Source organism: Heterocephalus glaber, unplaced genomic scaffold (genome assembly GCF_053883595.1).
Source record: "Heterocephalus glaber isolate CG9 unplaced genomic scaffold, H.glaber_assembly_v1.0 deba00001509, whole genome shotgun sequence".
In the NCBI taxonomy this organism is placed as follows: Eukaryota; Metazoa; Chordata; class Mammalia; order Rodentia; family Bathyergidae; genus Heterocephalus; species Heterocephalus glaber.
Window position 1 is genome coordinate 34035106 of NW_028258325.1, and position 576716 is coordinate 34611821.

The window sequence follows — 576716 nt, forward strand, 5'->3', positions numbered from 1 at the left end:
TATCATGTCATCCGCAAATAATGACAATTTGACTTCTTCATTACCTATCTGTATTCCTTTTATTTCTTTCTCTTGTCTGCTTGCCGTGGCTAATGTTTCCAGAACTATATTGAACAAGAGCAGTGATAGTGGACATCCTTGTCTTGTTCCTGATTTGAGTGTGAAGGATTTCAGTTTTTGATCATTTAGTATGATATTGGCTGTTGGTTTTTCATAGATGGCTTCTATCAGTTTGAGGTAGAGGCCATGTATTCCAATTTTTGTAGGGTTTTTATCATAAATGCATGTTGGATTTTGTCAAATGCTTTTTCTGCGTCTATGGAGATAATCATATGGTTTTTGTCCTTGGCTCTATTGGTATAGTGTATTACATTGATTGATTTTCGTGTATTGAACCATCCCTGCATCCCTGGGATGAATCCCACTTGATCAGGGTGTATGATCTTCTTGATGATCTTCTGCATTCTGTTTGCCAGTATCTTATTAAGGATTTTTGCATCTCTGTTCATTAGTGAGATTGGCCTATAGTTCTCTTTTTCAGTTGGGTCTTTCTCTGCTTTGGGGATCAAGGTGATGCTTGCTTCCAGGAATGAATTTGCGAGTATTGCTTCCCTTTCCATTTCATTGAAGAGTTTAAACAGTAGTGGCAGCAGTTTCTCTCTCAATGTCTTGTAGAATTCAGCAGTGAAGACATCAGGGACCGGGCTTTTCTTAGTTGGTAAGTTTTTAATTACATTTTCAATTTCATTGGTTGATATTGGGTTGTTCAGAATTTTTAGGTCTTCTTCGTTCAACTTTGGTAATTCATATGTATCTAGGAATCTGTCCATTTCTTCTGTGTTGTCCATCTTATTGGCATATAGGTTCTGGAAGTAGGTATTGATGATCCTCTGGATTTCTGCTGAGTCTGTTGTCATTTCACCCTTTTCATTCCTAATTGCATGGATTTGGGCCTTTTCTATCCTTTTTCTGACAAGGTTGGCTAAGGGTTTTTCAATTTTGTTGATTCTTTTGAAGAACCAACTCTTGGCTTCATTGATTTTTTTGTATCATTCTCTTAGTCTCCATTGCATTGATTTCTGCTCTGATCTTTATAATTTCCTCCCTTGTATGAGCTTTGGGGTTGTCCTGCTTTTCTTTTTCTAGAAGCTTGAGGTTCAGCATCAGGTTGTTTAATTGGGCTCATTCTGTTTTCCTAATATGCTTATTCACTGCTATGAATTTCCCTCATAAGACAGCTTTCATTGTGTCCCATAGATTCCAATATGTCGTATTGTCATTGTCATTTAATTGAAGGAACTGTCTGATTTCTTCTTTAATTTCCTCTGTGACCCATTGGTTATTCAGAAGTGTGTGGTTCAATTTCCATGTGTTTATGAAATTTTTTGAGTTTCTTTTGCTATGGATCTCCAATTTCATTGCACTATGGTCTGATAATATACAGGGGATAACTTCAATTCCTTTGCACTTACTTAAACATGTTCTGTGTGTGAGTATGTGGTCTATTTTGGAGAATGACCCATATGCAGCTGAGAAGAATGTGTATTCTGATTTTGTGGGGTGGAAGACTCTGCAAACATCTGTTCAGTTCATTTGTTCAAGAGTTCAATTGAGTTCTAGTATTTCATTACTTATTTTTAGTCTAGTTGATCTATCTATTTGTGACAGTGGGGTGTTGAGGTCCCCCACTACAATTGTATTAGTGCATATATGACTTTTCATGACTGTTAGTATTTGTTTTATATAGTTGGGTGCACTAGTGTTTGGTGCATAGATATTTATGATTGTCATCTCTTCCTCTTGGATTCTTCCCTTTACAAGGATGTAGTGTCCTTCTTCATCTCTCTCAATCAGTGTTGGTTTGAAATCTACTTGATCTGCCAAGAGGATAGCTACTCCTGCTTTTTTTCAGGTTCCTGTCGCATGGAGTATTGTTTTCCACCCTTTAACTTTCAGTCTATGAGTTTCCTTTTGAATGAAGTGTGTTTCTTGTATGCAGCATATTGTTGGATTTTGCTTCTTGACCCATTCTGCCAGTCTATTTCTTTTGATTGGTGAATTGAGACCATTAACATTGATGGTTATAACTGAAATGTATTGACTTGTCATTGCCATGACTTTTTCTTTTTGTTGTGTTCTCCCCCTTTCCATTTAATTTCTTGTCATGCCAGATGGGTTCATTCTGCTTTGCTTCCTGGGGTTGTGATCCTCAATATCTGTTCCTAGGCTATTGTGTAAAATTCTTTGGAGTGCTGGTTTGTTATTCACGAAGTTCCTAAGGTGCTCTTTGTCATGAAAGTATCTTATTTCTCCATCCATTTTGAAAGATAGTTTTGCAGGGTACATCAATCTGGGTTGGAGGCTGTTTTCTTTTAGGTCTTGGAATATGTCACTCCAAGCTCCTCTTGCCTTGATGGTTTGTGTTGAGAAGTCTGCTGTGATTCTGATGGGCTTTCCTTTGTATGTGATTTGTTTCTTTTCTCTGACTGCTTGGAGAATTTTGTTCTTCTGTTGTGTTTCTGGAATCTTAACAAGTATATGCCTATGTGTAGATTTTTTTAGATCAAGGCTATTTGGAGTCCTATATGCCTCACTTGTCTGTATGACAAGCTCTTTTCCCCTGCTTGGGAAGTTTTCTGCCATTATTTCTGTGAAGAGATTTTTTATGTCATCTGCACGCTCTCCTGTTTCTTCATTGAGCCCAATCAGTCTTATGTTATTCTTCTTTGCATCATCTAGCAGCTGCTGGATTGATTCTCACGTTCCCTTATAATTTTGAAGTAATTTTTCTTTTCCTGGTCACTAATTGCAATCTTATCTTCTATATTTGAAATTCTGTCCTCACATTGGCTTATTCTGCTGTGTAGACTTTCAATGGAGTTTTTCATGTCCTGGAAATCTATTTGCATCTGTTTTATGGATTCCATTTGTTTCTTATGTTGGGATTCCATCATGTTCCTGAGCTCCTCTCTAGATTTATTAATCATGTCTTGCACTAGGGGCACAATTTCTCCTGTTATCTGAGAAAATATTTCTGATGTCATTTTTTTCCATCTCCCCTTTTGTTGCCAGTTCAGTGGGTCCAAGTGGTTGAGTATCAGAATGTTCCATCTCATTTCCCTTTGGGGTTGCTGTAGGTGATGTGGAAGTCTGGTTTTGAGACTTATTTTTGTGTTTTCTCATTTCGACTGGGGCAGGGTGCTCTTAGCACCTGCACGGATTACCTCCTCTGAGCTGTTAGAGGTGGGACAGGGAGCAGTGGTAAGGATGGTGACCCAAAAGCCCTTTCCTGTGGGCTGGGAGCAGCGGGAGGGATGGTGGCCGGGAAGCCCCTTCCTCTGGACAAGGAGCAGTGGGATGGCGGCTCAGAAGCCCCTCCCTCTGGGCCGGGAGCAGCGGGACTCAGTCCTTGGCCTGGTGGTCTGGTGTCCTCTGCGTCTTTGTAGTGTGGAACCAGGTGGCTGCCTGTCTGTAGCGGGGTGATTTGGCATGTTCCGCGGGACTGGGGACCTCGGTAGGGCGTGGGCAGACCTGCCTATCTGCAGCGGGGTGATTAGGCATCTTCCACGCGACTAGGGACCAATAAAATTATTTTTAATAGCTTAGCAACCTAAGTTATAACATAATAACATGAGCAACAAAGAAAAATAAATATATTAGCCTATCAAAGTTAAACCTCTTCTGCTTCAACGGAGACCACCAAGAAAGTAAAAAGTCAACACACATGAATGGGAGAATTTTTTTTATATCATGTATTTGACAAAGGTCATGTATCTAGAATATATAAAGAACACTTGTAACTCAATAAAAATGAAGAATAACTCAATTAAAAATGGGACAGGATTTGAATAGACACTTCTTCCAAGAAGATGTGCAAATGGTCAAGATTCACATGAAAAGATGCTCAGTATCATTAACCATCAGGGGAATGTATATTAAAACTCATAATCAGATACTGTTTCATGTATACTTTGATAACTGTAATAAAATTCAGAGAATAACAAATTTGGGGGAGAATGTGGAGAAATTAGAAACCTCATACGCTGCAGTGGGAATGTAAAATGGTGCAGCTGCTGAGGAAAATGGGTCCGGTAGTTTATCGAAGGCTAAACATAGACTTATCATTTGGCCCAGTAGTGCCACTCTTTAGCACATCCTTAGAGAAATGAAAACAAGCCAACTGTCCCACTTGTGAATGGATACACAGAAAGGGTAGTGATACAATGGTATATTATTTGGCACTAAAAGAAATGAAGTGCCAGGTGTGGTCCCTGCTACTCAGTGTGTACTTGTAGTCCTGACTATTCAGGTCAGCAGGAGGATTATTTGAGCCCAAGAGTTTTGGACCAGGTGGGCAACATAGTAAAACCCTACCTTTTGAAAAACAGAAAATTGATACTTGCTGCAATATTGCATGGATGAACATTAAAAACAGCAAGCTAAGAGAAAAGCCATGTACAAAGGACCACATATTGCATGCTTTCATTTATTTGTTCATTCATTTATTCATTCATTTATTTTTTTATGCTGGGGATTGGCTCAGGGCCATGGGCATGCTAAGCACATGCTCTAGCAGTGAGCTACCTCCCTAGCCTATGATTCCATTTTTGTAAAATGTTCAGAACAGGAAAACTTATGGAGGGAGAATAAATACATATATATGTGTATTTTCCCCCTATTCATTTGTGGTTCTGAGGATTGAACTCAGGGCCTTCACACTGAGCTACAATCCCCACCCAGGTGGGGTTCAAACCTGTGGTCCTCCTGCTTCAGCCTCCCAAAGTGCTGAGGTGACAGATGTGCATCATCATGCCTGGCTCAGAAAATATATTCACCTTTGCCAGGGCTCAGGGGAGCAGAGGAGTGGCTGCTAATTTGGGATTTCTTTTCGGAGAAGTAAAATGTTCTAAAATCAACTGTGGTAATGGTTGTATAACTCTGAATATATTTAAAACCATTGAACTGTATTTTATTTTTAATTGACATAATAATTGTATGTATTTATGGGATATGTTGTGATGTTTCAATATATGCATACAAGGCCTAATTATCAAGTCAGGTTAACTAGCATGTTTGTCATCTCAAACATTTATCATTTCTTTGTAGTGAAACATTAAAATTTCCTCTTCTAGCTATTTTGAAATACACAATACATTATTGTTAACTATGGTTACACTACAATTGCATACTTTAAATAGGTGGGCGGTATGGTATATGGATTATATCTCAATAAAGCCATCATAAAACCGTGGAATAATCAACCCATGCTTTGTTTTTCTGTTTCTTTTTCTTCCAGGTAGGGTTTTGCTTTATTGCCCAGGCTGGCCTCAAACCACTGCGCTTAAGCAATCCTCCTGCCTCAGCCTCCTGAGTAGCCAAGACTAAAGTATGCTGTTTCAATATAGTATCTATATCAATCATTTGATATGTATTATATAGTACCCTGTGTTGTGGTTATTTTTTTAAGTAAAAAAGTTACTTGATACTCTGCAAAACAGCAATGATCTCTTCCTTGTGAAATTTTTTGTCTAGATTTGTTTTCTTTATTATATTTTCCAAATTTCCTCCAATTACTTTTATAGTTGGAAGAGCTACATTATATGGAAATGAAAATATCATTTCACTAACAACATTATTATCTTCTAAATGGCAAAGTCTATGTCCCCTTTTAATGCTAGTACAGTATCTTGCACATAGCAGGTGCTTAAGATGACTTGTAAATATTATTGATAATGGTGCTAGGTTTGAATGTTTTTAAGTCTGATGACATATGTCAACTTATTATTGACAACAGAGTTCAAGAGAAACATTACTTACGATTAGAAATTTTTTTTCCTTAAATTCTTTTATTGGTACATTGTAGGTAAACAATACATTTACATTTCTCATTGGGTGCTTGTACCTCTACATGATGTATCTTGGTTCTAATTTTTTCCCCCATTACCTGTGTGCCCTTCACCCCTTCCACCCTTTCCTATTTACATAGACTTCGTTTCCATTTTTTTTCTTTTCTCATAATTTTTCCTTTCCCTCCTTTCCTTTCTCCTTCCCCTCCCACCACCCCTATACCTTTGGACCTTTTCTTCCTATTTCAAATGATCAATTATTCATTTTAATCATTTTCATCCTTATTTACACTTTCAGTTTCTCATGCTAGAAAAACTATTCAGTATTTACACATGTGTGTCCTATTTATCTCAATTATGAGTATGGCCTCAATGTGCATCCACTTAGCTATAAATGTCTCTAGTTTCTCATTCTTTATGGCTGAGTAGTACTCCATTTTATATTAAAAAAAACCCCACATCTTCTTTATCCAGTTTCCAGCTGATGGGCACTTGGGCTGTTTCCAAACCTTAGCTATTACAAACTGTGCCACTATAAACATAGGTGCACATATATCGCTGTGGTATGATTCTTTTAATTCTTTTGGGAAGATCCCCAGCAGGGGAATACCTGGGTCATATGAGACCTCTAGTCCTAGTTCTTTGAGGTATCTCCATACTGACTTCTACAGTGGTTGCACCAGTCTGCACTCCCACCAACAATGGAGAAGGGTTGCTTTCTCCCCACACCCCCACCAGCATTTGTTATTTATTGATTTCTTGATAGCAGCCATTCTTTCTGGGATGAGGTGGAATCTCAGGGTTGTTTTCATCTGCATCTCTCCAATGACGAGTGATGTTGAACATTTTTTCATATATTTGTTTGCTGCTTTTACTTCTTTGTCTGAGAAATGTCTGTTCATTTCAGATGCCCATTTTTGAATTGGGTCTTTGAATTTGGGGGGTCTGATTTTTTTCAATTCTTTATATATTCTAGATAGTAGTCCTTTGTCTGAGGTACAGCTGCTACAAATTTTTTCCCATATTGTAGGTTGTCTATTAGCTCTGCTGGTGGTTTCTTTTGCAGTGCAGAAGCTTTTTAATAAGATGAGATCCCAGTTGCTGATTCTGCTAGTTCCCATGCTGCTGAGGTTTTGTTCATGAAGTCTTTTCCTATGCCAATGTCTTCAAGAGTTCTACCTAATCTTCCAGCAAGTTCAGTGTTTCTGTCTTAATATTTATATCTTTAATCCACTTCGATCTTAGTTTAGTGCATGGTGATAGGTATGGGTCTAGTTTTAATCTTTGGCAGGTTGAAATCCAGTTTTTCCAATACCATTTATTAAATAGGCTATCTTTCACATGAAAAACCAAATAAACACTAACACAATTGTAGTGGGGGACCTCAATACCCCACTATCACAAATAGACCGATCATCTAGACAAAAAGTTAACAAGGAAATTCTAGAACTGAACCAAGCTATTGAACAAATGGACTTAATAGGTGTTTACAGAGTGTTCCACACCACAAAATCAGAAGACATGTTCTTTTCGGCTGCGCATGGGTCATTCTCCAGAGTAGACCACATGCTAGCTCATGGGACATGTCTAAGTAAATGTAAAAGAATTGAAGTTACCCCCTGTATATTATCAGACCATAGTGCAATAAAATTGGAGCTCAATAATATAAGAAACCGCAAAACCCCAACAAACACATGGAAACTGAATAACACCCTCTTGAACAACCAATGGGTCACAGAAGTAATTAAAGAAGAAATTAAACAGTTTCTACAAGTAAATGAAAATGCCAGTACAACATACAGGAATCTATGGGACACAATGAAAGCAGTTCTATGTGGGAAATTCATAGCAGTGAATGCCCACATTAGGAAAACAGAGAAAACTGAGATAAATAATCTAATGCAGAACCTCAATCTCCTAGAAAAAGAAGAGCGCAATGAATCCAAAGCTTGTATAAGAGAGGAAATTATGAAGATCATGGCAGAAATCAATGCAGTGGAGACTAAAAGAATAATACAAAAAACCAATGAATCAAAGTGTTGGTTTTTTGAAAGAATAAATAAAATCGATAAACCTTTAGCCAACCTTATCAAAAAAAGGAAAGAAAAGGCACAAATACATGCAATTAAGAATGAAAAAGGTGAAGTCACAACAGATCCAACAGAAATCCAGGGGATCATCAATACCTACTTCCAGAACCTCTACTCCAATAAAATGGAAAACATAGAAGAAATGGGCAGATTCCTAGATACATACGAATTGCCAAAGTTAAATGAAGAAGATATAGAAATTCTAAACATCCCAATTACAATGAGTGAAATTGAAAATGTAATAAAATATTTACCAACAAAGAAAAGCCCAGGTCCGGATGGCTTCACTGCTGAATCTTACAAGACATTTAAAGAAGAACTAACACCATTACTCTTTAAACTCATCAAGGAAATTGAAAGGGAAGTAATACTTCCAAATTCATTCCTGGAAGCAAGTGTTACTTTGATTCCAAAACCAGGGAAAGACCCAACCCAAAAAGAGAACTACAGGCCAATCTCCTTAATGGACATAGATGCAAAAACCCTCAGCATTTGTTATTGGTTGATTTCTTGATAGCAGCCATTCTTTCTGGGGTGAGGTGGAATCTCAGTGTTGTTTTCATCAGCATTTCTTGAATGACCAGTGATGTTGAACATTTTTTCATATATTTATTTGCTGCTTTTACTTCTTTGTCTGAGAAATGTCTGTTCATTTCAGATGCCCATTTTTGAATTGGGTCTTTGAATTTGGGGGGTCTGATTTCTTTCAGTTCTTTATATATTCTAGATAGTGGTCCTTTGTCTAAGGTACAGCTACTAAATTTTTTCCCCACATTGTAGGTCGTCTCTTAGCTCTGTTGGTGGTTTCTCTTGTACTGCAGCTTTTTAATAAGATGAGATCCCAGTTGTTGATTCTTTGTGCTAATTCGTTCCCATGTTACTGAGGTTTATGATTACAAATCTTAAATGATCTAAAATATTTTTATTGAAAGCAAAAAACCCATTTCAATGCCAATGAAACCAATTTCAATGCCAGATATTTGAAGGTACAGTAGACTCAATGGTAGCAGCCATTTTCAGATGGATTCAGGTGTGCCACCTAGGACCTCTGGCTTCCCTTCCTGCTACCCCACATGGTGTGGCTCAACAGCAGCTCATGTCAGTGTACTGGAGCCATTTTGTGTGCTACTGTATTTACTTCACCGTGTTTCTTTGCGATGTCAAGGTCATCTTTGGACTTGGATTTCATTAGCCCTTTCCCTCTGCTTGCCTTCTTTGTCTCCTCTTTGCCTATATGTCCCTCCCCTATTGTTTTGGTCAGCAGGGTGGAAGGGATGGTAGGCTTGCAGGGTCAGTCATTGTGTTTGCTTCTCCCCAGGCTTCTGTGGGGTGGTCATTTCAACCTCATTTGAGACGAGGAAAGGGAGGCACAAATTGTAAAAGCCATGGCCTGGACAAGACTGTTAAGACTGGCCTGGGCAAGCTGGGTGTGTGTTGGGAGCAGACATGGTGCTGGTTGTCCAGGCTGAGTGCCAGCTTCCCTCCTATAGGCTGCCTCACACCACTCCAAGTCCCGTGGCTTATTTCAAGGGAGGAGAGTCCTATCTTTCAGGGCTGGAACAAGGATTGGGTCGGTCCATTATTTGTCACACACTGAGGACCATACCTGGCACCGCACAAGTGCACTGGAAGTGTTTTCAAGGTAATAAGCTAAAGCCTATCAGTCTCCCTAGAAGGTAATGCTGCAATTTCAGGCCTGCTTTTTCTTTCTTGTCCCTCCACATCTCCACCCCCCATTACAGCAGTAAATTGGACCAACCCTAAACCATAAACAGGAACAGAGATTTAGCTGATCAGGAACCCGTAGACCTCCCCTCACCCTTAGACACCTCTTGTCCATAGCCGTTCTCAGGAGGTGTACCTTTCGGTTCGGTCAGCCCGGAGCTCCCTAGTGGCACTCCGTGGATATCCAAGCAACAAGTCTACACTGCAGCAAGCCTGCAGCCCCCAACCTGGATGAGGCCTGCCTGTCCCCTAATACCTTCCTCCCCACCCTGCAACAGCCCGGGCACCCAGTGTTTCCCCCTTTGTTGTACCCTAACATCGCTCCCATTTATGTCACCCTATCCTGCCATCTCAGGAAAACCTTCCGCTATCATCAGTTGTGCTCTTAGGCAAATCACAAGGCAGCTCAAGGAGGGTGGCCGAGGAAGGGTTTAAGGGACTGTTGGGAGGGAGCAGGCGGGGTCTGGAAACCAAACGGAATGGGTCGGCTTCTACCATCCCCGGCTCGGGGGTCGGATGGGGCGAGAGCAGACGGCCACCTTCCGGGGTCCCCAGGAGAGTGGGCCCCGACACCTGCAGCCCTGGCCGAGTGGGCTGGGGGATAACACCCCTCTTCTCTCCCTCCGGCGCTCTGCCCTCCTGCCTACTTCCCAGGGGCACAACCAGGCACAGGGGAACCTCCAGGAGAAAGCGGGGGTGGGATTAACAGAATGCAACAGCTCTTTCGCTTCCTAAGCCCTGACCTCTCTTTTAACAGGTACGGAGCTCTACTGTGAAGTCTTTCGATTTGCATGTTTATTGTCCTTGCGCCCTTCCTCCCACCATGTGAACACCCTTAGGGCAAAGACAGAGTTGACCCCCCCACCCCCATGTGCAGGTCCCCAGCGCCCTGCTCCGTGGCCAGCGCACAGTAGGTCTCTAATAAATACTGGTTGAATAATCAAACCGGGTAGCCTGCGGGACTGTTTCTTTTTTCCTTCCTTACAGAAAGACCAGATGCCCGAACACTTGCGGCCCCCAATCCTCGGCGGGAGGAACGTCAGGTGCCCGCGTGCCCCGCTGCCGCAGCGTGGGCTCCCTGGACCCGTGACCGGCCCGCGCGCGTCGCCAGGTGCGGCTCGGTCGTTCCGCCTCTCGGCTGCTGGCCTGGCGCGGGGCCGTGCGGGGTGGCCGGCCGCGTCCCTCTCCGGGTCCCGGTCCCGGGCGAGCCGCGAGGGAGACACCCCGCGCCAGGTTATTTTTAGTCGGTAGCCGAGTTCCCCACCCCCGGGGGAGGGAGGGGCGGAGAAGGGGGGGGGAGAGGGAGGTCCCGGCGCCTCCGCGCTCGCTCCCGCTGGGCACTCGCGGCGCAGCCGGCCCGGGCGGCGCTGGGGACAGCGGCCGCAGCGTCCTCCCTCCGGCCGTGCGCGCGGCTCAGCTCCGAGACTGCGCCCGCGGGGTGGGGAGCGGTGAGGGGACCGCGGCGCGCGGGAAGGGGCGGGCAGCGCGCTCCTGCGGCGGCCGCGGCGGCTGTGCTCATCCCGGCGGCGGCGGCCCAGCGCTCGAGTGGACGCGCGGCTTCGCAAATGGCTTGTCCCGCGCTCGGTCTGGAAGCTCTGCAGCCCCTGCAGCCCGACCCGCCCCCCGAGCCCGCCTTCTCCGAGGCGCAGAAGTGGATCGAGGTAGGTGCCGGTGGCTGGCGGGAGGCCTTGCAGGGGCGCCCGGAGCGACTCCCCCTCGTGCAGTCCGCAGGTCCCCCCGCCCCTCTCCGCCTTTGCCAGCTGCTACGGGTCACCAACCAGGGCCTCGGACGAGCTGTGATCTCCTGGCATTCTGGCTTGAGGTTCCGAGAGGGTGGTCGCTGATGGAGGACACTGCAGTGTGGCCGTGCTCCTGCCTGGGGGCAGGAAGCGAGTCCCTGCTCCTTCATCCCTGTGGCTCGCCCGCCCCGCAAATCTCACTTTGCATCGCTACCGGGCTCTGCCAAGGGAAGCGCAGTGAGAGTAGAGCGCTGCAAAGGCGCAGGAAGCGCGAGCTCCCGAGTCCTTGCGGGCGCCGCATTTCGGGCTGTCCCACATTCCGCCTCCCGGCCTCCCTCCCTGCCCTTCCGGAGCGGAGCTGCCGGTGTCTCCACCGAGGTGCACAGCCGCTGGGTCCTCCTGCTGTAGTGCTGGCACCGGCTCAGGTGTGAGGCTGTCGAAGCGCTCAGGGTGGGGATAGCCTGCAGGACCCACCTGCGAGTGCATAAACGCTGCCTAGCCATGAGCAGCAGCCCTCGCCTCATCCCGGAGACGAAGGGTGGGTTCCGAGGGGCAGGGTGCCCAGCCCAGTTACGTATTTCACTCTTAAATGCCTCAGTGGCAGGCCAGGGAAATCACTGGAGCTCTGGCTCAGTACAGGAAGCGCTCGCTGGCTGATCTTGATTCACGATGACTATCTGAAGATGAGCTCGGTAGCCCTGGCCTTCTGAAATGACCTGTTGTGGGGGTCAGGACGCTCTGAGGATGGGAGGGGGAAGGCGACCCCCTGTGACCCATGCAAGGAGCCCCTGTTTTCAAGAGCAGACTTTGTTGGGCTTGGCAGAAAGTGACTGTGGCCCTCTTCGCCTGATCAGTGAGAAAGGAGGACATATGCCACTAAGTCCTGACCAGCGACGATGGGGCTTCTTAGTCGGGGCTGGCACTTGGTGACACCCACCCCACCCCGGGCAAGGCAGATCTCAGATGTGGCCGGCGGTCACCGAGTACACGTTACAAACCAGGCTCGTGAGTGCCCCAAAGGGCTCCAGCCACAGGCCTGCACCTTTCGTGGTTAACCCGCTCTATGTAAAGCAGTGTTCCTCAGTTTAGGAGTACTGTGCCTATTTAAAAGGACCTGTTTAAAAGTAGAGTTGAAGAATCAGAAGAATGAACTCGGCCCTCTACTGCTAAAAGCCCAGGCATGTCTCTCATTTGATAGCTCACCACCAGAGGAGAACACAGCGTTGCCTTTTTGTGTTTGATACGTGGCCAGCAGGCTCAGAGCATGACAGGTGCTGCATACTTAGGCTCACAGGCTGCCCAGGAGACTGTGGCACTCACTGGCCTGTTGGAGAGTCAGGCGACTGTACTTCTGCAGGTTCTTGAACTTGAAAATTTTCAGGAGAGATTTTTGGATGTGAGAGGGGGTGAAGGAGGATATAAGAGCAGAATAGTCTTACTGTTCATGAGGGCAAGTGATTGGTCCCCAGTTTCCTTAATTGTGAGTAACCTTGGCATACTCAGCTTTAAAAAGTGTATCGTGTTATAAATTACATACAGGAAAGCGCACAAATCTAAAGCATGCACTTCCATGAATTTCAGCAGATGTATTTTCCTACAGCTCTCACCTAGATCAAGAGACAAAACATCCCCTAGTTTGGGTCTGTTTTTCAAGTGTTAGTATATTTCAGGTTAAACGCAATGCAGTACAGAGCATCAGCTTTTCATATGAGGTTTAAGGAAAGAAAGAAGAGGCTCCTTAAGAAAGTAGAGCCCCTTTAGGGCCCTAAAGACAATTTGATATTATTCTTGATACTTTGGGTTATACCAATTGAAGATTGTGGAATACCCTAATAGCGCTTGCGTGGCTGTAGGGCCGGGCAGCCAGGCGCGCTGTGTGTGCATTATTGAAGTGGCCTATCTCCTTTCAGTTTTGGAGTTTGATTTCATGGAAAGGAGAGTTCCCCTGCCCTCCCCCAGGCTATATAAAAAAGGTATTTGTGCCAGGGAAAGATAGAGACCTTCCCCTTCCTTCCCAGAGGTTCCTCTTGAAATGTAAATGCCTTGTCTGCAAACCCGGGGAAGCCAAGGGTAGTAACGGGTGGTTTTGCACGCAGTTGCCCTGTGAACAAAGTTTCCTTGGCTAATATAGCAATAATGTAGTACTTGGTGTGAGCTGAGTTCCTTGGGGATTCTTATTTGGAGACAATTGCATCTCCGTCAGGCTGCCTATTGTTTTTGGCAGCATCCTCATTGGTAGGGCTTTGTTTTTCACTTTTGTTCAGTTGTTGATTAAATTTCCCACAGGCTTTTTTTTCCTTTTCTGAGTAGTCAGGAATTTCACCCTTTCGGAAAAATGCTCCCTTGTGTGCAGCAGGTTAATAAACAAACTTTGCCACTTGTCTTTCTTCCTCAATACCTGGTCTTCCTTGAGTCAAGGGTTGGCAAGAAACTCTTCATTCTTAAAGCCTCAAGGAAAAAGCTGTAGGACATAACTTCTTAGGGAGGAATTTCTCAGCCTGCAGCCTTGGCAATTTGAGGAGTGTGTTACAGGGCAGGAAATGTGGCCTGGGAACAGGCTCCTACCTTATCCCACCCCCAACTCTGGCCTTTGCTGGCAAAGGTGAAAGCTGTAGTGGCCATTGACCATATGGGGACAAGTGGGTAACACTTCCAGTGACTTAATAGCTGTAAGAGCAGGCTGCAGTGTCTTCCTGTGGGTAAGAAAACTGCAAATTTTAAGTATGATTGGCTATGAGCAGACAGGGGCATGGATATCTTCCTTCCACAATCCTTTGCTAGAAAGTTCTCCTGATCAAGGGCCAGTTAAGTGCAGCATGGTGGCTAAGAGGTCCATCTTTGGAATTTGGCATCTTAGGTTTGAGCCCTGGGTTTGAGCAGCCTTGGGCAGGCTGCTTTTCCTGTTCTTATGGCTCCAAGTATTTTCTTTGAAAGATAGCCCTAGTTGTTAACAACAAAAATAACAAAGTGATGTTGTTGAAAATACCTGTAAAACAGGATATTGATAATAGCTCACCTACCTCACAGGAGTGCTGTGCGGATTTAGGTTGTTAATATATTTAAAATGCTTGGAATAGTGCCAAGTACTTAGGAAGCACTGTATAAACGATGTTGGTATTATTATTACCACTAATATTATTGCTATTATTCTTACTACTATCAATATTACTACCACTGTTATTACAACTGTTGTTCTTGTTGTTAATAACAACTAAGCTTAATTTTGAAAGAAATTCTTTAGAATCCTAAATTTCCAGGGTAGAAAATGTAATCCAATTACCAGTAGATTTGTCCTGTTATTTCACATTCATTCATTTAATCTTTCATCCGATGGAGCCTATGATCTATTTGCTGTTGCACTGAGATACACCCCCAGCCTATCTCCTCCTACTAACTCTGGATATTTGAACTAGAAGTAGATGCTACATATCACTCTAATTTGCAGTAAAGTGATTTGGGGACCAGAGGAAAACCTGTAATATCTCCTCATAAGATGATTCCACTAGTTCATCAAGGTTTAGGAAAGTTTCCTCCAATAGTATGTCGGACATTGAAGTTTATTATATAGTTTTCATTACTAAGTTCCAAGCTCAGTGCCCAATGCCTTTCTTCTTGTAGACAACCAATATTAAATTATTGTGCAAATAGTGTCCAGATATTCATCTCAAATGTAGCAGTGTTTTGTTCCCTGAAAATATGTCAAATTCTGCTAGGAAAAGGAGTAATTCCTCCATTGATTTTCCTTCCTCCTTCCTCCCTTCTTTTCTGAGTTACAGTTGTTTGTTAGTAGGTAGATGATTCTAACTTTCCTGGCTCCACCTCCCCTCAGTCTCTCCACCCATGACAATATTAATCAGTTCTAATCTGTGGTTCTTCTCTTCAGTGCCAAGCCCTTTCTGGAGGAACAGATGTCCCTTCAACGTGATTGCAGTTGTGATTTGGAACAAGTTGCCAAGCCTTTAGGGAGGGGCTGGAAATTTCAACCCAACTCAGCTTTACTTCTCAATTGGAGAGGTTCCTGGACTCCTTTAACTTTAATCATATTGTGCCCACGAGGCTTGGTGATGAATATAGTCTTATTTGTGACCTAATCCATATTGCACAGAAGTGGGAACTAGGGCTGGAAGAGTTCAGTTCATCATTTTGGTTCATTTCCCTGTGTCCATAGAGAATTTTTTAGTTTAACCTGATTCTGAAGGTTAAAAGCACTGAGACTACCTTAATTCTGACATTGTATTGCTTGGTAGCTGGGAAACTTTATGAGTGGTCTTTGAGATGAACTAGCATTTGGTGGTCAGTAACATAGGACACAATGTGTCAGTTATATAGTCATCCTAATTCTTCACCTCCATAGGATGGAGCCGTTTTTTTTTTTTTTGTTTTTTTTTGAGACAGGGTCTTGCTGTGTCGCCCAGGCTGGCCTTGAATTTATGATCATCCTGCCTCAGCTTCCTGAGTTCTGGGATTATAGGCATGTGCCACAACACTCTTTAAAATTACAACAAAGATTTAACTTTGCAAATGGTCCTCCAGCTCTGCATGGGAGAGATGAGGAAGAGGAAAAAAAACCTTTCTGGCTAGATCAAGAAAGTAGTGATCTGAATAGAAATGTAAATTAGAGCAAGCAGCCTTTTTCCCACAATGACATTGAAACAGTCTGGCTTGTTTGTATACAAGTGCTGCCATGACACAATGCTGTCACATGGTAGGAGAACAGTGAAGTCCCACAGATTAGGGGAGAGAGGAAGCGGTATGGGAGGTGGAGCTGGCCCTTCTTGCCCCAGCATCTCCCTGGAAACCGATTGCATCAAGCAAGCTCTAAGTGGGCAGACTGAGCACTGGCCACTAAGAAGGACAAGCGTGTGTTCCCAGCTTCTGAAACTTTCCCCTGCACTCATTGATGGATGACACTGGGGCCATGATGCTCACATCTGGCCTTGATTCCCCAAGTGACAGTCAGTGCGAGGTAGAACGAGGCATCTCTAGGAGTATGGAAAATTGGCCCGGCAGCTTCTCTTTTTGCTTTAGACCATTCTGATACCTAGAAGTGTCATGGATAGGGGATAACATAGCAATGATAATAATGGTAATGGTGCTGCTGCTGAGTACTTACTAAATATCAGCATTGGATGGAGTCTTTACACACATTAATCCTCAAAAGCAAACACTATCATTATCCCCATGAAGATGGGGGAATGGAGGTTCTGAGAGATTAAGTATCTTATCCAAGGTTTTAAGTAAATGTCAGAGCAAAATTTTTGGTAGAGGAAATTGGGGCTTCTGGGAGTTAGAAAACTTGTCCAGTATCACTTACTGGCTAAGTCTTTATTAGTGTCAGGATTTGAACCCAGCCTCCTTGACTCTACAGCTGTTGTTATCTGATCCCTTACATTGCTTCCTACATTTGAGGCCCTGTGTAGCCTCTAAGGACTGAGCTTGTTTTAAGACACTGCAGAGGTCTCCTCTGCTCTGCAGCTCCAGCTGTGGGAGCAGGGTGTGGATACAGAAACTGTGGCTCACGAGACCCACCCATACATACCCCATTAGTTTGTCTCTGTCAGCTGCAGGACCCAGAGTCTTCTCACATGGACAGCTCGCCTCACTGTTCTGTAGGAGGCGATGCTATGAGCTCCACAGGCAAGGAGAATCAGGCTCCTCCCCTTTGCTTGCTGCTTTCAGACTTAATGTTTAAAAATGTTAGTTCTCAGAAAAAGAATGACAGGATATTGGAAAGACTTCTGCCTGGACATGAGTTGTTATATCTCTCTTTGCAAGGAGAATGATGTCATGTGATTCAGGTCTGCTGTGGGAAAATTCCATGTTTGCAGTTTTGAAAAAAACACTTCTAAAGAACTGATCTCATGCAGCTAACCCTAGTGGGATAGCCATCGGGTCCCAGGGAATTATTGTTGGCATCAGGGAAAAAGCAAGGTGACTTGGTTATATTGCATGTACCTAGAGAATACCTTGCCTGACACTATTTCCTACAAACTTTATACAGCTGGCAAAACGTATCCTTGTATCTGTGCTGAGCCCCTAAGAAGGAGCCTTGGTTGGGCCGGGAGAGCTCTGTGTTTCTACTGCCCTTCAATCAGCTTGCAGTGGATACTCTGTGCCACTGCCATGCGTAGCAGCTCAGCATCCTGGTCAGCTTTAGAAGTAGGGGTGTCCCTTGTCTGTTGTCTGTCTGTCTGTCTATTTATCTGTCTATCCCTACATAGTCCATTCGGAGGGCATGTAAGAATATACTTGCACTTGCTTTTTCAGTAAAGGCCAAGGGCAGAAGAGCTTATGGCTTTATTTTATTTCTATGACCCAAACTTTAAAAAACAATCTCTAGCCTAATTTTTTTTTAATCAACTTGGGTTCACCAAGTGGGTCTGTACCAATTGAGGAACTGAAGTTATATTTATTGTGATGAATACATTGCTATTTTTCCTTCCCTAAGAAACATTTCTAACATGATATTTCAAATGATCATTTTAATTCTATATTTTATTCTAATTGAAGTTGAATGAAAACTCAAATAGTTTAAAACATGAGAGCAAGGACTTGGGATGCAAGGTTGCCTCATTTTAGATGGTGATTGAAATAAGCATTAATAGGTGAAAGTGCATTAAAAATTCTTTTCCTCAAAATGTTTAGTGAAATCTGACATTATGTCAGGCATAGTGCTAGGAACCAGAGTTAGACGATGAATAAAACAGACATAGTTCCTGCCCTCATGCAATGTATAATGCAGTGCAAAAGGAGTGAGATTAAGCAATAAATTGCATAATTACAAGGTAGGGTATATATTATAAAGACAAAGAATGGGATGGGCTACGTGGGGGTCCTAAGAGAAAAGTACCCTAGGAGATAGGAATTCTTAATGAAAGTAATATTTAAGCCAAGGCCACTGCAGGGTTCTAAGCAGGAGAATTAGATTGATGCTAACTTATTGAGAAAAGGGCTGGAGTGTGTATGCAATACATGCTTTTATTATGATTATGCTTTGAATAAGGTCAGGTGGAAATACTCTTAAAGCTTTCTGGGTGTGTTGAAGGCATGTGCGTGGGGTGGCAGGGGAGCTGAATCAGAAATCCTTGACTATCCTTGCAGGCCACTCAGTGTAGTTTACATGACGACCCACTGAGCCTTTGACACCCAACATACAAATAAAGGTCTCCTCCAGGAGAAATGGCAGAGAGGACTTTGAGATGATGCTTGAGCCTAGACTCTCGAATTAAAATTCTTGAGCAAAGTGGAGGCAGTGGAGGCTGTGGAGGCTGCCTTTCACTCTGATGTAAGAAAGGGCTGCAAGAGAACTGCACATTTTTGGTGGCTGAGCAGAGTACTTTCATGAGATTTTTGGTCCTCTGGTTTGGAAATGTGCCCTTAATTTCTCTGAAATGAGATTTTTTTTTTTCTTCTCAGAACTGGGGATTTTGGTTGAACCCAGAGGGCACCAGGCTACACCTTCAGCCCATTTTAACCCATTTATGCCAAGGATTGCAATTTTTTGAATTTTTGCATGAAATTCAAATATGTTACCTAGAAAAAGTCAAGGAACAAGAATTTGAAGAGAAAGATTGTACTGTGTTCCATTGTTATGGACGTTCCAAAAATGGAACACAACGCATTGAAGGGTTACGGGCTAAATTACCCAGACTGGCCTCAAACCTGTGATCATCCTGACTTATCCCTGAGTAGCTGGGATAACTGGTGTGTGCCAGTATGCCTGACTAAATAAGCATCTTTATAAACTTAAAGGAAGGTAGCATTTGGGAGCCCCATAGATCGTGAACTTTCTTCACGGTCTAATCTGGTTGCCAAATAGTCCCTAATCACATCTCCTTTCCAGGAAACAAATGGAAGAATGGAAAATGAAGCAGCCGTCCCTAGTGAGATGCCTTCTGGGAAATTCTTCCATTTTGCTGCACCTCTCCTGGTTTCAGGGGAGATCCTGGAGAAGGGTCTTTTCCCCAGGTAGCAGAAAGTGCACTTAACGACTGCTGAGATAGGACCACCCTGGAATGCATCTTCCCCACTTCTCAGGGACAAACCCTTTCAAGACAGACCTTAAATTTGACTGCCTGAGCAGCATGTCCCCTGATTCCTCTAAGCCCACTTTCCTTCTCTCCTCTGTCACTCCTGACCTTGAGCGTTCAACTCTCTGAGAAAAGTTGTCCTAGTTCACGTAGTAGATGTTTTGTTGTGTGGGATCTGCCTCCTTTGATAAGCCCAGAGCTCCTGTGGCCGAGAACAGGGTCCTGGTCTTCGTCCTGGGTCTCCCTCATTTTACAGTCTGCCCCCTGCCAGAGCCGCCGGCCACAAGATTGCTTGGTGAGTCTGTGGAGCTGCGCCCAGCTACAATTGCCTGATTGGCACCCAGTCTCTGCTGTGGCAGAGAAAATAGACACTGTTGCTGCCCTGACAGGAAGCAAAGTGTTTTGTTTTAAAAGAGTGATTAAAAAAAGCAGTCCACCCAGTAGTTGCCTGGAGACAGTTAGTGATTGGACACTTGGAAAGTGATTTCACTGTTGGCCCTTTGGTAAGTGGTATCAGTTGAAGGAATTATTTAAGGATCTACCCCCACCTGGCAGGGGTGGGGCTCGTTGAACTTGGACTTGCTGCAGGACTGGAGAGCAAACATCTTTTCTTTAAAAATAAACCTGCACTTGGCATTCTGTCTTGGGACTCTCACCTTGTCGCTCTTATCTCATAGCAGTCAGTGCTCGTTTGCTCACTTGTAGAAGTCTAGCTTATTCCCACTTCTTAGTTGGAGAGAAAGCTTAGCGTATGCCCAAGTCCAGGGAATCTATACCGAAAATGCACTGAAGAATGCTTATGATAGTTGTCACTTGTGGGAGTTCTTAGCATGTAGGTATTGTTTGTTTATTTATTTTAAATTTTTAAAATTTCTGTAGTGCTGGGGATTCAACCCAGGGCATTGGTTATAGGTAGATACTTTTAAAGGAAAAAAAAATCTCCACAAAAACTAAGAACCAGTAGCTGGTATCAGTAAACATCCATGTCTATGACCATTAGCTTCTATGACTCAGTGGTAGCACTGAGAAAGAGCGTCCTCTTTGCCTTTCCTACGGAAAGTGAAAAAAATTTGCTTCTGGAACTGAATGTTGTCATCAGCCAACAGATGTGGTTACCACCTATTTCCAGAAGGACTTTGCAGGATGTCATAAATAGGAGGGGTCAGTGAGAAGTGGAAGCCTGATTCATTCATGGTGCAAGAGTTGATGAAATGTGATAACATAAAGTGATAAAGTGCCAGAATAAATAATAATGATGACGATGATAATAATGGTAATAATAATAGCTAGCACAATTTCTCGAACACCTCTCATATGCCACTCATAGGTGCCTGAGTGAAAGACATAATAAATGTACAGCACCTGGCATAGCCTGTCAAGTAAGGTGCTTTTCAAGTAAGCATTCTTTTGTGGCTGTTTTACAGATGGGAAAACTGAAGCATGGATTAACTGATTTGCCTGACACCCTACAGCTAGTAAGTGTCAGAGTGAGATTGGAACCCAGACAGTCTGGTTCCAGAGCTTGGGTTGGTGACTGCTATGTTGTGTTGTGTGTGTGTGTATCACTGGAGGAGATAACTTTCCAGAGTTACTGTTTGGAATCCTGTAAAAGCAAAAAGAAAGCTTCTGAGAAAATCCTGATCCCAGCCAACTGTCTGATGTAGCCACTGACCTGCCCCTCTGCTTCCCCATCTAAGATGCTGTTTATTGAGCATCGTCTATGTGCCCAGCACCCTTGGTTGCTAGGAGACAGTTCCACCTATCTGGCTCCCTTGCACATTCTCTGCAGCTGGAGGCCTTTCAGTGTTCTTTAAAAGATAAATGTCAGGGGAGTGGTTAGGACGCTAAGGAAAAGCTGTTACAGGAGCGGAGTGACTTGGAGCCAATGGGTGGGCTGTTTTTGCTCTTTTTTCTTTACCCCCTCCTTCCCCAATCTCTTTCCGCTTGACTGGGCCCTGACTTCTCTGGATTCAGATGGTTCTGGGTATTGGACCTAGACCTGAAGTGATTATTAGCAAGGGGAAGAACAAGGTGTGGTTTTAGTGTTGTGCCTGCTGGCACTGTTAGGTTCTGTGCAGGCTGATACACTAAAACCATGGAGTTTAAAGGTCCTGGCTGCTACCTGCTGCTACCTAGAGCAGTGGTGAATTCCCTAAAGGAAAATCTGGATGCTTTTGTTGGAGGAATGGGGGAAGTGAGACCCTGAGAAGGCCACCAACAATCACTAACATTTTAATTAAAATGCAATGATGGGGAAACATACTACTACAGAAAAGAAAATAATTAAAAACCTCAGAACCATGGCTAATTTTTGGAGGGAAGCTAGGATTATAATTTGAGAGTGGTTACAAGAAAGGTGCTGTTAGTTTATTTTATTAATATTTTATAATACTAGAAAAGTGTCACTTTTAGAGATATCACTGAATGTCAAGTGCCCAACCCAGCACATGACTGGTTCTACAGGGTGTAGAATTATGATTGAATGAATCAAATCACTTTTTGGTATGTTAATTTTTAAAAAGTCCATCCAGGGTCCTTTAACCCTTTCTTATTCCTTGTATCTGTGGGATTCATTTTAGTTTGAATTGCAAAATAGCAGCTTTTAAAAAATGTTAGAGTGGCTTGATAACAAACTAAGAATTTTTTGAAAAAGGCAGACAGTTATCTGAATAGAATGCTAACTAATTTCTTCATATATATACTATGGATAGTATAACATATCAATGGATTTAATAACATGTTAATGCTAATTTAAACTCCTTCAGAGAAAATGAAAAGTGAGAAAATAGTTTATGTTAAGAGGAAAGCTAAAGAAAATGTAGTATTTATACACAATGGAGTACTACTCTGCCTTAAAGATGGATAAGCATGAGTCATTTGTCAGAAAATAGATGCCCCTTGAGACCGTAATGTTAAGTGAAGTAAGTCTGACACATGAGCATAAATATTACATAGTTTCTCTTGTATGACAAACTCAATATATAAAAAATTAAATAAAGATGAGGGGAAAAAAAAGTGGACAGAAGAACTCAACTGCAACTTGTGAGCTTTTTTTCTACGTTGTCATTGAAAACTGAGGAATCACTTTTAACTGTTTTAGATGTGTGTGTCTGAGAAGTCAGTAAGGACTATTTTTGGATTGTTAGGATGCTTAATTTTAAAAATGAAAATGTATTTTAAAAAACGTTAGCATTAAATTTTGTGTTTCCCAGGTAAGTGTGTATTTTTTAAAGCCAGAAGCCTAGAAGTAGCAGAATCACGCAGTTGCTGTTTTCTGGACCTTCCAGAGTATGTGCAGCTCTGTGGCTCACACTCTCAGGCATGTGGCCCCTTCTAAAAGTGGACTAGGCGGCTGTTGCCCGCTGATCCTCTATGCCGAGTGACCCAGCTTGGCACAGCGCAGCTGGGTCCTAACAGAGCGAGTACGGGAAAGAGGAGGTAAAAATAAAAACTGGTTGGACAGCTTAGGTGGAGACCGGATACTTGAAAGCTCCCTGGTTACTTTGCTAGGCTTTGGTCAGAATTTTACCTTTTTTTTGAAGGGTATGATGATGAGGGTTAGGAACGATTGCTTTCTAGGATTCTTAGATTTGGCAAGATGGTTTCATCTGGCACAGCAAAATAAAGTTAAGGGTCCATTTCTTAAAATATGGAGAAAATATGTGTTTTGAGGTTGGAACATTTTACTCTTGACATTAGTTTTAAAAGTTTATCCCATTATTTAATATTTAAGTCTTTAATAAACTTTTCCCAAAAGACATCTCTTTTATAGTGTCACCCTCTGAATAAAGACCTCTCTCTCACACTCTTTTTGATTAATAGAATGAAATGAGCTTGTCTTTACAGTTTTAAAAATAGTTATCTTTGTTATGTAAAAGAAGAGAATGAGTAATAGTATTTAGCCACATGATGTCAAGTTAGCTACTGAGATGAATTTTTCAATACTTGACATTTTTTTTGCCATTTATATATTTTTAAAGTGTCTAATTGCTAATATATTAGGCCCTGGGATTTTTTATTAGAGTTTTGGGATCTAATTCTTTTGGCATTGGACCAGAAGGTTTTTTTTTTTAAAGTGCAGTAGTGGATTCTATGTAATGCTTTCCTCAGTTACTGATAGCTTTGAACTATATGAGAATTTCTTTCCCTAATACTTTGTGGCTTTTAATGTCATCATCTTTCTATGATCTGTAGACTGAAGATTAAATCTCCAAATGGTCTTTGCCTTGCAATAGCAATTAAAAAGAATATTAAATATTTATATTTAAAATATATGGGAAATGAGGGTATATCTTATTTGATAGATAAAATGTACTTAAAATATCTTAGGGAAAACACATTTCTAGAAAATACTTTTTCTACAATGTTTATATATCATCTAGTTTGCAATAAGTTTTTCTAAAGACTTTCTTACAGTTTTCTTCAATTTATTATTTATAAAAATTTGTGAAGAGATGGCTAATGGCTATGGTTTTTTGGGGGTGATAGAAATGTTCTAGAATGAATGATGGTTGTCTCTTTACAGTATTGAGTGAAACACTAAAGAGATTTGAATTTATACTTTAAGAAGGTGAATATGATGATATGTGAACTAATCTGCTAAGGGCTTTAGTGTTCTAAGCACTATTTTCATATCTCAAGATATATAAAAAACATGCGATTAAGACGTCTTGGTATGTGTTAGTTTTGGACAAAATAATGCAGTGTAACAAACCATCACAAATCTCAGTGGCAGGTGACAATAGTGTATTTTATTTGAAGGGTCAGCTGCAATGGTTCCACTCAAGCTCCAGTTTGGCTGCACTTGGCTCCAGGCTGTGTTGAGTTCATATCTGCTTCTTGTATCTCTCTTCTCCTTGGACCACAGGCAGCTTGGGAGATATGTTCCTTTAGGGCAAATGAATGACAGGTGCACCAGAGCTCAGCCAAAACCATGCAACAAACAGGGTTAAAGGCTCCACTTGCAACACATCTACTCACATTCCACTGTCAGAACAAGTGATGTGGCCAAATCCAGTCAGTGGGCCGGGAAAGACTTTGTGTTCGTAGTGTCGAGGAAGGGAAGGAATACTTTAGAGTAGTCCACTCTAAAACAAAGTGTTAGGAAACACGTCTGTTTAGGGCTACTTGAGGACACAAAAGAAGATATGAATATACTCCCTAGAGAGGGATGAGAATCTTCACCACACGGGTGTTAGGTTCCTTGTGTGTTGTTTTGAAAAATGCGCAAGGGTTGTCAGTTGGGATGGGAGGGTAAAGGGAGGAGAGGAGTGGGCATTGGCTGGAGAAAGGCCTTCTGCACATTGGGAAGCAACAGCACCAGAGCACAGAATAGCACAGCAGTGTGGGGATGGCTGTGGGAGAAGAGATGCTGGGCCACGTAAGCAAAGGCCCTGTGTGCCATGCTGGTGCTGGTCTAGAAGGCTGGGGAGAGAATTCATTAAAAAATAAATAAATAAAGGGGTTGCACTCTGGAGTCAGCCTGAGTTCAAAACATAGCTTTGCCATTTACAGATACTGTTACCATGGGGACCTTACTTAGCCTTTTTGTGCCTTACTTCAAAATCTGTAAAATGGTGAGGGGATTTTCAGCACTTACTTTATTAATTTTGGTTAGGATTAAATATTTTTTTCCTGTTCAGTGCTGGAGATGAAACCCAGGACCTTGCCTTCAGGAAGCACTGTACCACCGAGTTACATGCTCAGCACAATTAAATAAACTCATCAGATTTTTATAATAGTGCTAGCCATGCATGAAAGTGCTGGATAGATATTAATTGCTATTAGTATTGTTTAATGAGGTTTTGATTTTATATATAAGCAGTGGTGCAAGTTAGGAGTGATCAAGGGACAAATTGTTTTATGCTTTGGAAATTGACCTTGGTGGTGGTGTTGGGAGTGATTGTAGTGAGGAGAACTGAATCAGGGAGCCAGTGGGTTGTTATGTGTAGATAAGAGGTGGTGAGGGCAATACCAATGGGGACGAATGTGTAAAATTGATGAGATTTAGTGACTAGAGTGGGGTAGGAGGTGAGAGAAGTGGAGAAATTGAGGGTGATCCCTAAATTTCTGGCTTGGGTAGTATGATTTCCTGAATAGGGAATACAGGGGAGAGTAATGTAACGAGAGAGAGGCCAAGTTCAGTTTTGAATGGACTACTTGAATGTGCTACTTGGAGGGCATGTGAGAGATCAGGAGAGCTTAAGAAGCAGAGTCCATGGCTGTGAGAGTCAGGACAGCATGAATGGCTTCCAATTACTGCAGAAATCACAGGAGTTTAAGGCTTGGTGGGAGGCACAAAACCCAAGCAAGAGAGTGTAGGTTATCTCATAGGGCTGGATAAGCAGGAAAGGAGACTGTAGTAAATAACAAGAAGGCACATAGAATTGCAATAGTGTTAGTTTTAATCTACATTTAAAAAGGGAGAAACTTGTTCTTATTAAAAGGCTTCAAGAAAGAAGCAGAGATGGTGAAATTGATTATTGAACAGTGAGAAGGAGCGATGGAGAAAACAAATTCCTGAGACATATAGAAAAGGAATCTAGAGAAGATAGAAACAGAAGAAGGGACATTTGAATATTTTTCTAGAAAATTTACAAGTCTTGTGATGGTGCATTAGTTACCTATTGCTGTATAATAAATTACTGCAAAGATAGCAGCTTAAAACAACTACTCATTACAGGCTGAGTGCCTTAGTTACTTTTCTCATTGCTGAGCCAAAATACCCAACACCGAAAGTTAAAGGAGGAAAGGTTTATCTGGCTCACAGTTTGTAGACGTTTCAGTTCATAGTTGGCTGGCTCCAAGGCAGGGTAGCTTGGCAGAGGGGCATCACAGAGGAGAAATAGTTGATGGCAGGCAGAAGGCAGCAAGCAGCAAGTGACAAGCAACCACATTAGCCTTCTTTCTGTCTCTTATATTTTATCCTGCCTTTAGGGCTGGTAGCACTCTGGCCGGTAGGATCCCTTACTCCTAGCATCACATCATAAATCAATCCCAGAATCACGTCCTTGATCCCAGCAGCACACACCCTAGATCCAGCCCCTTCTGAAGAGCCTCACCTATGGCCATATGAGGCTCTGGGGGGACAGCTAGATACAAACAATAACACTGTATATCCTTTATTTCAAATACTTCTGACTATAAGTGTGAATTTTGAACTTTTAAAGTTTTGGAATATTCACACATATATACTGAGATATCTTAAGGATGGGACCCAATTCTAAATGTGGAATTTATGTATGTTTCATATATACCTTATACACATAGCCTGAAGGCAATTTTATACAATATTTTTAGTGTGCCTATCTTTGGACTGTGACATGAAGCATGCGGCCGACTTGAGTTTGGGATTTTCCACATGTGGTGTCTGGTTGTTGCTCAAAAAATTTTGGATTTGGAGCATTTTAGATTTCAGATTCTTGGATTAGGGGTGCCCAACTTGTATTGTACAATTTTTGTGACTTAGAAATTTAAGAATGATTAGCTAGATAGTTTGAGTTCTGGATCATTCTTGAAGTTGCAAAGAAGATGCTGGCTGGGACTGCTGCATTTGAAGGCTGGCTTGGGTCTTGAGGACCCACTTATAAGATGGTGCACTTATGTTGCTGTAGGCCAGAGGCCTCAGCTATGGGCTGTTGGCAGGAGGACTTAGCTCCTTGACAACTAGGCTTCTCCACAGGGCTGCTTTGTTTGTCCTTATAAAATGGAAGCTGGCTTCCCCCAAGTGTGTGACCCAAGAGAGCCTTTAATGGCCTGGCCTCAGAATTCACATGCTTTAATATCCAGCACATTCTTTTCCTTAGAAATAAGTCACTAACTACAGTCTGCCTTCAAGAGGAGGATAATTAGGTTACCCCTTTTAAAAGGAGGGGTATCAAGGAATTTGTGGACATATTTTAAAACTACCATAAGTGGCTACAATTTTAATTGCAACTGCTCATGTACTATGTTTTATACATTATTAAATATTTGAATATATACTCATTTGTCACAATCTGGTCTGTTCGGATAACGGTGAATATAAGATGTTCTTTCTGGATACATTTTCTAAAATGGAATAATTACTTAATTATAAAATCATAAACAATAGCTATAGTATACAATATAGGAATAAAAGTGCCTTCCTCCTGAAATCTCACCTGATACATGTAATCATTGATAATACACAGTTTATACTTAAACTCATGATATTAAAATTTTTGCTTAGTTCTGGAAACGTTTGTTCAAATAGCATCTTACAGAGATTTGAGATTTCCTCATTTTATTTTTAATTAGGCATTCAATAGTCATTGCTGCCTTCCTGCTAGTGGAGAGCTCCAGCTTAGCAGTTCTCAGCTGTGGCTGCACATTAGAATCACTGGGGAGCTTTAGATTTAAAATGATCTGGATGAGGGCCTGGGCATTGTTGCTTCATAAAAGTTTCCCCCAAGTGATTCCCATGTGCAGCCAGGGTGGGGAACCCAGAAGATGACAGAACAAGTGAGTAAGTTGCACAGGGTAATATTGGCAGATGTAAGAATTAAGTTCATTGTAATTATTATTTCTGTGGGGTGTGTAGAGAGATGTGCATCCAGGGAATCCAGCTATATTTTCTGCCAACAACATCATTCCTAGATCATATGATAGAACAAAATAATCAGTACTTCATGGTGGATTTAATGAGCAATATGAAATTCCAGATACCTGAGCAAATTTGATAGCATTTTTTAAAAAAAAGGAGAATCTTGAGTGACTGGTTATTTTCACTAAAGAAGGGGCAATGGATTTAGCTTAATGACACAGCACCTGCCTGGCAAGTACAAGGTCCTGAGTTCGATCCCCAGTACCAAAAAAAAAGAAGGGTAGTCTTTTCCTTCCTCTTGTGTCTGTAAAGGGCTTGTGACTTGCTTTGGCCAATAGAATGTAGCAGAAGTGATAATGCACCATTTCCAGGTCAGGCTGCAAGGTATCTTGAATAATTTTGCTTTTCCTTGCTCCTCTGCCATCATAATCTCAAGATGCCCTAGACAGCCTGCTGGAGGATGGGAGACTAGGGACAGAGCCAAGTTGCCCCAGGTGGTGGCCATTCTAGATCAGCTAGGAGCTGGCCAATGCCTATAGTACCATTTCTCAACAGCAATGCTATTGACATTAGGGGCTGGATAATTCTTTAGTTGTTGAGAGACTGTTCATTTTAGGATGCTTAGCATCATCCATGACCTCCACCCACTAGATTTCAGTAGCATTCTCCCCCTTTCATTTGTGACAACAACAACAAAAAATGTCTTTAGGCATTGTCAGATGTCCCCTGTGGGGAATAGATTCCCTGGCTTATGAATGTGTTTGCTGGTTGTGTAGCATGTTGTGGAATAGATAGCCAAATCAGTGAGTAAAAACATGGAAACATGAAACTTGGAGGTGGAATTGGACAATAGTGAGTAGTATTTGAGATGGGAGCATGATAAGGGGATTCGAAGGCAGATTTGCAGTTAGTATGAAGGACAGACAAGGCTGAAGAGCTAAGCCGGGGCTGTGTCTATGGAGACTTCGGTTCCTTTGGTATATACGGTGTGTACATGGTGTAGGGCATTGTCAGAGATTTTGTTTATGTATTTACTTACTTATACCAGAGGAAACAGAATTATCAGTCTATACTTTAGGCAGCAGTGGGGAGAGGGAATAAGAGGCAGGACAGTTCTGCAGTAGATTGATTGATTTGGGCAGAGCCCTGGATTAAGAGAATGACCATAGATTTGAAAAGGGGGTGATGGCTGCCAGACACACTTGGGCATAAGACTGGTCCAGCTGCACAACCTATACATTGCCGCCTTTGTGCATTTGGTTCCCTCTGTCTGAAATGTCCATTCTGCAGTGATTCTCTACTCAACTTTCCACACTTGGCTCAACATCAGGGAAGTCTTCCATGTCTCATCAAGGTAGAATTTATGATATTGCTCTTCCCATTGTGTTTTTCATAGAGCTATGTGGATGTATTACCAATGAATTTTCCATCTTATATTTTAACTATCATTTGGAAGTCTGTCTCTTCCATATTGTCTTTTGCTAATTCACTTACTAAGTATCTACTCTTTGGTTTGGTGGTAGATGTTTGGGATATATCTGTGAGCTAGAGATGAATATGGTCCCTTCTTTCTTGATACTTTTGGTCTAGTGGGGAATAACACTGATAAAAACATAATTACTGATCTTCTGCAGTAGGGAAAGGAAAGAAGTGTATAGAAATGTACAGGGCAAACAATCTGGAATGGAGGAAGCCAGTGATGGTCTCTCGGAGGAAGAAAATGGCAAAAGGGTAGGGTATAGTATGAAAGAACTAAAGTCAGGGAACTGCATTTTATGGTTCTAAATGAGAGAAAACATAGCACATTTAAGGAGAAGAAGAAAATTCAGCACAGCTTCACCATGAAGAGTCTTGTAAACTATGAGCAGAGCTGTGTTATGAAAAATCACTCTGATTTTCAATTCTGGCTACAAATCAGAACCACCTTATGGAGCTATTAATATAGATACCTGGGCCCGCTCAAAGCTTATAGACTCACTGTGACCAGTGTGTGTAATTCAGATATGTTTATGTATAGGTAAAGTTGGTCATTTGTATCCAAGACCCTGTATCCATGGATCCAATCAACTGCACACTTAAAATATATGGAAAAAATGTGCCTGTACTGAACATGTACAGAATTTTTCTTTTATTCTCAACAATATAGTATAACAACTATGTACACAGCACTTACACATTTATTAGGTATTATAAGTAAGTCAGAGATTATTTAAAGTATGTAGGAGGATATTCGGGCCATTTTATATATAAACTTGAGCATGAGTGGATTTTGTTAGCTGTGGGGGGTTTTGGAACCAATCCCCCATGGATGCAGGAGGATGACTTCATGTGTATGTATTTTAAAAAGCTCCATAGAGAATTCTGGTGTTTGGCTAGGATTAAGAGCTGCAGGCCACAGTGGAGAGGAAGGAGGGCTCCTGGAGGGAAAGGGCAAGGTTAGAGGCAGGGAAGACACCAACACAGAAATCCAGGTGAGTGACCCTGGTGGTTAATACAAAATTAGTTCAAATGGAATTGAAGAAAATTTGTTTAAGTTAAGAGATACTTAGGAGGTAGAACCAGCAGAACCAATGGCTGGTTGAATGTAGGGGTGGGAGGTATGATTCTGCAATAGTTCCCTGGTTTCTGGCACAACCATAGAGTGGAGGATGGTGTTCTTCACTGGTCTAGGAGCTGTTAGAGTAGGGAAAGTTTTCATGAGAAAAGGCTTTTAGTTTCAGGTAAGTTTGAAATGTTTCTGGAACCTCCACATAGAATTGTCTGTTAATTTATGGTAGTGAACCTGGAGTTCCGATCAGATATCTAGACTTGAGATAGGTAATTTTAGATCATCACCATATACATGATGCTTGAATCTATGCTAGTTGATGAAAGTGACCAGGGAATATACAGAAAGTAAAAAGGAAACTGTGAAGAATTTCAACATTTGAGGGATATGGAGGAGAAGAACCTATAGAGATAGTGAGATAGAGAAGTCAAAGTGTGGGCAGAGAACTCATAGTTGTTAAATGTTGGAGACAACGAAGAGTCTCTGGAGCCAAGGCAAGAGAAGTTGTCCAGAAGGAAAGGTTGAATATAATTGCTAAATGCTGACAAGAAGGCAAATAATGTTCTGAAAAGGAACTATTTGTTTTGGCTACAAAAGGTTACTAGAGATTGAGGCAGGAGCCATTGGAGAGGAATCGGGGAGAGGAAACAGAGCAGCAAGTGGGAGGTGCGGAAATGTAGACTGTGAGGGATCCTTCACTTCAGCCTCTGCTTTCTGGGCCTTCCTGGCATCCACAGGACTCAGTACATTTTAAATAAGTGAAGGGTATGGGGAGTGGGAGAGGAAGGGGTTAAGATGTTGTGGAATATTTAGTCTGGTCAGTTGGACACATAGTGATAGCATTTGCTGAGTTGAAGCACAGCAGGAAAAACAGGCTGTGTTTGGTTGTGTTTTATATTAGGGGTATGTGAAGTGCTGTCGTAGATGGACTGAGTTTAATGCTTGTTTTCTGATTATTGTAAGTATGGCATCTTTTCTAGGTGTCCTTTTCTAGATATCTAGAAGTCCTTCTAGATGTCCCTGAAGTCAATCAAAATTAGGGTTTCCCAATAAGTTTGAGAATATGATAGAACTTAAAAATATGAATAAGAAATATAGGAATTTAAGAAAAGGGTATGGAAGACATCATTTTTGGGTATAAGTGGTCTATAAAGGATGGAAGAAGGACACATCTTTGCGTGAGGAAGCTGGGCTAGCTCTACTTCTGTTGTGCTATTTTCAGATTGTATGTTTAACTTTTCAGTGCACGTAGATCTAACTTCTCTTTGTCCTTTTGAAATTGTGTAAATTCAGCTGTACTCTAAACCAGTGGATGATTGTGACCTGGCTGTGTTCCACTTGGGTAGGCTTTTATTTCCGTAATGAATTCACTTCCTTCATCTGTTAGTGATAAGCAGGCAAGTGAAGAATTCTTATCTGCATATGTGTATTGAACATCTGTTTCTATTACAGTGTGTTTCAACTTAGACTTCTTTGCTAAGAAATTAATGTGAGAAAGTGAGTCCCCATTTATGTCAAACCATTTTAGATTAAGAATATTTGTTATGTGAACACCTTACATGGGTTCAACCAATAATTCAGAGTTTACCTGATAGAAATTATTTGAGTAGAAATTATTGTCATGGGTTTGCCTAAATGTTTATGACAACAAAGTTTTAAGAAAGGGATTTTGGTGGGTAATGACTGTTGGAGGGATGGAGAGTTTGGGGTGTTTGAATTTGTCAGACAGTTATAACACATTTTTATCTGCATACTAAAATGTTCCAGAAAGCAACACATATAATCATTATTGAAACTCAGAATAATGTGCTTATTTTTCTGAAAGGAAAATTTAAAAATTGGGCAATGAGATATAAAAGAGCAGATTGTGCATCTGGCTTCCGGGAAGTGAGCTTGTAAGAGAATGGATTTGGTGCCTTGTGGGTCTTGGTGTTATTTAGGACCTCCTTTTCCTTTTCTCATAGGGAAGAGCTATAAAAAGATGGAATTTCTAAAATGGATCTGTGAAGTAGCCTGAAGAAATTTTCTTTATAACGTAGCCTTCTTGGTGCCACCTGCAAATAATAATGCTACTAGGATGGATTTGCTTAGACTGATTCTGAAAGAGGGGAGATACATGTGAAAAAGAAGTAATACATAGTTAATGAATTGCTATACTGATCAACAAGAACTAAATAGAATCAAGCCAAATACCATTTCTGTAGAGAGACTGGTAGGCAGGCCAGTTGTTAATATGGCATCTAGTTGCAGCACCAAAGTGCTCATCAAGAACTCAGTGCCCAACTTCCAGAATGCTGCTATATTGTGACTTTGGAGGCCCCTCTTGAGAAGCACCCCCAGACCTGTAGGAACATCGATCCAGGTGTTCATAGAGGAGAGATGGAGTGCTCAGGCACAGAGCCTGACTGAGCAGGTTGGAACTCCACCCACTACGGAAGTAGCTTGGGAAGGTTGCTTAACCTCTCCAGTCTTCAGTTTCCTTATCTCTGCAATGGTAATGATAATAGCATCAATTTCATAGGGCTGTTTGAGGAATACATGAGTTAATACACAGCAAAATAAATATAGCATTAAAAGAAATGTCTGAAACTTGGAAGCACTACTTGTTAGCTTTGATTATCTCAGAATCTGGTGGAATGCCTTTTTGCCTGTGACTTTTTCTGATGTGGAGATGTTTACAAAATGGCCAGCCAAGCAATTACATTTCGTTGTTCTTTGGTAATTACTTTTTAATGAGTTAAAATGGCATGAATATAGATGGGGAGGGGGTATATTAAAACTCAATTTTGAACCACACGACATCATGTGAAATATTGAGAGATAATTGACACATGGAATATTTGGCCTTTAGTGTTTAGGAAAAACATAGCCTTTAAAAAATTGTGTTTTGTTTTGTTTACTTCTTTTTTTATTACTATGTATTTGTCGTACACAGTAAACACATTCATTGTGGAAAAACATGGCTGCTGAGCAAAGATGTATTGAAGGTTCAGCCTGCTGCCAGTTCAAAAGTGGCCTGCCTTTCTCTCTCTCTCTCTTTCTCTCTCTCTCTCTCTCTCTCTCTCTCTCTCTCTCTCCTTCCTTCCTTCCTTCCTTCCTTCCTTCCTTCCTTCCTTCCTTTTTCTAACAAGGTCTCACTGTGTAGTTCAGACTAGCCTTGATCTCACTATGTAGCCTAGGATGGCCTCAAACTCCCAGTGATCCTCCTGCTTCAGCCTCCTGAGTGCTGAGATTACAGGCATGCAACACCATGCCTGGCTAAGAGTGGAGTTTCTGATGTGTAGATCTAGAGTTCCGCTGTAGGGAAAGGACTTGCAAACTGTTTTCTTTGTTTTATGTTTTGAAAACCAAAATGTACATTAGAGCTGTATCCTGTGGTGAGACACTCACCTTTGGTCTAAAAGGGGCTTTTGGGTTATGTGGTCTTTCCTTTTTTTCCAAATTCTGCAGAGTGATGAATCATTTGCTATGAGAAGGCACAAAAAGAATAAAATATATGACTTCTGAGACATAAATTGTTAACCATGACAATAATTAAATACTTCTGCATTCTGTATTTTTTGAGTTAGACAATATTTATTTTCATTTGTCATATTACAAATAATGAAAATTTAGGAAATAAGAAAATACAGATGAAGTACAAAGAATTGAAAATGTTCATAATCCTTTTACATGGAAACCTACTTACCTGAACATTTCGTAGGTATATATACATATATTTATTTAAAAGGTATTCATAAAATTTCTATTTAAAAATACATTATACACAAGTGCAAGGACCCGTGTTCGATCCCCGGTACCAAAAAATAATATATTATAAACACTTTTCTTTATAATGACTATATAATTCATAAAAAGTCAAAGAATAGTACAAAAAAAGTAGTCATTATTCTGTTATCAACATGTAGACTGTTTTCAGTTTTTACAAGTTCTACGTGTTTCAGTGCTGGATTGAACTCAGGGCCTTGTGCATGCTAAGTGAGTGTTCTAACACTGAGCTATGTTCTCAGCCCCAAATATGTTCCTATTAAATAACAGAAGGGACATTTGCCAGCCACACATAATAATGGTAGTCCTTCAATTTAAAGGGTCATTTGTTTTAACAGAGGAAAAGAAACAGCTTCCATCTGCATATGTACTAAAGGGAGGACTATTTGCTGATGAAGCTGTAGTTTAATTCAGCATTCAATGAAAAATCGTGCTTGTTTTGTAGATGACATATTAGCCTTCAACGATGACTTAAGTGATGAACAATGGCATGGCAGGTAATAACCTTGGAAATTTATACTTGGCAATTATTTTGCAACTTTTCCAGAAACCCAAAATGTAAATAAAGAGCAAAATAAATGATAGATAATAGGAAATAGGGAGATAGATCTTTGCAGATGGGAAGGGGGTCCAATAGATGGAGGGAGTAGGGAGGGAGGAGTGGGAAAGGGGATAAAAAAGAATTAAGAGGTGCCATGCACACGTACAAACTCCCCACTGGGATGTAATTGTTATGTCCTGCAAAGGCGTGCTAACAAATTTGGAATAAAAACTCTTCCCTTTAAAACTCGATTTTACTTGGATGTTTAGTTAACTTACAGATCAATTTACCATAGATCTAACAATTCTACTCCCAGGTATCTACTTAAGAGAATTGAAAACACACAAAACCATAAAAACTTGTATGTGAATGTTCATAGCAGCATTATTTATAGTAGTTCAAAGGAAAAACAGCCCAAATTCCTATGAACTGGTGAATGGTTGAACAAATGGAGGGATATCCAGGCAATAGAATACTATACTACTTGGCAGTAGAAAGGACTGAAATATATGTGATACATCGTGGATGCACATGAGAAATGTTATGCTAAGTGAAAAAAAAACAGATGCAAAAGACTGTAACTGTATTATTTCATTTAAATTTAATGTCTAGAAGAGGCAGATATGGAGAGACAGAAAGATCTCTGCTGCCTGGGATGATTAACTGCCAGTAGCCACGAGGAATCTTGTTTTGAGGGGGGAATGGAATTGTTCTTAAACTCATTTTTTAGTGATGTTTGTACATCTGTAAATGTACTGAAAATATTGAATTAGACATTTACAATAAGTGATATTTACAATATGCATCCATGAAGCTGTTTTTTAAAAAGTAGTAAACAATACTTGATGATCAATGTGTTGAAAAGAAAACTAGTAAGACATTTACATTTATGGGACTTTCAGTTTTTGCCTCAAAAGAAGCAAGGTGCAACTTTCTTTGGTTGTCCTGTGTTGGGATTCATCCAATACTGGCCACTTCAACATTTGCCATCTAAGTTTGTCCCAAACAAAATAAAAGTCATACACCTGAGGTGCGCTGGTGGTGAAGTCAGAGCCACATCTGGGTCTGTCTCTAAAACCTCTGGTAAGGATATCATCAAGGTAGCTGGTTCTCACCAGGTCTGAGGATTCTAGTGAATCAGACCCTTCAGGGAAGATAGGACTAGGTTGAGGTGTTTCCTCCTGGGCACAAACTGAGCATCAAAGCCCCTAGGAATCACCAAAAAACAGAAAAACATTAAACTCAGTGGAAATATCACTTTTGATAATATAGTATTGTCAACATTACCCAATGGATGTGGTACCAATGTTTTTAGCCAGAGAACTCTCTAGAACCATGAAAGAGATTCTGGGGACTGCCCAGTCTGTGGTCTGTAGTGTTGGTGGCCAGCACCTCATGATGCCACAGATAACATCAACAGTGGTATGCTGGAATTCTCAGCTAGTTAAGTAAAAAAGGAAGATATTTCAATAAAGGATCATTTGACAACTCCAAAAAAGAAAGAAACAACCAAAAAAACATTAACAGACAGTCTCAACCTGCCTGTTCATCAGAATCTATTGGGAACTTCTTGAAAAAGAGACCTGGAATGCCTATTTTTGGTGATCTTCCTATGTGGTTGATATGGTCAGACAGGTTGGAAGCCACTGCTCTGTGTGAGTTTGTTGCTCTAGATCTTGAAATACTCTGAAAAGTACAAAAATATATAGTCATTAGGTGTTAATTCCACCTTCCTTTCAGGCCTATGTTAAATAGATATCAAATCCCCTAGCATGGGGCTAGGGTTATAGCTTAGGTAGAGTGCCTGCCTAGCATGCTCAAGGCCCTGAGTTCTATCCTTTGTACCGCAAACCAACCAGCAACCAACCAACTAACCAACCTCTCCCTAGCTTGCCTTGCTACCTTCCTCTTCCTATGTCAAGATAGACTTGGTGCTTCATTATGCTCACTGTAAGGAACTGACCTCCTCAGAAGCATTAGCAGCATTATGGATGTTCCTACTAGAAGACAAAAAAGAAGCACCAGCCACAGAGCAGATGACATTCCTATCCCCCCTAAATCCTAGGTGTCTCTTTCTATGACCTTTCTACCACCTCGCTGCCCTATGCCTTTACCTCCACTCCCTTCCATGGCTTGATTTTCTGATCTATGATCATCACAGGGTGATTCTCTGAGACCTCATCATGTGCTTCACCTTCTCCTGAGAAAGAAGGAGAGGGAGAAGGAAAGGAAGAGGGAAGTCTGGGGATACAGTTTTTGCCGTCTTGTTGACTGACTGTTGTGATTCTTATGTCTGTATATATGTCTTGTCCAATCATCACATGGTTCCAGAGGTCTCCCATGCATGATGTGTGGTGTTACTAAGCAATGGATTATTAGATAGTATCCAAGCACTAGGCTTTGGAGTCCAGCCAGGTGCCAGATTTAGCAAATAACAATACAAGATGCCTAGTTATGTTTGAATTTCAAAATAATAATAAAACATTTATTATAAATATGTCCCCTTTTCTGAACTTCAAGTATGACATTATATCCTGTAAAAGAAAGTAATCAAAACGTCACGCACTTAGCTCTTAGGATGGCTCGGATATATGGTCCTTATTTTTCATGGTTATATGCCTGAGCTACAAATTGAGGATTCTGTTATATAAGAAGAACTTGGGGGCAGTTAACACAGTCTTGGCCACACATTTTGTTTTTGGTTTTCAATATTATTAAGTGGTCTTGATTAAACACAGTTAAAGGCTGTTATTCAGTTGCAGCAATCAATAAATTGTTTTGGATTATTGCCAAGGATACAGAATAGGGATTATCCTTGGACTCATCTCCTTTGCTGATTTATACTACCATATTAGAAAAATATTTTAATCCTCAAGTGCTCTACATTTTTTTAATTTATGGGATCATTCTATAAAAAAAGTCTTTGTTGATTTGGGCCACCGAAATAATGTTATGTGGTTCAGAATTGACCATTTTGGGCAATTTCAAAATGTCACCTCATCTTCTCTTGGTGACTGACCTACGGTGGAGGTGGAGGTACTTTTTTTTTCATTAATTAAGTTTTAAATCAGCAACAAGCAAACATCATGTGTAGTTACAAGTACAGAGACTGGGCTGACGTAGTGACTCACTTCTAACAAATAGACCTGGGAAAGGAAAAAGCAACTTCGTGGTACAGAACCCTGGCAGACACTGCCTTTCTCAAGTATTGAAGGTTAGGCTCACCAAAAATAGGTCATGTTGGTGTCATATGTCCTCAGGATGCATCTTCTCTGTACTAATCTTCCCTCCAATCCATGCCCCAGGCTAGTCATGGGAAAGCCCACATTGAGGGGCATTCTACAAAATATCCGACCAAGTGTCCTTCAGGAGCAGTAAGATTATTCAAAACAAGGACGGACTGAGGAGCTGTGAAAGATGGAGCAACCTGAGAGGTCATGATGAGTATAATATGGGCAAGAGTGGGAAAACTGGCAAAATCCAAATTAGCCTTGCCACTTAGTTAATATTATTGTGCCAACGGTAATTTCTTTTTTTTTTTCCAGTGGTAATTTCTTATTCTGTGTTTTTGTGGGGGGGAGGGGGGGAGGGAACGCAGAAAGCAAGTCTATTTGGTGAATTCTGAGTACAGACATCATTAGGGAGAGACAGAATGGGAAATGTGCTGTCACAGTTGAGCCTCAGAAGTCCTCGCAGTACATACAGAGTCTCCCACAGGGGAAGCTGGGCTTGGGGAATGCCAGGATTGTCCCCAGCCAGTCAGCACCAGGGAACCAGCCCTACATAGCTGACATGACCATTGCTATTCTCATGCCCTGTCACCAGCATCTTCTTCCTCTGTCATCCTCTCCCCCAGGGTGACAAGGACAAGATGGATTGCAATGCCCATGTCAGTGCCATCTCTTCCTTGTCAACCAGCAAAGGCTTTCAGCATAATCCTTGTAGGATTCCTGGTCCCGGTTCTTGTTCTCAGTCTGCAGCGTGGGTGGGAACGGTGACAAATTCAGTAGCTTCTCATTCACCAGAGCATTCTTGGGTTCTCCAGGACCTTAGCACCTTGACATCGGCGGGTGGTTCCAGCCCAGGTTGTTCATGCTCCACACTGGCTATGTAGGATCTTATCATCAGTACACCTGAAATTCTCTTGAGAATATCCCACATTGTGCATGAGAATCATGTGTTACCTTGAAAGAAGAGGAACCTGTCCATTTCTTTTCCAGCATAGAGTAGATTTCTGTTTTTATCAATAGGTATTGAATAGATATTTTCACAGTAAAATTTTCTCTTCCTTCATAAGAACTTACATTCTAGAAGGGGAGATAACAAGAAAGAGAAATAAGCAAAAGGTAGAGTATGTTAATGTTAAGTGTTATGGACAAAATTAGTCAGGAAAGGAAGAAACAAAGTACTGGAGGACTAATAAAAGTTTAGATGAGAGGCCCAAAGAAGTCTTCACTGGGAAGGAGACTTTAACATGAAGACATGCAAGAAAAGAAATGAGCCAAGGATATACAAAGGAAAAATAGTATGTACAAAGGTCCTGAGGCAGCATATGCCTGGTTTATTTGAAGAACAGGTAAGGACACTTTTTGCTTGTTTAAGCCTCAGACAGAGTAGCTAGTTGTCATTTGGGGTTGTGTTATAGAACAGATAAATACATTCTTGTAATCACAGGATCTCACAGGCTTTGGTGAGATGCTTGTGGTAGGAGAGGCATGTAGGAACTCAGGCCTGATCAAAGGGCCAGCCTTCTCCTACTCAATACCATATACATGTCCGGTGAACTGGAGGGCTAACCTGTTGCACTATTCAAAATGTAGTTCTCTCTTTTAGGGGAGCACACAGGGTTTACATTGACTCTGTAAGGCAGGTTGGATTTGAGTGCACAACACATTCATCATCAGGATGCTGAGGGCTGCTGGAGCAGGGAGCAGCTCCCGGATGGCTGCTTGTCTTTCCCTGTTCCCACACGTAGGGCCCCTTCTCCTCCCTGCTCGTGAGGGATGTGGGCAGGAGGAGTGCACTGTGTCTTTATTCTCTTTGGCGGAGGCTGAAGATGTAAATTATGATGCTTTTGCTCTGTCCTCCATCAGTGTCACTCAACTTGGCAATAAAATGTGCAGTGCAGGATCACTGCGCCTGGTTTGGCAAGGCCCTTCATGAAGGATTCCTGAAAGGCAAGCCCTTTGAACATACCTGGCGTGGGCTGGGCCGGTCATACAGATGTATGTTTCAGTTACTTGTATTTTGCTGTTTAGTCTCATGATGGAGGCTGAGTGGTTGGAAGCTCTGTTGGGAATAAAAGAAAATGAGAGTTTCTCCTCTAGAATGGAGCTCCATAATTTCATCTGGAGCTTTAATGCCTTATAACAAGTACCATGCTGTAAAGCCATATAACAGGAAGAGAAACACTTTCATCTTGATCTTTCACCTATAAAAATGGGTTTCCTTCTTAATCATCTAGAAGGGTATATATGAATAAAAACTGTAAAATTGGAATGACCTACAGATACTTACACACACAAAACTTAAACTTTCCTTTCATCAAAATGTGTTTTTATCATCTGGCTCAGACTTTTTCATTTTTAGGAGATGGATAAAATGGAACCCTTTCAATTGAATTATCTCAGAACTATTTTATTGTGTCATTAGGAAAAATCAATGGTTTTGGAATGGCATAAACCAATTCTGACTCTGAAGCATATGGGCTTAAGTAGAAACTTTATATCTGAGGGCAGCTTTTTATTCTTGCTTTTGGGATTGAATTGTTTGTCTATATAAACTTAGTTCACGTGGTTTTAAAGTAACTACATAAGAGCTTTCCCTCCATTTCTGTAGCAGACTATGTCAACTTTGGTTTTGTTTTCTTTATTATTGACAGTTTGTGATTGAGCCCCATACCACTGCCTGGAGAGGATTGTTGAGTCTTGTTGCTGTGTTGTAGTAAGGAATGAGCACTTTCAATAGGATCCTGGCTGTGGCATACTGATAGAATCAGAAGTTGGATTCTTAGGTTACGTTTAAACCCTCTCAATGAAAAGGACTTTATTATACTATGAAACCAGAATAAAATATTCATTTGCTTGGAACCTGTTAAATTCTTAAATTTCATATAGGAGTTGCAGAATAAAGACCTATTGTTTACTAAGCCTAATCTGAAAATCTCTATCATACTTCTCTGCAAGTTCTAAGAGCTGTGCAGTTGGACTCAGGGTCTTGGGAGTTAAAACCTGTGGAAGGGAGCTTGGTAGTGGAAGGGAGTGGAGAAATGAAAATGCCAAGGAAATTACCACTGTTCTCGATCTGGGATTGCAGGTGCTTCTGTGACCTTTAATTCAAGACTCTTCATTATGAGTCGCCTTCACGTTCCCCTGGAAATCACATGTGCTAGGGAGCATCTAAATAGCTCCCTGGGGCCTGTAACTGGGGAGTATTTCAGGAGGGCAGAGGATTCATAGGGCAGCTTTTGCGGCTGCAGGAATCTGCATGCTTGGGGACCTTGCAGCCAGTGGTGGCATTGCATATGGTGCTGAGAGCAAGGCTGCTGCCTGGGCCCAAGTCAGAGAGGAAACAGAGCCTGCATGAGTTCTCACTACAGTCTGTGTACACGGAGCCATCAAACCTAAGGTCACAGCCTCACTGTTTTCTTTGGGTCAGAGGACAAGACACACTGCTGTATGTCTGAGAAACTGAATTGCAGATTATTCAATTGCAGATAATGTTGGGGCCCTGCACACATTAAGTCAAGGAGGACCAGGCATGTGCTTTATGGTTCTAGCAACTTTGACATTCTATATAAGCTTTTCATTAGAAAAAAATAAAGGATGAGGGAGAGAAAAACTTTGTCTGTTATATGATTCTTGGGCATTGAATATTAATTTTATCAAAACAATTTGATTTGGCTTGTTGCAGCTTACACTGGAAAACTATCATTCAATAGTTTAAAAGATTTTATATTTAGAGCTGGGTGAGGTGGCACATGCCTGTAATTCTAGCACTCTGAGAGGCTGAGGCAAGTGGATCACAAGTTCAGGCCCCAAATTAAAAGCTAGAAAGAGCTGGGAATGTAGCTCACTGCAAAGCCCTGTATGCAATCATTCATATATATATATATATATATATATATATATATATATATATATGATTTTATCAGTTGAATTAGTTGAAGTGAATATACTAAATGGTGGTATAATTACTTTTGATTTCAGGAAAATATAACACCATTAAAATACTTCTTTATGGCTAACCTCAGTTTTTCTGTTTTTATCAAATTTTTGAGCTTTTTTTTTTTTACTATATGATTCCATCTTATCCTCATTCATCCATTCAGCACGTATTTATACGTCAGGAACCTGTCTAGCTCCTGGGGAACCGGGAGCTTTCTAGGAACTTTCATTCTAGAGAATAAATACAAAACAGAAGTGAAAAAATATATGAGATTGTGATAAGTGTTAGGGAGAAAAATAAAGCAAGGCAGTAGAGATAGGAGACACTTGGAGAAGGGAATATGCTGTGTATTCCGAATGGTAGAGAGGTCTGCTCAAGAAGTTGACGTCTGAGCAGAACCTGGGGTGAATGCAGGATTCAGCCATAGGAGCACCTGGAAAAGGAGCCCTGTGCAATGAGGTTTTGGGGGGAGTGAGAAGAGGAGGAATAATAGAAGTCAGAGAGGTTGTGGGTTGGATCTGTAGGGCCTCATAACCAAGGGATGGAGTTTGATTTGTTCCTGTGAGTTGTCTTAATGTGATTGCTGACAATTCTACCCAATTTCCTTTGTCCTCTTCCCCTATCATCCCAGATACCTCACCTTCCATACTTATTAAGGTTTCAAAAGCGACCCCCCCCCCACGGACACACATCACATGCACCCCAAATAACAATGTATGAAATAAATGTCTGAAACCAAGATGTTGATTTCTACTAAAACACTCTTCTTTCTGTGTGCCGTTTGCTGGGGAAAACAGTATATGCTACTGACCTACTTAAATCTGCTGAGCTGTACCCTTCCCAGTCCAAAATGTACTTAACCCTCTGAGGGGCTAGAAGGTTAGTATGTGGTTTCATGATTGTATTTTATGGTTTTTTTGATTGTGTGTCTGACTTTGACATTTACCTGCATTGGGGCATTTTTAGACAGTAAGCTCTGGGAAGACAAGTCTGTTTGGATATAATGGTTGTTGTAGTTGACTCCCTGACAGCCAGGCCACTGCACCAGGGTCATTATGGTTGACTTGCTATGTCCAGGCCCTCCTGCTAAGTCAATCATGACATTCCTGTGCTCCTTGTCAGTGATGGGCTAAGAAGTGGGGTAGTGACTCAGTCATGGCTAAGGTTGATGGTGCTTCTCTGAAAGGTTTCTTTGCTTTTAAGCAAGACACTAAGAGAAGACTGTTCTTCTTCCTCCGATTATTGCTATGTCTATGTGTGATGTCTGGAACCACAGCAGCCATTTTGCTACCAGCTGAGAATGAAGTCAGTATGTTCCAAGCTGAGGAACCATCCAATTCTGGAGCCCATTGACTTTGGGCTTTTACGTTGAGAGGTGATATATATCATTGTTTAAAGCAAGGCTGTTTGTTTCATTTACAGCTGAAAGCACCTTGATAAAGATGTGTTAATTATTTTCCTGCAGCCCTCCACAAAATATACTCTACGGATTCTACATTTAATGTTTTCCAGTGATAATTAGCTCCATGGACTTCCAGATTACTGAAAAATTTAAGTGGTGTATGTATAAAGAGACTCTGCTAATTTTGTGTGTTGGAAGAGCTAAAAGGATTCTTTAGTCAATATTACTTTACTTTAGTCAATTTACTTTAATGATTATATCCTGTTCTTTAAGTTACCAAAATCTGAACTGATGCTAATAGAAAGGTAAACATTAAGATGTGCACACCTGTGTCCATGTGCCTTATTCACTGGGACTATTCTTCCAAGAACCCAGATATTTTAACTGAAAAAATTGCCCAAGAACTTTGAATTCATCTCTTCCTCCTATTTATTTATTTATTTTTTTGGTACCTGGGAACAAACTTGGGACCTTGTGCTTGCGAGGCAGGCGGCAGAACTACTGAGCTAAATCCCCGGCCCTCTCCCATTTATTTATTAAAGATATTTGTGACCACAGGTAAGACTGGCATTGAGACACCGGTCTACAAGAGTTTTTCAGGGGCAGACTGGTTTCTGTTCCTCTCTGTCATCTGAATGAGTTTAGTGGGCTGAAGACATTGCTGCTTTATTTTATTTAAAACGATATTTTTGGTATTTTGTCCCAAGTAACATAAAAGTCTTAGAGTAGATCTTTACCTCTCAAATAGGAGCAAGCAAGTAAAATGAAAACTCTGGTCAAGGCCCTGGGAAAATGCTGTTTCCAGGCTGAAATCCGAGAGGGTCTGAGGTTCTATGCAAGGTGCTTTGTGCATATTTCTCTGGTGCCTGTGCTGAAGTGAGCTCCCTGACGAGTATCTGATAGTCAATTCCAAAGCATGCACTGTACTCTTTCAAAATCCTGTGAGGAAAGTGGACAGAGGGTGTGAAATAAGTTTGTTCTTTCCAATCTTCCCATTCCAAGCATTGTTTTTGGCTGGATTCTGAGAAAGACATAGAAATGCCAATCTCTCTCATCCCATAACCCTATACAGCGGCAACCAACAGACGACTTTATTTGCCTGACAGGAAGACAGTGCCTTCTTAATTTTGGCAAAATCTAGAATATCCTTGTATTGTGGCATCCAGAAACATTAAAAAAGTCTTAAGAGAAGATTTCAGCTAATTAACATTTACAAGGTTCCTATTGCTATGCTACCATGTGATGCATTTTTAAGTTTTGCAGAGATAATTTAAAATTTGCTTTCTGTCTCTCTGCTTACTTGCTTAAAGGGGAAAGTAGAACCACGGGGTGTTGTTTTAAGTAAGGAGGTTAATTCTCATGTGAGGCTTAGTGCGAATTAGTCTTTCGTTTATTCCAAAGAACATGCTGTTTCATACAATCTGGGTGCCTTTATTGTTTCTCCTATTAGATAAGATTGCTCTGTGGAACAAATGAGAACAAATTATAAAAGTAGAGAGAATGAAGGGGCCAGGGAGAAGAGAAAGCAGAGAACTTAGAAGAAGAAATATGGGCCTGGAGATCAGGCTAAGTGGTAGAGCACCTGCATAGCATGTATGAGGTTCTGGACTCAGTCCTGAACACCACAAAAATTAAATTAAATTAAAAAACAACATTATCAGGCTGGGGATTTAGCTTAGTGGTTCTGCTACCTGCCTCGCAACTGCAAGGTCCCGAGTTCAATCCCCGGTACCAGAAAAAAACAAAAACAAAACATTATGGCTTGCCTGAATAAGTTGAGAAATGCTTTCACTTAAAACAAACGAAGGCAGTTGTTCATTGAGAGAATAAGGCTCCCTGATATTTGTAGCTGGTCAAATATGGTAGAGTCTAGACTTCATGTTAAGGAAGAGATAATATAGTAAGAGTATTTTCTATCAGTTAATAAATGTTTATCATGTATATGCAGAAACCGGTGAGAAACAAGACTTGATGTTATGCAGCTAATTTTACTCTTACAAGTTCTATGAGGTGGGTACTTTTTCGCTTCCATGTTTTTTTCTTTTGAGGTAGGATTGGAGGCTTAGAAAGATTAAATTTCTAAAGTCTCAGCTCGTGGGTCATAAAACCAAGGTTCAGACCAAGACTGTGGCCCTAATGACTATCCTGTACTGCGTCTGAATGCTTCAGAAAGTAAAACGTACAAGTCACTTTAAGAAAGTCGCAGTAGAAGCATAGGATTTTAAAAGTTAAAACTCTTTAGTGTTCATTTTATAGAGAGAAAACAGAAGTCAGGGAGAATGAATGCCTTACAGTTCTTAAACTGCCTCATGTGGTGCTTTGGACACATCTCTTACTTTAGCTTTCCACAGAGGGAAAAATGGACCTTTTATCTTGTCAGTGTCCACCCCCGCCCCAGTTTGTTGTTCATTTTGAATATCAAGGCACGTGTCTATTTTACATTAGACTGTGTCATGAATAATGCTTGAAGCTTTACATGTTCTTGGCAATCCATTACTGCATGCCAAGCTGGGAGTAGGAATTTTTCTATCTTCTCCCCTGCCCCATATAGGGTGAGAAGAATGGACCCCTAGTGCAGTTTACTTGGGAAGTGTGGGGTAAAAATAGTAATTAAATTTACTGTGATGGTGTATGCCAAGGGCTATAGCATATACTTTGAGCATTACTTGGTGTTTTCTAGATAGAGCTTAAAATGGCAATATAAAACAAAATGGGAGGTAAGGAAATTATTCCTAGAACGTCAATCCTAGAACATATTTTGATAAAAACTTTAGAAACTTGCCACAAATCACACCTTCACCTTGAAATGTGCAACAGATTATTTCAAAGCTCAGTATGTTTAAGAGTGCATTAAACCCACTATTGTTCCATTTTAAAAAGACCTATCCAAATGCTGAAAATGAAATGAGTAGGGAATTATAGAAGGATGAGTTAGTTCATGTTGGAGATCTTACACAGTCATCATGGCTTAAATATTTTCCCTGAGAACTAAATCTAGCAAAACAGAATGCTGTAAAAGTGCCTAAACTGTCTATTAGATGTTTTATTACCAAATTTTCTCCTGAGATGGGGATGGGAAACAAAATTTCCTACTTGATGTATAACATGAGTGTTGAGATGTAACATATTAAGGACTGCAGATTTATCTCTGTGGTAGAGTGCTTGTCTAGCATGTGCAAGTCCAGAGTTCAACCCCAAACACTACAAAACCAAACCAAAGAGAAGAATTGTATTTTTCTTTCCACTTTAGGGTTCCCACCAGAGGTTTCTGTTTTGTTATTTTCCAATAGTGACTGTAATTTCCACCTAGTTCCTATATGTTTTACACCCAGTACATTTCATTTGACCAACTTGTACACAAAATTCTTATAGAGAGCCTCATTAATCTCATTAATGCCATGGCCTGGTCTGCTTAGAAGAAAAGTTGGAAAAGCAACAGATTTTGTAAGATAAACCAAAAGAAGAGGGGGTGTGCTACCTTATGGCCTCACCTATCCAATACTGTTACTGTTCAAATACTTGCTTTAAAGGAATGTTATTAAAAAAATCGATTTCATGTATTTGAGGAATAGCTTGTTTGAGATCTCATGTGTTCAGGCAACTGAGAAGTGTTTGATACGGGCTTCACATAAAGGGAAGTGAGAATTGGCCTTGTATGCATAAAATTGTGTGTGCCTGAGCCAGGAGAGGAGGCACTGTGACCAGAGTCTCAGTGGCTCGCATGGTGGATGTATTTTCTCACTCAGGCCATACGTCCAACAGAAGTTGTTACCTAGACTCAAAGAGGCTTTTCTCACAAGGTACTAACCATGATTGCCTTTCTAGTGGGAAGGGAAAGTAGCTTTCTTTCAGGATGTGTTTGACAGACCAAAGCAAGTCCTGTAGCCGTGCCTGCCTGTAAAGCGGCCAGGGAAGAGGCCTCAGATCGTGGTCTGAACAGGAAAGCCAGAAACCAATAACAGTGCGTACTTTTCCTTGATTTCCCTGAGGAAAAGCAATACCAGCAAAGGATAAAGGTGGTACAAGCCAGGCATGGCAGCAAATGCCTGTTAATCCAGCACTCTGGGAGGCTGAGGCAGCAGAATCACAAGTTCGAGTTCACCCTAGACAATTTAGTGAGGCCCTGCAAAGAAGAAGAAAAAAAGCACAAAAGCCTGGATTCAATCCCCTGTACGGAGGAGGGGGGTGGGGTGGGGAGGAGGGGGAGGAGAACAAATGGGTATAGAGCCAAGTACTTCCATTGTGTGATGCCCATCTGAGTGTCTTATCTTCAAAATACATTTACAATATTGCATGCAGAGTCAATGGCCAGCTAAACCTAGGGCATGTTTACCATTTAGTCTTTTCTGTATTTCGTTCTTTATCTCTTCAATAAATATTGATTGCACTGTCCTATGTCAAGTATATAATGCATGTCCTGATTTAGTTATTCATTTTGATTTATAATCTTTCCCATTTATTTCTTTTAACTCATTTTCAGTTTCTTGTCGAATTTCAGTTGCACTCAAGTAACAAGTCTTGCATTTTGACTTTATTTTGAATCTGTTATTCAAGTGCAATGCTTGTGTTTTGCATCTATTATTTTCTTAACTTCCTTCAGGGTACAGCCTGACCTATTTTCTTTACCATACTATCCAGGTGAGTTCTAACTAAATACTTGACAACCAGGAGGTGAGTTGAGTATATTGGCTGTATTTTCATAAAGCATTATGATTAAAAAACTTTCATAATTTATTAATATTTTAATTTAACACCTTAACATTTTATCTGTTACATTGGTATAATTTTTCTCAAGATGTTTTACCATAGAGTCAAATGATTCCAGTATATGTCATTCATTTTTATGACTCAAAAAGTCTATGTAGCGAATGAAATTATTTAGACAATGAAAGACAGCATGATCCTTGAATGAAACTAAATTCTTTTTTCTCAATAAAAAGTGTCCCTTTGGTTTATCTTAGTCTGTTTTCTGTTGCCACAACAAGATACGTAAAATTGGATAATTTATAAGGAAAGAGGTTTATTTTAACTCACAGTTCTGAAAGCTAAGGAGTCCAAATTCTCCATCTGCTTGGTTTCTGGTGAGGGCCTCGTGCTGCTTGTAGTCATGGCAGGAAGGAGAAGGGCAAGTGGGTGGTAACTGATCCAGTTCTGTGGGAACAAGAGCTCACCCAAGAGCTGCATTAATCTCTGCATGAGGGTGGATCCTTCAGGACCCCACACTTCTGAAAGGCCTCACCACTCCTCAGTACATTGCAATGGGCACCACATTTCAACATCAGTTTTTTTAGGGGGATGCAATATTTAAACTATATTCACTTGGCTTACACATGGTTCTATAATTTTGTTTTCCTCAGAACTGGGTGAACATTAAGTGCTGTATTTACTTATGTGGTTACCACCCCTCCTTCCCCCTGTAGGCTTCATAGGATATCTTGTCCATGGTAGCTGTTTAGTAAAAGTTTGTTCAATGGATTTGATTTTCATTGACACCAGGGAATGAACATTTCAGGTCAAGAAATGCTTGGAACAAAACTGCGATTATTTAATATAGAAAGAAGTTATGGGCCTAAGTTTGAGGAGAGATCAGACAAGAGAGACTGCACAGAGGGCTCTATATATGGAATGTTCTAGCCTGTTTAAATAGTCTTGATTTGCTTCAAGAGAGCGATTTGTCTCACTTTGCACACATAAAATTAATGTTCCTGAGATTTGAAAAAAGAAAGAAAGAAAGAAAGAAAGAAAAGAAAAGCTTTCTGATGTAATGAAGCCTCTATCACTTTTACCTTCTACCTTCTTAATGACTTTAGTATCTTCCTCTCAGGAGGGCAGTGAAACAAATTCTCTGGGACCAAATCCAATGTTTCTGCCTTGAAGAAACACAATTAACTGATGTTTTAAAAGCTACTTTATAGTTCTGTTCTGACTCTGGGCAAAGAACATCGCTTGCTTTATATTTATGAAAAGTCTACTTTCAGAATTTGGGGGTATTTTATGGTAGCTCTTTTGGTTGATTACTTTCATTTTAATTCAGTAAATTATCTAGGACAGCTGTAATGATGTCATCAGAAGCTTGGCTTTTACCTTAGGGCCCTTGGAAGCCTGCCTGATGCAGAGGGAAACACCCCACAGTGAGTGGGGGGCCCTGTGTGTATAGGAGGAGACTGCTTGTGAGCAGCCTTCCACCTGTCACTGTCCAAAGGGAGATGAGTGCACTCATTAATTGATTTTCTGCTCCCTAGGGAAGTCAAAGGTTTAGATATTAGTGGGAAAAATTATCAAAATGTCAAGGATTTTGTTTTGTGGCTTGGATTCCCTGAAGCCTCACTCTAAGAGTCCCACAGTGAATTATAGTGCCACATTCAGACGACATGGACAAGATTTTTGCCATTAAAATAAAAATATTGCAATAGAGTGACAGGCTCATCTGACCTTCTTTTGTTGTGTGTGGCAATGATTCTTGTTCAAGCAGACTGAGGTGGTTATATAATCATTTTAGATCTCAGCAAGGAGCAGATTTTAGATTCCAGTAAAATGTTTTTTCCCACAGTTACCATGCTTCAGGAAGTGTGATTAAAAGTTGGTGACAGTGGGCTGAGTACACAGCTCAGTGGTACAGTGCTTGCCCAGTGTGTGCAGGGCCCTGGGGTTAATCCTTAGCAGTATCATAAAAAAAAAAAAGGAATTGGTGATATTGTTCACAACCCTTGAGCACTCTTGCCAGTTTGAAGCATGGGTGGGTGTGACTCTGTTGCTCCTGGGTACGTGTGATTATCATTGCTGTGTTTCCTAAGGAATCTCAGATGTTAATTCAGGGCCATGCATATCTGGTGGCTTTGGGTGTCCCCCCAGAGCAGCCCAGCCCCAGTCTCCTCCTCACTTCCTAATAAAGGGGCTTTGTGTAGTCCTTGGGATGTAGGTTAAAGAAAAAAAAGTCCTTTGTGCATCTAGATTCCATGCTGGGTGCTTCCCTGACATTGTCATCCTCCACATGGAGAATGCTGGAGGCGGATCAGTGTCCATAGGTGAGTGGTGTCAGTGCTGTCCTTTGGCCCATCCATGCCCCCGAGGGGGAAAACAAGACAAGACAAAACCAAACAACCAGGACTGTCACCTCGACAACCAACACCTGCCTGCTCCTTCCTGCCTGCTGCTTGTCACCCTGATGTTTCTGATAAACTCCATGGAGGATCAGCAATTTTGGGCTTGGAATTAAGGGTTTTTTTCTTTAGTTGTAGGAATCAGTGACCTAGAATAATTTTTGTGCATCTACATCCTGATTAAAAGTATTTTATATAACTTGCTAGCTTGGGCTTAGTCAGTGCATGAGTTGTACATAAATCAGTGTGGGCTTGTGTGTGCTCTTCATTTTGGGAACTTGGAAAAAAATTATTATTATATACACTTAACAATTTGACTATGATATGCTTTTTTATTACTGAAGGGATGCCAGGACTTGGCTTATTTTTCATGCCAAATTAAACAATTATTTATAAGCAATTATATTTGACCATTTTTAACCTTATTTGTTTGGAATCATTGTTACTCATGAACAGCTGAGGTCCATGGCTTTGAATTTTGAGCCAGATCATTTGGAAATAGCCAGAAAACATTTCTCTGGGTCTCCTCTGGGCCCAGGGTATCAAGAGGATTAGTGAAGCCAGCAGTACAAATGACTATTTCTATTGTGACATTTCAGATTTAAGCAGTGCACCACTTAGATGAGTCAGAAAATAATCTAGTGATAAGCAGCAATAGCTTGATGCTTGGTAAATTAATATTATCTGATTAACTTTCAAAATATGGACATTCTAAATTATCCAAAGGTGACATCCAAGAGTGTTGTTTTATGCCTAAATGCATCGATGGGAAAGGGGAATATTTGATAGCCATAATCTGGTTGGGTCTTTATTCAGAAATTGTGTTGAAATTAATTGATGGGTGGTTCCTATAAATGATGTTATGATACAGTAACACTTCATGTCTTAGAAGTCCACTCTTGGCTTTTTTACTGAGACAATGTTGCCAGATTTTACAGCTGCAGTGTAATTTGAAACAATGTGAAAATTGCCCTATTTATTCCTTCCACGCAAAAGGGCAAATGCTAAATTAGTTTTCATGTCACAAGTTGAGTTGAGTAAGAGCCAACTTCATTCTTCCCTGGTCTTTGTAAAAATTAAATCCTTTCCTCCTAATTTCATAATTTTGATTTAAATTATTTTAAAACAAAAGAGAAAAACCCTAAAAGTTACTGCTAACTCAGAATAGCTCAGAGAGGTTACTGAGTTAGGAATTTTGGAAAATGGGATACTAAAAGGGATATATACATATAATATATTATATAATTTATAATATATAATATATATAATTTATAATATACATTATGTATTTATATATATTATATGTATATTAGGTTAAAAACCCCATCAGACTGAAGAAAAGCCTGAGGGGAGTCAGGGACAGTTTTAGCAGAACAGCCCTAGAGGATGAATACATTTTTGTCATATAGCCTTCCCAAAACAAGAGAGGCAGTGTTTCAGGCCCCATTGCTACCTGTAGACTTTCCAGGAGCTTGTGTTTATGATTCCTAGGGCCTGTAGATTGCATCTTATGCAATAGTAGATTCTGCTCACTTCTCTTAATTGATTCTTCACATCCTTTAATATAGCTTCTTTTGGTCCTATTAAGATTTGTATTCATCTCAGTTTACTTCCATGCTTCCATTATGGCCTATGTTATTGGCAAGGTAGAAAAGACTGATATCTTCCTGTTCCCTATACTGTTTTTTTTTTTCTTTCTTAAATCAATAGTCTTTTGTCCCCCTTGAAAGATCTGCCCTCAAACCCCTTTACATCTTGACCTGATAGCTCTGCTTGGATGGCTTAAATAAAACATGATGGGAAAAATAGAACTCATTGTCCTCCTGCAAAACAGCACCCCCCCCCCCCCCCCGCATTGTGAATCACTGCTGGCCATCTCCTCTCACATCCTTGGGACCCAATGGGACCTGGCCATTTTTGAGGTTAATATATGCCCTGTTTCTGCTAAAGAATTGGCTCATTAGGCCATCTTCTGGCTTTAGTCAGCTCATGCCTACATTGGTGAAACAGTTCCTCTGATTTTTCTCCAAATTTGTTGAAAAACTCAAAAGAATTACTATCATTTTTTGTTGGTTCATAGGGACTTTCTTTTTTCAACCATCATTGATTGTCTCTGCTCTGTGGCAACATGCATAATCAGGGGCCTTTGACTATTTTTGTGCCATGGACCTCTTTGGTTCTCTGTTGGTCTATGGAGTTTCTCTTGAAACGTTTTAAATGTATAAAAAAACCATACAGTGTTACAAAGAAAATCAGGGACAAGTTATAAGAATTGGAACAAGTTATAAAAGTACTAAGTTTTTAACAGAGTAGATATATGCTGTTGCTTTTTTTTTAAAGTTACAAGATTCATTGGTGGGCCTAAAATCTACCGTAATTTAAAAGTATTAGTGGGCCGGGATTTAGCTCAGTGGTTCTGCCGCCTGTCTTGCAAGAGCAAGGTCTCAAATTCAATCCCCAATCCCAAGTTTAATCCCCGGTACCAAAAAAAAAAGTATTAGTGACAGCAAAAGATGTTTTTAGTATCTGTAACAATTTTAATATGATCATTTTTTGTCACAAAGTGACAGATTCTGCTAATCCTGTGGTATATTAATTGAAGATAATGTTGAATTTTGGTTGGACTTAATGAAATAAAGATGTAATTGTTTTCCTTTCTAGTTCATGAACAACAACAGTGTGATCTACAGACTTTGATCCATGCATGCATAATCCCACTTGACCTTGGGCTTTCATCAGCTTCCCTGTATGGCAAGTCCCGGACTAACTAATAGGCTCTGTTCCAGGAGAATGTTTGTTCCTAACCCTGACAAAGTGAGTTATTCAATACACCTGTGAAAGTTCACAACTGGAATGTTCATAAGTCGGAGACTTCCTGGACTGCAGCCCCTGTCTGCTTGGGGACCCTGGTACCATCTTCTTTCTCTGTCTCACTTTGCTGGTCCTTGCAGCTTGTTGGCCTGACCTTGCCCTTACCCATTTCCCACTCTTTCACTCTCTAGCCCATTCAGACAAACTAAGTCCATTCTGCTGTCTTGCCCATTCTGACTGTAAATGTTCACACAGCGTGAGATATTCTTCACCATCATCAGGTTTTATTTTCCTTTATGATACTCTATTTGAGAGTCTTAGTTCTTTCAAACTTGGCATTTGAATAACTTCTATTTGTAAAGCCCCTTTACAGTGTGTATTTTTATCTCGAATGTTTCACTTCATCTCAAGAGGGAAGAAAGGGAGATATTATTTTACCTGTCTGTTCATACATCTGCCCATCAATGCAATATTTATTGACTATCATGTTTGGACCTAGTGAAGAAATGCTATATGTTGTACACCTTGGAGACCTTGTCTCACCTCAGGGGTCAGGGAATGGCAGAGGGTGAGAGATTTAAACTGAAGTGGGTAAAATCTGGTGAAAGAGGCTTGGGGGAAGGAAATGGGGAGAATATTCTAGGTATATGTTCCAAATAGCAAGTACTTGTCTACAGACAAGGAAGGAAACTGGTCTTCAAAATTAATGGCTTATGAAAGCCATACAACCAAGAACTTGGGAATTATTATCTCTCCATCTGTGTCATCTCAGGAGTAGAAATGATATCCTTTGGTGATATTCTCTTCCCATTGCCTATTTTAGTTCATCGCTATGTTCAGAACTAGCAAATCTGATGTGTCTGTTTCTTATCTTCCCCTATCAAATTGTATATTCATTGAGGAAACATTTATGTTTATGAAGAAAGAAACCTCTTGTGGAAGTTAAGATTCTGTGAACTTGATTGACACCCAGGAAAGATTTATCACTGCACGATAAGGCTGATAGTAAGTGGTAGTAATTATTATTTATTAAGTTTTTTCTATGTTCCAGTCATTCTTCTATACACTTTATTCAATGAATTATTCATTGAATTCTCAGAACATCCCTTTGATATAGAGATTATTACTGAAGGACACAGAGTTGTGCTTTTAAAATATGATATGATATGCTATGATATAGTGTAGTGTAATGTAATAGTCTCTGAACTAACAAATGTATTTAAATGCAGTCAGGCTGGAGTTTGAACTCAGGCAGTCTGGTTGCAGAGCCCATGTTCATAAATTACTTAGTTTTATGCTTGGGATAATGGAGAGATAAGAACATGCACAAAATTCTTTACATGCAACCTGTTTCTTTGTTTACCTGGAATTCTAACTCCTCATGACCAAATTTATCATAGTATTAGTCAGCTTTTCCATTGCCAGAACAAAATACCTAATATATACAACTTAAAGGAGAAAAGATTTATTTTTGGCTCATCGTTTCTGAGATTTCAGTCCATGGCCAGCTGATTCCATGGCAGAAACATCATGGTGGACGGATGTTCCAGAAGAAGGCTGTTCACCTTACGGCAGCTAGGAACCAGAATGAAAGGAAAGAGCCACAGAAGGGGCCAGGACCAAAAACAGTCTCTTAAGATCACACACACATGATCTACTCAGCACATCCACAAGTGTGGTTTCCTAATCTTCTAGGAGTTACTGAAGCCAATCAAGTTGACAATCAAGATTAACCATCACAAATCCACCCCTTGTCAATTTGACACCCAAACACATTTTCTTAAACCATACTTTATCTCCAAATAGAGAAAATAACAATGCCATAAGCCCACCTACATGATGTAACTATTCTGAATAAAACTGAAAACACATTCATTTCTTTCTCAAAGTCTGAAAAGTTCCAGCATTATTCAAAAGTCCAAGTTCAAAATCACATCTGAGACTCAAGACACACTCTAAGCTGTGAATCTCTATAGAATTCTTAAAGCAAGTTACATGCTTTCAGGATAAAATGACACACAATAAACATTCCCATTCCAAAAGGAATGGATAGGAGAATAAAAAGGAATAGGACCAAAGGAAGACCAACATCCAGCACAGAAAACACTAAATCTTGTAACTCCATGTCCAGCATCTGATGTAATTTCTGAAGGGCTTAGGCAACCCCATCCCTATGGCCTTGTGGGTTGTAGCCCACATTGGCCTGTCTCTTGGGCTGGCTGTGTTCATTACCAGCAACTTTCCTTGGTAGATGTTCCATGTTCCTCCAACCTTCAGCTTCCTGGGGTCTCCAATGCAGCTTTTGTTTCACTCCCACAGGTTTACACGTTGCCCTTTCAGGGTGTCTGACAGAACTCTGAACCTATCACATATTGCCTAGTTTCCCAGGCCTTCCTTTGAAATCTAAGTGGAAATCTTCTGGAGTCCACAACTCTTGCATTTGCATGCTGCAATACCAGCATTACATAGAGGATGCCAAAGTCTGCTTCCAGTGTGAGCAGGAGCCAGGCTCCCTTAGACCATGGCAGTGGCCTCTGATTGCCTGAATGGTTGAATTCTGGGGAATAATTCTCTAAGTTGCCCTGAAATGAGCAGAGAGCCCTGGAGCTCTCTTCTCAAAGCAAAAGTCTTTCAAAAGACTTTTTATTTTTATACCCTTGAGGCTAGGATGAGGTGGGTTCTGGCCAATATGAGATGTCCTCAAAGCATCTTTCCTATTTTCCCAGTTCAAAGTACTTGGCTTTGTAAAAAATGGCATTAATCTCTTCATCAACCACATCTTATTTGTCCCTAGATTTGCATGCAATTCTTTGCTGATTAAACTAAAAATTTTTCCAGATCTCCCTGTTCTGCTTTTTGTTTTTGATTCTCACTGTAGATATGACTATAAGCAGCCAGCAGTACCCATGTTACTGCCTGAACATGGGGCTGTCTTGAAATATCCTGTTAAATTAGTCCCTCATCTTTAAATTCTTCAGGTTTTAGGACATGGACAAAATGTAAACAGGTTCTTTGCTGTGATGTAATATGAATGGCCTCAAATGTAGTTCTTATTTCCATCTGAAACTTCATCAACACAGTCTTTACTATCCACATTCCAATCAGTATTCTTGTGTTCTAAGCTCACATCAGAATTGTCCATGAAGCTCTGTGTGCAACCTTCTATGGTTTTTCCAGCCTAGTTCTCCAGAATTTTCTGCTTTTTCTGCAAGCCAATTCCAAAGGCTTCTGAACCACATGGTCAGGTATGATCACGACCAATGACCCCACTCCTCAGTGCCAATTTTGGATTAGCTTTTCCATTGCTGTGATAAAATACCTGACATGCACAATTTAAAGGGAGATGTTTAATTTTGGCTCATAGTTTCAGAGCTTTCAGTCCATGGTTGGCTGGCTCCAAAGCAGGAACACCTTGGCAGAAGAGTATGGCAGAGGAAAGCCGCTCGTCTCATGGCAGCCAGGAAGCAGAGTGAGAGGAAAGAGCCAGAGAGGAAGACATGGGGAACAGTTATATTCACCATGTTCACACCTTCATGACCCACTCAGACACACCAGAAGTTAGCTTTTCTAATCTCCTGAGTGTCTGAAGCCAATTAAATTGATAATCAGGATTAACCATCACAACCATCAAAACTTACCAGCCAGAGCTAGGAGTGGTGGTGCATGCTTAGGAGACTAGGACAAGAGGATGGCCATGAATTTGAGGCCAGTCTGAGTTACATAGCAAGACCCTGTCTCAGAACAAACAAACACATATCACGTAAAATGAAAAACTTATCAGCCAGAAATTATTACATTGCTGTTGTATGTTTTTCTCAGCAAGTTCCCATGAAGAGATCTCCAGACTCACTTCACCTCCCTTTTCCTTTCTCTGTGCTTGGCTGTGATTCAGCTTCACCACCCAGTCCTGTGGTCCACCACCGGCCTGTGAGCTCAGCCCAGAGAAAGAAACGGTAACCAGACTCAGGTTGGAACCCTTGCTGAAAACAAATTGCAGAGAATATATTAAAAAAAACTCCGTTAGTAGCTGTCATTAGCTATATCCAACCAAAATTAAGTTCTGAAAAAAATTTTTTTGACTTAGAACTGTAAATCGCAGCTCTCATCCTTATAGTTGTGCTCTGGAGCTGGGGAAGCTGAGCAGTGATTTATTAGGTACGAACTGAAGATTTCATATGGAGCTTGGTTTTCTTCATGAAGCCAAATATTTTTAAGTGTTCTTGAGAAAAAGTCCAGTTGAAAATTAGAGGATACTAATAAATGAAATGTAATTAGGTACTGAAGATATCTGACAGCTGTTGTTCTAGGTGCTGAATTGCATATCTCAACTCATATTCTACTGTTACGTTTCAAGTTTAATATTTTTTTAGATAATCCCAATATCTACAGAGGTTACTTAAGGATACTAAGTACCAGGAGATTTATAGTCATAAGAGGAAATAGAGGTAAAATGAGAAACTCTAAAACATTAGTATTTAGGGCAGCATTTTAAAAAAGTATTAAAATTGGGTCAATTTATATAGTATGCATGGGTAGAGGAAAGTCATATGCATTGGGAAAGGGAAAAGGTTTTTTGCATTATATTTTAGTACCATGATATATTAGGATAGTGTTTAATAGATGATGAACTATTTGTTGTTGTTGGTGTGTGTGTGTGTGTGTGTGTGTGTGAGCCCACTTGGTCTTATAAAACCTTATAGAGAATCATTTATTAAATGCAGTACACAGACTTTAAAGTTAGGGGGGAAAAGCAAAGGTTTTGTATAGTATAAAGTAACTTCCAGGAAAGGTAACCATCTGGCGAAATACTTTGAAGTCTTGTAGAGACATGAAGATGTCATTTACACTTTTTTTTCTGTGCTGGGGATTGCACACTAGGCAAGTTCTTTTCCACTAAACTACAGCCCTGGCCCTACAATTTAACATTTTTTTAAGAGACAGGTTCTTACTATGTAGTCCAGGATGGTCTTGAACTTGCTATGCATCTCAGGCAGTCTCAAACTTAAGATGATATCTCTCATGTGCTACCATTCCCAGTGTACACCACCATGCCTGGGGTATAATTTAACTTTTTAGAAAAGAAAATAGAGTCTTTCAAATGAGAAGGGGCTCCAGAGTTGGAAGGAGTATGGAGTGATGAAGAGAAAGGTGACAAAAAAATTAAGATGTGTTAGGTACACGTACAAATACTCCGTGATAAGTGTAATCATTATACTTGGCAAACATGTACTGATAAACTATACTTTAAAAAATTTTTTGGGGGGTACCAGGGATTGAACTCAGGACCTTGCATTTGTGAGGCAAGTGGCAGAACCACTGAGCTTAATCCCTGGCCCAATACTTTAAAAAAATTTAAAAAACCAACCAACCAACCAAACAAAACAAGAAAATACCAATAATGTAGCATATACATTGGAAGAAATGGCAAGACATTAACATCTTACACCTTTACACCTTTCTTTCTAGTGGCTATATTTATTTACTGTGGTTGTGTGTGTGTGTGTGTGTGTGTGTGTGTGTGTGTTGTAGAATGGTTAATATCCAGATCAGTTCCATATAATGGAAAGCTGACCTCAAGTAGGTGGAAGATAAATAAGTGTAAAAACAAAAGACTAGCAGAGGTTCCTGTGGTTTATAAAAAGGAACTGTTTGAGGGAGGAGATTGATGACTGAGGATTAATATAACAGGGGCAGCTGGTGCAGGGTTTTGTCGCAGACCCTAAAGGCAGTAGGGATGGGGCCATGCCTCCCTCCTTCCTGGTAGGATGGAAAATATCATCAGAGAGTAATAAATATATTTAGTTTAAACTTCAGTTCTTTATGTTTATATGAGAAAAGATTAGATTACAGATTTATCATAATTTATTCCCCCAAATATTCAGGGATGAATAAAAAACTAAATAATTCCCTATTAGTCATATTAACAGGATGGGGGAAGCAGGAATAGGGTGTGTGTAGAACAATATAAATAATAGAATAATATAAAAATAATATAAATAATAGAATATATAAATATAAATAATAGAATGATATAAAAACTAGGATGGCTGTCAGAATCTCACAAAATCTTACCCAATTTCTCCTCTTAAAAACTGTTTTTCTCCCACCTTCTCACCTCAGTGAAATATACTTATCAGCCCCTAATGCCTGCCTGTATCTTCAGTGTAGTGATTAGAGTCAGATGTTTAGATACTCCAGGCTAATTCGCCTGACTTGGCCACAGTTGAGAGCATAAATCCATATGTCAGATACTGGGCGATTGCCATTTTTGTTATGTACATAAGTTATGTCAGACCTGGAGTCTGGTGTAAAATTATGCATTATGTTGCTTGTCAACGAATCATTGCAGAAGCCTTTGTTTGATGTTGGTCCAGATTGTCTAATTTCAGGACTATGAAATGCAGTACCAGGTGCCAATTGCAAATTCAGTTGTCACCTACAAGTTTTATAAACTTGCGCTATACAGCAACTGAAGTCTTACAAGTTGTTCTCAATACATAAAAAATAAAATAGTTCAATGCTGTTAAAGAATATTGAACACATATTGCATGCATATTATCTAAAAATAAATGTTATTGATAAAGTAGAAAGTCAACATAATAGAGCAATTAGGAACATGGACGTTGGAATCAGACCTCATCTTGAGTTGTGGCCTTGCCCCTTATGAGATGACAAATCTCTCTTCACTTCATCTCCCCCATATATACAATGAGAATAACATAATACAATACCTGTTTTATAGTGATTTTGTGACAGTTAATGAGATGATGCAGGCAAAGGCTTTAGCCTGGCAATTGTGAGTGCTCAAAAAATACCAGCTACAATTAATAATAATAATAATAATAATAGAAACAAATAATAAAGGTACTACCCGTAACATCCTGCATCATTATACTGTGCTAAATATTCAGATGTTTTAATGTCTGTAGTTGTTATTAACGTTGATATTGTAGAATATATTTATTTTGCCCATTTTCTCTCTACAATGACACGCAGAATGACATAGTAAGTCCTGAAGGTGAATTATTGGGAAATGACATGATACTAATTTTTTAAAACATCTAGTTACAATGAAATCTTCTTCAAAGTTTCCATCCCCTCTTTTGCTCCTTCTACTTGAAGAGAAATTTAGTGGTGACAATGTATATATATAATTTCCATGCTGGCACAAAACAAATAATCTAAATTCAGTGAGTTTTTGAAGCAGCATGCTGCAGGAGAAAAAGAATAGGACTAGGAGGCAGAAGTCTGACCCCCTGCCCCCCAATTCTGTGTTCAGCTTTGGAGGACAGACCTTAAAATCATCACCAGCTTTGTGACACTGCTGTGACTCCAGCGCATCATTGTTTCTTTTGTGCACATGTCTGGTATTGCTACTTGTGCACATGCCCCTTATTATGCTTAATACTTTATGTAGGTACATCGTATTTTAAAATATTAGTTGCTTACTTGCTAGACTGTGAATTCTATGAATATATTTTATGTATCTTTATATCCCCAGTGCTCAGCATACAGCCTAACACTGACTACAGAGTAAAGATTTGTTGAACGATTCCATGACTAGAGTCAAAGCATGGGTTTTGGTTTACTTCCTGAGTGGTCTTGGGCAATTTATTCACTCTTTCAAACCCTGTGATTTCTTTGTCTCTAAAATGAATGTAACATTTAATTTGTCTCATAAATAATTGAGCAAACTTAACTGAACAAGTGTGCATATTTCCTGTAAACTTCAACATGCCAGGCAATAGAAAATAATTTTTAAAACTAGTCAGGATAATAACAGTATTGGAAAACCAAGCTATAATATGCATTGTGGTGTAGTTTATAATAGAGAGACTTGGAAGCAACTGAAATTCTGTCACTAGGGCATTTCCAAAGCAGTTGGTGCTACATGCATGTATTATTAAGTAATAGTTATTGATTGTTATGTGCTAGGCCCAGTTCTAGGTACTTAACAAATACCTTGTTCAATACTTGTAACATTTCTATCAATTTTAGATGGCATTTTCTCCAGGTTACAGATGAAGTAGAAAGTATGGATGGCATAGAAAGAGGAACACAATTTTTTTTATTAGTACATTTTTGCAGTAGATAATGATTACATTTATTGTGGGGATTTGGTACATGTACATAACACATCTTAATTCTTTTTTCATCTTCTACACCTCCCATCCCTCCCTGCTCTTTGCAACTCTTGGTCTCCTTCCCATTTGCAAAAGCTCTATTTCCACTTTTATTCTTTCAATTTTCTTTTTCCCTCCTCTTTCCCTCCCCTCCCTCCAGGTCTTGTTTTTCTCATATAAGAGAGACCACTTGACATTTAAGCTTGTATGTCTGATTTATTTCACTTAATACTATAGTCTCAAGGTACATCCATTTTCCTATGAATGCTTTAAATTTATCCTTCTTTGTGGCAGAGTAGTGCCCATTGTGTACAAATTTTCTTTATCCATCTGTTGATAGGCATGTAGGCTGTTTCCAAGATTTAGCTATTGTAAATTGTGCTTCTATAAACCTGAGTATGCATGTATCACAATAATGACTTTAACTGTTTTGGGAAGATTCCTAGAAGGGGAATAGCTGGATCAAATGGAATTCCTATTTTTAGCTTTTTGAGGAATCTCCATACAGACTTCCATGGTGACTGTACTAGTTTACATTCCCACCGACAATGTAGAAGGGTTCCTTTTTCTCTGGAGCCTCACTAGCATTTGTTATTATTTGATTTCCTTTTTCCCCTGTCACCAGCAACTCTATTTAGTATAGCTAGAATATAAATACATTACAATATATTCTCTCTTATCACCGGTATTCCTTCACATAACAAATTTGTCACTGACACCTTACATAACAAAAAATCCAAATCTAAGTTACCAGAAAAGAAGCAAAGATATAGGAAAATAATACATTTTATATAAATTATAAAGGACTGTTACAATGAAAATCTATTACTTTTTTTTTTTTTTGGTACTGGGGATTGAACTCAGACTATTACTTTTTTCTCTAACTTAATTTTACAAAAAAGTCAACATGTATTCTGTGATCTGCTAAGTGCATACTGTGGCCCTTTCAAAAGACAGCAATCAAAGACAAGACATTACCTTGATGTCACACACTCCTCTCAGTTCTTAGCTGGAGTTGAACTTCCTTTTCTGTTCTTTAGGTGGTGGTGATTTGGTACGATTTTCATCAAAAAATCCAACTGTAGTGTCTGGGGCTGTGGTCGCTCAGTCTGCACCCTATGAAGTCAGTCTGCACCAGAGATCACTGTATTCTCAGGGATAACTTCAAAAATGTTTAGGTCACATTAAGTCCCAATGATGCAACCACTTGTCAGTGTTACGTTTTTGCCTATATATGCTTTTGATTCAGTCACATTACCTCCTATTTTCACAGCTTGGGAATAACAGCCAACTTCAAACACATTATTGGTGCCAATGATCATAGGTTTGGGAATCTTCAGTGTCAGGGGTGATATTTTCTGGGTGAGCATTTATGATCATGGCCCATTCTTCTGCTGGGTTACCTTCACCAATCGCTACTGGCCCAGTTTCAGTGATAATTCATGCTTTGTGGTGGATCACTGTCCTAGGTCATATAGTTACATCTCCTCTGATTTCACCTTCTACACATAAAAATGCTCCAGGAGAAATCTTCACACTCCTTTGAGTCTTTTCCACCATGATACGACCCTACCCTCCAATTCGTGATTTCTTCTGGAGTAAGATGGTATCTCAGTGTAGTATTAATTTGCATTTCTCTAATGGCTAGCATTAGAACATTTTTTCATGTATTCATTGGCCATTTGTATTTCTTCTTCTGTAAAGTGTCTGCTAATTTTGGTTGCCCTCCTTTTGATTGGGTCTTTTAGATTGGGGGTTCTAATTTTTTGAGTACTTTATGTAGTCTAGATAATAGTCCTCGGAGCAATAGATGACAAGTTTTTCCCCATTCTGTCGGTTGTCTCTTCACTTTCTAGGTTCTTTTCTTTGCTGTGCAGAAGCTTTTAGATTTGACATGACCCCATTTGTTGATTCTTGGTATTATTTCTTGTGCTGTTAGGTTTCTGTTCAGAAAATCCTTGCCATGCCTATGTCTTCAAGAGTTTTACCTATTTTATCTTCCAGCCCCTTTAGTGTTTCTGTTTTAACATTTAGATTTTTGATCCATTTTGATTTTAGTTTAGTACATGACAATGTGTATGGGTCTTGACCCAATCTTTTGCGTGTGGATATTTAGTTTTCCTAGCACCATTTATTAAAGAGGCTATCTTTTATTCAGTGTATGTTTTTGGATCCTTTGTCAAAGATCAAATAGCTGAAGGTCCTGGGGTTATTTCTGCTTCCTCTATTCTGTTCTATTGGGGCACATGTCTGTATTTGTACCAGGACCATGTTGATTATATTACTATAGCTTTGTAATATAATTTCAAATCTGGGATGACTTTTAATTTGCTTTTTTTTTTTTAAACCCAGGATTACTTTTGCTTTTCGAGGTCTATCTGTGAGGAGTGCTGTTGGTATTTTGATTGGGATTGTGTTAAATCTATATGTCAGTTTTGGAAGTATTGCCATTTTGATTATATTGGTTCTGCTTATCCAGCAACAGGGATTTCTTTTAATTTCTGTTTTTTTAAAAAAATTCTTTTATTGGTACATTTTAGGCATACAACACATTTACATTTCTCATTAGGAACTTGTACCTTTACATGATGCATCTTGGTTCTTATTTTTTCCCCATTCCTAGCCCTCTCTTCACACCTTCCACCCTTCCCTATTTGCAAAGACTTTGTTTCCATTTTTTCCATTTCTCATAATTTTTCCTTTCCCGCCTTTCCTTTCCCCTGCCCCTCCCACTACCCCTACCCTTTTGGACCTTTTCTTCCTATTTTGCATTATCAATTATTCATTCTAATCGTTGGTACATTTTAGGTATACAATATAATGACATTCATCATTGGAAATTTGCACCTTTACATAGTCTCTCTTGGTTCTTATTTTTCACTCTTCCCCTGCCCTCCCTTCAACAACTCCATCCCTCCCTATATACAAAGACTTTGTTTCCATTTTTTCATTTTCTCACATTAATTCCATTCCCTTCTTTCCTTTCCCCTATCCTTCCCACTTCCCCTTCCCCTTTGCCCCTTTTCTTCCTATTTCACATTATCTATTATACCTTTTAGTCCTTATTTACACTTTCAGTTTCTCACACTAGAGAAACTATTCGGTATTTATACATGTGTGTCCTATTTATTTCACTTAAAAATATCACCTCCGGGGCTTGGGATTTAGCTAAGTGGTTTTGCACCTGCTGCACAAGTGCAAGGACCCGAGTTCGATCCTCGGTACCAAAAAAAAAAAAAAAAGAATATCGCCTCAATGTGCATCCATTTAGCTATAAATGTCTCTAATTTCTCATTTTTTATGGCTGAGTAATACTCCATTTTATAAAAAATACCCCACATTTTCTTTATCCATTCTCCAGTTGATGGGCATTTGGGCTGTTTCCAAGTTTTAGCTATTACAAACTGTGCCACTATAAACATAGGTGCACATATATCGCTGTGATATGATTCTTTTAATTCTTTGGGGAAGATACCCAGCAGGGGAAGAGCTGGGTCAAATGGGACTTCCAGTCCTAGTTCTTTGAGGTATCTCCATACTGATTTCCACAGTGGTTGCACCAGTCTGCACTCCCACCAGCAGTGGAGCAGGGTTCCTCTTTCCCTACAGCCCTGCCAGGATTGTTATTGGTTGATTTCATGATAGCAGCCATTCTTTCTGGAGTGAGGTGGAATCTGAGTGTTGTTTTCATTTGCATCTCTCAAATGACCAGTGATGTTGAACATTTTTTCATGTATTTATTTGCTATTTCTACTTCTTTGTCTGAGAAATGTCTGCTCATTTCAGATGCCCATTTTCAGATTGGGTCTTTAAATTTGGGAGATCTGATCTTTTTAAGTTCTTTATAGATTCGAGATAGTAGACCTTTGTCTGAGGAAGAGCAGGTGAAGATTTTTTTCCCACATTGTGGGTTGCCTCTTCACACTCCTGGTGGTTTCTCTTGCTGTGCAGAAGCTCTGTAATAAGAAGAGATCCCACTTGTTGCTTGTTTGTGCTAGTTCACGGGCAACTGAGGTTTTGTTCATAAAATCTTTTCCTACACCAGTGTCTTCAAGAGTTCTCCCTAACCTCTGTTCTAGCCAGTTCAGTGTTTCTATTATAATATTTAGATCTTTAATCCATTTCGATTTTAGTTTAGTGAATGGTGAGAGATATAGTTCTAGTTTTAATCTTTGGCAAGTTCAAACCCAATTTTTCCAGCACCATTTATTAAAGAGGCTATCTTTCCTCCAGTGAGGGTGTTGGCTCCTTCATCAATGATGAGATGGCTGAGTTTGTCTGGCATTGTTTCTGCATCTTCTAATCTGTTCCACTGGTCCTCAGGTCTGATTCTTTGCCAGTACCATGCTGTTTTATCACAGTCGCTTTGTAGTAGAGTTTCAAGTTGGGGATTGTGTTACCACTTGCCATGTCTGGGTTACCTAGAATTGCTTTTGCTATTCTAGTTCTCTTCTTGTTCCAAATGAATTTTTGAATTGTTTTCTCAAGGTCTGTGAAGTATACTGCTAGGATCTCAATTGGAATTGAATTGAATCTATATAGCAGTTTTGGAAGTATGGCCATTTTCACTATATTGATCCTTCCTACCCAGGAGTAGAGGATGTCTGTCTATTTTCTGATATCATCTTCAATCTCTCTTTTCAGAGTGCCATAGTTTTCAGAGAAGAGGTCTTTGATTTCTTTCATTAAGTTGATTCCTAAGTATTTCAGTTTTTTGGATGCTATTGTGAAAGGAATTATTTGCCCTGTTTCTCTCTCAGTGAGTCTGTTGTTCGTTTAGAGGAAAGCTATTGATTTTTGTGTGGTGACCTTGTATCCAGCTCCTTGACTGAATTTTGTTATTTAGTCTAGAAGACTTTTGGTGGAATTCTTGGGGTCTTCTATATAGAGTATCATGTCATCTACAAATAATGACAATTTGACTTCTTCATTTCCTATCTTTATTCCTTTTATTTCTTTCTCTTGTCTAATTGCTATGGCTAATGTTTCCAAAACTATATTGAAGAAGAGTGGTGACAGTGGACATCCTTGTCTTGTTCCTGATTTGAGTGTGAAGGATTTCAGTTTTTGACCATTTAGTAGGATACTGTCTGTTGGTTTTTCATAGATGTCTTCTATCAGTTTGAGGTAGAGACCATCTATTCCAATTTTTTGTAGGGTTTTTATCATAAATGCATGTTGGATTTTGTCAAATGCTTTTTCTGCATCTATGGAGATAATCATATGGTTTTTGTCCTTGGCTCTATTGATATAGTGTATTACATTGATTGATTTGCGTATGTTAGACCATTCCTGCATCCCTGGGATGAATCCCACTTGATCAGGATCTGTTATCTTCTTGATGATCTTCTGCATTCTATTTGCCAGTATCTTATTATGGATTTTTGCATCTCTGTTCATTAGTGAATTGGTCTATAGTTCTCTTTTTTGGTTGGGTCGTTTTCTGCTTTGGGGATCAAGGTGATGCTTGCTTCCAGGAATGAATTTGGGAGTATTGCTTCCCTTTCAATTTCATTGAAGAGTTCAAACAGGAGTGGCAGTAGTTCCCCTCTCAATGTCTTGTAGAATTCAGCAGTGAAACAAACCATCAGGACCCAGGCTTTTCTTAGTTGATAAGTTATTAATTACATTTTCAATTTCATTGGTTGATAGTGGGTTGTTTAGAATTTTTAGGTCTTCTTCGTTCAACTTTGGTAATTCATATGTATCTAGGAATCTGTCCATTTCTTCTGTGTTTTCTATCTTATTGGAGTATAGATTCTGGAAATAGGTGTTGATGATCCTCCTAATTTCTCCTGGGTCTGTTGTAATTTCACCCTTTTCATTCCTACTCGCATGGACTTAGGCCTTTTCTTTCCTTTTTCTGATAAGGTTGGCTAAAGGTTTGTCAATTTTGTTGATTCTTTTGAAGAACCAACTCTTGGCTTCATTGATTTTTTGTATCATTCTCTTAGTCTCCATTGCATTGAGTTTTCCTCTGATCTTTGTAATTTCCTTCCTTATATGAGCTTTGGGTTTGTCCTGCTCTTCTTTTTCTAGAAGCTTGAGATTCAGCATCAGGTTGTTTAAATGGGCTCATTCTGTTTTCCTAATATGCATATTCACTGCTATGAATTTCCCTCATATGACTGCTTTCATTGTGTCCCATAGATTCCGATATGTTATATTGTCATTGTCATTTAATTGAAGGAACTGTCTGATTTCTTCTTTAATTTCCTCTGTGACCCATTGGTTATTCAGAAGTATGTTGTTCAATTTCCACGTGTTCATGAAATTTTTCCAGTTTCTTTTGCTGTGGATCTCCAATTTCATTGCACTATGGTCTGATAATATACAGAGGATAACTTCAATTCCTTTGCACTTACTTAAACATGTTCTATGTGGGAGTATGTGGTCTATTTTGGAGAACGACCCATGTGCAGCTGAGAAGAATGTGTATTCTGATTTTGTGGGGTGGAACACTCTGTAAACATCTGTTCAGTTCATTTGTTCAGTAGTTTGAGTTCTAGTATTTCATGATTTATTTTTTGTCTAGTTGATCTATCTATTCATGACAGTGGGGTATTAGTGCATTTATGACTTTTCATGTCCATTAGTAGTTGTTTTATATAGTTGGGTGCACTAGTGTTTGGTGCATAGATATTTATGATTGCAATCTCTTCCTGTTGTATTGTTCCCTTTACAAGGATGTAGTGTCCTTCTTTGTCTCTCTTAATCAGTGTTGGTTTGAAATCTACTTGATCTGCAAAGAGGATAGCTACTCCTGCTTTTTTTGGGGTTCTTGTTACATGGAGTATTGTTTTCCACCCTTTAACTTTCAGTCTATGAGTTTCTTTTTGAATTAAATGTGTTTTTTGTATGCAGGATATTGTTGGATTTTGCTTTTTGACCCATTCTGCCAGTCTATTTCTTTTGATTGGTGAATTGAGACCATTAACATTGATGGTTATAAATGAAACATATTGACTTATCATTGTCATGACTTTTTCTTTTTGTTGGGTTCCCCCCCTTTACATGTAATTTCTTATCATGCCCAATGAGTTCATTCTGCTGTGCTTCCTGGGCTTGTGATCTTCATTGTCTGTTCCCAGGATATTGTCTAAAATTTTTTTCTGGTTTGGTATTCATGAAGTGTTCCTAAGGTGCCCTTTGTCATGAAAGCATCTTATTTCTCCATCAATTTTGAAAGATAGTTTTGCAGGGTACATCAATCTGGGTTGGAGGCTGTTTTCTTTTAGGGCTTGGAATATGTCAGTCCAAGCTCTTCTTGCCTTGATGGTTTGTGTTGAGAAGTCTGCTGTGATTCTGATGGGCTTTCCTTTGTATGTGATTTGTTTCTTTTCTCTGACTGCTTGGAGAATTTTGTTCTTCTGTTGTGTTTCTGGAATCTTAACAATTATATGCCTATGTGTAGATTTTTTTAGATCAAGGCTATTTGGAGTCCTATATGCCTCACTTATCTGTATGTCAAGCTCTTTTCCCCTGCTTGAGAAGTTTTCTGCCATTACTTCTGTGAACAGTTTTTTTTTATGTTATTTGCACTTTCTCCTGTTTCTTCTTTGTCTCCAATCAGTCTTATGTTATTTTTCTTCACATCATCTAGCAGCTGCTGGATTGATTTCTTGTGGTCCCTTACAATTTTGAATCAATTTTTCTTTTCCTGGTCATTAATTGCAATCTCATCTTCTATATCTGAAATTCTGTCCTCACATTCACTCATTCTGCACTGTAGACTTTCAATGGAGTTTTTCATCTCCTGGAAATCTATTTGCATCTGTTTTATGGATTCCATTTGTTTCCCATGTTGGGATTCCATGATGTTCCTCAGCTCTTGTCTAGATTTATTAATCATGTCTTGCACTACAAGCACAATCTCTGCTGTTATCTGAGAAATTATTTCTGATTTCATTTTTTCCAGATCTTCTTTTGTTGCCTGTTCAGTGGGTCCAGGTGGTTGAATATCAGAGTGTTCCATCTCATTTCCCTTTGGGATTGCTGTAGGTGACCTGGAAGTCTGGTTTTGAGACTTGCTTATGTGTCTTCTCATTTCTACCTGGGGGAGAGGGGTGTGTGCTGTTGGCCCCCGTGTGGCTCACCTCCTCTGAGCTGGGAGCAGTGGGACAGTGGCTCAGAAGCCCCTTCCTCTGGGCTTAGTGCTGCAGGATGGATGGTGGCCCAGAAGCCCCTTCCTTTGGGCTGGGCTGTCTTTCAATTTTCTGATGTCCTCTTCCATCTCCTTTTTCAGAGTAATGTAATATTTGTTGTAAAAGTCTTTCACTTCCTTGGTTAAGTGAATTCCTAAATATTAGTTTTTCTCAATGCTGTTGTGAATGGTATTGTTTTCCTAATTCTTTTTTAATGAGTCATTATTAGTATATAGGAATGGTACTGAATTTTATGTGTTAATTTTGTATGCTGCTATATTGATGAAATTGGTTATTAAATCTAGGAGTTTTTTGTAGAATTTCTTTTTGGGTCTTGTAAGTAGAGGATCATGTAATCTGCAAATAATGATACCTTGACTTCATCCTTTCCTCAATGTATCCCTTTTATTTCTTTTTCTTGCCTGATTTCTCTTGCTAATATTGAAAGGGCTTTGTTGAAAATGAGTGGCGATAATGAATATCCTGGTCTAGTTTCTGATTTTAGAGGGAAAGCTTTTCAGTTTTTTTCCCTATTTAATATGATGTTAGCAGTAGGTTTGTCATAAATGGCTTTTATCAGATTGAGATAAGAACCTTCTATATCTGTTTTCTTCAGGAATTTTATCATGCATGGATGTTGGATTTTTGTCAAAGGCTTTTCCCCTGTCTATTGATATGATTGTATGACTTTTGTCTTTGCTTCTGCCATATAACAGATTATATTTATTGGTTTAGGTACATTGAATCATCCTTGCATCCCTAGGATGAAGCCTACTTGATCATAGAGTATGATCTTTTTTGATTTTTTGTTGCATTCTGTTTGCCATTATCTTGTTGAGGGGTTTTGTGTCTATGTTCCTTAGAGAGATTGACCTGTAGTTCTGTTTTTGGCTGGATCCTTGTCTGATTTTGGAATCAGGGTAATGCTACCAGGAGCTACCAGGTATGACTTTGGAAGTACTCCTTCCATTTCAATTTCATTAAAGAGTTTGAGGAATATTGGGATTAGATCTCCCTCATCAGTGAGTCTATCCATTAGGCTTGTCTTAGTTGGTAAGTTTTTTAAAATTACTGTTTCAGTTTTATTGCCTGTTATTGGATTATTCAGGATTTTAAAGTCTTTTTGGTTCAGTGTTCGTAATTCATATGTATCTAAGAATCTCTCTATTTATTCCAAGTTATCCAGTTTATTTTTATAAAAGTGTGTGAAATAGTTGCTAATCATCTCAATTTCAGTGGCACTGGTTGTGATTTCACTTTTTTCATTTCTAATTGTGTTAATTTGTGTCTCTTCTTTCCTTTTTTCTTGTAAGATTGGTGTTTGTCATTTTATTTTTTCAAGGATCCACCTCTTTGATTCATTGAGTCTTTGTATTTTTTGTCTGCATTTTATTGATTTCTGGTCTGATCTTTATAAATAATTTCCTTTCTTGCACTATCTCTGGATTTGGATTTTTCATGTTTCTCTAGGGTTCTGAGGTGCATCAGTATGTTATTTATTTGGACTCTCTCCGTTTTTCTGATATGGGCATTCACAGCAATAAACCTCCCTTTTAGGATTGCTTTCATTGTGTCCCATAAGTTCTGATATGTTGTACTGGCATTATCATTTAATTCTAGGAGCTGTCTTATTTCTTCCTTCATTCCTTCTATGATTCATTGATTATTCAAGAGTGCATTGTTTAATTTCCATCTATTTGCATAATTTCTGTGGTTCCTTTTTGTACTGATTTCTAGTTTCATTGCACTATGATCTTATACATGGTAAAATTTTGCTTCTTTTCAACTTTACTTTTTTTTCTTTCTGGTACTCGGGATTGAACTCAGGACCTTGCACTTGCAAGGCAGGTGCAGAACCATTGAGTTAAATCTCTGGCCCTAAATTTTGTTTCCTTTGCATTTGCTTAAGCATGCTTTATTAGTAATATGTGGTCTATTTTGGAGTAAGTTCCATGTGGTGCTGAAAAGAATGTATATTCTGTTGTTGTTGGGTGGAACATTATATATATATATTCTTTGAAGATTTGGTTCATCTTTGATATTTGCTGTTTTTTTTTGTTTATTTGATCTATTTGTCATAGTGGGTTATTGAGTTTGCCTACTATAACTGTATTGTTGTTTGTCTGATCTTTTATGTCCTTTGGGTTTATTTTATGAAGCTGAGCCCATCAATGTTTGATATGTATATGTTTATAATTGTTATCTTGTCTTTATAATAATTTCCTTAACCAATATGCAGTGTGGGTTTTTTTTTCTTTTTCTGATCCACTTTGGCTTAAAGTTCACTTTGTCTGAAAATAGGATAGCTACGTCTGCTTGCTTTTGGGCTCCCATTGCATGGAATATTGTTTTGCATCCTTTGATTTTTAGTCTACAAATTGTTTTTTAGGTTAAGGGTTAAATATGTTTCTTGTACACAGCATATCATTGGATTTTGTTTCTTGATCCATTTTGCTAATCTGTATCTTTTGATTGGTGAATTGAGACATTTCATATTGATAATTATAACTGATAGGTATTGATTTATTCCTGTTATTGTATTATTTTCCTGCTGCTGATTTTCTTTATACTTAATTGCTTCCCCATACATGATGCATTCATGCTATTGGCTCTTTTGGTGGTTATTAGCATCATTGTTTCTTTCTAGAATATCTTTGAGAATTTTTTTGAGTACTGGTTTGATGGTAATGAATTTCTTCAGCCTTTCTTTATCATGGAAATGTCTTATTCCTCCATCAATTTTGGAAGATAATTTTCCAGGATATATCAATCTGGGTTGGAAGGTGTTTTGTTTCAGGGCTTGAACACTGCAGTCCAAGCTCTCTTTCCTTTCAAGGTTTGTGTTGAGAAGTCTTCTGAAATTCTGATGGGTTTTCCTTTAGAAATGAATCATTGCTTTTTTTCTAACAACTTTAAGATTCTTTTTTTGTTTAGGTTCAAGTATTTTAACTATGATGTATTGTGAAGTAGTTCTTTTATGATCATGGCTATTTTGAGTTCTATAAGCCTTACTTATTTGTATGTTAAATTGCTTTCCATGTTTGGAAAGTTTTCTGGTATTACTTCTGTGAACAGGTTTTTTTATGTCCTTTTTGTTGCCTTCTGATTTTTTCACTAATTCCAATTAATTTTATATTAGTCTTCTTTGCATCATCTAGCAGATGTTGGATCCATTTTTTTGTGTTCTCTTTTTGTTTTTAAAGTTTAAGATTTTTCATTATTTGATCAACAACCATACCCCTATCTTCTAGATCTGACAGTCTCTTCTCATTTGTCACTTCTGCTGCCCATACTTTCAGTAGAACTTTTAAGCTCCTGGATTTCTGTTTGGAACTTTTTTATAGACTCCAGTTCTTTACCATACTGAAATGCATACTTTGCATCTCTTTTCTTAGCTCCAGTAGTTTTCTTTTTTAATTAGTGTCTTCTGTAGACTCACTGATAATTTGTTTCATTAGGATCATTATCTGTTTAGTCACCAAGTATCTTACTGATCTGCTTTGTTATCTCCATGTTACCTTTCAGATGTTTCATCTGTGTGGCTTTTAATTTCCTCCCCCTTGATACGCCAGGATTGGCTTTGGGGTAGTTGGGAGTTTTTGGAGGCCTTTTGTTGGCTTGTCTTCTCATGTTTCTGTTTTTCGTTTGTTTTTGTACTGAGGTTTGAGGGTTGATTATAGTGGGTAATTTTGTTGCTAGTATGGAGACCTCTTTAGTTAATGTCTACTTTTCAGAGCTATCCTCTGGGCACAGCTAACTATTGGCCTTTGCCTCTTTCCCATGATATATTCACCTCCATTTATTTGGGAGAGAAAGTTGCAGCATATTTGGCTCAGTACCCAGTTCTTTAGGAATGGGCTGCAGTATTGTTTATGACTCCCAGGCAATCCATATGTTGGCATACCAAGAATACCAGTCAATAGTAACAGCTTTGTCACCTTGGCTATAGTAGTAAAATCAGCAAGAACAATAGCAGCAAATACAAACTGGATATTTACAAATCCTGAGAATTAATAATGTATCACCCTTAACCATAAAAAGAGATCTATGGTTATAGTATAAACACTAAGACAAACCAAGCATAGAAGTTTTGGGGCATGGGAGGGCATGAAAACAGTATAATTTGAAAAATTAAGCAATGGAAAAAGAGAAGAAGGTAATAAAAGTGAAATAAAGGATCATATTAAGAAGTAAAAGGAAATTAGTAGTGTTAGATTAACAGAAAAAACCAACAAGAGGAGAAATAAGAAAGTGTAAACTAAAGGAAAAGAGGGAAAAATAATATGGTAACAAGTTAATAGAAAGGTGATGGGGGAGAAGAGAAGAGGAGAGAAGAAGAGAAGAAAAGAAAGGAGATGAGAGGAGAGAGGAGAGGAGAAGGAAAAAAAGAGAAATAAGAGGACCCAAACCAAATACATAAATAAGATGATAATAATAATAATAGTAATAATAATAATGGAAAAAGGAAATAGAGAAAACTCCTCTCCCCAATCACTTGCCACAAAACGAGGAGAAAAAAAATTCCTCTATATTTCCAAATGCGTGGTTGTAGATATGTGAGATGACTCCTCTTCTCAAGAGGTCTCCCTGTCTGTAAACCCTGACCATGGTAACTGTCCAAGCTGAGATGCTTCCCCTCTCACATTGTTATACAGTGAAGCAATCAGATTCTGGTCTCTTCTGGATGTAGGCAGCTGGGTGAGGGGTCAGTGGGACTGTTGGACTCAATGCCATCACCTTCAGCTCCAGGACTGCTGGAACCTGGCCTTTCACCACTGAATGCAAGCTCCATGTTTTTCCTACCCTAAGCTTGAACTTTTAAGGAAATCTCAGGAGATCTGTATCTGTCCCTCATCCTCTCCCCATCTGTCTCCCATGGCTGACTCTTACCAGGTCTCTGTGGTAGTGCAATACTTTAATCCTAGAGTGAAGCCATAGTACAGGTGTTCTGTGACTAAGTCCCACACAATCAGCCCTTTTCCAAAATGGTGCCTGATCAAACTTTCTCTGGCAATATGGCAGGTCTTCTCTGGATTTCTTTTTCAACTCTATGCGACTGTGAAGAGTCACTGTCAAGGTGAAACTACATACTGTTTGTTTGTTTTTAGTTTATACCTGCTGTGGGTTTTTCTTGGGGCTGGTGCTGCCAGCTCATCCATTATTTCTCCCTGTCTCAGCCTACTCTTCTGGATGCACCTCTTCTTTAGGGTGTTGGTGTTATCCTCTATCAGAACAGTGGTTTGGTAGTCACCTCTGCAGCTCGCTGGTGAGGGGAACCACGTTATAGAGCTAAGTAGGTGTTGACAGTTTGATGCCCTCAGCAGGTGGGGTCTCCCTTTTCCTACATACTTAAATGCCATTCTTTGACAGTGTTGTTATTAGCCATGAGGATACAACTTTGGACCAAACAGGCAAGTTCCCTCACTCTTATGAAAGTGGCACTGTACTGAGGAAAGTCAGATAACAAATAAATTATAAATCATATACTAAACAAGATAGAGTGCTAGAGAAGGGGGCTGCCTGCAGGTGGTTGACCTGAGAAGCATCTTTGTGGAACAGGAAGAGATCATTTGGCTGGGGCCTGAATGACAAGAAACTATGGGAGATACATTTAGCCAGTCCTGGGAGCTTCTGCTTTCCCATGTGGAAATGGCAGATGTAGGGTGGATGATAATACTTCCCTCATAGGCTGGCTGGGATTAACAGAGGTAACATGCACCTATGCCCAGAAGAGTGCTTCAGTGCACTCTTAAATAATGAGAGTAGGGCTTTAAAAATCCACCCCCAATTTTTTATGTGAGTTGAAGTATTCATCAAATCACCTCTATAAAAACCTGCTGGCTGTGGAGGCCAGAATAAAAGATATGCTAGAGCCATGCTTTGGATTTAGGGTGTAGGACAAAACAAGATGAAGCCAGAATATAGGCTGCCTCTGGAGATTACCAGTGGAGTAAATTATATTCCATTATTTTCCAACTTTATTTCAGGGGTTCACTGGAATTTGGTATTTGATGTGTGATTTGTACATAGGACTTCATTGTATGAACCTTACCTCAGGTTTACTCAACAAGTTCTTCCTCCCAAAGGAGGTGAAATGCAGCAAGCTTTGGGGCAGGGCCAATGTTTGTGTCTCAGGAGGCGTCTCTGAGATGTGCGCATGCCTGGCAGGTTCCACACAGAAATTCCCAAGTTCTGCACCATGGAGCATGGAGGAGACGGCTTTGGCCTGGGAAGATTTCCTGGCAGGTGTTAGGTTGTGGCTGCCAAGGGCTAAGAGGATAGAAATTTTTCATTGCAAGAATGCTGTACTTGGGCCAATTTGGATTTATTCTTACTGGTTGGTAATTATTTTAGATTTCATTAAAAAAAACTGCATTCAAGGTTTACTCTAAGAACATGGCAATAATGAATGTTCATGTATGTACAGCATTTACCCCTTGATCTGGATCTTTGAACCTTATAGCAACCCTGAAGGTTGCTGGGGCTAGCCATGAATGATATCCCCAAGTGATGTGGCACAGTGCTTAAGGGCTGTTGATAATCTGATGCTAGACCGCCAGTGGCTCCCTCTGAGTTCTACCACTAATTGAGTCCCTTGGTAACATCTTTATCTACTTTATGCCTAGGTTCCTCATACTAAAGTGGGGATCAGAGTACCCACCTAGTGGGAGTGCTGTGAGGATTAATATGTTTGTGCCCCTTACAGTAGTGCCTGCACTTGAGCCAAGATTTTCTAAAGGAAGAAACAGGCCCAAGAAGTCGCAGTTCTGGCTTGAATGAGCAGATTTGCAGAGTTGGGATTTGGACAGAATTCTCTTAGTTTGAAGCTAAGTAATCTATTTTTTTTCTCTTAGTTTTTGGTTATGACTTTAAAACATAAACCCAGAAAGTAGTTTATAAAGATGTTTAAGAGCCTAGTAATACAGCAGTGTTCATAGTAGTGTTACTGTTAAACTTTGCTTTACATAAGGGGAAAATGAGGTACCTAGCAGTTAATTTGAAATGACTCAATGATGTTTGATATTTTTAGTATGTGGTCTTTTCATATCTGCTTCTGTTTCAGTCTTTTATAAGACTGAAAATGGTATTTCCAGTGCTAAAGTTAAATGAATTTTTTATAGTCCAAAACTATAAAAGATATGATTAATAAGATGAACTAGCAATGTAGACATCACCATGAGCCTTGTCCCTTCTGAAGTGAGGCTATAGGTAGTTCTTGGTGGTTCAAGTATATTGAAACTTTTCTTCAGAAGTTGTCTGAACATGGGCAGACATCTTCTTTTAAATTAACTCTAAGGTTAAAAATTTTTAATTAAAACTTTTAAAAAATGGAGACATAACTCATTTATTGTGTGTGCTGGAGACTGAACACAGGACCTTGTGCATGCCAGGCAAGCACTCTACCACTGAGCTATGTCTCTTTATTTATTTATTTATTTATTTATTTATTTATTTATTTATTGGTACCGGGGATCAAACTCGGGACCTAGTGCTTGCGAGGCCTGTGGCAGAACCACTGAGCTAAATCCCTGGCCCTTTTATTTTTATTTTGAGGCAGGATCTCCCTAAATTCCCCAGGCTGGCCTTGAACTTATCCTACCACCTTAGCCTCCTCAGTAGCTATTATTAAAGGGGCACCCCACTCTTCCTTGCTCAGTGCTTTTTTCTTCCATAGGTAGAAAGAAGTTTTAGCTGGGCAAAGTGGTACTTACCTATAATCTCAGCTATTCAGGAGGCTGAGGCAGGAGAATCACAAGTTTGAGTCCAGACTGAACAATTTAAGAAGATCTTGTCTCAAAATTAAAATTCAAAAGAGAGCTGGGGATGTCACTTGCTGTTCCATGAGTTCAATCCTCAGTACCAGATGGGAAGAAAAAGAAAAGAAATTGATCTAAAGGTAAAGAAAAGCAAAAAGAAAATGGTTAATAATCAAATTGGGGTTAAAAAGCAAACAGTGTCACATAGCTCCAGTGGATGGGGAGTGGTCACATGGAGTTCTGTTACTCAGCAGCAGCTTCAGTGAAGCAAGAGAATTCCCTATGGTGGAGGTGAGGATTATGGGATGCTCGATGAAAATCGACACCAGACACCTTCTGTAGGATATGGAGTAGTAAAGAGCAAATTTATGAACTGGTTTGAAGCTCTAACTTTTCTTTTGTAGGGATATCGCTGAGGGGAAATCCTTTTGGTTTTGACTATGGCCATCAACAAACAGAAAGATTTGAATTTCATGAAGTCTGGAGGGAGAAGACTATGCATCAACATGATCAAAGAGGCTGCTAAAATGAATTTTTCAAATGAGCAAAAAAAAATGCTTTGCATTAAACACAAGTATGCTGCCTTAGGCTAAAAAGCACATGCCCTGGAGCTCTGACTGGCTTACTGATTTGAAGTGGAGGGAGGTGGGAAGCCCTGGCAGTGGCCCCTTGGGAGATGCAGAGGACCGGGTAGGGTAGTTTATGCACTCCCTAATGGGGAAGGAAGGAGTGTCCACCAAGGCGGGAGTAGTGAGAGTGCCCAGACCAACTTGCTGTAATTTCCCAGTTGGCCTCAGGACAGCTGTGGACACAGGAAGGCAGTGGTGTCTGCCTGGGGTTTTGGGCTGGGGAACATTAAAGTCAAGCACTTCTCTGCAACAGCAAAACCTAGACAAAGCTTCAGATTTTCGTCAACCATTTAGGACCAAATATTATCAGTAGTATGCCTGAGGCAGCCTCCTGACTGGAAGTACCAAATGTCCTGGAATGTGATGTTTGTACTTTGTCCAAAAGCTTTTCTATTAGCCATATAAAAGGCAGCCATTTCTTTTCTAGCTGATACAATGTGGTGTAACCCATTGTAGCTGGGATACTGACTGTTAACTTTCATGGTATCTTATTTTGCTTATATTTTAAATTGACCTTAAATCTTCTGAAAATCCAGTCTCTGAATATGTGATCATGTTCCTCTCATTTTGGTAAATTAACTCAGATACCTTCTGAACTTTTTAAAAACTATTTGCACTAACTAGTAAACATACGACACAGGGTCTTGTCTTTCCCTCATGCCTCTTATGGTCTCTTTCTGTGGACACAAAACTCTGTTCATGATTTAAGCACTTACATTCTTGACCTTCTTTTACGTGTAAGACAAAAATCAAACTGAGACCTTTGGGAAATGTATATACCAGTACATAGCCTAGTACCAGATTAATAGTGGGTGCTTTTAAAATGTCAGGTGAAGCCAGGTATGGTGGTGCATGCCTGTAATCTTAGCTACTTAGGTGGTTGAGGCCAGCCCTCAACTCCTAAGACAACTTATTGAGACCCTATCTCAAAATTAAAAAGCATTTTTAAAAGGGCAGGGGATGTCACCCAGTGGTAGAGTGCCTACCTACCATTACTTACCTAGTATGTTTGAGGCCCTGGTTCAGTCCCCAGGACTAGGGTGTGTGTGTGTGTGTGTGTGTGTGTGTGTGTGTGTGTGTGTGTGTGTGTTTAGCTGAATTACAGAACCCAGGTGAAAGCTAAAAGCTGTTTTTCCTATATTCTTATTTGCTTCTTGAAGTAATCTTATTTGAAACTCTTAAGGCCAAATACATTTCATATTTCAGAATTTTTCAGATTTAGAAAAGTTGATACAGAGCACACACAACATATATTATGTAGTGACTCTAAAAAGCATGCTCAATATTCAGACACATTGATATTTTTGATAATGAAGCTTATGAATATCTGCACTGGATAAATAAAGATAGTACATAGCTTCTGGTCAGGTTTTGCCACTAAGTTTTCAACAAACTTAACAGACTTTCGGTTTTCTGAGTTTTTGGGAATTTGGAATGCTAGCTTATTGAAACTACTTCTTGCATATGCTACTGCTAGTTGTTGTCTGTTCTGCCTTTAAAAAACTGGATTTCTGTGGGCCAGAGAGGGTAGCTGTTGATATCATTACTAATCTTCTGCTTCCTGCAGGAAATCTGTACTTCTTATATTTCCAGAAAGAGGAAATCAGAGGAAAATTCATCCTTGGCCTTCCCTCTGGGTGTCTGTGTTAGATCCTGATTAACTGTGTCTCTCAATTGTAAAAATATTCCTCTTGGCCACCAAATGTCTCATTCACTGCCCTGCTCCTGCTCCTCTATTTGTGCTCAAAAGATGTGACATTGTTCATTGCCTGGTAAAATGGATTCCTAAATTGAGAAGAGCATATCTGTTTTTCTTCTGGACATTTGGAAAGACTTTTTAGTGTGAAACAAACTGTAAAGAATAGTTTCCTTGTTTTAACACAGAGAAAATGACTTCTGATGGGTTCATATCCAGGAAAGATCTTGATCCCATGGATTGTTTCTTGCCTATTCCTCTTACTGTGGTTGTGGTTTCTACTCTTGCTTTTCTGTACTCTCAGGGGATTGTTCTTGTACTACCTCATCTTTATTTCTGTTGCCTGCTGTCTCTGCTGCCTGCCACCTCTTAACCGGCAGTATACTTTTAGTTCTTTTTCCCTACTGACTGGGTGTCTGTGGGTGTTGCCGTGGACACTCAGTTGCCAGTCTCTGAAGGAACTGCCTAACACACTGCTTTTTCCTCACCCTTTGGGCTGGAGACTTTTCTGTTTTGGATTCTGCTCACATATCCAGACACCTAAACTTCTACTTTCATGGCTGTTCCGGAGAACTTGGGTTGCTGGGCAGCTAGGCGGTGGATGTCTGAGGTGCTGCTGTTTTAAAGAACTTTTATATGCACATGAATGGTTTTGATCTAAAACTGGGGCTGCTATCTGTGAAATCCGACAGAGTGAAAAGATTCCTGTAAGAGTCCACGTAATTTTTAGTTCTTTTCATGGCATGTATATAAGTTATTTTGTTGCATTCTTCTTTATAATAGTTATAGATGTCTATAATAGTGTAGATGTTTCATAGGAGAGTTTAGTGAAATTTATGAACTGTAATGTTAGCTTGGCAATTTTACATTAGGAAGCTGATATGTTTAGAGCAATTCACATAACTCAGTCCTTTGAAGAGTCTCTGCATATTAGTTTCTTCTGTACTTGAGGAAGGATTGGAAAGGATTGTTCTCTGAGTGCAGCTAAACAGCCCAGTCTGTACAGCATTTGTTTCCACCCAGCATTGTCATTTCCTACCAGGGGCTCTCCCTTTTAGACTTTGGATTGGCACGGAAACATTATTGCTTAAAAGAGACACCCTGTTCCGGAGTATAGTTTGACAGATCTTTGTAAACAAACTTCTGCTGCCTTGTTGAAATTAGTGGAAAAATCTGGACCATTATGTTTATAGTTCACAGCTATTGAGGAATTGATGTTGGTTTTCCTTTCATCTAAAATAATTATTACAGGTTAAGTAAGAAATAGATTCATTTGTGCTCTTGGTACATAAAATAACACCTAGTTCAACTTGCCCCTTCCTCTTTCTATCCCAAACTATCTAGAGTCTACTTGTATGAACTATGCATTTCTTCTGACTCAAAGGCAGGCCATATAATATGTGTGCTTAAGTGCCACATAAAGTTTGTCTTCAAGCTTACAAATGATGGTGTTTGTTTGCCTTCTGCCTGGGTTCAAGAGAATGGGCAGCTTTGTGTTTATCAGTCTGCTTGGCCATTTCCTCCCTCCTACCCTACTGCCCTCTCTCTGTCTTAGGCAAGAAATTAGTTGGTCCTGTGCAATGATCTCCCCTGGGTCAGAGGATTCTGGAAGGCTTTGTGTGCTCATTTCCTTAAAGAAGTGGAAGGTAACATGTTTGAAAGCAGGGCAGCTGTGGCCTGTTCCAAAGCATTACTGTTGATTATTTGTTTTTCTGGATTTTGACAAAGGAACTCTTGCCAGGAGACCTTTGCCCTCCTGCTCATGCAAACCCCAAATTACAAAAATACTTAAGAAAAATAAAACAGAAGCCAGGCTTAAGGTTATCTTACCAAAACAGGACTCCTTCCTTCTTTAGATTGCACAAACAAATGAGTTCACTAGTTAGGTTTCAATCAATCATTCCTGATGAATTCAGAGCAAGTTTTGCTTTATCTAACTCATACCACATTGTCTAGTCCTTGGTTTTGTTCCCTCCCCTTGTTTGCCTACCAAATGGCAAGTCCAGTTGGATAAAAAAGGAATAGTTTACTGGTTCCTTTTCTTCTTCATGTACTCAGTAATTCGGAAAAAAACATTCTCTAGAATGTGTGCTGGGGAATAATAAGCAGTTTCCTTGGGTGTTCTCAACAGCTCAACGGTTAGACTGTTCTGCAATTGAGATTCTCAAAAGTGACCTCCTAAGGGGGCGGGGGAGGAGTGTGAACTTTCTAATCTTTGGGAGAGAAGAGTATGCACCAGTAGCGAGAGTTTATGGAGTGGTGATAATATGAACTTTGACTGAGGCCATTTTTCTTTGTTTTCAGTCCTCTGCCTCTTACTTGCTGTGGACCTTAAGCCAGTCACTTAACCTCGTTGTGCTAAATGTGTATAATGGGGACAATAATAGTTCCTGTTCCATGTTATTGTGATTAAATAAGTTAGTATTTCTATTTTTTATTTTTTTATTTTTTTGTATTAAATTCTTTTATTGGTACATTGTAGGTATACAACACAATTACATTTCTCATTGGGAATTGTACCATTATATAATGCATCTTGGTTCTTATTTTTTCCCCATTCCTAGCCCTCCCTTCAAGCCCTCCACCCTGCCCTATTTACAAAGACTTTATTTCCATTTTTTCCATTTCTCATCATGTTTTCCTTTCCCTTCTTTCCTTTCTCCTGTGCCTCCCACTAACCCTACCCCTTTGGACCTTTTCTTCCTATTTTACATTATCAATTATTCATTCTAATCATTAGTACATTTTAGGTATACAATAAAATGACATTCATCATTGGAAATTTGCACCTTTACATAGTCTCTCTTGGTTCTTGTTTTTCACCTTTGCCCAGCCCTCCCTTCAACCCCTCTAGTCCTCCCTCTTTACAAAGATTTTGTTCCTATTTTTCCATTTTCTCATATTAATCCCATTCCCTTCTAGCCTTTCCCTTAGCCCTCCCACTTCCTTCCCCTTTGCCCCTTTTCTTCCTATTTCACATGACCTATTATACATTTAGTCCTTATTTACACTTTCAGTTTCTCACACCAGAGAAACTATTTGGTATTTGCACATCTGTGTCCTATTTATTTCACTTAAGAGTATTGCCTCAATGTGCATCCACTTAGCTATAAATGTCTCTAATTTCTCATTTTTTATGGCTGAGTAGTACTCCATTTTATTAAAAAACCACATTTTCTTTATCCAGTCACCAGTTGATGGGCATTTGGGCTGTTTCCAAGTTTTTGCTATTACAAACTGTGCTGCTATGAACATGGGTGCACATATATCACTGTGGTATGATTCTTTTAATTCTTTGGGGAAGACCCCAGCAGTGGAATAGCGGGGTCAAATGGGATTTCCAGTCCTAGTTCTTTGAGGTATCTCCATACTGATTTCCACAGTGGTTGCACCAGTCTACACTCCCACCAGCAGTGGAGCAGGGTTCCTCTTTCCCCACAGCCCCGCCAGCATTTGTTATTGGTTGATTTCATGATAGCAGCCATTCTTTCTGGAGTGAAGTGAAATCTCAGCGTTGTTTTCATTTGCATCTCTCGAATGACCACTGACGTTGAACATTTTTTCATGTATTTATTTGCTATTTCTACTTCTTTGTCTGAGAAATGTCTGTTCATTTCAGATGCCCATTTTTGGATTGGGTCTTTAAATTTGGGAGATCTGATCTTTTTAAGTTCTTTATAGATTCGAGATAGTAGACCTTTGTCTGAGGAAGAGCAGGTGAAGATTTTTTCCCACATTGTGGGTTGTCTCTTCACACTGCTGGTGGTTTCTCTTGCTGTGCAGAAGCTTTTTAATAAGAAGAGATCCCATTTGTTGATTGTTTGTGCTAGTTCACAGGCAACTGAGGTTTTGTTCATAAAATCTTTTCCTACACCAATGTCTTCAAGGGTTCTACCTAACCTCTGTTCCAACTGGTTCAGAGTTTCTATTTTAATATTTAGATCTTTAATCCATTTTGATTTTAGTTTAGTGCATGGTGAGAGATATAGGTCTAGTTTTAATCTTTGGCAAGTTGAAGCCCAATTTTTCCAGCACCATTTATTAAAGAGGCTATCTTTCCTCCAGTGAGGGTGTTTGGCCCCTTTGTCAAAGATGAGATGGCTGAGTGTGTCTGGGGTTGTTTCTGCATCTTCTAATCTGTTCCACTGGTCCTCAAGTCTGTTTCTTTGCCAGTACCATGCTGTTTTTATCACAGTAGCTTTGTAGTAGAGTTGCAGGTTGGGGATTGTGATACCCCCTGCCATGTCTCTGTTACCTAGAATTGCTTTTGCTATTCTGGGTCTCTTCTTATTCCAAATGAATTTTTGGATTGTTTTCTCGAGTTCTATGAGGTATGCTGCTGGGATCTCAATTGGAATTGCATTAAATCTATATAGCAGTTTTGGAAGTATGGCCATTTTCACTCTATTAATCCTTCCTAACTGGGAGCAGGGGATGTCTGTCCATTTTCTGATATCATCTTCAATCTCTCTTTTCAGAGTGCCATAGTTTTCAGAGAAGAGGTCTTTGATTTCTTTTGTTAGGATGATTCCTAGGTATTTCAGTTTTTTGGATGCTATTGTGAAAGGAATTATTTGCCCTATTTCTCTTTCAGTGAGTCTGTCATTGGTGTAGAGGAAAGCTATTGATTTTTGTGTGTTGACCTTGTAACCAGCTACTTGACTGAATTTTGTTATTAAGTGTAGAAGACTTTTGGTGGAGTTCTTGGGGTCTTCTATATAGAGTATCATGTCATCTGCAAATAATGACAATTTGACTTCTTCATTTCCTATCTTTATTCCTTTTATTTCTTTCTCTTGTCTAATTGCTATGGCTAAAGTTTCCAGAACTATATTGAACAAGAGTGGTGATAGTGGACCTCCTTGTCTTGTTCCTGATTTGAGTGTGAAGGATTTCAGTTTTTGACCATTTAGTGTGATATTGGCTGTTGGTTTTTCATAGATGGCTTCTATCAGTTTGAGGTAGAGACCATCTATTCCAAATTTTTGTAGGGTTTTTATCATAAATGCATGTTGGATTTTGTCAAATGCTTTTTCTGCATCTATGGAGATAATCATATGGTTTTTGTCCTTGGCTCTATTGATATAGTGTATTACATTGATTGATTTTCGTATATTGAACCATCCCTGCATCCCTGGGATGAATCCCACTTGATCAGGGTGTATGATTTTCTTGATGATCTTCTGCATTCTGTTTGCCATTATCTTATTAAGGATTTTTGCATCTATGTTCATTAGTGAGATTGGCCTATAGTTCTCCTTTTCAGTTGGGTCTTTCTCTGCTTTGGGGATCAAGGTGATGCTTGCTTCCAGGAAGGAATTTGGGAGTATTGCTTCCCTTTCCATTTCATTGAAGAGTTTAAACAGTAGTCGCAGCAGTTCTTCTCTAAATGTCTTATAGAATTCAGCAGTGAAACCATCAGGGCCTGGGCTTTTCTTAGGTGATAAGTTTTTAATTACATTTTCCATTTCATTGGTTGATATTGGGTTGTTCAGAATTTTTAGGTCTTCTTTGTTCAGCTTTGGTAATTCATATGTATCTAGGAATCTGTCCATTTCTTCTGTGTTGTCCATCTTACTGGCGTATAGGTTCTGGAAGTAGGTATTGATGATCATCTGGATTTCTGCTGGGTCTGTTGTAGTTTCACCCTTTTCATTCCTAATTGCATGGATTTGGGCCTTTTCTTTCCTTTTTCTGACAAGGTTGGCTAAAGGTTTCTCAATTTTGTTGATTCTGTTGAAGAACCAACTCTTGGCTTCATTGATTTTTTGTATCGTTCTCTTAGTCTCCATTGCATTGATTTCTCCTCTGATCTTTATAATTTCTTCCCTTGTATGATCTTTGGGGTTGTCTTGCTCTTCTTTTTCTAGAAGCTTGAGGTTCAGCATCAGGTTGTTTAATTGGGCTCCGTCTGTTTTCCTAATATGCATATTCACTGCTGTGAATTTCCCTCGTAGGACTGCTTTCATTGTGTCCCATATATTCCGATATGTTGTATTGTCCTTGTCATTTAATTGAAGGAACTGCCTGATTTCTTCTTTAATTTCCTCTGTGACCCATTGGTTATTCAAGAAGTGTGTTGTTCAATTTCCATGTATTTATGAAATTTTTTGAGTTTCTTTTTCTGTGGATCTCCATTTTCATTGCATTATGGTCTGATAATGTACAAGTGATAACTTCAATTCCTCTGCCCTTACTTAAACATGTTCTATGTGTGAGTATGTGGTCTATTTTGGAGAATGACCCATGTGCAGCTGAGAAGAATGTGTATTCTGATTTTGTGGGGTGGAAGACTCTGTAAACATCTGTTCAGTTCATTTGTTCAAGAGTTTGATTGAGTTCTAGTATTTCATTACTTATTTTTAGTCTAGTTGATCTATCTATTTGTGACAGTGGGGTGTTGAGGTCCCCCACTACAATTGTATTAGTGCATATATGACTTTTCATGTCCATTAGTATTTGTTTTATATAGTTGGGTGCACTAGTGTTTGGTGCATAGATATTTATGATTGTCATCTCTTCCTCTTGGATTCTTCCCTTTACAAGGATGTAGTGTCCTTCTTCATCTCTCTTAATCAGTGTTGGTTTGAAATCTACTTGATCTGCCAAGAGGATAGCTACTCCTGCTTTTTTTCAGGTTCCTGTCGCATGGAGTATTGTTTTCCACCCTTTAACTTTCAGTCTATGAGTTTCCTTTTGAATGAAGTGTGTTTCTTGTATGCAGCATATTGTTGGATTTTGCTTCTTGACCCATTCTGCCAGTCTATTTCTTTTGATTGGTGAATTGAGACCATTAACATTGATGGTTATAACTGAAATGTATTGACTTGTCATTGCCATGACTTTTTCTTTTTGTTGTGTTCTCCCCCTTTCCATTTAATTTCTTGTCATGCCAGATGGGTTCATTCTGCTTTGCTTCCTGGGGTTGTGATCCTCAATATCTGTTCCTAGGCTATTGTGTAAAATTCTTTGGAGTGCTGGTTTGTTATTCACGAAGTTCCTAAGGTGCTCTTTGTCATGAAAGTATCTTATTTCTCCATCCATTTTGAAAGATAGTTTTGCAGGGTACATCAATCTGGGTTGGAGGCTGTTTTCTTTTAGGGCTTGGAATATGTCACTCCAAGCTCCTCTTGCCTTGCTGGTTTGTGTTGAGAAGTCTGCTGTGATTCTGATGGGCTTTCCTTTGTATGTGATTTGTTTCTTTTCTCTGACTGCTTGGAGAACTTTGTTCTTCTGTTGGGTTTCTGGAATCTTAACAATTATATGCCTATGTGTAGATTTTTTTGATCAAGGCTATTTGGAGTCCTATATGCCTCACTTATCTGTATGTCAAGCTCTTTTCCCCTGCTTGGGAAGTTTTCTGCCATTATTTCTGTGAAGAGATTTTTTATGTCATCTGCACTCTCTCCTGTTTCTTCATTGAGCCCAATCAGTCTTATGTTATTCTTTTTTGCATCATCTAGCAGCTGCTGGATTGATTTCTCATGTTCCCATTTAATTTTGAAGCAATTTTTCTTTTCCTGGTCACTAATTGCCATCTTATCTTCTATATCTGAAATTCTGTCCTCACACTGGCTCATTCTGCTGTGTAGACTTTTAATGGAGTTTTTCATGTCCTGGAAATCTATTTGCATCTGTTTTATGGATTCCATTTGTTTCTTATGTTGGGATTCCATCATGTTCCTGAGCTACTCTCTAGATTTATTAATCATGTCTTGCACTAAGGGTACAATTTCTCCTGTTATCTGAGAAATTATTTCTGATTTCTTTTTTTTCAGATCCCCTTTTGTTGCCAGTTCAGTGGGTCCAGGTGGTTGAGTATCAGAGTGTTCCATCTCATTTCCCTTTGGGGTTGCTGTAGGTGATGTGGAAGTCTGGTTTTGAGACTTATTTATGTGTTTTCTCATTTCGACCCCGGTGGGGGGCTGTTAGCACCTGCACGGATTACCTCCTCTGAGCTGGCTGAGGTGGGACAGGGGCCGGGAGCAGCGGTAGGGATGGTGACCCAAAAGCCCTTTCCTGTGCGCTGGGAGCAGCCGGAGGGATGGTGGCTGGGAAACCCCTCCCTCTGGGCCAGGAGCAGCGTGACAGAAGGTGGCCCAAAAGCCCTTTCCTCTGGGCTGGGAGCAGTGGGAGGGATGGTGACCGGGAAGCCCCTTCCTCTGGACCAGGAGCAGTGGGACGATGGCTCAGAAGCCCCTGCCTCTGGGCCGGGAACAGTAAGACTCAGTACCTTGGTCTGGTGCTCTGGTGTCCTCTGCGCCTTTGTAATGTGGAATCAGGTGGCTGCCTGTCTGCAGTGGGGTGACTCGGTGTCTTCCACATGACCCAGGACCTCGGTAGGGCATGCACAGACCTGCCTGTCTGCAGCGGGCTGATTGGGCGTGTGTTCCGTGCGACCGGGGACCTCGGCAGGGTGTGGGCAGACCTGCCTGTCTGCAGTGGGCTGATTCGACGTCCTCTGCGTGACTCAGGACCTCGGCAGGGCATGCACAGACCTCAAGTTAGTATTTCTAAAGTGCTTAAGAACAGTGCCTGGCACATAATAAGTGCCATAAAAATGGTAAGCAAATTAAAAAGTGGAGATGGGAAAATGTCATAAGAGAGTAGTGTCAAGAAGTCAAAGGGAAGGAACACATTTCAAATGAGAAGAGATAATCATTGGTGACATAAGTACCCCCAAAAGCAAGCAGATTGGGGATCAAAAGATAGATAATAAATCTGCCCATTGGAAGGTCTTGTAACTATTCAGATATGTGACTTTAAGTCAGTTATTTAACCTTCCCATTTGTAAAAGGTGACAACTGGCTGGCTCAATTTTCTCTGACGTGTGTTCCATCTCTGGAAAATCCATGGACTTCTGCCTTCCATTTTTAGTGGGTTTCTGGGAGCAGAAGCCAAACTGTGGTTTCAGGTGGGATTGAGGGAAGATGTCAGAGTTCACACCTGGTATCTACATCATTTCCTGAGAGCAAGTGAGGAGTGAGCACTGCTCATGGTGAGGGGGGCTGCCAGGCACTGACTTGAGCCACTCCATGAAGAAAGTTGGTCCGCTGCCAGGCACCGACTTGAGCCACTCCATGAAGAAAGTTGATCACTGCTGCTTGCAGACATGTGCAGGTTTCACTCTTGTATTTTTCCTTTCTTCTCTCAAGCATTTGGTTCTATTTTCTATTTTTTCCTGATGTTCTTTCTTTCTGCACTGCACATGAAAGGGCCTCGTTGTTTGCCATCTCGCTACTTGGGAAGGAAGGAAGTGGTGCACAGCAACGTAAATAGCAGGTGCAAATCCTCCAGATGCATTCTAGTAAAGGGAGAATGTTTACATGGCTGTGCCGAATTTTTCCTGCCTCTCTTGACAGCATATGTTTGATATTATAGTCCACCTGCATGCTTTGGGTTTACTTTATTGTTCTCATTTTTTGCCTTGAGCTTTTTCACTATTCCTGTTCTACAAAGCTGCATTTGTTTGTTTTGTGGCTTTTGTTTTGTTTTTCGCTTCTAGTGTTCTGCCCCCTGGGCACTGTGTTTAGCCATTGAATAAAGGGTACTCATTTCTGAGGAGCACACTTATTCTGGCAAAAGTTATGTGAACAGACTGTTCTCTGCAGATTCTAGTATCTTGGAGAGGCGATGCTGACAGTGGCACTTGGCAGCATGTTGCTCTGTTCAAACAAATATTCAACTTGGTTATGTTAATGTTTGTGTCAGTCTTTGGTAACCACAGTGTTCTCAGATTTGAACCTAGAAAGAATTATGGAAAAAGGATGCTGAGGTCATTGGAAGTGGTAATTGCATCTATATTTTTTTCAGGTTTTCTTTTCTTGATTTTCTTTGTTAAGATTTTATTTGGGGTCTTTATATCAGTTAGGATGTGTTAGGCTATGGTGCAGTAACAAACAATAGCCAAATTTCAGTTGCTTAAGCAACAAGATGTTCATTGCCTCTGCTGCATATCCACTGGGGTCTGGCTCCCATGTGAACTCACCTATGGATGCAGCTTGATGGAGTCTCCCCCATCTGGGATGTTGTCAGTTACCATGGTGAAGTGAACAAAAGGAAACATGGTGAATCCTGTACCTCTTCTTATGGTATTTGGCCTTGAGGTGATGTTACTGTCACTCACATCCATTGCCCAGTTGATGAAAGACAAACGAAAGCAAATCAAATGAACATGCCTAACAGCATGTGGGCAAGGAACTACGACCCTACTGTGTTCTTGGAAGGAGGAGAACTGGAAATATTTGGTGGATATTCAATGCCCGCTACAGACTTTACTGAATGCTATTGGCACAAAGATGAATAAATAGACTATGTTGTAGTCCTTGAGAAATTAAAATTTTAGGTACCAGCTTTAGAGATAGCGAAAATATAATGAGGAAGCCAACATCATCTCTGTATTTAAAAAAGATTGGTAATGTTTGTATCCCTTATTGTCTCATTTTCCAAAAGTTACAAACAACTACTAAATAACCTTAAAATTTTAAATCTTTTAAAGAAAAATTGATTTTTCTTAATTTTACATTATTTTTAGATCTGTCCTTCAGTCCTTGTAAGTGAAACACTCCATTTTTGTGTTTTTGCCATGTGTTAGCAGTCTAAAAATTGAATGCACCTAAAGAGAATGACTTCTTTATTACATGCTGGCTTAAAATTCAGACAGAATTCCATTGAAAGCCAATCAGTTTTTTTTTCTGTATGACTTTCAGTACTAAAATTGGAAATAAACCAGCATTATGGCTTCATAATGGAAAGTATAGCAATTCTATACAATGCACAACCAAGTTCATCACATAAAATATCAGACATCTGTTGGTGCTGACCTTCTAAACTGCAACTGAATGTTCAGATTGTTATTTCTCTATCCTCCCCTAATGCATTTCCAGTGTTGGGTTCACAGCTCCATGCTTCTTGTCTGCTTCCTAGTGGGTTATGGGTTGCTTCCTCGAGTCTAGACATGGAATGAAAAATGATTATGCAATCCATTTCCTGTTCTTCTCTGCAAAATTCATGGGAAGTTCTCAAAGCTTTGAGACAGACCGCCTCTCACCCTAGTCAAAAGAGCAGACATTCAGGGATCTATAGACACAGTCCCCTTACTACCTGTGGGACTTTGGGCAAATTGCCTAAGCTCTTTAAATCTCAATTCTATTCTCAGCAAAATGAAGAACATTAGATTTATTTCAAAGGCTTCTAGTGAAAGTTAAGCATATGGCTCATATAAAATGCCAACAAGTCTGACATGGAATAGGCATCCAATAACTATTTCCTTTAGCACTATGCTTGCTGGGTTTTCATGGACTTCATCACATTTTATCTCATGGGAATGAATCAAGGAGGTGACAGGCATGTAGCTGAATTGGTTCTTCACTAACTTGCCAAAAACAAAAACAACAATGACAAAATAGACTTTGAATTCTCTTGAAGTTGCTGTCACAGTTGACTTAGCAATGATTTTACTTAATGACATGTGTCTGTTTTCTCTGCTAGTCACATTTCTCTTCATACTTCATCTTGTTAGATTCCATATTGGCTGGGTCCTCTATCTTTCTTAAGTTCTAAATCTGTTCTCATACTTTTTAGGTGTTTACTTTAGTAATGATCAAGAGCTGGGGGATTGGAAGAAGGGGGATTAGAAGAAGAAAACAAAAATTAATACTTCTAAAAATATCCACTAGCACTAATGAAATAGCCAGTGCATTAGCTTCCTATTACTATAACAAGATAATTAGCTTATAAAGAGAAAAGATTGACTTTGGCTCATGGTTTTGGACTTTCCAGTACATAATTATTGGCCCCACTGCTTTGGCCTATGGTGAGGCAGCACATCTTGGTGGCAGAGTATGGTGGAGCAAAGCCACCTACCTCATGAGCAAGGGAGGAACAGGAGAAAGAGAAGGGGCCAGGGTCTCACAGTCCCCTTTGAGAGCAAGCACCACAGTAACCCAAGGACCTCCCACAAGCCCCTCCCTCTCAAAGGCCCAACACCTCCAGAAATTGCCAAGCCTGTAACACATGAGTCTTTGGCTTAGGGAGGGGCCTTTAACCATAGCAACTGATAAGTGCCTGGTTCTTAATTGAAGTTTTCATTTTTCATGTGAAATCATTGTTACTTGTCCCCCAACCCTGTAAAAATAGCTATGATCATTATTACAGATGAAGAAATTCAGGATAGGATGTTAAGTTATTGTGCTCAAGGCAACATACTTAATTATTGCTCACACTGGAGTTTGAATCTGGGACATTTGACTCTAAAATAGCTTGTTTTTCTCCACTGGGTTCTATTATACAAACAAGTTTGAGTTCAAAATAGGGAGGTTATATTCCTGGCTGATGAATACTGTGTGAACACTGTGCCTGAGTGGATTCATGTGGTGGCTAAAAATAATACGGTGTATTGTTGGCTTTTTATGCAGTCTAAACTTTTTGTCTGGGTGACTTGAAAATATAAATATATCACTGCTCTTGATTCTTAGCAGGGAGTTTTAGGGACCTGAAAACTTCGACTTTGTGTAACTGCATTTGTCACTTCAAATTTTGTGTTTGTGTGGTTCCTCGTCTGCATCCATGGTGGCAGGGTTAATAAATTGAAGTAATGGTCAAGATAGAAACTAGAAAAATAGATAATCTGCACCTCCTTGACTGAATTACTCTCCCATTTTTCTCACCCTGATAACTTTCTCCCATCCAAGTACTAACCAGGCCTGACCCTGCTTAGCTTCCGATATCAGACAAGATCCAGACACGTTCAGGGTGCTTTGGCCATAGATTCCCCCTGATAACTTTCTAAACAAATTGCTTTACTATGTAAATGTAGGGTCCTCTGTCCTTGTTTAAATATTATCTCTTGGGCATAGCTTTGCCATTAATTTTCCATTTAAAAGTATTTTCAAGGGTAAATAGCAAGGCCTGGGTGAAAGCTATGAGTTGGGATTTTTATACTAAATTATGAGGATTATTTGGCTGGATACCATTCTTAAATGATAGTGATTCTTCCTGTCTTAAAACGTGGTTGCTAAAATACAGGACACATGGGAAAACTTAAAAGGCTCAAGTTCCTATTATAATTTTTTTTTGGAGTAGGCAGGAGAGTCTGGTGCATAACGTTCCAATCTAGTTTCATGGTCCTTTTGATCAGCTAAAAATAAAACTGAACAAGACAGCATCTCTGAAAGGGTTAATACCCCGGAATTTCACACTTCACAATTGGCATTATGTTCTTTGCATTCTTGAGGAATTTTCTCACTGATGTCAAAAGACTTTGGTTTGTTATTCAGGACAGTGGTCTAGTGACTTTGCATATCACATTCCCTTAACCTTGAAGAAAATCTCTGCATGCTAATTGGGCAAGGAAAAAAAATAATGTGAGTAGTTCTTTGACTACAGATGAATTAAATGAGCGAGTGCATTTAGTTAAAAAACAAAGCACCACAAAACCCTTGCAAACGAGAGGCCCTATGGTGACATGGCTGCTTACTACATTTTGATCATTTTGTGTATGCCCTACTGTTGTGCTACTGTGATTAGATTTTGGGGGAAATACAGAGTTTTAAAAAAAGTATTTTTCTCCTTGCTGTAGCTACTTATTGCTATGTAAGAAATCATTCTAAACTTAGTAGCTCAAAATAGTAACAATTTATTGTTTCTTAAGAAACAATTCCATGAGTTGACTCTCTTTTCCCGGCAGTTCTATGGTCATTGTGTCCAGTTGGTATCAGCCTGGGCTAGAAGGTCCTAGAAGTCTCCCTTCCCATGTCTGGTACCTCGATGCTTCTCTTTGAGGCCTCACTACTTCATCAGTTTGTTTCCCTGATAAGATGGTCTCCTGGTAGTTAAGCTTCCTCAGGTAGCTGGGTTCCAAGAGAGAAAAAAACGAGCTGCCAGTCCTCTGAAAGCTAAGCTTGGGAGCTCCAGCATTCACTTCCACTATATTCTGTTGGTCAAAGGAAGTCCCAGAATCATCTAGATTCAAGTATAGGGCAATGGACGCTACTGTTGGATGGGTGGAGTGCCGTATGCCTCCATGGAGGGAAAGAGCTGGCACAGTGGCAAATGATGAGGTCAGAGGGAAGGAAGCTCCAGGTAGCTCTCTCAGCTCTGTGTGGTGGCATAAAGAACCAGGTGTTCTTGAGTTACTCAGAGCAGTGAGTTAAGAAGCAGACGGGCTTAGGTCAGACACTGGGTGGAGGAGGAGACCCGGAGCTCGCTGTGGCCCTGACATCAGCTGGGCACAACAGCAGCAGATGCCTGTGAAATATCCAGAGTTGGAGATCCAGTCCATCTCACTTCATGCTCACCAGACCAGCAGCAACCCAGTTTAGCCACTCTGCAGGAGAGGGCAGCCAGAATCCAGAGGATACCATCTCACTGGTGATCTCTACTTTCGGTGTCACTGCAATATTGGAGACTCTCTCCTCTCACCACACACCTGGCTACTATCTTGAGGATGAGAAGGAGGAAGGGAGGAAATCTGAGTAACTGAGCATGGTGCCTAAAAAGACTAAAGCTGAAGAAATTGTTTAATTTATTGCATCAAGCTAAATATTTGCCAGACATGTCTACAATTAAGTCTTCGCCCATCTGGTAAGCTAAGTGATGACTCCTCTATACACGTGTACTACTTAATCCTTGAACTCTCTATGATGATTAAGCCATGGATTTTGAGATGAGGAGATGATTCTGGATTATCTGAGTGGCCCAATGTAATCACAAGGGTCTTTTTAAGAGGGAGATGGTATATCAGAAGCAGAAGAAAGGAGATGTTTATGGAACCAGGTGCTGGAGTGGTGGAAGAAGAGGTCATGAACTCAGTAATGCAGACAGCTTCTAGAAGCTGGAAGAGGAAAGGAAAACTCCCCTGATGCAACCAGAAGGAATACAGCATTGCCAACATCTGGACATTACACATCTGACCTGCAGAACTGTCACCGAATGAATCTGTATTATTTTAACTCACTAAACTTAATGTGATAACTTGTTACAGTACCACTAGGAAATTAACACATCCCTCTATCCCAAGCGAAAGTCACTTAGAGACACTGAAGCTAGAATTTCTTTGCTTATCTCAGCCCAGAGTAATGCTAGAGTTAGCTTTATTCTTCCCCCTTCATTCTCCTAGTGAGATATTATCTCTCTTTTTGATGAATAAGAACATTGAGGGGGAAGGAGTGAAGTTCAGTAACTTTGTGCAGGTCACATGGTTAATGATTGAGCCCAGATTAGAATCACAGAACCTCTCTAGGGACAGCATGCAAGAGGTAGGTCTTAGATCAAATGTATCAATTAGGAGTCTATGTACAGAGAAAGCTTTTAGGAATGCAAAAACCCTATTTCCAAAGTCCTGCATTGTAGCAACTTACTGACATGATGGTTTCTAGAACTAAGATGAAACAAGTGCCCCTACGTGACTTAGTTATCCACTCATCCTTATTTTGAAGATTTTAATTGATTCCTTAAGAAACAACCAGTGTAGCATATTTGCTGCACATTTAATGATGTATGCAGTTTTCAATTCATTTATAGTTTTTAAAAATAAACTTCAGTTCTAATAAAGTTTATAGAGCCATGAGAAAATCTCTTTAAACTTTGTGCTTCTATTAAAAATTACATTCTGGGTTGTAAATTAGGATGCCAGGATCCCTTGTTCCATCTTTGGAGGTTGTAGTGGTATGAGCCTTTTGTCTCCTCTCTCATACCTAGATGTCAGGGCAGCAGGACTGTCCTGTCTGCATGTCTCCTTCTGTGTAGATATGGTACCTCTGAATATTTGGTTCGATTTGGGGAGCCCCTCCAGCACTTCTTTAGCTTTTCTGACTTAGAATAGGAGGACCATGGTCCCACTAGGGGATTGGGATTTCAGGCTTACCCAGAGCCTGCTCATGAGTCTGGGTCACTCAAAAATAATGTCCATATGTTGAGAACAGCTTGTGTTAAGAATAATCTTTGTGAGCCAGTTAATACTGTGAGAGATTTTTTCCTAACATTGTCATTGCTATTTGCAGCACAAGTTCCAACCAAACAGCTTTTCCATTTTATCATCGGTATTGTAGAGGCGCCATGTAAAATAATTAAAATAACAGTACCAAGGCAATCTGTGTGAGCGACATGGTCAGTTTGGGAAATGGAATTCAGAAACTTCTACATTTCTGCACATAAGCTTTGGTTATATCCATGGAACTCTAATGTCTTTTGGGTTTTGTAGAAGATAAGAAACCAGGGTTTTGTCCATGTCTGGGCTTTATTGGAAGTACGGAGCCAGGAGGAAAAAAATCCATTAAGAAAATGTATCAGAAAGTGGAAAATTAGGTACAAATACATGATTCCTGGCTTGTCTTCTGCACTCCCTATCTGAAAGGCAAATCCTTTAATCTAAAAATGGAAGCCATCTTCAGAGCCTCCTAGGTCATATGCTACGTACTGTCACAGAGCTTGGATCCCTTTCCTCATGTTCTTTGTTGTGTCTAAATGTGAACCTGACACAGAGTCCTCTCTTAAGAAAGATTTCCAGAAGGGCCACTGTAACTGTGTGCATGCTTTAAAATAAAAATAAATCCCTTTCTCACTTAAAAAAAAACAAACAAACCTGATTGTGCCCAGTGAAAAATATCTTTGCATGTCTAGACAGTTGTGCTGATCAGCTGCCTTTTGTAAGGAAGGAACACAGAAAAACTATTATTCTCGCCAGAAACCTTGTAAGGTTCTATGTGACCCAAGTGACCCCTTGCCCCACTAGTGAAACAGGAGCCAGAAGTGTGCAAGGAGCCTGAGCTGCAGGTTGATGACTGATGGTATAAATCAGTCCCTGCATTACAGGGCTTTCCTGTTTTCAGGCAGCAGCCCTTTGAGGACTGCTGCTGATTGTCCTACAGATTGAGGGTGAAAACATTTCAGAAGCAGTGCAGGTAGCATCCCTGACATATTGTTCAGCTTCTACCCACTTGGCATTCAGAACAAATAGAAAGGAAACTCTGTAATGGAATTAATTTAAATCAAGGTGGAAAGAATTAAAGGACACTTTTACAGGCAAAAATAGAAGAGAAAGGATCAAAAGGGAACTGGTATATGCTATCTGCTTTTGCCAGATCCTGTGCTCAGGGTGTTTTGCAGGTGACTTCTCAATCATGAAAAAAGACTTTTTTTTTTTAAAACAGAGTGAAAATAGCTCTATGCATATGAAGTTGCAGTTATCCATGTGTTTCCACATAAATTCAAATGTTTCCCTGTTGTTCTCCCTGACACCATCCATGTTTATGACTGTAAGTTATTAATAGCAGTGTGGAACTGCTGTTTTGGGGTCTTTAGCTGTTGTTGGATGGAGTTGAAAATATTTTGCTTTCACAATGGCTCAGAGAGAGTTGTCACACATGGTTAAGTCTGGATGCTATGGCAACCACAGGATCATCATAGCTACATCTAGTCCATTGTGTGTTGAATTTGTTGCCAAAATATCTTCTACCTGGGGTATGAGAAGGTGCTGGGAATTCACTGGATTATGGCAGGATAGCTTATGCCTTGAACAGCTATGATTTTTTCACACAGTTGAGAAACAGACCATATCCAAAGCATCTTTAAGTGTGTCATTAACCCTTGTGTTGCACAAATATTGAACTTGCCCATTTCATGACGCGAGGAGGTGCTGCTCCACTTAACAGTGATAGAACCCCTTCATCTGCACCTCCTCAGATGAGGTGCTGGGGGTTCAGAGTGGTTGCATAACTTGCTCAGTTCACAAAGTAAGCCAGATAGTGAAGTAAGGATCTAGACCTGGGTCTGTCTGACTCCAAGTGGGAAAGACTCATTTTTTGGTCTTGGTCTTGCTTTTTACATTTCCAGTCCACTGAAGACAGGGCTGTCTGCACAGGATGAGCATGTTGCTGACATGACTTGCAGCTCACCCAGTCTATTCGGCCTAAACCTAAACAGATTTACATCCTGCTCAGCAAGTTTAATCTATGGAATGTATCAAGTAGATCTCGTGCTTGGTTGTGGTGGCATTGTTCAAGCTGCTGCAAAAGTTTCTAAATACTTTTTCTCACTCTCTGTAATTTATGATGCCAGGAACTGGTAATGACCAATTCACAGATCATGCTTTACGCGTAAGGACACGGAGAGCACATGTCCAGAAAAAGTGAGAATTCTTTGAATGAAGAGAAAGATTGGGAGTAAAGTTGGGAGGCTAGGAATTGAATATGTGAAAGAGATAGCCTCCAGCTGACAGATGGTTTGGTTTCCTTCTTCTCACCAGGACAAGCCTGAATTCCAGCAGGTCATGTTTTCATTCAGTGTATACTGGTTTTTGTTCTCAAATTAGATTGGAGCATATTACAGCCTTCACTGCAAGAAAGTCACTAAGTGGTCTTTACTACCTGTAACAAAATTTACGTGCTCAATAGGAGGGCACCAATACACCTGTCCTTGTATTAATTTCTCCAGATGTCCTTATTAATTCACTTGGCAATTTATTGTTCAACTTATTTATTGTTCAACTTATTTATTGTTCAACTTATTTATTGTTCAACTTATTTATTGAACATCTACTGTAGACTGGGTGCTCTACTGGCTGTTTCATGATTAAGGTAATGTTTCTATGTTTTGTAGTTTGCTGCAGGAAGAAAAGAAGAAGACATTTTAAACAATAATTAAACTTCAGTATTAATTTGATTAGTTTGCCCTCTGTAATTGTCTTAATCCATTTTCTGTTGCTACAACAAACTACTTCAGACTGGGTAATTTATAAAGAGTAGAAGTGTATTTGGCTCATGGATGTGGACTCTGAAAGTCCAGGAGCATGGTACTGTCATCAGTCCAACATCTGCTGAGGGCCTTCTTGCTGCATAATATAATGGTAGAGGGCATCATATGGGAAGGCGGAGTAAGAATGTTAGCTGGGAGTCTCTTCCTCTTATAAATGCCATCAGTGCCACCAATACCATCATGGAAGCCTCCCCCTGATGACCTCATCTACCCAAATTATTTCCCTAAAGCCCTACCTCCAAATACCATTAGCGTATCAATTTGGAAATTAAGTTTCCAATACATGAATTCCAAGGAACACACCCACACTACAGTAGTAATTAATAATTGTAAAAGTATTGTTTAATGCTTTGTTCTATCCTTTATAGGTGACTAAACAGTGCATTTACAATAAAACTAGCATCTAATTAGAACAGTGTTTCTATGGGAAAATTGCATTTTTCACTTTGATACTTTCTTCAAGAATAAAATCTGTTAGGCAGAAGTGTGAAAACTGCCCGTACTTAGCAGAACAATTTGTTATGTGAGCCGGAGTTGGTTAAATGGCACAATATGGTACCATTTGAGTTTCTCTGCCTAAGATAGAACAAATAATTTTTCCGGAATTTGAGGTTCTAGGAAATAAAGAATACCACTATTCTTTGTTGGGATGGGGCAGACCTGATTCTGTGGTATATAGAATAAATTATTGGTATAAAAGAAATTGAAGACATTCTCAAAAGCCATGACAGATGCTGAATATGACAATGCAACAAAAAAGTTGTCTTACATCCTTGATTCTTGTTGTTTACAGATTGCTTTTCATTCATACTGCTCATACTAGGTTTTCATTCTGTCATGTGACATAGAGGCCTGTTTTCCTTGATGCTACAGAGATAGGTGTGAATGATTGCTTTGGAAAGTAAAGGGCAGCTTGAATGGATTGCTGAGGATTCTTAAGGCAGCTGCTCTTTTGAATTAGAATTAATTTACTTGGAGAAGACATAGAAATGCATACCTGAATTATTATAGAAATCATTGGAAAATGAAACTTGCTGCTATTTTAATGAAAAATGAAAACAGAACAGTTTCTTCTTTAATAAAAGTCTTATTAGTGATAGAGTAAGATCTAACTGGTACACTTTAAAAAATTACTGGTATATTTTCTAGTTTCCCTTTACTCACTGTCACTCTCGTTTTTGAGTTTCTGTAAAGAAAATTTGAAAAATTTATGGCACTTTCCTTCTCTCTCAAATCTTTTTTTTTTTATTCTTCTTTTCCAGTTTGGTAAGACATCATTGTGCCTTGGTTTTAATATGAGGGAAAATGAAGGTGGAAGGGGAATTTGTATTAAATATTTGGAATTTTTCTTCCTTCTTAATGTCAACATCTAAAATATGCATGAGATTTGGAAAACAAATTAGAAGCAAGATCCCAAGTATTTAACAATGCATTTCTAATTGGTGAGGAGTCCTGAATTGTGAATAGTTCTATTTCATTTAGGAGCCTAGATTGCAAAGTTGTATGTAATAGTCTCTTTTTTTCTTGGGTTTTATTTTGACGTCCTCAAGAATGAAAGTCCTGTAGAAATGAATATTAAATACCCACATTGCTACTATAAACTAGTTCAATGGTATGAACTAATAATAGTGTAATCCAATAGTAAATTAACATTATAAGTGTGTTTGGGGGGGCATCTGCTAAAAGGAATACAAAATAATTTAAATCAGAAGTAGTTTTGCTTCTTTGTCTCTCCCTGTCCCAAAACTCATGGGTTATTAGGAACACAAAGACTGTATATGAAACAAGAGATATAATTCTTTGTCTTAGACTTTGATTTTGTTTTATTTTTTACCAGTACATGTTTGTAGCACACAATGCTCACATTCATCATGGGGAATTTGTACATGTTCATTACACATCTTAATTCTTTTTTTGTCCCATTCTCTTTCCTTTCCTCTAACCCTTCATCCCCTCTCCACTTGCAAAAGTTCTATTTCCTTTATTTCCCTTCAGTTCTTTTTTCTTTAAAATTCCTTTTCCCTTCCTTTCCTCCCCCATTTCACCATCTTTTGTTCCCTTTCGCATTTGAAACAGTTCTTCCTATTTCCTAATCCTCTATTTTGTTTCTTATTTATACTTTGAATTTCTCATACAAGAGAAACAATGTGATATTTAAACTTGTGTTGTTAGACATTAATTTTAAAGTAAAATAAGACAGATGGGTCAGAATCATCCACCAAAAAAGTGTTAGAAAAGACATGCATTTGACTCTTCATCATCAGAGACTATTTTTGCTCACTTTTGTTTACATGTTTAGTGCAGTGTCTGGCACACACATGGCTCTGATAGGCATTTGTGGAGCAAATGAGTGAAGGAAGAAATTGGGTATGTTCCCAGATAACTGACTGGCTGATTTCAGTGACAGTTGAGAAGTTCATTTGTGTGGGTCACCATTGTGGGTTCATATCACCTGTAGGTGGACCCTTGACCTACAAACTCAATTCATTCTTGAGGCTTTGTTGTAACTCAAGTTAGTCAATTGCCATAGAAGTCTCTATCCTGTATAATATAATTTTAGGCCACACTTTCTTCCAGGCAGATCTGTGTCCTTAGAGAGACATTGCCCCAGGATTTCTCATTTAACCCCACACAGGAAAGGGTGTTGTAATGTTCCTTCCAGAGCTCTGTAAAGATTAAAGCTGTAGCTGAAACCATCTGGAAACACAAGCAGCTGGCATTAGGATTGTAACTCAAGACTTTGGTTGTAAGTTAAAAGTAAAATTCCGGTCATAACCCAAGTTGTTCGTATGTTAGGCCAGTTGTAACTTGAAAGTCCACTGTATTTTCCAAACTTCCTCTGTTCTCATTTTAGTTGACTGTGTTCGCAAAGAGACTCTCTAACACTCAGAAATCCAAATATAGCTTCTCACAAAAGCCCATGTGATGCAGAATGGAGATAATTATGGATTGAGTTTTAATCATTTAAGCAGCACACGGCTTCTACCTCTCCTTCCACTTTGTCACATGTAATTACATTATTATATGTCAGTCATTTAAACAGGATAAACAATAATTGCCGGAAAACTAAGATTTTTAATTTGAAGAAAAGAATTATTATGTAAATGGATAGGAAGCATACAAATGTGTTTGGTGATTCTTTTTTGTTGTTGTTGTTTGTTTGTTTAGCAAGTCAGGAAGTGACTTAAACTTTGTCTGCCAATGTTTGATGCTAGATTTTTATCAAAAGAAAGGACCTATCATTTTTCATGTGTGTTAAGAGATTTGTTTAAATGGAAACATAAGCTAGCAAGTAACATTCTCACTATTAGGCAGTGAGTTCCTCATAAAAGCTTTGTGTTTCATGCTCCAATGTAAAGTGGAAAAAAATCATAGAGGAAGTTTTTCTTCTTTCTGCTCTGAGGAGTACATCAAACGTGATCAGCATAGTGAATTCAGACCACCTTTGAGACTCCAAATTGCTTTTCCTAAATCTATGTTGAATTAAATAACAACAGTTGATTATAGTATTTAAAGCAAATCAAGGAATATTCAGATGAAACTGTGGATAAATACACTTAATAGTAGTACGGACTTTACTCTTACTGCAGATGGATTATTATCCAGTGAAACCGTACTTCTTTCATGTTGTAAAGCTTTCCAGATTTCAGGAAGCCAGGACAGCTGTATTTTTTTTAAACCTTCACATGGGACCCAAAAGCATCATTTCCTGGGAGAAATAAAGATCTGTTAATCTACAGTATTTGTAAGCAATGTCTCAACTCTTGTTTTAAAATATCAGAGGTACACCTGGTGGGGGAAGGCTTTGCTGCCAGATAAAACGGAATGTTCTCAGTTAGCCAAGGGAGCAGCTTGGATGAGAAAGACGCAGAAGCAGTTGCTTCAGAACTCTGATTCTGTGTGCAAAGGATATATGTAAAGGGCTTTGCCTGTCCTCAGGGGCAGAGAACTGATAAGCACCTCGGCAATTTCTGTGTGCTTGCTTTGTCTTCGAGGATATTCCCACGTAAAGATATGCAAAGATTAAAGGGAATGCAAGCTGACTGGATTTAACTAGGACTGCGATTGATAAGACAGGCTGCATATACTATGCTAAACCCTGTAATTGTCAACAGTAAAGGTATTTTTGTCTGGATGGGCATTGTCAGTAGACTGCAGATGGTTAAAATGTGTGCCAGAGAGGGCTCTAGAAACTGAGGTGCTCTTCTCATTTCTGTGAGTCGGAATAGTCCCCCAAATTTAGAAACTGACTTGGTTTGAATGTCCACTTTGGGAGATTTTTCTTTCATAAAATTCTGTTTCTCATACTCCTAAGCAGCTATTTGGTGGCCTTTTTAGAGTTACATATACGTATTTTTTCTTTTTATTGTGCAGGGAACAGCATGTGTTTGTTAAAGTAGTTTTGTTGCCTATTCTTCAAGATGAAGAAAAGGAGGCTGCTACCAATTATAGTGTTTAAAAATAGCTTCAGATAAAAGTTGTTTTTTTAAAAATCAATATTAACATAAACTTGACCACAAGGAAAAGTCTCAGGACCTGAAACTACTTGATTGGTGTCAGGCCAGCTCACAGCTTGTGGTTATGGTGACTCCCCACTGTCCAACCCAATGGCGTCTTCGCCTGGCCATCTCTACCTCTCATTAGGTTGGTCAAAATATCACAGCAGCCTTCCTCTCCAAATAACCCTGGGAACAAAGGAGCTAACATCGTTAACTCATGCCAAGTGCAACATACAGTTCCATCAGCGCTAAGGAGAGACATTCCAAGAACCCTTATTGTCCCCTACATTGGCCATCACAGAAAAGGGATTTTCAGTCTTGCTTAACACTGGGGATTTGAGTATCTCTTATGACAGTCTTTCTTTCTCTAGCAGTTAGGGCTATTGTCTTTTAAAGGAATCTGCTGTGGGCTATATTTTACTGAAATCCGACCATCCACTTTTCTATGATGACCAGGCCACCAGGCTGAGGTTAAGGAACTGGGTTATTTAATGACAGTGTTGCCAACATCTTCCAGCTCTGTGTCTTGCTCAATAATTACTGTGTGCTAAGGGAATGGGATTAATATGAGAAAATGGAAAAATAGGAACAAAATCTTTGTAAATAGGGAGGAATGGAGGGGTTGAAGGGAGGGCTGGGCAAGGGTGAAAAATAAGAACCAAGAGAGACTATGTAAAGGTGCAAATTTCCAATGATGAATGTCATTATATTGTATATCTAAAATGTACCATTGATTAGAATGAATAATCGATAATGCAAAATAGGAAGAAAAGGTCCAAAGGGGTAGGGGTAGTGGGAGGGGCAGGGGAAAGGAAAGAAGGGAAAGGAAAAATGATGAGAAATGGAAAAAATGGAAATAAAGTCTTTGTAAATAGGGAAGGGTGGAGCGCGTGAAGAAAGGGCTAAGAATGGGGAAAAAATAAGAACCAAGATGCATCATGTAAAGGTACAATTCCCAATGAGAAATGTAATTGTGCTGTATACCTACAATGTACCGATAAAAGAATTTAATTTAAAAATAAATAAATAAATAAATAAATAAATTATACCATTCTACCATTGGCCCAAAACGCTATGTCCATCCCATTATGTAAGTTGCACTTAGTCCCTAAAAAAAAAAAAATAATAATAATAATAATAATTACATGTGCTTTGGTAGGTACAGATGAAGAAGGTCTTTAGTATTTTTTTCATTTTCTATTAAACTTGTGGGAAGCCTCTTTGTGTCTTCAGCCTCTTGTTGGTGATCAGTTGGTTAATTGCCTGTGAAAGATAGACTCATGTCATTGTGAGATCCCAAGCGCTACTCAGATAAAGCAACAGCAGGCTTCTGAAATGAGATCCTTTGTAATGTAACCATAAAACAGGAAGGATCAGAGGCACCTGTGGAATTTTTGTCCTCAAATTTTTTTTGGCAGTAAAAATTGCAACTGAAGCACTGTTCATGTTTTAAAGAACAACAGTAGAAGTTTATTGTTGCAATTAGTTCCTCCAATTAGGTATTCAAGTAAAGCATAGAAGTATGTGAAGTTTTCCTTATCTTTTTGCCAACTGACCTGTATCTTTCCATGATACTTTCAAGTGGAATTTATTTAGCCTAAAAATGGAAATTAATTTTGCACCGATGACCTGAGATTAGAGTTTCTGTGCATTCTGGGAATGGGGGTAGCTACTGACCTTTCTATCTTGTTTTGTTATCTGTTGGTCTTGGCAGTACCTTTCTCTTTCCGGATGCATTCCCAGAATGCTTCAGTGAAGCAAATGCTCTCTTTGGAGAAGTTTGGCTCTTTGTGGCTAAGATAAATATATATCAATTCAAAGTGGGTTTATTTTCCTCTATGAATGAATTCCTACAAAATTGCCATTGTGGAAAGTTTAAAAGTTGAAATATACCAGAATGAAGATTCCCTAAAAGGATATTGTTTGAAGCCTCAGTACATTGAGTGATTCTTCTAAATAGGGTTTTCTTGTCAAAGGGTTTGAAGGTAGCTGCCCATCTGTTTTCAAAATGGCATATGAGGAGATTAATTTTCAATGGCATTTTCAATTGGAACACAGTTGGGGGATTTCTCCATTCTGTCGGTCATTGCTTATTGGAGGCAAAATGGAGAGGGCAGGAGAAGGGGTTAGTGCTGCAGGTAGAGAGGATTTAGACTTGCATTCCTATTCTTGTTGTACCATACTAGCATATATTAAAATAGATGAAAGACTAGATCTCCAATCACAGGGAGGGGAAGATCATCCTAAGAGATTCACAAATGTACATCATTAGTGGACCATAGCTTTTAGAAGTCAGCATTCAGAGGGCACCATGGGAGTCACTAGAATGAAGTGAGTTTTGAATGCTGATGACTTTATTTTTGCGCTAGCTAATGAGATAATGCAGCACACATCCTCTGGGCTTTCTGGAATGGTGAACAAATGGAGAGATGTGTTGAGTAAGTATTGGAAGACAACATATGAGCCCTTAGGCAATTAGCAGGAATTTAAAGGAACAAATCATCTGTTTATGATTGAACTAGTAAGCCTATATATAAGTCCAATTGCTAATACTTCACATAAAAACAAATGAAAACTTCCCCAGTGGTTTTCTTGATCTTTCAAAGTTTCTTTAATTTTGCAAAGTAGCTTCAGAAGCAGAGTTACTGTAGCAGCACGAGAAAGAATGACTTTATGTGTATGTTTGTCTGTGATTCTGAATAAAGATTCAGATGTGGATCAGTGTAATGGAAACATCGGCAACAGATTGGAAGGTTAAATTTATTCATTGCATTTAAAGAGGAGCAAGTGTTTTAATAGAAGCTTTCTGAGACTTTGGGTGAGTTGGGTGAAACACTGATACCCGCTTCTTTAACAAGATTACCCTTGTCTGTATCTGGAAGTCAGTAAGACATCCTTGGGCAGCAGAATACTGTTTTTATTATTATTGCAGTGATGTCAATCCAAACTAGATGACTATGTTTCACAGAATCTTCAAGGAAAACCAAGTATTCTTTTAAAATAAAGTAATAAGAGTTGGGAATTGCACATCTGCTCTTAAAATCTGTTTTTCATAATATGGAACATATGTCAGTCATCACATCTCTTATTAAACAGAGGAAATTCTTGTTGAGTGGATTAATACTGATTCTGGAAATGCAGAACAATAGAGAAGAGCACAACAAGATAAATGCCTGTTTGTCTCACCTCTTTACCTATAGAACTGTGATTTTCAAACTGCTGGTTGTAACCATTATGAGGGTAATGAAATCAAGCTAGGTGGGTCGTGACTAGCTTAAAAAAGTGAAATAGCATGGAAAGGTATCAGAGTACCTTGAATGTGGCAGGAGGTATGTCTCTTCTGTAAACTTTTTATTGTTGTCTGTGTGTGCATATGTGCGTACACATGCATGTGTAGTTGTGATGTAAGTTAGATGTACTTTTTCTGCGTTTCTTCTAGAGCTTCGGCCATTGAGGTGGCTTTGGGTTGGGCTGGACTAGAAAATCCCACCCCTGATAGCAGAGATCAGGGTGATGGCCCAGGCTAGGGTGATATCTTATATCAGGGGCCTGAACACTGAACCGCTTTTCCCAGTCTCTTACTCTGAAATTATGTTACACCTGCAAATTCAGCTGCCTGTCCTGGTCTGTTTCCTTTCACATGCAGACATTCTTATGTTGCTCTTAGTCTTTCCTGTTCTCTCTGTGGCCTACACCAAACCAAGAACCAATAATTAAAAGCAGTATTTGAAATGCATAAGGAAGCACAATTCATTATTCCTTAGTTTTTTAATAACAGCTTTGTTGAGAGATAATGCATGCAAGTCATGTCTTTTAGTATGTTCACAGAATTGTGCAGCCATCAGCACAACCATTCGGAGGACACTTTCATACCCCAGTGGGACACCAGTGCCCTTTGCTTTTGACCCCCTTCCTCTCTTGGGTTGGTAGTGCAGTTTTGGTAGAAGCCCCAGGAAAAAGATGGACTTCCACAGCGATTGGCTAGCATAGTTTTCTCCACATTGTTTTTTGATTTCTTACCTCTTCGGTAAAAAAACGTTTTTGAGCATGAACCCCCAATTTATGTATCTAGAAATATAGTTATAAATTACATGTCACTATGTTGATATAGAATTACATTATCAAACATACACTATTGAGTTCAGTCCTTGGTAGAAAAACTGATATTTTCTCCATACACTTCAGCAAGTGGCCCGATATCCACCCCCTTTGCCAGTTCTTCAATGGCTTTTGTTTCAGTATATGTAGCTGATGTGCTTAGGACCCCCTAGCCTCTTAGTTCTCCTGCCCTCTAGCATGCCCAGCCTACTTCTCATACTCTTCCTATGGTGCTCCAGGCAGTGTCCCTTGACGCCCGGGTTTCCTTCGCATGCCCCCAGCACATACTGGCTGGGATACTCTCCTTCCTTCCTCTTTCCGGTTCCCCTCTTCTACTTCATGCCCGGGGTTACCTCCTCTAGTAGTCTTCCTCCCTCTTCTAGCTGAGTTGGGTGCTCCTATCTCTCCTTTCCCTCAACAGCCCAGACCTAGTTATCACAACACTCAATACATTCATTTTTGTGTATCTCATGTCAAACTACAGGGGTTGGATTTATAGATTGCTTACATTTTCTTTCATTCCTTCTTTCCTCTATTACAAACAGTGTTGTGAAGTGTATCTTCCCTTGTACATGAATCTTTGCACTTTTTCAACAGTCTTCTTAGGACAGATTTCTGGAATGCTGATGCCATTTTTTTGTCAGTTTACAAAAAAACAGAAAAATAAGTTGGAACCAGATTGTGGAGTAATTTGAATCTCAGGTTTGAACAATTCCAAACATTAAGCTTGTTTATTGAGACATTGATTAGATTAGTTTACTAGAACTGTTGTAACAAAGTGGCTCAAACTGGGGGGCTTAAGTGACAGGACTTACTGTCTCACAGTTCTGGAGGCTTGAAGTCCACACTCAGAAGGTTGGGAGAGCTGGTTCCTTCTGAGGGCTGGAAGGGGAAGATGTGGTCCAGGCCTCTCCCTTGGCTATGTTCATGTTCCCATGGTATTCTCCTTTATATGTATGCCTGTGACCAAAATTTCCAGCCATTGGATTAGAGATCTACTCTACTCCAGTATTACTTCCTTGTAACTCAACCCATTACATCTATAAGGACCCTATTTTCAAGTAAGGTCACATTCTGAGGTATGAGGGAAGGACTTTAACATACACATTATGACGAGGGACATATTCAACTCATTATGTTTATTGGTATAAATTGAATTTATGCTTTATTATTATTAAATATATACATACATAGATATAGTTGAATCTTCCTCATTAGGAGCCAGATATATTTCTCTTTTTATTTATGACTAATTTGTATACCTATTTTATCAATTAGATTTTATTTGGGATACTTAGAAATATGTGGAAAATAGCATTAGAACTTGGAAAATATGGACAGACTGTGTTAGGGAAATCAAGAAGGTAACAAAATGGAATGGAGAACCTTGATAATAGTTGGCACTCCATAAGTATCTGTGGAGTAAAATTGCTAAGTGAGCAGTGGAAGTAAATAGTGAGTTAGAACATTTAATTTTGCAATGTAAAAGTTGTAAAGAATATTTCTGTATACTTTGGGGGTTCTTATGTATTTGATCAGTCTAAAATTGTCCTCTGTCAGGATAGACCGAGTTCTAAACTTAATGTTTCACTCTGTGTGTGTGGCTTCCCATTGAGGAAGACTAGAAACGGAAAGAAAAGAGCTTACATCAAATAAACTCATTATTACTAAAGTCTTCTTTTGCTTCTGGTCAATCTTTAGATGTGCAGATGACTGAAAATTACTTATGTTGCATGGAAAAAATAAGAACCACCCCATACAAGGTAATTATTTGAAAACATTTATTTTTGTCACCCAAAGAAAACTCAGGACTTGCCCCACCCCCATCCTATCCAGTTTCCAGCTCCTCAGAGTTTTTTCTTCCTTTTGGGTCCTCCCCTCCCCAATCAAGTCCTGGTTCCGAAATATTTGAGGATTGGCCAACACTCCACATCCAATTGTATCTCAAATCCTACAGATGACAGTGGAAACATTTAAAATTTTGGAAGAATGATAAAACTTTGCAATTCACAGATCTGTATTCCCTGGTTCCACATAGTTGTGAAACTTTGACCTGCACTGTCCTGTTACTTCATTGTTCACTTTTCTTCTTCCTTTTTATTCTGCACAGAATTTCATCTCTTTGGTTAGGTGTCTCCCTGCCCTGTCCTTTTACCTTTTTCTAAATATTTCAGTGCTAGGAGTGCTGCTGGATTAGGCCTGTTTCTCAAAAAGAAAAAAAAAAGTTCATCTGCCACCTTTCCTTCTTGTAAGTTTTCAAACATATTTTCTGGATGAATTCCTTTACCTTTTCTTCTTAGGATCTGACAACCCAGCCTCTGCTTGGCACATCCTGGGGCTCAGACTCTCCTGCACAACCCTTCCCACCACCTTCCGAGATAGAAAGAATTGAAAAAAGGAAAAAGAAAGAAAGACAGCTTAGTGCTTTTGTCACTATGGCAACCACTGCCTGCCACTTCTCTGCTTTTTCAAGTTGCTTCCTAGTTGTGAAGGTTTATTTGCATAAAGTTATCAAATAACTGGAGTAAGTGATTTTAACTGTTTCCCATCCTTATTTGAAGACTTGGTATTGTTTCATTTTCATAAGCCTCTTCTGTGACTGTTTGGCACATGGATTTCTTGACTATGGATACCTAGAGTATTTTCTCTACCCCAATGCTCCCTAGAGCATTTGACTCTCTCTGGACCTATAGGTCCCTTGGTTTGAGGTGGTACATCAGCTTATTATATGCTCCCAGCTTGAAAATATCTCTTGGCAGACTAGTGAGTGATGTTAATCGTAAATCTTCAAAGGTACAGACTTAGCAACATGTGATATCTTACTTGGGGACATTGTGAAAGCGAAAATTCTCTACTCCTCTGAGCAACGGCTGACCTATAAATGGCTCTCAGGAACTGCTTTGATTCCTACCATTAGTGTGGACAAAGCTATCCAGAAGGTCATGGGGAAACATAGATCTGTGTCCAGAGGAGGAAGGAGAGCACACAGATAGCTTCTAATAATATGATAAAGGAATCTGAGGTCATTTCTTTTGGATAGTCATTGATGCAAGAATCATTAAGTGTTTGAGGTCTCATATAATTGTTGAATCTCTTTCATAACCTTTGCATCAAGTAGATGTCTCCCTCCTATACTTTCAGGGACTGGAAATTTAGCCCCTTTAAGGGGCACCCACTCCACATCTAACGTTTACTTTTTGTTGCTTCAATAGATGAGCTGGATCTGGAGAGTAGAGGTCTTACTCATCTTTGTGGCACTGCTGGTACTCATGCCTTGTTTTGTTTTAGGTGCCTGACAAATATTTGTGTGAATACTTGGTGTGTCCTGGGAAGCTGCTCATGCCCTTCTTACTTGATGATATTCAGTGGGGTTGTAGACACAGGGGATATGCACTTATTGGAGGCTCTTGGTCAGTAGTCATGTGGGGCTCTGCACCACGAAAAACACAAGGACTTTTCATGCCACACCTGACCCAGTGCTAGGATTATCAGTCCCGCTCATCTTTGCCAGAGAACATTCTATTCTTTTCTTTCTTTCTTTCTTTCTTTCTTTCTTTCTTTCTTTCTTTCTTTCTTTCTTTCTTTCCTCTCCTTCCTTCCTTCCCTCCTTCCTTCTTTCTTTCCTTCTTTCTTTTCTCTCTCTACTTATCTATCAATCATATTATCCATCTTCCTAAGTTTAAATATTACTGTATTAGAGAAGTCTATTCTTTGCTCTTACTTTATGTAAACCAAACCCCTGCCCCTCTTATCTTCAGCTTTCTCTTTATTATTCTCTCTATAACTGACTTGGCTCTTAGCATCATTTGCAATTGCATGCACATTTAATATTTTTATTCTTCACTATAATGTAAACTCATTCAAGGGCTGGGATAGAATCATAAATAAGGGAGTGAATAAATTAAACAGCCCAGGGATTCTCTTTGATCATTATATTATTAAATTAAATTAAACTAAAATTTAATTTTTATTTCATCAGTTGGAAAAGAACTTGATTAAAGAAGTTCACTTACATTCTGAAAAAAAAGTATATGTTCGCTAATGGAAGTTAATAAAAATGGAACTTTTAAAAAGAGGTGCATGAGAGAAAGAGAGAGAGAAAGGGAGAAAGAGAGAATGTATATCTGGAAGCAAAACAGCTGCATAATTGGGTTCAGGTGCTGCCAGCTGTTCATTCTGTGCCAGAAGATGCCACATCCCTCCTGGTGTGTCCCCCCATGGAGGCTCTGGGAGAAATCTGTAACATTCAGACAGTCCTGTGAGCGTCACAAGGTGGTGTATCTAGGGGTGGTGCACATTTCTAAAAGATAAAGCCAAGATGCAGGATATATAGAGCATGCTAACATTCACAGCAAGCTATTTTCTAGAAAGACTTGTGAACTGATCTGATTATTAGGTTATTTTCAACACACGGTAGGTATGTTTTTAAGAGCAATCCCATGCTTGGTGATGAGAAAATAGAAGATTGAAATCCTGACCTTTCCTAGTTCTGGTTCTGCCTCAAATGCTTTGAGACCACAGGAAATATAAACATATACCCATGGGTTCTGCAGCCCCCTCCTTTGTATGTGTAAAAAGGCAAATTTAATGAAAACATGCTTCTCTGACTGATTAGTTGGGGTTATTGACATGTGTACTATAGACACAGCCATAAAATATACTGTATTTCCCTGCAGGTTTGACTGTTGTAAATATTTATGTGTAGTTTATTCTCTAGTATGCAATTTTCCTAGATTAGAAGGAAAACAGCTGACTATTCTTCAAGATGAAGGAAAGGAAGCTGCTATCAATTATAGTGTTTAAAAGTGTGGCTTCAGATAAAAGGGTAATTTGTTATTTAATGTATCAAACAATATTGTGAGCAAATTCTGGTTGACTACATCTGAGTGTGTTCCCTTTAACCCTTAAAGGAGAGCAGTGAGCCAGGAGTTGGAATCAGTCCAGAGGCACAGAGGGTGGGCCTGGGTTGGGTGGAAGGCTACTGCTTGTTTCAGCCTTAAAGCTGAGGATGAATACTGGGGGAGGTCACTGCTTTAGTCCTGTGTGCTCAAGGCCAGCTGCCCATGGTGTTTCATTATTTCTTCAAATCAGCCGCTAATGATGTGTCTTAAACTCAGATATTTTCAGGTGGTTGGCATCGTCTACTTAATCATCTTCTAGATTTAGTTCATACACTGCCTCAAGTGATTTTTTTTTTTAAGTCACACTTCAAACCTGCTGATGAATTCTGCATTTGGTTACTTTTTTTTTTTTTTTTTTTTTTTTGTGGTACTGGGGATTGAACTCAGGACCTTGTGCTGATGAGGCAGGCACAGCGCCACTGAGCTAAATGCTTGGCCCTGCATTTGGTTACTTTTATGCAAAACACATACTAACTTAATGCTCTGCATGTGAATTATTAGAGTTCTAAACTGTTACTGCTGTATTAATCTCTAATGTCAGGAGTCTTGTTAATCATGTTGGCTGTTTTAACCTGCTACAAAGGTAGGACATTTCGGCTTCAAACAAGATATCCTCCCGACTTGAGGCTAACACATCAGAAGTCTCTTGTTCCTTTAGAAAAACTAATGTAATTACTTATCCAGTCAGTGAGTTTGAATTTTAACATTCCTTTGTTTTTAATTTTATTTAGCTCCTGGATCTAAGATACACACTGTATTTAATTTTTGTCTGCATGAGTTCTCATAATATCAGTGGAACAGCTAAATCAATATCTTTTATATGGTCTGTTGGAATTTATAAAACTTATGAGTCGAGAACAACAGGAGCTTTAATAGCTTTTTTAATGAAAGAAGGCTTAGTTTATATTTCTCACTCAGCTTATGTATAAGGTTTAGGTCAACTTTTATTTTAGGATTCATATAGTTTTATTAACAGAGAAAATGGATAACCCAATTGTTTTATAAATCTGTACTACTTTTTGATGCAAGTTTTCTCAATTTTTAAAATTATGTTTGATTTTCGGTATTGTTTTTTGCACAGAAAAACAACTACAAATTCCCTGAATGCCGCAAGTAATATGTCTTGTCATAAGCAACTGATTAGACAACAAGCTTTATTATCAAGTCGATCTAAATTTAAAACAATACAGCATGCTGTTGACCATCTTCTTGCACCAATGTTGCAGTTTTGAGAGAGATATTAAGGCAGAAGCAAGGAGTAAATTTGTCAATTATCTATTGCTGTGTAAAGAAAATATCTGTTCTCGTTACTATACCTGCTTAACAAATTACTCCAAGAAATAGTGACTAAAACAACGACAGAATTTCTTTCACTCATAGACCTACAATTTGGTCAGAGCTCCGATGGGCTGGCTTGGGACTTATAAAAGTTATTCTTAGATGATTACGGGAGATTTAAGAACAAAATCTTTAAAATGCCACCATCACCCTCAAGGACCTTATAATTTAGTAAAAGTTTTAAAATAAAGTAGATAGTTGAGAAGTGAATGAGAAATTATGATATGTAGAACTTCAGAGAAAGATGAAAGAACAGTGCTTTGGAGACATTAGGCAATTAATAAATATTTGTTATGTTGAAATTAAACCAAACTTAATGCTTAAATAGGAGTGGAAAAATACTAGTCACATATGTGAAGGAAACAGTAGATAGTTCAGTTTGGGTATGGCTAAGGAGAAAATAGGGCCCATGGATAGGTAAAGCTGGACGGCTGAGCATTTTCTCTGAGTATCAGACTAAGGAAGTTGAGCTTTTCCTCAGACAATGGGGTGTAACTGATGTTGTTTGAATAGTGCACTTGAGTACAGTGGGTTTGCATGAACTTGTATGAACTTTTGAGCCATGCTGAATCATTGAGTTGCTGTTTAACTTGCAAACGTTGCCCTCTAAGTCTCAACTATTCACAGTTATAAAATCAGGTAATAATACTGACTTAGGGTTATTATAAGGAAGAGTGAGATATAATATGCAAAACTCTCAATATCATGCTTAGTGTAAGTGCACTGTGTAAATGATGATTGCTGGTATACTTTTATATCACATATTATTTTGATGGTAAAGATGATAATTGTAGTTGTATTTCATGGCAGCAATTATTGATAGTGATTTTGTCAATGAATTAGTTTAGGATTAAGGAGAAAAATCCAGCTGAGATGCTGTATCAGTTGGTGTTCAGTGAGGAAAACAAAAATCATATTAGGTATTTCAGTGGAGGGACTGTAATAGAGGGAATTAGTTAAGAGGATGATATAAGAGCTAAGAGTCAAGCCAGGGATGGAGAAGCATCCCACAGATTAGTGTCAGCAGGGAGCTACCACTAACTACTCCTAGGACTGAAGAACATAGATTGGGAGGAGGTGTTTTCACCTGAGGCTAGAGACTGCGGCTGCTTAGTGGGTGCTAAATCCTTGCTGAAGTTGGCTGGTGTAAGTTGGCCAAGTGGCAGGAAGGGCTGACCAGTGCAAACTGGTGTTGTGAAAGGCAGAAAACCACTGCTGGAGTTGCCACCATGGGCAAAGTGGGAGAAGGAAGAGGTTTCTGGTTTCCCTCCTCCTTCTGTCTTCTTCACTCAAGGCCTCTCAGTGACTGGTGAACATCAGTGAGCCTGTCTTACTGGAAGCCAATTGTTGAGAGGCTGAGAACTCTAAGTCCTCTGTGATTTAGAGAGAGAGGGGGCACGAGAAGCAGGAAATGGATGTAAGGGTAAAAAACCAAATGACTGGCACAGATAGAATCGTCATTGGCTATATCAGCACTGTCCATTATGATAGCCACCAGCCACATTTATTAAGTAAAATTAAAAGTTAAAAATTCACTTTCTCAGTTGTAATAGCTTCATTTTAAGTGCTCAGTATAGTCATACATGAGTAGTTACCAGAGTGGACACTGCAGGTAGAGAATATTTCCTTTGTTGTAGAAAGTCCCATTGAATGGTGCTGGTCTATGTGGATCCATGAAGGATTTGATAGAGTGGTGCAAATGGAAAGATACATTCAGTAAAGAAGTAAAATGAACAGATCTCATAAAATTTTTGGTGTGTTGTGTGTGTGTGTGTGTGTGTGTATGTATAGGGGAGTGAATAAAGAGAATACAGATACTGACGTTTGACACCATGGAAAATGTATTGGTAGTGCTTTTAGAAGCAAATAGGAACCAAAAGAAGTATCTGATTTGGAAAGAAAGGTACTGTTTACTTTGAACATGGTGGGTCTGAGGATCTGGCAAGCCACACATGTGAACCTATCTGGACAGTTGCATATTTGGATCTGGTTAGAGATTGGGCTAGAAATATAAATTTGAACATTGTCATCATAGTTGTAATAGTTGGATTTTTTTTTTTTTATAGTTGGATTTTTGGGACGAGAGCCTAAAAGTCACTAAGAATTTGTGACTTTCATTAAGGATATAGGCGCAGGCAGAGTAGACTCTATGGTCTAAACTATGGCAAATCTGGAGACAGGGACTTCATTTGAAATTGTCGTTCATGCAGCCCAGCTGCACACAAAGGTCATCAAAACCCAAGCAGAAGTGACAGTTCAGGAGGATAGGGCCATTTGAGACCTTGATGGGACATGAAAAGGAGATACAGAGGGTGTGATGTAGTATCAAGGGTATAAGGTGGCAGAAAAGAGGATGCTGCTCTTAGGAAACCTCCTGGGCCAAGATCTATGAGGAGGCGATGCACAGTGTGGGGTTCAGCGGAAGTTGGCAGAAGTGGAATGGAGGAGCCTCCTACCTGCATAGAGGAGATGCCAACCACAAAGTCCCTGTAGAAGCTGAAGTTGCCGTGGGATTGTCCATCACATAAATGTTCTAAGCAGATTGTTCACAGCACAGGTGTGCCTAGGGTGTGCCACATTAAAGGTAGTGCCCAGCTCCTTTGAGGAGTGCAGTGTGGAAAGGAGAAATACTCTCCTAGGGAGGTGCTGGCTCCATCCCTAGAGATGATGAGAAATTCAGTGGTTGGAGGAGGCCGGAAGTGGGGGCTGTTCAGAGGCAGTAGAACTAAGAGCAGAGGGGAATTTGACTATTAGGTGCGAGTTATCACAAAGCCATGTGTAGGCTGTAGAGATGTTTAATAAAGAAATAGAAAAGGGACAGGAAACAACTCCTAGAACAAGTCAGGGCAGGAGGAATGTTGGGAGAGCAGGTCATTGTCTCTGAAGAAGTTTGAAGAACTGGCCAGCCCTAAAAAATATGTGGATAATTTTTCTATTTATACTTTTGAGCTGAGATTTATTAAGATTGTAATCAACAGGGCACACCTCATGTTTTTGTAAAAATTCAACAAGTTTATAGACATATAGGAAGCATTTATGCTTAAGAAAAGGGCTGGAATATGGTAACTACTAAATAAATGGTCACTATTACTATTTCCACTGTGCTCACTGTGAAGCTCGCTATAAAGCTCTGGTGCCCCTCTTGTCATGGCAGCCAGTTTCAGTGGTATGTGAGCCACAGACTGATCAGCCAGGTCTTCAGCAACAGCAAGCTCCCTGGTCCCAGGCTCCTCTGTGAACCTTCAGGCCTCTTTCAGTTCATGTGTGCTGTTATAAGCGGCTGAGTAGGTGTGTCCTTCTGACTGTTCCTTTTGCAGATAAGCCTTTTTATTTCAGTGCATAGTTGACTGATGTCCAGAGCCAATGTGACATGCCTGATGGCAAGGAAATGCCTGCTCAGATAAGTTTCCTGCTCAGTTCTCCTAGGACTTACATGTGGCAGGCGCTGCACTTTGGCTGATTGGAAATTGCTTTTGTTTTTCTTTTCCTTTTAAATAAACTAATTGTCTCTGAGTGGCTCTCTTGTTCCTAATTTCCTTCTATTTGTTTAATGCTCAAGATGCAATAGTCATTTTTGTTTATAGATTTGTGGAAATAGTAATAGTGACCATTTATTTAGTGGTTATCATATTCCAGCCTCTCTCTTAAGTATAAATGCCTTCTAAGCACCTGTGAATTTGTTGAATCTTTATAAAAATATTATGAAGTGGCACTACTGTTATCGCCATCTTACAAATGAGGAAACTGAGTCATAGAAGGTTAAGAATGTGATACATGGTGGAAGGTGAAGCCCGGCAACCTGGCCATGTTTCTTTAATTTGGGTCCTGGTAATGCTGGGGACAGCATGTGTGTGCACTTACTTCTTTGAATGCTTAAAACAACAACAGAAATTTTATTTCATTTGATGTATAGTTTTGTTGTGAGTTGGATACTTTTGGTTGTCTTTTACTTAACAAAGGCAGAAAATAAAAGGCATAAAAGAACATAAGAGATGGTTTTTGAGAAGCTGAGGATTTGTGGTCCCATTTGGATGTACAGTTGACCCATTGTATGTGTGATTTGGCATCTTGGGATTCAGTCATGAGTAGGAAATATTTACATCTTAATGGGAAAAATTACATTTTAAACAAGTGCAGGCTTTTTTTTTTGTCTTGTCATTATTCCCTAAACAATATAGGATAACAATGATTTACATTGTATTAGGTATTATAGGTAATCTAGAGATGATTTAAAGTTTTCAGGAGGATGTGCATAGCTTATATGCAAGTGCCACACCATCCTCTCTAAGTATATTAAGAATCTACATACTTTGGTATCTGAAGAGGTTCTGGAACCAATCATCCACTGCTGCCAAGGGATGATTGTTTAATTTTGGCCTCAAATCATCTGAGCAAGAGAGCACAATCACAGTTTTCTGATACTTCCTTAGAACTTTCCACAAAAATGACAGAAATCAGGGGTAGAGCTTACTGGGATTGCTTTGAGGGCCAGGTCCTGATTTCTATTAGGTTCTTGAAAGCTTTGGCAATTTCTTAACCTAAGAAGCCTTCAACCTAATCTGGAATTTTTGTAAGAAAAGTTTTGAGGACTTAAAGTTGTGAAGGCCATCAGCAAAACACTTGCTCAAGTGGCATTTCCCCTTCAGGTGTTGTCCTTTTGCTCTGCATGGAAATGATTACCTTAGTATAAAAACATAAGGGAGAGAAGTACTCATACCTAAGTAAGGTTCTAATGAAATGAATATGTGCATCCCACAACCCTTCATCAGGGCCTAGACCATGATGGATGGTTCCACGGAACTGTCTAAATCAGTAGCATGTTTTTGGACAGCTTGCAGCACATCAACCTATTTAGCATTTTGGCCAGTGTTGCTGAGGGGGCTTCTACTTCAGGTCTGTGAAGTTCTCTTTGTATGATAAATAATTATAAAGGGAACCTTGGACTGGAGCATCTGGTTGATGGAAGGACTAACTGGAAAGAATGCTGAACTTTGAGTGTATGCAGCCCCAACATCTGGTGTGGTGACTGGGTGGATTTGGGAGGAGGCAGTATGTTTGGCATCTGTACATGAGCTCCTAAAATGTTCTTTTCAAGTTATTTGTGCTGGTCCCAGTTGACTTGTATCCTTTAGGAAGTAAGAAGGCAACTACAAAAAGGATTAATTAGATTCCATCTCTCTGGGAAAAAAATCTGTATTGGTGACTTACAATATGAGATGAAAGTTTTCATGAACTCATAAGTTTAACTTCCTCCTTGCATAGATGATAATCTAAGGGATGTCTCAAGAAGAAAAAAGTTTTACCATCATGAAGGTCAAATGATAGAAAGAGGAAAGGAATCCCACAGGGATCCTGAGACATTTGGCATAGCAAAGCAAAAGTAATTCAAACATAAAGAGACAAATGCTTTGAATCACATAGAAAAACATACGTAAGCCATCAACTGGTGCTGGATGCATCTTGAAATTTTGAACTTTTGTACATAACATAAACTAAAAGGAGCACAAGTTTTACACCAATGACCCAAAACCACAAAGTAATTTACTTTAATAACATTGGAGTAAATACCAATGTTTGCTGGCTTGTGACTTGGATATGAAACATAAAAGGGCAAAAGTCTGCTTGGCTCCCCATCCCCAGAAAGCGAATACAGCTGTTAAAAGGCAGCATTTTGACTCACTTGTAATTGTCTGGAAATTTAAAATAGTCCTTTAACATTTTTGGAGTTCATATTGAAATTCCACCTTTCATGAAATCAGTGAGCACAGGTTTCATAGCACACATTGGTCTTTCATGTGTTGTTTGGATCATGTGAAAGGCCAAGGTAATTTTGAGCAGCAGTGCAGCACAAGTCTTAATGATCTTGGGATGTGACTGCTTGGGTAGGATCCAGGGCCCTGTACCGCTTGAGTACTGAATTAGTTACTTCTGAGCTCCTGCAGCCACTCACCTCCAGAGGGTCCCAACGGGGGTTGCACACAGAGAGAATAAGCTAAGGAATATTCATGCTTCTTCTTTCTTTAGTATGAGGCTCTTTTCACGTGTCAGTTGTTTAAGATCCAGATACAATTGGCTTCCTTCATTGGGACAAAATATGTACAACTTCAAGGAGAAGAGGTTTACTTTGGCTCATGATTTCAGAAGTTTTAGTCCATGGTCAGCTGGCTTCAAGGCAGGAACTACATGGTGGAGGAAAGCTGCTTACCTCTTAGTGGATGTCAAGGAGGAGGAGAGAGAGAGGAGAGAGAGAGCGAGAGAGAAAGAGACCAGGAACAGGAGTATACCCTTCCAGGTCACACTCCCCAGTGATTTGCCTCCTCCAACCAGGCCCCATCTCACTATAGCACATTCAGCTGTGAACCACTAATGAGTATAGCTCCCCTATGATCCAGTAACCTTCTAAAATTCCCACTCTGAACACATAAGATTTCTGGGAGATACTTTAAATCCAAACTGTAATCAGGAACTTCATATAAGTGGAATCATTCAGTATTTATTCTTTTGTGACTGGCCTCTTTCACTTAGTATTGTCCTCATGGTTCAGAATGTGTCAAAATTTCCTTTCCTTTTAAGGCTGAATCATACTTAGCATATGATATATACATTTTGTCTGTCTTCCATTTTTGCTATTATAATGATACTATGAACACAAATATGTGTCTTCTTGTGTTAAATTCCTTTTTAATCTGGTATCTCTGACTCTGTCCAAGGGGAATTCAGATTTGTCACATGGTCCTTACTAGTCTCATACAAGGGATGAAATTCTTGGGAGATCACTGGTCAATAAGCATCTTGCACCTCTACCAGAAAACAGAATATTCAACACTGTGTTTGTAGGTTCCATTGACCTCAGAGGCCAAATAATATTCAACTTTGTTTGTCACTGTACATTAGGAGCACTGATGCATGTTGGACACCATTCATACGGTATCATAAATCATACTCCAAAAAATGATGCTTCCCTGTCTCTTGTCAATATTGTAATACAGTAGTCTCCACATTTTCATAGGGTAGAAATGGCAGGTCTTTGGGAATCTGACAGTACAATATAGCAAACTTAATACCAAAACTTGCATGTTTAATTTTATTTTTACAAGTCTATAATTATTTAGGCACAATTTCCAAACCCCAAAAGCTTTAGGAAGTGGAATTTTTCTTTTTCTTTTAGTTTTTGTGTTTTAACACTTGCTTTTGTCATTTTTTACTTTCTTCCCCTCCATCTCACTTTCCCTCCCATTTTCCTCCTTTTCCCTTCCTTCTGTCCTTATTTCTATAATTCATTTAGTAGGAAAATCTTGACCTGATTCAAAATGATGTAAAGCTATCCATTATCTTTATTTATTTCATTTAAATTGACTCTTTAAATATTTTACCATTAAAAATATTGTGTTTGATTGCAGGTTGCTTTCCCAAACCCTTTAGAAGAGTTCCATTATAGACAGTGCATATATATCATATGACCATTCTAAAACCTAAGCCATTATAAATTGGCTTCAAGGGTTTGGGGTAAGCCTTGGGACCCTCTCTCTTGTTAGATACCAGGTTTTTTCTCATACGGGAAAGATCAAAGTTGGTGATCACACTCATGACACATTTGGGAGTCCTGTTTGCTTTCATACAGTCCTAGTGTCTGTTATTTGACCAGAGTAGCTTGTGGGTAGCAGCTCAGATTTCTAACTCTAGGATTTTGTCTGTTGGGAATATTTGTGAAACTCAGTTGTAGTGAGATTTTTATTTTTAAGAAGTTGCAAAATTGTCACCTTACTCTACGAAGCCCAGACAAGGTATTTATCCTGGTTATTTTTAAATATTTCTTCTGAAAAGATCCAGCAGAGAATCTGTGATCATGTTATCTCTCAAAAATGGTAAGGTGCACAGTTTTCGCCATATTTGTAAGGATGTCACAGAAGTTATGACCTGAGGGTCATCCTCTGCATGCATGCTACCTTCAAGGTGGGGAGGCAGGAAGCTGTACCTGACAGCACCTGGACATTTTTAAACCACTAGCCCTACAACAATTGAAATAAAGCCAAGCATATTTGAGTGACTGGTGCTTTTCCACCAGGCTTCTCTTATGGAGGAAGTAGATTTCTTTATGTTACTTAGGATATGCAAGTGTGGTCACAATGAAATCATCCTCCACTGGCCTATTTTCTGGCTGCTTCTTTAAATCAGTAATAGAGTGCCAAAGTCATTGAAGTGTTGCTTCTCTAGAATGTCCCACCCATCAGTGACTCCCATGTACTTGTCAAAATGAGAGATGAACGTGACTGTGAGTGTGGGCTGCTGGCCATGCTTGCTAGGCATTTTTCATAGTGTCCCAGACAGGGCTGGTGATGGATAGTCCAGAAAAGCTTCTCTTTTAATTTTTTTTATTAGCAGATGCTTGCAGTATATAATGATCACATTTATCCTGAGGAGTTGGCATGTGTGTATAATACCACTGATTCTCCTCTTGTCTCCTACCTCTCCCATCCCTCCCTGCTTCTTCCAACTGTTGGTCCCCTTCCTCTTGGCAGCTCTTTTTTCCTCTTCAGCTCTTTTTTCCACCTGCTTTGCATCTCTTTCCTCTGCCTCCCTCCATCTCTTGTTCCCTTTCCCAATTGAAAAAGATCTCCCTACTTCCTATAATTTAACTTGCATTTTGCTCTTTATTTCTATTTTGGGTTTTCCATACAAGAGAAACCATATTTAAGTTTGTGTGTCTGATTTGTTTCACTTAACATTATGATGTCAAATTTACCTACAAATTAATTTGTTTCGCTTTACATTATGATGTCACCATTTACCTACAAATGCCTCAAATTTTATCATTCTTTATGGCAAAGTAGTACTTCATTGTGTATAAATACCACATTTTCTTTATCAATTTATCTGTTGATGGGCATATAGGCTGGCTGTTTCCAAGATTTAGCTATAATAAATTGTGTTGCTATAGCAAACCTTTTCACGACTATATCGTTGCTGGTTTTGTAAAACTGGCAAAACATCTTCTGGCTGGTAGGTTTTGAATTTCTTAAAACAATCAGGCTCATTTTTAAGCACAGTTTCAAGATGTTGTTTTAACGGGTAACAGCCACAAAGCTGTTGAGATTCTTGGAGGAAAACTGGCATAGAAGGGGCAATGAAATGCTAAATGGGCAGCCTGTCCTTCCCCACCATCCACCTCTCAGTTCACTAAACCTACTCTTCGCCTTTTTCTTTCCTTAAGCCTCCAATTTCACTATTTCTCACTCTCAGCTGATGACTTTTAAAAGCAATCTGAGGAGAACTGCTCATCTACCTATCATCAAGCTTACCCACTGCCCTGCTCTATTTACTCTGCTTTCTTTGCTTTACAATGAATGTCTCCCTGCTCACAGCTAAGGCCAGACCTTGCCCTGTGGTCTGCATCCTTTCACCTACTCAAAGGTTTACTCTTTGCTCCCATAATCATCACCACTGCCTTTTCTCTAATACCAGCTTGTCTTTCTCTACTGTGACATCTCTTTAGCTGTGCCTTGTCTATACTACACACCCCTCTTCAGCTACTTCTTCTCTGCTCGTGGAAAGAGTTGACTATGCTTTTCTTCCTTCGTCCACCTCAGTGTACTCACTTCCCCACCATTCTGTAGAAATTGCTCGTGCCAAGTTCATCTTTGTCTTTTCTTGCCCTGGTCCAACAGACAATTTTGCTTTCATCTAACACAGCCTCTCTACATCATTGGACTGTTGCCCATTCCTTCTTTTTTCAAACATTTTTTCTCCCTTGTCTTCCAGGGCATCCTCATCTCTTGGCTCACCTCTTAGCTTATTAGCCATTCCTTCTTCATGGCTGGCCTCCCTTCTTATTCCTGACATTTTTTTCTTGATTAGCTCCAGTGCTCAATCCTTGGACTTCTTCTCTTGCATGCTTCGTGGGTGATTTCACCTAGTGGTCTCTTCTCACATGGAAATATACATCTTTAGCTCTGTCCCTCCCTTTGAGCTCCAGTACTTATCACCATTTCCTCAGTATCTCCATTGAGAAACCACATAGTCATCTCAACCTTAACAGGAAAAATTATGACTTGATTTTTCTTTGCAAGATACTCCTCTTAAGGCTCCCCATGTGGATTATGTCAACAAGTGTTCTGTTGCTCATGATCAAATGTAGAGTTCTACTCCTTGTTAATATCTTAATTAACAAGATTGAATCAGGATCAGAAAATCCTATAGCCTCTAACTTCAAGCCAGACCTGGATATGCCACTTCTCATCACCTCTCTGCTACCCCTCTAGTCCAGGTTACCACCTGTCTCCCCTGATGGTCCCCTGTGTCCTCACTGGTCTGCCTCTCTCCAGTTTTGTCTCCCCCCATTAGTTCTGCATACAGCAGCCAGTCATTTTATGAAATGTTAAATCACATCACTCCTTGCTCAAAACTTCCTTTTCAGTGGCTTTTAGCAACATGAGAATAACTTCCAAAGTCCTAAATGTGCCCATGAGCCCATCAGCTGCCTCCCTGGCATGGCCTTCCTGCTGCCTCCCTCCCTGGCTCCATTCTAGCCACCTATGCCTATTTTTTTCCCAGGCACTCCATGTGCATGCACATTGGTGGACTGGGACCTTGAATTTCTCTTTGCCGGAATGTTCTTCCCATGGAAATGAGTGGTGCTCTTTCCATGCTGGTAAAAGCCTTTCCAACCTAAAATGGCCCAAGTAGAAATCCACTGTCTGCCACTTTCTGTTCTATTTTTCTTTTTTTTTTATCCTTTTATTGGTACATTTTAGGTATACAATATAATGACATTCATCATTGGAGATATGCACCTTTACATACTCTCTTTTTTCTTATTTTTCCCCCTTCCCCTCCCTTCCCTTCAACCCCTCCATCCCTCCCTATTTACAAAGACTTTGTTTCCATTTTTTCATTTTCTCATATTAATCAGCTTTTATCACCACTGATGTTGTATTATATTTTTTATTACTGTCTTATCTACTAGATGGTGCCACAGATTCAGGAACTACATCCTAATGTCTAGAACAATATCAAGCATAAAATTATGTACTCACTAAATAATTGTTGAATGAATGAATCTACTCAGGGACACAGAGACAAAACAGACAAATATTAATGATGATTCAAGGCAAATTAAATATTATAAATTACATTTGCTTGGTCACTTACAATTTCCAGTATACTGCCATCTATATAATGTCATTTAATTTTTATTTTTGTGTTAGTCATCATTTAATCATTATGACAAATTACCTGAGAAAGTCAACCTGAAGGAGGAAAGGTTTATTTTGGTTCACAATTTCAGAGATTTCAGTCCATGGTTACCTGGTTCCATTGCTGTGCTTCTTAAATGAGACAGAACATCTTGGCAGAGAGAGCTGCTTGGTTCATAGGAGCCGGGAAGCAGAGAGAAGGGGAAAGAAACAGTAAGTAGAGGGGAGGGGATATACCCTTCAAAGCCAGGCTACACCATCCAATTAGGCCCCACATATTAATAAGCCCATTGAGCTATGAACTCATCAGTGGATTAATCCCTTGATGAAGTTAGAGCCCTCGAGATCCAATCACTTCCTAAAAGCCCATCTCTGAGCACTGCTGCTTTGGGAACCAAGCTCCAACACATGAGCTTGGGGGACATAGTGTAGCCAACTGAAACAACCTATAAGGTCAGTGCTGTCATTTTCCCTCTTTCACAGGTGAGGGCAGAATGCAGATATGTTGGCTCCAAATGGCATAGTTTTTTGGGGACAGAGGTAGGAGTTAAGATCAGATTTTCTGATCATAAGACCTGCCTTATTTCAAATACAAAAGACAATGAGTGCACAAGGAGTTACAGAGCACTCACTTTGGTTTATCAAGGTGTGTAGGGAGTAATGGGTGCTATAGGGAAATCTTAGTGTATTTGCATCTTGAGGTTCGAACATGGAGTTGAACATAAATGAAGGACAAAAGTGTTCCAGATGTGATAAATGGCATGAGCAAATGCCAAGAGGCATGCATATGTGTGGTGAATTCAGCCAAGGCAGAAACTTACATAGCAGTTTCTTTGATTACCAGCCTGAGGAGTTAAGGTTTGAGCTCTTGGTGGTGGGAAACATTAAAAAATATTTGAATCAAGACTGCCACGTGAACAAGTATTTGTGAAGGTCCCTAGCTTGGTCAAAGAGAGTGGTGTAGATCAGAGGACAGGAGCAGGAGGAGGAGTCTGAGTGGGAAGGACTGGGGAGGATGGAGGAGGTGATTCTTGCTTACATCTAAAGGAGGTGAAGATACTGATAGCTCTCAGTATTTTGGGGGTCTCAGGGTGTCAGTCTTCCCAAAGTAAGGGATTGTTTTTCCTGAAAGTATCAATAGAAAACTAACCAAATCTGGGGGTTGGGGTTTTGGGTTGTTAGCAGAAATCTTGAAATAATCATTATGCAAAATCTAGTAGAAACTGTAGAACAGCAGCCTTAATTGAAACCACTGAACATAATTTCTCCTATCATGTGTTAGCTCTACCTTTTTATTAAGCAAATATTTTTAAAAATGATTTGCCCATCACATTGTCATGAAGTGAGACTATCTTGCATTGTGACTTCAGGCTTGGTGAATCTTTCTTTTAGAAGCTGACTCACCTTGAACTGGTTTTTAATGAATGTTCTAGGGTGGTGGAAAAAGCTTAGTGGAACAATGCTTAATATTTCCAAGTGAGCACTTGAAAATCTATTTCTGCTTCTGAGTAATAGGATCTTTGAGGCTCCAGAATTACTTTTGAACTGGTTTGCTGGCTTTTAGAGGCCCTACTGCCTCAAATCTGTGGAACTGGTGAGGATTTTACTGTAATTGCTTTTGCACCTGACATTTGATGGATTATTTTGGGAATGACTTAGTCATATATCTAAGAAATATCTAGTGTTTATCCAGTTAGAGATTGGATTTAATGCCCAAATGGCTTGACTTGACCTATGTCTAATGCTAAAATTCCTGACTGCTGTGTTTCTCAGTTAGGTTTCAAGTTAAAAAGTCAACTATGTGTGTTTTGGAAGTGTGTTGTGAAGCATTCTGTGATCTATTTTTATGAAATTGAATCTGGACGAGTGCTTTGGTTCTTGGAGCTTCCCTCTGCTCCACATACTTTCCTCTTTCTTCCTGCCTATCCTAGCTCATCCCTGCTTTCAGGAAGACTTCTGTCTTTAAATCCCACTCCCACTTGGCCTATTTCACTTCTCTGAACATCTGTACTCAAGTGCACTTGTCACTCTTCCCTCTAACTTTGCTATAAACTGGTTATACATGGTGGTTTTAAATTTTTTCCCTTTAGGAATTGAGATATTCCCCATAGGGCTGGCAAGTATGGGGCACCTTTTGTCCCGTTAGTCCACTTTTTGATTTTTTTTTAAGAGAAGCAATAAAACACTTTTGTTGTGTTAGTTAAATATTAGCTCTTCTGAATTTTCAATTTTCCTGACTGTTTTGACTGTGTTCTAATGCTATAACAGAATACCATGGACTTGGTCAATTATAAAGAAAATTTTTACTTCTCACAGTCCTGGAGGTTAAGAAGTTCAGGGTGTGATGGTGGCAACTGGCAAAGGCCTTTGTGATGCCTGAGAATATGGAAGGAGAGCAGGCAAGAGTGGGGCAGCTGAACTTACACTAAAACTACTCTTAGGATAACTAACCCAACATTGACTGTGTCTCAAAGAGCTCCCTTCTTAATGCTGTTACAATGGCAATTAAATCTGAGTATAAGTTCTGGAGTGGACATTCAGATTATAGCAGCAGAAAATACCATGTGTACCATTACAGCAGAAGCCAAACAGCACCGACAGCTACTTGTTTACCCTCAGGCCAAGAGTTCGCCAGGTCTGCAGAAAGCCTGTGTTTTGCTCAGTAATTCCACAGAACACTGGCCCCAACCATCCAAAGATTTTCTTGAAGAGAAGTCTTAGACAGATTGGAAAACATTACATTTTATCCCACTGGAGAATCTCATTAGCATATTGTCAATCCTGAGAAACTCAAAATTAAAATTTTTTTTAAAAAAACCAACACAGCATTCCCCAAACTTACTTGACCTTGATCCCTGTTTTCCCCATCAAATTTCCTAACATCCTATGGAGCCTGAGATCCTCTAGAACATATTTTGAGAAATGATGCAGTTAAGCACTTTTCTCCTCTGTAGGCCAGAGAATAAATGGGAAAGCCAATCTCCATAAAGTAATAATTTAATCTCCCTAAAGACGTAACATGAAGAACAAATATTGCCTTTGCAATTTAACTCCCCCGATACCACAAAATGACAACTTGATAAATTGTTGACGAGTGTGGAGCTTTGAAAGACGCCCATATCAAGAGTGGGAAAAGGCTGACAGGTGTGTGATCTTTACTGACTGTTCTTGCAGATGTTGGCTCTGTTTCTTCATCTAAAAATTTTGGAGGTTTGTCATTGTGTGTGGTTGCGCATGCTGGTTCCGTGGCTACCAATGTGTTGCATAATGAATGAGGCTGAAAAGACTCAGGCAGCAATTTTAAAAATAGAGAAAGAACAGTGCTGATGGTTGTTGTGAACAGCAGTAGTCCTTTCTCTCCCTCCCTCTCCCTTTTACAAATGACAGATCCGTGTATTACTCAGCAGTAAAATAACTGATCTGCTTACCAGTTCTGTTTATTATCTACCTAGAAGTGTGATCAAGAGTCGGTTTGGTTAGTTTGTGTCCTTATCTTGGAGGTGAAATGTTTTCTTACATTTGTCCTCTAGAAATTTATTACAACCTGGATAACTACCTACAAACCTACTCAGTTAAAAATTACATCATTCTACCCTAGCATGGGCCAGAGACAGTAATTAGCATTGCTATAATTTGGGGCTCTCTTATAGCAGAAGAGGAAGAAATATGTTTTTAAAATTCAGTTAGAAGCACCTAAATGTTTATATAGTTATATGCTTTGTTTTCAATCATTATTTGATAAAATTCTCCAATGTCATCGATATTCGGGAATTATAATACAGCTGGAGCACTGCATTTAGGTTAACTGTGACTCATAATGAGTTTTATACAGATTGTGTGTTTATAACAGGGTTCTGGAGCCAGTTCACAAGGCCACAGAGAAAGCAGTGTGCCTGTTTCTTTCCCATGATGTGTTCAGTGACATCAGGTTTGAGCCTGAGTTCATCCCTGGGGGGAATATTTATACCATGGATATTGGTAACTGCTATATCACAAAGATTCCTCATCTCCAGTGAGAAGTAGTTGCTCACCATTTATCAGAACCTTATTGGTTCCAGGATGTCCCTCAGTATAACTTGATTACAGACTGCGTCTCCCTCATCTGAAATGCTTGGGATCAGAAATGTTTTGACGTTTGGAATATATGCATATAGAAAAACAAGCTCTCTTGGGAATGAGACCAAAGTCTGAATATAAAATACATTTGTGTTTTATATGCACCTCATTCATACAGCCCAAAGGTAATTTTTATATAATATCTTAATAATTTTTTTGTATGAAACAAAATTTCATGGTGGAATTGTCATGTTGTTCAAAAGGTTGCAGATTTTGAAATATTTCAGATTGTGGGTTTGCAGATCAGGGAAGCTCAACCTGTACAGAGAATTTCTAAAATATGATCAAGGAACTCTTAGAACACAGTGAATGGTTTTTTTTCCTTAAATTCTTTTATTGGTACATTTTAGGTATACAATACATTTACATTTACATTTATCATTGGGATCTTGTACCTGTACATGATGTATCTTGGTTCTTATTTTTTCCCCATTCCCCTGCCCTCCCTTTGCCCCCTCCACCCTTCCCTATTTACAAAGACTTTGTTTCCATTTTTTCCTTTTCTCATAATTTTTCCTTTCCCTTCTTTCCTTTCCCCTACCCCTCCCACTTCCCCTACCCCTTTGGACCTTTTCTTCCTATTTCATATTATCAATTATTCATTTTAATCCTTATTTACACTTTCAGTTTTTCACACCAGAGAAACTATTCGGTATTTACACACGTGAAGAACACAGTGAATGTTATAACACTAGTACAATTGCCTTTTCTATATTTTTTCCTTTCTTCCTCTCCCCAGTCTTTTGGATAATGAAATTTAAGATGATATGTAGTCTCAAGTCCCTGTTGTTTGTTTCCTGGTTAAACATGATCTCAATCTACTAGGTTTATAAAGAAGAATCTTCTTGTTTTTTCTTTAACTTCATTGGAGGTAATTCACTGGTGCATTGTGTTTTTATAGTTCTTTGTGGCACCCTGTAGATGGGCCTCCTTCCTCTTTGATGTATGCCAAATTCAGAGCCAGAGCAATGTGTGCTTCTGTGGAAGCCAACATGGCAGCTGCTTCGTCAGTCAGGGCAGGCACCTACCTCACTGCTGTGTCAGCACAACCATGATGAATGGTATATAGTGGTCTGGGATTACCACCTGCTGTCTTCATCACAAACCAGCCAAAAGAACAGATTTCCTGCTACAGTATATTATTTGTACGTTTGCAGAACCACAGGAAGATAAGTGGGGGAATATTTTGTGGTGGAAATGTCTAAGGACCTTAAATGAGGCATCCTGTCTTCTTTCCTTCTCTTCCTCTCCACCCTCCGTTAATATGCATTTATTTTTCATTCCGTAGGGGATCAAGTTGTATATAGGATTATTCAAACTGGATTCTTTGGATACTTGTGATGGATTTTGAGAAACAGATGAAAATCTGTTGACAAAACATATCGAGTGGATTGATAAGTGTGCAAATATTTTTATACTTTTCTGGACTTAGGGGTTTATTTTCTTATTCTGCATTTTGAGGAAAAGGCACATTAGGGGCAGAAGAAGCTGGCAGTGGGAAGTCAGGTTTTTATTTGCACCTCACTTGATAATAGGGGAAATCAGCAGGGATACAGACATATTTAGGCAGGGTTGCCTCCTGGCTAGGAGCATGGGCCAGGAGCCAGACCACCCAGCCTATTATCCTGGCTCTGCTACCTGCTAGCCCTGGGAAATTGGACAAATTGCTTAATAGTCTGTACTTCTGTTTCTTCACTGGAAAGCAGGGATAATAATAACACTTATATCAGGCCTCTTGATGGGCTGCTGAGCACCTTTGTGTAAATTTGAAAAAGACCTCTCCATAGGTAGAGTCCATAGACTTAGTACAGCAGTGACTTTATGCAAGTTAAGAAAACAGAACTCTTCCTTCAGGAGGATTTATGTGATTTGTCAAATGCAACATGGGCCAGGTTAGCTCCGATTTGTCTGCTCAACTGGCTGCCCTTGTCCAGCGCATAATGGGTTTAACCATCTATGGTGTCTGTGACCACCACACAGGGCCCCCAGGAGTCAGTGCATCCAATTAAAGATCCAAAAAGATGCTGTCATCATCACCATCTTTTCAGGGTGAGGCTAGAGTAGAAGAGGGTTCAGACGAACCTGGAGAGTTGTGCAGAGGGGTTGTAGTCTCAGAGAAGTGAAGCAATTTGCTGGAAGCCCTGTGGTTAGAACCTAGTTATTTTGGCTTTGGCCACACCCTCTCCAGTGCTGACGAGGCAACACTAGACGATTGTCTGAGTCAAGCAAAAGAACCAGCGGTAGAAGATGAGGTTGAAGGACACTCTGGTCATACCAACTCCAAGCACTCATCTACAGCCATCCAAATGACAAACTCTCAGAAGACATAATTTAAAAAATTTCCCAAACCAAACAGCACATTCATCCCCTTGCTCAGTATTCGAAGGTTCAGTTAAAAATATGTACTATACAATAGTATGTGTGGATCACAGCTACCGCCATAATGATGGATGGTATAGTTTGAGCATGGTTTGTCCACCCTGGAACTGTGTTGAGCCTGACTCCTCAGAGCAGAAGTGTTGGGAGGTGGGGCCTGATGGGAGGGGCTCCAGTCATACATGGACCTGGCCCTCATGAATAGATGAATGCCATCTGTGAGGGGAAGTTCTCACTTTCACAGAATGTTTTTGGTTACTTTGAGCGCCAATTGTTATAGAGCATGAACTCCCTCATGGTTTGTCTTTTCCACATTGCCTATTTGCCCCTCTGCTTTCTGCCACGAGCTGAAGCTGTACCTGTGGTCCTATGATCCTGAACTTTATATATAGACTTTTGAACTATGAGCCAGATAAACCTCTTTATAAATTACCCAGCCTCTGGTATTGTTATAGTATATAAAATGGACTAATATGGTAGAGTTGAGGAATATTATGAGATGGATGTGAATTTCTGTCATATTGGAACTAAAATCTATTAAAAGTGGTATTTCTTAATACAGAGTATTTCCTGAGTAAAGCTAAATGGAAAATATATTTAGTTACTAATGAGAGGGGGCTAAAATGAGGTTGAGCCACTCTGGAGGTTAGCTTATATATTCCCAGTACTCTTTACAACCTTTGTAATTGTAAAATATAATACAGGTTGCTATGGTTTGGATATAGTTTGTTTCCTGAACTTGTGTGGAGTTTAATTCCCATTGTGAGATAGTAAGAGGGTGGAAACTTAATCTGACTATGGTGTTTAGAGTAGGGCCTTTGAGAAGTGACCAGGACTAAATCATTAGGGAAGGGTCCCCATGATTGAGGAGAGACCAGGGCACAGATTCACGTACCTTCACACTCCCTGTCATTGGTCACATGATGCTTTGAGCGGTTTCAAGAACCTACCTACAAGAGGGGCCAGGGATTTAGCTCAGTGGTTCCACTGCCTGCCTTGCAAGCACAAGGACCTGAGTTCAATCCCTGGTACCAAAAAAAAAAAAAAGACCTTACCTACAGGAAGGCCAACACCAAATTCAGCCCCTCAATTTTATATATCCAATCCATGAGCCAAACTAAGCCTCTTTTCTTTATAAAGTAATTTGCCTCAGGTATTTCATTATAGTAATAGGAAATGGACACATGAGTCTAGAAAATTACATACAAGCATAGCTTGGCTAATTATTTAAAATGATTACTCAAATCAAGAAATAGATTTTCTAGACCTAGATACACCTCCTGTGCTCCCTCCCTCCAGGGGTCATCCCTTCCCTCCTTCCCCAAAGCAACATTCTTCATTTTCTTGCTTTTCTTTAGCATTGAATGCCCAGGTCAAATTTTCTTTTCAAAAAATAGGCTACTTAAAATGCCATCATGCTATCTTTATACTGAGTATTTCACCATGCTTTATTTTCACTTGGTAATCTAATACCTTGTTTGTGTGAATTCTCATAGTTTTTTTTAACTTGACTTTGATACCTTTTTAAATGCCATGTACTGGTGCTGTACAGCAGTTTGTGGTTACTTTGGATTCTTAGCTAAAACTATTCCATTATTAGAATATCAAATAGTGAAATCAATCATTTCTACACACCATTCTACAACGGCTGTGGGACTGTGTGTACTTGGCAGAGCCTCTAGTTCTAGTTCTTTGCCAAAACGCAGGAAAGCAAGGGGTTGACCCTTCTTCCTTTCCATCCTTAGTGCTAACGTCATGTCGAGTTGAGAGTTGATGGCTGGCCAGTGCCAATTCTGTGTAATGAGCAGGTGAGAGAGTTGAACTTAAATATGGTGACCAATAGTGAACTGATTGACAGTGACTACCATCAAAACAAACATGAAAAAATACTTCTAGAGATTACTGAGGAGCCATTGGACAGGTTGTTGATCTCAATATTTACCCTAGGCTGCGGAGCTAGCTTCTAACTACATTTTATTGTGAATATTTTGAAACATTCAAAAGAAAGGAAGAAATGATTGGCTCAATGTAACTCATATATATTCACCACCTGATTTCAACAGTTGTTAAAATTTTCAATATTTGCTTCCGACACACACATATACCCTGACTATTTTTTCCAACTATTTCAGAATAAATTACATGTACCAGGTGACTTCCTCTCTAATGCATCTTGAAAGTACAAGTGCATTCTCCTATATAACCACCATACGGTTATCACTCTTCTCTTTGTAAAGTGGACAGTGACACCTAAGATCATCACATGTCCAGTACATATTCAGAGTATCCTGCTGTACCCCACACGTTGTCAGCACAGTTTCAAGTGGGATCTCAGGAAAGAACAGACATTGTAATCTGTCATGATGCACCCTAGTCTCTTTAAAATAGCAAGCCTTCCCTCTTCATAACATGAATGTCTTGCAGTCACATTTTTGTACAAAATGTGTTTGTTGTTCTCTGGATTTGCACAGTTGTTTCCTTGTGGTGTCATTCGATGCACTGAGCATGTGTAGGAGACTTTCACATGAGCTTCCTTGTCTGCCTTTATGCCCAGCACTCACAAACCTAGATTTATATTTTACATGGCAAAGTTGCCTCAACTGAACTCCCTCTCCTAAGTATTTCTGAATAACCATTGCAGCTACCTGATTTTAAACACCCTATTGTGGATTTTCTTCTCCTTGGATATGAAGTTTGATAAAAGAAAAGTGCCACCCAAATAGAGCTACCATTTTTGCAAGTCAGTATGTAGTAAATGTTCTACTAGATATTTTGTACCCCCAATTTCTGCCCTCTTAAAACCTTATAAAACAGGCTTTTTTGGGGGTGGGATGGGTGTATTGAGGATTGAATGCAGGGCCTCATGTGAAATAGGCAAGCAGTCTACCACTGAGCTACCTCTCCAGCTAAAACAGGCTTGTATATCCGTCTTGCAGGCAGATGATGGAAACTTGGACTAGTATCACAATATAGAGACAGAAAGAAGAAGGACAGACTTCAAATATATTTCAGAGAGAGAGTATTGCCCTTCATGGAGGTTTGAATGTGTCCCTGTGTTACTGAAGGAGGGAGATGGAGACCAAAGTGAAACAGGTCTGGTTTGGAGACAGATACCAAGCCTTTTGTACTCCGGACTGCCTAATTCAAAGATTTTATATTTCACTATGTTGAGGACTAAGCGACAGTTGCATAAACAAATTTGCCAAAATTAGCCTAGAACTAAAATATTTAAGGAGCAACATGATACCCAAGTAAAAATAGCTTCCATTAGGGTGTGTCTCTGTACCTCCAGGGACGAAGAAAACACTTAGTCCCCAGCACTCTGCTGCTCCAATTTCTTTCTGAATTCTTCTTTCTCTTTGTTCTCAAACCAGTTGTTGAGGCTTTTGGTTTGGAGAATTCATCATGAGTGTTGCCCGTCGTTTTCTGTGTCTTCCATTCTGCCTTCTTGGGCAGCTAGGATAGCATGAGGACATACAAACAGCCATGTTAAGCCCATGCTTTACGTGGACTGACCGATTTTCTGTGTCAGATCATGCCATGGCTACATCAGAGGATCTAATGCTCCCAGAGTGCTTTTGAGCCTTGGCTGTACTCTCAGTTTTTTTTTTTTTTCCTTTGTAGAGTCTGTCAATCTGTGGCTATAAACAGTGCCTTCTGGTTTTCTGATGACACCATGAAAATATAAATGGATTCTGCAGATTGCATTTTATTATCCTCAGTATTAAGCACTCAGCTGGTGCGAGAGGGAATCGGGTCTGATAATGTTGATTAAATTACCTCAAGCCTGGACTTCCGTGCTGCTTCTTTGCCAGCCCAAACTGGAAAGATATAAGGAGCTACAGTAATTAAAGAACATGTATCGATGGAACCACCACAGGAAGGCCACTTGGGCCTATGGCATTGTGGTGGGCAGTGCACCCTTGGCTGGCCAGAGGAGAGCTGATCCTAGTCTCACCCTTGCCACTGGCCAGCCATGTACATGACCTTTGGCCAGTCCATCTGTAGGACATTATCTTTCTCATGGATAAAATAAAGGGTTGTGCCTATAACCTGGACTATATTCTGGTATAAAGAAGAGATATGGATGGATCTATAACAAGATCCTTGGATGCTGTGTGGCTAGTGACTTGTGAGGACCATACAGGCAGCTACTGTAGTTGTCTTGCTGACAGATGATGGAGGCCTGGACTAGTGTCATAACACAGAGACAGAAGGGATGGACCTAAGCTGTATTTTGGAGAGACTCCATTGCTCTTCGCAGTGGTTTGGATATGTCTCTTATTGGGGGAGGGAGTTGGTAATGCTGTTCATTGATGTGGGGATGACTAAAGGTTAGATTAGCGGACAGACATGAAGGCTTTTGTATTAGCATATTCATGATGGAGCTATAAATGTATGACTATCCCATCGAGCAGCTTGTTCCACTCAATAGTTCTGTCTCACACCAGCCGATGGGACAGTCATCCATGTGCCACTGGTGGCTCAAGCCAATGAGTACATGTTAATCTTGTTCAATATGAAGTATTTATTAGGTACCCAGGTGGAAACGTTGGGTGAGAAATTGGATAGCTGATTGTGAACTTGAGGGTTCAGTGCTATATATAAGGGTGTGAATTATCCTTCTGTATGTGCTATAAAGAGCCACGAGACTGGATGGAATTACCCAGGGAAGTGAGAGAGAGGAGCAATATAGAAAGAGAAGAAAAGCGAATGAGGAGAAAAAGGCTGTTTTACTTTATAGTTAGGCATTGTGGTTTTAGCACTGAGATCACTGGCTATACATGGTGGCAAAGTCCATGAGGATGGAACTGGAACAACAGTTTGTAGGAGCAAATCACAGCTTCTGAAAAGTACCTGCTTTTATACAATTTGGGAAAAATATCTATGTCTTTAAAAAGTTAAGTGAAAATCTATTCCATTTTCTAATTTATCTCAGTCCCTTGAATCCAGAGACTGTTATGGGGATTGCTGACATTTATTTAAAATGCTCTTCAGACCCTTAGTTTGTTGGTGGATTATAGTTTGTCTAACAGATCGCTTTCAATAACATAAGATTGATGAAAGTATTTCTGAAATATCATTCATGTACATGGTAGTGATCAGGCTGAGGAGCTATTTCTTGGCAGACTTTTACTCTTTGTAGCAGTTGCATAATTATAATAGTAATAAAGTAATTAGCAGAATGTAATATTGTGAGATACAATGTGTTACATTATAAACACATCATAAAATTGTTGCCATGAAGTTGTGCAGTTTTGTTTATTACACTGGCTTTTTAGAATTCTCCATATTTCAGTTATTTGAATGGTTTTGAGCAGAGCCATGGGTGTAGACAAACTCAGAAACAGAATTACCTTTGAGCCCCATGGAAAGGAAATTGGATGCAGATGAGCTTCCTCAATAATCACTTGCATATAGCAGTGTGGTGCCACGTTAGAGGTCCTTTGTTCTATTAAGTCAGAAAGAAGGATTTTTCCAGCTTCAACACCATCAAGGTTTTGATAAATTAGCCATTCATTGGCTATTTTAATGTGCATGGTTCTCCAACAAATATTTTGTTTAGTAATTAAACTGAATTAATCCTGAACCATAAAGCTGAAAAGAATCTGGCATAGGGCTTTCCTGAAAAGCACATAGAGAGTAGTTGATGAGATAATGGCCATCATAAGTTCCCCTGAGGCTCCCCTGGAGTAGAGAGAGGTGTGCACAAGTTCTGAGGGTCCCCATGCCTGGGGAGGTGTGTTATACCCACCTTTAATATGATTGGGGTGCCCCGGAGTTTCTGTTCATGCATTCCTACATCCCTTTTTGTGTATTTAATAATTAAACACACAAGGCCATTATGTTCAACACCTTTAGGTAAGAACCTGTAAGAACTTTGGATTCTGCTATGATGAGTGAGAGGGGGTTCTCTGGGCTTGTGAGGGGAGTGGTGGCTTGAGCTGACTTTAGAGGCTCACTCTACCTGCTGCTTGAGGCTAGATGGATGGGAGACAAGGGTGGAAGCAGGGAGGCCAGTTAAGAGACTCCTGAGATATCCAGAGTGAGATGTCAGCAGCTTGGAGAAGGATGGCAGAATGAAGGTAGTGAGAATCAGCCAGATTCTGCCTCAGATCTGAAGTTGAAATCAACAGGATTTTTAAAAGCAGCCTTTAAAAAAATTGGTATATGTTTATAATACATAAAAATTACATTTGTTTTGGGGAATTGGCGTGCGCGCACACACACACACACACACACACACACACACACAGTATCTTATTTTTTACCCTTGCCCCATAACCTTCCCTCTTCCCCCTTCCCCTCATCTCTTCCGTATCTCCAAAAAATCTGTCTCCCTATTTCCTACCGTCTCTTCTTTCTTTTATTCTTTATTTATATTTTGTGTGTCTCACATATGAGAAATTATGTGATATTCAACATTCCCTGTTTGGTTTATTTTACTTATAACATCATGATGTCAAGATCTATTCATTTTCCTACACATGAGCTGAGTTTATCCTTCTTTGTGGCTGCATAATACTCCATTATGTATCTATACCACATTTTCCTTAACAAGATTTATTTCTGGGTGTGGTTGGTTGTGAAAGACAAGGGTCAGCATGACTAAGATTTTTGGGCTGAACAACTGAAAGGATGGAGTTTCAAGGATGAACTGATTGAGAGAGCAGGATTTGGGGAGATGATAAAGTGTGCCTGGCATTCATGCCACTCTCACCTGGTGGCCCTCGGATGTTTCTGAGCCTGGGCTCTTCCCAGCCACCATGAATCCTAGGGCCCCATCACAGGCTCTCTTTAAAGCTCTGCTCAGCTTCCCATCCTGTCCTTGCATCTTTGGAGAGTGATCTGTCATGATGACTGGGTTGGTTCTTTATCTGGAAGGTTCCTGGGAGCCCTCAGCTTGTGGTCACTTCCGCTGCAAGTGGACTTGGTGACTGGGTCCAGGCAGCTGTTAATTGCAATGACTTGTGCTATCACAAGAGAAATGGTAATTAGCAGTCTTTATAGTTAGACTATATAACATGTGACATTGTGTACATATAATAAGTACAGCATAAAGATGTTACTGAGAGAGCTCATTGAGACAGGTCATCCAAACTCCTGATTCCAGGGGAAGGGCTTCCCTTTGTGATTCTGAATTGATGGCTTAGTTTAGCATATGTATTAGTCCATTTCTCATTACTATGACAAAACACCTGAGGGAGGCTAACTTTATAGAAAAAAAAGAGATTTAGTTAGCACGCCATTTGGGACGCTGAAAGACACAAGTTCTGATGAGGGCCTCTCCTGGACTGTGTCACTTCCTGGTAGATGGTGTGTGCAACTCAAAAGAGGAATCCAGGGAGAGAGTGGTGGTCCACAGTCCCTTCCAAAACCATCCCTCCAGTGACCTAAGGACTCCATGAGGTCCCACCAACTCCCAACACTGGGGACCAAGGTTCCAGCACAGGAACTTATTTGGGATTGTTATGTCTTCCTGATCCGCTAACCCTTTTATCATTGTGCAATGACTATATCCTTGATATTATTTGATGTTCTGAAATTTCTTTGTCTGATGTGAATATAGCCACTGCAGCTCTGTTATGATTAGGTGCTTGGATGATGTATCCTTTTACTTCCTCTCTCTTTGTCTTTCTTTTTTGCAGTACTGGAGATCAAACCTAGGTCCTCATGTATGCTAGAAAAGTGCTCTACCATGAGGCTATGTAGCCAGCCCTCCCACTGTTCTTTTGACTCTATCACTCTCTGCTTATGTTACTATTGTGCACATTTATTTGTAGGCATAGTTAGGTCTCACTTTTTGAACCAATCTGATAATCTCTGTCTTTTAATTGGGGCTGGTAGGTAATTTATATGTAATGTGATTATTGATATGGTTAGGCCTAAGTCTATAATCTATTTGTTTTATTTGTTCCATCTGTTCTTTGTCCTCTTTTCCTGTTCATTATGGGTACTCTTATTTTTTGCCCTTTTGCTTTCTATGCTGTTTTCTATGGTTCAGTTTTATTTCTTTTATTGGCTATTAGTGGTAACTTTTTATTTTGCCATGTTAGGAGTTTCCTTGAGTTCATAGTATGCCTACTTACCTGGTATTTTGTAGTGCTGAATAAGAATTTATTGAATGAACAAATGAATGAACGAATGTCTCCCTGATGCCCCAGTTGTAGCTGAGAGCCGGAGGACCACAAATGGCCACCAGTTCAGTGTTGTCTGACAATTATTCTTTCCTAGCTTTTGGGTTTTCTCTTTCTCACTCTGCTATTTATGAATGCGGCCTTACCTTCAGGTCTCTATGCTAGTCTCTCAAGGTTACAGATCTGCATCTGTCCTCCCCTAACTCTCTGAGGTTTAAGTAAATCAAGACTTTATCCTCAGGCAGGTGCTTTTCTTGGGCTCCCTGATAGTGTGTGGGTTGGAGTCTCTGATGGAAGAGCCCGTGGCCTTGACTTACTGTGGTCAAATTCCGCCCCCCCCCCCCACCGCCAAGTAACATATCCTTATCAGGACAAACAGATTTTTATAAAGCACCAGATAGGAAAAGAGCTCCAAAAGAAGTGGGCTAAATTTAACTTTAGCTGATCTAGGCAAAGCTACACATGGAAAGGAAATTAAGGCTTAACAGATTTTCCTCATTCTTGGAATGCCACCAATTTTTTCAAGGTTGTGAATATTTTTAAAAATATTGAATGTTCTAATTGAAAAATAAAAATTTATGCTCTTTTTCTTCTTTTCCAGCAAGTAACTGGCAGAAGTTTTGGTGATAAAGATTTTCGGACTGGTTTAGAAAATGGAATCCTTCTCTGCGAGTAAGTATAACTTATATTCCATTAGATTTTTTCCAGCAGCTTTTCCAGTACTGTTCAGTTTGTAAAGCTCCTAGTTTTTAATTTTTTTTTTTGTACTGGGGATTGAACTCGGAACCTTGCACTTGTGAGGCAGGCAGTGGAACCCGGCAGCCTAGTTTTTAATTTTTAATTTATTCACAGTTTAGATATGAAACTCAACAAAATCACTGGGTTCAGCAACAAACACAAGTAGATGAAGGAGTCTTAGTGTATAATATGGAGTGGGGGACCTCGGTGACTGCCAACAAGATAGAGAAGGAGGATGTATGTGGTAGCTGCTATGGGCTCCCACCAGCTTTTACTGTGAAGGAATTTGGGCCCAGGTGATTGTAAGAATGTGGACCTAATTGTGACAAAGTAGGAACTTTTTCTCTCTGTTCAAGACTCCCAACAAAGCCACCTTGCACCAAATGAAAACAGTGCCTTTCACACTTACACATCTTAAAAGCGTACCAGGTGACATTCCTCACCCACTTTCACAGATGGATTTTGAACATGAATAGTTTGCGCTGCTGGTGAAGTACATATGTGGATAATAACTGCCGTGTTTAACTTTTGTTTTGAAGTTAGGCTCTGTTGCAGATCACTGCTGTGACAGAAGGGAGAGCTTTCTATGAAGTAGTTCTCAACACAAAATAAGCCTTAGTATTTAGTGATTATTTGGACAGAAACTTCAAGGTTTCAAAATTTGGATTTATTGAATAGGTTCAGTAATTTGGGTACTGATTTTTGCTTTATTTAGATGTACATACAGTGAAATATGTTGCTCCTAATTATGTGTGACTTGATGGATTTTCAAAAATGTATACGTGTGTGCAACTTACACCCTAATGAAGATGTAAAACAATGCTCTTCATAGCCCTTCCTGTTGAGTCTCAACGCCCCGGAGATAAGCTGTTCTGATTTCTTTCACCGTCGCAGTTCTTTCACCTTCTCTTCAACCTTACATAAATGGAATTGCAGAATGGATTTATTTTGATGAAAATTTGGTTATTGGTTTGATGTAGACGGAAAAGCACGGATTTTAGAGCCTGAAAACTGAAATCTCGAGCCCTTACTTCCCCTCTCAAGTCTTTAACCTTCTTGAGTATCTTCTTTTTCCTTAAATGGTGATAATAAATCTGTACTCCATTTCACAGGCTTTTTGTGAACATCAACAGAATAATGGGTACAGTATTTTGAAAGAATGTACCGTGCTTTATAAATGTTTATTTTGCAGAACTTTTCAACACTGTCCATGTCAGCATTTTCCCTACCTTTCCACTGCCTTTTATTGTTCAAAGAAAAATTGCTGTCCTCCAACTGCTGTGTGCACATCCTGTTTCTATGGAGTCTCCCACACTTCTCCTACTGTTCTTCCTCAGCTCCTCTCTGCCCTCTATGTGCAGATCAGAGCCCACCTGGAGGTAAGCTGTAATTAGCTCAGCACCTCCTGACCATAGGTGAGGCTTCAAAGGCTTCCATTCTGTGTTTTTCCTCTGATGCTTCTGGGCTCAGCTCTCTCCTGACAACAGACTGCCGGGAGCTGATCTCATTTATTTGGCCATGCTGTCAGATCTCAGATCAAGTAGATCTTTGGTACCAGTTTTGATTCACCTGTTTATTCCACAGATTCTTGTAGGCATCTACCTTTCCACTATATTCCTATTAATAAATCTGTCTGGGGTGATTATTGCCTACCTGGCTTTGGATTCACTTGAAGACAAAGCCATGGATCCAGAGGAATTTACACACAAAATGTGTCTTCTTTCCTGACCAAAGATGCCAAGTTAGAGGCTAGAGTCTCCCTGTGTGTACAGGGGCACTACCCATGAATGGGCCTTTTACACACACAGTAGTAAATGCTAGGCTGTTGGGATGGAAATGTGGGGTTTAGATTTAGGCTGTGATTAGGAAGTACGTGGTGAGAATGATACAGTCACCCATGATGGTCAGGAGCTTCTTGAGATAAAGAAAGGACTTGGACTGCTGACAGCCTGACGATGAAGCTGAGGACGCTGGGTCACCTGGAGGACACGCTGTCTGGGTACGAGGACAAAACCCAAGACAAGTGAGTTATTGCCTAGGTCCTCTAACCATGGGGGATCAGACTTCCTGGTATGTTAGAGTTCAGTGGATGCTGCTGAAGGAGGAGTTCTACCTCATAGCTCCCACCTGTACTGCAGCATTGAGACATAAGAACTGAGTAATTTCAAAGTTTTAAATTTAACAGTTCAGCTCTCCTTAGAGTGGGGTTTTCATACTACATAGCATTCTTTAAAAAAAATCTATTCAGAAGATTCCAGCTCTGTGTTATTCAAAATAGAAGCTCCTTTGGTGCCTTGCATGACCCACTGGCAAATCCACAGGCAGTATTTAGTGGGTGTTTACTTTTCTGTCATCTTTTCATCCAGGTTGGATCCACTGACAGTGTTTGTTGCAACTGTGTCCAGACCCCATGCTCATTGCTCACCCAATGCCTTGGGTTGTTTTTGAGTCTGAAAACATCTCCTAGCTCTTATCAAACAGAAAGGTATTTTCTGAGTCTAGCTTCTGGCCTCCCTTTTATTAGCCTGGATTCAAACTTCCCCGTAGCCTGGAAGGTGCTATTGTTAAACCCATTTTACAGAGGAAGGAACTGAGGCACAGAGGATTAGATAACTTGGCTAAGGTCACACAAATAAGAAAGATTTAATTCCATAGCTTTGGCTCCCGTCCTGTTTCTAGAATTGGGTTTTTATGAGAGAGAAAAGCAAGAGGTTGAGGAGTGGGGGTGGAGTGAGAGATGTGTGCCACAAAACTAAGAGTATGGGGAGAGGGCAGTGCACAGGAAAAAACATCGCGTCTCTGCAGGGCAGAGGGGGAAGAAGACGGCATGGAGTTGCTGTTCCGGGGAAAATGTGAGCATCAAGGGCGTGGTGGTCCCTGTTGAGATGAGAAGTCAGGTTGCTATGAGTGAGGGTGCAGGAGAGCTGAAGGAGAGCAGGCTGTGGGCTGCAGAGGATGCAGGGCTTTCGGTTTTCCTCAAAACCTAATGGAGGTAAAGGAGAGCAGGGCACCTGGGTAATGACTGGAGACAGAAGAGAGAAGACGGGCACCTCCAGGCTGCATGTGAGATGGGAAATAAGTGCATCAGAACCTCCCTGGGAGATCTTTGATTGCATGGCTTTGTATATGTGACCCTGTACTGTGTGTGGCACTTATGCATCAATATATAACTTACAGTAAATAATAGGAAGTCTAACATAGCCAACATGTGCCTCACAGAATTATAATAAATGCTTTTCTCTCAGTACTCACTCTTCCTGTTATTTCTGCTAAGTCAGTAAAGTGAAAGTTGTCCATGTAATGCTCAAATGATGTGAACCCTCTGCTGAGAGTTTAATAAAAGGTCAGAGCACGATGTGACAGAAATGCAAACATATGACAAGTGTCATGCTGTTAGAAATATTAACCAAATACTGCACTGTGGTCTTGAGGACTTAAGGGTAAAAAATATACTAAAGATAGCCAGTTCCTAAAGAAGCTGCTGCCAGGAGGAAGTGGCTGAGGATTGCCTTCTACCACCTCACCCGAACTAGATTGTCTAGAGATAATTCCAGAAAGAGAGTCTCTGCCATTTTTCCTGAATGATGTTATTGTTTAGATAGAACTCTGTGGAATTACATCTAGATAAGAGGTTGGCAAATTATGGCCTTTGGCCCATTTTTGTACTGGCCTTCTTGCCAGGAATGGCTTTTACATTTTTAAAGGGTTGTAAACAAAATTAAATAAAACAAGAGCAAATATATGCCTCACAAAACCCTAAAATGTATGCTGTCTGGTTCTTTACAGGGAAACTTGACCAGCCCAAAGGGCTATGGAATTAATTTTAGATGTAAATTGTTTATTCTTGTAAGGTTAAGTAATTGAGTTTGGCATCATGTTATTTGGGTAATGGAATAACTTTTTACGAAAGATTCACTCAGGAGTTTCTTTACAAGTTTTCTCCACAACTTTTTATCTAAGTAATTTCAAATTTATAGAAAATTTACAAGAATAAAATATATAAGGAATGCCCACATATCCTGCACCTGCATACATGAATTGTTCTCATTTGGTTATATGTGCTCTATTTATTCATGCATATATGCCTCTTTTCCTGAACCATTTGAAAGTAAGATGCAGACATTAATGAAGTTCTACTCCTAAATGCCACAGCATGTATCTCCTAAATGCAGGGACATCTTCCTACATAACCCTTCAAGATATTTAGCAATAATATAGTGATGTCTAATGTAAAGTCCATGGTTAAGTGTTCCTGGTGTCCTCAGTAATGTCATTTCTCCTGATTTTTAAAAATGTAGAACACAATCAAAGATTACACATTGCATTTGGTTATCATTTCTCTTCAGGCTCCTATACTTGAACCTTGGTACAGCTGTTTGTGTCTTTCATGACATTAACACTTCTGAAAGTTCCAAATCAGTTATTTTATAGAACATCTTACATTTGGGTTTTTCTAATTGTTCCCTCATGAATGAATTCAGATTAGACAGTATTGGCAAGAGTACCACATGAGTGATTGTGCCATGTTCTTGATAGCTTGTCCCCTTACCAGCAGTGTTATGACTGATAATTGATTATGGTGATGTCTTCCAAATATACGCTTTCTTAGGATGCATCTTCTTTGTAATCTGTAAAAGTTATTCTGGGACTAGCAGAATAACTTGATATCCCAAAATCTTCCACCCAGTGGATTTAGTAGGCATTGGTAATACTTGCTGCAAATAGTGATTCTCTAATTCTATTTTTTCTGTATTTTTTCACTGGCATTCTTATGTCTCCTTTAGAGGAATTTTTCTTTTCTCTTTCTTTTTTGTTGAGTATCGTGATATAATCATGGAATCCTTTATATTCAATAAGCAATAATCCATCAGCACTCTCTTCATGCTCCTCTTAATTTAAAAAGCAATTTAAAAAGCAATCTCTATAGAGAGGGAACAAGTTAAGTGATAATAGCAGCTTGTTTTAAAAATGAATCTGGAATATAGAATATCTAAGATTTTAAAGCCTTACTAGAGAATAGATTTTTAAAGCTTTTGTGTTTGGATAGGTAGTTAGCTCATACTGGAACTTGTTTTGCTATGTTCCAGTTTTTTTTCACTATGGGGATTGAACCTGGGGAATACTGAGTTACATCCCCTACCCCTTTTACTTTTATTTTATTTTTTAACCTCAAGACAGAGTCTTGCTATATATCCCAGGTTGGGTTCAAATTTATAACCCTCCTGTGTAGCTGGGATTTCGGGAGTGCTTCACCATGCCTGACCTGTTATCCTCTGATTCTTGATTTATCTCAATATTTACCTGTGGCAGTCAGATGCTCTGCACTGGCCAATGTTCATGCAGATTCACCAATATTCCTTTACTGGGCAAACCTTCAGGATGAAGAGGGTTCCAGTGAGGACATGGAGAGAGAGGATACCTTTAGAAAATGGTGGCTTCTGGGTAACATCACTAAGGATTTGCGTAGAAACCCCCAAAAGAGGGTCCATTAATGACCATTGTGAGTTTTCTTTACTCTTGAGAAAAGTACAGGCATGGGTAAGATCGATAAAGGTCCTTCAGTATTTTAACTTAGTTGTACTAAAGATTATTTTTCCTAAGATTATTTTAGACCTATGTGAACTTGAATGAGCCTGCTAATGGCTTACCAGTTTCATTTTATCTAAAATATTCTTTGCAAGATTCTCAAGGAAATGAACTCCAGAGCCTTTACCAATCCTATGTGTTTTGACCAGAGCTGTATAAAAGTCCTGTTTCTACTCACAAACATACAATGGCATCCTTGGCTGAGGAGGGTGAAGAGGTTTCCTCACTTTTGGGTGTTGCTTGATGTGTGAAACCAAGAACCGATGAACCTTAAGGGATGAGTTGTCTCACTACCACACACACTGTAATGAGGCACAGGTATTCTTGGGTTTTCTTCTTTCTTCTGCTCCCCCTCCCTCCCCCTTTGGAGGTAATTCTTTGAAATATTTCACATTTTTCTGGAGTCATTGTAGACACTGGACAGTCTTCTCTACATTTTTGCCTGTAAGTATAAATGAGCATAACTGGAAAAATCTGCTTAAGATAAAGTACAATTACTGAATACAGAAAACAATAGAAAACAAATTAATTCGTTTGGGTAATGTGCAGTGCAAATATTAATCTAGAAGCAAGGGGTTGACATCAATGACAACTTTATCCTTCCTACCCTGTAATTCTTGTCTCACTTGGGTTTTTGCTACCTGTAGATATATGGAAAAAATATCTTCTACATTTAATCACTGCATTGTGGGACTTTTAGGGGGTTAGGGGAGGAGAGCTGGAGTTTTCTAGTGAGAATTTTTTGTAGTTTCCAGTGATAAAAATGCAGCTCAAACCATTTTGGACAAAAACGGAAAGTGGTTGGTTCATGTGCATAAGCATAGAAGTAAATCATATATACTCATGGCAGCTGCAGGCCTGACTGTACCTGTGCTCGAACAATGTCATCTGCACATTGTTTACCTGCTGGCCAACCCATGTGTCCACCCGTCGACCTATGTATCATCCATCTCTTACCTCTGCTTTCTTCTCTTTGTCTTTGTCTTTGGGTAAGTTTTTCCCATGTGATGACAAATTTGGCCACCATTAGCTCCCAGTTTACATTATACTAGCTTTGCAAATCTAGCAGGAAAAAAAAAAGATTCTCAGAGTAATTATAGTGGAATCCTGCTACCTCCTCTTCATGAACTCCTGTGGCATCTTGGAATTAATGGCCAGGTTTGGATTTGCCCTCTGGAGGAGCCAGGGAGGAGGTGGGCACTGTCCATGTTGCCCCACCTCACAACCTCTTGACACGACTAGAGAGTTGGGGAAGGAGAATGCCTCAAATGAAAACTGAAAAGCTGTTATTGAAGAAGGAAGAATGGCGACTGGGCCAACAAAATGAACAGATACCCACTGAGGGACTCTTACCCCAACCAGAACTCACAGCATTCTAGTAAAGTAGAGGTGGGCTTAAAACAGTGGGGATGTGCTTTATACGGTGTCACTGTGGCCTGAGGTAGACTTATATGGGGTATGTTCTTGGAGGAATGGCACTTGCTTGTTGGAGTTCATTCCTTCAGCTCTCTTCTCTTAAAACCATAGAGAGGGTGAGGTAACATGGAGGCTACAGGAATCTCCAGGGGCTTGCCAGGGAAGAGTCTCTCTTCCAAGAAACAGACTCTGTCCTTTAGGCCTGTTCCCTCAGCCTTTAGATAATGACTGCACTTTGCCTTCAGCTACTCTTTTTTTTCTTTTTTTTGTATTAAATTCTTTTATTGGTACATTGTAGGTATACAACACAATTACATTTCTCATTGGGAATTGGACCTTTACATAATGCATCTTGGTTCTTATTTTTTCCCCATTCCTAGTCCTCCCTTCATGCCCTCCACACTTCCCTATTTACAAAGACTTCATTTCCATTTTTTCCATTTCTCATCATTTTTCCTTTCCCTTCTTTCCTTTCCCCTGCCCCTCCCACTACCCCTACCCCTTAGGACCATTTCTTCTTCTTTTACATTATCAATTATTCATTCTAATCATTGGTACATTTTAGGTATACAATATAATGACATTCATCATTGGAAATTTGCACCTTTACATAGTCTCTCTTGGTTCTTATTTTTCACCCTTGCCCAGCCCTCCCTTCAACCCCTCCATTCCTCCCTATTTACAAAGATTTTGTTCCTATTTTTCCATTTTCTCATATTAATCTCATTCCCTTCTACCCTTTCCCCTAGCCCTCCCACTTCCTTCCCCTTTGCCCCTTTTCTTCCTATTTCACATGACCTATTATACATTTAGTCCTTATTTACACTTTCAGTTTCTCACACCAGAGAAACTATTTGGTATTTGCACATCTGTGTCCTATTTATTTCACTTAAGAGTATTGCCTCAATGTGCATCCACTTAGCTATAAATGTCTCTAATTTCTCATTTTTTATGGCTGAGTAGTACTCCATTTTATAAAAAAAAACCACATTTTCTTTATCCAGTCTCCAGTTGATGGGCATTTAGGCTGTTTCCAAGTTTTTGCTATTACAAACTGTGCTGCTATGAACATGGGTGCACATATATCACTGTGGTATGATTCTTTTAATTCTTTGGGGAAGATCCCTAGCAGTGGAATAGCGGGGTCAAATGGGACTTCCAGTCCTAGTTCTTTGAGGTATCTCCATACTGATTTCCACAGTGCTTGCACCAGTCTACACTCCCACCAGCAGTGGAGCAGGGCTCCTCTTTCCCCACAGCCCTGCCAGCATTTGTTACTGGTTGATTTCATGATAGCAGCCATTCTTTCTGGAGTGAAGTGGAATCTCAGCGTTGTTTTCATTTGCATCTCTCGAATGACAAGTGATGTTGCACATTTTTTCATGTATTTATTTGCTATTTCTACTTCTTTATCTGAGAAATGTCTGTTCATTTCAGCTGCCCATTTTTGGATTGGGTCTTTAAATTTGGGAGGTCTGATCTTTTGAAGTTCTTTATAGATTCGAGATAGTAGACCTTTGCCTGAGGAAGAGCAGGTGAAGATTTTTTCCCACATTGTGGGTTGTCTCTTCACACTGCTGGTGGTTTCTCTTGCTGTGCAGAAGCCTTTTAATAAGAAGAGATCCCATTTGTTGATTGTTTGTGCTAGTTCATGGGCAACTGAGGTTTTGTTCATAAAATCTTTTCCTACACCAATGTCTTCAAGGGTTCTACCTAACCTCTGTTCCAACTGGTTCAGAGTTTCTATTTGAATATTTAGATCTTTAATCCATTTTGATTTTAGTTTAGTGCATGGTCAGAGATACAGGTCTAGATTTAATCTTTGGCAAGTTGAAGCCCAATTTTTCCAGCACCATTTATTAAAGAGGCTATCTTTCCTCCAGTGAGGGTGTTTGGCTCCTTTGTCGAAGATGAGATGGCTGAGTGTGTCTGGGGTTGTTTCTGCATCTTCTAATCTGTTCCACTGGTCCTCAAGTCTGTTTCTTTGCCAGTACCATGCTGTTTTTATCACAGTAGCTTTGTAGTAGAGTTTCAAGTTGGGGATTGTGATACCCCCTGCCATGTCTCTGTTACCTAGAATTGCTTTTGCTATTCTGGGTCTCTTCTTGTTCCAAATGAATTTTTGAATTGTTTTCTCAAGGTCTGTGAAGTATACTGCTAGGATGTCAATTGGAATTGAATTGAATCTATATAGCAGTTTTGGAAGTATGGCCATTTTCACCCTATTAATCCTTCCTACCCAGGAGCAGGGGATGTCTGTCCATTTTCTGATATCATCTTCAATCTCTCTTTTCAGAGTGCCATAGTTTTCAAAGAAGAGGTCTTTGATTTCTTTCATTAGGATGATTCCTAGGTATTTCAGTTTTTTGGATGCTATTGTGAAAGGAATTATTTGCCCTATTTCTCTCTCAGTGAGTCTGTCATTTGTGTAGAGGAAAGCTATTGATTTTTGTGTGTTGACCTTGTAACCAGCTACTTGACTGAATTTTGTTATTAAGTCTAGAAGACTTTTGGTGGAGTTCCTGGGGTCTTCTATATAGAGTATCATGTCATCTGCAAATAATGACAATTTGACTTCTTCATTACCTATCTTTATTCCTTTTATTTCTTTCTCTTGTCTAATTGCTATGGCTAAAGTTTCCAGAACTATATTGAACAAGAGTGGTGATAGTGGCCATCCTTGTCTTGTTCCTGACTTGAGTGTGAAGAATTTCAGTTTTTGACCATTTAGTATCATATTGGCTGTTGGTTTTTCATAGATGGCTTCTATCACTTTGAGGTAGAGACCATCTATTCCAAGTTTTTGTAGGGTTTTTATCATAAATGCATGTTGGATTTTGTCAAATGCTTTTTCTGTGCCTATGGAGATAATCATATGGTTTTTGTCCTTTTCTCTATTGATATAGTGTATTACATTAATTGATTTTCATATATTAAACCATCCCTGCATCCCTGGGATGAATCCCACTTGATCAGGGTGTATGATCTTCTTGATGACCTTCTGCATTCTGTTTGCCATTATCTTATTAAGGATTTTTGCATCTATGTTCATTAGTGAGTTTGGCCTATAATTCTCTTTTTCAGTTGGGTCTTTCTCTGCTTTGGGGATCAAGGTGATGCTTGCTTCCAGGAAGGAATTTGGGAGTATCGCTTCCCTTTCAGTTTCACTGAAGAGTTTAAACAGTAGTGGCAGCAGTTCCTCTTTAAATGTCTTGTAGAATTCAGCAGTGAAGCCATCAGGGACCGGGCTTTTCTTAGTTGGTAAGTTTTTAATTACATTTTCATTTTCATTGGTTGATATTGGGTTGTTTAGAATTTTTAGGTCTTCTTCGTTCAACTTTGGTAATTCATATGTATCTAGGAATCTGTCCATTTCTTCTGTGTTGTCCATCTTATTGGCATATAGGTTCTGGAAGTAGGTATTGATGATCCTCTGGATTTCTGCTGGGTCTGTTGTCTTTTCACCCTTTTCATTCCTACTTGCATGGATTTGGGCCTTTTCTTTCCTTTTTCTGACAAGGTTGGCTAAGGGTTTGTCAATTTTGTTGATTCTTTCAAAGAACCAACTCTTGGCTTCATTGATTTTTTATATCATTCTCTTAGTCTCCATTCCATTGATTTCACCTCTGATCTTTATAATTTCCTCCCTTATATGAACTTTGGGTTTGTCCTGCTCTTCTTTTTCTAGAAGCTTGAGATTCAGCATCAGGTTGTTTAAATGGGCTCATTCTGTTTTCCTAATATGCTTATTCACTGCTATGAATTTCCCTCGTAAGACAGCTTTCATTGTGTCCCATATATTCCGATATGTTGTATTGTCCTTGTCATTTAATTGAAGGAACTGTCTGATTTCTTCTTTAATTTCCTCTGTGACCCATTGGTTATTCAGAAGTGTGTTGTTCAATTTCCATGTGTTTATGAAATTTTTTGAGTTTCTTTTGCTATGGATCTCCAATTTCATTGCACTATGGTCTGATAATGTACAAGTGATAACTTCAATTCCTCTGCCCTTACTTAAACATGTTCTATGTGTGAGTATGTGGTCTATTTTGGAGAATGACCCATGTGCAGCTGAGAAGAATGTGTATTCTGATTTTGTGGGGTGGAAGACTCTGTAAACATCTGTTCAGTTCATTTGTTCAAGAGTTCGATTGAGTTCTAGTATTTCATTACTTATTTTTAGTCTAGTTGATCTATCTATTTGTGACAGTGGGGTGTTGAGGTCCCCCACTACAATTGTATTAGTGCATATATGACTTTTCATGACTGTTAGTATTTGTTTTATATAGTTGGGTGCACTAGTGTTTGGTGCATAGATATTTATGATTGTCATCTCTTCCTCTTGGATTCTTCCCTTTACAAGGATGTAGTGTCCTTCTTCATCTCTCTTAATCAGTGTTGGTTTGAAATCTACTTGATCTGCCAAGAGGATAGCTACTCCTGCTTTTTTTCACGTTCCTGTCACATGTAGTATTGTTTTCCACCCTTTAACTTTCAGTCTATGAGTTTCCTTTTGAATGAAGTATGTTTCTTGTATGCAGCATATTGTTGGATTTTGCTTCTTGACCCATTCTGCCAGTCTATTTCTTTTGATTGGTGAATTGAGACCATTAACGTTGATGGTTATAAGTGAAACGTATTGACTTGTCATTGACATGACTTTTTCTTTTTGTTGTGTTCTCCCCCTTTCCATTTAATTTCTTGTCATGCCAGATGGGTTCATTCTGCTTTGCTTCCTGGGGTTGTGATCCTCAATGTCTGTTCCTAGGCTATTGTGTAAAATTCTTTGGAGTGCTGGTTTGGTATTCATGAAGTTCCTAAGGTGCTCTTTGTCATGAAAGTATCTTACTTCTCCATCCATTTTGAAAGATAGTTTTGCAGGGTACATCAATCTGGGTTGGAGGCTGTTTTCTTTTAGGGCTTGGAATATGTCACTCCAAGCTCCTCTTGCCTTGATGGTTTGTGTTGAGAAGTCTGCTGTGATTCTGATGGGCTTTCCTTTGTATGTGATTTGTTTCTTTTCTCTGACTGCTTGGAGAACTTTGTTCTTCTGTTGTGTTTCTGGAATCTTAACAATTATATGCCTATGTGTAGATTTTTTTTGATCAAGGCTATTTGGAGTCCTATATGCCTCACTTATCTGTATGTCAAGCTCTTTTCCCCTGCTTGGGAAGTTTTCTGCCATTATTTCTGTGAAGAGATTTTTATGTCATCTCCACTCTCTCCTGTTTCTTTATTGAGCCCAATCAGTCTTATGTTACTCTTCTTTGCATCATCTAGCAACTGCTGGATTGATTTCTCATGTTCCCTTATAATTTTGAAGCAATTTTTCTTTTCCTGGTCACTAATTGCAATCTTATCTTCTATTTCTGAAATTCTGTCCTCACATTGGCTCATTCTGCTGTGTAGACTTTCAATGGAGTTTTTCATGTCCTGGAAATCTATTTGCATCTGTTTTATGGATTCCATTTGTTTCTTATGTTTGGATTCCATCATGTTCCTGAGCTCTCTAGATTTATTAATCATGTCTTGCACTAGGGGCACAATTTCTCTTGTTATCTGAGAAATTATTTCTGATTTCATTTTTTCCAGATCCCCTTTTGTTGCCAGTTGAGTGGGTCCAGGTGGTTGAGTATCAGAGTGTTCCATCTCATTTCCCTTTGGGGTTGCTGTAGGTGATCTGGAAGTCTGGTTTTGAGACTTATTTTTGTGTTTTCTCATTTCAACTGGGTTGGGGGGCTGTTAGCGCCTTGGTCTGGTGGTCTGGTGTCCTCTGCATCTTTGTAGTGTGGAACCAAGTGGCTGCCTGTCTGCAGTGGGGTGATTCGGTGTCTTCCACGTGACTCAGGACCTCAACAGTCAGTGGTCAGGTTGACTTTCACCACAGTCCTTGTCACCATGTGACTAGAGCACAGATACAGACTCTCTGTGGCTGGAGGCAGTGCTGATCATAAACCTGGCATGCACAAGGCACTGGGTTCAATCCCCACTGCCAGGCTCAGGTCCCCCTCTGTTTCCACCCATGTCTCAGCTGCCCGTAGCCACCACGGCTCTCAGCTCGGAGACGCTGGGCGAAAGCTACTCTTGGCCTTGTTATGTTAGTTTAACAGGGAACTGGGCTGATATACCCAGTACCTGCTATTTTTCTCCTGGTGTCCTTGTGTTACTGCTGTGGCCACAGCCATGTCTCTAACCTGCTGCCTTGGGGCACTTGAAGTCACAAAGACATGGTGACCTGCCTACCAGTGACACCTCTCATACCAAGCCTTAGATGTGTGGTCCTCTGAGCGGTCTGTACTTTCTTTTTTTATATTTGTTTTTGGTTCTGGGGACTGAACCCAGAAAGTGCTGAGCTACATCTCCAGCTGTTCTTTATTTTTTATTTTGAGACAGGGTCTTGCTAAATTGCCCAAGGTGGCTTTGAACTCACAATCCTCTTGCCTCAGCCTCCTGAGTATCTGGGATTACCGGCATGTATGCCAAGCTATACTTCTTCCTTTTGATTTACAGTACCGCCTCCCAAATAACTTGACACCTGATTCTCCATGAGTGGGAGCATTGGGGCTTTCAACTGGGTTTCTCCTCATGGCCATGTGCTGCCTCCTGACCAAAGCCCCTGCCTTCCAGTGCTGTCCTCATCTCAAGAGCTGTCTCTGCATACCTGAGACCATTTCTATCCAGGCTCAGGGGCCATGTTTGCTTCTCTGGCATTAATCCTAACGTCTCTCTTCCTGAGTTTCCTGTTGTTCCCTTAATCATGTCTTGAAGGAAATCTGGGAAGCCCCAGTTGATGGGCTCCCTGTGGAGATGCAAACATCCTAGATTCACAGGTGGATTGTGAATCTGATGAGCTCGTGGGTCTCCTCGGGTATGTACTGTCATCTTAAGAACAATTCCTTGTTGCTTCTGAGCAGATCTACCCATTGCAGATGTTTTGCCTCTTTAGCGCTGCTGCTTTCAGCCAGTAGTGCCTCACGGTCATGAGAACAACCCAAAGCCACCTTAGATTTCCAAATGCTTCCTTGCAGTGTGTATGGGCCCTTGGTACCTTGACCATCTAGAAATGCAAAGCCAAATTTCAGTGTGTGAATACACTATTTTTCTTACCCTGTCTCTTTTCTTTTGTGGTTTGATTTCCATCCTTACCCCAACCCTTTTCTTTCTTTTTCTTACTATCCAAGAATATAGGTTTAACAAAAGCTAACATACCCTTTTACAAAAGAATACAGCAGGAGGGCAATGGACTTTGCAAGTGTTCCCTTGATGCCTTCGGACACTGTTGTGTTTGTAGACAAAATAAAAACAAAAAATCACGTGATGTAGTTTCATTTAACCTAATCGATGGACCAAATTCTAGATTTTCCTCCAGTGTGTCCTTAGGCAGGTTGCCTAATTGCTCTGAGTCCTAGTTTAGTCATCTATAAAAAGGGGTAATAACTGCACCTAACTCAAAGGGTTATTCTGGGGCTTAAATGATTGAAAATAGTCTTTGCTCAATGTTTGGAATGTAGCAGCCACTTAAATGTCTAACTTTTGCCCTTCATTTATGTAATGGGGAAATTACTACCTCATAAGGTCCCAGGGAGCCTCCAGAGAGAAAATACAGCAGAGTGCTCAGCGCAGTATCTGGTTCTCACTTGGCACTCTGTGCCATTAGCTGTTCTCATTATTGTCAATGGGACTAGGTCAAAAGTCCACCGTGACTGTGACATAGTGCAACTTTGTGTCACTGAGCACCCATCGGCTCTCTCCCTTAGGCTGCCAGTAACCCTCAGGATCAAGGAATTTGGATTTTACTTTCTAGCTTCTGTCTACCTTGTGATCAAAAACTGGGCAAGAAACTTTGCGTCCCTTACAAGCTTGATCATCTGTGAATAATGAACTTTGGCTGCAGAGCTTGGAGCCCAGAGTGATTGTTTTGAAAATAGTAACCTTGACCTGTGCACTGATTTCATTTCCTCCCACTCTCTCCAGTCTGCTGTGGCTTCTTTCTCTGGGAAGCTGTTCCAGAACCCTGCAGACAGCTTTGGTGGATGCCTCTGTGGCTTCTAAGCTCCGGTACCCAACTGCCCCCTAGCATTATTGCCTGACTCTACCTCTGTGCCCACGTCTGCTTCCTGCACCAGAACCAGAGCTTCTTGAAGATACATTCTATGTTGTATATCTCTCACTAGACACCAGTCTGGCTCATAATAAACGGTTACACTTGTTGAATAAATTGAGATCCAGTAATAAAATCTGCGCCTCAGTGACCTGAGCTTCAGTGACTACCTTTAACTTTCTCCCCATATCAGTCAATATTATTTTCTCTTTTATTCTTTGCTTCTTCCTTTCTCATGCTCTCTCCTCCTCTTTCTCCCATCTCCTCCCCCACATATTTTATGTGAAGAACAAGACCTATACCTGAAAACCAAAAGACCAAAGAACAGTGTACTTGTTTTCTCTAATTATAAGATTCCCCATCACAATTTTCCTCTCCCTAAGAGTCATAAAGCTGAACTTATGGGTTTTATTTTGCAGGCGCATTTTCATGGAATGTCAAGTCTGAGTATGTTAATCTGCAAATGAGTGACTGGTAAAGAATGTCTTAGTGGATTTTTGCCTCAATTCTTATGTTGCCGAAATAGCTTTCTGAAGATAAGAAATCTGTTGGCAAGCATTGGTTTATATCACCACTGATAAATGAGCTGCATGTTCTAAGCAGGAAGACTTGTCTTGGATTCTTAACATGATTTCAGCTTGAGGTGTGGTGTGACACTAGGCTTTAAAGATGGGTTGGGGTTGATGGAGTAGCTTTGTGTGGCGATGTCGTATCCCATGAAGGACTTGTTGGATATGATCCATGTGTAACACAGCAACAGAGTAGGTACCAGGATCATAGAAAGGGAAAGTAAAAACATGAGCTTTAGAAGTGTGATAGTGTCCTTGGACGTTGGATACACATTCAAAGCCCTTAAGTTACAGTGTAAACCAGTGCAGGAATAAATGCAAAAATGAACATGATTTAATCTTTAAGATTTAATAAAAAGTTACATGGGGATATTGTGGTGGTATGGGCCGCAGTTTGGGGGAAGATGTTATATCAATTGAATTTTATTAAAGAATATGCTGAGGGAAAGACAAAATATTTTTATAGGGTTGGGCCCGGTGGCACACAATTGTGATACCAGCATTCTGGGAGGCTGAGGTAGGAGGATCACAAGTTTGAGTGCAGCCTAGGCAATTTGATGTCTCAAAATAAAAGAGAGAGGCTGGGGATATAGCTCAGTGCCAACTCCCTGAGTTCAGTCCTCAGTACAAGAAAAACAAATTGTAGCAGAAACAAACTTACACTTTTTACTTTGACAACACTTTTGGTCACCAAAATGTGTGGACTTTTCCTTCTATGGACCGACCAATTTTCCTGCATCACCTGGGTGTCCTATAGTTTAACTGAATCTCACTACCAACTAAACCTAGTGCAGACCCCACAGGCTCATGTTTCTTCCCCATAGGATGATACCCCACTCCAGGTGCCAGTCACAAGTAGTAGGTCCCCAACTTACCTACAACTTTTGTCCAGCTTGGCCACAAATTGAAGGTTCTTATGACTGCCTTCTTGGATTTAATCATTTGCTGAATTGGCTTACAGAATTTAGAGAAACTCTTTACATTTACTGGTTTATTATAAAGGATATGATCAAGGATACAGATGAAGAGCCAAATAGGAGAGAGGTACAGGGAAAGGTATGGGGCAAGGGGCATGGAGCACCCTCCAAATATCTCCACATTCAGCCACCCAGAGTCTCTCCAGATCCCACAGTTCAGGGAATTTATGGAGGCTTCAACACTTGGGCCTGCTTGGTTATTAACGCCATCTCTGGCTTCTCTTCCCTTCTCTTTCAAGCTTCTCATTAGGCTTGGTCATTCTAGTGGCCACCCTTCATCTGGCACCCCACTACAGGTTGGCACATTAGAGTAAAAGATGCTCCTGTCACCCAGGAAATCCCAGGGGATTAAGAGCTCTGCACCAGCAACCAAGGTCGAAGACCAAATATTTGAACAAAAGGTATACTTAGCATCCCCATTGCTTAGGATGTTACAAGGGTTTTAGGCACTCTGTGCTTGAAGCCAGGGAAGAAGATAAAGAAATATACATCTTATGTTATAAATCACAATATTGGAGCATCCTCCACAGGGACAACAGCAGGACAGGTGTGGAGTTAGAAATGAGTGCCATGTTTGGTGTACACAGAGGAGAGTTCCTGATAGGAGAGGCCTTGCTCTTCCTTTACTCAGTGAATCATTTGGAGAAACCACTTGCAAATGTGGCCATTCATTCTAAATAAAGATGGTGACACTTTACAATAAAGTCATGCAGTGAGGCTGGGCTGAGAGTGGGGTTGTTGGTCAGATTTGGACTCCAAAGTTGACTCCATATGGGTACAAACCTCATTTTCCCTTGAGGAAACAACATTTCAGTGTAGACCTGAATGAAGAATAGAAATTCTTCTTTTTCCAAGAGAGATAAAAGTAAAAAATCAACATACTCTAGGCTGAAAGAATGACATATCTGAAGTTCTAAGACAGGAGAAAGTCATGTGTATTGGAAGAATTGCAGGTAGACTTGTTTAGCAAAAATGTAGAAAACAAGGGAGTGAGATCAGGGTGGATGGGAAGAGGAAACAGAGAGAAGCAAGATTATATGGGGCCTTCCAAGTCATAAGGTTTTTAGATTTGATCCCTAGAGCAATAGAAATGAGAATTTCAAAGAAATCAGCAGGGCTGGTAGAGTGTGATGATCTAAAGATTGAAAAATAACTTTGGTGTTTCAGTTGTTACTGACAAACTGCAGGGTTCAGGTTTTGTCACAGCTGGAAAAGGTCCTCTGTGTGTTCAGAAAGGTCATGATTTCAGTTTAGAAAGGTCAAGAGTAAGATATAAATTATCCACCCAGAAGCACTTATGGGCTGCTGAGATTAAGGCCTGGAGTTGAGGGGAGAGATGATGGATCTAACTTACTTGAGTAAGTTAGTTTGGTGAGCCATCAGTTAAGCTGTGAACTACAACAGTCTAGAGCAAAGTCTCAGTTTGAGGAAGTCTTTCTCTTGTTTCAGGGGTAGGAAAAGAATCTAGCAAAAGACCTATCAGAAAGATGAGGGGAACCCTAAGGAAGTGTGATGTCATGGAAACCAAGGTTCCTAAGACCTTTGAGAAGATGAGGGTCTCCTGTATTGCGTTTTCCCTACCAAAGTCAGGTTGAGCAAACTGTTGCTGTGGTAGAAGGAGGTCCTGGAGACCTTTGTCAATTAACACCCACCTCTGAGAATTACCAGTCAACTGATCACACTTTCACATAATGGATTTTAGATCTGTTTCATGTTTTTGCATTATCTAAGTAGGCTTGTTTTCAGACACTTTAGGAAATATAAAATATACATGCAATATTTTTCTGAACCACTGAAAGGAGATGAGATTAGCATGACCCAACAACTTATTAGTAGAATGGCCATAGAGTTTGTTGTTCAAACCAAGACATTGTTGAGACATTGTTAACCAGATGAGACACTGAAACAAGTACGCTCTTGGACTGTTCTCTGCTAACTCAGATGTATGATCTCTTTAGACTGCTGTCTTCTGAACACCATTGCTGTTTTCAGTGCTCACAAACCCATCTCTTACTTAATCTTCACAGCTACCCTGGTAGGTGAACAATCTGGATCTCCAATTTGGTAGTTGATTAGATGGAGACCCCAGGTGGTGGCACACAGTTTGTCTTGGAACTTGTCTACAGCTTTTTCTCCAACCCAGATTCTCAGTCAAATGTCAACAAAGTTGAGTACTTTTGCTGTTACTGATTTTGGCCTTAGCAGGCTGGGAGAATTAGATAAGCCCTCTATGTAGGTTTCTGTCTTGTCTTTCTGCCAAATCACAGTTGGCCCCACTGCCTTGGCTAGTCTCCCGCTTTTTGGCACCAAGACACCAAGACTCATTAAGCCTTTAAATTCCAGTGAGGACATTTCAACCCACTCCTTTTTTGTTGTTGTTTTTAAAGATCCCCTGTGAAAAGCTGCTTTTTGTTGGAGACTGGCCTGGCTTAAGTGGGGACTTAGGCAAAGACTGAGTATCACCCAACAGCCTTCTTTAGGAAAGAGACAGAGATGGAGAACATGGAAGGCCAGTGTGTAGGACTCTCATAATGAGCAGAATGGACCCGGAGTATTGCTTTTTTTGAATCTCACCAAATAAATAGCCCTTGGTTTCTACTCAAAGGAAGGTCTCTTAGCACAGTGGGGGACACTGCTCCCATTCAAATGGGTCTTTAGGCATCAGTTACAGTGTCTTCTTGGGGAGCTCTTGTGTGCACTTAAGCATCTCCCACTTGAAACATTCTCAGATTCATCCATTTTTGTTAATATTATGTCCACTTAAAATGATGTAATCCTTGTCACAACTTCTTTTCTCTTAATACAGTTTTATAGGACACAGATCCAGTAGGGCATTTATAGAGTTTGTTTTGATGCTTTCCAAAAATGTTTTTGAAATTTATTTTAGCATAATTACCATTCAGGAACCATTTCCCTAGAAGTGCAGTGATTTCCTTTATCCTATCAGTTGGGACCTTCGTAAATATTAGACTTCTGCTGGCTTAAATCACAGCTTCATATCTCTTCTGAACAAATTTAATCAACATTTATTAGAATGATCGATTGACTTTAAAAAATATGTAACAGCTGTTTTAAATAAGGAGTGCTTGTGGGATAGGAGGGAAGCTGGACTGCTCCACTGCCTGCCTGTGGGGTTCTGTGCTGGATTAGGCTTTGCTTGGATTGAAGAGGATTTAGTACCGCCCTAATTGTATTTCCTTAATAATTCATTTTTTGATTGCTTCTCAAGGGCCGCTAGGCTGGGTGGGCTGGCTCCCCACAATGAAGTGTGTGGAATTCCTGCCTCATCCCTTCTTGTGTTTCCTTTGGTCACCCACAGGAGAGGCCCGTTTCTTAATAGACTACCAAGAGCCTAGTTTAGAAGTATGTTCTCTTTAATGCTAACTGCAGAAGTAGACTTCATTCTTTATATTAGAGGGAAGAAAGAGTGAATGAGAACACGAAGTCTGGTGCCTGCTTCTCTTTAAACCACTGTGGACTCCGCTGGAAAGCTAACATTTCTGAACATGGCTTTGTCAGGCCTAGTCCCCCCTTCCCACCGGGCAGGACATGATCCAAGCTCCTTTGCCAGGCACCTTTGTCCCTCATTGCCTGGGTACAATGTTTCTGTTTAGCTTCTCTGTACTGTTCCTGTGCACTGGTCCCAGGATGACCTTTGTCATGGCCTTCTCTCACTTCCCCACCCCACAGCTTTGCTGCGCTGCATTCCAGCCACCCACAGTGCTCTCCTTCTTGCCACGACCAACTCCCTGCATCCTCAAAACACAGACAGGGCACTATTCCCTCCACTAAGGTGTTTCCATCACTGCAGTCTGAATTCAGTCCCCTGTGTACCCAGGTGCTCCCATCACAGTGGGAGCACGTGGCAGAGGAAGTTTATTAACTTTGTGGCCAGGATGTGGAAGAAAGGAGAAGAGGGGCCAGAGTCCAACATTGCCTTCAAGGCTGCGGCACTAGTGACCCGGAGACCTCTCATGAGACCCCATTTCGAATTTCCATCACCTCCCAGCAGTGCCAAGCTGGAGAGCAGGGGCCTTTGTTGGATATGCTCGATCCAGCCTAGGGCGTGACTCACTTGTCCTTATATGTTTAATGGTTGTTGCCCAGGGAAGACACGAAGCAAACTTTTGAAGGGAGGATGAGCAGAATGAAGATGCCTTCAAAATTAATATTTTTGAAGTTAACATGTTTATAACTTACCAATAAATGTTTATTAAAACTATTCTATGTTAACTCAGAATGGACCGTAGGCCTAAATATAAGAGGTAAAACTACAAAACGTAAGAGTGAATCTTTGGATCTTGGATTAGGCAATAGTTTTTTATGTATAATATTAAAATAGAAGTGATAAAAGAAAAAATGATAAATTATACTTGACTAAAATTAAAAATTTTGTCCTGAAAATGATATCATCTCCAACCCACAGAATGGGAAAAATATTTCCAAATTGTATATCTGATAAGGGGCTGATATCCAGAATATATAAAGAACTCTTTAAACTCAATTACAAAAAGATAAACAACCTAATTTAAAAAATGGACAAAAGATCTGAGTAGACATTTCTCTAAGATGGCTGCACAATGGTCAATAAGCACATGAAAAGATGCTCATCATCTTTAGAGAAAAGCAAACCAAAATCATAATGATATGCCACTACATACTCACTAGAGAGGCTGTACTAAACAAGAGCAAAAGAAAGCAATAATAAGTGTGGCCTGGATGTAGAGAAATGAGAACATTTATGTGGTGCTTGTAGGATTATAAAATGCTGCAGCCACTTTGGAAAACACTTTGGTAATATCTCAAAAGGGTGAACATTACAGATCATATTATCCAATAGTTAGATCCTAAGTACATGCCTAGGAGAAATGAAAACACACATCCAAGTAAAACCTTCTACACACATATTCTGGCATCATAATTCATAATAGCCCAAAGGTGGAATCATTTTAATGTCCATTAAGCAATGAATGGATAGGTAAAATGTGGTGTATCTGTAGGATGCAACTGATTTGAAATGAAAGAGTAATGAAGTAATAGTATGTACTATGATGTGGTTGAACCTTGATAACATTATGCTAAATGAAAGAAACCAGTCACAAAAAAATCACATTATACGATCCCATTTTTATAAAATATCCAGACTAGGCAAATCTGGAGAGACAGAAAGTGGATTAATGGCTTCTAAGGGCTTGAGGTTGTGGGTGGGGAAGAGGGGGAGGGAGGCTAATGGGTTTGGGGTTTCTTTTAGTGGAAGAGAAACTAAAGTTAGTTTTTAGTGATGGTTACATAATCCTGTGACTGTACAGAAAAGACATTCTATACAGGTGAATTATATGGGAATTATATCTCAAGTTATTAAAACATAAAAGCACACACAATGGGGTTTAAAATATTTGCTTTAAGATGTCTAAAATGTCATTTAGAAGAGTCCGATGTCATTTTGTTCCTTTCTAGAAGTACTAGTATGGTATTGTAATGTGCTGCTCATATTTGAAAACTTCATGATGAGAATGCTCTGTAGATAAATTGCATTTATAGTCTATCTACTGCCAGAAAAATGTAAAGAAAACCACAAAAATAAAATGTAAAGAGAGTCACATTCATTAAGATCAGGAAGAATAGCATTAGACAAAGCAAGGCTGTGCAATGGGGCAGCGAGTGACGTCACTGTTTAGACACTGACTGGCTTTGTTGCTGCTCACAGTTCCTTGTATAGCATGATTGAAGAGGCTGCGCTTGACCTTTAAGTCTTCCCTTACCAGAGCCTCTGATCACAGGAGCAGCTTCTCCACTGCTCCAGCGAGAACTGCACTTTATGTTTCTCCTGCTCACCTGCAAGGTAGCCTGAGGGGAGGTGGCCACGTCGTTTCCCACCCTGCCCCTCCCATTTGTGTCCTCTGTGAGGCATCCAGAAAGAAGAATCCATACACTTTACTCTCTCCTTTGGGGCCACCCAGTGCCACTGTCCTCGAGAGAGAAGAGGACAATTTCACTAGTCCCACACCTTCCCCCACAGACCCACAGGAACCTGATGAAATTGTTACTGGCACCAATGAACTAGAAGCCCATTAGAGGGTCCATTTATGATGTGGCTGCTTAAACTCAACTTAATCTTGATCCTAAGAGGATAACTCAGATGTGACTGACAACACAGGTTGCTGAGTGTACAGAGAGGATTAACTCCTGGCCTGAAGGGGAACATGTACAGTTCCTGAGATTTGTGGTCAGTAGGAAGGCTGGAGAGTTTGGGGACCTGGAGATGGGAGATTTGGAGCTATGGTTTCTCTCTGGATGTCCCCCCAAGTCTCATGCACTCCAAAGCAGAGCTTTTGAAAGGTGATTGAATCATGGCGCTGCTAGAGTTAAATGTGATATTAGGAGGTGGGGTCTGGTTGAGAGGCAGGTCACTGGGGTGTGACCTGGAGAGGTGTATCTCCCTTCCTCAGTCACTTTATGTGCTGCTTCCAAGCTGCCATGACAGGAGCAGCTTTCCTCCGTGTAGGACCTTCTGCCATGCTGTTTCAAAGTTGGAGCCAGCCAACATGGACTGGAACTTCAGAAACGTGAGCCAAAGTATATCTCCCCTTCTTTAAGTTGTGGGTGTCTGGTATTTTGTCCCAGCAACAAGGAAAGTGACTAGACATATAGTGTGTACCAAGAGAATGGTTCAATGAAGCCACATTTAAGCTGGCTTTTGAAGGATGAGTAGGAGTTTGGTTGGTCACGAAGGAACCTAGGGAGACCTGTGGGAAAGGTAGGCCCCAAAGAAGCAGCAAGCATGTGAAAAGACATAGCTATGTGAAAGGTCTTTGCGTGCTGTGGCCCAGAGCCTAGGACAAGTATGAGGTGGGGGAGACCAAAGATGAGAAGTAAGTCACTTCATAAAAGACCACTTTAGGGAGTTTCAGCAACCTGCACCAGACAACAAGCAGCAGCCTCGTTTCTACATGGAACAACAGTGGGCTTAGGTGTGTATTCAAGAAAATTACCCCTGGTGGTAGTGGACACTTTGATTGCTGTTTGCTATGCACCAAACATAAATATGTGAATAACAGCTGGGTGGGGTGGCACACACCTGTAATCCCCAAATTCCAGGGGGCTCAGGCAGGGGGATCACAAGTTTAAACCCAGCCTGGGCAACTTAGCAACTTAGCCTGTCTCAAAATAAAAACATTTTAAAAGACCTAGGGATGTGGCCCAGGCAAAAGCCCTGTGTTCAATGCCCAGTGCTGGAAAAAAAAAAAGAAAAAAGAAAAGAACAAGAATGAAAAGAGTGAGCAGAGCTGCTTAGCACCCATATCATTCTCTGTCCACCCTCAGTTTACACCTTTGGTTGTCACACCCACGTTTCCCAAGTTCTCCTCCTATCATTCATTTAGCACACGAAAGCTGCTTCCCCACAAGGCTGGGTTCCACACAGCACCCTCTGTGATGCCTTCCCTGTCCAGGACTGCCTGGGGCCCACTGTAGGACCCGGTCCCGTGAGCCAGTCTGGGCATCGCTGTGTGGGGTCAAGGTGTGCAAACAATGTGCTGACCGAATAGGAAGGAGACGCAGTTCTTCCTGGGCATGTGAGCAGCCAACCTCCCTCCTCTTTCCAGGACCCATGATCTCTGCAGCCCTGAGCTCATCCCCGCCACCCTGATGGCAAGTGAGGGGAAAAGAGAGGCGCCTTGGAGAGAGTTAAGGACAGGGAGACTTCCGCAAAAAGCAGAGCCAGTGCCAGCTCTGGGTGCAGTGACAGTGGGGTTTGTTCCCAGCCTCCTGATGGCCTCCCCTTTGCAGCATCCCAGCTTTTGCTGCCATCCAGAGCCCTGGGGGCTGCCTTCCACAAGGACTGGCACAACCTCTTCTCACCTTATTTCCCTCCCTCCAGGCAGGAACCTCAGGAGGGGAAAGGAGCCCTACTTGACATGTCAGACATCCCCCTGCTGGGTGGCATTTGCTTGGAGGGAGTGGCTTAGGGCCTGCCCTTTACGAATCCTGTCCACACCTGGCCTGTGCCAAGCATGTTATGTACAGAATTTTACTTCACATTCTTACATTATGACTGGGAGGTATTTTTGTCCCTAGTTTGTAGAGGGGGAAACTGAGGCTCACACAAGCTGAATAGTTATATAACTGCCTAGTGAACTAGGTTGGGACTCGGAACCCAGATCTTTGTCTCCGCAGGCTCCTGCTGCTCTCAGAGCTTTAGGGATCCCAGTCCTGGAGCCCTCGGTTCTGAGAACTGCTTGCGGAAGAGGTGGTGGCACCTGGGAGCAGGCTGCTTACCCCACTCCGTATTGCACAGGGAGACTTCAGTGCTACAATTCCGTTCGCCTAGTTTTTCCTCTACCCCCCTGACAGCAAACCCAGCAATAACTGGGTTTTAGCTGTGCAAAAGAAATGCTAATTACGATCATTTGTGCATAATTACTACATAGCACAATGATGATCACATACATCATTGCCTGTGTCAGAGTAACTTCCGTCTCTGTTTTATTTGGTTATACTAAATTCTGTGTCACCAGCTCTCACAGTTCACTGATCACGTGTCATTTTAACATGGTAGCTTATAAAAGCAGGGCAGGCCTTGAGTGGGAAGCATGCTTGGAAAGGCAGTTTGGAGGTAAGCAGGCTTTATTATCAGGTGAAGGCATTTAGGTAGCACTCTGTGGGCTTTAGGAGACAAAAGTTATTGGAGGAAGGATAGAGCTTCACCAAAGCCAGGATCTGTAAGTGGTCAGTGTGGGTGCCATGGGCAGGTTGGGTAAGTTGGCAAGGGCTGAGGGCTGCAAACTTTTTAAAATGCAAAAAGTAAAAGGAAAGTTTTCCGCTCAGATTTAGGAACCTGAGTTTTAAAAATTATTATTCATTAACTTTATTGGTACATTTTAGGTATATAGTATGATGACATGCATCATTAGGAATTTGTACCTGTTTTACATGATATATCTTGGTTCTTTTTTTTCCCCACATTCCCCTGAGCTCCCTTCAACCCCTCTACCCCTCCCTATTTACAAAGACTTTGTTTCCATGTTTTTCCTTTTCTTGTATTTATTCCTTTCCCCTACCCCTCCCACTTCCCCTTCCCCTTTGAACCTTTTCTTCCTATTTCACATTAAGGAACTTGAGTTTTTAATCTCAACTCTGCTACTCAGGAGCTCCGACTTCAGATCTTGACCTCACTGAGTGACTGTTTCCTTATCTAGATTATTTGATTTGATTTTTAGACCTCTTCTAGTCCCCAAATGCCATAATTTTCAGGCAGCAGGGGTGGTCATGCAAAAGATAGTCTGTGAGAGAGATAAAAAATAAATCAAAAGGATTCCAAGTGCTTTGTAGAAATGCTTTGTTTCTTTGCATCCTTATTGATTATTTCTTTGGTGTTAAAATTTTTAGTACTAACAATAGAAGTGACACGTGAGGAGTTATTTCCTTAGAAAAATACATGAAATAAATATTAGTTCATTTGCTTACAATTCCACAAATTTTAGTTCTACTTTTCTGCTGCCATCCCAGTAGAAAGTGGATTTAATTTTGCATTTGGGGACAGAATTTTCTTGGATACAGTTTGCCAATGTAGGGCTCATTTTTATTGGAAAAAGCCCTTCAGAAAAGTTGTGCTAGTTGAGGTGGTATTAGGTGCTATGACTAACAACTCCCTAAATCTCAGAGATTTGATACAATGGAAATGTATTTCCATTCTTGGATAGCTTAAGTTTGTTGGTAGGGAAGAGGGAAGACCCCTCTCTTCTGAGCAGTTATTTGGAAAAACCCATCTAATGGAGACTCCACTTTCTACACATGATTTCCAAGGGCTTCCCAAGTGTCAACATCTAAATAGTAAATGGGGAGGAGAGAGAATGGACACTTGCATGGGAGGTTCTTTTAAGGGCCAGGCCACAGTGTGATATATATTGTTGATGCCCACACCCCTTTGGCCAGAACTCTGTTATACAGCTACAGTGAAATGCAAAGGAGGCTGGGAAATATAGCTGTGTGTCATGAGAATAGAAAGGTGATTTTCTGCCACAAGAAAGAATATTAATATTAGAATAATAATAGCATGGATGAAACAGGGGATTCAAAGCCTTGGCCCATCTTTATGGAGTTTCAAGTCTACAAAGAAAGACCTTCTAAAGCTCTTAAGATTCTTCTTGGGCATGCGAAACACAAGTGACTTACATATGGCCTATGCATCACCATTCTGTACAATGTATAGCACTCCACAAACATTTGAGAAATATTAATGATGACAATTTTCATTCCAACACTATTTTGTTTATATGGTATTCCTCTTTGGTTCAGGTTTCACTTCTCCCTATGTTCTCCTATGTTCTTGATCTCAAGGACTTGTTAATTTTTATTTGCCAAGGAAATTCTAAAATGAAATCTTTAGCAATGACATCTGTAACAGGTTTATGGCAAGGTTAAATTGAGCACATGCTTAGGTTCAAAAGCAGATGCCATGTTAGATTAAATGAAAGTGCATATACCTTCACCCTCAACCCGTTGTCAAAGCCAGAAAGCAGTCAAGGAAACCACATGGAAAAACACCATTGAGCCAAATTAAAAGGGACACGGTGTGCGTAATTTTGTGACCATAGTTACTTATGACAGCTGAACAAACCAAGCTAATGAAATGATGATGTAATCTCTTGCTATAGAGAACAAAGCAATTTCCCATGAGATTAAGCATGACCTTCTCAACCCTGTGTTTAAGGTCTAGGTAGCTGCTCTGGTTTCTCCCAAATGCTAGGATAATTGTTAAAATTGAATTTCTGAAGTGAATGATTTGGAAAATAAGCTCAATGCTTTTAAATTTTGTAATCCTTGAACAATTTTACCTGTAATGTTCCTTTCCAGTCCAATAACAAACTATTGCTATAACTGGCCATGATGAGATGATCTCGTAATAGAATCTTTGCATCAATATACTTAGTGCTTACCCCTTGCAGAGCTATTATGTGGCCTGTTGGAAGGTTCTATATAAAAAAGAATCTCTTTCTTCCAGAGAAGGGATTTGAGATATTTTTTAAGTTATAGGTAGAAAAAAAAGTCTTCGTTTTGTATTTTCTAGCTATTAAACAATGGTTGAGAGACTACCACATGCTGGATACCAGGGCTAAGTCAGACTATCAGCACAATCTCGACAATTGCTTCCTTCAGGAATCCAATCATTAATCTTTTATGAACTGTATTCCATAGAGTATGTCCAGAACATGTCTTTAATTCACCTGGAAAATTCAAGATGGCTGTGCATTAGGTAGGATGACAATGAACCACATATGTGCCCAGCTTTGGTCTTTCTATGAGTTTTAAATCTACTAGTGAGCATGCCCCATGAGGGACAGACCTGCATTCTTCCCTGTTTTCCTTCGTATCCCTAGCACCCAGCTTCAGAACACACATCATACATACTCAATAGATACTCATTGAGTCCACGGAGAAACATGTGGAATAGCCTTATGACTTACAGGTTACAGTGTGTTTCAGATTTAGAGTGTAAGACTTTAATACACACCATTTAATTTGTGTCATAAGAAACACATTTATTTTTACTTACCTTCAATACCCAATACCATTAACATCTTTTATAATTAAGGGTTATCCAGGATCATAACCTTTCTTACTGTATTGTGTTGTTTTTCTCTGGACATATGCTAGGCAAGCCATACATATTTGTTATGACTCATTTACGTGAGATTCCTATCCAAAGATGGCCAGTAAAAGAAAATAAGTAAGAGTTGGTCTTTGGCAGCAGGCTAATTAAGGGAAAAGTTGAAATTAAACAAAGTGCACTTACAAAAAGGACATGTTTAGTTTATTGAATGAACCAATAGGTAAGCTTGCGTTTATCAAAAGCTTACAAGAGACAGCATGCCATTGGATCCTCATCATAACCAGCATGGCAGCCCAAGGTTTTAAGTCTGTTTTATTAAAGGGAAAACTGTGACTCTGGCTGGGTGACTTCCCAGTTACTCATATCTAATGTGCATTATATTGACCAGTAAAAATCTAGACTGCTGACTCTCAAGTTCACTACCTTCCCTCTTCTTTGAGTTGAGTGCTAAAAGTTCTCTGTGATTTTTTATTTATTTATGCTTTCTAATACCTATGATCTTTAATAAGCACATATTTCTATAGAGAGAGATATAAATTTAATTTTATACCTAGTCACACATGCTAATGTTTTAAACATATACAGCAGATCATCTCAGGCTCATTTAAAACATCTTCTGATGTTTCACATTGAACTTGGAAGGAAGTCTAGACACCTTTCCTGTGCCTGGCTCTTGCTTGTGCTTTGGCCCATGTGGTGTAGGCTTCTTCCTGTTCTCACTGTGCACAGCTACATTGACCTTCTGATTGTCCCTTGAGTATACCAAGTCCATTCTTGCTTTGAGAACTTTCTGTTCTTTCTGTTCAGTCTGCTTGGAGCTCTTTTCCTCATTTCTGTCCTTGATGAATACCTTTTTAGCTTTCAACTTTTTCTTAAATGTCACCTTGCCAGAGCAGCCTTCTGATCACCAATTATGGTACCACCCACAAGGGCTGTCACTATGGTAGTCTTCCCAGCACTTATGCTATCTGAATTTTTCTTCTTGTTTATTTCTGTGTTTGTTTTCTCTTTCTCCCATTGCCCCATCCACTCACCTGTACCAAGATTATAAATTCCAAAAACAAGAACTGTGCTTATCTTGCTCGCTGCTGTCCTCCCTATGCCTCAGATAGTGTGCAACATACAGCAGGCACTTGAGAAGAATAGCTTGATAAATAAATATCTGAAAATAGTTGCTCCTACTTAGCTCTTGTTTCCTCAGTGTCTTTTATTTTCTTTATTTTTGTTTGTCATTGTGGGTGTATTTAGCACAGAAGACGAGGGATATTGCAAATGTCTAACTTCTTCATTGTGCAGAATTATGCCAATTTCCCAGAAATATCTTTTGATGAATACAAAGATGATCTATTACTAGATGGAAAATGCAGACTACCTGTTAGGGCCTTTAAAGATTTTAGGAAGCTGAGGCCACAGATGGGACATTGGTGTGGGCTGTGCTGAGCAGAGGTTTTCTGCCAAGAGAACGGCAGCCTCTGCCTCTGGAATTCCTGGAGGTGATGCAGAACCCACAGATAGAACTCCCACACCCTGTGTCTTATGCTAACCATCCCTCCACACTGTCTCTGCTTTTCTTTCCATTCCCCTCTGATGGTAATGGTATCCCATTACATTTACACGACGTGCTTTGCTTTGAGTTGTGTTTTGAGGGTGCATACTGAAGCTGGACTTTTTATTTTGTTCTTCTTACATTGTGTTTGTTTTAATAACCCTTTTAAATTCCAGCCATAGCCTATTTGTTGGTCCTTTCTTTTTTTTCAATTTTTATGTTTTATTAGTATATGTCTACAGAATATAATGGCTACATTCCTCACAGGGAGTTGGCACATGTACATGACACCTCTTAATTCTTTTTTCCATCCCCTTCCCCTCCACTCCTCCCTCCTCCCTCTATCTCTTGGTTCCCTTTTGTAAAAGATCTATCTCCCTATTTCCTATTATCTATCTTTTATTTTACTCTTTATATTTTGGGGTTAGAGAAACCATGTTATATTTAAGCTTATGTGTCATATTTACTTCACTTAATGTTGTGATCTCAAGGCGCATCCCTTTTCCTACAAATGACTCAAGTTTCCCTTCTTTATAGCAGAGTAGTACCCCATTGCCACATTTTCCTTATCATTTGTCTGTTGATGGACATATTGCCCATAAAACTGATCTTTCTAAAGCACCAAGTTATTATATAAAATAACTGGTCTAAGGGGTGAAGACTGTCCCATTTGTGCTACAGACTAACTGTGCATACTTTAGGGAGATCTTCACATCTGTTTGGGGTTCATTTTTCCCTCCTACAGAAACTGTGGTACAAATACATTATCTGTGTCTGGGGCAGGACTTCTAAATGATAATGTACCTCAGAAGGTACATAAGTGTATAGTCATCAGCATCATCACTTTAAAGCATATCATCCCACTATTGTCATGGAAAAGATTTATATTTTAATTTATATAGAAGGGCAATAGAGATATTTAATTAAATTACTGTGAATATTCTTAAATATTACTCATAGCTGTTTTGATGAGTGTCTCATCTGTTTCCTCGTAAATTCAAAAAATGTCCTTAGTTTAATGCAAAATACAAGACAAGCAGGTGTTGGGCAGTTCTTCAATGTGAATTCAGTCTTATCTTTTATTGTTGTGTACTGTAAACTGTGCGCAGAATTGGGAGAATGTTTACATGAAAAAAATACAGCTGCCTTGATCTTGAAAATATTCTAAATACTTAAGAGCCCCATAATTTTTTAAATTGGTAGTAAAACATTTGATAAAGTTCATAGTTTTTTGTTCTTTTATTAAGATCCAGCCTTATAATTTGCTTTATTTATTTTTACAACTTTGTATGACAAGGCAGATTCTACCATATAAATATAATCCTGTGAAGGATGAATGTAATGAAATATTTAAGACAGTTTAAAAATCTACATGTAAAAGAGGAATTTGAGCCATCATTATAAAAATATTCATGTCTCTCTTGGATATGGAAGACCAAAAGAGTAATTCTAAAAGAACATTTTTAATTATGAATTCTGTAGTAGAGTTGTTTTTCTACTAGCAACAAGGCACAATATCTGATAACAATGGTATTTCATTTACTTTTAAAATTCTAAAATTATTAGAGAAAGTGGTTGATCCAAAATGCTGTGAATTGAATTCCTGTGAATAAATACACATAAGCACAGAAAGACATTTATAGAGAACTCATGCATCAGGCTCTGTGCTGGTTTCTTACCTCTTTTATCTCTCAGAAGCTGCACTGACACCTATGCAGTTGACATCCTTTTACTTCTGTAGTAGAGTTGAAAAAACTGAGATTAATGGACTTGTTCAGTAACAGCAATAGTAAATATAATAGCTGGGCTTTGAATTCAGTTGATCAGACTCCGGAGCCAGTGGTCTCGATGCCTCTCCTGTGCCCTCTATGTCTTTCTAGCCCAGTGTGGATCAATAAGGCACACTCTCCAGTTAAATTGTGCAGCCTCTGAGACATACAGTTGGTCCTTTACATCCATGGATTCAACTAACCACACACAAAAAATTTTTTAAATGCATCTGTGCTCGACAGGTAACAGTTTTTTGGTCATTACCCTCTAAAAAATACAGTCATACAGGAAAATGGCTATTTACACACTGTAAGTATTTCCACTTTAATAAATACTATAAGCAATCTAGAGATGACTTACAATATACAGAAGGAGTGTGTAGGTTATATGCAAATATCGCACCATTTTCTATCATCACTGACGTATTACCTTAACGACATTTCAATGTGTTAATGCACAGTGGTGTCAAACTATTTCAAAGAATTGCTTTTACTGACCTGTAGAAATCTATCCCGTCTACATCCTGCGAGATTTACCTTAATCTTGGATTGCACAAATTACAGCAGAAGTCAGTGAACTTTCTGTAAAGAGTAGAATGATAAAGATTATATGCTTTGTGGGCATATATTCTTTGTCGTAACTACTGGAATCTGCTGTTGTAGCACAAAATAGCTGCAAATAATACATAAGTGAAAAGATAATACATACGAAAATGCATGGCCGGGTACCAATAAAACTATTGACAAGAACAGGGGTTGGGCCACATTGGCCAGTATATTATAGCTTGCTGACCCTTGAATCGTTTCTTTTTGCCTGGTATCTAGACATGTTACTTAACTACTCTCCATTCTTGAAATAAATGCTTCCATTCTCCAATCTTTCTTTTTAAAAATTATATATTTTATTACTACATATTTGCAGTACATAGTGACTACATTTATCGTGTGGCATTTGTATGTGCACATAACACATCTTAATTTTTTTTTTTTTTTTTTGGTACCGGGGATCGAACTTGGGTCCTTGCTCTTACGCAGCAGGCGGCGAAACCACTGAGAGAAATCCCCGGCACAACATCTTAATTCTTTTTTGTCTCCCTTCCATCCCTCCCTGTCCCTTCCAATTCTTGACCCTGTTCTCATTTGCAAAAGCACTATTTCCATTTTTTATTCTCTTTCTTTTAATCCTTTTCTCTTCTTCCCTCTTCCTTTCTATCTCTTGTTCCCCTTCCCATTTAAAAAAGATTTCCCTACTTTCTATTATCTATCCTTTACTTTGCTCTTTATTTCTATTTTAGGTTTCTCATATAAGAGAAGCCATACAATATTAAACTTGCGTGTCTGATTTATTTCACTTAACATTGTGGTCTCAAGGTGCACACATTTACCTACACATGTCTCAAGTTTATCCTTTTTATGACAGAGGAGTAGTCCATTATGTGTTAATACCACATTTTCTTTATCCATTCATCTATTGATGGACATACAAGCTATTTCCAAGATTTAGCTATTATAAATTGTGCTGCTACATACATGTGTATGGATATATCACTATAATATGATGGCTTTAGCACTTTGGGGAAGATACTGTACCTAGAAGGGGAATACCTGGGTCAAATGGAATTTTTATTTTTAGTTTTTTGAGGAATCTCCATATTGATCTTCACAGTGGTTGTACTGGTTTACATTCCCACCAACAAGGTGAAAGGATTCATTTTTTCTCATAGCCTCACTAGTATTTGTTATTATTTGATTTCGTGGCCACTCTCTCTGGAGTAAAATGGCATCTCAATTAAAATGTTGTTTTAATTTGTACTTCTCTAGTGGTCAGCAAAGTCGAACATTTTTTCATGTATTTATTAGCCATCTGTACTTTTTCAGGACAGCATCTATTTCAGAGACCCATTTTTTAATTGGGTCTTTTGTTTTGGGGGGATCTAATTTTTCTGAGTTCTTTATGTATTCTTGATGTTAGTCCTCTGAGGAACAGCTAACAAATTTTTTTTTTTACCGTTCTATAGGTTGTCTCTTCTCTCTAGGTTGTTTCCTTTGCTGTACAGAAGCTTTTTGATTCGGTATGATCCCATTTGTTGACTCGCAGTATTGTTTCTCGTACCACTGGGGTTCTGTTCAGAAAGTCCTTGCCTATGCCTGTCTTCAAGATTTTTACCTATTTTATCTTCCAGCAGATTGTTTGTGTTTTAACATTTAAATCTTTGATCCATTTTGATGTTATTTTAGTGCATGGTGAGGTATATGCATCTAGACTCAGTCTTTTGCATGTGGATATCCAGTCTTCCCAGCATCTTTTATCAAAGAGGCTATCTTTCTTTCAGTGTATGTTTTTGGTCCCTTTGTTGATGATCAAATATTGAATTATCGGGGGGTTGTTTCTGCTACATCTGTTCTGTTCCATTGATCCACATTTCTGTTTCTGTGGCAGTATCATTCTGTTTTTATCACTGTAGTTTTTAAATATAATTTCAAATTTGGAATTGTGATCTCCTGCTTTGCTATTATTACCCAGAATTGCTTTTGTCATTCACGGTTTCTTCTAGTTCCATGTGAATTTTAGAATTGTTTTCTCTAGGTCTGTGAGGAATACTGTGGCTATTTCGATTGGGACTGTGTTAAATCTATGTATCAATTTTGGAATTATGGCCATTTTGACTATCCTGGTTCTGCCCATCCAAGAACATGGGATATCTTTCCATTTTATGATGTCCTCTTCAGTCTCCTGTTTGAGAGTGATGTTACTTTTCTTGTAGAGGTCTTTCGCTTCCTTGGTTAGGTTAATTCCTAAGTACTCAATTTTTCTTAATGCTATGGTGAATGGTATTTTCTTGATTTCTTTTTTAGTGAATTCATTGTTAATGTATAGAAATGCTGTTTGCTCTTTGTGTTGCATTTGTATCCTGCTACATTGCTGAATTTGGTTATTAATTCTTAGAAGTCTTTTACTGGAATTTTTTTGGGTCTTGTAAATAGAGGATCATATCACCTTCAAATAATGATAGTTAGACTCCGTCCTTTCTTTCATATATCCCTTTTATTTTATTTTCTCTTGCCTGATTGCTCTGGCTTATGTTTCAAGGACTATGTTAGACAGGAGTAGTGATAGTGGATATCTTTGTCTTGTTTCTGATTTTAGAGGGAAAGCTTTCAGTTTTTCTCCATTTATTATGGTGTAGGCAGTAGGTTTATTGTAAATGGCTTTTATCAAATTTAGATAAGATCCTTTTGTACCTATTTTCTTCAGGGTTTTAATCATGAATGAATGTTGGATTTTGTTAAAGACTTTTTCTCCATCTATTGAGATGATCATGTGATTTTTGTCCTCCCTTCTATTATTGTAATAAATTACATGTATTGATTTGTGTACATTGAACCATCCTTGCATCCCTGGAATGAAGCCTACTTGGTCATAGTGTATGATCTTTTTGATGATTTGTTACATTCTGTTTTCCAGTGTCTTGCTGAGGATTTTTGCATCTCTATTCATTAGAGAGAGTGACCTATAGTTCTCTTTTTTGCTTTGATCCTTGTCTGGTTTTGAAATCAGGGTAATGCTAGCTTCCAGGAGTGACTTTGGTAGTATTCCTTCTCTTTCACTTTCATTAGAGAATTTGAGAAGTATTGGCATTAGATCATCTCTGAAATCATTGTAGAATTCAGCAGTGAATCCATCATGTCCTGGGGTTTTCTTAGTTGATAGTTTTTTTTTTTTATTACTGCCCCAGCTTCATTGGTTGTTATTGGATTACTCAGGATATTTAAGTCTTCTTGGTTCAATTTTGGTAATTCATATCTATCTAGGAATCTCCATTTCTTCTGAATTCTACGGTTTATTGATATACAGGTTCATGAAGTAGTTGGTAATAATCTGGATTTTGGCAGTGTCTATTGTGATTTTACCTTTTTTGTTTCTAACTGAAATGATTTTTGTCTTTTTTTTCTTTTTTTGGTAAGATTGGGTAAGGGTTTATCTATTTTGTTTGTTCTTCAATGAACCAGCTGTTCAATTCACTGATTGTTTTGTCTCCATTTCATTGATTCTGCTCTGATCTTTATAATTGCCTTCCTTGTACTAGCTCTAGATTCAGATTGTTCTTATTTCTCTGGAATCTTGAGGTGTATCATTAGGTAATTTATTTGGGCTTGCTCTCTTTTTTTCAGATGTGGGCATTCATAACTATAAACTTCCCTCTTAGGATTGTTTTCATTGTGTACCGTAAAGTTCTGGTACACTGTACTGGCATTGTCATTTAATTCTAGGAATTGTCTTATTTATTTTTTAATCTCTTCTGTGACCTATTGATTATCCAAGAGTATACAACCTCTTACTTTCAATTCATCCTTCATGAATAACCTATTTTACAAATACTGCAGTCCACTATGTTAACCTGATGCTAATCATATTTTAGTTATAAATTTGCCTTTATTTTTCTTTACTCTGAATTTGTATTTCCCAAAGACAAGCAGTTATAGTTAGTTGTTTCTCTTGCATTCCTTTCCTTGTATCACCATTCTTATATGATTTTAACCTTATTCTGAAAAATCCTTTGCTCAAATATTTTTTGTACCTCAGGAATTGTGGCCAGTCTTGTTTAAAATCTTTAGGATATAATAGGTTAACCTCTTACTAAGTATAGTTTTCTCTTAGGTGAAGCTCAACTGCATTTAACAAGCTACTCTCCTCAAAAGCAAATAGGGTCTGGAGGCAAGATCTGCCTTAGAAAATCACTTGCAAAGATAGATGCTGGTCTCCAGAATTACTTAATCCCTGGAGAGATCCCGGCCTTAGCCAGGAGAATTGGCAACAAGCCTTGTATGCATTGTAATACCTGCATCCCATTCTAGGCAGTTCCCTTCCAATCTCAATCCGGCTTATGTCTTTGTCCGTTCCCTTTGAGCACTTCCTACTCCATTACCTTTCTCCTCTGCTAACATTTCCAAATCTAAAACTCCACCTGTCATGGACAAACTCGATGTTGGCAAAGGTTTTCAGTTATATGCACGAAGGCTGGTAGGTTATTGAGATTTACTACATGCTTTAAATTCACTGCTTTTCCTATTCAGCAATTTAGCTGTAGCGCTGGATAAAGGTGATTTGTGTGATCCATCCTGCTTTATGTCTCATTTGACATTCTGCCTTTTTCATGACAGGTTGCTGAATGCAATAAAGCCAGGACTTGTTAAAAAGATCAATAGATTGCCTACCCCCATTGCAGGATTGGTGAGTATCCAGAATGGAGATTTATATTCCAATATTCCTTTGCTCTAACCTAAGGGTCATGTCAATACCATTTATGACAGTCTCTCCTGCAATTTATACCCCACTTAAATGAGAATGCATTGAATCCATTAAATGAAGAGGTCACTTGAAAATGAAAAATTCCAATGATGTCTAAATGGCATCTTAATCTTTGTTTGTATTTTTTCCATGAGTGATAAAGTCCTCTGGCCTTCAAGAGTAAATTTGTTTTGGAGTGAGAGGCTGATAATTGGGTTGACCCCCCGGGGAGGAATGTGATTTTAATTACATTTTCTTGTTTCAGTGCCTCACTGCATTCCCTGGCTTTAGAGGGCAGGGGAGGTGGAGAGAAAGAGTATTTCAAGAGAAAGTGGTACTTTAATAATTGCTGTTTTAGTCTACTTGAGTTTAAATAGCACTATTCTAACTATTTGTAGACCAACTATTCTTTTTTTTTGTACTGGGGATTGAACTCGGGTCCTTGCGCTGGTGCAAGACCAACTATTCTAAAGATGTAACAAGCACTGACATGGTCCAGTGTCATCGAGAGGACTGTTTATGCACATCCTTCGCCCTTCTGAACCTGTTCATCTGAAAACTATAGAACATCATTAGAAGCAAGATTTTTTCATGTGTTGATATGTAATTTCTGGCAATTCACTTTAATTATTTAATTGATGTTGTCTTGTGTGTTGAAAAAGGAAAAAGACGCCAGGCATGCCATGTACCCATAATCACAGCTACTTGGAAGGCTGAGGCAGGAGGAATACTAAGTTCAAGGTCAACATGGTCAATTTAGGCTCTGTCCTCAAAACAAATATTAAAAAAACAGCTTTAGCTCAGTGGTAGAACACTTGCCTGGCCTGCATGAGGCTCTGGATTCAATCCCCTGAGCCGCACAAAAAGAAAAAGGAAAAAGGTGGGAGATCAGGAAGACAATCCACTTTTAATTCTGGAAAAAACCTGTTGCACGTGTACATGTGCGCACACACGTGTGCATACCAAGCTGGGGGTGTATGTGGCCTGGTAGTGACTCACTGATTGTTTCTATTATGATCGCCTTCTGTGCAAGTGTTTTTGCAGAAAACAATGAGAAAAATGTCAGGAATTTAGGCAGGATCCTACATAGACCTTTGTGATTGTTTTAAAGTTTTTCAGCCATGTTACAATGAATAACTAAGATTAGATGTGACAAAACCCGATTGTGTTTGACAACTGTGGGGATCCAGTAGTGGGGCACATAATGTCAGCAACTTGAATGAATTAGATGCTTTGTTTATTTCACAAATTGCTATTTCTGTGTATGTATTTGATTTCCAATATTGGTTGGTAGTGAGCTAGTGATCAGTCATTATAAATCCTTCTAATTTTGTTTGTCAGAATCATATAGCCAAGTAAGTTAACACATAGATAGATGGATAGATACATAAATTTAGGCATAATGGATTCGAATAATTTTACATGATAATATATGGGCATTATAGGTATACATATTAGATTTTAGCTATAGTATATATATTAGTTATGTACCTACTTTAATTATTTCAGAACTTTTTATTAAATCCATTTTTTCCAAATGTTAAAGGCTCGGCCTTAATGATTCTGGCAAATATCTATTTGGCCCCAAGTCTGTGGCATCTCCTGACTGTGGGCCCTGGGGTTTCATATTACAAGAGCAGAAAGTCAAGGAAGACCCCAAGGAAATCTCTGTGATCAGAAGCAAGGAGCTCTGCATCAGTAATTAGAGGGAAAAGGGTTTTGACACTGTAGATTAAAATGTGAATCATAAATAATTGTAGTAAAATTGCAGGTTTGGGATACATGCACTTACACTTACATAATTTCTTATGTAAATATCAAATATCTCATGTAAATATTGTCTCTACTTGTGGAGGAGTCAGACGATGTGATGCCAGCAAGCCAGCAAGGGCACCTCAGTCACACTCCTCCCATCTACGTACTTGACCTCTAATCCTGCTCCTCTTTTCATTTGGGTTTCCCTTCTCCTTTCTATCGTTTCTCCTTTTCCTTATCCTTTTCTAACTCACATTTCTCCAGTTACCCTCATCTTATGCCACTTATATCTTCTGTACTGACTTATTATCTTTAGCCCATACTTAATATTTGTGTGTTAAATATTACTAGAGTTCAGCATTTTAGTATTTAGACAGTGCTTGCCCAAATATGGTCAATTACTGCCCATTTATGAAGGATCCTGAATCTACAAATTTGACCAACTCCTTTTTCTTTCCTCCAGTTACCTTCAGATCAACCTTTTCAGAAATGAGTACACTAGCTGGGGACCTGTCAGGAAACAGAACTGCCATATCCCCCTTCATAACTTTCAGGGTTCTCTCTTCAAACCAGTAGGCTGAGGGGAGACCCTCTGTGCCCATGTTCTCGTCTGTCTTCTTGACTACCTCTCTGTAACCCTGACCCAAATCAGCACTCCTCACCCAGTGCTGTCCCCTCAACTCTGGGCCTGTAGATCTGCCTGCTGGACAGCTCTCTCTAGATGCCTTTCAGGCCCCTCAAACTCAACAAATTCAAATCAGACTCAGATGACCACTTCCACCCACCTATTGCCCAATGTCATTACAAGCATCTTAGGCATGCCACCAGAGCACTTGGCAACTTACTCCAGTCCTTCTAATTATCTCCATCTCCTTGGCCACTGCCCTGGAACAGGCTGTCCTTGTCTCTTTCTTGGGCTAGTACAGTTGGCTCGCTGTGCCTCAAACACTGTTCATTCCCATGTATGATGCCTTCTCTTATGCTTCTTATGCATATAATACTCTTCTCTTGCTGTTTTTGACAAAATTCTGTTTACCAACATCCAACACAAAACCAACTGTGTGAAATCTTTTAGTATTTGTGATTGTTATGATCTTTCAATGCAGATAGCATCCCTTGATATAGGAGAAAATGAGTTAATACACAAGAAAGATGAAAGTCAGCTTACTTTGGGGACTAAGATTTTGAACAATTTTTGGCAACAAATTCGAATTAGAGGGCTTTAAATAGTTCAGAATTCATGTTAAGACACTGTGGCTTTAAGTAGTTAATTGGGCATGATCAAAGTGACATAAGATTTCTAGAAATGCACTAAGAAATCACAGTTCTGAAGACACAAATCAGGAAAGTCCCAATTCAGGGACATCCTGCAAAACAGCTGGCCAATACCCTTTAACACTGTTAATGTTATCAAAAGAAACTCCTCCATCCCCGAAAGGCTGGAAAACTGTGGTAGATGAAGGGTGACTAAAGAGATATGATAGCCAAAGGCAGTAGATGGTCCTTGATTGAGAAAAAAGCAACTATAATAGAGATCATTAGGGCAACTGAAAAAATTTGAGTACAATTGCATATTAGACAGTAATACTCTCTTGGTTTTTGTATTAGTTAGATTTCCTGTTGCTATGCAAAATTTCCAACACCCATAACTTAAAGAGAAGAGATTTTAGTCTATGGTCAGCTGGCTCCAAGGCAGAAACATCATGGTGGAGGTACATGGGGCAGGGGATGGGGATCCTCCCCAATTCATATCCAGAATGCAGAATAGGGGAACAGCACAGAAAGGATGGAACCAAGGACCACATACTGTCCCACGGCCACACTCCATGACCCACACAGACACACCCAGAAGTGTACTTAACTAATCTGCTAGGCATTTCTTAATCCAGCCAAGTTGACAATCGTGATGAATGGGCACAGTATTGAATCCCCTGTATGTGATAATAATCTGGTAGTTCACAGGAAATATTCTTGATCCTAGGAAGAACACATGCTGAAATATTTAATGATGAAATGTCATGATGTATACAACTAATTTCAGCAAAAAGACTGTCTATAGTGTTCAATTTTATATACACATGGAGAAAGAGATGGAAGGAAGGAGAGAGGAATATAAAAGATGGAAGGAATTTGATAAAATGTTAAATAAAGGACACATGTCATGGTACTGTTCTTGGAACTTTGAAGATTTTCAATACAAACAGTTTGAAATTAAAAGAAATTAATTATCTTTTGGGGAGCAGAGGATAGGAACTCCAAAGAAATACTAGATTTGAAGATGGTAAAGACCATCTAGGGTTGACAGAGATGCAGCCTTTTCTGTGAGTATATTTTTCACATGACATTATCTTTGTCCTGATACTCATGACAGTCAAGAAAGAGAAGACAGAGCTAGGTATAGTAGTTCACACCTGTAATCCCAGCACTCAGGAGGCTGAGGCAAGAGGATTACTGTGAGTTAGAGGCCAGCCTGGTCTACATAGGGAGTTTAAGGCCAGACCGAACTACATAGTGAGACTCTGTCTCAAAAAAACAAAACAAACAAACAAAAAAGAAAGAAAAAGAAAAAAAGGAAGAAAGGAAGGAAGGAAGAAAGAGAAAGAAAGAAAGAAAGAAAGAAAGAAAGAAAGAAAGAAAGAAAGAAAGAAAAAGAAAGAGAGAAAGACAAGGTAGAGAATCCCTCAAAGAAGACCTCGAGGTTGGTTTGTATTTTCTCAGGGGGTTGACAGGCCACTGACCATCTACTGACTGAGAAGTCTGCATTAGTAGGGGCCATATAGAGATCTGAGAAGGGCAGCCAGCAGAATTTCCATGCCTGGAACCCAAGCTTGTGCGTCTTAAAGGCCTGGTGTTGAGAAGCCAATCCATTCAAATGGTCCAGCTGCTTGACTTGAAGATAAATAGAAAAGTGTGCCTTTACATAGCAATCCCAAATTATAAACACATGTAGGTTTACAAAGGCATGAATAGGTGTATTTTAGCCCCTGAGTTGAGCTGTGGTCACAAAGAATTCAGGGGTGAAGGTGTTAAAACAAAATAGTTGAAAATCATTTCCTGGCAAGAATGCAGAGAGTCTGGATCCGGATCTGTGTTTCCTCTGTAGCGATTGCTGACACATGAAGCTGCATGGCGACTGCCTGCAGATGCTTGCATTCTTCCTTAGGTGTTAGTGATACTGTTAGCTGTTGCCAGAACAGGGAGACCTCAAGTTTAGTTCTGGGCATACCAGAGCCTTTTAGAAAGCTGCCCTGCTGTTGGCCAGCTCCTAGGCATTGCATAATCAAGTCTCATCGTGAAAGGCAGTTGGTCATTAGAGACCCTGTGAATGTTGTTTTTACCCTGTGAATGTTGTTTCATCCTCCATTTGGGGATTAAGCTTTTTTTCGCTGAGATTTTTATTCTGACAGGCATTTACATGAGCGTGTGTGGGTTATAAGTGGAAATAGATGAAATTTAGGGACTCTGACCTTGAGTGAAAAACTGTCTTAGAGCTGTTTCAAAATAATTGCTTGATTTTGCATCTGAATCCACAAGAATAAGAATGATTTTACAGATGGAAGGGGATCTTAGATATATTTCTTTTATAGATAAGGACATGTGGATTCACAAGGGAGGAGATATTTGCCCAAGATTAGACAAATAGTAAAGGCTGAGGTAGGTGCCATATTCTGGCCACCTTTCACCTGTTATATAGCCAAGTGTTCTTAGTTGAGGATAGAACACATGTTAGTGACAGTTTATTTTACTTTTTGTGAGAAAGGGAAGAAAGCAAAGACTCACTTTTTATCTCTTGTTCCCCCTCCTTTGGGCCAATATATTCAAAATATTTTTCCTAACTCTGTGAAAGGATGCACTTCCCAAAATATTGGTTAGCCAGATAAATGGTGGGAATTTGAGTCACAGAGCAGGATGTGACTGGTAGGATTATACTACCATCTAGTAACCTTAACTCACCCAGAAATGCATTCTTTTAGGAAAAAGACTGTATTTTTCTCTAATCAAATTTCACATATGGTTAGAGCTCAGCTTCCTGAAATGAATAAAAATGTAAATTTATATAAACTGTAGACCTTAGGAAGCTTTCAAAAGGCATCTGCTTTATTTTATGAAACTGATAACAGAACATTTGACATCCCATTGTTGAGGGGAGGTCAGATTGGGGAAATGATGAAAGGGGTTGGAGAGATTTTGGCATTATGAGAAAATTAAAAATACTATTTGGAAGAAAAGTAGATATGTGAAGTGTTCAGAGCAGCAAGAATAAGGCCTGTCTGCAACTTCATCTTTCTAGGAAGACAATAGTGCACTCAGTTTGGGTCCCAGGTGTTGTGGTTTTCTGTCACTTAGGAAGAAAGTCTTCTGCAAGTGCTACCTGGAGGTAAGATTAGCTCTTGTGTGACCAGCTCACCCTTATGAACCCCTTATGTTTTGGGTGTTTGTTCTACAACTCCCTTCAGAATTTCTAGAGCCTTTACCTCCCTTTGATGGCATAGTGCTTACTTCCTGGTCAAAGTTCTGCTCCAAGCGTCTGTCTTAAGGTCTTGTTGTAGGCCATGAAGGAGACAAAGCAGGCTATGGGCGAGGCCAGAGACACTGCTACTATAGTGATACCCATCACTCCATGTTAAATACCTGCTGTGTACCAGCTATAAAGCTATTCTACACTTCTTAATCTTTTCAGTGGCCCCATAATGTCATTGTTATTGCTATACCCTTAATAATCTCAGGAAACCAAAGTTCAAAGAACCCAAGTTTCCAGTTTTCCAATTAAAGAGAGAGAATTGCGATTGGAACCTGGGTTTCCCCAACTTCAGTTTAATCCATTCAAAATATCTTTCCTAACTTTTCCACTGTGCCACACCATCTCCTTCTCTCTGGCCTCATCATATGGAATGGAATTCTGTACTGTGGAATATCTGTTTGGAAGCCTTCACCTCTAAGGAGACCTGAGATAGTTTCTCCCCTTTCTCATTTCAGATCAATTAATTCAATCAACTTGAGGCAAAGGCCTATTTTATGAAGCTCTAAATATAACATTTCTACTATCACCCCTATTAAATCGAGCTCCGTGCAGCTGCACTTCAAGCATCTTATTCAATGAAGCACCAGTTCGGAAACTGATGATAATCAGAACACATTGGAAATCTTTGCTGAAGTCTTTCAAAAAAGCCTGCAGCAATTCTACTGATGTAGTCAACCTTCCTAACATACCCTCCTGTCTTTCTCTCTCTTTCTCTACACACACACACACACACACACACACACACACACGAGTCTCATATACACATTTTATGTTCACCAGCTCCTTCTAAAGCTCTCCCTGCCCTGATCTTCCAGCCACACTGTGGTAGCTCTTCCCTTTCTTTCTTCTTACCTTTTTCTCTTCTGTTACTGTTAGCCTTTTGCAGTGCCACTCAGTCCAGCTAACCAGCTCTCCTTGCCCAGGATCGTGATTTGGTATAACAGACACAGAATTCCCACTCCAGGGTGGAGAAGGAGGAAAGGCTTATACCACCCTCATGTATTGTTCCTGCTTCACTGTGCTCTTTGTGGTCATTGCGTGGCTCAATTGGGCAGCTCTGGAGGTTGCTGGACTCTTTTTTTGAAGACAACTAAGAACTGGTAGCTGAGCGATGTTCTTTGTGAAGGAAACACATTTTACTGAGGGGAATGAATAGATCTTGTGCAGTATCTCAGCCAAAACTGAATTTAATGACACATTTTCCTTTATCCTCATCCCTGGCACAGTGTGAGAAACCTCGTTTGTGTTCTCACACCCTACACAGAAAGAATGCTCAATTTACTGCTCTCAAGTTTGGTGCCAAGGCCGAGCTCAAGTTGGAATAGTAGTTAGCATTTTAGTAGCTTTAGATGTAAAAGAGAACAGACTGTAGAGAAAAACAACAAACACACAAGGCTTTTGGTACATTCAACCCTGTATTCAGCTAAATGGTAGCATATGAACCTAGGGGGTCATAGTTTATTTGATGCCTCCCAAGTCAATATGGCTGTGTGTTGTGCTGGCTGTAACAGCCTCCACAGTTGGTTTGTAAAAGTACATAACATCTCATGGCCTTCATCTTCACAAATAACTTTATATTGTTTCTCCAGTGCATATGGAATAAAGTCCAAAAACCTTGCACGGCTTTAAAAGCTCTTCCTGAGGTAAGGTAACAATGTAGGGCTATCTCTCACCACATATGTCATTCCTATGAACCAGTCCTGCAGCTAATTTATGACCTAATCCAAAAGACTTGGCTACATAGTGAACACAAAAATACAAGTGTGTCAGTTGGTGAGAGCCATGCTCCACAGTGAGTTGGACATTTCTAAAGACAGAACAGTTCCAAGCTGGCCTTTGGTTGTTCATTGATGTGCTTGGATCAGACCAGCAAGTTAATCTCCTTGTCTATAGTTGGATGGATGGTTGGCTTCCCAGTCATCCATGCTTATTGTCTCCCATCTGGTTTTCTTACTTGAATGTACTACTTATATACTGCTGTATAACTTACTGGCTTAAAACAACAGTTTAATATCTCACAGTTCCTGGAGGTCAAGAATCTGTGCAAAGCTTAGCTGGGTCTCTGTGGCTTCATTCAAGGTATCGGTCAGTATTATTTCAGGTCTTGGCTGGGGAAGGATCCTTTTCATTGCCCATTTATGTGAATATCACAGTATGCAATTCCTCTTAGGCTGTTGATTAAAGCCATCCTCAGTTCCTCCCCATGTTGACTTTTCATATATAGCATTCAGTGTGACAGCTATCTTCAACAAACTGAGTAAACAGAGCAAGAGAGGGAGAGACAGAGAAAGGAAATAAGATGGAAGTCACAGTCCTTTATAACTTAATCTCTGAAGTGACATTTCATCACTTCCACCATACCCCATTAATGAAAAGCACTACGTGCAGCCCACACTCGAGGTGTGTGTCTGGGGGAGATTACACAAGGGCCTGAATATCAGCAGCAAGAGACCCCTGGGAGCTGTCACAAGCTGCCTGTCACAGGGAATAGAATGACTGTACCTACAGTCCGTGACTTGCATTGGTTTGATTTAATAACATTTTGACTTTACTGTGGGGTGAAGGTAAGACTCATTTGGTAGAAATCATACTTTGACTTTTGATCTTTACTGAGCCATCAATATGAGTATGACAATCTTGCAATGCTGGCAGCATCAGTGAGCCACAGTTTCCAGTGGGCCACATTGTCATAAAAATTAAAAAGTGACACTACAGTGAACTGTGTTGCTAAGCTTGAATATTTGGTAAGTTAGATGTATTAAATGCATTTTGATGTAATGATATTTTCAACTTACTATGGGTTTATTTGGTCAGCACTACACTGTAAGTTGAAAAGCATTGTTTCATTAATCTATTGAGAAATGAATTCATAGATTTCTTATTCTCCTAAAAATATGTCTCTATCATTCCTTAGGTAGTCTCTCTTATATGATATCCAGCTTCTGCTCCCTAGTTCCCTTTTGTATATAACACCAGAAAGAGGTGTTTTGCTCGTTCTCAACTTCTAAGTGAAAACCCGCTTATAATTCAAGACATACTTCTTGCCTTTTGGGGATCTTCTTTTAGGAGACAAATACACATGTAATATCAAGTAGAGTGTAATGTTAATGAAGTATAATATACAAGAAAGAAAAAGAAATTATGATTTGAGATAAAGAACATTGGAAGAAATGGGTTTGAGCAGGGTTTCTAGGAGTAGTGGAGAAAGTTGGAGTTGGAGGAAGGACGTACTCTCTGGGAATAAGAAAGAGTGATCCAGAAGAACCCAGGTTCTGTCTGACGGTGGCTTCTATTTGCATATGACTGCAGCTGGGGCCACGGGCCCTGAGAAAAGTCAATGCTTTGGAAAGTAGACCGGGAACAGTACATGGAGACCAGACATGGAAAGGAGAGGTAGGTCCTTTGCAAAAGAGAAGAGAACCAAGAGAGAGGGAGGGTGAAGTGGGAGGAGGGAAATGAAAAGAATTAGGTAAGATGTGTTATGTACATGTACCAACTCCTCAAAATGAATGTAATCATTATGCACTGCAGACATACTAATAAAATTTAAAAATAAAGGGGAGACCAGAAATCTCATTTGGAGAAGTTTGGACTCCATTGTGTGCAGTAAGAGCCACTGAAAACAAGAGAATTTTGGGGTCCAGATAGGTCTGGCAGCTATGTGGAAAGCCTGTTATGGGACAAGACCAGCAGTAAAAGTCAGTTCAGAGATGAGTAATCCAAATGAGATGATGAGGAACTAAATCTTGCTAGAAGCACTGGGAATAGGGATGAGTTAGGAGCCATTTGACCTTGAATGTACTATGCTATCAATTATAAAACATACCATTTTTAAAAGTATAAATAGTTTGTTTTAGTAAAAACCCTGCCAATTCAAGTATGACACAATACTGAGGCACCAGCAATGGAAAGATGCAACTTTATTTCAGAGATTAAAATAAAATGTACATGTTGGGCTTGATCAAATACAGTAAATAATCTTAGGAAGATGACATCTACAGTTTCGACCTGAGTAACTTGGAGGATACTGATGCCATTAATATGAATAATGGGAGCAAGGGAATGAGAAATAGGTTCCAAGAGAAAAGACAAATTCTTGCTTGGACATATTGAGTTGGCTATCTCTAAGAGATATTCATGTGCAGATGTCTGACAGACTGTTGGAAATGTTACTTGGGAACTCAGGAAAAGTTTAAAAAGTTGGACTTGATTAATGAATAGTTTTGAAGTTAAATCTTTATACTTAAGTATATATGAAAACAAGTCATTTTTTTAAATAATCACAAGCTTTACCAATTTTTTTCCTGCCACAAAATGTAGTTTTATCTTTGGAGTGTTTGATCTTGGCAAGGAGTTGAGGAAGGAGGAAGAATGATAAAAGGAATTTGAAACCACAGGAGAAGTCATTAGTAATTGCACTTAGAGTTGAAAATCATGCAGATGGTGAGCTAGGAGGATCTTCATACAGTTGACAGTTTATTAAGATATAATAATACCCACCCAGTCTTGTGCCTTGCAGCCTTTCACTGACCCCTTGATATTTCCCTTTTAGTTCTAGGAGTGTACTGATTTGCTCTGGTCACTGTAACAAGTACTATCTACTGGGTGGCTTAAAGAACTCAAATTAATTTTGTCACAATTATGGATGCTGGAAGTCCAAGATCCAAGTGTCGACAGGGATTGGTTTCTTCTATGGCCTTTCTCCTGGCCTTGTAGATGACTGTCTTCTCCCTATATCTTTACATGGTCTTTCCTGGGAATGTGCCTGTGTCCACATCTCCTCTTTTCATACGGACACAGTCACAGTCTCGATTAGGTTCCACCCACATGACCTCATGTAACTCAATTACCTCTTTAACAGTCAATTTACAGGCATATTCTAAATTATAGGAGGTTAGTAAGGGGTTCAACATATGAATTTGAGGATGATGATGGGGATACAGTTTAGCTCATAGCAGTGAGTAACCCAGCCAAGTCCTCAGATTCTTACTCACATGTGTCATGAATGACTGGAGTTGTTAGCTTAGTCTAATAGCCTCTTCATGCACCAAAATTATTTTTCCAAGCTTGTTTCCATAATTATTCTGTGTCTCTGCAAACGTGGAAAGTTATATATAGCAGTGCTGTAAAGCCTTTTTTTCTGTTTTTATTCCTTCCTGTCTGAAAAAAAAAAGCTGCTCTTTGAAAAAACCACTTGTTCTCCCTTATCTCTCAATGAACAGAGTACAGCAGCGCTTGTGACATTACATCAGTTCCTCACTTTTTCCCCTTAGGAATAAGACCTTCAATTAGGAACTGTGAGAAAAATATATAATAGCAGGGAATACGTATTTCAGCATGTTTTACTTCTTTTTATCATAGTCATAGTTTACCTAAAGAAAAAATTTCTGTGGAACTAATTCTTACTATGTCTTCCTATCTCAGGTTTGGAGGGATTCTATAGTTTGACAACAGGAAAAAAAAAAATACTTAAAGGCATCGTATGATAAGGAGAGCAGCCCAGACTGAAACAACACTTCTGTTAAAGTTGCCTTCCTCTAAGATTGTTTTTGTGGAAAGTTTGTCTGGGCAAGCTTTTCAAAGGAATTGCTTAACACCTGTCTTGCAATTAGCTGGCTTCCTGCTTCAATCTTGGGTAGACTGTCAACTCAAAATGGGTACAAAAATTACTTGCCTTCTCTTTCATTCTCTTCACAGTATAAAATACTGGATTAATGAGTAAGTAGTTTGATATTTATCTTTTCTGAAATTCAGCTTCACTCAGTTTAAAGTTTTGATTTGATTTAACCATTTAAAAAAAATAAAATTATTGATACAATGATAGGAGAATGATTTGTGTGTGTGTGTGTGTGTGTGTGTATGTGTGTGTGTGCACACCAGAGATCGAACTCAGGACCTTGTGCTTGCAAGGCAGGCACAGTGCCACTGAGCTAAATCCCCAGCCTGGGGAATAATATTTTACCTCAGTAGTGTTCCTCGCAAAATCTCCTAAGCTGTCTAACCATGAGAAAAATATCAGACAGATCCAAATAGAAGTTCATTCTGCAAACTATCTAACCAGTGCTCCTCAAAATTGCCAATGTCATTGAAATTAAGGCAAGTCTTAGAAATATGGAAAGTCAGAGGAAACTAAAGAGACATTATAATGTAATGTGGTATTATAGATGAAATCTTGAAACAACTAAAGAACACTGGAGAAAAATGAATAAAATCCAAGTAAAACATGGAGTTTGGTTAATAGTACAGTACTCTACCAGTATTTGTTCATTAATTGCTATAAATGTACCATATAAATTAGGATGCAGGATGTAAATTCTACTTGATCTTTATACTATTTTGCAATTTTCTGTAAGTTTAAAAAATATTATAAAATAAAAATTGTACTTAAAATAGACAATAAAGATAAAAGAGCATAACATAAGGCAACTATGAAATAGGCAAGGAAACACAGAAGTTATTAATAAGTATTAAATGTCAGGCTACCATTTGATGTATTGGTGTCAATAAATGGCAGGATACCAGTGAGCTGGTTGGCATATCAATCTAATAAACTTTTATTAAATGATGAATTGATTGTAAACACTGTGTTTTATAGCATCTGAAATTCCAAACAATAAATCTACATATGGCATTTCTGCTCACATATTTTAGGATCCTGTTTTTAGAATCTGCACAAGGAAATATTTTATGTCCTTCAGGGAGGTTTAATAAAAAACAACAGGTGGAAAATGGGTTTTGCAGTAGCATGAACGACCATAACCATAAATACTAGTAGCTCAGAATTATACCAGCAGAGACTGTAAACACATTAATCACCCAACAGTGCAGAAATTCCATTCTTAGATGTCATCTCTAAGGCACAAAGATTAAATGCCTCCATTTCAATTCAAAACACTGAATAGATATGATAATCCTTTATTTTCATGGGGATTCATGGAGTGAGTTTGATAGTTTCCTCCTCTATAAGGTGGGGTTGATAAATCTCAGCATCATGAAATTAATTGAGATGATACACTGGATGGTACATAGTACGTCTCAGTAAATGGTAGCTGTGCTTATTATTTATTATGCTTATGTTTATTATGATGGCTTTAGAATTTGAGAACCAGAAGCCATCCTGAGATTTATTTTTAAAACACTATTATTTTAACAAAGTGAGGAGACTTAGTCTTAGTAGCTGGTGACTCGGCCAGGGTCATGCAGCTACTTTGTTCCAAATTTGGAACTTGAAGCCTTGTCTCTCAGCTTTGGCTATTCCTGATCCAGCTTGACTGACAGTCCTGCAAGCCTACTGTGTGCTGGCAACTGTCCCCACCTGTCCCGCAGAATTGCATTTGGGCGTTCTTAGCTCTTGTAATGCTTCTTCCTCTTCCTCAGAGGGAATAGAATTCTCCGCCTCCCTCTCCAATAGGTGTGGCAATCGGCTGTCTCTCTCAGTTCATTCCCTTTCACTGCATTAGCATTTCAGCTGCTGCAGCCTGGTCTGGACAGAGCAGGGGTTGGCAGTGGCAGGGACAGCTCTGGGAAGGGGAATATAAGGGCATCTGGGCGGCTGTGCTGGGGCTGACACAGAGGAGATGCCCTTCCCCCGAGTCAGAGTGGGCACACTGGCATTCCACGCCAGCTGTGAGGACCTGCAGGGTAAGTAAAACCCGGTATTAGAAGATTGTGCATGGGGGGCTGGGGATTTAGCTCAGTGGTTCCGTGCCTGCCTCGCAAGGGCAAAGGCCTGAGTTTGATCCTCCGTACCAAAAAAATCAAAAAAAGATTGTGCATGAGTGTTCCGGAGGAAAGGAAGGGAGCTACTTAGATTTTAACAGTTACTAAAAAGTTACTGTTTATGTACTAATAATATGGCTAAAGTAATACCAAAATTACTTTCCTATGAATTCACCTTCTTCTTATCCCCTGATATTTTTACCACCTGTTGCTTTTAATTTGTTTTTCTTTCCCCCTAAGGAAAGCAGTGCTTCTTTTCAGGTGTGTGGCAGAAGTCACATAGAATATAGAATAGTTTGGCAAAAAAATAAAGAGTTTTCAAGAATTTTGTGAATTAGGAACAATACTGCTGTGGTTTAAAAGTTTATCCCAACAGTAGGATGTTCCTCCATAGTACACAGGTAGTGTTACGGGGACTGTGTGTACAGGAGGGGCTCTTTCACCTGAGCTCAGGCTCACTCTCCTCTGTTGTGCTGCCCTCTTTGTGTTCTAGAAACCCTCATTTCTTGGGAGGAGGGAAAGAAGTGAAGAGAACACTCATTCAGGAGAAAGTGGCAGCAGGTCTGAATCCAGGGCTGCATATCCCAGCCTATCCCACTTACCTTGTCCTTCAAAGTCAGTATTTACAGCAAGCAGGGGAAGAAGTGGAGGTTATCCCTGGGCAGCTCTCTAATAAAATCCTGTCAGACCTGTCTGAATGCTAAACACATCGTGGCACTGGTTATCTAGGGGAAGGAAACTTTCCTTCATCAAATTTATGAGGCTGGATTGAAAACCAAGCTGAAACAGAGCCTCTTGAATCCCCACGGCAAAATGATTCATCTCTGTAGAGTTGGAAAAATCTATTTTTATCACCTTTATCCAGCCAACTCCTCATTTTTATTCTCTCACTGAACTACTGCTGTTTCCTTCATGGTGCTGAATAAACCAAATGGCTCCGAGTCCGCAGGTTCCCGGGGGTTGTTTCCAGTGCAGCTGATTCAGCAGCCCTGGGGAGAAGGGGACTGTTCTCTGCCTTGCATGGGTGTGGGTGCTGTGCCAGGTGAAGGTGAGAGAGGACTCCCGGCTGCAAGCTTCGGCAGCTGCCTCTTCTCAGGAATTCGCCTGAGGGGATGTGTCACTCTGCTCCCTGAAGGTCACTGAGGGCCCTGGGGTGGGGGTGGGGGGGACCGTAACTCTTCCTGGCATCCCCAGGGAAGATGGAACAAGAATATACCAGCTTTCTTATGACTTCTTTGCTTGGCTGATAAAGAGGGCAGGGAGAAGTTTCCAGTGCATCTTCATCTTCTTTTACAGCAGAAAGGGACTTCCTGACAGCATTCTCTTCATCTCCCCACTTCGGTTTGGTCTGTAACTGTGCCACTCCAAGCTGCTGCCTACTCCTGCTGGCTCATGTTAGAGGCCCAGGTAATAATGCTAAGAGGAGTGGTGATTGTTTTCCATAAAGACATTTAAAAGATAAAGATATGGAAAAAGAACCCACTTTTACTGAATTTCTTTTGCTAACAGATTCAGCATGCTTACTCTGTGGGAGATCTGACAGATGGTAGTTAGGAAAGCAGCAGCAGTGGTGTTGGCCACATAGCAATAGTGATCCTGCCTGCTGGGGGCATTTTCAGCAGCTGGTATCCAGTAGACACTCAATAAATATTTACTGAATGAGTGGCCAGGATACAGCTCCTCATAGTCCTTGGCCTTCGTAAGTGCTGTCTTTCAGGAGGTAGTGTTGTGTCCTGGTTGGAGGCTGACATTCTAGAGTCAGCCTGCGTGCAAATCCTGGGTTAGCAACCTCTCAGTTGTGTGCTCTTTGGCAGTTTGCTTAAACTTTTGAGGCCCCTGTTTCTTCACCTGTAAAGTGGGCATAATTTCATCACTAGTTTATATGGTTTTCCTGAAAACTAAATGAATGTAGGTAAAGAATCTAGAATTTTTCATAGTACAGTATGTAGTGTAAGATAAGAAGAAAAGCAGGAACAGGAAAAGGAGGAAAAAGAAGAAGAGGATGAAGAGGATCAGAATTTTTGACTTTGGAGGTCTTCAGCAAGGATCTGTATCTGCCCTTGATCATCCTGTCCTTTGCCAGATCTGTCTGAATAGTAGTTTTATCCTTGGATATCTTATAGCCCAGGCTTGAGAAATTACCAAAGTGAACTATAGAATGGAATAGTTGACTTTTTTTCCCTTAAATTCTTTTATTGGTACATTTTAGGTATACAATACATTTACACTTATCATTGGGTACTTGTACCCGTACATGATGTATCTTGGTTCTTATTTTTTCCCCATTCCCTGTCCTCCCTTTACCCCCTCCACCCTTCCCTATTTACAAAGACTTTGTTTCCATTTTTTCCTTTTCTCATAATTTTTCCTTTCCCTTCTATCCTTTCCCCTTCCCCTCCCATTTCCTCTGCCCCTTCGGAGCTTTTCTTCCTATTTCAAATTATCAATGAGTGAAATTGAAAATGTAATTAAAATTTTACCAACAAAGAAAAGCCCAGGTCCTGATGGCTTCACTGCTGAATTCTACAAGATGTTTAGAGAAGAACTATCGCCATTACTCTTTAAACTCATCAATGAAATTGAAAGGGAAGCACTACTTCCAAATTCATTCCTGGAAGCAAGTGTTACTTTGATTCTAAAACCAGGGAAAGACCCAACCAAAAAGGAGAACTACAGGCCAAACTCCCTAATGAACATAGATGCAAAATTCCTCAACATGATACTGGCAAACAGAATAGAGGGTCATCAAGAAGATCATACACCCTGACCAAGTCGGAATAGTTGACTTTTTATTCTGCTTTCAGCCCAGCAGCTGGATTTGTTCCTGGGGTCCCTGTTTGCTGTAAGTAGTCATTTCTTCCACAGCAGCCATCTGTGAAGAAATGGAGCTTAGGAAATGACTGGGGCATGTTTTACATGGCTGGATTCAGTTCTTTCTGTTTGATTCCCATGTAAGTTTTGGCAGTTATTTCCACAAGCATTTTTGTGGAAGGCGCTGGAGAATGATTTTGGTAAACAGCCCCCCTGGTTGTTGTTGGCCATGTCCCTGCAAATACCATAAATGACACAAGTGAAAAGTCCCTGTGGTTTCCCTGCCCCTCCCTGGGCTGACCCCAGGACTGACCTCTGAGAACCAGACCTCAGCCACACTTATGGTGTGAGCAGTGGCCTGGAAGCACTGTGTTCTCTGGCTTCTCAGCAACTCCAACTTGCATTTAGTTTACCCTCACTATGCATCCTGGGATTTTCACTCTCACCCTGACTCTGCTGGAGTCATTTTTGATAGAATCTTATTCATCTTCCTAATTCCATTTTCATTTTTTCACACTCAAAGTAATTAGCCAGCCTTAAAAGTTCCCAATTTATTGATTTTATCCACACTGTTGCTACTACATTTTGCATTTAGAAATATGGAAAAGCTTAGAAGATGCATGGATATGTATATCTATACATATATGAGAGGGGACGAATGGCGGGAGTTCTCTTGTCTCAAATTATTCAACCAAGGTAATTAAGAACTAAACTTGTATATATGAATTTAGTAAAATCTTTAGAAAGCAAAAATGCCTAGAATATTTGATATAAGTAGATTTCTTGGAAGGGAGACCTGGTTGATTAGCAACTGAGCATCCCTTGGTTTCCTACTTCTTTTTTTTCTGCCCTTAAATAGCCTGTGCTGCTTATTTGCTGAAGTTGGGCTATTTTCCTGTTGCTACTTTCCTTTATTTCCTTAAGACAAGTATGTGTAGTGCTTGTAGGAATGAACTCCAACACATTGAAAGTAAGAACTAAAGAAGTTATAAAATAGTCAACATATTATTTTTAAAGAATTACCTGTTTTATTGCAACAAAATCAATTACCATATATTATGGCCAAGTGATCTGTTAACTTTTGAGAAATAATTAAGTAGCCTCTGTTATCATTTCTTAGTGATTTATATGTTATTTTGATGAAAGCTAATTGCATAAAATATGTGATTTGTGAGAAAGAAAGTAACACTTGAAACTATATCGAGGTGATATGGGTGTTAATTCCAGAAAGGAGTGTTTGTCTCCAAGACAACTGGTGTCCTTCAAGCCCCAGAATGTCCAAAGGTGTTCAGTTTTTATTAAACATACATACATATTATATTTTCATAGAAATATGTTGATATATAATTAGATTTAGATATAAAACCATAAAATACATTTAATATGTTTTAGTGTGTTGTTAGGGTCATCTTTGAGCTTCTGTAGAGGTAGTGTTTTGTATCAGAACTTGTATTTAAGAACTTTGGATTTTTCATTAAATTTGCTCAGGGAAGACTGTAAGCCAGGTTAACTGAATATGACAGCTAAACCTTAGGTCTACTTTATTCTACTCTTTAAATGCCCCTAATTGAAGCTTTTTCTTTTTCCTTGAGTACAGGGATGAAGACTAAGGCATTGTCCAGTACACTGAAATGTATCCTCATGTTCAGTGTGTCTGCACTGTGAGCATGATTAATTGGAAAACACATGAAGGGCTATTGTCACCTTCCTAATTCTCCTGTCCAGATCTCAGGTCTCCTGTCAGGCTTCAGAGGTCCAGAGCAGCACCATGCTCTGGAGCTCTGACATCTTGGCCAGGTTTCCAATAAAATACAAAGGCACTCTATGTTATACTTTTCCAGAGAGCATGTGATGTGTGTTTATTTTGTGATGGGTCTTTTTCACTTGATGGAAAGATGTTACTGAATCTTAAGTGAATGATCACTTGCCCCATCATTCTACAGATCCTAGTTTTGTTTTTGCATGAGTAACAGGTTGGAGGAGGCTTGTTTACAAGTCCCCTGTAGAAATCATTCTTCTGCAGGTGTTTACTTCTATATCTTTATCTGAAATCCAACCTTCTCACCTATGGGTACATTTTCCTGCAGCAAATAGCACAGTGAATCATTGGTTATCTATCTCAGACACACCACCTGTGCCCTCAAGCCTGCAACAATCCAGTGATTATTCTGGATGCTTTATGCGCTATGCTTTGGTTGTAATGGGCCAATTGAAAGATAAACTGCTATTAAGTAAATCTATGACTCCTATGAGAACAGATCCAGCTGTCAAAAGAGTTGTAGAACATCACAACTCCTTAAGACTGTGAACATATTTGAGCCCTTTGAATATGTTAATTTTCTTCAGTGTGTGTATATTCACTGAAACTTATAAAAAAGAGAAAGAATCTCAGTAGCAAGACATTTGAAGCCTTTCCTTTTGTATGTTTAACTCTGCAAGATTTTTCTTGGCAGGACTTGAAGAAAACTTGGCTGTCATTTACCCCCTGCTCCTGTTGAGAGGAGCACTTGAGACCCAGAGGCTCTGATGTGGCAGGGAGAAGCCCAGAGAGGAGAGTTGCCTAGCATCCTTGGGGTGCCCAGTGGCTCCCTGATTATTCCATTACCTAGTTATTCCACTGCCTTCATCCTGATCCCCAAAGCTGAGTTCTTCTTTTATGTCTATTATTTCACATATTTCCCTACTGCTGTGGATGTAACATTGGCGCCTACTCTGAACCACACACATTTTCCTACTGTGCTGCCATGTTCTTCTCTGACTGGTAGGTTAGCCCTACCATCAGTAGGGTGGTTATGCTTCCTAACTAAAGAGGTTCATTTATGTGTTCAGGGGAAGCAGATGAGGACTACCCAGGCTTGTCATCATGGGTTTAGTCCTCACAGACTTTCCTACTTGCCTGAATTACCTCTTAGGTTCTTGATCTAACCTCCTGTTGCCAGGGGATAAGAAAGCAGTAAATTGCATTGGTATCTCTTCTCTTTTCAATCTGTCTTATTTCCATCCTGCAAACAACTGCTCTGAACTGGGAAATGCCTATAGGGACTTCAGTCTCATCAGGCAGTTTACTTTGGCTCCTTTTTAATCACCTCAGAGTTACAAAGGTAAGACAGATTTTGCTCATCATCCTTAGTTTGAGTAAGATGTGTGTTGGAATGCTAGAAAAATTTGAAGATATTTTTAGCAACATGCAATGTTTTGATGCATATCTCACCTGAAAATTTTCCCATATTTACTGTTTCTAGTTTTTAACAGCTTCACAAAGGGGTATTGTGTTTTGAGTCAGAAGAGAAAAATATTTTTATTTCCTGCCCTTGACGTTTAGTAGGATTGATAAAAAGCATCAAGGCTCTTTGAGTTCTGGATCTCCTGCAAAAAAACATATTATGTAAGAAAGAACTTGAGTGTTTTTTTCCTGTTTGTCAGTATGAGGTGAGAGTTAGTGTGGAAAGTAAAGGCAGTCACCAACAGGAACAGGAAACAAAGAGATTTGCTAGAAAAATCACAGCAAGAGTGATTGGGGAGCTACCCATTTCTTCCGACTCTAAACTTACTGTTGTTCTTGCCTGATGACTTTTACTTTCTCTCCTCAAGTTAACCTGAGTCTTTCAGGTTAGTTAAAAGGCTCCTTTATACTTGTATAGTCCTGGGGTTTAGCTCAGTGGTGCTGCCCCCTGCCTCACAAGCGCGAGGTCCTGAGTTTGATCCCCGGTACCAAAAAAAAAAAATAGAGGTTATACTTGTATAGTCCTAAAAAGAAACTGCTCTAACTTGAGTTGTAGGATATTAGAGCTATCCAGAATTTTATTAAATAGTTATTTAATTATTAAATAAGTGAGCAATAGTCTCTTATGGTTGATCAGAACTCATTAAAATAAGTCACAAGTTTGACTTTTCAGAAAGGTGAACATACAGTTTACATATTGAAGCAGTTGGGAGACAAAATTATATATTCAGTAAACAATATTCATTTCATTTTATACTTATTTGCAATTTAATATTTTTGGTCATAATTTAGATGGCCCAATTGTTAGATTGGTTAAATTTGCAAACAAAGTATTAATACTGGACTGAATGCTTGCCACAAATTAAGAAATTATTTGTGTTTGGCTTACCTGTTTATTCATTCATCAAGATTTCCCAGACTCTATCAATAGATTTCTAGCAGACATGTGGTTATTTATTATCATGCCTTCTACATAGAGTAGAAAGAAGCTTTCATCCATATATAAGTTTTCAATTTTAATAATCCCTGGGAAACTGTTTATGTTGTTCCTCTTGTCTTCCTGTGGAATGAAATCATTGTATTGATTATTCTTCATGTTTTTTTCCACTTTCTTCTTAGTCTGCTTTAATCTCCTTGCTCAGTCTCTTTGCTCTTTGCTCGTGCTCTTTCAGGCATGTTAACCACTCTTTTCTTGCATGATTTACTGTTCCACTTAGCAGGTTATTCCATGCAATGAGTATATTGCTTTCCCCTGTGATAGATTAAAGTAAAAGTGAGTGTTAGTGCAATTGGAGAAAAAATTGCTCTCTTGGGTCAGCTCCATTCTTCCTCCAGCTCAGCTTAGAATTATGTTAGCCACAGAAATGCCACAAATGCTCCTTTCTCCCATCTTTACCTCACCCACATCTTCCTGTCAGCCTGGGGCTTTACAATATGAAGAGTCAAAAATTTGCAATTGGAGGTGGTTCTTTACACTTTCTCCTTTCCATTATTTTTTTTTGTACTAAAAAATTGTTCATTGTGATGTGGAAAGATTGAATCAGGCCAATTAACATGTCTATCACTGTATTATCACTTTCCCATTGCTGGGACAAAATGCCTGACATACATAACCTCAAGAAGAAAGATTTCTTTTGGTTCATGGTTTCAGAGGATTCAGTCTATGGTAGTCTGGCTTCAAGGCTGAAAGAAAATGATGGTAGAGGAAAGCTGCTCAACTTATAGCGGTCAGAAATCAGAGAAAGAGAAGGAAAGAGGAGGGGACAAGAATATACCTTTCCAGGTCATGCCCCAGTGACCCATCTCCTCCAGCCAAACCCTTCCTTCTAATAGCACATTCAGCTATGAACTCATCAACAGATGAATTCACTGATGAGTATAGTACCCCCATGGTCCAGTCACCTTCCAAATACATGAGACTTTTAGGGGACATTTTAGGTCTCAACCATAATAATTACCTCACATATTTATTTATGATGAGAACATTTAACATCTACTTTTTAGCAACTTGAAATGTACATTATTATTAACTGTAGTTACTCTACTGTGAAATAGATCAGTAGAAAGTATTCCCCCTGTCTAACACACTTCTTGCCCTTTGACCAACATCTTCCCTTTCCCTGCCCATGTCCACCCTCCCCCAGCCTCTGGGTATCCACCATTCTACTCTCTACCCTCATGAGTTTGACTTTTTCAAATTCCACATATAAGTGAGATCATGCAACCTTTGTCTTCTTTTGCTTAATATTCTTTAGAACATTACTTACAGAAGCCCAGTGTCTTGTGGCTTCACCACTTCACAGCTAGGTGACCTCGGAGCAGCTATTTAGTCTTATTCTGAGTTCGCTTTTCTTCCCTGTACAATGAAGATAAACTATCATTCTCACCTCATATGGCTATTGGAAAGCTTAAATGTGCTAATATATACAAAGAAAGTAGTATTCTCACCTGGCATGTGGCACATGGCACATGCTTAGAAAAAGGTAGTTGTGCTGGTGAATGTGTCAGTATGACTCACATCTTTTCCTTAAACTGCTATTTTCCCAACTGTGAAATGGCATATACTAGCACCTAATTTATGAGGACTAAAGGTACATGGATCATGTACCTTTCTGGCCCCTAATAAGCTTTCAGAAAATGGAATGGGAACTTGTTCAGTGGTGTAGATCATTACCTTTTTTCTGTTTATCTCCTACTACAAGGCCCTGTAACTAAACTAGTCAAGTCTCTGTGAGCTGGCTACTTAATCTCTCAGTTTCTGCTCCTGGTTTTTGAAGTGAGTGTACTGAAGTAAGGACTCTGAATAGTCTCTTCATTCAAAGTCTTTTAGCAGTGACCACATCACTCAACTTATCTGGGGGGAGGGGTACTAGGAATTGAACTCAGGACCTTGCACTTGCCAGGCAGGCATGGTACCCCTTAGCCAAATCCCTGGCCCTCAACTCTTTTTTAAAAGTGCCTGTTAATGAGAAACTTCTTTGCCAACATTTGCTAAACTAGTGCCATAGTCTCTTAGTAAAATTTTTCAAATTAAAAAAAATTAGGTTGGTTGATTTGATTAATGACACCATCAACTGTCCCTATCACAAGGTATAATTGATCAGACTATAATTCCCCAAAGTCATTCTTACTGTTTTTAATTTTTTTTTCCTAGTAACAGGGATCGAACTTAGGACCTTGCCCTTTTGAGGCAGGCATGGCGTCACTGAGCTAAATACCTAGCCCTCCCCAAAATCATTCTTATTCCCCATGGTTATATTTTTAATTTATAAACCCTTGTCCCATTTCACCAAAAATTAAATCCTGATGCCTTCCAGATATAGGTTGTATGTGTCAAGGAACAGAATTCAATTGTATCTCTTTGCCAGTGGTTGCTCTCACCAGTCAGATGCACTGAGATGGTAAGATTCCACGAGCTGATGAGATGAGACGGCCTTGCACCGTTACCCCAGATAATTAGAGTAAAATGAGGTAAGGGTATCAGATTATTTTTCCTGTTGAGTCAGTCAAATGCTAATTGAACACTTACTACACATCAGACATGCTGTATAAAATTAATCAATTAGATTCTATATGGGATTTTGAATCTCATCTTCCTATAAAAAAGAAACAGATTTTTAAATGTATAGCAGGGGGAGAGCTAGAGGATGTGAGTAGTAAGAGCTACTCTGAGAATGGTGTGTGTGAATCCGGCCACCTCTTGCAGTTTGGGTACACCGTGATGTTTTACTAATTCAGACAGCATTATTTGGATTATAAGATAAATCAGATGTGAATCAGATGCAATATTTCATTAAATAAAAAGAATCTATGTATAAATAATATGTTGATACAAAGTGATTCCTATCTACTTCTTCAAGTATATCTAGCACAGCCATTTTCTTATTTGCTCAACAAAATTTAAAAAAAAAAAAAGATTACTGGAGCTTTTCACTGTTTTACAAAGGTGCTTGGAAGAGGAGCCAGGTGGGGAAGAGGCAGGCTTAGGCTGGAACCCTGATTTCTAAAAAAGAAAGGTATCTTATATCCTGCCCCCAAGAGGAAAAGAACTGAAGTGCCTAAGAATGTGTATAATAAAGTGTTCTTGGGCAAGCCCATGGCGTCAGCCTCCTGGCAGCAAAGTCTAGCTCCGCCCCTCATTCAGTGCACACACATCCATGGGCCTCAGTGTCCCCACTAATAAAATGAGGTCACTGTTGCATCTATTATATGGGATTCTTTTAGGAGTAAATAGTAAAGTGCTTAGTACATAATGAACACACAACAAATGTTAACTTCTATTAGAATAATAGCTAGTATATCAAAAGCACTAAACAAATGGTGGTTAATAGCATTATAGGGTGTGACAACTGTCGAGGGGATGGAGACCGTAAGTCTTCACAGGTAGAATGTTCTTAGGAATCACTCCAGTCCTCTTTCGTCGCAGAGCTGGACAAACTCAGGCTCCTCTGCTCTGGAGGTAGAGCCTGTCCTACAAGCCAGGTCTTTAGGCTTCTAGTTCTTGGCCTGAAACCATACTGCATTCCTAGCCTCTCTGCCTCCAGGGGTGATGCATCATATGGAAACCAGTTTCTCAAGACTCTTCTCCAGGGCCAGGGATTTAGCTCAGTGGTTCCGCTGCTTGTCTCACAAGTAAAGGTCCCAAGTTTGATCCCTGGTACCAAAGAAAGAAAAGATCATTTTCTCCAAAAGATGGAGATTTAGGGGTTGAGGCAAAGTGGAATCTCACCATCTCACTGCATCTCACCATATCACCAGTGAGTGGGATCAATCACACAGCACTTGGCCTGAAATTCTAAGTAATAGTCCATAGGAAGCGGGCAGAAATTCTTTCCTTGCTCTTATTGTTTGTATAAATATTAAGTACCATGGAAACAAAAAATGAACAGCCAGATGAAGAGCAGAAACATATGGAGAAGTGGAAGACAACCTTGTGAAAGAGGATATTTAGAAGAACTTTTTCATTTGACTCATCTTGGTAGGATCATATTGCTAACATGGTTTATTGTATTCCTGAGGAAAACTTACAAAGATTTGGAAACTAATTAATTTATTGGTGCCCTTTTTAACTCTACAAAAGACTTGAAACACCTTATAAAACATGAAGTTGGGGGGAAAGCTTTGACTAGAAAATACCAGTATAACCAAGACTGTACAGTATTATGGCTGCACTTGCTCTGAAAGTAGTTGATGTTGCAGTTTTCTTGTTAAAAACATGATAGAAGCAATGAATGTATATACAGGCCTCAAGTAGTCAAAAAATAATAATTTATATAATTAGGGCACCAACTTGACTTTGAGTTTCCTAGCAGCCACAGCAAAAGTGTAAATGTGATTAATTATGTAAGTTTTAGCTTCCATGAGACATACTCATGTTAATTTTTCACAAAGCAGAATATTGTTAATATTCTAGGTTTTAAAGAAATTCTTTTTTTAGGCATTCATATAGGAGACTTTGATTCCAAATTTTAAAATGTTTCTTCTGTCTTTCTACTTCTGTGATAGGAAATTGATGCTATTCAAGATGAGAAGTAAGTTTTCAAATTCATTATCAGGACAGCTGTACAATTAGACCAGAATACAGATGGTCTGTGAGAAGAAAGAAGTGTGTTTCATTCCTCCAGCACTATTTTCAGAGTTCATGAGTTTAGTTGAATTTTCACAATCATGGATATTTATAACAGCTTTGCCTTACATTGCCAAGCTCATTAGAAACCATTCAAAACAGTGTTTGGCCCTTGAAATTTCTTTTTAAAAAAATGCTTGGAACAGACAAAATAACCCTGTGAGGTCTGTTCTTCTTTATATAGCTGGATTACGAAACTTAAAATTCCTTTCATCCACCCGTAATGGTCAGTACTAAGGCTCTTCCAGGACTAGCCTGCCCGCTAGAACTGGGGCAGCAGGAGGATACAAACAAGAGCTAAAAAGTGTGCAGGGCCAGAAACTACGGCCCACTCATGGTCTGCAGGCTCAGAGTGGTTTTTACATCTTTAAATTATTGAAAAAAAATTAAAAGAAAGATATTTTGTTATACATGGAAAGTAAGTCAGATTCTCATAGGTATCCATACATGTTTTTATTGGAATCCAGCCCTGCTCATTTATTACATAATGCCTGTGGCTACTTCTGTGCCACAGTGGCAGAGTTGAGTAGTTACAATAGAAAGAATATGACCCTCAGCGCCAAAAAACTATATTATTAGGCCCTTTAAGAAAATGTCTGCCAATTCCTGCTCCTATGGAGAGAGTGCTTTCTGTGTTTTCATGAGCCAAGTGAAGAGTCCGTAAACACAGCTGTCCTCCTTAGGCATAGGGGTCTCTAGCCATGTGATGTTTAAAACATGGCATCTACTAAGTTTGCATCAGGATCCACCTAAGAGGAAGAATGTTCCAGAAGGCTGGAATCATGGGCCCAAGATCCAAGATGCTTATAAATGCTACCACCTTGCTCTTGAAATCTTTCCTCATCTGCCCTTATTCTCTAGGAATAAGTTCCCTTTCCTTATCCCCTGTTTCTTTCCCTTCTAGGCTTCTTATCACTAATCCATAAATATTATAAATATCAATGTTTTAAGGATTTGGGCCACAAAACATTCAAATCACTTCACTCTTTCCTCTCCTAGACATGAAGTCTTTTCTTTATTAATGCCATATTTTAAACAATCATAAGATCTCTAGGGCATTAAACAGTGTTTATGGCTCATGCATTGCAGGTAGTCAGTTTGGTGGCTCTGCTGAAGTTGGCCGGGAGATGTTATGATCTAGCAATGTTCCATATGTCGCTTCTGCTCCAGTTGGCTCTCCCAGGCATGTTCTCAAGCAATCCAGTTCCTTCCAGTATTAGCCATGAGACTTTATTTTTTGACCACTCACCATTATGTCAGGATTTTTCTTAAAATATGCACCCAGACCTCTCTGTGAAACTCTCTCCTAGGTCTGGCCTGGCCAGTAATAAAATGCAGGGGAACTATTACTTCTTATCCTCCAGGTACATTGATTCCATTAATTGTTAATTTGGGGTGAGAAGGAATTAGCTTATTTAGCCAAATTTCACAGTTGGTCCTCATCTCATGTCAAACTTGAGAAAAACAAAACTTCAGATCATTGTCCATGTATACTGCTGCCAAGTCTTATCTATCCTTTAGTGCCTAATTCCTGAATTATTCCAACTGGATTTTCTAAGGGGTCTTTGAAATATGGATTGTATCAACTATGGTCATCTGTTCACTCAATAAATACTTGCCCATTGGGTCTCAGGCACTATGCAAGGAATAAGTTATGCACATCATCCTTGTTCTTGTGGAGCCTAAACTCCAATTGCAGGAGTGAGGTAGAGGTGTTAAAGATTTGGCCATCAGGATTAAGAAGGCATTATCAACTTGGTGTCATCTTTTTCTGCTGTGGAGGCCTCTCTATTCTGTTTGAGAACTTCTGTACTTGATTAAAATTCCAGTCATTACCATTTGATTGATTGATATTTTGAGGTTTGGTGAGATGTTGACACATCTGCTTGAACAAGGCATGAATAGTTAGCGGATGTGGAAACTGCTCACAGATTTCAAAATGCAGGTTTCTGTTGAACATTATGGACTTGATCGACATCACACTCATGGTTATGTTGATTTAGCAAGAGTTTCCTACTGTTTTCATGGAAAGTTCAAACATCTTTCCCTTGTGCTGCCTGATAATGTGAGAGGGATTTTAGGTGCAGGGGCATGTGGTGAATACTTAAGTTATGCCAGAAAAGCTTTCTATCCCTCATGCTACATGTTGTGCCTGAGTTAGAGCCAGCCGAATGCCTTCCATTGGTTCCGGACACCCTGTTAGCAGGCACTTAGAGTTGCCATGACTCTAAAGCTAATATGTGCGTATTCTGAGGAAGTATCTCCTCTCATATCTCCTTGGTTGACTAAGCATTTAAAATGCAAAAGAAATCTAAATAAAATTCTTTCATTCAACTATCAAATATCAAGAATCCACAAGGTGCTGCAAAGGCAAAATACCTGCTCTTGAGGAACTTATATTCTAGGGTGAAAACGGATCATCATCATCATCATCATCTTCATCTTCTAACAAATATGAAGGCTACATAGCATGTTAGGAAATAAATGCAATAGGTTAGGGCATAAAGTGCTGGGAGAAAGGGCTGTAGGATGCAATTTTAAAAATAGTGGTCAGTATATGTCTTATTGAGATGATAATATTTGACCAAAGAGCTGAGAAAAGTAAGAAATTAGTCATGTAATTATTGAGAAAATACCATAATATGCAGAGATGATGACCAGGGCCAAGATCCTAGGGTCTAGCTTTGCCTTTTTTTGTTTTTTATCATCCACTCTGCTCTCAGCTGGCTAACAGATAACATGAGCTTCTAGCGTTTATGTGCTGATGACATGTCTAGCATTGGGCACTTTACATATACTGTTTGGAATCTGCCTACAAGATAGATTATATTACCCATACTCATTTACAGTTGAGGAAACTAAGACTGAGATAAGTTAAATCAGATATCTCAAGCAGCAGCTCAAATGGGATTTGAATCCGTCTGCCTTTGAACTCTATCTCCTGAAGCCTGAGCATTTCCCCTTTGCCATGTGGCGTCTCCGATATATATAACTTTGTTGGGAATGGGCTGGGGAATGGCACTTGGGACCAAGCTATCTGAAAGGCGGATGTGTTTTTGTAACTTAGAGATCAGATTTCTAAGAGAGAAAATAACATTACTCACATTCTTCAAAAATCTACCTTTTAAACTTTTTCCAGGAAATGCCTCTAGAATAAGTTAAAATAGTTGAAGTTGAGCATCCATCTAGGTTAATAGAGCTTTTTGTAGTTTGTCTACTAGAAAGCAGCTATTCTGTTTATTTTTAACTATCACTAATCACTATTTTTGGAGTACATCTTTAATTCCTTGGGATATGAAACCAGTTCTTTGGTTCTGAACTGCACTGATTAGTGATTGCTTGACAATCTTGGCTCATAATGAACACAGACCTTTTTGTATTCTACTGTTACAAACTGTATCACAATGTGGGCTGTTGTATAGTGGTCCACATATTTCCATAGCAACAGCACAAGGATGGAGCCCTTTGTGCTTGATGCCTAGGGACTTGGCATCAAATAATCATCATGAACCAACAATGTCATAAAAGCAAAGATAAATGTAAAATTATATTCCAAGACCTGTAAACAGGGTATACAAGGGAGCCCCATGTACAAGTTAGTGCAAATAGCTCATTAAAAAAATACATCTCCACTCTCTCACACATTGAGAATTTATAAGAGTTTGGATGGGATAATGTGGAAAACCTAGGTATTATTTAAAGATATCTACATATTATTTAAAGGAAATTTAATGCTTTTTTTCTGTCAGTAAATACCCTAAATCGAGTAAAGGCATCAAAATGTTTTTGTTGCTTTAAAATTTATATCTGCTGTGTGTATAAATAAAATGGTCAGGATTCTTAGCAAAGCATGGTTTGGTGGGCAGAACTGACACAATTTTAGTTGCTGAGGTGTTAAAACAGCACTAGGAATTTAGGAGGAAGATGAAAATTTGACTTACTGTTACTCCCTACACACATCACATGGGTGAAAGGATCCTTACATGTGCCTTACTGGGTGAAGTGAGGAACTTGTCAAAATCCTCAAAGTGGGTCCAGTCAGTATGGGGCTTTTGTGGGGCTTTAAATTTGAGGCTAAGTGTCGAATACAGAGAGGTGAACTTGGCACAACACACAGTCTTCTAACTTCCAGTGCTGAACTCACCTTCCCTTGAAAATTGATGTTCAGTAGCTTTTAAGGATTGCAGAGTCTCAGCCTGATCACAGTACCCATGGTGCCAGTCTAGTGTTTCAAGGACTCCTCACAGTGCTGGATATTTATTTAAACCATTTATTTAAAGCTGTGAGTACAGCTGTTGCATACACATAAAACCAAACGGAAGTTACCCATAAACACTATATGCTTTTAGGTCACTCTTCGACACTTTGGTGACAACCCTCAGACCATTTTCACTGTTCTCTAAAGAATTTTTTTTAAATCAACATTTTAAAAAGGAAGAACTTACTTCAAAGCTTGTCTGTGAGTTGTAAAGGCAGGAATGAGGCAGCACTGGCCTTAGATCTTGTGGAAATTCCCGAATGGGGGAGGGTATCCACTGAGCCACTGGCTAAGTAAATGGCTTGGAACAAATTAAGCGGTGGTATCTGATGGTACTTCTTCCCCTGCTCAAAATCCTTTATTGGTTCTTTTCCCAGGCGGGATACAATCCATATTCTTTTCAACAGTCTGTCCAGCCTCATTTCCTGCCCCTTTATTACCACAGCCCCCATTCCCAGTGCTATTAACCTTCATGTCCCTTCCTCTTCTGAGAAGAGGCAAACCTGAAGTCTCCCTTGGGGATCCTGCTAACATCCTCTCCCTGAAGGCCCTTTTGGGCAGTATTCAGTGGGTTCTCACCCCCTCACCCAGTTCTTTTTTTTTTTTTTTTGTATTAAATTCTTTTATTGGTACATTGTAGGTATACAACACAATTACATTTCTCATTAGGAATTGTACCTTTACATAATTTACATAATACCTTTACATCTTATTTTTTCCCCATTCCTAGCCCTCCCTTCACGCCCTCCACCCTTCCCTATTTACAAAGACTTTATTTCCATTTTTTCCATTTCTCATCATTTTTCCTTTCCCTTCTTTCCTTTTCCCTGCCCCTCCCACTACCCCCACCCCTTTGGACCTTTTCTTCCTATTTTACATTATCAATTATTCATTCTAATCATTGGTACATTTTAGATATACAATATAATGACATTCATCATTGGAAATTTGCACCTTTACATAGTCTCTCTTGGTTCTTATTGTTCACCCTTGCCCAGCCTTCCCTTCAACCCCTCCAGTTCTCCCTATTTACAAAGATTTTGTTCCTATTTTTCCTTTTTCTCATATTAATCCCATTCCCTTCTATCCTTTCCCCTAGCCCTCCCACTTCCTTCCCCTTTGCCCCTTTTCTTCCTATTTCACATGACCTATTATACATTTAGTCCTTATTTACACTTTCAGTTTCTCACACCAGAGAAACTATTCGGTATTTACACATGTGTGTCCTATTTATTTCACTTAAGAGTATCGCCTCAGTGTGCATCCACTTAGCTATAAATGTCTCTAATTTCTCATTTTTTATGGCTGAGTAGTACTCCATTTTATAAAAAAAACCCCACATTTTCTTTATCCAGTCTTCAGTTGATGGGCATTGGGGCTGTTTCCAAGTTTTAGCTATTACAAACTGTGCTGCTATGAACGTGGGCGCACATATATCACTGTGGTATGATTCTTTTAATTCTTTGAAGAAGATCCCCAGCAGTGGTATAGCAGGGTCAAATGGGACTTCCAGTCCTAGTTCTTTGAGGTATCTGCATGCTGATTTCCACAGTGCTTGCACCAGTCTGCACTCCCACCAGCAGTGGAGCAGGGTTCCTCTTTTCCCACAGCCCCGCCAGCATTTGTTATTGGTTGATTTCATGATAACAGCCAATCTTTCTGGAGTGAAGTGGAATCTCAGTGTTGTTTTCATTTGCATCTCTTGAATGACCCGTGATGTTGAACATTTTTTCATGTATTTATTTGCTATTTCTACTTCTTTGTCTGAGAAATGTCTGTTCATTTCAGATGCCCATTTTTGGATTGGGTCTTTAAATTTGGGAGGTCTGGTCTTTTGAAGTTCTTTATAGATTCGAGATAGTAGACCTTTGTCTGAGGAAGAGCAGGTGAAGATTTTTTCCCACATTGTCGGTTGTCTCTTCACACTGCTGGTGGTTTCTCTTGCTGTGCAGAAGCCTTTTAATAAGAAGAGATCCCATTTGTTGATTGTTTGTGCTAGTTCATGGGCAACTGAGGTTTTGTTCATAAAATCTTTTCCTACATTGATGTCTTCAGGGGTTCTACCTAACCTCTGTTCCAACTGGTTCAGTGTTTCTATTTTAATATTTAGATCTTTAATCCATTTTGATTTTAGTTTAGTGCATGGTGAGAGATACAGGTCTAGTTTTAATCTTTGGCAAGTTGCAACCCTATCTTTCCAGCACCATTTATTAAAGAGGCAATCTTTCCTCCAGTGAGGGTGTTTGGCTCCTTTATCGAAGATGAGATGGCTGAATGTGTCTGGCGTTGTTTCTGCATCTTCTAATCTGTTCCACTGGTCCTCAAGTCTGTTTCGTTGCCAGTATCATGCTGTTTTTATCACCGTAGCTTTGTAGTATAGTTGCAGGTTGGGGATTGTGATACCCCTGCCATGTCTCTGTTACCTAGAATTGCTTTTGCTCTTCTGGGTCTCTTCTTGTTCCAAATGAATTTTTGGATTGTTTTCTCGAGGTCTATGAAGTATGCTGCTGGGATCTCAATTGGAATTGCATTAAATCTATATAGCAGTTTTGGAAGTATGGCCATTTTCACTCTATTAATCCTTCCTAACTGGGAGCAGGGGATGTCTGTCCATTTTCTGATATCATCTTCAATCTCTCTTTTCAGAGTGCCATAGTTTTCAGAGAAGAGGTCTTTGATTTCTTTTGTTAGGATGATTCCTAGGTATTTCAGTTTTTTGGATGCTATTGTGAAAGGAATTATTTGCCCTATTTCTCTCTCAGTGAGTCTGTCATTTGTGTAGAGGAAAGCTATTGATTTTTGTGTGTTGACCTTGTAACCAGCTACTTGACTGAATTTGGTTATTAAGTCTAGAAGACTTTTGGTGGAGTCCTTGGGGTCTTCTATATAGAGCATCATGTCGTCTGCAAATAATGACAGTCACCCAGTTCTTTATGATGTCAATCATATTGTATTTATAAAAGATGTGTCTGATTCCCCTCCTTAGGACAGTAAATTCTATGGAATTTAGAGACCCAGTTGTATCAGTGCCTTCTGTGTATGACATAATTACAAATTCAGCTCATGAATGACTGGATTAAAACTCTAAGCAGGAGCCCTCCTGTATATAATCTCAGATAAAGTAGAGCCTCTTGGTTAAGATTACTCGATTTTGATTTTCCACACAGCTTTCAACAACATCTCATCATCTGATCTTATATGCTTGACTTAGCACTGTCAAACATATATAGCTTTTTTGTTTGTTTTCTTTTTGTTACCCATCATCTTGGTAGCCGAAGAAAAGTAAACCTTTTGTTTAGTTTGGCAGATTAATTATGCCAGGGAGTGGATGGTTGGGACAGTATATGTGGAAGACAGTTTGTGTTGCTTGGTTTTTAAATACTCTTCAACAAATTGCAGATTTTTGCTACTAAAAGATCATAAGATAAATTGAGAGTCCAGCTTCAAGTCATCTTGCAAGACCATCTTCAAAATTCTTTCCTCCTCAGATGTTCCATGGACACTGTGTCCTGCTTCCCCCCCCCCACCACCCCATCTAATAGGAAGAAGGGCCGCTCCTCCCTGTCTTGATCCTATTTTCTTCCAGAATGTTCTCAGCCAACCCACACTACTGTAGCACATCTCTCTCACATTCTCCATCTCTTATATCACAAACAGCCCCTTCCCATAAGTCTACAAAACAACGTGATTCCTGTTTTACTCTTAACCCCTCCTTTTCTGAACCTGGCCCCTTCATCCACCTTCCATCTTTTCCATCCTCTTCTTTAGGGGCAAACCTGTTGCAAAAATATCCTGCATGCCCCCCCCATCCGTTTCCTCATCATCTCCTCACATCTTAACCCCTCACTCTCCAATTCTTTGTGTCAGGAAAGGCCACCAATTGCCTCTACATGACTGACACCATGGATTAATCCTTACTTGAAATTACTCACCCTCTTGGCTATTGCTATACTACAGATTCTCATTTTGCTTTATTTCCTTTATGTGTACCTTACCCCCACCCATTGTAGGCATTTTGTGGGTTCTGTCTTTGGTATTTGGCAGCTCTACCTCCTTCTCCTTAGCATCCCTGCTTACTCCTTTCATTTCAGCCACTGTGTACATAGTCAAGACTCTCAAGTCCATACACCAAGGACTCCCAAACCTAGACTTATGGTCTCAACTTCTCTCTTCTTCTTCTCCTCCTCCTCTTTCTCCTCTTTTTCCTCCCCCTCCTCCTTCTCCTTCTCTTTCTCATTCTCCTTCTGCTCCTTCTTCATCTTCTTCATCTAACTGTGTAGTCCAGGCTTGCGCTGAACTTCTGAACTCACTATGGAGCCCAGGCTGTCCTTGAACTCATAGCAATCCTCCTTCCTCAGCCTCCCACGTGCTGAGATTATAGGTATGTGCTCTTATCTCAAGGCCACCTGGACTTCTTTGCCTGTGTTCTTGACAATTCCCCAGTTTCATTCTTTCCAAAACATAGTTGATCTCCTAACCTATCTATGAGGTTATCTTATTTCCCCTAAAGCCCTATTTTTTGTAATGACCACACTGTCCATCCAGCTACCATGCTGAGACAATCTCAAAACTCATCTCTCCATTCAGCTATTCCACAGTCCTGTAAATTCTACCTGAGTCCTCTCTCACAATTCATCTCTTCCTTCTGTTTCTACTGATCTTTGTCAAAGCTTCTTCCCATAGTGGGGATTATGTCACTCTCCAGCCCCTTCCATGTGACAGTTGTTTTTGTCACCTTTCTCATTGCTAGGACACAATACCCTCCACCCACAATTTAAAGGAGGAGAGATTTATTTATTGAAGGAGGAGAGAAGTTTCATCCATGGTCAGCTGGCTCCAAGGCAGGAAGGACATAGTGGAAGAGCCTGGTGGAAGAAACTGCTTATATCATGGTGGCCAGGAAGCAGAGAGCCAAGGGAGGCGCCAGGGAAAGAGATACGCTCTTCCAAGTCACACCCCCAGTGACCCACCTCTAACCAGGTCTCACCTCCTAACTACACATTCAGCTGCTGAAATCATTAGTTGATGAATCCACTGATGAGTGTAGTGTTCTGATGATCCAGTCACTTTCCAAAAGCTTCACTTCTGAGTGCATGAGAATTCCCTGGGGATGGAGGGGCAGTCCAGATCTAAACCAAAACAATGCAAGCCTTCAGATTCCTTCAGAGGCCACCCAGTCTTGACAGTAATTCACCTTATGGCATGATAGGGTGCAGACACCCTGGGAAGGCAGCACCTTGTTGATGACTAAACTGACTCCCAGCCTTACAGAAGGAAGGAGAACCTTGGTCTTTCTGTCCCTCAAATGCTTTTGCTTCTCTGTAAGCTTCATCCTTGTGCACTCCTCTTTCTCCTGTCTTTCCTGTGTTAGGGTACAAAGCTATTCTGACTCTTTCTACTCTAGGAATTCAGACTCCTGAGAAGACCCAAGTGGTGACTTGGATCTGTACCAGTTTTCAGGCTCTTTCTGACCTTATATTGCTCAATCCAACCTAATTGTGAAATGAAAAGAAACAATATTTTCCCGACACATATTTAAATCCTTTGTAAGTTAATCTCCCCTCCTGTCTCTTCAGTTTAGAAATGCTGTCCTTAAATTCAGTCCTGCTTCTTTGGCTGTATTTTTTATCTTTTTCAGGACTGCATGGATTTTTCTGTAGGTGTTACAAAAATCTAGATTCCAATTAACTTTGCTGCTGATTGATTTGTAAATCTTGGTGAGTCAGGGCTTGTTCATAAAGGACGAAGAGAATTTTAAAGTTTTCTGAGCCTGGCAATACATGAGCAGAATTCACATGAACTCATTAGAATGTATAGTTGCTGCACTCGTATGAAGGGTTTGAAGGAGAAAGCTGTAAATAAATCTGGGGCGTTCTAGTTTTGTTTGTGGTTTTCAAGGGCAACTTTTGTGTTTTTACCTAAAACTAGTTTATACAATTTCTTTAAATCTCTTAATCTCAGACTCATATTCTTAGGCATTAAATTAAAAAAGGAATAAAGGAAAGGAAAGAGAAAAGAAGGGAAGGAAGAAAAAAGAAAATAGGAAAAGATAGAAGAAGGAAGGAGAGAGAGAGAGAGCGAGAGAGGGAGGGAGGGGGGAGAGAGAGAGCTTCTGTAAAAATTCCACTGTTAAATAACTGAGCTCCTATCAGGAATTTGATCAACAAAGACTAGGATGGGAAAAGTACCCAACAATTCTATTCTTTATGCCTCCTAATTATACAGTGAAGAAATAGAAGATGTCACAAGAGCATGCACTTCAATAAACATTTGCCCAAAAAGATATTTAAGAATCCACAGAAATCTCCCCAAAGGCTTCTAAAAAGCCTTCTGTGTGGAGTGAATTCTGATTATAAAACATTTTCTGCATGTCTCACCCTCTTTTATAGGCAGTATCATTATTGCTGTGGGTTTGGGGCTTTATTTTGCTTTTGCTTCTGTTGTAAACCTCTGAGCTGCATTCAGAAGTAGTCAGAGTGGCCTTTTCAGTATGACCAGCACCAGGGTCAGGCAGGCAGAGTCCTGTCCCATCTCTTTCAAAGAGGAGACCCTCTCCTCCACTTCCCCTGCTAATAAACTTCCTCACTTTCCAGCCCGAACTTTCTATGAACTCTTGTGCGTCCCTTTAAAAATTGTCTTACCTTACCACCTGGGTGATTGAAGTACATGAGAAATTTTCTCCTTTTCAGTGTGACGAGGATGCATCAGGCTTTCTGAGTTGCATTTTGACTTGTGCTTGTCTCCAGTAGCGTTTTAAAAGTCTGGGGGGATGTCAGTCAAGTTTCTATCCAGAAGTGAAAGGACAGGGAAATATCAGTAAGTCTGGCAGGATAATAATGTTGGTGAAATGTTTAAATGAAGAAGAAATACTATTGACTTACTGTGGTCATCCTGTCCCAAAAGAAATGAATTTAGACTTTAACTACAGTGTACTGATTAGATGGCAAATGACAAAATTCCAAATTGTTGCCCTTAGTGTCTGGACTACTAAGTATTCCACTGTGACCATTGTTTAAACTTGGAAAGTGCAGGCTAGAGTGCAAGAATAAATTGATTCCTCTGTCTACCTTCGTGGGGTGAAGGGTTTCACAGAATTATCTTTTTATAGGTATTTGGAGCCTGTGCTGTGGAGAAATATTGCCCTTTCTATGCCATTGGGCAATATGCTTTTCTTTTTGCCAGAACCAGTAGACATTTGATAGAAAAGATCTTCAAAATGGCATAGGCAGTGTTGTCCCTGGGCAGGGAATTATGAAAAGGTTTAATTCCCCAATCATGGCACTTTTAACTAGATTACACTGAGCATCACTGAGTCTAATGAAGACCAATCTATTTTATTCTCCAAATGGAACACTGCAGATGATTGTCTTGTAAATTCCAAAGACTGCTTAAGTTTGGAGGATTTGTCTTCTACCATTAGTACTTGAAAACTCATGGCAAACCATGGCTCTACAGTTCTTGGATTGAATTTTAGTGCTGTCACCTGCCAAGTCTATGACAGTGTGCTGGCCCCTGAACCTCTTAACATTCAGTGAAACTTACTGGTAACACATTTAAAGGAATATAATATGGATAAAAGATTATATACGTAAAATGGCCAGCACTGTGTGCACACACAGTAAGAGGCCAATAGGTAGCACCTGTTATCATCATCATTATCCTGATGTCTATAATGGATATCTATTTTCCTCTTTTAAGACATAGCTGGAACATGAGTAACTACATCAGCACAGCCAGTTTGCAAATGAAGGGAATACCTCCTAAATCAAGGAACTAGCTATTATGGCTTGTGTCTAGATGTCCCCACAGAGCCTCATGCAGTCATAGGTGGGGCTTTTTCAGAGGTGGCTGGATCTGGAGTGTGTGATGCTGGGATTGATTCATGGTGCAATGCTAGGCTCAAGGGCACTAGGGTTAAGAGTGTGAGTGCTACCTGCCCTAAGTAGCCTGGATAAGATATAAGGGATAGAAAGAACTGTGGTCATCCCTTGTTGCTTTGTTATCTTCTGCCTGCTATGAACTGTTTCTTCTCTGCAATGCCTCTCTGCCTTGGAGCTAGCCAATTATGGACTGAAACCTCTACAAACTGTGAGCTCAAAAACCTTTCCTCCTTTCACTTTGAGTGTTGGGCATTTTGTCTCAGCAACAAGAAAAATAACTAAGATACCAGCCCAGATATTTGCAGATATTTCCAGATATTTGCAGATGAGTTTTAATAGTTTTCCTACACAAAATGGTAGAAATAAACTACTTACAGTGAGAGATGACAAAATGAGAGCAAATTTCTTTCCCCTATTGTCCTGAATCTGTGTAGTTTACCAAGAAATTCTGGGGAACCCAGTAAACCAATGGCTTGAAAGCAACTTCATTTTGGAGAACACCTCCCTTCCCCGATCCTTCAAAATAAACCAACACTGCTCAGCCTTGTGCCCACTTTCCTCCGATTAACCACTCACCTCCGAGGTAGCTTTCCTGGCAAGAGAGGATCAGCTTTTTTATGGCAGCATCAAATAGTTTATTGTTTTCTTTTCACTTTCATTAGCGCATGTTTGGAGTACATGATGTTTATATTCCTTGTATGGAGTTGATGTATGTGCATAACACATCCCAATTCATTTTCTTCATCCCTTTCCCCTTCCTCTATGCCTTGATCCCCTTCCCGTTTGAGAAGGTGTGCCTTCCGGTTTCCTATTATCTATTTTTAATTTTTCTCTTTATTTATAATTTGGGTTTCTCATATAAGAGACATTATGCAATATTTAAACTTGTAAACTTGAGCTATTTGTAGGGAAATGGATGCACCTTGAGACCATAACGTTAAGCTTCAGCTTTTATCACTCAAACCCTAAGGTACTTCTACTAGAGATGAAAACAAAACTATTTTATTTTGCCTGCTTCCTCATTCTTGGACAAACACTCAGAAAATTTACCCTCAGCAACCTCCTGTCATTTTAAGTCAGAAGTACTGTGCCCCTTAGCAATCCCCTTCATTCTGTCCCAGAGCCAAGGGCCTTTGGACCTGGGCTACTCTGTTTTACACCAGAGGAAATTATAGGGCAGAGGGGTCAAGTGACTTATCCCAGGCCCATGGCTAGAAAATAATGAAAACAAGAGCTGATGTTTGTTAAGTGGTCCTGACAGGCCACAAGCTGTCTGTATTTTGTGTATGATTTTAATTGCTCCTCAGAACAAGCCTGAGAGGAGAGATAATACTCTTTCTACGTTCTACAGAGGCGAAAAGGAACATAGAGCACAGTGAGTAACTTGCCCAAGATAATAGCCTTGGAACTAGAAGTCAGGTGACTGGCACCAGAGACCTTTGTCACTCACTGACTCTGGTGGCAGAGCTGGGAATTGAACTCAGATCTAAACTACTTGCAGCTTTCCTCATCCCATGTAAATATTGCTCTAGGCCATTATAGTGAAAGATAAAGGCATGCTTGTCTGCAGACTGGGAACATTTATTCAGTAAATATTTATTGAGTGTATAGTATAGTATAGTACAGTATATAGTATATAGTATAGTTCTGTGCCTGGCTCTTTGGGGAAAAGAAGGAGATATGATTCCTGCTTTGTCCCTGATGAAATTAATGTACCCTCTTCCTGAAATGGCACAATGAAGTCCATAGAGTTAACATGACTCAGGTCCATAAAGCCTGAGTCTTTAGGAAATCTGAAGTACATGAAGGGTAAATTGAAGACAAATATAATAAAATATGAATAAGGAATATGCTTAAATTTAATCTTGAGTAGGTTGTGAAAATAATGTAACACAGCTGTATTCTCATTAACTAAGAGCTTGTGGGATCCCGCAGTGATTTTATTTTCTGCTAGCCACCATTCTGTTCTAGGCAAGGATGAGCCATTCAAGCCAAGATTTCCTGGTTTATGCTCAGTTATTTGGTGACATTCCACCATGGGCTGGCATTTTAGGAAAAAAGACTGGATGTAATTTAATTCCCAGGAGGGATTTCCTACCTCTTTTCAAACTGGTGTTTATCTGATGTCTACTTTCATTGTTTCAAAGAGAATCTTATAGTTTTCAGAATTTCTCTGCTCTCATAGTAAAAATATCACTGAGCTTTAATATCCTTCTCTAGAAATTCTAAGATATTTTATAGGGTCCTTGTACCTATTTCCACTGGTTGCTTGGAGGAGAGAATGCTTAGATCCCCAAATCCCAGATGTTCATGTGGAGAAAAGAAGTAGGCATTTGGTTCCCAGTCTTGGGACCGGCTCAGGATGTGTGTTTGTGGTGGGAACTGAGACTTCAGTACCATTGCAGCTCCCTCTGTGCTACTGTGAGTCTGCCCAGAGCAGGCGTCGAGGTATTGCCCAGAACACTGATGAGGTCGGTGCCCTGACAGTCCAGCACTCTCTAGGTACTTCTCAATCAATCAAGTTGACAAGGTTAACTGTCACAGTAACTATGTAAGGTGACATGTCAACTTACTTGATATTGGCAATCATTTCATAATGTAAATGTATATCAAAATGTCACACTGGGGCCAGAGATTTAGCTCAGTGGCACCAGGCCTGCCTCATAAGCACAAGGTCCTGAGTTTGATCTCTGGTACAGAAAGAAAAAGGTCACACTGTGTATTTTAAATGTATGCAACTTTTATTTGTCAGTTATACCTGAATAAAGCTGGAAACAAAGGAATAAGAATTGTTAGAGAAAACAGTTTTCTTTCACATTCAGAGGCATCCAAAGATGGGCTGAAGTGCATCAGAAAGCAGCCATTTCCTCATTATTGAAGCCTTTCAGGCTGAGACTGGGCAGCTCTGTGGTGAGGGCTGAACCATCGCCAATCCTACCATCCTTGCTTCCAACCAGTAATGCTTTTCTCAGTGCCCCAGAGCGCCCACTGGAAGAGTTCTTCTACCTACTCAGACTCCTCTGTTCTCAAGCCTGTTGTAACTTTCACAGTTTTCAGGGAACTGCCCAAAGGTCTGTAATGGCATAGTACAAAATGATGACAACAGAGGAGGCAGACTAGAGGAGGCTGAGTTACAGGAGGGTTTGCCTGTGTTTGGACCCTGTCTCGGTCTCTTGCTGTGTGTGCATGCTACAGCTACTTAACCTCTCTGTGCCTTGATTTCCTCATCTGTTATACTATAAATAAAGTACTACAGTTTTACCTGAGTACTCATCATTAATTGGTTCTGGGATATATGACATGTTCCAAAAATTCTGAGTACCGAACAAATTGTTTTGGTTGGGAAGGGTGGCAATCACAAAAAGTTTTAGCTTGTGTATTGAGTACCAAACAATGAGTACCAAGAATAAATTTTTGTGTCAAAATGCATCCAGAAACAGATTCAATGAGTTTCAAAGTAGTTGACTACCTCCTCCTCCCGTCTCTATATCCCCTTTCCCTATTATTATTAGTTCACGTTTATGACATATGAAGATTACACTCATTGAGGGTAGTTGTTATCAGGAGGGGAAGGAGAATAGAGATAACCAAGAGATATTCAGTACATGTACCACTACCTGAGATGAATGCAGACATCACGTACTCCAAAAATGTATGAATGAAAAAAAGTAGTTAACCAAGGAAGTTGTAATATATTGTATCGTTGATACATTCTATCCAAATGTATGTATTTTCAAGATTCATGAATTAATATATTTAAAGGACAGTGTTTGGCATGTTTCAGATGCTCAGTAAGTGTTAGCATTGGCTTTATAAACATAATGGTGCTTTTGGTTTGTTCTCAGCCAAATGTATGAAGCATTTATTGAAAAATAATCATGGCAAGATCAACGGTAGCAGCAAGATTAGTAGTCAGTGGCCAAGGCATAATTAAATTCCAGACCCATACTCCCTAACTACTTTTATGTACTTTAGTTGGTTACTGGGTTAAAATATATACTTGAGTTATCTTATTTATTCCCTCATTTCATTTTACAGGTAAGGAACTGGGAACTTAGGCAGGTTAGATAGTTTTCCCAGTATCACCAGTAAATGCCAAGAAAGATATGATTGGAATCCAGGTCTTTCTATGTTCACCTTTAGAAGTATCTCAATAGTTATGCAGTAGTCATATGTAGGCCTTTTTGTAAGTTCTGTGATTAAGGGGCATCAGAAATTATTACAAGTTTGTTTCACTTCCTAGGCAACATCCTTAAAATCTGCAGCTCTGATATTTACTTAACATGGGCAATAAAATGACATTTGTAGAATAAATAGTACAACCCAGTATTTACAACAAAAAGTGACCGTGGCCCTACAGTCTCACCACAAAGAAAGCTTTCTTATCATATTATAATAAATCATGTAATCTGAAGATAATTTGAAAGCAAAGTGATTATCAAGATCCAGCCTTGGGTCTGCTAATATTACATGCAGCTGGACACACCAAAGTTACAAGGCAAGAACTGTCGCTGTCATGGGGTGTTGTGGTTTTGACCCACATGGACACTGACTTTGTGTATTCAAGACTGTGGTGACATAATGTCCTACTTATTTTTGGATCTAAATTTTTTCAAACACTATTACTAGAAAAATACTCTAAAATAGATTATTTCTTCTGGCGTTCCTTCAGAAAGACTAAGAAAAGTATGATGCTGCTAAAATGGGCCAAAACGTTGATGAAATGTCTGTGAATGCTGTAGGGTAGAGTCGAATATAAATTGTCTTCTTTGTCATAAGATAATGTGTGACTGCAAATCTAGGTGTTGGCAGTTCCTATGAATAGTAAGTAACTGTTGACAGAGGTTGCTTGACTTTGAAATTGATTTCAAGGATGAACATTTTAAAGTATTTTCTCCAATCTTAGTTCTTTCAACTATGTTATTTACCCCCTGCTCAGGTTATGCTGCCTGTCTCTGCTCATTGGCAATCTCATTAAATTTTTATTCTTTTTGTCTGTTGTGTTTGTGTTTCCAGTGTTTCATTTTGTTTACTTTCTCAATATGGTACAATGAAAATATATGCGGAATGTAATAAAGGACAATTCTATGTAACTAAAAGAATACTTTTATATTTCTGAATGTTGTGCTAAGTAGCAATTATCAAGCAGAACAAATTGAGAACTGACTATATAAATGTCTGAACCCAAACCAGCATAGACATTGTTTAATAATTGCTTTTGTTTCTCATGACTGATGATGCTGTCATCACCCATTGTCCCTATTGAGAGATGTGAGTTAAACAGGCACAAAACACACACTTTCTTAAGGATAAGAGCTAAGTTGAAAACCATAACTTGGATCTATGGCCTTTTTCTTAGGTGATATCTTTTGCATCCATGTTACAGTGGAGTAGCTGTGAACCCTTATTTATTTAGATTTGCATGTTTATGTTTGGGCAGAGGCATTAACTTTGGAGAAGGAATGAATTGTGATGTTGGACCTGTGTTCCAAGGAAAGGAGGAAATTGTCATTCCATTCCACCTATAACAGTGGCCTTTCTCTGGACAGTTTGTGGCATACATATGTCCTATAGATAGTCTTACACAGTTACAAAGATTTGAGAATAAATAATATTTAGGCAACTGTTAAAGCTACCAAAGTGAATGACATTGTCCAAGTAGAGTAGACCAAAAAGTGGCTGTAGGGTGTGACTTGGAGAAAAAGTCATTCAAGAAATAGGACAGAAAGAACTCAGGAAGAAAACAGAGAAGAGGGAGCAGAGACATGGTGGCAAGTGGAGCACTGTAGCATCAGTGAGAAGGAGAATGGACCGTGAGAGAAGAAAGGGAATGCTGTGTGTCACATTCAGGTGGAGAGCACATCATGTGTCCAGTGGATAGCAAGTAGGGGATGATCACTGACCTTGGGAGCCTCTTCACCAGACGGTGAGAACTGAAAATATGATGCCATCAAAGACGAGGAGGGAAAGCATGGCTGGGAACCATGGTTTTGAGCCCGAGAGCTCAGGAGGAAAGCTAGATAAAGAAAATAAGGAAAGGCGTTAACCTGAGGGAACCACAGTCCTTGCAAGACTCTTTAGGCTAGGAATTTTTTTTTCTATCTTTAGAGAAGACTGATAGGGAAAAAAAGACAAATATATAGAAGAGGTTTAAAAGGTAGATGAGTCTTGGAAGTTATGGAAGGATGATTTTGAGAAGGAAAGAGAAACTTCTTATATCTTGAGAGCAATGATAGGTGGTGAACACAGGGGTATATAATTAAGGAGTTGATAGTGTCATTCCTGAGAATCTCAAATTTCTCCATGCAGCAACAGGAAAGGATATCTGAGAATAAGTGTAAGCCGGGCTACATAGGAGGCATAAGAGAGAGTTGGGAGGTTGGATTAGTTGCTGAGGGTAACAGGGGAAGACTGTGGTCTCATTGAGGATTCACCTGAGTTTAGAAGCTATGAACCTGTAAGGAAGTCAGCATGTTTCACTGGGTGATCCAAAAGTCGGAAGTTTGTTAAGAAGCCCCAAAGCAGTGCATTTTCAGGGTGAGAGAGAGAGCTAGATGGACTAAGTATTTGACCATGGAATATGGAATAGATTTTCCAAGGTATCACTGTAGGTAATGATGAGGTTCAGAGTGGGCCTCCAAAGTCGTGCCTGGCCTGATGGGAAGGTAAAATATGTGGCTCTGCAATGGCTTGATTTCAAGGATTTTAAAAAGCAGAGCCACCTGAAAAGTTCACCCATACCCTTATAAAGTATCCTCAGAAGTCTGAAATTCTATTGGGGGATGCTTTATTCTGGCCTTTATAATAAACTAAAAAAGATCTGCAGTTAAGGGTATTTTAATCTCTAATAATTTTCCCCTAAGCGTGAATGAAAGATAATAAGGGGTCATTCTCAGAAGTAGTTATTGGTTGATGTTGATAGGGGTAGAAGCAAGTTGAAAGATTAAGTGTGGGCACTGAGTATGAGAGAGAGTGAAACTTTAGTGGCTGAACTGAATTCAGCTTTGTCCCATTTCCCCAAAAGCATAGCTACCTGCAAATATAATACAATTAACAACATCTTCATAAGTGCAAGATTATGGTCTTGCAAGTGCCCCACTGGATTATTATAAATTGTGTTGAGATACACACAGTTTTGGGGTTTAGAACCACAGAGAAACACATTGGACAATTACCAATACATTTGAATTAAGTAGATTATCATTGAAATTGGCTTTATAGTATACTTCAGTGCCCAGAATTGCATATTACATAACTTTTACAACCTTAGTTTATTAATTAAAGGAAAGAACATATGAACCATCTTAATTCCTACAGAAAAATTAAGAGTGGAGTTTGAATGGTGTGAAATTTAACAGGGTGGTAAGTAAAATGGACCTCTGAGAGAACACTTTCTGCCAGAAGAAAGCAAGGCTCTTAGCAAATTTTAGGTGATTTTTTTTTTTTTTGGAACCGGGGATCAAACTCAGGTCCTTGGGCTTGTGCAGCAGGTGGCAAAACCACTGAGCTAAATCCCTGGCCTCTTAGCAAATTTTAAATGAGTATGGTTAAGGAAAGTAAAGTAGAACAGATTCTTTCATAATGAAGAGAAAATATTACAGAGAAAATGCAAGAAGGAATAATGCAAAGTTGGGCTGAAATGAGCTGAAATTTGCATTTGTGAAAATATTTAACCAAAATATTGCCACATGAAGTTTGTGTTTTGATTTCAGTAATTGTTAGATGGGACTTTGGTTTAGGAGTAGGGAAGGACCTACTTAGTAAATCTTAGGTTATTTAACAGCTTTCCAGTCTTAGTGCAGTGGTGCATGCCTGTAAACCCAGCCACTTACCAGGCAGGACAGAGAGTTCCAGTCCAGCCTAGGCAATTTAGTGAGTCCCTGTCTCAAAATGAACAACTTTTCTAGACATAATGCATCAAGAATGAGGAAACTGGGCCGGGGATTTAGCTCAGTGGTTTTGCAGCCTGCTGCACAAGTGCAAAGACCTGAATTCGATCCCCGGTACCAAAAAAAAAAAAAAAAAAAAAAAAGAATGAGGAAACTAAAGAAAGGGACCAAGAAGAGCATTCAAAGGAAGAGTGAGGCACTTCAAAGGGGCTGCTACCATTCGGTGACATCATGGGAACTCAGATTGGATGTCCTTATTCCCTCAGACTCACATGTAATGATCTACAGCAATGGAACAATTTCTATATCAAGAGTTATGTAGGTAGAGAAAATCTCCAAGTAAATTTGACTACCAGTCCCTCCTACCAATAAGGTGGCTTTGAGTTTCACTGTAACATACCTTTTTTCTATGCCAGTTGTACCAATAAATTGCAAATTGGTCAGACAGCAGAAGGCAAGAGAAAAATAGTCCGTATGTAATTAGCTTGGCTGTAACTGGAGAAGACCACTAACTCAGAAAACACCAACCATCAATATAAAGTTTTTCTGGATTTCACTGTTATATAGTCATTGTGTGAAAATACAAAATTTTAAAGTGGATAACAGAAAATAAAAGCATGCATAACAGTCTGCTCTGGGACTGTTAGCGTTCTGATTTCCAGCCTAGTTTTGTTTCTGTATGTTTGTTTGTATATAAATGACACAGTCAATGTTACAACGTGCACCAATTTTCTATCCTTCCTTTTCTCTTGACCTTAACCATGAAGATGTCTCTGTATTAAGTATGCTTTGAGAAAACTGTTTTCATGGCTGTATAACTTTGTCCTTACAGGGATGTAAAATAAATCATTTAAATATATTTCTTTTAGGCAGCATGTGGGTTGTTTCTATTTTGTAAGCTATTATAAGTCAACTTGTGATGAAAAATAGTGTTCATAAATCTTTTTTTCCTGGCCATTGTTTTAGAACAAATTCCCAGTAGTAAAATTGTGAGATCAAAGAAAACCCACATTTCTAAGGTTTTTGAGACATATGGTCAAGTTTCCCTCAAAAAAGTACAATATACACTTTGCATGTGTAGAGTGTTTAAAAGTCCCCATGAGAAATACTTGATTATAAAAGCTAATATTAGCTTATTAGCTTTAAGGACTATTTTTCAAGTTCTGAGCTTGGACTTTTGCATTAAGCTTCCATCTATAATAAAGTGAAGAAGACAAATCTCTCATATCCCATCTGTGAAGGAATTTGTGCCAAATTATCCAAATGGACCTCTTTTTATTAAAGCAAACCTAGGAGGCAGCAAATACCATGGGTTTTGTTGCACAAGTTTTATTCCAGCCACAGCTTAAGTACAGAATCAGGTTGGATCTGGCAGAGGTCATCAAGTAAAAATTCCAAAAAGACCAAATGTGCTGAGCGTATGTGGAAGACTGCCCTGGATTTGACTAATGTTCATGTGGGTCCTTTTTCCTGTAGTAGATCCAGCCCCATCACTGGAGGGTAGTATAGGCCATAAACTTATCTACTTAACCGTCACTGCTATCATTATTTAATGTGGTGGATTTCAGCTATGAAGACCTCCAGGGTGGCTTGAGTATTCTGTGAGGCTGTTTGTTTCTGTCTTTGCAAGAAGTCATTCACAAGACTGTCTAAGGGAGTGATATGGGCAAGAGATTTTGGATTAGGCTAAAATCTCAGCTCTCTCTTTTACTGGCCATTTGACCTTGGAGAAGACATTCATCACTGGGAACCTTGGTTTTAATTTTCTCCTCTGCCAATCAGTAGCCTACTGTATGGATTCAGTTGTTAGGATAGAAAAAATAATGTGTATGAAAGACTTTAAGAAAGAATAATGTTGGGCTGGGGATTTAGCTCAGTGGCACCACACTGGTCTTGCAAGCACAAGGTCCTGAGTTCGATCGCTGGTACCCCCAAAAAGAAAGAAGGAAAGAAAGAAAGAATAATGTCTCTGAAAGACAAAATTTCACTTCTGAATTTTTTGTTTGTTTTTTTAATACTGCACCCCCATTGTGTGAAATTACATACACACACACACAATTGCAGCATATTTTGTAATAGCAAAATGTTAAAAACAGCCTAAATGTCTATTGGTAGAAGACTAATATAATTAATCTGTGCCTGATATGTAGTCTTTTGGAATAATTTTCAAATGCTGTTTCATCATATGGATGTGAAATTCTTACAAAAGCTTTTATAGAAATCCTCCCGTACATGCTCAAGAACACTCTGGACTTGGTCAAGTAACTTCTTGGCATATGAAGCTCGTATTAGGAATGTCTTGTGAGATGTAGGGAAGTGTTTAAGGTTAGGGTCTGAATATATGAGACTATTAAAACACATTTTGGCAAGCGTGTCCTTGATTTTGTAAGTGAAAGGATCTGTGGCCTTTCTCCCAGAGCTTAAATACCTGAAACAGAACAATTCTGTCTTGGTAGTATAGAAATATACCTTTTGTGATGAGGAGGGAGCCCAGTTTTAGCAAATATGTACTCTCAACCTGTTGGCCATACAGGGATTCCCCTGCCACTTTGGGCTTCAGGTCCAGCAGCTGCAATGGATACTGTTGATCCTACATTAGCTGCCCCTGAGTTGTCAAAACCCCTCTCTGGGACTCTTTGTCTTCTGAAAAGAAAAAAGACAGGCTTCTCTTAGTCATTTGTTGTCACTTATTGACTTCAAATGAAAATTAATTTGCCTAGTTGAGCCAAAAACAATGTGGAAAATACAAAATAAAAAGAGTGGAGATACACAGTGTCATTAATAAGCAATATATTTACAAAGAGCTTATTAGTCCACCCTGACTGCATAATCTAGTCATTTACACATATTTTTGTAGGGCTTATGTTTGACTTTTGAGACTTCTACATAACCTAAACACACTCAAATTTAATTATTTCCAGTCTAGTGTTTCTATATGTGTCTTAGTTTACTTTTTTCATTGCTGAGACAAAACACCTAACACCCAAAGATGAAGGAGGAAAGGTTTACTTAGCTCACAGTTTGTAGAGGTTTCAGTTCATAGTTGGCTGGCTCCAAGGCAGGGTGGCATGGCAGAGGGCCATCGCAGAGGAGAAATAGTTTATGGCAGGCAGAAGGCAGCAAAAGCAAGCAAGCTACCAGTGATAAGGGACAAGACACTTTCTGTCCCTTATATCTTATCCAGGCTACCCACCCTTAGGGCAGATAGCACTTACATGCTTAATCCTAGCACCCTTAATCCTAGCGTTGCACCATGAATCAATCCCAGCATCACATCCTTGATCCCAGCAGAACTATGCCAAACCAATCAGTGGACTAACTTAGTAACTCTAGATCCAGCCACCTGTGAAAAAGCCCCTTTCTATGACTGCATGAAGCTTTGGGGGAGATACAATCCATAACAATATGTGTTTAATTCTTTATACTTGCTCAATCTACATCTTCCAAACAATTTTTAATTTTGAATGAATTATTTATCGCTTTATCTTATTATAAAAGCAATACTTACACATTTCAGGAAAAAATGAAAATGATGACAACCCTTTTGGAGGCCAACCTGGAGATATCTATCAAGTAAAACAGTACAAAATTTCTTTTGATTAAGTAATTTCACTTTTTTTTTTTTTTTTGGTACCGGGGATCAAACTCGGGTCCTTGAGCTTGCGCAGCAGGCGGCAAAACCACTGAGCTAAATCCCCGGCCCAGTAATTTCACTTTTAATTGTTACATCCTAAATATACATTCGCAATTGTGTGAAATGACATTTTTAAGAAGTTTTTCATTGCAGCACTTTGTTTTTTGCAGTAGCAGATGACTAGAAATAACCTAAGTGTCCAGTATGGTTCTGGTGACCTTCTTTCCAGGATTGTCTGGGGCAGTCTCCATCTATGCCATAGTTAGTAAAAATACACCTTTCCTTTTCCAAAATATCTCAATTTGGACAATAAATTATGTGTTTATGTTAATTTTGTTCCTGCCTTACCATGGAATACCAAAGAGTAATAAAAATAAATGATATTCTTTGTCTTTGACTAATTTAAAAGAAAAGACAAGGTGTTCTTATTTTGGGTTTTGGAAAAAGTGAGGGAGACAGGGCTAGCTCAGTGGCGCTGCACGTGCCTTGCAAGCACAAGGTCCTGAGTTTGATCCCCGGTACCGAGAATGAAAAAAACAAAACAGTGAGGGAAAAAGATTTAAGTGAGTGTGAAAGATTTCATACACACAGAATATTTCTGGAAATATATATAAGACACTGAAAATACTAGTTGCATTAAGGTTGGGAATCTGGATGACTGACGGATAAAACCAGTAGAGAAAATTTATGATACAGCCTTTTCTATATTTTTTAGCAATGTTCTTTTTTTTAACTTATTCATAAACTTCAAAAGAATTTTAGAAAGGGAAGAAAAATTATATATAATATATAATTCATGTATTTTAAAAAATAGCTTTTAAAAATTATCATCCTCTTGAAAAATTTCTATTCTGAGTTGTTCAATTGAAGTGATTTTTATAGTCCTTTTTTATATATCTCCATAATTTGGACTTCAAGACTGAACTTCTTCCAATCATTTTAAAGCCTGATACAATAGTATACCAACAGAAATATTTATAATAGTTTCCAAAATAAATATATACCATAGTACTACTTAAGCAATCCCATGTTGTTGAACATTTATGTTGTTTCTAATTTGTCACTTTAACAGTGTGGCAGTGGACATTCTTTTACAAATATCTTTATGAATTATCCATGTGTATGTCTTTGGGACAGATTCCTAAAAGGCAAATTGCTGCATTAAAGAAATGTAAAATCCTAAGTTTTGGGCATTCTTTTATAAATCACACTTCTGAAAAATAATATACAATTACCTTACACTCTTGCTACTGGTAGTTGAATATGAGATTGTCACTTCTTTGTACCTTATACATCTTGGCCAATTTGATGGGGAAAACTATTCTTAGACTGTTGTTTTAATTTTCATTTAAATTCCCCTTCCATATATTTATTGACTACTTATCAGTTGACATATAAGCTAACAGAAAAATAAACAATGTTTTAGCAAGACCAAAGCTTTAAAGAAATGTTTTGGAGGATGAGGTTGCACTTATTTTTCTTCTGTTTATTTGTCTAGATACTCAGGTTAAGAGTATCTAGACAAAGAGTATCTAAAAGATTATCTAAAAGAGCTGCTTTTGGAAATGTCAGATCTATAGGCCAGCTGCTGTGTTATATCCAGTTGTACCTCTGAATATGAGGACCATTTACCATATCCTACTTCCTATCCTATGCATGTCTTGTCTGGTCACCAAAATTGACAGGGCCGAAGATAACCATTTCTGCTTCTTGCAGTGGTATTGTCTTAGGCAGGAGAGGCCTTAAAAGTTAATTGTAATTTTTGGTTTTACTTGAACTCACAATAGTGTATGGTACCCTTAAATACAGAGTGAAAGAATGCTTTCTGTGTGGATAGTTTTACCTTACTCTGCTGTTTCAATGGCACTGAGTCAGATGTCTCTTGACATAGTCACACAGTCCATCTGGCTGACAGACGGTCATCATTAACACAACAGCAATCTGCATCATGTATATATGTCTAAACATCAAACAAAATCAAACTCTTTTGAAGTCTTTCTCAATCAGTCTTTAGTTTCAAAAATATTTTCTACAGTGCTGGGTATAACAGTAAAATTGCTTTAAGCCCCCACTCCCCACTCAAAGCAGTGTTTTCAGGGATTTAAAACACTTAACTGGCTCAGAAGACACTTGATCTGGGCTGACTGCCTTTTAGCATCCTCTTGGCATGTTCAATAGCTGTGCAGCATTGAGTCCATTTCTCCACACTGTGCGGTCTTTGGTGCCTGACAAGATCATTTGAAGGCTTTTCTGTTACTTTCCAGGGCTGCAGGGGTGCTGTTCCTAGGGGCAGTGTTTCAGCAGCTGGCTGGGACTTTTCAGGAAAGCACAGAGTAGGCAGAGAGAGAACAGGAGCCTCATTTAATTTTCCACCAGTAACATTGTGAGGGAGGTAAGCACAATTTATAATTTACACTTGAAGTCATTGAGACCCAAGGCTCTGAAGGAAGAGACAGAATTTTTACATTCTACATATTGTAGTTGTTCTCACATCATAGCAGGTGTCCTGTAGAACAGAGGTCCCCACCTCTTTTGGTACTAGGAGCTAGTTTTATGGAAGACAGTTTTTCCACAGATGGAGTTTGGGTGGGGTGGGTTCGGGAGCAGCCTAGATCCCTTGCACAGGAAGTCTACGATAAGTAAGGTTCAAGCTCCTATGAGAATCTGGTACTGCAGTGGTAACATGAGCAGTAGGGAGCGGCTGTGGATACATATGAAGCTTCACTTGCTCCCCCCAACTCATCTCCTACTGTGAGGTCTGGTTCCTAACAAGACACAGACCAGTATTGGTCCCAGGCCAGGGGTTAGGGACTCCTGCTGTAGAACAAGTAAGCTTCATATCAGTTTCCAAAAATCATAGGTCAGTATATAAAAATAGACTATTAAATGTCCACAGAACAAATACTGTCACCCTCATTACCTTAACTATGTACTTGACCCCAAAAACCTTTCAAAAGCTCAAAGAAAGGAGAGATCTAGAACATCACACTTTGAACATGATGCAATGGGAGTAGGAAGAAAAAGCAAGAAGGCAACTTAAAAAACCTTATCCACTTGCAAATTGTGAAATATACTCCTTGGTAGCCCTGGAATCAAAAAGGAAACCAAAGAAGATGTTAAAGTTACCGGGAAAGATATTAAAAACAGGATTTATTTTGTTATTAAAACTTCTAGGGCCAGGGATTTAGCTCAGTGGCACAGCGCCTGCCTGGCTAGCACAAGGTCCTGCATTCGATACCTGGTACCAAAAAAATTTTTTTAAATAAATAAATAAATAACCTTCTAAGCACAAGACAGTCTAAGCACAGAAGTGAATGCTGCACTCAGAGGAAATTTTTTATACTCTTATTAAAGAATGAAGAAAACAAGACAATTTATTACTCAGCTTAGAGAATAAAGAACAAAATAAAAGCTAGCAAGAATAAATTAATAAGGATAAAGTTGAAATTTAAAGAAAGAGAATGGATAAATAAATTAAAAAGCCGATTCTTGGAAAGACTAGTAAAAAAAATAACCTCCTTGAAAGCTCAATTAAAGGAAAAACTGAGATGGTAAGTACAAAACAAGGAAAAATAGAAATGGGAAACCAATAGATACAAGATAAATTAAAATTATTTGTGACTTCTGGCAAACAAACTCATGGCAAAAAGTTTGCGAATCAGCTGGAAAGAATGATTTCTTTTCTTTCTTTCTTTTTTGGTACTGGGGATCAAACTCACGACCTTGTGCTTGTGAGGCAGGCGTAGCACCACTGAGCTAACTCCCCAGCCCAAGAATGATTTCTTAAGAAAATGTAAATTATTCCAAGATACATCAAGGTACAAGATCCCAATGATAAATGTAAATGTATTGTATACCTAAAATGTACCAATAAAGTATTTTTTTTAAATGTAAATTATTAAAATTAAAACCCCAGAAATAGAAACCCTGAATGTGTGAACTACCACAGAAGAGACTGGATAAGCAATTAAAAAGTTAGCATTGGCAAAGACTCCAGAACTAGACAGCTACAAAGCTAAGATGGTATTATTTCTGCTGGCTTTGCTGAGGTGTAATTGACAAATTAATATTGTATATGTGTTGAAGACGTACAACATGATGGTCTGATATACAGTATGTGTACACAGTAAACTGATAACAGTACCCAAGGCAATTAACACATCCATCACTTCACGTTGTTACTTTCTTTATGCGTGTGGGAAGAATACTTAAGATGTACTCCCTTAGCAAATTTCAAGTATATAGTTCAGTATTATTAACTACAGTCCCCATGCTATACTTTAGAGCCCCAGAATTTAACCATATATGACTGAAAGTTTATACTCCCTGATCAGCATTCCATTGCTCCCAGCCCTTGGCAACCACTATCCCCCATTCTACTCTCTGCTTCTTTCTTTGAGTTCAATGTTTTAAGATTCCACATATAAGTGAGATTGTACAATATTTTTCTTTCTCTCTCTGGCTTATTTCAAAATGTCCTCTGGGTTCATCCACGTTGTCACAAAGTACAGGATTTCCTTTTTTTTCTTAGGGCTGAATAACTTTTCATTAGAAATATATATATTATATTTCCTTTATTCATCCATTGCAGGACATTTGGGACTTGGGGTTGTTTCCATATCTTGGCTACATTGAATCATGCTGTAATTAATATATTATTTAAACTGTTCAAAATGGATTTTTAAAACTCACTGAAAACATGTGGTGTACTAGCCAAAATTCTAGTCCTAAAATAGTGGGTACATGTCAGAGTCTGAACCCATGAATGATTACCCATGCCGTAATGGGGAATGACATCACAGGCTTTAACCATAATGCAGTCTGTGCACATAGTTCCTACCATGCTAGCCCAGGTGGTGCCAAGAGAGCAGGATGCATGGTCCATGGAAGATGCCATGGAAGGTGGTGTTTGAGCAGGACTTTAGAAGATCCTCTTCAGAGGCTAGGTGTGCACTGACTTTTATTAACCCATGGAAATATTATTGTGCCCCATTGATATTCTTGGGTGCTGCATTTTGAGGGTGGTCAGGTTCATGTCTTTATATGCCATGTGCTAAAATTTGTACACCAGGAGATAGTACAGCCATGTGATAAAGAACAGGGGCTCTGGAATCACACTGCATGGGTGTGATTTCTGGTCCCACCATTTATTAACTGCATGCCGTTGAGCAGGTTGTTTTATGTCTGTGTATTTCACTTTCCTTTCTGGAAAATGTGGCTAGTAAGAGTACCCTCCCAGAGGGCTGATGGAAGGCTTAAGTTTGTAAATATACATCAGTTGCTTAGAATCTTGTCTGGCACATAGAAAGCACCCAGGAAGTTAGCAATAATGAGGATGATGACATTTAGAATCATTGTCATCATCATCTTTATCATAGATGCAGGGAAGAAAGTTTATGGCTTTTGAATCTGACTGGCATACTTCTTAGCTTTGTCATGGACACAGTATGACCTTGGAATGTAACTGAATTTATTCTTTGTTATATTGTGGTAAAAATATATATAACATAAAATTAACTATTTTCACTTTTGGTTTATGGTGCTAAGGACTGAATCCAGCATTTTTAAGTGCATAATTCAGTGGCAATAAATACATTCAACTGTTGTGCAACTATTACCATCATCCATTTCCAGAACTTTTTCATCATTCCAGGCTGAAACTCTGTACCTATCAAACAATAATTCTGCTGAGTTTATTTTCAATGTGATCTCTCTCTCTATGTCCATAAGATATTCAGACACAGGGCTAGGTTGCTGGTATTAAACGTGGTAGAAATTGCAAAGCTTCAAACTTATTACAGGGCCCCAGTACTGACCCTAGGTACACATAGATATATCTTCAAAAACCGAAGAGTGGTTTTAGGAGAGGGTCCTTTTCAGCCACACAGGTGGCCCTCTGCATTCCAGTGTCCATACTTTCCCCTCCTCTCCCTTCCTGGTGACTTTTTTCCCTCAGATATGTTATCTTGTGAACATGAGCAGCATATGCAATGTGTTAACTCCTTTTAGATGCCAAGAATGTGTTAGGTGCTATTTGGGAGAGATAAGTTGCCCATTAGATTTATTGTATAAATTAGGCCAAACATTAACTTGGATAGAGGAAGCCAGTATCCATGGAAAATTTATTATTTTGAGTATATTTTTTACAAACATTCCTTGAAGACAAAATGTGGTTTCCACTTGTGTATGATTACTAAGTGGAGAATGTAGAGTTATTTGAAGACAATGTTTTCTCCACATCTTTTTTGAATTACAGAGGGGGAAAAAAACTGTAATCATGAATGCAGCTCTAAGTTGGATTAAGAATCTAATGTACTTGAAAGAATAAAAGGAGTGGTGGTGCTATTTCCACCAGATTCTTCTTTTTTTCCTTTGAATTCCTACTTCCTCCTTCTCATTTATGTTTTAGTATCAGCAGATATTCCTAAGTGAACTTTTCTTCAGCTGAAAGTTTTAAGTACTTAAATCACTCAGGTCATGGTCCATGTGGATGAGTGCAAAGGTTGCTGATGGCTTTTTACTTTGTGGCATTTCCTTTCTTGCTAGGTCTGCACCCTTCTCAGTAGAGAGGTTGTGACCTCTAAATATGATAGGGGTGATGGTATTTGGATCTATCGATATGGCTCCTGCACTGCACACTCTTTTGGCTCCTAAAAGCCTGTTTCTTTTTTTTTTTTTAATGTCATCCACATGCCTGCCCTAGACTCTGAAGGACTTTGTTCTTGAGATCACCCCTAACTAGTAAATCACTGTCTTAACTTGCAACCCTGGGGAGACAAGTGTGAAATGTATCTTTTCTTGTGAAGCTTGCAGGATGCATAGATGAATGCGGCCCTTGCTGTTTGACTCTCATTAGCCTTGTATGCCTTGGGGTTGGCGCTGCCCTTGTAGGGAATGTGGAAGATTGACACTTTAGATGACAGAGCCACAGTCGAAGTGCAAAACTATCTCACTCTGACTTGAGTCTCGTGTTAAAGTGTGACCCCTGTTTCAGTAGTTCATCTGGCTCAGAATTTCTGAACACATTTTGTGAAATTAGAAAATTGATGTTGGGCCAGGGATTTAGCTCAGTGGTTCCGGCGCCTGCCTCGCAAGCACAAGGTCCTGATTTCGATCCCTGGTACCAAAAAAAGAAAGAAAGAAAGAAAGAAAGTTGATGTTAAAACAAAGGATTCTGAAATTCTTATACAAAGAGTTTTTTATTAATGGTTTTGCAGAAATGTCAGTCTGAGCATTACGACCTCTGGTTTATGAAATATTGTATGCCACATTTCTCTGACTTATTTCATCTAGAATCTCACAGGACATATACTGCAGAACCATGTGATGTGATAAAGAACACATTTTGTGGCTGATAAGGGAGTTTTTAAATTAAAATGTACAATAAAAATTACCATTTTAACCATTTCAGGTGTATAACGCAGCGACATTATGTATATTCACAATGCTGTACAGTTGTCACCACTGTCCATTTGTCTAGTCCATTCGGGCTGCTATCACAAAATACTATAAATATTAAATAGCTTACAGGCAACGGATTTGAAGGAGGGCAGGGATGAAAAATTAAGAGGTGTTTTGTACATGTACCAACTCCCCGCAAGAAATATAATCATTATGTACTGAAAACGTGGACTGATACAAAGATAAAAATTGAAAAAATTGTATCTCTTATAGTTCTAGAGGCTGAATCCAAGATCAAGACAACAGCATATTTGGTGGCTTGTGCATACCCATGGTTCATAGATGATCATCTTCTTGCTATAACCTCACAGAGCAGAGAAGGGAAGGATGCCCCCAGGAACCTGTTTTATACAGAAGCCCACTTGTGAGGGGTTTGTCCTTGCAATTTACTTACCTGCCAAGGCCCCACCTACACAGATCATCACAATGGGGATTAAGTTTCAATATATGAATTCTGGAGGAACACAATGCTTCAGTCCATAGAGCACCATTTTCAGAACTTTTTCATCATCACAAACAGAAACTCTGGGCCCATTAAACAATAACTTACCATTCTTCCCTGTTTCCAAGATCCTGATAACTTCTATTTTATTCTCTGTCTATTGATTTGACTCTTCTAGGTACCTCATGGAAGTGGAATTGCATAATATTTGTCCTTCTGTAATTGACTTACTTCACTTTGCATAATGTCCACTATCGTAGCATATATCAAAATTTCATTCCTTTTTAAGACTGAATAATATTCATTATTCACATTTTGTCTTGCCAAGGGATATATGAATTGTTTCCACTTTTTTGCAATTATGAATATGAACATTGCTGTGCAAGTTTCTATTTGAGTCCCTGCTCTCAATTCTTTTATGTGTATATTTAGAAGTAGATTGCCAGGAATTTAGTTCAGTGGTTCCACTGCCTGCCTCGCAAGAGCAAGGTCCTGAGTTCGATCCCCAGTACCAAAAAAAAAAAAAGTACCTTGCTGGATCATTTTGTAATTCTATGTTTAACTTTTTGAGGAACCACCAAGTTATTTTCCATATCAACTATACCTTTTTACATTCCCAACCAGCAAGGCACAGTTGTTCCAATTTCTCTATGTTCTCATCACCAATACTCTTTTTAGAATAGTCCTTTGAATGAGTATGCAGTAATATCTCATTGTGTTTGATCTTCACTTTGCTATGGTTGTTTACCAATCCAGCACAGACTGATGTGATTAATTACGCCATTAATTACACAATTCAGCACAATATATGACTCACTCATGTAGGCTGGATAACATCCCAGATAGTATATTCCCTGTTCAGTGACATGAGCCTACTGATCATACAGTTGAATGTGGCTGCAATGCCAAATTGCTTTAAAAGTTTCTAAATGCTCATTTTCAAATCTACATCCATTTCATCGTAGACCTGTACCAAACTCGTAGCAGCCCATAGGCATATCTTATCGCTACTCTTGATCATATTTTACAAGCCATATATATGGGTATTATTTAATGAAATATGATGGGTGGTTTAAACAGTTTTACTTTAAGTGCAGATTATTTTTCATTTAATTCCCAAAGCGCAATTAGTGAATTATGCTGGGAAACAATTTTGTAACATAGCATTTTTATATTTATGGTAAATTTTAGAGATAGTTTAAGTAGTTTGGGAAAAAGTCCAATAATTTTTAGGAGGATAGAGTCCATAGAGTCTAGACAGTTTTCCTGATAGGCTGGACTTCCAGTTCTCCTGAGATAACTCTATGATAGTGATCTTCAAGCGGGCTTGAAGGTCAAGTCCTTGAGAGGAGAAACATGCTGCATGGGTGATTAGGAGTCTAGAACTAGAAAAAGGAATAAAACCTTTTTTGAGACTGGCCATTCTATTTTTCTAGATGTTCCACAAGAAGAAGAATTAGACTTCAATTTGGAATTGTGCCTGAAAAAGCTTTTCCAAACAGAATTAATTAAATAGCTTATGGTTCATTCTGTGGCATCAGGATTGTTAACTTTAGGGAACCGAGGAAGCCTAATATATAGACTTCCAAAAGAATATCTTTAAAACAAAACTAAATTTGATTGGCTATGTTTAATATGTTAAAAATGGTAGGGGTAATTCAGCCTTCTGGTCTATAAGAATTTAGAAAAAGAACACTTCTGATCCACTTTTGTGAATGCAGCCAGTACTCCCTGTGCCCTGTGTCTCTTCCTAAGAAATCACATTCTCCTTCTCTTGGGAACTATCCCTCTTCTACTGCTCATCAACAGGATTCATGGTCTCTTTGACCATATCCCATTAGCTACCGTGAGAGGAACCTGGACACTAAGCAAGCCAAAATGGATCTTCTCATGGGATTGTCTCTCAGATGCAAGTGCGAAGGAGAGTTGGGCTTCCCAGAGTTTCATGCATGAAGCTTGGGAACTAAGGGACCCATGTGGAAGAAGTATGTGTGCAGTGAGAGCCAGTAAGCTAACATGCAGCGTGAGCAGACAGGAGATGAGACCACTCCAGGTCCCACATTCACAAGACTTGGATTCCAGCTTCTTCAGAGTTATCTGAATCCCTTATTTTCTTTCTCAGTTTCTCTCACTTGCAAATAAGAGTCCCAGCTCTTATAACTCTTTCCGGGCCAAGGCACTTAACACACTGCCTTTCACATAGTAAATATGTAATAATAGCCCTGGATAAATGTTTAGAATTAAACAAAATTAATATAATCTTTGGCTCTTTCATATCAACCCAGATTCGCATTTTACTCTTGTTAAAAAATATTAACAGATTACTTCAAAATGCCTTAGAAGATCCAACTTTATCTTTTTCTTTAAAAATGTTTTTTTGATGCAGAACTTGGGGTGAGTGAGGTGAAGGGATATAATTCTTGGGGTGTAGTGACCTCTGTGAGGGAGAAAGTGAAGCCAAAGAGATTAAAGAAAGGAGAGGAGGTTTGTGCAAACTTTTCCAGGGACCAGCGATGCCTAGAAGGGCTACCAAATACATTTGTCTAATGGGTCCACTGAGGCAGGAGCTCAACAATCTAGCAACCATACTATTATTTCCGGTAGCCTTGGAAGCCGTTTGTTAGGGATTAGGGGTAGTCAATAAATAATACTCCTCTCTTCACCTTTTAGCTGAGATATAAACATGAGAGTCAGATAGGAATTGAAATATTAGCTGTACTTCTTATGAAACAAATTATAGCAAAGAGTTTAGGGTTGTGGCCAAGTGGTTTTGCTAATCCTGAATTAAATGCATCTGTCCATTCCTGGCACAGATGGACAACCGCAGGCCTCCCCCACAGAGAGAGGCCCTTACATGGCAGAGACAGACAAGACACATGTGTGCCGCAGACAGATTGTCTTCCATGGAGAGGAAACCTAGAACTGGCTGAGCTGAGTGTGTCCCATTCTAGGAGAGGTGGGTGATGGGCCAGGAACATTATTCTAGTTGATGTCCCTCCACATAGACATGTAACTGAATGCACTTCAAGTGGAGCCAGTAAGTGTCGGGGTTAACCAGCAAGCCTAACTGTTCCACCTGTGGGGTTTCTTTTCCCTACTCACTATTCCCTAATAGAATGACAAAGAGGGGAGAATGTTGAAGACAGTTAGAGAAGCAGTTGAACAATCACACTGATTAGGAGTGGGTTGTGAGGAAATAAGGCAACAGGGAAGAGGGCAATGGATAGAGAGGAAAGAGAGAAATCTAGAGTGCAGGTGCTGTGGGAAAGAAGGAATGAGAAACCTGGAAGGGGAGGGCCTGAGGTCAAAGAGTAGGGTATAGGAGTTCAAGGTCCCTTGGGCAGGTCAGAGTGATGGTGATTGTCTGGAAGCAGAGTGTGCAAGCAGAAATTAGTGGAATTGATAGCTGGATATGGTAGTGCATACCTATAATCCCAGCACTAGGGAGGCTGAGGCAGGAGGATCACTGTGAGTTTGAGGCCAGCCTGAACTATGTAGTGAGACCCTATCTCAAAAAAAGAACTGAAGAAGTCCAAGATCTGTAAAGCCAGGTTGTCCCTGCAGCATTTAAAGACACCTAGAAGGTTGACTGTGTTGAATGGTGACTCTGGTACCTGAGTTCTCTGTTAGTGTGGCAAAAGTAATGAGCAGTCGGAGGTCCTTGTGGTGAAGAACTGACGGCTCAGACCTCAAAGGGAGTGGGGATAGCTCATGGGTAGTGGAGTGGCCAATAGCCTCCATGTCTGAAAGGGCGAAGGGAGCCCTGGGAGAGCTGTTTCTTTTTTCTTGCAGCTTTCCTGAAAGAAGCAGTCAGCCAACCTTCCTTGGACCCACCATACATCATCATCTCTTCTCTGCTAAACATCCAGAAAGTATCTGTATGTTTGCTCTATTGCTTTTTTTTTTTTTTTTTTTTTTTTTGCGGTACCAGGGATTGAACTCAGGACCTTGGGCTTGCCAGGCAGGTGTGGCACCACTGAGCTAAATCCCAGCCCCTGCTCTATTGATTTTTATATTGACTTCTTGACTTCCAGAAATCTGCTTTTTATCCCATTTTCCCCTAAAAGTTAATAGTGAATGTCCTTCAAGTCAAAAAATCTGTTCATTGATGACTTAACAGTTTTCATCCTAAAACAGAAATAATATCATTATGATAACCATTTATTGGATTGTTGATGTATGACAAACATTTCTGTTCTAGACACTTTACATGTGTGTTCTTACTTAACTCCGCGCAATAGCCCTATGATGAGCATCCTCATTTCTATATTAATTCCACACATTTTTATTGAGTGCTTACTAATTACACACCAGATGTTGTTCTAGATAATATCTAGGTGAGAATGGGCAGCAGTTCCAAGGCCCTGGCTGGGGCCTACCTGGTGTGTTTGAGGACCATTGAGGATTTGTGCCTGGCTAAGGTGGCATACAAAGGAAAACTATGATCATAGAGGGAGGGTGCAAGAGATCCTTTAGGACTTGGGAGGCCATTGTAAGGACTTGGGCTTTTAGAAGACAAAACTGAAGCCGGGAGAGTTGACATCTTCCCCGGGGTTATTTGACCAGTAAGTGATAGAACTGCATCTTCAAAAGGAGGCCCCAGAAGTCGATGCCAGACACATAGTGCTCCCTGACACAGTGCTCTCAACTGGCCTCCCCTGGCACTGGCTTCCCTGGTCCTCCTTCTGCTCACTTTTGCTTCTCCGCAGGCACAAGGGACTTGTCCTCTTCTGGCTATCCTTTATTTTGCTTACTGATCATTTTGAGACAAGATCTCTCTATGTTGCCCAGGCTAGCCCTGAATCTTGGGTTCAAGTGATCCTCCAGCCTCAGCCTCCCAAGTAGCTGGACTACAGGTGCACACCCCATCCTCACCATCCTTTAAATGTCAGCATTCTGGATACTTCTGTTGAAATCCCTCTTGTTGTCTGAGTTCTCCCAGAAAATAATCCTACTTACCCTCTACTTCTCATGTGTGTATATGCTGTGCTCCCAAGCATAGTTCATTCTGCAGGGACCTCACTTCTCCACTTCAGAGCCAAAAATTAGTTCCCAGTGAGGTATGGCCCTCTGTGAAGAGTGTTCCAAATTTAAGTTAGTTTCTTTTCTCAGAACTTTATTCTTGTTGTTGTTTTTTTTAATCTCAATGGCTGAAAGCCTTAGTATTGCCTAAAATCCTATCCATCCCCTCATCATCAATTCTATAATTCACTCAATTGCCAAGCCAAAGAGAGGTGCCTCCATCCTGCCATCTTTTCTGCTCTTATTCCTTCTGGGCTGTCTCCCCGAGATCTTGAAATAGCTTTCCCCACTCAGTGAATATCTCCTGCTGAACCTAACATACCCTCCTAAGTCTGAGGTCAGATCCCAGGACTCATGCCTTCCACGTGAACTGGCCTAGTTTCTCCACTGCCAGAAGAGCCATCTAGATCATTACCAGGGACTATGGCTCTCCTCAATTTTACCTTTCCTAGCTTTCTTCTCCTCTACCCTTGCATTCTGTCTTCTGTAATCCACCATGCTTTTGCTCATTTCCCATACATAAATTTTTTTTTTTTTTTTTGCTTTTAAACAGCCACCGAGCTGCCACATTCTGGGTCAAACCACCCTAGAATCCCCCCAGGCAAAATGAGTTGCTCTTTCCTCTTAGTAGAAGACCTGGTATCCTCATTAACTGCTCCTGGAAAATAAAACTACATTGACAGTCTGGAGAGCTCTCATTGTTGTTGGACATCAGCCAATTCCCAGAGTTTGTCTGGAACCCATACAGGCTGGGGCAGTCACTGTGAACACACAGCAGGGCCAGGAAATCCCCAAGTTCTATTAATGATGGGTTAAGTTCCTGGAGATATTTTAGTAATATATTCCTTAAGTTCTAAATTTCTGAATTGCATTTCTGTTAAAGGAAGTTTGTTTCTAATGCATAAAGTCTAAAAAAAAAACACTATGCTTTTAAAAAGTCTCATAGGTAGAATAGAAAAGTAATATTTATGTTAATTATTGACTTTTGTAAGAAAATCTGGGTCTTCTCTGATATCCTTGCAAATCTTTCTGAGATATGCTAATCCTTGTTAAGGTTTTTACAGCAACAAATGTTTATCATTAAAATGGTATATTTAGCAAAGGTAATCTCAGTTTACATGTTGATATTTTCTAACTAATCTTTTCAGTTATAGAAACTGACATTTATATGGATGCTTTATATATGCATATTGCATTTTAAATACCTGGCAGTAGAGGCGTATGGATTCATTTGAAACCCAAATGTGTGTTAGCTTCATTTTCTATGAACTCTAAATCTACCACCATGTTGATCTTTCCCTACTGGTGTAAAAGAAAGCCAAGGCGAGTGGGCACACAAGAGACCTTGTTTTTCCCTGCCTGTTTTCCGCAGAGAACTGCCAAGGACTGGGTGCCTGCCTCAGAACGAGAGAGTTGGTTGCTTTCTGCAGTGGATCAGGGAGAGAGAAAACTTCCCAGATGGAAACAACATCTGGAAAAGGGAAACCAAGCAGATCCTTGCTTGCCTCCTGAAAGAAAGAGAGAGAGAAAGACCTAGACAGGGCAGTGATGAGTTTCAGGGGCTTCTATGATATGCATTGCTGGCCCACCTTCCCCCTACTTCTGTCCCTCTCTCCCAAAGTGCTACCATAGGCGAAGGAAGCTTCTTCCATGGCCAAAAGCTGCTGGAAACCTTGATCCAACTGCAGCTACAATTAGACGCACACTGGATATTTCAGAATGCATCTTCTCACTGACAAGTTCTCCTCCTTCTGTAATGAGCACACCTTAATGTGCACTTTGGATTAAGTAGGTTTTTCTGGACTGAACTTGGAACTACCATGCAAGGATTTATTTCTTTGTAATAGTTACAAACAATAATTTATAAGCAGCTACCTGGTATATGAGCTTTTGATATATTATCCTGCTCCTAAGTTTGAGACTGCCTCTATAAATGTGGCAAACTGTGATTTAAAACACCTAAGTAACAATAGTAGTAACTATTTTAAAAATATCATCTCCTCTGTAACTAGCAGTGTCTGTTCGCACAGTGTGTCTGCTTTTCATAGATTTGATAGATAAACTGCTCTTCATTTCATCTTCTTGACCTGAGTGGACAAGAATGTGATAATAATACCTTCTGTATATAGTAGTCCCCCTTTATCTGCAGAAAATGCATTCACAGGCCCCCCAGTGTATGCCTTCCTTAAACCTGGAAAAGTACGGACCCTTTTTTACTTTGTTTTTTGTACATACAAACCTGTGATAAAGTTTAATTTATAAATTAAGTATATTAGGAGATTAATAATAATAATTATAGCAAAATAGAGCAATTGTAACAATATACTGTAATAAAATTGCCAGCATCACCATTCTTGTGCTTTGGGACCATTATTAAGTACTATAAGAGTTACTTGAACACATGCACTTGATACCCCGACTGATAACTGAGATGGCTAAGAAGTGGTAGGTAGTGTATATAGCATGGATACACTGGACAAAGGAAAGATCCACATTCTGAGCAGGATGGTATGACATGACATGACAACTTATCACACTACTCAGAATAGTGTGTAATTTAAAACTCACAAGCTTTTTATTTCTGAAAATTTCCACTAAATATTTTCACACTATGGTTGACCATGGTTAAAACTTCGAAAAGCAAACACACAGTTGAGGGTACAACACCATGAGCTGTGTTCTTAATGTGTGTTTTCTATAATTCTGATATCTCTACAAGGCTGATAGCATCTTCCACCATATAGATTAGAAATATGAAGATCAGAAAGTTTAGAAAGTGTGCCTAAGGATATGTAGCTAATAAGATGAGGCTGAGATCCAAAGTCCTTCTGACTCCAAAGCTGTTATGCTATATCCCTTGGTATGTTTGTTCTCTAATTTCTATTGTTTAATTTGATATCAGACCTCTTGTTTATGTGTTTCTTGAACAAATCTAGGTATTTGGTGGATTATGAAGACTAAGGAATTTTGTTTTATTCATTATTCTAAGTACCTACAGGAATATCTAGCACACTGCATCGAACTTATTTAAATATTCAGTAAGCATGTACTACATGCCAGGGACTTACTACATGGTAGAAACCTCTTTGAGACTTTCTTTGTCTTGCTTTGGGAGTGGAAGGGAAGGGAGCAAGGTACAAAGAACTTGGGAACAAAAGGCCTCAGGAGGGTGGTGAGCTCAGGTCTCCACCATGACCCCTGGGGAACTTTCTCATGTGCAGGGCAGGCACACAAATTAATGAAATGGAGAACAACTGGGCTCTGAACAAGGAGGATTTAATGCATGGTAGTTAGGCAAACAGTGGTTTAAATCCATCTATTAATATTAGCCTGGTGCAAAATGGACTCAGGGACTTTATGTTACATCCGGTGTTGAATTGAGACTCATGTTACAGTACTTTCCTGTTAGACAGAAAGGGTAACTTTCCATCAATTGCACCTGAGCACAGACTTCACTGCTTTCAGGTGACAGTGATTTTTCCTTGAATTTTGTTGAATCAATTATGCCAGTGAAGTTCCAATACTATCTAGTTGTATCTGTGTTTATAAAGTTAAGAAGTTTTTCCTACACAATTTCTGGAAGATTTTCAAATGCACAGAAGAGTTGTGAAAATGTCATAGCAAATAATTGTACACACTTCACCTGTGGCCCAGATCTAGCCCCATGCCTGCTTTGGTAAGAAAATATACTAGAATACAGACACATGTATTTGTTTGCATAGGTTCTGGTTACAAAAACAGGGTTGAATTATTTTGACAGGGACTACTATGTGGCCCACAAATATTTACTAGCTGACACTTCACAGAAAATGTTTACTGATGGTGATCTGGATTCACCAATTGTTAATATTTTGCCATATTTCCTTTTTTCCCCTCTTTCTCCATAGAAAAAAATAGTCTATCTCTTCCCCTCCTTGCTTACCTCCTTCCTCCCTAACCATTATCTGTGAAGATACACACACATACACACACACACGCACACACAGGCACACACATTTTACCTGAGCTGGTTGAAAGTTATGTTTACAGACATTATAGACTCACTCCTAAATAATTTATGCTTATAAATAAAAGCATCCTCTCCTATAGCTGCATTATCATCATCACACCTAAGAAAATTAACATTCATTCGATATTATTCAGTATACAGCCCATACTTAAATTTGACTTTTAGCTTTACTTCTTTTTAGACCTAAGTTCCAGTGAAGGGCTGCACATTGCATTTCTTCAGCATGGCTTATTAATCACCATGTTTTTACATGGCATTGGCTCTTTTGAAAAGTGTTTTGAAAACTTCTCATAGACATTACTAAGTGTTAATAGGTGTTTGAACTCTGGACTAGTAAGAGCTAAATGTAAGTCATTGTACTAAATCAGTGTCTCCCACTTCTTTTCCCTTGGGATTGAGACACTATTAGACTATTTGGCTTCTGAATTTAAAACATTAAAATGTGGGTTTTGCTTGAAATTGCAAATGTGGAGAAAATCCCAGTGTGAAGAGCAAGGCAGATGAGAATTTTGTGTAATTAAAGGCACAGTCCTCGCCTGCTCCAGTGGCCATCCTTGTTAGCTCTTGGCTGTGTGGCTCTTCCTTCTGTCTCTTCTCCTGCCTGAGGCTTGGCTCCCCTCCAGCAGCATTAGGTTGCAGCAAGGAGCTGGAAACAGACCTGCAGTTATTTAATCCTTCCAGTGTGTTTGGAGGCTGTGTGCTGACTGGTGGTGGGGTGCCAGAGAGGTGTGTGCCTCTGGGAATGCTCATAGGAAGAGCACCTCCTTGCTTTTCCTAAAAAACTGGGGAGCCACAGTCATACACCTACTGTGGACAGGGGTCACACATCTTGTCCTTTATTGTGTCTTCCCATGATTCCCAGAGAGCAAAAACATACATCGTTTTACTTTCCTCTGGGCAAGAGGCGGTCAGAGATTTTGGGCCAATCCAGGAAACTCCTGTGCCCTCCTAAAGGTTCACTTCAGCATCTGTATGAGTCACTGTTTTGGTTTGGGGTTGCCTTGTTCAGTAGTTAAAGGATTTGTTTACTATTCCTGAAATGGGGAACTACCAATGAGGGGTGCACCCTTTTATGAATATGTTATCCTCAGGATTGTTCAAGGGTGAGAACTAGAAGTACCTTTGAGAGTCTCAGAGCCAAATACTCAAAGAGGATCTCGTGTGTGCGTGTGTGTGTGTGTGTGTGTGTACCTGTGTGTAGCTGTACGCGTGTGTGGGCATAGTTGGATGCTTGAGGGAGGCAGGCACAAAGGAGAAAATCAGAGCAAATGAAAAAAGTCAAGAAAAAGAGAAAGACTTCAAACTAAAATTTCAGGAAGACAGAATAAGATAAGGCACCAGAAAAACTGGAGAGAAGAGAGGAGAAATTGCCACTTTTTGGATTTCAATTTTTCACATACAGAGAAATCTTGTTTCCACTTGTGTTGAGTTGAGGACAGACTTAGGAGCTGGGTGACTGGGTGGGGTATGTAATTTCTCTGGGCCTCAACTACTCATCTGTAAAATAGAGACCACAATAATATCTGCAACCAGGGCTGGGGATTTAGCTCAGTGGTGCCACCGCCTGCCTTACAAGCACAAGGTCCTGAGTTTGATTCTCAGTACCCCCAAAAAACATCATACCTGCAACCTGGATTGTTTTGAGAATGAAAGAGATAACTCACATACACTCATAGCACAACCTGGTGTATGGTAAATGCTCAATGAATGTAAGGTACATTTAGTCAATATTATAAAATGTTTCACATCATTCTGAAAAAGTCTGATTGCTAAAACCTTCATTGATCTTGCACGTACTTTCTTGATTTAAAATAGTCAATAACTTAAAAAAACAAAGGCTTTTTTCCCATATTAACGAAGTATTTTCCCAGTTTTCAATAATACTTTCTTGTAGCAATTTTTATATCAATACATGCTTATAAATATACTACTAATAATGTTTGGTGCTTTTATTTCTTTTTTCTCCTCATTTTTCTGTCCAATAAGTTACATGTAAACATCATCATGTGCCCCTCATCTTCTGACTGCTTCTCCCACTGCAATAAGAACAGCCAAATTCCAGAGAGAACGTGTTTTGGTTCTGCTGTTGCTGGACAGTGGTGTGCAATTTGGAGGTCTGGGAACTGAGCAAAGACAAGTTTTCTGGAAGCAAGTATATTGACATACCAAGTTCACTGACAAATGGAGATGTTTTGTGAGGGAAAAAGGATTGAAAAGGAATTGAAAATTACTTATTTCACATATGGTAACAAAAGTATTGGTACAAAATGCTTTATATGCTATATTTAAATTAACTAACAAGACAATCAAGTAGAAAAACCTGGGTCATTTAAAAAGACTCAATAGGTCCAAGGTCCCAGTGATGAATGTAACTGTATTGTATACCTAAAATGTACCAATAAACTTAATGGAAAAAAATAAAAAGGGCTCAATATATTTTCTAGCCTCCCTATTTTTTTTTCTTCTCTTGCTTTCCCTTTCTTTTCTCGTAAGACTAAGTTAACCAATAAAAAATATATTGCTAAGAAAGCAGAAAACTGTAAATTCAGGGAATGGGTGGGAACTCCTGAATTTGATCATTTAAAAATGTGGAAAATAAGGAAGAGACAGGCAAAGGTATGGTCAACTTCAGATATGGTGTGAACAGCTCACAGGTCAGCTGACAAGAGGTCCCATGGATGGTGATAGGGCTGTGGATGGTGACATGTCTTACCTGCTAAAAAAGCCCAGGGGCTCACACAAGAAAGAAAACATGCCGAGACAGAGGTATCTTGGTTGGGAAAAGTGGGATTGTAGTGTCTCCTGACTGGTTGCCTGTCTCCTGTCTTGCCCCTCTTAAGTTCTTCATATTGCCTCCTCCTCCTCCTAGCTCTGCTCCCCAACAATCTCCATCCACCACAGATCTGGCCTTCATGTCTCGGATGCAGACTACCCCTCACGCCTGGCTCCCTGCAGCCTGCCTTCCATGTCTTCAAAGCCCTTTGTGGTCATGCTACCTCCATAGCCTCCACATCTTTGGGTGCTGACCTCAGATTTCTTGCTTGGGCCCCTTGTACATGCCATGTTGTTTTGCCACCTCCACCCTTTGCTGCCTGTATAACCTTGGACAATGCACTTAATTGTTTTTGGCCTCAGATTACTCATCTGTAGAATGAGGATAAGAAAGAATCATACCACCCTCATAAGACTCTGCAGCAATTAAATGAGTTAATACATGCACAGCTCTTGGAAGAATGCCTGACACACAATATGGGCTTCAGACAGGTTAGAAACTTACTGCTCTTGTCCTTAATCATTTTCCCGAGCCTGGTTTTATTAATTTTTATTATTTCATTAAAATTTGTGAGAAACCTAATAACTTAACACTTTATTATCTCACATTTTCTGTAGGTCAGAAGCCTGGATATGGCATAACTGGGTTCTTTGCTCAAAGTCTCACAAGGCTGAAATCAAGGTGTTGAGGGGAGCTGAGAGCCTGAGCATCTTCCAAGCCTTTCCTAAGCTCATATGGTAGTTAACAGAATTCATCTCTTTGCAGCTATAGAACTCATGACCAGCGGGTACTCTGACTTCATTTTCTCCCTTCGTTAGCTCAGGCCCAATCAGCTCATCTTTCTTTTCATTAACTCAGAGCCATCTGATTAGGGATATAACCACAGAGTGATCCCCAATCATGTGCACAGGTTTTACTCATAGGCAAGGGGAGGTCCTGCAGGACTTGTAAATCATGGAGCAGAGTTCTTGAGGGTTTTGGAAACCTGCCTACACAATGGGGAGTTGGAAATACTACCTTTTCTGGTCTTTTTGCTGAACTGCAGTTGGGTGAATATTTGATTCAGTAATCATCACCTTCATTCCACATGTGTGTAGCATCTTTCTACGGTAGCTGATGGGTTCTTGCTGATGTGGCTCCTGCAGCTGCCATTCCCTGTCCTGTAGTTTTCACTAACTGGTGAATCAGCTGGCACCTTCAAAGTCTTTTAGGAAGAGAACAGTTAGAGACTTGTAACTGATAAACCTGTTGGCTGATACCCTGGAGCTCCAGGGTGCCCTACATCTTCAGCCTTTTTGAGAACCATTCATTCATTCTTGACGACTCACAACAGAGGAAGACAGAACCTTCTTTAATTGTCAGTCCAATTCCAATCCTGCCTGTCACTCTACTAGCTCAAAGTATATTTTTATCTACTAGGGAAATTTTCCTTTTGAGGGGAGACTGCACTATTTTCAAAAACTTTCCTTGCTCTTCTTTATCCCACTCCCAAGTAAGTCTAAGTTTTTGTTTTTTGTTTTGCTTTTAATTCAATTTATAGTTCACAAAGGTATTATCAGTCAAGACCCATAAAGAATGCATAAGGATATAATTTAAGAAAAACCTGACGAAGATGAGAAAACCATTTGGGTACTAAAAGCTGTTACTATTATTTCATTAATACCAATTTGAATTTGGTTCTACGAAATAAGATATGGACAAAGAATTTTGAAGCAATGGAGAATATCTGGCTCTTAAAAAATACTATTCCCTAAAAAGATGCTAGGTTCTCCTTTACAATGGCACTTTACTTGCGTTTTATACAAAGGTATGAAGTTAAATGGAAAAATGAATTTGGCATGGTTGTGTGTTTGGAAGTTTAAGTGTCCGTTTATTCTGGCATTTCCTAACAAAGCATAATTTTATTATGCAACACTCTATAATTTAGACATGATTCTCGCAGTCTCAGTGGATGGTCTCCCTCCAGCAATTTGAGCTATTAACAGCAAAGGGCTGGTTCATAATGATAATTTACAATAATATGGACTTGGATGTCTTTTCTTCCTTCCAGGATAATATTATCTTATTCTTGAGAGGTTGTAAAGAACTCGGCCTGAAAGAATCTCAACTCTTTGACCCGAGTGACCTCCAGGACACGTCCAACAGAGTAACAATCAAGTAAGTAATGCATGATTTATGGTTAAGGGAAACCTCTTGATGGTTTGATTTGCAGTTTTATGATGATTTTTGTAAGTTCTAAGAGGCAGAGAATTGGATACGCCTAATAAAATGAAAATATGAAGGCACAAGCAAATTTTCTAAACAAGGTATGCTGGCCTTCTGTCTGTGTAGCTTTTATTCTGATCAGACTTTTTTCAAATACAGGAGTCATATATACAGATTTAGAATTTTGAAGAAGAGGAAAATGTTAAGTAAAGCATAACAGAGAGGCAAGAGAGAAATATGCACAGAATGTTTGTGTGTTGACAAAAACCTTTTATTGGCTCCAATTTTGGGGATTTGGATAGGTTCATGGAAGACCACAAACTAGGTAAACAGTTCCAAACTCTGCTTATTATGCAAAGAAGGAATTACATTAAGGAGAAACCTCTCCTCATTTGTAACTGTTTTCTTATATGTGTCAGTCATGTGGAGATGGATCATTGGCCCTCTGGCTGTTGCTGACTGTATCTACTCAAGGAGCCAGGTCTGGAGCCAAAGTGTTCCTGGAGAAGAATGTCAGAGTGAAAGAAAAGGCAGTGTACTTTTGTGTAATGAAATTGTTTGTGACTAGGGTACAGGGAGGAAACGTCCTGATGAGATGGCAGAAGTTACTTTTTTGTAGTTTAGATGTTCAGATCCTACTGATTTCCTATGAAATATTTTCCACCTTAACTAAACAATATTTAACATGAATATGTTTTATTAATAAGTTGAATTGCATAGATAGGGTCTTTGGATTGGTAACTTTTGGGGTCATTTTATTATGGAAGAACAGAAAAGGAACAGAAGCCAAAATTCAGAGCTGTTAATTTTGTAGTATTTGCTGATATTGGTTTCAAAATGAAAACAATAATAATAACAGTATAGTGAGAATATGGAGGAAATGGAATTTATTAATGAAATAAGGCTTGGGGGTTTATATTGGATTTTATGATTCATGACTGGGAATAAGGAAGTCAGCTGTGACTGATCACTTAAAATTACTTGTCTGTTGTCAATGTGCCATTCTTTAATATTTCTCATGAAAAATATTTAGTTAAGTAAAAAAATCGCTGAATAAAAATTAGGATATTTGAATATAAAAACCACCATAATCCTCACTTGACACATCTACCTAAATCTGGCCTCTGTAAATCATGGTTCATTTGGGGAAATTATTTTAGGTTCTGCCTCATCTCACATTCGTACTTTCACCTCGTGGTGAAGGACCAGAAACAGTAAGAACTGTGCAATATTGTGGGCAATAATTAGCCACATACACTGCTTGGAGTGTGGAGGAAATTTCACTCTGAGTGTTGGCAGCTGGATTTGGGTTTTTGGGAGCCATTTTCAATAATAAATTACTAAACTAGGGGAGTCTACGGCTGATTGGTTTTAGAAATTCATAAGTCATATCCTTTATTGCTTATATATAAAAACTAGGCCTCAGAAAATCAGGGCATAGCCCTAGGTCTGCAGCTCCCTAGGTCAGTGGCCTTAGTTTTTCATAAAAAGTTTAGATTTTTTTCAATCTGCTTCTTTTTGTTAAGTGAAAAAAAAAAAATCAGCAGATATCTAAGCAGATAGTGCCATCTTTTTTCTATTAATGGCACACCACGTTTCTATTAAAATTAAAAGCATGAAAATATATTCTTAATCAAATCCAAATTGGATTAATGATTCTTTTAATCTAAGTTTTTGATGCTGGGATTATCTCCTCCCTAGTATACCGCATTGTTTTCTAGTGCTTTAAATCTCAATTGACTTGAGTTGCCCACCTATTTGTTCATATGGACTTTTTCAGTCAGAATACATTGCAGTGAAGTAATCAGAGTCTAAATACTTTATGGAATTCTTTACTGGTTTATCTGATAGAATTTCTACATTCTTGCCCTCCTCAGTGAAGTTACTATGGAGAAAAGGATGCAGCAATTCTTTTAGTATTTATTGATTGACATGTTAATATAACTTTGAAATAATTTTGGAGAAATTTTAATGTTTCTCTGTACACTTTTGTTATGTATAGTTTAAGCATCAACGTGTATGTGTATTTGAGAATGCGTGTGTATGTTTGAACATAACATGTATATTTTCATGTTTTGGACTAATCCCCAATGTTAATTTATGTCCAAAGCAGAAAAGAACAAATGTTTGGATAGTATTCCTTATGGTACACATAACTTGGGGTCTATTTAATTAAAGTTTCTGACCTTTATTAAAAGTACTTAAAGATTTTTGTAGTGCAGTCAGATTTCAGCCAAGGCAGATTCTTCAACTGCTGAGCTTTGAAAATTCAAATGTAAATAGTCACAACTCTAAACAGAATTCTTCATTTTCCACATGTGACAAAGTTCATTTTTCATGTTGCATGGTGGAACTTTTCCCCAGCCTTGTCCTATTTGTTTGGTAAACAATTTTATTCAGTGCCTGAAATCTCCGGTCATAGGCCTTTTAAAACTAACTATATTTTTGTATGTCCTTTTATGTATTTACTTCAAGTACATCTCAAAGGTGTTTAAGGAACAATCACAGTGAACAAATGACTAATCTGATAACATTTCTTTTCATTTTCCTAACCTAGGAATCCTGATTTTACTAGGAAGCTGAAAAATGTAAGTGTTGTAACTTCCCTCTGTATCCTTCTTACTTTAATGATTCAAGTACAGGATAAAATTTATCTAAATTCAATGCCTCTCCAAGATTTACTGGCAAGACTCTTTCTTAGAAAAAGAAATGTATATATCTCTATTGAATAATGACTGTGATAGAACTAAAAGCAGTAGATTTGAGAGACTTTCTCTTTAATTAATTAAGTGCTCAGTCCAGAAATAACCAAATGAAAGCTTGTGTTCTGTTTGTGATTCAGTTTCTTAAAACACAAAATGATCAGCTCAACACTAACATTAGCTGATTTCCCTTTGTGGGCCCAGATGGGATTATTAAGTTAAGCAGTTGGGCAAACTGTTTTAGGAAAGGATCAGCATTATATAAATCGTGTTGACTGCTGTGGCCCTGTCTTTTTTGTATTTTGTTTTCCTATTTATCTTTGGAGTTGTTGTTAGTTCTTGACTGAACTGGTGAACTTTTTGTAGTTGAATCTTATTTTTCAAGTAGCAAGTGTATTCATGCTTTTTATTTTAAATTTAAATTGGGAATTGTAAGAAGTAACCTATATCTAAAATAGAAAACTTAGCTGTGACCTCTTTTTTTTAGTTTCCCAAATGTTATTTGATTGACATTCTCATTTTTATCTTTTTTTCTTCCTTCGTACAATTAGAGACATGTACCATTTTTTTCATCATACAATTTTAAGTAAATCAGAAAACCCATAATTTAAACCACAGCATGGTCTAGCTTCCTTTTCCTTATTATTCCTTCCAAGACAGGGTCATACTCTAAATAATACATTAATTATTTTATGGCCCTAGTTAATGTCCTAACATTTGGAATTATCTGTTCTCTAGAAATTTATTTGTAAGCAATCAGTTAATAAAAGACCTCTGGAAATTTTGAAGGATTCCTGATGTAAAATTTTCCCACAGAGGTAGAAAACGGAGTCACATCCTAGCATTGATCAACATAACCATATTTTGGGCCTGTGGCCAGCTGGAACCATAGACCTGTATCACATTGTCCAAAGCATTTTCTGGCGTACCAAGTAGAATGAGTTACAATAAGTCCTTCCCAGCCTTGTTGAAGCAGTAAGACAGAATATGAAAATAAAATACTAGTATGAGTTTGTACATGGGCCTCAGGTTCTTATAAATCAGCTCCAAGGAGTTCATCTTAGCTGACTCCTGCGGGGAGTCAATGAGATGAGCGTTTGCTCTTCTTGTGGACGAGACTCTTTGGAAAGACATGACAAAATTAATTTAAGACTGTAGCATCAGACCATTGAATATTTATAAAAATCTTTAAACATCCAAAGTCATCTCATTGGTAGAACCATGTCAAGGATAAAAATTCTCCACGTCAGGAATCTATCCTAGTCTGTCCTAAGTGAGGTATCTGCAGATCATGTTCTTCACTGCATTGCTTTCTTCCAGTGTTTTAATCAGATACATTGTGTTGATTCTGTACTAGGAAACACTAATTAAACTCTGTAATTTCTTTGGGATTTTTGCCATTATTCTTAGGGGAACCTCTGAGTCCACAAGTAGAAACTGTGGGCCTTCAAAATCACCTCTTTCAAGGAAATTGAGAGTCTATTTCATTACTTGTCTGAGTAAAAACTCCAAAGGGTTTCTGAAAAATGTTGCTGCCTAATTTTGAAACCTTCACTACATGAAAATAATTTTGGAGGATTTATTTTTCCTCCTTGCTATCTTGGGGATCACTTTCTTACAACCTAACTTTTCCTAAAACTGGAGTCTTACGGTAACTACTGATTCAGGTTTTGTTGACTGAGACAGCATTGGGTGGTTCTGATTAACATAATTTTACATTTAATGGATCCCTCATGCATGGAAGTTTTTGTAAATCAGCTTTGCTCATTCTTTCCTTCCTGCTTGCTTGTTAGTAGAGCACTATTGATTCCTCAGTGTAAACATCATTCGTGAAGGCATGTTCTCTTGCTCGGGTGCATTGTTTTCTTCCACAGGTATTAGTTACCATTTACTGGCTGGGGAAAGCTGCAAACAGCTGTACTTCCTACAATGGAACTACACTGAACCTGAAGGAGTTTGAAGGATTGTTGGCTCAGATGAGAAAGGTAACTTGGCTTTTCTTCTTTATCCCATGAGGTTTAGACAAGGTGGGAAAGGGACACATTTTCTTGTTTTTAAGATTATTACAGTTCCATGTGGTGAAACTGTACAGGCCAAAGATGTCACATATTCAAGGAAATGACTATTTGTCTTACCAATGACATCTTTGCCTCATATATCTCATACCTACCTGAACTTTAATACCCTTTGGAGAATGGAAGATCTGAGCTGGACCCAACTTTAATTCCAAAAGACCAAATTTCATCTCCCAGTATATGGCTTTGTATGCAAAGGAACTTGTTTTCTTGGAGGAATAATGCTTGAATTAAACAATGCAGTATTATACAAAAATGCACATGTGCTCTGCACTTTCAGCCTAAAGGTCATTTTGCTTGCCCATCCGGGCCTTGATGTGGGTGAGTAATCCCAGCCAAGTTCTGGTCTTGGCACACGCCCTGGACGAGCTCTGGTGAATGAGGAGCATTCTGTTCTGATATGTGTTTCTTATGGCCATTGGATTTGAATGGCCTAGAAACTTGGAAAATATTTGTAAAGCTTGATTTGTTTATTTGATGAAACATTTCGATTGAACATTATTAAAAGCTTGGTTTATTTATTTGATTATGGGAAAGACTGAGGTAGGAACTTGCCAAGGAAACATTGGAATGCTTTGTGTGTACTTGCCTGCATGTTCTTTCCTGAGGCTCAGCAATATATCTAATTTGTCCAAAGTATTAGTAATCCACATCAATGTATTTTGGATCAGGATATATTAAAACACAATAGTTGAGGCTTTGCTCTTTTGCATTTCTCTAACATTCAAAATAAAAGAACTAATAAGACCTCACTGAGAGATAGTCAGTGCTTTACAACTTTTAATACTTAAAGCAAGAAATTTCTTCCACCTTTCTAATAATTTTCTCTCCTTAAAACTAATAGTCTTTACATTTCGCCAGAGCTAGTCTGGCTCATGTACTGACAAATAGACAAAGCTTTCATACTGGTCATGACACATATAAACAAAGTTCTTTAAACTAAATTCTTGTAAAAATAAACACCCCCCACATGACAAAGCACAACATACTGTTTCTTAATCGTAGTTCTTGTTTGTCCTTTAGTTTTTCCTCTCACTCTATTCTTAGCAAAACTACAAAGGTAAGTTCCAGGCTGGATGTGAGAAGTCTAAATGTTTGTTTTTATGTTAAATTCGGACTTGAATAATAATATATGAGCCATTGTTTTAAGCACTTTAAAGCTCTGTCTACCTCACAATTCCCCTGCTGGATTCTCTTAGAATCTGGTATATTCTCATTACTGAATGTTCTTACCACTAGTCTAGCACCTCTATAATCTGACCCTTTCTACTGAGACAGTTACTTCAGCTGCCTTTGAAGTGATGTGATATTAACAGCCGTTACCCTCTTTAATTACGTGGCAGCACATGATGCCGTTCAGATCCCTAAACGAAGCACAACTGTCACTATCATGGCCAGCTGCACTGCACCCCTCTCACTATACAAAGCTGAAGGTTAATTACCTGAGCTTCACTGGTCTACCCAAGCAGCTGGAAATAGTTGTTTTATCTATAAATTATTGTCCCATTTTATCACTTAGGATTGTGTTCAAGTGAGAAAGAACTCCAAATAATAGCTAAAATAAGGTTCTTACTTATTTCTAACCCTAAATGAAGCCTGGACAGGAGAAGTCTAGGGCTGAGATGGGAGTTCCAGGTCTGTCTCAAGACAGGAGGCCCAAGATCTTCTGTCTTTTGCACCACCGTGGCTTCTCCCTTGCTGGTTTGAGATAACTGCTCAGGCTTTCCTGCACTATTCAAGAAGAAGGAGGAATGGGGGACAAAGGTCTATGTTTTCCCTTTAAACAAACTTTGGGATGTTATGTGCTATGTGCCTGCTGCGTTTTTATTGCAGATAGGTAAGTTAATTAGATATCTTGTGTGCAGTTAGATGGGACCAGCCCTCCAGGAGCCAACACAGCAAGAAGCCAACATGGAGAACAATTGAGGCATGTTCACTGGTTAGCATTATAAAAAGAAAAAGAAGTATTACTTCCCCTAGAGATAGATAGCAGTGATTGATATTCTAAATGGGAAATTCCTTATATGTGATTTGTCTTGCCATTTGACCGCCATTTAATCAATATTACCTAGGTGACTGTACTTGTTATTGGTTGGTCATGGTTTTGTCCCACCTCATGCCCACCTTGTAAATTTCTATTGGATCTTAAAGTTTTGTCCCACTTTGTACCTGCCTCACCACATGGCTTTGCGGTATAAAACATCTGAACCATGGGATGGGTGGGCAACACACTTTCCGGTCCCCTTTCTGTCTCTTTTAGGCAGAAGCTTTCTTTCTCCCGGTAAATTTTTCCTACTTTTAACCTCCATTGTTCCTAGAATTCATTCTTCAATTTCAGAGAACAGGAACTCGCGTTTCGGGTATCTAGTAGGTTTAGTATATCTAGTAGGCTTTCCCCCTATATCATTTTGAATGTCCCTTCCCAAATCCATGTTGAAATTTAATTGCTACTGTGATAGACTGGGAGGTGGGATCTTCAAAAGGTGATTAGGTCACAGAGGGTCCACCCTCATGAATACATTAATGTTATTATTCCCAGAGTGGGTTCCTTATCTTTGTTGTAAAAGTGAGTCACTTTTGCATGTGTACTCTCTAATCATATCATGCCCTCTGCCTTGTTATGAAGATGCTTACAAGATGACAGCACCTTGATTTTGGACTTCTCATCCTTCCAAACTATGAGAAATAATTTTTTTTCTTTATAAATGTCCTAGTGTGTGGCATTCTCTTATAGCAGCACTAAACATATTAAAACAACCCCCCGCTTACATCCTATTGACTTGAACTTAGTCACATATCCATACCTACCTACAACAAAAGACATAGACGTGGAATGAGTGGACTTTATTTCAGCTGAAAGTCATGGATTTTTTTTTTTTTGCAAAGAAGATCATGACAAATATTGAGGGAATACTAGAGTCTCTTCTGTTCATATTTAAGCTGAAATGAATTTGAAATTAAAACATTTTCTTCCATAAAGCAGAGTAGCCAGAAATTTTTTACACTCATTTTTCTAGTGGAATAAATTTACATAAAAGTATGAACTATAGGGCAACTCATAAAGACCTGCCATGTACCTAACGCATATAAATTCCTTTGCCTAGAATCTAGCACATAGAAGATATTCATAGATTATTGCTGCTGCTACCTGCACAGAGGGTCTCTGCAAACAAGGTGACAGTGGTCTTTCACTGAGCCTGGGTATATCATGGAAGGCCTCCCAAAAAGGGGGGCACATAAGCTAAACAAATTGTACTGAAAAAATACTGAGATTGAAGAGATACCATAGAAATCTCAGGAACTGGAGCTACAAGGTCAGCAATTTAGTTCTTCCTCTGTGTCTTTTTCTCATTTCTTCTGATTGCGCCTTAATTTCATTCACCCTCCTACAGGCAGATATGCCCTTGTAATACTGAATGGAGCCAACAGCATCTCCAAGGCTACCTGCCTCTAACTCCTTCCCCAGAAAGGCAAGAGAACACTTCCCATAGCCCCAGATGTACAGTTCCTGGGAATGTACTGTCCTTTTCCTGTACCAGTCACTGTGACCACTATGAGTTGTCTAATCCATTCTGTTTCAGGAGGTGAGGGGATTAACAGAAAGAAGGAATAAAGAGGAGGAAATAGGACCTGCAAACAAATGCAGACCCTAAATAGCACTGCTATCAGCTTCTGTTCCCTCAACCTGCCTTATTTTTTCATATATCCCCCAACTTTGTGTCTATGGTGGATTTCTGCTTATTTTTTGTCTTCCCTACTAGAACATAATCCCCATAAGAACAGGGGCTGTGTTGATTTTTGCATAATACTGTGTCCCCAGGACTAGAACAGTACCCAACACATGGAATATGCTGAGTCGGTATTTGTGGGATGAATCATTTCTGCAACCAGAGTGGATGGGTGGAGAATCAGTGATCATATTGGAAAACTAGAACCCTCTGACACTTAAGAATAGGACCTAGCTACCTTATACTGTAAATCACAAAGGAAGCAGAAAATGTGGAGTGGAAAAATGGAGGTGTCTGGAGTTTCTCAGATACCCCAAGGCAGCCACTGATCCTAGCTGGTTCTCATTCTCACAAAAAGAGGGGACAAAAAGTGGAATAATACAAAGATTTCATAGAAGCTAGTAGTTCTTCCCTTTTCATTACACATTCTTACTAGAACAACTCCCAATTAGCACAATAGACTGATTTTAGTCTTATCTCCCTTCCTCAGAGTGCTCTGTTGGAGAAGGAAAGCTACCCAGCTCCAAGGTGAAGAGTACAGACAATGTAATTAGACCTCATGAAAGGAGAGCTTAGACTGTATCACCCTTTGTGCAGGTTTATATCTTCTCCCTTCCCCAAAAGGTTCATTTTAGGTGACTTAATAAAGGCCAGTAAAATTGTGTGTGCTGCGGATAGCCACATCTTTATCTCTGGCTGAAGAGCTTCTTGTTTCACCCCAAAGTTCCTGGGGCACCAGGTTGGCCAAGGGTAGCCATGATGGCCTGTTTTTCACTCTTCAATCTGGCTATGCTACTCAGCTCCCAGCCCATGCACTGGACCCAAGGATTTATTCTTGACTTTCTGCACAATCATGAACAGGGTGGCCTTTCTGGGTTTTTTTTCCCATAACTAGCTGTGAGAAAGCAGCTGAAGCTCCAAGAAACATGCTGACTTTCCCTTTCTTCCTGGCTCTTCTGTGGTTTGTGGGGTGGGGGTGGACAGGCCTTGGGGGAAACCTTTCTGATATTATTTTCTCAATCCAGTTTTGTAATGTTGCACCAAGCAGCTTGTCGGCATGTCACTTCCAGATGCGACCAGTGGCCCACATTCCTGAATGTCCGTCCTCTCTGACGGAAACTGGGCCCAGGCCATGTAGATATGGGGTATAAATGGAGGAGAGAAAAAGAGTACCATGTGTGTGAAGTTATTTTCCTAACTCAATTTACAAGTGTGCAATTTGTATATAGAAATTTATATACCTGGTGAATAAATAATACTAATTATAACCATAGCTGATACTTTTACTTATTTTGTATTATGCATTTTTCTGAATGCTTTCAATATAGTAACACATTTAACTCTTCTAGCATCCTTGTAAAACAAGTGTTATTACTGGCCCCATTTTACAGATGAGAACTAGTAAGGTGAGATAGCCTACCTTAGATCACACAGCTGGCATGGGGTAGAGTCAAGATTTAAATTCAGTCTGGCTTCCCTACTATGCTCTTACCCTAAGTGGAATTTCTTGTGCAAGATTTATAGTTCAGTGAGCTAGTCATAAAGAACATTTATCTAGGGACATGCTCCAGGTTAGTACTATCCCTAGAGAAAGGAGATAGCAAGTACCCAGTGGGAGAGAAGAATATCCTGATGGTAGAGAAGATCTGATGGGAGAGCTAGAACTACACCAAAGATGATTGACTCTTTTTAGGTTTTACCATTTGGAATTTGGAGCCAGAATCCTGTTTTAGAATCACGGCTTTGCTGCTTACTGTGTGATCTCAGTCAAGTTACTCAATCTCTCTGATTCTTATTTCTCTCTTTTGTAAGATAAGGACAATGCTAACCACATCATTGGGTGGCTGTGAGGACTAAATAACATCATGTACAAAAGGCATCACATACAGCCCTAGTTGTGGAAAAAAGGTTCAATGAAAGTGACCTTTGTTTTTTAGCCATATGGCCTATTCTCAATACATAAATATTTCAAGATAATGATTCATATTTCTAAAGAAATTCAATGCAAAACTGTATCTGATGTAGGTCCATACTTTTCAGTGAGTCACAAGTTTTTCCTTTTTCAGCTGTTAGGCCTGGTTTTTGTTCCAAGTCCTGCTTAACTTTAGACCTGCAAGTAAACTACCTTAATTTCCGTAACTGGAATTTCTGCCTTCCTGTGGAGACTCATGTCATCTGTGCTCACTCGGGCCATTTGACAACCTATCCTTCAGGGGGCTTTAATCAGGTCCTCTGTGGAGGCTCCAGGGTCCTCCTCTCTGCCTGTCCTTGTCCTCTCGCCCACTCCCCTCTTTTGATGCAGAAGTTGTGTGCGCCTTAAGAATTACAACCACTCCATCCCCCCAAATGCCTCCCACTGGGGATTGTGTCAGAGGACCAGGATATAATTGATAGAAGCAGCCAGCAAAGGCACTTCCTACAAAGGCAGTGACTCCTGTGGGCATCTTAGAGAGTCTAGACCAGTTTCCAAAACTTCTAATATACAGAATATTTATTTATGTATCCTTTTGACTGGGAATGCAGAAGGGACCTTCATGTGCGTCTTGGGAAATCCACAATGTGACATTCCATCTTTGCAGATGAGAACATGCCCCTCCACTGCTGTTATCCACAGTCCTGATTTTAAGCAACAGCCTGGAGGATATTAAACTGAGGTTTATCTTTGAGTGACTGGAGTTATTTTTGTTTTTGTCAGCCTGGACCATTGTAATGAATGCTAAGACATTGGTGGGAATAAGGCTTTTATTATAATCCAAGGGTGAGGATGGCTTTGACTGACCTTTCTTCTGCTGGAGTTTCAGTGTTTTAGTATGTGCCGCTTGTGCTGGAAAGAATTTATAATCACCGGCTGTCAAAGACAGCCATTGTTCTCACTGCTGCGAACATGTGGGTCAGCCCCAAGTGCTTTCGACTCCCTCAGTGCCAAGCTCTGGCTGAGAGCAAGAGCATGCCTGGAGTCTTTTGAGGCATCAGGAAAAGCATTTTGCATATTTTTCATTGCTTTTTTATAAAAAAAAAAAAAAAAAACGTTTTGCCTCAGAAAGACAGCTCTCTTTCAGAGTAGGAATTTCCCTCCAAGGTAGCAGAAGATGGAAACATGCTGCTCCAGGATTTTACAGAGCTGATTCTGCCACAAAAACAAATGCTGCTTGTATTTGCCAGATAGCCGAAGCAGTTGCCCGGCTAAACTAGGGGCTTGGTCCCGGGACAGACATGCAGATATGGATTCTGAAAGACAAGTCAAGGTTAAGGTTTTGCTTTTTTGTTTTTATTGATCCTTGCATTCTTATAAATCCAAACGTTGTGATCCTTTATTCTTAATTCTTTTTCCCCTTTTTTGGACATTATGGTGTATGATACTTGAGGATTGTTTTTAATGTTGTGCATGATTTTCAGGTTAAGAAAATGTGGCAGAGAAAGGTTAAGGAATGGAACCATCACTTGTACCTGCTACTCGCTCCCATAGCTGGTTGCCACAGCCTTTCCATACTAATTTGATGTGCAGTATTTTTGGAAAGATTTTCCTGCTCTTGTAGGCTCTGTGTCTGTTGCACTGATGTTTGTAATTCTTTTGCTTTGTTTTGGGGCAGGAGACTGATGACATTGAGAGTCCTAAACGCAGCATCCGAGACAGTGGTTACATTGATTGCTGGGATTCTGAGCGCAGTGACTCCCTTTCCCCTCCTCGCCACGGCAGGGATGATTCCTTCGACAGCCTGGACTCCTTTGGCTCCCGCTCCCGCCAGACACCTTCACCAGATGTAGTGCTCAGGGGAAGCAGCGATGGTAGGTTGGGGTCTCCATAAGCCACAAATCTCAGAATTAATCATTGATAAGGAGAGCATTCCTGCTGGGAAGGCAGACTCCATACCCACCTTGCTGGAATCCAGTAATTCTATAAGCTGGTGGGAAAAGTCTTTGAATGTTGGTTTTTATGGTTCTCAGAATCTTGATTGGCTTTGCTAGCAGTTTATTTGAACACCACCTGAATGAGCATATCTTCTAATGGAAAATGTGTTACATCATTTTTCCCTCAGTAAGTCAAGACATTGTGCAGACCATTAGCTCATAAAGTGTGCTAAAGTTTATATACTCAGGTATGAGAAAGGAAAATGTTGGAGTGAGTACCCCACTGTCTAAGTGAAAATGAACCAACTTCCAGCAAATGAGAAAAGTATCGCATATGCTTATGAAAGTTCCAAAGCTTAGGATGGCATAACTCATTGACACATTTTTGGCAGTCTGTTTGAAGCTTCTGATATCTGTCTAGTTGGCTGTCCCGATGCAGGTGCCTGCTAATGTGTAATGCACAACCCAAGCTGCTTGTTTGCCCTGAGGCTGGATTTGATTTAAATCCCATGGATTTTATATCACCTGTATGGAATGATCATTTTTCATTATAAAAATGTATGGTCCTGTAACTTGATATAAATTTAGTGCTCATATTTTAGAAGCTGTTTGCCTTAGTTATCTTGTACCTCTGCACTTGTAGAAAGTGAATGTGGCTTGATTCTGTATGCATAAACTTTGCAGAAGGACACCAAGGCTAGTGGAAGCTTAATTGTTTCTATTTTTTTATGTATTGCTTGGTTGATAATATTATCTGGACTTAGGCCTGCTCTCTGAGATCAAAATGGACTCTTGTAGCTAAAAGAGCCCTTTTGGCTGTAAAATTGTATTACTAAAATACCTGAGTATTTAATGTACCCAGGTTTCTCACTGTATTACTCAGCGTGTCTCATTTAATATCTTATTTAATCCTCAGTTAATCTCATTTAGTATCTCGTTTAGTATCTCGTTTAATCCTCAGCACAGATATTGGAGAGTCCTAGTATCCCACTTAGTTCTCCTATGGAGCTGGAGACTCTCCTTCTTACCCTTATTTTACAGATGAACCTTTAAAATGCTAAGTAATTGCCCCAATATTTTTGAGTGGCAAAAATTACTGTCAGTAAAATAGTCTAATAATATTAGCCTCAAAAAGTGTGAGCCCAAAACTTATTATGCTCTTAAGCATAATTTATCTTTGTGTAATAGATGTTTTATTCTAAAATGACTGAACTGATGCTTTTGTTTAGGATTTAAACTTTCTAGCAAATATATTAGCCTCAGGGCCATATAATGTGTGACTCCTAAAGAATTCCATGGTGCACTGTAAGCCAATTGAGAAACATTTCTAAAATTGTATGTGACATCTGAAGTACCACCCACAGTACTTGGAGTTAAATACCAGCTCCATGATCTAATTAGGCTTTAACATAACCACATAGTAGATTTCCTTTTGTAAAACATATCTTAACCAAACTATTTCATCCATATTGTTTTGATTGCTTTTAAAAAATCGTTGCTTTTTTTTCACACTGGTGTTTTGTAACGCATAATATAGACCCTTTATTCTGTCACCAGCTTCAAGGGGTTCAGAATTTCTAGCAAACCACATCTTGAAGGGATTTGAGATTTTAAAATAGTAATTACTAATATTATACTAATATGTACTGAGGCACAATTTAGTTTGCAGCAATTAAGATTGGTAAACTAGAGTCTATTTATAAATAGTTTCCCCTTCTGAAGAATAACATGGAATTGAGCTTTATGAAACACTGTCATGAAAGAGTATCTTACACAGATTTCACCAATCAGCTTGATACCTTAAGGCATGTTCCTGTAAACTAATCAAGACCTAATGAGGTTTTTAAAGAAAACAACACATTTTTAATCTGCCTTTTAAAAAAAGAGTATAATTTTAGCCAAATACAGGTTGGATTTCATAAGACTTTATGGTATGTTTTTTCAAATGATGCTAATCAACAAGATTGCTACTTCTAATAAACACTTCCAAATTTGGAAGAACTTTAAATCTTGAAAATTTATTTTCTAGGACTCACAACCAATTAGACAAAGTCCTACCATGAAGTTCTTCAACTCTATATTGAATCAATATGGGGACCTTTTATTTTATTACTGGCACCCATTGCTATGCTCAAAAAAGACAGTCAAAGGGTACACTCATGAGAGGTGCCATGGTTCTGTGAGTTGGACACAGAGCTCCCTAATGGGAATGCTGTATCTACTGGGTCGATTCAGCCAAGCTTTCTTGCTAGTTAGGTGCCCAATTCCTCTCTCACCTTCACTAGGCACTTAATGGGTCTCATTGGAGAGGAAATGTAACATCTTCCACTCAGTTGCTTTAAAATTAATGCCACATTTTATAAACATGGTGCCCTGTGTTAGGTGAATATTCTTATCTTTTATATGAAAGGTATTAAAAGACATATAAGGAATGAAGAAGTTAAAGTGGTAGAGGAATATTCAAAAGCAAAGCATTGGGATTGTACTGTATATGACAAAGATATGTTTAAAGAAAAAGTGTCCCCTAATTCCTGGAAAGGAAAGACAAGTAGCCTCATGGAAAGGATGATCAGACATTGATAAATAATACCATCATCCCGTGCTGTTTCATTTTCTAACTTTGACTATACATGGAGAAGCCACCTTAGTAAATGTCCATGTTGGTAAGATGAATTGAAATCAAAATATTTTTAAGTCCTAGCATTAGATAAGATGATCTACTGAAGGCATACCAAGACAGCCTCTTCCTAGGCACTTTCGGTCATCTCATTTTATCTTCATGATGTCCCAGGAGAGTGATATTATTATCTCTGTAAAGACCTGAGGTACAAAGAGTTTAAATTCCCAGGGTCACAGAACTACTATGTGATGGAGCAGAAATGAGAGTCTGATTTCTAAACACGAGACTACGTGTCTTTCAACTGAGCCACCTGTCTCGAGATATTTGTAAGCTAACATTTCCTGAAATATCTAAGACATTCATCAAAGAATAAATGGGTGCAAAAATGATGTGCTTATGTGTGAAACAACATTTTGAGACTTTTAATTAGTATGTTTTAAATATTGTACATAAATAAGGTTCATATATTATAGGGATTTAAAACTGCAGAACCTGAGACAACTGTAATCCATTACTAAGCTTTTACAGTTGATTGAAGAATCATTCTCTCTCATTCACTTATTCAGTACAGTGTAATACTTCTCCCTAGTCAGGACACTTTAAGCAGAGAGTATTTTTCCAAAAGAAGTGTGTTACAAAGGAAAGATCTTTGGGAGTCCAGAGAACAAAAATTGATTCTCAGAGCTGTCACCACCCAGCCATGAAGAGGGGCTCTTTTGACCTCTCTGAGCCTTTTTCCACCATAATAAAATGGGAATAACATCAAGTGGGGAAACAAGCCTCTAAGTGTGGCAAGACAAGAGGGTATCAGTGTTTGTTTACAAAGCGATTCACAGGGCACTATAAACATTTTATTATGACACTGGGACAGTTAAAAAGCTTGGATATAGGAAGGGGGTAAGTAATGAAAGCTGATACTCGAATACTAACAAGTAATGAAAGGGTCAAAATTTCAGAAAGGAGACTGAAAGCAAGCCGCATGCATAATTCATAAGCTGAATATTTCACGTACAACAATAGGCAAGTTGTTTATGGGCAATTCTTTGAACTTTTACTGTCTTTTAAAAGTTATTATATCATTTAATCTCTAGAGGAGATCATTTCATCCCTATTTTACAGAAAAGGAGAATAAAGCCTGTTGAATGTGTCTAGGAGTCCACACCTTGTTTCTGATAGCTCCAGAACTGTTAGGACAGAGAAAGAAAGCAGCATTTGTTGAACACTTGCTGCTAAGTGCTGTACTGATAGTTTCCCATGGATACAATACTCCTGACAGTCCAATGAAGCAGGTGATATTATTGTCCCATTTTACAGATTGGAAAACAGGCTGAAAGTGGTGAAATAATATGTGCAAAATCTCCTATGAGCCTGACGAGTAGCAAAGCTCAAAATGAAGTAGGTCTGACATAAACCCCTATGCCATGCTACCACATGCCTTGGCTCTTAGGGGAATGCTCTCTTTTTAAGTATAAATAGATACGATTCTATATTATCTACTGAATGACATTGTAATGGTTACAACCAACATCAAAGTGGCAGTTACTTTTATGATAGTGTTTGTCATAATGATAGCTTCATTCTAATAGGTCTTAGAAATGTAATGAGATGAAATGAGAGGAAACAAGAATACAGTATAATTATTGGGGCTGTTGTCCAACAGAAGGCTGATGTTGGCAACACTGAATGCCTTTGCATTGTCTAAGCCGCTCTTCAGGCCAAACCAAATCATACTGTGACAACTTTAGCCCTTGTCCTCCAAACATAAGGTAGAAAAGATAATGCCCCAGAAGGGAGCACAGATCATAGGGCCATAAAAATCACAGGAAGAAGAGACCATCTCCAGCTAAGAGTGGCAGGGAAAGCTCTGTCACAGGGGGATATACCATTGCTTCTTGGAAGACCCTTGGTATAATCTAAATTGATTGCTTCTCTGAATTCCTTTTATTCTTTATCTCTCTTCTCCTGGAATCCTGTATGTATTTTCATGATTTGGTTAAAGGCACCTCAAAGACAAAATCTTGTATAGTTCTTATTCATCAGAATGTCTGGCATAGTGTAAGATGTGAAGGAACTCAGTAAAAACTCTTTTGGTGAATTGATGTTTTTTCTTTTAAGAGTAACAGGATCTTGACAGGCATATAATTTTACTGGAAATGTGTTGCTTGTTGTAATTTCCAGATACAGTTAGGCTTACCTCTATTTTATTTTTAATTTTGTTGCTTACTTTTTATTTTTCCTGATTAGAATTGAGAGTTTTTTGCAGAGCATTCTGTAATTTTTGCTTAGATTTGTTAGGTGATTAATTTAAGGAAGGAATCTCTAGAACCCACAGATTTAACCACATCCCTAATCCTGTGGATGTGCCATTGGGCACCCTACTAGCCAAACATACTTCTTCGGCATCCATCCTCTCTTCCCCAGGGAGAGGAAGTGATTCTGAATCTGACTTGCCACATCGGAAGCTTCCAGATGTGAAGAAAGATGACATGTCTGCACGGCGGACTTCCCATGGTGAGCCAAAATCAGCAGTGCCTTTTAACCAGTACCTCCCGAACAAAAGCAACCAGACAGCCTACGTCCCTGCTCCTCTGAGAAAGAAGAAAGCAGAGCGAGAGGAATATCGGAAGAGCTGGAGTACTGCTACCTCCCCCCTGGGCGGGGAGCGGCCCTTCAGGTAAGGCCTGCTCCTTTCCTAGTGAAGCTCCTGGCCATGGATGAGGTTACATAACTACTTCAGACCTTTGGTGTAAGAATATACAGAGGGTGGGCAGGACAGACCCTGGGAGAGAGCTGCTTATGAGCAAATGACAGCTTCATCAAAATGCCTTTTTCTGTGCCTGGCACACAGGAGGAGTCTAGTACTCGTCTAACAAGTGGATGTTTGAAGCTAGTTGTGTTGATAGGGCAAGGAGAACAGGTCTGTCCTCCATGTCCTTCTGTGAAGAGTGACTCCTGATCCTGTTAGGTTAGCTATAGAGGACATTTTTATGCAGAAAAAGACTTCTTAAAATGTCAATGCAAGTTTGTCTAGACATAAGCTCAAGTGTATAAGCAGTGCATGGAATATGCTTCACAATCACACATAGAAATGGTGATAATAAGTGGAAAATACATTGGATGTCTCATCTCTTTAGAGAAACAAGCAGTGGTTTTCTTAATCTCTATGTATTTATTTATTCAGCAAGTATTTACTGAACACCTACTATGTGCTAGGAACTATCTTTATGCTTTGGGGATTCAATAATAAATAAGATAGAGTTCTTGCCTAAATAACCTTCTAATAAAGGAAACTTTTCTTATTGTTCATTTTTACTATGATTCCCCATTAAATAAACATTTTGTTAAAAGTTTTAATTTTTAAACAAAACTAATGAATTTTCCCTTTCTAACAGGAAAAGTTTTTTCCTTTCAATATCAAGTTTGGAATAGCTCTTAATGTTTAGAGTATGATGCCTTGTATTAACAAGCAGATGCCTTTAATTGTCTTCAATTTACCAAGATTATATTGCATGTTATGACTCTTTTAAAGTGAAAAGTAATATCAGAATGGCTGGGAGATGACTAGCTCCCCAGGCTAGTCTGTTGGTTTGGTAAACCATGTTGTCCAACTCACTAGTTATCCTGAAACTATAGAGGAGGAGGGAAGTGAAGCAGGTGAAGAAGACCCAGTTGGCCAAATGCATCCAGGGGCCCAGCCTTGTAATGCTGGGCTAGGATCACCTCACAGCAATGGTAAGGAGTGGCCGCCTGCAGAGGGAACTGTGGTGGCACCAGCTCCCAAGTCTGAAGACAAAGATGCTACTGAAATCCAAAAACGCAGAAGGCTAGAGCAAGCTGGAATCAAGGTTCTGCCTGCAGCACGGCGTTTTGCCAGGTTAGCTCTGCCGCCAGAGGGCTGGCCCGGCTGGCTTTCTGCATGGCCGCAGGTTTGAAATCTGTCTGGCAAGTTGGACTCTCCCTCTTGTTTACATGCTTCCTGCTCTTCCCAGTGCATCACTCTCCCCAACTCTGAACAAGTAGAAATAGACACTAGTCTCTGCTGAGTCCCTGGTTATTTTAATTGGAGATAAAGACTGACCTTCTTGCTGTGTGATAAGACCTTGTCCGGGTGTGATACTTGTGTTCGATCATTTGTCGGCTGGATTGCTAGGATTTACCTAGCAATAATGTTGTCCTTTGCTGTTGCTCGTGGCTTGTTAGTTTTTAGGCTACTCCTAAATGGCTCACTATGTCACTTTACACATCACAAGAAAACAGTGTCTTGAAATGGGGAACGCTTTCTTTACATAGTTAGGCTGGCTTACAAAAATCTACTTATTTTCTTTGGACCAGTAAGTAGGACTGACTTTGTCTCATTTTCTGAAGCATGTTGATTCGAAAGCAAAGACTGGAATAATTACTTCTCTTAATTGTAAGAAAGGCACTAGTATCCAGTCCCGATGGCTTCATATTACACACAGGATGAAGACATTCAGCAATCAAAGCCACAGGAAAACACAGTTCTACAGTTTTACATTGTGTTTTGAGAAGCTGTCACAAATTGGCATTCATAGGAATTTTACACTTGAAATTCCTTTGCCACTTGCCATTTCATTTAATTCTAGAAGCCAGGTGATTCTCTCATTTTTCAGAAGAGGAAACTGAGGGTCAGTGGCAGTGAGTGATTACAGATCGAGTCGCAGCTGACCTGCTGACCAGATTAAGGTGCTTGGGCCAGAGCACCACGTCTGCCTCCCACACACTTAGCAGAACATTTTCTGTGTCTCAGTACAGTGCTGTATGTGGTTGCTGCAGTGGTCTAGGTCTTAATAGAAATAGATTTAACCATAAAATGGCTTTGTATTAATAAAAAAACAAAAATGTATTTCTCTGTCTGTAGAATCCCATAGACAATCATGCTGATCCTAAACATTCTTCTAGAAAATTCTAACAAAATAATGTTTGTTTTATAAGCAGCTCTCTGAAATAATGAAAAGTTATATCATAGAATCCTTTTTTAAAAGCCCAAATGTTTTTTGAATTATGATTCCAAGAACTTGTCAGATATGCACTTTTTCTATGTCCCTCCAACATCTACTTATACCACAAACCGGGCCAGATGCCGAGAATAATATCCTCTCCCCATGTACCATTTTCCAGACTTCCTGCTTCCATCTTGAAGCCCAGGACCCAAGAAGTGTATGTACTAAATAATACAGATAAGAGTATGAATTTATTTAAAATTTTAATAGTAATATCTGTGACACATATACCTTCATTTTTATCTTATCTGTGAAGACTTTAAACTAAAATTTACTGAGGACATTGTTATCATCATAATCATTGTCTTTAGAACCTCCAAAAGACCAAAGGGAGGTGAATGAGGAGCTGCACTGAACTGGTTGTGTAGATCCAGGCATAATAATGATGTAGAGAAAAGAATTTGTGCACAGGGTGGGAATTCCATAAATGTCCTGTGACACTTCTGTAACTCTGAGGCTTATTTTGCAATGAAACGTTGGCCTCTTGCATGACAACTCCCTTGTGTATACAAACATGGAATCAGTTGGTTTATAAATGTAACTCTGATTGATGTCTAATATATATAGTATGTCTATAGCCATTTTTGTTCCTATCCATGTTTCCTGTGACCTAGCTTAATGTTCACCTCTTTCATCCATATTAACTGTATTAAGCAGAAGTTTGCAGATCAGTTAATAGTGTCACACCTGAAAGCTTCAAGGTTAGCATTTAAAATTGGGTTCATGATCAATATGCATATAGAGAAGGTCCCAATAGCGATGTGACATAGTGGCTCCAATCACCTAGAGTTCATTTGTGAGGCAGATTTTTTCAGCTGCTTGCTGCCTTATAAATGCTTTATACATACCATGACACCAGCATAATGTGTCTGTGTTTTTGTCACTTAACTTTTTGCAAGCCACAATAGAGTTGAGAGTTATTCTAAGTTTATCCACATTTGGGGGTCCTGCTTTTAATGTGGGAGACAGTTGCTTAACTGGAATGAAATATATATCATGAAGAAGAAAAGGATTCTTGATGTCTCAAAAATATCAATATAAATCTTTGAAATGTGTTGATGCCTCTCAAAGCATTTTAACCTCAGTCTCCTTTTTTTGACATTCAGATGAATTCATCTGGATGCATCACATTTTTAGGCCCAGTGAGAGGCCTGAGATACTTTGTGGGGCCCATTTCTCAGCTGGGAAAGTCATTGTTTGCAGAGGCGAGTGAGTGTGGGTGGGTGTGATATGCCAGGGGAGGTGCGTACAAAGAACAAAGTTTTATTTTTATAGGCCATTTTTTTCTGTTTGTCTGCCTCCTTAGGATTCTCGAATACCTCTTTGCAGTACTTCTAAGACAATATACAAAAATGGAGCAAAGGTACATGCTATTTCATTGTCACATGAGATTAGAAACCTGTAACCCCCAAGCTCCCTGTGAATCAATATATAAGGAGATATCTTAGCATCAAGGGACAGAAAATAGGACTTCTTAATAAATATGTGGCATTTAATATTTATTAGTTTCTATTGAAGTAAAAAAAAGTCTATAAACTGCTTTTTCTCCTATTTTATAATTGTGTTAACTTAATTACCCCCCTCCCCATATGAGGCTCTGCCAAAGAAGCCAGGGTTTCTGTTTTTAAGAGGATAAAATAAGAACCAAGATTCACTTCCCCTGAATTAAAATGCCATGGAGATTTGAGTTTTCTTACTTTGTGTTTCCCATTGGAGAAGTAAACTTTTTTTTTAACTGAATTATAGGTTTCACGTGATTGTACTTCTTTTCTAATTGTTTTCATATGTTTCAGCACTCAGTATTTTCTGCTAGTCTGTGAATCTTCTCAACCACATAGTAATTAATTACAGAGGGGGAAAAACATCTCTGAGGAACAATAGACATTTTAGAAATCTTTGGAGGAAGAGCAGACATAGCCAAGTGCCAGACACGTAGTCCTCCGCATTCCTCCTACCAGATGCCGGTCCCTTGATGGCTGCTCTACCGATCCCCAGGTCTTGGGTCCAGGCAGACACAGAACAGGACGAACCTCTGTGACTCTGGGTGTAGCTGCCCTGCCTGGAAACAGTGTGAACATGGAGGTTTCTGGTGTTGCCCATGATGTTCCCAGGAGGACTAGCAGGCTTTTCTGGAGTGCCCAATTTCTTTCAATAGAACAAACTGACTGCCAGACTGAGTTGGTTGCTTATGCATTGCCAAGCAAAAGGGGGTGAAAGAAAATGCCAGCTCTTCCTCCATTTAAATCATTATCTCATTCACTTTGAAATGTATAAGCCTTAGAAATTTGGAGACAGGAGCCTTTTCTGGCCTATCCTGCATGTTGGGTCCATAATCTCTCCTACCGTGACAGCCTTGCCTGTTTTGGCTGAACCTGGGCAGGGGTGCCAGGTTGGGGGCAGGGCTGGGCATTTCTCACTGCACGATGGACCATATTCCTTCCGAGTAAGTGGTGTTCACCAAGTGATTCCTTCTTCCCGGAGCAACTCATCTATGAATGACTTGAAAGAAATAAAAGTGCCCATAAATAGGCCAGACAGCCTGAGTCTGCCGCTTATATTGATTTGAATTAATTTACCCAAACTCAGATAATTTTATTCTTCTCCTTTACAAAGTGGGCATCATAATTCCAGGTTTGAAGAGCTGTCAGGAATGTGAGTGCTTCTGGAATGTATTAGTTGCTCAGGAAGTTGTTATTAGAAAGTAAAATAAAATATATCAGAGTTTCACAACAAAATTATTCACTGTGACAGTCTTCAAGTAGGAGGGGAGTGTCTTTAAGCACTCAGTGATACAGAAACTTGCTTCAATCCCTTTTTAGAAGTCCACATATCTAAATTGAGATCTCTTTAAACAAGTCCTGCCACACTGGGCATCTAGCCTAAAAAGAAACACCAGGGGAATTTGTACCCTGGCTGGGCTCACATGATGTGTAAGGTACCAGATTCTCCCTGCTCAAATTAGTGCCACAAATTGGCAGGGTATTTACATAAATGCATACTTTTTATTCCAAAGAATTCTTCCTGAGATGAAGCACAGGTCCCCGGTCAAAAAACAGAAAGTGTTCATCTTGAACTTAAGCAATTCAAGATGAGGGTCTGCTTCTGTGCTGGGTATGAGAGTATGTGAAGTATGCACTTCTACATTGGGCCATAAGTTTGAAAGGCTTTGTAAACAATAAGTTGTAGTGTAAATATTGTAAGGTATGATTAGTTAGCATTCTGTATCATCAGTCCTGGCTGAATGTTGTTGTCTGTAACCAGCAATGCAAATCACAACTCCATTCTAAGTACAACTCCAGGATCTCTTTAGTAACCAAATTACTTCTCTTTCTCCTGCTTTCGTAGTAATGATAATGCCTTATTTTTGTATGATGCTTTACTTTAAAAACTGCTCCTGGCATGATCCTTTCTTCAATGAATAGTACAGTGGTCTATTCATTGTCATAAAAGAGGACCTGTGGGAACAGACAGGCTGGGTTTGCATTTTACTTTGAACTCAGGCAAGTTTCTTAACCCAGTCTCAGTTTCCACTTGATAAAATGGGAATGATAATATCACAGATTTTGCAGGGTTAGAGTTAAGCTTAAAGGAATTAACACTTGGAGAGAGTTCTAACGTGAAGTATGCACTTATTAGCCATCTTCAGTATCATTTGTACATAATGACTTAAGAGACATTAATTCAGTGACCATCTTTTGCACTGGGTACTCTTTATAGCCACAGTCAACCCATACCAGCAGGCCCTTGCCAGATAAGTTGGCTAAGGAGGCTGGGAAGTGAGTGCCATGCAGGCAGTGAGCCCAAGAAGGACACTACAAGTAGAGCCTGCAAAACAAAGGACAAAATTTTATGTTTTAAGAAATAAATTTATTCAGGGAACAAAGCATCACCCCCTCCTTCTGTATTTTAAAATTTTATTAAGAACAGTGGTCAATAATGAGATGTTTTTCTGGGCATGACCAGTGCTGCTTTGATTTGCCACATCAGATGGAAAGGGGGTCTGCTGTTGCCCTAAGAGGATAACCTCCTCTGGGATCCTGTGGGGCAAAGCAATAGAAGGTAGGCCAATTGGTTGACCAGTGTACACAGTCTCATTCTTCTACTTTCAGCCAGGCTAATTTTTTCTGTCTTCATTCCTAAAATGAGTTTGTCCTTTGAGGATAAAGAATTATTCTTAATCCTCCTTCAGAAAGCCCCTACAAAGTAGGTGAGCTTTCTTTATAAGTCAAGGTATTTTATTGACTTATCATCTTTATGAACCGAGAAGATAATAAATTATGAAAAAACATTTCAACATTTTGTTTTTACTTAGAAACAAGGCTGATCATATTTGTAGGTGGAGCGGTGGGTGTTTGTTTCAATGCCACGTAGACTTCATTTCTCTACCCTCATCCCACTGCAGGATAAAAACCAAGTTGAAAAAGTCCTAAGGTTTACTGCCTGATATTGCACAGTTAAATTGCATACCTTTAACAATTTAAAGTTCATATGTCAAAAGGGGCCTCAAGACTCTTTTGAAAAGGAAAATAGCCCATAATCATTTTAAGATCATTTTGGCAAAAAGTCTTACCACAATGTACTGGACAGCCAACATCTAACAGAGAAGCTGTAATGGAGGTAGAGTTATGGAGACAGAAGAGGGAAGAAAGGGTCGCTGATGAGAGGGTACAGGGCATGGAAAGCTTTTACGCCTTGAGTTCACCCTATGAGTGGTCTTAAACTATTCCAGATGCTCCACACTAGCTCAGTTCTGCAGAAGGACCTTCCTTACACTTTATAGTCTGGTGCACATTCTAGGTGTGCCATCACACAGTTGCATTCAATGGCTTTCCCTCAGATCAGTTTCTTAGTAGTTCAGCATTTTGTCTTGTTAGTCAAAAACAACTCAGGTACCTACTGGGTGCATTACTAAATGTGCTGAAGGAAAAAAGAATAGCAACAAAGCTTCCTACTTTTCCTCAATTTCATGAAATGGGTTGGGATTGTCACTTTCAGAGCCATTTAGGATCCTGCTTTCTTAATGCTGAGGGAGCCCTGCAAATTAAATAAATTTTTAGTATTGCTAATGTCTGGCTAAATTCAAGGTTTTAAATCCCACCTTAACTATGCTGCAGCTCTGCACTAAAATAATAAAGCCTGTTGTTTGAACTAACAATATTGAGAGGACTTTTCAATAACAAAGTTGTCTGCCTGGAGATGGGGATTTATTTATTTATTTATTTATTTATTTATTTATTTTTATTTGGCCTGATCACATGTGGAGTTCCATTTAATTTTGCTTATCAGTCAAAAGCAATTAAGTGAAGAGAAAGAAGCTATTCGTGATATTATCCTTCGCAAGGAAAATTCCTTCCTGACCAACCAACATGGCAAAGATTCAGAGTTGGAAGAGGAAGTCACATGCCGACTGCCTGACCTTGAGAAAGATGACTTTGCTGCAAGGAGAGCAAGGATGAACCAAACTAAGCCTATGGTGCCATTGAGTCAACTCCTGTATGGACCTTATCGAAGAAGAGATGCAGAGAAGTCAGCTGGCAACAAACAACTCTCAAAGGGAGTTTCAGAAAAGAAAAGTCTAGAATGTAAAAGGTGTGCAGTGTGTGTGTCTATGAAAGAGATAACATAATTAAGCACTGGGGATTTGTATTGTAGCCCCCATTGCTCTTTCCTGCCCTAATTACATGCACCATAGAGTGGTGTATTTTGAAGTGAACTCCAGATATCCAGTCTCTCCTAGGGACTTAAATGCACATGACAGAGAGCAGAGTGGCAGTGTCCAAAGTAGAGCTGAATTTATCAAATAAGCATTGATTTCCAGTGTGCTGATCAGGGCACTTATTCCTCTGCTAGAAGCTCTTTTTTCTTAGTAAGTCTTAGATATTGGAAGTGGGAAAAAAGTGAGGCTTGCTTTTTCTTGTCTCCACATAAATAGTGACCTGTGTTATGGGACTCAGGAGAGTGATCAACAATATCACCTGGACAAATGATGGTGGATGTTTCCCATCCAAACAACAAACAAAAATTATTCAAATGTAGAATAGATGTCTGTATGTCCTGTCATGGAAATTGTCTTCAAATGAGATGGGGCATTTCCTACGTGAAAATCCAAAGTTCAAATCTAAAATCTAAAACATTTTAAGTGCTGATATGACACCAAAACTCAAAAAATGCCACAGCTGACTTCATGTGGCAGATCACTGTAAAAAAAAAAAATCAGAAGCACTAAAATATTATATAGAAATTACCTTCAGGCTATGTTTATAGGTATATGAGATGCAATCCAAAAATATGATGAACATTTAATTTTTTTTTTTTTTTGGTACTGGGGATGGAACTCGGGTCCTTATGCTTGCGCAGCAGGCGGTGAAACCACTGAGCTAAATCCCTGGCCAACATTTAATTTTTTAATTCATTACATTAAAAAATATATTGCCATTAATTTCCCCTCAAAGTATTCTCCCTCACTTTGAACATAATTTTTCCATCATTCTTGCCACTTTCTTTCTTTTTTTTTTTGTACTGGGGATCAAACTCAGGACCTTCCACTTGCAAGGCAGGCCTGGTGCCATTGAGCTAAATCCCTGGACCTTTGCCACTTTCTGAAGCAGTTCTAGAAGTCCTCTTTCATGAATGTCTTTTCATGGTTGCCATTTCTATCAAATCAAAACATTATGGTGTACCTTCGCCTACCTTATTCATTGGAACTAGCACTGTGTGACTTCTAGCTCTTCCCTAAAGTCAAAATGACCATGAAAGGTAAATGTTTTGAATCGATTCAGGACATAAAGGGAGCCAAGTGAAGACACTCGTGAAAGAGAACTTCCAGTACTGCTTCAGAAAGTGTCAAGAATGGGGGGATAAGTCAAAGCAAAGAGGAATATTTTGAGAAGGATTGCTTGCCTTTTATTGTAATAAATTTTTAAAATTTAAACATTCACTATCTATTTTGATCCTACCTTATATATTAAGAAGAAATGGAGAGCCAGGGATTTAGCTCAGTGGTTCCAAGGCCTGCCTCAAAAGCACAAGGTCCCAAGTTCAATCCCTGATATCAAAAAAAAAAAAAAAGAAATGGATTTTGTATTTAGTCTGAAGTCTGATTCCCAAAATATCTTATTATATAAGAATATGCAATATATTTCAAAACCAAAAAAATCTGAAGTCCAAAACACTCTGTTTTGAAACGTTTAGATAAGAGATACTCGACCTGTACATGTCTGAGTGAAGTGGAGAAAGGAAAATTGTAGTGAGATGAATTTGACCAGTGATTTTTGTCCTAAATAGGCTGGCATTTGAAATGTCTGCTTACTGAATTTCGTCCTGCACAGTTTATCATACTTGTAGTTTTCCTCATAGCAAATCAGTTAGAGTTAGCATCTTCATTATTTTTGTACCCATCATTAAAAGTTTTAAAGTCTGTTAAACTGAGAATCTTGTTATCTTAGCTATACATTCTATATCTAAACATGCTTCTTTGGGCAGAGTTATTGAGGGCAGTAGAGTAGTGTACTAGTACTTTTTTTAAAGTAAGCAACAGATACAAACTCATGAAAGATCCCTGGATGCAGAACAGGGATTAGAGCAGAAAAGACCTAGTGTGGTTTTCACAGGACACATTGCAGCTCCAGTAGGCTTTTGGCCTGTGCTGTTCTTGCTGGCATACCTTGTAACAAACTATTCTCTGAGGGCCTTGTAGGAGGGATCAGTTGTTGCAAATGAGACAAAGACTTGGAAATTGCCAACCATCTAGGCATATAGATGCTGATCTGCAATTTTTTTTTTTTTTTTGGTACCAGGGATCGAACTCGGGTCCTTGCGCTTGCACAGCAGGCAGCAAAACCACTGAGCCAAATGGACTAGATTTTATATGTGCCTTTTTTCCTTTCTCCTTCATGAAATTTTAATTCCTGATATTCCCAGCTGCAATTATCTGTTGTCCCCTGACTCTGTGTCTAGGGGCACAGTTCTGGGTCTGGAGCACACCATGACTTCTCTAGACAGCATCAAAGAACTGATTAAATAAACAGATAAATATCCTTTTCCCCAAAAACTAAAAGAAATAGAAAATTCTGTACCCTTCCTATGGAATAGGTGTAGTAAATGCACCAAATCATAGAGATAACAAATGAATACCTCTTGTTTTTCTGGCTTGGATAATGTATTTTAGGGGAAAAAATAGGCCCTATTTATGTGTAGTCTTAAGATTCTTCTCTCTCAAGAAGCATATTAGAAATTTAATGTGATAAAATGTTTATGCATATAGATGCCCACAGCTTTGGATTAAATTACAGCATTCACTAGCTAATATTCATTTTTTAGGGGAATAATTGAAACTATCAGTTTGACATTAATAAGTGAATGATTACTGACACAAGAAACAAATGGGTATTGACTCTGTAAATCTAAGAAAAGACCACATACTCCATTTTGCCAGTTTACAGTAGCCAACCCTGATATATACTATGCAGCAGACACTGAGACTGAATGTTGACACTTTCTTTCTGTTCAGCATTGACTTCAGTGTACTTTCTGGCAGTTGTGGGTTTATGGTTGAGATGTTTCATATGTGAAAAACATTCCAGCTATCTCCAGAATAATCCTCAAGTTTGGATCCTGCAGAGCTCATTACTAACATTTTACCAATGCCGTAAGAAACATTCCAAGGGGGCTAAGGGATTCAATCAGAAAACTTGAATTCATCACAGTAACTTGAATAGTGTGGGAACTGGGCATCATTACTGTCAATCTGAAATCTCATTACCATTCTTAATGGTCTTTCATTGAGCCCTGGCTTCTCTTCCTAACTAAACTAGAGACTGTCATCTGCTGGAAGAAACTGTCTCTGCAGGGTTTAAGGGGCAGCATAGATGAAAGTAATCACAACTCCAATTGATTCCATTTTCTCGAGAAAGGGAGAGGTGCTTCTGTGCTTTTGTTCTGTCCTCAGCCTTTGAATTTCCATGCTTGACACTCTGTTTGTTTGGTCCCCTTCCTTGAACCCGATTTTCCCGATGATGTGGGGACCTGGATCAAATTGACAGAAGCCAGGGCCAAACAGAAGAGGTGAAGTCAGTTGTGACCTGTGTTATCCGAGATCAGGAGAGTGAACCAGTGGAGGAGGGGCTCAGGAAGGTTCCAGACCCCTACAAGGATGACCTGGCCCAGCGGAGAATTCAGGGCAGCCTTGCCCCTCACCGCGAGGCTCTGAGCTTCATCACACTCTCCACTATTACTGAAGCCGACTTGGAGACATGGGAGAGGCTGAAAGTGTCAGAAAAGACGAGGTGTGTCGTGTTTTCCCAAGTTTTCCTCCCAGCAGTGGTATTATTTAACACTGATGGAATCAAATGCTGGTCCTTGTTTCACTTTAAATTTTGATAGCTGGAAGAAGTACCTCTCAAAATGCTGGAAACCAGCATATTCTGCATGAAAAGAAACTTACTAATACTGAGAGTCAAAAGCTACATTAACAGAAAACATCCTGTTTAAACAACTGGCTTACTATGAATGTTATTAGAGTTATTTACTATAAGGAATTTAAACTTGATTTGTAATTAATTTAATTATTCCATTGTACCTAAGATTTTCTTATGATGTTGGGATTGGTTTCTTGAAAGGAATAGAGGGACAGGGGTATGGCTCAGTGGTAGAGTGCATGCTTAGAATACACAAAGCCCTGGGCTCAATCCCTAGCAGTAAAATGAGAGAGAGAGAGAGAGAGAGAGAGAGAGAGAGAGAGAGAGAGAGTATTTACTCACACAAGAGAATGATCATTTCTTTATAGGATTGTTTAATGGAAAAACAATTCTGCTCTAGCCATAGGAGTATTTCTTATATATCTACTTTTGTATTTTAAACCTCTCATTGCTTTGTACTAGAAATCTTTTGGAACTTATTTCTGGTTCTGACTAGGGATGGAGATGCTCAGCACATCTGTGCCCCTGAGCCTTCACCAGAAATCAATGCAGAAACTGCCATCCGTGATGACTTTGCCATCCGCAAAGCCAGTGCCTATACAAAAACTTCCAGCCCGAGGCAAAAGTTTGTGCACTTTGGGCCAGTGACAGAGATAGATCAGCAGAAATGGAGGCGGCTCAGCATTGGCATGGCTGGGCCTAGGGAGGTTGTAGAAGAAGTTGCCAATCATGACCGCAAGATTCAAACTTACTCTGTGTCCTCTGCCTCGGAGGCTACTTCCAGCTTAAAGGAAGATCAAATGCTTAATCCACAAAATAACTCCAGGTATTTTTTTTTTTTTACCTTCCTGTGCAAGGATGTTTGCATGGAAGCCACTGCTGCTTTTAAAGGATTTGCTGGGACTGGGGATGGAGCAAGTGGTAGAGTTTGTGCTTAGCATGTGCACGGCCCTGGGTTCAATCCCCAGCACCTCAAACAAAACAAAACCTACGAGTTTGCAGAAACATGTTACATAAGCCCCTAGAGTTGACATAGTTTTAGCATACTCTTCTGCCAGATAGCAGAGAAGTCGTGCTAGGAGGTAACCCTGTGGGGAAGCATGTGTGTGAGGTCAAATGGCAAGCATCCATATTGATTCTTTTGTCACAGGAATCGCTGCCTGGGGATGCCAATAATCCCCACAAATGACCCTTTTTCCCACAACTGTATTAAGCACTGTTTTATTAGTTGAAAATAGTGAATGAGCTAGATGGAATGTTTTAATGATATCACCAGTGTTTCTTCTAAAGATATATTGATTAAAAACTCCAGTTTATCTATAACTTCCCTCTTTCCTATCCCATGGTTCTTAGGTAGTTATTAGCATCATAGCTCAAATTTTAAATATTCAAGTAAAAACATTAAAAAAAGAAAGATCTTTTCCCTCCCCTAAGTTTTTCAATTACATAATAAATCTTGAGTGGAAAAAAATTGGTGAGCAAACTTAAATACAAGCACTCCAAAACACATATCCAGGGCTTCAGAGTCTGGTGGGGTTCTAATGTAAGGGTGTGGTAGGAAATACATGAGAAATACACTCTGGAGCCCTTGATGGCTGTAGGGGCCATCGCTGAGTCCATGGTGACAGGGTCATTTGGGGCTTTCTGGATTTTTCGCAGGTCCCTGCTAGAGTTCACATTCTAGTATCTTGAACCAGCCCAAAGAAAGAGAGCAGTGGAACTGTCTGTCTCTCTGAATCTTTCAGTCTCAACACTCTTTGTTGTCTCCTTTCATAATCCTTTTTCTTTTTCCTCTTGTCTCTTGTCACCCATCCTACTTGATTAGCAACAGGATTGTGAATTCTGGCTTAGTCGATTGCAAAAGAAGGGTCTTGTGGCTAGCTCCTGTGCCAGAGTCTCAGGAGGAGCAGGTCTACAGCTTGGCCAAGGGCCCAAGGAGGCCAGAACAAGGTGAGGAGCGGTGTCTCCTGCCTCCTCAGGAGGTGAAGGATAACAGGTGGGGGCGGCCCATAATGAGTTCTCTCTAGCAGTAAAGCTGTCCTCTCTGGCTCTAGTTACATCCAAACAGCTACCACAGGATGACAAAGAAGGAAATGAAGGAGTTTCTCAAAGGGATTCTGTGATGCCACCAAAGGCAGAAAGATCAGAGGCACTCAGCCAGCCCCTGTGAGCATCCTGCCTGTGTTCCATGGTGTGCTGTGTGGCCAGTGTGTTCCCAAAAAGCAGCTTAGCATCCCAGTATGCACTTGGTGACTGACGCAGCCGGGAGTAAAGTCCCTTAAAGGAATGCTCAGGATCCGAGGTCTGCTTCTGGTGCCACTCTAGGTAAAGAGCCTTTGCATGTGGCTGAGGACTGGCCAGATTTAAATCTCAGCAATCCCCAAAAGCAGAATGGGAACCTTTCCTATTTGAGTACCAGCTGCATGAGAGAAGTTCATGGAATTAGAAAGAGGATTTCCTACCCAGCTGCTGTGTGTGCCTCTGCCTCTATGGATATTCGCTTCTTTTGTCTTGATTAATGCCAATGAGTGACACTACTGAATACCTTTAGCAATAAGTGGGCTTTGACTGGCTGGACTGAATGTTGCCCTAGAGCATGTGCTCTGGCTTCTTCATGGGAGTCTTCAGGGACAGAAGAAAAGTCAGAAATGATGACAGCTCCTGCTTGGAGTGGCAATGGACTGAAAGGCCAAAGAAAGTTGACTGATTCATGAAAAGATGACATGATAACCAGGAGAATTGGGATGTCCCCAAGACCCACTGGATCCAACCCAAATCAGTTCCTTTCAGTTCTACTTGCAAAGCAGCTAGATATGGAAGAATCTGCCAATGGTCCACCTATGAATGGTCAGAGGTCAGGTTACCCTCTGCCCCTGTGGCTCTGGTTCTCTGGTTGGAGCTTTGGTACATGCTTTGAGTGTATTGTTAATTCGTTATGGTGCATCAAAGCTACTTACCTGCTATTGCTAACAGAGTGAAATGAGTTCAAATGGTCCAGTCTACCAAGAATTGTTTCTTTTTTTTTTTTTTTTTGCATACAAGCAGGTGTGGAAAGAATATTTCCATAGTGAATTTATCTGTTAAACATTCTTTCTGGTTTTCATCTTGTGGACAGAATAAATTGGAAACCCTTATTTCTTCCTGACTCACAGAAGAGAAATGGGTAAAAAGGTTGAACTGTCTTCTATTCTACTTAATTTTACTCTGATTCCAGGTCAAAATGATGAGTACCACTTATAATATTTGTAATTTAATTTTTCAACATTAGCAAACACTGATTCCCTTTTAGAGGTAAGACTTGTATGCTGTACTCTGCCTTGATTTAAAATGAAGAATAAGGAAATAATAATCCTAGGATTTGAGGTCCTATATATTGAAGCCTCTATTGTCATTTAATAAAAGTGATATATTTTTGTTTAAAGTGTGGTCTGCCTAACCCATACAGGGCAGAGGAATGGGGAGTGTTTCGCATAATTACAGCTTACTATAAAATAGTATAAAATAGTCTGTTTCTTCAAGGACCACGATAGCAGTGGGGCCAGAGGGTAGAGTAGAGAGCAGGGAGAACATTATGTGATCCCAAAAACTTTAAACCAACATTCTCTTCATTTTTATCAGCTGAATCTTATCAATGTTTTATTTTCTTCTGAATAGTAACAATAGTAGAGTCAAATTTCATTATAGCAGTTTTCAGGGTGCAGGGGTAATATTGATGCTTTACTCAGTAGGGTGCTTGGTAGCCTTTTCAAAGTACATCGACTTCCCCAGATCACCTTTTCCTGGGAATTGACAGGCGGTTGAGTGATATTTGCAAATAGGCAGCCTGATATGAGAAGAGTTAAATGGATGGATGGTACATGGTTCCCAGGCTGCTTAGGGTTGGGCAGTGACAGAGGGACTGGCAGGTCAACCTGGTCCTTCACAGTCACTTGCCTTCCAAATGTGCTTCCAAATGTAGGGTGCTTGGCCCTGGGTCAGTGGGCAACAGTTATAAGGCAGATAAGAGTGAAAAGAGAGGGCTGGGGGTGTAGCTCAGTGGTAGAGAACTTGCCTAACGTGCAAGGTCCTCAGTTCAGTCCCCAGCACCACAAAAAGAAAAGAAAACTGGATACATTCTGGGTGCATTCCTATTTGCTCCTCACACAACCTTTGAGAGTAAGAATTTCTGTCTGCGTTTTTCAGTCAGGAAACCAAGGTCAGGGTGCATGAAGCCAGGATTATAGAACCAAGATTCAGAGCAGTTGAGTGGAAAACCACTCTCTCCCAGCTCATTATCTACGCAAGTTGAGGAATCAGTAGAAGCTGGTGAGATCCCTGACACTTCCATCTATCCCTGTGTTTATGATTCTGAGTCCTCTGAATATTCAAATGGGAATGAGTTAGTTTGAGCGTAAGGAGTTCTAGTCAGATTAACTCTGACATACTTGCATAATTGAGCCAGCATATATGTTGGGCATTCGTGTTTCCCTTTCAACAATATGTACTGAGTAATTACAGTGTGCAAAGCATGGCTAGTTGCTGGGAGATAATCTTAGATGAGCAGTAAAGCCATTTTCCCCTCTCACTTCTAATTAACATAGTGCTAGTTCACATTATAGAGATATAGCATCAGCTAATTATTGATTCTGGAATTCTTTGCTAGTGCTGAAAGTTACATAAGTGTAACCAGTATTATGCATAGATTATGCCCTTTATCTTTCTACATTCTCCTACCCTCAAAATTAAACTTTATTGATGACTTCCTTTCTTTCTCTTCTTCCTTCTCCTCCCTTCCCCCTTCTCTTCCTTTTGTCCCCTTCCTTCTTCTTTCCCTCCTTCCTCCTCCTCTTCTCGTTCTCTCTCTTTCTCCTCTTTTTTCTCCTTTTCCCTCTTTTTATTCTTGTCCTTCTGCTTGTTGTTGTCCTCCTCCTTCTTCTTTCTTTTTCTTCCTCTCCTTCTCCTCCTCCTTTTCCCTTTCCTCCTTCTCTGTTTCTTCCTCCTTCTCCTCTTCTTCCTCTTTCTTTTTCTTTCTCTTCTCCTTCTAATATGATGCTTGTGCCAACCATGACAGTTTTGTACCCCGTAGCTATTTTCACACATTAGGGATTTTTTTGGTGTAACTTACCTTTACTTTTGGGTTTTCTGTAGAACAACTGAGAAGGCCACCTGAAGCCCAACCTCTGTTATCTTTTCCTTACCAGCAAAGGCAATTCTTTTTAAATCTGTGCCCTTTTACAAGTACTAAATTAGTCTGAGAGGAAATTCCTTAAGTCTGTAATTGCATCACAGTGATGATAAAAGAAGGTTATCTTTAGTAACCGTGGTATTCTTTTCGATTTTCAGGGCAGCCAATAAGTATTCAACAAATACTGAGGGCCTTCTCTTCCGGTTACTGCTCAGGGAACCCAAATGGAAAAATTCCTGCCCCATGAGACATAGATTTAAGTTTAAATCTGTATTTGTCAACAGAGGTGGAGTTGAAATGCTGTTCCTGGCTGTAGAAACAACTTAAATTCAAATATGTCCTCTATGCAACAACATAGCTGAATTTCACAAACAAAAAGTGCTAAAGAAGCCAAACCAATGAGTCATTTTATATAGGACAAAGCACTCCATACTAATCTATACGTTTATTCAGTTTGTGATAATTTATCAGATGCCTATATATTAGGTACGCTTTCTATAGGTATGTTATACTTCAATGAAATGCTAATAAAATATCTAAATAGAGACACAAAACACATAACTGTTAATAGATTATTTCTCCATTAACCACCCTTAGGAATAACTTCTCTGCTGTCTTCCAAGGATAATTTTAGAAAATACTACCCTTGAATAAATGTATGCCAGTATGTGTATCTGTTAACTTGGGGACATCTATCCAGTCTCCAGAATTAATATTGCTCATGCACTCTCTCTTGATGTGGAAGAATATATTTTTTGCCTGCTGCACTGTAGTGGTGTTTTTAGAACAGTAAGAATGTTAAGTTAAACTTTAGTGCTGCCTGAAACTATCCCCTGGAGAAACAAAATGTGTTTCACACTGCCAGAAGCAAAAGTAAAACGTTCACAAACCTTTTCCTTGTCTCACTTTGGGCCAACAGAGATTTTTGTGTTTTGCTCAGATATTGTCGCCTTTAAGTCAGTGAAATAATTATCAATAAATGTAAACGGTTCTAAAATGTTTAAGAGAGACATTGTGTGCGTGTGTGTGTGTGCGTGCGCATCTATGCATTCTGAGGTGTTTCTTCTTATATGTATAGGAAAAGACCTTCAGAAATTATTGTTTTCCCTATAAACTATTATGATTCTGAGCATGGGGACCAGATAATGTTTTGCTGACAACTCCAAGATGTAATTTACTGGAAACTGGAAGCAGGACATATTTTATTTACTGCAATTACTCTTTGTCCACTATCAGAATGTAGAAGTGAGGAACATTTCAGGGTCTGGTTACAGATTGACCCTTAAAATTCACCTTTGCTAATGCAATGATCATTAACCAGAGTTGCTTTTTTAAAAAATATGCTTAAAATATGTCCTTGTAACTGTACTGTTCCAATTTTTTGTCTAGCTTGATCTTTTTCTTTGCTTTATCAGACACATTTAGACTTAATATGACTGCACCATAGACGATACAATTTTAGAGATCTAAATTCTCAGAAGAATATAAAAGACTGAAAAAAACAGTTTTTGAAGTTATGGAATATCATTCAAGTCTGGTTTTGATTAAGGCTACCAGTTTTCTAGGAATTGTGGTTTTCGTCAAATGCATGCGGAAGGCACTGATTGGGGCTCTGGCTGGAGCTCTGGTTTGCTTTCAGAAAACTGCAGAAATACTCTTTGATGTCACTTGTGCAAATGCATTAACACATCAGCATAGGGGCGGTGAGGGTGTGCTTAAGCATTGGGCATCCATTACAGCCCATTACTACCAAATACAAAGGCAGGAGCAGGTTAACTCTTCGTGAATGAACATAATTCACATTTGTGTGCTCTGCTGCCTTCTCTAAACATTGCAGATTATACCTTGGCCTCTCTTGTGTTTATACTGAAAAGAGTCTTTGTGGGTTACATGGAATTATTTTCATTTCTCTTTTAGGCTTTAATACAAATTTCACATCCTTTAGAAATATTAAGACTTTTCTTTGATTTTCAGCAGCTAATGAATATTGCTAATTGTATAACTCTTCTCTTCCAGTGTGATCAGTGGAAAGGTTTGGCACACATATATTTTCCCCAGCATTTTTCATTTCCAGCTTGATTACAGCATTAACTTTCTGTTTGCCAGTCCTCTAATTTTGTATTTGGTCTTGTAGATACGGTTCAAGAACTCCTGTGTCAGATGACGCAGAGTAAGTGGTCTTGTATTCATAGGATTACATTAATTACTAGCCTAAACTGCATGCTTTCAGTACTCACCACTAATTGAAATGCAGCTGATGCCACAGTGAGCTGAATGGCTAGCTGACTTGTGCAGCAAGGCACTTGAACTTGGAATGCACAACATATGTTCTGTGCAGGGAAGATGAATGAAAAAGCAACTTAAGCGTGATTCTAATATGCAGCTGCTGCTTCAAACTTACCATTTGCTTCTCATAGACTGCGCATGTTAAAGTTGTTCTTGTTATGGTTTAGACGTCGGTACCCCTCCTGAGCCACAGAATTATTGAAAGGGTGTTCAGAGTTGTGCATTTAATTTCTGATATGTTGGAGCTTAGAGTTAACAATGAAGTAGTCATTGCCATAGTCACATTTTTTCAAACTAAGAAAATAAACCTTAAACCACTAATTGTGAATTCAGAAGCCCAAGTTCCTCCCAGGTTGGAATCATATAAACTGTGGGATGCTTGAGGCCAAAACATTGGAGTTTTGTTCAAGTTCCTTGGCATAGCAAGGGGTCAAGGATGTAAAACATGACTTGCGCTTCCTCTCCTGGCTACTTACTATTCACTCCTCTCCTCTCATAGATTTATTCTCAGCCTTGCACTCATATCCAAATTCCACACCTCTCCTATGTGACCACATTAAATCTGCTTTAAAAATGGATTTCCCATGTGCAGATCATTCTGCAACTGACATACAAACCAAAAGTTTTCTTTGGAGAATATTAGCCTTCTCAGATTTGAGTAATTTGTGTGTTAAGGAACTGGGTTAGTAATTAATCCCAATTTCAGTAGAATGCTGAGCCTGACATCTTTCTTCTCTGCAAAAGGTTTTGTGTCCTGGTGGGAGGCTGAGCCATTGGAAGAATGACACCAGCCTTCTTTTTGCCTGTCCTTTATATCTGAGCCATGGTTTTAGGTCACAGAGGGAGGTGCTTATATAAAAGGATGTAGAATCCACAAACACTGTTTCCACTGAGGATATGAATTTAGACCCGCCAAATTAAGTATTTTCACATTGTGCTTTTTCCATGCCACATTCAAGATGGCAGCTTACTTTGGTCTCCTGGCCCCACGCAGTCAGGCTCCATTGCCAAGTTTCAGTGAATGATCTCCGGCTGTTAGTTATCTACATACAGTGAGCTCACATCTCAAAACCAAATTCAGCTGGAGCTTGAATGACTGCTCAGAGTTAAGTAGTTTGTAAAATTGAGCCCTGGTTATTCCTTTTAAAACCTACACTGGCAATATTTAACACTCACTGAGAGGAGGATTGTATGAGATTGATAGACAAAACACTACTTTGATTTGGTGAGCAAAAACATTTTGATAGAATGGATTTATTCCTCATCAGCGCAGAGCTGCTGTGCAATCTGACTAAAATAGATCTCTGAGAAACCCTACGTGGTGGAAAAAAGGAAGCTACAGTGAAGAGCGTTTGAATTTGGCGTGCATGTGAAAATGAAACCTCACCTCAGCAAACACAGTTTTAAAAAAATGTGTGTGTGTGTGGTGGGGGGAGAGGCTCCTTTCTCCCCTCTAAGTTTACAAAAACCAGCCCTGTGGACCAAGAAGAGTTAAAGGAACTTCTTTCCCAGAGGTCTTATCTGGGAATATCCGAAGTACACAATTTCCTGCTTGCAGTAGACATAACTTATATGAAGCCAAGTGGGGAGCAAAATGAAAAGCTGTTATCAGGAGTTAATTTATTAAATAGAGATGTGTGTACTATTTTTAGTTTATTTCTCCACTCTCTTCCTTTTTTTTCAAAATCTTTAAAGGCAATTATTGTCACTGGCTATATTTATTAATAATTGACACATTCTTCACTTTGAAGAATTTTACAGCCCAATCAAAAAAAGATGTGCCTTTGAAGGAGAATATAGGTCAAGGGCAGACCTACCACACAGGCAGACAGAAATTTCCGTTCCTGGCCAGCCAAAAATGTCCCTGTGGATTTCACTTCACCTTCTTGCCCTTCCTTGACTTGTGCATTCTTCCTCAGCCAACATTCTCCCTACCAAAGAGTCTGCACCTTGGTACAGCTAGAGGCCATTTTGTTCTGAATTCCCTTCCTTTACACTTGGCACAGAAACAATTTCCAAGTGTCCTTTGAGGAAATTTGATCTCATCCCTCAAAAATGGTACCCTACCCCCAAGAGAGTCCTGAGTTCTTGTCCCAGCAGCCCAGGGGCATAGGTGTTGGTCCTGAGAAGCACAGGGTTAGTCTAATTCACACTAGAGTACTCTGGAAGCTGGGCTCGCAGATCTCCCTCACACTCACCCCATCGCCAGACCCATGCTTCTTCATTTGAGAGGCTGAGTCCAACCTCTGAATCAGAGGACATTTCTAAATGGTGATTCAGCTCATTTTCATCAAGTATTGTCAATTCTCAACTTTCTCAGTTCCTCATTTTTGAGAGGACATACAGATATCACATAGTTTTGTTATTTATTTTTTGGCCTGTTTGCTGATACTTCTTTTTTAAAAATTTGGGGGAAAAAATAATACTTCCTGATATAGGAGAGGGCAAACAAGAGTTTCTCTTTTTTCTTTTTAACCAGCATTTGGCCTCATTTGGGCTGAGGTAATGAGAGCTTCACAGAAAGGCAGTTCTGAGGGCCTGCTCCTGGCTCTCCATGCCCTTTTAGGAGAGAGCCAAGTCTCGGATCTTGGAGAAGGCTGCCATTCCCATCCAGGGATTTCAGAAGAAGACTTGGCTCCATGGCTGATTACTGTGGCCTAAAGCAAAATGCTGGCCTTTAGGAATTATAGATGGCAAAGTTGAAGGAGAGGACCTTTTTCTCCCACAATCTGCCCGATACTTGGATTATATAAGGATCTTCTAATCTTGGTGGCTCTGAGCTGTTTGGTGGCTCAGAAAGGTTTATACCTTCTAAGGTCTTAGCAGAGATTGTAAATTCCCTTAAAACATAAGTGACTGGATTTGCTATTTTAAAGGTAAGGTTTTTTGTTTTTCTCTTTTAACTGTGTGAGGAAGAGTAGGATAGATTTTGACCTCCTCTGGAAGGCCTGCTTAGGTGAACATGGGTTTGACTTTTCTACCCAACCCTGTAAATTCGTAAGTCTTTCTTAAACAACATTAGTAAGTAGTATAAAATAGGTGAGAAATCATAGGTCTTCTTCCCTTTTGAGGACCACAGTTTATTTTTGTTGGAAGGCACAGCTGCTGGAATCAACGCTACCTACCGAGTAGGTGGCGGCAGCTTCGCATGGTGCCAATAGAAGGCTCAGATAAAAATCCATCTGTACAACTAGATTGTTAGAATGCTCTTGGGAAAGAATGATTACAAGGACAATCTTTTCTTTTTAGTTCTCTGAAGTCAGACTTAAATTGTAAGACATCTAGAGGGAGAGGAGATATAAGGACCATTCATGCAGATTTGTTCTGAATGGGTTGAAGTGAGGGGGAGCAGGCATTGCCTGGGGGGGGGGGGGTTGTGGTCTCCATGCAGAGCTGTCTGCCAAAGAGCCTGTTGCACCCAGCCCCACTGCTGCTGCTCAGTGTCTGCCCGTGGGGCAGCGATGCAGACATCACCAGTGATGTCTGGAATTAGCTGCTGTCTAAGTGCATGGCTGCTTTTTTTCTCTCTCTGTCTCTGTTAAGCTGGCTTCAAAAATAGACTATTGCTAAAAAAAAAAAAAAAAAGACTATTGCTGCTTTCTGTACCTAGTGGCTAACAGTAAACTTTTAAAGGGCCTCCATTTCTTGAGTTTTGGACTGTGTAACCCACTTGGTCCCAGAGCTAGTAGAAAGAAGGAAGGAAAGTGAAGGAAAGGATGGAAGGGCGGGGGGGGGGGGGGGACACGAGGGAGGGAGAGAGAGGAGAAAAGAAAGGGGAAGATTTTTGTGCTTTGGTTTCTATTTCTGTATTCATGTTGCTGCCTCAGCTCTTGCTGTAACAGAGGTCTACGCAAGCATCTCTCGTCTTATTCAACATTTAATAAGCTCCTATAGAATATTAATTGCATGCACAACCTAAGATTTTTTTAAAAATTGCTTTCCCTATCTTTTTAATTTTTTTATTTTTGGTACCAGGGATAGAACTTGGGACCTTGTGCTTGCAAGGCAGGCAGTGGTACCACTGAGCTAAATCCCTGGCCCTATCTTTTTTATTTTAAAAGAGTAAATTTGGAGGTGTCTTGGCAAAAATAAATTAAAATGATTAGTATCTTAAGACATGGATTATATGCTGATTTATATATTTTATTCCTTACTCTTTACTATAAATACCTTATTTTCTTGATTCCCAGATACCTTCAAAGGTACTATCAGTGACCGTTTTACAGGAAATAAAGAGGAATAACTACATCAAACATACACATAATCAATTGTACCATTCGATATAATCCAATAGTTAGTGGATGCATCTAAAACTCAAAGGACAAAATATGGAACAGTAGGTGTCCTAAGCCTGAGGCCCTATATTGGAATATTGGAAAATTACAGAAATCGCCTTCGTTCGTGTAGGAAGCATTTAAGCCAACTCTTTTTACAAAGAAACATTTACTGCAATAAAGTTCCACTTCGTGGAACACTGTCGCCCCACACACAAATTCTCCCCCAAGCTCTATACCTTTTAATTCTTATTTTAAAATAATTTCTATAGGAGAGGAGCCCAGAACTTCGAATACCTTTCCGAGTTCTTCTTTGGCACCAATATATAAAATGACCCCGTGCAGTGCCATCTCCGAAGACAAAGGCACACTGGCTTCTGCAGCAGCAGCTAGGGCTGCAAGAGGAGGGAGGGAGGCCGGCCGCTTCCAGCGCGGTGGCGCCCCCAGGCGGCGGAGCGCGCGCGGAGCAGGGCCGGGCGCTGATCTTGCTCGCTTTTTGTTTTTGCTCTGGGCGCTCAGGAGCACGAGTATGTTTGACATGCGGTGCGAGGAGGAGGCCACGGTGCTGCCGCACAGCAGGGCCCGCCAGGAGCAGCTGCAGCTGATAAATAACCAGCTGAGGGAAGAGGACGACAAGTGGCAAGATGTGAGTTTCGGCCAAGGCCGCGCGCGCGGGCAGCGGGGTGGCGACTCCCAGCCCCAAACTCGGCCCGGTGGGTGGACTTGGGCTCGAGAGCGCGACGGGGAAGGAATCCCACCTGGGACACGGTAAAGGCGATAGGAGCAACGTGAGGGTGACGAGGGAACCCTTCCCAAAAGCTTGACCACCAGGAGGGAGGCACGAGAGGCAGGCGACCGGAGTGGGTCACAGAATTAAGGATGCAGTCTTTTGAGATTCTGTGTTTGAGGAAGAGGAGGACGGTGGTGGTAACCTCACAACTGCCAGCCCTGAAGCTGTACTGTACTGCATGGTGTTCCAAGTGCTTTGCCTGTGGTCACTCATTCACTGCTCTTAGTAACCCAGTGAAGTGGCACCTGTCACGATCCCTGATGCCACACTCAAGTTCCATTCCAGTGAAGTCACTTGCCCAGAGTCACACAGCACAAGTCATGGAGCCAGGATTTGAAACAGGGAGGAAGGGTGGAAAAGGCTGCTGGGGGCTTTGAGATCATTGTGTGCTGAGAGCAAAGAGCTAGCGCCTGGGAAACTGCTTGAAGTTAGGGATTCGGGCTGGCAGAGTGGATCATTTAATAATTAGGAGGATTATTTAATCCTCCTACTCTGAGGTAGCTATTGTGAACTTGACACTACCATTAGTCAAAATAGTTAACCTCTCCAGGGTTGATAAAATACAATCGTAACAAGTTGTCTACAACATATTGAGTGCTCATTGTGCCTGGCATTATCGCATTTAAACCTCCAGACTTATTAGCAGAGGTGTTGTTTATCATCCCCACTTCAGAGGTGAGAAATCTGAGGAAGAGAGGCTAAGAAACACTCCTGAGTTTCCAGGGCAAGGAAAAGACAGTGCAGAGTTATTTCCCACAGCTGCATTCTCATACATCTGACCCCAGAATCCTCACTGCTCACATTGTGCTATAACTACCTGTCCAATTTGTGGTGAAGTTGTTCTAAAGATCACATGAATTAATGGGTCTATAAGATCCTGGGTGTTTTCTGCCTTTACTTCTAAGAGATTTATAATGCTGAGATTATGAATAGAAGAAAATGAAGTTTCCTACAATTGCCTTGTGAAGCAGTTCTCTAAAATTTGGCAAGAGACATAAAATTTGATTGCATATTTCACACTGCCATGTTTAAAAAAAAATACTGCCCTGCTATATCTTATGTGGATAATATTTGAAAATTTCCTGCCTTTGAGGCATCCCATGTTAACCAGAGTTACACTGGATTGTATGGCAATGCCCTGGCATCATGCCTCCATCCCTCCTCGGGGTTCACTAAGCTCCAAATCATAGAAATGGAATAATGTGCAAGCTGAAGAACATTCTGTCCATGTCCTCCTCCCCCCAGGATCTGGCTCGATGGAAGAATCGGAGAAGAAGTGCTTCTCAGGACTTAATCAAGAAAGAGGAAGAAAGGAAAAAAATGGAGAAGTTATTGGCTGGAGAAGATGGGAAAAGTGAACGAAGAAAAAGTATCAAAACCTACAGAGAAATCGTTCAAGAAAAGTGGGTCCTTTCTGTTGTTTGTAATGTATAATATCTAGATGTGCTTTTCCTTACAAATGTTGGTTATCACAGAAGCTCTAATGCCATATCTTACACTCTTGTTTTAACCTTATCATTGCTCCCCATCCTCTAGGGAACGGAGAGAGAGAGAGTTGCATGAGGCGTATAAGAATGCGAGGTCCCGGGAGGAGGCAGAGGGGATACTTCAGCAGTACATCGAAAGGTTCACCATCAGTGAGGCTGTCCTTGAACGCTTGGAGATGCCAAAAATTCTGGAAAGAAGCCATTCAACAGAGCCAAACTTATCCTCCTTCCTGAAAGACCCCAACCCCATGAAGTATCTGCGGCAACAGTCACTGCCTCCACCCAAATTCACTGCCACTGTTGAAACCACCATTGCTCGTGCCAGTGGTCTGGATACCAGCGTGTCAGCAGGCAGTGGGTCTCCAAGCAAAACTGTCACTCCCAAAGCAGTGCCTATGCTGACCCCCAAGCCTTACTCCCATCCCAAAAACTCTCAAGAGGTTCTGAAGACCTTTAAGGTAGGAGGAGTTCTTTAAGAGTAGAACCAAAACTGAATTCCAGGTGATCAATGGAAAGAAGCATCCTGGCTCAAGAAAATGCATTTATTTTTACCAAACAAAAACCAAATATGCTAACATTTGTAATCGTTCATTTTCGGGTCCCTGGAGATTTGGTCTGTAAATACTCAAGAGACAGATTATCCTTAGTCACTGTTCTTAATACCACTGGACCCCAGTGTGATGACACTGAGTCATCTCCACCAGCAAGGTCAGTTTCCTAGTTTGACATAATGGCATGGTCTCTGTACAGTAGTGGGGAGAAACCCTACTTTAGTGACACCCTAGTATTCTGCTCTCTGGAGATATGGCAAATTCCTCAAAACAAACTTCTAAGTACTTTTGTGTTTAATAGAAATACATACAGCTACATCTCTTTTTGGAAGAAATTGACGTCATATCCAAAAAGGTGTTACGACTGGAAAAAAATACAAGGAACACATGGGAACATAGGATTGCTTGGGCCTCAGATGGGAACCAAGGTTTTTCTCTTAAGTAGAAACAGAATGGCTTGTTTTACCAGCAAATATGTAAAAATAATGTTCCAGAATCAAAGAACCTTTGACAACAAAACATCTTTTCACATCCTCACATTCCAGTATTTTCTCTCCTGTGGTGAGGAAACACTCATCCTTTGTCTTAAGCTCTTTTGACTTCAAAGAGAAATCAATTTTCATTGTCCTTGCAGATCACACGAGTTTATAATAGAAGAGAAAGGTGAAATTCATCTTTTTAGATGTGACAGTTATGACTGTAAGAAGTTTATGTAGCTCAACTAATAGAGCAGTGTGATGCTATATATCTTCCTTAGTGAATTTCACAGGGAATCAAACAATACTTTCTGACTTTTGCTTGAATAATTCTGAATGGATCTTAAAAACCTGTCCCTTAAGCTTTGATAGGATTGAAAAAATGTTCCAGCTGTCTCATCTGGATTGAATTGCAATGTTTATCCCTGTCAGGGAAGGGGCTGTGTCTTTACTAATCACAGCTTCATTCTAAGAGCCTGGCATTTGTTCCAAGGACATGGTAGGCATTGCATTTAGTGAATAAACAAATGGATTTTTCCTGAGAAGATGAGCTATGGACTCATGCACACACGTATATGCATACATAATATGCTCAGTGGTCTACCTTAGTATTTAACTACTTTCTTTACCAATGAGTGGTCTAGGACATCCCACCAAGGAAAATTTTATGTTGAGGTGGCCCTGAACAGGGTAGGAGGTGCCTGTATTTAATTGAGTGTCTAAGGCATCTGATCATATCATGTAGACATCCACTTTCCTTCTTTTATGTGAACAGTGCAGTGTGATCATTTATACAGAAGAGCTGTGGTTGATGACTTTATGATAAAACCCAGACTCAAGAAACCTCTGTCCTTCTCCATGGGACTAGATAGTGTAGAGGCCCCAGGAGATCACCCATGGGAGGAGAGGTGTTAGGAACTTGAGTAGAGATCTTCTTAGAGCTGGAGTTCCCTCTTGCCCAGTGGTTGTCTCCTGGACTCATCACTGGCCTTGGTGGCTATCACTTCGATTGATAGCCTATAGCTCCATCACTGGTGAGTGAATGGCCAGCTGTGGTCAAAGGTAATAGGTAAATAAGACAGTAGTTACCAGGAAATAGCAGCAAAGGAAGCTGAGGGAAGAGCATGCGTGTGTGTGTTCCTTGGGGCAAGGGGAAGGCAGTAGACACTGTACAGGCCAGTTATTTCACCAGTACAACAGAATTAAAAGTAAAGGAAGTGCTGGGCATGGAGGTTCATGACTGTAGTCCGAGCAGCTTGGAGGCTGAGGCAGGAGGAGTGCTTGAACCTGAGAATTCGAGACCAGCCTGGACAATATAGGAAGACCCCCCATCTCAAAATAAAATAAAATAAATTATCTATAGTGTATTTTTTAAAAAGTTTAAGCCAGTAGTTTTCAAAAAAAGAGTTGCCACCAGTTGCTACATTATTAAGTCAATTTAGTGGTTCACAATCAGCATTTTTTTAATGAAGTAGAATAGAATATTATAGAAAACAGCCTAGTGACCACACACAATAAAGGTATATATTGCCTTGGGAAACTTCTGTTTTAGGAATGTGTGCTGAGTTGTGATTTTAAAAGTTCTATGGGTAACAAGTAACAGAGTATGAAAAGCCAGTTGGCACAAGATAAATAAATGATAGTGGATTCCTAGGCTTCCATTATTTCTTTCAAAAGATATTAAATGGCACAATAATAGATAATATTTAAGTTCCTAACATGTCAGATTCTGTTCTAAACTCTCAACATATATTAACTCCCAGTAAGAAAAACAATCCCCAGAACAGCACTATGAAGAAAATATGGTTAAGTTAAATTTTGCGTTTGAACACAAAGGAAAGCAAAGCCTGCTGGAGATCATATGGCTGCTAAGTGCTAGAGTTAGGATTCGATCTTAAGTCAGCTCATGGCAGAGTTTGCTCTTGTAATCACTGCACAGTCTGCCTCACCCTTCAAGCAGAATTTTTTGTATGCCTAACCAGGCTAACCACTCTCTGCTCCTCCTGCCTTTCTCTCACCGCCTTCCCTAGACCTGAGTAAAAAACAAAAATATTTTGATGTGCATGCCTTTTATTCTTGAAGAAACTGGGGTTATAAAATTAACTAGAAAAGGGGATTTATTGTGACATGGCATAGTATCATCAGATCCCCTGCCTTCCAAGCGAGCTTCAAAGACAGCCCCATTCCCCCCTCTACCAGCACATGGTAAAGTCCAAATTGTGGAAGAGCAGTTAGAACTAAAATGAAAAATTATGGCAACCTAAATATGTGGCATGTATTTGTGTTTAAGATTTCTTGTTTTTCTATACTTAAAAATAAAAGCACACCATAAACCAGGTGAACATAAAGTATCATCTAACAGTAATGTGGCCTTTTAAAGATGGCATTTATAGAAGCTCTGACTTCTATACCCATGAAAACATTTGAGAGACCTCATTCTTTGTTGGACTATGATTATTTAACAGTAATTCTCTAGGGTAAATATGGATGTGTTACTTTGTCACTGTCTTTGGTTGTAGAATAGCATGTTTTTTGTTCATTCTGGCTTGTACAGGTAGATGGGAAAGTCAGCATGAATGGAGAGACAGTCCATGGAGATGAGGAGGAAAAAGAAAAAGAGAATTCTGCAGTGGTGCCTGGCCCCTCCTTAACCAAATCCCAGATGTTTGAAGGGGTGGCCAGAGTGCACGGGTCCCCAGTGGAGGTGAAACAGGACAAGAACAGCATTGAGATCAACATCAAGAAGCCAAATTCTCTTCCCCAGGAACTGACAGTAAGAACCAAATTTTTCCCCCTCTTTGGAATAATTGTATCATGGAAGGATATAGTTTTAAAAATAAGTAGGCTAAGGCGGGGATTTAGCTTAGTGGTTCCACCACCTGCCTCGCAAGTGCAAGGACCCGAGTTAGATCCCCGGTACCAAAACAAAACAAAAAAATAAGTAGGTTGTGCCAATGATCCAACCTTCTGTTTGGGAATATTAGTTTGCTAGAGCTTCCATAACAAAGGACCACACACTAAATGGCTAAACAAAAGAATTAATTATTTCTCTGTCCTAATGGCTAGACATCTAAAGCAAGGTGTTGGCAGGGTGGGTTCCTTCTGTTGGCTGGGAGGGAGAATCTGTGCCTTGCCTCTCTCCTAGCTGCTGGCAATCCTGACATTTCATGGCGGGTAGCTGTGTCGTCCTGATCTCTAGCTTCATCATCCCTGTACGCGTGTCTATAGGCAGAATTTCCCTTTTCTAACGACCCCACTCCAGGATGACCTTATCTTAACTAATGACATCTGCAGCAACCCTATTTCCAAATAAGTTCATATTCTGACATATTAGGGACTTTGGGGAGACAAGTCAAACCATAACAATGGGATGTAGTCAAAGATAATGTATTTTGTGAACAAAAACCAACTTTTTCTTATTTTCATATTGTTAGTTTCTGGTGTTACAGAAAAATGAATCTTTACAATGCTTTTTTCTTTTGGTTTGGTCAAGACCTCATTAGACTTGGCAATACAATTTGAAAATAACTGGTACTAACAGAACCTGACTTTCCATCTTTGATGATATGTATTAAAGGGGTTTTTTCTTACTAGTCAAAAAACCAAAATTCATTAGAAGGAAAACTAATTTTTTTAGCTTTTTAAATTCAGAGTAACTTAATTAAAGGATATTACCAAGTTGAGAAAGGAAAGGTAGCTCAAGAACAGAGAAAAGAGAATTCTAACATAACATCCAGAACTTTGGGGTAGGAAACATCATTGGGATGATTACACTTTCTTGGATTTCTCACCAGAAATATTCATGCTGGTTCGTTGATCAACACAGCCCAGCTTCTGGAGTGCAGGCTGGACTCTGTTCAACCTTACTTGTCCTCAATAGAGGCCAAGTTTCTGCTGTTTTAATTTCTAGCATTTGGGTGTGTATTTTGAGTAAAGAAAGGGGAAAGATGTTGAGATTTCTTCTCCAGCACTTTGAATAATTTGGTCCATAAGGAGAATTGTCATTCATTTCCAGAGCTGAATGTTAGGTGACCCAGCTAGCTAAAACCCACCCAGTGAACAAGTCAGTATTTTTCTTATCTCTGGGTTTGTTATTTGAAGAATAAAATTGTGGTTTTTAGAGGAGTTAAGAGGATGTAATCTTCCTCACAGTGCCCAATGCTCTATGAAAGAAAGTCAAATGGAAAGAGAGCCAAATTCCTTACTACCATAGCATGTTTCCTGGTCTCCAGAAGCAATGTTTTATGCTCCAGGCAAATGCCGGGTCTCTTCCCCTAAACCATAATTTTACTTTTCATTTTCATAAATCTGACTACCTCTGAAGAGTTCTTACAGATTGCCATGAGATATTGAATATTGAGTTCTGCTAACAGTAACTTAATTGGTGCAATAAACATTAACTTCTGCTCTTAAATTTAAACTAGAAGTCACCTAAATTAATTAGACATTACAGGGGTAGAATTGCTTTTCTAAGACAGTAGTAATTATGGGTTTTTTTTCATTTTTACCATACTTCCTCATGAGCATTTTCAAATTCTCTTCATTAAAAAGATTCTACCAAGCATGGCGATGCTCACTTGTAATCCCAGCTGCTCAGGAGGCAAAGACAGGAGCATCCCAAATCCAAGGCCAGCCTGGACAACTTAGGAACACTCTGTCTCAAAACAAAATTCAAAAATTCCTGGAAATATAGTTCAGTGGTAGAGTGCTTGTTTAGCATGCACAAAGCCCTGGGTTCAATTCCTAGGACTGAAGGGGGAAAAAAAGATTTCATAGTGAGTATATATCACCCAAAATATCTTAAGAAAAGTAGGTGCTGAGGATTTAGCTCAGTGGTTCCACCACCTGCCTCACAAATGCAAGGCCCTGAGTTCAATCCCCAGTACCACCACCCCCAAAAAGCAAAATTCCATGATCTGAAAGGATTTCTATTAATTTCAGAAGTTTACACACACACTATCACAAGGAGTACTCCAAACCAAAGATAGCCATTTAGACATTCTCCCTGAGAACTAGGACAGGCAGCTTCAGGATGCCAGCCTAAGCTCATGGAAAAGCCCAGGAGTCCCATCTCCTGTGAATTTATTCCTTGGAACAGTTGCCAGGTTCACAGTCTTCTGTAGTTCAGTAAACCGTAATGGGAACTGCAGTAGCTCTTCTGTCCTTGTCTTTAATACTTGGGGCTCTTAAACTAATGATGGAAGGAGCTATTATATTATTTATTGGGTTGGTAGCTCTCTCCATCTATCAGACCAGAAGCAAAGTTATTAGCTATGCTCTGTGGAACTTTGGTCGTTACTGAAGGACTTCATACATGCAGTTTAAGACACCCAAAGTTTCCCACTCACAGGAGCTTATCCCAAGAGTCATTTTAAAGAAATCACTTTTCCAGTAACCTACTGCTCAATTTACTTCCTTCTCCCTTATTCCAAGAAAAGAATTCCTTGACCATGCTGCAGCCAGTGTATTCCTATTGAAAAAGTGGAATGCATTGGTTATGGCAGATGTGTGGTGGCCAGCTTGAAATGAGAGGCTATACTTAAGAGCCTCCCAGGGAAGGATACCAGCATGGACTTGACTTTCTATTTCTAACTCATGTACCCAATTCCATGCAGCTGTCAAAGGAATAGTGTTCTTCTTTTTAAATAGTGCCTTTCTTCCAAAAACTGCATTCCCAACTGATACACTCTCTACAGAGGAGTAGTGTCACTCACAACTAAAATGTCACAATTTCTCTAGGGCGAGCTGGAACTGTTCAAAGGGCACAGCAGAACAGGAGGCAGGAGGATTAATTCAGAACTTGAGGCAGAGTGACCCAGAAGGCAGGCATGACACCTCCCGTGGGGCAGGGGGAGGTAGCAGTGTCAGCCTCTTGGGCTGGCAGGAGCACTTTTCTATGACATTATGTCATCCCGTTAGTTCCCTTCTACCTCACCTTTCTCATTTGACACTCTTGGGACCATGACTCTCTTCTGGTAGAAATAAATCCTATTTATATTGGGATTTTGTTTTTTAATATTTTGTATCTACCCATCATTCTTGCTGCCCCACCTCTAAGGTGATCAGATTGTGACAGCAGCTACCCTGAAGATGGGTGGCTGCCAAGTATGATAAGTGCCTGCTCATAACTGATAGGTTTGCCCTATTTTCTCTGAAATAGATTTTAGAAAGTTATAAACTCGCTGACAAGAAAAAGTCTCATAAAGCAACTGGAAAAGTATCTAAAGCAATATATAATTAAATAGATTATAGAGTAAGGAGGCCAGAGGGAAGTAATAGATTGCAAGCACGGTTAAGATCATTATAGTTCGGGTGTGGTCTGGGATGGTGTATGGGATGTAGGTTTTGAATCTTGACCTTAAGTGTAGGATTTGCATGGGAATGGGGACAGGGAAGCAGGCAATTCCACTTGTTGGGAATAGCAGGATCAGAGGCATGGGCTGTAGTCAGGCACCGAGGAGGGGACCCCAGGAGGGATGTGATGTGATGCTAGTGACTCGATGCTGTACACTCCAGGTAGGAGGTTCGGTCCCCTCCCTCCCAGTTATCCATGAGATAGTTCAGAGTGCTTGTTCATTTCACCCTGTAAAAATCTAACACTTTTCTTTGCATTTCATCATAGACTTTTGTTAGAAAATTATGTCACACCACAAACGCAGAATTCTAGAATACAGGATTGGGAAAGAATTCTGAAGTTCTTCTAATCTGAGGACTTATCTGTCTTGTGTTTAAGTAGACTACAGAAAGAAATTTGTGTCTCCCTCAAAGCTTTCCTCTGTTTCCTTGGTTCCCTGTCAGTTATATTTGTATCGGAATCTCTTCTTTACTCAATAGTATGAAAATGATCCTTTCCTGAAGTACCCGAAGCACTCCATGCACTAAGTCAAAGATCAAACTCCACGTGAACAAGTGAAGTTTTTTGAGGCTCAATTTGTGTTTAGTCACTTTCTCATCACTGAGACACTATACCCAACACCCACAGCTTAAAGGAGGAGTTTATTTTGGCTCACATTTCAGAAGTTTCAGTCCGCGTTCAGCATGCTTAAACACAAAAACAGCGTGGTGGAAGGGCCTGAGCAGAGAAAAGCTCTTCCTGTTCTGGCAGCCAGGAAGCAGAGAGAGAAGAGAGAAGCTGAGAAAAAAGATTATACCCCCTCCAGGTCACAGCCCCAGGGACCCGCCTCTTCCGCCCAGACCTCGCCTCCTAACAGGAAGTCAGCTGTATCATCCCAAGATTCAGTCACCTTCCAAATACCCTGCCTCTAAGTGCACGAGGCCTTTGGAGGACATCTTGATCTAAACCCTGACATTGATGTCAAGGTGGCTCACAGACCACAGGTGCCCCTAAATTATTTTTAAGATTGTCATCCAAAAATTGGAAGAAAAAGGTTATAATATATATTTTTAAGGATCCCAAAATGGTGATACAGTTTTTTTTAATTAAAGTAAGATCATCAGAATTACCGTATGGAACGATATAAATTTCATATGAATGAGATGGATCTTGTCATCTTCCTGCTCCATTTGTCAGTTGTCCCAGTTACACTTCTCTATCCCAGTTGTAATTCTCTGAAAAACATTCAGATGTGAAGAGCTTTCTCCATAAGACAACTGCCTTTGCAGACACTCACATGATCCTTCCTGCAGCTTTTTCTGCTTCTGCTGTTGTTCACTCCTTCCCAGCTCTGTCTTCCTCCTGCCACTGAGGTTCCCAAGCCTCCCCTAGACAGTGACCCAGCTGTGACTCCATTCCATGACTGTTGAACAGCCCCCTTTGAGCCACTCAGCCCAAAGGATGGAGCCACCCTGTCCCTACTGGCCAGCACCTTCCACCCGGTTGCCACAATTGTTCCTCACTGACTGATCCAAACTCAGCTTATGGATATGTAAACCACTTTATCTGCTTTTCTCAAACTAAATAATGAGGTAGGTTTGTTCTTCCAATCCTGAAAAAGCCCATCGCCTTCCTCTTGAAAATTCAGCACTTTTGTGTTTTCTGATCCAAGAAAACAATCAGACCTTTCTTGAAGCATTTCACTTTGCTGTGAGAGCGGGGTGAAGGCATCCGAGTAGGCGCTGTTTTCTTCACAGCTGAGACCAACTGCAAATTCCTTCTAGATGTCAAATGTCGACAAACATTTCTTTAGAAACTATTTTCTCCATCTTAGTTATAGTTAGAATAAATACTCGTTAAAAAGACATTAAAGATTTTTTAGATACAGAGGATTTACAGATTTCAACGAAGAATTCATTAGGGAAAATAAAAAATTAAACCTTGCCCATCTTACCTGGGTCAGTCTCATATTGGTTTGAAAAATACAGTGCAAGAAAATAAAAGTAGCAGAGGGAAAATACAGTGCAAGATATAATTTATTTTAAGACATGGAGACCCAGATCTTCTATGAAGCTCCCCTTCCTTCTGGTGGCAACAGGATCTTAGGGGTCCAGACGTGAAAGAAGAAACACATACATAGCCTATGTGGTACCTGGGTCCTGAGCAGAAAGCATAGACTGGCTTTCCAGGCTCCTGTCCAGATAAGTTATTTAAAACTGGAACCAGGAAATCACTCAGAATTCCAGAATACTTGCCCAGGAAAGGACCTTGGGCATCACAGTTCCAGCCCTTGGAGGTTAAATGATCAAGCCAAGCTTCACAGTGCAGCTGGCCTAGAGATAAGATCAGTACCTGCCCCAGGTCTCAGGAGGCTCTCCCCTTTCTGCTTCACAGCTCTAATCCACCCTGCCAAGTTGGTGCCCGAGCCAGTCCATCAACAAGATTCTAGTTAAAAGGTTCTAGTAACCAGGTAGTTTTGTGGCTCCACCATATCTTTCTCAAACCAGGAAGCTGCCACCTCCCGCCTGTGTCCTCAGGGCTGAGTCTGGCACCCGGACCAGTCTGGATTCCATTCTGAATCAACATGAAGCCAACTCCTGACTTGGTCTCATGGAAACCTTTCTGTGGTCTCATTCATTCACATCCAGGGATCTGTTTTTATTTACTTGTTTTCATTCTTGAGAAAGTGTTACCAGTAGGCGAAGGGAAGTCCTCTCCTGTGTTTGAGCTACAAGCAAAGGAAAGTATGCAAAGGAAAGTGCATTTCCCAGCAAGGCGGGTTCGTTTGAAGCAAACCTCTGATTCTATCAGGACGGGTGAAAACTGCCAACTTTGAGCTCATTTCCTAGGAAGCAGTGATGTGAATACAAAAGTTGCAAGTCTTCAGGGTGGAGAAGGCAGACACAAGTTAATGAACCTGACTTTGGAGCATTTCCTGATTACAGATAGGCTGTATACATTGCAAAATTCAGGAAACTACAGACACAATGTAAACTACCTCTTATCCCAGCCACCCAGAAAATAATACTGTTAAGATTTAATTTTTTATTTTTATTAGTCCATGTTTGCAGCATGATTACATTCATTGTGGGGAGTTGGTATATAACACATCTTAATTCTTTTTACATGTCCTCCTTCTCTTCTCTTGGTCCCCTGTATATCTTCTTTTTCTCTGTGTATATAGTTTTTTAAATAGGTTCATCTTATTCAAATTATGTTGCAGCTTGCTTTTTCTCTTAATATATCCTGAATATTTTGCTAGCAGTACCCTGATTTTGGTGACCAGTGTGCATTTAAACTAAGCTTGAGAGTGGGAGGTCCGTAAATAATGCATACCAGGAGAATACTTGTTTTCCTCGTATGGATTATATATCTGGCCCCTAGCCCTCATTACTTGGGGGTGAGTTTTAAACAGTCCTGGGAAATGGATCCAATCAAATTGCCTTCTACTCTGAATGATTCCAAGGAGCTCCAGTCTTTTACAGAATAAATGAATGGGAAGTAGAGGAAGGAAAGGAAATAGAAAAGGCAGTTTGAATAATTTCAGCAATAAACTTGAAACTCTCAGCTACTCGGTGCTTCTTATGGATCAAAACCTCTGATTACTGGGGACCTCTTAGCAGTTGCTGTGGTTTAGATCTTCCAAGAGCCTCATGTGTGCAGAGGGTACTTGGATCATGGGGCACTGCACCCCTTGGTGGATTCATCCCTTGGTGAATTTAGAGGTTGAGTGTGCTGTTAGGAGGTGAGGCTGGTTGGAAGAGGCAGGCCACTGGGGAGCATGACCTGCAAGGGTCTGTCTCCTTCCCTAGCTCCTTGCTTCTCTCTCTCTCTGCTTCCTGGCTGCCGTGACGCGAGCAGCTTACTCCACCATGATTTCCACCATCCCCTCTCTGCCCTGGAGCCAGCTGACCATGGATGGAAACCTCCAAAAACCATGAGCCAAAATAAACCTCTCCGCCTTTAAATTGTGGGTGTTGGGTATCGTGTCTCAGCTACGAGAAAAGTCCTAAGACAGTGGTGGGTTTGACTCCACACCCAGATGATGAAGCATGGGGGTTATCAGCCCTGGGAAGCATTCTGACCTCCCTGTCTACTAGCAGTGTGATCCTGGGAAATCACTTAATCTCCTAGGCCCCATTTCCTCACCTATACAAAGGTACTGCCTTTACGCTTGCTCTGAGGATTAAGTGAAGTTATCTGTGTCAAGTGTCCCAATGGCTGACACCTGGTAAATATTCCTCAGAGTTATTGTTAATGCTACTCTCATTTTACCACATCGAATCCAGGATGCAACTTTTAAACCATCATCTTAAGATAAATTGGGTTGTCCATAGCTTAGTATTTGAGTATTGAGTTGTATAGAAATACATTTAGAAATGTGAGATTCTTGAAAGTAGAGTTTCTCCATTAGTCATGCATGAGTACAATTTAGTAGAATGTGGTATGTTAGTAAAATAATCCTTAATGAAATAGTTAATCCTGAGGCTCTTGTCTTATTTGCATTATACATTATGTCTAAAGGGCTTCATGGATTATCTGATATTATTGATTCCAAATGGCAACTTTCCACATTTTAACATCTCTAAATCAAGATTTCTCTTACAATAATCAAGCGTATCACTTTTAGCAGACAGTATGTTTTCTTTCTTAGTAGTACCTACAATGATACAACTTAAAATTGATGGCTTCTTACATTTAATAAACTATGTTCATCTCTTTGTTCATTTTTAGGCTGTAGACACTTTGACCCTTTTTTATAGTTAGTTATTTCTAGTAATTGGAAACACCAGTGTTCCCTAGAGGACAATTCATTAATATTTAACTGCAAATTTGTTTCCTGGCCTCAGATAGTTTTCTATAATCTAATTCATTTGGAGATGAAAGCTAAAACTCTGTATTTCTCCCAGTATTTTTTTTATTCCTGTGTTTTTTGTATTTTAATATTATAAAACAAACCACTACCAGTTATTAATATTTCTATATATGTGCACATTAAATAAAACTCAACTTATTCTTTTGTAATGCTAAACTAGTTGGTGTTCAGTGGTTCATATAAATGTGAATGCACACACCACAAGTATAATAAAAATGACTTTATTTTCACTCATTAGGTCTCTTAAAGGGATTCAGCTCAGGTTTATTGTTATATTAAAAATTACAGAATCCATTAAATAATATCAACATGATGCTTATTTCCTGCCTAGGGTTTTAACAGTACATTTTAACTTAATGTTATATTCTTCCAGAATTGATATATGGTTATCTATTGCTAGGAAATTCCCATCTAATTATGAAGACTTCAAAATATACCAGCTTCCAAAAGAAAAATCACATATTTTCCACTGGATGCTATTGCAAAATCTTCTAGAAGTTTGGAAAGTTGTTGCTTAAAAGTTTTTTGTCTTTAAAAATTCAATGATGGTTCCCATCAATACATTTACTTTAAAGGACTTATTTTGGTGACTAGAAAAGCAAATTTTGATTTGATTTATAGATTAAATTATGTATTTATGAGAGATCAATAAATCCATAGCCTTTTGAGAACCTGTGGAGGCATTTTATAAAGTATTTAATAATGCCTTTTCTGAAACCAACTTTACCCTTTATCTGAAAACCTTTCAAAATCTGTGAAATAGTTCATATACACTTTACAAATTTAACTTTAACCCTTTTCAGGAAACTTCTACTAAAAAACACAGCAGTCATCGACTTGTTCTTTTCGGTTATTGAGGTATTAGCTAGTATTTAATTTAAACTTTTATTTATTTACTTTTTTAATCAAGCAACTAGGGTAAAATCAGGATTTGGCACAAGTGGAGCAAAATAGGGACCAATTAAAATCTTTAGTAATAACCTATATGTTGTTGAAAAGAAAAGAAGAACCAGGGCAAGAAGAAAGTGAGGAAAAGAGAGCTAGCATTCCAGGGACAGATGTCATTCCGAGCCCAGGAAGGAAGAGAGCCGCAAGAATAAAATCCAGTGTTAAGCGCCTCAGGCAGCTATGCCCAAGCCAGGCCACTGAGAGGTTAACTGTAACCTTAGGACCCAAACAAAACACCCTAAGCCAAATTGAAAGACCTTGAGAAGCAAGTGAGAGGTGACTGTGATTTACAAACTTTGTGGAAAAAAAGGAAGAAGGGAGGAGGGTTGGGGAGCGGGAACATGAGCGTCCTCTTGTCCCCCTTCACAAGACATCTCTTCCAAGGCTCATAGACGCCCCAGGAAAGCTGCCCGGGAAACCCAAAGAGTGAATTCATGTGAGAAGTCCACCTTGTTGGCCTGAAAGTTACTACTGAGAACAAATCCTTTGCCTTTTTAGAACTTTCAAAGGAATATTACATTCAAGGGGGGAAAAATCTTTTTTAGGTAACCACTGAGGAAACTGAACAGAACACCCAAGATGATGAAAATGATGGTGAACAAGCAAGAAAAGGAAATGCAGAGCTTTCCTCATCAGGTTTGTTTCATAACAGACTAATTTGAAGGTAAAGCACGTTACTCTTAAAACATAATGAAAATGAAAGTGAAGAATTTTTCCTCCTGAATTAGTCCCAGCAGTGGGGTGGTGCTGCCACCTAGCGGCCTCTGAGGAAAATTCTGACCATGGGTTCAGTGTTGCCGTAAAAATAGGAGCCCAGGCTTTTTTGCTGCTCAGTTATGTTTTGTCTTTTGAAAGCATATCTCCATTAACATAAAAAAATGCACTTCTCATACCAATAATTATATAATTGAAAGTCATATTTTGACCCATTATAACCAAAATAGATAAGATATTCACAGTAATAGATCTTAAAAATAGATACTGAATGAAAAAAAGCTGCTGAATTATTTGAAAAACTAAATGCCACAAACCTAAAGGATGAATATGAATATGCTGTTCTCATTGTTTAGAAAAGGATTGTTTAATCCATAAATTATTGTTCTTCAATTTTCTGTGAAGTTTTATCGATATTTTAAAAACATATTTCTTTTTTTGCTGACCATGAAACCTGTCCCCTCTTCCAATACCAAATTATTCAGTAGTACTTTAAAATAAATTAAATTTCATTACTAAAAATAGTAGCATTTAAAAAAAACTAGACTGTGCTTCCACATTTTGATATGCCCTCTTTCTGGAGACTTTTCCACCCCCTCTGCAGTATACTGATTACATATCAGAGAAAATTTTGCTTTCATTGCATGATGTACCTCTGTGCCATGTCCTGAGCACATTCACTGAGATGCAGAAGGAAGAGTCAGGCTGGTGTTTAGTCATGAGGATAGAAATTATCTCTCAATGTTTTTTTTTTGTCACCTGGTATTATTCAGATGTAAGTTGTGACCCTATTAAGAACTTCCGTTTTCTTGTTGCTGCCTTTTTTATGCTATTATGAAAGAGACTGGAGAATTCCGGCATCTTGAGGTCTTTTCTGTCATCACATTATAATCTGGCTTCTTACTGACAGGGTTGGACATAGACCATTAAGGTGTGATCCAAAAGTACAGTGAATGTCTAAATTTCAAAATTTTTTAATTTATTGCAATGAAATACAATTGCCATTAATCCCTCTCAAAAAAAATCACCCTTTCCTTCAAGCACACTTATATCCCATTGTTCTTGGCACTTTCTGAAGCAGTTCTGGATGTTACCTTTCATAAGTGTCTACATGAGTTGTGATGAAAAATACAGACAGTGCTGCTGCCGAGTGCCATCCAAAAACTTTACAGTGTGTCCTCATCCACCTTATTCACCGGATCTCACACTGTGTACTTCTGTGAGATTTCTCTTCCCCAAAGTCAAAATGACCATAAAAGCTAAACACTTTGAATCAAGTTAGGACATCAAGACAGCCACAACAGCACAGGAAGAGACATAACAGCACTTCCAGAACTGTTTCAGAAAGTGGCAAAAATGATGGGGTAAGTGTGTTCAAAGTGAGAAGGAGTATTTTGAGGGGGATTAAAGGAAATGTGTCTTTTACTGTACTAAACTTTAGAAATTGAAACATTTGCCATATGTTTTAATCATACCTCATAAAGGGTTATTGTGGCTTTACAGGACAATAGTCTTTTGTATGATTTCCTTTTTCTCTTTTCTGTTTCCGGATGTAACTCCCTCTCAGAGTCACAGCATTTTACGACCACTGTGACTCGATGCAGCCCAACCGTGGCCTTTGTGGAATTCTCCTCCAGCCCCCAGCTAAAGAGCGATGTGCCAGAAGAAAAAGATGGGAAGAAACCAGAAAATGAGATGAGTGGAAAGGTGGAGTTGGTGCTGTCCCAAAAGGTGAAGTACATAGCAGAGCCAAGCACAAAGCAGTACATAGCAGAGCCCCAAAGGCTAATGTGGCTTCACACTGGATCTGGCTGTTGCCACCCCAGTTGTTACTAGTGAAGATTTATTTCTTTCCTAATCTGTTCCCCTGTTTTTAATCTATATTTCTTCCTAAAACAAATATACTGCATGTTCTTTGTAAAAATTTTAAATATATAGAAATATGTAAAGATATATAAAATATAAATATGTAATGAATATATCGAGTGTGTAATATATGTCGGTACATTTTTAAAATATACAAACATGTAGAAAAGGAGAGAGAATAAGTCACTGAAACCTGCCTCTTTATTAGTAATATTTGGTATGTATTCTTTCAACACCTTTTAAACCTTATTTTGAATAAATTTTAATTTTGAAAAATTCAACACATTTGAAAGAAAAATGTAATAGAAATATAAATTGTAACTCCTTGTGCTTGAGTTTTAGTTTGCAATATAGCAATGTGCTTATTTACTTTTTAACCTGATAGTTTACTAAATATTCTCTTCCTGATATTTTCCTGTTTTTTTAGCAATGATACTTCTGATGCCTCTAGATTTCCATAGCAAGAAGCTTAGAAAACTATTATTCTGATATAATGGCTTTTAAAGCCTCATTCTCAATCAGTTTTGTTTGGAATCTTGTCTCATTTATATTAGTTTGATTTGTTTCCAGCTACTGAGTCTAAAAGTCTTCGTCATTTACCCCAGTTAGTCTCAACCTTGGCTCCCCTCACAATTTAAAAGTTGCCAGGCCCACCCTGAACCAAAAAAATGAGAATCTCTGGAGACAGGGCCCAGGCATCTGAATGTTTTAAAGCTTCCAGGTAATTCTAATGGGCCACAGAAAAGGAGAATCTCTGCCTTGCACAACTGGTCAGCTGTATGTGGTGGTACTCCGTGTTTAAAAATCAACCCTGAATTTGGATTTCACTTTAAAGTGAAAATTTTATTATTTAGTTCCAGTTGATCCATCATTTACTTAGCCAGTAATTCATTGTGCACCTACTGGGTGCTAGGTACCATACTTGGATAGTAGATATTCAACAGAGAACACGACATAGCCCCTGGCTTCTCAGGAGTGATGTATCTCGGTAAAACCTTGAGAATGTCTTTTACCTTGGTGATTTTTAGGTATTTTAAACCTTCGCTGTTCCCCATTTTTAGCCATTGAGAGTTAAAGAATAGTCTGGAGATCAGAAAAGGGGAACTAAACTGTAAGTCAGACAATAAGTTAGTGGTAAAAAGAAAAAAAATGGAAATGATGTCTGTGTAAATAGGGAAGGGTGGAGGGGGTGAAGGGCGCACAGGTAATGGGGAAAAAATAAGAACCAAGATACATCATGTGCAGGTACAAGCACCCAGTGATAAATGTAAACAAATTGTATACCTAAAATGTACCAATAAAAGAACTTAAGAAAAAAAAATAAGTTAGTGGTAGGCAGGATTTTCCACAAGATATTTATCCACAAGCTATTTGAAGCCAGTATTTATTTATTAGTCTTCAAAACTCATTTTTCCACCTAAATCTACACTGAAAGGAAAACTTTATATCGTTCCTAGACTATTTTTAATTGATCAAAATGAATACTGTAATAAAAATTATTCATTGACCTTCCCCATGGTGACCCCTCACTAGTGTGAGCTATCAGTGCCCCACTATGGAAAATATTTTCAGGAGTCCTCATGTTTATTGTTGGTTTGGTTTTGTTCTATTTGGGGCCTTTGGCAATCTGGTAAACATTATCCTCAGAATAATATTTTTAAATTATAAAATAAGATGCACAGGATTCCCAAGTTGTCCCCAATATCAAGTGATCCCAGTACTGTACATACACCCCTGAATTGTGTTCTGTGGACTCCAGGTTAAGAACCTCTGCTGGTTGATGAGCAAATGGTCTTTGAATTGGTCTTTGAATTGAGTACCTTTTCACTTCCACTCCATTAATTTCTCCCCTTTCTCCCTTTCCTATAGCTAGTTCTTAGATAACCTGATCACAGTGGTTGCAACAGCTTTTTTTCTCTGATTTCACTTGACAGTGTTACCTTTGTAATACAAAGCTCCCACCAATATAGGCTGACCATTTTACATAGTGGTCATTCTGAGCATTTCTGCTGACCATTAACTGTTTCATGTACAGCCAGGAATGATCTGAATCCTGTTTTTGTAAGCCTCACCATGAAAAAAATAGTGCAATGAGGTTAAGATTTGAGGGTTGTCAACTTTGGTAGGACTAGACCTTACCTTTAATTGTGTGTTTAATACTGAACTTCATTTGGACATCTGGTTGACCTCAGTAGTGCTGGATGAGGAGACTATATTTCTACACGGTTCTTTTAGGGTTGAATATATTATTACTAAAGAAAAATCTAAGGAAATCCTAACATTAATTTATCCTGAGAACCTAATCATAGATCAGCTTGTTATTAAATAAGTTTTCTATAGTCTCCCTCACTCTGAGAGCATTAGCTATCACAGAACTCTATCAGGAACACAATAACCAGCCAGAGAACGAAATCACAGTTTAGTCCTGAGAAAAGCTAAGAAGATAGGAACTGATAGCAGCACCATGCTCTTTATTTATTCCTGTGTTCAGAGTCTACTATTATTTTAGACATTGTTTAAACAAGTTTGGTAATCTGGTTTTTAGCAGTAGGTTGATTAGATGCAACACATCCAGGGAAGGGCAATTCTAGAAAAGGCCATTAGTTTTTAAACAAAATTAAGTGACAATAAAAAGAAAAATCCATTTCACAAAGTGAACATAGGAATTGTTCAACCCTGTAACTTTAGAACTACTTATCATGAGGACAAGTAATCTAACATATCTTGAAAATTCTTTAATAGCATTGTTTGTTAATGGTTATTTATAATGCTTGTCAATAGGCAAAGCATATTATCCTTAATATGGTTTGCATACATTTGTGGAGAGTTGAGTAGTATCTTGAGAATAATATCCATTAAAGGGAATGTTACTTTAGTGTTTAGCACTTTAAAGAGTAATAGTTCTTAAGATAATCATATGTGAAACATCTCATTTCATAAGTTCAGTATTGAGTGGTACCAGAAAAAGAATATGTGATTGATTAATCAGTAAGAAAATGTGAGGGCAATATTTTGTTCCAAAAATGGACTGTTGTCTTCTGAGTTTGGAGAAAAGTGATCGACACATTATTATGCTCACTTGATTTCTCTGAAAAATTGACCTCTCTGTTGATATAGGAAAGCATGACTGGGTATTAGGGAATGGGCAAAAAAAAAAATACATTATTTAAAAATTAAATGTTGAGCTTATTTCTTTATTAGCCTTGGATCCTTACATTTTCTTTCATCTGTGCATTTATTAATAGACAGTGCTTATACTCTTTATGTCTGTTGCCCATGGTCCAGGTGGTAAAGCCAAAATCCCCAGAACCAGAAGCAGCTCTGATGTTTCCATCTCTGGACAAAATGCCTGAAACCAACCAACTGCATTTGCCAAATCTTAATTCTCAAGGTATGGAGAAAGAAATATTTTATTTTAGGTCCTGTTCTTTATTTGAAAGCATGATCATATCCTGTGTGTTAATGTTCCTTTAGCCATGTTTTTGCCAGAGGCCATGATGGCTGAATTAATAACTTCAAAGTGGAGAGCTAAGGCTACATTCTCTATTCGATCAGGGCAGGAAACCCAGCTGCCACGCCAGTTACTTTAGAACAATAGGCCCTATGTAAGTGTTTAAGACCTTAAACTTTTTTGAATTGGCTTAAACCAAGAAAGATAAATAAAAATGAAAAAAAATCAATAAAATTTTAAATAAGTTTCCAATCTTAATATTGTGTCAACTTTATCTTTAATTCTAGTCTTCATAGAATGTTTATTAACGTGACAATAGTTTGGGGGAAAAGTCATATTTTTACCTAATAATTCTTGAGTGTGCATGATCAGTGAGGAATAATTCACAGCATAGATTAAACATGTTATTACTAGGCAAAGATTTTAATCTTTCCAAAAATTCTTTACATTAAGAAGTATAGGGCCAGGGATTTAACTCAGTGGTTCCACCACCTGCCTCAAAAGCACAAGGTCCTGAGTTCAATCCCTGGTACAAAAAAAAAAAAAAGTATATGATACCAGGCATGGTGGCACATGCCTGTAATCCCAGCACTCGGGAGGCTGAAGCAGGAGAATCACTGCAAGTCGGAGGCCAGCCTGGGCTACATAGTGAGTTCAAAGCCAGCCTGCACTACAAAGTGAGAACCTGTCTCAAAAAAAAAAACCCAAAAAAGTATATGACATACTAAAAAATATATCATTGGTATGTATACTATATATTTATATACACTGTGTGCTACTGAGCACATATTGTAATATGTTGCATATATTTGATATAATTTACTATGTGTGAAGGGGTAATTCTAAAAATAAAGGAATTTAGGGTCCATAGACGGTCCATAAAGTAGCAGGAACCCTTAAGTACCTTCCTTGTAGGCCATATATAAGTTAAAATTCACTCCTTTACTATTGAAAAACCCAACTTTAGTCCCTTTGTCCTAGTGGGAAACCCTGGTACCTACACCACCAAAAAGGACCCTTGGGAATATGACTGGTAGAGGGAAGATGCGTCTTGAGAATTCTACCACCCATGGGCACTATTCTTCAACACAGATATATTCCTGGGCTTTATGGATGCAAGTTCTTAACATGTGGAAACAGCTAGAATTTGGGAAGGCAAGGACTGTAACCCTTCTTGGTTTTTGGTTCATTATTTTAAGTGTACTTCCCCCAGTCCAGCTTGTAGGTTCCTTAGTCCAGGCAGAGAGAGAATGGTACAGACTCATCATGACTAAAATTTATTACTTCCCTTTGCAAGGTGGGCAGCTATTTGGGATCACCATTAGTAATCCCTTTTATGCAAAACAGGTAACACTTGAGAGGGAATTAACTGGTACATGTACTCATGGTCATTAGTTTCTTGAAACAGAAGAAAACTCAATACAAAACTCAAATTCAAAGAATTTGTTTTAAATTTTTCAGTCCTGCAGTTCTGAAGAAAATTAACTAAAGCCTCACAGCTGGGCCAGCAGAAGGCATATTTAGACAGATTTTAATTCCATTTGTCTCTGGCATCTTGTAATTTTGTAGAGAAAGAAGATAGAGTAGGAATAGATGTTTTATGCCACATTAGTTTTGTTGAAGTAGTTGTGGAAATGTGCTATTGAATTAAAGGGCTTTATTTCATGCTTTACTCAAGTTCAATGATTGAAAAAATAAAATGTTGTAGTCCTAGAGCAGTGATGGCAAATCTTTTAGAGCTTTCAATCATAACAAACAGCCAGCTGCACCACCTGTGCCATAGGTTTACCACCACTCTCCTAGAGCATTTCAAAATTCTAAATCATCTAGTTCTTAGCTATATGATCTTACCCATCATGTTCTTTCTAATGTCTGATTGTCACCTGTAAACTGGAAAACATAATTGTACCATCTTTAGGATTAGGAGTATGGAAGTATTACATGAAGTAATCTTTATAGTCTTTAGCTCAGTATGTACATGGCCCAGAACTAGCACTGACAATGTCATCTAGTGATTGTAGAATACTAGAAATAGAAGAAATATAGAGCAAGATACCAGGCAGAAAGAAATAAACTCTTCTTAAAGGCTTTTCTTTAAAAAAGAACATTTACCTCATAGAGACATAGCTGTAAGCGGTGGTTTTCAAAGACATCTGTTCCTGGGCCCTGCAGCCCTTGTCTAATTCTCTAGGTCTGACCAGGTAACAGAATATTTGTTGCAGTTCTAAGAAATTTCCAGGTGCTACTGACTTGGCAGATCCGGAGAACACAGCTTGAAAAACACTGACTTGTACTATTTATTTAAATTGAGCCTCAAAGACATCGTTGATAGATATAAAAATAACAGTTCCTGTCTTGAGAAAGCGAGAGTCCTCTAATAAATGTAATCTTAAACGACATGATTTATCTTTAATTAGGCTGAGGGTGGGAAGAAGTAATGGGTCTCTGCCAAGATATAAAGTCACTTGGCATTTCCGTGACTAATTTGAAGTCCAGCATCAAGTCCAAAGGAACCAGTGTTAGGATTAGAAATCCTGAAGCCAAACCTAGTAATAATAATACTCTCTCCCCCAGAAAGTGATCTCTCCCCAGTTTCTGTAAAGCTGTCTGTTTACAGACTGGACATACAGGCCATGAACATCTGAACACACACATGCATCAATAGTCTTGAAACACTCTGAAAACATTCATAAAATGCATTTAATGGTGATGAGTTTCCTTTCCTCAACTCTCTGACAACAGTATAAAGGTACCTCACAATTGTGTTCCAGTCAAATATGTGCAGACTTTAAAACCTGAATTCTTTATTTGCACTGACAATGATGGGTGAGCACGCATAGAATTTAAGGATGCAAATGCTTGCCAGGATTTCTGTCCATTTAAGGTACCACATACAGACACAGACCATGTGTATATACAAGGAAACCAGCCACAGACTTCCACACATAACCTTCATAAAGTATAATGTATAAAATAATAATTAAACCACCCATCTCTGATGCCTTTTGCACTTTTCTAGTATTCCCAAAAAGCAATGTAAACTGTGCACTTTGCTCTTAATAGCATATTGAGATTGATTTGACAATGCCACCATTAAATATGAACCTATAGAATTGCACCTACTACCACCAGAAAGATTAACAGGTGCATAAACTGTCCTTGTTCTGTTGTCTTGTGTTTGTGTCTTCAGGTTTTGTGTGCATGTATTAGTGAAACATTTGGTACATTAGATTCTCTGACTCTCAATTTTGTGTGATTACACCCAAACCTTCTTTGATATGTGGGGCATGGTTCTGTTCAGTTTTCACCCTGGTTTCACGGTTTTCTGTTTGTTCTGTTCTGCCATCTGGTCTAGAGTCGTCTGGCACAGCCAGTGTTCCGCTTAGAGTTCAGAACTCTTGGCGACGTTCCCAGTTTTTCTCCCAGTCAGGTAAACTACACACTGGGTAGCTGCATTTCTTTTGTGCAAAAATCCATGTTGGGGCAACCAATGATGTCTTACATTTGTCTACCTTTCTGATTTCAGGGGGAAAAAATGCTTGCACTTGACACACAGTTTGCAAAGAGCTACCATAATTCTCTGATATTGGTACCAGTTACACTAAATTGGAGGAAATTCATAGAATTTTTGTTGATTTTGAGAATCCAAAGAAACAATATTATTCACCTCTTTCTTTGTTGTTCTTCCCTCTTTTCTAAAGCAAAGATGAAAGCTTTTGCCGGGAACTGGTAGTTCTCTTGTTAACTGTGTGGCCTCCCTCTCCCTTCTGGATGACACCTGGCCTCTCTGTGTGATACTTCTTCATGTCAGACAGCCAGGGAACTGCTCAGTCAAGCAGAACGCAGGGGGCATTGAGAACCAGCAGCTGTAGGAGTAGTTGTGGCTTCCTATAGTCTAGCACCTGGTGCTAATGGTAGTCAGTCTTTTTACACTGGCCATAACTTCTTTTGGTGATGGGTATGACTTGCTTTGGGGGTCTGCTTTGTTATAATTTTCTAATGCTCTTGATTTACCAAAAACAAAACAAAACAAAAAAAAAAGAATTGATTTGAAGCTGACATACCAACTACACTGCACTGAGAGAATCAAAAAGAAAGACAATTAAGAGCCACTCACATTGATATTTTTTTCTTTTATTTTGTATAGTGGATTCTCCAAACAGTGAAAAGTCACCTCTAACTACACCTGTAAGTAACTCATTTTAAGGAATAAGACATTCATTTAGTGTGATTTTAGTTTGTAATGTATTTGATTTTTTCTTAAAGCACATTCAATCAAAAATAAGATCCAAGAAGTTGATTTGAGGAGAATAATTTAAAGTAGTGCATAATGCTATTGGGCATAGATTATGATAAAGACATAGATTATCATTATGGGGAGTTATCATCCCTGGAAACAAAATGATGTCAGGAAAGTAAAATATAAAAGAAGCACTTAAAATGGATGTGATAGTAAGAATTAGTAGCCATTCAAAGTGATTTTTTAACATAAGAATAACATTTCAAGTGTGTTGTTGGCAGACAGGACCCTGCCTGGACTTTTTCCGGGAGACCCACAATGTCTTTGTCATGCCTCCTGTGGCAATCAGTATCTTGACTTATATTGCTTGTACATATTGTTTTCTATTTTTTTATTTAAATAAGATAAGAAAACGTTTGCTAAGGAAAATAGCAAGGTACACGATGCGTTGGAAATCCCGTGCTGCTGAATTATATCTGAATACTCTGAACTGGTGTTTCTAATGCTGAAGCTGTTGGGCCTTGTTCATCCTCTGAAACTCCCATTGGGTCTGGAGACTTCCTTCCTCTGTGACACAACCAGCTGCAGCACTGCCCTTGAGCCACCTGGGGGCAGCCGTATAATCACTGTTGTACCTTTGCTTCCAGACTTGCTCGCCCTATGCCCTAAAGATACTGTGTAACTTCTCTGCACTCCATCATTTTTTATTGTACAATGAGATAATAATGGATTTTTTCAGGGTTGTTGTGAGCCTTAGTTGTAATAATTATACAGAATATACAGAATCCTCTAGCATAGTTACTGATACAGAAACGAATCATCTCTCTCCAGGGGTTAATCAAAGAGGCCCACCAGAGCCAATATCAATTCTCATCTAAAAGCAAATTATCTCACTTTGGGAATTCCTAAGTGCCTGTGTAGAGTGGAGAAGGGACCTATCACTTGTCACATAACCCTCAGTCTCTCCAACTACAGTCCAGAACTAAGGACCATAGGTGGAGGTTCAGCCATAAGGCAACACAAAGAATCCTGCGTGTCTTTGAAAATGGCAGCCACTATGGTGGATGGGAGCCCCAGAAGTATCTCAGAGTTGGCATTCATGGCACAGACCTGAAGAGTGTGACATAACCCATGTATTCCATTGTAAATTACATTTGGAACAAGGATGTCAAATTACTTATGTGCCCCTGGATAAGGGAAGAGAGAAAGAGCACTGCCAAAACATACATTATCATATCTGGTTTATAGAAAAGAGAATGAGAAAGAGAGATTAGTGACTTATGTAAGAAAGATCTCTGAAAATATTCCCCCTGAAAATTTGATGTTCTTTCAGTAGGAAATGACACCTCATAGAGTAGAAAAATAACAGAAACTTGGAAATAAGTAAAGTTTGAAGAGGAAGTAAGCATGAGCTTGTGGTAACTTCAGTAGTCTATTTCCAATCAGACTTTGGAGTAGACACAGGGACTGAGAAGGCAGGATTGCCATCACCCAGCATGAAGTGATTCCATTGCTTACTCAACAAACACTTATTGGAAACCTAAAATGCAAGATTTTGGGATATTTAGAGGGGTAAGATGCATCCCTGCCCCTGAGAAACCCAGAGCCAGGGGATGATACAGACCTGCAACAGGAAAAGTGAGGAACAGTGTGGGCTAAGTGCTCTCCAATCCAACTTCTAGCACCTTTTTTCTATCCTTGAGGACAGTTATCACACAGTCATCTGTTGATCCTTTATACATGGTCACTCTGCCATCTTCTCTTGGCCATCTGTACACCCCTCAGCCCATCCACAGCCCACAGGAACTAATCACCAAATCAGCAAATAATCACGAAAGGAAGGAGTTTTGAAATCACTGTTTTCCTCTCTTGTTTATTATGCTGATATTGTCCTCTTTATCTTCTTTGAAAACACCTGTTCTCTCCCTCTCTCTGTCTTTCTGTCTCTCTCACACAGAAATAGTCTGTTTTTTGTGCAGACCCCTCTGTCCTATGCTTCTTTCTCTTGTCTGCCTGTTCCTTACTTAACTTACTCTTGAGATTCCCTCTTAGTGTTAACCTGAGAATTAAATAGTTCCTAATTGTTCTCTTATTTCCCATCTATTGGACTTTCCTCCCTATGGCTTTATTCACATGAACACCCCCCCTTGCCCAGAAAGAAGGGCTATATTTCTATGAGATGCTGTCAATATTTAAACCACTTTCAAGTCCTAGGAGAATGCAGGGGTGCGAGTGGAGTCAACCTCCAATACCATTAAAGTCCAGTAGACTTGCCCATCTGGGATCTACATTTGGATGGCATTTTATGGTCATTCAAGCAATTCTGGGAAGCTAGTTTATATACAATAAGTACTCTTCCCTCCTGCAAAATTTGCTTTAGTCTATAGTACACAAATGTGCAGTGTGAATCTCAAGAGTGGCAGATAGGATGTGTGTTTCCTACCTTACTGTCCTGCTTTCTTTACCATCCTGTGAACATCATGGCCAGCTCAAACATTTGCAAGAACCGCAGCAAGAGTACAAAATGAAGCCCACATTTCATCTTGCTAAATGTGGATGTATTCAAATGATAAATATTCATAAAGTTATAAATCCAGTGTTACCCATGGCCTGGCCCACATGCTCTGCCTGCAGACACATTGTTGGGCCAGCCTGGGCACTGTGCACCTGAGTGGTGGTGATCTTTTGAGGTCAGGGTAGGGTAGAAAGTAGGTTTCTCCCACTACAGTCACCCTGCAGTGTCTGTAGCAGATGGGATCCAAGACTCCCTCTGACACCAAAATTCTTGGATGCGCAAGTCCCTTATATAAAATGGAATAGTATTTACATATAACCCTTCACACATCTTCTCATATACTTTAAATCATCTCTAGATGCATTATAATACCTAATACAATGTAAATACTACGTAAGTAGTTGTTATTTGTATTGGTTAGAGAATAACAAGGAAAAACTCTGTATATGTTCAATACAGATGCTCTCTCTCTCTCTCTCTCTCTCTCTCTCTCTCTCTCTCTCTCTCTCATTCTCTCCTTGTGATGCTGGATATCAAAACCAGGGCCATTCATAGGGTAGGCAAATGCCCTACCACCCAGTTACACTCCCAATCCCTTTTGCATACTGTATTCTTGTTCATTCACTTGGTTCCCAAACTTGAAAGAACCTTCTATTATGATTGTTTTTTAAGTCTTTGGGTTTGAGTTTTTGTCTGGCTTTTGGATAGTATAGGTGACCACTGGTGAGTTAACCCAATTTAAGGAAAACTAGTATGGAAAAGCAATAGAGTACAAAGAGTTACCTTCTTCAAAATGTATTTCTGCTGAAATAACTGGTTCCATTGGCTTGGATCTAGGATCAGTACACAAAATCAACATATTATATGCAGGTGTGTGAATGCAATTACATTATCTATCACTTCTAACAAAAATGAAGCAAAGCCTTCACATTTCTGTGTCCAATTACTTCATATTTTCATTAGCTTTCAAAGAGCTCATAGAATCATTACAGCATCTTGGGAGTAAACTGAAGAAGGAATAAGATTTTCTAAAACGTTCTGATGCTGGGCACAGTCCTGTGGCTCACACCTGTATTTCCAGCAGTCTGGGGGACTGAGACAGGAGGATCACAAGTTCAAGCCCAGCCTGGCAACTTAAGGATTTAGCAAGATCTTGTCTCAAAATAAAATCTAAAAGAAGGGCTAGGGGAAGTGCAGAAGCCCTAGGTTCAATCCCCAGTGCTGGGGGAGAGGAGGCTTTTTCCACCAATGAGGACATTAAGATATGTGAAGGTTTTTGTGTGTCCATCTGGTGCTGAGCTAGAGGCTAGTTATCTTCTCTTGTCTGCCCTGCCCTTGAGGATGCAGCTCAATTTTGATCATGGTTTTATTTTTCTGAGCAGTTTAAGTTCTGGGCATGGGACCCAGAAGAAGAGCGGCGGCGACAGGAAAAATGGCAGCAGGAGCAGGAACGTTTGCTTCAGGTAGGACTGGATTTGCTGCTCTTCCCCCTTTCTTTTAGATGATCCGCTGCTAATTTCTGTTGCATTAAATCGATTTTTAGCACAGGAAATGGATGGTATCCAATTCTCAGAACCTGGTGAGTCTTATCACTTCATTTTGTGTCCAGGCAACAGAGAATCCTGTATCTAATTCTTCCTGTCAGAAAGTACAGTCCTGAATAAAAGGAAGAACTGTTCACATTAACACTTTGAAGAGCTCCCAGTATTAAGAGTCAGTTTACTCATTCATCACCTCTTTAATCACCAATTTCCAGCCCAAGTGACAGTGACAATGACAATGAATTATCTAAAAGCTGTTTAATAGCATGTAGGGGGATAAGATTTGGCCTCAGTTTGTTACGTCTGGCAGGGGTCTCTCATGGGGGGTTGGGGTCCCCCTTAATGATCCTCCAGGTCTCTTGAGGTCTTGCCCTCACTCTGGTGAAAAATGAAGAAGTGGGGCTCTTAGAGGAGAATGGGGGAGTCACAGCTGGCACAGTGAGAAGCAGAAGTTTATTTAAAATGTGGCAAATGCAGAGAAAGCAGAAGAGAAGCTATCTTAGCAGCAGAGTGGTGCTACAAGATAGGGGGCATCCCACTCAGGATGCCTGGTGAGTATGGGATGTGCCCATACATATAGGGATAAAGCTGTTTTGTTGATCAGTGGGGGCTAGGCCAATCAGGGTCTTAGCCTTTGTTTCTGGGAAGGGGACAAGGTCAACACACAGTAAATGTGAGTAACACTTTCATAAGGATACAATAGGTTACGTTTTCTCAAGTACATGGTACACAGATAGGCATGTAATGATTTTACAGTTATCACCCACGGATATAATTGTCAGTCATAGATAAGCATGTGATGATCTTATAATGTTAGTGACCCGTGTTTTGGTTTATGTTTCTCTAAGTGCCCCTACATCCCCCCTCTGACTCCATCATCCTACTTCTATAGGGTGGGGGTGCAGGGCAATGATTGCTCTGGCTGGTTAGGGGCAATGTGAGGGCAGATGATGGGTGGTGGTCGAGGAGGGACTATGGAGGTGGCTGGGGTACAAGGAGGCTGGTAGCTCCATAGTAGGCTCCATCTGTAGGACCATCTGCATCTTGATAGCATTGCCGCTGGGTAGACAGGAGTGTGAGACTGCATCCTGTCAGTGAGATTGTTTGTTGTGACACAAAGGCCATGTCTCCTCTATTTAAAGGGCCTGGTCTTGTATCTAACCCTGTCTAAGGGTCTCAGCTACCCTTGCAAGTTCAGTTCCTCAAGTAGAAACATTTGCTCTGTCTTTGAATAAAAGCTGCTAATTATCAATTCTGCAAGAATTCTGGGAGCAAATTTGTTATGCTCCCTATTTGTTCCATGGATTAACAGGGCTTCTAAAAGCAACTAGTAAACTTAAAAACTAACCTATATTAAGTAGTTGGGATGTGCCAGGAACTTCATTTGGTGCTTGACATATTTAATCTGAACACAAACCTTCAAAGTATGTCTTTTTCAGCCCATTTGCAATTAAAGAAACTAAAGCTAATGGAAACTCAATTAATTGCCAAAATCATGCCGCTGACAGGTTGAACTTGGATTCAAATTCAAGTCTGTGTGACTATAAAACCCAGTCTCTTTTAACTCTGTTCTCAAAAATTACTGAAGTTACCAAAAAATCATAAAGAAGAAGAATGTTAGATCTCAATAAGTTGATGACTTTCTGCTGCCATGTAGAAAGTGACACTTAATGCAAGTTTATTTTACCTACTTTTTCTTTCTTTTTTTGTTTGTTTTGATCCTTTTTAGCCTAATTCCCAAGAGTTGGGGTGATTTAGATAGTTAATCAGTTGTAACGTGGCTTTAGGTCTGCCAGTCAAGTTTGGCACTTTTGAAAATTGCAGAAGTTTAGGCTTCAACAGCAAAACGTTAGTGAAACCTGATTCTTCAAGTCCAGAGCCATCAGGACTTTTAGACTAGTCCTGGCCATCTGCTATTGTTTTGAATATCAAGTGCATATTCCTCAGCTAAATGGTCAACAGTCAGGAATCACAAATTCCATGGAGTAATGGAGTGCACATCCCAGCATGGTGCTGTCTGTGATGCTCTGAAGGGCAGCCAGGCTTACAGATGAGGCACCAGGCATGTATTGCTCCTGTCCCACTGAAGTTACCTGGTACAGTATCATGGGTTGTTCAAAGAGGGGCATGTGTGTACTTGTGCATGTGTGTGTACGATTGGCACAGACAAGCTGCATCTTTCAGTCCCTGTACCCTCAGATCATTGTCCTGGTGAAGGAGACAGGGAAAGTAAGGGGTGTTCCTGGAACCAATAATCCTGAGAAGCTTTACTTGTTTTTTAGATTTTCTGTAGTTTGGGGGATCTATTTCCTCTATCCTGAAAAGCCCCCTGAAGTCCAGCTCCAAAACTTTATAATACCCAGTTTGGGGAATAAGTTTTTACCTGGTATCAAAGAGCCTCGGCCATTGGTTGACCAGCAGTGCTTGAGCTAGAACATTAATCGGAGCACTTGTCTCTGGACATTCCAGTGAAGTCCTTTAGCTCCTAAGATAATGTCAGAACAGGTGTTCACGGGGGGAAATCCCAGTGCCTGCCGATGCAGACATGCACAGACTTCTTTTAGCCTCCAAGAGAGGATTTATAATGATCAGCCTAAAATCCTGGAGGGTATGCAGGGATTCCTCTGTCTCTGTCATGTCAGGATGCCACTCCCAAGACTCCCGGTGTCGGTTCTCATTTCAAGCATTCATTTTAATCTCCACTCATTCATTTTTCCAAGCAGCTGTCAGGAACTCCAGTCACATTTATTGGTGGCCTTCCTTATTCAGGGTATTTTAGTTTCCCCCCAAAAGTTGTGATACTGCTGCACTTTCTGAACGTAAGAATGGAGTTCTGATGCAGAAGTATTCTAAAGGGTGTTTAAAAACTGCTCTTATAAATGAGGAAGGGGGTTGGTGGAGGGGAGAGGAAAGGGAGTAATGGGGATGAAAATAATTTTTTAAAAATGCATCTACCAGTATACCAAAATGAATCTCATTATTCTCTATTACTAATATGCACTGATTTTTTTAAAAAGCTGCTGTAATTCAAAAATTACTGTAAGCTGGAAAGGCTTTATTTTGGTACAATGGTGAAAAGCAAAGAACAATTCAGCTATTCAGCTGTCATCTTGTCAACTTTGGATCTTGCCGTATTGTCTGTCTTATAAACCTACAAGGTTTTAAATCTTTTGTTAAACTCTCTTTGGCAGTAATGTGTTTCTTTTCTTTTCTTGGGGGAAGTTGGTGTTAGGGGAACTGGGGAACGATCCCATGACCTTACATGTGCTAGCCAAGAACTCTACCACTGAGCTACACCCCCAGCCCAGCAATCTATTTCTATTAGTAGAATGGCAAAAACTCACCTCTGAAGGGTCCAGTTGAAGCAGACTGTTGGTTTACCCTATGTAGAACACAATTCAAGTTAAGGAATAATGTTGAATTTTTTTCAGCTCTTCTCTTTCCACAAGCAAATTTCTATTTCTTAATCTAAAGAGTAATTCTACAAAATATAACAGCAGAGAATACTACTGCCAACTGAATTTTTATGTTCCTAAGATTTTTGAGTACCACACAATACTGTTCCTCTCTATGACATAAGTTAATTAGACTTAGAATGTTACCACAGGAAAAAATTTTGCCACATGTTGGACATGGCGTGTTAGAGCAGGAAAATCCCAGTGATGTATGCAGTGATCGCTTTCAAACAATCTATGGGCGTTCTGTGACAGGAGCGATACCAGAAGGAGCAGGACAAGCTAAAAGAAGAGTGGGAAAAGGCCCAAAAGGAGGTGGAAGAAGAAGAACGCAGATACTATGAGGAGGTAGGAAGTTCTCGAGGAATTTGTCCTCGTCATCCCAGTTCCTCCAAGTCTGTCCCTATCTTTTGTGTCTGTGTCATGTGTATGTGTGTGGCTTTAGGTTTTTGCTCACTGCAGAGCTTCCATTTCCAACCCCTTTGAAAGAATTACATCCTGTTGGCTGTAAAAGACCACAATTCCTCCTAAATATGGGTTGTGTCAAGAGTGTGTTGAGCCATAGTCAGGGAGACAACATGATTATATCTTTCTTCCAGATACAGTCTGGTTCTTGATCTGTCTTACAGGCATAACGTGAAAGAATCAGTTCATTTATGTATTTTTAGGCTTGTTTATAGCAGGCATATTTGGTAGTAATGAATTAACTTTATAGAATACTTTGGATATTTTGGCTAAATGAGTATATCCTTACTACTGTATTCACTATACAGTACTAAAGAAATATGGAGAGGAGAATTTGATTTCATTTTATTTTTTAATTAACAAACCAGACCATGTTACAGAATTTGAAGGTGGGTACATTTTGTGTATGTTATCTAAAATTTGTTTATGATTAGTATTGTTGTGAATTTTGTCTTCAACAATAATTTTTGTATATAGTCAGACCCCAGTTCTTTTTGGGGGGTTGTGTTTACCGGGGATCGAACTCAGGACCTTGCACTTGTGAGGCAGGCAGTGACACCACTGAGCTAAATCCCCCGCCCCCTAATAACATTTCTTAACTAAGCTTTTTGAGTCACACAAATTAATTCAGTCTTTAGCTTTCTACAGTCAGTGCTTATTTCTAAGTCACTGCCCATAGAGAGTATTGGATGATTTGCATGCTTTAAAAATGATGTTTTTAAATGCTTGCTTCTTCACAGATATTCTGATTTTTTTCTTAAGTTCCTTAATGTAATTTTTCTCTTTTTTTCCTTGATGTAATTCCTCTCTTGGCAAATATGATTATTCCCCCTTTTATTGATTCTTGTCCTTCCCCTTAGGAGCGTAAGATAATTGAAGACACTGTGGTGCCATTTACTGTTTCTTCAAGTTCTGCAGACCAGCTGTCTGTGTCTTCCTCTATCACTGAAGGCAGCAGGACCGTGGTGAGACCATCAATTAAAAGCAATTTGTGAAAGAAATAACCCTAAATAGAAGTATAAAACCACAATGCCAAATTTCCCCACCAAACACAATAGTTGGAAACCAGGCCTGGCGGTTTCCCCCAGAACCACGTTGGTGCTGCACGGCCATTGCACACTCTGTACTGTCACTGCTTCAGAGAGGCAGTAAAGTCATTGCAGCACACAGGCCAGCAGGCTGTAGGTAGCAAAGCTATGTGCTGGAACGTTCTGCTCACTGCCTCACTCCTGGATCGCTCCTTCCTTCAACAGACATTCATTTCTCTCTGCCAGGCCAGACCTTTTCTTGCACTGTTCGGCAGCAGCAGAGATATCTGCATTATGTTCTCCACCAATTCCAGGAAGGTTGCTTCTAACCCCGAAAGTTCCACAAGAAATTGGCATTTGTCTTTGAGGGCTGGAGAAAGACAGAAAGGCTGCTGTACCTCCACATCCCCCAAGTAAGGTCATGGAGGCACTGAAAGGAAGTCATACCAAAACCTGCATAGTCTACAATCTACACACAAAATAACCTATGGATAGCAGGCAAACGTTTGTTTTGAAACAAGCAGTCCTGTGACTTGGTTTTATTTTGACAAGGGGATTTTCTAACCAGTTCCCTTCATAGTATGACTTTAGAGACACAGAGATTCCAGATTATACATTTATTCCAAGTAATTGGAAATCAATTAGGATCTATTAATTTGGGTAACTGTTCTTTACACTGTAGGCAATGTGACTGAAATATGCTTCAAATATTTAATGACCAGAGATAAATGTTGTCCAATACATTTGAAAATTATATTTAAGTCAGGAATGGTGGCACATGCCTGTAAAACAAGCACTCTGAGAGCCTGAGGCAGGAGGATTGTAAGCTCAAGCCCAGCTGGGCAACTTAGTGACTTAGCAAGACCCTGTCTCAAAATAAAAAATAAAATAAGGGCTGGGGGTATAGTTCAGTGTGAATGCCCTGGGTTCAATCCTCAGTACCAGAAAACAAAACATCTATATGAATATGATTATCCTTGTTTTCCCCTTAGAATAAGACAGATTTGGAAAACTGTCATGATGAAGAAAGAGAGAGAAAACAGAAGGAACCACTCCAGGGGAATGATAATGACATATTGCATCAAACCAAGGAAAGTGATCTGCTGGAGGAGAAGGGCAGGTATGAGCCCGTACGAGGCTGTCCATGAAAATTCACAAAACCGAGTTCTGCCCATTCGTCATTGCTAATGCAAATCATAGTCAGCTTTGAAATGATCATTCCAGTAATACATTACATATTGCTTGAACATATTGTAATAGCTCTGAAGTCAGTGTCCTTATGCTCTTGAATATAAATAGGCTTATTTTTAAATAGGCAAAATGTTTTTTAAATAAGAAGAAACAGTATAGATCATCAGAGGAGCCTGTTGTCGATTCAAAGAATTGTCAGTCAGTTCACTGAAGTGGTTATGGTGTTTGGAGCGGTAATGGTTGAAACCAGGCCCTGGAGTCTCATCTACCATGCTTGCACTGTGGACCTGAGCGTGCCTGTTACTATCCCCTATGCTGTGAGAAGCCACGTTTACCCTAGGTGATGATATAAAGGGTAGCCGACTAGTTACTTGTTTGTGGTACCCCCACCCCTTCATGACTCCAGTATGTTCCATGAGGGGGAGATCAGAAAAGAAGCCAGAAAACCCTGGAACCCTCAGGGTAGCTCAGACTGGAACAGACTGGGGTAGCAATGGCTATGATGGGCTTATTGATGACACTGAGGCCTGACCTGGAAGGAACCCACAGAATGCCCAGTGGCATCACTTAATGTTCGTTTTGAGATAAATGTTTGCCTCTGGGGTCTGAGATACCAGCCAGGTCATAGGAAGTAGGCATGCATCTGCATACGTATACAGCATCCCAGGGGGCCCAAAGGCAGGAGAGGCTTTCCAAGTGTCATTTTTGGACTGGCTGGGAGGTCAGCTTTGCTGGGGAGGTTTTGCTCCGAATTCTCTGGGGTTTGTCAACTAGAAAGCTGTGTGCAGTGTAAGTAAGCTTTAGGAGCTAAGGGCCTGTGTCCAGAGACACACTGACTTTGGATAACCACATCTTTTTCAGTTATTAACAGAGACTTTCTAGTTTTTTGAAATCAAAACTCCTGGTCAGGAAGATTTGAATGATGCCAAAAAGGATTTTATGTTCATTTTTGCTAGTTCTTTATATAGGCATTTCGTAAGAATTTTTGTTAGTTCTCCCAAATGTCCTCTGTGTCACCAGAAACTTTCTTTGTATCTCCTCCATCTCTCCTTTCCTTGCACACAGAAGCTACTGAAGGCCCAGTGGATTACCACAAGCTGCAGAGGTCCCATGTGGTGCAGATGATTTCTTCAGTAATCCCTCTCTTGCGAAAATGGAGGAGTTTCCAGTTAGCTCCCCCATCCCTTGAAATGGTAGAATGAATAGCTTTGTGGGCAGGCAGAACATTGCAAATGACAATTTCTTTGTAATATTTAATATGTAATAAAACATTAAATAATAATAGTTTAAAATGAAAAGAATAAGTAAACAATCCCATTTCTCTTTTTCAGATTATAACTGGTACTTCCATACCCTAAGTGCTAGGACCAATAAGTTTAATCCAGTTGCCTTTATCTCTGTTCTGAAATATGTTTCTTTATTTTAACAGCCCATCACAAGGGCCATGGACTCCTTCTGAGAATTCTGCATCCAAAGGAATCCATCAGGTCCATCAGCTGGATACAGAGGTTGGGGCCCCATTCGGTGGGACAAACCCACAGCTAGTTCAGGGTAAGAAAGGAGACTAAACTCAGAATTTAAATTATCGTAAGACCTCCATATTGTCCAGACAGATATGACCTCTGCTAGCTATAAACTTCTTTTTAAGTGTCCCAGACCTCAGTATATAATGAATGAACTCCTATCATCAAGACCTGAAGCTTATGTGGTATCACTGAGGACCCAGTGAGGGCTGAGCAGGATATATACTTACATATATTTACAAAAAGCCTTCAACTTTGATAAGAAACGTATTTTGAGACTTCCTCCATTTTCCTTATTTCTCCACTGGACTTAATCTCCTATAAAATGCTTATAAGCTTTACAATGCACATGGCCAGGCTAAGAAAGTCCTAATACCTTCCCTGCCAGAGACACTCTTGTTCTCACCTGTGCCCCCATATTCAGGCTCCCCACAGTGAAATTCAAAGATTTGAAAAAAAAAAAAAAAAGATAACAGAAGGGAAAAAATGGAAACAAAGCTTTTGTAAACAAGGAGGGAACCAGGGTTGAAGGGAGGGGAGGGGAATGGGGCAAAAAGAAGAATCAAGATGTATCATGTGACAGGTACAAGATCCCTACGATGAATGTGATCATCATGTGTATCAAAAGTGCACCAATACAATTAGTTGAAAAGATCATATTCTGCATGCCACTGAGACTTCCAGTGTCAACTCCATGAATGCTGCAAGGCTTCTGCATTTTGACCCCCTTTGATTTTCAATTTCCTGTTGGTGTGGCTTTTCACCTTGTTTAAATTTTTTAATTTTTTTTACCACTAAAAAAGCTTCAAGAGTTTCTGCTGCTGGCAGATACTTCTTGACTTAGTTTAAAGGTAAAGGGATTAAAGAAGGGTGAGTTAAGAGGGTAAAAAGCTGACCATAGTAAGTGTGTTTAGAGCAAAGGCAAATTTGGCTAAGTATTTAGAGGAGATTCTCTCATTGCAAAGACAAAATACCTGGCACCAAAAGTTAAAGGGGAAAGGGTTTATTTTGCTCCCAGTTTGTAGAGCTTTCAGTCCATACTCACCTGGCTCCAAGGCAACGATAGCAAACAGCCATCGCAGAGGAGAAACAACATGGCACACACAGGGTAGCAAAGGTAACAAGGGACTTTAAGAGCATCTTTCTTCCCCTTTTATCTTATTCAGACGATTTAGGGCAGGCAGCACTCACGCCCTTAATCCTAGTGCCCTCGGGCCTAGTCCCACAATGAATCAATCACACACTCTAGATTCAGCCACCTAGAAAAAGCATGAGGCTTTAGGGGAGACAGGTACATCTAAACACAAGCCATAACAGGAATCAATGGCAATGTGACTTTTACTGTAATAAATTTTTAAAAATTTAAACATTCTAAAAATTATAACTAAAAAAATTTAGTTAAGCAAAAAACACTTTCAATGGTGGAATTAGTGAATTTGGCCTTGTATTTTGAGCACATTTTTATTCATATATTTATATGGATTGATCATCATAAGTAAGCATAGACTTGTATATGGCCCCATCTAGAGATACCCTATATATCCTGTACCTCTATGTAGATGCCGTGTGGGTTTAAACCGTATCACAGTTGGCATAACCCATGGGTTAGGGAAAGCAATGAGTATTTACCAAGTTTTAGAAATTATGTCCCAAGTTATAATTGCATCCTCTCAAATTTGCTTTCTCTAGTGCATAAGAAATCAGTACTTTGAGTATTATTATTATTATTACATCAGAAATCACTGAGGCAAAAGAGCCTGGTTCCAGATCTTCTTTGCTTCCAGAACTAGTTGACAGTGCAGGGAATGCGTTGGCCACTCCGGCCACCCGGTGCCCACAGGCTCCATGGAGCTGATGTGAGATCTCAGCAAGCATCGGCACGTTAAAGAAAGGGGACTTATGAAGCACGAAGTTGACACTACTGAGTACAAAGTTTGTGTTCTGTTCTTGGCCTCAGATCCATCCCAGAATCAGCAGGTACCAAACCCAACAACATACATGTCAGAAGATGTGAAGCCAGAAACCCTCCTGCTGCATAAAAACCTTAACCATCAGATTGAGTCTCCAAGTGAAAGGCAGAAGTAAGTAAACAAATGATATGGATGTGGGATTTTTTAAAAACATATTGACTCTGGAAGGGAAAAAACTCAAAAAAGGTGATGGCAAGATGTCAGCAGCACTTTTGTGCTCTTTCTCAATTTGATTTCATTGACATAGTAACATGTATTTATGGAAGTTTAAGACAGCCTTCCTGGCAAGTAAATAATCACTCTGAATTTATCAACTTATATGGGAAAATGTCATATTCTTAACCCACAAGTCTAAATATTTGGAAAAATTTGCAAGTCTGTTGTACTAGTAACTTACTTGAGTTAAACTATCTCAGAGCCTATGAACAAATATTCTTCCAAGGAAAACATTGTTATTTTCCTATTATTATGCTCTCTCATTAAGGTAGCTACCCTAGGCTACCTTTTAATTTTGTAAGAACTCTATTTTTTTATATTAATAATAGATTCTATCATTTTTATGTGTTTCAGTATAATAGGCACTATATTGAAGAGTTTACAAATATTTCCCTTTTTCTTATTCTAACTCACTGAACCCATCCAATGAGGAGTTTATGAAGTTGTTGTTCCCATAAGGAAATTAAGCCTCAGGGAAGTTAAATAACTTACCCATAATATTTGACTGGTTAAGTAGTAGAAGAATTCAAAATGAACCACACTTTTACAGAAAAATCCAATTTAAGCCAGAGGTTTCTTGTAATCATACTTGTAGAAGTGCAACATTTATTTTACTTTAACCAGTCATTCTACCTAGAGCCAGACCATCTGGATTCAAGTTTGTCTACAAAGCATCTTCAGCAAGTTACATAATTTTTCTCTGCCTTAGTTTCCTCATTCATAAAATGGGAATGATAATAATATCTACCTCACAAAGTTTTATGGGTAGCAAAAAATAAGTACTGTATAGTGCTATATAGATGATGATGATAACTGTGTTGTAAGAAAAAAAGGTTCAGTTTTTGCCCTACTTTTCTTGTTAGGTTTTCCTTTTCCTCAATGCAGTATTTGGACCATTTTCCCCTTTCCTGTCTATCCAGTTTCATTTCTAAATAGACACCAGAGTCAACAGGAGCTCAGTCACATAGGTGCCATTGTTATTGTTGCTTAGTGTAGTGACTTTTAGCTGTTTTTCAAGGTGTGATACTTACACTGGAGGTTCTGGATGAAAACCCGATGTTCTGGAAAAGAAATTCTCTGCCTAAGCGGGGAGGTTGGGGTGGTGAGGGGCTCAAGGAGTTAACTGAGAGCAGAGGGTGGATGGACTCAAGCTTTGTTTTCTTCTGTGATGGTATTTTTCTTTCCCTTGTTCTTTTCTGTGTTCTACCCCTCTCTTTACAAATGAAATTAAATTTTAAAATTCAGAGTCCAGAAGTGACAACCAAATGACATGCAGGACTCATATGCAAGCCACAGCATCTGCACCGCCCTACCGGCAGCCTCTGGCTGGAGACAGCTCGTGTTCCTCACTGCCAGCCTGTGGCATGGTGGTTGCTAAATATTTTGAATATCACCCTTCATCACGTGAACCCAAGGTGGAAACCACCTTGCTGAAAATGCCTCCTGTCAGGTCTGCCCTGTATTCCTGGGCTCGCTAGAGTTGTTCCCTAGATATTCACTCATTTCTCCCTCAACCAGGTTCACAGTATTTATAGCCATCTCATCATGTAAAAACAGTCTGGTGAACAACTTTTAAAAGAATCTCAATTTTAAGTAAAGAAGAATTAAACTACAAAGAAAGATTAGAAAATTATTCTGGTTTTTCTATTTAGCAGTGCCAGCATGCCAGCCTGGTTCTGATTGTATGTAGCCAAGGCAAGTATACTACTTACTAGACAGAATTACTATTTTATTTTATTTTCCCCCAAAAAAGCTAGTGTTAGAAGACTCTGTGGTCTCTAATTTGTTTGTCAACGAAGGTTGTTTTTATTTTTGGGGTTTTTTTTTAATTTAAAAATGTCTTTTCTTTTGGAATTGTGGGCCTCTGTTGACCTGTCATAATTTTTGGCTCCTTTACCGTGTTACAGGAAAGGCCCTCGAGAGAACTTCCAGGCTGGGCCCTTGTCCCCCTGTTCTCCCACCCCTCCTGGCCAGTCACCAAACAGGTACAAGAGGTCAGCAAGCCTTCCCAAGGTTGCTCTGTGCGGACTCCAGCTCGCCAGGCATTACTACAGCTGAATTGGTGCTTGCCAAGTGATTTGGGGGGATTTGCTGTCCACATCTCTTCCCACACACACAGAAACGGCAGGAAGGAAAACATCCTCCATCTGCTTGTGATAGAAAGAGTCAAGTGTGTGACGTTGGCATGCTGTGACCATAAGACTTTAATTACATTCTGTGGAACCTGCAATCTAATAACAAAATGCACCAGACAGCTGCTGGCTTCCCCAGTGGCGCCTTTCCCTCTGTGGCAGCTCAGCCTTCTAGGCAGGGTCCGCTGATGGCTCTTCCTGAGAACCAGGCAGGCTGGGAAGCCAAACTTCACCTTCTCTTTCACCTACTATGGCTCTTAATAATTGCTTCTGGACATTAATTGGGCCAAATGATATTCTTAAAAGCTACCTGAATTTCCATTCACTGGAAGGACAAATTATTAAGTACTCAGAGGTTTTTGTTGATGTTGAAATTTCATTTATCTACTAGATAAGAGGGAAATCCTAATAAACAGGTTTTGATTAGGACAAATCTTCCTCTTTTCTGTGGTATTCCTTTCTGTTTCCTCTGTCCCTCTGTATCACCTTGGCTTTCAAATGACATTGTATATTTTTAAATTTCTTGTGTAATTCCCAAGGCTTTTCAGATCACAAACGTCACTGCAATCTGATCTTAGCTGTAGGAAGGCTGCCCTGAGGACAGCCACCCACTTTCAGATGGGTTGTTGACTGTGTGCTCTTCCCTGGCATTGGTCTGCTGAGTTTGTTCTGACTATTTATTAAAGGGCACTACACTAGGGGCCGCAAAAGTACCAAGAAGAGGTAGAGGCAACCCTCCCATCCAGGGGTTTGCAATTGAGAGAGATAGCAAGTGCTTAAATTATAGGTTCAGTGTTTGCACTGTAGGAAGCAGTAGAGATCACCTATCCATCCCTCTCCCTGTACAGGTGGAAGGGAAACCAAAGTGAATTCTTCATAGCAGAACACAGAACTTGGTAACAGCACAGATTAGACCCTATATCTCAGGGCCCTTTGCCTTATTCCTGTTTTGTCATGTAACAATTGACTCCATATTTTTAATCAAAATTTTTTCCATAATGAGTGAAAAGAAATGCCCTAGAAGGGCAGTGAACCATTTATGGAAAATATTAAAGCAATATTGGAACCTTAGTAAAGCTAAGCTTCATTGTCTTTTAGGATTTATGAAAACATAGGGTGAATACATTGAATCATTCCAAGGTATCTGAATAGACTACCACATAAACTTATTGGAACAAAAATCTTACACACACACACACTCATATACATACACTCATGCACACTTATACTAGAATAAGAACCGCAATGGAAGCCTATTGTATCTAATCTAGTACTTGTTATCCAGCAGTTGTTATAACCAATACTTAATTTCTTATTCATTGTCAGTTAAGTAATTCTCATTTCACTTATGACATAAGCATTTTAGTAATCCATGTTTGCATTTTTGCATGATGTTATATATTTGTGTTTGGCCAATTACGCTAAACTGAAATATGTATTATTACATGTGTTTGTCACCCTAGGTCTATAAGTGGGAAGAAACTGTGCTCTTCCTGTGGGCTTCCATTGGGTAAAGGAGCTGCGATGATCATTGAGACCCTCGATCTCTATTTTCACATCCAGTGTTTTAGGGTACGGACTTCTTGCTCTTCTCTCTGAGTGGAATTTCATGCTTTTCGGTGTTTTGGGAAATTTGTTATTTGTTAGTTTCTGCCTTAAATCTTTTACGGCTGCGTGGATTTATTTGTAACTTAATGTATTTGCTGTTTCTTAAACTCTTGTGGTTTCATGTCAAAGAGTTTTTGTCTTTGACCTAAGTAAATGGGTGTATCTAGTTACAAAATTGTAGTTCTCAGAATGACCATGTTTGTAATCTCAGTTTGAGTATCATTCCTAGAAGCTGCCTTGCCTACCTAGACTAAGTCAGTTGCCTTTGTTGTAGAACTGTAAATGGTCATTATCACTCATCATTGTATTATTTCATTATTGGCTTCTCTAATAAATTATAAACTCCGTAAGGGCAGGAACCATCTCTATCTTGCTCTCTTTCCTCTGTACCTAGCCAAGTAGCCATCAATAAATATTTGCAGATGAATGAATTAATGAATGAACTGCAACCAAATCTTCTGCTAATAAATAGATGAGGTAACCAGTTATAGCTGATTTATTATACAGTTAATAAGTTGAACTCTATCAGCATATCCTGTCCTTTTTTCCACTGATGGACACATTTCAAATTAATAAATAACTTTAGAAGCCAAATCTTCTATCTCTAAAAGTCAGTCATTTCTTTTTCTTCATAATGGTGACATACTTTCTTTTTCCTTCTGGAATTTTGTTTGTCCTACTTCTTGGTAGTAGTAGCTTCCTTAATTATAAAGTAAACTAGTATGAGTTAAAAATAACTCCCACTTTGCGTGTAAAGTAAGAGATAGTGAGCAAAGTTAGCTCTAAATTATTAATTTAAAAATACTAGTAACTGCATGAAAGTAAGACACCATAGATAAAACACAGTGTGTATACAGCTTGTAACATAATTTGGATGAAGATTCCCTCTGCCCTGGGTGACCATAGGGCATGAATCAGAGACTGGTCCTGATCCCACTGCAAGGGGCTAGCAACTAGACCAACCCCCAGTGCCACCCTCTCTGGTATGAACTGCAGAGTAGCTGCCACTATTTCTTCTATCCTCTGGCCATTTGGCTAAAAGGAGTTCCATTCCCAAGGGATTTTTTATTCTGGGGTCCCTGCCTTTAATGTGGAAATATAAAATGAAATCACTTTTCCTAGTAGTTGTTGTCTGGTAGGACCTAACAACAAGGCTGGAAAGCCTTTAAAGGTTATTGATAGTCAAGTTGAAATTGATGATCTGTTGTTTGTGTGCTTATTTGAAACCACTGAGGTTTAATCTGTTTAAAATGGTTCTTCCATCTTGAGAAATAGTGTATTATAAAGTTTAAAAGGATAGGCTTTCAGTCAATGAGATATGACTTACCAGCTTCACAGCCTTAGGAAAAATCCACTAACCTCTTTGAACTCATGTCCTTCTCTGTAAGATGTAAGGAGTTGTTAAAATAAAATGCTCAAAGTATTTTTACTTTTGCTGTAAGTTGACTCTTGGTATGGCATCTAACACATAATAGATGCTCAACAATGTGGAGATTGTAGAAGTGACTAGTGTGTCATTAACACAAATAGTTATTAATCATGACAAAGAACCAGTTCTCTATGCATCCTTTAACCACTGTTCTTTTCCCCTGCAGTGTGGAATTTGTAAAGGACAGCTTGGAGATGCAGCGAGTGGCACTGATGTCAGGATTCGAAATGGTCTTCTTAACTGTAATGATTGCTACATACGATCCCGAAGTGAGTATGCGGAAAATGCTCCAAGAGGAGTGGGTACAAGTATACATGTGCATAGAAGCACATTTAGGAATTCACATACTTTCCCTTGGCAGTGGAGTCCCCTGCGCTGAGAGGAAGGATTCTTAACATAAAAGAAGAAGGCTCAACAATGAAATAACCTCTTATTTACCACTTGTTTCTCACTGGAAGTTACTAGTGGTGTGGATAAATTCTGTTTATCCAAATGTGCATAAACACATGACCAGGTAAAAAGTGAAGGGCAAGTTCAAGGAATTGCCTAAACTGGTCGTGTTAAGATGGAAGAAGGACTTAAGATCTGAAACACTGTTCTTTGGTCAGGTGTGTCTTTAGAAGACCAGTACCATTTCAGGATGCTCAATGTGGAGAGTGACTCTCTACTGTTTATCACTTGCTTTTAGCCAAAAGGCCAAGAAGCAAGCTCTCCACCGTTTATCAAACTGAGCACCAACTCATTGTCATCATGCCCTATATACAGGAGTTTCATTATGTAATATGATTCTATTCCCAACCAAATTGAAAGTTCCTTGAGAGACAAAATGATAGATTCTACTTCTCTATGGATTCCTCCTCCCCTTTCAATACCTTAGCACATAATCAGAGCTTAACAAATATTTGCTACCCTGGAGTTCATTTGAGCAGCCTGCTTGCTCTCTGATGTTCTATATGGGTCAAATGTCCCAGGTTCATGTTCCTTTTGGGAACACCAGGGGGTGCTGTTGCCCAGCTGCTATTATAGAAATTCTGAAACTAGCTAGTGGCTGCTGAATTCTTCCTGGGACTCTGTCAGGAGTCCTGGTAACTAACCTAACATGAGGAGACCTTTCAACGCAAATTCACCATGCAGAAACACTTCAGAAAAGTGAAGAGATAGGGTTCGAAATTCAGTTATGTTTTATTTCTCAAAGTAAGTAAAGTAGCATTTTCATTGCCTTTTTGCATGACCTTTAATTCTGCAAGACTGAAAACTTGAAGAATAAAAATAGATAGTAATTTACTATCTATTGCTATCTCCTGCTCCATGCTTCCAGAGAGCTGATATTACAGGCATGGGCCACCACACCCAGCTACAGTGAACATTTCACTTGAAGTCAGAACAATTCCAGTTTAGAGCCACTGCCATCAAACTAAACTATTTATGCCATGTATTACATATATGACTACTTTTATACCATGTGTTTTATATATATTAAAATAATGATGCAAACAGTGTACCCCATATGCTGTAAATATACATAAAGACATAGATACATACGTACATGGACCTTGATTAATCCATCTCTACTCTTTAAACCAGAATTTCTTTGTTTTGTTTTTATGCACTAAGAAGGAAAACTAAACCCTTTTCTTCCAGGTTTCAAAGTGAATTTTTCCATCTTCTGTAAATGACACTTTTTCTCAAGTGCATGGGCTGAATGTGAATCGTAGAATCAGAAGAGGGCACTGTTAGGTTGGAGGACTGCAAAGGGAGATTTGAAAGTGCTGTTGATCTCAATTCCTTTCATAATCTAAAGCGCTTGAAGGATAGATGCCAACAGAACAAACCTGAACCCACCTCTGAGTGACAGTGACCTGTTTTCATCCAGATTTGTTTTTAATTGAGAGGTTGAGTTGAGTGATTCATTGTCATTTCTTTTGGAAATTAGTTTTTTGGATCTAAGCCAGGAATTTTTCTCTTATGTATACAAATGTAAAGGACATTAACTGTTTTTAATTTGAAATCTAAAGACTAGAATTGTGGACTTCCTGTAACAAGATGAAAAATAAGAAAGTGATTTGGAAGTCTACAAATACGATTTTTTGTTTATTTTACATTTTAAATGTAATGTTTTATTAGGAGTCTTTAAGAAATACTGAGAAGAAAGCAAAAAGGCCCCATTATGTTTCTGCCTAGATATTCAAAAAATCAATAAATAAAAGTTATAAATGACATAAGATTTGAAATTTTGAAATTGTTCAGACACATGCCAAATTAAAAGTGAAAATGTCACCAGGGATTTAGCTCAGTGGTTCCACCACCTGCCTCACAAGTATAAGGACCCAAGTTCGATCCCCAGTACCAAAAAAAAAAAAAAAAAGTATAAAAAAGTGAAAATGTCTAGAGTTATCACTTTCTAATAATTTCTTTTTTCCGTTTAAGCCAATTTTTATTAGTGCATGTTTCAGCACATAATGATTACATTCCTCATGGGGAGTTGGGGTGTGTAACACATCTTAATTCTTTTTTCATCCTTCCCTTCCATCACCCCCTTCTGATATAGGGGGGCAGAGATGCAACTCCCAAACCTACTAGGTATCCAAAAGTTCCTGTTCTCTAAAATCGAAGAGTGAATTCTAGGAACAACAGAGGTTAAGAGTAGGAAAAATTTATTGAGAGAAAGAAAGCTTCTAAGAGAGACAGGAGGGGGACCAGAAAATGGGTTGCCCTGTCTAATTGCTTACAAGATAGCTAATTAACTCACCTATCTACAGTACCCCCTCCATCCCTTGATCCCATTCCCATGTGAGAAAGACCTGTCTCCCTACTTCTTATTATCTATTTTTTATTTTGTTTTTTCTTTATACTTTTGGCTTCTCATATAAGAGAAACCATTTGATATTTAAGTATGTATGTCTGATTTATTTCACTTAACATTATAGTCTCAAGGTGCATCCATTTTTCTATAATTGAATCAAATCTATCCTTTCTGGCAAAGTAGTATCCCACTGTGTATAAATACCATATTTTCTTTATCCATTCGTTTGTTAATGGGCATATAGGCAGTTTCAAGATTTAGCTATTAGGAATTAGGCTGTTATAAACATGGGTATGCAACTTTCTAATAATTTCCTGGGGGTAGGGACAGACTGGGTATTTGTATATGTACCAAATGCATTTGCACACCCAGAGAAATATATGTGCATGATGTATCTACCTGTATATGTGTTGGATTTCACTTCACACAGATGATAATCACATAGTCCTGGAGTTCTGCACTTTGTTTCTGTTGCTGTTGTTTTTGACGTAATGATAAATCTTGGCAGTTTTTCCATTTCCCATGTTTTTTCCCTTCATTCTTTTCAATGCCTTTTTAGTAGCTGCTGCATTCCCATTTGGTGGACTTGTCTTAACTTAAAACCAATTCTCAATGAAGGAACACTGGTTACTTTCAGTTTTTTAATATTTTTAAATGCTCCAGTGGACATCTTTGAATATATCTTGCTGAACGTTTGAAAATATTTTCAAAGGAAACATTCTGAACAGTAGTAGAGTTAAGAGGTGTGTGCTTTTTAATTTTTCAGACATCCTTCCTATCATTGTTCAGAAAATACATCCTTCCTGCAAAATTTCTGAGAGCCTCCTTGTTCCTCTACCCCAATGGCAACTCTGGGTACCATCATATGGTAGAAATGTCCACTCTGGGCTGAGGGTGTAGCTCAGTGGTACAGCACTTGAATTTCTAGTACTACAAAAAGTTCACTCTCCTGGGTGGGGAGAAACCTCTTTGCTTTAAACTGTATTTCTTGTAAGTTTGAATATCTTTTCATGTGTTCATGTACCATTTAAACTTTTTTTCTATAAAGTGCTTTCAATCCTTTATCCATTCTTCTATTAGCAACCTGATTTGGGTTCTTTGTGAAATAAGTCAAGTTTCCCTGTGTTATATTTTCTCCATGTTGTGATTGTCATGGGTTTCCTATTTGGGGATTTATTTTCACACAATTTCTTTTTTCATTTTAAGTAACTAAATACATAATATTTCCCTTTTTGGATTCTGGGTTTTGTGTCCTACTCAGAAAAACACTCTCTATTCTAAAGGTTAGAAAAAAAGAAACTTAGCTGAGATTCTGCTAAGAATTTTTTCTTTTTTATGTGTAAGTGGGTGACCATCAGGAATGTATGGTGAAATAAAAATTAAGGAGATAGCCAACCTTATTTTCTTCCAATTAGCTAATTATGTGAAAAACAATAAATAATCCCTTTTATTTTCACTAATTTGAAATGTTAACTTTCTCATAAACTAAGTCAAATACATATATATATATATACACACACATATATATATATATGGGTCTGTTTCTGGTTATTTTATTGTGTCTTATTAACCTATTTATTTTCCATTACTGAATGTTTTTAATTATTATGTGTTTATAATCTGTTTTAATAATGGCTACCTTCTCTGCAATTATTTTTTCCAAAAATTTTCTAACTTTTATATGTTTATTTTCTAGGTAAATGTTAATATCACTTTAGGCCATGCCAGGGAAGAGTATTGCTTTCTTTCTTAATGTCCTAAGAAATAAAGACTGTATATCTTAGGAATGACTAGGTGGAGGGTTTAATAATTTCACTAGAGAATTATAAATATATCTGAACTGTTTGACTATATCCCAGATGCAATAAAAGAGTCAGAATGAGAAGAAATGACTAAACATCATTTTTATTTTTTTCTTTCTTTAATTTTGCTTTGATCTGAGTTGAGAAGAGGCTGGATGGATAGATGTAAAAGGTAGTTTACATCACAGGCATCCAAAGTGAAACAAAATAATTTCATTTCATGGAATAATAAAACCTGAATATATAATCCTGTTTCCTTCAAGTAATGAGTCACATTTAAATGAAATTTTTCTCTTGGAGGGAAAAACAGCATAACAGCATATTAAAATGCAATTCCTAAAAGCAATGTAAACAGTTTTTAAGTTCGTATGTAAATGGGAATGGAAGTGCAAAACAAATTACCTGCCAGGTTCAGCTGTCACATGTTTAACTTGTGCAGATTGTGCTTGGGTGCTGGATGGCCGTGCCTTTGTGCGTGCTGTTCTGTTCCATCATTCACGCACCAAATGCATTGAGCGCAAACTCCCCTCCCCCTCCCCGGGGGCTTTTCCAATGTTATGATTGCCTCATCACAATCCTAGTGCCCCAAATGAAGGTCCAACCTTGTGAAGATTTCAGCAGGAAATATGGAACTTCATCCTTTCCAGATAACTTACCAGAGAACATACAAGATGCCCAATTAACTTTTTTATTTGAATTTCAGACCAAAAAATGATTTTTTAAACTTGAATTTCAGATAATCCATTTTTCCATATGTGTTTGTCCTCAATATTGCATGCTGTTGATTTAGTGCAAGTGTATCTCAGATACTACGTGGGCAGTACTTAGGCTAAAAGAGTATGTGTTTATCTGATATTCAAATTCTACTGGGTGTTCTTTATTTTTACTTGATAAATATAGCGAACTTATTTCTAGATCACATGTCTTCACATATGATCCTCTGGTTTTGATTAATTTAATCTCAGAGAAACCAAAACCTAAAGTAACTATGAGAAAAAAGAAATTGTTTTTTGTTTGTGTGTTTGTTTGTTTATCTGGCCCAGAGGATAAAGTAGAAAGCTTATTGGGGAGATTTACAGGATACCCAGAGTTCTTGAACCAGACTTCAGAGCATATGTACCACCTGGACACACTACTAAGTGGGTCTGAGATGGGCCAAATCGTCTGCATTGCTAACAAAGGTGATGTTAGTACTGCATGCCCTGACACCACACTTTAAGTAACAGGGTGTAACAAGTTTCCCCTCTCTGGGGGAAGAAAATTTGGCAAAGGTGATTGCTTATTTGGGAAGTTTTAAAACATCTGAAGCAAGAAATGCACAGGAACCAAAGTTGTTGTTTTCTTTCTTACAGGTGCTGGCCAACCTACAACATTATGATGTGGTTTTCAAGCTTTCAGATCATTAACCATTACTTTATCAAAGGTGTCCCCTGGCAAGTGCTTAACAAAATCCCAAGTTCAGGGGCTACTCAGCATTCATCTGATTTCTGAAAGGCTCTTCTGAAAGGTGGTGTCTGTTCTTTTGTAGCAGTGTTTGTGTTTTCCTGGGGGGGGGTGGTTGTTTGTTTTGTTTTGTTTTGTTTTTTGCATTTGCACAGTATATACAAAGGAATATTGAATTGTAATGATCTTGAATAGTTCAAAAAGGGGTTTTAACATGATCAAACAGGCTTACCATTTAAAATGTGTTACTCTCTTCTTTGGGAATTAGCTAAAGGATGCAATAAACCTGTTGTGTTTTAGTATTTCTAGATATTAAACACTTTATGTTTACAGAATTGAGCTGCAGAAAGTGCAAGACATGCCAATTTTAGTGGTCTTCTAAGACAGGAGCATAAATTTAATGCATTTCAGAAGAACTAAACATCACAATGAGCTCTATCTCTGAGCTATAACTTGTTTTTAATTCAGAGACACTCGTCTGATAATATATACTGTAATCCTGAAAACATTTGTGTTACTTACATTTTGAGGTAGAAATTATACCAATAAATTATTGCACTGTTAGTATTAGATTTTGTGTACCTTGGAAGTTACGTCATTAATATCGGCTGGTTCGTCAAACACAGAGGACCCTTGCAATATCGGCTAGACTTCTACTCGGGGACATTGCCCAAGGGTAGGAAGAAACCAGGGGGAAATATTTCAGTGATCATCTCCAAACTTAATTATGAAAATCTGTGAGGAAGTTTAATCTTCCAAAGAGTGGCAGGTCAATGGTAGTCGTGAGGCCTGCTTCATGGTGGCTTGCTTCTCTCTGAGCACTGGATTAGGAATCTTCAATAAGGGGCTCATATAAGGTGTGTGGGATGTGAAGCATGGAGCTAAATCTGTCATTAGTTGTGACCACTGCTCACCCTTGAGGGCCACATGCACAGGTATTCAAGGAAAAACATGAAGTCCATGCTAAGAGAATTCAGACGACACAATATAATAAGCCACTGTGTGTGACCAGCAAGAAGCTGCCGCTCAGATTGTGCCCTGTCTACTCTAATGAAAACATATGCACCTTCATTTTCCATCACCTTCCTTACTATGAAGAATTCTGGACTTTGCTCATGGAGTTTAGAAAGGAACTTTTGTGGAGACCTGGCTTATTTTTCTGCCCTGCGTGATAAGTTTCAGCCAGACGAGAAAGAAATCAAGTGACTAAAAACCATCACAATTTGCATCTCCAGGCTATTTTCTTTAAGACTGGGGAAAGGGGGACTATTTATTCTGCCTTAAAATGATGGCAAATCAGTGAAGATAACATTTTGTGAATGTAGACTATGGATACACCCCTAGTAGGTTAATGTAGTCATAAAAAAGAGATCAAGTAGATATGTTTCTGTTATGTAAGCAATACTTTCTGTGTGTCTTATTGAGTATGGCTAGCAATTATTTATTTCCATGCTAGATGGTCCTTTGCATGTGGGTTCATGTAGGCGCAGAAATTTCCTCAGCCACTGGAGGTATTTTGACCACTTTATCATTTGGACGAGCTGTTATTGGATTGAAATTTACACATCATTTCATTAAAAAATTGTGCCTTAGAAAATGCAAAGCTGTTGCACATAGTCAGAAATGAATTATGGATGCAGTACATTGAAGAGATGAAGTCACTTCCAAATTCCCATGACTTCTCATGGAGGTGTTTGCTGTTTTACAGGGAAAAATAATGAAAAAGAAAAAAATTCCTAAAATTTTTAAATTGTACAGATTAAGTCCAATATTTTGATTAACCACCTGCATGTTTTATTAAATATTTTGATAATGTGGATGTTTACACTTTGCATGATACTAGCAGAGTACTTTACCACAAATGATGCACAAAACATGTACAATATGGTCATTCATAACCAATTTTTATAGAGTACCTTTTACATGTGGAATTCCATCCATTATGTAAGGATTATATGAATATTGCACATTCTCTTCTGGTTTCACACACCCATTTGTACATATTTCTTAGTGAGACTCATTGTACATGTATTGAAGCCAGAAGCAAGTCAAGAAAGATAAAGCCGCATCCTCCAACTGCAAAACATGCTTTCCCATAATGAACACTAGTCACCAGCACAGAATAATCTCCAACATTTTCTAAATTCTAATTGCCAACTGTTTCTATTTCTATTTGATTTATATATCATTTAGAGTCAGTTACATGGCAGCTTAGGCAGAGTAGATCTTGTTTTTTCCAGTGCAGCATAATGAGTATGATCTATTTCTTTTCAAATAATCTTTGAGATCCCAGGAAAAAAAAAATGCTGTACTCTGTGGAGCTATAATGCAAATGTGTTTGTTTAAAAAACAGATGAGGCAAGTGAGTGATTTATTGTTTCTAAGGAAGTATATCTGATTTTTTTTCCTCATACTCCAAAAGCTAGTCTCTTTTCTTTCCTAAGAAAAAAATGGATAACTCTGTTTTTCACTAGCAAACTTTCATGACGTTTCTTCGTTCTTTCTATGTAGTGTTATTAATGCAATGCATATTCTAGTTATCTATACACAGCTTAAGATTTAACAAACTGAAATGATCCACCTCATATATGAGTCCGTCCAAAAGATGTTACTGTCCTGGGTGGGCCAATATTCTATATCACTTACACTAACTTTCATTTATAATATTTATTCTAAAATGCCTCTGAGAAATAGTAAAAACAAAAGCAAAAAGTTGTCTAAAATGCACAGCTTTTATAGAAAATGTACATTTATAAATAAACACTCAAATCAACTTGTGTTCCACTCATTTTTTTAAGGTTGGGCATCAGTTTTCTTACTTGGGGAACAGAGAGAATCAAGCCCTCTCTTGTGAATGTTGCTTCAGGCTCACACGGTCCACTGGTGGCAAAGATACATTCAAGTAATACTTATTTGAGGTCAACTATGTAAGACAAATCAAACTTACCTCATGGTTGTAGGGGAGGCTGAGGAATCACCTTCCAGGGCAGGATTTAAACACCTTGAGATGAGATACACAATAACCAGAAGAGACCATGCAAACGCTAGTGGAATTTATTGGTGGCAATCAAATGATGGTCAAGTTTCACCTGTGGTTGGAAGAAACCAAGGCAAGCCCTGTGAGGGCCCTGTGTGTGTCTCTGGCCCAGCACTGCCATGCTGTTTCCCACACACTATATGCAGCATGTTTCACTAAGGCCTCTTTTCTCATGCATCCAGGGACTACACTGTGAACCATGGGGTCTTTGCTGGTGCTTCTTTCTAAAATCCACATGGCCCCTGCCTTGCACTCTATTCCACATTTGTAGGAGGTGGTAGAAGCAAGGAAATCACTTGATATTTACAGGTGGCATTTTCTCAAGTTGCATTCTGCTTCCTTTTGCAAAGTTTGGTGGGCAGTTAGTTGTTTCTGCTGCTTCTACGGAAAAGTGGATGATGTCCTTCTAGTGAGAGTTTTAGTAGTTACCAGAGTAACCTAATATATCCATTTTTATTTAAATCAAAGTTCATGGAAGTAGAATGCCATTCCAAACAAAGAAGTCTGTTACTCGGTGAGGTCTCTAAAGAATATCTTTGTTAAATGAAAAAAATTTTGTTTCTGATGCACTGAAATAGATTTTTTTCCCATTCACTTTCTTCAAGATTTAAGGACTCCATTTCAGAATCCTAATCTACACCACAAAATCCCTTGTATTATGTGAGGCAGAATTTATAAATTAGAATGACTAGAAAGTTTACACATTCAAACAACCAGTTAGATATTGTACTTGAGAACCAAAAGAGGATGATAGAGAATGGTATGGACTGTGGCAAACTAAAAAAAGGACAGTTCTGTCTGAAGGAGACAGTACTTGGATACATCCATTTGTTTTCATGTGAAATCTCCAGTTTATGTTGACAATTCCAAAAGCTTTCTGACATGGTGCTGTCCAAAATTGTGAGGCTCAATACCTACAAGTCCAGTTTTGTTCTCAAGACATTGGTTCATAACCAACCATAGCTTAAATCTTCTCTTGGCTTTTCTATCAGCTGCTACTAATTTGCTCTGCTGTGAGTCATTTCATTTGACAAATACATCCATCAAAGGCCATGGAAAATATTTGCATTTCAGAGTGTGTTGGGTCATGCAGAGAAAGAAACTAAGGTATTGTTATGATTCATAACATTTTTGAGTGGCATTCTTGATGCACTGTTGTCAAAGATTGCTATTTTACAGGCACCAATGTTCAGTGTTTTGCCTAACTGTGCCCTTCCCCTTAATACTTTTATTCTTGTTCCTTAGTGATTCAACACCACAGAGAAGACATACGAGAATTTTTTCCCAAATTTGTCTAGAGCTTTCACAAGCATCATTTTATCTATAAACATAGCATTCCTGGCATATAAGGAGATAGAGGTATGCCTCTTTGTTTTACAGGTGAGAAACTGTGGTATAAGAGGCTAAGTGACATATCCTGGTTGAGTATATGATTTTACATAATTGTGGATTTAACCAACTGCTCCTAATTAGGGTTGGTCAGATAATTTCCTATTCAATTATTCCTGGCTCCTATGTCTGGGACCTCACATGAAAACAACTAGGAAGACCCCTCAGCATAGTTGAACTTTGGTAGAATTTCATCTGCACTCAGACACTAGAACATACTTTTTGCAATAAATTTACAGTTCTAAATAAATTATCAAATAGACTTACTATGCCATTTTTTTCCATTTGAGGTTTGAGAAAACAGAGGTCTCCCTTGTCGCCTGCCCTTGGGCACTTTGGCATTTGCTGTAGTGGAGACCAAGGGACCTCTCTGTACCAGCTGCAGTGGAGTCCACTGACCTCTGCAACACACACCACCTGCAAACCTCCTCTGCTGTCCAAGTCTGGTCCCCAGAGTTGGGAAGTGCTAGACCTACCAAGAGACAACACATTGTCCAGCCCTAATTTAATTTCACAGCTGGATCAGTTTTCTCAAAGTCAACAGCCAAGGCTTGAGCAAAAGAAGGACATTTCTAATCTCTCCACTGGTTCCTGTTCATACTGTGTCACTCCAAACATTCACTGATCCATGAGTCAAGTTGTTTCATTTTTTCAACAGGAATAATGAAATTGTCTGTAAAAGCTGTGTTCTTTATTGTTCACCAGGGACTAGAGAATTGTTTCAGTAGGCTCTGTGGGTTTAGAAAACACCCTGGCTGAGGGTGACTGACACATGACTGGAAGAATCCCCCATCACACAGTGTACCAAGCACCACATTCACACCTTTGTGGCACAGAATTAATTACTATCTCAACTCAGTTCACAGAAAGTTGCAATAAGTGTGATTCATGTTTTATGATACTTTGATATGAAACTCTGATATAACAACCACTCTGGAAAACAAGTGGGATATTAATTAGGCAAACAGAGAATGCCTTTTCTCACATGATCCAAGAAATCTTGAAAAAAAGGAATAATCAAAGGAATTTGTCTTACTGAACAGTAAAGTTCACTAGAAAGATAATAATAGATGAAATACATATCTGGGGCATAATTTATAAATTAAGTATAATTAACACGAAAAAATGGCCCAAATGTGTGGTTTATACCTACATGTCCCCCCAAGAGCCTCATGCACTCATCAGTCAGGGTTTGGGGAAGGTGATTGGATCATGGGGCTTATAGCTGACTTGCTATAAGAGGGGATAGGGTCTGGTCAGAGGAGGCAGTCACTGAGGGTGTGGCCTTAACCAATCCCTCTCTTCTCTGCTTTGGTCTGTAATGCTATATTCAGCTCTCCTCTGCTAGGCTCCTCTGCCAGCAGATCATGCAAGGACTGACACTAAAATAAACCTCTCCTCCTTTCAATTGTGGGTGTTGGTTGTTTTTTTTTTAAGCTTTGCTGAAGTGAACATTTTTTATTTTTTTCCCCCATTGTTTATTGGTACATTTTAGGTATAAAATACATTTACATACATCATTGGGATCTTGTACCATTACATGAATATCTTGGTTCTTATTTTTTTCCCCTTCCCCTGCCCTCCCTTCACCCCCTACAACCCTCCCTATTTGAAAAGACTTTGTTTCCATTTTGTTCCTTTTCTCATATTTTTTCTTTTCCCTTCTTTCCTTTCCCGTATCCCTCCCTCTTCCCCTGCTCCTTTAGACCTTTATTACACAATATCAATTGTATATTTTTTAAATGACAATGTCAAGATCTAGGAGACATTACCACAGATTTACAGAATCTAAAAGGATATAGAAAGCATGTTATAAAAATTTGTTCTGAAATAAATTTGATAACTTCTAAGAAGTACCTTGGAAGACAAATTAATGAAACTAGTTCTGGAGGAAATATAAAATTTGAATAACACCTATTAAAGAAAGTATATTCCTAGCTGGAAAACCTACCTATATGGCAACAACAGGATCATATACATTTTAACTGATAAATTATATCAAACAATTAAAGCAGAAAATAAAAGGAATACTTCTTTCCTCATTTTAGGAAATCAACATTGTGCTAATCCTAAAACTGGATAAAGATAATAGAAGAAAAAAGTATGAACATAGATAGAAATTTGTTTAACAAAACAAACTATTAGAAGCCAGATCTGGCAGGATGTAGAAAGTGGTTTTGTTATAGGGATGGCAGTGTTGGTTCAGCATTGGAAGTTCCACCCCCAGAAGTCATCATTTTAATGGATGAAAGGAAAAAGCCACATGATCCTGTCCCTAGTTGGAGAAAAAGTATCGGACTAAATTCTAGAGCTGTTCATGGTAAAAGCTGTCAGGAGACTAGAAGTAGAACAGAACCTTCTCAACAGATTAAAGACATGTACTCCGTACTTCCAGCGAGAACGCCTTATATGAATGGAGAAGATACAATGCTTTCTCCTTAAGGTGGGGAACAAGGGCAGATATGCCTACTCTTCCTCTGTCCATTAAACTTTGAAAAATAGGCCCCACCGAAATAGTCTGTCAATAAAATGACACAACTAGGATAGGATTGGCACAGCAGAAGCAAAATCTTTATATGTAGATGAAATGATCACCTACAGAGAAAATACTAAGAAATCTCTAGGAGCCCCTAGAACTTGTATTTCAATTTAGCAGGATTAGAAAACACAAGCTATATATAAAAATTCAGGTCTATGCATACTTGCTATAAATGAAGAATTGGATATTGAAATTTAAAAGTGATGCTGGAGCTGGAGCAGGTCAGCACCGCCGCCTCCGCCTCCTGCACGCCCTCTCCCCGACCCACTCTCCGTCTTCACTGCAGCCAGGCGAACCTGCCCGAAGCTCTCGGGGGTCTTCCATGTGGCCACGAGATAATGATGCTTGAACTGAATTATTAAGGGTTCTGAAGTCAAAGCTCCTAAAATTAATAATGGCAGGAAAATCATCACTTTTAAAAGTAATTCTCCTTGGAGATGGTGGAGTTGGGGAGTTCTCTTATGAACAGATATGGAACTAATAAGTTTGATGCCCAGCTCTTCCATACAATAGGTGTGGAATTTTTAAATAAAGATCTGGAGGTGGATGGACATTTTGTCACCATGCAGATTTGGGACACGGCTGGTCAAGAGCGATTCCGAAGCCTGAGGATGCCTTTTTATAGAGGTTCTGACCGTTGCCTGCTTACTTTTAGTGTCGATGATTCACAGAGTTTCCAGAACCTGAGTAACTGGAAGAAAGAATTCATATATTACGAAGATGTGAAAGAGCCCGAAAGTTTTCCTTTTGTGATTTTTGGGCAACAAGGTCGACATAAGCGAATGGCAGGTGTCTACAGAAGAAGCCCAAGCTTGGTGCAGGGACAACAGCGACTATCCTTACTTTGAGACAAGTGCAAAAGATGCCACCAATGTTGCAGCAGCCTTTGAGGAAGCAGTTGGAAGAGTTCTCGCTACCGAGGATAGGTCCGATCACTTGATTCAGACAGACATTGTCAATCTTCACCGAAAGCCCAAGCCTAACTCATCCTGCTGTTGATCGTTAGATGGTCGGTGCATTCTAACCAACTCACACGTACACACATGGTAAACACGAGGGTGGATAAGAGAGTTAGGGATTGCAGCAATGTATCATAACTAATAAAATTAATGTATGGTCACTTTCATTTGTTGGTGGGAGAAGGGACACATTGATTTACTTGGTAATGACACGTTGCCTTTCTAAATTGTAATGGTTGTCTAATGTTTCCTTAAATATGTAAGTTAGAGCTAATAAATGACCAAGACTTTAATTATAATTAAAACAAAAACTTGACTATTCTAGAAAATATACTTGGATTGCTTTTTCCCCAGGAAAAGGGAGAACTACTTTTATATGTGTATATTTTTATGGAGTTAGCATTCTATTCTTGGTTCAAGGGAAATATCTAAAGCAATAATGTTATAATATTAAAGATCAAAGACTAATGCATGTATATTAAAAAAAAGAAAATAAATAAAAGTTACGTGGGAGTACAAAGGACCTAAAAAAGTAAACAAAACAAGACAAAACAAAACAAAAAACAGTGTTGGGAGACACTTAGTACCTAATTTTAAGGCTTCCTTTAAAGCTACAGTAATCAAGGCAGTGTTGGTGTAAGGAAAGACATATAGATCATTGGAATAAAACAGAAAGTCTAGAACTAGAACCACACATATATGGTCCACTGAGTTTTGAAAGATTGTTTAACATTAACATTTTGCAGAATATAAACTCAATTCAAGAGCCAAGGAAAAGATAGTGCTTTCAGCAAATGGCATTAGAACACCTGGTATCTGTATATAAAAAATTAACCTCAACCCTTTATTTCCATACATAAAAATAACTTGAAAGGATCTATGAACCTAAATATGAAAGCCTAAAAGTATAAAACTTTAAGAAGAAATTATAAGGGAAAATGTTTATGAATTTAGGGTAGGCAAAAACTTCCTAGGATACAAAAAACATGATGTATAAAAGAAAAAAATTGACAAATGAGATTTCATCAAAATTTAGAACTTTAAATGACATCGTTGTTGGTATTTTTGTCCCAGCAACAAGGAAAGTAACTAAGACTCCAAATAAATATAAAACAGGTCCAAATAAATGTTAAAATTTTAGAGGATAATAATAATATCACAAATCAGTGTCTAAAGAAGGAACAGTTGATTAATGTCACCTCTTTATCAATTCTTCATGGACTAAAGTGTTAATGCAAAGAACAAAAAAGGAAAATGGAAAGAATGAAATATTTAAGTATATTTAAATATGTAGTAAAAAGAAATTTAAGTAAAAATATAAAAGTAATGAAAAAACAAGAAAAATATTTCCAACAAATATGACAGAGTTAATACCTATAATATATGAAGATGTATATAACATATAGACTCATGAAGAAAGAAATATAAATGGCCAATAAAATTTTAAAATCTTCAACCTTACTAATGATCAAAAGAAATACAAATTTAAACAATAGTTTTCATTAATTAAACAACAGTTTTAATTAGAAGTCATTCAAATATAAGAATCGAAAACTAAAACAAAAAAAGTTGAAAAAAAGCTATAAACCAAGAGGACATATTTGATATTTGTTGCACATACTATCAACAAATATCTAGTGTCCAAAATAGAAAAAAAATTCAAAATATCAATAGGGAAAGTAGGAACAAGTTAATAAAAAAAGACAAGCATGAATAGACATTTTACAGAAAATATGAATTCCAAAACATACCAACATTCAACTTTACTAGGAGGGAAACACAAAACCATAATGAGGTACCATTTTATAGCCGCCAGATTGGTAGAAATTTAAGACTTTGATGAGAGGTGTCAATAGAGGCATGGAACAACAGAAACACACTACTGATAACAATATATTGGTAAACAATCCTGGGTTATCTAGTGACATTAACAAGGGTTGTGCCCCTTGAACATGCTGATTTTACTTCTAGAACACAAATATCTCAACCTATACTTAATAATAGTTCAAAGGACTCCCAGGTGTATGCTCCAGGAGACATGTTTAAGAATGCCCTCCATAGCCCTGCTTGGATATAAGCTATGTTGTTCCAATTTAGCAGGAAGAAATAAGTGAACTGCAGAGTGCACACATATATTTGGGTGAATCTGAGAAATAAAAATGGCATTAGACTTAAATACCAAGACACTTATGATTGCATGTAAAACAAACCAAAGGACTGACACGAAGTTCAGGATTTGAAGCAGGATGGGAGAGGGGCCTAACAAGGTAGTTGCAAGGAAATACTGACTTTATTGTCATTTTATTTTATCACATTTATTTGTAAGTTCTGTTTTATCATAAGTATCTCAGCCCTTAATGGTGTTGCCATATGACTTTCTAAAGTGATTGTTTCAGGAATCCAAGCAGAGCATACTATTTCTCTCTATCATACTTAAAATTAGAATGTTGGGCTTTTTTGTTTTTGCTTTTATGATGGAAGTGAATGGTATCTCATTACTTTAATTTGCATGTTGCTCACTACTGGTGAGGCACAGATGAACATGTTTGTTTTCTTTATCAGTTTTCCTATTAAACAGCTTTTCTTTTTTAGACAGATTTTTAAGAGTGTGTAAATATCCTAAATCCTTTTATTTATTTATTTTGGAGGGGTTACTGGGGATTGAATCCAGGGCCTTTCCACTGGGCTACATCTTAAGCCCATTTATTTTATGTATTTATTTATTTATTTATTATATTTCTTTATTTATTAGACAGGTTCTTGCTAAGCCATTCAGGCTGAGCTCAAAATTGCAATCTTCTTGCCGTAGCCTTCCAGGGTCTTAGGATTACAGATCTGTGCCATCATGTCCAGATACATCCTAATTTGCTATCAATAACATGCATTGTAGATGTTTTCTCTCAGTTTCTGGCTTGTCTTTAAACTTTATCTTGTCTTTCTGCAGTGACATTTCAAATTTCAACATAGTAAATACATGAATTTCTTTACATATTTTGTGCTTCATATGCCTGTTTTAAGAAATTCTTCTCTTCACTGCCTGCTGTACAAGCGCAAGGGCCCAAGTTCGATCCCCCGTACCAAAAAAAAAAAAAAAAAAGAAATTCTTCCCTACTTTAATTCCACAAATAGTCCTATGCAACATAATCTTTAAAAATTCCTGGTCCTGAGCAGCTTGTAGGTTGGCTGGTGGCCCCACCCCTTCAGCACACACACACCCCACCTCTGGCCACTGGACCAAGCCAGCACTTGGATCCACACCACAGAGGGCAGTGGGTTAGAAAGGACATTGATCTGAGCTCCAGAAGATAGAACAGAAGTGAACAAGAGAAAGAGGGCCTCTCTGAGGCTCCTAGATGAAAATTGAAGCCCACTGAAAAAGTGAAGAAAATCTCTGCAAAAAAGGCACACCAGACCACCGTAGTTGGTAAGCTAGAGGGATCACCACCTCCAATCAGAACCTGGACTATCTTCAGGGGAAGGACAGCTGGAACCTGCAGTAGAACCTTGCAGAGTTCAACCCAACAGGAGGTCAGAGATCTCAACTTGGGCCTTGCAGGCAGAAATCAGCCTGAACGTCAGGGGACAGCTGCTGGCTTGCTGAGACTAATTAACTTACATCTGCACACTCCTGCCCATGTTGTCTATAGTGACAGCAGAGACATACCCTGAAGGAGGCCCTTTATTTTTATTTTTTATTTTCAAGGTAATTTTTTCTCTTATTTTTAATATTTTTTCTGATTTTTATCTTTTCTTTGCAAAATTTTTTCCTTTTTTTCTCATTTCTTTTTTTCCTTTTCTTTCTCTTTCTCTCTTGATCTCTCCCTCCCACCTCGTTGTTCATTTCTCTCCCTTTTATTCCTGTTCCTGTCCTAATTTGAATTTCTTTTTTTCTTACTTTTTCTTTTCTTCTCTTTTTCCTACTCTTGATTGTCACTAGTTTTAAAAGAAAAGTGAATACAGTTTCTAGCCTCCCTATTGCTGTTAGGTTGTTCTGTTCTTGTGTTTGTCCTTTCATTCTGTCTTCTCCTCTTCTCTTCAACACCTTCATAGAGTTCGTGTGATCTTCCTGTGCCCTCTGGCCTCACTTCTAACCTTTCCCTATCATACCTATCTATTCCTCCCTCCCAACTCCTTCTAAGTCCCCATCCCAAAGGGTAAAGTTGCTATATTGAAGAGTTTATTCACTATAGACATATTTGGGGCTGGTCCTCGACTTTGACTTAATTCACAGGCTTAAAAGTGACAGATTAATAACTACCACAAATTGTCATTTCCTAAACTGTGCTTGATGCTATTGTTGTTGCTGATTGTATCACTTGGGCTTAGGTGCTGTGATTGATCTAAGCTATTGTCCTTCCTGTTATACTGAAAACAAGATAGCCTAAGAGTCATTAGAGACTCAAAACCTAAAGGCCAGATATATCTGGAAGACACTTCTGAGCAAGAATCATTCCATAAAGGTTTTAATTACAAGCAACAAAGATACTTACAATAAGCAATATTGAAGTATCAACCCAGGAATTCAACCAAAAACAGTACTAACACCAAAAATAGAAATGAGAAGACACCTAAGCAAGGCACAAAATCAGACTACAAGCTCACTAAAGGCAAATTCTGGGGGAAACAAGGCGGAAAAGTCTGATAATCAATTACCTGGACACCCTGCACTGATGGCACAGGAAGTAACAAAACAGGTGAATGAAGCGCTAGAAAAATTCAAAGCAGAAATAGTTTCCCAGAGAACCACAGAGATGGTGAGCAGAATGAAAGACATGATTAGAGACTCTAGAACAGAAAGACATTTAAAAAAATAGATGAGCTCAGGACCATGATGGAAACCATGAATGCCCAGCATAGGAAAGAAATGGAAAGCATGAATGCCCAACATAGGAAAGAAATGGAATCCATGAAAAAGATTCACACAGATATATAGGAAATTAAAAGCTCTATTCAAAGCATTTGCTGCAGAATGAGCAAATGTGAAGACAGAATAGCAGATATAGAAGACAGGATTGCAGTCAGTGACCATGAAAAGAGAAATCTCTTTAAAATAGTAAGGGACCATGAGAAATCAATCCACCAGCTCCTAGATGATGCAAAGAAGCATAATACAAGACTGACAGAAATCCATGAAAAATCAGGAGAAAGTAAAAATGATATTTAAAAAAACTGTTCACAGCTTTTTTAGCGCCATCTGCTCGTGGTGCCGCCTCCTGGTCCTCCTGCCACCACGGCCGCCCTTAGTCACTCCCTGCGCAGCTCCCGCCGCCTGACTCCCCGAACTAGCTGCTGATATTTGCAGTTCTTACAACATGGCAGACATTGACAACAAAGAACAGTCTGAACTTGATCAAGATTTGGATGATGTTAAAGAAGTAGAAGAAGAAGAAACTGGTGAAGAAACAAAAATCAAAGCGCGTCAGCTGACTGTTCAGATGATGCAAAATCCTCAGATTCTTGCAGCCCTTCAAGAAAGACTTGATGGTCTGGTAGACACACCAACAGGATACATTGAAAGCTTGCCTAGGGGTAGTTAAAAGAAGAGTGAATGCTCTCAAAAACCTTCAAGTTAAATGTGCACAGATAGAAGCCAAATTCTATGAGGAAGTTCATGAACTTGAAAGGAAGTATGCTGTTCTCTACCAGCCTCTATTTGATAAGCGATTTGAGATCATTAATGCAATTTATGAACCTATGGAAGAAGAATGTGAGTGGAAACCAGATGAGGAAGAAGAAGTTTCAGAGGAGCTGAAAGAAAAGGCCAAGATTGAAGATGAAAAAAAAGATGAAGAAAAAGAAGATCCTAAAGGAATTCCTGAATTTTGGTTGACTGTTTTTAAGAATGTTGACTTGCTCAGTGACATGGTTCAGGAACATGATGAACCTATTCTGAAGCATTTGAAGGACATTAAAGTGAAGTTCTCAGATGCTGGCCAGCCTATGAGTTTTATCTTAGAATTTCACTTTGAACCCAATGAATATTTCACAAATGAAGTGTTGACAAAGACATATGGGATGAGATCTGAACCAGATGATTCTGATCCCTTTTCATTTGATGGACCAGAAATTATGGGCTGTACAGGGTGCCAAATAGATTGGAAAAAAGGAAAGAATGTCACTTTGAAAACCATTAAAAAGAAGCGGAAACATAAGGGACGTGGGACAGTTCATACTGTGACTAAAACAGTTTCCAATGATTCTTTCTTTAATTTTTTTGCTCCTCCTGAAGTTCCTGAGAGTGGAGATCTGGATGATGATGCCGAAGCTATCCTTGCTGCAGACTTTGAAATTGGTCACTTTTTATGTGAGCGTATAATTCCAAGATCGGTGTTGTACTTCACTGGAGACGCTATTGAAGATGATGATGATGATTATGATGAAGAAGGTGAACAAGCGGATGAGGGTTATCAGCTCTTTGAAGAAGTCAAAAGCTGCAGTAAACTTTTCCAATGTTGGCTGCAGTAAATCTTTTCAATAAAAGCTCTCTGGATGTCTCAAGTTGTGTTGGGAAATTTTTCATATTAGAAACTTGCAAATTAAATTGTATTATCACCAAACTCTGTAATCATGAAAATCTGTTAACCCATAGAGTATAAAATGTATTGAATTTCCCCGACATTATGAGCCATTTTTTTTCTGCTGTATACCTACTTCATGGATGCATTTTGAACTTTAATATAGGAAGGGGAAGAAGAAGATGAGGAAAATGATCCAGACTATGACCCAAAGAAGGAGCAAAACCCAGCAGAGTGCAAGCAGCAGTGAAGCAGGATGTGTGTGGCCTTGAGGATAACCTGCACTGTAATAGCCTAAACACAACTATTATTTACTTACAGCCTTATGTTTTTGTATTTTCTTGGTAGACTAACTTTTTTAAGGGAATTGATATTTTAAAGACCAATTTGTTTAGCATTTTAACTATAGTTTTACTGTCAGATACGTTGAATGCACAGATTCTCTGAAGCATGTCCATTCATTGCTGCAATTGGGTTCTTTGCATCATAGAATAATTGGAGTATAACTATGAAAATTAACTTTTTCCTGAAGAACCAAAAGTTTGCCTGCTAGTAGTAGAGTGGGTTTAAGTCGGTAGCATAGTTGTGGTTTTCATTTTTTTTGTGTTATAAAAATGCAGTGACTTATATTAAGACAATTCATCATTTAAAGGAAAAAAAAATGAACTTATGGTTAAGAATTTCCAGTAAGACCAAATCTCATAATTGTTAGCTTATTAATGGACTTTTATATTGTAGGTGATAGTTGATTATAAGGAAGCCTAATTTACATGGTTATGGTTACCACAGGGAAGTGAATAAAACCTAGAATTTGCAGAAGTTAAACTGATACTATTTTAGTGTACTTCTAAATTTAACATCTATTAACTAAGCATCATTTTTTTGTGGTAGGGTCTACCTTCTGCTTTCCTGGAAAGGATGACTTGACATCATTTGATGAGCCTATTTCACGTTTTTTGGTTGTTTATTTTTGTTGTTTGCTGTCTAAAATAAAAATGTTAAATGCAATTTTAGTTCTCACAAGGTAATGTCTTAATTTTGTACTAATTCAGGTTAGAAACAGAGGCTTAACTTGGATTCATGATAATTGTGCCCAGTTTAACATATTGAAGGAAAAGAAGCCAATTTTGGAAGATCTGATAAGCAAATGGAAAACAAAAAGTAAAAGCATAAAACCTCTAAATGGTTTGATACATTTTTTAAAAGAAGAAAAGTTAAATTTCATAGTTTTGGATTATAACTAGAGAGAAAGCCCTAAGCCTCTGTGGTCTATTCTGATCCTTAATTGCTTAGCTATGTCATTTACCCATGTTTCTGTTTACTATGTATTAAAATGGGTAGTACTGTTTACTTAACTACCTCACAGATGTGTTAAGGCATAGTACATTAAATTTCATGAACTGTTTCTCAGTCTCACTTCAAGCCTCAGAAATTTGAACCTATTTGTACCACAGTGTGATACTCAGAATTTTATTCACACCAGGCTTTGATAATTAAACTGGAAAATGAAGTTTAAACAGCCCTTTTGTGGATCTGGCCAGATAACACTCAGAATTCATGTGGCTACTATTTTAGTGAAAATGGATGGGGATGGGTTTGTTTCAAAAAGTCCAAGGATCTTTTTTTCCTCTGATATTCTAGATGAACATATTGTAGTAAATAGTATAGAGATTATGGGCCTAAAGTGGTAATAAGACCATTTTGGGGAGGGGAATGCCATTGAGTTTGAGACTTTAGAGCCACATTTAAAATACCTCAGGCTAATTACTGTTAATTTGGGGGGGAATGAACTTATTTTTGATAGTGAGAGTGGACTAATTCAAGAGAAAGTTCTAGAGTTCCTGCTGTTAATAAAATTACTTTGAGTTGATACATTTTTACAGGTGATAGTTTTCTTTTTGAAAATTTAGTATTAAGGACTTAAAATGTGAACACATTTGTGTGGAACTATCCATACCTCTTGAGAATCTTAACTACTGGAAATCCTTAACCAATCACAGTAGTTTTTTTCCTTTTTATTTTCAGAATTTTGATTAGACATCCTGTGATGATATTTTTGTACCCATATTTCATCTAAACATAGCTTTTTCTGATCTTTAAAATTTTAATCTAAAGATAGAATCCCATTTTTAATTAACTTAAAGAAGTGACAAAATCACTTTTTCTTGTTCCTTTAGGAAACAGCTATTGCCAGAGTGAAGAGGTAGATGATATTTCATCTTGTTACGTAATGGGGTTGTAGTTTGCAGAGGAATTGTTTTCTTTGTAAAATTTGAATTTCAAGGGATGTCAGTGTTCATTTATGCCATTTCTTCATTCCAAGATGGTTCTATTCCATTTTAGAAATTTGAAATATGTAATTTGAAATCCTTAAATAAAATTTGGACTTAATTTTATAAAATATTCTGGTAACATTTGGATTTTTTAAAAGAATATGAATATACACTGCTGTTTTTGAAGATTGAAGAGCAGAGATGTCTAAACAGGCTTTGACCTGTAAATCTGTGTAATTACGAGAACAACCTCCTTATCCCTGCTAAGTAGAGTTCTTTGAAAACTAGAAAGATATTCTGCAGTTCCTGAAGGATTTTATTCTTGGTTATCTACAGACATTCTTGACACGTCAGAGTTTCTCTTTACATACTCCAGTTTTAGTTTCCACTGACCCCATTCTCTGACTTATCAGTAAGTTCTAGAAATGCTAAAAATCCCATCTAGTCATCTATTTAGGAAAAAAAAAACTGGGACTTTTGGTTATTCAGGTAAACGACACAGAGCAGCAGTTCCACACATTGCTTAGTTGTTAGTGTAACAGCTATCTGACAGTTAAATCTGTAATTTCTTAAAATTCTTAGTTCACTGAATTGGTACTAGTATTACTATTTTACATGTGAAAATACCTTAATTACTTGGAATTGGAGAGTTGGTACTTAAAAATGGGATTCTACCTCTTTCCTTTTGAGCTCATTTAACAAACATGAAAAGGAGATACTAACTTTGATAAAAATACTTTCATGATTCTGTGACTAGGTTAATGATAGTGATTGCCATGTGACAGAGCCCCTAAGATAACTGAATTAACAGTATTACTGCTGTTTGCAAGACAGTGCGGATTTGTGGGTTTATCTCAGTTGCAGGCTGTACCCATTATCAAAATTTGAGTTACTGTTTGTGAAAACCTTACCATGCCATACAGAACTATGAAGCTAATATTCAAATACTCTTTGCTGTGATTTGAGGGCTTGGTTTAGAATTTGAGTACATTTTTATGGGTTAGTCCTGAAACAAATTTTAGCCTTTATATTAACTATTTAAATCAGGCCAAATGTTATTTTAAATGTACAAAACAGTTTAGAAGAAGCCTATGTTCTTTGTAGGAACTTTAGAAAAGAGAAAAAAATATATATATATATATATTTCAGTTTTTAAGAAGTCTTCTGCCACTATATATATATATATATATATATATATATATATATATATTTGGTAATGAGGTCAATTTTGATTTGAAAATAAGTGTTCATAATTTAGGTAATTGCTGTTTCAAACACAAAGTCTCATACCTAAAAAGTAAATGTAAACAATAATGGTAAATTAGTAACTGAAGTTAACTGAATAGATGTATACTGGGTTTTTTTGTATACTGGTCTAAAAATCTAGATATTAAAGTATAACCTGGATAAAAGACAAGTTCACTTAATGCTTAATGTGACTTTGGAAAAATGAAAACACCTTTGTTCCATAAAATTATTTTCCTTAAGGTTAACTGTTCGTCCAAATTGATGTATGGTGATACCTTGGTTTGAGAGCATAAATGTTTCAGAAACATGGCTTGTAATCAAACGTGAGTCTTCCTGAAAGAAATAATGGAAACTTGGATGATTCCTTCCACAACCCCAAAATACTAATATAAAAGTGATTACAATACTGTAATATAATACAAAGTAATAAAATACACAATATAAAAATATAAATTTAAAAAAAAAAACAAAAAAAAGTTCACAGAATTAATGACAGAAAACTTCCCAAGCAGAGTGAAAGAATTTGACATAAAGAAGAGTGAGGCATATAGGGCTCCAACTAGCCTTGATCAAAAAGGAATCTACAACTAGACATATAATAATCAAGATCCCTGAAACCCAACAGAAGAACGAAATACTACAATCAGTTAGAGAAAAGAAACAAATCACATACAAAAGGAAGCCCATCAGAATCACAGCAAACTTTTCAACACAAACCCTCAAGTCCAGAATAACCTGGAGTGAGGTATGTCAAGCCCTAAAAGAAAAACAACCTCCAACCTAGACTGATGTATCCTGCAAAACTATCTTTCAAAATTGATGGGATACTTCCACGAGAAAGAACACCTCAGAAATTTCATGAATACCAAACCAGCACACCAAACAATTCTAAACAATATCCTGGAAAAAGAAAATGAAAGCCACAACTCCATAAGGCCCCACAGAGCAAATCCACCAGGCAAGGGAACAAATTAAAGTGGGGGAGGGATAAAAAATAAAAAAGCCAACTTCAAGAAAATAACGTGACAAGCATAAGTCAATGCACATCAGTTATAAGCATCAATTTTAATGGCCTCAACTCACCAATCAAAAGAAATAGATGGGCAAAATGGATTAAGAAGCAAAATCCAACAATATGCTGTATACAAGAAACATACCTAATTCAAAAAGAAATTCATAAACTGAAAGTAAAAGGATGGAAAACAGTTCTCCATGTGACAGGAGCCTGGAAAAAAGTGAGGGTAACTATCTTATTTGCAGACAAATTAGAAGTCAAACAAAAACTAATTAAGAGAGACAAAGAAGGATACTACATCCTTGTAAAGGGAACAATCCAAGAGGAATAGATGACAATCATAAATATATATATATATATATATGCACCAAATACAAATGACTCCAACTATACAAAACAAATATTAATGGACATGAAAAACCAAATAAGCACTAATACAATTGTAGTGGGGGACCTCAACACCCCACTATCACAAATACACAGATCATCTAGACAAAAAATCAACAACAAAATTCTAGAACTGCATCAAGCTTTGAACAAATGGACTTAATAGATGTCTACAGAGTGTTCTACCACACAAAAATCAGAATACACATTCTTTTCAGCTGCACACAGGTCATTCTCCAAAATAGACCACATGGTAGCTCATAGCACATGTTTAAGTAAATGCAAAAGAATTGAAGTTACCCCTTGTATATTATCAGACCATAGTGCAACTAACCTGGAGATCAATAGCATAAGAAACCACAAGAACTGCACAAACACATAGAAATTGAATAACACTGTCCTGAACAACGAGTAAGTCACAGAGGAAATTAAAGAAGAAATTACACAGTTTCTCCAATTAAATGATAATGCCAATACAACATACAGGAATCTATGGGACACAATGAAAGTAGCTCTATGAGGGAAATTCATAGCAGTAAATGCCCATGTTAGGAAAACAGAGAGAGCGCAAATAAACAACCTAATGCTGAATCTTAAGCTCCTAGAAAAAGAACAGCTGGACAAACCCATAGTTCATACAAGGGAGGAAATAATAAAGATCAGAGCAGAAAACAATGCAATGGAGACTAAGAGAATGATACAAAAAAAATCAATGAATCAAAGAGTTGGTTTTGCAAAAGAATAAATAAAATTGATAAACCCTTAGCCAACCTTATAAAAAAGGAAAGAAAAGGCTCAAATTCATGCAATTAAGAATGAAAAAGGTGAAATCACAACAGATCCAGCAGAAATCCAGAGGATCATCAATACCTACTTTGAGAACGTGTACTCTAATAAAATGGAAAACACAGAAGAAATGGACAGATTCCTAGATACCTACGAATTACCAAAGTTAAACAAAGAAGATATAAAAAGTCTAAACACCCCAATTACAATCAGTGAAATTGAAAATGTAATTAAAAATTTACCAACAAAGAAAAGTCCAGGTCTTGATGGCTTCACTGCTGAATTCTACAAGACATTTAGAGAAGAACTTTCAGCACTATTCTTTAAACTCTTCAATGAAATTGAAAGGGAAGCAATACTTCCAAATTCATTCCTGAAATCAAGTGTTACTTTGATTCCAAAGCCAAGGAAAGACCCAACCATAAAAGAGAACTACAGGTCAATCTCCCTAATGAACATGGATGCAAAACTCCTCAATAAGATACTGGCAAACAGAATACAGAGGGTCATCAAGAAGATCATACAGGGCGCAGGCACATGTGCGGCAGGTGGCCGTTGGCTGGGATGGTTGCACAGTTGTGGCACTGTGAGGTCTTCAGGCCCTGGCAAATCAGGCCCAAGATGCAGAGTTGCTGTGCCTCATAGCATGTCTGATGCAAGCTCAGGTGGGGTAGAGAGTAGGGGGTGGTAGTCAGGGGTGGTGGGAGAAGGAAGTGGTGAATCACTTATAAATAGTGCCCAAACAGGACCCAAAGCCCAAGTTCCAGGAGGGTGAACGAGTACTGTGCTTTCATGGGCCTCTTCTTTATGAAGCAAATGTGTAAAGGTTGCCATAAAGGACAAGCAAGTAAAATACTTTATGCATTACAGTGGTTGGAATAAAAATTGGGATGAATGGGTTCCAGAAAGCAGAGTACTCAATTTTGTGGACACCAATCTACAGAAACAGTGAGAACTTCAAAAAGCCAATCAGGAGCAATATGCAGAGGAAAAGATGAGAGGGGCTGCTCCAGGAAAGAAGACATCTGGTCTGCAACAGAAAAATGTTGAAGTGAAAACAAAAACAAACAAAAAAACCCCTGGTAATGGAGATGGTGGCAGTACCAGTGAGACACCTCAGCCTTCTCAGAAGAAGAGGGCCCAGGTAGATCCTACTGTTGAAAATGAAGAAACATTTATGACCAGAGTTGAAGTTAAAGTAAAGATCCCTGAAGAGCTAAAACCATGGCATGTTCATGACTGGGACTTAATTACCAGACAGAAATAGCTCTTTTACCTTCTGACCAAGAAGAATGTGGATTACATTCTAGAGAACCATGTGAATTATAAGAAATCTCAAGGAAACACAGATAATAAGGAGTATGCTGTCAATGAGATTGTAACACAGATAAAAGAGCCCTTCAGTGTGATGGGGCCTCATCTCCTCTACAAATCTGAGAAACCACAGTATGCTGAGGTCCTTGGTGATCACCCTATGTGTCCATGTCCCAGGTGTACAGAGCACCACATCTACTGAGATTATTTGTACAAATTGGAGCAATGTTGGCCTCTGGATGAGAAGAGCCTTGCTTTATTAATGAATTATCTTCATGATTTCCTCAAGTACCTGGTGAAGAATTCAGCAACTTTGTTTAGTGTCAGTGATTATGAAGTGGCCCCTCATGAGTAGCATCGGAAAGCAGTGTGAGGCACTCCCACCCGTGTTTGGATCTCTGTCAACATGTTTTGTTTCTCGTCCTTCTCTTGTACAAATGATGTACTTTGAAGATATTAGTGTATAACAGAGTTGATGTTTGTTTTGATTTTAAACAGAAAATAAAAGGGGTTGCAGTTCCTTTTTTCTTTTCATTTCAAAGTTGCTACCTGTGTATTCAATGATGGACAAAAAAGAGACATGGTGTAGTGTTTTATTGCCTAGTTGACAAAGCTGCTCTTGAATGCTGGTGGTTCTATTCCTTTGATACCATGCACTTTTATAATACCTGCTAATGCTGTATGACAAAATGCTGTGATTCCTAGTGCCAAAGGTCCAATTCAGTGTATATAACTGAACACACTCATCCATCTGTGCTCTTTTTTTTTTTAACTGTACTTAAAGAGCCTATCCTTTGCAAGTCATTCATGTTGTTCCTTAGGCATTTTCTCTTTGCTCAAATTGTTGAAGAATGGTGAATTGTTTCATGGTTTTTGTATTTGTGTCTAATGCATGTTTTAACATGATAGATGCAATGCATTGTGTAGCTACAGTTTTCTGGAAAAGTCAATCTTTTAGGAATTGTTTTTCAGATCTTCAATAAATTTTTTGTTTAAATTTCAAAGAAGAAGAAGAAGAAGAAGAAGAAGAAGAAGAAGAAGAAGAAGAAGAAGAAGAAGATGATGATGATGATGATACACCCTGACCAAGTTGGATTTATCCCAGGGATGCAAGGATGGTTCAACATTCATAAATCAGTAAATGTAATACACTATATTAACAGAGACAAGGACAAAAACCATAAGATCATCTTAACAGATGCAGAAAAAGTATTCAGCAAAATCCAGCACCTATTCATGATAAAAACCCTACAGAAAATTGGAATAGAAGGTTTTTATCTCAACCTGATTAAGGCTATCTATGAAAAACCAACAGCCAACATCATACTAAATGGTCAAAAACTGAAAACTTTCATGCTAAAATCAGGAACAGGATGAAGATGTTCACTGTCACCACTCCTGTTCAATATAGTTCTGGAAACATTAGCACAGCAATTACACAAGAGAAAGAAATTAAAGGAATAAAGATAGGAAAGGAAGAATTTAAACTGTCATTATTTGCTGATGATATGACATTCTACATAGAAGACCCAAAAAACTCTGTGAAAAGACTTCTAGACTTAATTGACAGATTCAGTAGAGTAACTAGATACAAGGTCAACACTCAAAAATCAATAGCCTTCCTGTACACAAATAACGGACTCACGAGAGAGAAATTAGGGAAATAAATCCTTTCACAATAACATCCAAAAAATGAAATATCTAGGAATCAATCTAATAAAGGAAGTAAAAGACCTCTACACTGAGAACTACAGCACTCTGAAAAAAGAGATTGAAAAGGATATAAGAAAATGGAAAGACATCCCTTGTTCCTGGATAGGAAGAACCAATATTGTGAAAATGGCCATACTTCCAAAACTGCTATATAGATTTAATGCAATGCCAATTGAAATACCAACAATATACTTCACAGAGCTAGAGAAAACAATCTGAAAATTCATTTGGAACCAGAGGAGACCCAGAATAGCAAAAACAATTCTAGGCAACAGAGACAGGGCAGGGGGTATCACAATCCCCAACTTGAAACTATACTACAAAGCCACTGTGATAAAAACAGCATGGTACTAGCTAAGAAATAGACCTGAGGACCAGTGGAATAGATTAGAAGATGCAGAAACAACTCTAGACATACTCAGCCACCTCATCTTTGACAAAGGAGCCAATCATCCTCACTGGAGGAAAGATAGCCTCTTTAATAAATGGTGTTGGAAAAACTGGATTACAACCTCCCACAGATTAAAACTAGACCCATATCTATCACCATGCACTAAACTAAGATCAAAATGGATTAAAGAACTAAATATTAAAACAGAAACACTAGGGCCAGGGATTTAACTCAGTGGTTCCACTGCCTGCCTCACAAGCTCAAGAACCCAAGTTCAATCCCCAGTACCAAAAAAAAAAAGGAAGAAAAAACCACAAATACTAAACTTGCCGGAAGATAAATTATGTAGAACTCTTGAATATATTGGCATAGGAAAAGACTTCATGAACAAATCCTCAGTAGCACAAAAACTAGCACAAAGAACCAACAACTGGGATCTCATCTTATTAAAAAGCTTCTGCACTCCAAGAGAAACCACCAACAAAGCTAAGAGACAACCTAAAATGTGAGAAAAAAAATTTTAGCAGCTGTACCTCAGACAAAGGAGTACTATCTATAATATATAAAGAACTTTAAAAAATCAGACCTCCCAAATTTAAAGACCCAATCCAAAAATGGGCATCTGAAATGAACAGACATTTCTTAGACAAACAAGTAAAAGCAGCAAATAAATATATGAAAAAAATGTTCAACATCACTGGTCATTTGAGAGATGCAGATGAAAAGAGCACTGAGATTCCACTTCATCCCAGAAAGAATGGTTGCTATCACTAAATGACAATAACAATAACAATAATAACAACCAATAACAAATGTTGGTGGGGTTGTGGGGAAAAAGAAACCCTTCTCCATTGTTGGTTGGAGTGTAGACTTGTGAAACCACTGTGGAAATCTGTATGGAGATACCTCAAAGTACTAGGACTAGAGGTCCCATTTGACCCAGCTATTCCTCTGTTGGGTGTCTTCCCAAAAGAATTGTACCACAGGGATATATGCACACCCATGTTTATAGCGGCACAGTTTGTAATAGCCAAAGCTTGGAAATAGCCCAAATGCCCATCAACTGGAGACTGGATAAAGGAGATGTGGGTTTTTTTATAAAATGGAGTATGACTCAGCCATAAAGAATAAGAAACTAGAGACATTTATAGCTAAATGGATGCACATTGAGGCCATACTCTTAAGTGAAATAAATAGGACAGACATGTAAATACCAAATAGTTTCTCTGGTGTGAGAAACTGAAAGTGTAAATATGGATTAAAATGAATAATTGATAATGTGAAATAGGAAGAAAATGTCCAAAGTGGCAGGGGAAGTGGGAGGGGTATGGGAAAGGAAAGAAGGGAAAGGAAAAAATATGAGAAAAGGGAAAAATGGAAACAAAATGTTTGCAAATAGGGAAGCATGGATGAGGGTGAAGGGAGAGCAGGGGAATGGGAAAAAAATAAGAACTAAGATAGATCATGTAAAGGCACAAGTTCCCAATGATAAATGTAAATGTATACTTAAATGTATACTTAAAATGTACCAATAAAAAAATTTTAAAATAAATAAATAAAAACAAATTTATCCAGGAACTCAGCCATAATGTCCTTATTCATATAGTAATAAAACAAATGATGCTGTGAACAGACTTCTTGCTCCCTTCTCCCAAACTAATCTGAATGTGACATTCAACAATTGTTTTACCAGTTTCTAATCCATGTTACATTTGGTAACACAGCACAAATTGACCAGCACAGGAACTGTATGCAGGAACACAGCAAAAATTCCAAATGAAAGGTTGCAATTTTAAAACAGAGAATTGCATAGTACAATCTTTGGATTTCAGGAAGATTTGTATTGGCCATATATATGGAAAAAAACAAACTAGTACTGTTGATGTCAACATTGCAGCATGATGAAAATATTGATAGGGAAACTTTGACAAAATGGAAGCCTGAGATGGAAACATTCTACAGCAAAACCAAAGACAGAGTAGATGCTGTTGATGAGTTATGCAGCAACTATGATGTCACTTGAAACACAAAGCATTGGCAAATGGGTGTGTTTTACTTGATCCTAAACATGTGCGGCCTAGTTTGATAGTTTACAAGAAAATAACAAATTCAAAATTCCACTGAGAAATTTTCTTAGATGATTGGAACTGGAGCTCATGAGAGATCATTTACAACAGGGAAAAACAAAATGTTTCTGCACAGGAAACTACACCAAAAAACTGCGGAGTGCACTGGTGAGCTGACAGGTGAACAGGCAGGTACACTATCCCAAAGACCTACAACAACAGGAAAAACCAAAAAGATGTGAACTATGCCCTACAAGAAAGGACAGCAAAACAAAACGTGTGTACTATCAGCATAAGTGATACTTGTGTATGAAACATGGAATTTTCATGTGTGAAGACTGCTTTTGGTGTGACAATTAAACCAAAGATTATTTTTGTTGTAGAGTTCTATTGGTGCAGTGGACCCTTGAGTTATGCTCGGCCTGATATATGAACAACTTGGGTTACAACAGGAATTTTAGTTTTAACTTATGAACAAAGTCTTGAGTTATGACCCAAATGCTGGCCACTTGTGCTTCCAGATGGTCCCAGATACAGATTTAACTCTTTAAGAGTTCTGGAAGGAACACTACAACATCCTTTCCTGTGTGGGGTTAATTGAGAAATCCTGAGCCAGTGTCTCTCTATGGACACTGAGATCTGCCTGTATACAGGAGAGATATTTTGAAGGCTGTGTAGAGGAGCCAGACCCTGAGCCTTCAATTGACCAATTTGAGTTACAACCAGGCCTCAGGTTTAAATGAATTGAGTTCATAAGTCAAGGGTCCATTGTATTTTCATTGTAGTTCACATAGGTTTTTATTTCTGATGTTATCTTTCAGGCTTTGTAAGCAAGCAAACAGTTGATGTGAAAATGTTGATGTCTATTCTAAGCATTCATTAGAGATTTATTATTTTTATTGATACTTGATTTTTCTGCTAAGTGCACATTGTACAACATAGTGAGAAGCTCATGATAAAACAGAAAAAGGAGAGAGATGACAAGAATGGCCTGCCACATAGGAAAGCTAAGCATGTGTGCTGTTAGTGTAAGCAATACATGTGTATGGAACGTGCTGTTGTCATGTGTGAAGACTGCCTTAGGTGTGATAATTGAAGTAAAGATTTTTTTGTAGAGTGCTATTGGTATTTTCATTGTAGTTCATATAGGAATTTATTTCTGTTGTTCTTTTTTAGACTTTGTACACAAAAAGCAGTTGATGTTGAAAATTTTGATGCTCGTTTTAAGCACTCAATAAATACTAAAAATGCAATACTTTATTTTTGTGATTTTTTCCTGTTAAGCACTCATTGTTTAATATAAAAAAATTAAAATTAATAATTCATCAATAGAAATATTCTAAAGAATAAACATGGGTTTGACACACTCATGTTTCTGTGACTTTATGACAAAAAATGTGTTATGCTTAGCCATGTTAATCTTGGACATAACCATTTTGCGTGACTCTCTTATTCTAATACATTGTTTATAATTTCTCTTGAATTTTTAATATCAATCATTATCTACTTTTAAAACATCATTTGTTTCTTTTTTCCTATTATGTCCTAATTTTTTGTATCATGTTCAGTTATCCTAGAGATGATGACAATGGACATCACACATTGTTATTTACATAGGCAAAAGTTGGAAAATTGCCTAGATGTCTAAGAATAGGAAAATATGGTCAAAAATTATGCCATGTTTGTATATAACATTCTGTCATCAAAAATTTGTATTTACAAAGACATTTCATTTAAATTAATAATATACCCACAATAAAATGCTATATGAAAAAGCCAAGACATCAAACTATAAGTATTACTTGATTTGTTTTATGATTGCAGAAGAATAAATTATATATCGTGCTTTATATATATACCCTAAATGGTCCTCGTTTTCAATACTTACAGGATTGAGCTTCCCTAGAATATCCAAATATAAGTCCATGCCTCAATCTACCAAACTATAAGAAATCTAGCCCTCCCTATAGCATTTCTGATCTTCAGAGTGGACTGCCCTCATTTTTTTTCCACATTCGTGCATGACTACTGTCCCGGGTGCGTTCCTTCAGTCACTTTGCTTACATCACCATTTCTCCATACCTCCACAACATAAGCCCCAAACACAGATATAACCTGCCACTTATTTACTCTTCAGAGACCAACTAACAAAGAGTTTCATATGCTTAAATATGGTTTGAGAACAGAATGACCAAATTGCAAAGCAGGAAAGGAAAACAATAAATTAGAATTCTTGTAGCTTTTGCTCTTATACTTTACTGGTGATGCTATACTCAGCGAACCCTGTTCTTCCTTCTTGATCCCTTAATTTCTGGCCTGTTGCTGTGTTAGGGGACACATTCGTCTCACTTTTTCATTTTCTCTGTCCTCCCCTCACTCCCTATCCTTACTCCTAGGAGAGCACCCTTTATCTGAAAGTGTTAAAGAATCAGAATCAAATGAGCTAACATCATGGAGACATTTTAGGATTACACCCAGCCCACAAAAAAGCCAGCCTTTACCTTACTAAACATCTCCATCTAAAGAAGCACAGACACTGGAGTTGGAAGGTCCAGGTTTAAATCCTAACTTACCACTTTCAACAGTTGGAAAATTGTTTTTACTCTTGTGCCTTGGTTTCCTTGCCTGCAACATAAGTATAATAGTAGAATATGCCACATAGCATTATGAGGATTAAATAGGATGATATATTTAAAATAGGACACATTCTCCTTTATAGAAAATACAAACTATTTCTATTAATATTAACATGTCTGGTCGATGTGCTGCAGCTCCCAGTGCAGAGGAGTCTTCTGAGTCAACATGCTACAGCCCCCAGCACAGAGGAGGCATCCAGGTCATTTTACCACAGCTCCTACTGCAGAGTAGGAGGCTTCCAGACCAACCTGCCACTGCTAGCAGAACAGAGGAGGCTTGCAGGTTGACATGCTACAGCTCCCAGCACAGAGCAGGAGACTTTCAGGCCAACTTACCACCACTCCCAGCCTAGAGGAGGTAAGCCACAAGGGTGCCAGCAACACCCTGCCCCCCTCACACAAAACCCATGTGTTGAATTGAGAACACACATAACCAAGCCTCAGAATCAGACTTCCAGATCACCTACAGCAACCCCAAAGAGAAATGAGATAGAACACTCTGATATACAACCACTTGAACTCTCTGAACTAGCAACAAAAGAGGATATGGGAAAAGTGAAATCAGAAATAATTTCTCACATAAGAGCAGACATTATGCCCATAGTACAAGGCATGATTAAGAAATCCAGAGAGGACATGGATAAAAAAAATAGAGGAGCCGAGGAACATGATAGAATCCAAATATAGGAAACAAATGGAATCCATGAAACAGATGCAAACAGATTTCCAGGAGATTAAAAACCCCACTGAAAGTCCATGCACCAGAATGAGCCAATGTGAGGACAGAATTTCAGATACAGAAGATAAGATTGCAATTAGTGATCAGGAAAAGAAAAATGACTTTAAAATTGTAACAGACCATGAGAAATCAATCCAGCCACTGCTAGACGATGCAAAGAATAGCATAAAACAGATTGGAGTCAATGAAGAAACTGGAGAGAGTGCAGATGACATAAAAAAAACTGTTCACAGATGTGATGGCAGAAAACTTCCCAAGGAGGGGGAAAGAACTTGACATAAAGATAGTGAGGCATATAGGACACCAAATAACCTTGATCAAAAAAAAAAAAGTACACATAGGCATATAATCGTTAAGATTCCAGAAACCCAACACAAAAACAAAGTTACACAAGCAGTTAGAGAAAAAAAAAATCACATACAAAGGAAAGACCATCAGAATCACAGCAGACTTCTCAATGCAAATCGTCAAGACAAGAAGAGCTTGGAGTGAAGTATTGCAAGCCCTAAAGGAAAACAGCCTCCAACCCAGATTGATGTACCCTGCAAAACTATTTGCAAAATTGGTGATGAAATAAGATACTTTCCTGACAAAGAGCACCTTAGGAACTTCATGAAGATCAAACCAGCACTCAAAAAAATTTTAGACAAAATTCTAGGAAACGACAAAGAGGATCACAACCCCAGGAAGCAAAGCAGAATGAATCCACTGGGCATGACAATAAATTAAATGCAAAGGGGGAGAATCCAATAAAAAGGAAAAGTCATGAAAATGATAAGTCAATATGTATCAATTATAAGCATCAATGTTAATGGTCTCAACTCACCAATCAAAAGAAATAGACTGGCAGAATGGGTCAAAAAGCAAGATCCAACAATAGGCTGCATACAAGAAACACTTAATTAAAAAAGAAACCATAGACTGAAAGTTAAAGTGTGGAAAACAATACTCCATGTGACAGGAACCTGAAAAAAAGCAGGAGTAGCTATCCTCTTTGCAGATCAAGTGGATTTCAAACCAACACTGATTAAGAGAGACAAAGGAGGACACTACATACTCAGAAGGGGAACAATCCAAGAGGAAGAGATGACAATCATAAATATCTATGCATCAAACACTAGTGTGCCCAACTATATAAAACAAATACTAATGGACATGAAAAATCATATAAGCACTAATACAATAGTAATGGGGGACCTCAATACCCCACTATCACAAATAGATACATCAACTAGACAAAAAATATGCAACAAAATACTAGAATGCAAACTTGAACAAATGAACTTAACAGATGTTTACAGAGTGTCCCACCCACAAAATCAGAATACACATTCTTTTCAGCTGCACATGGGTTCTTCTCCAAAATAGACAGCATACTAACTCATAAAACATATTTAGGTAAGTGCAAAGAAATTGAAGTATTCCCTTGTATATTATCAGACCATAGTGCAATGAAATTGGAGATCAATAGCAAAAGAAACAGCAAAAATTTCACAAACACCTGGAAATTGAACACCACACTTCTGAATAACCAATGGGTCACAGAGGAAATTAAAGAAATCAGACATTTCCTACAATTAAATGACAATGACAATACAACATATCAGAATCTATGGGAGACAATGAAAGCAGTCTTATGAGGGAAATTCATAGCAGTGAATACTCATATTAGGAAAACAGCAAGCCCAATTAAACAACCTCATGCTGAACCTCAGGCTTCTACAAAAAGAAGAGCAGGACAAACCCAAAGCTCATACAAGGGAGGAAATTATAAAGATCAGGTCAGAAATCAATGCAATGGAGACTAAGAGAAGGATACAAAAAATTCATGAAGCCAAGAGCTGGTTCTTTGAAAGAATAAACAAAATTGACAAACTCTTAACCAACGTTATCAGAGAAAGCAAAGGCCCAAATCCATGCAATTAGGAATGAAAAGGGTGAAATTACAATGGACCCAGCAGAAATCCAGAGGATCATCAATAACTACTTCAAGAGACTGTATGCCAATAAAATAGAAAACACAAAAGAAATGGACAGATTACCACATATGTGTGAATTATCAAGGTTGAATGAAGAAGACCTAAAAATTCTAAACAACCCAATATCAATCAATGAAATTGAAAATGATATTAAAAACTTACCAACTAAGAAAAGCCCAGGTCCTGATGGCTTCACTGCTGAATTCTACAAAACATTTAGAGAGGAACTACTGCCACTACTGTTTAAACTCTTCAATGACATTGAAAGGGAAGCAATACTCCCAAATTCATTCCTGGAAGTAAGCATCACCTTGATCCCCAAAGCAGAGAAAGCCCCAACCAAAAAAGATAACTATAGGCCAGTCTCACTAATGAACAGAGATGCAAAAATCCTTAATAAGACACTGGGAAATACAATGCAGAAGATCATCAAGAAGATCATACACCCTGACTAAGTGAGATTTATCCCGGGAATGCAGGGATGGCTCAACATACTCAAAGCAATAAATATAATACACTATATCAATAGAGCCAAGGACAAAAACCATATGATCATCTCAATAGATGCAGAAAAAGCATTTGACAAAATCCAACATGCATATATGATAAGAACCCTACAAAAAATTGGAATAGATGGTCTCTACCTAAATCTGATAAAAGCCATCTATGAAAAACCAACTGCCAATATCATACTAAATGGTCAAAAACTGAAATCCTTCACACTCAAATCAGGAACAAGACAAGGATGTCCACTATCACCACTCCAGTTCAATATAGTTTTGGAAACATTAGCCATGACAATTAGACAAGAGAAACAAATAAAAGGAAGAAAAATAGGAAATGAAGAAGTCATATTGTCATTATTTGCAGATGACATGATACTCTATATAGAAGACCCCAAGAACTCCACCAAAAGTCTTCTAGAATTAATAACCAAATTCAGTAAAGTAGCTGGATACAAGGTCAACACACAAAAATCAATAGCTTTCCTCTACATGAACAACAGACTCACTGAGACAGAAATAGGGCAAAAAAATTCCTTTCACAATAGCATTCAAAAAAACTGAAATAACTAGGATATAACCTAACAAAAGAAATCAAAGACTTCTTCTCTGAAAACTGTAGCACTCTGAAAAGAGAGATTGAAGATGATATCAGAAAATGGAAAGACATCCCTTGCTCCTGGGTAGGAAGGATCAACATAGTGAAAATGGCCATACTTCCAAAACTGCTATATAGATTCAATGCAATCCCAATTGAAATCCCAGCAGCATACTTCATGGACTTTGAGAAAATAATCCAAAAATTCATTTGGAACAAGAAGAGACCCAGAAGAGCAAAAGCAATTCTAGGTAACAGAGACATGGCAGGGGGTATCACAACCCCCAACTTGAAACTGTACTACAAAGCCACCAAGATGAAAACAGCATGGTACTGGCAAAGAAACAGACCTGAGGACCAGTGGAACAGATTAGAAGATGCAGAAACAACTCCAGGCACATTCAGCCACCTTGTCTTCAACAAAGGAGCCAAGCACCCTCACTGGAGGAAAGATAGCCTCTTTAATAAATGGTGCTGGAAAAATTGGGTTTCCACTTGCCAAAGACTAAAACTAGACCTATGTCTCTCACCATCCACTAAATTAAAATCCCACAGATCTAAATATTAAAACACAAGTGCTGAACTGGTTGGAAGAGAGTTTAGGAAGAACTCTTGAAGACATTGGTGTAGGAAAAGATTTTATGAACAAAACCTCAGTTGTCCATGAACTAGCACAAAAAATCAACAAGTGGGATCTCTTCTTATTAAAAAGCTTCTGCACAGCAAGAGAAACCACAAACAGTGTGAAGAGACAACCCACAATGTGGGAAAAAATTTTCACCTGCTGTTTCTCAGACAAAAGTTTACTAGCTAGAAACGATTACAAAATTTTTTTAAAAATCAGACCTCCCAAATTTAAAGACCCAATTCCAAAATGGGCATCTGAAATGAACAGACACTTCTCAGATAAAGAAGTAGAAATAGCAAATAAACATATGAAAAAAATGTTCAACAGTACTGGTCATTTGACAGATGCAAATGAAAACATGCTGAGATTCCATCTCACCCCAGAAAGAATGGCTGCTATCAAGAAATCAATCAACAACAAATGCTGGTAGAGCTGTGGGGAAAGAGGAACCCTGCTCCACTAGTGGTGGAAGTGTAGACTGGTGCAACCACTGTGGAAATCGGTATGGAGATACCTGAAAGAACTAGGACTGGAAGTCACATTTGACCCAGCTATTCCCCTGCTGGGTATCTTCCACAAAGAATTAAAAGAATCATACCACAGAGATATACCTGCACCCATGTTCATAGCAGCACAGTTTGTAATAGCTTAAACTGGGAAACAGCCCAAATGCCCATGAACTGGATTCTGGATTAAGAATATGTGGCTTTTTAAATAAAATGGAGTACTACTCAGCCATAAAAAATGAGAAATTAGAGACATTGCTAAATGGATGAACATTGAGGCGATACTCTTAAGTGAAATAAATAGGACACATATGTAAATACCAAATAGTTTCTCTAGTGTGAGAAACTGAAAGTGTAAATAAGGACTAAAAGGTATAATAGATAATGTGAAATAGGAAGAAAAGGGGCAAAGGGGAAGGAAGTGGGAAGGGTAGGGGAAAGGAAAGAAGGGAATGGAATTAATATGAGAAAATGAAAAAATGGAAACAAAGTCTTTGTAAATAGGGAGGAATGGAGGGGTTGAAGGGAGGGCAGGGGAAAGGGGAAAAAATAAGAACCAAGAGAGATCATGTAAAGGTCCAAATTTCCAATGATGAATGGTATTATACTGTATACCAAAAATATACCAATAATAATAATAAAAATTATCATGGCTAAGAACTAGAGGCAATATAGCGAAAGTTGTGGTAGAATTACTTTCCCGGTATTTGGGGCTACAATATGTGGGGGAGAAACTCTTCATTAACTTGTATTTACATTCCTGGATATGATCACCAGAGCAGCTCTTCTGAGAAGAAAGTCTACCTGCAAAATAAAGGCTAGTCTATAGCACTAGAGCCACAAATACTTCAAAAAGGTCCTCAGAACACTCTACAAAATAAATACATATAAACTAGAAAAACTAGAAAATGCCAAAGTAGATAAACCAAAATATTGATAGCAGTTATTGCTGTTTAGTGGGATTGTGGATGATGTATATTGCTACCTGCACACTTTTCTTTCCTACTCACTCTGGCCTTCTATTTCTTTTTTTCATATGAAAAAATATGAATATTAAAAAAGAGAGCGAATACATTTTCTATATCCAAACCAAATAAGAGAGTTGATTAGAACTTGTTAGATCACAAAAGTCTACAATAAAGTATAGTAGAGACTTGCATAAAGAGAGCATTTTTCCTATCCTAGGCGCCTAGGACCAAGAAAGTGAGATGGTCCCAGCATCCGGAAGGAAGCTCCCCTGCTGCCATCCCAAGCTCCTAGGGCACAGAAGGTGAGCTGCATTGGCGCCAGAAGCAACCCTCCCCCCCGTGGAAGTGAGAAGACACATAAACAAGCCTCAAAAACAGACTTCCAGATCACCTACAGCAACCCCAAAGGGAAACAAGATAGAACAATCTGATACTCAACCACCTGGACTCTCTGAACTGGCCACAAAAGAGGATCTGGGAAAAATGAAATCAGAAATAATTCCTCAGATAACAGCAAAGATTTTGCTCATGGTGCAAGACATGATTAATAAATCTAGAGAGGACACATATAAAAAAAAGAGGATCTGGGGAACATGATGGAATCCCAACATAGGAAACAAATGGAATCCATAAAACAGATACAAACAGATTTTCAAGAGATGAAAAACTCCATTGAAAGTCTGTGCAGCAGAATGAACCAATGTGAGGATAGAATTTCACATATAGAAGATAAGATTGCAATAAATGAGGAGGAAAAGAAAAATTGCTTTAAAATTGTAAGGGAACACGAGAAATCAATCCGGCAGCTGCTAGACAATGCAAAGAAGAATAAAATAAGACTGACTGGAGTCAATGAAGAAAGAGGAGAGAGTGCAGATGACATCAAAACACTCTTCACAGAAGTGATGGCAGAAAACTTCCCAAGGAGGGAAAAAGAATTTGACATACACATAAGTGAGGCATATAGGACTCCAGCTAACCTTAATCAAAAAAAATCTACACATAGACATATAATAGTTAGGATTCCAGAAATCCAACAGAAGAATAAAATTCTACAAGCAGTGAGAGAAAAGAAACAAATCACATACAAAGGAAAGCCCATCAGAATCACAGCAGACTTCTCAATGCAAACCCTCAAGGCAAGAAGAGCTTGGAGTGATGTATTTCAAGCCCTAAAGGAAAACAGCCTCCAACCCAGATTGATGTACCCTGCAAAACTATCTTTCAAAATGGATGCAGAAATAAGATGCTTTCATGATAGAGAGCACCTCAGGAACTTCATGAATACCAAACCGGCACTCCAAAACATTTTAGACAATACCCTAGGAAAAGACAATGAGAGTCACAACCCCAGGAAACCCAGCAGAATGAATCCATTGGGCATAACAAATTAAGCGCAAAGGGGGAGAATCCAAGAAAAAGAAAAAGTCATGACAAGGCTTTTAAAACTTTTGACTTCATCTCCCTAATGACTGTATAATTTCAATCCTGCTATTATACTCATTAGTATTTTTCTGATTCTAGAATTGCACACCATTCCTTGTGCTATACTGGCTATTTATGATCTTCTTACATTTTAATTGGGTTGTCTATTAATGAGCTCTAAGAAATCTTTATATATTCTGCTCATAGGTTATATGCATTGGAAATATGGTCTGTTTAAGGACGACTTTTCATTTTAATGATGTCATTTAAAGTTCTAAATTTTGATGGAATCTCATCAATTTTTTTTCTTTTATACATCATGTTTTTTGTATCCTAGGTAGTTCTTGCCTACCCTGAATTCATAAATATTTCCCCTTATAATTTCTTCTTAAAGTTTTATACTTTTAGGCTTTCTTATTTAGGTTCATAGATCCCTTCAAGTTGTTTTCATGTATGGAAAAAAAGGGTTGAGGTTAATTTTTTATATATGGATACCAGGTGTTCTAGTGCCATTTGCTGAAGACACTATCTCTTCCTTGGCTCTTGAATCGAGTTTATATTCTATAAAATGCTAATGCTAAATAATTTTTCAAAACTCAGTGGACCATATATGTGTGGTTCTATTTCTAGATTCTCTGTTTTATTCCAATGATCTATATGTCTTTCCTTACACCAACACTGCCTTGATTACTGTAGCTTTAGAAGAAGTCTTAAAATTGGGTGCTAAACGTCTTTCAACACTATTTTTGTTTCTGTTTTTGGCTTTTCTGGGTCCTTTGTACTCCTACATAACTTTAAAATTGCAATATCCAGTTCTTCATTCATAGCAAGTATACACAGACCTGAATTTTTATATATACCTTGTGTTTTCTACTCCTGCTAAATTCAAGTACAAGTTCTAGGGGCTCCTAGAGATTTCTTAGTATTTTCTCTGTAGATGATCATTTCATCTACATATAAAGATTTTGCTTCTGCCGTGCCAATCCTATCCTAGTTGTGTCATTTTATTGCCAGACTATTTTGGTTTAGACCTATGTTTCAAAGTTTAATGGACAGATGAACAGTAGGCATATCTGCCCTTGTTCCCCACCTTAAGGAGAAAGCATTGTATCTTCTCCATTCATAGAAGGAGTTTTTGTTGGAAGTATGGAGTACATGTCTTTGATCTGTTGAGAAGTTTCTGTTCTACTTCTAGTCTCCTGATAGCTTTTACCATGAACAGCTGTAGAGTTTATTCCAATACTCTTTCTCCAACTAATGACAGGATCATATGGCTTTCTCCTTTCCTCTTTTAAATGATGACTTTTGGGGGTGGATCTTCCAATGCTGAACCAACACTGCCATCCCTATAACAAAACCACTTTTTACATCCTGCCAGATCTGACTTCTATTAGTTTGTTTTGTTAAACAAATTTCTATCTATGTTCATACTTTTTTCTTCTGTTATCTTTATCCAGTTTTCAGATTAGCACAATGTTGATTTCCTAACATGAGGGGAGAACTGTTCCTTCTTTTTTCTACTTTAAATGTTTGATATACTTTATCAGTTAAAATGTTTATGAGCCTGCTGTTGTCATATAGGTAGGTTTTCAAGCTAGGAATATACTTTCTTTAATAGGTGCTATTCAAATTTTATATTTCCTCCAGAGTTAGTTTCATTAATTTGTTTTCTAAGTTACTTCTTAGAAGTTGTCAAATTTATTTCCAAAAAGATTTTTGTAATATGCTTTCTATATCCTTTTAAATTCTGTAAAATCTGTGGTAATGTCTCCTAGATGTTAATATTGTAATTTTAAAAATGTATAACTGATATTGTGTAACAGGAAGAAAAGGTCTAAAAGTGCAGGGGAATTGGGAGGGGTAGGGGAAGGGAAAAAAGGGAAAGGAAAAAATAGGAGAAGAGGAAAAAAATGGAAACAAGGTCTTTGCAAATAGGGAAGGGTGGAGGGGGTGAAGGGTGGGCAAGGGAAGGGGAAAAAAAATAAGGACCAAGAGACTCATGTAATGGTACAAGATCCCAATGATGAATGTAACTGTATTGTATACTAAAATATACCAATAAAGTTAATGGGGAAAAAAGAGAGAGCATTTTTCCAAACATTCAGTCCTGGCAGAGCCTTGCTATCATGTGGCCACACTGCTGCCTTGTGAATGGCCTGGGAGCTTTTTAGCTGTGGCTCCATAATGTATACAATTAGAGTGTTGTTTCTATGGTGTGGAGCTGCATCTTAACATGAACTTGTAACTGGGATCAGATCCTCAGTTTGCAGTTTTGATGTGTTGCATTTATTCTCACTTTAGGAGTGGGTCACAAAAAATGCTTCAATAAAATCTAACATCAGAAAGCACAGCATTACTACTATCTGAGTTTGTTGTGGCCATCCTATTTCGATGGAAGAATGGACTGTACTTTAAAATGGGAAAAAGGATTCAGTTAGAGGTTAATGGAAAATATCCTCTACCCTCTGAAATACAATTGATATGGCTTCTCATTTTGATTCAGATCTACTCTTCTTGAAAAAATGGCCTTTTTTTCCTTCCTACTACTCCTTAAAATAAAGGGTAAATCTTTTCTTAATTGAATTCATTAAAAAGCTGAATCCCAAGGACCTCTAATAACAAAAGTTAACAAAGGGCAAGCAGATAATGAACTCACAGAAAATATGATTTGGCAGTGAGGAGCATTTCCCAAAGTGTGCCTCACATGAGTTGTATGAAATGGTCTTCAAGGAAAGGATTCCATGGACAAATGTGCACAAAACATTGTGCATCCTTTTCCTTGAGGATAACAAATGCATCCTGAAAGACAAAGAAGTTCTTCAATTGTTTGTAAAAATTGTGAAATACACAATTTTCTAAATAGATTACATCAAAAAATTCTGTTTTAGACTCTTCTTTTTAAAATTAATTTTATTGGTACATTTTAGGCATACAATGAAATTACCTTCATCATTGGAAATTTGCACTTTTTTATAATCTCTCTTGGTTCTTATTTTTTCCCCATTCAACTGCCCTCCCTTCAACCCCTCCATTCCTCCCTATTTACAAAGACTTTGTTTCCATTTTTTCATTTTCTCATATTAATTCCATTCCCTTCTTTTCTTTCCCCTACCCCTCCCACTTCCCCTTCCTCTTTGCCCCTTTCCTTCCTATTTCACATTATCTATTATACCTTCTAGTCCTAATTTACACTTTCAGTTTCTCACACTAGAGAAACTATTCAGTATTTGCACATGTGTGTCCTATTTATTTCATTTAAGAGTATCACCTCAATGTCCATCCATTTAGCAATGTCTCTAATTTCTCATTTTTTATGGCTGAGTAGTACTCCATTTTATTAAAAATAACCCCACATTTTCTTTATCCAGTCTCCAGTTGATGGTCATTTGGGCTGCTTCCAAGTTTTAGCTATTACAAACTGTGCTGCTATGAACATGGGTGCAGATATATCTCTGTGGTATGATTCTTTTAATTCTTTGGGAAAGATACCTAGCAGGGGAATAGCTGGGTCAAATAGGACTTCCAGTCCTAGTGCTTTGAGGTATCTCCATACTGATTTCCACAGTGGTTGCACCAGTCTACACTCCCCCCAGCAGTGGAGCAGGGTTCCTCTTTTCCCATAGCACCGGCAGCATTTGCTATTGGTTGATTTCATGATAGCAGCCGTTCTTTCTGGGGTGAGGTGGAATCTCAGCATTGTTTTCATTTGCATCTCTTGAATGACCAGTGAGGTTGAACATTTATTCATACGTTTATTTGCACTTTCTACTTCTTTATCTGAGAAATGTCTGTTCATTTCAGATGCCCATTTTTGGATTGGATCTTTACATTTGGGAGGTCTAATTTTTTTAAATTCTTTATAGATTCTTGATAGTAGACCTTTGTCTGAGGGACAGCTGGTGAACATTTTTTCCCACATTGTGGGTTGTCCCTTTACACTGCTGGTGGTTTCTCTTGCTATGTAGAAGCTTTTTAGTAAGAAGAGATCCCAATTGTTGATTGTTTGTGCTAGTTCACAGGCAACTGAGGTTTTGTTCATAAAATCTTTTCCTACACCAATGACTTCAAGAATTCTTCCTAAACTCTCTTCCAGCCAGTTCAGCTTGTCTGTTTTAATATTTAGATCTTTAATCCATTTCAATTTTAGTTTAGTGGATGGTGAGAGATATAGGTCTAGTTTTAGTCTCTGGCAAGTGGAAACCCAATTTTTCCAGCACCGTTTATTAAACAGGCTATCTTTCCTCCAGTGAAGGTGTTTGGCTCCTTTGTCAAAGATGAGGTGGCTGAATGTGTCTGGAGTTGTTTCTGCATCTTGTAATCTGTTCCACTGGTCCTTGGGTCTGTTTCTTTGCCAGTACCATACTGTTTGTATCCCAGTAGCTTTGTAGTATAGTTTCAAGTTGGGAGTTGTGATACCCCCTGCCATGTCTGTGTTACCTAGAATTGCTTTTGCTATTCTGGGTCTCTTCTTGTTCCAAATTATTTTTTGGATTGTTTTCTCCAAGTCTGTGAAGTATGCTGCTGGGATTTCAATTGGGATTGCATTGAATCTATATAGGAATTTTAGAAGTATGGCCATTTTCACTATGTTGATCCTTCCTACCCAGGAGCAAGGGATGTCTTTCCTTTTTCTGATATCTTCTTCAATCTCTCTTTTGAGAGTGCTACAGTTTTTAGAGAAGATTCTTTGATTTCTTTCGTTAGTTTGATTCCTAGGTATTTCAGGTTTTTGGATGCTATTGTGAAAGGAATTATTTGCCCTATTTCTCTCTCAGTGAGTCTGTTGTTCTTGTAGAGGAAAGCTATTGATTTTTGTGTGTTGACCTTTTATCCAGCTACTTTACTGAATGTGGTTATTAATTCTAGAAGACTTTTGGTGGAGTTCTTGGGGTCTTCTATATAGAGTATCATGTCATCTGCAAATAATGACAATTTGACTTCTTCATTTCCTATTTTTCTTCCTTTTATTTGTTTCTCTTGTCTAATTGTCATGGCTAATGTTTCCAAAACTATATTGAACAGGAGTGGTGATAGTGGATATCCTTGCTTGTTCCTGATTTTAGTGTGAAGAATTTCAGTTTTTGATCATTTAGTATGATATTGGCAGTTGGTTTTTCATAGATGGCTTTTATCAGATTTAGGTAGAGACCATCTATTCCAATTTTTTGTAGGGTTCTTATCATATATGCATGTTGGATTTTGTCAAATGCTTTTTCTGCATCTATTGAGATGATCATATGGTTTTTGTCCTTGGTTCTATTGACATAGTGTATTATATTTATTGATTTGAGTATGTTGGGCCATCCCTGCATTCCCAGGATAAATCCCACTTGGTCAGGGTGTATGATCTTCTTGATGATCTTCTGCATTGTATTTCCCAGTATCTTATTAAGGATTTTTGTATCTCTGTTCATTAGTGAGATTGGCCTGTAGTTATCTTTTTTGGTTGGGGCTTTCTCTGCTTTGGGGATCAAAGTGATGCTTACTTCCAGAAATGAATTTGGGAGTATTGCTTCCCTTTCAATGTCATTGAAGAGTTTAAACAGTAGTGGCAGTAGTTCCTCTCTAAATGTTTTGTAGAATTCAGCAGTGAAGCCATCAGGACCTGGGCTTTTCTTAGTTGGTAAGTTTTTAATATCATTTTCAATTTCATTGATTGATATTGGGTTGTTTAGAATTTTTAGGTCTTCTTCATTCAACCTTGATAATTCACACATATGTGGTAATCTGTCCATTTCTTTTGTGTTTTCTATTTTATTGGCATACAGTCTCTTGAAGTAGTTATTGATGATCCTCTGGATTTCTGCTGGGTCCATTGTAATTTCACCCTTTTCATTCCTAATTGCATGGATTTGGGCCTTTTTTTCCCTTTTCTGATAAGGTTAGCTATGGATTTGTCAATATTGTTTATTCTTGGCTCCTAGGGCAGAAAAGGTGAATCAATCCCAGGGCCCAGGAAGAGGCTCCCCCACCGCCATTCCACACTCCTAGGGCAGAGAAGTTGAGCTGCCCATGCATCAGAAGCACCCCCCTCGCCCATGGAAATGCGAAGACACATAAACAAGCCTCAAAAACAGACTTCCAGATCACCTACAGCAACCCAAAAGGGAAACAAGAGGGAACAGTCTGGTACTCAATCACCTGGACTCCCTGAACTGGCAACAAAAGAGGATCTGGAAAAAATGAAATCAGAAATAATTTCTCACATAACAGTAAAGATTCTGTTCATAGTGCAAGACATAATTAATAAATCTAGAGAGGACACAGATAAAAAAATAGAGGATTTGAAGAGCATAGTAAAAAAATGGAATTCATAAAACAGATGCAAACAGATTTCCAGGAGATTAAAAACTCCACTGAAAGTCTACACAGTAGAATGAACCAATGTGAGGACAGAATTTCAGATATAGAAGATAAGGTTCCAATTAGTGACCAGGAAAAGAAAAATTGCTTTAAAATTGTAAGGGACCATGAGAAATCAATCCAGCAGCTGCTAGATGATGTGAAGAAGAATAACATAAGACTGATTGGAGTCAATGAAGAAAGAGGAGAGAGTGCAGATGACATTAAAAAGCTGTTCACAAAAGTGATGGCAGAATACTTCCCAAGCAGAGGAAAAGAATTTGACATACAGATAAGTGAGGCATATAGGACTCCAGCTAGCCTTGATCAAAAAAACTCTACACATAGGCAGAGAGATTCCAGAAACCCAATGACAAACAAAATTCTACAAGCAGTTAGAGAAAAGAAACAAATCACATACAAAGGAAAGCCCATCAGGATCACAGCAGACTTCTCAATGCAAACCCTCAAGGCAAGAAGAGCTTGGAGTGATGTATTCCAAGCCCTAAAGGAAAACAGCCTCCAACCCAGATTGATGTACCCTGCAAAACTATCTTTCAAAATGGATGGAGAAATAAGATACTTTCATGACAAAGAGCACCTTAGGAACTTCATGAATACCAAATCAGCACTCCTAAAAATTTTAGACAATATCCTAGGAACAGGCAATGCAGATCACAACCCCAGGAAGCTCAGCACAATGAATCCATTGGGCGTTACAAATTAAATGCAAAAGTGGAGAATCCAACAAAAAGAAAAAGTCATGACAAGGCTTTTAAAACTTTTAACTTCATCTCCCTAATGAGTATATAATTCATTCTTGTTATTGTTCATGATTAGTATTTTTCTGATTCTAGTGTTGCACACCTTTCCTTGGGCTGTACTGGCTATTTATCATCTTCTTGTGTCTACTTTTTAATTGGGTTGTCCATTAATGAGCTGTAAGAGTTCTTTTTATATTCTGGTCATAGGTTATATGCATTGTACTCATTGGTCAGTTTAAGGACTACTTTTCATTTTAATGATGTCATTTAAAGTTCTAAATTTTGGTGGAATCTCATTTATCAATTTTTTTCTTTTATACATCATTTTTTTGTATCCTAGAAAGTTCTTCCCTACCCTAAATTCATAAACATTTTCCCTTATAATTCCTTCTTAGGCTTTTATAATTAGGTTCATAGATCCTTTCAAGTTATTTTTATGTATGGAAATAAAGGGTTGAGGTTAACTTTTTATATATGGATTCCAGGTGTTCTAATGCCATTGGCTGAACACATTCTCTTTTCCTCGGCTCTTGAATTGAGTTTATATGCTATAAAATATTAATGTTAAATAATCTTTCAAAACTCAGTGGACCATATATGTGTGGTTCTATTTCTAAATTCTCTGTTTTATTCCAATGATCTATATGTCTTTCCTTACACCAACACTGCCTTGATTACTGTAGCTTTAGAGGAAATCTTAAAATTAAGTACTAAATATCTTCCAACACTGTTTGGGTTTTTTTGTTGTTTTGTTTTGTTTTTTACTTTTCTAGGTCCTTTGTACTTCTACATAACTTTTAAATTTCAATATCCAATTCTTCATTTATAGTAAGTATACATAGACCTGAATTTTTATATATAACTTGTGTTTTCTAATCCTGCTAAAATCAAATACAAGCTATCAGGGCTCCTAGAGATTTCTTAGTATTTTCTCTGTAGATGATCATTTCATCTACATATAAAGATTTTGCTTCCACCTTACCAAGCCTATCCTAACTGTGTCATTTTATTGCTAGACTATTTTGCTTTGGGCCTATGTTTCAAAGTTTAATGGACAGATGAATAGAAAGCATTATCTGCCCTTGTTCCCCACCTTAGGGAGAAAGCATTGTATCTTCTCCATTCATATAAGGCATTTTTGCTGGAAGTATGGAGTACATGTCTTTAATCTGTTGAGAAGTTTCTGTCCTACTTTTAGTCTCCTGATAGCTTTTACCATGAACAGCTACAGAATTTAGTCCGATACTTTTTCTCCAAGTAGTGACAGGATCATATGGCTGTTTCCTTTCCTCTGTTAAAATGGTGACTTTTGAGAGTGGATCTTCCAATGCTGAACCAACACTGTCATCCCTATAATAAAACCACTTTCTATATCCTGAGAGATCTGACTTCTAATAGTTTGTTTTGTAAAACAAATTTCTATCTATGTTCATACTTTTTTCTTCTATTATCTTTATCCAGTTTTCAGATTAGCACAATGTTGATTTCCTAACATGAGGGGAGAAGTGTTCTTTTTCTTTTTCTGCTTTAAATGTTTGATATAATTTATCAGTTAAAATGTACACGAGCCCATTGTTGTCATATAGGTAGGTTTTCCAGCTAGGAATATACTTTCTTTAATAGGTGTTATTCAAATTTTATATTTCCTCCAGAGTTAGTTTCATTAATTTGTCTTCCAAGGTACTTCTTAGAATTTGTCAAATATATTTCAAAACAGATTTTTGAAATATGCTTTCTATATCCTTTTAAATTCTGTAAAATCTGTGGTAATATCTCCTAGATCTTGATATTGTAATTTTTAAAATGTATAATTGATATTGAGTAATAGGATATAAAGGTCTAAAAGAGCAGGGGAAGTGGGAGGGGTAGGGAAAAGGAAAAAAGGGAAAAGAAAAAATATGAGAAAAGGAAAAAAATGGAAACAAAATCTTTGCAAATAGGGAAGGGTGGAGGGGGTGAAGGGAGGGCAGGGGAAAGGGAAAAAAATGAGAAACAAGATACTCATGTAATGGTACAAAATCCCAATGATGTATGTAAATGTATTTTATACTTAAAATGTACCAATAAACTTAATGGGGAAAAAGTAATAAAAAAATTTTAAAAATAAAATTAATTAAGTTTATTGGTACATTTTAGGTATACATAATAATCACATTCATCATAAGGAGTTTGTAGCTGTACATGATATATATTGTTTTTTCCCATTCCCCTTCCCTCCCTTTAATCCCTCCACCCCTCCTTATTTACAAAAGCTTTGTTTCCATTTTTTTCTTCTTTTCTCATGTTTTTCTTTCTCTTCCTTCCTTTCCCCCACCCCTCTCCCTAGTTCCCCTTCCCCTTTGAACATTTTCTTCCTATTTCACAATATCTATGCATTTTGGTCCTCATTTACACTTTTGGTTTCTCACACCAGAGAAACTGCAGTATTTACACGTGTGTCTGATTTATTTCACCTAAAAGTATGGTCTCAAGGTGCATCCATTTAGCTATAAATGACATTCTTTTCAATATGACTCAAAGATATAAATGTTAGGAAGACAGCATTACAGAGGATTTCTGTGGGATCTGTTCTGGATCTTGTAACCCGCTCTCTGAAGTACAGTCCCAGGCAACAGACTTATTAGGATCCCCACTGGAATGATAGCAAGGATGGCAGCACTGAAGGCTACCAAAAACACAACAAATATAAGCCACCCATATTTATAAGGATGCTACTAAATATCAAAGTAAACTTATTTCTAAATTATTTAAGAATCATAAAGAGAAGAATCAACTCATATTATAATAACAGTAGTAAAATACAGTACACAGGGATGTCCTCTGGATGATAACAAAAGTAAAATAATAAATGGAAAACAGTAACTTTTAACTTTAAATACAAAGGAAAAGCAATTTAATAAGAAATTTTGTTAGTAAGAAAAATATATGTCCCACGTTTTTATTACATACTGTACAAAATAAAATATTGCACCTTTAAGTCATATAATAAATATATACAAAGAGTAAAAAAAATGTTGTTTATTCTTTTGAAGAACCAACTCTTGGCTTCATTGATTTTTTTGTATCCTTCTCTTAGTCTCCATTGCATTGATTTCTGCTCTAATCTTTACAATTTCCTCCCTTGTATGAACTTTGGGGTTGTCCTGCTCTTCTTTTTGTAGAAGCCTGAGGTTCAGCATCAGGTTGTTTAATTGGGCTCACTGTTTTCCTAATATGAGTATTCACTGCTATGAATTTCCCTTGTACAACTGCTTTCATTGTGTCCTATAGATTCTGATATGTTGTATTGTCATTGTCACTTAATTATAAGAACTGTCTGATTTCTTCTTTAATTTCTTCTGTGACCCATTGGTTATTCAGAAGTGTGTTGTTCAATTTCCATGTGTTTATGAAAATTTTGCTGTTTCTTTTGCTATTGATGTCCAATTTCATTGTACTATGGTCTGATAATATACAGGGAATAACTTCAATTCCTTTGCACTTACTTAAACATGCTCTATGAGTGAGTATGTGGTCTATTTTGGAGACTGACCTGTGGAGCTGAAAAGAATGTGCATTTTGAATTTGTGGGTGGAACACTCTGTAAACATCTGTTAAGTTCATTTGTTCAAGAGTTTGATTGAGTTCTAGTATTTCATTGGTTGTTTTTTGTCTAGTTGATCTATCTGTTTGTGACAGTGGGGTATTGAGGTCCCCCACTACTATTGTATTAGTGCTTATATGATTTTTCATGTCCATTAGTATTTGTTTTATAAAGTTGGGTGCACTAGTATTTGGTGCATATGTTTATGATTGTCATCTCTTCCTCTTGGATTATTCCCTTTATGAGGATGTAGTGTCCTTCTCTGTCTCTCTTAATCAGTGTTGGTTTGAAATCCACTTGTTCTGCAAAGAGGATAGCTACTCCTGCTTTTTTTCAAGTTCATGTAGCATGGAGTATTGTTTTCCACCCTTTAACTTTCAGTCTATTAATTTATTTTTGAATTAAGTGTGTTTCTTGTATGCAGCCTATTGTTGGATTTTTCTTCCTGACCCATTCTGCCAGTCTATTTCTCTTAATTGGTGATTTGAGACCATTAACATTGATGGTTATAACTGATACATATTGACATCATTTTCGTGACTTTTCCTTTTTGTTGGATTCTCCCCCTTTACATTTAATTTCTTGTCATGCCCAGTGGATTCATTCTGCTGGGCTTCCTGGGGTTGTGATCCTCATTGTCTTTTCCTAGGATTTTGTCTAAAACTTTTTTGAGTGCTGGTTTGGTCTTCATAAAGTTCCTAAGGTGCTCTTTGTCATGAAAGTATCTTATTTCTCCATCAATGTTGAAAGACAGTTTTGCAGGGTACATCAATCTGGGTTGGAGGTTGTTTTCCTTTAGGGTTTGAAATATGTCACTCCAAGCTCTTCTTGCCTTGATGGTTTGTGTTGAGAAGTCTGCTGTGATTCTGATGGGCTTTCCTTTGTGTGTGATTTATTTCTTTTCTCTAAGTGCTTGTAGAATTTTGTTCTTCTGTTGGGTTTCTGGAATCTTAACTATTATATGGCCTATGTATCATTTTTTTAACATGGCTAGTTGGAGTCCTATATGCCTCCCTTATCTGTATGTCAAGTTCTTTTCCCCTGCTTGGGAAGTTTTCTGCCATCACTTCTGTGAAGAGTGTTTTGATGTCATCTGCACTCTCTCCTGTTTCTTCATTGACTCCAATCAGTCTTATGTTATTCTTCTTTGCATCATCTAACAGTTGCTGGATTGATTTCTCATGGTCCCTTCCTATTTTAAAGAATATTTTCTTTTCCTGGTCACTAATTGCAATCTTATCTTCTATATCTGAAATTCTGTCCTCACATTGGCTCATTCTACTGTGTAAACTTTCAATGGAGTTTTTCATCTCTTGGAAATCTGTTTGTATCTGTTTTATGAATTCCATTTGTTTCCTATGTTGGGATTCCATCATGTTCCTCAGCTCCTCTATTTTTTGATCTGTGTCCTGTCTAGACTTATCAATTTCGTCTTGCACTATGAGCACAATCTATGCTGTTATGTGAGAAATTATTTCTGATTTCATTTTTTCCAGATCCTCTTTTATTGCCAGTTCAGGGAGTCCAGGTGGTTGAGTATCAGATTGTTCCATTCTCGTTTCCCTTTGAGGTTGCTTTAGGTGATCTGGAAGTCTGATTTTGAGACTTGTTTATGTGTCTTCTCATTTCAATGGGCAGTGTGGGAGGGATGTGTGCTGCTGGTGCCCGCATGGCTCACCTGCTCTGCACTTGGGGCAGTGGTATGATTTCCCAGAAGGTTCACCTCCTCTGTGCTCTGAGCAGGTCTGCTCTTCTGGGCTCAGGGCAGTGATACAGTGGCCTGGAAGGTTCACCTCCTCTGCACTGGGAGCAGCTCTGGTCCTCTCTAGACTCTTCTTAACATCTTCTAACACTTGGTTTCCATGGAACATCCTTTGAGAAAGAATGATTGGGAATCACTCAAATATTTTATAACATGCAGACCTGCTTTTAAATTCTTATACCATTTTTAAATTCTTGATTCCCAGCTTTAAGAATGGGCACAATAAGACCAGCTGAGCTACTTCCATCAGGAACTGTGGAAATGAGAAAGGGACGCTTATGTGAGATTAGGAAAAGGGCAGCTGTGGGGTAGGGATGAACACAGCTGGAATGATGTCTTTATTCAGCTTTTTAAATTCAGACAACTTTATTCAGTTTTATTATTTTTAAGACATTTCCAACAGAATAGAGTGCTTTCCTTTGGGAACATACTGAGAATATTCCTGAAGGATTCATTTCTTATTGGAGGAAAAAATCACCCCAAACAAGACTTTCATAGTATGTTAAGTGGCCATGTAGCAAAGAAAAAAGTAATTTACATATCCAACATCTCTTTATGTCTCTTATTCTGCCCCTAGGTTCATGAGGGAAAGTTCCAAAACTGGTATGCCCAATTCTCAGGCATTTAGCTATATTGTGGGGCAAAGATTTTTCACAGGGCCAATGGATCTTAATCTTACAAAGAGCATAAGCACTTTAAACTGAATTTGTGGAAATAAGCAAGTAACATGGGACAGTTGTGAAAAAGTTTCATCAGATAATCTCTTCTGGTAGAAAAAGTAAATAATTAGTTTTCTACCTTCTAGAAAGCTAGTGACACAATTCTTCTGAATTCTGATCTCATTTGTTGTCTATTTGACCAGCTACACCAAATTCTACTCCAGCCCTAAGAACTATTTTATTTACTGTTTAAAAGACTATTCAACATGTTATTGCTTTAGAGAACCTCTTATATAGGATACACTTGTCTTTGTCTAACTTCTTAGTTTGTCTTGTTTTTTTAAAAAAGCAACATAAAGAATTATCTTTTGCTTTAGTGAATCATTTACTAAAACATTTTGTAATTTTAGTAAAAATATTTATGGTACTTCCCAAGTTCAGTATCATTGATTTTCATCCTGTGATGTAGAGGTTAAGATTATATATATATATTTTTTGGTACCGGGGATCGAACTCAGGTCCTGGTGCTTGCTAGGCAGGCACATTGCCACTGAGCTAAATCCCTGGCCCCAAGACTATATTTTACTTTGAGTTGAACCAGTGAGTGATTCATTATACCTCTATGTGATTCATAGAATAAAAGTATGAGTCACGAAAATGAGTTGGCTCAGGCCGGGGATTTAGCTCAGTGGTTCCGCCACTTACCTTGCAAGCTCAAAGTCCCAAGTTCAATTCCCAGTACCAAAAAAAAAAAAAATGAAGAGGTTCTGTTGAACAACCTCACAATCTCATTTCCTCTAATATTTGTCAGAAAGAGGCCCCAATAAAAACACTGAAATTTATAGCAACTTTAAAGTTACTGTTTTATCATTCACTGTGTATTGTTTAAAAAATAAATGAATGAAGAATCTTGAATTCACTGTCTCTCAGAATATCTACAGTGGACAATCCATAGCCTTTCCAACATCCATTCTACAGCAGTCATTTTGTATAGGTGAGATTAACACCACCATCAGCTCCAGGATTGGGGTCTGACTGCTATAATCTGACAGGATAATCTCTCTCTTCTTGCCATCAATACTGGTTCAATAACAAATACTTGTTCTTCAGATTAGAAGATGCAGAAACAACACCAGACACACTCAGCCATCTCATCTTTGACAAAGGAGCCAAACCCCCTCACTGGAGGAAAGATAGCCTCTTTAATAAATGGTGCTGGAAAAATTGGGCTTCAACTTGCCAAAGATTAAAACTAGACCTATATCTCTCACCATGCACTAAACTAAAATCAAAATGGATTAAAGATCTAAATATTAAAATAGAAACTCTGAACCAGTTGGAACAGAGGTTAGGTAGAACCCTTGAAGACATCGGTGTAGGAAAAGATTTTATGAACAAAACCTCAGTTGCCCATGAACTAGCACAAACAATCAACAAGTGGGATCTCTTCTTACTAAAAGGCTTTTGCACAGCAAGAGAAACCACCAACACTGTGAAGAGACAGCCCACAATGTGGGAAAAAATCTTCACCTGCTCTTCCTCAGACAAAGGTCTACTATCTTAAATCTATAAAGAACTTCAAAAGATCAGACCTCCCAAATTTAAAGACCCAATCCAAAAATGGGCATCTGAAATGAACAGACATTTCTCACACAAAGACGTAGAAATAGCAAATAAATACATGAAAAAATGTTCGACATCACTGGTCATTCGAGAGATGCAAATGAAAACAACGCTGAGATTCCACTTCACTCCAGAAAGAATGGCTGCTATCATGAAAACAACCAATAACAAATGCTGGCAGGGCTGTGGGGAAAAAGGAACCCTGCTCCACTGCTGGTGGGAGTGTAGACTGGTGCAAGCACTATGGAAATCAGTATGGAGATACCTCAAAGAACTAGGACTGGAAGTCCCATTTGACCCCACTATTCCACTGCTGGGGATCTTCCCCAAAGAATTAAAAGAATCATACCACAGTGATATATGTGCACCCATGTTCATAGCAGCACAGTTTGTAATAGCTAAAACTTGGGAACAGCCCAAATGCCCATCAACTGGAGATTGGATAAAGAAAATGTGAGTTTTTTTTTAAATGGAGTACTACTCAGCCATAAAAAATGAGAAATTAGAGACATTTATAGCTAAGTGTATGCACGTTGAGGCGATACTCTTAAGTGAAATAAATAGGACACACATGTGTAAATACCAAATAGTTTCTCTGGTGTGAGAAACTGAAAGTGTAAATAAGGACTAAATGTATAATAGGTAATGTGAAATAGGAAGAAAGGGGGCAAAGGGGAAGGAAGTGGGAGGGCTAGGGGAAAGGATAGAAGGGAATGGGATTAATATGAGAAAATGGAAAAATAGGAACAAAATCTTTGTAAATAGGGAGGACTGGAGGGGTGGAAGGGAGGGCTGGGCAAGGGTGAAAAATAAGAACCAAGAGAGAATATGTAAAGGTGCAAATTTCCAATGATGAATGTCATTATATTGTATACCTAAAATGTCCCAATGATTAGAATGAATAATCGATAATACAAAATAGGAAGAAAGGTCCAAAGGGGTAGGGGTAGTGGGAGGGGCAGGGGAAAGGAAAGACGGGAAAGGAAAAATGCTCAGAAATGGAAAAAATGGAAGTAAAGTCTTTGTAAATAGGGAAGGGTGGAGGGCATGAAGGGAGGGCTAGGAATGGGGAAAAAATAAGAACCAAGATGCATTATGTAAAGGTACAGTTCCCAATGAGAAATGTAACTGTGTTGTATACCTACAATGTATTGATAAAAGAATTTAATTAAAAAAATACTCGTTCTATAATATAATGCCTTAAACTCTTTTTGGAAGATAAAATAGCCAAATCAAATGGAATTGCTAGTTTTAGCTTTTTGAGAAATCTCCATTCTGATTTCCATAATGATTTACATCTAGTTTACATCTCCTCCAACAATGTAGAAAGATTACTTTTTGATCTTCTAAGAACCATATAAGTTCCTGCATTGACCTTTCCTAGAGATGGAAGATTGGTTGATATGGTGAAAGATTGTAATAGCTAATAGTCAAATATTAAACCCTGGAATTGAGTGTTACAAATAGACAAATGTCTCACTAGTCCTTTGAAAAGCACAAAACAGTTCTTCTTCAAGCTACAAAACTAGCCTCTGATGGACAATATTTGGACAAAAGCTAGAGAAAAATAAATTGCTGTGCATAAGGCACATAAGGACTTAACCCAGAGAGAGTCAAGCTATTTATTTCAGAGCCAAGGTGGTTCCCTTCAGCAACCTGTGCTGGCATCAGTAGGCTAAAGGGCACATTTAGCGAGAGGTTAAAAGAGTTATATCTACTTGGTGACTAAGCCCATTTGATTGTCTTAAGTGTGTCTGGCTTCTTGAGTGTGCTTTTATTTCAGATGATTATGAATGTTCCAAGTGGACTGGCTGCAGCCACCTGGCTTAAGGACTGTAAGGCACTTCAGAAATCAAATTTCAGGGGAGAAGATTGGTTTGAGAAACAGTGAACAAGGAGAAATCTTCCCTTTGCAGAGCTGCTGTGTGTCAAAGTTTATCCTCATTATATTATGGTGGGAAGAAAAGAACAAATTAAGACATTTAACTGCTTAAAATTTGAGACCCAATTGCATTTAACACTGTAAATCTTGTTACCGGACCTGTGGGCTTACCTTTTCCTTGTGTGAAGGCTGGTATGTGTTAGCAAATAACATTTTTTAAGATCAGAGAATGGATCTGGGCTAAGTGGATAATCACTGTTCCACATTCTCTACCATATAAGAGAGGATCCTGTAGGATCCAAAGAGTTTTTTAATTTAATCAAAAGTCTCAATAGAGAAAAAACACCTTAAAATCACCTTCTTACCTGGCCACCCTTGCTAGGGCAGCATGCTTTAAATTAATAGCAGTTATATGACTGCACAAATTCTGACTTTAATATAAGGGGTCATTCAAATGCTCAAACTATCCCTTCAAATTGGCTCCAATAATGAAAGAACCATTAAGGGTTTAGTGGTGTTCCAAGAACTCTTCTTCCCACCACCCCACTGAGAGAGAGAAAGAGAGAGAGAGAGAGAGAGAGAGAGAGAGAGAGAGAGAGAGAGAGAGAGAGAGAGGGAGAGAGAGAGAGAGAAAGTTAGAAGAAAAAGAAAATTGGCTCCTTTTCTTTGGCCAGTAACCCACATTTTAATTGAATTTTGATAAGATGATGGATGTTGTACTGTAGTCCAAGTCTATATGCTAAATTAACAAGGCTGTCTGCTTAGTTTCCTCCTCTGAAGGCACACTGAGATGAGTTTCTGCTGATTCTCTTACATAAAGCATGATGTGGACATCTCAAATTCTTATTTGATGCCTGGAATTGCCATTTTCTCCAGCATGCTGGTGCCTATGCTGGAGCCAAACCATCTGGTTTAAGGAAGAATTCCCAGCTGAATAATGTTTAATCAGCCAGGAAGAATGAATCTCAATATTTTAAATATATGCACTAAAGCATCTTAAATGTTGTAACAACATTTTTAAAGACTTATTGGTGCATCTCTTTACAGGAAGAACAAGTCTCTAATATGGAATGCAGGTATTTCATATTTGTCTGCAAAATAAGAGTGATGAATGGAGCAATCAAAAGAAGTAGGTAATTTCAGCAAAGTCTGGCACACAATTTTTCATTTGTTTCCCAAGATTTGTGCTTTTAAAAAGCATAGGAGCAAACCTCTGTAATTTAAACTTTATTTTTATTCTGAATAGTTTTAAATCCAGTCTTGGATTTGGACTCATTCACTAGAAACATGAGGCTCAGGAGAGGAACAGATTATTTCAATTTTTCTATTTGGAGTTTTCACATTTGGTTATACAGTCATTTTACTTTTTAAATTTATAGTGTACTAGGCCTTCCCAATTAATAGAAATACAATATAAATTGGTTCATCCTTCTGGCACCAAAAAAAAAAAAATGGCAAGCATCTATTCATGACAGGCTGGAGGGATCAGATACACTTATCTCCTACAGAAATTCAAACAATGTAATCTGGACTTGAAGCACAACTACCAATGATTCTCAGGTGGCTGTGGAAAGACAAAGACCCAGAGAGTGGATTTGCTGTAGTCCCAGGCATCCTGAGAGCCAGGTCCAAACTTCAGGTAAACCCCTCATATCTATCTTGATCCACACCTCATCTCTTGAAATAGAGGCGCCACCAAGAGGTTTTACAGCCTATTTACCCAATGAGATACCCTTTTCTTTGATATTAAGTGTTAAAGGATGGACTGAATTTTGTTTCCCCCAAATCCATCTGGTGGAATCCTAACCACCTGTACCTAAGAATGTGACCTCATTTGGAAATAGGGCTTTCATTATCTAAATAAAAGCTTTAATGTGGTGAGGTATGGCTCATGGGAGACATCTTTGGAACTAACTACAATGTATGGCGATACTATTGACTGACTAACTGGAAGAGAAACAAGTTTGAGAGGAGAGAGCTTTCAAGTTGAATTTTGGATGGGCTGAACTTAAGATCTATGTGAGACATCCAATAGACAAAGATATATAGATACATGTAGATGGATGATAGATGATTGATATAGAGATGATAGATAGATAGACAATAGGTAGATGTAGATAGATAATTTTGAGGGAAGACTAGGCTACAGAAACAGATTAGAGAGTCTTCATTATGTGGTAATTGAAACAGGAAGATCATATGGAATGTCAGAGGAAAGAAGAACACAGGATAGAAAACTAATAGGCTCCAGTCGTTAAAGGCTGATATATTAAAGGGAGAAGATGAAGTCAGAGGAATGACAGGAAAACTGAGAGAACTTTGAGTTGCATAATCCAAGGAAGATTGACAGAATCAGATATCTGCAAAGAGGCTGTGAGGCAGAGCAATCAAGGTGATGCTACAGTAACAAAATAACTCCTAAATCCCAGGGGGCTTTCCAATAACAGTACATTTCTCCCATGCAGCCAGTCTGCTACAGGACTCTGAGGAAGTAATGGAAGGGTCGGGGCTGGTCCCAACCCATGTCCCTCTCATGTTAAAATTAGTCCTCATCAACCTCAAGGACAAGGTGAGGGAGAGCACGAGGGCTCACGTATGCTCTGCTATTTCAGCACAAAAGTGGCTCACATCACTTTCCCTTAAAGGTTGGAGCCAAAGTGGATTTCAAACTAATCACTAGGGGGACCAGAAAATGCAGATCTCCTACATTCCATACATCCAAGAAGAGGATAAGAAAATGAAATAGAATGCAAAATATTGTCTTTAACACAAAAATCAAGTAAGGGGAGGGTTTTAAAGTGTCTTTTGGATGGAGTAACAAATTTTCTTTTATCCTGAGCAACTTTTCATGGTGGACTCTCAAAAAAGATGCTTGTTGAATATGTAGGTGCTTACTGCGTGTTCATTAATGTTTCTAAATCTCATTTTGAAATAATCCCTAGTAGCTCTTCTAGCCAAGAACCTTGGCTATCAATAACCAACTCTCTAAGGTTATATTGCACCCACCAAAAACATGAAGCATCCATAAACTATCTTCTGTCATGGTAAAGTCAATTTGGATGAAGGTACAGTCTGACTTTGCCTTTCAATAAAAAATATGAATCAATGGAGGCAGTGGTTGTGAGGAAGCTTTAGTCTAAGCCAGAATCTTTAATTGCATTGTCTTCTCTTATGACAAGTAATTAGAAATGACTGTTTCCTACCAGTCTAAATTACAAGATGATTATTTCCCTTTAACATTCACTGGCTGCTTGGCACTGCAAGACTGTGGTATTATTTTTTAATATGCCAATTATTAGAGAAAGTGGCCAGTGAAGAGCAATTTTCCAGCAGCTGCGGTCAATTTTAGTGACAAGAAAGGGACTGAGTGGGAAGGAGGAGAGGCTCCATGAAGACCCCACTTAATGAGTTTTTCAGAGAAAGTTTTGGAAATATTGGAATGGTACTATTTTTAAAAGCTTCTTCTCAAACCAGCTCCCCTTCAAGAATATAACCAAAACTATGAAACCAATAAAAAGCAAGGGAGTGATGAACAAAAAGAAATACTGTGCTCCCCAAAACAACATCAAAAACAGACCAATCATTACCGATTAGAGGATGAGGCCACTCCCTTCACCAAGGAGGCAGAATTTCAATCTTCAATAAATGAAAAGCAAAGAGGCCTGGAGAAAATCTGCTCAAGGAAGTATTTTGGGTAGTGGATAAACATTATGTTGTCTTCTAGACACCATTACCCCTAATGACGGGAAAGCATCAATTATTAAAAAAAAGAAAAAGAAAACATTAATGTGGAGAGTAAAAGATGCAGTCAAATATAGTTCTGCTCACTCGGGCACAAAGATCAATCTAAGTTAGAAAAATAAGACTACCCAAGGAAAAAGAATGTATAATGCAGAGATACTTCTCACAGAAGCAATTTTTCACAGTTACAACTAAGAGATTTGCATCCAATAAAAGACAATGTTTTCTGCTTCCCCCATGACATCTCAGAGAAAGAAAGTTGAGTTAAATACTTGAAATTTCAACATTTTTGTTTAGCCCAATATGATATATTCAAGTTACCAAAGACCATGTGGCTTCATGAATCTGGCAATTTCTTTGTCAGGGGTTATTCAAGAAAGGGAGAACAAAGAGAAATGGGTCCACATGGTAACAATAGTGGATGTCACTAGGTCCTCTGAAGGACAGGTGAAGCATCAGGAGGACCTGGACCAGATCATTTGAAAATCCATGCATTGAAGAAGCAGCAACTAGACACAGGTAGACATCTCTGGACATTTTGCTGCACATAACAGTGACTTTCAAATGGCCATTGTTATAGTTTCAGTATGGTCTGTCCTCCTAAGGCTCATGTGTTGGAGGATTGGTCTCCAGTGTGGTAGCTCTAGGAGACAATAGAACCTTTAAGAGATGGGTCCTCGGGTGAGGTAATTAGGTGATGGGGCTCCACCCTCTTCTTCAGCACATTAATGCTAACTCATAGGAGTTCTGGCTTTCATGAGACTAGATTGCTTCTCACAAGTCTAGATTGTTACAGGGGATCCTGAAACCTTCCCCAAGTTCTTCTTCCACACTCACTATTAATATGGCTATCACAAAGCCATGAGCAGCAGATGTCAGCACCATACTCTTAAAACCCCCAGAACTGTGAGCTAAATAAACCTCTCAGCTTCAGATAGTTTGTCATAGCAACACAAAATGCACTAAGACAACTATGAAGCATTCATAAGCCATCACCATAAGTATGTACTAATATGTGTTTGCCAGGATGATGAAATAGTGAAATTGTAAGAAAGCTACCAATGAAAGCAAAGATTTTCCCTCTTGGATAAGAAATTAACCAGCATCCAAGGATTGACACAGCTATTGTAACAGAGATCTCCAAAGAAGTGACTGAGGAAGAAGGGCATTGGAATGTGAAAATTCTGATTTACAAATTCTGATCAACAAAATCATGTTTATATCACCCACTACTATGGTAAGGTAGATGACTAGACTACCGGTCAGCTGATCTGTCAGTCCCAAGAGAATTAAACTCCCTCACAGCTGTGCACTTTTTCTTCAACAAGAAAAAAGCCATTTACTTGGCTTCTAATGAGTTCTAAAGAAAAGAAAATGCATTTCTCCTTTGTCACTTATCCATTAAAAAAAGAAAAAAGCAGAATTGCTACCTTCAGTCTTCTATAATTATTTCTAGGGCTCACGAATGCGGTAACATTTACTGTAAAGAGGTAAAAGTGTGTGGCTTTGCAAAAATGTAAAAATATATTCAGGAGATTCAGAAGGATGAGTTGAAGCACATATGAAAATGTACATTGATTATTTCTTTTAAAATCATAGTAGATTACATTCTTCAAACAAAAAGTACTTTTTAAAAAGAAGATATTATTCCCTTAAAGTTTAACAAAAACCTATCTTCCAACTTCCTGTATTTTTTGAACCATGATGAAAAGTAATTTCCCTCCATTTCTTTCTTTCTTTCTTTCTTTCTTTCTTTCTTTCTTTCTTTCTTTCTTTCTTTCTTTCTTCTTTATGTGTGTGTTGGGGAGGGGGTTACTTGGGATTGAATCCAAGGCCTTAGCACTGAGCTAAATGCCCAGTCCTTTTTCAATTTGGAGACAGTTTCTTGCTACATTGCCCAGGCTGAGCTTGAATTTGCCATCCTCCTGCCTCAGCTTCTCAGAGTGGGATTACAAGAGTGTACCACCACAACTGGCTTAACATAGAAATCATTCTTAAAGGGAATTCTTCAGATTTCTGACTCTTTCTGTTGAAAGATGAATAAAAAGTATGGGAATTTCATTTTTTAAAATTTTTTACTTTTAAATTTTTTCCCAGTAAATAATTGCTCATTGATAATTCTTTAGTGTTTAAAAATAAAGAGCTAGATAGTAGATATATTTATCATAGTAGTGATTGTATTACTAAAAGATAAACTCTTTTTTAAAAGCAAGATATCTTTAACTTCCAGAATTCTGTAATTGAAAAGTTAGTTCTTCATAACTTATAGCATACATAGAAATATGTTGACCTACTTAATATAGATGAATTACATATGTTTAAGACTAGAGAAAAAACATTCATTTTAAAATTACAGCTCAACAGAAAAAATATTTAATGTGAGATAAGTTTTGCTTTAAATGGTTTAATTAAAAGCAGATGATTTTTTCATCTGAAGAAAATTCCTAAATCCAGGACTGACAGCACTGATTATTATGTTGTCTAGAGTTCCAGGGTTTGACTTTTCTTTAATCACTACCAACACTACTCTTTCATATATTAAACAGGATAAAGAAGTGTTGTTGCTGTTGCTGCTGCTGTTTAGGGGTTTGTTGTTGTTGTTGGTTGTTTTGTATTTGCCACATAGAGACAGGGAGTGGAGGAAGTTAACTTTAAGAAGAGAAAAGTGCTCAGGAAAGAAAAAGAGATCCTCAAGGTAATGGGCAATAGTTTGAGAGAAACAACAAAGTGGAGCATGCTTAAAGAATTTCTATGTATAGATGTGAGAAGTAAAATACAAATAACTGAATGGCAAGAATCAACAAAGGGGATTGAATCAAATTAAAAAGCTTTGACACAACAAAGGAAACAATTAACATACTGAAGACACAGCCTACAGAATGGGAGAACATCTTTGTCAGCTATTCTTCTGACAAAGGATTAATATTCAAAATATATAAAGAACTCAAAAAACTTAATATCAAACAAAAATAACCCAATCAATACATGGGCAAATGAATTAAACAGACATTTCTCAAAAAGAATACAAATGGCCACTAAGTATATAAAAAAAGTTCAACATCTTTAGACATTAGGGAAATGCAAATCAAAACTACATTGAGATTCCATCTCACCCCAGTCAGAGTGACTATGTCAAGAATACAAAAAACAATAAGTGCTGGTGAGGATGTGGGAGGAAAGGAGCCCCTGAAGTGAGAATATAAATTAGTACAGCCAGCATGGAAATCTGTATGGAAGCTCCTCAGAAAACTAAGAATAAAGATACCATGTGGTCCATGTTAGCTATACCACTCATCAGTATTCCTGAAAAAATTAAAATCAATATACTATAAAGATAGCTGCATACCATGTTTATTGCAGAGAAATTTATAATAGCCAGTGAAAACAGCTCTGGGGCCCATAAACAGGTGAGTGAATTAAAAAGTATGAATACTATTTATGCTTGAGAAAGAACAAAATGCTATTTGCAGGAAAATGGATGGAACTAAAGATCATTGTGTTAGGTAAAATAAGCCAGATTCAAAAAAGTTAAATATGGTGTGTTTTAGATGAGGACTCTCAAAAAAATTTAAGCTTAAAAAATAAAGATAACATGAAAATAAAAGATTGCTATAGAAGAGGAAAGGGATTGGGGGAAGAGAAAGAAAAGACCAAGGGGAATAATGGGGAAGAAAATGATCCAAATATGTTATATGCACATACAAATGCACCAAAACAGAAATCCACTATATAGCATAACTGACATGCATTAATAATAATTTTTAAAATTGAACAATAGCTGTTTCAAAACTAGGGTTGGGGGAGCAGGCAGGTCCCAGATGTCCTCCTTCCAAAAGATGGAAGGTAGTTTGGAGGAACCTGGGGTCAAACAGTTCCATGGTATTGCCAGTAGGTGGGGCAGTTGTTTTAGTATGGCTTGGTATACTAGTATACTTGGTATACTATGGCTTAGTATGACCTTTGAGTGGCAGTCATTTAAAAAGGAAAAAAAAAAGGGTGAAGCAATCTATTTGTATTATAGGATTCTGTAAGGATTTTGTAACTTGAGGAGACCTTGTAACTGACTCTTTAATTGCGTCAACCATTTTGAGTAGGACTGGAAACCTCTATTAATCATCTCAAATAGAAAAGATGACAGAAGAGAAGCAAATATATGCTAAAATCAGAAAGAAAAGCTTTTTAAGCTACCTAAAAGTTGTATCAGGGAAAAAACTTGGACGCTAATTAAAGTCCTTTTGGATAATGCTTGTGCCTCAAGAATCTTCAAGTCCTGTGTGAAATTAGCTATTTATTCATCTCGTCTTACAAATCCAAGTAGACACAGCCACTAATGTGACCTCAAACCTTATAGACTACAGGCCTTAAAATTTGTCCTCATTGACTGATACTCAACAATATCAATGCTACTGTATTAGACTGAGTGGTTTATTTTAAACTACAGTGCAGAGTTCAGTACTTTGCTTGAAAACAATAAAATAACAATGATAATAATTTTTCCTCTCTCCCTATTTTAGGCTTTGACCAGAAGAGAATAACTACAAGAAACTACTAATTTACAAAATGCACAGATGACCCAGTTTATTCATAACCATTGGAGTTTTAATTTATTAAGCAACAATTTAATATAAGCAGTGCCTAGTAATTCTAGTTTGCTGTGTCTTTTGTGGGAGAATAATGTATTACTTAATGGAGAAGATAAATTTATTATTGGAAAATTTTAATAATGAACAAAATTCTGTTTGGGTATTTTCATGGGAAGTAATTAGTTGCACATTTGTCCTTCTCTGAAGTGTGACGGTATTGGTGGCAACTGCTATTTAGTAGTGAATTTTCTACTAAACCTACCCATGTCCTTCAGTAGAGCAGGAGGACCAAGAATGTAAGAACCCATGTGGGAGGTCCAGGATCTGGAAGGGAGCCCATCAAAACGAGCTCTGACATCCACTAACTCCAATGCCCATCAGCTCCCAACTGCCACAGTGGAGATCCAGAGGCAGAGTGGAGGTTGCAGGTGGAGGATTCTGCTCCACAGCCCCAAAGAATCTGAGAGACTGCAGAAAGTCCAAATGCCCCAGAAAATGTCATGTTAGCTTGCTGTCTACAACTTGTTCCTCTACTGAAAAGACTCAACACCAAGGTATAAGGTCCTTAGTAAAATGCAAATGTTAAGCCAATGGGGAACATATTCCTTCATTTGAATCTGTAAGCACTAATTAGTAATTATGCTATAGATAAGATTGGGAACTAACATGGTTTTGCCAAAACCCTGCAAATGACCAAAGCCCAATCCAAACCAGTTTAAGCAAATAGGAAGCACCCTAGCTCTAAGAGCCTAGGAGTAGCTCATGGGACTCAGGGGACGTCGGGAATAAGGTCACATTGTCCAGAATGAGCAACTCAATGCCATCAAAGTTCTTTCAACACATCTCCCAGGTATTTCTCTCTGCATGTCATTATAATAGTGTATTGTGAAGATGAACTTTATGTAGCCAAGCAAGGTTAAGACAGATGGTATGTTGCCCTACCTTAGCAACACCAACAAAAGAGATTCCTTCTTTCATCTCGCTTCCATGTGTCTGTGTTAGCATTCCATCACTATAACAAAATACCTGAGACAATCAACTTAAAAGAGAAAAGGTTTGTCTTGACTCCCAGTTTTGGAGGTTCCAACCCATGTTGAGTTGGCCCCATTGTTTGGGGCAGCACATAGGAGCTCACTTTGTGGCCAGGAAACAAAAGAGAGAGAGAAAGAAGCAGAAGTCTCACAATCCCCTTTGGGGCCATTCCCCTAATATCCTAAGGCTCCTGCTAGGCCCCACCTCTCACAGGGTTCAATGCTTTCTAATAGTACCATGCTGAGGTTCAACCCTTTAACACACAGACCTTTGAGGACCATTCAAGATCTCAGCTCTATTAACCCCAATAGGTCATGTACCTACTCCATAGGCCAATGACTGTTGGAAATGGTGCTCTGATTGGTTCAGCCTGTGGCCAAAGAAGAAGGATGCCATGGCTAAAAGCTCCAGTAATGTTCCACGAAGTGGAAGAATTCTCAAAAACAGAAGAGAAAATTATTATAAGACATGAAAGATTAAAAACTATTAATCCTCACTGAAGAGAAAAATGTGGAACACATGACAAGCCAGTGCCCTGAGTGGGGGTGGGGGGACCTGACCAATGCTCAAGGTTTTATAACTCTTAGCATTATCTTACACATATCTGACTTTTGGAAGCACAGACAATCTAAAATGTCATACTTACATCCCTGCTTTTTACCTGATTGAAAACAACTACTGTAATGGTATTGTGAATCAAAGGCTGTCATTGTTGGCTTTTGATCAGTTCCAAAGAATTTCTGGACTGGATAGACAATTCAGGCACTCTCATCAGATAGCTATGGTTTCTGAAGTAAATGATACTATCTAGTTACTGTTTGGCCTTGGAAATGGGTTTAAAGTGACAGACAAGTATTAAACACATTCTGTATTTTAGGGGGAAAAAGTTTCAAAATATGGGTGACATAGTGAATTAACTGAAAGGAGTTTTCAGTAAAATACTGGAAAACCAATAATGACAGGTGTGTCTGGAGAAGAACAGTACCAGACAGGACTTGTAGATAAGACCTTGGGTGGAAACAGAGTAAAGGAGACAAGATATAAAGTGAATGACAAGAAATTCCCAAGGAATAACAGAAAATCCTTGCAATTCTTTCTTCTAAACCTTCCATGGTTGGCCAGGAAGCCCTCTCCTGAAATATGTGTCTTATCCTAAACTCTTCTTAGCCAACCTATGGCCCTCATCTACATCCAGACTCAGGATTCTCACCTCCTAACATCCTTTTGGCTTCTTCCATCACAGATTCCCTAATACTGTGTGGCTTAAATACACATTATTGTGTGGTTTCTCTACCTTTCAATAGTCCAGAACTAAGAAGTCTAGGTTGGTGGAGAATATCTGCTATTTTCAATAGCAATTCCCTTCTACTCAAACTGGCTACTTGATCTTTGTGCATATCCCAGCTACCAAAAAGAATAATGGGTCAAGGAAAGCCCTACTCATTCTTTCTGGTTTTTTTCCATTAAGTTTATTGGTACATTTTAGGTATAAAATACAGTTACATTCATCACTGGGGTCTTGTACCTTTACATGAGTATCTTGGTTCTTATTTTTTTCCTCTTCCCCTGCCCTCCCTTCACTACCTCCACCCTTCCCTATTTGCAAAGATTTTGTTTTCATTTTTTCCCTTTTCTCATATACTTTCTTTTCCCTTCTTTCCGTTCCCCTACCCCTCACAATTCCCCTACTCCTTTAGACCTTTTCTTCCTATTATACAATATTAATTATACATTTTTAAAAATATAATGTCAAGATCTAGAAGACATTACCACAGATTTTACAGAATTTAAAAGGATATAGAAAGCATATTTCAAAAATCTGTTTTGAAATAAATTGGATAACTTCTAAGAAGTACCTTGGAAGACAAATTAATGCAACTGACTCTGGAGGAAATATAAAATTTGAATAACACCTATTAAAGAAAGTATATCCCTAGCTTGAAATCCTACCTATATGGCAACAACAGGATCATATACATTTTAACTGATAAATTATATCAAACATTTAAAGCAGAAAGAAAAAGCCATATGATTCTGTCAGTAGTTGGAGAAAAAGTATTGGACTAAATTCTACAGCTGTTCATGGTAAAAGCTATCAGGAGGCTAGAAGTAGAACAGAAACTTCTCAACAGGTTAAAGACATGTACTCCATACTTCCAGCAAAAGCGCCTTATATGAATGGAGAAGATACAATGCTTTCTCCCTAAGGTGGGGAACAAGGGCAGATATGCCTTCTCTTCATTTGTCCATTAAACTTTGAAACATAGGCCCAAAACAAAATAGTCTGGTAATAAAATGACACAATTAAGATAGGATTGGCAAGGTAGAAGTAAAAGCTTTATATGTAGATGAAATGATCATCTACAGCGAAAATACTAAGAAATCTCAAGGAGCCCCTAGAACTTGTATTTGAATTTAGCAGGATTGGAAAACACAAGGTATACATAAAAATTCAGTTCTATATACTTGCTATAAATGAAGAATTGGATATTGAAATTTAAAAGTTATGTAGGCATACAAAGGACCTAGAAAAGGAAAAAGGAAAAAGAAAAAAGTGTTGGAAGACATTTAGTACCTAATTTTAAGACTTCCTCTAAAGCTACAGTAATCAAGGCAGTGTTGGTGTAAGGAAAGACATATAGATCATTGGAATGTAACAGAGAACCTAGAAATAGAACCATGCATATATGATCCTCTGAGTTTTGAAAGATTATTTAATATTAACATTTTATAGAATGTAAACTCAGTTCAAGAACAGAGGAAAAGATAGTGTTTTCAGCCAATGGCACTAGAAGATCTGGTATCCATATATAAATAATTAACCTCAACCCTTTATTTCCATACATAAAAATAACTTGAAAGGATCTATGAACCTAAATATGAAAGACTAAAACTATAAAACTTTAAGAAGAAATTATAAGGGAAAATGTTTATGAATTTAGGGTAGGCAAGAATTTCTTAGGATATAAAAAACATGATGTATAAAAGAAAATAATTGATAAATAAGATTCCATCAAAATTTAGAACTTTAAATGACATCATTAAGAAAATGAAAAGTAGTCTTTAATAGACCATATTTATAATGTATATAACCTATGGCCAGAATATATAAAGAACTCTTACAGCTCATTAATAGACAACCCAATTAAAAAGTAGACCCAAGAAGATGATAAATAGCCAGTACAGCACAAGGAAAGGTGTGCAACACTAGAATCAGAAAAATACTAATCAGTACAATAACAAGATTGAATTATACACTCATTAGGGAAATGAAGTTCATGACGTTTTCTTTTTGTTGGATTCTCCCCCTTTACATTTAATTTCTTGTCATTCCTGATGGGTTCATTCTGCTGTGCTTCCTGGAGTTGTGATCCTCATTGTCTATTCCTAGGATATCATCTAAAATTTTTTTGAGTGCTGGTTTGGTCTTCATGAAGTTCCTAAGGTGCTCTTTGTCATGAAAGTATCTTATTTCTCCATCAGTGTTGAAAGATAGTTTTGTAGGGTACATCAACCTGGGTTGGAGGCTGTTTTCCTTTAGGGCTTGGAATACATCACTCCAAGCTCTTCTTGCCTTGATGGTTTGTGTTGAGAAGTCTGCTGTGATTCTGATGGGCTTTCCTTTGTATGTGATTTGTTTCTTTTCTGTAACTGCTTGCAGATTTTTGTTCTTCTGTTGGGTTTCTGGAATCTTAATCTATATGCATATGTGTACTTTTTTTTGATCAAGACTATTTGGAGTCTTATATGCCTCCCTTATCTGTATGTCAAGTTCTTTTTCCCTCCTTGGGAAGTTTTCTGCCATTACTTCTGTGAAGAGATTTTTTAATGTCATCTGCACTCTCTCCTCTTTCTCCTTTGACTCCAATCAGTCTTATGTTATTCTTCTTTGCATCATCTAACAGTTGCTGGATTGATTTCTCATGGTCCCTTACAATTTTGAAGAACTTTTCTTTTCCTGGTCACTAATTGCAATCTTATCTTCTATATCTGAAATTCTGTCCTTACATTGGCTCATTCTGCTGCATAGACTTTCAATGAAGTTTTTTATCTCCTGGAAATCTGTTTGCATTTGTTTTATGGATTCCATTTGTTTCCTATGTTGAGATTCCATCATGTTCCCCAGATCCTCTATTTTTTTTTAATCTGTGTCCTCTCTAGATTTATTAATCATGTCTTGTACTATGGGCACAATCTCTGCTGTTATCAGAGAAATTATTTCTGATTTCATTTTTTCCAGATCCTCTTTTGTTGCCAATTCAGGGAGTCCAGGTGGTTGAGTATCAGAGTGTTCCATCTCATTTCCCTTTGGAGTTGCTCTAGGTGATCTGGAAGTCTGTTTTTGAGGCTTGTTTACGTGTCTTCTCATTTTGACGAGGGGGTGGGGTGGAGGTGGGAGGGTGTGCTGTTGGCACACACACAGCTCACCTCCTCTGGGCTGGGAGCAGTGGAATGGCAGCCCAAAAGCCCCTACTCCTGGGCTGGGTGCGGTGGAACCCCTACTCATTCTTTTTAATGCACAACTCAGAATTGTACAATTCCAAGGGCCAGCACAGACATTTTATTACACTGGGATTAAGAAACATGGGAAATGTAGTCTCTGGCTAGACAACTATGTGCAGAGCTAAAACTTCAGGGATGGGTTATTATAAAAAAAAAAAGAAAAATGGATAGTGGTAAATTATTGGCAGTCATTGCCATACCCTGTGCTGGTTGTCAACTTGACTAGACTAAAAGACTCCTATAGGAATGATTGGATTGTGAAGGCACTAAGCTCATTAATGGGTTGGCCCATTGATAAGTTCCTAGCTCAGTGGGCTATTAGAAGGGGAAGCCTATTCAGAAGAAGTGGACCATGAGAGTGTGATCTTGGGGACTATATCTGGTCCCCAGCCAGTTCCTGTCTGCTCTTCCCCTCCTCTCTGCTTCAAAGATGCTATGAGGGAAGTTTTTTGTGCCATGCCATTCTGCCGTGATGCTTTTTCTTGCAATCAGCTGACTATGGATTGAAACCTCTGACACTGAGACCCAAAATAAACTTCCCTTCCTTTAAGTTTTAAGTTACTTGTATTTTGTCCCAGCAGTGAGAAAACTAGCCAATTCATTTCCCTAAGATTTGCAGAGTTAGAAAACCAAAGAAAGACTGATTAATATCTCAAGGTTATATGTCATCCTTTTCCCCCCTCTTTGAAAGCAAGACCAGCTCAGTTCAGGGAAGCCATCTGCTGCCGGAAGTAGGAGCAGGAACTCTAAGATAGGGAAAAGGGCCAGAAGCAGGGCCAAAATTTCATCAATATGCATTGATATGGCTACATAGGTTGTTAAAATACTGAAATATAGTTTATCATTTGGTAAAAAAGTCATTGCTAAGTTTTCCTGCCTGCTCCCCTGTCAACTCCAGCTCTTCTTTTGAGACCCTCTGACCTCTCACATGATCCTGCAGCTGAAGGAGTCATGCCTGGCACAGAGTGGGCCCTAGAAATCAAACCCTCTGTGATAGATATTCCACTGATTGGCCAGTGCTGATTCTTCATAGTTTGAATATCATCCCTGGCCAGAAGTCTAAACCTCCTATGCCCTGCCTCAGCTGCCAAATCTACACCAAAATAAAGACAGAAGTGTGATGGATCTCTATCTTACTGAATCTTATCCTTATTTTCCATTTGAAATTTTGCTATATATACTGAAATTCTAAAGTTGAGCCAGATTTCCATGACCCATAACTTTAATGATCATGACTCCTGTGGGCGATGTTTATTTTGATGGAAGATAAAAAATCTTAAGTAAGAGAGTAAGAGGTTTTGAGTAAGTGAAGATTGACAATATGTCTAAAATAATGCAACAAGCCTTTAAGAAATAAAAATGTGAGAAAGCTAAAATTAACCTTGTAGTCTCCCATTAGCATCTTCATACTACTGAATCTTTGTTTCACATGGATAGGAGTAGAGAGATGTGATGGAAGTAGAAAGAACACTAGATTTAGGACCAGAAAAATCCCGGATACTAACATGGGGTAGTGGAAAGGATAAGTTTGTAGTCTGGTTTCCTAAGTAGAATCTGTACAATTAGTTTCTACATCTGTAAAATTGATGATAATAATATTTACTACAAAGTACTATGAAAGTTGAGTAAGTTAGGGTAAACCAGGTGTCTGGCATTCAGTGAAAGCCCACATTTTTTTTTCTTTTATTCCCCTCTCTTGTCCTCTATCTACATTTACCTTCCTCACCCCAAGTACCTAGACACATACATACCACACATACGTGTACCAACACACTTGAACAAGGATTGATAGCTGAACCACAAGGATTGCACAGGTCACTTAGTATGGTTTGTTTGTTTTTGAAGTCCTGGTGGATGAACTCAGAGCCTTCTCAATGAGCTACATTTCCAGCTCTGTATTAATTTAATTATTTTTTTTTCTATTTGAGACAGTGCCTCCCTAATTTGCCCCAGCTGGGTTTGAACTTGTAGTCCTCCAACTGAGTCACTTAATATGTTAAATATCAGGTTTTTAACATTCAAAGCAAGATTTCTTGAGTGGTAAGTTAAAAATGCAAAGCAAGATATGGATGTAAAGGACTGCAAAGCTATGGCCAAGAAGAGCAAAGAGAGATGATCAGATATACATATTTTGCATGCATATCTCCTTAGTTTCTACAGCATAATTTGCAAGACTATCTACATCAAACATTTCTGTTTACCTCTGAGTTGGATCTGTAATATTGGATGTGCCAGTGATTGCATCAAATGATCTCATCTTTCAGAATATGCCTGGCCCATAGTAGACACCCAACAAGTATCTGTTGAGTAGAAGAATGGCTTCATGATAACTCCACCGATTTTGTAAGACAAATGTAGTATAAAGTAGAATGTACTTATAGTATGTGTGGGCTTATTTAACACCAAACACAGACTAATGTTTAAAGAAAGAAAAATGAATCAATTCATGAATTATGCTGAAGTTTACACTTCTGCTGTAGCTAGTAATCGCTTTAAGAAGAGCCTTCTGCTTTAGTCATTGTCAGCTAATAGATGAAAATGTATGCTTTTCTAAATGTATATTTGAATTTCTAAAGTCTTGCATTTCACACCAAGAGCGATATTTCAGTCAACATTTTCACTTACTAGAAGGAAGTAATCAACGAATAAACTTTCTTTTTTAAAAGAATTACCTGGGAAGTAGAAGTCTATACATTATTCATGAATTGGCAAATGATTTTCCTGAGTTTCTTTAGCATTGCTCATAAAAACCTCCTAGGGTAAAAATACCCCTCCTCCTTGCAAATCCATCAACAAGTGTTTGTCTAGTGTCTTCTGGACTCTGTGATAGAAAATCTCCACGTGGCAGAAAGAAACCATCAGAAAAAAAGTAGGGATTTAAGAAAGAGAAGTTCTAAGGTATTAATAAACCAAGGTCCTCCAAATTAGATCTGGTCTGGAAGAAGGTAAAATTTTGAAGGTTAGAGAAACAGGAGCATGTGATATGACCTTCCCTCCAACATATTAAGGGCCATATTAAGGTATTTTCCCACACACAAGCAGATTTTTAAAATCTCTCCCATGTAGAATTTTTATTAACATATATTAACTGCACGTATTAATAGAATTCAGTGTGATATTTTCTTACATACATACAGTGTGCATTAATTAAATCCAATCATCTTTTTTCTACCCCACCCCACACACACCCTTTTCAATCACTAGTAATCACTATTCTACTTTCAGGCTGACTTTTTTAACTTCTACATATAAGAGGACATGCGGTACATACCTTTCAGTATCTGGCCTATTTCATTTGCCCATCTTCCCCAGGTCATTTCATTTTGCTGCAAATGACAGGATTCTACTCTTTCTTACAGCTTAATAATAATACTTTATTATGTATATATACCACATTTTCTTCATTCATCTGTTGATGGACATCTAGTTATTTTAGTTATTGTGAATAGTGCAGCAATAAACATGGCCATATGTGTATCTCTCTGATAGGAATTTAGACTTTCTCCTGTAACAATAAGAGAGCCATTGAAGGTGTTTGAGTGATGGAGAAATTGATCAGATCTGTATTTTGGGAAGGTGATGCTGGAAACATGTGCAGGATAAATTGTGAGGATAAGCCTGGAAACAAGAAGGTGATGATGGTAGCCATAATGGGACCCCAGCTAATAAATGTAAGGGGCTCATCTCAGACCATTGCAATGAGGATACTGATTAAAGAAGGAGTCCAGAAAATGTGAAGGGGAAGGAATTGATTAGTATCTGAGCACAGGCAGAGGAGAGCACTTATGGGTCAGAACTGACAATAAGGCTTAAATGAGCCTTAAATGAATTTAAATGATTGATTAATCTCAAGGTGAAATGAGACAGTTTTCCATTTAATACTTGCTTCTCAGGGTCCTATAACTGCAAGGTTAGTTAATTTCTAGTTGCTGTGCATGAAACCCTGATCTGATTTTCCCATGTTTAGAAGATGGTATTATTTGAAACTTTTCATCTCCTCCATTCTTCAGTTTCCGGAAGCTCATCCTGGATTTCCCTTCCTGGACCCACCCTGTTCACTTGGGACAGTAACTAGGGACAAGTCCCCTCCAAGTGAGAGAGGAGACGATTCCTTGATTTGCCCAAAAGCTTTAAATTTTATCAAGCTAGAGATGAAATGAAAGTTCACTAGTAGAATGAAACTTCTACTAATTTTGGAAAAAAAGAAAATCCACAGCTTACTTAAACAGAGTTCATATTTTAGGACCTCAAACTTAAAATTACTACATTCTTATTCCCTTACAAAGGTCCACAGTATAATACTATATCCATAAAGTGAGGTTTATGTTCCACTGGTTAAAGTAATACAAAAAAATCATGAACTTTGTTTTTCTTGTTGAAGATTGTTACTTTTTGTAGTGTCTTTCTGTTTATAAGTCATATTGTTTTTATTAATAATAGTGATAGGCAGTTTCCTTTTAAAATTTATATAAGTAAAGAAAACTAGGTCAATGGAAAGAAAAATAAATGATACAGGAGGCTTTGCAGTGTGCCAAAAATGGTAAAATTGTCAGAAAAACAAAATGTGGTGAGCACTGTGCAATTGGAAAGAACACAGGATTCAAAATCAGAAGATTAACATTCCAGCTTGGGTATAAATATATGAAGGATCTTAAGCAAATTGTATAGTTTAGTTTTGTTGAATCTCATCTGTGAAATGGGGATGGCAATGTCCATCTTGTAGGGATGTTAATCAAAAGAGACAAAGTATGTGATGGCACCTTGAAACCTGCCAAGTGCAGTAGGAACATTGTCTTTTATTGTGACAGGTGCCAGGATGTTCAGGTGCTGATTTCCAATTGCTTTTGCAGAGACAAAACAGTAGCACAGGGAGTCACCACCCCTGCACAGTATACTGACCCCTAAAATGCATCTGTTGCTTCCTGATGATGTTATCAATCTTTAGGGGAAGGAACTTATTGATTTGTTTCCCTTAGAAGTGCTCCTGCAAATTGATCTGGCTCTTTAAATGCTGCAGGCTTGCTAATGCCTCTGCTATCTCCAGCTGTGGTTGGAAATGATCCTGCTGCAGGGAAAAGGCCAGATCATTCTGACATTCTCCATTCTGGTCTGGCTCCTCCAGGTCTGAACAGCCATCGAGGTGATGCTTAACTCTTGCAGGGTTTTGTTACTCAAAAACAACATCAGTAATCTCAGAGTGTAGTTCTGTTCACAGCAGCAGTTGGGGCTGGAGGCAGTTGGTATGTTCATGTTTATTTTCCTTGTTTAAAACATCCAAAAGGAAAAGAGCAAAAAACATCATATGGTCCCTGAATAATTAAGCCATTTCTATAATTTTTCCATCCAAACATAGATTCAAGGGAAGTAGCAGAACTACTGAATGAAAAATGCATGGCATTTTGGACCTGTGCTTCTGCCATTTACTCTCTGAGCACTCTCAAGCAAGTCATTCATTCCCCTCCAATCTGAGTTTATACATTTGGAAAATGAGGATAATACCTACACTCTGTTATGACTTGTGCTCTTACACAACTGAGCAATACAGCAGGGTCTGGACCCATAAATGACCTTGTTGGATCTTGGTGAAGCACAATCCATTTTTTCCCTACAACTTATGTCCCAGGCCCTCAGACTGGAAAGTGCTGGCATCTCTGCTGAAACACTTACCAAAAGGGCAGGCAAATTGGGCACTGTGCTGGGCAAGAAGCACTTCTGCTCCCAGGAGAAGTTCTTGGCCCACAAAGAGGGAGGACCTGGTGATGTGATCCCTGTCATCTGGGGCCAACCTCCTCCAAAACTCAATCTCATTTGGCTGCTTCTGGTGGTCCTTCCGTGAATTAAGCTCTCAAGAAATCTGCTTGAAAACGAAGAGGTGGGCAAGGAGAGAAGAAAATCTTTTGGGCCATGGTCTAGCATTTGAAGTTAATCTAGGAGGACCTCATTGATTCCCAGAGCACTGGGGGGGGGGGGCTTCTGTTTCCCCCACCTTCTTTGACCAAGTGACACAGGTAGGCACTCAGTAAGCACTAGCTGGTGCTAGGATGTAATTTAGGACCTGAGAATTCCTGCACAAGACAACAAAATGCTCTTGCATGTGTAATCAGATATGAGACTCCACAATCCCTGCCTTTGGGCACACTCAAGAGCCTTATGGACTCATGAGGAAGCTTTTATTCTCTAATGCATGATTGTGCTCAAGATCATGTATAACCGGATGCTGCAAAGCAGGGTGATCTCTTGGGCAAGGCTAAACTAAATTCAACTATAATTCCAGCCCTCCTGCTTACAAGCTATGGAAACTTGAGTGAACTATTTCATCTCTTTTGATGTTTATTTCCTTATCTCTAAAATGGGGTGATCATAGTATCCATTTCATAAAGTTGTTGCCAAATTAAATGAGATGATGCATATAAAGCACTTAGCATCTTTGTTTTTGGCACATGATAAACCCCAAAGAGAAGTTACTGGCTGGTTAGTACTAGGTTTTCTCATGAAGGTAAAGTATGTTTCTAGACCTCTCCACAGGGGTTATCCACTGGTCACATAATCCCCTTAATCCACTTCTTCAGAGGGTTGTTTTACATTCCCTTATAATTATTTTGGACAAGTATAAATGATGCTGACATAAAAGTTCACAAGAGGACACGAGGTACATTTTGAGCAATTGAAGATATTTGTGTCTTGTTGTTAACCTAGGAGTCTCCTGCTCAGAAAGTTTCTAGGTTGTGGGAGAAAATCACATGGAGATACTACCTTATAGTTACTCTTTCTTAAGTAGAACCATCCTTCAGCACTGTGAGCACTAGGATCTGTTAGGACTGGTTTTCACATCATTCTAAAGAAAAATCTGTTGTTGGAGATCCCAGTAATCACAATTGTGCCATCATGGGTAATACCCAAGTGCATCAACATTACCCAGGGGAATAAAAACCTTAAGTAAATATTTTATTAATGGTGTTGTGAAATGATTATGGACTTTGATGACAACAGACCTGAATTATCTAATCCGTCTGCCCTTACCTGGCTCTTTTTAAAAATCATCTAGATTTCTCCATATGCATGCAAATGCAACAGGCTGGAATGTCATTCTCACGCCCCAATCCTAATGGTGACTCGCACTCAACATTCAGCTCTAATGTCAACTCTTTCATGATGTCTCAGATGTTTAAGATAGTGGTTCAGTTGTTTACCATAGACCAAACAATTGCCAGTGGAATAACTTTATGTATTTTTCCATAAAATTGGTATAGAGTGATACAGCAGTCCTACTTCAAACTATAGTTCATCAGCCCAGGCACCTTCTATTTTTGTTGCTCGGCCATCCATCCCAGTGCTGCCCTTACTGGTACAGCTGATAATGGTTCATCACCCCTATATCTTCAGTCTAGCCCACCACAGAAAGGAAAAGTAGTTTAAGATAAGCAGCTTTCTTTCTAGTGCATGATCTGAAAGTGATATGTATGATTTCCACTCACATACCAATGACTAGAACTAAGGCACAAAGTCATATCTAGGTTTAAGGGAAGCTGGGAAATGTGGTCTCTATCTGAATAGCCATGTACCAGTAGGGCACAAAATGAAGGGGACTAACTGGAATAAGAAGAAAATGTTTCTTACAGGACATTAGCATCTCTGTCATAGTATTCTTTACCACTCCAGTCACCATTAGAAGTATAGGGACCATGTTGCCTTCCTTTTTGGAAACCAAATACTATACAGCCATTAAAAATAGGCTGATTGGGTCTGGGGATTTAGCTCAGTGGTTCTGACACCTGCCTCGCAAGCCCAAGGTCCCAAGTTCTATACCCCATACCAAAAAAAAAAAAAAAACATAGGCTAATCTAAAGATAAAATACTTGATCTATAGATCTGATAGGAAATGATCTTTGGGATATAAGTTAAATAATAAAAGCCAGTAAGCCCAGGTACTCAGTAGGCCGAGGCAAGATCAGAAACTTGAGAACAGCCTGAGTAACTTAGTGAGACAGTGTCTCAAACTTTAAAAACTAAAAGGAGTTGGAGATGTAGCTCACTGGTAGAGCCTCCCTGAGTTCAATCCTCAGTACTTCAAAATAAAAAAGTAATAAACAGAAAATATATAAAATGTTTATAGGGCAATGGCATTTGTGCTTACTATGAGTTTTAGTCCATTTTCTGGTGCTATAACTGAATACCATGGATTGGTAATACATAAAGAACAGAAGTTTGTTTGGCTCATTATGCTGAAAAATAAGAAGTCCAAGATGGGGCAGACACATCTGGAGAGGTCCTTCTCTTACTGGAGAAGACTCTGGGGAATGCTGAGGTGGTGCAGGGCCTGACATAGTGAGACACAACAGTCTGTCTCTGATTCCTCCTTTTCTTCCTATAACCCCAGCCCCACTAGATTAGGACCCAATCCTATGGTGTCACATAGTCTGAATTACCTCACAAAGACCCCCACCTCCAAATACCATGAAGTTTCTAATCTCTTTTTTTCAATTAATTTTATTTGTACATTTCGGGTATCCAATATAATTAATTTTATCATTGGAAATTTTCACCTTTACATAACCTCTCTTGGTTCTTATTTTTTCCCCACTCCTCTGCCCTCTCTTCAACCCCTCCATCCCTCCCTATTTACAAAGACTTTGTTTCCAGTTTTTCATTTTCTCATATTAATTCTGTTCCCTTCTCTCTTTTCCTCTACCCCTCCCACTTCCCCATCCCCTTTGCCCCTTTTCTTCCTATTTCACATTATCTATTATACCTTTTAGTCCTTATTTACACTTTCAGTTTCTCACACTAGAGAAACAATTTGCATCACTTTATTTCACTTAAGAGTATCGCCTCAATGTGCGTTCATTTAGCTATAAATGTCTCTAATTTCTCATTTTTTATGGCTGAGTAGTACTGCATTTTCTTTAAAAACCGCATTTTCTTTATTCAGTCTCTCGTTGATAGGCAATTGGGCTGCTTCCAAGTTTTAGCTATTACAAACTGTGCTGCTATAAACATGGGTGCACATATATCACTGTGGTATGATTCTTTCAATTCTTTTGGGAAGATCCCCAGCAGGGCAATAGATGGGTCAAATGCGACTTTCAGTCCTAGTTCTATGAGGTATCTCCATCCTGATTTCCAGAGTGGTTGTATCAGTGTGCACTCCCACCAGCAGTGGAACAGTATTCCTCTTTCCCTACAGCCCTGCCAGCCTTTGTTATTTGTTGATTTCATGATAGCAGCCATTCTTCCTGGGGTGAGGTGGAATCTCAGTGTTGTTTTCATTTGCATCTCTCGAATGACCATTGATGTTGAACATATTTTCATATGTTTATTTGGTATTTCTACTTCTTTGTGTGAGAAATGTCTGTTCATTTCAGATGCCCATTTTGGGATTGGGTCTTTAAATTTGGGAGGTCTGATTTTTTAAAATTCTTTATAGATTCTAGCTAGTAAACCTTTATCTGAGGAACAGCAGGTGAAAATTTTTCCCACATTGTGGATTATCTCTTCACTCTGCTGGGAGTTTCTCTTGCTGTGCAGAAGCTTTTTAATAAGAAGAGATCCCACTTGTTGATTGTTTGTGCTAGTTCACGGGCAACTGAGGTTTTGTTCATAAAATCTTTTCCTACCCCAGTGTCTTCATGAGTACTACCTAACCTCTCTTCCAGTTGGTTCAGCATTTCTGTTTTAATATTTATTTATTTATTTATTTTTGTTCTTTTATTGGTACATTTTAGGTATACAATTTGTTTACATTTATCATTTGGTGTTTGTACCTGTACATGATATATCTTGGTTCTTATTTTTTTTCCCCATTACCTGTGCACCCTTCACCCCCTCCGCCCTTCCCTATTTACATAGATTTCATTTCCATTTTTTTCTTTTCTCATAGTTTTTCCTTTCCCTCTTTTCCTTTCCCCTTCCCCTCCCTTCACTCCTTCATCTTTGGATCTTTTTTCCTATATCAAATTATCAATTATTCATTTTAATCATTTTAACCCTTGTTTACACTATCAGTTTCTCACACTAGTGAAATTATTCAGTATTTACACATGTGTGTCCTATTTATTTCACATAAGAGTGTGGCCTCAATATGCATCCATTTAGCTATAAATGACTCTAGTTTTTTGTTCTTTATGGCTGAGTAGTACTCCATTTTATAAAAACACCACACCACATTTTCTTTAACCAGTTTCCAGTTGATGGGCACTTGGGCTGCTTCTAAGCTTTAGCTATAACAAACTGCCGCTATGAACATGGGTGCACATATATCACTGTGGTATGATTCTTTTAATTCTTTTGGAGAGATACCCAGCAGGTCAATAGCTGGGTCAAATGGGACCTCTAGTCCTAGTTCTTTGAGGTATCTCCATACTGACTTCCACAGTGGTTGCACCAGTCTGCACTCCCACCAACAATGGAGAAGGGTTCCTCTTTCCCCACATCCCCACCAGCATTTGTTATTTGTTGATTTCTTGATAGCAGCCATTCTTTCTGGGGTGAGGTGGAATCTCAGTGTTGTTTTCATTTGCATCTCTCGAATGACGAGTGATGTTGAACATTTTTACATTTATTTGTTTGCTGCTTTTACTCCCTTGTCTGAGAAATGTCTGTTCATTTTGGATGCCCATTTTTGAGTTGGGTCTTTGAATTTGGGGGGGTCTGATTTTTTTCAATTCTTTATATATTCTAGATAGTAGTCCTTTGTCTGAGATACAGCTGCTAAAAATTTTTTCCCATATTGTAGGTTGTCTGTTAGCTCTGATGGTGGTTTCTTTTGCAGTGCAGAAGCCTTTTAATAAGATGAGATCCCAGTTGTTGATTCTTTCTGCTAGTTCCCGTGCTGCTGAGGTTTTGTTCATGAAGTCTTTTTCTATGCCAATGTCTTAAAGAGTTCTACCTAACTTACCTTCCAGGGAGTTTAGTGTTTCTGTCTTAATATTTAGATCTTTAATCCACTTCAATCTTAGTTTAGTGCATGGTGATAGGTATGGGTCTAGTTTCAATCTTTGGCAAGTTGAAATCCAGTTTTTCCAACACCATTTATTAAATAGGCTATCTTTCCTCAAATGATGGTGGTTGGCTCCTTTGTCAAAGATGAGGTGGCTGAGCATGTCTGGAGTTGTTTCTGCATCTTCTAATCTATTCCACTGCTCCTCAGGTCTGTTCCTTTGCCAGTACCATGCTGATTTTATCACAGTAGCTTTGTAGTATAGTTTCAAGTTGGGGATTGTGATAACCCCAGCCATGTCTCTATTGCCCAGACTTGCTTTAGCTATTCTAGGTCTCTTATGGTTCCAAAAGAATTTTTGAATTGTTTTCTCTAGTTCTGTGAAGTATATTGTTGGAATTTCAATTGGCATTGCATTGAATCTATATAGTAGTTTTGGAAATATGGCCATTTTCACTATATTGATTCTTCCTACCCAGGAGCAAGGGATGTCTTTCCATTTTCTTGTATCCTCTTTGATCTCTTTTTTCAGAGTGCTGTAGTTTTCAGTGTAGAGGTCTTTTGCTTCCTTTGTTAGATTGATTCCTAGATATTTCATTTTCTTGGATGCTATTGTAAAAGGAATTGTTTCCCTAATTTCTCTCTCAGTGAGTCTGTTATTTGTGTACAAGAAGGCTATTGTTTTTTGAGTGTTGACCTTGTATCCAGCTACTCTACTGAATCTGTCAATTAAGTCTAGAAGTCTTTTGGTAGAGTTTTTGAGTCTTCTATGTAAAGTATCATATCGTCAGCAAATAATGACAGTTTAACTTCTTCTTTTCCTATCTTTATTCCTTTTATTTCTTTCTCTTTTCTAATTGCTGTGGCTAATGTTTCCAGAACTATATTGAACAGGAGTGATGATAGTGGGCATCCTTGTCTTGTTCCTGATTTTAGCATGAAAGTTTTCAGTTTTTGACCATTTAGTATGATGTTGGCTGTTGGTTTTTCATAGACAGCCTTTATCAGGTTAAGATAAAGACATTCTATTCCAATTTTCTGTAGGATTTTTATCATGAATGGGTGCTGGATTTTGTCACATGCTTTTTCTGGATCTATTGAGATGATCATATGGTTTTTGTCCTTGACTCTGTTAATATGGTGTATTACATTTATTGATTTATGAATGTTGAACCATCCTTGCATCCTTGGGATAAATCTGACTTGGTCAGGTTGTATGATCTTCTTGATGATCCTCTGTATTCTGTTTGCCAGTATCTTGTTGAGGATTTTTGCATCTATGTTCATTAGGAAGATTGGCGTGTCGTTCTCTTTTTGGGTTGGGTCTTTCCCTGGTTTTGGAATCAAAGTAACACTTACTTCCAGGAATGAATTTGGAAGTAGCTTCCCTTTCAATTTCCTTGGTGAGTTTAAAGAGTAATGGCATTATTTCTTCTTTAAATGTCTTGTAAAATTCAGTGGTGAAGCCATCCGGACCTGGGCTTTTCTTTGTTGGTAAATATTTTATTACATTTTCAATTTCACTCATTGTAATTGGGGTGTTTAGAATTTCTATATCTTCTTCATTTAACTTTGGCAATTCATATGTATCTAGGAATCTGCCCATTTCTTCTGTGTTTTCCATTTTATTGGACTAGAGGTTCTTGAAGTAGGTATTGATGATCCTCTGGATTTCTGTTGGATCTGTTGTGACTTCAGCTTTTTCATTCTTAATTGCATGTATTTGTGCCTTTTCTTTCCTTTTTTTGATAAGGTTGGCTAAAGGTTTATCGATTTTATTTATCCTTTCAAAAAACCAACTCTTTGATTCACTGATTTTTTTGTACTGTTCTCTTAGTCTCCATTGCGTTGATTTCTGCCCTAATCTTTATAATTTCCTCGCTTGTATGAGCTTTGGATTCATTATGCTCTTCTTTTTCTAGGAGCTTGAGGTTCTGCATTAGGTTATTTACCTGAGTTTTCTCTGTTTTCCTAATATGGGCATTTACTGTTATGAATTTCCCTTGTAGAACTGCTTTCATTGTGTCTCATAGATCCCTGTATGTTGTGCTGGCATTTTCATTTACTTGTAGAAACTGTTTAATTTCTTCTTTAATTACTTCTGTGACCCACTGGTTGTTCAAGAGGCTGTTGTTCAGTTTCCATGTGTTTGTTGGGGTTTTGCAGTTTCTTATGTTATTGATCTCCAATTTTATTGCACTATGGTCTGATAATATACAGGGGGTAACTTCAATTCTTTTACATTTACTTAGGTATGTCCTATGAGCTAGCAGGTGGTCTATTCTGGAGAATGACCCATGTACAGCTGAAAAGAATGTGTATTCCGATTTTGTGGGGTGGAACACTCTGTGAACATCTATTAAGTTCATTTGTTCAATAGCTTGGTTCAGTTCTAGAATTTCCTTGTTAACTTTTTGTCTAGATGATCTATTTGTGATAGTGGGGTACTGAGGTCCCCCACTACAATTGTGTTAGTGTTTATTTGGTTTTTCATGTCTATTAATATTTGTTTTGTATAGTTGGGGGCATTTGTATTTGGTGCATATATATTTAGGATTGTCGTCTCTTCCTCTTGGATTGTTCCCTTCACAAGGATATAGTGACCATCTTTGTCTGTCTTAATTAGTTTTGGTTTGAAATCTACTTTGTCTGCAAATAAGATTGCTACCCCTGCTTTCTTCTGGGTTCCTGTGGCATGGAGAACTGTTATCCATCCTTTTACTTTCAGTCTGTGAGTTTCCTTTTGAATTAAGTGTGTTTCTTGTATGCAGCATATTGTTGGATTTTGCTTCTTGACCCATTCTGCCAGTCTATTTCTTTTGATTGGTGAATTGAGGCCATTAACATTGATGGTTATAATTGATAGATATTGGTTTACCTTTGTCATGACGTTTTACTTTTGTTGGCTCTTTTATTTCTTCTTTTTTCCCCCTTACCCTTTAGTGTCTTACCTTGCCTAGTCACTTCCCTCTGTTGGGCCTCATGGAGTTGTGACCTTCATTGCTTTTTTCTAGGATATTGTTTAGAATTGCTTGTAGCGCTGGGTTTGGTGTTCATGAAATTTCTCAGGTGTTCTTTGTCATGGAAGTCTCTAATTTCCCCATCGATTTTGAAAGATAATTTTGCAGGATACAACAGTCTAGATTGGAAGTTATTTTCTTTTAGGGCTTGAAATAGTTCACTCCAGGCTCTCCTTGACTTGACGGTTTGTGTTGAGAAGTCTGCTGTGATTCTGATGGGCTTTTCTTTGTAGGTGATTTGTTTCTTTTCTCTAACTGCCTGTAGGATTTTGTTTTACTGTTGGGTTTCTGGGATCTTGACAATTATGTCTAGATGTAGACATTTTTGATCATGGCTAGTTGGAGTTCAATATGCCTCACTTACCTGTATGTCCAGTTCTCTAACTCTGTCTGGGGAGTTTTCCACTATTACTTCTGTGAAGAGTTTTTTTATGTCAATTGTGCTTTCTCCTGTTTTTTCATGGACTCCTATCAGTCTTATATTATTCTTCTTTGCATTGTCTAGTAGTTGTTGGATTGATTTCTCATGGTCCCTTACTATTTTTAAGAAATCTCTATTTTTCATGGTCTCTAACTGTGATTCTGTCTTCTGTATCTGATATTCTATCTTCAGATTCCCTTAATCTGCCGTGGATACTTTCAATGGAGTTTTTCTTGTTGTTTTTTTTTTGTATTAAATTCTTTTATTGCTACATTGTAGGTATACAACACAATTACATTTCTCATTGGGAATTGTACCTTTATATAATGCATCTTGGTTCTTATTTTTTCCCCATTCCTAGCCCTCCCTTCACGCCCTCCACCCTTCCCTATTTACAAAGACTTTATTTCCATTATTTCCATTTCTCATCATTTTTCCTTTCCCTTCTTTCCTTTCCCCTGTGCCTCCCACTAACCCTACCCCTTTGGACCTTTTCTTCCTATTTTACCTTATCAATTATTCATTCTAATCATTGGTACATTTTAAGTATACAATATAATGACATTCATCATTGGAAATTTGCACCTTTACATAGTCTCTCTTGGTTCTTATTTTTCACCCTTGCCCAGCCCTCCCTTCAACCCCTCCAGTCCTCCCTATTTACAAAAATTTTGTTCCTGTATTTCCATTTTCTCATATTAATCCCATTCCCTTCTATCCTTTCCCTTAGCCCTCCCACTTCCTTCCCCTTTGCCCATTTTCTTCCTATTTCACATGACCTGTTATACATTTAGTCCTTATTTACACTTTCAGTTTCTCACACCAGAGAAACTATTTGGTATTTACACATGTGTGTCCTATTTATTTCATTTAAGAGTAACACCTCAATGTGCATCCACTTAGCTATAAATGTCTCTAATTTCTCATTTTTTATGACTGAGTAGTACTCCATTTAATAAAAAAAAACACATTTTCTATATCCAGTATCCAGTTGATGGGCATTTGGGCTGTTTCCAAGTTTTAGCTATTACACACTGTGCTGCTATGAACATGGGTGCACATATATCACTGTGGTATGATTCTTTTAATTCTTTGGGGAAGATCCCTAGCAGTGGAATAGTGGGGTCAAATGGGACTTCCAGTCCTAGTTATTTGAGGTACCTCCATACTGATTTCCATAGTGCTTGCACCAGTCTACACTCCCACCAGCAGTGGAGCAGGGTTCCTTTTTCCCCACAGCCCCGCCAGCATTGGTTATTGGTTGATTTCATGATAGCAGCCATTCTTTCTGGAGTGAAGTGGAATCTCAGCGTTGTTTTCATTTGCATCTCTTGAATGACCAGTGATGTTGAACATTTTTTCATGTATTCATTTGCTATTTCTACTTCTTTGTCTGAGAAATGTCTGTTCATTTCAGATGCCCATTTTTGGATTGGGTCTTTAAATTTGGGAGGTCTGATCTTTTGAAGTTCTTTATAGATTTGAGATAGTAGACCTTTGTCTGAGGAAGAGCAGGTGAAGATTTTTTCCCACATTGTGAGTTGTCTCTTCACACTGCTGGTGGTTTCTCTTGCTGTGCAGAAGCTTTTTAATAAGAAGAGATCCCATTTGTTGATTGTTTGTGCTAGTTCATGGGCAACTGAGGTTTTGTTCATAAAATCTTTTCCTACACCAATGTCTTCAAGGGTTCTACCTAACCTCTGTTCCAACTGGTTCAGAGTTTCTATTTTAATATTTAAATCTTTAATCCATTTTGATTTTAGTTTAGTGGCTGGTGAGAGATACAGGTCTAGTTTTAATCTTTGGCAAATTGAAGCCCAATTTTTCCAGCACCATGTATTAAAGAGGCTATCTTTCCTCCAGTGAGGGGATTTGGCTCCTTTGTCAAAGATGAGATGGCTGAGTGTGTCTGGAGTTGTTTCTGCATCTTCTAATCTCTTCCACTGGTCCTCAGGTCTGTTTCTTTGCCAGTACCATGCTGTTCTTATCACAATAGCTTTGTAGTAGAGTTGCAGGTTGGGGATTGTGATACCCCCTGTCATGTCTCTGTTACCTAGAATTGCTTTTGCTCTTCTGGGTCTCTTCTTGTTCCAAATGAATTTTTGGATTGTTTTCTCAAGATCCATGAAGTATGCTGCTGGGATCTCAATTGGAATTGCATTAAATCTATATAGCAGTTTTGGAAGTATGGTCATTTTCACTATATTAATCCTTCCTACCCAGGAGCAGGGGATGTCTGTCCATTTTCTGATATCATCTTCAATCTCTCTTTTCAGAGTGCCATAGTTTTCAGAGAAGAGGTCTTTGATTTCCTTCGTTAGGTTGATTCCTAGGTATTTCAGTTTTTTGGATGCTATTGTGAAAGGAATTATTTGCCCTATTTCTCTCTCAGTGAGTCTGTCATTGGTGTAGAGGAAAGCTATTGATTTTTGTGTGTTGGCCTGGTAACCAGCTACTTGACTGAATTTGGTTATTAAGTCTAGAAGACTTTTGGTGGAGTTCTTGGGGTCTTCTCTATAGAGTATCATGTCATCTGCAAATAATGACAATTTGACTTCTTCATTACCTGTCTTTATTCCTTTTATTTCTTTCTCTTGTCTAATTGCCATGGCTAATGTTTCCAGAACTATATTGAACAAGAGTGGTGACAGTGGACATCCTTGTCTTGTTCCTGATTTGAGTGTGAAGGATTTCAATTTTTGACCATTTAGTATGATATTGGCTGTTGGTTTTTCATAGATGGCTTTTATCAGATTGAGGTAGAGAATATCTATTCCAGGTTTTTGTAGGATTTTTATCATAAATGCATGTTGGATTTTGTCAAATGCTTTTTCTGCATCTATTGAGATGATCATATGGTTTTTGTCCTTGGCTCTATTGATATAGTGTATTATATTTATTGCTTTGAGTATGTTGAACCATCCCTGCATCCCTGGAATGAATCCCACTTGATCGGGGTGTATGATCTTCTTGATGATCTTCTGCATTCTATTTGCCAGTGTCTTATTAAGGATTTTTGCATCTATGTTCATTAGTGAGATTGGCCTATAGTTGTCTTTTTCAGTTGGGTGTTTCTCCGCTTTGGGGATCAAGGCGATGCCTACTTCCAGGAATGAATTTGGGAGTATTGCTTCCCTTTCAATTTCATTGAAGAGTTTAAACAGTAGTGGCAGCAGTTCCTCTCTAAATGTCTTGTAGAATTCAGCAGTGAAGACATCAGGGCCTGGGCTTTTCTTAGTTGGTAAGTTTTTAATTACATTTTCAATTTCATTGGTTGATATTGGGTTGTTCAGAATTTTTAGGTCTTCTTTGTTCAACTTTGGTAATTCATATGTATCTAGGAATATGTCCATTTCTTCTGTGTTGTCCATCTTATTGGCGTATGGGTTCTGGAAGTAGGTATTGATGATCATCTGGATTTCTGCTGGGTCTGTTGTAGTTTCACCCTTTTCATTCCTAATTGCATGGATTTGGGCCTTTTCTTTCCTTTTTCTGATAAGGTTGGCTAAAGGTTTGTCAATTTTGTTGATTCTTTCAAAGAACCAACTCTTGGTTTCATTGATTTTTTTGTATCGTTCTCTTAGTCTCCATTGCATTGATTTCTGCTCTGATCTTTATAATTTCCTCCTATGTATGAGCTTTGGGGTTGTCCTGCTCTTCTTTTTCTAGAAGCTTGAGGTTCAGCATCAAGTTGTTTAATTGGGCTCCTTCTGTTTTCCTAATATGCGTATTCACTGCTATGAATTTCCCTCGTAAGACAGCTTTCATTGTGTCCCATAGATTCCGATATGTTGTATTGTCCTTGTCATTTAATTGAAGGAACTGTCTGATTTCTTCTTTAATTTTCTCTGTGACCCATTGGTTTTTCAGAAGTGTGTTGTTCAATTTCCATGTGTTTATGAAATTTTTTGAGTTTCTTTTGCTATGGATCTCCAGTTTCATCACACTATGGTCTGATAATATATAGGGGATAACTTCAATTCCTTTGCACTTACTTAAACATGTTCTATGTGTGAGTATGTGGTCTATTTTGGAGAATGACCCATGTGCAGCTGAGAAGAATGTGTATTCTGATTTTGTGGGGTGGAAGACTCTGTAAACATCTGTTAAGTTCATTTGTTCAAGAGTTCAATTGAGTTCTAGTATTTCATTACTTATTTTTAGTCTAGTTGATCTATCTATTTGTGACAGTGGGGTGTTGAGGTCCCCCACTACAATTGTATTAGTGCATATATGACTTTTCATGTCCGTTAGCATTTGTTTTATATAGTTGGGTGCACTAGTGTTTGGTGCATAGATATTTATAATTGTCATCTCTTCCTCTCGGATTCTTCCCTTTATAAGGATGTAGTGTCCTTCTTCATCTCTCTTAATCAGTGTTGGTTTGAAATCTACTTGATCTGCAAAGAGGATAGCTACTCCTGCTTTTTTTCGGGCTCCTGTCGCATGGTGCATTGTTTTCCACCCTTTAACTTTCAGTCTATGAGTTTCCTTTTGAATTAAGTGTGTTTCTTGTATGCAGCATAGTGCTGGATTTTGCTTCTTGACCCATTCTGCCAGTCTATTTCTTTTGATTGGTGAATTGAGACCATTAACGTTGATGGTTATAAGTGAAACGTATTGACTTGTCATTGACATGACTTTTTCTTTTTGTTGGGTTCTCCCCCTTTCCATTTAATTTCTTGTCATGCCAGATGGGTTCATTCTGCTTTGCTTCCTGGGGTTGTGATCCTCAATGTCTGTTCCTAGGCTATTGTGTAAAATTCTTTGGAGTGCTGGTTTGGTATTCACGAAGTTCCTAAGGTGCTCTTTGTCATGAAAGTATTTTATTTCTCCATCCATTTTGAAAGATAGTTTTGCAGGGTACATCATTCTGGGTTGGAGGCTATTTTCTTTGAGGGCTTGGAATATGTCACTCCAAGCTCTTCTTGCCTTGATGGTTTGTGTTGAGAAGTCTGCTGTGATTCTGATGGGCTTTCCTTTGTATGTGATTTGTTTCTTTTCTCTCACTGCTTGGAGAACTCTGTTCTTCTGTTGGGTTTCTGGAATCTTAACAATTATATGCCTATGTGTAGATTTTTTTTGATCAAGGCTATTTGGAGTCCTATATGCCTCACTTATCTGTATGACAAGCTCTTTTCCCCTGCTTGGGAAGTTTTCTGCCATTATTTCTGTGAAGAGATTTTTTATGTCATCTCCACTCTCTCTTGTTTCTTCATTGACTCCAATCAGTCTTATGTTATCCTTCTTTGCCTCATCTAGCAGCTGCTGGATTGATTTCTCATGTTCCCTTATAATTTTAAAGCAATTTTTCTTTTCCTGGTCACTAATTGCAATCTTATCTTCTATATCTGAAATTCTGTCCTCACACTGGCTCATTCTGCTGTGTAGACTTTCAATGGAGTTTTTCATGTCCTGGAAATCTATTTGCATCTGTTTTATGGATTCCATTTGTTTCTTATGTTGGGATTCCATCATGTTCTTCAGCTCCTCTCTAGATTTATTAATCACGTCTTGCGCTAGGGGCACAATTTCTCCTGTTATCTGAGAAATTATTTCTGATTTCATTTTTTCCAGATCCCCTTTTGTTGCCAGTTCAGTGGGTCCAGGTGGTTGAGTATCAGAGTGTTCCATCTCATTTCCCTTTGGGGTTGCTGTAGGTGATGTGGAAGTCTGGTTTTGAGACTTATTTTTGTGTTTTCTCATTTCGACTGGTTTGGGGGGCTGTTAGCACCTGCATGGATTACTTCCTCTGAGCTGGGTGAGGTGCGACAGGGGCCAGGAGCAGCGGTAGGGATGGTGACCCAAAAGCCCTTTCCTGTGGGCTAGGAGCAGCCGGAGGGATGGTGGCTGGTAAACCCCTTCCTCTGGACCAGGAGCAGTGGGATGGTGGCTCAGAAGCCCCTCCCTCTGGGCCGGGAGCGGTGGGAGTGATGGCGGGCCGGAAGCTCCTTCCTCTGGGCCAGGAGCAGCGGGACAGAAGGTGGCCCAAAAGCCCTTTCCTCTGGGCTGGGAGCAGCAGGAGGGATGTTGACCGGGAAGCCCCTTCCTCTGGGCCAGGAGCAGTGGGATGACGCCTCAGAAGCCCCTAGCTCTGGGCCAGGAACAGTGGGACTCAGTACCTTGGTCTGGTGGTCTGGTGTCCTCTGCATCTTTGTAGTGTGGAATCAGGTGGCTGCCTGTCTGCAGCGGGGTGATTTGATGTCTTCCGCACGACTCAGCTCAATGGAGTTTTTGATCTCCTGAATATCTGTTTGAATCTGTTTCATGGATTCCATTTCTTTCTTATGTTAGGCGATCATGGTTCCATTTCTCTCTTATGCTGGGTATTCTTGGCTTCTAGCATGTTTCTGAGCTCATCTATTTTTTTATCTGTTTCTGTTCTAGATCCTCTAATCATGTCTTTCACTCTGCTCACCATCTCTGTGGATATCTGGGAGATTATTTCAGCTTTGAATTTTTCTAGAGCCTCATTCATCTGTTTGTTACTTCCTGTGCTATCAGTTCAAGGTATCCAGGTGGTTGGTTATGGGACTTTTCCATCTCATCTCCCCCAGGATTTACCCTTGGTGGGGTGGAAGTCTGAGTTTGTGCCTTGCTTAAATGTCTTCTCATTTTTGTTTTTGGTACTGTCCTTGGTTTAACTCCTGGGTTGATAGTTTGAAATTGCTTACTGTAGGTATCTTTGTTGCTTGTAATCAGAACCCTATGGAATGATTGCTTCTCAGAGGTGTCTTCCAGATATAGCTGGTCTTTAAGTTTTGAGTCTCTAATGACTCTAAGGCTATCTCATTTTCCTTATACTAGGAAGGTTCATTGACTAGATCAATAACAACACCTTAGCCCAAGTAATACAATCAGCAGCACCATTGCATCAAGTACATCTTTGAAAATGACATTTTGTGGTAGTTATTAATCTATCACCTTTAGCTGTGTGAATTAAATCAATATTGAGGACCAACACAACATATAGTGAATAAACTCTTCAATATAACAACTTTACTCTTTGGGATGGGGAGTTAGAAGGGGTTGGGGAGGGAGGGACAGATGGGAAGAAGGATAGGGGAAGGTTAGCAGTGTGGTCATAGGACCCGAGTGAGAAGGAAAAAGAGAATAACAGGAAAATAAAGAACTCCAAATGAGGACCAAAACAGGGACAAAAAGAGAAGATGAACAATGTGGGATAGCAAGAGAGTGAGTGTAAGAGAGAGAGAAAGGAAAGAGAAAAGAAAGAAGAAAAGAAAAGAAAAAAGGAGAGAAAAACAAATATTTGCAAAGAGTAGGGGGAAAAAATTAAAGATAAGAGGAGCAAAAGAAAAGAAAAGAGAAAAAACAAAAACTAATAATACTAATTTTGGGAATAAAAAATAATGATGAAAATGAAGGGCCTCTTTCAGGGTATGTCTCTGCTGTCACAATAGACAACGTGGGTTGCAGTGTGCAGATATAAGTCAATGAGTCTCAGCAAGCTAGTCACAGATCCATGAGATTCAGGCAGATTTCTGGCTGTAAGTCCCAAGCTGAGCTCCCTGTCCTCCTGTAGGGTTGAACTCTGCAGAGTTGTATTGCAGGTTCCAGCTGCCCTTCCCCTGAAGATAGTCCCGGTGCTGATGGGAGGTGAAGATGACTCCAACTTACCCAGTACAGTGGTCTGGTGGTCCGGTGTCCTCTGCATCTTTGTAGTGTGGAACCAAGTGGCTGTATGGGGGGGGGGGGTGAAGTGTCCAATGGATTGCTGCAGGGGTGCAGGCTGATTTGGTGCATTCGGCATGACTCTCTGTTTTAATATTTAGATCTTTAATCCATTTTGATTTTAGTTTAGTGGCTGGTGAGAGATACAGGTCTAGTTTTAATCTTTGGCAAGTTGAAGCCCAATTTTTCCAGCACCATGTATTAAAGAGGCTATCTTTCCTCCAGTGAGGGGATTTGGCTCCTTTGTCAAAGATGAGATGGCTGAGTGTGTCTGGAGTTGTTTCTGCATCTTCTAATCTCTTCCACTGGTCCTCAGGTCTGTTTCTTTGCCAGTACCATGCTGTTCTTATCACAATAGCTTTGTAGTAGAGTTGCAGGTTGGGGATTGTGATACCCCCTGTCATGTCTCTGTTACCTAGAATTGCTTTTGCTCTTCTGGGTCTCTTCTTGTTCCAAATGAATTTTTGGATTGTTTTCTCAAGATCCATGAAGTATGCTGCTGGGATCTCAATTGGAATTGCATTAAATCTATATAGCAGTTTTGGAAGTATGGTCATTTTCACTATATTAATCCTTCCTACCCAGGAGCAGGGGATGTCTGACCATTTTCTGATATCATCTTCAATCTCTCTTTTCAGAGTGCCATAGTTTTCAGAGAAGAGGTCTTTGATTTCCTTCGTTAGGTTGATTCCTAGGTATTTCAGTTTTTTGGATGCTATTGTGAAAGGAATTATTTGCCCTATTTCTCTCTCAGTGAGTCTGTCATTGGTGTAGAGGAAAGCTATTGATTTTTGTGTGTTGGCCTGGTAACCAGCTACTTGACTGAATTTGGTTATTAAGTCTAGAAGACTTTTGGTGGAGTTCTTGGGGTCTTCTCTATAGAGTATCATGTCATCTGCAAATAATGACAATTTGACTTCTTCATTACCTGTCTTTATTCCTTTTATTTCTTTCTCTTGTCTAATTGCCATGGCTAATGTTTCCAGAACTATATTGAACAAGAGTGGTGACAGTGGACATCCTTGTCTTGTTCCTGATTTGAGTGTGAAGGATTTCAATTTTTGACCATTTAGTATGATATTGGCTGTTGGTTTTTCATAGATGGCTTTTATCAGATTGAGGTAGAGAATATCTATTCCAGGTTTTTGTAGGATTTTTATCATAAATGCATGTTGGATTTTGTCAAATGCTTTTTCTGCATCTATTGAGATGATCATATGGTTTTTGTCCTTGGCTCTATTGATATAGTGTATTATATTTATTGCTTTGAGTATGTTGAACCATCCCTGCATCCCTGGAATGAATCCCACTTGATCGGGGTGTATGATCTTCTTGATGATCTTCTGCATTCTATTTGCCAGTGTCTTATTAAGGATTTTTGCATCTATGTTCATTAGTGAGATTGGCCTATAGTTGTCTTTTTCAGTTGGGTGTTTCTCCGCTTTGGGGATCAAGGCGATGCCTACTTCCAGGAATGAATTTGGGAGTATTGCTTCCCTTTCAATTTCATTGAAGAGTTTAAACAGTAGTGGCAGCAGTTCCTCTCTAAATGTCTTGTAGAATTCAGCAGTGAAGACATCAGGGCCTGGGCTTTTCTTAGTTGGTAAGTTTTTAATTACATTTTCAATTTCATTGGTTGATATTGGGTTGTTCAGAATTTTTAGGTCTTCTTTGTTCAACTTTGGTAATTCATATGTATCTAGGAATATGTCCATTTCTTCTGTGTTGTCCATCTTATTGGCGTATGGGTTCTGGAAGTAGGTATTGATGATCATCTGGATTTCTGCTGGGTCTGTTGTAGTTTCACCCTTTTCATTCCTAATTGCATGGATTTGGGCCTTTTCTTTCCTTTTTCTGATAAGGTTGGCTAAAGGTTTGTCAATTTTGTTGATTCTTTCAAAGAACCAACTCTTGGTTTCATTGATTTTTTTGTATCGTTCTCTTAGTCTCCATTGCATTGATTTCTGCTCTGATCTTTATAATTTCCTCCTATGTATGAGCTTTGGGGTTGTCCTGCTCTTCTTTTTCTAGAAGCTTGAGGTTCAGCATCAAGTTGTTTAATTGGGCTCCTTCTGTTTTCCTAATATGCGTATTCACTGCTATGAATTTCCCTCGTAAGACAGCTTTCATTGTGTCCCATAGATTCCGATATGTTGTATTGTCCTTGTCATTTAATTGAAGGAACTGTCTGATTTCTTCTTTAATTTTCTCTGTGACCCATTGGTTTTTCAGAAGTGTGTTGTTCAATTTCCATGTGTTTATGAAATTTTTTGAGTTTCTTTTGCTATGGATCTCCAGTTTCATCACACTATGGTCTGATAATATATAGGGGATAACTTCAATTCCTTTGCACTTACTTAAACATGTTCTATGTGTGAGTATGTGGTCTATTTTGGAGAATGACCCATGTGCAGCTGAGAAGAATGTGTATTCTGATTTTGTGGGGTGGAAGACTCTGTAAACATCTGTTAAGTTCATTTGTTCAAGAGTTCAATTGAGTTCTAGTATTTCATTACTTATTTTTAGTCTAGTTGATCTATCTATTTGTGACAGTGGGGTGTTGAGGTCCCCCACTACAATTGTATTAGTGCATATATGACTTTTCATGTCCGTTAGCATTTGTTTTATATAGTTGGGTGCACTAGTGTTTGGTGCATAGATATTTATAATTGTCATCTCTTCCTCTCGGATTCTTCCCTTTATAAGGATGTAGTGTCCTTCTTCATCTCTCTTAATCAGTGTTGGTTTGAAATCTACTTGATCTGCAAAGAGGATAGCTACTCCTGCTTTTTTTCGGGCTCCTGTCGCATGGTGCATTGTTTTCCACCCTTTAACTTTCAGTCTATGAGTTTCCTTTTGAATTAAGTGTGTTTCTTGTATGCAGCATAGTGCTGGATTTTGCTTCTTGACCCATTCTGCCAGTCTATTTCTTTTGATTGGTGAATTGAGACCATTAACGTTGATGGTTATAAGTGAAACGTATTGACTTGTCATTGACATGACTTTTTCTTTTTGTTGGGTTCTCCCCCTTTCCATTTAATTTCTTGTCATGCCAGATGGGTTCATTCTGCTTTGCTTCCTGGGGTTGTGATCCTCAATGTCTGTTCCTAGGCTATTGTGTAAAATTCTTTGGAGTGCTGGTTTGGTATTCACGAAGTTCCTAAGGTGCTCTTTGTCATGAAAGTATTTTATTTCTCCATCCATTTTGAAAGATAGTTTTGCAGGGTACATCATTCTGGGTTGGAGGCTATTTTCTTTGAGGGCTTGGAATATGTCACTCCAAGCTCTTCTTGCCTTGATGGTTTGTGTTGAGAAGTCTGCTGTGATTCTGATGGGCTTTCCTTTGTATGTGATTTGTTTCTTTTCTCTCACTGCTTGGAGAACTCTGTTCTTCTGTTGGGTTTCTGGAATCTTAACAATTATATGCCTATGTGTAGATTTTTTTTGATCAAGGCTATTTGGAGTCCTATATGCCTCACTTATCTGTATGACAAGCTCTTTTCCCCTGCTTGGGAAGTTTTCTGCCATTATTTCTGTGAAGAGATTTTTTATGTCATCTCCACTCTCTCTTGTTTCTTCATTGACTCCAATCAGTCTTATGTTATCCTTCTTTGCCTCATCTAGCAGCTGCTGGATTGATTTCTCATGTTCCCTTATAATTTTAAAGCAATTTTTCTTTTCCTGGTCACTAATTGCAATCTTATCTTCTATATCTGAAATTCTGTCCTCACACTGGCTCATTCTGCTGTGTAGACTTTCAATGGAGTTTTTCATGTCCTGGAAATCTATTTGCATCTGTTTTATGGATTCCATTTGTTTCTTATGTTGGGATTCCATCATGTTCTTCAGCTCCTCTCTAGATTTATTAATCACGTCTTGCGCTAGGGGCACAATTTCTCCTGTTATCTGAGAAATTATTTCTGATTTCATTTTTTCCAGATCCCCTTTTGTTGCCAGTTCAGTGGGTCCAGGTGGTTGAGTATCAGAGTGTTCCATCTCATTTCCCTTTGGGGTTGCTGTAGGTGATGTGGAAGTCTGGTTTTGAGACTTATTTTTGTGTTTTCTCATTTCGACTGGTTTGGGGGGCTGTTAGCACCTGCATGGATTACTTCCTCTGAGCTGGGTGAGGTGCGACAGGGGCCAGGAGCAGCGGTAGGGATGGTGACCCAAAAGCCCTTTCCTGTGGGCTAGGAGCAGCCGGAGGGATGGTGGCTGGTAAACCCCTTCCTCTGGACCAGGAGCAGTGGGATGGTGGCTCAGAAGCCCCTCCCTCTGGGCCGGGAGCGGTGGGAGTGATGGCGGGCCGGAAGCTCCTTCCTCTGGGCCAGGAGCAGCGGGACAGAAGGTGGCCCAAAAGCCCTTTCCTCTGGGCTGGGAGCAGCAGGAGGGATGTTGACCGGGAAGCCCCTTCCTCTGGGCCAGGAGCAGTGGGATGACGCCTCAGAAGCCCCTAGCTCTGGGCCAGGAACAGTGGGACTCAGTACCTTGGTCTGGTGGTCTGGTGTCCTCTGCATCTTTGTAGTGTGGAATCAGGTGGCTGCCTGTCTGCAGCGGGGTGATTTGATGTCTTCCGCACGACTCAGCTCAATGGAGTTTTTGATCTCCTGAATATCTGTTTGAATCTGTTTCATGGATTCCATTTCTTTCTTATGTTAGGCGATCATGGTTCCATTTCTCTCTTATGCTGGGTATTCTTGGCTTCTAGCATGTTTCTGAGCTCATCTATTTTTTTATCTGTTTCTGTTCTAGATCCTCTAATCATGTCTTTCACTCTGCTCACCATCTCTGTGGATATCTGGGAGATTATTTCAGCTTTGAATTTTTCTAGAGCCTCATTCATCTGTTTGTTACTTCCTGTGCTATCAGTTCAAGGTATCCAGGTGGTTGGTTATGGGACTTTTCCATCTCATCTCCCCCAGGATTTACCCTTGGTGGGGTGGAAGTCTGAGTTTGTGCCTTGCTTAAATGTCTTCTCATTTTTGTTTTTGGTACTGTCCTTGGTTTAACTCCTGGGTTGATAGTTTGAAATTGCTTACTGTAGGTATCTTTGTTGCTTGTAATCAGAACCCTATGGAATGATTGCTTCTCAGAGGTGTCTTCCAGATATAGCTGGTCTTTAAGTTTTGAGTCTCTAATGACTCTAAGGCTATCTCATTTTCCTTATACTAGGAAGGTTCATTGACTAGATCAATAACAACACCTTAGCCCAAGTAATACAATCAGCAGCACCATTGCATCAAGTACATCTTTGAAAATGACATTTTGTGGTAGTTATTAATCTATCACCTTTAGCTGTGTGAATTAAATCAATATTGAGGACCAACACAACATATAGTGAATAAACTCTTCAATATAACAACTTTACTCTTTGGGATGGGGAGTTAGAAGGGGTTGGGGAGGGAGGGACAGATGGGAAGAAGGATAGGGGAAGGTTAGCAGTGTGGTCATAGGACCCGAGTGAGAAGGAAAAAGAGAATAACAGGAAAATAAAGAACTCCAAATGAGGACCAAAACAGGGACAAAAAGAGAAGATGAACAATGTGGGATAGCAAGAGAGTGAGTGTAAGAGAGAGAGAAAGGAAAGAGAAAAGAAAGAAGAAAAGAAAAGAAAAAAGGAGAGAAAAACAAATATTTGCAAAGAGTAGGGGGAAAAAATTAAAGATAAGAGGAGCAAAAGAAAAGAAAAGAGAAAAAACAAAAACTAATAATACTAATTTTGGGAATAAAAAATAATGATGAAAATGAAGGGCCTCTTTCAGGGTATGTCTCTGCTGTCACAATAGACAACGTGGGTTGCAGTGTGCAGATATAAGTCAATGAGTCTCAGCAAGCTAGTCACAGATCCATGAGATTCAGGCAGATTTCTGGCTGTAAGTCCCAAGCTGAGCTCCCTGTCCTCCTGTAGGGTTGAACTCTGCAGAGTTGTATTGCAGGTTCCAGCTGCCCTTCCCCTGAAGATAGTCCCGGTGCTGATGGGAGGTGAAGATGACTCCAACTTACCCAGTACAGTGGTCTGGTGGTCCGGTGTCCTCTGCATCTTTGTAGTGTGGAACCAAGTGGCTGTATGGGGGGGGGGGGTGAAGTGTCCAATGGATTGCTGCAGGGGTGCAGGCTGATTTGGTGCATTCGGCATGACTCGCTGTTTTAATATTTAGATCTTTAATCCATTTTGATTTTAGTTTAGTGGCTGGTGAGAGATACAGGTCTAGTTTTAATCTTTGGCAAGTTGAAGCCCAATTTTTCCAGCACCATGTATTAAAGAGGCTATCTTTCCTCCAGTGAGGGGATTTGGCTCCTTTGTCAAAGATGAGATGGCTGAGTGTGTCTGGAGTTGTTTCTGCATCTTCTAATCTCTTCCACTGGTCCTCAGGTCTGTTTCTTTGCCAGTACCATGCTGTTCTTATCACAATAGCTTTGTAGTAGAGTTGCAGGTTGGGGATTGTGATACCCCCTGTCATGTCTCTGTTACCTAGAATTGCTTTTGCTCTTCTGGGTCTCTTCTTGTTCCAAATGAATTTTTGGATTGTTTTCTCAAGATCCATGAAGTATGCTGCTGGGATCTCAATTGGAATTGCATTAAATCTATATAGCAGTTTTGGAAGTATGGTCATTTTCACTATATTAATCCTTCCTACCCAGGAGCAGGGGATGTCTGACCATTTTCTGATATCATCTTCAATCTCTCTTTTCAGAGTGCCATAGTTTTCAGAGAAGAGGTCTTTGATTTCCTTCGTTAGGTTGATTCCTAGGTATTTCAGTTTTTTGGATGCTATTGTGAAAGGAATTATTTGCCCTATTTCTCTCTCAGTGAGTCTGTCATTGGTGTAGAGGAAAGCTATTGATTTTTGTGTGTTGACCTGGTAACCAGCTACTTGACTGAATTTGGTTATTAAGTCTAGAAGACTTTTGGTGGAGTTCTTGGGGTCTTCTCTATAGAGTATTATGTCATCTGCAAATAATGACAATTTGACTTCTTCATTACCTGTCTTTATTCCTTATTTCTTTCTCTTGTCTAATTGCCATGGCTAATGTTTCCAGAACTATATTGAACAAGAGTGGTGACAGTGGACACCCTTGTCTTGTTCCTGATTTGAGTGTGAAGGATTTCAATTTTTGACCATTTAGTATGATATTGGCTATTGGTTTTTCATAGATGGCTTTTATCAGATTGAGGTAGAGAATGTCTATTCCAGTTTTTTGTAGGATTTTTATCATAAATGCATGTTGGATTTTGTCAAATGCTTTTTCTGCATCTATTGAGATGATCATATGGTTTTTGTCCTTGGCTCTATTGATATAGTGTATTATATTTATTGCTTTGAGTATGTTGAACCATCCCTGCATCCCTGGAATGAATCCCACTTGATCGGGGTGTATGATCTTCTTGATGATCTTCTGCATTCTATTTGCCAGTGTCTTATTAAGGATTTTTGCATCTATGTTCATTAGTGAGATTGGCCTATAGTTGTCTTTTTCAGTTGGGTGTTTCTCCGCTTTGGGGATCAAGGTGATGCTTACTTCCAGGAATGAATTTGGGAGTATTGCTTCCCTTTCAATGTCATTGAAGAGTTTAAACAGTAGTGGCAGTAGTTCCTCTTTAAATGTCTTGTATCAGTGAAGCCATCAGGACCTGGGCTTTTCTTAGTTGTTAAATTTTTACTTACATTTCAGTTTCACTGATTGTATTTGGGGTGCTTAGAATTTTTATATCACTTTGTTTAACTTTGGCAATTCATATGTATCTGGGAATCTGTCCATTTCTTCTGTGTTTTCCATTTTATTAGAGTACAGGTTCTTGAAGTAGGTATTGATGATCCTCTGGATTTCTGCTGGTTCTGTTTTGACTTTACCTTTTTTGTTCTTAATTCCATGAATTTGAGCCTTTCCTTTTTTGATAAGGTTTATCAATTATATTTATCAATTTTATTTATTCTTTGTTTTATTTATTCTTTCAAAAAACCAACTCCTTGATTCATTGATTTTTTTATATCATTCTCTTAGTCTCCATTGCATTGATTTCTGCTCTGATTTTTTTATTATTTCCTTTTTATTGAATTTGTTAATGTTACAGAGTTCTTGCACTGCCAAACCATGCCTGAGAATCCAAAGAAAGAAATGGTACAATGAACTGCCTCTTCCACCTATCATACAGTATATTAAAACTTGATTCATGCATTTTTGTAATTTCACAATCTTAAAAAATTATAACAAGAGCTGGAATTTAAATCTGCTGTAGGTCTTCAGATTTCCAGTACAGTGTGCCATTAAATAAAACTTCATATTCATCTCACTCCACCTCTCAATAATATAACTCCCAACAAAATTTTGTGGGACAATCCATACTTTTCAAGGAAAATATGTGTCTCGAGGTCCAAGAGATTACTTGTTTTTGGTTCCCAAATGAAGTCTTCAGCTTAACCAAGAGTCTCTTATTTTTCACTTAATCATCCAAACTCCTCTCACTGGCTCAGCTACTCACCCAAATACAACAGAAGGCAGGCATCATACCTGCCACCTCAAATAATGTCAACATTACTGTCCACAGTGGCCAGCAGGGGCTGTCAGGAGGCACTGTGTGTGACCCTCCTAGGAGTCTGATTCCTGCACCAGCATGTTCATCAAGACTGAAATCCTATAAGAAAATGCCCCCAACACCAGGATAGTTTTACTTAACCACTTGCTTTACTCTTGCCAGTAGCATGTCTGCAACTCCTACATTTGGCAAAGGGATTTATTATAGAGAAACCCAGACTGTGCATCAAGTGGTCACTAGCACTATGAAATACTTCTACTGAACCAAACATACCAGACTATGGAAAAACTGCTAAACTACCTCATTAGATGGAAAAAAAGTTCAGTAATCCAGAGAAGCTTCCTCAAGTCCCTTGTAAGAATTACTGTATACTAACTGGATAGTCTGTAATCTGCAGTTATTAAAAGCAGAAGTGCTACATCCGTGTCTTTATCTTGCCTTTCCAAATGAACACTATGAAGACACCAAGGGTTGGTAACAGAGCTAGTTGGGACAATCACTGCATCTACAGAATGGCCAATACCTTAAAAATCTGGTCACAAGTATATATGGAATTCTCAAAGATCACACAAGATCCATGAAACTGAAATAAGGTGCTAGGTGAGGTTTAGCTTGTGTGGCTTTGATCTGTAGGACATGTCAGTGAATCCCTTAGCCTAGTGATGGTAAATCTTTTAGAGCTTTCAATGATAAACAGCCTGCTGCAGTACACATGCCATAGGTTCACCACCACTGCCTTAGCCTGAGCAGAAACCATACTCTTTCCACAGTAGTTTACTATACAATTTAGACCTGATTAGAGGAGGCTATAGCAGCACCTGAAGTAGAGTCTCCAGCATCCACTGCCCTTTACATCAAAGGCTATTTGGTTTCACTCTAGGGATTGGCAAATTCATGAGACATCACAATTTGAATGCATATTTCAGGTAACTTAACCAAGCAATAGGCTCTTTCAAAGAACTTATTCCAAGTAAAAGCAAGAAAGGCCTTAATGTGGAACACAGAAAAAGCACTATCCAAATAAAAAAAAACTACTAAAGGAAACTAGTTATTCTCCCAACCCACCCCCTTTCCCACTTGCTGGACCCAAGTTTGGGAGAATTTAATTTGTAGGTACCTCAGACTATAACTAAAAATTGAAATTATAAATCACAGCCCTACTCAGATGATCTGAACATATCAGTTCTTTTGAAAGTGGCATATTCCAAAAGTCTAATATAGCCACAACTAACTACAGAGTACTTAGGGTAAGGCACAGGACAGGTTAAGGTCACTTAAATCTTCATCTTTCACAGCAGATCAGAACCCAGATGGCTGACTTTCTTCGGGATTTCTGATAGGATCCAGTAGGGCTGGTTTCAAGGTTCACATAGACATTTTTAGTAGCTGTAACCTTCTTATCCAGAAATTGTGATCCACATGAAGTCCGCAAAGAGTGCAGCAGATCTGAGGTAGTCAACCCTTACAAAGGCTCAGTATCTGAACATAAAAAGATTTTCCAAATGACCACTGACTGAAGGTTTTGGGTTTTTTGTATTTGCAGAGTGATTATGAAAAAAGTGTTGAATCTAGTTCACACATGTAACAATGAAAATTCCCCTAAATCCAGTATACATAAAGAGCAGTTGTGACACTTTAAACTTCCCTAGTGCAACAGGCTGGTCACTTGCATGGTCCGCATCGGTTGCTGTAGATCCAACAGAGATCAGATGATGAATAGCTGTTCATGGTGGTTAGCTGTGGTCTAGTTACCTTAGAGGGGTTGGCAAAGACCATTCCTTAATTGTACTGTGTGTGGCTGCATTTCTGGTTTTCAAGCACAGCATACTGGTTGTCTAGCTGAAGTTTAAGGGCCTCATTTTCTGAAACCTCATCCCTACCTCTATTTTTGTGTCTTACTACTTCAAAGCTCTTCTCTATTTGTTTATCCTTCTGGCTTTCTACATGCTTGGCAGTGAACTGCAAGGATAGAAACTGTATCACTGTATATTTCTGGTGGTCCTTGTGGCATTTTCCTTGTTGTGGTTAGCCTGGCCCCAGGAGGCCTATACACACCACTACTCATTGCCGGTTCTGGGGTTTCAATTACTGGAGCAGGAGGCCCTTGTACCAGAGCTGTTTTGTTCCAAGGACCTGAAGATTTCTCTATACCTCTACCACCTCCACCTTCTTCCCAGTTATCTCCTGGATCTTCTCTTTTTTCATTATCATCTTCTTCCTTTTCACTTATTTGCATGGCCTGCACTCTGAGTCTGCTGTAATCAACCTCTTTTTGCTCAAATTCTTTCCACTCATCTTCATTCTTCTTCACAGCCTTCGTGGCCACCCTGGGGCCCACAATCCCCTTGCCTGCGACCCCGCCATCGCCCAACCTGCCCCCTGCTGCTCTGCCCGCAGCGTTGGTGGCACGGCTGCTCCGCTCCTTCTTCTTTTTCTTGTCCCTCTTGATGGAGAAGTTGTCCAGGCTCTGCTCCTCCATCTCGGCCATGGCCAGGGCCTCCTCGGCCCAGATGGGTGGGGCCTGCTGCAGGCGTGGCCCATGGGGCTTTGAGCTCCAGGTCAAGGCCGCTTCTGCGCTCATGCTGCTGGGTGCAGCAACGCCTCAGCTCCGCGAGGTCGTCTCTGCTCTGATATTTGTAATTTCCTCTTGTATGAGCTTTGGGTTTGTCATTCTCTTCTCTTTCTAGGAGCTTGAGGTTCAGCATTAGATTGATTATTTGAGCTCTCTCTGTTTTCATTCACTGCTGTGAATCTCCCTCATAGCACTGCTTTCATTGTGTCCCATAGATTCCTGTATGTTGTACTGGCGTTATCATTTACTTGTAGAACTGTCTAATTTCTTCTTTAATTTCCTCTGTGGCCCATTGGTTGTTCAGGAGAGTTCAGGAAATTATTCAATTTCCATGTGTTTGTGGGGGTTTTGTGTTTTCTTATGCTATTGATCTCCAATTTTGTTGCACTATGACCTGATAATATACAAGGGGTAACTTCAATTCTTTTGCATTTAAACATGTCCCATGAGCTAGCATGTGGTCTATTTTGGAGAATGACCCATGTGCAGCCAAAAAGAATGATGTTCTGATTTTGTGGGGTGGAATACTCTGTAGACATCTATTAAGTCCATTTGTTCAGAAGGTAGGTGTAGTTCTAGGACTATGCTGTTGTTGATTTTTTGTCTAGATGATTTGCCTATTTGTGACAGTGGGGTATTGAGGTCCCCCACTACAATTATATTGGTGCTTATTTGGTTTTTCATGTCCATTAATATTTGTTTTGTATAGTTGGGGGCATTCGTATTTGGTGCATATATATTTATGATTGTCATCTCTTCCTCTTGGATTGTCCCCTTTACAAGGATGTAGTGGCCTTCTTTGTCTCTCTTAATTAGTTTTGGTTTGAAATCTACTTTGTCTGCAAATAAGATTGCTACTCCTGCTTTTTTTCTGGGTTCCTGTTGTGGAGAACTGTTTTCCATCCTTTTAATTTCAACCTATGAATTTTTTTGAATTAGGTGTGTTTCTTGTATACAGCATATTGTTGGATTTTGTTTCTTAATCCATTTTGCCAGTCTATTTATTTTGATTGGTGAATTGATGCCATTAACATTGATGGTTATAATTGATGAATATTACCTCATCCTTGCCATGATGTTTTCCTGTTGTTGGCTCTTTTATTTTTTATTTTTCCCCCTTTCCCTTTAGTTTCTTGCCTTGCCTGGTGGCTTCACTCTTTTGGGGCTCACAACTCATGGAGTTGTGACCTTCATTGCCTTTTTCTAGGATATTGTTTAGAATTATTTGGAGTGCTGGTTTGGTATTCATGAAATTTCTCAGGTGTTCTCTGTAACAGAAGTATCTAATTTCCCCATTGATCTTGAGAGATAATTTTGCAGGATACAACAGTCTAGGTTGGAAGTTATTTTCTTTTAGGCCTTGAAATACTTCACTCCAGGCTCTCCTTGACTTGAGGGGTTGTGTTGAGAAGTCTGCTGTGATTCTGATGGGCTTTCCTTTGTAGGTGATTTGTTTCTTTTCTCTAACTGCCTGTAGGATTTTGGTCTTCTGTTGGGTTTCTGGGATCTTGACTATTATATGTCTAGGTGTAGATTTTTTTTTATCGTGACTAGTTGTTCTATATGCCTCACTTATCTGTATGTCCAATTCTCTACCTCTGTCTGGGAAGTTTCCTACTATTACTTCTGTGAACAGATTTTTCATGCCATTTGTACTTTCTCCTGCTTTTTTGTGGACTCTTATCAGTCTTATGTTATTCTTCTTTGCATTATCTAGCAGCTGCTGGATTGATGTCTTGTGATCCCTTACTACTTCTAAGAAATCTCTCTTTTCAGGGTCACTAACCACAATCCTGTCTTCTATATCTGATATTCTATCTTCACATTCACTCAATCTGCTGTGAATACTTTCAGTGGAGTTTTTAATCTCCAGTATATCTGTTTGAGTCTGTTTCATGGATTCCATTTCTTTGCTATGTTGGGAGTTTATGATTTCCATTTCTTTCTTATGCTGGGCATTCATGGCTTCTAGCATGGTCCTTGGCTCATCTATTCTTTATCTATATCTGTTCTAGAGTCTCTAATCATGTGTCTCACTTTGCTCACCATCTCTGTAGTTATCTGGGAAATTATTTCTGTTTTGAATTTTTCTAGAGCCTCAGTCATCTGTTTTGTAACTTCCTGTGCTATCAATTCAGGGAGTCCAGGTGGTTGATTATCATTTTTCCTCCTCATTTCCCCCAGAATTTACCTTTGGTGAGCTGGAAGTCTGGGTTTGTATCCTCCCAAGGTGTCTTCTCATTTTTAATTCTGTTGTTGATGCTGTTTTTTGCTTTAATTCCTGGGCTGATACTTCAATATTTCTTATTGTGAGTATCTTTATTACCTGTGTTTGGAGTCCCTATAGTGTGACTGCTTCTCAGAGATATCTTCTAGGTATAGCTGTACTTTTTAGGCTTTGAGTCTCTAATGACTCTTAGGCAATCTTGTTTTCAGTATACAACGGAGGACTACTGATTAGATCGATCACAACACCTTAGCCCAACTGACACAATCAACATCAACAATAGCATCAAGGCAGAGTAGGAGGCTTCCAGGCCAACCTACCACCACTCCCAGGACAGAAGAGGCTTCTCGGTCAATGTGTCATAGCTCCTAGTGCAGAGTAGGAGGATTCTGAACCAACCTGCCCCTGCTCCCAGCACAGAGGAAACTTCCAGGTTGACATGCTACAATTCCTAGCCTGGAGGAGGCTTCCAGGTCAATGTGCCATAGCTCACAGTGCAGAGTAGGAGGCTTCTGGGCCAACCTACCACAGCTCCCAGCAGAGAGGAGGTGAGCCACTTGGGAAACAGCACCACACACCCACCCCCTGTTGAAATGAGAACACAGATAAACAAGTCTCAGGACCAGACTTCCAGATCACCTAAAGCAACCCCAAAGGGAAACAATATGGAACACTCTGATACCCAACCACCTGGACTCCATCAACTGGCAACAAAGGAGGATATGGAAAAAATGAAATTAGAAATAATTTCTCACATAACAGCAGAGATTGTGCCCATAGTGCAAGACATGATTAATAAATCTAGAGATGACACAGAAAAAAAAATAGAGGAGCCGAGGAACATGATGGAATCCCAACATGGGAAACAAATGGAATTCATAAAACAGATGCAAACAGATTTCCAGGAGATTAAAAACTTCACTGAAAGTCTATGCAGCAGAATGAGCCAATGTGAGGACAGAATTTCAGATATAGAAAATAAGATTGCAATTAGTGACCAGGTAAAGAAAAATTGCTTTAAAATTGTAACAGACCATGAGAAATCAATCCAGCAGATGCTAGACAATGCAAAGAAGAATAACATAAAACTGATTGGAGTCAATGAAGAAACAGGAGAGAGTGCAGATGATATTAAAAAACTGTTCACAGAAGTGATGGTAGAAAACTTCCCAAGGAGGGAAAAAGAGCTTGACATACAGATAAGGGAGGCATATAAGACTCCAAATAGCCTTGATCAAAAAAAAGTACACATAGGCATATAACAGTTAAGATTCCAGAAACCCAACAGAAGAACAAAATTCTACAAGCAGTGAGAGAAAAGAAACAAATCACATACAAAGGAAAGCCCATCAGATCACAGCAGACTTCTCAATGCAAACCCTCAAGGCAAGAAGAGCTTGGAGTGATGTATTCCAAGCCCTAAAGGAAAACAGCCTGCAACCCAGATTGATGTACCCTGCAAAACTATTTTTCAAAGTTGATGGAGAAATAAGATACTTTCATGGCAAAGAGCACCTTAAGAAATGCATGAATACTAAACCAGCACTCCAAAAATTTTAGACAGTATCCTAGGAAAAGACAAGGATCACAACCCCAGGAAGCCAAGCAGAATGAATCCACTGGGCACGACAAGATATTTAAAGCAGAGGGGGAGAATCCAACAAAAAGAAAAAGTCATGAAAATGATAAGTCAATATGTATCAATTATAGCCCATCAATGTTAATGGTCTCAACTCACCAATCAAAAGAAACAGACTGACAGAATGGGTCAAGAAGCAAGATCCAACAATAGGTTGCATACAAGAAACACACTTAATTCAAAAAGAAACTCATAGACTGAAAGTTAAGGGGTAGAAAACAATATTCCATGTGACAGGAACCCGAGGAAAAGCAGGAGTAGCTACCCTCTTTGAAGATCAAGTGGATCTCAAACCAACACAGATTAAGTGAGACAAAGAAGGACACTATATCCTTGTAAAGATGGAAGAGATGACAATCATAAATATCTATGCACCAAAATCATAAATATCTGTGCGCCTCCTTCCAAGAGAAAGAGATAACAATCATAAATATCTATCCACCAAACACTAGTGCATCCAACTTTATAAAACAAATACCAACAGACATGAAAAATCATATGAGCACTAATACAATAGTAGTGAGGGACCTCAACACCCCACTGTCACAAATAGATAGATCGACTAGACAAAAAACAAGCAATGAAATACTAGAACTCAATCAAACTCTTGAACAAATGAGCTTAACAGATGTTTACAGAGTGTTCCACCCACAAAATCCGAATACACATTCTTTTCAGTTGCACATGGCTTGTTCTCCAAAATAGACCACATACTCACACATAGAACATATTTAGATAAGTGCAATGGAATTGAAGTTATCCTCTGTATATTATCAGACCATAGTGCGATGAAATTGGAGATCCATAGCAAAAGAAACAGCAAAAATTTCATAAACACATGGAAATTGAACAACACACTTCTGAATAACCAATGGGTCACAGAGGAAATTAAAGAAGAAATCAGACAGTTCCTTCAACTAAATGACAATGCCAATACAACATATAGGAATCTATGGGACACAATGAAAGCAGTTTTACGAGGGAAATTCATAGCAGTGAATACTCATATTAGGAAAGCACCAAGCCCAATTAAACAACCTGATGCTGAACCCCAGGCTTCAAGAAAAAGAAGAGCAGGACAACCCCAAAGCTCATACAAGGGAGGAAATTATAAAGATCAGAGGAGAAATCAATGCAATGGAGACTAAGAGAACAATACAAAAAAATCAATGAAGCCAAGAGTTGGTTCTTCAAAAAAATAAATAAAATCTACAAACTCTTAGCCAACCTTATCAGAAAAAGGAAAGAAATGGCCCAAAGCTATGCAATTAGGAATGAAAAGGATGAAATTACAAAAGACCCAGCAGAAATCCAGAGGATCATCAATACCCACTTCGAGAACCTGTCGGCCAATAAGATGGAAAATACAGAAGAAATGGACAGATTCCAAGATATGTATGACTCGCCAAAGTTGAACAAAGAAGACCTAACAATTCTAAACAACCCAATATCAATCAATGAAATTGAAAATGTAATTAAAAACTTACCAACTTAGAAAAGCCCAGGTCCTGATGGCTTCACTGCTGAATTCTACAAGACATTTAGAGAGGAACTACTGCCACTACTGTTTAAACTCTTCAATGAAATTGAAAGGGAAGCAATACTCTCAAATTCATTCCTGGAAGTAAGCATCACCTTGATCCCCAAAGCGGAGAAAGACCCAACCAAAAAAAGACAACTATAGGCCAATCTCACTAAAGAACAGAGATGCAAAAAATCCTTAATAAGATACTGTAAAATGAATGCAGAAGATCATACACCCTGACCAAGTGGGTTTCATCCCAGGGATGGAGGGATGATTCAAAATATGCAAATCAATGAATGTAATACACTATATCAATAGAGCCAAGGACAAAAACCACATGATCATCTCAATAGATGCAGAAGCATTTGACAAAATCCAACACGCACTTATGATAAGAACCCTACAAAAAATTGGAATTGACGATCTCTACCTAAATCTGACAAAAGCCATCTATGAAAAACCAACTGCCAATATCATACCAAATGGTCAAAAACTGAAATCCTTCACACTCAAATCAGGAACAAGACAAGGATGTCCACTATCACCACTCCTGTTCAATATAGTTTTAGAAACATTAGCCATGGCAATTAGACAAGAGAAACAAATAAAAGGAATAAAGATAGGAAATGAAGAAGTCAAATTGTCATTATTTGCAGATGACATGATACTCTATATAGAAGACCCCAAGAACTCCATGAAAAGTCTTCTAGAATTAATAACCAAATTCAGTAAAGTAGCTGGATACAAGGTCAACACACAAAAATCAATAGCTTTCCTCTACATGAACAACAGACTCACTGAGACAGAAATAGGGCAAACAATTCCTTTCACAATAGCATCCAAAAAACTGAAATACCTAGGAATCAAACTAACAAAAGAAATCAAAGAATCTTCTCTGAAAACTATAGCACTCTGAAAAGAGAGATTGAAGAGGATATCAGAAAAAGGAAAGACATCCCTTGCTCCTGGGTAGGAAGGATCAACATAGTGAAAATGGCCATACTTCTAAAATTCCTATATAGATTCAATGCAGTCCCAATTGAAATTCCAGCAGCATACTTCACAGAACTTGAGAAAACAACTCAAAACTTCATTTTGAACAAGAAGAGACCTAGAATAGCCAAAGCAATTCTAGATAATACAGACATGGCAGGGGTATCACAAACCACAACTTGAAACTATACTACAAAGCTACTGGGATACAAACAGTATGGTACTGGTAAATAAACAGACCTGAGGACCAGTGGAACAGATTACAAGATGCAGAAACAACTCCAGACACACTCAGCCACCTCATCTTTGACAAAGGAGCCAAACATCTTCACTGGAGGAAAGATAGCCTGTTTAATAAATGATGCTGGAAAAATTGGGTTTCAATTTGCCAATGACTAAAACTATACCTATGTCTCTCATGATGCAGTAAACTAAAATTGAAATGTATTAAAGATCTAAATATTAAAGCAGAAATGCTGCACCAGCTGGAAGAGAGTTTAGGAAGAACTCTTGAAGTCATTGGTGTAGGAAAAGATTTTATGAACAAAACCTCAGTTGCCTGTGAACTCACACAAACAATCAACAATTGGGATCTCTTCTTACTAAAAAGCTTCTGCACAGCAAGAGAAACCACCAGCAGTGTAAAGGGACAACCCACAATGTGGGAAAACGTGTTCACCAGCTGTCCCTCAGACAAAGGTCTACTATCAAGAATCTATAAAGAACTTTAAAAAATTAGACCTCCCAAATGTAAAGATCCAATCCAAAAATGGGCATCTGAAATGAACAGACATTTCTCAGATATAGAAGTAGAAAGTGCAAATAAACATTTGAAAAAACATTCAACCTCACTGGTCATTCAAGAGATGTAAATGAAAACAATGCTGAGATTCCACCTCACCCCAGAAAGAACGGCTGCTATCATGAAATCAACAAATAACAAATGCTGCTGGTGCTATGAGGAAAGAGGAACCCTGCTCTATTGCTGGTGGGAGTGTAGACTGGTGCAACCACTCTGGAAATCAGTATTGAGATACCTCAAAGAACTAGTACTGGAAGTCCCATTTGACCCAGCTATTCCCCTGCTGGGGATCTTCCCCAAAGAATTAAAAGAATCATGCCACAGTGATATATGCACACCCATGTTCATAGCAGCACAGTGTGTAATAGCTAAAACTTGGAAACAGCCCAAATGCCCATCAACTGGAGTCTGGATTAAAAAAATGTGGGGTTTTTTTTTTAATAAAATGGAGTACTACTCAGCCATAAAAAATGAGAAATTAGAGACATTGCTAAATGGATGGACATTGAGGTGATACTCTTAAGTGAAATAAATAGGACACACATGTGTAAATACCAAATAGTTTCTCTAGTGTGAGAAACTGAAAGTGTAAATAAGGACTAAAAGGTATAGTAGATAATGTGAAATAGGAAGAAAAGGGGCAAAGGGGCAAAGGGGACAGGGAAGTGGGAGGTGTAGGGGAAAGAAAAGAAGGGAATGGAATTACTGTGAGAAAATGAAAAAATGGAAACAAAGTCTTTGTAAATAGGGAGGGAAGGAGGCTTTGAATGGAGAGCAGGGGAAGGGGGAAAAAATAAGAACCAAGAGAGACTATGTAAGAGTGCAAATTTCCAATGATGAATGTCATTGTATTGTATACCTAAAAAATACCAATAAAATAAAATTTTTTAAAAAACAATAGCATCAAACGCAGCTTAGAAAAATGACAATTTGTGGTAGCAGTTAATTTGTCACTTTTAACCACGTGACCTAGATCAAAGTCTAGGGCCAACCCAAAAATGTTTGTAGTAAGTAAACCTTTCAATATGGCAAATTTTCCCTTTGGGATAAGGATTTAGAAGGGGTTGGGAAAAGGGGGATAGAGAGATATAGGGAGAGGAAAAGGTTGGAGGTGAGGCTAGAGGATACAGGAAGATCACTCAAATTGTGGGAATCTGTTGAAGACAGGAGGAAAAGACAGCAAAAGAAAAGAAACAATTACAGAACAATCTGACAACAATAGGGAAGCTAGAAATTTTATTGACCTTCCTATAATAGTGACAGTTGAGAGGACAGAGAGAGAGAAACAATTCAAAATGGGACAGGAACAGAAACAAAGAGGGAGATAAATATAGACCCAAGCGGGAGAGAGAAAGAGAAAGAGAAAAAAATAAAGTTCTCCCTCAGGATATGTCTCTGCTGTCCTGGTCAGCAATGTGGGCAGCGGTGTGTGGGTCTAATTCGATTAGTCTCAGCAAACCAGCTGTAGTCTACTGAGATTCAGACTGATTTCTGGCTGCAAGGTCCAAGCTGAGGTCCCTGACTTCCTGCAGGATTTAACTCTGCAAGGTTCTACTGCAGGTTCCAGCTGTCCTCCCCATTAAGAGAGTCTGGGTTTCTATGAGAGGTGCTGATCCCACCAACTTACCAACCACGGTGGTCCAGTGTGTCTTTATTGAACAGATTTTCTTCACTTTCCCAGTGGGCTTCAATTTTCATTGAGGAGCCTCAGAGAGGCCCTCTCCGTTGTTCACTTCTGCTGTATCTTCTGGGGCTCATAACCATGGCCTTTATGTTCCTCCTGGCCCCTCTGCTGCACAGCGTGGTCCGGCGGGGCGTGGCCCGTGTGGCGTGGTTCACCCGGGTGGCTACATTGGCTGCTGGCTTCGGCGGGATGGTTCTGGCGTGGGCCATTTGAATTTTTATTCTGTATTACCTATGAAATTTTTTAAAATATTACAACCACTGAATTACTCAGGCATTTTTGTATTGCTTATTGCTGACTTATTTTTTTTACAAGTAGATGTGAATGGCATGGAAACTGTCTTGTCCAATTCTGGTGCTAACACTAGACAGTCTTTCCAAAGGCCAAGTGACTAGATGTGGGTCTCTCTTACTAAGTAAAAACTTTCTCAACAGGTGAATCCTACAACTATTTGCAGGCCAGAAAATCACCGCCCCAAAGCTCCACGTGCATCTTGGGTAATCTCCAGGTCAGTACCATCTGTGCTTCTCAAAGACCTTAGGACGAAACATGAAATCACCTTTTAGGGGGTTACCCTGACTTCTGCCAGTGAGTGCTGAAAATTTGATCTTTTGAGAATTTTCTAAGAAATGAGCTCCTTATGTTGAAGAAAATCCCACCATAAGCAGATAAAGGGCCTCAAACATTTTCAAATATCCTTTAAGTTTGGCTTCTATTCCTGAAGGCAAGGATGGTTCCAGAGAGGAGTTGCCATATCTGATTGTTCCAACATGTGGTTGTAGAGGCTGTTAAAATATCCACATATTTTAATAATTCCCCCAGGTTTCAATAGCAAGGTTGGAAAAAAATTACTACAGTCTCAAGCAAAGGCACAAGAATTTTTTTGTCTGTTTCATATTAAATCAACATGGGAGAGCGTACATACTCTGTACCCTCCAAAGAGATAAATAGTTAAGAAAACAGTAATTTTTTTTGCTATCTTCTCTCTCTGATCATTTATGTTCCCCTGATTTAAGGCTAAGACACAAGAAGTATATGAGTTATATCTGTAGGAAATGAAAGACATTATTGAGAAAGAGAAGTGATGGATTTTTCATATTTTTTAAAGCAGTTGAGATATATTCACATACTGGAAAATCTACCATTTTAAGTGTGTGATTCAGAGAATTCTAGTATATTGACAACATTGTATATCCATCCCCTCTATGAAGTTCCAGAACATTTGCATCTGCCCACTCTGCCTTTGCCCCAATTGCCTGGGGCATAAGCAGCAATGATAAGAGCAGTACTGAGTTCTAGGATGTGGCAGGGACTCTTCCTAATGGGGCTTTGGGGTCAAAGGGAGATGGGTTTGGAGCTCAGCTCTGGCACTTACAGCTTTGGAATCCTAACCCAGTTGCTCAGCTTACCTGTCACTTAGTTGGGTTTTTTTTTCATCTATAAAATGAGAACAAAAACATTTACCCCCAGGAGTCTTGACAGATTGTAATAGACAACAAACCTAAAACAGCTAGCAGAGTACCTAACACATAGTAAGTACTCCTAAAAGCACAATACCTTATGTCTCAAACCAGGTTTATGTTTTCCTTTTGCCCAAGGTGCCCCTGCCACTAGGGCTTTAAAAATATTAAGTTTTACACCCAGGCTCTTCCTGTTCTGGAAATCACCACTTAAATCATCTGAGAAGTCATCTAGCAAAGAGTCATCCACTAGGTTCCCTAATGAAATTATGTCCAGGTAAGAGCCCTCTATTTCCCCTTGATGTTTGACTTTCCCCCTGAGGGAGGCCTTTGACATCAAACACATGGCCAAAGTAACATCCTTGCTCAATCACTTGGCCTTGGGATATTTTAGCAAACCAAATAGCTTCAGGTTCCAACAAAAGAAAAACTAAGCAACAGCTAGGTAAATAAAGAATTCCTCTCCTCTGGAGAGAGAGAGAGAGAGAGAGAGAGAGAGAGTGTGTGTGTGTGTGTGTGTGTGTGTGTTTAAACTTGATTAACACACATGTTAAAAGGTTGAGCTTGAGTTGGATCCTTACTTCCATATTGGGTTTTTTTCCCCTACTGGGGATTGAACTCAGGACCTTGTGCTTGAGAGGCAGGCACATTGCCACTAAGCTAAATTCCCACTTCTACCTCCATATTGTTAATGACATGACCTTGGGCAGGACTTCACAGCTTTGGGACTCAGTGAAAGAATGAAGAAAGAAAGCACCCCCTCTTTGGAGAAGGCTGCTCTCTGTGCTGCCTCAGCACCATGCCCAGTTCATGTGAAGCGCCCCTCTCCCCCCCCCCCAAAAAAGTGAGGGGATACACAAGTCCTTGGAAAACCTTTAAATCCCTTTGCTCTTCCCAATTGTCACCTCTGCCTAGCCAGTGATATTTCAAATCCCAGAGCTCTTTTTGTTTGGCATTGAGGGTTTGTTTCATTCTGTTTTGTCCTTTGAAAGAACAGATGATATGTTTTAAACTTCTCTGAGGTCTACCTGTAAAATAATACAATTACATGTTCTTAAAATCAGAGCTTCACAGAGAGACAGAACACTTTGCTCTTATCAACTAGCTAGAAGCTCTTGGCTTTGTGTGTGTGCCTTAAAACTCTTGGCAGTCTTGTGAAGATCCATGAGCCTCGCCTCAAAATAACTTTTCTTGTGGTCCTGGGAATTGAACCCAAGGGAACACTGAACTAAATTCCCAGACTTTATTTTATTTTGCAACAATCTTGCTATGTAGCCCAAGCTGACCTAAACTTGAGCAATAGACCTGTCTCAGACTCCTGAGTAACTAGAATTATGTGTGTCACCCTGCCTGGCTGAAAATAACATTTCAAAGTGCAGAACAGAAGATATGGTGATGGGGAAGTTGGGGACATGTTTGTCAAAGGATACAAAATTTCAGTTAAGAGGAATAAGTTCAATAGATATAGGACATGATGACTGTAGTTGATAACAGTGTATTGTATTTTTGAAAACCATTAAGAGAATAGATTCTAAGAGTCTCACCTTAAAAAAAAAAAGATTAAGTGGGCTGGGGATGTGGCTCAGTGGTAGAGTGTTGCCTAGCCTGGGCTCCATTCCAGCACCACAAAAAAAAAGTATGTCTTGGCTGGGGTTATCACAATCCCCAACTTGAAACTATGCTACAAATCTACTGTGATAAAAACAGCATGGTACTGGCAAAGGAACAAACCCGAGGATCAGTGGAATAGATTAGAAGATTCAGAAACAACTCCAGACACACTCAGCCACCTCATCTTTGACAAAGGAGCCAATCACCCTCATTGGAGGAAAGATAGCCTCTTTAATAAATGGTGCTGGAAAAACTGGATTTCAACCTGCCAAAGATTAAAACTAGACCCATACCTATCACTGTGCACTAAATTAAGATCGAAATGGATTAAAGATCTAAATATTAAGACAGAAACACTAAACTCCCTGGAAGATAAGTTAGGTAGAACTCTTAAAGACATTAGCGTAGGAAAAGACTTTATGAACAAAACCTCAGTAGCACAAGAACTAGCAGAAAGAATCAAGAACTAGGATCTCATCTTATTAAAAAGCTTTTGCACTGCAAGAGAAACCACCAACAGAGCTAAGAGACAACCTACAATGTGGGGAAAAAATTTAGCAGCTGTACCTTAGACAAAGGACTGCTATCTAGAATATATAAAGAACTAAAAAAACAGACCCCCCAAATTTAAAGACCCAATTCAAAAATGGGCATCTGAAATGAACAGACATTTCTCACACAAAGAAGTAAAAGCAACAAATAAATATATGAAAAAATGTTCAACATCATTGGTCATTTGAGAGATGCAAATGAAAACAACACTGAGATTCCACCTCACCCCAGAATGGCTGCTATCATGAAATCAACCAATAACAAATGCTGGCGGGGATGTGGGGAAAGAGGAACCCTATGGAAATCAGTAAGGAGATACCTCAAAAAACTAGGGTTAGAGGTCCCATTTGACCCAGCTATTGCCCTGCTGGGTATCTTCCCCAAAGAATTAAAAGAATCATACCACAGTGATATATGTGTACCCATGTTTATAGCGGCACAGTTTGTAAAAGCTAAGGCTTGAAAACAGCCCAAGTGCCCATCAACTGGAAACTGGATAAAGAAGATGTGGGTTTTTTATAAAATGAAGTACTACTCAACAATAAAGAATGAGAAGCTGGAAACATTTATAGCTAAGTGGATGCACATTGAGGTGAAGCTCTTAAGTGAAATAAATAGGACACACATGTGCAAATACCAAATAGTTTCTCTAGTGTGAGAAACTGAAAGTGTAAATAAGGTTTAAAATGATTAAAATGAATAATTGATCATTTGAAATAGGAAGAAAAGGTCCAAAGGGGTAGGGGTGGTGGGAGGGGAAGGGAAAAGGAAAGAAGGGGAAGGAAAAATTATGAGAAAAGAAAAAAAATGGAAACGAAGTCTATGTAAATAGGGAAGGGTGGAGGGGGTGAAGGGCGCAAAGGTAATGGGGAAAAACTAAGAACCAAGATACATCATGTACAGGTACAAGCACCCAATGATAAATGTAAACAAATTGTATACCTAAAATGTACCAATAAAAGAACTTGTATACCTAAAATGTATCAATAAAAGAATTTAAGAGAAAAAAAAAAGTATGTCAGGTGATGATATGTTAATTAGCTCAATCTGGCCTTTCCATAATGTATGCATATTTCAGAACAACATATTATACATAATAAATATATACAAGTTTTGTCAGTTTTTACAAAATTAAATAAAAATATTTTTTAAAGAGCCTGGGGGAGGGGGGATGGATAGGACTACAGAAGAAGCCAATTAAAACAAAGTTATCAAAAATGACTTGAAGCTTTGATATAGAAAGGTTTAAGCTTCTTCATTAATTTATTAAGTAAGATATACTTGCTGGTTGAATAGTTATAATTTTAAACTAATGATGAATGTAAATTATATACCAATATAGTTGCAAAAATTCTAATGTAAAGTAAAAATATGTGATTTCTATTGTTGACAAAGTCACAGGTACTAACAATGACTGCTGCAGCTATGTTGCCTACCTTCATCATTTAAGAAAATACTAAATTTTATGTAGAGGTTACCTATGTATTCCTATCTCCCTTGAACTCTACCCATGAACCCAAGGTTAAGAACCCCTAAATTAGCCAGGTATGGCAGTCCAGTTCTTTAATCCCAGCGCTCCAGGAAGCTGAGACAAGAGGGTCTTAAGTTTGAGCACAGTCTGGGCAATTTAATAACTTAGAAAGACCCTGTTTCAAAATAAAAACAGGCCTGCCTCAGTGTGACAGCCATGGGTTCAATCCCCAGTACTAGAAAAATAAATCCTAAATTGAATGGAAACTAACATCATATAGAATGCCTACCACAGTGATAGGGACATGATTTCCAACAATCCTGCCTAATAGCCGAGGATATCACGAGTCTTTGCACTGTTTCTCACTTCCCAACATGGAAATACTGCTCACTGAAGACATCCAGTCAGTATATATCCACACGCATAGAACATCCACCCTGAAATCAAGGAAAAGGAAGGTGGGCTTTGGTCATTTGCACCATCTACCAGTCATGGCAGTGATGAATGAGTCCAGAGGCTGACATCCATTCTGTTGACTAACCATGTTCTGCACTTCTTAAATGTAGCTGTTCTTTTCCTTTTTGTGTCCTATGTCCCTGGCTACTCTTCATCTGGTTCACTTACCACAAAGAGACCAAGAGCTGAGCATGTCTTGCTTCCAGGAAACATTCTTCCTCCTCCCAGAGATTTGCACAGCCTGCTCCTTTTCAGGCCTTGACCTTGGCCATGGATCCCATCCTAGTGCAGTTCCTCCTGTGGTCCTTTCTAACACACACTTGCCTTTGAGATCTCCTCCTGGATCTATGTAAACCCATGGGCTACAATGAATTTTTCCTGTGCAGGCTGTAAGAACAATAATGACCAAACATGGACTCTGGAGACAAACTGGCTTTAACCAGATTCCTATTGTAAGAGCTATAACCCTGGGCATATTGCTTAACCCCTAGATGCCTTGATTTCCTAATAAGACAAAATGGGAACAGTGCTTTTCCCCCACTGCAGTCATGAGGACTAGAGTCATTAAAGCTTAGTAGCTTTTATAGTGCCTGAAATATGGTGAACATTCAATAAATATCAATAAGGATTACTTGCAGCCCTTGACTGATTCTACTCTGTTACTATCCACCCTCACCAAAGTTCACCAATTCCAACCTTTGCATATTCACTCACATGCTGTGTTCCTGGACCACTGACTCAAGAGACAACTGAGGGCTTTTTGTAATGTTCTGAAGCCTGAGCTAGAGAACTCAAGAAAGGATCCAAGAATTTCACCATTGTCATCATCATCATCATCATCACCATCTGACACTTGCTGAAAACTTACTGCTGTGCCAAATATTTATAGGTACAATACTTTTTAATCCACTCAGCAACCTCCCTGTCTGTATTATTATTATCGTTTATATTTATTTTTGATGAATCAGGATCAGAGGAATTAAGTTATTTGCCATCCCAAGTCACACAGATCCCTTCCTTGAATTGAGACTTCTCTTTATCTAGCCAGGGATTATCATCCTGACATGAGCTAGATACAAAAAAAAGCATCTCTAGTGAATTCTGGACAGTTCCTATTTGCTGGGTGATCAGCTCCCCTCCGAAGCCACACTGGTTCCCTGCACAAGGCCATTTTAAAGGGAACTTGGCTTCAGGATAGGTATCTGGCATTGGCTCATGTAGCTTTTGTGAAGTCACGTGTGGTCTGGGAGTTGCCAGGAAAAAAGACGCCTTGATGAGCCAAAATGCAAATTCCTTAGGAGAGGAAAAGTGAAAGTGAGCTTGTTCACACTGTGCAGTGCTCCAAGGAAATGACACAATGCAAGAGACACAGTGTCCTAACACTAGGCTCCGGCATATTACAGGGACAGTATTTTGCATTTTATCTTAAACTCCCCTCCCAATAGTTTGCTTCTTGGGTCAGTAAGAGAAGCAGAGGTGACCCAAATTTAAAAAGAAGATAATGTTCAAAATACTCAAGCTAGGTGCTTCCAGGCATTTTCAATGCATTCCTTTGGGAAGCTGGGGTTCTGGGATTTGGGAATTGGGAAGCATGGTTTCCTCACCAATCCCAAGTTCCTATGTTCCTAGAGACAAGTCACTGAAAGTAGACCAAAGCCAGGAGAAGAGAATTTGGGGACCCTCATCTAGTTTTTTAATACATGATAGGATTTCTAAGACCTTTATTGGAGTTTCCAAAAACTCTTCTGTGATTACTTGTTTTTCCCCCCTTTAAAAAATTCTCTCTTCTCCCTCCACTTCTTATTTTCTTTCCTTTGCTACTCTTGCTTTCTGCAAAATTCCTATCCCACTGACCTGCCCATCAGCTCACAGAATTGTATGGGGTGGGCTCAATGTCCAAGGGAAGGCTAATCTTCCTCTAGCCAAGCCCAAGGCTAGGTTACCTGGGCTTTGAATGCTCTTGTCAATAAATGTATGCCCTTAGTTTTCATTCTCTTTGACCTTCTAAAGTTATATTTACAAACAAAGACTGAGGTCAAAGGGATCTGGTGATTGCTGGCATTTTTAGACCGGCACAATTAATGGCATGGTTTATAAGCACTATTGTCTTGGAGAGTTTATTGAGGGGCATTTTGAGATGGCATTTTTAAATACTCTTTAAAAGCCATCTAGAAAGATGACTAGAAGTTTGATATGACCCAAAGGTGTAAGATTTATGAATGTATCTGCCTGTTCAAGCACAAGCCATGTCTAGATGTTTATGGTGAGAAGCCTTGACAAAGTTGAACCAAATCAGCTGCTACTCAGGCCAGAGGAGGCAGACTGTGGCCTCCCCTCAAACAAGGGCAATTGAACTGTTTATTGATAAAGCTCAAGGAGATACCAAAGGAAGCACTGAAGCACTCACAGCCTTCTTCTTGGAAAAGGCGGCCTGGTCAACCAGTCCAAAGGACAGTGGGTGTGCTTGTGGGGCTTTGGTGATGAGCCCTTTCTTCTAAAAGAGGACCACTGTGCATCCCAGGCACCACACACCCATACATGCACACACACACACACACACACACACACACACACACTATTCCCAACCTCATTCCAATTCTGGAACTTTTCCTATGGGCTTCTTACAGTACAGTTCAGTGGTTCTCATATTCTGTCTATAGCTTGTTAAAGCTGGGCCCTATGTCTCGAGTTTCTGATTTGTCAGTCTAGGGTAGAGTGGAAGAATTTGTGTCTGCAAGTACCCTAGTGATGATGACAGTGGCCAGGGAACCATACTTTGGGAAGCACTGGTATAATTAAAGAGCAGACTCTGCCATCAGATTTCCTGGCTTCAAAAGCTTGTCTCATAAATCCAGAACTTCTAAACTCTTTAAACCTCTCCATTCTCTTCATATTTCTCACTTGTTACCCCCCCCCAAAAGATAGGAATTGGCCCTACTTTGTGATCTTATTTGGAAGCACAGATGAGATAATGCATGAAAGCACAACCTGTTATACACAGTGTTTCCTAAATTCTAGTGGTTTTATTTCTCCCAAACACATCAATGCTGCCGAGCTGCCCTGGAGCCCAGGGCCCCCATTCTGATCCATCTGCCCATGTAGAGACTCTCAGATATCTCTGGTGGCCAGCAGTCTGTGGGGCTCAGGGAGGCTAGACCACCCAGACATCACTGGATGTGATGGGTCCTGTGCAGGCTCCTGCACACAGAATCTGCACTTTCAAGTCCAACCCCAAGACCAATGTCCAAATCCCACCTGGGATACCACTGAGCCCACAGCTGCAGCTTCAGCACCATGTGAACATTTTTGTTAACATCTGGTGCTTTTTTTGCTCCCAGTGACTGGGAAACAAGCACCAACAGAAGAATCAAGACTGTCTGCCATCCCGAGTACTAAATTCTAGATTTGGATGCATGGGTTTAAATACCCAACCCATCGAAATTAACAGAGCCAGTGCAGGCTTCTTTCCGCTTAATACAATTTCCTCTGTCCTCTCTTAACATCTCTAAATTTAAAAAACAAGCAAGCAAAAAATGAATCAAGAAAAAGCCAGAAGAGTTCAATTGCTTAGACTCGCTTTTTGTTTTTATTATCAACAATCAAGTTAATGGTACACTCTTGGAAAACTATATGCACATGTAGAAATATTTCCCTTTTAAATAGAAGCATTCATTATAACACATATAAATAAATTTGAAAATCTGAAACATAATTTATGATTATGTTCACAAACGTAGTCCAACGAGAAGAAAAAAAGAAATCAGACAGACATGCACCTGATAACAAAAATATATACCATTGTCTGAAGCGTGGTCTCTCTAAACACAAAGGAATTGAACCCGTGAGAACCTTATTACGCCATAGAGACACACCATAGAGACTACAAGAAGAAAAAACATTATACGGTCACGTAGAGGAGACGGTCTGTACTGATATTAACACGATACAATTGAGTCACAGAACACAGTTGTAGAAAGACACCGAAAAAGTTAAAGCCTCAACATTCAACTAATATCTATAGTTTGTGCCTTTTAAAATAAAAACAAAAAACCAAATTCCAACAGAGATGTCTAAACTGCGCAAAGAATGGAATCATCAATATACAGTCCATCCACCCTACAGGATGTGAGTCCAGTTCGGATCATCCAAACAGAAATGCAAACTGAGACACTTCTGCAAACATGTGTGTGCCTTTCCTTACTCCGTAGATTTCTCTGCAGCCAGCTAAGTGGACCGCAATTGACTCCAATCCAAAGCAGTGCCAAAAAGTTCAGTAAAAGCTGGTGGAAGAAGAAAACGCCCGGTGGGGGTGGCGGAAGAGAAAAAAAAGGAGACTTGTGACTAGGAGACACAGTTTGCAGAGTTTGTGGATGAAAAGGCATCTCATGTATAGGGCATCGTTCAGGGCCAAGAGGCTTCGGAGAATCGGGGCTGGGAGTTGCACCGGAGTGAGATTCAGATGCGCTAATGGCTGGACGGTGTCCGGCGCGCTGGGGACAGAGAAGCCGGGCATGAGAAAGTCACTTTGGCTGCCAGGACAGTCTGAGCAAGTGGTCCGAACTCGAGGACACGAGGGGGAGGAGGGTTGGAAAAGCATCTCTATTCTCCCCCGAAGAGGAGCCCCTAATGAGTCTGTGCTGTCAGGAGCGCGCGAATTTAGGGGTTCATGGGATTGAGCCCTCCAGACCAACCGCCAGCTGCAGCTTCTCCCCACGAGCCCCTTTACTTTATCTTTTTTTGTTTACCTTGGATCTTTCAGATCTTTCTCATTTTTTTTAGATGGATGCTGCCTTCCGAATTTTTCATATTTTTCCTTTTGTCTTTTTCAAAGCAAGTCACTGAGTTGGTTGCGGGCCCCATCTCTCCCCGTCTCTCGCCCGCCCGGCCGCAGTCAGCATCCCCGAGACAGACACACACCCGACTCGCAGACCCAGCCCCCTGAGAGCGCCCGAGTCCAGGCTGCTCTGCTCACCGCCCGGTCCGCAGGCGGAGCCCTGGCTCGCTGGAGCCCCAGGCAGGCGCGAAGCCGGGCCGTTTTTGTAGTGTTTTGTTGTTTTGCTTTGCTTGGGGTTGAGGAAGGGGATAGGGGTGGGGTTGAAATGGAGGCGACGTCATTTTCTCGTTATTCGTATCTCGATTATGTTAGGCCCGCGGCAGCAGCGGCGACAATAGCCTTGGACCTACCCGCTCGCCCGCCCGGGCCCTGGCTCGCCCGCTGTCGCCGCCGCCTCCCTGGATCCCAGATCAGAACATACTGCTCTTCACTAAGGCGGCTTTGGCACCGTTGGGTCTTTGGAGCGAAGATAGGACGCTGGCGAAGGGGCCCCCGAGCGAATCCGGGATGGAGGTGATGGGGCCGGGGCCAGGAGCCCAGCCTTGTCCGGGGCCCCCGGCCGCCGCCAGGCCTCCAGCCGCCGCCGCCGCCGCCGCTGCCGCCGCTGCTGCCGCCGCCGCTGCAGCCGCCGCCGCGCTGCCCTTGCCTGGTTCGCCCCCCGGGCCCCCGGGGCCCGCTGCCCCCGGAGCGCCCGCGGGGCTCGGCCCTCCGCCTCCGCCGCCGCTCGGCCCGCAGCTGGGGGTGGGGTTGGGAGTGGGGCCCGGGCCCCCGGTGCTGTCCGGGTCGGTGCTCTTGGCCTCCTTGCTCTCGTCGTCCCGGGAGGAGTCGGACTTCTTGCCAGAAGAGCCGTTCTTGGCCGCCGCCGCCGCGGCCGCCGCTGCGCGCTCCTGCTTGCGAAACTTGGCGCGGCGGTTCTGGAACCACACCTGGCCCCAGAGGGGAAGAGAGACGATGAAGCAGGGGGACAAAGAAAGAAAGAAAAACGGGAAAGAAAAGTGGCCCTTAAGGCGGCCCAAGTCCCTTTTACGATGGACTTCACACCTGCTCCCCGCCGTCGTGCGCGCCCAGCCCGCCAAATCTGCCCTCCGTGCTGCTAGTGCATCTTTGGGGAATCTTTCCCAGGGCCTGAGCATGCCAGGGAAATGGCGCCTTCCAGCAGAGGTAAAAAGGCCTCAGGTTGCAGGAAGGACCTAAACTGGAAGCCTTTTTGGAGTGTGCCTTGGCTCAGTTTGCTTCTTGAGCAACTGTGCATTGGCCATCTACCCCTAGGCCTCAGAGTTCAACTTGAATTAGTAGAACGAGGGTTTGGTGCCGGCTGCTCATCTCCGGCCTGTGAGCCAGAAGGGTGAAGGTGAGCCATCCGGAGAAGGGCCGTGACATGCTCCGGAGCACACGTTTGTTCCTAACAGGTTAGGGTAAACTCTGGTACCCGACCTTCATGAGGCCTTTGCAATCTACTACAAATCAGTTTCCAGGAAAAAGCACCTATATGCCATGGCGCCAGGTTACAAGCGCCAGAGGTAGGTGGAATTGGGCAAAAGTACCTATAAGACGAGGGTAAAGTCTGCACTCCTCCCTCAGGGAGCTTCCTGCCTCCACTTGTCGCTTGCTCTTTCCTGTCTCAAGCCCCCTGAATTCCTCTGTTCCGATGGGAAACGCTTTGCAGCCGTGCATAAATCGCCAAGAGCCCTGACCCTCCCTAGTGCGCACAACCACACCTAACCCGACCTTTCAGACCAGCTTTGTATTCCCTGGCCCTTTTCATGCGAAACCCCGGGATTTCTCTCAAGAGCAACCCCTAACCCTCACACCGACGCTGCCCGGACAGGTGCGGCGGAGAAGGGTCAGTTTCCGGGCTTGGGTACCTGGACTCGCGCCTCAGTGAGATCGATCTTCAGGGCCAGCTCCTCCCGGGTGTAGATGTCAGGGTAGTGAGTCTCAGCGAAGACCCTCTCGAGCTCTTTGAGCTGCGCACTCGTGAAAGTAGTGCGGATGCGCCGCTGCTTGCGTTTCTCGTTGAGGCCGCCGTGGTCGGTGAAGAGTTTGTAAGGAACTAGAGGGTGACAGAGACAGGGAGTTAGCAGCCGCGGGGCGAGGAGCGCGAAAGCGGGTACTCCAAGGTCAGATCGCCTGGGAGCCGCTGCAGACACTCTAATGCAGGCAAGCAGAGAGGAGCTGCCGGGAAAAACCAAACAGATTAGTTTTATACAGAAAGAGGGGCGCAAACTTCGGGCTTTGGCAGAGTCCCTTCCGGCACAAGTGCATTCGGGTGCGTTGGAATAGCGCACTGGAGATGGCTTGAGGCCCGGGACGTGGGATAGTGTTTTCAGCAGGAAAAATGTCCAAAAACATCAGTGGGAATATCAAGGAGCCAAGGGAGAAGTTACCAAACACTCCCACTGTTGTAACTTTTCAATTCTCAGAAGTTGACGCGGCCCAAAAGTTGGGGGAAAGTGCTGCAAAAAAAAATAATAAATTAAAGAAACGATCACAAAAATGACCAGCTAAAGAGGTGTGAGCCGCTGTCGGTTCTTAAAAAAAGAGACAGTGCCAGTAATGAGCTTTACTCTTTGTTATTTAATTATTTTCTAAGCTTTACGTCTCATCGCAAAGTAAATAAATTATGCCTATCATTTTGGCAGCTTAAGATAATTTTGTTGGCGGTTCGGGTGTGACTAGGATAGTGTAACCCTGTAAGTGAATTACCCCTCCCTGCAATCGCTTCTAACGTGATAAATTCTTTCATTTGTGTAAGCAAATTTCGTTTGGTAAATACTAAACACATTTCCATTTTCAAATGCAATCAAGGCTTCCTATATACGAGAGGAAAGGCGGCTTCCTCCGCGGAGAGAGCTGGCGGTCCTTACCTGCGGCGTACGGACTGCTCTGGTGGTCCCTGAGGGTGCCGAGGCTGCAGGATCCCGGAGTGAGGGACGGGCAGCCGGACGTGGCCCCAAAAGTGGTCCTTATCGGGTTATACTGGAAGCCACTGGCCTGGCTGCAGGAACTGAAGTCAGCATAGGCTGAAGCCAGGCTCGAGGTGTCCATCCCAGCCATACAGGACTCGTAGGCAGAGGAATTGAGGTAAGAATATTCCATTTTATACATTGAAAAGGTTCTGGATGGCTCAGCCAAGTGGAAAAATGAAATAAAAGATGGATATGGAGAAGGTGGCTGGAGTGGGGAGATGTGCACAGCTCAACGCCTGCCTCCAAACTGGCCTCCTTACTACCAGCAGAGCCTAGTTTTATGAAAAAGCCTCCTATGAGATGCCTTGTCTGAGGTCTCTAGAGCATATAGTCCTCATAATAAACTTGGCTCTTTCCACTTGGACAATAGCAAAGCGGTTGGTCTTATTGCTGGCGCTTTTTACATGACAATAACTCATCCGTCTATTGGGCTGGCACTGGGGAACTGAGCTGTCCAACCTCCCTATCATTGATTCCTGCATCTCTAATTAGAATTTAATACCACACCATTACGCACTGAGCCCCTGATCCTCCCTTCTAACCAGCTCCCTGCCCTTTAATTCAATCACACTACTTGGAAATAATGAAAGTTGGGTGACGATTCTCCCTGATCCAATTTCCCCGAGCTTTTAAGCCTTTTTAACTGATCATATACCTTAGGCATAAATTGAGATAGTGTGTGTGTGTGTGTGTGTGTGTGTGTGTGTGTGTTGTCCCCCTTCTTGGTCCTTCTCTTTTTTTTTCCCCTTGGTTAGGGAGAAGAAACCTTGATGTCATAGAAAACCTGTTTTGTAAGAGTGTTACACGCTCAATTTAACAACAAGCCTACCCCCTGAAGTGCATGAAATGTTATAAAGGACTGGGACATTGGTGAGACTCAAGCACCCTGTAACATAGAGTGAGTGGGCCAAGGGGGCTTGTGTGAAGCGTAAGCAGATTTCTTTCAAATACACCCAGTATAAGGGGTGAAAAAAATAGAGAGAGAGATTCTTATCAATTTTATTTTTCCTTGCAGCTTTATGAGCTTTGGAAAGACACGGAAATATAGCCGCTTAAAAGATAAAAATAAATTAAAATTTAAAAATCTAAGTAAAGCTCTTAAATGTAAATATCTGGATTCTCTGTGTTCTTTGAGCTCAGTGCCCTGTCTGCCTGCATTAGCGCAAGTTTGCACTGCGTGGATTTGGAGATTCCGTGCGGTTGTTCGTTTTAATTACGCACTAACTACCAAGGCATCATGAAGTGTACCCAAATGGGTCTCCTCTTAAATTCCTCTCCTGTGCTCCCCGTCATTTTTCCCCAGCCTCCACTTTTCTCAGGTGCTCAAGAAGGTTTGCTGTCCTTCTGCCCTTTCGGTGTGCAGACAGCACGGAACGAAGCCCTTGCCATTTAAACGCCCAGGGAAAGACTCCGGGCCGGGCACCTTCCTTCTCTGCTTCTTCAGGCTCTTGCGTGCTGCCAGCGAAGCGCAGACAAGGAAGCTAGACGTGATTTGTGGACCTCAGTGGCCCCGTGATTTAAGCGGAGGGTAATTTTCATTTGGTTCGTTAGACTGTAGCAGAAGAAGGGAAACTATTTCATTAAATCCTTCCTCTCGGTGGACAAGAGGGGGAATGCTTAGTTGAATCGCCGTGTGGTGTAAACAAACGCTGGATATTTTATATGAATTAAATGTGTAGATAATTAGTTTTATTGCATTCATTACCCCCTTTATGTGCTCTGTAACAAGTCAGTAATTAAAGTAACAAACTCATAAAGTCTTTATAGGGGCATTTAGGCGTTCAGTGTTTGCCAAACTAAGTGGTTTAATTCGATGCTAGTGCCGGGGAGTGGATGGCGCCCGCTCTCCACTGCCACCCTATTTTATTGCGCGCTAAACTGCTGCGGAAGCCATAATGGATTAGGCAGGGGCCTCGGCCCCCAGCCCGGCCTGTGCGTCTGTACCGGGTGAGTCTCAGGGTCGTCTCAGCTGTTTGCGCGTAGAGGACGTCGGAAAGCGCCGACGTCGGGAGCGCAGGCAGCGGGACCTACGGTGAAACCTGGTGATAGCTTTATGGGGAGGGCTGATAGTTTTATTGCAGTTGTATGCTGTACAATGCGTATTTGATAAAGAAGGGCCCTTGGTGACCAGTGTGCACTTTTTTGTGCACAAGGGTGAAATGAAAATAAATGTGTACAAGGTTTTACTGCGGCGGGAAACAAATTGCAACGCTCTAAATGGTTTTTCTTTATGGTTACCAGACAGGAGGAGAAAAGGGATGCCAACATCTGTCTTCAGTCCCCTAAACCTAAAGGCCAGCAAAGACGGATGCGAATCCAAGTGTTATTACTGCGGGGATTTGTCTTTATTTATCCCGCTCTCATGAATATGAATCTGCATTTGGACCCGGAGGTGGCTGCACCCCTCTGAACTCCACACATGGAATTTCCCCCGTCCTTATCCCCCCCCATCCACTTAAGGGAGTCAGAGAGGGGTATAGATTGTCAAGCACAAGGCTGTGATTGTCCAAGTTTCTCTTTCCGTCGGATGGGGGAGCTTCCTGGGTTTTCAAAGGGGACCCCGCCACCTAGGCCCGCAGTCTGGGGGGTGCTCAGGACTTTGGCCCCGGTGGCGCCCCGCCAGCCCACTCTTGCACTGCTGAGGTGCGGTTTGAGCACTTTTCTCTGCGGGAGACAGTGACTTGAGGTATCTGGGAGGAGGTGCATTTCGGCTCCAACGCCTACGATTACGATAACCAGGTTTACACCCCGCTTTGTGCGGGGGGGGGGGCTGTATGCACCCAGGGATGCGTCTCCGCGGGGTGCTGAGCATACGCCTCCTCCGGATCCCGAGCAGGGCTATTCCCCGCAGGGCCCGGGATAGCCTTCTGGACAGAGGAGGGACAGGGACGTGGACTAAGAGGGTGCCGCCGGAGCACGGAGAACTCGGTTCTCATCGGTAATTTTTGAAGGTGGCTCCTAGGTGAAACGTGGAACTCTGCAATTTAGACGGTTCCCGGGGCAGCTCCTGTGGGAGGGGAGCTTGGGGTGAGGAATTTGCTCGGCCACCCTGGATAGGCAAGGTAGACGGCGGCGACCTGAGGGTGGATCTGGGGAACAGCCGAGGGAGCAGGGCGAGGCTTCTGCCAGGCTGCAGAGAGTGCCCAGGAGGGCAGGCGAGGGACTAGCCCAGGCTCGGCCCCTCCACCCTCGACCGTCTAGGGCTTCCTTTGGCCTCGGCTCCGGCCCCCTCGGACTCTTGGCGCCAGGCCTCTGCCGGTTGCCCAGATCGTCCTGGGCCTCTCTCCGGGCGCCCCCTGGTGCCCAGCCTCTTCCAGCCCGGTGCCGCGCGCCTCCTCGCCTTTATAGGAGCAGACCTTTCAGCGTCCGGGCCCGCACGGTCCGATGAGCAAATGCTCTTGACTTCATTTTCCCTTTTGTAGGCCTTGTAGGTTTATTTTGTTCAGTGTTACCGTCCCTCCCCCCTAGCCCTGGCCCATCATTCCTCTGCCGCTCTTTTGTGGCCAGGATCCTGCTTCTGCTTAGAGATGAAAGGCGTGCAGGGCTGGGCCAGGCCAGAGGCCCAGCCTCAGCGCCCTGTTTTGTTCCAGTTGTGCTTTGTACACGCGAGCTCTCCCCTAAAAGTTGTACCAAATGGTTAATTTAATTATTCCAACTATAGACCAACTGCTTCAGCAGCCTCAACCACGCGTCTGGGAGGAAAAAAGAAACCATCTATAAGAAATAATCTAATAAGAGTGAAGTGTAGAAAAACCCCTCCAGATTTTCAACCGGCACAAATAGAATTAGAGCTTCAGCATCCTTTTCCCAAACAGACCTTTTGTCCAGATCACAACTTCAGCCAACCAGCAGTGTGTACAGTGCCTGCTATTTATTTTAATAGAGACGGGTGGGTAGCGAGATGGATTGATAGATAAATGGCCACATGGATAGATGGATGGTTTGATCCATCTTCCCCTGACTTCCCTTTCTTCATCTGTGTACACGGTTGATTTTTTGTCCCCTGCCGATTTTCTCAATCAATAATGGAAAGGCAATGCTATGTGGTAAAAGAGAAAAAAAGCCATTTAAAGCACACAAAAAAGGAAGAGACTACCAGCATATATGCTATGAGAAAAAAAATGTTTACATGCTACCCAGTACCAAATGAAAACGGTTGAAAGTTTAAAAGAAACTTTTCTTTCCTTTTCTTTGCCATTCATAGGAGGGTTTCTTTTTCTTCTTTTTCCCCCCCTTGAAAGTCAGAAAGAATGTTAGAAGACAAGGAAACAAAACAGCAAACAAAATGCCATTGTATTTTAGTAGCAATTCATGGGAAAATGCTTGTCAGCCTCCTAATGCCTCACTCCTAGGAGGCTGTTTTGAGGCTGTTTTACCGCAGGCAAAGCACAATAGCATGGGAATGAATAAAATATTAAATACCAGTGAGAGTTTCAGAGGAATTTTCTTTTTGATTGCTTTATTTAATGCTGCGTCCAAATTATTCCAGTACAACCAACCCACTGCCTGGTGAAGACAACATTCTATCAACCAGAGACTTCAAAGCCAAGGTTCGTTTTTGGATTTCTCCAGGAAGATTTCTGCAGGAGTAGCCTTTCCCACTCACCTGCACTAAGAAAATAATCCAGACAAAATTGATCAGGACACCATTTGCCCAGGACATAAAGCAAACCAACCACTGTGTTCCCAAATCTGAGACCCCACTGTATTTGCCTAATAGTTTAGAGTTTTTACCACACATTCTATTTGTATGGCTCCAGAATACATGTTCCATAATAGAAACCCTTTGAGGTTCTGGTAAGTAACTTCCTGGCTCTATGAGACTAACAATAGACAATAATGTTTGCAAATGAAGACATCTGCAAAAAATCCAATTGATGTTAGCTGCCATTATAAGGATGATGGTGAAGATAATAATATTGGTAAAATCTCCTTGAATTGTATATTAAACACTTGACTTTGAGATTCACATTGTCCTTAGATATACCATCTTTCCTACTGCATGGTTATAATGTATATAAGAAAAGGTGGACAAATCTAAGAATAGGCTGTACAGTATCAATGGGAGAAAGAAAGCAGCAAGCAGAAAATTGCCATTTTTAGGAATTTACTAGAAATCATGTGTGTATTATACAAGTCAATTCAATGTTTTGTCTTATGAGAAATATGGTATTGATACATGGTGCTTTACTCCTGTCTCTCTCTCTTTATATATATAATATATATAGTTATGTTCAGAGTAGTAACACTATAAAAGGCAGTTGCGGGCCTGGGATTTAGCTCAGTGGTTTCGCTGCCTGCTGCACAGGGGCAAGGACCCGAGTTCCATCCCTGGTGCCACAAAAAAAAAAAAAGGCAGTTGCACTGAGTTAGCTGTGGGGTTTTGGGTGGAGCTATACAGAACTCACAATGGTAGTTTTTATTCTGACTTAGCTTTGGAGGCATCCCATGTATAAGTGCTATGCTCTGTATAGGTGATGGGATACTGACCCCAGTATCTACCCTTTAAAAACATAAAGGACATCACCATGGATAGCCTGGTTCTATTCCTCCTTTCTCTACTCCTCCTTTCACTCCACACAATGTTATAATTACCCAAGGGGGCTGCCTGTTACCTTTTTCCTGGAGTTTGGCTAATAGTAGCAACATCTGCTGGGCTGTTGGTTGGGGAGACACAGGGCATTTGATCAGAGTCACAGATGTAAAAGTGACATCTGCTTGTAACAAAGAAAGGAGAAACAAAATTAAATTAGGCAGGGAGCCCTTTCTGTCTGAACCAAAAAAAAAAAAAAAAAACTATTTGAAGAAGGAGAAAAAAAGTAATCATGAATTGATCATGCTTGCAGAGTGCAGTAGAATTAGTGGAGAAGACCATGATTTTCTGGGCCAGCAGCTGCCAGAATAATGGAGTAGCAACATCCCAAAGTAGCAATATCCTGAGACCTTGAAGGCATGCTCAAAGAAAATGGTCAGGCAAGATTATACTTGTCAGTGAAGCAATGTCCCGGCCTGTATGAGTACAACAAGGCTGAGAAATCATTTTCAAGTTGAAGGCAGGAAGAGCATAAGAACAATGCCTCTGGGGTTACTAATATCCCAGTATACTTTTTGAGTTTAGGCAGAAAGAGTTTTACCTAACAGCTGTATTAAAACTTCTATTGTCAACTACTAATAATGAGCTATTCTTTGCTGGGCTCATATGTATGGCTAGAAGACCACATTTAGCAGTTAAAACTGCCTGTGTGGTTCCTAAAGTAGGACTCAATACTGGGGAGGACTGGAGGCCATTGCTTATTATCCTCTTTTTTTTTTTTTTTGTACCAGGGATCAAACTCGGGTCCTTGAGCTTGCTCAGCAGGCGGTAAAACCACTGAGCTAAATCCCCAGCCCTATCCTCTTAACCTTCATTCTAAGGGTCAGAGATTTAGCTCAGTGGTTCCACCACCTGCCTCAAAAGCACAAGGACCGGAGTTCGATCCCTGGTACAAAAAAAAAAAAAAGGCAACCTTCATTCTAGGAAACCATGTATTACAAAGGAGCCTCTTCATTCTCTCCCATTATAATCATTTCCTAAATTTCTCCAAGTGGAATAATTACAGTAGCTTTATATAAATTAATTTTACAATGACAACAGAGCCATTGAACATGGATTACCTCAAAATCCTACTTCTCAATCTGTAAACCAATCAGCTTTCACTCGCACTCATTTCTCCATTATTTCTATTGTTTGGAGGAGGAAGCTTCTTCTAATCTAAAGCTAATCCCTCATCATGCTTTTGAGTCCAGTCCCTCTTCCACTGGCTGAGCAATCCTATTTGACTCTTCCTCTCTCTCGTGGATCTCCAGGCTCTCCTGCTCATCTGGACATATCTTGTTGTCATTTAAACATTCTCAGGTCACACTCATACTAATGACCAATCCACGCTATACACTTCCTTGGCCACATTTCACTATCACCATTTGTCTCTTTTCTTCCCTTTATAGTCAAACATCTTGAATGGTTATCTCTTCCTGGTATTTTTATTACTTCACTTCTCAGTCACCCCATATCTCCTTCCAATATGCTTCCATTGGCTTCATGCAAATTAAATATTTTTCACTATAGTCATCCAGTCCATTGGGGATTTTCTAAGTCTGAACTTACTTGAATGTCTATCACTAGGGCTGTTTAATAAATATTTCTTGTTCTGTTTGCTTCTAGGAAAATAGTAAGATTTCACTTCCCTGACTCCTAGAAGTTAGATACAGCCACATGACTTGCTGTGGCCAGTGAAAATTGAATGCAAGTATAAAGTATGATTTCCAGGTAGGAGATGTAAGAGATCCAAATCTTCACCCTTTCCCTTTTGCCTTCTTCCATACTTCAGTTGGCTTCTTTGTCAGCCTGACTTCCAGAGTGAGGATGCTGTGGAGAAGAGGTTCCCAGCAGACTCACAGTGGATGTGTAGTTCCTTGGGTGTCAAGGAAGCCTTTTGGAAAAGGTGGCATTGTCTATGTTGGGTACTGTTAGGTGAATAATGAATGAGCAAATAAAATGATGATAAAGTGGAAAAGGAGGTGTTTCCAAGTATGGGAATCAGTGATAGTCAAAGACTCAAGCCAAAGAGAGCATGGAATGTTTGGGAATCTATAAATAATTCAGTTTAGTTTTTACTTCGAGCAGGAAAGACAGAGAGGCATACAGAAAGGGGGGTAATAATATACAGTATAAGATAGAAGACAGGCTGGAATCAGATACTGCAGAATTAGGCATAGTGTAGGATGACAGCAGTGCAGGATAAAGAAAAGTGGAAGGATTCAAGAAATGTAGAATCTTAGAAAAGTAGAAATTTAGGATAGGCAGAATCCATAGTTCTGCCTGGTGCTGGGGTTCAGGGACCAAGATGATACCTCAAAACCAAAACTGTCTCCTACAACTGCTGAAAAGAACTTCACCTCTATAACTTGGGTCCAGTGATCCCTACTGACACATTAACATCTTTAGGCTTGCTAGCACTTCCTGGTATCAACTATTCATTCCTTCTTAGAACCCATATTTGCTAAATTCCTGCTACATAAAACCTACTGTGTTCTTTTTTTTTTTTTTTTTTTTTTTTGTATCAGGGATTGAACTCAGGACCTTACGCTTGCAAGACAGGTGCCAGAACCACCTATTGTGTTCTTGGTTGAAATGTGTACCTCAGTGCTGAAGTGGTTCAGATATTATATTGGAAGCTGATTTGGAGAAGGAATAAATCCCAGGCCTGCAGTGTCTGAGGAAAAGAGAAGCTATTGGACTGGCTCTTGATCTCCTGCAGTGTAGCATGGAAACATTTGAGCACTGAATTTGTAGGGTCTAGGACCCACACTGGAAGGGCCATTGAACCCATCTCTGATCAATCTAGGGAAAGACCTTCATTGTCTCACAACCTAGGATAAGAGGGCCGGGGATTTAGCTCAGCGGTTTCGCCACCTGCTGCACAAGCGCAAGGACCCAAGTTCGATCCCCAGTACCAAAAAGAAAAAAGAAAAGCTGCACAACCTAGGATAAGAAATCCGTCCTAACATTCTGTCACTACCATCCAGTGCTGGTGGGAGAGGTATCTCGAAACCTCCTCCAGATTCCTCTCTGAAAGAAAGAACCTGAGGGGCAGCACCTGTACTGAGTGGAAGTCAAAGGTGGTAGTTAGAGATTATGGAAGAGTGCATCATGGAGAACAGGAGAGAAGAGAGATTGCTGTTCCTCCAGGCTTCCAGGACATCTTGGAACTTTGCATGTTATTGCTTCTGGGTATGTCTTAGATGAAGATGCCAAGAGCTTGATATTACAGAGGAAAGAAGCCCTGAAGGTGACAGGACAGGTTTCTGGAAGGGGGATGGATAGTTGTTTTGGGTAGTGTCACTCCTTTCAGCCCACATAGCTATCCACTCCCTCCATCCAGCAGGAAATCTTGCCTTGTTCCTGATACTCAGGGGTTCATGTGGTCTTCATCATACCCAGAACTAATTCCAATAAGCCTAAAATATTTACTTAGGCCAGGGAGCCCATTGAGAGGTATGTCGGGAACACTGGAGTCATTCACTATCTTCCACCACTCAGGCTTGAAAGATGTACAAAAATGCATGAAAATGTCTAAAAATATGTTCCTTTCTGGATTTTCAAAAGTCCCTGTTGTTGCCATTTGTTCATACCACTTTGTTTTATTTAGGAAGTTTGTGGGTTTTGCCAGTAATGTGCTGCAGCATCATGCATTTTAATGTGAATTTCAGCTGATTCAGAATTTAGAAGCAAATGCAATCCGGTACTCAGGGACAGGCACCATGTGTCCTAGACCTCAGGAGCCAGAGACAATAAAATAGTTACAGTGATGCAAGCTTGTAGTATTTCCCCTGTTAGACATAATGGAGAACATTAATTTTCTTTTCAAATATATATACCTTCCCCTGCTCCCCACCCTGTTTGTTTACCATGCTAAGTCAAACAGCAACCCAGAGAGTTACAGGCAGAGGGTTTTAATCACAAACTCACATCTAATTCCCTTGCTAATTCATAAGCCTTTGCCATTTGAGATGGGGCTTGAAGATGAGAAGGAAGAAGGACTTTCGAGAAGAGACAGGTAGGAGCTGGGTGTCATGGCACATACCTGTAATCCCAGCCCTTGGAAAGCTGAGGCAAGAGGATTGAGTTCAAGGCCAGCCTGGATTACATACTGAGACCCTGCCTCAAAAAACTAAAAGAAGAGACAGGGAGGCAGGTGAGGGTGCTAGAGGGAAATGGCAAATAATGGACAAAACAACAAAGCAAGTCATATAAGAGATGACAAGCAGAGGCCAACAGTTTGAACCCAAATCCCAGGGAAACCTTTTGAATGAACACTGTGAACTGCTGTGTGGTGACCCACAAAGCTAAAACCATCCCATGGTGGGGCCAGCTCAGGCACTTTCAGAGACAGAGGAGGTCAGACTGGGTCTCTGGGACAAGTTTCTTAGAATTAATTCCTAAAAATAGAATTCCTTGGTTAAAAGAGAACATGTTTTAGAAGACTTTGGACACATACTTCAAAATTGCCTTGTAAGAAAGTGTGCCAACATGTGCTTGTAGAGAAGAATGTGATAATAGCAGTATTCCAATATGCATCAACATCCTGTAGTACCATCAAAAAGTCTTGTCCATGCTCTTCCTATTTCACAATTATGAACAAAATTCTTTAGAAAGCAAAGAAGTTGTCTAGAATGACAGGAAAAAAAAGAGAGCAGGAATATGTGATTTCTAATGATAACAGAGCCCTATATCAATAGATCCAAAATACCAGCTGCATTTAACAAATAAAAATCTAATGATTTTAGAACTGGATGATTAAAAGGGATAAACTCACTACTTGAGATTAAACTTTTTTCAATGCTGAAAGATGACAAAGAAAACCAAATAAAACTTGCATTTTAATTCTGTCTTTTCTGTCAAAGAGAATGTACCTCAGAATGGAAAGGATAAGTGTGGATGTCAGTGACAGAGACCAGAGACCCATATGCAGAGAGTGACAGGGAAGGGTCCTGACCACTTCTATGAGTCCTGCAAGAATAGTGTCCTAGACACATTCAGCTCTTTGATCTTTGACAAAGGGTCCAAAAGCATATGTCAGAGGAAAGATAGGCTGTTCAACAAATGATGTTGGGAAAAATGTTTATCTGTTTACAGAAGATTGAAACTGGACCCATATCTCTCACCAGGTACTAAACTTAAATCAAAATGGTCAAAGATCTTAGCATTAAAACAAAAACCTTGAGCCTATTGGAAGGTAAAATGGGCAAAACACTTGAAGTCATAGGTGAAGGAATAGATTTCCTAAACAGATCCACAATTGCACATAAATAATAGCAAGAATCAACAAATGATATTACATCAAATTTTAAAACTTTTCTGCACAACAAAGGAATCAATTAGTAGAGTTAGGAGACAACCTACAGAATGTGAAAGGATTTTTCCCAGCTATTCCTCAGACAGAGGAGTGTTTATCTAGAATATATAAAGAACTCAAAAAGTTACATTACCTAAAATAAAAGACTCAATCAAGAAATGGGCAAGTGAATGAACAGACACTTCTCAGAGAAAGAAGTACAAATGGCCAACAAATACATGAAAAAATGTTCAACATCTCTAGTCACTAGAGAAATACAAGTTTAAAAAACACTAAGAGTCCATCTTATGCCAGAAAGAAAGGCAATCTTCAAGAAGTCAAAAAATAACAAATGGTGGCATGGCTGTGATAAAAAAAGAGCCCTCCTACATTGCTAGGGGAAATGTAAACTAGTACAACTATTATGGAAATCAGTGTGGAGATTTCTCAAAAACCTGAAATTAGAAATTCCGTATGACCCAGTTCGGCCCCTTTTGATATCTTCCCTAAAGACTTTAAGACATCATACTACAGCCATGCATTTCAGTATTTATAGCAGCATTATTTATAATAGCTAAATCCTGGAAGCAGCCTGTATACCCATCAATAGACAACTGGATAAAGAAAATATGGTATCTATACACAATGGAATACTTCTTGGCTACAAAGAAAGACAAATTCAGAACATTAGTAGGAAAATGGATGCACCTAGAAAATATAATGTTAAGTGACATAAATCAGACACACAAGTTTAAATTCTGTATAGGGTCTCTCATTTGAGTAAGGCAAAATACAAGCAAAGAGAATAGTAAAGAATGGCTAGAAAGAAATTGGGATGGATCTCTTACAAATGGGAAGGGGTCCAGGAGACCAAGGGTGAGGGGAAAGAGGAAAGGAAGGGGAAAGAAGTAGAATAAAGATATGCTATGTGCATGAACCTAATAATCTCAATGAATATAAGCATTTTATGTCATAAACATGAGTTAAGAGTAATAATACCAAAAAAAGATTAATAAAACAAGAATGAAAATGGGGAAAGGGGATTTAAAGAAAGAGGAAGGGCAGTGGGAAGACAGAGGAAGGGGATAAAATGAAAGATACAAACTATATTATGCACATGTACCCACTTCCCAAGATGATTGTAAACTGAATGTACTGCAAAAAAACAGAACAGTGACCCGGAGGGGAAAGTGCCAGTGAGATCCTAAAATGACAGGTTTTTGTGGAATCACCCAAAATGAAGCAGGAATAAATAAAGACTGCTTTTCTGGCAAATGTTCAATTTTCAAGAAGGGAAGGGAAATGGGCTCTCCAAACAATATTGACTGGTGACCTCAACAACAATTTCAGGGAAATTTTTAGATTGGGCTAAAAAATTATTATGGGAAAGTTTAAGTATACATAAAAGAGAGAGAACAATGTAAAGGAGGCAACATGACCTCCCATCCAGATACAGCAACTGTTGACTCATAGCCAATCTCATTGTACATCACCGCTCCAATCTGCCCCCATGGCCCTTACTAGTTTATTTCACAGCAAACTAAAGACACCATATATTCCCCTCCTTAAATATTTTAGTATTTTCTCTAAAAGATAAGGACTCATTTCTAAAACTTCCTAATCACAGTGCCATTATCACACCAAAATATAGATAATTTCTCTCCAGTGTTCAGTTTTCCAGTGTTCAGTTTTCTCTTATCATTTCACAAACATTTGTTTCAGATCGCTTGTTTGAATCTGAATCCGAATATGATCATGCACTGTGCTTGTTTTTTTTTAATTTTGTTTTGTTTTGTTTTTTTCAGACAGGATCTCACTGTGTAGTTTAGGCTATCCTTGAACCCACTATGTAGTCCAGGCTGACCTTGAACTCCCAATCTCCCTGTTTCAGCCTCCTGTGTGCTGGGATTACAGGCATGTACCATCAAGCCCCCTGTGCTTGGTTTCTATGGCTCTGAAATAATGTCTGTTCTATAATTTCCTCCCTGACTCCCCTTTTTTTCTTACAATTTATTTTATTTATTATTTTTTCAATGTCAAGGCTCAAACTCTACCATTAAGCTGAACCCCTGGCCCCTACAATTATTTGAGAAGAAAATGAGTCACATAGGCTATAGAATTGCCCATGTGTTGAACTTGGCTGACAGCCCTCCTCCCATGGTGTTATTTCACCCTAACTCCTATTCATTTCTGTAAACCAGAAGTTGAATCTAGAGTCTTGATCAGATCCATGTCTAGGTCTTTAGGTAGGACGTTTCATGGGTGGCGTGTGTATTTCCTAATGAACACAGGCTGGCTGTTGGTGGGATCATCCCTCACAACATCCCTCACAGCTTTTACCTAAAGATTTCTGGAGCCAGTTATTGTTGTTGCTTAGATTGCATTGTTTTATTTATTTAGGGAGGGGAAAATAGTAATATTCAAATTATATCGTTCCTCGCTAACTTATTAGCTAGAGACCTGCTATATAGAAAAACATTTCTTTATTAGGTGCTAGGTACCCAAGGTGATAAATTCCTAATGTTTTCTTTTGTTTACCTGTTTTTAGGACAATGACTTTTTCCCTGGTATCCTTCAAAGATCACCAGTGGGATTTTTCTTTTTTGCTTGTTTTTTTAACAACCTTATGAACTCAGTAATTATTCCTTTTTTCTTTTCTTTTTCTTTTTCTCTTCTTCCTTTTTTTTCTTTTGCTGTGCTAGGGATCAAACTCATGGCCTCATGCATGCTAGGCAAGTAAGCTCTCTACCACTAAGCTACCGAGCTACACCTTTAGCCCAGTAAGTGCTCTAATTGACACAATAAGATCTTAATGATTCTTATTGATACTCCTAGCTTTGCCCAGTGGGAACCTCTTCAGTTTGGCTTCCCAGTTCTTTTGATGGACTCCTTGTGCTCTCTGATAGGGCTCTTGCTGGCTGGTACACCAAGATGTTACAGGCTTATCTTTTGCACTTTTACCTAGCATCAGCCACTCTGCCAAGCAGCCCTGTCCTTTTTGGGGGAGGATTAGTATTTAGAGGCCCCCATGATGTATTAATATCTTGGAAAGTGTCTGTCAGTAGGCACCAGAGTCTAGTTGAGTAAAAGTCATCAAACAGTTATTGAATAAAACATGGCTTATTCTAAACAAGGGAGAAGAGGACAGGCACAAACAAACAACTGGGACATGATGCTATCTATAATGTCTTTGAGAAAATAAACTGTACATGAAATAAATATGCCTGGAGTCAAGGAATAAAGCTCCATTGAGGAGGCAACTTCTGAGCAATAGAAATAGGCAGACAAGGTGGAATGGAAGAAGATTCTAGGCAGAGAAAAGAACATGAGCAAAGTCTCAGAATCATCAGAGTGCATAGTGTGTTGAAGAGTCTAATTTGCTTCATTTTCGTTGACAAGGTTAGTGGATTTAGAGAGCAGCCAAGTGCAGTGGATGTAATGTATCTGGACTTCAGTGGGACATTTGTCCAGGCCTAGCATGAGATCACTGAGGACAAGATGGAGAAATATGGACTAAACAATAGTACCATTAGGTGAATTAACAACAGTTAGGTGAATAAATAAACCCAAAGGATGCTGATTAGTAGATTGATGTTAGCATAAATGATAGTCTCTACTGGAGTGACACTCACTCTGTCTGCATCAACTGATTATCAATGATCTAGGTAAAAGTATAGAACAAATAGTTAACAAACAAATCTGCAGATTATATAGAGCTCTGTGGGATAATGGACAGTTTCAGTGATAGTCTGGGTTTAAAAACATATTTGTAGGGCTGGGGATTTAGCTCAGTGGTTCCACTGCCTGCCTCGAAAGCGCAAGGCCCCACGTTCAATCCCTGGTACCAAAGAAAAAAAAAGATGTTAATAAAAAGATATTTGTAGATTGAACTTACTGAGATAGAATTTCTAGAGATACATATAAATTTCCACAGTTGAGTAAAAAACTAAGATCTAGGAGTTTAGAGCTGCACAATGTCTTATTAAAATGCATGAAAAATAGCAAATTGCACAGAATGCTGGGGATGTACTGGTCACCATATGCTGTTCAGATCAACCTCTGAAAGAGCATGGAGAGTTCTTTGAAAGAGCAATTGACAAACTGGAGTGATTTATAGGAAAATGTCCTAATAAGTAGGGGAATTTAAAAAGCTGTAATAAGGAGCTGAAAACCTGGAATCAAGGAACTTGCGAGGTCTATAACAGCAGTGGTGAGGCCATGCAAAAGGCAAGTGGAACCCTTTTCAATATTACCCTAAGGAAATAGAAGAATAGAACTAGAAATCCATTGAGTAGAGGGCAGGGGGAAACAGATTTTTGCTTTGTAGAACTTTCAAATTGTTCTTTCCAGAGGTGGGGTAGGCTAGCCCACAAATCAAACCTGCCATTGCAGAGGCAGGAACGTAGTGGAGAATTACTAGGAAGAGTTAAGTCCATAAGCAAGAATGAGATCCCTTGTTTATCAGAGTCCATGACCCTATCCTTCTTAGCCTCCCTTTCAAGCTCTGAAATATTCATGCTTATCACAGGGTCCACTCTTTAGAGCCCACCCTGAAATGTCCTTCACTTGCACAGTGCCCCACGCTTTGGTCCTTTCTTTTATCCTCATATGCACTACAGTCACTAAGGCACTAGGGACCAGGAGAGCTGAATTTTAGTTTCAGTTCTGGTATCAATTGTAGCACCCCACATATGGTAGATTTAAGATGGTCACAAAGTCTTTGCTGTTCCTTGCATTGAGAGATGGAGTCTAATTTCCCTCCTTTCCTCTTGGATTTGGGCTGGTCTCCATGACTTGCTTGACTTATACAATGTGGTAGAAGCTGTGACACTTCCAAATCTAGGTCAGAGGAAGCCTTACTGTTTTCACTCCAGCTTCTTGGAATGCTCACTTTGTGAGGAAGACCCAGGAGCCACTAGAGGAAACCACAGAGTAGAATAGGGGAGGAGGAAGGGGGGAAAGGGGGAGGAGGAGGAGGAAGAGGAGGAGGAGGAGGGAGGAGGAGGAAGAAGAAGGGGAAGAGGAAGGAAAAGGAGAGGAAGAGGAGGAGGAGTAGAGAGATCCAGTAAGCTCAAGTTGTTCTAGCTCTCTGACATTTGAGTAGCCCCAGCTGAAAACCCAGACATGATATACAATAGAGTCATCATCCTCTGCAATCCTGTCCAAATTTCAGATATGAGAGCAAAGTGAATTACTGGTGCATTTCCAGCCACCAAGCTTTGAGATGGTTTATAGCATAGAGCATTAGGTAAACTGTCCTACTTCTTTGGGGATCAGTTTACAACCTGTATATGAAGGAAGGTACCTAATAGTTTCTAAAGTTCCTTTCCACCCTGCCATTCTCAGCAGCAATACTTGTGATTCCTGGATCCCTTTATACTCTTAAAAAATTATTGAGCACCCCAAAGAGGTTTATGTGAATCATGTCCATGGTATTTGTCATGCTTGAAACTGTGAAACAATTGAGAATATTTACTTAGGACTTTATTTTAAAATAACAATAAAATTCGTTTGTGGGTTAACATTAATAATATACTCTGATGAAAATAATATTGTTTAACATTTTGGGAGGTTCTCTAATATTTGGCTTAATAGCCGGGGATTTGGCTCAATGGTGCCACCGCCTGCCTCACAAGCACGAGGTCCTGAGTTTGATCCCCCATACCAAAGCAAAAAAATTTGGCTTAATAGAAGGCATCTGGATTCTCATATCTGCTTCTACATTTAAGTTACAAGATTACATGTCATGCATACTTTACAGAATTTCACTGTACAATCAAGAGAGAAGAAGTTTAAACAAAGTAAAAAATATATCACGATGATAAAAAAGGAGAAACTGTGCTTTTAACCTCAAAGACCTCCAAATGAGTGAGTGGCAGAGACTTTTAGGGACCCCCAGGCCATACTTTGAAAATCACTGCTCTAAAGAAATAATGTGAAAAATTAATCTATATTTACTCATTTGTAGCTGGTAATAACTAAAAAGTGCAAAGTTTTAGAATAATTTGCATTTCTACAAGGATTAACTTTCCCTCAGAAGAAGCTCTCTCTCTCTGTCTCTCTCTCAATCTCTCTCTGTCTCTCTATCTCTCTGTCTCTCTCTCTCCTCTCTCCTCTCTCTTCTCTCTTCTCTCTCTCTTCTCTCTCTCTCTCTCTCTCTCTCTCTCTCTCTCTCTCTCTCTCTCTCTCTCTCTCTCTCTCGGTAGCACTTAAAATCACAGAAGGTCTTTAGCTGGTTGACATCCCCTGTGCTGCTCCACTCACAGCGGGACAGGCTGCCCTCTTGACCTCCACTAAAGTCTGACCCTGGCCAGTCCCAGGCTGTAACCACAAGACTGGACCCACCAGGGACAAGAAGAGAGCAGAGAAACCAACAAACATATTCTATTCACGTCATCCATGGCTCCTTCAGTTTTTGTGTGTTTGCGTGATGCTGGGGGGAGTGGGGATCGAACCTAGGGCATCATAAATGCTGGGCAAGCACTCTATCACTGAGCTACAGCCCCTAACCCAGCTCCCCTGCTTTAAGAGACTATGTTTTTCTTGTTTTATGAACAAAGAATGGGTCAAGTGAGCCAGTAGGAAAGAACTTGAGATTACTCTCATTGCCGCAGTAATTAGACTGGGCTCTTTATCACAGTATACACCAAGCAGAGACTATTATAACATGGAGGTAATATGCTTGTTTATTTTAATTGTTATTGGAAATCAAAAATGATATCATATCTAGCCTTTCCTAGCAATGTAGAGATTTCCCAGAACTTCTAGCTGCATATTTTTAGTAATTGCATTGTGCTAATCAACTAAAATGGGCCAGTAGAAATGCTAATAAACAAACATAATCATAATCATAATCCTAGACATACACCATTGCCAAGGACCTCAAGAAGTCATTGAGTCTATCCCTCTGCCTCCATGCCTGCTTTCTCTTCCAGTCAATTCTTGACAGAAATAATGTCAGAAAATCTGCTCTATAGTGGGTCACTTAATATATATACATATATTTTCAGATATTAGTCCATTTAAAAATGGCAGTGAATTCAAATTGTTTTAGAAAACATTAAAGAAGATCGAGATATTGCAAAAAGTGTTTGCAGGATTAAACTTATTAACATGAGGAAGTATATGAACCTTAACAAACACATGCAAACCTAAAGTTTACATGTATCAAATACTGGATTATCTAAAATATTTGATGGCTGGGGGAGAAGATTATTTTACTTTAGTAAAAATCAATTTAATACATGATTAATTGAGTTTTACCTAGTTCTACCAGGAGTTAAATATGTTTTGAAGCATTTAAAAGTTTTGGGATTTGAAAAGATATATAATCTATAAAGCTAGCTAATACTTATCTTGGGGCATTATTAGAATTATCAAAGATTTGCACAAAATTGAAGTATTTACTTTGTTTTTACCTTTAGCAAGTCAAATAACAACATGTAAGGTGGTGGCCTTTAATTTGGGCCCTGTTAGATTTTCTAAAATGTAGTTCTCGAAGTAGCAAGGATTTCCAAGAGAATAAAACAATCTTCCAAGGGTTTCTGATTATGGGCAACAGAAACATTCTGCTTAAAATGCTTGTGGCCTCTAAGTTAGAGTTTAAATGTAAAGACTACCATAAAGGATTATTCGCTAAGATTCTGGGCTTGTAAAGAGGTGGACTGTGCTTCTGTTCTCCAAATGCCACTCGCTGAGGCAAAGCAAGGCTTCTTCCAGCCCTGAGGTCTGTAAATTGCACAGACATTTACAGGTGAGCTCAGGCAGGGCTGACCTGAAAGTTAATCTAATGCATACCAAACTGAAGTCTCATCTCTGAGCTGTCCCATTTGAAAAAGGGAAAACCGTCTCCCTCACCGGCTCCAGATATCTCCACCAGTGTCTAAGACTTGTTTTGTGAAAGATTTCCTTGGTGCTAGTTCTGGAGTACAGCGCTAACTCCTTAGGCCTTATCAGCTGATGTTTAGCTGATACAGCTGCCTAGACAAAAAAACCATTTGCAGATGAACCTTGGATTGGTGACTGGTGTGGTTGAGAGTATGGTAGATGGAGTTTGGGGCTAGGTAAGAAATTTTTAGACATGTCATTATGCATAAAAAACCTGAACATTGGGCTTCACCAAAATTAAAAAATTTTGAAAAAGACCCTGTTAACAGAATGAAAAGATAAAATATGGATTGGGAAAAGTATTTGCAAAGCACTAATCTGGTCAAGGTCTTGTATGTGAAATAAAGAACTCTATGGAATAAAAACAAAAAATTCAATTTTCAAATGGAAAGAGACATTTCATTAAAGGGCAAACACAGAAGGCACATAAGCATGTTAAAAATGTTCAACATCATTAGCCATTAGGGAAATTCAAATTAAAACCATAATGAGATACCACTATATACCTATTTAAAAAGCTAAATTTTTTAGATGTAGTGATAATACCAAATTCTGGCAAGGATTCAGAGAAACTAGTTGTGATAACAGGGATATATAATGACATAGCCACTCTGGAAAACTGTGGCTATTTCTGAGAAAACTAAACATGCACTTAGATTATGACCCAGCAAGTACACTCCTCAGTGTTCATCCCAGAGAAATAAAACTTTAAAAACCTATATATGGATGTTCATACAAGGTTTATTTGTGAGACTCAAAAACTGCAGACAACCGAAGTGACAAGTGAATGGTTAAACAAGCTGTACTACCTCCATGCCATAGACTACTAGTCAGAAATAGAAAGGAAAAAATTATTGATACATGCACAACCAATTTCAAAGGATGATATACTGCATGACTCCTCTTGTATAACATTCTGGAAATGACAAAATTACAAAGCTAAAGATAAGATTAATGGCAGCCAAAGGACAAGAATGGGACATGAAGCAAATATATAGAGGTAGCTTGAGGGCTGCCTTGTGGTGATGGAAGAGTTCTGTATCTTCATTACACTCAGTTAACATAAATCTGTATGTGGGTTAAAATTGCACATAACTAAAATTAATGAAGCACAAAATATAAAACAGGGCCGGGCATTTAGCTCAGTGGCACAGCACCTGCCTTGCAAGCACAAAGTCCTGAGTATGATCCCCAGTACCACACACACAAAAAGCCATTATGTTAAAAAATATATATATATGTATAAAACGATGGGTATGTTGCCCAACAGTAACAAAAGTGTATATAACTATACATACATGCACATATATAAACACAAATCAATGTTAAATGGTGGAAAACTGAGTAAGGACTAAGATTGAGTTTACATTGTACCAATGTCAGTGCCTTTGTTTGATATTGTACTACAGTTATATAGGGCTTCACCCTTAGGGGAAGTTGAATGAAGGGCATTTGGGATGCTACATTCTATTTTTTAACATCCTATGTGTCTATAAGTTTTTCAAAATAAAAGATTGAGAAGAGGGAAGACACCAAGACAAACTTCTCATTTATACTTCTGTTGAGAGTCAGATCTCTCTCTCTCTCTCTCTCTCTCTGTGTGTGTGTGTGTGTGTGTGTGTGTGTCTGTCTGTCTGTCTGTCTTAGAGAATGCTTCCTATCTGCCCCCTATGACTCCATCATCTTTTTAAAAATATTGCAAAGTTTCAGAAATGGTGTATCTGGAATTCCAGGTTATTTACAATGATTCTGATTTTCTGAGAACATGGCAAGATGCACTTTCTTTCCCATGTGAAGTTAGGCATAGTCACATAATTTGCAAGGCCAAGGAAATGTGAGCAGAAGCTACATTAGTCACTTCCAGAAGAAAGCTCTAGGCCAGAGTATGATTCGGAGACCCCTGATTGAAACACATGGGCAGACCCTTCGGACAACCAGTGTTCAAGCTGCAAGTGGGAAATAAACTTTTGCTGTCTTTAGGGACTATTTTTGGCAGACTCACTCTGTCTGACACAAAAGTAAAGACATACTGATATAATCTTCCAAAGAGCAATGTTGACAGGGGATATTTATTTCCTTTTTATTTTGATACAGGAATTTAACTTGCAGTAAGATATATCCTTACAAAATAATGACATACCATCAAAACTTTATGCACAAAGACGTTGAACAAGGAAATATCCATAATAAGAAAGAATAAGCAAAAAGAGAAGAACTCAACCTTGGAAATGATTCAGTGCAGATGCTCAACAAAAAAGGATGCATAAACAAAATATGGTTCTGTGGAATATATGATGTTAGATAGTCATTAACATTATGTAAGAAAGTATGTTTTAATGTTAAATTTTAAAAATCAGTACATAGTGCTTGCTTCGGCAGCACATATACTAAAAAATCAGTACATACAATTGTATATACAGTAATTATGTACCCACATGCATAAAAATATTACATGTACTACCACATGTAAACATGTGACACCACAAATAAATGACAAGCCAAAGACTGGAAAAGATGTTCGCAACACATCTTGAGAAACTTACTAACACAACTTGAGGAATTTACTATTCAGAATTTATAAAGAACTCCTATAGATTATTAAAAATAAGATAAACAGCAAAAATTAAAATGAGCAAAGATGTGGAGAAAGGGGAACTCTCATACACTGTTGGCAGGAATGTGAATTAGTACAGCCATTATGGAAAGATGTATGGAAGTTCCTCAGAAAACTAGAAATAGAACTACCATACAATCCAGCAATAGGTATATATTCAAAGGAACAGAAATCAGTATGTCAAAGAGACATCTGCACTAACATATTTATTGAAGAATTATTCACAATAGCTACAATATGGAAACAGTCTAGGTATCCATTAACAGATGAATGAATAAAGAGTATACAGCAGTGAAAGCAAACCTTTTAGAACGATGATACAAACAGCCTGCTGTGGCATGCATGCTATAGGTTCGCCACCACTGATATACAGTATATATACATAATGGCACATTATTACTCAGCCATAAAAAGGAATAAATTTCTGTCATTTTCAGCAACATGGATGGAACTGAAAGACATCATGTTATATGAAAAAAGGCTTATAAAGAAAAATACTGCATGTTCTTTTATATGTGGAAGGTTAAAAAGTTAATTTCAGGGCCGGAGATTTAGCTCAGTGGTTCTGCCGCCTGCCTTGCAAGCACAAGGTCCTGAGTTTGATCACCAGTACCAAAAAAAAATAATAATAATAATAGTAATAATAATAATAATAATGATTACCAGAGCCTGGGAAGGATATAGGGGAAGGAAGGATGGAGAGAGGATGGTTTATGGGCACAGGGGTGCAGGTAAATAGAAATAATAACTTTTAATGTTTTATTAACAATAAGATATCTATGGTAGACAATAATTAATTGAAGCCAGGCATAGTGGTGCATGCCTATAATCCCAGGACTTGAGAGGCTGAGGCAAGAGGATCACCCTGAGTTACATAGTAAGTTCAAGGCCAGCTTAAACTGTATAGAAAGACCATATCTCAAAAAACTAATTATATTAATAAGAATAATAATAAATGGAATATTTCAAAGCAGCCAGTGAAGAGGATCTTTAATATTTCCAACGCAAAGAAATAATACATATCTGAGGTGATAGATAAGCAATTTCCCTGATCTCATCATCACACATTGCATACACATATAAATAGGTACTATACGCCAATAAAAATAATGATTTTTTAAAAAAATAAATAAGCAAAGTCTATGAATAGGCGATTGCAGAAATGGAAATCCAAACAGCAAGTAAACAATTAATAGATGCTCACTTCACTATGAATGAGGTAAATTAAAATAAAAACGAGAAACTTTACAACAGAGAAAGAACTCTAAAACCCTTAAAATAGCCAGGGCTTTCATGAATATGTAAGAAAGCAGGAACTCTCATATACTGCTAGTGACTTGGAAAAGCAAATGGGCAGTAAGTAGCTGGGGACTGGTGCCCTATGACAAAGAGAGCACTTTCATCCCTCAAATATGCTTTGCCAAAACCCTAACACATGTGCACAAAAGATTAATACTAGGATGCTCTTTTTACAGCTTACAAACTAAGAATTCATCAAAAAGAGAGAATGGATACATTAGTAATAATAAAATTTCATATTACCAACAGTGAAATGAATGAACTTGATTTACGTGAATAAACATGAATAAATCTTGAGAGCATTGTTGAGTGAACAAGACAGGTCACAGAATGAATGAAAGAGTGTGATTTAATTTATGTAACTTAAAAAACACACAAAGCTATATGTTGTTTATGGATACATACATATGGTTATAATCCAAAAGGATAGAAACTAGGAGTATGAGTGTCCTTGGAGAGGATGAGAGTAGATTCAACTGCATGAGTTTTGTTGCTTTTAAGAAAGGGTGAACCTCAATACAAACAGCAAAATGTTATAATTTGTTAAAGCAGATAGATTCATAGGAGTTTATTATATTATTATTAATTTTTTCCTGATGCTTGAAATATTTCATTATTATGATAACAACCATGGAAGGAAATAAACAACAAAGTTTACAATGGTTGTTTCTTGTAATTGTGGGCAACATTTCTTTTTTGTTAGGCTTGTCTGAAATTTCTAGAGTATCCTCAATAAACACATATACATCATAAAATTAGAAAAATCTAAATGTGTGTACCCTTTATCTCAGTTTTAATGGAAAGGGAACTACTATAATTATGTGTTGTTTGCCTCTGCAGCAGATAGGAAGCAGAACTGAAAGAGTTGAAAGAAAATTATGCTCCCTCCTTTTCAGATTTAGATACAGAAAAGGAATTAACATCAAAGATTAAAGTACACATTTTTCTCTCCTTCAGCGTGGCAAGGTCCTTTGGCCAGGGCCTGGGGGCCTACGCAGGGACTATCTCCTTTGGACCCCATCCCTCTTCACTATGATCAAATTGAAAGTTACAGCTAAACTCTTCCACTTAGTGTCTGGATATTGGTCCTCAAACACTGCATCAGCTCTGTCACACTTAACATCTACACTCCACTTATTCTTCAGTCTTGAGAACTAAGAGCAAATTCTATTATTCTGCCTGAATAAATAGCATGGTGGTTAAAGGCACCAACTTTGAAGTTTGATTCTAAGTCTGCTCCACCACTATTTTTGTAATATGGACAAATTAATTAACTTCTGTTAAGTTTAAGAGTTTTCATGTATAAAGTGAGGTTGTGTTAGTCTCTTGCTTGTAAAACAAAGAAAACCAAGATCAGATCAAACTGACATACAGACACGAGTATACACACACACACACACACACACACACACACACACACACACGGATGTATTAGCTATTGTAACTCTATAACTACAGGGGTAAAAGAAAAAGCTGAAGATTTCATTTCAGATGTGGTTTATTTAAAATTCTTGAACTCCAGCAATGGGAACTATTTTCCCATGTCTGAATTCTGTGTTGGCCACATTCTCACTCAGGATCCCCAGGTAGTGGCAAGTGACCTCTACAGCTCCGAGCTCCCATCCATCAGCTTTGACAAATTCAGTGGAAGGATGTGTCCTTTCCCAAGAGTCCCAGCAACAATCTCCAGTGGCTCTGGTTGCCTTAGGTTGACCCTGCTTGGGCCCCAATCCAATTTTAAACCAATGAACATGGCCAGGAAGTACACATTTTCTTTGGCAAAGCTTGCATCATGTGCTTAGTGCTGGAGTTGGGCATGGAGATCCATCCACCTAACTATTTAGACTGATAGAGTTCTCTGAAGACTCTTGGGAGGAAGTTGAATTGTTGCTTACAGGTGAAGGGACAGTGAGTACTGAGCAAAACCAAAATCAAAACAAAACAAATCTAACTGTAATTAATGTAATTGTCTATTACAGGCAATAACAACATTTACTTGTACCTCATAGAGTTTTTATGAGTTTAAGTAATAATCCAAGAAGAGCTCTCAGCACAGTGCTGGCACATTGCAAGCTCCCCTCAGCGTAGCTATTCCATTACTCAACCTTTATGGAATAAATGCTACATGTTTATAAAGCCTTAACAGTAGCCATTCTAGGTGCATGACATTTCACATGTTTAGTGGAAAACCTTAGAAGAGGGATAGGAACTTGCATGCAAACTCCAATCATAACTGCCTAGAGTGCTGTGCTGAGGAACTAGTGCCATACTCAATTAGGAATGCCTATAAGCCCTCAAGTTTCATATTTATAATCTCATCTTTAGCCTAACACCTAGTACAAAAAGGTATTTAGAAAGCTCTTTTGCTTCACTTTGAATTGGGAAATTATTAGCATATAGAGTTACATACAGATTTTCCATCTGCACTAGAAAGATTAACAAGGACTATATCATGTGTAGTTTGAGAATGAAGATAGGCAAATGTCTTATTCATTCTTGTAGATTCAGTGTCTAGCACATAGTAAAAGCTCAGTCAATATTTTTTCACATTGAACTGAAAATAATTATGTTAAAATTCCTCCCATGGAACTGAGGAGATATTGGTAAAATTAAACCATGAAAAACTTGAGTAGTGTTAATGTTTCGTTCATAAGTTTCATGTATTTTTGCATATATTTCATGGCATTTATATTAAATTCATAAATAAAACATTGCTCTGTTTGTGTGAACTCAATAAAACATTTTAAAATAACAATAAAAATGTTCTCCTGCCCTCTTATATATTTACTGGTAATTTTGCTGATTTCTTAGCTCTTTAAGACTTAATGAAAGAACTCTGCAGAGTGGCAAGCTAATGATGGCACATGTGGTCTGGTCAGTCAGAAATGGAAGAGGCCACAGGTAGTGTTCATGCCAGGATCACACAGGCTACAAACACAACTGCTCTTTGAAAAGTAGAAAATGCCCATCCTGGGAGTAATGCTTTCCCCCAACAAGCTGCATGCCCTGGACAAGTCATTTGTAAGATATATGTCGGTTCAAGAGTCTTCTTACAATGAGAAGCTTACAACGCACACACAAGTTAATTATCAAGGCCTCTTATCACAATGTGCAGTACTCTAACCTCTGAACTGGCCTATTACTTCATCAGAGGTGTATGCAGACATCAATGACGGAGTCCATCGCTCAACCACTGTACACCTTACTATTAGACTTGAGAGCTCACTAAGGGTCCTGCAAGTGTTTTAGGCTGAAATCGTTCAAATAAAGAAGCTGCACTGCTATTTTTGAAAGCTCAGCAGTCCTCAAGCAAATTAAAACAGGGTCTGAAATTTAAGCTTTGAAAGAAACTCAGTCAAACTGAAGTTAAAAAAATGCTCAATAAAAATAAAACTAAAATTATTCCCCAGGCAACTGACAGTTATGTCTTCTAACACATCCTCATAATGATACTCAGGGCAGAAAAGTGAGAAAGATTGGACCAGATTCCTGTTGAAACACTTATTTCTGGAATCGAGATGAGTTACCATTTGGAAACACTTCCTTTGCGCCAGGCTTTTCGTGGATTACCTCATTAAAGCCTCATGACAATGTTGTGATTGTGGTTGTTTCCAACGGACAAAGGGGGAAACTGAGTCCCAGAAGAAAAATATATATCCAAAAACATATACAGAGGGGCAGGACCTGGGGGAAGGATTTAATGCTCTCAAGTTTCTCTACTATATTTTACTATACAAAGCAGGTTGAAATGTTTTCTATTTTAATTAACCTATTAATCAACTTTTCTGATAAATAAAAAAGAAAAACTGTATTTTAATATTGTATAACTGATATATATATGTGTGTGTATATATATATATATATATATATATATATATATTCACCAGATTCCCAACTCTGATTTTTTTTTCTTGTATTAAATTCTTTTATTGGTACATTGTAGGTATACAACACAATTACATTTCTTATTGGGAATTGTACCTTTATATAATGCATCTCGGTTCTTATTTTTTCCCCATTCCTAGCCCTCCCTTCATGCCCTCCACCCTTCCCTATTTACAAAGACTTTATTTCCATTATTTCCATTTCTCAGCATTTTTTCCTTTCCCTTCTTTCCTTTCCCCTGTGCCTCCCACTACCCCTACCCCTTTGGACCTTTTCTTCCTATTTTACATTGTCAGTTATTTATTCTAATCATTGGTACATTTTAGATATACAATATAATGACATTCATCATTGGAAATTTGCACCTTTACATAGTCTCTCTTGGTTCTTATTTTTCACCCTTGCCCAGCCCTCCCTTCAACCCCTCCATTCCTCCCTATTTACAAAGATTTTGTTCCTGTATTTCCATTTTCTCATATTAATCCCATTCCCTCCTATCCTTTCCCTTAGCCCTCCCACTTCCTTCCCCTTTGCCCCTTTTCTTCCTATTTCACATGACCTGTTATACATTTAGTCCTTATTTACACTTTCAGTTTCTCACACCAGAGAAACTATTCGGTATTTACACAAGTGTGTTGTTCAATTTCCACGTGTTTATGAAATTTTTTGAGTTTCTTTTGCTATGGATCTCCAGTTTCATCACACTATGGTCTGATAATATACAGGGGATAACTTCAATTCCTTTGCACTTACTTAAACATGTTCTATGTGTGAGTATGTGGTCTATTTTGGAGAATGACCCATGTGCAGCTGAGAAGAATGTGTATTCTGATTTTGTGGGGTGGAAGACTCTGTAAACATCTGTTAAGTTCATTTGTTCAGGAGTTCGATTGAGTTCTAGTATTTCATTATTTATTTTTAGTCTAGTTAATCTATCTACTTGTGACAGTGAGGTGTTGAGGTCCCCCACTACAATTGTATTAGTGCATGTATGGCTTTTCATGTCCATTAGTATTTGTTTTATATAGTTGGGTGCACTAGTGTTTGGTGCATAGATATTTATGATTGTCATCTCTTCCTCTTGGATTCTTCCCTTTACAAGGATGTAGTGTCCTTCTTCATCTCTCTTAATCAGTGTTGGTTTGAAATCTACTTGATCTGCCAAGAGGATAGCTACTCCTGCTTTCTTTCGGGCTCCTGTAGCATGGTGCATTGTTTTCCACCCTTTAACTTTCAGTCTATGAGTTTCCTTTTGAATTAAGTGTGTTTCTTGTATGCAGCATAGTGCTGGATTTTGCTTCTTGACCCATTCTGCCAGTCTATTTCTTTTGATTGGTGAATTGAGACCATTAACGTTGATGGTTATAAGTGAAACGTATTGACTTGTCATTGACATGACTTTTTCTTTTTGTTGGGTTCTCCCCCTTTACATTTAATTTCTTGTCATGCCAGATGGGTTCATTCTGCTTTGCTTCCTGGGGTTGTGATCCTCAATGTCTGTTCCTAGGCTAGTGTGTAAAATTATTTCGAGTGCTGGTTTGGTATACACAAAGTTCCTAAGGTGCTCTTTGTCATGAAAGTATCTTATTTCTCCATCCATTTTGAAAGATAGTTTTGCAGGGTACATCAATCTGGGTTGGAGGCTGTTTTCCTTTAGGGCTTGGAATATGCCACTCCAGGCTCTTCTTGCCTTGGTGGTTTGTGTTGAAAAGTCTGCTGTGATTCTGATGGGCTTTCCTTTGTATGTGATTTGTTTCTTTTCTCTCACTGCTTGGAGAACTTTGTTCTTCAGTTGTGTTTCTGGAATCTTAACAATTATATGCCTATGTGTAGATTTTTTTTGATCAAGGCTATTTGGAGTCCTATATACCTCACTTATCTGTATGTCAAGCTCTTTTCCCCTGCTTGGGAAGTTTTCCACCATCACTTCTGCGAAGAGGTTTTTTATGTCACCTGCACTCTCTCCTGTTTCTTCATTGAGCCCAATCAGTCTTATGTTATTCTTTTTTGTATCATCTAGCAGCTGCTGGATTGATTTCTCATGTTCCCTTATAATTTTGAAGCAATTTTTCTTTTCCTGGTCACTAATTGCAATCTTATCTTCTATATCTGAAATTCTGTCCTCACACTGGCTCATTCTGCTGCGTAGACTTTCAGTGGAGTTTTTCATGTCCTGGAAATCTATTTGCATCTGTTTTATGGATTCCATTTGTTTCTTATGTTGGGATTCCATCATGTTCCTCAGCTCCTCTCTAGGTTTACTAATCATGTCTTGCACTAAGGGCACAATTTCTCCTGTTATCTGAGAAATTATTTCTGATTTCATTTTTTCCAGATCCCCTTTTGTTGCCAGTTCAGTGGGTCCAGGTGGTTGAGTATCAGAGTGTTCCATCTCATTTCCCTTTGGGGTTGCTGTAGGTGATCTGGAAGTCTGGTTTTGAGACTTATTTATGTGTTTTCCCATTTCGACTGGGCCAGGGGGTTGTTAGCACCTGCACGGATTACCTCCTCTGAGCTGGGTGAGGTGGGCCAGGGGCCGGGAGCAGCGGTAGGGATGGTGACCCAAAAGCCCTTTCCTGTGGGCTGGGAGCAGCCAGAGGGATGGTGGCCGGGAAACCCCTTCCTGTGGACCAGGAGCAGTGGGATGGTGGCTCAGAAGCCCCTCCCTCTGGGCAGGAGCGGTGGGAGGGATGGTGGGCCGGAAGCTCCTTCCTCTGGGCCAGGAGCAGCGTGACAGAAGGTGGCCCAAAAGCCCTTTCCTCTGGGCTGGGAGCAGTGGGAGGGATGGTGACCAGGAAGCCCCTTCCTTTGGACCAGGAGCAGTGGGAGGACGGCTCAGAAGCCCCTACCTCTGGGCCAGGAACAGTAGGACTCAGTACCTTGGTCTGGTGGTCTGGTGTCCTCTGCGTCTTTGTAGTGTGGAATCAGGTGACTGCCTGTCTGTAGCGGGGTGATTGGGTGTCTTCCGCTAGACTCAGGACCTCGGTAGGGCGTGCACAAACCTGCCTGTCTGCAGCGGGCTTATTCGGCGTGTGTTCCACGTGACTGGGGACCTCGACAGGGTGTGGGCAGACCTGCCTGTCTGCAGCAGGATGATTCGGGGTCTTCCGCGAGACTCAGGACCTTTTTTTTTTTTTTTTTTTGGACCAGGGATTGAACTCGGGTCCTTGAGCTTGGGAGGCAGGCGGCGGAATCACTGAGCTAAATCCCCGGCCCTACTCTGATTTTTTTAAAATGCAAGAACTGGTAGGATGAGATAATGGTACCCAAATATGTCAGGTCTCAATCCCTGTAACCTGTAAATGTTCATTTCCGTAGAAAAACAACTTTACAGATGTGATTAAGATACGCATCTTGAGATGGGGAGATTTATACTAGCTTATCCGGGTAGGTCTAGTGCAAGCACATGGATTCCTATAAAAGAGAGGCATTAAAATAATATTGATCTTGATTTCTGGGTTTTTGCACCTCTTTAAATTCTGCACGCAAGGTGAGTCTCTTCTTGCTTCCAATATGGGAATGCTTTCAAATAGAGTAATTTGACAGTAATAGGTAGTACAGTTAAGGGGATGGAGCTGAGAATAGCAGGATAAGGCAAGAATGGATCAAGACCCAAATGAATGAATTTGCAGTGAAGCTGCAAACCTCCAGGAAAGACTTCTCGGGATTAATCTACATAACAGGTAACTGACTGCATGCTGGGAAAATAAGGACAGGGACTCCAAGACAATACAGTGACTTAGAGACATTAAAGATAGCTCTAAGTTTCAAATTATGCTACTTTAATGAGATTTGGGGAGACAGGAGAAAATTCTGGTTTGGGAGGAATGATTTCAATTCTGAAAATGGGGGTATGCAACAGCCACTTGTGCCATTTGATGTTATTTTTTCCTATTCGAAGGCTACTAATACCGTTATATGATAAATTTAGAATATAAAACATTTGAAATAATTGAGCCAATGATTAGAACTTGGAAGTAGTTTTTAGATTTTTTCATGACATATTTTGGTTCTTCTGGTAATAAGATTTTGCCTTTTGAAAGCAAAATGACCATAATGTCAGTTTATCTTCCCTTCCATTGGGGAGAATAATGACAGGATTTATTTATATACTTAATATCAAGATTTCCCTTTGTTGATCTGGTAACAGGCATCTTGAATACTAAATGTCTTTTCTCTCTCTGGGGTGTTTTCTGCCTACATGAACATTCATCCAGCTATTATATTAGCTAATTTTTCTTTCTTTAAACCTCCCCTTACTTGAATCATTTAAACTGATTTTTTTCTGAACTTACTCTAAGTATTTTGCTATTTCATAAAGCCAAGCATTTGAGAATTTGTCCATTTACTAGCAATGTCTTCGGAAGGCTTTTCAGCTTATTGTGTCATACAATACCCTATTGTGTGTGTGTAACCCAAACTAGTTCCAGGCTATTTTTACCACACACAGGCTCACACTGATTTGAGCATTTTAATTAAATCAGACAAACAACCAATAGCTAACTTAGTTGGTAACCAGTCATTCACTGAAAACAGTTGGACAGATTGTCTGTAGACTTAGCCTCGATCTTTTTGTTAGCATAGCCATTTAGGTTTTCTCCACTTAATCTCATTAAGGGCTTCCCCCTTCTCCACCTGACATATGACTTTCTAGGTTTCCCTGGCCCAATGAATGTTTAAGTTTCCAATTACATGTCCCTAGATACATTTGTCCTGCCTTGATTCTTTTTGTGCATTCCCATCAATGTACTTAAATATATTTTGATCCATTGTATTTTTCATTTGTCGTAACTAGTTTTTTGTTTGGGTTTCCAGTTCAGGGTTTTATCATTTTAGTATTAGGCATGCATACCATCTGTGTATGTTAGGCATTGTAATATCTTTATCTTGGCTTCCTTTCATCTTTCTGTGATCCTAAGAATGGACGAAGGCCCTGTGTCTAATAAGTCATTTGCATCAGCATGTCCCAAATGACCAAGAGATGAAGCTGGGAGAGATTAGCATGGTAATCTCATTCTGATGGATAAAATTAGCAAAGATATTCCCTACAAATGGAGAGCTGCCATTGGCGAACTGCTGCGCTTAGAATCAATTACTAAATTACTTTGAGCTCTAAGTTGACATTAACAGAAAAAAATTGCCATCGACTGAAGGGAAATAAGATAAAAAATATGCGATCATTAAATCTCTCACTACTATTCACAAATGTGACTCACAAGAATGGTACACAAAATAGGGCAGAATTTAATTTTTAACAGTGCCCCCTGTCAACATTTCATCCTAAGCTTCTCCATGGCCTGTTAGCCTGCCTGGGCCTTTCCCATGTATTTGTAATTTATAGAGGAGGGAGAGGAAGTGAATCTGGATCAATCTCTCCACTTCCCCCATGGATGGGCAGCTAGCTAAGGAGCCCCCAAAGTGATTTCTGATGCCTTGGCCACCAGTCATGACAAACACAGATTGGCGTGCCTTTCCCTGGCCCCAAAGGAGAACCGCATCAGGCCCAGTAACATTCCCAACTCCTCCTCCTGGTAACATCCCTTCAAATTCTTTTGATACACCCCAACAACAATGTGATGCTAACTCCGTGGTCCCTAATAACCCAACATGCCAGGGAAATGGTACCCATAAACATTTTCTCAGAGGAAAAGTATTTTTTCTGGAACTCTCAGCTTTTCCAGAAGTTGTTTGACTTGTACAGCTTTTGCTAATTACTATAAACACATTTTTAAAAGTCTTTTCCATTCAGAAATGTGTCCTTGTCTTCATGGGGAGACAGTTGTAATGACTGGCATAAACCAGGAAATTAGTTCAGATAAGGGAAGAAGCTTTAAAATTGCTCTTTTTTTCTTTTTGGCCAGGGCCTAGGGAATCCTAGTGGCATAGTAATTGTTAATATTATTAGCACAGTATACATATCAGCTGTCAAGATATTATGAGGACTTGAATTCAATCTCTGTTGGGGGAGTCAGGGTCAACATCATTAGCTATAGATCTTGTCTCAGTTTCCATATAGATGCCTCAGGGCAAGTGTCTGCCAGATACATCTCTATAGATGGGCACAACCATAGGACATACAAGAGGCCCATCACACTCGACAGTAATAGACAACAAGCTTTTGTTTATCTGAAGGTTTACTGGAATTAACTGATTAGTGTCAACTTGACACAATAACTTTTGTCTACAATGCAGTAGATCATTTTGATGGTTTTATTGATGGAGTGTGTTGTGTAATGTAAATTACAGGGAAAGTTGAATTTAGATAAAGTCTGGCACATTTTTCGTAAGAGGAAACTGAAAAAGCTGTTTGTAAATGCACCCTTGACAGAACACCTTCTGCACTCTTATGGATATTACTATAGTAATTGTGATATTAATAATAATAATCACAAGGTAGAGTTGTAATTGAAATGTTTGCAATCCAGCAGTTGCCATCGCATCTTCAAGAGGACACATTTTGTACTCTTACAGATATTACAACCAAATTGTGATATTAATAATGATGATTAGAAGGGAGATTTGTAAGTGAAATGTAAGCAATCCATTCTTAAATTAAACTTGGAACACAAAACCATTAAAGGGAAATTAGAAAATAAGGCTAGCTTGTTAAGGGTGACACAAGTTTCATGCAAAAATTGCCAGTGAAAGTGGCAGAAAAATGTAATGAAAGCAAGTGAGAGCTGCATATTTATATGGAATTTTAAGTAATTATAAACAATTTATTCAAAAGCTAAATTCTAGTTTGGGGGAAAAAATTAAAAATGTATCTTGGGCTTTGAGGGTTTATTTGTGGTCAATATTAATCCAGCTGTATACACAGTTGATTTTGAGGTTTGGGTAAATTAATCTAAAGTAATTAACCATGAACATTATTGGTAAGGCAAATAGTTTCTAGAAACAATCCATTACTTCAGTAATTGCTGCTGCTGTTGTTGTTTTATGATAAAATTCTATACTAAAATAAACACTTGCAAATATCTGAACCCAAATTCTGAAATAGAAATGCTGACTTACTTTAGTCATAGGCGAAATGACAGCTTACTTTTCACCGGACAAATAGGATGAGTGCCTGGGTGGTGGAGAACTTCTTAAAGGAATAAAAATATGAAGAAGACATTTAGCAAAGAGGCATCATTTACCCTAGAATCATGTCCTACTATTGGGATATAAGTTTTTTCTTCCATAATAACATGTTTTACTGAAATGAGGTCAGTACAAGACACAGTGGGAACTGCAAAATGGAGTAATTATCTTCTGAGATCTCATCAGTGGTTATTTCCTAAAGGCTGCAATTAGCCACCTCGATCTGATTTTAGGAGAGAAATATTTTCTAGTCTTCTTGAGAAAATATACTACCATCTTGTCCCTCGGTGATACTGCTTTTCCCCCAGCCCTCTGTAATTGCACTGTATTGCAAATAACAAGCACACAGATCACAGAGTAGTGTAGATTCCCACTGGGAAGCCTCCCTGGATCATTTTCCTCTTTAAGTTTTTCCAGACTAACTAGATGAGAATGCCAAAATAATTTCTTGTCCTGAGAAAAGAGCATGTCACTCTCTCACCTCTAAATGTTGAAATAACTTCTGTGCACATCCAACAAAAAATAACCCATCCTTATAAAACACCATGAACAAAAACATCCTCATGAGTCTTCTCTCCAGCTAAATTCTTTGGCTGGAACAAGGTCACCTGAGGGTCGCCTTGGCTCCCACTATCCTTCAAACACAAAGACCTAAGTCTTGTGAACCTAGAAGAACAAAAACTTTTGGGAAAGGGGGTAAGGCAGGATTAGTAAGTTAACCCATCCAGCATAAATGAGTCAGTTTAACTCATTAGAAAAGGATCACATAGAAATAGTACTGTTTCCAAAATAGAAAAAAAGTGGTTCTTCTGTGTGATGCTGAGGCTGACAGTGTACTAACATGGGTCGACATGTATTAATGAGCAGGCACAGTCACTCAACTACTTGATCCTTTCAGCAATTCTCTAACTTAGGGATTATCATCACTACTCTCTAAGTAGGAAAACTGAGGTTCTGCCAGGTTAAGTAGCACAAATCCAGGCCACACAGATGAATGGCTGGGCCAAAATCTTAACCCAGAGTTCAGAAAAACTCCAATTTTAACCATACCATTCTGCTACCCTCCTTGTGCCCTATTGGGCTGGGTTCACTTGGTGGCCCACCCCCACACCTCCCAGGGTGGCCGCTAGACAGCTGGGGGGAGACACTGAAGGATCTTCATTGTTTGTGAGGCTGGGCTCCGGATGAGGGTCTAGCAACCTGCCCTTGGGCCTTGTCTGAAGCCACAGCCCACACAGCCTCCCTCTAACAATCACTGACAGCATCCAGCGGTTTCTGAGAGCAGAAAGATCTAGTCTTCCAAGGAGGGGGGAGAAGAGGGAGGAAAGAGAGAAAGAGAAGCTTATTTACCACCTTGTTAGTCGTCCAGATTCCTCGAGACCACAAGGGACACACACACACACACGCACCCACACACACACACAGGGGGGGTATTGCAGCAAACCAGGATTTGACGATATTTTCCTCCTATGCCTGAAAAGGCTCTTGTAATATGCCATGTGATTTGGGTTTTTATTTGAGGGGATTCTTTTTCAATTGTAATTTGAAAATTAAGAAAGTTTGGCCCTGCAAAGTGTTTAAATGGACAATAACCAGATACAAGAAAGTGTAAACCATAAACTCTTCCCTTTTCCTCCTCTGCAGCCCCCTTATGCAATGGCTCTATGATTTCCTGGGAGCTCAATGTTGGGTCCGAACAAGCTGCAAGTCTGCCAAGACCCAGCCTCCACCTGGTTCCTTCCTCCAAGCTAACAGGTTTTATTTTGCTCTCTTCCTCACTATGGGGCTCCACAACAGAATGCTCTTCCCCACCTTCTCTGATTATTAAATTGTGGGCGTCTCTGCTCTACAACCCACATGTTCACAAAAGGAGAAGAAGAAGGTAGAGTGAATTATGATACATTCCCTCCAAATATTATTTTAATATTTGAGATGCTACTGAAGGTAATATAATGGTTTGGATAAATGCTTATAATATGAAGGTAAATGTAGAGAGTAATATTCAAAATTAAGTGCAAACTCTGATCACACCATATCCATGTGGTTGAAGCCCGGAATTTGGATTCAGACAGACCTGGACTAGACTATTCCTTCCAAACCAAGCCATGTGACTTTGAGCAGTCACTGAACCTTCTTAAACCTCTGCTTTTCACCCATAAGAATGGTGATAACAAATACAAATAGTTGCTATGAAGATTAAATGAGCTCATACAAAGCTTAGCGTAGGGTCAGGCCTATTGTATACTTGTAATAAATGGTACTTATTATAATTAGAAGGACACCTGAATGGCAGAAGAGAAGAGGAAATTCTCCAAATGAATGAAAATGGAAGAAGAAAAGAAAAGAAGAGGAGGAGGAGGAAAAAGAGGAAGAGGAGGAGGCGGGGAGGAAAAATCCATATTTTTAAAGGGTCCAATTAAATAAAATAGCCATGAAAAGAATTCTTCCTGGGAGCTGGATGTGGTGGCACACACCTATAGTCCCTCCTACTCAGGAACCTGAGGCAGGAGGATCACAAGTTTGAGGCTAGGCTAGGCAACTTAGTGAGACCCTGTCTCAAAATAAAATTAAAAAGGGCTGGGCATGTAGCTCAGTGGTACAGCATTTGCCTAGCATGGGTTCCATTTATAGCACTGGAAAAAGAAAAAAGAAAAGGAAAAGGAAGGAAAGGGGAGGGGAGGGGAGAGAAAAGGGAAAGGAGAGGGAAGGAAAAGAAAGGAAAGGAAAGGAAAGGAAAGGAGAATCTACTGATAATTATGATCCCTCCATAGGGTCAGAAATACATATTTATTTACTGACATGATTATATGTCTTCAACTCAACCAGTTCTTTTTTTTTTTTTTGGTACCTGGGATCAAACTCGGGACCTTGCGCTTGTGAGACAGGCGGCAGAACCACTGAGCTACATCCCCGGCAACCAGTTCTTACTGAGTCCTCTTCATTACCAAACTGGTAGATCTCAAAATTGCACCAGACAGACATAGTCTTAGCTTACACTGTTTATCCACCTAGGGCTCTGTGCAGAAAGTCTTGCTAGGGGCAACTTCGGGCAGTAGAAATAAATGTGGCTTGCTTCTTCGAGTTATTCTATGCTTTCCTATGTTTCTACAATAAAAGCATTTTTAGAAAAAAAAGGTTTTTGAAAAAAATCTACCTGCTACCAAATAACAAGGTTGGTCAAATTTGAAATTTTCAGTTGATGAACAGGTGTCAAGTAAACTGACTCCTGTTCCCTGTTTCTTGTGATTGTGAGATTCAATCTTCCTGGTTCTATAAGTGCGTTCTTGAGTATTAGAAGCTGACACTTGCAAGGAAGGCAGGAATCCTGAGTCTTGATTTTCCTTCCTTCATATCTGCTTAAAAGGCAGCAGGTAACTCAATGAGACAGCACTTGCCTCAAACATGTGAGGTACCACAGAAAAGAAAGGCGCGATGAAACTCAGAGAAGGTGGTTTAGATTGCTTTGAAACATGACAGTTTTTAGGAATTAACTTTATTTACTTAAAATTATCACTAACATTTCTTGATCTTTTGGATTGTGTTAAGTACTTTGTATATATTGTGCCATTGAATCTTCATAACAAACATAAAAATGTGTAGCATTATTATCTTTTTAAAATAAGTTGCCTTTTGTTAGATAATAAGTCCCAGAGTTAGACTGAAGTGCCAAAAATCAGACTCCAAAACCTGCATTCTCCACTGCATCCTGAAATACTGCTTGCCAAGTGAGACGGGATTTGTGGATCAATATTTGAGATGGGGTCAACTTCTAAATGTCAGAGAACCAGCAGGTTTCTTGCTGCCTGGATCCAAAAGCATTAATCAGTAATTTCTATTTTCTTGCTCCTCCAAGGCGAACAGCAGGTCCTTTGCTTTTGATAATTTCATTGGTAATTGCTGCCAGGAATCGTGCGGGGACTACAAAACCTATAGGCAAATTACTGGAAAAGAAGAACCTCATGAGCACTATGTTCAAATATGGTATACAATTTTTCAGACTCATAACCATATGCAAGATAAATCATTCTGGTCACCATTTTTAGCACCTCTGTATCACGTCCTTTTATAAGTTTTTAAAATATTCTACTTATTTATGAAGCACAGAAGGGCTCAGTAGCTTCTGAAAGTCACATAGAACCTGGATTATGACTTGACCTTCTGGGGTCCAGAAGCAATATTCTTATCCAATACTACTGCACTGCTTCTCCTGGCCAGCACAGCTCCAAACAGCAGAATGGCTAAAGAGAGAAAGGTTTCAGACTAGAAGCTTGAAGCAACCCAACAGCATAGTGAATCCCCTTAAAATAATGAGTACTCTGCCATTGGAAATGTAGTTAAGCTTTGGTGTGTCCTCTTGAGATGATGGGCAAGGAATCCCTCCATTGCCTGGCGGGTCAGAATAGACAGCCTGAAAGGGGAATTTAGAGACTGTGAGCTTGCAGATTCTGTGCAGTACTGGCACACGCCTGTAATCCCAGCCCTCAAGAGGCTCAAGCAGGAGGATTGCTGTGAGTTCGAGGCAAGCCTGGGCTACATAGTGCATTTAAGGCCAGCCTGAACTACATAGCTAGAGCCTGTCTCAATAAATAAATAAATAAATAAATAAATAAATAAATAAATAAATGAATGATTCTGTGCTGCATCATGCTAGAATCCAGCCTCCACCTTCAGATTAAAAGCTTAGTAGTGCTGTAGCGCTGTGAATTCCAGATAGGAAAAACATTTATGGTGAGGCATCTATCTCAGCTTTACCTACCCTCATCAAAATATTAGACCTCCACAGGCTTGGAGATCAATCAACCCGACTCTTGTTCTTAGTCTTCCTCACTAGATATTCTGCTTCTAAGTCTCCGTCTAACTCTGAGTTTCCATCATTTTTTCTGTATGAATTGTTTAAATAAACCTAGTATTCGAGAGAAGAAATTCATCACATTGCAGAAAAACCTATCAGAGCTCAAGCATCATATCAAAGTGCTCTCTACATCAGTTTAAGCTGCCATCCTCTTTTACTGGGATAACTTCAAGGCCTCATTACCTTCCTGTCATCACTTCTCCACACTGAAGTCAGAGTGGTCTTAAAATATATGTCAGATCATGTCATTTCTCAATTGAAAACTCTCCACTGACTTTTTGCTTCCATTAAAATAAAAAAACTTTACAATGGTCTCCAAGACCCTCTGTCATCTGCCCTCCTCCTCCCTGGGCCTCCCACTCACTCACTCAATCTGCTCCAGCCACTGCCTTGTTCCTCTAACGTACCAGGAGTTGTACTTGCTTCACGACCTCATATTTGCTGTTCTATCTGCTTGAAATATTTTCTTTCAACATAGCTGTGTGGGTTGCTGCCTTGCTTCTTCCATGACTCTGCTAAAATATCATCCCTACCTAGCCCCACCTCTAGTCCAAATTTTAAAAAGGGCACCATTTTCTTCAAACACTTTGATATTATTTTCCAGAAATTTTTCACAGCTACAATCTACAAAAACCATTAGGAGAAAGGCAGTCCCTAGAATTGTACAAAATATAAATGGCAGTCCCCAGTTGGTGATTCCCTGAGTACCATGGAAGTACTCCATGTAAAAGAGCAACACCCATAACCCCCTACAATACTCTCATTCCCTTACTATGTACATCTTTCTCTCTAGTTCTTTTTTATCATCTACTATAGTACTTATCTATTAATTGACTCTTTCTCCATTCCACTACTAGAGTGAAAGAAGTCAAAGACTTCGTTTTGTTCCATGTTGTACCCCAGCACTTACTACAGTGACTGCTACATAGAAAGCACTTGGAGTTTGGTTCAATGAATGACATGGGATCAACAGTAGCCAGTATTTATTATGTTTGTCATATGACTCCCATAAAAATGATCTTTATGGTTAAAGAAAATTATACTGTAGGTCTCCTGTCACCTTCAGTGTAACAGATAAGTCATGAAAAGACATAAGATTTCAGAGAAAAAATATGACTGAAAGTTCAGCAACACAAATTGAGGAGTTGGATATAACTAGGCAGTCATGAGAAATATCAGTAGTACAGATCAAGAAAAAATGGGAGGGAAATTATGACTTTATTTATTTTGAGATGCTGGGTATGGAACCCAGACTCTTGCAGATGCTAGGCATGTACTTTACCACCAAACTACACCCTGCCCAGAAGTGTTGACTTTAGAAAAAAATTGGTTGTAAGGTTAAATTCACTAAGTGTATATAAGTGGAACGATCACATAAATCTGTGCAAGTGTTTGAGCAAACTAAAGAAAAGGATGTAAAGAGAAACACTTAAAAACAGTCCTGTTGCCTGTGAGCTACTCTCTCCACTAGCAACAGGGTCTAATCTGCGGAGACCTGAAATGCTGTAACAAGGTCCTAATGGTGTATGCATGACTGTGAGCTGGAGTGTGTGGTCTGTACTCTCCCCTTCCCTCCACCAGCCCACACACACACTCACATCAAGGAAAGTGGGAGGAGATGGAGCACAAAATGAAATCAGGAGATTTTCATCCACTTGGAGACAAAGGACAAGTGCAGAGTTTTCTAAGTACTGAGGTGGTGTCTGTTGACCTGGGACATACCTGTCTTGGTGAGGAGCAGTCAGTCCCACTCACTAAGAGTTCACAGTCCTCAAAAGCCATCATAGCAAAACACACAGAGAAACACTTATGAGCAGCCAGCCATTCGAAACAGAAACAAGGGAGACAAACAGGCAAGCTCCCAGGTAAGGGAAATATTGAAACTGATTTATTCCAATCACACTTCTCCTTTATAGAAATGCAAAACCCCTTGGAACATAATTTGGGACCCTCTAGCTTTCATGACCTGTAAGAGTTTTTTATTTCAGACTGAAACTTTGTAATAGCAGTAAGTGGAAGTCCTATTAGTCAGAGTCCTGGCTACACATGTTTTCATGGAACATAAACATACATTTGAAGATTTGGGGGTGCTTAGTCACCACATAATCATCCACACTTATTGTTCCACTTCAAGAAAAAGAATGTAAACCCTTCCGAGTTCGTGACTGATACAATTTGGGAAGCAGTAATTCTCATCCATGTCTGAGGCACATACATTTTGTTCTTGAATAATTAAAACATTTAATCCCTGAATACCTTTTCTACCCCTAATGTGTAGTCTCATTAACCAGGGCTATGTGAAGCCATGGAAATTCCTTGAATTGCATTTACAATTTTTATTGTAAAATACTATCAGAAATATATGTGATTTAGTACAATCCATTTTCTGTCAGTCAATAATGAGAGGTAATTCCTCTTCTACTTGTGCATTTCATTATCTGCTTTTGCATCTACAGAAATACAATAAACTATAGCCAACATGAAAAGATTTGTACACTTTCCAGAGCATGTTTCATTTTTCATCTGTAATGATCTTTTGTATGGATTTCACAACCAATTGAAAGAGAACATTTCTCTGCCTCCTACCAAAAATACTGCTCACATTTCCAGCACACAGAGGGGTAGAAGAAAAGGTAAGTGTCAATACAGTACTTAGAAAAAGAGTGGCTTCCCTTCAGCCACATACACTATAATTGCCACACCCTGCCTCACTCCCTTCTACTTCCTCCCTTTTGACTTCCTTTCCAAGGCACACTGATGTTTTGGGTCAATTCTAATTGCATTTGTGCAGCGTATTGAAGCACATGGTATTTTCTGTTTCAACAGGCACTGTTTTCAAAGATATAAAATACAATTTTCCCTCCCCACTTCCTTTTGTTTTCCCCACTATTTTCAAAGATACAAAGAACAATTTTCTTTCCCTACTTCCTTCATAATATTTTTTCTTCCTTCCTTTTAGAAACTTCCTGAAGGTTAAAAAAAAAAACCCTCAGGTGCAGCCAGCTGTTGGAACCTTACTACTCAAAGTGTGACCAGTGGACAAGACCAGCACTGCCCTGGAGTGTATTGGAAATGTAGTCTCAGGCTCCTTCTCAGATCTATGGAATCAGAATTTGCATTCTACAATATGCCCAGGTGATTCATTGGTACATTTAAGTTTAAAAGGCACTGCCTTGGGTCAAATTGAGTAGAATAAATGAAGCCAAAAGTAAAAGTACAGATATGAATGGATTGGAAAGCACAAAATGACTTTGATCTCCTAAGAATGCATCAGGAGAGGCTTATACAATTTAAATATTTGTTCCTACCTTTTTCCTTTTTATATGTTTCCCAAGTCCATAAAAGTGGAATATAAAATGTCCCAAGAAAACATTTATAAAAATCAGCCTACTATTTTCTTTTTCTGCATCAGAAATTTAAGATATGGAAGAAAAATTAAAACACTAGCTACTAACTGCCCATATGGTAACTGAGTGTGGTATATATACTAGGATGTTAAGCTCCCCTACATGTCACAAAGGGTCCTGTACTCAGGAGTAATTTTAAACAAACTGACCTTCTCAGGAAAGCTCCTCACCACTTTCTGATTTTCTTTCAATGCATACCTCACTAAGATTTTAAACATAGCTCAAATACTCCAGGCTCAGTAGAACTTGCAAAAAGCTATGTTTAGATGTGGTTTGTCCCCCAAAGACTCATGTATTAGCAATTTGGTCTGCATTGTGGCCATGGAGGAAGGTGGTAGAATCTTTAAGATTTGGGCCCTAGTGAGAGGTAATTTGTTCACTGGGGTAATTACCCTTAGAAGGGATTAATGCAGTTCTTATAGGACTCCAGGTAGTTTTGTTGTTATAAAAGAGTAAGGGTTATTATAAAAGAACAAGACCTGTCTCTCCGCAGACTCTGGCTTCCTGTCTCACCATGTGATATCTCCCACTGGCACACATTGCCACCATGATACCATCAGCTGTGATGTGGTGTAGACGGGCCTGGGAACATGAGTCTCAACAAAGGCAAAGCCAATGGGGCTACCTGATCCCAGACTTGCAGCCCTCCAGAACTGGAGCTAAATTTACCTCTAGTATATATATATTATATATCCTAGCCTTGGGTATTTTGTCATAGCAATGAAAAATGGATTAATTGGTGCACAAAGCAAACAATTTGGTATAGTGACTAACCATCTCTTTTTTCCTGGGAATTGGAAGTTTCACGGAATGCAGAATTTTTAGTCTTAAAACCACAACAGCACTAGAACTGGAACAGGTGGTCATTCTATTCTAACACCATTTATTAAAGCCAACTGCCCTAATGAAATTGGCACCGAAAAAAACCCCAATGTATTAGAGGTAAACAATTTTCATAGAAATAATTTACTTCAACTGCAAGCTAATCCTCTGACTCCTTGAAAGAATCGAACAAATCATCTGAGCAGATTTCTTTAAATTGGCTGGAAGTGCGTGGCTCTTGTTTCAGCATCAATAGATGAGTTCAGTTTCAACTAAGCAGTTCACTAACTGCATTGATTTTTTTTTTAAGGCTAGGCTGAAGGTATTGAGAAAATATCCAGAAGACACAGAAACTGGGGTGTTTGGAGACTCATGAACAAAGAGGGAATTTTGCTCATGTAGCTTATTGCTGGGAACACATCTAGTTGGGGATACAAATCCCAGAGTTGTAAGTAGTTTTAACCTTTGACCATTTGATGATTGAACCACTCTGGTCTACTCATGCCTAAGGGCTCCCAAAAGACTCTGCAGGTACAAGTTCTTGCTCAAGGTCCAACAGCTGTCAGAGCAGATGGCTAGGGATTTGTACACTGTGATCCTAAGTATCGCCCTTTAGCTATAAGGCACCGGGAACAATTTGATAAATTTGATTAACTGAGAACAATATGATACTTGCCTGGAAAGCTCACTTTATACTTTCACAAAGTTCCCTATGTTCTTTCCACAGTCTCAGGATAGAAGATATTAACTACCACTGCAGTCAGTCCTATGAAACTATGAGAGAAAACAGAGTCACCATGGGCTACCCCTTTTGTCTAACCTCTGAATCTTTGTGATTCACACTCGGGGCCAGCTGTGTCATCTGGCCCCCACCTCCAAGAAATGGTTTTATGTTCCAAGGCACTTAAAGTCTTAGGTGTCAATTAAAGTCTACCTACTCTGTGAAAACAAAAATAAGTAATCGACCTGCTGGAAAACCTTGTACCCTTGCAACTTGCCTCTGCTTTTCTTCCTTTCAACTTCCAGTAGTTTCCTTGCTAAATAGCACATAGATGGCTTGCAAAGCATTTTGTGCTCTGAGATGTGTGTGTGTGTGTGTGTGTGTGCGTGTGTGTGTGTCCGTCCCTGGGTCTGTGAAAGGCTGCTGGTGCTTGATGGGGATACAATGGTGGGCTCTGGGGAGTCAGTCTGTAGGAATTCCTGAGGAGGCTGCCAGTTGCTATGAATAGACTGACTTTCCAGGGGAAGGTTTGCCTCTTGCTGTGCCCTCTAGCTCTCTACTTGATGAAGGAGACAAACCCAGGGCTCAAGAGGTTGGGAAGGGCTCAGAGAGGAGGCTCATTTGGGGACAGGCCTTTTTGTGTCCAGATTCCACTTGGGTGACCCTGGGGAGAGAGACTGCTGGCTCTTTTCCGGGGCCACAATGCTCCATTTATAAGCCGCAATTAGTTGCAAACAAAATTTGTGCACCCACCACTAACTGTCAGCTCAAGAGGTTGAAAGTTCAGTGCTGGGGAGGTCAGGATGCCTTCCAAGGGGCTGATGACTTTGCTCACAACCTCCCTTCCCCCACGACAGTGAGGACCATTCAGTGGGGGAAAGAACCACATTCCAGATTAGGATGCCAGCAGAGTTGAATGATCAATGCCAGAGGGTTTTATGGTTCTGGGACTATTGGTATAGCAGGCAGATGTACATTATACAGTGACTTTTCTACAGCAGAATGGTGACTTGGTGTACATAAATATAGCCACTGGAGATGATCAGTGCAAGAAGCAGCTTAATAATTATTAGGATTTAGCTGATATTTGAAAAATTCACCCAGTTTTGCTTGTATATTCCATATGGAATAAAAAAGCCAGTAGGGCCCAGAAAATGAACTGTTCTTTGACAAATCAAAATGTGTAAATAGTTCTTCTGAGAACATAACAAAGGGCCTATTTTGCCTTTAAACACCAGAGCCAGAAACAGGAAAGGGCTACAATTAACTAACTGAAACACAATGCAAAGTCAATCAATAATGGCATGATTATTATGAAGATGTCATACATTAACTCTACCTAGGGGCATGAGCGCTGCTTTCAGAGCATGAATATTCTTTTGAATTCCAGATACATTTTTGTTACTGTTCTTCTTTATGATGCTGCACTTTAATTTTCTTTTGTCTCCTTAATTCTCCTTTCCAGTCCCCTGAGTCCCAGTGTAAACTGTGAGTAAATTCCTCTTTCCCCCGTGTGCTGTGTGATGTTGGAATTCCCAAATTGTACTGCACTTCAGAGAAAGAGAGGGTATTTCCCATTTGGAGACCAAGATGGCAACGAGTGCATCTTTTATTTTTTAATGACTCTCATAGATAAAAGTAAAATGAACACTTACATTTACAGTGAGTAAGGCACTTCAGATCTTCCCAAGTTTCCTCTCAGGACACCCAGACACTGACACTTGGGTCTAATCCAGAGAAAGGCTGCTAGCTTTGTAAGCTTGCCGTCAGCACCGAAGCTGATGTACCCACAAAGCCACTCAGCATGCCCCTCCATAGAAGACAGAACATGGTCCTGACGGGAGGCAGACTGGGCTGGCCACTCCATCCTGGCCCGTGGCAGGAACCACACAGCACAGAGGACAAAAGCACCTTTTTTAGACTTCTTTTCTGGGCTCCTGCTTGAACTAAACTTAGATTTCCACATGTAATACCATCAGTGGCAGTGGATATAATGTGACAAAACCAGACACTGAGACAGCCTCCCAACAAGCTCTGCTTCCCTTCCTCCCTCTCCCCCTTGAAATCACCAGTACATATGTGTGTTGTACATGGCTACCACTCAAAGGGAGTTGCATGAGTCTTTCTTCCTAAGACAGTCTTCCCGGTCCACTTTCTTTCCCCTCTCTCCCAAACTACACTCTCTGTAACACTTTACTTGACTCAGCCGTTGAGGGAACAAAAATATCTGCTTCACAGTGGGCAGAGATAGTGGGCCAGATTATGATGCCTGGTGATGAATTAACAAGAAACCTCCCATCACCTGGTAGGTAATTTTTTTTCTAATTAAGTTAATTGGATTTTTTTATTATAAAAGGAGTACATGTTCATTATTAAGCATCTGTGAAATACAGAAAAGTAGAAAGTTGGAAGAAAAAAAGCCTAGCCTACAGGTGGGTAATTACAGTGCTAGAATTATTAGTCATTTTGACTGGGCACTGGGTAATCTATAAATTAGGTTTTTACAGTCAACTATAGTTCCACTTTTTAGTTCAACTACTGTGCCTGTCCTAAGTCAATGCCATGGTTACTTGTCACAATTTTGCCTTGGAGAAGGCAAGATCTTTTCTGCCTAAACTTCAGGCCCACTTAAAATTTTAAGGCAAAACCGTTCTCAAAGTTGCTTGTGGGCCAGGAATTTAACTCAGTGGCACCACACCTGCCTCTCAAGCACAAGGTCCTGAGTTTGATCCCTAGTACCAAAGAACAAAAAACAAAAAGTTGCTTGTGACTCAATCTTTTGGCCCTTTCAATTGGAGCTCAGAGTTTCCCACTATCTGTGTTCTATACACTAATTCTGCAAAGTAAGGAAAATGTGTGATCCATTTTAGAAGTTAAATTGTAAAGGCTTTCAATGAGGTATTTAAGTTATATGGTAAACGCAATTCTTAGAACAAGTTTCTTGCCATACAGAGGGGCTTCTAGACTGCACTAATATTTACTGTGGCTGACCAAGAGCCCCATAAGGCCACACTGGCTTCTAAGCAATCAAAGAGTACAGCTTGATTTATTGTGTTCAATAACTTGCAGCAGTGCTATAACATGGGTGATACATGCTATAAGGCCAAAGCAGTATTTGTTAAATAAATGATCAACTGCTGATGGGAATTCTAGGGCAGAGATGAGGGTAGGTACAAGGAGCCACACAGCACACTCTGGGGTTATCTTATAGTCTGAGGCTTGGTTTCAGGAGACACAAGTAACTCCACAAATATCATCTAATCTTGAAAATGCTTCCCAAAATAGAAGGTATGTTTTGTAGCCACTAAAGTAACATTAAAATATTTTTGAAACATCTTGAAAACCACTATAAAATCTATATACTATAGACTAATTTTTATAATCAATGGACTTCACTCAATGTACAATGACTCAAACGCAATAAGGTTATTTATGATAAGAAGAGGTGGGTAAAGAGCCCTTGCCCACCGGTCATGCAGGGACTCGTACTGATAGAGGCTCTGCCATTCTCAAGAGGAGCCACACAAGGTCAGTCTTAGAGGAGTTTTCTCTCTTCCAGCCTGCTGAAAGGGGGAAAGGATATACAGTGGACCTCTTAAATTCACAGGAGTTACGTTCCCAGAGCACCCACAAATTGTGAAAAACTGTGAATTTCAGATTATGGTAAGAAAAGTGCCTATAAATGCCTGTTTTTATAGTTTAAACCTAAATATGCTATGTCTTCTGCAGTTAAGTAATTTAATTTAATAAAATACTGTATTAATAAACCCTTAAAAGGTGCAGGGCGTTTTGGCGGCATCTTAAGGCTTTAGGAAGAAAAAAACTGAGGACACCTGAGATAGCGACCCAGGTACAGCGACCTGTTGTGATGCAGGAACACTGGTGCATTTGCGGAGATGGGTTCAGGGCAGCAGCCGATCAGCAGCAAGAAGAATTGAATAATGCTCTCAGATTGGCTACTTGCAAACCTCCTGCCAAAAAACAATTGCGCAGGACATTTATGGTTTCCGAGACATTGTGGGGTTTCCTCTAACAACTTTTAGTTAGGTTCTAAGGAAAAAACAACCAAGCCTGAGGCCTCAAACTGTGAACCATGATTTTGCGGGGGTATACTGTACATATGAGCTGCATACCCTCACATTTCCCATCTGCAGATTCAAGCAACCACAAATTTAAAATATTTGAAGAAGAATTATATCTGTACTGCACATATACAAACTTTTTTCCTTGTCATTTCATAAATACAGTATAACAACTATTTTTTTTCTTAAATACTTTTATTGGTACATTTTAGGTATACAACACATTTAAATTTCAAATTGGGAAATTGTACCTTTACATGACATATCTTGGTTCTTACTTTTTCCCCATTCCCTGCCCTCCTTTCACACACCCCCACCCTTCCCTATGTACAAATAATTTATTTCCATTTTTTTCATTTCTCATAATTTTTCCTTTCCATACTTTTGTTTCCCCTACCCTCCCACTTCCCCTACTCCTTTAGACCTTTTCTTCATATTTTGCATGGTCAGTTATTCATTTTAATCATTGGTACATTTTAGGTACACGATATAATGACATTCACCGTTGAAAATTTGCACCTTTACATAATCTCTCTTGGTTATTTTTCACCCTTGCCCAGCCCTCCCTTCAACCCCTCCAGTCCTCCCTATTTACAAAGATTTTGTTCGTATTTTTCCATTTTCTCATATTAATCCCATTCCCTTCTATCCTTTCCCCTAGCCCTCCCACTTCCTTCCCCTTTGCCCCTTTTCTTCCTATTTCACATTACCTATTATACATTTAGTGCTTATTTACACTTTCAGTTTCTCACACCAGAGAAATTATTTGGTATTTACACATGTGTGTCCTACTTATTTCACTTAAGAGTATTGCCTCAATGTGCACCCACTTAGCTATAAATGTCTCTAATTTGTCATTTTTTATGGCTGAGTAGTACTCCATTTTATAAAAAAAACCACATTTTCTTTTATCCAGTCTCCAGTTGATGGGCATTTGGGCTGTTTCCAAGTTTTAGCTATTACAAACTGTGCTGCTATGAACATGGGCACACATATATCACTGTGGTATGATTCTTTTAATTCTTTGGGGAAGATCCCCAGCAGTGGAATAGCAGGGTCAAATGGGACTTCCAGTCCTAGTTCTTTGAGGTATCTCCATACTGATTTCCATAGTGCTTGCACCAGTCTACACTCCCACCAGCAGTGGAGCAGGGTTCCTCTTTCCCCACAGCCCTGCCAGCATTGGTTATTGGTTGATTTCATGATAGCAGCCATTCTTCCTGGGGTGAGGTAGAATCTCAGCATTATTTAAATTTGCATCTCTCGAATGAACAGTGAGGTTGAACATTTTTTCATGTATTTATTTGCTATTTCTACTTCTTTGTCTGAGAAATGTCTGTTCATTTCAGATGCCCATTTTTGGATTGGGTCTTTAAATTTGGGAGGTCTTATTTTCCAAAGTTCTTTATAGATTTTAGATAGTAGACCTTTGTCTGAGGAAGAGCAGGTGAACATTTATTCCCATATTGTGGGTTGTCTCTTCAAACTGTTGGTCATTTCTCTTGTTATGCAGAAGCTTTTTAATGAGAAGAGATCCCACTTGTTGATTGTTTGTGCTAGTTCATGAGCAACTGAAGTTTTGTTCATAAAATCGTTTCCCATACCAATGTCTTCAAGAGTTCTACCTAACCTCTGTTCCAGCCGGTTTAGCATTTCTGTTTCAACATTTAGATCTTTAATCCATTTCAATTTTAGTTTAGTGCATGGGGAGAGATATAGGTCTAGTTGTAATATTTGGCAAATTGAAACCCAATTTCTCCAGCACCATTTAATAAAGAGGCTATCTTTCCTCCAGTGAGGGGATTTGACACCTTTGTTGAAGATGAGGTGGCTGAGTGTGTCTGGTGGTGTTTCTGCATCTTCTAATCTGTTCCACTGGTCCTCAGGTCTGTTTCTTTGCCAGTACCATTGCTGTTTTTATCACAGTAGCTTTGTAGTATAGTTTCAAGATGGGGATTGTGATACCCTCTGCCATGTCTCTGTTATCTTGAATTCCGTTTGCTATTCTAGGTCTCTTCTTGTTCCAAATGAATTTTTGGATTGTTTTCTCAAGGTCCATGAAGTATGCTGCTGGGATTTCAATTGGGATTGCATTGAATCTATATAGCAGTTTTGGAAGTATGGCCATTTTCACTATGTTGATCCTTCCTGCCCAGGAGCAGGGGATGTCTTTCCATTTTTTGATGTCATCTTCAATCTCTCTTTTCAGAGTGCTATAGTTTTCAGAGAAGATTCTTTGATTTCTTTTGTTAGGTTGATTCCTAGGTATTTCAGTTTTTTGGGTGCTATTGTGAAAGGAATTGTTTGCCCTATTTCTGTCTCAGTGAGTCTGGTGTTCATGTAGAGGAAAGCTATTGATTTTTGTGTGTTGACCTCATTTCCAGCTACTTTACTGAATTTGGTTATTAAGTCTAGATGACTTTTGGTGGAGTTCTTGGGGTCTTTGATATAGAGTACCATGTCATCTGCAAATAATGACAATTTGACTTCTTCATTTCCTATCTTTATTCCTTTCATTTCTTTCTCTTGTCTAATGGCCATGGCTAATGTTTCCAAAACTATAATGAACAAGAGTGGTGATAGTGGACATCCTTGTCTTGTTCCTGATTTTAGTGTGAAGGATTTCAGTTTTTGACCATTTAGTAGGATATTGGCTGTTGGTTTTTCATAGATTGCTTTTATGAGATTGAAGTAGAGACCATCTATTCCAAGTTTTTGTAGGGTTTTTATCATAAATGCATGTTGGATTTTGTCAAATGCTTTTTCTGCATCTATTGAGATGATCATATGGTTTTTGTCCTTGGCTCTATTCATATAGTGTATTACACTGATTGATTTGTGTATGTTGAACCATCCCTGCATCCCTGGGATGAATCCCACTTGGTCAGGGTATATGATCTTCTTGATGATCTTTTGCATTGTATTTGCCAGTATCTTCTTAAGGATTTTTGCATCTCTGTTCATTAGTGAGATTGGCCTATAGTGCTCTTTTTTGGTTGGGTCTTTCTCTGCTTTGAGGATCAAGGTGATGCTTGCTTCTAGGAATGAATTCGGGAGTATTGCTTCCCTTTCAATTTCACTGAAGAGTTTAAACAGTAGTGGCAGTAGTTCCTCTCTAAATGTCTTGTAGAATTCAGCAGCGAAGCCATCAGGACCTGGGCTTTTCTTAGTTGGTAAGTTTTTAATTATGTTTTCAATTTCATTGGTTGATATTGGGTTGTTTAGAATTTTTAGGTCTTCTTCGTTCAACTCTGGTAATTCACACATGTGTGGTAATCTGTCCATTTCTTCTGTGTTTTCCATGTTATTGGCATATAGGTTCTCAAAGTAGGTATTGAAATCCTCTGGATTTCTGCTGGGTCCATTGTAATTTCACCCTTTTCATTCCTAATTGCATGGATTTGGGCCTTTACTTTCTCTGATATGGTTGGCTAAGAGTTTGTCAATTTTGTTGATTCTTTCAAAGAACCAACTCTTGGCTTCATTGATTTTTTTGGACCATTCTCTTAGTCTCCATGACATTGATTTGTACTCTAATCTTTATAATTTCCTCCCTTGTATGAGCTTTCAGTTTGTCCTGCCCTTCTTCTTCTAGAAGCTTGAGGTTCAGCATCAGGTTGTTTAATTGGGCTCATTCTGTTTTCCTAATATGTGTATTCACTGCTATGAATTTCCCTCATAAGACTGCTTTCATTTTAATAGTCATATTTATTTATGCAGTGGTGGGCTTTAAACCTAAGACTTCATACATGCTAGGTAAATGCTGTAACACTGAGCTAAACCCCTAGCCCCTTTTTAGTGTTTAAATCAGGTTAAACATATCTATCTCCTCAACATTTCTCATTTTCTTATGGTGTAAACATTCAAATTCCTTTGCTCTAGCTTCTTGAGATATATAGTATATGTAGTACATAACTGTATTCTATAGTCACCCTACCATAGAATGGTACACCAGGATATCTTATTCCTGTCTATTTATGTTAGTCCCCACTGACCAAACATTCCCCATCTGTCATAATCACTTTCCTCTTGGCTGGGCCGCAATACCTGACACCTGTAACTTAAAGGAGGATAGGTTTATTTGGCTCACATTTTCAGTCCATGCTTGGTGACTCCAAGAAAAAACAACATGGCAGAAGGGCAGACCAGAGAGAGCACTGCTCATGTCACAGTGGCTAAGAAACAAGTAGAAGAGAGAGGAGCTAGGGAGGATGATAAACTCTTTGAATCTTCACCTCCTAAAGAAAATCAGCTATAGCCATCCCTTGTCCAATCTTCTTCCAAAAGCCCCACCTATGAGTATGTGAGGTATTTGGGGGCCACTCTCAATATAAACCATAGCACTCTCCTTCTCTCTTACACTCCCTAGACTCTGATGTCACCATACTACTCTCAATTTCTATGAGATTATTATTTTTATATTCCACGTATGAGTGAAATCATGTGTTTTTTGTCTTTCTGTGCCTGACTTACTTCACCTAATAAAATAATCTCCAGTTCTACCCACGGTGTTGCAAATGACAGGATTTCATTCTTTTTGCGGACAAATAGTATTCCACTGTGTAATTAATATATGTACAACACTTTCTGTATCCATTCACCAGTTGATGGACACTCAGGTTGTTTCTATTTCTTAGCTATTGCAAATAGTGCTGAAAAACATGGGAGTGCAGGTTTCTCTTTGACATACTTACATCCTTTGCATATATACCCAATTGTAGAGATTTCTGGGTCATATGATAGCTGTTTTAATCATTTGAGGAACCTCTATATTGTTTTCCATAATAGGTGTACTAATTTATATTTCCACCAACAGTGTGCAAGGCTTTTCTCTTGTTTAAGTCCTTGCTAGCACCTGCTATCTTTTATCTTTTTTATATTACCATCCTCACTGGAGTGAGGTGAAATCTCACTGTGGTTTTGATTTTCATTTCTCGGATGATTAATGATATTGAGCATTTTTTATACACCTTTTACTCTTTTGCATGTCTTCTTTTAAGAAATATCTATTTAGGCTTATTGTCCATTTTTAAATCAGGTTATTTGTGGTTTGGTTTGGTTTTTTGCTATTGAGTTTCATTTAGTTCCTTATATTCTAGATATTAACCTCTTCTCAGACATATAGGGGTTAATATGTGTAAATATTTTCTCTCCTATACTTTGTTTTTTCACCCGGATTATTTTTTTCTTTGCTGTGTGGATACTTTTTAATGTGAAATAATCTCATTTGTCTGCTTTTGTTTTTGTTTCCTGTGCTTTTGAGATTGTGTACAAAAAATCCTTGCCCATTCCAATGTCCTGAAGTGTTTCCCTTATGTATTCTTCTAGCAGTTTCATGTCTTACATTTTACTTTTTAATGAGTTTTGAGTTGATTTTTGTAACTGGTATGAGATAAGGATCTAACTTAATTCTGCAAGTGGATGTGCAATTTCTTCAGTGCCATTTATTGAAAAGACTGTTCTTTCTCCAATATATGTATGTTCTTAGCACTTTTGTGGAAAATAAGTTGGGTATGGTCGTCCTCGAAAATAGACCACATACTCTCTCATAGAACATGTTTAAGTAAGTGCAAAGGAATTGAAGTTATCCCCTGTATATTATCAGACCACAGTGTGATGAAATTGGAGATCCATAGCAAAAGAAACCACAAATATTTCATAAACATATGGAAATTGAACAACACACTTTTGAATAACCAATGGGTCATGGAGGAAATTAAAGAAGAAATCAGACAGTTCCTACAATTAAATGACAATGACAATACAACATATCGGAATCTGTGGGACACAATGAAAACACTCTTGCAAGGGAAATTCATAGCAGTGAATACTCATATTAGGAAAACAGAACGAGCCCAATTAAACAACCTGATGCTTAGCCTCAAGCTTCTAGAAGAAGAAGGGCAGGACAAAATGAAAGCTCATACAAGGGAGGCAAATATACAGATTAGAGCACAAATCAATGCAATGGAGACTAAGAGAATGGTCCAAAAAAATCAATGAAGCCAAGAGTTGGTTCTTTGAATCAACAAAATTGACAAACCCTTAGCAAACCTTATCAGAAAAAGGAAAGAAAAGCCCCAAATCCATGCAATTAGGAATGAAAAGGGTGAAATTACAATGGACCCAGCAGAAATCCAGAGGATTTCAATACCTACTTTGAGAACCTATATGCCAATAACATGGAAAACACAGAAGAAATGGACAGATTACCACACATGTGTGAATTACCAGAGTTGAACGAAGAAGACCTAAAAATTCTGAACAACCCAATATCAACCAATGAAATTGAAAACATAATTAAAAACTTACCAACTAAGAAAAGCCCAGGTCCTGATGGCTTCGCTGCTGAATTCTACAAGACATTTAGAGAGGAACTACTGCCACTACTGTTTAAACTCTTCGGTGAAATTGAAAGGGAAGCAATACTCCCGAATTCATTCCTAGAAGCAAGCATCACCTTGATCCTCAAAGCAGAGAAAGACCCAACCAAAAAAGGAGAACTATAGGCCAATCTCACTAATGAACAGAGATGCAAAAATCCTTAAGAAGATACTGGCAAATACAATGCAAAAGATCATCAAGAAGATCATATACCCTGACCAAGTGGGATTCATCCCAGGGATGCAGGGATGGTTCAACATACACAAATCAATCAGTGTAATACACTATATGAATAGAGCCAAGGACAAAAACCATATGATCATCTCAATAGATGCAGAAAAAGCATTTGACAAAATCCAACATGCATTTATGATAAAAACCCTACAAAAACTTGGAATAGATGGTCTCTACTTCAATCTCATAAAAGCAATCTATGAAAAACCAACAGCCAATATCCTACTAAATGGTCAAAAACTGAAATCCTTCACACTAAAATCAGGAACAAGACAAGGATGTCCACTATCACCACTCTTGTTCATTATAGTTTTGGAAACATTAGCCATGGCCATTAGACAAGAGAAAGAAATGAAAGGAATAAAGATAGGAAATGAAGAAGTCAAATTGTCATTATTTGCAGATGACATGGTACTCTATATCAAAGACCCCAAGAACTCCACCAGAAGTCATCTAGACTTAATAACCAAATTCAGTAAAGTAGCTGGAAATGAGGTCAACACACAAAAATCAATAGCTTTCCTCTACATGAACACCAGACTCACTGAGACAGAAATAGGGCAAACAATTCCTTTCACAATAGCACCCAAAAAACTGAAATACCTAGGAATCAACCTAACAAAAGAAATCAAAGAATCTTCTCTGAAAACTATAGCACTCTGAAAAGAGAGATTGAAGATGACATCAAAAAATGGAAAGACATCCCCTGCTCCTGGGCAGGAAGGATCAACATAGTGAAAATGGCCATACTTCCAAAACTGCTATATAGATTCAATGCAATCCCAATTGAAATCCCAGCAGCATACTTCATGGACCTTGAGAAAACAATCCAAAAATTCATTTGGAACAAGAAGAGACCTAGAATAGCAAACGGAATTCAAGATAACAGAGACATGGCAGAGGGTATCACAATCCCCATCTTGAAACTATACTACAAAGCTACTGTGATAAAAACAGCAATGGTACTGGCAAAGAAACAGACCTGAGGACCAGTGGAACAGATTAGAAGATGCAGAAACACCACCAGACACACTCAGCCACCTCATCTTCAACAAAGGTGTCAAATCCCCTCACTGGAGGAAAGATAGCCTCTTTATTAAATGGTGCTGGAGAAATTGGGTTTCAATTTGCCAAATATTACAACTAGACCTATATCTCTCCCCATGCACTAAACTAAAATTGAAATGGATTAAAGATCTAAATGTTGAAACAGAAATGCTAAACCGGCTGGAACAGAGGTTAGGTAGAACTCTTGAAGACATTGGTATGGGAAACGATTTTATGAACAAAACTTCAGTTGCTCATGAACTAGCACAAACAATCAACAAGTGGGATCTCTTCTCATTAAAAAGCTTCTGCATAACAAGAGAAATGACCAACAGTTTGAAGAGACAACCCACAATATGGGAATAAATGTTCACCTGCTCTTCCTCAGACAAAGGTCTACTATCTAAAATCTATAAAGAACTTTGGAAAATAAGACCTCCCAAATTTAAAGACCCAATCCAAAAATGGGCATCTGAAATGAACAGACATTTCTCAGACAAAGAAGTAGAAATAGCAAATAAATACATGAAAAAATGTTCAACCTCACTGTTCATTCGAGAGATGCAAATTTAAATAATGCTGAGATTCTACCTCACCCCAGGAAGAATGGCTGCTATCATGAAATCAACCAATAACCAATGCTGGCAGGGCTGTGGGGAAAGAGGAACCCTGCTCCACTGCTGTTATTAGTGCAGAGTGGCCCCCCGCCTCCATCCCAGGCTCCGAGGACAGTAAATCTCAGCCGGTTCCACCACCCGGAAGGGAGCTCCCAGCCTCCATCCCAGGGTCCTAGGGCAGAGAAGCTGAACCGGTCCCAGCACCTGGAAGGAAGTTCCCCTGCTGCCATCCCAAGCTCCTAGGGCACAGAAGGTGAGCCACATGGGTGCCAGAAGCAACCCCCCCCCGTGGAAATGAGAAGATACCTAAACAAGCCTCAAAAATAGACTTCCAGATCACCTACAGCAACCCTAAAGGGAAACAAGATAGAACAATCTGATACTCAACCACCTGGACTCTCTGAACTGGCAACAAAAGAGGATCTGGGAAAAATGAAATCAGAAATAATTACTAAGATAACAGCAAAGATTTTGCTCATGGTGCAAGACATGATTAATAAATCTAGAAAGGACACAGATAAAAAAAATAGAGGATCTGAGGAACATGATGGAATCCCAACATAGGAAACAAATGGAATCCATAAAACAGATACAAACAGATTTCCAAGAGATGAAAAACTCCATCGAAAGTCTGTGCAGCAGAATGAACCAATGTGGGGATAGAATTTCACATATAGAAGATAAGATTGCAATTAGTGATGAGGAAAAGAAAAAATGCTTTAAAATTGTAAGGGAACATGAGAAATCAATCCAGCAGCTGCTAGACGATGCAAAGAAGAATAACATAAAACTGATTGGAGTCAATGAAGAAAGAGGAGAGAGTGCAGATGACATCAAAACACTCTTCACAGAAGTGATGGCAGAAAACTTCCCAAGGAGGGAAAAAGAATTTGACATACAGATAAGTGAGGCATATAAGACTCCAGCTAACCTTAATCAAAAAACATCTACACATAGGCATATAATAGTTGGGATTCCAGAAATCCAACAGAAGAATAAAATTCTACAAGCAATGAGAGAAAAGAAACAAATCACATACAAAGGAAAGCCCATCAGAATCACAGCAGACTTCTCAATGCAAACCCTCAAGGCAAGAAGAGCTTGGAGTGATGTATTTCAAGCCCTAAAGGAAAACAGCCTCCAACCCAGATTGATGTACCCTGCAAAACTATCTTTCAAAATTGATGCAGAAATAAGATGCTTTCATGATAAAGAGCACCTCAGGAACTTCATGAATACCAAACCGGCACTCCAAAACATTTTAGACAAGACCCTAGGAAAAGACAATGAGGATCACAACCCCAGGAAACCCAGCAGAATGAATCCATTGGGCATAACAAATTAAGCGCAAAGGAGGAGAATCCAAGAAAAAGAAAAAGTCATGACAAGGCTTTTAAAACATTTGACTTCATCTCCCTAATGAGTGTATAATTCAGTCTTATTATTGTACTGATTAATATTTTTCTGGTTCTAGAGTTGCACACCATTCCTTGTGCTATACTGGCTATTTATCATCTTCTTATGTCTACATTTTAATTGGGTTGTCTATTAATGAGCTCTAAGAATTCTTTATATATTCTGGTCATAGGTTATATGCATTGGAAATATGGTCTGTTTAAGGACTACTTTTCATTTTAATGATGTCATTTAAAGTTCTAAATTTTGATGGAATCTCATCAATATGTTTCTTTTATACATCATGTTTTTTGTATCCTAGGTAGTTCTTGCCTACCCTGAATTCATAAATATTTTCCCTTATAATTTCTTCTTAAAGTTTTATACTTTTAGGCTTTCTTATTTAGGTTCATAGATCCCTTCAAGTTGTTTTCATGTATGGAAAAAAAGGGTTGAGGTTAATTTTTTATATATGGATACCAGGTGTTCTAGTGCCATTTGCTGAAGACACTGTCTCTTCCTCGGCTCTTGAATCGAGTTTATATTCTATAAAATGCTAATGTTAAATAATCTTTCAAAACTCAGTGGACCGTATATGTGTGGTTCTATTTCTAGATTCTCTGTTTTATTCCAGTGATCTATATGTCTTTCCTTACACCAACACTGCCTTGATTACTGTAGCTTTAGAAGAAGTCTTAAAATTGGGTGCTAAACATCTTCCAACACTGCTTTTGTTTTTGTTTTTGGCTTTTCTGGGTTCTTTGTACTCCTACATAACTTTAAAATTGCAATATCCAGTTCTTCATTTATAGCAAGTATACACAGACCTGAATTTTTATATATACCTTGTGTTTTCTACTCCTGCTAAATTCAAGTACAAGTTCTAGGGGCTCCTAGAGATTTCTTAGTATTTTCTCTGTAGATGATCATTTCATCTACATATAAAGATTTTCCTTCTGCCATGCCAATCCTATCCTAGTTGTGTCATTTCATTGACAGGCTATTTTGGTTTAGACCTATGTTTCAAAGCCTAATGGATAGATGAAGAGTAGGCATATATACCCTTGTTCCCCACTTTAGGGAGAAAGCATTGTATCGTCTCCATTCATAGAAGGAGTTTTTGTTGAAAGTATGGAGTACATGTCTTTGATATGTTGAGAAGGTTCTGTTCTACTCCTAGTCTCCTGATAGCTTTTACCACGAACAGCTGTACAATTTATTCCAATACTCTTTCTACAACTAGTGACAGGATCATATGGCTTTCTCCTTTCCTCTGTTAAAATGATGACTTTTAGGGGTGGATCTTCCAATGCTGAACCAACACTACCATCCCTATAATAAAACCACTTTCTACATCCTTCCAGATCTGACTTCTAAGAGTTTGTTTTGTGAAACAAATTTCTATCTATGTTCATACTTTTTTCTTCTATTATCTTTATCCAGTTTTAGGATTAGCACAATGTTGAGCTCCTAAAATGAGGGGAGAAGTGTTCCTTCTTTTTTCTGCTTTAATTGTTTGATATAACTTATCAGTTAAAATGTTTATGAGCCCGCTGTTGTCCTATAGGTAGGTTTTCAAGCTAGGACTATACTTTCTTTAATAGGTGCTATTCAAATTTTATATTTCCTCCAGAGTTAGTTTCATTAATTTGTCTTCTAAGTTACTTCTTAGAAGTTGTTAGATTTATTTCAAAACAGATTTTTGTAATATGCTTTCTATATCCTTTTAAATTCTGTAAAATCTGTGGTAATGTCTCCTAGATCTTAATGCTGTAATTTTAAAAATGTATAACTGATATTGTGTAACAGGAAGAAAAGGCCTAAAAGAGCGGGGGAATTGGGAGGGGTAGGGGAAGGGAAAAAAGGGAAAGGAAAAAATATGAGAAGAGGAAAAAAATGGAAACAAGGTCTTTGCAAGTAGGGAAGAGTGGAGGGGGTGAAGGGTGGGCAAGGGAAGGGGAAATAAAATAAGAACCAAGATACACATGTAATGGTACAAGATCCCAATGATGAATGTAACTGTATTGTATACCTAAAATGTACCAATAAAGTTAATGGGGAAAAAAAAGGAGTGCAGAGTGGTAGAACCAGTATGGGAATCAGTATGGAGATACCTGAAAGAACTAGGACTGGAAGTCCCATTTGACCCAGCTATTCCCCTGCTGGTATCTTCCCCAACCTCAGTGATATGTGTGCACCCACATTCATAGCAGCACAATTTGTAACAGCTAAGACTTGCAAGCAGCCCAATTGCCCATCAACTGGAAACTGGATAAAGAAAATGTGTTTTTTAATAAAATGGAGTCCTACTCAGCCATCAAAAATGAGAAATTAGAGACATTTATAGCTAAAGGAATGCACATTGAGGCAATACTCTTAAGTGAAATAAATAGGACACACATGTAAATACTGAATAATTTCTCTAGTGTGAGAAACTGAAAATGTAAATAAGGACTAAAAGGTATAATAGATAATGTGAAATAGGAAGAAAAGGGGCAAAGGGGAAGGGGAAGTGGGAGGGGTAGGGGAAAGGTAAGAAGGGAATGGAATTACTATGAAAAAATGAAAAACTGGAATCAAAGTCTTTGTAAATAGGTAGAGATGGAGGGGTTGAAGGGAGGGCAGGGGAATGGGGAAAAAATAAGAACCAAGAGAGATTATGTAAAGGTGCAAATTTCTAATGATGTATGTCATTATATTGTATACCTAAAATGTACTAATAAAATTAATTTTAAGGAAATAAGAATCAAGATAGATTTATGTAAAGGTACAAGATTCCAACGAGGAATGTAACTGTCATTTTATACCTAAAATGTACCAATAAACTTTTTGGGGGGTTTTTTGGCACCGGAGATCGAACTCAGGTCCTTGCGCTTGCAAGGCAGGCACCAGAACCACTGAGCTAAATCCCCGGCCCCTGTACCAATAAACTTAATGAAAAAAAAAAGAAAAGAAGTTGGGTGAATATGCATGGGTTTGTGTTTGTTTCATCATCCTGTGTCTGTTGGTATGCCAATACCATGCTGTTTTCATTACTAGGCTTTGTAACTTGTTTTAAGATCAGATAGTGAAATGTCTCTTGCTTTGTTCTTTTTGCTCAAAATTTCTTTGGCTATTTAGAGTTTTAGGGGTTCCATACCAATTTTAGGATTTTTTTTCTGAATCAGTGGAGAATGTCCTCAGGATATTTGTAGGGAATGCCTTGAACCTGCAGATCACTTTGAGTAGTCTAGACATTTTACCAATATTCTCTTCTGATCTATAAAAGTGAGTTGCCTTTCCAAATGTACATGTGTTTGTTCTTTTCAATTTCTTTCATTAATCTTTTACACTTTTCATTGTAAAATCTTTCATCTGTTTGGTTAATTTTTTCCTAGGTATTTTTATAGCTATTGTAAATAAGATTGTCTTTCTGATTTCTATGTCAGAGAATTGTTCTTGCGATATTGCAATACTACCAAATTTTATGTTGATTTTGTATCTTGAAACCTTGCTTAATTTGTATACTAATTCTAATAGTTTTTTGATGGAGTCTTGGATGAAAATGGGCATCCTAATCTTATTCTAGATTTAGAGAAAAGCTGTCGACCTTTTTCTGTTCAGTGTAACGTTGATTAACAGCTTACTACAAATGGCTTTTATTATATTGAGTTACATTCCTTCTATTCTTAGTTTGCTATGAATTTTTATCATGAAGAGGTGTTGGCATTTATTGAGTGCCTATTCTGCATCTATTGAGATGTTCATATGGTTTTTGTCCCTCATTCTTATCTTAGTTTTTTTCCCTTGTTACTGGGACAAAATACCCAACACACACAACTTAAAGGAAAAAAGTTTATTTTGGCTCACAGATTGTAGAAGCTTCAGTCCATAGCACACTGGCTCCAAGGCAAGACAGCATCTCTGAAGGAGCTGCTCGCAAAATGGTGGTGGGGAAGCAGAGAAGGGAAGAGTGGGAAGGGAGATAAACCCTTCCATGTCAGGCCACGAGTGACGCAACTCTTCCAACCAGGCTCCACCTCCCAACATCACATTTAGCTATAGACTCCTCAATGGACTAATCCACTGATGATTATCATGCCCCCATGATCTAATCACCTCCCAAAAGCCCCACCTATGAGCACATGAGACTCTGAGGGGACATCTAGGTATAAACCATAGCAATTCTGTTGATGTGGTATATCTTGTTTGTTGATTTGCATATGTCAATACTTAGGCCCCTGGGATGAATCTCACTTGATCATCCTTTTGTTCTTTTTGATGTATTGTTGCATTTGGTTTGCTAGTATTTTGTTGAGAATTTTTACATATATATTCTTCAATAATATCGGGCTATAGTTTTCTGTTGTTGTCATTTTGTTTCTTTGCCTGGTTTTAGTAACAGGTTAATGTGAATTGTTATTCATTCTTGTTTAAATATTTGTTAAACTCAGCATTGAGACTACACAGTCCTTTTCTTTGTTGGGAGAAGTTTTATTAGAGATTCAACCTTATTACTTGTTATTAATCCATTCAGGTTTTCTATTTCTTCATGATTCAATTTTGATAAAATATATGTGATCAAGAATTTGTCCATTTATTTTAAGAATCAAATTTGTTGACATACAATAATTTCTAATGATCTTTTGTAATTCTGTGGTGTCAGTTGTAGTGTCTTCCTTTTCATCTTTGATTTTGAGTTTTCTCTCTCTTAATCTACATAAGATTTTATTTTATCTTTTTTGAAGAACTAGCTCTTTGTTTCATTGACCTGTATTTTTCTTATTCTGCATTTCATTTATTTCTGATCTTTATTATTTCTTTCCTTCTATTAATTTTGTGTTGGTTTATTCTTGTTTTCTATCTCCTTGAAATATAATGATATGGTGTTTATTTCAGATCTTTCTGCTTTTTTGATAGGCATTGATTGCTATAAATTTCCCTCTTAGTACTATTCTTGCTGTATCCCATAGGTTTGGAATGTTGTGTCTCCATTTTCATTTGTTCAAGAAATTTTTAATTTTCTTCTTGACTTCTTCCTTAATTTATTGGTTCTTCAAAAGTTAAGTTGTTTCATTGCCACACACTTGTATAGTATCCAAAGGTTATCTTGTTATTTATTTCTAGTTTTATTGGTCCAAAAAGTTATTTGATATGATTCCAATTTTTAACAATTTTTTGAGACTTGTTTTTTAGCCTATTATATGATCTATCCTGGAGAATGTTTCCTGTGCTATGGTGAAAATATGCATTCAGTACTGTTAGACGTAATGTTCTAAACATGTCAGATCTGTTGGTTCAAGAGTGCAATTTAACTCAGCTGTTTGTCTAGATAATCTAACTACTGCTAAAAGTGAGGTGCTTAAGTTCCATAGTATTACTGTTTTGGAGCTTATCTCTTCCTCTAAGTCTACTATTCTGCTTCATATATTTGGGTGTTCCACTGTTGGATACGTAGGTATTTGGAATTGTTATTTCCTCTTGCTTGTACCTTTTTATCATTTTATAGTGACCTTCCTTGTCTCCTTTTTTTACTGCTTTTTATTTAAAATCTATTTTTTCTAATGTTAAATATGATTGCTTCTACTTTATTTTCGATCATATTTGAATCAAATATCTTATTCTACCTCTTCATTATCTGTCTGTGTGCATCCTTAAAAATGAAGTGAGTTTCTTGTAAATAACTTAGGTTTTATTTTTTATATGTTTAGTCACTTTACATCTTTTAATTGGAGAATTTAATCTATTTATATTTAAGGTATCAATCAACAAATTTTACTACAGTAATTTTGTGACTTGTTTTCTGGTTTTGCCATAGTGTTCTTTCTCCTCTCTTCCTCTCTCTCTCTCTCTCTCTCTCTCTCTCTCTCTCTCTCTCTCTCTCTCTCTCTCTCTCTCTCTCTCTCTCTCCTCTTTTCCAGTTTTATTATATGGTGAAGTGGTTCACCTCAGTAATGTGTTATGATTTCTTCCTTATTGTTTTTGGCTACAGTACTACAGACATTTTGTGTTGTGGTTGCCATAAGGCTTACAAAAACACCTTTTGTTTATAACATGCTATTTTGAAATATTAGCAACTTAACATGAGCATAAAGATAAAAAACAAAGACTTAGAGAAAATATACTAAACATAGCCTCCATTTCTCCTCCCATTTTGAATTTTTTATATCTCATTTTATGTCTTTCTACATCACTTGTTTGTTAATTTATTAATGTGCCAATTATTGTTTTGTTTTGTTTTCTAGTCTTCATACTAAAGATATGAATGGTTTATGTACCATGCTTACAGTATTAGAGCATTCTGGCTTTGTCTGGATAGTTAACCTTTCCAGTGAGTTTTATGCCTTCTGATGTTTTTGTCTTACTCATTAAGGTCTCCTTCTTTCAGTTTGAAGAGCTCCCTTTGGCATTTCTTATAAGACAAACCTAGGGGAAAAATATTCTCTGGGTTTTTGTTAGCTGGGGATAAGTATTTCTCCTTTATTTTGAAAGTTAGCTTTGGTGGGTACAGTATTCTTGGTTGGCCGGTATTTTTCTTCCAAAACTGCTAAATCTCATACCACTCTCTCCTGGTCTGTTGAGGTTTCACCCCAGAAGTCTCCTGTGAATTGGAGAAACACACATATTTTCTTTCTCCTGCTACTTTGAGAATCTTTTCTTTCTATTTAACTTTTGAGAGCTTAATTATAAAGTAAACTTAGTTGAGCTAATTCTGTGGACCTTTGACCTTCCTATACCTGGATATTTATAGCTTTCTCTGGGTTTGGAAATTGTCTCTTTGAATAAGTGTTCTACCCTTTTGGCATTCTCGGATTCCTCACGAACCACTCCCCAAACCCAGGTATGTTTTCTTTTATTGCAGTCTCAAAATATCTGTGGGCTTTCTTCATTTCTCTTCACTCATTTTTCTCCAACTGTATATCTTTATGTACCCTGTCATTGAACTCACTGATTTTTTTCCTCTGTTTGATCTATCCTACTATTGATGTCTTCTATTCTGTTTTTAATTTTTTTTAGTGTATTTCTTAACTCAAGGATTTCTTGTTTTTAACTTTTAAATTTTATGTATTTATTTACTTATTTATTTTTGGCAGCATGAGGTATTGAACCCAGGACCTCATACATACTAGTTAAGTGCTCTGCAACTGAGGAACATCTCTAGACCTAGAGAAAATTACTTCAGTTTCTCCATTAAATTTCTCTCTTAAATTACCTAATCTTTTCTCTGTTTTCCTGAAACTTGTTGTATTTCCTTAAAATATCTATTTCTAATTTCTATCCAAGAGTTTGCCCCTACTGATTACTACTGGTTAGTTTCTAGTGTCTTATTTTGACTGCTAAATGAGGTTATAATTTTCTGAAAGCTATTGATGCTTGGATGGTGCACTATTATCTGGGCATTGAAGGATTAGATATTCCAGTCTTTATAATTTGGCTTTGTTTGTGCCTGTCTTTCCAGAAATTCTAGGCAGGCTATTTATATCCTACCTTATTTCTTGTAATCACTTCTGCTATTTCAGTACTACATGGCATCCTAAATCCAGGTATCCTATAAGAATGTCATTGATGTATTGTCACTGTTGCCGCGCTGACGGACAATCCAACCCCAAGTTTGTCCTATATTCACAGTTAGTATGTTCAGCAAGAACTGAGGGATGCCTAAAAAGGGTAGTCCATCTCCTAAATATCTCTCTGAGACTAGAGTGAACCTAGATACCTCTTCCATAGTCACCAGCCTGTCATTGGATACTATGTGATTCTGTCCACCTCTAGCAGAATCACTGTGCCTCACGTGCATATGTCACATCTGTGGTTCTCAATACTGCAAAGCTCTACCATGCCCCAAATTCACAGCCCACCAAGACTAGAGCAGCACTGAGGTAGTGCCAAGGTCTACACTGCTATGGGCTGCCTAATACTAATGCAACCTTTGAGGTGGCTTTATGGTCTAATAATAATGCAGCCAGACAAAGGAGATGCTGTTCAGACTAAAAGTCCAATAGACTAGGATCACATGTCTTTCCCTGGCAGTGGGGCTGTTCCTAAGTTTCTGTCCACAGACAGGCCATTAGGAAAGACACAGTGTTGGAATTCACAAGTCCAGCACTGAGTTCCAAGGCAAAGTTCTCTGATAACTACCCTCTTTACCCTCAGCAAATGTAGTATTGTCCATATTATACTGCCAGAGATTAGGGTAATGGTGATGAAGGCAGTCCCTTGGCCTCCAAGGCTGACATTAAGATGACTCATGCCTGAGTTTTAGAGCCACAAGGACCTGCACCCAAAAGTATACCCAAGCCTATGCCACAACTAGCAATGATGCAGCTAAAATGCAATTTCAACCCACTGGAATGAAGGCTTCTGCTTGGTGCTGCCGCTGACCTAGGGCTCTGTCTGTAAACACTGGTCTGTAAACACAGCTTTGTTGCCTGAGGTTGGGGCCACAGGAATAGAGACCATTCCTTGATTGCCAAGGCTATTGCTAAGCTGGGTCGCACTTAAGTCTCACAGCCAAGGAGCTTGTACAGCCTGGCATGGAGTAGGGTATCCCAGGCCCACTGTAAAGTTTACAATAATGCAAGTCAAAACTCAAGTCTGTCCTACCATCCTCCAGGTCTCTACATGGTGCAGGGACCAATATAGAGCCTCTATTTGTGAACTCTGGCCTATGTATACAGGGAACATGGTTTCTACCTGGTGTTGTGTCTCATTATGGCAGGCCCAGGCCCAGCCTGAACTCCAAGACAAAGCCCTGTGCTTTCATGCCCTGCTCCCTACTTTGCCACCATGCAGAGGGGTAGTGGAGGCAGTCAGTTGACTGACCTCAGGCAGTTCCAGGGGCTGAGTCCATGAACCTGGGAGAGGGGGTTGTAGGACTCTTTCTGGCCCAGGGTTTCACAATAGACTACATCATTTTATATAATGATTGTGATCATGCTCGGATTTTGATATGTGTGGGAGTGGGGATCTTGGAATCAATTCCCCTTGAGTATGGAGGGAGGACTGTATAGTACTTCTATTCACATTCCATTGGATAGAGCTCACATTCACAGCCCCATCTAACTGCAAAGTTTGCTGGGAAATGCAGCTCTCCAGTGTGTACAGGGTGAAAAGGAAATAGGCTTTGGAAAACACCTACCAATGTCTGCCGTAAGTTCATTAGCTGAACTTAACAATTGCTCTCCTTTAGCCAGCTAAGTAATCACAAATGTCAGCCTAGATTTTTTTAAAAAGACAACCAGAGAGAGATTCTCCAGAGACTATTGATATTTATTTGTCAATAGCAGAGCACTGCAGTGGGAATATACATGTGCTGTGGAAAACTATTGACATATTCAAAGAGGTTGAGGCAAGAATGTTTTAAGGCAAAATGAGAAGGATTGCACCAGATATTTTGAAACAATAATCCTTGGCCACAATAATTAATAGCAAGAGTGGCATCAGTCTGAGACTGAATGGCCAGTTTTCTGGGCAGATATTCTTACTGAAGTACTTTTCAAACAAGGTTGTAGTGGCCTGTGTGCAACTTGGTGTTCTAGCAGAGTCTTTTGTGATAGTTACAATTAGACAGTCATGCATGAGAACCCTTCCTTCATAACCTCCCTCCTAGCTTTATTTCCTTTTTTTTTCTGGAGGGTGGAATGACAAGCAGACAAGCAACTCTTTTTATTCTAACAGCTTTCACATTTCTGTCAAGCAAGTAAACACAAGTTCATACAAGAAATTTATGCGTAAGAGTAATTTCAAATGTATTACAATATAGTTTAACCTCATATTTTTATATGAAACTATAAGATCATAGTTCTTGGGACTGGAAATGAAGTAGAAATCATGTAATTCCACCCACTCATTTTTTAAATGAAAAGAACAAAAGCTAAAATCCTATGTCATTTCTCCCAAGATAACAAAAGTAGTTAGCTTGTGATAGAACTATGTAGGGGGCCCTGCCCCCCCCCGCTGGAAATCTTGAGTGCCTTTTATGGACATATCCGGGCCTGCTACAAATCTACCCGGCAACAAGGAAGTAGCCCCAGTACCCTCCTCTTGCTCCTCCCCTCTAGCCCTACGGTATATATGTTGTAACAGCTTCTGCAATAAACGAGACTTGATCAGAAACCTGTCTTGTCTCCATCTCTCGTGTCCCCTGTCCCCTCTCATCCTCGCTCCCCCTCTAGGGTCTCCGTTGACTTACCCGCGGGCCGGGACAAGTGGCGCCCAACGTGGGGCCAGAGAACGGGGGATCCAGTGAAGGACGCTGCTCAGGGGCCCTAAGATTAAGATTGAGGAACAAAGAGCATACTCGACATAGAAGAGGCTTGCGATTGACGTGGACCTGCCGTCTTTTTGCACCTCGGTAAGTTGAGCAGCGATTATGGGACAGGGCATTAGTCAGCACGAACTGTTTGTGCAAGGTCTCAAGAAGACATTACAGGCACGAGGGGTAAAGGTTACAGTCAAACAATTGCTGAAATTTTTTGATTTTATTAAACATCTCTGTCCCTGGTTCCCTGCTGAGGGAACCATTGACGAAGAGAGATGGAAAAAGGTGGGGGAGGCTCTCCAGGATTATTATGCCACTTGCGGACCCGGGAAGGTCCCGATTGCGGCGTTCTCATATTGGAATTTGATTAATGATATTATTTCCCAAAAAGCAAGGGATCCACTGGTAGCTCAGGCTATACAGGTTGGGGAGGTAGCCCTCCGTAGTGGTGAGGAGCTGACACCCGCTGGTGACACTGACGCAGTTCCCCGGGACGCCAATATGGCGCCGGGACCCAGGCCAGTTAAGGCCACGCCTTCCTCGCCAGACGAGGAAGAGGACTTGATGTCCTTTGACAGTGATGATGATCCCGCCCCCGACGGACATAACGTTCCCTCGGACCAATCCCAAACGGCCGCGATCCCTGCCAAGCCCTATAAGGCAAAGCCTTGCCGGACCCCCGCTTCCTCTTCCTCCATCACTGCCTCTAAGGCAACCCCACCCTCGCGGGAGGTTCCGCCCCTATATCCCTCCCTTCAAGCCTATCGCTGCTTGCCTCCGCCCCCAGATCCACCCCAAAAGGACTCCGGAACTGACGAGTCTGCGGGGGAAGCATTGCGGGGCGGCTCTGGGTGCCCCCCTCCTTATATCCGTCCAGGCCCCAGCACTCCCACTTTGGCCTATCCTGTTGTTGATCCCCAAAAGGAACTCCGGGACAAAATAGACTTTCTAAAAGAACAGATAAGGTTAGAAAAGGAACATCAAGAACTTATTACCCAGCTTGAGGGCTTAAGAACAGGCAAGGCTCATGGAAATGTCCCTAGAGAGGACACCCATAAGCCACGACCCCCCATTAGAGGGGCGACCCCCAGGGTGCCGTCCGGGTCAAAGGTACCCCTAGAACTTGAGCCCGTGGAAGCCTTCCCTGTCACTGAGACTGTTGACGCACAGGGTCAGGCATGGAGACACCATGGTGGCTTTGATTTTAAGGTTATTAAAGAGCTTAAAACGGCTGCGGCTCAGTACGGGGCCACTGCACCTTACACCATGGCTAGTCTAGAATCGGTGGCAGAAAATTGGCTCACCCCAATTGATTGGCAGACTCTGGCCCGTGCCACCCTTGCAGGAGGTGACTACTTATTATGGAAATCTGAGTATGTTGAGAATTGTCGAGAGACCGCTAGACGCAATGCTCAGGCGGGGAATGGTTGGGTGCTTGACATGCTTCTTGGGGAGGGGGCCTACGCCGCTAACGACCAGCAAATGCAATTTGACGTGGGGTTGTATGCCCAGATTCAGACCGCAGCAACTAGGGCCTGGAGGAAACTCCCTTCCAAAGGAGACGTGAGTGCCTCCCTCACTAATATCCGGCAGGGACCGGACGAGCCGTTTGCGGACTTTGTCCACCGCCTTCTCACGGCGGCAGGCCGGATTTTTGGGAGCGCGGAGACAGGGACAGATTTTGTTAAACAGCTTGCTTTTGAGAACGCCAATGCCGCCTGTCAGGCCGCTATCCGCCCCTATAAAAAGAAAACTGACCTTTCCGGCTACATTCGCCTTTGTTCTGAGATTGGGGCCGCCTACCAACAGGGCCTTGCCATGGCGGCCGCCATGCAAGGCTTCACAGTCAAACAATTCTTACAACGCCACGTCGGCAATAAATGCTTCCGGTGTGGGGCCATCGGCCATTTTGCTAGAGAATGCCCGACCGCTAAAATGCAGGGCCCCGACGCTCCGCCCCCAGGGCCCTGCCCCCGATGCAATCGGGGGAGGCATTGGGCGAGTGAGTGCCGATCCAAGACTGATGCCCAGGGTCGACCCCTCCCCCCTCTCCAGGGTTTGAATTCGGGAAACGGGAAAGGGGGCCAGCCCCGGGCCCCCAATTCCAAACAAATTTACGGGGCGCTCAATTTTGCTCCAATAAACAGCAATCCATTTCAGACCTCGTCAGAGCCACAAAAGGAAGTGCCGGATTGGACCTCAGTGCCACCACCCACACAGTATTAACCCCAGAAATGGGAGTTCAGGCCCTTGCTACGGGAGTCTTTGGACCCTTACCTAAGGAGACCTTTGGCCTCGTAATAGGCCGAAGCAGCAGTACCATGAATGGACTGCTGGTTTACCCAGGAGTGATTGATAGTGACTACTCTGGGGAAATTAAAGTTATGGTTTCTTCCCCCAAAGTTATTAATACCATTCAATCAGACCAAAGGTTTGCCCAATTGTTACTCCTTCCCCTTCTCTCCACCTCTAATAAGGCTCTTAAAAACGCCCGAGGCAGCCAGGGTTTCGGCTCATCTGATGTCTACTGGTCGGAGGTACTTTCAGCACAAAAGCCTCTCATGACCTTGTGGTTAGATGGGAGACAGTTTTCTGGGTTGGTCGACACTGGTGCCGATGTAACTATCATAAAGGGAGAGGATTGGCCTCAGGCGTGGCCATTGAAGGACACCCTCACCCATCTCAAGGGTATAGGGCAGAGTCAAAATCCTAAACAAAGTGCCAAAGATCTGACCTGGAGGGACCAAGATGGTAATCAGGGCACCATTCAACCTTATATCATTTCAGGGTTACCCATTAATTTATGGGGGAGAGACCTATTATCACAAATGGGGATAATTATTTCCAGCCCCAATGAAATTGTCACTATGCAGATGTTTAAAAATGGGTACATTCCAGGAACAGGGCTGGGAAAACACCCTACTAGCCTTACTCACCCCATTGAGCCTGTCCCTCGGCCCCCTCGAGCAGGGTTGGGCCATTTTCCATAGGGGTCGCTGACACTCCTGCGGTCCATGCTGAAAAGATCACCTGGCTCTCGGATGATCCAGTGTGGGTCGATCAGTGGCCCCTCTCCAAGGAGAAGTTGTTAGCAGCTCAACAGCTGGTGCAGGAGCAGCTTCATGCTGGCCATATCATTCCTAGCCACTCCCCTTGGAATACTCCCATTTTTGTCATTAAAAAACGGTCGGGAAAATGGAGGCTCTTGCAAGATCTCAGAGCAGTTAATAAAACTATGGTACTCATGGGAGCTTTACAACCGGTCTTCCCTCACCGGTAGCCATCCCCCTTGGATATTATAAGGTTATTATTGATTTAAAGGATTGTTTTTTCACCATTCCCTTACATCCTGCAGATCAAAAACGCTTCGCTTTTAGCCTCCCGGGGACCAATTTCTGCGCCCCAATGCAGCGCTTTCAATGGCTAGTGCTACCCCAAGGCATGGCCAATAGTCCCACCCTGTGCCAGTCATTTGTAGCCACAGCACTTCAATCCACCCGAGACAATTGGCCTCAAATGTATATTATCCATTACATGGATGATATTCTCGTGGCGGGACAATTGGGAAGTGAGGTTTTGGCTTGTTATGCTGACCTTCGGCGGGCCCTTGAATCTTGTGGCCTCCAGATTGCCCCTGATAAGGTTCAACTAAAAGACCCTTACAGTTACCTCGGATTTCAGATGAAGGGACGTCATATTTCCTCCCAGAAGCTCACCTTGCGGCTGGACGGTCTTAAAACTCTGAATGACTTCCAAAAACTGCTCGGAGATATTAATTGGCTTATGCCCTATTTAAAGCTCACTAAACATGACCTGAAGCCTCTCTATGATACCCTGCAAGGTGATAGCCACCCCACTTCGCCTCGGGAGCTCACTGCTGAGGGGCGCAAAGCCATTAGCACGGTAGAACAAGCCATTCAAAATCAGACAATTACCTTTGTAGATTATAACTCTCCTTTACAATATATCGTTTGCAGAACCTCTCTCTCCCCCACCGCTGTCTTTTGGCAAACCGCTCCCCTTTTATGGGTTCATCTCCCAGTTTCCCCTAAGCGGGCCTTTTACCCTTATTATATTGCAGTTGCAGACCTGATTGTTCTAGGTAGAGACCATGGAAAGATGTACTTTGGAAAGGAACCTGATGTCATTATCCAACCCTACCTTAAAGATCAAATCGATTGGCTTATGCAGACTACCGATTCCTGGCCAATTGCTCTCGCTTCTTATTCAGGATCATTGGACAATCACTATCCTCCCAACAAACTCATTGACTTTGCTAACAGACATGACTTCATTTTCCCAAAGGTCACTTCTTGTTCTCCTCTGCCAGAAGCCCTATCCGTTTTTACAGATGGTTCTTCCACTGGGATGGCTGCCTATGTGTGGGACGATAACATTGCCCAGTTCCAAACCACCCACTCTTCGGCCCAATTAACCGAGCTGCAAGCGGTTATAGCGGTCTTTTCTACATTCCCTGCCCGAGCTCTTAATCTTTTTACTGACAGTGCTTATATTGCTCAATCTGTCCCCTTATTGGAAACATGTGGATTGATCAAACTTGCTTCTCAGACTGGTGGTCTCTTCCTCCAATTACAAGATTTAATCAGAAAGAGATCCGAATCCTTTTTCATTGGACACCTTCGTGCCCACTCTAACTTACCTGGCCCACTCACACAGGGCAACCGCTTAGCAGACCTAGCTACAAGACCTCAAGTTTTGGCCTGTTCAATAAATACTGATGCCCCCATTCCAATTGACCAGGCACAAAAGGCACACCAACTGCATCATCTTAATGCTCACACGCTTCGCCTTATGTATAAGCTTACTAGAGAACAAGCTAGACAAATTGTTAAGGCCTGCCCTACGTGCACTCTACACCTTCCTACACCTCATCTGGGAGTTAATCCTCGTGGCTTGATTCCAAATGCCCTCTGGCAAATGGACATCACGCATTACCCTGAATTTGGAAATCTTAAATATATACATGTCAACATTGATACCTATAGTGGATTCATATTTGCCACCCTGCAGTCCGGGGAAGCTACTAAACATGTCATCGCTCATCTCCTCATTGCCTTCTCAGTACTTGGATGTCCACAACAAATTAAAACAGACAATGGTCCCGGCTATACCAGCTCTGGCTTCTCCAACTTTTGCAAACAATTTGAAATAACACATATAACGGGAATCCCATATAATCCTCAAGGACAAGGCATTATAGAAAGGGCTAATCTCACACTCAAAATTACTTTAGACAAAATAAAAAAGGGGGAATGGTACCCTACCAAGGGGTCTCCTAGAAACCTGATATCACATGCACTATTTATTCTTAACTTCTTAAATTTGGATGCCAAAGGTTCATCTGCAGCCAATCGTTTCTGGCAACCAGAGACGCAACGACAATTTGCTTCGGTGATGTGGAAAGACCCCCTGGACCACTCATGGCACGGGCCCGATCCTGTACTTATCTGGGGCCGAGGATCGGTGTGTATTTATTCCAAGGAAATGAAGTCAGCCAGATGGCTCCCAGAACGCCTAGTAAAACAAGTTGATGGGCGTGCTGATGATGCCGATGACCTGACGTTGTCCAATCCTGATCAGTTAACAATGGCGCCCACAATTTCAATTTAAAATGAGCAAGGATATAATTCAGCTTATCTAGTAATGTTTGGGTGCACCCTGATGTTCTACACTGTCTTACATGTTTGTCTAGTGTTTGTTGTTTGTGGTCATGTAATTGAGCTCAAAATGTTCGTTTCTCTTTAAGGGATATTCACCCATTGTTACATTGATGATGTTATTTTGTTAAAGATATGCTTTTCTCTTGGATCAAGGTATCACTGGAATTTATTAGATTAAAGTGATTTTTAGATGGGAACTCCCTTTGATGAATATAGAAGTGGCCACCCAGAAAATATTGTTCTGGTCTTAATTCCTCAAAGGGACTCCTTAGTGAAATTTATATCATGTGATCTTAGGGAACATCGTCATCATTTAAAGTTTGGACCTCCGGCGCACAATGAAGAGGGAACTCATGAAGGACATCTGGCTGAATGAACGATCCGAAAACAAGAATAGGATGAGCTGGAAATGCCTAGTTCCCCTGATGTTGCTGACCAGGGTATGGGTGGTGTCGCCTTCAGAAGGGTTAGACCACATGAAAAATATATGGATTCAGTTGGCAGGCTCGCTCAACTTGTCTGAGTTTTGTCTAAGTGCTGATGTAAACTTTCATTATATGTTGGGAAGTTGCCTCGTTCCTGTATGTACCCCATTGGAATCATTGCGGCCTTATACTCTGTTTAAAGATATCCCAGGAAAAAATCTCACATATGCAGATAGTTACAATTGGGGATCTGCTACTTGTCGCAGGCCCAAGAATGCTGTCAAATTATATTCACCTAAGGTAATTATGTCTAATAAGACCGAATGTGCTGTATACAGAAATTGTACAACTAAATGTCTGCAAGTTAAACGTTTGGAAAACATGTCCTGCCGTGTTGAACAAGAAATTATGTATAGTAATTGCCATGTCTCTTTGCCAATGGGTTGGTTTTACACTTGTGAAAGGGAAACTTTTAATTACATTCCGGCCAACTTGAGTGACACTCGTTGTTGCTTGAGTCGGTTGGCTGTGATATTACCAGACAGAACTGATTTGATTGTACCTAATCGAATTAGACGGTGGTCACCGTATACCGCCCCGGGATGTAATGATGATGTGGGTCTATTGACTGATGCAGAAGTGTTAGTCATGATAGGGTCTTTTGTTGCGCTGCCGTCCATCGGGGTGCACGCGGAAGCGGCAGTACGAAGATTAGCCTGTAAAGTGGTAAAAGGATTGAATGCCACCTCCACCGCCCTGGCGTTGATTAATCAAGAATTACAGGAACAAAGACAAGCTATTTTGGATAATCGAGCAGCAATAGATTATTTGTTGCTTTTTCATCACCAGGGCTGTGAAAAAATAAAAAATATGTGTTGTTTTAATTTGACTGACAATGGAGAAAAAATCGATGATACAATAAAACAATTGAAAGACCTGGCTAATAAGGTGCACAATGAGGATGGCGGAGACCTATTTAAATGGTTGACCTCATGGCTACCCAACCTACAATGGGTAAAACAATTGTTTCTTGCCATTGCAATTGTATGTGTTTGTCTGTTATTGTCATGCTGCTGCATACAATGGATACCAATGCTTATACGTAGAAATCGCTTTGATTTTTAGATAAAAGGTTCAGGCTGATATGATTTAAAAGCCTTGTATTCCCCTTTGTATTTTAACCTATGTTAATCTTAGTAACTAAAATGTCCTCGGATAGTTCTGATTTTGTAAGGTTGTGATTTCCCCTGGAGCTATAGTGGAGACAAAGATGTACGTCAAAATCAGCGGTAAATTACTGTCAGGGATGTTGGCTGGACATACGCTACATGGGCCGATTCCATCTCTGCCACGGCGTAAAATTCTCGCCCCACCTGGTGAGCGGGCTGGCAAGCCAATGACGGGCAACTGAGCAAGCGTGCCATGCAATGAGAGAGCCCTCGTGTGCCGCCTAAGACAGGTGCCAGAGCCTTGATTCTCTGGTTAACCGATGACGGGTAAGGTGCACGGTGCAGACACGTATGTTGCTCTGACCCAAGACAGGCTCAGCCCCCGCAGGCTTGATTCTCCTGACGCTTTTCTAAAAAATAATTTTAAAAGGGAGGACCTGTAGGGGGCCCTGCCCCCCCCCGCTGGAAATCTTGAGTGCCTTTTATGGACATATCCGGGCCTGCTACAAATCTACCCGGCAACAAGGAAGTAGCCCCAGTACCCTCCTCTTGCTCCTCCCCTCTAGCCCTACGGTATATATGTTGTAACAGCTTCTGCAATAAACGAGACTTGATCAGAAACCTGTCTTGTCTCCATCTCTCGTGTCCCCTGTCCCCTCTCATCCTCGCTCCCCCTCTAGGGTCTCCGTTGACTTACCCGCGGGCCGGGACAGAACTAGGGCCAGAACCCAGTTAATAATAATAATAGAAAAATAAATTTTAAAATTTTTCAGAACCCTAAGGTTCTGAAAGAACTTAATCATTGAGGAGACTCTATCTATTGTAATCACCTTGCAACACTAATAATTTTTAGAAATATTTTCATCGGACAGAAGTTAAAATAGCCTGTAATTCCAGCTCTCAGGAAGCTGAGGCAGGAGAATCGCTAGGAGTTTGAGGCCAGCCTGAACTACAGAGCAAGACTCTATCTCAAAAAACCAAAAAATATGGGCCGGGGATTTAGCTCAGTGGTTTTGCCGCCTGCTGTGTAAGCGCAAGGACTGGGGTTCGATCCTCGGTACCAAAAAAAAAAAAAAGAAAAAACCAAAAAAGAAAAAAAAAAAAGTTAAAATAAAAATGATTTCCTTTGCAAGTTATTTTAAATGATGGGCGAAAGATGACCACAGATTCTTTGCCATGCCTGCCATTAAGCAGAGTTTAAAAGGAGCCGACCATCCTCACTGGAGGAGAGATAGCCTCTTTAATAAACAGTGTTGGAAAAACTGGATTCCAACCTGCCAAAGATTAAAATCAGACCCCTATCTTTCACCATCCACTAAACTAAAATCAAAGTGGATTAAAGATCTAAATATTAAAACAGAAACACTAAACTTGCTGGAAGATAAGTTAGGTAGAACTCTTGAAGACATTGGCATAGGAAAAGACTTTATGAACAAATCCTCAGTAGCATGGGAATAGCACAAAGAATCAACAAGTGGGATCTCATCTTACTAAAAACCTGCACTGCAAGAGAAACCACCAACAGAGCTAAGAGACAACCTACAATGTGAGACATTTTTTATCACCTGTTCCTCAGACAAAGGTCTACTATCTAGACCATATAAAGAACTTTAAAAATCAGACCCCCTAAATATAAAGACTCAATTCAAAAATGGGCATCTGAAATGAACAGACATTTCTCAAAGAAGTAAAAGCAGCAAATAAACACATGTAAAAATGTTCAACATCACTGGTCATTCGAGAGATGCAGATGAAGACAATACTGAGATTCCATCTCACCCTGGGAAGAATGGCTGCTATCAAGAAATCAACCAATAACAAATGCTGGCAGGGATGTGGAGAGAAAGGAACTCTTCTCCATTGTTGGTGGGAATGCAGACTGGTGCAACCACTGTGGAAATCAATATGGACATATCTCAAAAAACTAGGATTAGAGGTCCCATTTGACCCAGCTATACCTCTGCTGCATTATATTCCCAAAAGAGTCATATCACAGCAGTATATGTGCACCCATGTTTATAGTGGCACAGTTTGTAATAGCTAAGGCTTGGAAACAGCTCCAGTGCCCATCAACTGGAGACTGGATAAAGAAGATGTGGGGTTTTTTAATAAAATGGAGTACTACTTAGCCATAGAGAATGAGAAACTTGGGCTGGGGATTTAGCTCAGTGATTCCGCCACCTACCTTGAAAGCACAAGGTCCTGAGTTCAATCCCTGGTACCAAAAAAAAGAACAAGAAACTGGAGACATTTATAGCTAAATGGATGCATATTGAGGCCATACTCTTAAGTGAAATAAAGAGGACACACATGTGTAAATACCAAATAGTTTCTCTGGTGTGAGAGACTAAAAGTGTAAATAAGGATCAAAATGTATAACTGATAATATGAAATAGGAAGAAAAGGTCTAAAGGGGTAGGGGAAGTGAGAGGGGTAGGTAAAAGGAAAGAAGGGAAAGGAAAAATATGAGAAAAGGAAACAATGGAAACAAAGTCTTTGTAAATAGGGAAGGGTGGAGGTGATGACAGGAGGGCAGGGGAATGGTGAAAAAATAAGAACCAAGATACCTCATGTAAAGGTACAAGTTCTCAGTGAGGAATGTAACTGTATACCTAAAATGAACTTAATGAAAAAAAGAAGAAGTAGAGTATATAGCTCCTCCCTTTGATTCTGGTGTGGTCTTGAAACTGACTTAAACCAATATGACACAACACAAATGATGCTGCGTAACTTACAAGACGGAGTCTCAAGCAATCTGCATCTTCTGAGTTCACAGGCTTGGTACCTTCTTCTTAGAATTCATCCACTGTGCCACAGAAAACCTAGACCACCTGAAGAGGCCAATGAAGGACAACCAAGACATTCTGATCAACAGTTCTGGCTGAGCTCCCAGCCAGCAGCCCCACCCATTAGAGAAACTTCACAGATGTTCTTATTTATCAGATGCCAGCCTGGTTTGTTGACACATAAGAAGATAAATTGTTGTTTTATGTCACTGTGTTTGGGGATGGCTTGTTACATAGAAGAAAATTGTTGAAACAACTCACTCAAATATAAATTTAATAGAGTAATTAACAATTTTATCCATGTAGTGAAAAAATTCCAATATTGTGGGCTCAAGAATAGAGCTGAAATGTTTCCCAAAATTTCTGGAAATAAGTAATGAGGATGTGGTGGGTATTAAGAATGGTCAAAGGAGTACTGTCGAAGGTGACATCTGAGCAGAGACCTGAGTGAAGGAAATCAACTATGTGATGACAGAAAATCCAACAGCCATGAGAGTGAAGAAGGGCCCATCAAGAAGGGTGTCATTTTACTCAGTGCCACCTTGAATTCAGATGGAGGAGGCAGAGTACATTGGACTTTTCTTCTGTTAGACTATTTGTTTATTTATTCATGTATATAGCATTAAACCTGTTTTGACATATTATTTTATTACCATATCTCATGGAAATCTTTCTCAAAACAGAATCCAGACAGGGCTGGGGATTTATCTCAGTGGTGCCGCCGCCTGCCTCGAAAGCACAAGCTCCAAGTTCAATCAGTTCAATCCCCGGTACCAAAAAAAAGAAACAAAATCCAGACGACATGGTAATAAGGGCATTTACCTCCTGGAGCTAAGTTGAGGAAGTTCATGTAGGTTTTATTCTGGCTCCTGGGAAGGTTGAATCTCTTGTCCTTGCCATCTTGAGGGCAGGTAGTAGGCAAGCCTCTGCCAGGAGATCTGCACTCTGGACCTGAAGCCCTGTCCTTGCTGCACAGCCTCATGAGTTAGCTGATGAAAATGCAGGGCCTGCAAAAGGAGGGCTTGGAAGGACTATCTACAGGGCACTGACACTAATAAAAAGCAACTAAGCCCTGGATGTGGCAAGGTGGGCTGCCCAATCAGGAGCAAAAGAGGAGACAGCATGGCTGCCACAGCCACCCTACAGCCTGTCCAGAGTCCAGGCAGAATATGTAATGATCCTAAGTCAGGCATTTTTAAATTCAGTTCAAGTATTATCAATTCCAAGGCAGAAAGATTTATGTCTCATATACTTCTGCAGTGCCTTTAGATGACATGATTCCACAATGAGGCTGTAAAGAATTTTAACCACATATGAACCAAAACTAGAAGAACTTTTGTGCAACAGGATTTGTGGGTGGGAGGTTATCCTAGAAAGAGGACAGGTTTTAAGGCCAGAAAGACCATGGACTGGAATCTTGAGCCTGACTCTTAATAGTTATTTGATCTTAGGCTGACCTAAGACCCCATTTCTTTCTCTGCAAAGTAGGGGTAATACCTAATGAACTGAGCTGTTATGGTTTCTTTTCTTTTTCCTTTTTTTGGTACCAGGGATCAAACTCAGGACCTTGTGCTTGCAAGGCAGGCAGCGGAACCACTGAGCTAAATCCCCAGCCCTGAGCTGTTATGTTTGAAATGTCATTTCTAGTTAATTGTTACTTATATCAACTAGAATCTAAAGATTGTTGTGAGGACTGAATGAAATACCACGTTGTAAAAGACTTGGAACAGACTCAGTCCTTAACAAATGTTACTTCACTTCCTTCCCATCATCACACTTTTGCTCCCCTGTGGTATTCTAGGGTGAGCACAAGTCTGTTTTGCCTGCCACTAAGGAATTTTCTGGGACATGGCATTCTTGGTGCTGAAGCCAGGGTAGACTACCACCAAAACTACCACCAAACTACCACCAGAGTCACCAGAGCGTCAGTGCAGTTTCCCACGTGACTCTTTCCTGCACCATAGCTACACCAATTCACTGTGGCACCTGTACTGGAGCAGCTCCTGAGAGGAATAGGCTGTGTTCTTTTAAAGACCAATGTGAAACTGTGCTGTTTATTTTTCCCAGAAGTACTCTCTTCCTGAAAAAAAGTTGCAGTACAGATTTGGGGAGAATCACAAGACCTCTGAGACATGTGTGAACTAATACAATCAAAACTGAAGTCTGTCACTCACTGTCCTTCCCAGTCTTCATCTTCGGGACTTTATTTGTTCTTGCTGGATGGGTAGTACCTTTAGGAGACTGTCACTCAGCTAGAATTTGTCTCCTCTGCTATAATGCACTACATTGAGTTCACATCTCAGTTCACATTTGGGAAGATAGTCTGGTTTAAAAATCAAAAACATGTAATAGGAAAACTAAATAATTCTGACATCAGTTTTCTGTTTGGGCTTGATAAGACCATGTCTTCTCTTATTGCCTTTTTCATGCTCACCAAAAATTTTTATAAGGGCTGCTGATGTAGCTCAGTACAAAGGCACTAGGTTAAATCCCCAGAACAGAAAAAAACAAAAACAGAAGAACAAACAAAATGAGAAGCCCTTGGTGCCACAATAGTCTGCCCAAATAAAACTAAAAATAGACTTTACAGTGACTTGCCAAGGGCCTTTTCTGCAAACAAAAGCAAAACTCTTCATAACACCAGAATCATTCCAACTCCTACAAGCATTGCTCCAGAAAAGCTAGCCATGGCAGACAGACCATGTAACCCTGCAAAGGTCATCAGGCTATGGAGAACATCATTGCAGGAGGCAGCAGCAGTGTCAGCCTTCTGAGGGGAGGCTCCAGAATGCAGTAGATATTAGGAAGGAAGCATCCAAGGAGGCAATGGTGGGAGGTGGGGACAGGAGGACTGGAAGTGTTGGCAATGAGGAAAGATGAGGGAACTCCATTTAGTCCTGAAAAATAGCACCCAAGGAGATGAACGCTGTGTCCACTCACTTTATCTATGCCTCTACTGCCTCCTGGGCCAATTGGCCTACAGCAGTGCTGTCCAGTAGAACATCCTAGGATAATGGAAATGTGCTATCTCTGCACTGTCCAAGACATTAGTTTCTTGTCACATGTCATTGTTGAACAGTAGGATTAGGGTAATGCAATTGAATTTTAAATTTTTAGAAATTTTAATTTTAATAGCCATGTGTGGTTAGCATACCACATTAGGCAGTGCAGGTCTAGAGCAAAGCTGGTCTTTGGCGCTGTTGATCACTAACTGTGTGACCTGGGACAAGTTACTCAACCTCTAGAATCCTTAGATTCTCCATGTATAAAATAGAACAAATGACACCTTCTTTATCAAATTGTTGTAAGGATGAAATAAGTTAATATAGTAGTCTTCCCTTATCCGGGGGGAAATGGGTTCCAAGATCCCTTGGGAGTGCCTGAATCTGTGTAGTCCCCACCCCTACAAATACTGTTTTTTTTCCATATATACACATGTATGAAGGAGATTAACAAGAGATTAATGATAATAACTAATAGGAAAGCAGAATAATTATAACAATGTACTGTAATCAAAACTATGAATGGGATGGGTCTCTCTGTCTCTCTCTGTCTCTCAGTATCTTGTACTGCACTAGCCCTTCTTGCGAGGATGTAAGATGATGCAATGTCTACGTGATAAGATGAAGTGAGGAGAATGACTAAGCACTTATGTACCAATGCTGTATCTTTTGCAGCATTTCCTGCAGTTTCACAGATAGAAGATTCTTTCTTATTGTAAAGTTTAGTAACCTCAGCAAATGACTTTTTCTTTCTTTCTTTCTTTCTTTCTTCCTTTCTTTCTTTTATCACTAAATCAAGAACTGTCACCTTTTCACTTAAAGGAAGCATTTATGGCTTCTCTTTGGCCTATCATTGCAGGATTGCTACTCTGGTGCTTTGGGGCCATTATTAACTAAAACAAGGATTACGTTAACACAAGCACAATGATACCATGATACTCAATTTGATAAGCGATATGGCTTCTAGGTAGCAAATACAGCATGAATATGCCAGACAAAAGGACAATTCATGTCCCAGGCAGGTAGTAGGACATTTTGTGATTTTATCATGCTATTCCTAATGTCACACAATTGAAAATTTATACATTGCTTACTTCTGGAAATCTCGATTTAATATTTCTGAAACACAGTTGATCAAAGGTAACTGAAACCTCAGAGAAGGAAACTGCAGGTAAGGGGGACAACTGTACATGAAAAATGCTTGTGACATTGCTGCTCAATACACATAGTTTCCGTTATGTTTATATCTAAAAGAACCCCAAAGCCTAGTGTGCTCATAGATGGGGCTTTGGGGAGGTAATTGGATCACTGCAGCATGACACTCATCAGTGAATTAGTCCGGTGATGGGTCTATAGCTGAATGTGGTGTTGGAAGGTGAACCCTGATTGGAGGAAGTGCGTCAATGGGGGCATGGCCCAGAAGAGTCTATCTCCCTCACACTTTCCCTGATGGCTCTCTATTTCCTGACTGCCATGCTTTGAGCGAGCCTGTCTGTCATGCTGCCCTGCCTTGGAGCTGGCTGTGGACTGAAGCCCTCCAAACTGTGAGCCAAAATAAACCTCTCCTCCTTAGAGTTGTGGGTGTCAGGTATTGTGTCTCAGTGATGAGAAAGTAACCAACACAGATTCTTCCCAATCAAATTTGAAATAAATATTGATTTAATTTTTTTCCAAGATAACATTTCGGCAGTAGAGAAATTCCAAATATTTTTTCCACAAATGTGCACACCAGTGATTCTGAACCATGGGCAATTTTGCCTCCCAGAGGAAGCATGGCAAAGAGTCACAATGGAAGCATTTGTGGTTGTTACCAATGGGGGACTGCTACAGGTGCCATGGAGATAGAGACCAAGGATTTTGCTAAACATTGTCTAACATGTATGACTGCTCTCCACCAACCCCAGACAATGAATTATCTGCCCCAAATATCAGCAGTGTCAAACTCTGATATAGACATACCCTGAGAAGGAGACCATTGAACTGTGCAGTCATTTAAAGACCTCATCCCATCATTCACTTGAGTCTTCCCTCCATTCCAAAACTCTCTCCCCAACTTTGGCCAACCATTCTCCTAGTTTCAACTTTTATTGGAAGTCTCAAAAATGGAAAACTCTCTAAAAATATACATAGGTAGCTCATGTTCACAGAGGCAAAATTCATTTCAATGAATATGGTCGGGGCCGGGGATTTAGCTCAGTGGTTCTGGCACCTGCCTCGCAAGCACAAGGTCCCGAGTTTGATCCCTGGTACCAAAAAAAAAAAAACTTACTTCAATGAATATGGTCAAAGTCAAGAATTTCCCCACCTTCACAGTGGTTCATCTCTCCTGGAACCCTTCTCCCCAGATACTTTCATGGATTGTTTCCCTACTTCCTTGATGCTTATGAACCTTGTCTCTTCACACTTCATTTCCCAAAGAGGCCTTCCCTGGCCATTCTTTCAACACTTGAATCCCGTCATTCTCCAGCCTTTAATTTTGTTATCAGTCACCTGACACCATGTCCCATGCTCATTTGCTTGGTGTTTTGTCTTCTTCACTAATGTCTTCCTAGGGCCTGAATTGTGCCTAGCACATAGTTGCTACCCAAGAAATATTCATTTAAAAAAAATAAAAGAAAAAACTAAGAAAATCTCTCTAAACCACACTCATATTTCAAATAATATTCATCACAATGATTTCCTCAAGTATAAGAAATGTATTTAAGTCTCCTGGAGTTCTCACTGTTAATATCAGATCTTAGTCAGAAAGTAGATTCCCCTGGATCTGAGGAAAATTAGCAAAGAACAAAGAACCATTCTTACTGCAGCAAAAATGGATTCCTGGCTTTTGTTCTATTGGGGGGTTTTTTTTGTTTTAGAGCACCAAATGTTCTCTTATAATTTTTTCTTCTAAAATTCCAATTTTGTAGAACTGTACAAAGAAGTTTGAAAATTTTCTTAAAATTGTTTTTCTAATAGTATGATGTACTTTTAAAACTAATCATTTTATAGACCATTCCCACAGGGGAAAAAATTGTGCCAAATAAGATCTCCTTCCAGTAAGGAGAGCACGTCTTCTCTCCTTTGGGCTCCAAGGAGTAGCCCAGCACACCAGGGCCTGGCACAAGCAGGATATTCACCAGCTCCTGGCTCCACCTCTGCTGCTCTTTCCTCTTCAGATGAAGACCTTCTCCTAGGGCACCTGGTACCTAAGGGAAGGATGTGCTAAGCACACTTAAAAGCTCAGACCTTGCTCCCATCTTCTCTGTCCTATCTGAAATGAGGGCTGCTGGTCACTTACTTCTTAGGTCCTTCCCCTACGCTCACCCCAAAGAATTGCTTTAAATAAGCTGCCCTTTCCTGGACTATGCCTTTTGCTTTTTTGGCACTGCCCATTGTCCATCATTTAAGCTTTCCAAAGGTCTTATTTGATTATTTCTTCTGCCCTACCTGTTCCTATCATGATCTCCCAACAGAACTGTCTGAAAAAAAGTGGACTAAAATCCAACTTCTCTTTTTACTACCAAGGCAACAATTTAAAAATATGCAAAATTCTCTCTAGAACACACTTTGGCATTCTCAACTTGAACTTGTTCTGCTGGAAATCACAACTTGTATAGTCCACTCCTTTTTACCTTTTGATGTAACTTCAATGCCAGCTTAAGGTCATTTAATTGGTCAAAATTATTGGACAGATAGAATAGTTTTCTGCCTCCACAATGCAGAAATTCCTGATGTCTCCAATTCTGGACATCAGAGTGTCTTCTTTCACCTGGCAATTATACTCACATTACCCTTTGAATTATTCAGGTGCTTTGTACTTTTCAAAGCTGTTTCTTATACTTATGTTAAGAATAAGACAAGACATTCCATTGGCCAGGACCCTGCCCAGAGAGGAGCTGCACGGGTACATGGGCTCCCGCCAGATGCCCGCCATTCCATTGGTGAGTGTGTGCAGATCCTGGGGAGCAGCTGTGTGGCCCAGATGTGTGGCTGCAGGTGGATCCCAGCTGGGGGTCCACCCCAACCCCAGAGGCTCAGGCACACCAGCCCAAGGCAAAGGCCTGCCCAGAAAAGGGCTGCACAGGCACATAGCCTTCAGCCAGAGGCTCACCATACCATCGGCCACAGCCAGGGACCCACCTAGAGAAGAGCTCTACAGGCACACAAGCAATACCCTTAGGCTTACCCCAATACCATTGATAAGTTTGAGGAGACCCTAACCAAAGCCTGTGCAGACAGCAGAAACTGGAGTGCACAGCCCCCAAACAAAGACCCTCCCAGACAATAGCTACATAGGGCCCTCAATGAGAGGCATGCCTAGATACCATTCCAAGAGTGCTCAGGCCCCAGCCAGAAGCCCACCCAAACAACAGATCAGCTCAGGGATGTAGAAAGCCACCACTCTGAACCCAGGAATTGGTGTACTGGTGAGCAGCAAGTAAAGGGAGCTCTCTGGCTTGCAGAGAATTCAAGACCACTGGCTGAGCAAAAAGTCGCCTCAACAAAGACACAACAGAATGCATCTGTTGAAATGAGAAGACATATAAATAAGTAGCAAAACCAGACTTCCAGATCACCTAAGGTAACCCCAAAGGACAACAAGATGGAAAAATCTGATACTCAATCACCTGGACTCACTGAACTGGCAAGAAAAGGGGACCTGAAAAAAATGAAACCAGAGATTCCACTGCTCCCAGGGCAAAGGAGGTGAGGAAATCCTAGTGCCCAGGAGGAAGCTCCCTGGCCACCATTCCACCACTCCCAGGACAGAGGAGGTGAGACACTCGGGCTACAGCGACACACACACCCCCGCCACCTGTGGGAATGAAAAGACACATAAATAAGCCTCAAAAGCAGACTTTCATATCACCTACAGTAACTTGAAAGGGAAACAAGATGGAACAATCTAATACTCAACCACCTGGACCTCCTGAACTGGCAACAAAAGAGGATCTGGAAAAAATTAAAATTGAAATAATTTCTCAGATAACAGCACAGATTGTGCCCATAGTGCAAGACATGATTAATAAATCTAGAAATGAAACATATAAAAAAAAGAGGATCTGGGGAACATGATGGAATCCCAACATAGGAAACAAATGGAATCCATAAAACTGATACAAACAGATTTCCAAGAGATGAAAAACTCCATCAAAAGTCTGCGCAGCAGAATGAACCAATGTGAGGATAGAATTTCAGATATAGAAGATAAGATTGCAATTAATGAGGAGGAAAAGAAAAATTGCTTTAAAATTGTAAGGGAACATGAGAAATCAATCCAGCAGCTGCTAGATGATGCAAAGAATAATAACATAAGACTGATCGGAGTCAATGAAGAAACAGGAGAGAGTTCAGATGACATAAAAAAAACTTCACAGAAGTGATGGCAGAAAACTTCCCAAGCTGTGGGAAAGGATTTAATATACAGATAAGGGAGGTATATAGGACTCCAACTAGCCGTGACCAAAAACATCTACACATAGGCATATAATAGTTAGGATTCCAGAAACCCAACAGAAGAACAAAATTCTACACTCAGTGAGAGAAAAGAAACAAATCACATACAAAGGAAAGCCCATCAGAATCACAGCAGGCTTCTCAATGCAAACCCTCAAGGCAAGAAGAGCTTGGAGTGATGTATTTCAAGCCCTAAAAGAAAACAGCCTCCAATCCAGATTGATGTACCCTGCAAAACTATCTTTCAAAATTGGTGGAGAAATAAGATACTTTTTATGATAAAGAGAACCTTAGGAACTTCATGAATACCAAACCAGCACTCCAAAAAATTTTAGATAATATCCTAGGAACAGACAATGAGGATCACAACCCCAGGAAGCCCAGCAGAACGAATCCATTGGGTGTGACAAATTAAATGCAAAGGGAAAGAATCCAACAAAAAGAAAAAGTCATGACAAGGCTTTTAAAACTTTTAACTTCATCTCCCTAATGAGTGTATAATTCAATCTTGTTATTGTACTGATTAGTATTTTTCTGATTCTAAAGTTGCACACCTTTCCTTGTGCTGCACTGGCTATTTATCATCTTCTTGTGTCTACTTTTTAATTGGGTTGTCTATTAATGAGCTGTAAGAGTTCTTTATATGTTCTGGTCATAGGTTATATGCATTATAAATATGGTCTGTTTAAGGACTACTTTTCATTTTAATGATGTCATTTAAAGTTCTAAATTTTGAAGAAATCTCATTTATCAATTTTTTTTCTTTTATACATCATGTTTTTTATATCCTAGGAAGTTCTTCCCTACCCATAATTCACAAACATTTACCCTTATAATTTCTTCATAAAGTTTTATAGTTTTAGTCTTTCATATTTAGGTTCATAGATCCATTCAAATTATTTGTATGTACTGAAATAAAGGGTTGAGGTTAATTTTTTATATGCAGATACCAGGTGTTCTAGTGCAATTTGCTGAAAACACTACCTTTTCTTCAGCTCTTGGATTGAGTTTATATTCTATAAAATGTTAATGTTAAATAATCTTTCAAAACTCAGTGGACCATATATGTGTTGTTCTATTTCTAGATTCTCTGTTTTATTCCAATGATCTATATGTCTTTCCTTACACCAACACTGCCTTGATTACTGTGGCTTTAGAAGAAATCTTAAAATTAGGTACTAAACATCTTCCAACACTGTTTTTTTCTTTTTCTTTTTACTTTTCTAGGTTCTTTGTACTCCTGCATAACTTTTAAATTTAAATTTCCAATTCTTCATTTATAGCAAGTATACATAGACCTGATTTTTTATATATACCTTGTGTTTTTCTAATCCTGCTAAATTCAAATACAAGCACTAGGGGCTCCTAGAGATTTCTTAGTATTTTCTCTGTAGATGATTATTTCATCTACATATAAAGATTTTACTTCTACCTTGCCAATCCAATCCTAACTGTGTCATTTTATTGCCAGACTATTTTGGTTGAGGCCTATGTTTCAAAGATTAATGGACAGATGAAGAGTAGGCATATCTGCCCTTGTTCCCCACCATAGGGAGAAAGCATTGTATCTTCTCCATTCATATAAGGCGTTTTTGCTGGAAGTATGGAGTACATGTCCTTGATCTGTTGAGAAGTTTCTGTTCTACTTCTAGTCTCCTGATAGGTTTTACCATGAACAGCTGTAGAATTTAGTCCAATACTTTTTCTCCAGCTAGTGACAGGATCGTATGGGTTTTTCCTTTCCTTTGTTAAGATGATGACTTTTGGGGGTGGATCTTCCAATGCTGAACCAACACTGCCATCCCTATAATAAAACCACTTTCTACATACGGCAAGATCTGGCTTCTAATAGTTTGTTTTGTTAAACAAATTTCTATCTATGTTCATACTTTTTTCTTCTATTTTCTTTACCCAGTTTTCAGATTAGCACAATGTTGATGTCCTAAAATGTGGGGAGAAGTGTTCCATCTTTTTTCGGCTTTAAATGTTGGATATATAGTTTATCAGTTAAAATGTATATGAGCCTGTTGTTGTCATATAAGTAGGATTTCAAGCTAGGAATATACTGCTTTTAATAGGTGCTACTCAAATTTTATATTTCCTCCAGAGTTAGTTTCATTAATTTGTCTTCCAATGTACTTCTTAGAAGTTGTCAAATTTATTTCAAAACAGATTTCTGTAATATGCTTTCTATATCCTTTTAAATTCTGTAAAATCTGTGGTAATGTCTCCTAGATCTTGATATTGTAATTTTAAAACTGTACAATTGATATTATGTAATAGGGAGAAACTGTCTAAAGAGGCAGGGGAAGTGGGATGGGTAGGGGAAAGGAAAGAATGGAAAAGAAAAAAACATGAGAAGAGGAAAAAAATGGAAACAAAGGCTTTGCAAATAGGGAAGGGTGGAGGAGGTGAAGCGAGGGCAGCAGAAGGGGTAAAAAAGTAAGAATCAAGATACTCGTGTAAAGGTATAAGATCCTGTTTTCTAATCCTGCTAAATTCAAATACAAGTTCTAGGGGCTCCTAGAGATTTCTTAGTATTTTCTCTGCAGATGATCATTTCATCTACTCATAAAGATTTTGCTTCTACCTTGCCAATCCTAACTGTGTCATTTTATTGCCAGACTATTTTGGTGGGGCCTAGGTTTCAAAGTTTAATAGACAGATAAAGAGTAAGCATATCTGCCCTTGTTCCCCATCTTAAGGAGAAAGCATTGTATCTTCTCCATTCATATAAGGCATTCTCACTGGAAGTATGGAGTACATGTCTTTGATCTGTTGAGAAGTTTCTGTTCTACTTCTGGTCTCCTGATATCTTTTACCATGAACAGCTGTAGAAGTTAGTCCAATACTCTTTCTCTAACTAGTGACAGGATCATATGGCTTTTTCCTTTCCTCTGTTAAAATGATGACTTTTGGGGGTGGATCTTCCAATGCTGAACCAACACTGCTATCCCTATAACAAAACCACTTTCTACATCCTGCCAGATCTGACTTCTAAGAGTTTGTTTTGTGAAACAAATTTCTATCTATGTTCATACTTTTTTCTTCTATTATCTTTATCCAGTTTTAGGATTAGCACAATGTTGAGTTCCTAAAATGAGGGGAGAAGTGTTCCTTCTTTCTTCTGCTTTAATTGTTTGATATAATTTATCAGTTAAAATGTATATGAGCCTGCTGTTGTCATATAGGTAGGTTTTCAAGCTAGGAATATCCTTTCTTTAATAGGTGCTATTCAAATTTTATATTTCCTCCAGAGTTAGTTTCATTAATTTGTTTTCCAAGGTACTTCTTAGAAGTTGTCAAATTTATTTCAAAACAGATTTTTGTAATATGCTTTCTATATCCTTTTAAATTCTGTAAAATCTGTGGTAATGTCTCCTAGATCTTGATATTGTAATTTTTAAAAATGTATAATTGATATTGTGTAACAAGAAGTAAAGGTCTAAAGGAGCAGGGGAAGTGGAAGTGGGAGGGGTAGGGGAAAGGAAAAAAGGGAAAAGAAAAAATATGAGACAAGGAAAAAAATGGAAACAAAGTCTTTGCAAATAGGAAAGGGGGGGTGAAGGGAGGTCAAAGGAAGGGGAAAAAGATAAGAACCAAGAAACTCATGTAATGGTACAAGATCCCAATGACAAAAGTAACAGTATTTTATATCAAAAATGTACCAATAAACTTAATGGGGAAAAAAAGGGAAAAGATCCCAATGATGAATGTAACTGTGTTTTATACCTAAAACGCACCAATAAACTTAATGGGGAAAAACTAAAAAAATTTTTTTAAATTTAAAAAAATGAAATCAGAAATAATTTCTCAGATAACAGCAGAGATTGTGCCCATAGTACAAGACATGATTAATAAATCTAGAGTGGACACAGATTAAAAAAAAAATAGAGGAGCTGAGGAATATGATGGAATCCCTACATAGGAAACAAATGGGATCCATAAAATACATGCAAACAGATTTCCAGGAGATTTAAAAATTCCATTGAATGGTTACACAGCAGAATGAACCACTGCAAGGATAGAATTTCAGATATAGAAGGTAGGATTGCAATTAGTAACCAGGAAAACAAAAATTTCTTTAAAATAGTGAGGTACCTTGAGAAATCAATCCAGCAGCTGCAACGAAGAATAACATCAGAGTGATTGGAGTCAAGGAAGAAACAGGAGAGAGTACAGATGATATTAAAAAAACCGTTCACAGAAGTAATGGCAGAAAACTTCCCAAATACAGAAAGAATTTGACATAGAGATAAGTAGGCATATAGGACTCCAACTAGCCATAATCAAAAAAAAAAATCTACACATAGACATAAAATAGTTAAGATTCCAAAAACCCAACAGAAGAACAAAATTCTACAAGCAGTTAGAAAAAATAAACAAATCACATACAAAGGAAAGCCCATCAGAAACACAGCAGACTTCTCAACACAAAGCCATAAGGCAAGAAGAGCAAGGAACAAGATATTTGAAGCCCTAAAGGAACACAACCTTCAACCCAGAATGATGTACCCTGCAAAACTATCTTTCAAAATTGATGGAGAAATAAGATACTTTCATGACAAAGAGCACCTTAGGAACTTCATGAATACCAAACTAGCACTCCAAAAAATTTTAGACAATATCCGAGGAAAAGGCAACAAGGATCACAACCTCAGGAAGCCCTGCAGAATGAATCCATCAGGCATGACAAGAAATTAAATGCAAATGGGAAGAATCCAACAAAAAGAAAAAGTCATGACAAGGATAAGTCAATACATATCAATTATAAACATAAATGTTAATGGTTTCAATTCACCAATCAAAAGAAATAGACTGGCAGAACAGGTCAAGAAGCAAGATCCAACAATATGCTGCATACAAGAAATACGCTTAATTCAAAAAGAAACTCATACACTGAAAGTTAAAGGGTGGAAAACAATACTCCATGTGACAGGAACCTGAAAAAAAGCAGGAGTAGCTATCCTCTTTGCAGATCAAGTGGATTTCAAACCAACACTGATTAAGAGAGACAAAGAACGACAATACATCCTTGTAAAGGGAACAATCCAACAGGAAGAGATGACAACAATAAACATATAAACACCAAACACTAGTGTGCCCAACTATATAAAACAAATACTAACATGAAAAATCATACAAACACTAGTACAATAGTAGTGAGGGACCTTAATATCTCACTCTCACAAATACATAGATGAACTGGACAGAAGATGACCAGTGAAATACTAGAACTCAATCAAATTCTTGAACAAATGAACTTAACAGATGTTTACAGAGTTTTCCATCCCAAAAAATCAGAATACACATTCTTCTCAGCTTCACATTGGATGTTCTCTAAAATAGACCACATACTTCCTCATAGAACATATTTAAGTAAGTGCAAAGGAATTGAAGTTATAGCCTGTATATTGTCAGACCATGGAGAAATGAAGTTGGAGATCAATAGCAAAAGAAACTCAAGAATTTCATAAACACATGGAAACTGCACAAAACACTTCTGAATAACCAATAGGTCACAGAGGACATTAAAGAAGAAATCAAACAGTTCCTACAACTACACGACAATGCCATTACAACATATCGGAATCGATGGGACACAATGAAAGCAGTCTTACGAGGAAAATTCATAGCAGTGAATACTTATATTAGGAAAACAGAGCGAGCTCTATTACATAACCTGATGCTGAACCTCAAGGTTCTACAAAAAGAAGAGCAGGACAAACCCAAAACCCATAGAAGGGAGGAAATTATAAAGATCAGGGCAGAAATCAATACAGTGGAGACTAAGAGAACAATACAAAAAAAATCAATGAAGCCAAGAATTGGTTCTTTGAAAGAATAAACAAAATTGACAAACTCTTAGCCAACCTTATCAGAAAAAGGAAAGAAAAGGCCCAAATCCATGCAATTAGGAATGAAAAGGGAAAATTACAACGGACCCAGCAGAAATCCAGAGGATCACCAATACCTATTTCAAAGCCTATATGTCAATAACAGGGCAAATACAGAAGAAATGTACATTACATGTGAATTACCAAAGTTCAATGAAGAACAGCTAAAAATTCTAAATGACCCAACATCAATCAATGAAATTGAAAATGTAATTAAAAGTTTACCAACTAAGAAAAACCCGGGTCCTAATGGCTTCACTGCTGAATTCTACAAGACATAGAGAGGAACTACTGCCACTACTGTTTAAACTCTTCAATGAAATTGAAAGGGAAGCAATACTCCCAAATTCATTCCAGGAAGCAAGCATCACCTTGATCCCCAAAGCAGAGAAAGACCCAACTGAAAAAGAGAACTATAGGCCAATCTCATTAATGAACATAGATGCAAAAATCCTTAATAAGATACTGACAAATAGAATGCAGAAGATCATACACCCTGACCAAGTGGGATTCATCCCAGGGATCCAGGTATGGTTCAACATATGCAAATCAATAAATGTAATACAGTATATCAATAGAGCCAAGGACAAAAACCATATGATTATCTCCATAGATCCAGAAAAAGCATTTGACAAAATACAACACGCATTTATGATAAAAACCCTACAAAAGATTGCAATAGACAGTCTCTACCTCAATCTCATAAAGGCCATCTATGAAAAACCAACAGACAATATCATACTAAATGGTCAAAAACTGAAATCCTTCACACTAAAATCAGGAACAAGACAAGGATGTCCACTATCACCACTCTTGTCCAATATACTTCTGGAAACATTAGCCACGGCAATTAGACAAGAGAAAGAAATAAAAGGAACAAAGATAGGAAATCAAGAAGCCAAATTATCATTATTTCCAGATGACATGATACTCTATATAGAAGACCCCAAGAACTCCACCAAAAGTCATCTAGACTTAATAACCAAATTCAGTAGAGTAGCTGGATACAAGTTCAACACATAAAAATCAATAGCTTTCCTCTACATGAACAACAGACTCACTGAGAGAGAAATCCTGCAACCAATTCTTTTCACAATAGCATCCAAAAAACTTTAATACCGAGAAATCAACCCAAAAAAAGAAATCAAAGACTTCTTCTCTGAAAACTATAACACTCTGCAAACAGAGATTGAAGATGATATCAGAAAATGGAAAGACATCTCTTGCTCCTGAGTAGGAAGAATCAACATAGTGAAAATGGTCATACTTCCAAAACTGCTATATAGATTCAATGCAATAATGCAATTCCAATTGAAATCCCAGCAGCATACGTCACAGACCTTGAGAAAACAATCCAAAAATTCATTTGGAACAAGAAGAGACCTAGAATAGCAAAAGCAATTCTAAGTAACAGAGACATTGCAGGGGATATCACAATCCCCAACTTGAAACTATACTACAAAGCTACTGTGATGAAAACAACATGGTACTGGCAAAGAAACAGTGAACAGATTAGAAGATGCAGAAACAACTCCAGACACACTTAGCCACCTCATCTTCGACAAAGGAGCCAAACACCCTTACTGGAAGACAGATAGCCTCTTTAATTAATAAATAGTGCTGGACACAGGAAGGTCTGTGCACACCCTACTGAGGTCCTGAGTCATGCAGAAGACATTGGATCACCCCGCTACAGACAGGCAGCCACCTGGTTCCACACTACAAAGAAGAAGAGGACACCAGACCACCAGACCAAGGTACTGGGTTTCGCTGTTCCCGGCCCAGAGGTAGGGGCTTCTGAGCCGTCATCCCACTGCTCCTGGTCCAGAGGATGAGGCTTCCCAATCATCATCCCTCCTGCTGCTCCCAGCCCAGAGGAACTGGCTTTTGGGCGACCTTCTGCCCCGTGGCTCCTGGCCCAGAGGAAGGGGCTTCTGAGTCTCCATCCCACTACTTCTGGTCCAGAGGAAGGGGCTTCCCAGCCACCATCCCTCCTGCTGCTCCCAGCCCAGAGGAAAGGGCTTTTGGGTGACCTTCTGTCAAGCGGCTCCTGGCCCAGAGGAAGGGGCTTCTGAGTCTCCATTCCACTGCTCCTGGTCCAGAGGAAGGGGCTTCCCAGCCACCATCCCTCCCACTGCTCCCAGCCCACAGGAAAGGGCTTTTGGGTCACCATCCCTACCGCTGCTTCTGGCCCCTGGCCCACCTCACCCAGCTCAGAGGAGGTAATCCGTGCAGGTGCTAACAACCCCCTGGCCCAGTCGAAATGGGAAAACACATAAATAAGTCTCAAAACCAGACTTCCACATCACCTACAGCAACCCCAAAGGGAAATGAGATGGAACACTCTGATACTCAACCACCTGGACCCACTGAACTGGCAACAAAAGGGGATCTGGAAAAAATGAAATCAGAAATAATTTCTCAGATAACAGGAGAAATTGGGCCCCTAGTGCAAGACATGATTAATAAATCAAGAGAGGAGCTCAGGAACATGATGGAATCCCAACATAAGAAACAAATGGAATCCATAAAACAGATGCAAATAGATTTCCAGGACATGAAAAACTCCACTGAAAGTCTACACAGCAGAATGAGCCAGTGTGAGGAGAGAATTTCAGATATAGAAGATAAGATTGCAATTAGTGACCAGGAAAAGAAAAATTGCTTTAAAATTATAAGGGAACATGAGAAATCAATCCAGCAGCTGCTGGATGATGCAAAGAAGAATAACATAAGACTGACTGGAGTCAATGAAGAAACAGGAGAGAGTGCAGATGACATAAAAACATCTCTTCACAGAAATAATGGCAGAAAACTTCCCAAGCAGGGGAAAAGAGCTTGACATACAGATAAGTGAGGCATATAGGACTCCAAATAGCCTTGATCAAAAAAATCTACACATAGGCATATAATTGTTAAGATGCCAGAAACCCAACAGAAGAACAAAGTTCTCCAAGCAGTGAGAGAAAAGAAACAAATCACATACAAAGGAAAGCCCATAAGAATCACAGCAGACTTCTCAACACAAACCAGCAAGGCAAGAAGAGCTTGGAGTGACATATTCCAAGCCCTAAAAGAAAACAGCCTCCAACCCAGATTGATGTACCCTGCAAAACAATCTTTCAAAATGGATGGAGAAATAAGATACTTTCATGACAAAGAGCACCTTAGGAACTTCGTGAATACCAAACCAGCACTCCAAAGAATTTTACACAATAGCCTAGGAACAGACATTGAGGATCACAACCCCAGGAAGCAAAGCAGAATGAACCCATCTGGCATGACAAGAAATTAAATGTAAAGGGGGAGAACACAACAAAAAGAAAAAGTCATGGCAATGACAAGTCAATACGTTCCACTTATAACCATCAATGTTAATGGTCTCAATTCACCAATCAAAAGAAATAGACTGGCAGAATGGGTCAAGAAGCAAAATCCAACAATATGCTACATACAAGAAACACACTTAATTCAAAAGGAAACACATAGACTGAAAGTTAAAGGGTGGAAAACAATACTCCATGTGACAGGAACCCGAAAAAAAGCAGGAGTAGCTATCCTCTTGGCAGATCAAGTAGATTTCAAATCAACACTGATTAAGAGAGACGAAGAAGGACACTACATCCTTGTAAAGGGAAGAATCCAAGAGGAAGAGATGACAATCATAAATATCTATGCACCAAACACTAGTGCACCCAACTATATAAAACAAATACTAATGGACATGAAAAGTCATATATGCACTAATACAATTGTAGTGGGGGACCTCAACACCCCACTGTCACAAGTAGATAGATCAACTAGACAAAAAATAAGTAATGAAATACTAGAACTCAATCGAACTCTTGAACAAATGAACTTAACACATGTTTCCACCCCACAAAATCAGGATACACATTCTTCTCAGCTGCACATGGGTCATTCTCCAAAATACACCACATACTCACACATAGAACATGTTTAAGTAAGTGCAAAGGAATTGAAGTTATCCCCTGTATATTATCAGACCATAGTGTGATGAAATTGGAGATCCATAGCAAAAGAAACTCAAAAAAGTTCATAAACACATGGAAATTGAACAATACACTTCTGAATAACCAATGGGTCACAGAAGAAATTAAAGAAGAAATCAGACAATTCCTTCAATTAAATGACAATGACAATACAACATATCCAAATCTATGAGACACAATGAAAGCTGTCTTACGAGGGAAATTCATAGCAGTGAATACACATATTAGGAAAACAGAATGAGCCCAATTAAACAACCTGATGCTGAACCTCAAGCTTCTAGAAAGAGAAGAGCAGGACAACCCCAAAGCTCATACATAGGAGGAAATTATAAAGATCAGAGCAGAAATCAATGCAATGGAGACTAAGAGAATGATACAAAAAAATCAATGAAGCCAAGAGTTGGTTCTCCAAAAGAATACACAAAATTGACAAACCTGTAGCCAACCTTGTCAGAAAAAGGAAAGAAAAGGCCCAAATCCATGCAATTAGGAATGAAAAGGGTGAAATGACAACAGACCCAGCAGAAATCCAGAGGATCATCAATACTTGCTTCCAGAACCTATACGCCAATAACATGGACAACACAGAAGAAATAGACAGATTCCTAGATACATATGAATTACCAAAGTTGAACAAAGAAGACCTAAAAATTCTGAACAACCCAATATCAACCAATGAAATTGAAAATGTAATTAAAAACTTATCAACTAAGAAAAGCCCGGGCCCTGATGGCTTCACTTCAGAATTCTACAAGACATTTAGAGAGGAACTGCTGCCACTACTATTTAAACTCTTCAGTGAAATTGAAAGGGAAGCAATACTCCCAAATTCATTCCTGGAAGCAAGCATCTCCTTGATCCCCAAAGCAGAGAAACACCCAACTGAAAAAGAGAACTATAGGCCAATCTCACTAATGAACATAGATGCAAAAATCCTTCATAAGATACTGGCAAACAGAATGCAGAAGATCATCAAGAAGATCATACACCCTGATCAAGTGGGATTCATCCCAGGGATGCAGGGATGGTTTAACAAAGGAAAATCAATTAATGTAATACACTATATCAATAGAGCCAAGGACAAAAATCATATGGTTATCTCCATAGATGCAGAAAAAGCATTTGACAAAATCCAACATGCATTTATGATAAAAACCCTACAAAAAATTGGAATAGATGGTCTCTACCTCAAACTGATAGAAGCCATCTATGAAAAACCAACAGCCAATGTCATACTAAATGGTCAAAAACTGAAATCCTTCACACTCAAATCAGGAACAAGACAAGGATGTCCACTATCACCACTCTTGTTCAATATAGTCCTGGAAACATTAGCCACAGCAATTAGACAAGAGAAAGAAATAAAAGGAATAAAGATAGGAAATGAAGAAATCAAATTGTCATTATTTGCAGATAACATAATACTCTAAATAGAAGATGCCAAGAACTCCACCAAAAGTCTTCCAGACTTAAAACCAAATTCAGTCAAGTAGCTAGTTACAAGGTCAACACACAAAAATCAATAGCTTTCCTCTACACCAATGACAGACTCACTGAGAGAGAAATAGGGCAAATAATTCCTTTCACAATAGAATCCAAAAAACTGAAATACCTAGGAATCGACCTAATGAAAGATATCAAAGACCTCTTCTCTGAAAACTATAGCACTCTGAAAAGAGAGATTGAAGATGATATCAGAAAATGGACAGACATCCCCTGCTCCTGGGTAGGAAGGATTAATATAGTAAAAATGACCATACTTCCAAAACTGCTATATAGATTTAATGCAATTCCAATTGAGATCCCAGCAGCATACTTCATAGAACTCGAGAAAACAATCCAAAAATTCATTTGGAACAAGAAGAGACCCAGAAGAGCAAAAGCAATTCTAGGTAACAGAGACATGGCAGGGGGTATCACAATCCCCATCTTGAAACTATACTACAAAGCTACTGTGATAAAAAACAGTATGGTACTGGCAAAGAAATAGACTTCAGGACCAGTGGAACAGATTAGAAGATGCAGAAACAACACCAGACACACTCAGCCATCTCATCTTCAACAAAGGAGCCAAACAGCCTCACTGGAGGAAAGATAGCCTCTTTAATAAATGGTGCTGGAAAAATTGGGCTTCAACTTGCCAAAGATTAAAACTAGACCTGTATCTCTCACCATGCACTAAACTAAAATCAAAATGGATTAAAGATTTAAATATTAAAATAGAAACTCTGAACCAGTTGGAACAGAGGTTAGGTAGAACCCTTGAAAACATCAGTGTAGGAAAAGATTTTATGAACAAAATCTCAGTTGCCCATGAACTAGCACAAACAATCAACAAATGGGATCTCTTCTTATTAAAAGGCTTCTGCACAGCAAGAGAAACCACCAGCAGTGTGAAGAGACAACTCACAATGTGGGAAAAAAATCTTCACCTGCTCTTCCCCAGACAAAGATCTACTATCTCGAATCTATAAAGAACTTCAAAAGATCAGACCTCCCAAATTTAAAGACCCAATCCAAAAATGGGCATCTGAAATGAACAGACATTTCTCAGACAAAGAAGTAGAAATAGCAAATAAATACATGAAAAAATGTTCAACATCACTGGTCATTCGAGAGATGCAAATGAAAACAATGCTGAGATTCCACTTCACTCCAGAAAGAATGGCTGCTATCATGAAATCAACCAATAACCAATGCTGGTGGGGCTGTGGGGAAAGAGAAACCCTGCTCCACTTCTGGTGGGAGTGTAGACTGGTGCAACCACTGTGGAAATCAGTATGGAGATACCTCAAAGAACTAGGACTGGAAGTCCCATTTGACCCCGCTATTCCCCTGCTGGGGATCTTCCCCAAAGAATTAAAAGAATCATACCACAGTGATATATGTGTGCCCATGTTCATAGCAGCACAGTTTGTAATAGCTAAAAGTTGGAAACAGCCCAAATGCCCATCAACTGGAGACTGGATAAAGAAAATGTGGTTTTTTTATAAAATGGAGTACTACTCAGCCATAAAAAATGAGAAATTAGAGACATTTATAGCTAAGTGGATGCATATTGAAGCAATACTCTTAAGTGAAATAAATAGGACACACATGTGTAAATACCGAATAGTTTTCTAGTGTGAGAAACTGAAAGTGTAAATAAGGACTAAAAGGTATAATAGATAATGTGATATAGGAAGAAAAGGGGCAAAGGGGAAGGAAGTGGGAAGGGTAGGGGAAAGGAAAGAAGGGAATGGAATTAATATGAGAAAATGAAAAAATGGAAACAAAGTCTTTGTAGATAGAAAGGGGTGGAGGAGTTGAAGGGAGAGCAGGGGAATGGGGAAAAAATAAGAACCAAGATGGATTATGTAAAGGTGCAGATTTCAAATGATGAATGTCATTATATTGTATACCTAAAATGTACCAATGTAATTAACAAAGAAAAAAGAATAAGACAAGAAAAAAAGGCTATGAACTTTTCAAGGATAGAAACCAGCTCTATCTTATTCTTCACAATACTTCAATTATGTTTGTTGAGTGGTTCATCCCAGATTAAAAGCTAGAAGCCCTGATTTCTAGTGGTGGATTATTTATAGTCTAGGCCAGCAGCGTCCAATAGAAATAAAATGCTAAACACATGCCATTTAAAATGTTCTTGTAGCCACAGTTTGTAAAGTTAAAAAAACTAATGACAGTTTAATAATGCATTTTTCCTATTTATTATATACCACATATTATGTTCTCATCATATAAAATTATTAATAATATTTTTACACTCTCTTTAATACAACACTTTGAAAATTGGGGTCTATTTTATAGTTATAACACTTTTCAGTATGGATTAGCTGCATTTTCAAATATAGAGTTTATTTTTTAGAACAGGTTTAGGTTTATGGCTAAACTGAGCAGATGGTACTGAGATTTCCCATATACCTCCAGTTCCTGCACCCACACATACAAGTATCAACATCTGGCACTACATTTGTCACAGTTGATGAACCTACACTACCTATCACCAGCCAAAGTATCATTTACATTAAGGCTCACTTTTGGTGTTGTACATTCTATAGATTTGTGGAAAGGGCATAAATCATATGTATGTACCCTTGTAACATTCCACAGGGTACTTCTGATGCCCTAAAAACCCTGTGTTCTGCCTGGTCATCTCTCCTACCCCTGTAACCTCTGACAACCACTGATCCTTTTCCTGTCTCCATAATTTTGCTTTTTCCAGAATATCATATATTTGGAATCATACTACATAGCTTTTTCAGATTGGCTTCTTTCACTCAGTAATGGGAATTTAGGATTCTTCCGTGTCTTTTTGTGCCTTGATAGTTCATTTCCTTTTAGCAATGAATAATAGTCCATTGTCTGGATGCATTTCAATTTTTCCATTTACTTACTGACAGATATCTAAGTTTTGGCAACTATGAGTAAAACTGCTACAAACATTTATGTGCAGGTTTTCATGAGGACATAATTTTCACTTGGGTAAATACTAATGAATGTAATTTGTTAGGTCATATGGTAAGAGTATGCTTAGATTTGTAAGAAACTGTCAAGCTGTTCCTCAAGTAGCTGTTCCATTTTGTATTTCCACTACCAATGAGTAATGATATGGTTCTCATTATATATCCTCCCCAGCATTTGGAATTGTCAGCATTCTGGATTTTCCTATGCAGTGATACCTTTTTTTTTTAATTTTGTTTATTTATTTGGTACCAGGTATCAAACTCAAGACCTTGCGCTTTCGAGGAAGGTGGCGGCACCACTGAGCTAAATCCCCGGCCCCAGTGATAAATTTGTATTTCCCCCATGGCATATGATGGAGAGCATCTTTTCATATATTTATTGTCACCTGTCTATCTTCTTTGGTGAGTTTTTTGTTAAGATATTTAAACCTTTTTTCAAATTGTTTTCTTACTGTTAGATTTTTAAGAGTTCTTTGTGTACTTTGAGTAACAGTTCTTTATTAGATATGGCTTTTTGCAAATATTTTCACCCAGTCTGTAGCTTGGCATCTTGTTTTCTGGATGGACTACATTTAAGGGTATAATAGCCACATGTGGCTATTTTTACCAGAATTTGGGATCAGATAGTCTGTGTTGTGTCTGTGTCCTTGATCTTGAATTCTCCCTGAGAAGATTTGCAAGGAGGTCCACAGAATGGAAAAGGTTTTAACTTTAGTGAACTTTTCATTATGTGGCAAGCACAGTACATTCTAACTTTTGGCTAAGTTTTGTTAGAAAGGATAGTACCCTTGGGAGACATCCAAGCAGGCAGATCCAGTCATAGCAACTTCCTTAAGGACTAAGGAGGGTTTTCTTTTTACTTGGTTAGAATTTAGGAGGTGATTGAGGGTGGTAAATAATAGCACATTTTCCAATCAACTGTGAAATCTGCCCTCATATTGGGAGGGGAAATTTTCGAATTTATATAGTTTTAGGTCAAGCATGGAGCCCAAAACCCATTGGGAGGGTCAAAACTACAATCTAAACGTATGTCAAGCAGGGACAACATAGGTCAACATGGGGTTTGGGGCCCCATAATTGTGTCTTCATGGGCCCCAAAGTTGTGAGATTGGATGGGTGAAAGAATTTGAAAGGGGCTTGATGTCCTCTTCTCAGAAAATCTGAAGGCAACAAGCTCACATCACTGTCCTTTTGTGAGCTCAGGCTAGCAAATTTCCTCCCTGGCCTCAGCTGCCATTCTCCCAGTTTCGGCTCATACCTAACTGCTTATTCTATCACAAATGACTGCTCTATTGGATATCACAGCTTTAGACAGACTACCCTAGTAATGGGACACAGTTATTTAGTCTCTAAAATGGGACATCGAAAAGAAAAATACCAAATTGGCGGTTGAAACCAGGAATTTGGAGCTCAGAAGAAAGGTTCAGGGATAAAGGCTAGGGAAATAGCAGCAATTAGGTGATAGCCAATGTGTGTGAGTGTACAAGGCTAGTTAAGGACAGGGTTTTGATGAAAAAAGAAGGTCTAGAATTGATTTCCACATAACCTGCCTACCAAACATCTTCACTGAGGTAATAGCATTTATTCTCAAACTCAGAGTATCCCCAAATCAATTTATCATTTCCCCTTCATTTTCTCTCCCCAATCTTCCCTTCCTAGTCACCATTTTGCACAAGCTAGAAATCTAGAAGTCATCCTCAACTCTGCTTCCCTTGGCTCCCAGTGCCTATCTGTGGCCAGCTCCTGCTGATTCTATATCCTAAATTGCTCTTGCATCTGTCCCCTATTGTCATCCCCATTTCATCATCTCTCACCTGGAACACTGCCATAGTTCTCTAACTGGCCTCTCTGTCTCCAGTCAGGCCTCTCTCCAATACATTCTGCACACTGATGTCACAGTGATCATTTAAAAGGTAAATCTGATCATGTCAGGCCTTTGACTTAAAATTCTTCAATGACTCACCATTACATTCATAATATACTCTAATTTCAACATGGCAGATGCAGCTTCATTTCTTACTCCAGAGCTGCATGCACACATATCCTGAGCTTGACCACATCAACTCCCCACCAATTCTCAGCTGCTTTCTCATTTTCTTGTGCTTGCTCTTGAATCTCCACTTTTGCACATTTCCCTCTGCTGCCCTCCACACCCTCTCTCTCTATCCCCCTTTTCCACCTCATCCTTTTTTTTTTTTTCTTTTTGTACTGTGGATCAAAGCCAAGGCCTTCATACCGAGCTATATAGCCAGACCATTTTTTTTTTAACTTTTATTTTGAGACCGGGTCTCATTAAGTTGCTGAGTTGCCCATGCTGGACTCAAACTTCCACTCCTCCTGCCTCAGCCTTCTGGAGTGCCAGGACTTTAGGCATGTGCCACCATGCCTGAGTCGGTCTTTTCTTTTAAGAATTAGCCCAAGTGTCTTCCAGTTAAAGAATCTCCCAATCTGAGCTTCCCATCTTGGGCAACCTCCTCTTCTCTCAAGCCATCATATACAGATGTCTAGGATTATTTTATAGGCGTTGTATATTCATTCATCTGTCTCACCCCATAGTTTATGGATTAATTCCCTGTGGTCAGGGAGGACTTCTTGTAGAGAATTATTTCAGTCCACACTGGGTAACAGGTAGGAGAATCATGACAAATATTTGGAATGACCAGATAAAAATTTTAGCTTTAACAGGGAAGGGTGGAGGGGGTGAAAGGAGGGCTAGGGAATGGGGAAAAAATAACCAAGATACGTCATGTAAAGGTACAAGATCCCAATGATGAATGTAACTGTATTGTATACCTAAAATGTACCAATAAACTTAATGGAAGAAAAAAGAAGTTTTAGCTTTAAGCCAGCATCAGAGTTAAAGAAGGACATTAGTGGGTTGAAATGGACTAACAGAGCTGTTTGGTGGGCCCCTCCAGTCTAATAGTCCATTTCATTCAAGGGCTTCCTGGTTGACACTTGGCATGTCCTTAGAAAAAATCTTTCTTTTACCTGACTTCTACCTGCCCACCTCCTTCCATTACAGCTCTTATTATATGAGCTATTATTCATTCTTCAGTTGTATACCTATTCCCCAGAGAGGAAATTTTGCCCTCTGTATTTTGGATGAAGCAAAATATTAAGAATGTGAGTGTTTCTGAAAAGAGAGATTGAAGATGATATCAGAAAATGGACAGACATCCCCTGCTCCTGGGTAGGAAGGATTAATATAGTAAAAATGACCATACTTCCAAAACTGCTATATAGATTTAATGCAATTCCAATTGAGATCCCAGCAGCATACTTCATAGACCTTGAGAAAACAATCCAAAAATTCATTTGGAACAAGAAGAGACCCAGAAGAGCGAAAGCAATTCTAGGTAACAGAGACATGGCAGGGGGTATCACAATCCCCATCTTGAAACTATACTACAAAGCTACTGTGATAAAAACAGCATGGTACTGGCAAAGAAACAGACTTGAGGACCAGTGGAACACATTAGAAGATGCAGAAACAATGCCAGACACACTCAGCCATCTCATCTTTGACAAAGGAGCCAAACACCCTCCTTGGAGGAAAGACAGCCTCTTTAATAAATGGTGCTGGAAAAATTGGGCTTCAACTTGCCAAAGGTTAAAACTAGACCTGTATCTCTCACTATGCACTAAACTAAAATCAAAATGGATTAAAGATCTAAATATTAAAATAGAAACTCTGAACCAGTTGGAACAGAGGTTAGGTAGAACCCTTGAAGACTTCGGTGTAGGAAAAGGTTTTATGAACAAAATCTCAGTTGCCCATGAACTAGCACAAACAATCAACAAGTGGGATCTCTTCTTATTAAAAGGCTTCTGCACAGCAAGAGAAACCACCAGCAGTGTGAAGAGACAACCCATAATGTGGGAAAAAATCTTCACCTGCTCTTCCTCAGACAAAGGTCTACTATCTCGAATCTATAAAGAAATTAAAAAGATCAGACCTCCCAAATTTAAAGACCCAATCTGAAAATGGGCATCTGAAATGAAGAGACATTTCTCAGACAAAGTAGAAATAGCAAATAAATACATGAAAAAATGTTCAACATCACTGGTCATTCAAGAGATGCAAATGAAAACAATGCTGAGATTCCACCTCACTCCAGAAAGAATGGCTGCTATCATGAAATCAACCAATAACAAATGCTGGTGGGGCTGTGGGGAAAGAGGAACCCTGCTCCACTGCTGGTGGGAGTGTAGACTGGTGCAACCACTGTGGAAATCAGTATGGAGATACCTCAAAGAACTAGGACTGGAAGTCCCATTTGACCCCGCTATTCCACTGCTGGGAATCCTCCCCAAAGAATTAAAAGAATCATACCACAGTGATATATGTGCACCCATGTTCATAGCAGCACAGTTTGTGATAGCTAAAACTTGGAAACAGCCCAAATGCCCATCAACTGGAGACTGAATAAAGAAAATGTGGTTTTTTTATAAAATGGAGTACTACTCAGCCATCAAAAATGAGAAATTAGAGACATTTATAGCTAAGTGGATGCACATTGAGGCAATACTCTTAAGTGAAATAAATAGGACACACATGTGTAAATACCAAATAGTTTCTCTGGTGTGAGAAACTGAAAGTGTAAATAAGGACTAAATGTATAATAGGTCATGTGAAATAGGAAGAAAAGGGGCAAAGGGGAAGGAAGTGGGAGGGCTAGGCGAAAGGATAGAAGGGAATGGGATTAATATGACAAAATGGAAAAATAGGAACAAAATCTTTGTAAAGAGGGAGGACTGGAGGGGTTGAAGGGAGGGCTGGGCAAGGGTGAAAAATAAGAACCAAGAGAGACTATGTAAAGGTGCAAATTTCCAATGATGAATGACATTATATTGTATACCTAAAATGTACCAATGATTAGAATGAATAATTGATAATGTAAAATAGGAAGAAAGGGTCCAAAGGGGTAGGGGTAGTGGGAGGGGCAGGGGAAAGCAAAGAAGGGAAAGGAAAAATGCTGAGAAATGGAAAAAATGGAAATAAAGTCTTTGTAAATAGGGAAGGGTGGAGGGCGTGAAGGGAGGGCTAGGAATGGGGAAAAAATAAGAACCAAGATGCATTATGTAAAGGTACAATTCCCAATGAGAAATGTAATTGTGTTGTATACCTACAATGTACCAATAAAAGAATTTAATACAAAAAAAAGAAAAAAGAATGTGAGTGTTAGAGTCAGGGAGAACTGAGCATGAATCCTGGCTCTGCCAACTACTAATTATAAGAACATAAGCAACTTATTTCATGTCTGTGTGCTGCTATTTCCTTGCATTAGCTTCTCATGTGGCTTAAAACAATGAAATTTTTTTCCTATTTCTGAAGGCCTGAAGTTGAAAATCAGTGGCAAGAGACTGGAATCAAATTGTCAGCAGGACTGTGCTCCCTCTGGAGGCTCCATGGGAAAATTCTTGCTTGGCCTCTTCCAGTAGCTGTGGGCATTCCTTGACTTCTGACTGCATCTCTCCAATCCCTGCCTCTGTGGTCACTTGTTTCCTCCTGTTCTGCATGTACCAAATCTCTCTTTACTTTACCATAAGTAACATCTCTGGAGTCTCCATTAACTCCACTAAATTCCTCAACTATTAAAATGTGGATATGGTGTTTGCTTGAGTTTCCCCCTTGTTCCTAAACAAACCTAAAATCAAAGACTCGTCTAGAGTTAGTTTTTGGTGGAAGTGATTCCAGGAAATGGAAAAGGAGAATTAGGAAGGGTGAGACAGGGAAGGAGGGAAAGTCAGTATAAACATATATTATTGAGCTAGTCATTGTGGGCAGCTGGGGCTAAATCTTGCTAGAACCCTCTGAGATGCTGTGTATATGACCTCAGAGTTGTCATTTTAAAGGATAGAGGAGGGGAGCATTTATCCACTGCTACCAATTTTTCATTGCTCCCATGGGAACTCTGCTCCCTCACATTTTTAAATCCAAGCACTCATCAGAATGGCTGAAAGTTTCCCACAAATGAGAGTCCTTAGCAAAAGCAGTGAAGCCCTAGGGTGGAAACCAAGCGATAAGTGGTACAGCTGAGACAAGGTATTTCTAGGTTATACTTGTAGGAAACTGGTTGCCATAGCAACAGCTAGACTAAAAAGATGAGTAAAGCAGATATGAGGTAAGGCATACAAAGGTCCTGTCCATTAAGTGTTCTTATAAAGATTAAATACAGAAATGTGTGTAATACATGGTAAACATTTTTTAAAATCTGCAATTGTTTTGGTTTTTGCTATTACTGCTATCTGTCTTTACAGCATATGTTTAGCACAGTGCCTAGCATATGGGCAACTTAAAATATATCCTTGCTGGTTGGAAGGCTGAATGGATGGAAAGAAGGAAGGATAGGTGGATGGATGGATATGTGGATGGGTGAGTGCACACAGCTGGGTGGACAGGCAAAAACAACTGCAAGATACCAAAGTATTTTCTCACAAAAAAATCACAGCTTTTTCTCTGATTAATAAATCAAGTAATCAGATGTAGATGGCTCTGAGATCCCATATAAGTTCAATAAAATACAGAGGTAGGACCTAAAATTAATGCTCTTCTAACCTACCTGAATAATTTTTTTTCTTCCACTATATCCAAAGTTAGAAGAAGCTGCCCAGTTCACCTACAGATTCCATTGCCCTCGGCGATTTTGAAATTCCAATCTCAGCCATCCTACCCTGGCTGCAGGTAAATTAGGGCCCTGTAGTGTGTTGTGCTAGAAGCAACTTGACTTTCAATCCTGTAGTAAAATATTTTCTTAAGACTTATGTGCACTCAATTCTGGGATACAGGACTGCAGGTTAGGAAAATGCCAGCAGTACTTCTGGAAGAGAATATTACATAATTTCTAGCCCTATCATCATCATCATCATATTAAATAAACAATTAATGCTTCACTGGATACTTACTAGGCAGCACCTCTGTGTTGGGCTCTAAGAATAAAGATTAATATTCTTGCCCTCAGTCAATTTATATTCTATTTGGGGAGATAGTATACACAGAGAAAAATAAATAATGTTGCTAAGTGACTTTTCATGAAAGCTTTGGAATGCTCCTGACAAAACTCCTGAAGTTCAGGACCAGGGAAAGAATACTGTACTATGAGCTAAGCTAGGATAGCTCATCAACTCTTCCTGAAAGTGAGAGAACAGGCTTGCACCTTAGAGGAGGTGTAGGACATGGCCACTTTGAAAATGTGCAGAGAGACAATTCCAGGCCAGAGGAGTCACGTTGGATGAAAGCTCATGACTCTCGGGGCAGCTCAGCCCTGGGGCTTTTAAGTGGATAAGCTTGCAAACAGGAGAAGAAAAGTATTAATGCTTCCCATTCATCATAGCTCAAAGCAGAAATTCTGCTACCCAGAGCTGAGCCAGTCCACCTATTTGTGACCTGGTGGCTAGCATGCCAAGAACAACTTAATTTGGGGCTGAGGCTAGTGAGATCACACTTGGCTAACTTCCCTGTAGCCAGATCCACAGTACGCGGCTGAGCTCTGGAAGAGTGCTAAAAAATAAAGCCCTTCTTAACATTTTAACTCTATGCTTTCCATCTTGCCTGCCTCACTCTGATCTATAGTAGAAGGAAAAGATTATCCTCTTGGGTTTCCTCAGTTATTCATCTGTTCATTCAACAAATGTTTACTGAACATTTACTTTGTGCTCGACTCTGTTGGGCACCTGTGTGGTGAGCAACTGTGATGGATGTAGAGCTTCAAGGTATATAATATGAGATTTTTCTAAGTAGAGAGATCAAAAGAGTCCTGAGGAAGTGACACTGATGCTGATCTCTAAAGGGCAGCAGGATAGTCTAGAGTTGACCAGGTGAAAAGGTGGAGCAAGGTCATTCTAAAGAGGGTACAGCTCATCCAATGACCTTGAGGTAGAAGAGAGTACAACATGTGAGGAGGCAAGAGAGGACCCATGACACTGGGACAGAGAGACCAAGGGGGACAGAGGATGAACTTGAAGGAGTAGACATGGCCTGACAAAGCAAGACCTTGAGGTCTGTGTCATAGATTTTGGCCTTTAGTGTGAGAATGATGAGGAGCCATGAACAACTGTGGAAGTCTGTTCCTGTGATTCTACACAGTTGACTGAAGACTGAAGTGGACTTGGTACAAGTTTTTCTAGTGTTAGAAAGCTCAGTACAAGTTTTTCTAGTGTTAGAGAGGCTTTGGGGTGGTAAATTTCACAATTTAAACATTTCTCCAAATGTGTTAGATTTAATAAAACTTAGCCACTATAAGGAAGACCTAAAGAACACTGAGTTCAGTTTACTTCTTTCTCTAAGGCAAACATGACTGCACACATCCAGCCTCAGCCCTATCTATTCTGCTACTCTCATCCTCATGGTCCAAGATGGTCTACCGCCACTGTTGGTATTCCAGCCAGCAGAGAAAGCAAAAAAAGGGGCACAGAAATATATGGCCATCTTTTTCAACAGGATAACCTAGAAATTTAACACGCTATTTCTGTTCACATCCCATTGGCCAGAATTACTCTTTTGGCCTCTCATAATTACAGAAGCTGGAAAATGTAGTTTTTCTCTTAAGTACCCCTGTACCTCTAGCCAAAAAGTCAACATCTTCTCCCCTGGAGGAGAATAAGTAATATTGGGAGAAAGTAGGTAGTCTCTGCTACACAATTCTTACTAATCTCCTAGAACCAGAACAATTAATACAGATACACCATCATTCAGTGAGCAGCCACTGTATGCTATGCACTGGGTCAGGTGCGAAGGTTATAAGATGAATGAGGCACCATCACTACCCTCAAGTGGCTCACATTCTAGTGCAATGGAGCTCAAACTTGGGGGTATTAAATATCTCACATAGGAGTATTAGATATCTCAATGCTCAGGTCTTATTTCTCCCCAGTTAAATCAGAATCTCTAAGGATGAGACCCAATACTGATATGTCTTAAAACTCCCCAGATTCTTCCAAAGTGTAGCCATACTGGCTTAGTGGAAGAGAAAGACGAAATAATGAATTGCTCCAACACAAGACAATAAGTGCTCTAATAAAGAAAAGTATAATCCTCCAAGGGAACACAGTGGAGCGTGTGACTCCTCAAGTAGACAAAGGTCATCATAGAAGCCTGTACAAAAGAGGTAATACCTGAGCAGGCTTAGAAAATCAGTGGCAGTTTGCCAGATGAGCATGTTTAGGAAGGGTGTTCCAGTAGAAAAAGAGTATGTACAAAATCATGCATCTATGTACCATATTTTGAATTACAAAATAAATAGAAATCCTTTCCCCCAAATTATACTGGGCTATAGGACAGTCAGAGTCCAGATCATATCACCTAAAAGTAACTTTTGATCTGCATGTGACTAAATATTTGACAATTTATACTTAAACTTATTCCCCTACTGCTGCCTTTGAACACTGGCCTTATAGGTTTCCGGAAATGTCCCTGAGTGTACCCTAGCAATAAGATGATGAGGTAGGATGTCTTTCTGGTGGGGCATGGCAAGGGCACCAGCCAAATAGAATGCATGCCAACTGGACATCAGGTGGTAGAGGGTCCTGGAGATCCCCTGCTGTGTCTAGTTTTAACCCTTTAGTTGTTGAAACTTGGAGAGGTCCAAGAGCAGGAGGTGGTGGTCCTAAGGTTCTGCTAAGAAAGCCAGGTTAGCAGAGGGGCACTCTGGAGGCTCAGATATTTTAGCAAGTGATACGACCATACACTTGCATACTAGCTCTGTGTCAGTTCACGGCAAGATGCTCAATGAAACACTAGAAAGCCAGCTATTTCCCTGGTCATGTGCAGGATGTCAGTAATGCAGAGATGAGAGATAAGGCAAAAGATAGAGATGACAAGATGGAACACTAAAGCGTTCATAGAGTATGAGGAAACATAGGGCAAGACTAATGGAAGAACAGAAGACATCATAACATCAAGGGACAAAATAGAAGTCTGTAAGATGCTGTAGCCTGAAGCTCCTGACAGCACATCATTTGAAAATGTTTCGCTGCCATCCTCTTCAGTCTTGTCCAGTCCTTGACCCTGGCATAGGTTGGACAAAAGGCAAAAACCAGTCCCGATATGTCCAGAGTTTTCTAGCTCAGTCCACAATTTCTTGGGAGAGAGAAGTGAAGCCAGGAATGTGTGAACATGGCTGTCACCCATGAATGCTCACAGCTGGCTCAGGAGAGGAAGGGCCAGGAAAGAGCTACTTATGTCAGGCCTGGCTGTGGCCCCTTCTCCAAAATAAGAAGTGGACAATAGAAGGCCATTGTGTATCCAATCAACTCTCAATTATCCAGGGACAGAGTCTCCACTCCGAGGGTCCCCCCTTCTCCCTTTGAGTTCCCTCCAGCTGTCTGCCCTTTGACCATTTTCCTGCCCATCAGAGCCACAGTCAGAGGGTGGGCAGGTGGGAGAAGGGGGAGGAAGTAAAATTCAGATCAGTCATTTTATGGCTGCTCCTTAGACATTCTTGCAAAAGAAGAATCATTGGTTAAACCAACATTAGGTTTATTTGGGGTTTTAATTTATCAGGGCTCTGCCTCATCCTTCATTAGTATGGATAATTGGTAATTGGTTAAGTGATATTTATTCAATCTGTGGTGCCTCTGCTATTGTATCTGCCTTGTTTCATTTAAAGATAGTCTGCATTAGTAAAAGCTATATTGAAATGATTTTCTTAAGGCACTTAGAGTGCTGCTATTTTAGTATAGAACTTACTTCTGCATTCCCTATTTGTAGGGGTGAAGGGGTTGGAAGTAGTTAGAGTAACTGCAGATATGTGGGGTTCATATTCACTGGAACATTTAAGCAAATACTTAAAAGTTACATTTATCTTGGGCTGGGGATTTAGATCAGTGGTTTCGCTGCCTGCTGTGCAAGTCCAAGGACCCGAGTTCGATCCCCAGTACCAAAAACAAAAAAAGTTACATTTATCTGACTTTCAAGTATAAGCTATCCAAATCTGAAACATATCTGTTAAAGATCTTCCCTGAGGTTTTGTGAGATCCAAATAAAGGCAAAGTAGAGATTTTATTCCTCTCTTATTGCAGGACCCCTTTTGGCTTTCTTAGTTTCCCTACCTGCAAAAAAAAAAAAAAGGAAATTCTTTACTGAAATGAAAAATAGTTGAACTAACTTATGTCTATGCAGAAAAAAAAGCCATCAAGTTTGAAGACACCATTCAAATACACAGCAGCATTTAAAATGAAGTCTTATAACTAGGCAAAACAGGCCAGAGATGGCTTGGTTTTATTACCATATGGCACTGTAAGGGGGACAGAAATTATATGCTAGAGTTAGAAATAAAATTTCCATAGTAAGATTGTTTTGTTTTTTGTTTCATTTTGTTTGGGGGGCTACTTTTATTGTGAATATCCCATAGTGTTTTGAATTGTTTCAAGTTATAAATTTCAGTCACAACCAATCACCTCAGACTAGACTGAGACGTGGACTGGGTAGGGACTCAGGTTTTCCACTCAGAATGGAGCAGCCTGGCTTTGAACAAGGCTGAAGCCAACCATTTTGTTCATGAGAATATTCTGCCCTCTGAGAGGCGGGGTGATTTTGTAACAGGAGCTTTGATCTGCTTCAAGATTAGGTTTGACCTCTAATTTTGTCACATACTTTGCCAGCTGTTAATAACCATCCTAAGTCCCAGCTTCAAGTCATCTAACAAATGGGAATGACAATGGCTCCCTCTGCCAGGGTTTGGGGAGTACTTAGCATGATACCTGGCACATATGCACTTAATACCATTCATTTTATTCAAGACTTGGATTTATGGCACAGCCCAGGTGCCCTGAAAATTATCAGTAATTGTGAGAAGAAAGTACAGAAGAAGTAAAGAAGAAAGTTGTGAGAAGAAAGGATTTCAGTCACACAAAACTATCTCCAAGACAACATTCTGATTTATTCATTCATAATGTAATAAATGCAGTTGTATTACACCTACCTGGTATCTAAGATAACTATATTTTAATCCGCAAGTAGAGGTCTAGCTAGGGTTAGGTTGGCTTGGTAATATATGTACTTTTTACAAACAGTTTTTGACCAGGGTTCTGAAATAGTTTCTTGAAATCTTAAGATATTTCCATCTCTCAGCTAGAACAGCCTCCTACATATAAGCAGAAATACAAGCTGTCTGGTAGATGGTCTGAATAGACATTTGCCTGGTTTCACAATGTATGGAACTGCTGCCTCCTGTTTGGGCATTGCAGAAAACATTTAGATTGCTTTAGATGTCTTACCACACTAATTAAATAAACTATGACTAATTAAATGTCATAATGCATGATATGAACTTGTTAATGTCAGGGGAGATTTTTAAAAACAACTATCAAGATGGGCAAATTTGTCACATGTCAACATTTTTAGTTAATTTTCAGTGGCAAGTAAGCAAATTTTATTTAAGAAATTCGAAAACTGTCTGGCGATGTGATTAGGGGAGCCTATATTTTGTGCCTGATTAGACTATGGCTTATATGGGGGACTGCAAAGTCTCTTCTGAATAGTTTACCCATTTTTTCAATTAAGTATAATGTTATGTTAACATCCTTAAAGAGGTAAATGATGGCACAGTAAATCCAATTAGAATACATACTTACAACTGGATTCTCTCGCAATTTTCAAAAAGCTGATTGCATTTTACATCTTCCCTGCTATTGTCAGAGTGGCTGTAGCACAAGTTGCTGCACCCCGCCTGGTGTCTGTGTCTCTGCGTGGTGACCTTTGCTGTAAGAACTGCTGCAGACATCACAAACTCTCACATCAATTTGCCACAATTGGATGTGGCATCTTGCAGCTAATTTGATTTGGGAAGAAATGCACCTGGCTCTGTTTTTTCCCTATAGAATGTAGACAGAGTTCTGAGTCCTCTCAGATGCCATCTAACTGAGGAGCCCATGTGTTTTTCAAGGTCTAAGCAGTTTGTCTTCATCTCCCCAAATGCAGCCCATTACAAAGGGAGAGGAACTGAATTATTTAATGCAAAAATAAATTAGACTGGGGTCGGGGTCGGGGGAAGAGAATCCAACTGAACTGAAAAATACAACTGTTGATATAACAGCCAGTCTTCTTTCCTTAAAAGAGACGCAAACCTTTTTTATTTAGCTTTTCAACTCTATTTCCCTCTGTTTTCATCAGATCAATTAAATATAATCCCCCCCCATATCAGAACTCTAAAGAACTGCTAACCCATCAAATTCATGTATTTGGAAAGGAATACAAATACACAAATGTGGTTGTGTAGGGGGGTTTTGTTTCAAACTGATTTGAGGTTGCAGAAAATAGATAAAATGGTAATGTGCTTAATCTATTATTGATAAATTTAAATAGATCAAAGGGCTGCTGTTGAAGGAAAAATACAAGTCTTGGGCCTTTTATTCAGTGACCCACATTTTATCTCAATTATGCTTCAGATATTGAAAAAAACAAAACTATCAACAACAACAACAAATCCTGCCGTATGAATAGCATTTCCATGGAATATATGAGGATGTTCTGAAGATGGGGGGACATTATTGAGTATTTATCTCAGTGATGTTGCCCATTACATTTAATTTGTATGGAAAGGGAATGTTTTCCTGGAATAATAAGTAGATGTTAATTGCATAGAATGTTCTCTATGTCATATTGCTATGAGAACATGTAAAAAAAAAAAAGCTTATATGAAAGTAAAGTGTGGGGAAATCTTTGGAAAAGTAAATTTATTATTTTTTAAAAATGAAGCTACCTTAGATGAAAGGTTGAATTGAGGCAATTTTACACATAATTCCAATTATATAGGTTTAACTTCACAGCAGTAGGCCAATTCTTATTTTACTGGTGCAGAGTACATGATTGTTGTTATCACAATTCCTTTATGTACTTTGCTTCACCTTCCTTTATATCTTAAAAATAGAAGGCTTTGGGTCAGGGATTTAGCTCAGTGGTTCCAGTGCCTGCCTCACAAGTGCAAGGTCCTGAGTTCGATCCCAGGTACCAAAAAAAAAAAAAATAGAAGGCTTTACCAGAACATCCAAGTTGAAACACGAAGGGCAACTCAAAGATGGGTGTGGTGGTGAACGCCTGTGATTCCAGCACTCGAGAAGCTGAGGCAGGTGGATTGCTGCAAGTTTGAGGCCAGCCTGGGCTACGCAGCAAGACCCTTTCCAAAAAACAAAACAAAAAAGGGGAGTAACTCATTTTAGGCTGTTGAGGTTGAGAGGTAATGTGAAGGTGAAAAGGGAAGGTGGAAAGAAAAGAAAACTTTGGAGATAAGAGGAAGGAAGCAAAATCAAAATAAACTCCCAGAACTCTCTCCATCCCAATCCACCCTTACTGAAAGTCCTTTTTTACAGCTTCATTATTTTTTCTAACTTGTGTGAATTTGCAGATCATTAGATAAGTGCATCTCCCAAAGCAGGGAGATACTCAAAACAGTTATTTTTACAAAATTTCCCATTGGCATTTATTAGAACCACACCTCATTTTCATGAGACCACTGACCTGAAGAGGGAAATATTCTCAAAGATTGCTTTAATTCTTCAGAGCCTACCACAGACTAAGGACTCAAATATTTAAATGAATAAGAAGCAAATAATTAGTAGATGTTGTTATATATCAGAAGAGGTTGGCTGATAAGCAGAAACCAAAATAAGAGTGGTTTAATCAAGAAAAAGTTGGTTTCAACATTTGTAAAAGAATTTTGGAGGAAAACAGAAGAGATGAGTATAGATAGCAGTTCCATGATGTTTTCAGAGACAAGGACTTGTTTTTCTGAAGTGTTCTCAGAGTGTGATTTATACCACTGTGATTCAGAATGGCTGCTGGAGTACAGCTATCATCATATCCAAGCTGATTGGAAGGCAGAAGAGAAAGGATCCCCTTGAAAGCTGCAGCAGCTACTATTCAGTAGCCTAGAAATCCCCACAAAATTCCACTTACCGCCTACTGTAGTCATGTAGTCATAGCTAGCTCCAACAGAGATTTGTAAAATGTAATATTTTATCTAAGCCTGGACTTCAAGTTCCAGTAGTAAGGAGGAGAAGGA

At 39.3% G+C, this 576716-nt stretch overlaps 3 protein-coding genes and 4 pseudogenes across 26 annotated transcripts; 4 read left to right on the top strand and 3 right to left on the bottom strand.

Moving 5' to 3' along the window:
- The first annotated feature begins 11051 nt into the window (after window positions 1–11051).
- Window positions 11052–340481, top strand: Limch1 (LIM and calponin homology domains 1). 22 transcript variants are annotated; one of them, XM_021262418.2, is made up of 34 exons: window positions 11052–11322; window positions 139692–139762; window positions 176567–176636; window positions 247768–247874; window positions 250480–250510; window positions 252499–252609; window positions 260018–260213; window positions 265318–265570; window positions 266513–266770; window positions 273204–273506; window positions 276959–277201; window positions 277830–278159; window positions 279159–279283; window positions 279388–279499; window positions 284632–284667; window positions 289577–289703; window positions 291093–291250; window positions 291384–291792; window positions 294916–295134; window positions 305065–305155; window positions 306801–306964; window positions 310385–310490; window positions 313906–313980; window positions 314698–314738; window positions 318688–318768; window positions 322557–322649; window positions 323627–323731; window positions 324787–324914; window positions 326415–326536; window positions 328466–328589; window positions 330602–330688; window positions 332290–332398; window positions 334030–334132; window positions 339821–340481. In XM_021262418.2, exons 1-34 carry the CDS (start codon window positions 11227–11229, stop codon window positions 339844–339846), a joined length of 4710 nt encoding a protein of 1569 aa, XP_021118077.1. In that variant the 5' UTR covers window positions 11052–11226; the 3' UTR covers window positions 339847–340481. The 22 variants fall into 22 exon arrangements, with proteins under 22 accessions (XP_021118077.1, XP_087043637.1, XP_087043641.1 ...); XM_087187511.1 differs by lacking the exon at window positions 313906–313980 and having other exon boundaries at window positions 11060–11322; XM_087187510.1 differs by lacking the exons at window positions 11052–11322; window positions 313906–313980 and having other exon boundaries at window positions 330602–330679.
- On the bottom strand, window positions 62452–63273 carry LOC101699566 (dynactin subunit 6 pseudogene; annotated as a pseudogene).
- Window positions 340482–342836: 2355 nt separating the features above from the next.
- LOC147825121 (ras-related protein Rab-9A-like) lies at window positions 342837–352834 on the top strand (annotated as a pseudogene). Its single transcript, XR_015441343.1, has one exon. The product of XR_015441343.1 is annotated as a ras-related protein Rab-9A-like (transcript).
- Window positions 352835–353010: 176 nt separating this feature from the next.
- LOC147825122 (nucleosome assembly protein 1-like 1 pseudogene) lies at window positions 353011–355471 on the top strand (annotated as a pseudogene). Its single transcript, XR_015441342.1, has 2 exons — window positions 353011–354636; window positions 355242–355471. The product of XR_015441342.1 is annotated as a nucleosome assembly protein 1-like 1 pseudogene (transcript).
- An 82796-nt stretch (window positions 355472–438267) lies between these two features.
- Window positions 438268–439089, bottom strand: LOC101699211 (protein CDV3 homolog pseudogene; annotated as a pseudogene).
- An 18082-nt stretch (window positions 439090–457171) lies between these two features.
- On the bottom strand, window positions 457172–461849 carry Phox2b (paired like homeobox 2B). Its single transcript, XM_021262259.2, has 3 exons — window positions 461295–461849; window positions 460293–460480; window positions 457172–459353 (listed from the first exon to the last, which is right to left on the bottom strand). The coding sequence occupies exons 1-3, from the start codon at window positions 461533–461535 to the stop codon at window positions 458838–458840; spliced, it is 945 nt and encodes a 314-aa protein (XP_021117918.2). The 5' UTR covers window positions 461536–461849; the 3' UTR covers window positions 457172–458837.
- Window positions 461850–528516: 66667 nt separating this feature from the next.
- Window positions 528517–536735, top strand: LOC147825123 (uncharacterized). Its single transcript, XM_087187533.1, has 2 exons — window positions 528517–528932; window positions 534818–536735. The coding sequence occupies exon 2, from the start codon at window positions 534859–534861 to the stop codon at window positions 536068–536070; it is 1212 nt and encodes a 403-aa protein (XP_087043659.1). The 5' UTR covers window positions 528517–528932; window positions 534818–534858; the 3' UTR covers window positions 536071–536735.
- Window positions 536736–576716: the final 39981 nt, after the last annotated feature.

Coding starts and splice junctions, on each gene's coding strand:
- Limch1 (XM_021262418.2), top strand. CDS start 11,227: ATGGCTTGTCCCGCGCTCGGTCTGGAAGCTCTGCAGCCCCTGCAGCCC. Junction 278,160..279,158: donor AATCCACAAAATAACTCCAG/GTATTTTTTTTT, acceptor CTACTTGATTAG/CAACAGGATTGTGAATTCTG. Junction 313,981..314,697: donor CCAGTTTTTCTCCCAGTCAG/GTAAACTACACA, acceptor TATTTTGTATAG/TGGATTCTCCAAACAGTGAA.
- Phox2b (XM_021262259.2), bottom strand. CDS start 461,535: ATGTATAAAATGGAATATTCTTACCTCAATTCCTCTGCCTACGAGTCC. Junction 460,481..461,294: donor GAGCAGTCCGTACGCCGCAG/GTAAGGACCGCC, acceptor GTCACCCTCTAG/TTCCTTACAAACTCTTCACC. Junction 459,354..460,292: donor TCACTGAGGCGCGAGTCCAG/GTACCCAAGCCC, acceptor CTCTGGGGCCAG/GTGTGGTTCCAGAACCGCCG.
- LOC147825123 (XM_087187533.1), top strand. CDS start 534,859: ATGAAGAGGGAACTCATGAAGGACATCTGGCTGAATGAACGATCCGAA.